This window comes from Cavia porcellus, unplaced genomic scaffold (assembly GCF_034190915.1).
Source record: "Cavia porcellus strain 051 isolate PalLab524CR breed Dunkin Hartley unplaced genomic scaffold, mCavPor4.1 scaffold_11, whole genome shotgun sequence".
Taxonomy (NCBI): domain Eukaryota; kingdom Metazoa; phylum Chordata; class Mammalia; order Rodentia; family Caviidae; genus Cavia; species Cavia porcellus.
The window spans coordinates 46892808-47469523 of NW_026947494.1; the positions used below are offsets into that span (position 1 = coordinate 46892808).

General features: G+C 37.3%; 4 protein-coding genes and 2 long non-coding RNA genes across 29 annotated transcripts in view; 3 read left to right on the top strand and 3 right to left on the bottom strand.

Moving 5' to 3' along the window:
- Positions 1-96645: 96645 nt before the first annotated feature.
- Plk2 (polo like kinase 2) lies at positions 96646-102361 on the bottom strand. Its single transcript, XM_003470240.4, has 13 exons — positions 101958-102361; positions 101282-101389; positions 101033-101149; positions 100713-100842; positions 100399-100486; positions 99885-99980; positions 99581-99779; positions 99339-99486; positions 98949-99046; positions 98384-98513; positions 97910-98150; positions 97568-97808; positions 96646-97438 (listed from the first exon to the last, which is right to left on the bottom strand). Exons 1-13 carry the CDS (start codon positions 102216-102218, stop codon positions 97247-97249), a joined length of 2049 nt encoding a protein of 682 aa, XP_003470288.2. The 5' UTR covers positions 102219-102361; the 3' UTR covers positions 96646-97246.
- A 36884-nt stretch (positions 102362-139245) lies between these two features.
- Gapt (GRB2 binding adaptor protein, transmembrane) lies at positions 139246-145487 on the top strand. Its single transcript, XM_063258203.1, has 2 exons — positions 139246-139310; positions 142001-145487. Exon 2 carries the CDS (start codon positions 142372-142374, stop codon positions 142828-142830), a length of 459 nt encoding a protein of 152 aa, XP_063114273.1. The 5' UTR covers positions 139246-139310; positions 142001-142371; the 3' UTR covers positions 142831-145487.
- Positions 145488-209343: 63856 nt separating this feature from the next.
- Positions 209344-463834, top strand: Rab3c (RAB3C, member RAS oncogene family). Of its 2 annotated transcripts, none has more exons than XM_063258204.1 (5): positions 209344-209666; positions 236867-237094; positions 345815-345933; positions 434484-434608; positions 455908-463834. In XM_063258204.1, the coding sequence occupies exons 1-5, from the start codon at positions 209649-209651 to the stop codon at positions 456093-456095; spliced, it is 678 nt and encodes a 225-aa protein (XP_063114274.1). In that variant the 5' UTR covers positions 209344-209648; the 3' UTR covers positions 456096-463834. The 2 variants fall into 2 exon arrangements, with proteins under 2 accessions (XP_063114274.1, XP_013008359.2); XM_013152905.3 differs by lacking the exon at positions 209344-209666 and adding an exon at positions 210325-210518.
- On the bottom strand, positions 243604-281909 carry LOC134478100 (uncharacterized). The gene is made up of 3 exons (XR_010050493.1): positions 281661-281909; positions 254544-254708; positions 243604-245473 (listed from the first exon to the last, which is right to left on the bottom strand). It is a non-coding gene; the product is annotated as an uncharacterized LOC134478100 (long non-coding RNA).
- Positions 463835-495668: 31834 nt separating the features above from the next.
- LOC134478000 (uncharacterized) lies at positions 495669-506783 on the top strand. Its single transcript, XR_010050338.1, has 3 exons — positions 495669-495826; positions 505804-505914; positions 506478-506783. It is a non-coding gene; the product is annotated as an uncharacterized LOC134478000 (long non-coding RNA).
- A 62144-nt stretch (positions 506784-568927) lies between these two features.
- Pde4d (3',5'-cyclic-AMP phosphodiesterase 4D) overlaps positions 568928-576716 on the bottom strand; it is a 1361839-nt gene continuing 1354050 nt past the window's right edge. For all 23 annotated transcript variants that reach the window (XM_063258692.1, XM_063258681.1, XM_063258684.1 and 20 more), the window contains 4 exons: positions 575657-575811; positions 574774-574896; positions 574139-574321; positions 568928-573696 (listed from right to left, as the gene is read on the bottom strand). In XM_063258692.1, the coding sequence (XP_063114762.1) occupies positions 573283-573696; positions 574139-574321; positions 574774-574896; positions 575657-575811 (875 nt within the window). In that variant the 3' untranslated portion in view covers positions 568928-573282. The remainder of the gene's footprint in view (positions 573697-574138; positions 574322-574773; positions 574897-575656; positions 575812-576716) is intronic.

The following is a 576716-nucleotide window of genomic DNA, read 5'->3' on the forward strand; positions in this document are numbered from 1 at the left end:
AAATAATCTCATAAACATATAAATTTCAATATCCATATTCTCCAAGTTGACATATGAATTTCAAGCAATCGCAATAAAAATTCAAGCAGGACAGTTTAGAACTACTGAAGTTGATTTTAAAGTTACTTCAGATATGCATGAATGTGATTTTTAAAAAAACAGCTAAGTTTTAACTGAGGCTTCCTGTATAGAGGACTTCCAGTGCTTTGGCGAGGAGGGTACCATATAACAGGCTCAGGATGAATTGTGAATTTCCTACTCCCCTGCTGCTGAGCTTCTCTGTGGCTTCAGTTTCCTCATCTAAATGAGCTTTTTATTTGTACCATCCAGAGATACAAGGACCCTAGAATAATGCTTGACTAGTAACAACAATGAAAAGTTACATTTCGTAGGTGTTTCTTATGCATAATGTGTTCTAAGCATTTTGCATGTTTATGTTTTTCTTAGCAATCTTAGGAGTAAATTGAAGAACCAAGAGATTAAGAAATTTTTATTAAATGACATGACTAATAATTGAAGGAGTTGGAATGCACAAAGATTGAGATTTTTATATTACTGTATGCCATATGAAGGAATAACGTAAGGAAAAAAAAACAAGGAAAAGTTGCCTTGCTGAGTTAAATATAGTGTAAGGTAGTAACTTGAAAATAATTTAGCATTGCTACCAAAATTGATATGTATGATAAAATGGAAAATATAATGGAATACTGCTCAAATATAAAGGATAAACTCGAGACTTTTATGGGTAAATAGATGCAACTCAAGATCATACTCAAGTGAAATTAATCAGACTCACCTGTGTAAACACTGTATTGTCTCACTAGTGTAACAAAATGAAAGAGTAAATAAGATCCCAAATCTACAATAGATATTGTAAATTGGGAGAAACTGTTCAAAAGAAAGGACAAACTCCCTGATTGATGTACTTTAAAATTTTGTTGCAGTTTTTCTTCTTTTTTTCTTTCATTTTTTCTATGAATAGAATAGATTTGGGGCTTTTTCTGCAAAAAAGAAAAAAAGGACCAACTATGATGGGGGAGAGGGGAAAGGAAGAGAGGGAAAAGGAAATGCATATATATATATACATATATATACACACACACACACACACACATATACACACACACAAGATAGCTAAGATAGACATACAGCTAGCTTCTCTTAACTCCTTGCAAAGAAAGTTTTGTGCTAATACTGCTTGGACAAGGCATCATTTCTGTAATCTTACACTCTGAACACTACAAAGACATACATACACGTGCATCAACTACTGTAACAGCCTAATTAACCTGTTTTGAACATCCATTATTTCATTGTTGTGTATCTTCTTTTTTTTCTTTAAAATGAAATTAATAACAAAGAAAATCCTCAGCTGTATTCAATGATATGTTATGTTATGTAATTAACATTTAGTAAAGCAAGTTCCTTAAAACAAATGGAAAATTTTGTATTAATTTTATTCATACGCATAATATGTTAATAATTCAAAGCTGAAAGGCAAATAAAATAAACATTTAAGTGTTTTGTGTATTTAGTGAGTTACTTATTTATATTTATCTCATTCTGTAAAATTATACTATAGGAATTAATTATTTTAATGTAAGTAGAGACCCAGATATCTAGGCTAAGGAGGCTGATTTAATTTACTAAGAATATGAAATTACCAAGCCTGTAATTTAGAATGTTCAGTACCCAGTTTAATAAATCAATTTTCTAAGTCTGCCTTACAAAGTACCATAATGTTGTAAACAAAGAAATTTATAGTCACCATGGTATGAAAAGCAGAAGTCCAAGCTTAAAATATTATTACGGCTGCTCTTCCTAAGGCTGTAAGCAATAGATCTCTTTCATATTTTTCTCCTTGATTTGAAGATGGCCATCATCTGTCTCTTTTCATTGTCATCTCTCTCTGAGTATCTCTGGATTCAGATATTCTCTTTTTATAAGGATACCATTCATACTGGATTAAACTAATCCTTATAACTTTATTTAATTTGCTTACCTTTGCAAACACTTCATCTTCAAATTAAGTTATACTATGAGGTATTGAGGGTTAATGTTTCAACGTTATCTTTGTATTAGAGGAGACACAATATAACCAATATAACTCAAAGTTTGCAAATAAACCGAAGCAAAAAAGATCCTTTCAAAAACTTGATGTTTGCCTCCTTAATGTTTTCTAATATGAGTTACTGTCAATTCATCATGTATGTCCAACTTATTTTGATAACTAAGATGCCTTACACTTGACCAAAATTCTTCTAAGAGATTCTTTGCATGAGAACAAATCCTCTCAGTGTGAACAAAATATGATTTTTAGACTTGGACCACTGTTTCTATAGCTGTACAAAATTTAGTGCTTTAAAATCTCCATCCCATGAAACAAGCACCCTAATCAGGTTTAGAACACACTCCTTCATAACAACATGGAAATCACAGTGGGGAAACAGCCACTTTGCATACATGACACAAGGAAACGGGTTAGAGAAACAGATAAGGTATGTGCCAGAAGCAATAGATATATGAAAAGGAGGTGGAGTGTTTGTCCCATATTCTCAAACTAGATAGCATTACAGCCCAAGAGCCAATTTTGCCACACCCCAAGTTAACGCAATGTTCACACCGCTCAATGGATCATCCGGGCCTTGAAGACCCTTTCTGTGCTTGGCATAACAGTTTCCTCTCTCTCACCCACTGTAGGCTCTGGGTCATCACCTTCTTTCCTCAGGCTTTTTCAGTTTTAGCAACTGCTTCCATCGCTATTTCCATCCACAGAAATCGTCCACTTCTCAACCTTTCCACTATGATCGTATCCATCTGTACTACCATTATTTCTTTTGTAGGTTATTTCTTTTATCTTTCTCTGCCTTCACAACAGTTCCAACCACTCTCCTGTTTAAGGTGTTTCAGCGAGCATTTATATAAAAGCTAATGCCCTCACTAGACCTGCACCACCTGGTTCTGCTCTCCCTGCACCTCATCTTCTCCTGCCTCTTGCCTCCCTGTTTAGCTTTTAGCTCCTTGAATGCTTCAAACATTTTCTGGCCTCTTGGTCCTCACGCACTCTATACCTTCTTAAAATTAAGCTTCTGTTCATCCAGCAGGATCCCATTCAATGATGCTGGTTGTGAAAGCAATGGAATACTTCCCCACCACACTGAAAGGGAGGTACAACCCCATATTCTTCCACACTCTCACATTCTTTCACTCTGCCTCTCTCCCAGAAGTCTACAGACCCACACACTTGTCAGCATTATAGCAATAATACCTTACCATAGATAAGGCATGAGAAACTGTGAACCAGTCAGGGTTCAAGTGGAAAAGTGAAGCCATTAAAAGATGTGTATCAAGAGATTTATTGCCAATAATTGGCTCACACAATTCTAGATGCTGGCAAGGGAAGTTGCAAATCTTTTGGGTACGGAGAAGAGGCTGTTATCTCAAGCTCAAACTGAAATAGTAGTCCATGCATTGTGAGCTTTCTTCTAGTCCTGTTTAATTCTGCTCATAATGTCTTTCAAGACACCCTAAACACTTGATGCACTAAGACTATGTAAAATAATCTGTTACTTAAATTGAACTAACTATGAACATAAACTAAAACTGTAAAATACTTTCCCCGCAATACTTAAGTTAGTATTTGAGTAATTGGGGGCTGTATGCTTGATAAATTGGTGTATAACACTGACTGTCACCAACATTATTCCAGGGCTACAGCTCTAAGGTGTCAACCTTATCATTAGTATAGTATTTTTAAAATCACCTACCTGTAACTGCCTGCCTATACTTCGTTCTTTAGATAGTGAGCTTCTTTTGTCCTTTCCATCTTTCAGGACTGCACTTAAATGTCACATCCTACAAAAAGATATCCTTATTACCCTGTCTGAGTTAGTCTCTTCTCAGTGGTACCTGTTTCAGCCTCCTATGCCTTCTTTTTATTGAGCTTGCCACCAAATCACATTTCCTCCATAAGGCCAGCTTTGAACCTAACTATTGAATTTGATTTGGTTCTCATCCAACCCAGTTTGTGACCAGAATTGTGGAAAGAATCTAATCTGTCAACCAAGGTACCACTGACTCTGTTCTATGAATACTGAGACTTTCATTTATACAGCATTGTATACTAAGACTTAATTACCACAGCTGGCACACAGTAGCAGCCCAGTATTCACTCAAGGAGAGAACGGCATCACTGGTTACTATTCTGTGGTTGAGGTACAAAGAGCTGCTGGGAATGTACTTACACAAAACCCATCTACTTCACTCTGAAATCTTTCGCATTCAGAGTCCCAGTTAATCAAAAGTCCTCATTGTGAGGAAGGCAGAAATTCACCATAAACATGTTGGTGGATGGTTTTTACATATTTTTAAAAGAAAAACACTTGAAAGTAGCTGATTCTACCTCACATTTATAATATAGGTCTCTAATAACTTAGATCATGTTTCCATTCACCTACTTCTCTCTGATGCCTGACTAACCTTATTTCTTAATGGTTTGTGGAACATTTGTTGAGATTTCTGACTTGATGTCAAACATTTCCAAGAAGAGTATATAGAAGTCACATACAGGTATGGAAGAGATGGCTCTCCTGGCAGGGCCTACATCAAATCTAAAGTATGAGTTACTTCTGAAAGCTCACCTCTCATCACTGTCTCTACTCAGATCAATTGGAAGCACAAAAGGAGGCTCAAAATTACTCAGATTTAATTCATTCCCTGTGTACCCCCTATTTTTAGTCTTCCTCTGCAAGAGATGTGTACTCTTTGCTTTCCTGTTCTAAGCTAGGGCATAGAGCAGTAATGGCTGCTCATGTCAGTGTACCTCTTCACAAGTTGGACAAAGAATTTAGGATATTCCTCAACCAAGTGTGTATTTGCTTCCTATCTATTTGTTAACAAATATAGGCCTTCTAAGTCAGCAGCTAAAAATATTTCAAGAGCTTTGTGCAACTGATGGTCTTGGCTGACTCCTTCTCACCATGGTAAAGTAAGACAGTAATTATATACCATGACAACATAAGTTTTTATATTGGAAACAGAAAATTTTAGTAAGTGATAAGACTGTTTCTGTTGCAGACATAGCGATGATCCAAGATCAAGGAGTCAACTATAGTTAGGAATGATATATTAGTCTAGGTTATCAGAAACACACCCTTGTGCTATAGTGTGCAAATAAGTTTTCCCCATATCCCTAATTTTTGACAGTCATCCTGCCTTGTCTGTTCTGCTATGAGAAAATAAAATACTAAAATTGATACCTTCACCAAGGTTATCTGGAAAAATCAACTTTAGTTTCTCTGTTTAGGCTTAAACAATGTGAAATTGAAGCATTAATAAGCCCAAATGACTCAACTTACAACTCACAGGATATTATACCTAGCATATGACTTAGATACTTGCTTAAGACAAAACTGGAAAGGAGATTTGAACACAAGGCCTCAAGTCTATAAATAAAACTATTCAATTTGCAACTATTTGTTTTTTTTTCCCCCTCAGGTTTCAAAGGCTCTTTCACTTAAAAAAAAACTCAAATTCTGCCAACAATCATTGTGCTAATCTCCACGTTACTATAGCTTAGTTAGCTCTTAACCATGCCAACCTGCCTTAGTTTTCTGTATATGACATTTTCTTTGTTCCCAAATTAAATCATGAATCCCAAGAGAGATGATAACATATTCTTGTCTCATGTATCTTCACACAGGTATTTTGACCCTACCTGATGAATTTGTAGAAGAGAGAATATATTCAGCAAGACTAGCTTTCTTTTCTTTTTTTTTAAATTTTATTTAAAGAAAGACTAAACAAAACAGAAAATAGAAATAATACATACATTCAGAGAAAAAATAAACAGTAAGAAATCACTAGTTGATGTTTACATATTGTCATTTTACAAATAGTTGTTCGAGATACAAAAATGGAACATGTAAAGTAGGAATTCAACGAGTAACTGTTCAACTGTCCAACAAAACCTTAGTAACATGTTTGTCAATCCTATAAACTTAAACGTACATGCAGTTATCCATATCTTCATTTATGTTGAGATTGAATAAATGCAAGCAGGCTAATATCATTCTGAAGAAAGAATAACACTATTGCTGGGTTTCACATTATGACACTCAACAGGATCAGCACTGGGTATTTGAGTGTCTCTTTTTCTTTAAAGTATCTGTTCAATTCATCATGTGTCATAAGATCAGTTCTCATAAACTGTTTATATATACTACACATGCATGAGTCTTAACATGTATTTCTATCCTTTCTATATTAGAGGGAGAAACAAAACAAAGCAAGGCAAAACAAAACATATTCCTATAAACACATGAAACAAAAACCATTGTACAAAGAGTTCTGCCATGGTTCCTGTGTTGTCTCTTGTTATCTCCAATAGAATTGGCTATATCATCAGACATAGTATGATTGAATATCAGTACATAACAGTACTAATAAAAACACAACTTTGTATATAGCATAGAACTTCAAAAACCAGCAGTTATCAAACCAGAATGTGTATCGGAGAGTCTTGTCATCTTCAGTGTAGTTGCCTATACTCTCAGACTTGATACTATCAATCATATCAGTTTTGAATAAAATCTTCTCTGCCCCATTTCTGTTATGCTCTTTTTTTTGCCATCAGTTGTCTGCTTATCTTCTTCATTCTGTTTTCTGCTCCATTCATTGAGGCTTCTCTGCCACTATTCCTGGAATCCTAGCACTTTTCTCTCCGTCTAGAATGCCCTAGAGTATTCTCTATAGAGTTGGATTGCTGGTTGCAAATTTCCCAAGTTCCTCTTTATTTTGGAAGAATTGTGTTTCTCCATTAATTTCTAGAGTTTATCAGGCTATACCAATCTGGGATGGAGGCTATTTTCTTTCAGGGCTTAGAATATTTCACTCCAGGCTCTTCTTGACTTGGTGGTTTGTGTCAAGAAGACTGTCGTTATTCTTATGGGCCTTTCTCTGTAGGTTATCTGTTTCTTGTCTCTAACAGCTTTTAATATTCTGTTCTTATATTGAATTTCTGAGATCTTCATTATTATATGCCTGGGTGTAGTTCTATTTTGATGGCTGGAGATCTGTATGCCTCATATATCAGAATATTATTTCCTTTTCATATGTTTGGGAAGTTTTCCTTAATTATTTCTGTGAATAACCTTTGTAGTTCCTTTGTTTGTATCCCAGCTTCTTCATTCACATTCTTTATTCTCAAGTTATAGATCCTTTTGTCATCTTCTAGTCTTTGTATTGTTACTGCTTGTTTCCTTGTTATTTTTAAAAAGTTTTCCCTTTCATACTCCCACATTGCAAAATTCTCCTCCAGTTTGGATAATCTATCCTTTGTTTCTTTCAAGCTGATTTGCCATCTTTCCATAGAGTTTTTCATTTCTTGGTGATTTCTTTGAATCTGCTTCATGTATTCTATATTTTTTTATATGCTTCATCAAATTGTTCTCTCTTTTGTTTGAGTTCCTCCCTTCTTCTGTCTGTGTCTCCTTGAGGGGTGCTTAGTATCTCTTTTATTAATTTTCTTATATCTTGCTTTATTTGGCTAAATATTTCACTTTTGAACTCATCTATAAGTTCCTAAATATATCTCTTTATGTCCACTGGCACTGTGTCCGATATTGCATGTTTTCTGTTCTCATTCTCCTTTGTATGTACCTGTCCAGGGTCAATGTTCTCAAGGTTGGGGTCTGGGAACTTTTTGTTGTTGCTTCCTCTTCCCATCTTATTTGCTTTTTCCAGGAGGCCCCATTTTCTTTCTTTGTTGGTTACAATTCATCTGAAGCATGCTGGCTAGATGACCTTTCCCACTGCCATGTACTAGTGTGTTGCAGACAGAGACAGTGTATGCTGGGCCCTCCCCTTTGGATCAGTCAAGCTGCTGTGGCCTGCACTGTATTACTTTGTGTCACCTCCCCTATCAGTCAAAAGTTTGTAGAGTTTTCAATGCATCAACAGCTGGCTCCAAGGGAGGTAGCACGGTAAGGAGGTAGCATCACTGAAGAAAAATAGTCTGTTCTTCTTGGCAACCTCAATAGTGATCATAGTTGCTGGACTCAGCTTTCTTTTCTTTTGAAACATACAACTGCACCGCATTTCCCAACTCCTTTGGTAGGAAAACAAAGGCCAGTGACTGTGCCACTACCCAACTTCCTCCAGTGAAGCCTTTTATGTCTCTTTTCTCAGGACTGGCAAATTTATAGTTAGGAGCGTAGGGGTTGAAAATACTTTGCTGAGAACACTGCCCACTGACCAGCAACATCCTCCTAGGACTATTCTAAAAGCATGATATAAACACTGGTCATGTTTGTGCCATCGCACACCCTTGAGTCTGCTCATTATGGCTGCTCACAGTAAATCTGATGTCTTTAGTCATTCTAGCAGAAAGATTTTGAATTGAGCTTATACGTTCTCTACTTTAAAGGATAATTGTATGATTTATGGCAAGTTGATTAATGTCTCCAACCCTCAACATTTTTGTATGTGAAAAAGGAGATACAATAGAAACTACTTCAATTGGTTTCTTGTGAGAATTAAATAAGTGTTTGCAATCACTTAGAAACTGCGTCTGATATCGAGTATCTACTCTGTGGGAAAAAAATTCAATACCACTCATATACATGCTTAGAATTAATTCTTGACAAACAAAAGCTGTGTTACAAGAGTTCAGAAAAATAGCATTGAAATAATTTCTTTAAATTTTCTAACAACAATTGTGGAAATTCCTTGAAAATGAGTACTATTTTTGGATGGGAATATCAATCAGCAGGTTGTTGACAAGGTAAAACAAATTAAAAAGACTAAAAAAGAATATTTTAAAGCATACTAGTCTAGAAAATTAGAAGCAGAGATGATTCCTTTCTTATTTAAATCAAAGGTACCATACTTTGAGGTCAACTATTCAGTGTTTATGAGTTAGTTTAATTTTCATTGGGCATTCATAATTAAGAGTTTGCCTAATTATTAGTTATAAATATGCAAAGCTGAGATAAACTGGTATTTGCCTGACTTGTACAGTCAGGTTTAGATGAAGCAAAGAAATTGTCATTATATCTACAGTTAGATCCCCATGGTCTTATAAGTTGAAATATACTGAAGAGCCCAAGGTAGTAAGCAATAAGCAAAACTGAATAAAGTAAAATTTAATTGTATACATATCTGAATACTTAATAAGTCCTGCCATCTGATTTTATGCTATTTTCTTAAATTAGAACATTTACTCCTGCTGCAGCTACTGCTAGCCTCACATTCAAAATTTGAACACATTCTTCACTATCATTCCCTATCCATGACAGAACAGGAAAATGAAAATCTACTCATCTGATTTTCAAGACAGTTGGTTTTTTAAAATAAAGGCCAAGAGAGAAGAAATTTTCAGAAATCTAAAATGAAGCAATATGACAAGTAAAATTAAAATTGATTTGAAGCATGCCATCCTGTGTAGCAATTTTGTAACAAGAAGGTCATCTAGCTTTTTTAAATTTTATTTTAAAGAGAGTGAAACATAATAAAACAGAACACAGCAGATCAGAAGAAAACAATGTAAGTAACACAAATTTCAAAACAAGACAACAGGAGATCATCATTGCCTATCAAATTGTCTCTTGTATTCTTCTAAATAGTTTTCTGTATCTCTTCACACACAGTGAATTCATACAAAACAAAGTAGTATTAAACGCATCAGAACAGAATGATGAAGGTATTACAGGCCTTCAAAACCAGACAATAGGGAAATCAACAATGGCTGACATAATGTCTCTTGTTCTCTTCAAAATAGCTGTCATACTGTCATGTATATTGAAATTAAACAATACAAAACAGACTAAAAATCACTTTGAACAAAGAACAATAAATTGCTAGATTTCATAGCATGATGCTACCGAATCATCACTAGGTACCTTGGTGTCTCTTTTTCTTCATAGTAGCTGTTAATTTCATCATGCATTATATAGATTTGATAATGTTTAATTTTAGACAAGAAAAGCTACATAACAATGATTTTTAAAACTAATTTCTGAGTCTATCCCCATGTTTACAAACCAGACAAACTTTTTAAAGAATTTTGAAATCGAATGTACATAGATGTTTAGTGCAACACTTCTTGTAGTAGCAAAGACCAACAAACCACAGCAAAAGTAACTACTCAATGCTCATTGGTAAGGAAATAAAAGGGGAAATTATGCAAACACATATGCACACAAATACCTGCACGCATAATGGGGCAATACTCAGCTGCTGAAAATATGATAAATCCATATTTGATTACTGGGGGGACTGGCAAAGATATTCAGTACTATTAAATTTTTAAATGTTGTAGAGCTTCATGTAGAGTACAATCCCAAACTTGTAAAAACAAACAAAAGTAATAAACTCTCCAAATGTGTGAATAACTGTTTAAAAAATTTGGAGAAAGAAACACAAAACCTTTCACATTGGTTATCTTCAGGCATGAATAAGCAAGGACTGCAAGTGGAGCCTGGTCACATTTTTGTACCTTTCTGCATTATTTGACAAGTACACAGGGAAGAATTATACTTGGAATTTTAAACAATCTATAAGTTTCTTTTTTTTAACGTCTTCAAATAAGGAAGATATTCTTGAAAAGTAGGAGAATGGAGGTTAACCACAAAAATGGGTATTTTTATACTTCTAGGATTTCATAAAATTTTAGTACCAGAACTAGTACTCACTTCCTGGAATCTACAGATGCTATTGCAACTGCTAGTATATCAGAAATAAGCACTTCTTGAAATATTTATCGGAGTAAAAGATTCATTCCTTTCAAAACTAATGTAATACAAAATTTATCACTTTGAATATAAAAGTGGTTTAAACTAAGTTTATTTTAAATAAAAGAATAAATTTCTTCATCACTACTAATTAAAAAACTACAATAGGTTCTATTAACTGGATGTAATGAAGGAAAGCAAAAAGGAAGGATAGAAAGTAAACAAGAAACATGGAGAATGATTAATTAATGATTAATTATCTTGATGGCCATTTCTACCACTCAGAATTGTGGGAGATGTTAAGAAATTAGGGTCAAAGTGAACAAGGAGTAGATGCAGTGACAATAGCCTAAAATTTCAAAGCATCCATAATCTGTAGAATGAAGATGGAGGGTGTAAGAGGATTTGCAGACTTGCTTATTCCTTCCTTCCCCTTCAGAGTACGACGCATTTAATTGAACTGTAGATGTGCAGTGGGCTGCAATTGGGTTGGTCCTACTTCCACCTCCATTACAGATGTGGCTACAGCCCCAGAGGCATTGCGCATATGCAAGAGGTATGCAGTCAGCTGGAGAGGAAAGTTACAACCGTCTATATAAGATCCCAAAGCACCCAGTGAGTTCATGGAATGACTAGGGATTCCTCACTAATGGCTTTTATCTCCTTATTACCCCAAATAGATCAACAGCTACTAGTTGGAACTATGAGCACGCTGATACTCTCTTAGTCCTGAGGTGAGATATAGGACATAAACTGAGTGAGAAAAACAAAAAGTTTCAAATGTGCCAAAAATGGAGAGACCTGGACTGATTCTAGGTATGAATCACAAAGAGGGAGGACAGTTGTCATGACTATTTATAGTCTAAGCAATAGGGCAGAAGGCCAAATATGAGTGTTTTGAGGAATGATCTTAAGAAAGCTAGATATTTAAGAAAGAAACCACTGTGACTGAAGAAACGATGAAGTTGCATTTTAAATTATTTCAAAGAGAAGCATACATTTTAAGAGCATGCCAGGCTAAAGACTGTTCCCTCAAAAGTCAGAGATCAAGAATTTGCACTAACTTTTATATCTTAGTAAATGAGAAAGGGCTACATAAGGAAAATGAGGGTTTGGGGGAGAACAGGCTGGCAAGGAACGATGACCCATGGGATTTTTAGATTTCCTCTCCAAATGTCATCTCTTTGCACACTGAAGGCCAAATACAATCTTTTGTTTTCAAACAATGCTCTATTCTAGAATTACATTGTTCTAAGGGGAAGCCTACCTCCTGGCTGGACCTGATGGTGGCCTAAGTGAACTCAAAAGTCTTCCCTCGAGCCACCTAGAATGAGACTTGGGTCCATCAACTTCACAACAGACAGAACAAGGAAGCTGAGGCCAGCTGTGTGCAAGCCAGCCTGACTGGGAGAAAGGCTGAATTCCAGCTGAGCTGCAGTAAACCTCTAGGACCCTGGCCTCTTCTCTAGGTCACTCCAAAGTGAAGCCTTCTACAAATAGAAGCGGGGAAGACAGCATTTTGACTCATGTGTTTGTTTCATGCTCCCTAATCCGTTATCACTTGTTCATCTTTTACCTGTCCCTTCAGATTTCAGGGGTATTTTTACATACAAAAATATTGTTTCATTTATATAAAATAAAAAACAAATTGAAGTAACCACACATACATCAAATAAATATTTAAAATTGTGAAAAGTAGTAAATAACCATAAATTTTTCAGTATCTTAATAACAAAATTTATCTTTTCAGTCATTTATGTTAAAAAATAAATTTGATTTTAAACTAAAGACGTTATTCTTTTTTGCTTAAAAAATAGACAAAATACTTAAGAAAAATACCAGGTATCAGGTTTGTACCAGTTAGGAAACAACATTTACAATAATCCAGATAGCATAATTTTAAAAACATATGAATTCAATATATAAGAAAATATGTTAAAAACATACATAAAGAACTATGTTCCATACCAAATAGAAATGCACCTTCTAATGAGTATATAGATATAAAACTATTCTGATTTAAAAGTATATTTCATAAAATGTCAGAGCAGTAGGTATTATCTTCCTAATAAAATGTCTAAATAAGATTATTTCTACTCCAAACAATAATGTCAAGATTTCTTAGCAAAAGTGTAGCATACATATGGAGACATTGTCCTATATTTGTTTTCATTTGATTTCCATTAAAACATTTTCTATAAATTATAAGATCTACAGACACAAAAAAGATGAGATCAGCATCTTATGTTTTTAAGAAGGCCCATGAAACTTAATACTTACATATTCCCAATATTTAAACTCTAGAATGTTGCTTACAAGACCCTCCATAATAATGATTATGACATTATTTGAACTACATAATTGTTTCTTCTGAGCTTTCTGAGTAGGCAATGAAGTTCTTTTCTGTTATTACAAAACAATCATGACTTTTGCCATCCATACTGTTCCAGGGTGGGTTACATTTCACAGTAAGAGCATCTACAATGCCATTCAAAATTGTCATGCTAGAGCCCATGCGGAAAGGATGTCCAGTCAGTTTCTTAAACCTGGGTGGTGAAAAAGGACTAAGAGGAAACATTTCCGACTCAAAAGAATCAAAATAAATCACTGTCCAAGAAAAGCTGCAACATGAGGAGAACCCAGCAGTTAGGGATATTATAAGTAGAGTCCAGAATCCTAACAGCCCAATATCTACATTTTCAGTTTGCAAATTCTCAGCATGCAACTCCTTATGTTCACACATGCAGGGGTGCCGAGAAGGGGGAAAGGATTGCCTCAGAGACACAAACAGAAGGTACTCGCGTTGCCCCACCCTGCAGCGCATCATCTGGGCCAAACACCTCTGCCACCACTGTTGCCTCCAGATTTCAGTTCTTTTGTTGTTTATTCTTACAGGCAACAAAATGAAATTGTTTAATTTGTCTATTTAGGAACCCATGCAGGTAAGGATCCAATAAAACTGATCAAATAAAAACAATGACCATACTGTTCTATGGTAATAAGATTATTTCCAAATTCAAATTAGTATGCCATAAACATTCTTCATATTCATCCAAGGCCTAACCTACCTCAGAGGACATGTAGGCAAACTGATATGAAGCAGAATGCAAGGAAGAATTGCAAGCAGGACTCTCACATGTCTGGCTGGATCAGCATCTCCCCTTTATCCTTCTACCATTTCTCAACTGAAGCTCTCGTTAATTTTCTAATTTTGGAATTCTTTTGAACTGATATCCTTTACTTCACAAAATAGAAAGGCAAAGAAAGTTGAAAGCCAACCTTAAAATATTAAATGTGCCAATGTGAAAATATCGTTTTAAAAATCTAAAATATCTAAAACAAAGATCGTTAGTAGTTTTGTCACAATTGGAAGAACACAGAAAGCTCATTTAATTATCTCCCTTTGCGAATATAATTGACACTATGTAAAATCTCATACCTAGCTAAAGCAGATCTCAAGTGAAGACTTAGTTTCCCAGTTTTCAAACTAATGGTCTTTTTGTTCAGTTTTGTAGTATTAGGGAAAGTTATTGAACTATAAGCCTCACATTCCTAAATTGTGAACTGATTTTGATAATATCTAAGTCATGTGACTGCTATGAGGAGTAAATTAATGTATTTCAGGTACAGAGAATAAGTGCTGGCACAATAAGTATTTCATAAACATTAACTATAACTTTGTGTTTCTTTAATTTACTGCTTAAAACAACCTTTTAAGTTAATGTTTTTGAGTGATTAAGTATTGAAAATATAAAATTAGATGGTAGTGAATTTTTTGGATGGAAATCAGAACTTCTTTCTTGTTTCTTTTCTTTCTTTATCCCCCTAAATAATTTTGAAATTATTCATCAATAAAATTTGTAGTGAAGTAGGTAAAATACATAGAAGATGGAATATATTTCTATCTTTTGTCCCAGATGGGCAAAAAGTCCAGAATGTAACAATTACTGCCATTATAATTATTATGACAGAGTGATCAGGAATAAACTGAATTTAGAAATTGAACTGGAGGGAAATATATGCTCATTGTGTATGCGTTACCTCAAATGCCACCTTCCAAGAGGTCTTCTCTAATTCTACCTATCAGATAATGGTTCCCCACTCCAGTTTCCAGTATGATCTTGTTCATACTTCACTTTGGGGACAAATCATATCAATCTTATTCAGTGGACTGTAGACTCCCAGAGAGCAGAATATGAATTATTAATCCTTGTTTCTAGAATATAAAAAATCACACAGCAATTATAGATACTCAGTAAGTATTTGTTAAATCAAATTGGATGAGCTGACTTAGAAGTGAGACTATATGATCCTTTTAAAGTACTATTATGTTTAAGAACATATCAGGGATTCAAAACTGCTAAATTCATGATGCCATGTAAGAATGTTGTTATGTTTTTATATTACAAGTACAAAAAATTGAAGCTCAAAGTTTTTAAGGAGTTTACTCAAATGAAGAAACAATATAAATTCTATCTGCTACCACCTATTGATAAGAGAAAAATAAGAATTTAACAATCAACATCTTACTCAATCCCATAAATACTTTTCTGGTACAGGTTTTAATTTCAAGAATGCATTCTCTTTTGGATAGTCATTTTATAATATGTTAATCTTTACTGTCTTGTATGAAAAATACCAGTAGTCATAAGATTGCTAATTACATCCCACAAGGGGCAATACTGAAAACTCTACCATATAGTTGGAAAAGGTCTTGTAACCAGACGTGATTCTTTGATCTCCTCTCCTTTGTTTGGTTGCCATCTATGACCTGCTCCTTCTCCTGCTATTATACACCTTATGTAGGCTATCACCACGGCACCCATACTGGCAGAACTTGTCTGTGTGTGCTCATGGGATTGGCTTCCAAATACTTCTCTCCTCAGGACTAAAAGATGAGCCAACTCATCCAACTGAAGACTCAACCAGTCCTGAACCAATGTGATGCATTAGACGTGAGACAAGTCTGTTTAATTCCACTGTGACCTTTCAAAGCTATAATTTGGAGAAGCATACTGAGTCTATTAATATGCTGCTTCCTTTGCTTTTTAGAAGCATATTGTTTTTGTTTGTAATTCTATCTTTATTTCAGCCCTTCTGTAACCTCCCCTTGACTATCTTTTGCAAAATCTCCGCAATATCTGACTTATATAGCTTTCTCACACTGAGAACAGTGCCCATTCTACTTATGAGTGTGGGGGAGTTAGTAAAGAAAGCAAATAAATTAACCACATCTTAATAAATAGACAAAAGTGAAACAAAACACAATAAGTGTTTTTAAAATCATTTACTCTCTTAATTCAGTGTTACCAACTAGCATATGACTCTCCCTTTTCTCTCATTTCCATGGTTACCCCTGGAAAAACAAATGAATGTTGAGAAATATTGAAAGATTCAAATAAGTCTTTTAAAACAAAGCCTAAAGTGTTTCCTATTCTCCGTGGAGAATCAGTGTGAAATTTAGATAGGCATGCCAAAAGAGTAATAGAAACCACCCAAGGAGGAATCCAAACAGACAGCCATCAAAGTAACAGAGGAAATATATGGCAGTCAGTATAAACCCCAGCAAACACCACTTTAAACCAAAGGCAGTTTCCAAGTGGACAAATGTGGAACAGTTGCACAAGTATCTGAGCATCCAAACATACTCTGCCAACCCCTCTCTGCAAGGTGTGGCCACACATACAGTGATTATCACTCACAGCAGAAAAGCTATTCCCCTGCCGTCCCCAGTTGTATGTCTTGGTGGATTTATTCATCTCTATTTCCTTGAAGAGACTTTTCCTCATAGAATTCTTGTCACATGCCATGAGCTTTTCGATGCTGGGGGCTTGACAAATTGATTTGCAGCACAATTACTTGGCCTGTTGTTTGACCATTAACAAACCCACTACATTCTTCCCTCTGGATTATCCTTTTGAATCCCAGTAAAATAATGGCTTAACACTAAAAATATTTTTTTAGGAAAAAACATCAAAGATATTTTCCTCTTTTTCACTTTCCTTCATTTTATATACGTATACCATGCCTTGCTTTAATATAAGGAAAGGAAAAAAGCAAGGAAATGGAAAAAGTGGAGAACATCTAAGATATAAGCACACCATTAATCTGGTGGTAGCAATAAAGCAACACCGTGCTAATAAAACTCATCTGCCTTTGGTCATTTTCATCTGTCACAAACTTTTAAAGATAAACTAAGAAGGTTTTCTTCCTGCAAGTTTTAGAGATTTAACATATCAATATTTGCTAAACTCTGAAAGTTTTAATTGTGAAAGGCGGTAGGCAGGTCAGAGGAAGCAAATTTGGGTATGAGATTTGAATTTCCATTTTCTTATCAATTTTTAACAGTCTCACAGGGGAGATTATGCTCATTTCTAAAACTGGAAGTAGGGAAAGCCTTCAATAGATGTAGAGAGGCAATATAATTTATTGCAACACAAACAAGAATCATCTAAAAATGTGTTCAACACAGAACATATTCAGATGTAAAAGGCAACTCTGGTGAGTCCTGAGAAAATGTGTCAGTTGCTTTTCCAACTGAGGACATTTAAGGTCTAAAATTCAGAAAGGGTAATGCACTAGATTGCTTCTACTTTGGATTTGTGTGTGCATACTATTAAGAAATCACTTAACGCTCACAGCTTCATAAACTTAGATTCAGAAGACCTTTATGAACTTCTTTCAACTTGATGCCAAAACTCCACTCTTCCAGGAATCCTAAAGTCCTTGCTGAGTCTGTTTTTGCATTGTCTGCTTCCAATATTTCACTGAAAGCTACATCTTTCTCTAAATCTAGTCCATCTGCAACTAATGGATAACTGATCGATCTTAGTCATTCATTTGATAAATGTACTTAACTTTTATTTCCACTTTTATATACAAAGATAGTATTGCATCCATTTTAACTCTTGCTAGAGAAGTCAATTCTCAACTCCCATGTATGCTAAAGCACAGGATCAAAGATCATACACTTAAGAGAACAGAAATATGAAGAACAAGTGTCTTTGATGTCCCACAACAGCATATGTACACACACATACAGACACACAAACACACATGCTGCCCAGCCTCTGAAATAGCATACTGTCTCAAGAATTCCTTTTCTTGAGAAGGAATAGGGTATTAGAAAGTGGACCTCTCTAGTCTAAGGTGCCTGCCTTTGACATATTCCTGTCTGATGTATTTCAGCTGTTGGTATGCAGAAGCACTCAAATTCCAGGGTGTAGATGTCACAGTGTTGCTTAAAGAGATAATTGATCTTTATATAGGTGACCACTTTTTTGTTGTTGTTAGCATTGAGTTGATGAGTATTAAAACATCCATGTAATACTTGGCGAACATCACAAAGAAACAAGAATTCTATACAGGTACTGGATTGTTTCATGAGACTTATTAAATATAGAAATGTGTGTGTGAGTGGTTGCCCCCTTGTCTTCACTGTCCCAGAACTGTGCTGCCCAGCAAGTGACACCTCCTACTCAATTACAAATAGTTCATAATAGTTCTCCACTATCGACTCTGTTATCATAATTACCAAGACAAGACTGGAGCCAAGCAGCCCAAATGCCATTCTACATTTGTAAATCCCACAGGTAAGGGTGATCCTGCAGAACCCAGCATGAGAGCTTTGAAAACAGGGAGGTAATCCTGATGCAACTCCAAAAACTGATTGTATAGACTAAAGGGTCCTTATGAATGATGAAAACAATACTGATGCAATACGTATGGGTAGGTACACAGCAAAGATCCTGAGCAGATTTATCCAGCTCCTTGATTAATCAGATCACAAATCCTGGTCTTATCTTTCATAATATCCCTGAATATATGAATTGTTACACTTTGCATTTCACGGGCTGCTCATTGTTGCTTATTAACACAGTTTTAAAATGGTTTGGTATTCTTGTAGAGTCAGATATTATGAACCTTTATCATGGCCACATATCCAAAAGCTAAGTATGTACAGTTAACTACTTGAAATTATTCTGACTTCTATAGAGCAGGATAAAAACATCTTAAGCATAGCTAAAAAGTTGTTTTGTTACCTTGTTTACTTTGTTCTATAAAAATTCTTGTCATTTGGGTTTAACTCACTATGCAAAATTAACCAGCCAAGTACATTAATATGTTTTTTGCATTTAATGTCATAGTTTGTCAATATTATATTTTAAAATAAACTGTTCACTACATAATTAATTGAAAAGCACCATGCCAGTTCCTAGAGTTAAATTCAGCTTTGTAGTAACCACATGAATATATGCAAATTTATCTGTTTGTGCATTGTCCATCTACTGGGACATTTGTAATTGTAGTCCACTTGTGATTGAATTTTAATCAGACTTGTCATTCATTAATTGTCATTTAAAACACATTAAAAATTACTATGATCCAGCTGAAAAAGGAAAAGTTACTAAATGCAAAGTACTGCTGTCAGGCAGTGTGAAAACAGGCAATGGAAACCACCAAGCTCTCAAAATAGAGCACAGATTTCTGAAGCTTGGCAAGGTGAATAATGCTTGTGAGGATTATTTCCAGGGGATTTATCAATGCCAGAAGCTCCTGACTGAAGTTAATTAAAGAGAATCTGTTTAATTTCCTAACTTATATATCGATCAAACACCACCAACCAGCCAATGACAAGTTCAGCAACATGTGAAAAGTAAGAATAGGTACAACTGTAACGCATGTGTACTTATATTAAAAGAGAACCAATATCCAGACTATGGATATAAATTATAATAAGTATAAAATCTAAAGAGTATTTTACAATTCAAGCTCTATTTCAAAAGTTCTGAAGGAGGAGATCCAGCTCTTTTGGAACTTGAGGGGCTGAGCAAGCAAGCAACAAGCCCTCCTTCCTGGTAAGGCAGTGGAGCATCGAGTAGTGGGCACGCCAGGGAGAGCAAGTCAGTGTCTCCCGTGAGCCTAAGAGCAAGCCACACGTCCCATTTCCTGCCTCCCCTGCCTCTTACAACTGGATGGCTGTGAGGTCAGCCGCAGTTGATAGCAACTAAGGCACATAAAGCAACTAAATGCTTGTATTGTTGGGTTGATTATGCTGACCTGGGGTCAGCAGTCTGAGCATCTCTTGGGAGGATGACCGCATGCCATATAGCAAATACGGGGGAGTTCCTTCTGTCTTCTCTTTGAAAGCAAATATTGTTTTTCCTGTTTTGCTTTGTTTTGATTATTTGCTTTTCTATATTCAATATTCTGTTTTGATAGGTTTTATAACATTCTGTTTTTGGTTTGATTTGGCTATACTTGGTTGAATGGACAACTACGTGGAGATAACAAGATATACTATGGAACTTATTACTGCTATCCGGTAAACTGCTATGAAGTTCTGTACCAATTTCAATGCACTGTCTCTGTTGGCTTTGTTCGTCTTGATTTGTTGTATTTTACTACCTTCAAAATAAAAAGAAAAGTGCTGGGGAAATGAATAGAATGGAAGGAATATGCCCTCATAATTCTGTAGTAGATGATGTTAGAGAAAATAACAATATAAATCTCACTTTCAGATTGGCATCCAAGATAAATTGATAATTTGTCTTTTAGGGCATGAATGAAAACAAATTTCCTTGACTTCATATTTCATCTTCATACACTCAACTTAGTTGAGCTAACTGAATGTCAGTTGAATTTGGTCAAACTACTTAAGCTCTTAATACTTTTGTGATATCCCCTGGCTTAGTAAGTAAACGTAGCAGAAGAAACGGAGGCATCAGTCTTTGTAGTGTTCTTTAAATTTTAAAATTTATTTTTCCTATTACATATTTGCAGTGTATAATGTTTGCATTCCTTGTGTGGAGCTGGTTTAATTCCTGTCTTTAGCCTCTCTTTTCTCCCATTCCTTCTCCTCTTGATCTGTTTACCATTTGACTAAGATCTATCTCCCTACTTTGTATTATCTATCTTTTACTTTTCTCTTTATTTGTATTTTGAGTTAGCCATATAAAATAAAACATGTAATATTTAAGCTCACATGGCTGGTTTATTTCACTTAGTGTTATGGTCTCCAGGTGCATCCCTACAAATGACTCGCTTATCTTTCTTTATGATAGAGTAGTACTTCACTGTGTGAAAATATCACATTTGATTTATTCATTCATCTGTTGAAGGACATACAGACTTCTTCCAGGATTTAGCTATTATGAATCATACTGTTATAAACATGGATGTGTAGGTTTCACTGTATGGGGCATTTTACATGCTCCATTCCTTTTGGTTCTAACTTTCTTTGACCAAGAAACTAGGATAATTAGCAGGCATGGACTTTGTTTTTCAAATGTATGCCTTTTATGAAGATGGAGTGCAACTCTGTCACATCTCTCCTTTACATTGCATGTCTGAATTACTGCCCCATGTCTCTCAGCTCATTTGGCTGCACAAAGGATGACCTGCAGTTTCAATTTGTATGCAAAAGAGCAAATATGCAATGCATCCAAGTGTCTCTTTCACCTTAGCACTTTTGCAGACAAGAGCTTCCCCATTACATAACAAATTATACATTCATTCTATTCCTATACAACTTGCTAAGCAAATTACAGCACTAACAACATCAAACAAATATCTAATCAATTGATGAAAAATTCTTCACATATACAATCAATGGCTGAAAAATCTTATATAAAAATCTTTCACATCAACATTGCTTTCAAAGAAGAAAAATATAAAACACTTTAGTATTTCTAAGTACTGATTGAACTTGTGATGAATGGAATATATGCTTAGTTGCATGTAATAATAGAATTCAATTTGCTACACAAGGTAGATTGCCATGAATCATTACCCAGATGCTTTCTGTCACAGGGTACAGCCTTCTCCTGCCTAGGTAAGTGGCAGAACAAGAGTGGGCAGCCAATCCTAAAGGTGTTGCTATCCAGATTTGGTCACTCCTTCAGATGACACATATATTACTGAAAATAGGCAGCAACAGAGTCAAATCTGTCCTGTTCTTAACTAATGACACTAAGTAAAAAGCAATGTCAGACCCAAATACTTCTAACAGGTGTTTCCAGAAATGAGGATAAGCCTTCTTCTATTTGGAGGTATTAAAACAAAATACTCCCTTGCAGTAACATCAGCAAGATATTTTGCTGCGTAAAAATATTCATTTCTAAACAGAAACTCTAAACTAAATAGTACAAGCAAAGTACAAAAATTTATCTAGTTTCCCTACAGGAAAGAGAAAAAGAAGATGGAAGCCTTCACATCATTGCCAGACTTCAGTGGATCTTCATAAGATCATCCCAGCATTATGGAATCATTACTCTCAATATAAAATTAAATTTGAAGACTATACTATGCACATCACTGAGGGCCTTCTACTTATTTGCATTTGCCGTTATTTATTTTTATAGAATTTTATTAAAATACTAATAAATATTTTATTAGACTGGTGGTTATTTGTTTTTGTTTTTGTTTTTTGGATTTTTTCTTTTACCACTCCCATCTAGAATAGTGGTGGCAAACCTATTGCATGTGTTTTGGTTTTTTTGCCACTGAGCTAAACCTCTGGCCTTTTTCTTCTTTTGAAATAGTGTTAATATATGTTTTTTTCTAAACTAAAACCTCAGTACTGAAGTTTGGGTGCAGCATTGGCACTCTGTGATACATAAGTGGATTTGGAGCTGCAGTTTGGGCACTCATCTCTAAAAGGTTCACTATCATTCATCTAGAATAATTAAGAGTTCAAAAGGTGGATATGCTACTGCATATTTTAGTCATGCTGATTTTGTCTAACTGAGTAGCTGGTGATCGAAGAAAACAAACTTGTCCACAGCTTCCTTCCCCTCCAAATGAAGCCAGACATATATTCCCTTCCTCAGTCTTAGTGCTTAATCCTTTGGATTGACATCCACTACTTGTCCACATCAGAACATAGCAGAACTGACTAGAAGTGGAAAAGACACAGACAGGCAATGCCACCTTAACAAACCTCAGAACTTGTCCACTCCCTCCTCACCCAGTCCCAGATAGCCCCACCCTCCACATCCACCCCAGCTTGGCATTTTTAATGTCTGTGTGATTTTCCACTCCCTGTGTGACTGATGCAGAGCTATTATGTATCTGCCAATGCCCTCATAGCCTGAAGGGGCTTAAGAATCTAAGCAGGAAGGGGCAACTGAAGGAGACTTCCTTTTCTCCTCTGTGCTTCCAAGTCATTTAATAGAAGAGTAAATGAAAAGAATTAGATGCTCTTAAGGAATTTTATAAACCCAGGATTCTAGTTAGCAGGGTGACTGTAAACATTCCAATCTCTTCTTCCACTCTCAAAAAGTATGCACAATGACAAGGTCTGCACAGTACCTTAAGGAGTTTTTGATTTGAGGGGCTGAGGATATAGCTCCGTGTACAGTACCTGCCTGCTAAGAACAAGGTCTTAAGTTTGATTCCTGGTACTTCCCCCTCCCAAAAAAAGAGAAGATTTCAATTTGAAAAGCACTGACTCTTACAAATTTTCTACACAATGTTTTCTTGCTGCTAAGCATCTGATTATAATGCATAATTTTGATAATAATATCATTTCTATCCAAATCTAAGATTAAAAAAAAAGAAAATGGTTTCATCCTTGCAGAACAGAACAGAACTACAGCCACAAGAAGCAGAATGGACCTTCCTACTGTCTTGTTCATACAGCACCTGAAATCCATGAGTATGTTCCTGCCCATGGTAGCAAAGAGATGAAAAACTAAGATATATGAGTTGTGGCGTCACAGTGTAAAAAAGGTTTTACCCTATATTTCTACTAAATACAAGAACTAAAGTCTATTTTCAAAAAGAAATGAGTAAGACCAGAGAATTAGAATGGCAGAAGAATTCTTCCTTTGAGGGTAGTTATTCCAGATATGCCACATTCCTTTTCTAAAGACTAATGGAAGATACAAGGAATCTTTCCTCTAGACTATATGCTTTCTAAACTACATTCCTTTAGCTATAGATCTTCTATGATAATGGGCTTTGACGTAGAAGGCATAGTGCCACATTCCATATCCTTAGAAAATCTACATTCTATCCAAATAGGAATACACCAATTATAGACATATTTCTTATGGAATCTAAAGTCTTTCTCCTTTGAAGTAAATATTGGCTGCAGTAATTAAATCATGGTTCATAATACAGCATTGCATCTATAACTGCTAGGAGCTCTCTAAAACACTTCTTTGGAAACTTAGATTCACTGGTTACATTCTATGTTTAAAGGTTCATCTGAAATAAAGCTGATCCTGTGGTCAATAATCTTAAACTAGTTGTCATTGTCAATAACAATATAAAATTGCTTTAAGTATACCTTTTAGGCAAACAGGCACCCATTCCTCAAACATTTTAAATAAACTCAGCTTCTTTATTGTAACAAGAACTTTTTTGCACCTGTTTTACTGACATCTTAGGTTGAATAAACTTTTTTACCAAACCTGCACATTATAGAATATTTGGCATTAGCCCTACCTCTATCTTTGAGGTGCCAGGTTGTGCAACCTCTTTTCTCCATCCAATTGTGACTATCAAAAAGGCCTGCGGACATGAACGTGAGGAGTATATATATATAAAGAGAGATGCATAAACACAGAGGATGGAGGAGTATAGACAGAACTGGAGGCAATAGGATTATTACTTAGAGCACTGAGCCAGTAAAGACTGTGACATGAATAATAGTGCTCCAGTGTGGCTGCCAACTAAAGGTCACAGGCTTGAAAGGTAATGAATACAACTGAAAGATATCAGAAGAAAAATCACACAATGCCACCTATTATTTGAACCTTGAAATCTGAGTTTGTCTCAAACCTACCCATTAACCATGGGTATTTTAAAAATATTACATAAAGATATTTCTAAATATTGACAGTCAGGTATCAGGAGAATCTTTGTAAAAGATGAATTAAGTCATATTTATGGATCAGGTATATTCCTTCTTCCAAATCCAATTCATTAAATGATTTTTTTACTTAGTACCTATGGTGCATCATTTCCTTTGAAAACTAGTTGGAATAAACCTATAGCCTCATTTCATTATAATTATATACATTCCTGCTTCAAATATTTTTCCTTAATGGATGCATTAGCATTTTGTGTACTTCTAACTATACTTGGTATCACATCAAAATACTAGTTTTGTGTGAGCAGTGCTTGAGGAGTGATTTATCCTTCTGCCTTCTATTTCAAACAGAGACACTGACTCAGAGAATGAGACACTTGACCTATTTGTGCCCAGAGGAGATCTATAGAAGCTGGGACCTCTGTTAATAGTATAGTCACTGACATTTCCCAGTAAAAGGAGATTTAAATTTCAATAAAACAGTGTCCCAGTGTCATGGCATCTCCTCTTGGGCAAAGCAGTCTTATGGCAGTATTGTTTCAAAATGCACCGTAAGAATCAAAGTCTATGAGAGGCTGTCTGAAATAGATCTTCCTTTTGTCAACTTTCTGTCTCCTTGTTTACTGAAAGATATGGGAAAACTTTTCCGTGCAACAAATATTTATAGTCTATTCTGAGCTAAGCCTTTGAGTGTGACTACGATCTGTAGTGGATGGAAAGTTGAATATGATCTGATATACTGTTTGATATACCTAAAGAAACAAATCATTTGAAGTCATTAAGTAAATGCAGGGTTGGGGGAAACATGAACGAGAACTAGCCAGGCCAGTGATTTGCAGTGAGTGATTTATAGTGGAGAATCTTTAGGCAAGAGAAGTAACACTTTGTGAAGAAATACTTTGCAATTCGTCTCTGCAAATATTACAGTGACAAGCTAGTGATTAGGAATAAAAAGAAGGCTGATATGAAAGGAGGAATGCGAAGGAATAGCTCTGAGAAACTGTAGGCATGTGCAGAGGATGTGGTTTAAAAGGAACCACGAATGATGTTGGAGGGACCTAAGAAGAAATGGTGCTTTATCATCTAGATCAGGGAAGTACTGGACAGTTTTAAGTAAGAATGTGATTAGGACAGATTGGTATTTTTGAGAAGTAACTACATAGCTGGAATGCAAAGTTATTCTAAAGTGATATAACTAGAAATAAGGAGCCCAGGTGGTTGTAGTTGCTAGGTGACTGATGATACAAGTCTATACTGACAAAGCTTACAACAGTAACTGGTACAAAGTAAGTATTATTTGATATAGACTATTACTAACAGTATTAGACTGAAAAATTTGTTGAAAATAGTAGTAGTTTGTTTTTGTTTTTCTTTAATGGATGGAACATATTTTGGTTCTTTGTGACTAGGACAATGGTTTTGAAGAATTTAACATTCTAAGGAATTGACTTACAAGCAAGTAACTTGACAATCTTCCCAATTAACTCCAGCCTCAATGCGCAGATATTTTGGCAACACACTCACTAAGAATGTGGTTTCCTCACAGCAGTGTCAATTATGCAAGAGAGGCTACCTGTTCTTCCATAGGAAACCTACTTCCTCCTTGGTCATTTTGCAACTGCAGCAATGGGGCTGGGAGTTAGGAGCCTTTTTAGCTGCCTTATTTTTCCAAAATGACAACACACTATTCCTCCAATATTCCTCCAACACACTATTCCTCCAAGCAATCTATTAAAATATAGTCACCATAGTTTTGTTCAATTGGATTTAGGTCTACTTAACTCAGTGTCAAGAAAAGATTAGTTTGGCAGCTACAAACAAAATACAAAATACTAAGACATCCAAACCAATTTGATTCCATTGCGTATAATGTGGGCATTATCATTTGCTTTTAAAAATGCACCCAGGAAATGGCCCCTAGATTTATGGAAACAGCCCAGTTCCGCAGAATTATTTCTGCACTAAAAGATCCACAATGTAATTGTTTGCATTAGTGAATATAATTATCTTAGAGCAAATCCAAGGAGGAAAACAACCACTTTTCAGCACTTACAATTCACAATTTCAGGAAAATTAGGCTTTCTATCTAATGGCTCCTTTAAACAGGAAAAACAGAATACAATCTCCCATTACTATCTGCTTTAGCCAGTGAATATTGCAATTAATGCAGTGAGAGGAACACCTTCAAATAATGAGATTTTTGACAACTGCTTTCTTTGGCATCCTATAATGAAAGATGCTGCATATAGATCCCATTTTATGTACTGCACTCCTTTCTCCCATGCAGATATCAACTGCATTGCTTTAAATTGCTTCAACCAGGTTTCCATACTGAACCATGAATTGTGATATCCTTCTAGAGTCCGCTAAGTCTTTAGGGTGTATATGCCTGTGTTTTTATTTTCATTTAGTTTAAAGCAGCATGGTATAGAATCCCTCTGCTGAATATCAGATTTAGATGTGGATATGCATGTGTACGCCCATGCACAAATATATTGTTTGCTCTTAATGATAGATTAGGCACACCCACAGACTATCACAACAAAGACATTTTCTCCAGTTAAAATACCTCCTAGCATTTATATGAGAATATTATTTTTATCCGTGACTCAACCCTCATCCTAAGGGAAAGAACCATAAATTTTCCCTCTAGTTGGGTTCCTCTTCATTCTGTATATCACCTTCTCCTCCACGGCCACTCCTAACAGCTTTATCCTTTACTTTTTCAATGGTTTTTAAGCAGATGTAGTTAATCAGTATCTCTTTTTCTAACATTCTAGAGGATCCCAAAGACCTAACAATCAGTAATATTTACTGAGATCCCATTTATACCCAATACTTCTCAGTAGTTTGAAGAATAATCCTGGTGCTCAAGGTGCTTGCTAACTGGGTAGAGAATTGCAAAATAGTTAATGCTCCTGTGCTTCCTACACTGGGATGTCATTGTGACTGACAGATCTAGTTATTACAGCTTTATCCCCCAAAACAGATAAAATAGGATTTCCTATCTTTTCCCTCTAGTCCCAGTTATGTTAACTTGATTCTTCCACACAGTAGTTTCTCAAATACTGGAAGTTTGCTAATAATATAGGGCAACCTTGCACACTGTTCCTTCCAAAACCATCCATTTCCTTGAGTGCTCTAATTTAACATGTGGTCCTATAGCTATCAGTATATCACTCCCAAATGCTTCTGTCTAGCTCAGAGCTCTCTTGATTACCAGATGTGATTTTGTTTTGTTTTCTTGCTACTGCGGTGCCTCAGGGTCCCTCCAACTCAGCTGCCTTCTCGTCTCCCTCTGCCTCCCATGTCCGCTGTCTTGGTAACACCTTCACTCACCTAATTGCTCATATTCCCTCTGAGCAGAATGATTAAAACAGAAACCCATTAAGGATTTCTAATATTTGAGTGATATACCAAATAAATTGCTTAAGTAAAAATGATATATAATACATCAAATATACCAACAATAGATGAAGAAGTAGAGTAGTGAGGAGGCATTTTTTATGTACAATAGTAAGAGTAAATGGATGAGTGTTTGGACAACAATTTTGGCAATAAACAAAGAAGGGGCAGACAAAAATAACATAAAGAGGCAGTAGAAAATACACATATGGATATAACATGAAAATGAAGGAAACGCAAATCTGATTGACTTAAAAATAGAAGAATCTGGTTTTTAAAATTTTATCATCAATAATTTTAACAACCTTTCTCCTTCTTAGAAACTCATATCCAGCCAGGGACATGGCTCAGTGGCACAGTACCTGGCTGGCAAGCACAAAGTTATGAATTCAATTCCTGGTACAAAGAAAGAAAGAAGAAAGAGAGAAAAGGAGGAAAGAAGCAAGCAAGAAAGAAAGGAGAAAAAAGAATGAAAAAAGAAAAAGAAAGAAAGAAAAGGAGTAAACTCGTATCTACAATCAGCAATTTTAAAATATCCTTCCCATGCTTATTCTTCTGATAACAGAAAAAATAAAAACCAGGAGTGACATTTTTATTCTCATTTTCTGAGATCTACACTAGGCTATTTCCTGCAGTGAGTGACTAGAAATAGACCAAAGTTATATTTGTTTCATTTAGTTTATGAGATATGTATTTCAATGGTATTAGTTTTTCATTTGAAGATACTTTCATGTGAAAACAATTCTCTTGGGTAGAAAATCCTATCATCTATCTGCACAGTACCTTTCATGAGAACTAAATAATTTGTTAGGAACAAATTGCATAGGCTAATTTTAGGCGGAGTAATAATGATTCATAGTAGATTTGCTGTATTTAGTTGAGTTCTCAAAGAACCATACATGAAAACTTAGAACTGGAACACTGTGTAAGCTCTAAACAAGAGAGCGCAGTATGATTTTGAACTAAAATTTTGACAATACAGGTGCTAAATGAATATCTCAATTATTGGTTGATGCTTGCTTGAGATATAGGATTGTCAAGCAAATGAAACAGAACAGAGACAGAATGGCAGATATTTCCCTTCTCTTGGAGGAACTGGAATTCAGATTATTCTAATTTTATTATTGTTATTATTATTGTCTGCATTTCAGACTTTGAAATTTGAAAGTACATTGTAAAATAAAAAGATAGTAACAACAGAGAAATCATAAGAATCAACATTATTGGGCATTCTAGGATACTGTATATTTATACTTTCAATATGGTACAAATTGAAGCAAGTTATTTGGGCAACTATTGTAACTTCAGAACACAGAACTCAACAACTTAATCAATATATTTTTGCGCACACTGTCCTATAAATCCATCACAGGACTAACTGCTGTGTTAAATGTGACATTTGTGTACCAGTACAAATTTTTTTTGTGTGAGTTATGTGATCTGATCTTTACAAAACCTCTTTGAAATAGTTAAAGCGAACATAATTAGACAGTCCCAGTCACAATGAGTACATTAGAGTTCAGACAGCCTTTTGTCTTACCATGACTGAGAGCCAGTAAGCACTAATACAAAGACTTCAAACTAGTTATATTGTGCTTTTTCCCCTAATGAACACACTATGTCTCAAACACATTTAAGATTAACCCTTAAGAACAGAAATCCCTATGTGAGTTTAGTATTCAAGATTGAGACACAAGGAAACAAAAGGAAAACTCAAGGCCAAATATTGTAGGCAATGGCATAATTGTAATGTAGTTATTTGGCTTGAAAGCCTACCTTAATTATCCCACATGATGCTGATCAAATGGAGAGTCATAATCTCAGTTTCTAGCTCACCTTTTTCATATCAGTCATCATGTTCACCCATGTGATATTCTTTCCTGTCAAAGCCTAGAGGAGAAAGAAAGAGGTTGCTAAAGGATTCAGAGAAAGTCACATGACTTATATGTAAAGGTTCAGGAAGTTGATGTCAAGCTGATAGGACATATAACCCTTACTCATTAGGCAAATCATTGATTTTTCTAATGATCTTATTTTAAAGTAATAGATTCCTGCTGCCTTCTTTAGAAAAGGTTGAGCAAATGTATTCAGTTATCTTAAATTTTCAGTCTATAAATAATACATAGTTAATGTGAAATGCAGTCTGCTGTTAGCCTTTACTTCATTGTAAAGATTATCCCTACTGTTTCCTTTAAAAATTGACAGAATCATTACTTTAAGACATGGTATCTTCCCTGACTGTAAAACTCAGTCCTTACAGACCCAGTAGACCCAGTCCATACAGAAAGAGAAAAACAAACAAATAAAAACAAAAAGGCAACCATCAGAACAGAATAAAACAAACCGGACAAATTAAAGTGTGTCGGTTCAACTACATGTTGTAAATCTCACATAGAGATTTAACCAAATTTTAACTTATTTTTTTTCACAAAAAGGTGATCCATGCATTGGTATGGTAGTTCTAAGATTTACAGAGCAGTGGAATGTCAGGAGCTATCTACTCTCGTCCTATTCTATCATCTTCAGAGTGGACCTTCCTGTACGCATTCACAAAACAGCTGCTGTACTCCTACGTATCACATGCACATTCCAGGGAGGGAGAAAGTGGGGGAGGGGGCGCAAAAGGAAAGATGTAGAATCAAACCACTCCTTTTGAAATGCTTAATGACACCTAGAAGATTTCTCTTGATGACAAATTTGTCACAACTATGTAAAATCTCACTTCCACTTAAGAAGAACTTTAGAAAATTTAGTTAGTTTTGGGCATCATGAACATAATTAGAAACTATAATAAGGATAGTGAGAATAAATACAGAACAAGTAAACCTCATTGACTACAACAGATTATATTCACAGAAAATAGGTTTGGGGAATAAAAATCCAAGATACACTATGGAGAAACTACTTGAACTAAAAATATTAGATGTAGATATAGACAATGACATAGAAACATACACAGTGGAATTCCTATTTACCAGTGACAACTTGCAAAAATATAAAAAAAAAAAAACTACGCTGTATCGACAAAATATATTTTTGTGTAATTTTTTTTCACAACTTTATGAGAAAGGATGTGCAATTGTTATTGTAAAAAAGAGAGGAAAAGAAACTGCTCTAAAGGATATAACTGCACGTATATTTAAGTGTGTAAGAAAATCACATTACTAAGCTTTTGTTGGATCATTGAACAGAACTGTTTGCAGTCTCACTGTTTGAATGTCCACTTTGTATGCTTTAATTTTGTAACTTGAACAACTATTTCTAAGATGACAATATGAAATGTACTAACTAGTGATTTCTTACTGGTTTTTTTTTTTTTAATTTTTTATTACTTGTGCCCTTTTACTGTTTTTTTTTCTTAAAATAAAAATTTTTTAAAAACAAAAAATATATTTTATACTTAAAAATAAATCTAACAAATAATATAAAGTCTTATGGAAAATTATGTAGAATTTTATATAAAAATATAAATATGTATGTAAAAAGAGACCTAAGTCATGTTCATAAATATAAAGCCAATAATATTCACATAGTAAATCCAAAATAATTTACAGATTCCATAAGATGTTTTGTAGAGCTATGTTTTATTTCCTACCACAGCTGATCATAAAACTGAATTTTTTGATGTACCTTACTTTACAAAGATTACTAACTTTAATGTAATTGAATCTTACCATTTTGTTCATCTATTGTTGTGACTTCTATTTTGGGTAACAGAGTGACCCGTTGGCTATGAAACAGTTCCAATTACAACTTTTCACTACTTGAACAGCAAAGTTTGAAAAAAAAATCTGCTTGGTATTTGCAATTTTGTTGGATTATCAAGCCGAAAAGCCAACCTGAAAAGACTTGTATGGGCTGAGGGTGAGTCTCGCCTCACATCTCACCATGAACACAGAGTGGGGATGCTTCAATCTAAGCACTGCTCTCATCCAAGCAACATATAGTGCTTATGCTCATGTGGTAAAACAGTCACCATTATGGTTTTCTGTACTATATTTACATAAAATACCATAATCATTGTTCCAAAGAAACTTAGTGATACAACAAGTAAAACTAAGAGAAAAACTGTGAGAACCATGGTGGAATTAATGAAAGACATCATTTTGAAATCTATTTAAATCTTGGAAAAAATGAATTGATAGGTGCAACTTTTGGGCTTCAAAATTAATTATTTGGTTTTCCATTATGTCTCATGAGAAAAATACGCTCAGCTCTCAGACTTTTCAGTGTTTTAACACAAATTTGGAATGAATTAAGTTGACAGCCGAGTTATATCCTTCTCTACACTACAGTCATAGCAATCACGTCTATATCTTTTTTAGAAGGACTTTCTCCTGCCACCTTCCCTGTTTTCTCTTCCCCAGATCTCTCAAGGCACAGCTCTCAACCTTCACTTCTTTTCTCCTCAATGCACCTGTCCTTTCCTTGCTTCCTTAGTCTGAACCACTTGGCTAAACTAGTCTGATCAACCTATATGCATATAGACATCTGTACTGAACTGATAGCTTTGCAGGGTAAATATGGGCTACCGCTTTGCTCCTTCTTGACATGCTTGTATTTTGAGATGAATTTTAATCAGTCTTATTAGGATCACTAACTTCAATGTGTTTTGATTTTTAGAAAAAAAAAGATTAGCAAATGTTATGGCACTTAGAAACTGCCAATAAGTGGTGGTGGTGATGACAGTGGCCTTATTTTCTGATTCTCTTCTTCCTGATTCTTTATTGAGTAATCAATAAAAATTCCTCAGAGAAGTTGAGGTCCTTTGTGTGAAAAATTTGCAAAACTTAGTAAAGTACCAAGTGAACCTAATCACTGGCAAGAAAATCAGCGATCTATTAAGTCAGACTTTAGTGCCCCTCATGACATACTTCATTAAACTCAGGAAGCAGAGAATAGAAGTGCTGATCTAATTCCAGAAAAACTATGATGACAGGAAAGTTAAAATCAAGAACAAAAACAAAAGACGAGATAGAGGGTGCCATGTGCCAGCCCCTGTGAGGAAAAGCAGAACCAGTACCTTCCAGCACGTGGACTGGGAGACGAGAAGACCCAAGATTCCCCTGCCCTGCCCCATATTTTCATTGCTTTGTTCAGTTTGGTTTTATTGTTTTGTCTTGTTTGGTTTTATTATGTCTGATGGCATTGGCAGCTATTTCAAAGATAACAAGATACATTATGGTAGCCACTTTGGATTTACTATTATCTTGCTTTGAAGTCCTTTATTGTTCATTGTTTTGTTTTTATTGATTCTATTCTGTTCTATGTTGTCTGATTTTACTATGTCTAAAGGTATGGGCAGCTATTTTGAAGACAACAAGAGTCATTATTTAACCATTACTGATTTCCTATTATCTTGTTTCAAAGTCCTGTGTAACTTACACTGTTTTGTTTTGATAGGCTTTACTCTATTATTTATTTGATTTTTATTCTCTTTAAAATAAAAATTACAAAAAACCAATGAATACAAGACAAATGCTCAGAGGCTTTCCATGTAAGTCTAGTAAAGTGACTTGAGAAAATCAGAGTAATTTTTACATACCATGATTACCACGGATATAAAAGTGATCACCTAGGCAGCATGTACAGAGGAAAAAAGGAAGAGGTCACAGGATAGAATCTTCAGGACTAATTACATATAAGGATGAGGCCATGATCAGAGACAAGAAGAGAACCAGGAAATAAGGCCACTACCACCGATACCCATAATTTATTGGCAGTTGCTAAATTCCATAACATATGCTAATCTTTTCTTTTTCCAATAATCAAAATAACCCAAAGAAATCTGAAGTATTTTTATCATTTATAAAATACAAACAAATTTAGAAAAAGAAGGTAATTTGCCTACACTTCAAAACTAAGACCAGTCCCACTGGGTTTCTCTGGCAGATTGAAGTATCTGCCCCACTAATTCTTGTCTCTCAGTATGCACAACCATCGTCATGTAACTTGACAGTCTCTTTCGCTGAAAGTAGAGTGTATTTCCATATCCCTTGACTTTGAGTTTGACCATTTGAGTCTTATAGCTACAAAGAATGACAGTAGAAATAATGCAACCTCTGTTCCAAGCCAGAAGCACTCCGTAGTTTTACTTACTTTTGTGTTTTTAGCATCACTCTCAGCCTGCTGCCTCCTCAGCCCAATTCTTAGCATGATTATCACATATCTTGCTGAGTTTTATCTTCAACTTGTTAGGTTTCAGCTTGTTGTGCACTCACCCATCAAACTTAGACTGGATCAACAGATCCTGTGTCAACTCATAAACACATGACTAAATCCAACAGAGATCAATCAGCAGAGCCATTGCAGCTGACATCATGACATGATGAGAAAAAGAAACACTTTATGTTGTATGTACTCTGTAATGGTTTGTGTCTAGGTGGACCCCCAAGCCTAATGCAGTCATAGTGTTGGCTGAATCTAGTGTTTGTGACTGATTCATTATCTAGTGCTGGGATGGGTGGTGTGAGTGCTGCATCCACCCGGGGTAGAGCCAATATACAGTGTAAGGGTGAAAAGAAGATATGGTCTCTGTCTTTTGTCCTGATAGCTCTTGCTGTTTGCAGCAGCCATGAACAGCTACCCATGTGTCATGCCACCCTCCCTTGGAGTCAGTTGAGTATGGACTGAAATCTCCAAAATTGTGAAAAATAAACTTTTTCTTCTTTCATTTTAGGCATCAGGTATTTCATCTCAACAATGAGAAAAGTAACCAAGGCATACTCCCTAAGGAATACATGGTTATTGCATAACATTATTGAAGAAACAGCTAACTAATAACATAGATAAAAGGAAGTAGTATGATTCTAAAATCCTGTGTTCACAGATGTGAGAGATATCAAAGAGTTGAGATTGAAAAAGAAATAGTAGTTTGATAGCTAAAGGCTGCAAGATTAAATAGTTATAAAATGTATGTAATGTTCTCTGCAAATAGGTTTGGAATACAGTGTGATTCCTCAGTCAACCCACACATAAGCAGCAGGCACGGAAGATTCACACAAGAACAGTCAGTGTGGCAGACAAACAGATGTCTCCTGAAAGAACGCTCCATTTAGATACCTGGCAGATGGGAGGCTCTGGCAACAAGTTCAGTAGCATGCATACAGCATGGCTGAGATTTCCAGCTCTCATGCTAGAACACATGGCAGGAAGCTCAAAGGGGAGACAATAATGTAGAAAGCAGGCATGAGGTAACTTGCTGGGCATTAATGCTGATGTCGAGAAAGCTCCATATTCATAACATCAGCTACTTTGGAGAGCAAGGTATAAACATAATCAGGTCACATAGTGCTTAATCTACTATTTTTATTAGATCATCAAATAAGTAGACATACTAATATGATAGTTTTTAATTTACTATATCTTATTTAATCTTTTTAATACAATCTTCAATAATATAACATATTACAAAGACAGATAATTTCCAATTTTATGCTCAGGGAATATGCATGTATTTTACCTTAGCCAAAGGCAATGAAGCAACATTATACATATTAGATAAATAACTGGGGAAAGCAACAGGACACCTGAGTTTGAGTATTGACTGACCACTAATGAACACTGTAAATTTACCTTAATCTCTAGATTTCTGATTTCTCACCTACAAAAGAGCATAACATATTAATCACAGTAGTTACTTACAATCTGGATTAATTATACAAGTCTTTCCACTGTAAAATTAAACAAAAACTTTTAAATACATTGAACTTTTTGAATTAACCAAACTTATTATATTTTACTGGAAGAAAGTAGGAATTCTATAATAGCTAGAATCTTATAATCCTAACAAGACTGAAATATGAACTGTATAACCAAAATCCCCAAAATAACAATATCAAAAGGTAAATTACAATGTTTAAAAATGAAAAAAATTCATTTATATCATTTATATTGGATATAAAGAACTATGAAATCACCTAGCTTCACAATTTGAAGAATGTTGGATTGATACAGGCAGAATGGGGTAATATCAGAGACTAGATCACAAATAATCCTTTCCAAGTGAACAAGGCAACAGTACAGGAAATAAATAAAAGCACCCTGAAAATGGAAACCCAGAAAGAACATTCCAGAAACCTTTATTAGTGTACAAAGACTCACTACCATGGGTTAAGTGCAGGCTGGGTCTCAGAGGCAGACCTTCCAGAAAAAATGACAACAACTTGAGAATGACATGGGTTTTTATGAACCAGCTGTTATGTGGATCACAGAGGTGACAGTAATGTGAAAAGGCACTTTGGGGAACGCAGAAATAATTCATTGGTCTAAAGAACCCAAAAATGACACTGGACTATGGAGAGGCAGAGACCTTTTCCTGAGAGCGTCAGCAAGTGGAAGACATTCAGATAGAACTACGCTGGAGGAAGGGTGAGGTCAGTGCTTCCCTGAGGCAGGATTTCTCTCCAGTGTGACCAGATCACTCTGACCCTGTGTGACCAGTTCACTCTGACCTAGAAGGCGCAATTAATGAATAGAGGCATCCCTGGTATGAGATAGAACGTTTCTCCTCAACCAGAAATCTGCAGCTCCATGAAAAAGATCCAGAAGGGCATAGCCGTACTTTGCATCTGAAGTAGAGATGAGACTAAATTCAAAACCAAAAGACAAACCAGTTTCTTATGTAGTAATTCCAGCAAAGCCAAGAAAAGTCATACAAACAAATTTTGCTTTCCTCAAACTAAACTCAATCTCCATTCTCATCTCCTTCAAAATGTAGTCACTCAAGTCTTGAATTAGTATTGTACATTTTCTCTAATTTTACTCAGAATTCCAAATTAATTTCTTAAAGGAAGCTCTGCATCGAAGCCATAGAAACAATTAAGAAATAAGGGGAGTAATCATAGAGTATTTCGGGGCATTGACCCTGATGAATTCATCCTCATTTAGAATACACTAGAAGGTGAACAAGTGGAGCAGAGATGTTGAGTGTGTTAATTCCTTCACCATACTCAACATACACATTTTATTCTTGGCATTGATAACCTTTTTTGTATCCCTATTTGCTTTCATTGCTGAAGATAATGAAGTGATTTTTGAGTTTGCTTGCAGAATATAGTTTTTTGTCACACCAAAAGTAAATTTCAGTCATGAATCTTGAAATCAGCTTCTAGGGAAACATGATAAATATAATAAAACATAATATATGATTGCCATAAAAATATAAATTTTATTAAGTTTTACACAAATTTGTGAGACATGAAAAATATAGGTTTTTTGGAAATTTCTTCATTATTCTTCATATAACTTACTGGGAATAGATTGATAGTAATTTAACCAACTAGGAGATAGGTTACAAAGAAAGGAAAGCTGGAATGCTGAAGATAGACATGTATTCCTGGAGTAGAAACCCTGCTTCACTCTTGTTCAAACCATATTACAGATTATGAGAAGAAAACTCTGTCTCATGAAAGAAAATGAACTCAGAGATATCAGTATGCCTGCGCTGACACAGTAAGTGCTAATACCAGGATTTGAATCTAAGTCGGATCCCAAATCATAGCATTTAGTATACTTTACTATCTCTTGAATTAGACAATATTGGAACTAAAATTTTAAAATGAATCCAAAACAGACACATAGCATGCCTATTCTGCGCATAATACTTCATGGGACAAAATAACTCAAAAATGTAGAAATGACTACATGAAATGAATGACTAAAGTCTTCAAAACAGGAACCATTTCAGTTGGACCTGCTTTGAGATTTTAGGACTCTTTGAACTATTCTGTTTATGGAAACTGCGTATCTTCAAGCACAGAATCAATGCTTATCTAATTATATCAAGCTGCCAAACCACTCGGGTAATTCTTGTCCCAGATTGAAAGGTGATTTTTGCCAAAATTTTTTAAAGCAACATTCTTGTCTACACTACCCAAATCAACTAAACTATCATAATCATTCTGTGAGCCATTTACAGCTGGACTAATTTTCCTCATAGGACCCCACTTGGCATCATTCATTTCTTACATCCAGTCAGTTACTCACTAAGTTGTACTCCTTTTATTTCTATGTGTATTCCATGTGTACTTACATTTTAACACTCACAATCCTCTCTTGTAGGTTATAGTAAATCTTCCTAATTAGTCTTCCTGTGATTACTCTTGCATTGTTTCCAATTCACTTTCAATATGATAGAAATATAATATTTTTATAAAGAAAAAGCTGATTATGTAATTTTTTATCTTACAGTGTATTATAATCTTTAAGAAAAAAAAGATGTGTTCACTGGGCCCCCTCACTTCAGTTCTTGCATTTTCTCTGGAAAGCCATTCATACACTCTTATAGTTAGATCCCTACCACACATTCCCAAAGCAGATGGCTTCTGTGCTGACAATGACTTTTACACTTGACAATTACATATTTAATAGTGTGTCTTCCTGACCCAACTGTAAGCTCTGAGAAGGCTAGTGTCTCTGTGGTTTTGTTTACTGCTCTCTTTCACTCATTAACACAATGCTTGTTGTTCCACGAATAGTTATTTGACTGTTACAGTAATAGATATGTGTCAACTTGTAGTTGACACAAATCTAATATATCTTATCTAATATTTTCACTGAAATATCAAATGAGTCACTGAGCTCTGTTTTCACAAATAGTAGTGCACATTTATTGCTGGCTATAGAGGTAGATGAAAGTCTATAAATAAACCCCTGCTTAGAGGCATTATGGTAACCATTGTTGATCACCTTGTATTCTGTTTTTACATTATGTACTATGTCCATCCTTTTGATTTGACTGACTCTGTTTTGCTATGTCACATTTGGTTTTATTCACTTCAAAAAAGGTAGTAAGAACTGTGGGAGCAATAAAACCAAAAATGTGTAATTGTCATTGTAAAAAAGAGAGGAAAAGAAAGTGCTCTAAAGGATATAACTGCATGTATATTTAAGCATATAAGATAGATAACCATATTACTGAGTTTTTGTGGGATCATTGAACAGAACTGTTTGCAGTCTCACTGTTTGAATGTCCACTTTATATGCTTTAATTCTGTAACTTGAACAACTATTTCTAAGATGACAATATGTAATCTATTAACTAGTGATTTCCTACTGTTTTTCTTTTGAAATTCTGTATAACTTGTACCCTTTTTCTGTTTTTTTCTTTTTCTCCTTAAATAAAATTTTAAAAAACAAACAAAAATAAATAAACCCCTGCTTAAAGATGTTGAAATCTCAAATAATCTGCTGTTTCATTCAAGTAACTAATGTACTTTTAACAATATCAAGAAAAATCTACCTGTGCTAACATTTAGATTAAAATGAGCTATTTCCAGAGTGTTAAGACTCTGCGTGCTCCAACTTCTGCCAACAATTGGTTATTCCAATAGAACTATCCATTCTGAATTCTGAGAAGCTTTACTTTTGTGTTGAAGCGATGATCATCATTTGGTCTTATAGCAAAGTCCAGAGGTAGGTTCCTTTCACTGTCATTGTGTTCAGTTTAGATTCATGCCAATGATTAATTAATTCAAAGCAACTATTCAGTGAACACACACTCTCACAAATCATAATAATGCCATCCCCCCAAAACCCTAAATTTCACACATCAGTTATATCTCAGAAATAACTCCACGTGATAGGTCCCAGAAAAAAAAAAAAATAGAGCTAGCCAGTGTTGATGCCACAACCTTTGGGCCCAACTCAATCATAACTACCCTGGTTTAGCTATTTATCTCTCACACTTCCCTGGAACAAGTAGCATTTTCCAATTCTGGAGGCTGAGCAGGATTTGTCAGAGAGATAGTGACTAATGACAATTTGTGAGTTAGGATACTACAAAAGGCAGCAACACTTCTTTCCTTGAAAAAGGGAAAAAGGAGTCCACTCTGATCATGGTTCTGGAGCTTCCAGGGGCCTCTTTTACTTGTCTAGCTTTTAAGGGCCAGAAACCAGCTCCTTTCACTGGCTCTCTGGCCAGGTCTTCCGTCTGCAAACTAGCCTTTGTACACTTCCTTTATGAACCTCTTTTTTGTTCACCATGTCACTAGAAGCAAACCAAAAGTAACAGCTGAGCATTTCTCCAATATATGTGAGCCCTTGCTAGGGGTATGGATCAGCAGCACGGCACCTTCATGGAAAGGAAAGCGTTCGATTCATGGTAAAAAAAAAAAAAAAAAAAAAAAAAAAAAATGACAAAACAAAATAAGACAAGGCTTGGATCTCAACGCTTTTAGGAGAAGAAGAAAAATTTTCTCCATACTTAAGGTTTCCCCATGAAACTGTGCTTTTCTAAAATTCTGAGTTATGGATGTAGATCTCAAGAATGCAGATAGAGAGGTTCAATAATCACATATTCTATGAAGATCCTAGCAGGTCAAGTTGTGATTCCTATTCTACCACATGATAGCTATTGAAAAGTTACTAATTGCACCTATAAATAAAACTTGAGTGTCGGCATGTACAAGTTTTAGAATTTTGTGATCAATTAGTTGTTTGAGCAGATATATGACAAGAATGCATAAAAAAGATTATGATTTGGTTTTGTCCCATTTCCCCTTTTTCCCCATCATTATTATCTTGCCACATTATAATATGAGGAGTTACCCATGAATTGCAATAGTCCCTAAAGCAGTCCTTGGAAAGTTCTCTTATAGGCTCTCTTTGCACACACTTAAAGATCCTAGAACCAGTTTCTCTATGTGTTTGAAAGAGAAGATACTCCCCAGCACTGCATGGTTAACTGAGGAGTAGTTCTTGGTAGGGATTTCAGGTAAAGATGAAGAGGTAGAAGAGGAGAGTGACTGGTATGGTTGTAAATTACAGAGAAAACGAGAAAAAATTTGCAGAAAGAAAAAATGTTCTCATCTTCTATTACATATTATGAAATTCAGTTAAATCTATTTTATGAAGCTGAGCACTTCTTGGTTCCTACCCATGTGGTAGAATTTACCTTGTGTCGCCTTGAATGAAAAGTAAGGCAGAACAAGTTGCAGGTAAACTTTTCAATTCTTACTAAATTACCATCCTAAATCCATACTGGGATCAACAGTTTTATTTTCACTGTTGCTTTGCTACTCCCTGCACTCAAATCTTACAGTAAATCTTGAGAAATACAATAATTTGATGTCTGTCTCTATCTCATTACATGATCACTGAAATAGGCAAAACTTGATGTCTACCTTGAAAGCATAGAACATTCCTTCTACCTCCAATTATGACATAAACAACATCACTCTATGGTTACTTTTACAGTAACCTGGCAGTTTTTTCTTTTTTATATACTTGTTCAGTATGGTTCACTAATTCCATTAGACTGCTTTCAAAACTCGTCTGTTAGATGAAGAAACTTTCATAGATTTGGAACAACTGCAGAAGGCACCATGCATTTAAAAGGATCCAACTCTTCAAGCAATGGAGCCAATAAATTTCTTAAAGGTTTTGTGCCACTCTTCACTAAGAGATTCCACAGGGTTCACAAGATCCCTTCCATGAAGTCCTCATTTAAAAAATGATTCATTAAAACATATACCTACTAGAAAATCGTGTCAATTCTAAACTTTCTTTTCACACAGATTAAGAAGATCCTTTGTGTATAAAGGCTGGTTTTGATATCCTAAAGGTCTGACTCCTGTAACGATTACTGGTCATCAATAATGGTGAAATACAGTCCACAAAACCTAGAGAAACATTTCCACTCTTCCAGAAATAATTCATATGAGAAAATCTTTGACAAGTTGTCCCAAATTTTGTGTGATTCTGTTATGTTTTTGTATTTCATCACCCTAGCAAGGACCAGAGTAGACAAACTTGTCTGCCTATTCTGCTGTAAGGACAGTAGCTTAGTCACTGACCCAGACAGACAGACATTTGGGTCGTCGAGGCTTCTAGAAAGACTGTCCTCATAAATCTTTCATATTCATGGAGGAATTACAATTTATTATAATTTTTTTATTATTCCAAAGAAAGAGTAGTGTACAGTATACATTTGCCTGTCTAAATGAAATTTAAACATTTAAAAATCATAAATCTTTGTGAATATGGAATAGATTCTTTCTCTAAAACTCCCTGCATAGTGAGACATACAGACCATAAGCACTGTGAAATGGTTCAGGCATTTTAATAGTCAACTGTCCAGTGAAAAGGACATGTGTGACATGGACATAACATTTATAAATATATAGGTATAGAATTTTTAAAAATATGTTTTGTTACAAAAATTATATCTAACTAAAACCTTACAGGTATTTCTCATTCTCTATACCTTTAATGCCTATACTCTCAATACAAGCCTGTATAGATTTACTTTTACTTGCATTAAAACATTTTTACTTAATACATATTTAAATGTAATATATATTTAAATTTTCTCATTGAGGTGATATAATCCTCACGTGTACTCTTCTGCATTTGATGTTCAACTCCAAAACTGAAGGATGGTAGCATGCACTTCATGTGTGTTATTGATCTAATAATATTTCCAAGGAAACCATTATTTCCAGGGAAGCAGTAGCAATTATTGCCTGACTATGAACATGTGACTACCTGGATTTGTTACAAGAAGGTGCAAATACTGTGCTCTGCCACACTAGGAAATGACACGTTTTCCTCTTCTTTTGTTTAGGTCTCAATTCCTTAAAAAAGATTTTATTTTGCTGATGAAAATAAAGCTTACGTATGATAATTTTGACTGAGAAAAATAAGCTATCTGCCAACAAGAAAAGCCAAAGCCCCACCCAAGTGTAATCATCACTTTGTAGCTTAATGATGCTTTACTGGAAAGATGATTATCTACTTAAGAAAACAGCCTTCTTTAAATGTGAATTCAATATGGTTTCACCCACAGAAGTCAGATCATTTCAGTAGCACAGAATTTAACAGAAATCAGGTAAAGCTATTAAACCAAGGGCTCTATCGAATGCAACGGTTAGTATTTGACCAACAGAAAGACAACAAATGGGTATCTCTAATTTGTCGGCTATAAACCTAGAGAAAAACATCAGTTTACAGTGAAAGAAAACACGCTACAAGACACAGAATCTTGGAGTGTAGCTTTTCAAAGCTATTGGATATAGCAAAGTTTCTAAGACTGTTTCTTTAAAGTAAGGAAGGAGAAACTGGCTAGCATCCCTGTGGATTGACTTTGGCAAGGTTAAGAGACCTAGCTTGTCAGAGAGTTTCATCTGTGCCTGCCTGTGCATGCCATTACTGACTTCGGTGAGGAAACAGACAATGCCCGCTGCAGGGGAAGAATCGGCCCAGGCAGTGTTTCTCTCTTCTTCCTCTATTCCCACTCCCTTTCTTTACTTTCTCTGCTGCATACCATGCACATGAGGCAACAACAACGTGACTCAATCAGCAAGGTGAGAATGGCAGTTGTTGAGTAGAGATATGTCAGGAAAAAAAGTTATGCAATGGTGCTATCTTGGAATGTTGCTATTTCTCTTTCCACTAAAAGGACCGAGAATAAAATACCTTTTACATTCCTAAACAGAGAAGATAACTGTGGCAACAAAGCCCCAAACCCACAAAGAGGACTCTCTGGGGCGAGCAGCAGGTAGAGCCCTATTGTTGCACCTTGCAGCTGTCAGCCAGTCCACTAAGCTCGGTATAGGTATTTGGAACCTATAACTAAATTTCAGAAGCCCGCGCCTTCATTGTTCTGCTGCCCTTCACATACACTTGTTATTTATGGTTATTTAAGACTTTCGAAGCATTAACAGGAGCCTAAAGAAACATGTGGAGCTCCTTTGCCCTCCCCCAGTGATGTGTCCACATACCATGAACCTGTTAGAACTTGTCATATTTTAAATGCTGGATTCTGCTCTGCCATTATCAATGGTGTGATTGTAAATCTATTCTTTTTTTAATGGGATCTGACACCTATAATGTAAAAAGTTTTTAATCATTAGCCCAACTCTATGAGTTCATGACACTTAAATGATATTTAATTGTTCATTTGAAAAGTAAATCATTCCTTCAGTTTCATTACAAGAAGATCCCACCAGAGGAAAATTTACAGAGCTAAGAGGGTAAACCAGAGATTCTATGACTGCTCAAAGGGAATAAGTACCACAGGTAGAAATTGCTACCAGGTAGAAATTTTGTTATTTAGGTCATACATTTGCATCTAACAGATATTATTAGAAGAGACACTGAAGAGAAAGATTTGTGCCTACTGAATGCAGAGTCTGGGTGAATGATTTGGGGATAACAATGCATAATGTTTGTACCACTATTACCCCTGATTGACATGTTTTGAAATTTTTAGGGTTTTTTTTTTCTTTTTCTTTTTCTCCTTGAAATAAAGTGGATTTGCAAAAAATTTAAAATAAAAAGTTAAAATGAAAAAAAATTATTAGAGGCAAAATTCCTTAACATCAAAAAAAAAAAAAAAAAAAGTTTTAGCCAGGCATAGCGGCTCACGCCTGTAATCCCAGGACTCTGGAGGCTGAGGTGAGAGGTTCGTTGCGAGTTTGAGACCAGCCTGGGCTACAAAGTGAGCTCAAGGCCAGCCTGAACTGCATAGCGAGACCCCATCTCAAAAAAGACAAAAAATAAAAATAAAATAAATTAAAAATTAAAAAATTTTTTTTCGGTTTTTTGTTTGTTTTTTAAGGAAAAGTCTTGCTGTGTAGTTCAGTCAGGCCTTGAACTTACTTTGTAAACCATAGTTGGCCTCAAACTCACAGCAATCCTCATGCCTTAGCCTCCTGAATACTAGGATTACAGGCATGTACCACCATGGATAGCTAAAAAATTTAACTGGAAAATCAGATCTGAAAGACAAGTATGACCAACAGAAGTCTTTCTTGGAATGTCTGAAGGTTGGGTTCTGAAAAGCCAGTGTCCCACTAAGTCTTGCTGAAGGATGCAACCCTTCTTTGTCAGAACACTGTGGAAATGCAACTTGCAGTGAAACCTGAATCATTGCAGAAAATATCTTTGTCAAAAGAGATCTAAGAACTCACTCTGATGACCACTGTTGCATATTGTTTTGCCAATCTCATCTTAACTAGAAGATTGGGGAAGAATTTTTTTTTTTTACCATATTTCCTGTTGTTCCTTTGAGTCAGCAAAAATCCTGGAATATCAAGTGTAGTTTACTTTCTCAAACATCATTTTAGGCTTATTACTAATGTAATTACAATAATTACCTTTCATCACAAGTATGTCCTATGTTACACTACGGTAGGAACTTAAAAACTTAAACTAATAGCATTTTAAAGCATTGGAGTCACATTTTAAATGCTTAAGAGATGTCACTATTTAAGAGTACTCCTGAAAACTTTTTACTGAGAAAGAAATGATTCCCTAATTCCCCAACTTTGCCAGTTATATTTTTATACTATGTTCTGTTAAAAAGAATTAGAAATGATTTGAGAAAGGATCTAAGCATTTTGTAGACCTTAGTATGACAACTCTCTCATATATACACTTTCCAACATTGAACTAGAAGGATTTTTTTCAGTTAATAATGCTTATGAAAGGTTTTCTTGGTCCTGCCTTTCTCTCCTTTATGAACAAAATATGTATAGATCACTAACTATAGACTACAGTGTAACTATAGATACTTTTCAAGATTAAAATTAGTCAGTGTGGTATCCACCATAGGCAGGAGAAACTAGAAATTATGCACAGACTGATCAGGCCAGCAACCTCCAAGAAGAGTGGATGAAAGTTTAAATATAACAGACAAATGGTATGATTTTAAGGCTCCAGGGGAATCAAAACCCTCCAGCAGGATTCAAGATTCTCTAGGGGCTGAGACAAAGAATTTGTCTAGGAGGCCTGTATTTTTGTTTGTTTGTTTGTTTGTTTGTTTGTTTTCAAACAAGGGAAGGAGTTAAGAGTAGAAAACATGGAAACCTAGAAGGATTTGGAGAATGGTTCAAGTGCTTCTCCAAGTAACAGACTATGTTAATTTTTTTCAGATTATGTTAATTTAGGAGAATTATCTTCTGTTAATTTTGGAGAACTATCTCTTATTTGAATTTAGAAGAATTATATTATGTTAATTTAAGAGAACTATCTTCTCTCTAGGCTGACCTTCACAGCAGCAGTGAAATGCCTGCCACTGCTGTCTTTATCTAGTTAATTGGGGTGAGAGCCAGGCATCCTCAGCTGTGGCCTTGGCTTGCCCTTTGAGGTGTCATGGTATTACAGGCCATGAGAGGCCTCAGCCGGGCCCAGTGACCCATACAGTTTCATTTACTATTGGTTCGCTGCTCATCTCCAGACAGGGGTCTAGGCCTTGGACAGGTTCACAAGTAAATATACAAAGTCAACTGGTTAATTTAAAATCCTGCTAGGGGTTACTTCTTGGTAGTCCTCATCAATTATGGGTGGAGGTGTGGATGCAAGACTGGGAAATGTGAATGCCAAGGAATAGGAAGGATTTTCAGGGTAAAGAATTAGGTGAAGGATGTAGATACATCTGGATCCAGGACACATGCAAGGCTGAAGCCCATACTTTTTCCATTCCCAAATGAACTACCTCCTTCCTTTTATTGTATTTCCATCAATGAAAGGATGTTCTTCCAAGTACCCAGGGTTACAACCTTTGAGTCATCTTTGAGTCAGAAATGCTTAGCACTTTAGTCCCAGGTGAAGTCTTAAAGGAATCCAGTCCCTGTGCTCCCTATGCTCTGCTGACATGGACATGACTCTCAAGAGAGCCTTCTTTCTGCAAGTTCAAGTTGCAAGCAGCAGATGTGGGCCTAAAATGTAGCCTCTGAAATTCCCACTTGTTTCACATATCTATCTCTTCTTCGCTGTTTGTGTAAAGCCTTTTAGATGTATCATAGTGTCTTGTTACTAGGGGGGAAAACTGTTTATACAGGACACATGGGAAAGAGTCTAAAGTGTGAATTCCCAAAGCTGCCTCCCTCTCTATCAGGGGCCTGTGCCATCACAAATCCAGGTAGATGGAGCCACATCACTCTCTTGCTGCTGCTGCTCCCAATCCCTGCTACCATGCATAATCACAGCTTCGCACCGGCTGCAGTTCCTCAGTGGCACCGTGGGTGTTCTGTAGTTGCCCAGCCCCATGGTAGCTCCTGCATGTTTTAGCTATCCTATCTCTTGCTCACTGTCATAGAGAGTGACACTACATAATGAGAAGTTTCTGCCCTAGTATAAATTACTGGACATTATGGTGGTGGTCTGACATGGCAGAAGGTCAAAGCATAAAGAGCACTTACCCTGAGCACCACTTCCTCCTCCCTCCCCTTCAACCCTGATTACACCCCCCAACCCCCCAAGCCCTACCTGCGAAGAGAATTGCAATCAGTTCCTTGCGCATCATCAGTGAGGGCATATAATCCTCATCCCTCTCTGTATTCAGCAGAGGAAAAAGGCCAGCCTCACAAGTGGTGCGCTCCTCTCAACATCTTCAATAAAGGCCACTTTTTCTTTCCTTTTCCTTCTCTATTGCACTGGAAAACCCTAACACATCATCCCAGGGAATTTGGGAATGTGTGAGTGTTTTGAAGATATATAACTCCATACCCCTTAGTAAACTTCATCTGACCAATGCTAAGAACACTAATTTAACTAAAAGGAATCACAACTACGGGGAAACTGAGCAACTTAGGAAGTTCTCACTGTCCTTTTTCTGAGGCTTGCAGTAACTGTTGTCACCACTCATTTATTGTTTATTAGGCTTGCTGTCCTAGTTAATCACAAACCCTAATCCTTCCCTCCCATTCCTGTAAAATCTGGGCCAGGCCTTAATGCTCCTCTCATGCTTCTACTAAGATTCCCATACAAATATCAATATTTCTGAAATGATGGGAGCCAGTTTTCTTTGACAACAAGGTCAATTCTCAGCATTGTCCAAACGACTAAGCCATTTATCTGCTCTTCCTTAGCAGCATCTCCCCCCGCTTAAGTGAATTATTAAAGTTCACTGTGCTTCTAATAATAGTTGTCAAGTCACAGAGTTCTCATTCCTCCAGTCAGAAGTGTTTTCAGCACAAATCCCTTCACGCTGGGTGTGGATGTGCCAGCTACCTTGGAGCAGAGTGCCTTCTGGGAGAGCAAGCAGGGGCTACAACCTGGCCTGTGATCTTCCCCAACCCTGGGCCTGGAACTGGGGCTGGATCTTCCCAGAAGATTCAGAAATGTGAGACACATTTTGAAATCCACACAAAGATCCTCTTATTTGTTGAGTTCTGTCACTACCCAGTTGGGAACATACTGTAGGTTGCATAAAGTCTTGAGGTAGGCCCATATGGGCCATGCTAGGATACAGTAGGAGTCAGATTAACTCTAGTTACTACAGCTGTTATTACCAAACCCACATGGAAACTGCCTTGAAGAGACTGTCTCAGAGCAAAGTATGAACTATCAAGTGTTCGAAGCTTTCAGTTGATGGAAACATCCTCCCCACACCAAACAGTAGTATATTGTAATCAACCAGTCTCTCATCAATCTGATTTTTATTGCCCATAAACCAGACAGAAACAATTACTATATCAAGTTGTTTTGGTTAAAGCTCTTTTTAAAGAGAAATCTCCTTTCAAAAGAGCATCTGCTCCTTCCAATCTTAATTTGAAAATGTACTTTCTCTGACTCTGTTGCCTCCCAGTTCACAAACTTGGCTCACAGTAGTCCATATAGGTTTAGCTCTTCTGATCTTCCATTCAGTGTAGGAAAGAGTGAGAAACTTTTCACACTAAGAGACACAGGGGGGAAAGTGCTTTCTTTCCCTCTATAAATGCTGCACAATGAAATTCTCAGACATGACATCATCAGTTTCTGGTTTCACAATGGGAAGCACTGCTGGTCAGTAGAGGATGAGGAGATGATGCAAACGGTATCAGAAAAGGCAACTTCCACCTTAGAGATTTTCAAACTCTGGAGAACTGCTACTTTTGTTTCTTTTAAAGTGTCCATTCGAAATACATCCTCCAGGAATTTTGCAATCTTTGCATGGGAACAAAGAGGTCATTAAAATGACAAGGTTTAAGAAAAAGATATTCAAGAGTGATTTAGTTTGTAACATGTGAGTATAATAAAAGTGTACAATATTATATTCTCACACAAGACTTTGCTTTAACTTCAAGGAAATTAAATACTCATCAGATAGATTTAAAGAAATGCCTAATGCCTAGTGCTTATGAACATTTATAGATAAATTGTACCACTTAAAAAGAAATTAAAGAAAAGAGATACAGATATTTGAGTTTCAAAACATGTTTTAAAAAGTCTCATTTAACATATTGCATTCAGAGTCAAGGGTTTTGAGATATCATTAAAGTTAGATGCTAGCAAGGACAGATAAAGCAGATGTCAAGAAGAAGGACTTAGGGTTCATGTCTACTGCTCACAGTATAGATATGCCTTAAGCAAAAATATAGAAAAAATATGCTGCTAATTTGTAAGTTTACTGAAATATAATGAAATATTCCTATCCCTACTCCTGCACGGAATGTATTTGCTTAGTATCTCAAATTCATTCAATGCCCGAGCTGAAAAAAAATGCAATCATAATAAGTCTCAATAGCTTGACTGGGTTTCAAGAAACCTCCGTGACCTAATAAACAAATAAGGTGTGGTGGGAGCCAAAGTGGAAAATCAAGATCCCAGCCACGCCTAACAGCGTGTTCTCTGTAGTGGGACACACTAAACTAATCTCAGCCAAAAGCAGTAAAAACTCCAGGAGACTCAACCCTGACTAAGAAGCACACAAGTGTCTCACCTCCGAGTCAGTGCAAAGGAGAAGCCCTGTTTTTCCTGACCCTAACGTGGGAAGGGTGCCCAGCTCTTTTTCTCTATTTGCATACATGATTCCTTATATATCTGTCATGAATGCGTCCCATTTCAAGCAACAGAAACTCCAAGTAAGCAGAGACTTATGCGGCCAAGAGTTTAATTTCTTACACATTCAGAGCAGCCCAAGGGAGGCCCAGTAGCTTCCACTGTCAGTCAGATACCAAGGCTCCTTCTACCCTTCTGTTCAGTCATTTTAGTGGGTGACTTTTACTCTCTGCTTGTTGCACTGACATTGCAAGATGCAATTGTCCAAGCAGGAAAGGTAAAACTCATGCCAACTGGGTTTGCCACTGGGAAAACCCTCTGCCCCACGCCGAGTGACTTCCATGCATATACTATCAGACAAAATAACACTATATGACTACTCCTTGCTGCTCGGGAAGCCAGTGATGTACTATATTTCTTTTAAACGTCAGCATAATATTTTCCTTTGCTGAAGAACAAGGGGAAAAAAGAGGTATAGCTAATGGGCAAGTAATACTGTCTGCCTCAGCCTGGCATCTCACAGTCAAGCAGTCATTACCAAGCAGACAGCTTAGCTTGGTTTGCTTAGGCCAGCAGCCAGCCTTAAACCCATCTCATCAAATCCTGCCAGCTCCCCTGTGCATGCTGCAGGGTCTAATACGGTTCCCTTTACAACTTCATCACACAGCAACACAACCTCTCCAGCTGTGAACTTGGAAGTGGGAGAGGAAAAGAGTACGAGCAAGACAATGTCTACATCCTCAGTGGAAGACACTGCTGGTTTCCACCCGCTGACCTCTCCCCTTCCCCTCACTAATAGTTTCACACAACCGGTGTGGCAGCAACTCACAAAGTTCCAGGTTAAGGAATCTGCAAACGGCTGTCACAGACCAAATCTGACCTGCTGCTTGTCTTTTTAAATTTTGTTTTGTTTTTTGTTTTGAATATAGATAAGCCCACTCACCTCCCTATTATCTGTGGGCTGCTTTTCTACTCTAATAGTGGTGGCAAACTTAAGTCGCTTGGGCCAGAGTGGGCACACAGAGTATTTCGTCAGTACGTAAGTCAAATATATGAGTTTCTTTTAACTAAAATCTCAATATTCATTTTAATTGCAGTGTTGGCGCTTTGTGATAAGTGGGTTTTCGGTTGCAGTTTGGGCCCTCCATCTCTGAAAGATGGGCAATCGCTGATCTACAGTATCATCACTGTCTGGTAAGTGCAAGAATCCACTTGAATTACAAGTCCTAAAATATTGACTATGTGGCTCTTCACACAAAAAGTTGGCTGGTCACTTCCCTACATGATGTCCCATGACTCCACTCACTCAGTTGTTACATTTGCTTTACATATCTTTTCGTATCTGGAGTTGACTGGGACATCTAAAACTTCACAATAACTGGAATATTTTTGCAGAAGTTTCATTTTTTCTCATAAAAATACAGTCTCACTTTCTCTTCTTATTCCTCCTTTGAATGACCATATAAAAGTCAGAATTGTAGGACCACAGGGAAGAGCAAAAATCTCACAAAGACATTGCACCTGACATTCTTAATCCACCAAATTCATGGAGATAATAACTTGTCTGTGGGCCTCTTGTTTTGTGAGCAACATAAATCTCTATCTGGGTAAGCACCATTTTTAAACTCTCTGTTATTTGTAGTGGAATGTTTCTCTAATGACAGAGCTTAGGTTCAGGAGGTTCTTTCTGATAACTCACATCTAAAACTTCCCAAAAGGCTGAAGCCTAGCACACATTATATTGTACGATTATTTGGAGAGCTGCTTACATTTTCCTTTTTAGCCACAAACTGCATAATATTGTAGAATAAAATACAATATAATATTTTAAGTGCAAAGAACTGTGGATTTTCTTGAACACTCACTCTATCTCTAACCCATATCACTATATAACTTAGAAAATGATGCTTGACTTGTTCAGAAACTTTTTGTGTGTGTGTCTTTTTTGAGACGGGGTCTCACTATGCAGTTCAGGCTGGCCTTGAGCTCACTTTGTAGCCCAGGCTGATCTCAAACTCGAAACAATCCTCCCACCTCAGCCTCCCCAGTGCTGGGATTACAGGAGTGAGCCACATGCCTCGCTCATTGTTCAGAAACTTTCTCATGTCTTAAATGGAAAAACAAAACTCACACCTCAAATGGGTTTTATGGGGGCTGGGGATTTAGCTCGGAGGCTTAAATGCTTCCCTGGTAAACACAAGGTTGAGAGTTCCATTCCCGGTACCAAAAACAAACAAACAAAAACATGCCCGGCATGGTGGCTCACACCTGTAATCCCAGCACTAGAGAGACTGAAGCAGGAGGATTGTTATGAGTTTGATACCAACCTGGGCTACAAAATGAGCTCAAGGCTCGTAAAGCCTTGCATAGAGAGACTCTGCCTCAAAAAAAAAAAAAAAATGGGTTTTATGAGTATTAAGTGAGCTGCACAACACTTGGCTGGAATGGTTTAAATTATTATTACATAATTAATAAATTAGTTTTTCTGGACACAATGGTACACGCCTGTAAATCCTGTGCTTGGGAGGTTGAGGCTGGAGGGTCTCTGTGAGTTCATGGCCAACCTATGCTACATAATGAGTTCAAGGTCAGCCTAAACTAAATAGTGAGACCTTGTCTCAAAAAAATTAACTTTAATTATTTTAGTTATCTCAATTCTGCCATCAATAAGAATAACATTAATTAATAAATTATACATATCCTGGAATAATTTTAAGCAAAGAATTAGAAAAAAATTTTCCATGAAACATTTGGAGAGTTTACCTTTTAAAATTCTACCTCTTCAAATGTACTTATCCAGAAAATCCAATGTGCATCCCTCAGCATAGAGACATGGTATGTTTTTCTCCCCACATTTCTGTTTATTTCTTTAAGCCTCTTCTTATTTCCTTTCAGTTATCTTATTCTTCTATAAATCTAAGCAGCCATATACCCTGAGCATCTATTATGTTAAGTAATTTTTAAAAAGGCAGATAGGTCATTTCTGCTGACCCGGGTCTGCAACCTGATAGCTAAAAATATGAGAACATGGCAGCGTAAGAACCATATGTTTTCGTAATTTCATGATTTAGAGACAGTTCTGAGTGGCAGTAAGCTGCATATATTGTGTATCTCGTGCCATATATGTATAATTCATCAGAGATCTAGACCATCATCTTATAATGTGTAAATATTATAATATTATCATCTTATAATGTGTGAATATTTACTCTGAGATGAAGGAATAAACACTATAAATATAATCAGATCAGTTCATGTCAACTTCGCTATTAAATGATTCAGGCCAAGTAAGACCCCACCCCCACCCAATGAGTTGTTAACTCATTAAACTCTTTTCATTTTTTCAGCTCTTCTGGAACTTGGCAGCATTGAAAAAAAGAGATTAAAGACTTGTACCAGACATTGCAATAGTTATCACCTTCACAGATGACTAAAAGGGCTTTTTCCTCAATGAACTTTTGACCATACAAATTAAGCCAAATGCAGCCCTACAGGTTTTTTGTGTGTGTGAACTATAAAAAGAAATTTAAGCAAGAAGATCTTGAAAGTGCTATTCAATATCCTGCTTCCTAACAACAAATTTCAACTTTGGAAAATCCCAATTCCAACAGCTTGGAAAGAAAGTGCACCTTCTAATCAGTGAATAAATGTGTCAAAGATCCTATTCTTGCAGTTTGAAAGTAATCTAAGTAAGTATTATTTTATTCCCTTTTAATTCCCTTGAAGTTGTGACTCAAGTGAAAGAATAGAGACTCCTGTCCATTCATCTCTTTCTTCTCCATTTTCAAAATCAAACAAGCACAGTTTCAATGCCCAGATAATCTATAAAGAATTATTTTCAACCATTCTTTCTCCCACAATTACCTCAACTTTAAGTTCAGCTGGAAAGTTGTAAAACTAGTCTAAGCTAGAAAGGACATGTAACATGCAAACATCTTTGATGATCACTTAACCCAAATACAGTAGTTAAAAAGCTGTTCTTATTGGTATTAGTTACTAGCAAAGTAAAATAAAGTGTTCCTCCAAGTTCAACTGGAGTGAAAGTCAAAATAACAGTCATTTTGGAAAATTTCTAAGTTTGTATATTGGCCAAAATCTATATATTTAAGTTATTTTGTCTCTAGTAGCCCATTCTATATAAATATTCTCATGCTAGCTTTGTCTCAACATTGAGTTTCTGGCTTTATCTTCTTTGAATCAAAGACAAATTCCCACTTACTCTGATGTGTGTTAGTGGTACTTTTGTACAAATTACAAAATGATGCTGATCCTGAGAGCATGAATCAGAGCAGAATGGAGGGCAGGCTGTCAGTGCTCACTGCCTCCTGAGCCAGGAGCTCCTGTGCAGATCCCACACCCTCCACTCCAGAGAACATGAAGGAGTTGTTAGCAGAAAGATAAAATTTTCTGAAAGTGACAGCTCTACAATTGGGACAACTTTATAGTACTACTTAAAATTAATGTGTCCTCTAAATGTCAGAGTGAGTGACCAGACTCCAGCTCTGCCCCGCATCTCACCTTACCCATCACTGAGATTAAGCCTTCTATGTTGGTCAGACTCCTGTCTTCTCCAGAACCAGCTTTCACCCTTATCTGCCCTAACCTGAGCTCCAGAGAGCTGATCTTTACTAATGGTGATATAGGTCACCTTGTCCTCTAGTTGAGTTTGACCAATAAAAGATAAGAAGGTTGGAGGTAAAGGAGAGAGAGAAATACTGATTCCCAAACTCATACCAACTCCTCACCCCCTCCCCCACATAGCTTCGCCCTGCTTTGCTGGATTCTGGTACTGCACTAGGACTACACACTCTGAATTCTCAGGTGGTCCTACCTCCGAATCTCCAGCTTTTCGCCCTTCTTTGAGATGCAGTAACATTTATTGACATCCCAATAACACCAGGTGCTAAGCATGTTTCAGTGTTACCATTTCCTATGAATTTCACCCTTGTTTTTCCCATAACTCAGCTCCCATTTCAGCTGGAAATTACAATCCGCCAAACTCTCTGAGTGTGCCCCCATCCTTCATTCAACTTCTCCCTATCACAAAAAAATTCCATTCCTTGTATTTCCAGTACTACCGATGTTTACTCTCCTAAATGTCTCCATCTTGATCCAAATGCTTCAACCCTCTTCACACTGCTTGCCAAGTGTCCTAATGATGTCATTGTATTCATACTCAGGCCAGAAAGAATCAGTCCTGTGCACTAACATCAGTCTCTGAGGGTATTATTTCCAGGACTTCCACAAATACCAAAATCAGAGAAGTATTCAAGTTCTATGCTGCATTTGCATATAACTGACACAAATCCTCTGATATATTCTGAATCATCTCAAGATTACTTATAATAGCTAATACAAAGTAAAGGTTAAGGGAACAGTCATTACACATTATTTAGAAAATAATTAACACCAAAGTATAAAGTCCTGTACATACTTAGTACCGGTGTGATGGTTTTTGATATTTTCGGTCTATGATGGTTTGAATGTGTGGGTGTAGAACCTGAGGCACAAACTGATTGTACTATATTTTGTTTCTATCCCTTCTTGCATTTATCTCGCTGAGCAGCCCTCCTGAGCCACTACCGGCTGAGTCTGCTCCTACCGCCTCAGAATCCCTCTACCCCATTTGAGCTCATGGCTAATAAATGTTAGGTGAGGACTGAGTCTGAAGCTATCTTTCTTCCTTCCTCTTACTGATTTGTTGCTCTGTTCCATTATATGGCTCCTGTTACAGTAAATAATTCTATGAAAACACTTGTAAGATTTCATTCTTATTATTTGTTCACTGGCCATTTTCCCCTCTGTCAGCCCGTTAAATATGGAGATTACAAACTACTTCACTATAATCAAAAGCTTACGTTATTAAGCCTTAGAAGGAAAGAGGGAGAGAGAGAGAGAAAGGATGATACACATGGAGGAAGGGATCGTCTTACTCATGTTGTAAAGTACAAATATGCCTTTGTGTGAAGTATGAAGACACTGTAAATTATAAAAAGCATTACCATTTGTCTCAGTGGAGATCCAGGGGTATTTCCTAAATTTGTGTAAAGCTTTTTAAAGTACCTTGACTTGAGGGAAAATAGTTTGCACTGTGAAATTTTAAAAGAAAATTAGCAGGGGGGGGGGGAATAACAATGTTAAAGTCAACAAATTCAGAAACAAAGAAAGGACTATGTCTGTAACTTGGAAACATAAATAAGTAGAACATAATCTAATTAAGAATTAAGATATCTGAATGTAACTTCCGTTTGGCCAATGGTTTTTATTTCTGTTGTATCAAAATGGAGTTCAAAATATATTGTGTGGGTAAGAATATGATAGAGAATCTACTCACTTAAAAAGTCAAATTGGAACTTTAAAAATTTGTATTTTTAAAAAGTCTATTGGATCCATACTTCCTAAATGTCTTTCACAGGTACTAATAGTACAATTGTGACAACTACTAGACAAAGTTCCCGTTCTTGCTATTACAGCATTGCTAGTCCAGTAGAGAAAGAGATTTCAGCCAAATGTGACCTAATATTTGTGTTTGTTACCTAATACATGCCAGTCACTGAGTCACTGTTTTGAGAAATTTTAGAAAAGTGTAGTTCATTTAATCCACTTAGCAAATCTATGAGGGAATTGCTATTTTGCCCCCCCCCCAATTTATTGATTATTTAACTGAGGCAGAGCCGTCAAAGTTTCTCCACATCATGAAGAAAAGGTCAGAACTGAACTCCACACAATCTGGCCCAAGAATGAGTTGTTCAATATCCTGCTATTCTATTACATATAAAGGTAATAATTAGTTGCAAAAACACTCTAAAACTTGGTTTAGTATTCATAAATGGCTTGAAACAATTGTGCAGGATGATTTTACCCTTTTTTTCAGACCTAACGCCAAACTAAAACATACCATAATCACATTTCTGAATTCATCTGTAGCCACTTGGACCAACATTTACAAATTTCCCAATGCGTACTTGACATTGTCCTGAATGGGGAAATCACAGGAGAAAGCCCTCAACTTTAAGGAGGGCTTTGGCAGGAACATAACTGCTACGTGCCAAGATAGCTCTGCTTTTATCTGAGCCTCAAAGGCCCTAACCTTCCGTCAGCTGTTCTGCTACTAAGATCAGGGGTTGAGGGAGGAGACAACTTCAATAACACATAATCAGTTTCATTCCAGCATGTGACCTGCCACGTAGAGAGCAGAAAGGAAAGACACTAAGGTGAAAGATGGTGAGAGGGCCGTGAAGAGCAGCGGACAAAACAGTCTCACAGAACAGCCAGTGCTGCTCAAGAGGGAAGTAAAATCGTTTTCAGATCCTGTCCAAAGATATCCTATCTTATCTTTTTGTTTTTCTAGTAGATTTTGATGCTGTAGTAAGTGCAGATACAACTTCAGTTTTGATGGCTCATTTTTGAGAAAATAGCGAACTACGTTGGAGACACTGTAAACAGTGGCGTGGAGGTTTAATTTTAAATTCATATACACCAGAGGTTGAGTCTCACTCTGTTATTTTTGGTTGTGTAACTGTATAAATTAATTTTCCTTTTTTGAGACTCAGTTTTTACATGTTTTTTTTTTTTTATAGGAGCATGTTTGCTTTTGTTTTTACCCCAAGGATAGAGTTCCAATTAGTTTTTAAGTTTTATTTTTATTAGTACTTGTGTGCCGTATATAAGGATTACATTCATCCTAGGAGTTGGTACATGTACATAACACATCTTAATTCCTTTTATGTTTGCTTTCCCCACTTTCATCTCTTGGAATCTATGTGGGAAAGTATAACTCTAACAATGGCATACAGTTTATAAAATCATAAAAATTTTGTGTCCTAACACTAGTAAAATGCTTTTCATATTTATAGAGTCTTTGAGAATGTGCCCAACTGGATATGTCAAAGATCAAAGTTTTCACAGACCTTTAGTTATGAAACAGACCTTTCTTATTGACAAAAAGAGATTTACTACTTTCATATCATAGCATTTGAAGACTTTACATTTAAACTAGCTTTATATTCCTTTAGGCTTCTTTTTTCCTTTTTATGGCAATTCACTGAGGTCCTAAAATGTGCTTTTAAGCAATTTCTGAAAATCAGTAAAACTCCGTATGTGTTCCTGATGCCTGAAGAAACTTAAGGCTTACCCTTGCTAAAGGAATTAATACCCATATAAATATACATCATTCAACTCCAGAAATTTTTTATTAAATATTCAAGAAAATTCAAAGCATAATAAAAAATTACTGTCTTGAGGCATTTTACTCATTATGGTTATATTGTCAATATGTTTATGGATGTGTTGCCTTTATCAGGATCTTTAGTTGTAGTAGTAGTAGTAGTATGTTCATCCTATACATTAGTCAGCTTTCTATTTTTGAGACAAAATACATAGTGTATTTCACAGTTTAAAGGAGAAAAATTTTGTTTTTAGCTCATGATTTCAAAGGACTCACTCCATGGTGGCTGGCTCCACTGTAGAAAGAGCATGGTAGAGGAAAGCTGCCCAACTCATAGCCCCTAGAGAGAAAGAGAGAACAGGAAGAGAGTGACAGGAGACAAGAAAAACCCTTCCAGATTATATCCCCACTGACCTACGTCCTCCAGCCATACCCCATCTTCTAACAGCATATTCAGTTATGAACTCATCAGCAGCTTAGTTCAATGGAAAGGTTGGCATTTCCAAGATCCAATCACCTTTCAAAAACCCACCTTTGAACATAAACCTTTTGTGGAATATTTTAGAACAAATCTCAGCACTCTATATTCAGCTGTTTTGCAAAGATTTTGCTTTCTTTTGGTTAGGATGTCAGTGGTGGCAACATAGTTTTGGTTTTTTGTTTTGTTTTGGTTTTTCTTTTTGTTGTTGTTGTTATTTGAGACAGGGTCTCAATATGGAGTTCAGGTTGGCCTTGAGCTCACTTTGTAGCCCAGGCTTGTCTTGAACTCTCAAGGGTCTTTCTGCCTCAGCCTCCCAAGTGCTGGGATTACAGGCATGCACAGCGTTTTTTAATATTCAAGCAAAATTATCTGTCTTTGTTGCAATCTAATAAACTTTGTCATATAGTGGCTATCAAAACTTGTGTTTTCTGGCTTCTCATTTCCATGAATGCTTACATTATACACATTCAGTATACATACACACTAAAATAAAATTATTCTTTATCTTATTTCATACTTTAATTAAAAATTATGCCATCATTCAGTCCCTAAAATGAAGACACACTCTTAAGAAATACATCATTGGATAATTTTGTCATTGTTCAAACATCACAGAGTGAATTTACATAAACAATAAGAGCTGAGATGTCACAAGATAAGACTCCTGTCCCACATGCAGACTGTCATTCAACAAAAGGGTACGATGTGGCAAATGATAATATTTTAATTTATAGAAAATTACAAGATGAAAATAAATGTCACAGTGATAACTTGTATAATTCACTTTCACAGCTACAGCACCCCTTAAAATTGATATGTACTATTCTCAACTCAGGAAATATAGCACAGAACAAGAGTAAAGTCTCCACCTTCATGGATCTTAAGTGTTAGTAAGAAGAAAAATGAACTAATAAATTGTTAATAAAAGAACAAAAAAAGTCACAAGCTATAGTGACTACATTAGATAAGTACATTAGAGAGGATGATCATGAAGGTATTCATTGTTTAGAATGATATTAGTCTAGTCTCTTATGTTTAATTTTAGCATATGTAAAGATATGGACTGCTACTTCAAAGAGAATGAGAGACATTATGGCAGCCATTGTTGACTTCCCTAAGGTCAGGTCTTGAAGACATAAAAAGCCTTCATCATCCTGTTCTGATTAGATTAGTACTCTAATGTTCAGTATGTATGCACTGTGTGTGAAGATGGGGACAACTATCTGGAAGAAAACTAGAGAAAATATGATAGACAGTGAAGATCTCCAGTGAACTTGCTTTGAAATCTATGTTTCTTAAAATTGTTTCCTTATGATGTTTGTTCTGTTTAATCTTACCCTCTTTAAAATAAAAAAAGGATAGAAATGATACAGAATTTCAAAAAAGAGTAGGAAATTAACCCTAGTTGATATGTGACATATTGTTTTCTTACAAGATTACAAGATTTAGGTATGAAACAATGATCAAACAATCAAACAATGAAAGTAAAAACTGTTCTTTTTGATTAATTAATAGAGATTAGTACTATACTTATGTATATATATATATATATATATATATATATGGTATATATATATATCTGGTATATATATATCTGGTATATATATATATATCTGGTATATATATATATAATACATATAATATATATATATAATACATATAATATTTTCCTTTCTTCCTTTCCTGCTTTCCCTTATCTGTTATTCATTACTTTTGAGCATTTTCTTTCCCTTTCATTATCACAATATCTATTTTAATAAGTGCCTGCCTTGTAAGCAGGCAGTCATGAGTTCAATCCCCAGTACCAATAAAAAAGGAAAAAGAAAAAAAAAACACAGTATCTATTTTATGTTTTGGATCTTATTATTCTGAGTTTTTTTTACTCTAGTAAGACAATATGATGTTTACAAATGTGAATTTGATTTATTTCGCTTATGAGTATGATCTCAAGTTGCCTCCATTTACGATGAAAGCCTCAAGATTATCTCTCTTTATAGTTGAGTAATATTCCATTGTAAAAACAACAACAAAAAAAAACACATCTTTTTTATCCATTCCGTGGCTGATGGGCACTTGGGTTGTTTCCAAGATTTAGCTATTACAAATTGTGTTGCTATAATCATGTGTGCCCATAGATGACTGTAGCATAATATTTTCAATTTTTCTGGGAAAATACCAGAAGAGAAATTGCTGTATTGAATGGGATTTCCAATCCTAGTCTTTTGAGGAATGTCCATACTGATTTCCACAGTGGTTGTACCAGTCTACACTCCTATCAACAGTGGAGAAGCCTTCCTTTTTCCCAACAGCCCCTCCAACATTTACTATTGGTTGATTTTCTTGGTGGCATCCATTCTTTCTGAAGTGAGATGGAATCTCAGTGTTGCTTTAATTTATATTTCTCAAATGACCAGTGGTGCTGAACATGACTTCATGTATTTATTTGCCATTTTTATTTCTTCATCTGAGAAGTGTATATTCATCTCAAACACTCATCTTTGGATTGTGCCTTTGAATGTGGGGAGGATACTGTTTTTCAAATCTTCATATTTTCTAGATATAAGTCCTTCATCTGCGGGACAGCTGGCTTAAATTCTCTCCCATTCTGTGGGTTTTCTTTTTACGCTGTTGGTGATTTCTTTTGAAGTACAAAAACTTTTTAATAAGAAGAGATCTCAGTTGTTGATTCTTTGAAGTACTTCCCATGCAGTTTTCATTTTATTGCCTTGTTTTATTCCCTTTAAAATGAAAAAAAAATTAAAATAAAATTAGAAACATGCTTGAGTAGTAAGGTCTGTGAGCAACCACTTTCTGGGCCCTCTTGTGTCTGTTAGATAAAACTTCCTTTATCTCAATAAATTCTTTCTACTATTAAAAAAAAGGCAAAAATAAATATGTGCTATGATGGATACATTAATTAGCTTGATTGGGAGAATCATTTCATAATATATATGTATATCAAAACATTACCTTGTACATCTTACCTATGTATAATATTTGTCAACCACATCTCAATTTTAAAAAGAATGGAAGAGTTGGGGAGGAACACCATGTGAAATTATGTCATCAGGAACAGGAGTATGACTTTTGGAAAATACAGCACACAGACTGAACATACAGCCATTTGAGAGCATGTGAGGAAAACTCAATCTTAGCTAATTAATTCTCTTTATCTAAAGCCTTGGAAATTTTCCTGAGATTGTAGCCATTCTTAGTTAAAAATTCTTTCAGACTAGCTCTTTTTCCCTATGAAAAGAAAATCCTGCTCCAAGATGAAGCCAGAGTTAAAAACTCAATTCACTCAGCTGATATTTGTATAATATACACAAGATGCTGAGAATTATAACTTGAGAAATTTTCAATATATTACACAGCTATTCTCTTTAAACACTAATGGTAATTAAATAGATATTTTGCTCTAATATTGTGATCTCATTTTACATTTGTTTAGTAATATATTATGCCAAGCTGACTCCCATCACTTATAGAAAAAAATTTTTTATTAAAAAATTAGGAAAAAGAAGGAGATTAAGATAAAAGAGGACATGACAACATAATAATACAGGTCAGAACAGAACAATTTAAGCAACATAGTGTTTCACCACAAAATAACCCAACATAACAATAGCTACCATAGTGTCTCTTTCCTTGAAATATTTGAGTATAACTTTGTATATTATACCATCAAACACAACATGACAGTGTAAAACCATTTAAGGGAATGAAAGTATTACAGAGCATTTAGAACCACCTAACAGAAAACGAACAATAACTTTCTATAACTTATAGAAAAATTTAAAATTATTTTTTCAAAAGCAAAATCTTTGTTTTATTTTATACAATAAATTTAGACATTATTTCCTAAAATGAAATACTCATTATTTTTTATTTTAAAGAGAATAAAACAAAACAAAACAGATCAAAACAAAACAATGCAAGTAAAACAGTATTTCAAAGTAAGACAACAGGAAATCAACAGTGGCTACCATAATGTCTCTTGTTTTCTTCAAAATTGCTGTCCATACCTTAGTACATATTGAAATCAAACAAGAGAACAAAGACTAAAACCAGTCAAAACAAAGAATAAAAACATTATTGGACTTCAAAACAAGATGATAGAAAATCAGCAATGGCTACCATAATGTCTCATTTTCTTCAAAGTATTACTCATTATTATTATATATCTTAGAAGGAGGTAATTGGAAAGCTCATGGCAAGGTCATGAAAGGGTCACAAAGAAAAAATGGATTTTTTGGTAAAGCACTGACTATTCAATACGGTAGGATATAGGAAGGGTGTGAATGACGACAATTAGCTTTCAGACTAATAGAATTGGTTGGAGAGGAAAGAAGTGTTAACTACTAAAAACAGAATACTAAAAGAATTCTCAGAATTAAGCAAAAAGATCATAAATTCAGTTTTAGGTATGCTGAATTTAATTGAAGCCTTGGAAATAATTTTTCAAGTAGGAAATTAAATACATGGGCATTAAGCTCAAAAAAGAGGTCAGAGTTAGAGAAATCTGCTGGAATTATATGTATATATGTAATAATTACTGCAGGGATGGAGATCAGTCTATCTTGAACAATATCGTAATTTAAAAATGAGCCATGGAAGTCTTACAGAGAAGATAGAGGAGTGGTCACAAAGATAGTTGGAAAAGAAGGACTGAGTTTATGTTTTACAAGTCAAAGAAAAAAATTGTTTTAAACATGAAGTTGTATATTAGCCACTGGGGAACAAGCAAATAAGATATAAAGAATGGACTCTTCTGTGCTAAGTAGAAGTTTTAAATCTTTGCCTTCAGAGACATTTGGTTCTTCTTTATACCTCTTTCCTAAATCTCATAATTATGTGGCAAACTGAGAATATGCTTAACTTCCTGGGATCATCAGCAAGGACTATGTGAGATTGTGTCTTTAAATTCAGAAACATATAGAGCAGTGGTTTTTATTTCACACGAAGAAAGTGGTACTTTTTAACTATGATTTTCCTCTAATAATTTAACAATTAGGTTTAAGTGGTTGCCGTATTTATCATGCTGATTTTTATCTTGAAAATAAAAAGAAAGATGAGCCTAATATTTCTAAAAGTTCTTTATCAACATTAACAAAGACAGAAACAATTTTAATAGTATACTTAGGAAAATAAGAGGATGGGGGAAGACTGAAGAATGGTGGGAAGTAAACATCTGAAGGTTAAATATTCTTTATGTTCTTTTACTTGCTGTGAGATTCAGGGTGACACTGCAGTATTTTAATATATTCCTGGTGCTCAATGCTTATAGAACAATGCTTTTTTTTTTTTTTTTGTCTTTTTTGAGACAGGGTCTCGCTGTGCGCTTCCGGCTGGCCTTGAGCTCACTTTGTAACCCAGGCTGCTCTCGAACTCGCAGTGATCCTCCCACATCAGCCTCCCAAAAGCTGGGATTACAGGCGTGAGCCACCACACCCGGCAGAACAATGCTTTTACATAGTGAAAAAAAAGATGCCAACTCGAATCAGTAAAACCAGAACTTATATTTAAAACTGTAAAAAAATCTACATTTAATCTCCAAATGAGATACTGATTTTTTCCAAGTAAATGAAAAAACGTTGCTGTTTAAGATCATTTTGATATTTTTCTGACTACATATTAAATTCTCTGGGATTCTTTCTTTTCACTTACTACTATACTAATATATGTACTCTGCAGGCCAGAGACAACTTTTCTTCTGCAGTGAGGAAGGAGAGGAAAAGGGAACCTATAGTATCTGGAAAAATGCTCAACACAAGAACAGAGCTACACACTCTACTATAAGCAGCTCGTGTAATACATGTAAGAGGCTGGTAATAGTTTCTGTCATTTTACAAGTATATAAAATGTTACAGATTGTAAGGGAATTCCTCTCCTCCAGAGTGAGCAATGAGTCGATGGTTTTATGCTTCTGAGCCAAAGTACTCACCCCAACTGTGGTATCATTCTGCCCGTACAGAACTCTAATGCAACCTGTAAGAATGTTCCATCCCCTTAAACACAACCTTTACTGAGTCATAGAACTGTGTCTTTACAAAACGTGTCAAAAAAAAAAAAATACAGTGTATTCAGGAGTGAAAAGCAAAAAGGCAGGCCCTTAAAGACATCCTGGTGGGTCCTTACCTGCCTTGTTTACGGCATCTGGAATCATGCCAATCCTGGCTGTTCCTCGAAATCAAAGAGACCATGAAAGGTAGTTTTATTGAGTTGATACAGGACAACAACGCAGCCATGACAGAGCAACTAAAGATACTCCAGTACTGCTTCACGAAATGGGAAGAATGATGTGATATGTGTGTTCAAGTAGAAGGGAGGTACCTGAGTGAGATTCATGGCAATGTATCTTTTATTGTAATTAAATTGTGTAAATTTCAGCATCCACTGTTGTTTTTGTGGTGCCTCATACATCTGGATGAAAAATATAACTTTAGATTATTTTATGAACAAATTACAAAACATTAGATGGAATAAAAACTCATAGGACATCTGAGAGGGATAAAACATTGAAAGGAGGAAGAAGAGGGCATCAAGGAGGAGCAGGGGTACCCAAAACAATCTCATCACTTTCCCTCCACCGAACAGCTGAAGGCAGAGACACTATACTTCTGATGGAATATTCCTTCTACTGGAATATAAGCCACTTAATTCTACTTAATCACCTTTTAATAGTCTCCAAAACAATTTTTCTCCATTTCTAAAACTACACTGTAATCCAGGATATAGATAATAGGAATTCCAAGTTAAGTTGCTTTTGAAAAGACAGGAAGATAGAATGGTTTAGTACACAGTTCATTCATTAACTCAAAAATATTTTGATTTTTCCAAGGTCATGATAAAAAGAAAAAAAAAAGAAGAATACATTCATGACCAGAGAATGTCACTTCTAGCTAGTGTATTTTTCACAATTTCCCAAATAAACTTCAGTAAATAATCACATTCTACCTAGCTAAATTCAACTGGGAATTAACAGCTGTCTCACTGAAAGTTTAATCCACACCAGTTAAATACAAAATTTTGTTTTCAGGAGCAGCTGAAAACTGGACAACTACAGTTCCCAAATGTTTCTTTCTGAACTGCAATACAATGTTCTTTCTTGTACATGAACAGTGTGTTAGTCTGATTCTTCTCTCTGTGACAAAATAGCTGAGAAAAATGACTTCAAAGTAGGAAAGGTGTATCTTGACTCATGGTTTCAGCCTAAGGTCAACTGGTTCCATTATTTATAGACTTGTGGTGAGATGGATCATCATGAAGGAAGAAGCATACAGCAGAGGAGGCTGCTCACCTCATAGCAGACACAGGGCAGAGAGAGAGAGACAGAGACAGAGACAGAGAGACACAGAAAGTCAGAGAGACAGAGAAAGAGAGTTGGGGAGGGACACAGAGAGAGACAGAGTCAGAGATAGATCAGAAAGAGATGGAGGGCGGGAGGTGTCAGGGCTGGCTCAAGGGTATGCCCCCATGACCTCTTCACCTCAACTAGATCTCATTTCCTAAATTTCCATCACCTGACAGTTATGCTGTCAAATTATAAATCCATCAAAGGATTCGTCTGCTGACAAAGTTACAATCCTCATGAACCACTTTCTGAAAACTACTTTTCTGAACACTGAGCACCAAGTCTCCAACCACAAGAGCCCTCAAGGCACCTCCTGGATCTAAACTATAACACATGATTTCTCTAAAACTGTCAAACTGCAACCTCCTTTAGTTTCTCTCTGTCTCTGTCTCTGTCTCTGTCTCTGTGTCTGTCTCTCTCTCTCTCTCTCTCTCTCTCTCTCTCTCTCTCTCTCTCTCTCTCTCTCTCTCTCTCTCTCTCTCTCTCTCTCTCTCTCTCTCTCTCTCTCTCTTCTCTCTCCGTACTAGAAAGCAAAACCAGAACCTTTGTGCTATAGCTTCAGTCTTTATTTTTAGACAAGGTCTTCCTGAGTCACTGTTTCCTGGGCTGCACTCAACCTTGCAATCCTTCTTCGTCAACCTCTTGGAGTGCTGGGATTACAGACACACACCACCAGACCTAGCGTGAAGATTGCACCCTTAAAGCAACTTCAACATTATTTTATGTATGCATGTATTTTTGGTATCAGCAATCACACTCAGGACCTTGAGCTTTATAGGTAGGCACTTGAGCTGCTGAGCTGTATCTCTAACCCTTCAATATTATTTTAAAATGCAGTTTCATCATGTAAATATGTAACCCCAGAGCCAGATATGCGATTTAATGACTTTCTTCAATGATATCAGAAAAATAGCCTTACATTTGTTCTCGTAGTTCATCTAAACTCGGCACTGGTTTTCCTTCATGCAGTTTTGCTGTACATGAAGGAGAAATGGACATGGCAGTGCAGAGTTCTCCTTAAGGCATTACAGGTGCTTGGGGAAAAGGCGCCCTTTTCTTTGTATGGCAGAGTCGAAAGACCATTACCCCCGTGTTGCTGCCATGCTTTGTAAAAATGCCAACATTAGTCTCCAGTATTTCAAACATTCCACATTTTTATTAAAAGTCATTAAATAAGCAGCGCAAATTTTCTTTATTTGAATAACTCTTCTTTCTATTCCTCTCCAAGCTTATGTTTTGCTTCATTGTAGATTCCTATAAATACCAAATAATAAATGACTGAAAAATAAAAGCAAGGTATTTTAGTTCACTCCTTTCTTTAATAAATATATATTGAGACTCTGTTAAAAGCAAAATGCTCCACGACTTGCTTGCAAGACTTGCTCCCGCCACAACTTGCCAAGCCATCTGAGGTCCCACCACTTCGACTCACTGGAGGCGCAGTTACATTGCATTCAGAGTTCAGTGAGCCAGAAGGAGAGCTGATTTGGCAAGGTGCCTATACTGAACTGTGGTGAGTGACAGAAGTGGAGCCATTCCATAAATAGGGGGCTCTGGCAAATGACATTCTAGGACGAGGCAGGACTGGCAAGTACAAGGGGCAGCAGAGATATCAGTCAATTGTTCCCTTCCTGAATGGGATTGGTGGAATGAGCTAGGCCTGGGTCATGTGACCCTGCTGAGACCCAATAGGTTATCTGAGGTCAAGTCCCTATAGTGATGGTGCACACTAACCACACTGGCCCAGTGGGGCCTCAGAGGTTTGGAGAGGAGGCAGTGCAAAGTAATATAGTAGTGCAGGCCACAGCAGCTTGGCTGGTGCTGAGGGGAGGGGACAGCATACGCTGTCCCAGTCTGCAACTCACTAGTGCACTGCAATGTGAAGGGTCATCTAGGCAGCACACTTCAGAAGAACTGTAACCAACAAAGAACAAAACTTGGGCCTCTTGGAAGAAGCAAAAAAAAAAAAAAAAAATGGGAAGAGGAAGCAACAATAAAAAGTCCACAGGTCCCAACCCTGAGAACACTGACCCAGGACAGGTAAATACAAAGGAGAATGAGAACAGCAAACATGCAATATCAGACACTGCGCCAGTGGACATAAAGAGATATATTCAGGACCTCATAGACGAGTTCAAAAGGGAAATACTTAGCCAAATAAAACAAGACATAAGAAGATTAATAAAAGAGATACTAAGCACCCCTGAAGCAGACACAGAGGGAAAAAGGGAGGGACTCAAACACGGGAGAGAACCATTTGGTGAAGAATATAGAAAAAATATATAATACATGAAGCAGATTCAAAGAGATCACCAGGAAATTAAAAACTCTATGGAAAGATGGCAAATCAGCTTGAAAAAAACTAAGGACAGATTATCCAAACTGGAGGAAAATTTTGCAGTGTGGGAGTATGAAAGGGAAAACTTTTAAAAAATAACAAGGAAAAAGCAATAACAATACAAAGGCTAGAAGATGACAAAAGGATATACAACTTGAGAATAAAGAATGTAAATGAAGAAGCTGGGATACAAACAAAGGAGCTACAAAGGTTATTCACAGAAATAATTAAGGAAAACTTCCCAAACATGGGAAAACGAAATGATATTTTAACATATGAGACATACAGAACTCCAGCCACCTACAACTAAACCAGAGCTACACCCAAGCATATAATAATCAAGATCCCAGAAATTCAATATAAGAACAGAATATTAAAAGCTGTTAGAGAGAAGTAACAGGTAACCTACAGAGGAAGGCCCATCAGAATAACAGCAGACTTCTCAAACCATCAAGTCAAGAAGAGCCTGAAATGAAATATTCCCAGCCCTGAAAGAAAATAACCTCCATCCCAGATTGATATATCCTGCTAAACTGTCTCTAGAAATTAATGGAGAAATAAGATGCTTCCAAGACAAAGAGGAACTTGGGAAATTCACAACCACCAATCCAACTCTACAGAGAATACTGCAGGGCATTCTAGAGAGAGAGAGAAAAGTACTAGGATTCCAGGAACAGTGGCAGAGAAGCCTCAATGCATGGAGCAGAAAACAGAATGAAGAAGATAAGCAGACAACTGATGGCAAAAAAAGAACATAACAGAAATGAGGCAGAGAAGATTTTATTCAAAACTGATATGATCAATAGTATCAATGAGTCTGAGAGTATAGGCAACTACACTGAAGATGACAAGACTCTACGATACACATTCTGGCTTGATAACTACACTGAACTGCTGGTTTTTGAAGTTCTATACTATACACTGCTGGTTTTTGAAGGTCTATACTATATACAAAGTTGTGTTTTCATTAATACTGTTATGTACTGACATATTCAATTATACTACATCTGATGATGTAGCCAATTCTATTGGCGATAACAAGAGACAACACAGGAACCATGGTAGAATTCTTTGTACAATGGTCTTACATGTTTATTTCATTTCATGTGTTTATAGGAATATGTTTTGTTTTGCCTTGCTTTATTTTGTTTCTCCCTCTAATACAGAAAGGATAGAAATACATGTTATGACTCATGCATGTGTAGAATCTATAAACAGTTTATGAGAACTGATCTTATGACAAATAATGAAATGAACAGATACTTTGAAGAAAAAGAGACACTCAAATACCCAGTGCTGATCCTGAAGTGTCATAATGTGAAACCCAGCAATAGTATTATTCTTTGTTCAGAGGGATATTAGCCTGCTTGTGTTTATTCAATCTCAACATAATTGAAGTTATGGATAACTGCATGTATGCTTAAGTGTATAGGACTGATAACCATATTTCTAAGTTTTTGTTGGATAGTTGAACAGAACTGGTTACAATATCACTGTTTGAATCCCCACTTTATAAGCTCCACTTTAGTACCTTGAATAACTATTTGTAAGAAGACAATCTGTTATCATCAGCTAGTGATTTCTTTTTTTTTTTAATTTTTTTTTTTTTTACATTTTTTTTCTTTTTTCTTTTTTTTTTTTTTTTTTTGATCAGTACCGGGGATCGAACTCAAGACCGCCTGCTTGCAAGGCAGGTGCTTATGCTGTTGAGCTAAATCTCCAGCCCCCCAACTAGTGATTTCTTACTGTTTATTTTTTTCTTTGAAATTATGTATTATTTCTACTCGTTTTCTGTTATGGTTAGTCTTTCTTTAAATTAAATTAAAAAAAACAAGACACTACAGTACCCAGTGCTGATCACGGAGTGTTTGATGTGAATCCAGCCGTACTACTATTCTTTGTTCAGAATGATTTTAACCTGCTTTCGGTTTTTAATCTAAACATAAATGAAGATATGGATAACTGCATGTATGTTTAAATGTATAGGACTGACAACCATGTTACTAAGTTTTTGTTGGATAGTTGAGCAGAACTGCTTGCAGTCTCATTGTTTGAATTCCCACTTTACAAGTTTCATTTTTGTATCTTGAACAATCATTTGTAAAAGACAATATGTAAACATCAACTAGTGATTTCTGACTTTATTTTTTCTCTGAACGTGTGCATTATTTCTACCTATTTTCTGTTTTGTTTAATCTTTCTTTAAATAAAATTTAAAAAAAAATAAAGCAAAATGCTACCTAAATTCCCAGAACCTCGTGTCCAAGAAGAGAGAGAATTTACATTTACAAATGGCTACAATAGAAAACCGTATGTAAAGAAGGTGTAAAGAAGGTGCAACAGAATTTCAGAGAAGTAGCTATCCTTATGACCAAACTATTCAAACAAGCAAATGTTTCTTGTCTATTGGCAAGTTGGAACATGTTCTGTTCTCCTGTGTCATTACTCTGTATCTGGTAGCTTGGAAAAGTAGAAGATTCTTATCTCTGAATCACTTGCTAGCAAGAATTTAAGTTAATTAATGTCCATAACAGGCAATTGCATTGAATTTGGAGGCAAAATGTGCACAAAGTCATACTGCTGTCCCCTTGACAGCAGCAAGCCAACTGGGTGAGCTACATATAATATAGTTCATGTTTTTAGTGACTTGGTTGACATTTACCTAAAAATTATTTTCATGAAGTAGGGAACAGTGAACTGGAGTCGTCATTTCCTGTGGTCATTTCAACTTCCTGATTCCATAAATGTTAGTGCAAACCACTGAATGAGCTGCAGCCTTCCCTGACCTTTACTTCCTGCTGTCCTTTCAGTAACCTAAACCACATATATATTTTCTCCTACCTGAAATTACTGTAGGTGCAGCTCTAGCTGAATCCATAGTAGTCAGGAGGATGTGCGTATGAGGTGATCAAAAACGGGACTGGCCAGTGAGTGACCTGAGCACAAGTTTATCATTTCACCAATGTTACCATCATCATCGTGGCCAGTATTTACAGGGGGCTTATTGTGCACTAGGTACTCTTTTAATCACATATTAACTTTAATCTTTAAAACCATTAAAGTGGGCTCTTTTATTAAAAAGGGAAGAAAATGAGTGCCAAAAGGTTTTCATTGAAATTGCCAAATCACAGAACTACTAAGTGGTAAAACCTGTGTTCATCATGTTTGCTTAATGAAAGGTATGCATAAAAATAACTGAAGAAATGACAAGATTACTTGACCCAAAAATGTGAGTAATCTTTAATGTTGTAAATAGCTACTTTTGTTAAAAATTACATATTTAAAAAATGATTTGTATGCTTGCTGGAAGTGTAGCAGAACTTCAAGCAAGAAGGGCTTTGCTTGATATAAACTCAGTGTGGGTTAGTAATATAACATGGTCATTGAAAATGATCCCTGGCTGTGTTAATAGAAATCCAGTGCCCAAAATAGGATGCGGTGATGCATGCATGTAATTCTAGCACTCAAGAGGCTGAGGCAGGAGGATGGTCACAAGTTCAAGGCCAACCTCGGCTTCTTAGTGATTCAAGGCCAGTCTAGACTATATAGCAAGATTCTGTCTCAAAAAACAAACTTCAGTGCCAAGACCCCCAGTGACAACAATAGTACTATAATATAGTATACCTTGTGTAGAGTCCAGATAGGGATTTTGCTCACTTATACCAAAAGAGATAGGCAAACTAGAGGACTTCCAGAAAAAAGTGGCTGGAGATTGAAGGGCAAGGATCCAGTGCTTGAAATCCCTTTATGCAACAGAAGGCTGAAAGAACAGGCATATATATCCCAAAGAAGAGTGAACTAGGCCCACACAGTGGCAGGCTACCATTACAACACTTTGTATCACATTTACACTTGATCCTTAGTTACCCCAAGCATTTTTACTAAGGCTTCTCCACAGAGCCATACTTTTCTCACTTGGAAAGCTCTACTTTGAGAAATTCTTCCATGATTCTTATTAGCCCCTTTCCTAAATAAATACAGCATTTATCAATGGCCCATGTAATTGAATCTGATGTTTCTCAAAGATCTATAGCTTCAGCAACTCCAGGAACTTTGCTGCAAATTGAAACTCCTGGGCTCTACTGTTAGACTCATGGAATCTGGGGTAGGGCTCAGGAATTGGTATGGTAGTAAGCAATCAGGTGGTCTGAAGCACGCTAAGGGTCTAGACAAGTTATATACTATTTGGTATAGTGGTTAACCATCCAGTGTCTTGTTCTGAAAATGAATCTTTTCTCTTTCTGACTACTGTTCTGCAATATCTGCATATACCTCAACTGTACACACTCTTGCCTGAGCAACTATGATTACACCATAGCCAACGGGAAGTTAATGTGCCCTCCTCAGCCAATACTTTTAGCCAGCTTCCCTAAGAAAGGCTAGGTCACCGGGCGTGGTAGCTCACACCTATAATCCCAGCACTCTGGAGGCTGAGGTGGGAGGATCATTGAGAGTTCAAGACCAGCCTGGGCTACAAAGTGAGCTCAAGGCCAGCCTGAACTGCATAGTGAGACCCCGTCTCAAAAAAAGACAAAAAAAAAAAAAAAAAAAAAATTAAAAAATAAAAAGAAAGAAAGGCTAGGTCAGAGAGCACTGAACTGTGTGCTTGTGACCTTGTCTGCTCTTCTGCTTTCTAAGAACGGTGGGGCTGAATGGTTCTAGCAGAAATTATGAGTCTTGTTTCCAGGGAAGTGACATATAATTCAAAAGCATTTATTAGGTAGCTATTTCTAAGTGGAAAGATACACTTGAAGAATTTTTAGGGACCTCAAAGTGTACCCATAATTAGTTAAAGAGAAAACTCTTGCTCTTTTTCCTTTCCTTAGTCTGTAAATCACAGTAGTGAGGCAAGTGTTTAGGGACAGGTGATTCTGTTGCATACAATCCCAGGTCTCCTGAAGGACTTTCTAACTTTCATTGGCTAAAGAGGAAGAGACAGCAGTTGTCAATTTCTTGTGCTCTTGAGGATCAACTGAGAATATGTTTAAAAATATGTATATATGTAGGTCTCTGATATGATTTAGCTTGAAATTGTCCCTCAAAAGCTTTTATGCACAAAGTGGGACTTTTTGAATGTGATTTGAACAGGAGCCATGGGTGGAATTATACTTTGAAGGCATTATTGAGAAGTGATGGAAACCTGTTGGGACCTAGTTAAAGGGAACTGGTTATGGCACCGTGACCTCAGATTACATCTGGTCCCTGGTCCCTCCCTCTCTGGCTCTTTCTCTCTCTCTGCTTCCTGACTGCCAGCTGCACACGAACTGACACCTCAGAAACCATGAATCAGAATAAACTTTTTTTTAATTTAAGTTGTGGTTTTCTTGGATATTTGGTCACAGCACAAAACCTGATTAGCAGTCTCCTTATTTTGTAGGACTGGGGGAAAAGCTGGGAAATCTAAAATTTTAGTGAATTCCCAGAGTCACTCTAATATACAGGTGATCTCCAAATGACACTTCCATGAAGTACAAGATAAATGGCCACTGTTCCGTATTAGCACAGCCTGATACCCCATTAAACTTACAGAAATGAGAAGTGAATTGAAGTCCATCTCCTTTGCCAACCAGTCTTCAGAGTTGCCTTAGGGATAACGTGTGCTTTATCTCACAGCACATGGATGGAAATGAATGTAATTCAAAAAGGATAATTCATTTAACAAATCGTATTGCACATGTCATGGATCAAGTACTGTGTCAGACAATAAGGTTACTGTGGGGAAAAGGATCACAGTTATTCTTTCATTTAAGGTCCAAAGGCAAATATCAATTTTGCCAGTATCAAGAAGGTGAGAACCACAAAAGGAGAGCAGCAACTTGCAGAAAGACAACTAACCTAGCAACCATGACTGAGAGGCAAGTTGCAAAAAGAACTAATCAAGGGCAATGATTTATTTACTTAATTGTTTCCAAGTAAGGGTAATTTTGAGGGTGTGATTACAATTACATCGCTCTTGGTTGTTTCATTTGGAAATACAGCTGAACAACGCAAAGCCCACTTCATAAATCAGTTAAATAAAATGTTTTAGGTTTTATAAAACTTGTGGCCACTTAAAATATATATGTGTAGATACATGAATTTGCCTAAAAGTAATTATTTTGCATTAAAAAATGGATAAGGCAACAAAGTTTTCCTTTCTAAGTTTTTATTTTCATATCTGGGCTTTTAAGTATAGTTTTTTTTGTTTTGATTTTGCTTTGTACTTATCAATATTTTCTGAAATTTTCAAATAAATGCAAATTATTTTTGTGATACCAGAAAATATTAGAAACAAAGCTAAAGTAGGTTATACAAAAAAATGAAAAGAGTTTATGTAAGGCAATCTGGGAAAAATATATTCAGCCAGAATGCATCTACTAAATATCCCCCTATGGATATTAACTTCCTAAAACTGTATACAGAATGTCTTATTAATTGTATGATGTTGAACAAATTGCTGTATTTCTATACCTCACTTTTCTTAACTGTAATGTGACTTGATTGTAACCATTTCCTTGTGATAGTCAAATGAAATGATTGTGCATGTTAACTTCTAAAACTCTTACAACAGTATTTGACCCATGAACCATCAGTAAATTTCAGTTATTACCATTGTTATAGTTATTGTCTGGGGAATTAGTGTGTTACCCTATTTGTAAGCCATCACTTCTGAAAGAATATAGTTAGAGATCAGAGGCTCTTTTCTATGATAGCCTATTATACAACAGCTTTACTTGTTGATGAGTCCTGCTTTATGCTGTATCAAAATATGCTTCCTTGGGGTTCCCACCAATGAGCCTCTTTTTTTCCACTACAGCATTATATCACAGACTGCTGCCATGTTTCTTACATACATCTCTTTTGCTTGGTAATTATTTTTCAAACAGTATAACGACAAGTGCAATAATACACTTTTACACTGTATCACATATGTCATTTAAGCTTCTCAACAATAGTGTATAGGAAAATTATCATAACATCATTTTATAGCTCAATAATTCAGGCTTGGAGAAGCTTTAATGTCATGCAGTATCATAGCCAGGAGTTTGGGGTGCTGAGAATTAAACGCAGAAATATAATACTCTACTTGCACAATAAAGGAATCTTCTGTGTTTTCAATAGCATTATTTTATTATTGTAATCTAAGTTGACTATCAGTCAGAATCCTTCCAGGAAAATAAAAATTGTTTTACAAATCCCAAACATGGCGTGGGGGAGTATAATGCAAGGAATTTGGTTACATATGTTATGGAGAAGTTGACAAGATAAACAAAAATGCAGAAGCAATCAAGAGATCAGCAAAAGCAGAGACTCACTACCACTCCTGGGACTCTGAAGTGGAGCCAAGCAGGCTGGGCTGCGTGACTGGAATTGTGAGTTAGAACCTAGCATGGGCTTCCCTCGCCATGGAAATGAGAGCCACGGGGCACGGGGAAGGGAGGCCGGAAATGCTTCTGCTCTTCCGGACTTCCCACTTCTCTGGTCTTCAGCCAGACTCCTGCACTGGCTGAACATGACTGGAAAATATGGTTCCTAATTAAAGGGAAAAGGCAGGGTGTAAATTGGGAACAATTTGGCTTTTGGAGGCACAGTTTCTTCATAACTACATCAACCTTCTAATTCATATCAAACTCATTATCAAGGCAGACCTAGGTCACTTTTCAGTAATGTTTTGATAAACCAGTTCTTTTTGTATTTGTTAATTCAATTTTTAAATGGAAGTAAGGCCTTTACTTTTACTTTACTTTTTAATTTTTTTTTTCTTTTTTTTTTTTTTTTTTTTTTTTTTTATGGTACTAGGCCCTTAGCACTGAGTTACATTTCTAACCCTTTTTTATTGTTTATTTTGGGACAAGTTCTCACTAGTCACTAAATTGCCCAGGATGGACTTGAACTTGTGATCCTTTGGTCACAACTTCCCGTCATGTTGGAATTATGTATGTGTTCTTGTGTACACGCTCTGATGCTTATCTTTTGACTGAGTCACTTTTTAAACATTAAAGTCCTTTCTCATCCTACCTTCCTTTTATAGCCAAGAAATTAACAAATATTATTTATATATCTTTACACAACAAAAAAGTCAATAAACTATTATTTATATGCCTATATATGCCATTAATATATATATATATATTTATGTACCCTTATAAAATCCATTTTTTACCATAAATATCTCCAAATCAACATCACTTTGCCAAATGTCTCAAATGTGGCCAGCACCAGTGCTGCTTCCCAAGAGTGAAAGTGTATCACAAGCTCCCTGTAGGGTAGAAATAAAGGTCTTAACTAATTGTAGTTAAAGTATTTTGCAAATGTTATGAAATGTGTGTCTTTGTGAACATGTTCTGTTATTTCCAAGAAAGGTAACTTTGCCAGTGAAGCTTTATGAATTGTGCAGCAAATCCAAATCTGAATTTAGATAAATTGAATTAATCTGTGTAAAATCCATCCCAGCTCATCCTCCACTGTGCATGATGATGAACATCTCATTTCTTCCAATTTTAAGGCCTGCTTTTTGAAAAATACTTCTGCTCTGCCAATAAATTAATGGGAGATTTGAGTGTGCCTTCAAAAGTTAAACTCCTACTCTGTTTTATAAAAGGAGAGATGGATATTTTAGTCAGCTGGGAACATGAATGAGAGTCCAGTTAAGTTTTAGATCACCAGACAAATACATCGTTGTAGTTTCATCCAGTAGCCAATGACAAGCCATAAAGGCAACTGAGCATTAAGTTTCCAAAAGATGGTCTTACCATTGGTTCTTTGCTCAAAGGAACATTAGGTTGTCTCTGAATAAGATTAGCAATTTTATAGAAATGATTAAAAAATGTTACCATGAGCCTCAAAAATTTAAATCCATAAATGTGCCATGTTTAATAGCTTAAAATGCTCATCTTTTGTAATAATAGCATTGTTTAATAGAAAATGGAAAAATCTTCTACGGTGAACATTGTAATCAATGTATGACAAGTGATAAGAAAATCTGAACAAGATGACTTACATGTAAGAGAGCTATTTTTAGCTGTTAATCCTGAAGATGGTAAATACTCATTTTAGTACAAGATGTACAGTCTGACTCAGCTAATCAAAGTACATTTCATTGTCACTGTTAAAACCACCCACAAAGGAGAGTTTTTCTTTGCTCAAATCATTGTAGCTTCTCAATTCTCTTAAACTTATAAAGCTACCAGTTTACTCTAATAAGACAATCTGCATAGTTTCCTACTGCTTGATATTTAAACACTAAATGTGATTATTTAATTGATACTGAGTTTTAAAATTCAACATTTTAGAAACAATTTAAAATATTGAAACATACTAACTTAGAAATGCTTACTTGTCAACTCAATATAACACATCTGTAATTTAATCAAGTGTGCTACTGTTTTGGAAAACATCTGATTTTTTTCAATGGCATATAAACAACATTTCTTTTCATTTTTATTCATTCTAGTAAATGTTACCTATTATTTAGAAAATGTTATAATTCTTGGTTGTTATTGTTGCAATACATACATTATTCTTCCTTGTTCTCAGGAAATCTCTATATTGTATCAGACTGAATAAAAACATTTGGTTTCATTCCTCTAGAAAACTATACTTTTTAATGTAAACATAAATAATTTTGTATAGCGATTGATTTCCTATCTTAAAAATGCTAAAACCACTATTGTAGCAAAAGTTGGGAAAATTTTAACATATATGGATATTTGATACTATTAAATATTACTCCATGCTTTAAGCTGACCCAAACAAAGAAAAAATGGGCAATAAACAAATGTATTTGTAACATCTTGACTCCATGCTGTTTTGTCTATTCAAAAGAAAGTAAGAAAACTCCTAAAAATTCATTCAACTCAGCATTCACACTGTAATAATGAGCTACTTCTTGTCCACAAGATATTCAATTTCTTGTGGATAGGAGCAAAACTTTCATTAACATATTCATCATTGCACTTTGAAATCACTGTTGACACCCCTTACTCATGAATAAAAGAAAGTTGGTGCAAAGAAATCCTTTGAGACAATTTTTGCAACTCAAGCAAGAGTTTATGTCTTCAGCCAAAACCTTCTACAATCAAGGCACATTTTAGAAACTGAACCAAGTAACTTCAAAGTATCTCTTTGGAAAAAGATGTTAATTTTGAAGGTGTTTTTTTAAAAATTCTTAGTTAATCCTAAGAAAGACATTACATGTACAATTAAGAAGATAAAAATAGCTCTCAGATTTAGGACAATATAAATGTCTAAATTCTCACTCTGACCACATTCACACATTCAATATACATAAAGAAAAAGATTATACTGGTAGTTCCCAGTTAACAAAGTATAAGATAATTTCTTATCTCCTATAACATAAAATAGTTTACTGGCAATAATTAATTTTTGGGATAAAGAAGGTCCTCAATGTTGAACCTACCATACATTGTCATTATTTATAGAGTACCTTGCATTTTACAGCATTTTGATGAGTTTTGCTGTCATTTTTCATTGTATCATTTACAATTTTTTATTTCTCGCATTTGATACATAACAAATATTTACACTATACCAAAATGCTTTTCAGCTCATCACCATGGATGATGCAGTAATGGATGAAAACAGGAACAGTGCAACCAAAACATTTTGTACTATGTGACCATTAAAGGATTAAAAAATAAATGCACAGTTTTATAGTGATGACATAAAGGAATAGATTATGAATAAGTGGTACATATGTTTATTACAAAAAAACTTCAGGCATAGCTCCTGCTTAGATGCAAATTATTTCATTTGGAAAAGTTATCTCTCTGAAGTCTACTTTTTAAAACCCTGAGGATATAAATAATTACTTTCATGTGCATGAAAGCTTGTCAAATAGGTTGCTACTATGTTCATTTGAAATTAGACTATGTTAAGACATATATCCCAAGTGTGAATAGTAAGTGCTTATATCTATTGTATCTTGACTCTATACCAGTCACTAATATGGATTATTGTACCTAATCTTCAGAAAGTTTGTTGTCCTACAACAAGAATTGTATGTCTAATTTTCAGGAAATATGATAAGGGAACAAAGCCAAGGGAACTTCCTAGAATCATGAAATGCATTGTTATATGTGGGACTCTGATTCAGTGGTCTGACCATAGGCCCTGCATTTTACCAGAATTCAGCATGCTGATCACCCAGATTTTCTCTGACCAACAGCCCCGTGGACTCATGATTAGTTCCAGGCAGAAGGAGTACAATGAGTACAATCTGACATCATTGGTTTCATTATAGTCTCAAGAGACAACATAATTTAATATACACGTGACAAAGAACCACTCAGAATGGGAGTGGCTAGGTTTTCCTCCCTTTTAACATACAACACACCGTGTCTTCAGCCACTGAGGGGTTTGGATTATGTGCTCCCACTTTAGCATGGTGAAGGTTTCAGGAAAGGAACAGAACATTGCTTATGACATACCTAGAAGGAATAGCATTGAGTGGATGGACCCTGCAGAAGCCTGAGTAGAGCAATTAGAAGCGCAGAAGGAATGAACGGGCTGTGGCTACATCATCTGAAAAAGACCACATGGGAATGCCAGTCCCCCACAGGCTATAAAAGTGTGGTCCCCCTTAGACTGCAAAAACAAGTGGGAGAAGAGACTTTCACAGGAAGTTGAAAGTTACCCAGTAATAAGTTGGAGGGAGAACCCTCAAAAACCTGTCATAGCTATTCATCTCATTTCATGTTTACCTCCTTACGAGACCAGAGCAACCTAAGAAAACAAATGACATGAAATGAGTTTAGTCCCTGCTATGGTCTGAATGTATCCTCCAAAATGCATATGCTGGAGCTCTGATTCTCAGAGCAACAGTGTGGGAAGGGAGGAGGGTCTTTGGGAGTTAATTCATCAGAGCTTTTCCATTCATTCCCTTATAAAAAGCCTTTGCTTCCTTCTGCTCTTCTGCCACATGACGACACAATGTTCCTCACTCTAAGGGACACGGGACAGAACAGTCAAGGCTCCATCCTGCAAGCAGAGAGCCCCCTACTCCAGGTCACTTAATCTTAGACTACCCAACCTCCAGATCTCTGAAAACTAAATTTCTATTCTTTATAAATTACCTAGTCTGTGGTATTTCATTACAGTTTCACAAATGAAGATGGTCCTTCAACAGTGTTTCTATACTACCTGATAAGTATCTCACTGTGCTTATGATGATTTTAATTTCCAGTTTTTCATCATATGTGGCTTCATTATGCATTACCAGAAGAATATTGTACTTTGATTAGCACAATCTGAGTTTTATCTTTTTAGTACAGCATGTAGTAACTGTGTCTGGTCAAAGATATTCAAAGTCAATGAATAGGGTTAGGAAATAATGTAAAGAAAATACATCAATACTATTGCAGCTAAAAAAGGACTGTAGAGGGACTCTTACCTAAATCTTACCATTTTTAAAAATTTTTTTGTCTTTTTTGAGATGGGGTCTCGCTATGCAGTTCAGGCTGGCCTTGAGCTCACTTTGTAGCCCAGGCTAGTCTCGAACTCACAATGATCCTCCCACCTCAGCCTCCTGAGTGCTGAGATTACAGGCGTGAATCCCCACGCCCAGCTAAATCTTACCATTTTTTAAATGTTTGTGTTTTGCTTTGTGTTTTGCATTGTTTTGTTTCATGCTTCTGACATACTTAGGGACCTATAGACGAGAAACCTATATTGCTTCTTACAGCTTTGACCATTCTCATAAATTCCTAATAAGGAGAAGAAACAATCGGCCTAAATGGAAGAATTTTATGTTTTCAAAGCCAAAACTGTGGCCAGACCACAATGGGATACATTTTATAGAACACTTACAGCATATGTGAGTTCATTTACATGCACACACACACACACACACACACACACACACACACACACACTCACATACAAGGTTTAATGACCTTTGGGAGCACGTGTCCCAGGCAGCTTTTTTATTGTGTGTTGGCAGTGCCCCAGTGGCCTGCTTGTCATGGTAGGATGCTAAAACAAAAGAACCCAAAAAGGAGCCATCTGAGCCAAGGGTTGGAGTCCCCAAAGATGTGGAAATCAGTACCTACTGGTTACCTTAAATATGCACTTCTTGACTAAGTGTCTGCATCGAATGAGTCATGGCCAGTGAAGAGTGGCCTTAAGGAATCAGTGACGAGTGGGTTCCTCAAACACCTAAAGGTACCTTCACATTCTCTCCTGTCGGCCCCTCAGGGAATGTTCTGCTTACTTGCTTTGCTTATAATCCATAGCAATGATGATAGTAACTGTATCTCATTTCAATAGGGCACTTTGCATTTTACAAAAATATTTTGAAGCTGTTATCACATGCGATCCTCATACCAACTATGATACAGAGTTAAAAATGCACTATCTCCGATGAGTAGATATAGGACACAGACTTAGGAAGTATTCGGTCTTGGCCAAAGGGCCCATGAAACTTCTCTAGCCAAAGCCCCATTCAGACCTTTTCTAGCTGTAGCCAAACTTGAGGGGGAAAAAAATTAATAACTATGCTTCTAGCAAAGACTCATCTTTAAGTTTTGCTTATCTTAATGAATTCAGTGGCATCTTGGCCTCTTCAAATAAAATTTGGATGAAGTGAACAAAGAGATGAATTTCATTTACACTTTTTATCTTCAGGTTCTATTTACCACTGACTGCAATGATGTAGATTTTTTTTTCTGTGATGATTAAGGAGTCTTTAAAATGAAAAGAATAATACCACCCACAAGCACTAGAGTGAAGAAACTAATGTTCTGAAGTCTCATGAAAGAAATGTTCTAGAAATAGAAATGTGGTGTTTATATTGCATACATCTGAATTTTTTATTATTTTAACTAAAATTAAGGTTTCACCAAAGATTCCTGCCACACTAAACCAATTACAATTTGTATTATTATTGTTGTTGTTATTTTTTTCCTTTTCTCTTTATGCAGCAATGTAGTAAATGGACTTTGTGATTTTAGAGTCCCCTACTTAATGGCTCACAGTTGAGGACTACAGTTCCCTTATCTTGAACTTTTTGCCCAAGATTTTATTTTTCTTGCTACAGATACAAACACTGTCTATTTTTCTCTTTGCAGATAACACCATGCTCTTTAGACACTGGCTCAGAAAAGAGCATAAGATGATGAAGCAGGCTTTGCTTCAACCTTAAAAATGTCTCTGCATTATATAATCCAGCAATGGCACAGCAACGCTGCTGGACCTGGTGACTGTCGCATCACAGTGACAGTCTTCATTAGTCAGGCTGGCAGGCCTCCCACTCAGGGGACCTCTAGAACATGTAATCCGTCCAGAAAGAGCCTCGCGTACAGCAGCCCGACAGCTGAAGTCCTCCAAATGAACGACTCCTCTCGAACAAGGCAGTTCCTGGGGATAAAACAATTAAGCCACAGAAAAAGCTACAGCTTACGGTTTTTATATGGAATGCTAAGTCCTGAGGAGACATTTTAAAATAAGAAGTATAAACTTTCACATAAGCTAGATTGCCTAAAGCACAGGAACTAACAAAATGTTTTCCATAAAGGAGCTATGAGCTATCAAGTTTGACCTTCAAATGATACAGAAACATTTTTCTCAAGGAACTTGAAATTCACAAGTAAGGATTTTCTTGAATGATGATATGCATTATTGATAATTTTGTAGAAAGTAAACTTTATCTGAAGTAACTTACTGTTTGTTAGTTTTTTAAATATCTTTTTCTTGTTTTCGGGAGGACAATGAATTAATACACTAAAAGTCTTCTAAGAAATAATCAAATTTACTCTATTGTCAACATGCCTCAGTGGTTTTTATGCAAATAAATAAATAAAGCTCATTAATTCCTGAAAGAATTTTGTTAGCTTTGTTAAATATAAGAGTGTTAGCTCAAAATACTCAAAAATTTACATTTTTTCTCATACAACCCATATTTTGGACCCATTAGATTTTTTTTCTGTTGTTTCTTGTTTATTTTACAAAGTGAGAAATATTCCTCCATCAACTTGCCAAGAAAGTGGCTTTCTAATCATATCATACTCACTAAAACAAGCACACAATTTTAGAACAATCTATGAAAAGTTCAAAGCAGTCAGTAGATAGGAACACCATTAAATGTGGAGATCTTCTCCACTTTATTGACTGCAACTGCATCATAAGCATTAGAAACTTTGCCTCCAGACATTTAACGTGTTTCCAAATCAAACTGATATTGTGGCTACAGTGCTAGGCAAATAATACCAATACGTTTAATATTTATTCTGAAAAGCTAGTAGTGATTCACTGAAAAAAGTCACTAAAACACATAGGGAAATTAAGACCTGCGTCTGTAGAACTGGAAATATATTTTTATCAAATCATTTACTTTGTCTATTTTAATGCTTGGTAAATGAGAGTGCAAATTTATCATCTTTATAAAATTTTGGATATTGTGATGTGTCTGATAATGTCTGTAATGTTTAAGTGACAAACTTTTAGTTTTCTAATAAAATAGTTGACAAAACCCAAAGAGTTCTAAAAGCCATCATCTTTTGACTCAATTCTTGGAATATTTAAATACAAATACCAAAATTTTTATGTTAAATTATTATGACTCATAATTTTGTTTTGTTTTTCTTTCCAATAAAATAAAAAGGGAGCTTCAAAACACCACGATACATCATTCATATGCCAGAAATTCTAAAAGAAAAGCCACTTAGGATCTTGGAAGCATGAAGAAAAATTTTAAATTGCTACTTAGTATATTATAGTGTATTGATTCTGTCACTGAAGCAAGTCAGCTATCACTGTACTTATCATATTCTTACTTTCCTTTGTTAGCTAAGTTCATAAAATATGTCGATTCAGTTGCAATTCACTGAAGTGAATGCGATTAACTGAATTGCTGTCATTGGTAAACTGTGTTTTTTCTCACCACATCGCACAGGTGCACCTGATGTCAGGAGTCAGCACTGCCCTGTGCCCTCTCCTACACGTCTTTCCACTGTCACCCACGCAGTCCACACTTGAGCCTCAAGCACTGAGCAACTGAGTCATGAAAACTAAAGCTGAAAAATCACTTAATAGTGTTGAAGTGTATAATCTTACAAAGCCATATTACAAGCTGTCTAAAATCACATGAACCCTGTGGCCTTATGAACCCTGACCCAGAGGAACCAACTGAGTGACAGAGTCAAATGAGGACCATGGAAAAGGCTTGTCCTGCTTAGGGGACAGGAAGCTCCAAGCCCCCACCGATTATCCATATGTAGAAATGCAAATACAATATTACCTGATCATGAAGTTGTTCAAAAGAAGTTAAAATTTTTAAATTTTTTCTGGAAGCTTTCAGTGACTAAGTGATGATAATTATTGGAAAATATTTTTAAAATTTATTTGTAGCATTGTATGACAAACTTAAAATCTATTCAACAACAATTCCCAGTCCTAGCTCTAAAATTTGTCACACTGTCCTTATTGATTTCATTTCCCTTTCATTTCTTCTAGCTTATGACTCATATTATGTTCTCCAAAGCATAATACTAAAATACAGTAATGTATTGGAATCATACTATTTTAGTGATATTCATTTCCAAACACAAATTCCAAGGATAATATTTTGCTAGGATTCTTTACAGTGGCTTTTATATGAAGAAATGTATCTGATTTTTTAAAACTAACATTGGGTATATTAAATATCCATCTTTTCTTGGCAGTTTTAAGTTCAGTTAGAAAAATTTGCTTTGGGCTAGGGATTTAGCTCAGCGGCATAAGCACCTACCTTGCAAGCAGGCAGTCATGAGTTCCATCCCTGGTACTGATAAAAAACAAAAATGCCGGGTGTGGTGGCTCACACCTATAAGCTCAGCACTCACGAGGCTGAGGTGGGAGGATCCTTGGGAGTTTGACACCAACCTAGGCTACAAAGTGAGCTCAAGGCCAGCCTGAACTGCATAGTGAGACCCTCATCTCAAAAAAGACAAAAAAAAAAAAAATTTGCTTTGTTTAAGGAGACTTTAATTTATGGTTCTACTTATACACTTGATTAAATTCCTTTAATCATTTTACATATATTTATATCATATTTGTCTTCTTTTTAAAAATATTGCATTGTAAAAAATATATAAATACTTAAGCATTATTGTAAATTGAATAAGTTAAATTTATAGACAGAAAATTGAAGTTTTCACATATTATAATACTAGATAGGTCGTAATTTTTAAATTAAAAATTCTAAATTAATGTTACTAAAATATCAGTTTTTCATTTGAATTATACTACTAATACATTATTATATATGAAATAATAATTCCTAATTTTAATGTTGGGCCTAATATGGATTCTCCAACAAAAATCATTAATTCCAACCAGGCGCGGTGGATCACGCCTGTAATCCCCGCACTCGGGAGGCGGAGGCATGAGGATTGTTTTGAGTTCGAGACCAGACTAGGCTACAAAGTGAGGTGAAGGCCAGCCTGAACTGCATGGCGAGACCCCCCCTCAAAAAGAAGACCAAAAAAAAAAATCATTAATTCCATGATTTTGAATTGCTGCAATCTGCACAGCATACAGGGTCCTAAGAGTGGGTGAGGGGAGATTAAGAAGAAACAAGACACATCAAAGGAAAGCAAGGACAGGGTGGGATCTGACCTCTCTGATGGAGAGGCAGTGGCAGTGTCCCAACCCCAGCATCTTTATTTATACAAAGTAAAAAAATTTAAAAAAACAAAAAAGGAAAAAGGAAACAGCATGCAGCTGGGTTAAGAGTGCAAGGTAGTGTTTTGCTGAGAACACTGAAAGCCAAAACACAAAGCTAACTGTCATTAACAAGGGAAAACACCAAGGCCTGCCCCTTGTTATGCAACTGAGCTAGATGTCAACTTGTTTCCACAGTCTGCCTCTAGAATTCTGTGTCCTTGGGACTGGCTTTTCTCTAGTCTCAAGGAGTTTGGTGACCTCTGGCTCAGCCACAGATCAACCACTCCCCACACTGTCCTCAGCACTTACATAATTAATATTAAATCTTTGTGAACTTGGAAGGTACTTCATTATAAAGAAATTACTGTGTCATTTAAAAGAAATTTTGTTTGTATCTTTGGCTAAGTGAGAGTTTGTATACAGTAAGTGAGCTGAACCAAATAAGATACATGCTGCAGTACTAAGATATTGAAGGACTATATCAAGCCCTATTAATTATTTGAAATTAGGGATGATCTCATAATTCTTAGAACTATATAGTCAACGCATCTTGGTTTGAGTCCTTACTGGAGTTCTGCTGGAACTGCTCTACATAAGTTCATGAGAATGGATTGCTAAGATTTCAGAAATAATGAACATTTGTTAATATAGCCATTATTAAAAATTAAACTATGTAAATGTATAATTAAATATTTTTAAAGTCAATAACATTCAAAATTCATCAAATTGTTTTACTAGTTTTTATCTTTATTTATTAAAGTTGGGCCTTTTTGAATAATTTCCTGCATAATGGAAATACAGCAGCATGTTTCTGTATATCTTCCCATGTCTGTATTTAGTGACATCACTCCAGCATATTGAAATCAGTTAGGTAAACATATTTACACCATAATTTCATCAAATGCAACAAATCAAAAAACTCTTCACCTCTTGACAAACAGTTGGTTAAGTGTTCAGCAGTACAGCACTCATTTTGACATTATCTTACCTCATCTGCACTCTCTTCCACACTACTTAATCACTTCTTTGGACTTTGGACATGTTTAGCACTTGAAATATTTTAACATCTTTTATGTAGTTCTAAAGTTCTCAAAATTTATATAAACCTGCATTTTCATATTTATTTGTTCAGTAGAATCATGGAAGTACATAATACATTGATATCCTAGTGAAACTCTTTTGGCACATCTGACTCTGAGACCTCAACTTTAAAGTTCATGCTGCTTCTGCCAGTCCCAAAGAAGTGCAAAAGGAAGGTATTGTGCATTTCATTTCATTTCATTTAGATCTGGTGTTCCACTTCTTGCAGTACAAATTTGATAAAAGCTTAACAGGAGAGAATTTGTTCTAATTTGCATAATTGGGCTACAATATCTAATCATTTGGTATTTCACAGCAGAAATAGCTCAGTAACTTTATTATTTTATCTCAACTTAAAGTGAAGCTATTCTGCCTCAATCACTAAAATCAATTTAGTTTTTTATATATAAAGATATTAGAAGGCTTATCCCAGGGGCAAAATCCACATATTCTATTTAATGAAATTCCAAACATTGATGGACCATATTATATTCCAACGCTGCATATAAAAGTTTAAGTTTTTAGTTTGAAATCACAAACAAAATTAAACTGTGGCAATTCAGTCAAGGAAATGCTTTCTATTATAAAAGTTAATAAGGCATAAAGAAATGTTAGGATAAAATATGAATCGCTAGGCTAGTATCTCTTTCAAGTCAAGAAAAAGCAAAGAATCAGCAGAGTTCTGTTTACAGAAAAGTTTATTAGGAAGCTTTTACTGTCTTCTTCATGGAGCTACCTTTAAATGCTAATACTGATCTCCCTGTGTACCTTATGAAAATGTATCTATTCATTTTAGTCACATTTAATTTCATTAAATTAAAGTCGTCATAGGACAACATGGTTGAATAGAGGAGGAGCCTTTTAGAGCTACTCAGAGAAATTCAGCTAAAAAGTTGCTAAGTAGAAGAAAGGGGAGGAACATACATCCTGAAACTAAAATCAATCTAACAGAAGAGACTATTTAATAGATCAAGTAAAATATAGATAAAGGACTTAATAACAACGGGCAGCCACCCCACCTGGCTTCTGGTAGGTCATTGGATCAGGATGACTGCTCACCATACTCGGAATCTTAGAAGAAAAAAAAAAAAGGATATACTAAAATAATGTGCCTAAATCAAGCCACACAGGACAGTCTTGGGATCAAGGTCCCTTGCGGGTCCTGCCTTTCTCCAAACAAAAAATACTACAGACTGGCAGTAAGTTCTGCCAAGATGAACTGCTCCCTCCTTGACAACTGGGCAGTTTTCCTTTTTTTTTGTCTTTTATTTTTTCTTTCTTTTGTTTTTCTTTTCTTTTTCCTTTGCTTTTGTACACCGGAACACTAACTGGAACTGCCAGGAACAACGTAAAGAAAACAGGGAGCTTAGTAAAAGGAACAGCAAGTCACTCCACCACGACCTGTGAGTTTGAGAGATGTAGGGAGTTAACAGCCTTGCACTCAGGACGCTGCAGGCCTGGCTGTCCACATGCTGCTGGTGCAGGAGCAGAAGGACGCCAGGCAGCCTGCTCACTTCCGACCCGAGGAAGTTACAGACTACATCAGAGCAGGTAACTGTGGCATCGGAACTTGTACAGCAAGGAATGGAAAGTTATACCCTGCCTCAGTAGAGGAGTGAGACGTGGGGCTGAGCAGACTTGGACTATACAGCAGGAGCAGACGCAATCACAGCATTTCACCCCACACAATAGCAACAATGTGAGAGGACAGAGACTTGCCAGGGAAAGAGGAACCAAAAGACTGAGGAAGGACCAGGAGAAGCCAAAGCTACGTGGGATTGGGAACAGACCCCTGTCTCTGTCTGAAAACAGCACAGCAACCGGGAAAGAGATTCCCCCAAGAGAGATCAGGTAAGGAGTGGGAGGCCACTAAGGAACGTGTGAACAGTACTGGCTGAGTACTCTGACCCCAGACCCCCACATCTGGAGGCCAGAACCAGTCTCAAATCCAGTACATTCTCTATTGCAGGCTTTCAGGGTTATTCAACAGTAGTTTTGGACTGTTGGTGGAACCAGAGGAATCTTGTTTTTTCATTTTATTTCCTTTCTCCTCCACCCCTTCCCCTCCTCCCCTCCCCCTCCACCCCTCCCCCTCCTCCCCTCCCCCTCCACCCCTCCCCCTTCCCCCTCCCCCTCCTTCTCCCCCCCCTTCTTCTTTTCCCTTGCTGATTTGTGGGTTATTTCCTATTTCCTTTTTTTAACCTATATTTTTGTTCTAATCTACCCACTTTCTTTCCCCCCTCTTCTCAGTTCACCTTCTCTAAACTAAATCATATTTTCACACCAGTGAAGGTCTAATTTTCCTGGTCAGCTTCAATAATCCCTTGCTTTCTCCTTCATTTTTTCTTTTCTACTCTCGTCTCTAGTTTCTCAAAGATTGTGTGATCATCCTTCATCCTCCAGCCTGGCTTCTGCTTTAGTTGTTTGTTTTGTTATTTCTGTTCTATCTATTTTCCTTCTTAAATTTCTCCATCGCCAGGTAAAACCGCTTTACCAAAGGGAAACACTTTTCATACAAACTCTCAATTTAGACTCAAAGATAAATTGAGTCTGTTACATAACTGTATACTTTACTTCTATGATTAAAGGTACAAATTTAATAGTTACCACGTGTATCAGCTTCTAAACTGTGCTTGATCATAATGTCAGTGCTAATTATACTACTTTAGCTAAGATGTCATATCTGTTTCAATCAATCATTCTCACTTCTGTAACAATAATGGGAATTTCTGGGCCAATAACTTGACAATATCTTAGCACCAAAAGACTGGGGACTGAGCCAAACAAATACCAATATCCTATCCTTAATTATTTGGAAAGGTAGGATCTTGGGACAGACACAAACCAAAAACCTCCTATGCATAGACGACACCTTAAAGAACAAACCTGGCCTGCCTTGATACTAGTGATAAACCTACTTATTACAAAAATTTACAAGGATCAGTACAGAAAAAAAATTTTGAAATAGAAAATCATAAAACACAAAAGCAAAATGGACCCTCAGACCTCCAGCCTACCCAGAACAAGTCCAGAAGGTAATGGAATAGAAGAAAATGGCAGACACACACCTGACATTTCTAAAATGATAACAATTGAAGTAAGGAAGCAAATCCATGAGACTATATAGGAAATCAGAGTAGAAATAGTCTTTCACGTAAAAAAAAAAAAAGTCAACATTTATAAAGGAATTGTGCAGCAAATTTAGACTAGAGATAGATTAAAAAATAGATGATGATAAGAAAAGGATGGAAACCATGAATGATCAATATAGGAAAGAAAAAATACATGAAATGGATTCAACAGATAAGCAGGAAATTAAAACTTCCATTGAAAGCTGGCAAAACCACTTGAATAAAACTGAAGACAGGCTTTCAGACCTTGAGGAGAAGAAATTAGTAGACTAAAAGTCAAAGAAAGGGAACCCAGAAAAAAGTAAAAGTAGCTCTTCTGTTTGCAGACAATCTGAACTTCAAACCAAGAATGATCAAAAGTGGTAAAAAAAAGAGTTCTACATACCTGATAGGAGAAAACTTTATGGGGAGGAGATAACAATCATAAATACCTAGATACAAAATATTGGAGCACCCAACTATATAAGACAAGTATTAATAGACATGAAATATCAAATGAGCATTAACAGTATTGTAATGGGGGGCCTTAGGACCCCCACAGTCACAAATACATGGATCAATAGATAAAATGTCAGCGAAGAAATATCAGAAATGTGAACAAGTAGACTTAGTAAAAGTTCACAAAGAGTTATACCCAACCACATCTGAGTACACATTCTTCTCAGCTGCACGTGGAACAATCTTGAAAGTAGACCATATAGTAACCCTTAGAAAGTGCTTAAGTAAAGATAAAAGAATTTAAATTATCCCATGTATATTATCTACCCATAGTGTGATGAAATTAGAAATTCATGTCAAAGTAACCTCAAAAGTCCATAAACACATGGAAGTTAAATAATACCCTAATTAACAGCCAATGGATCACAAATGAAATTAAAGAAATTAAATAGTATCTACAATTTTTTAAAAATGCAGATACAACATACTGGAATCTGTGGGACAAATTGAAAGCAGTCCCAAGAGGAAAATGTATAGCAATGAATTCTCATATCAGGAAAACAAGATGAGCACAAATAAACGTGTTAATGTTATACCGCAAGCTTCTAGGAAAAAAAGAGTAAGTCACACTTGAAGTCCATATATGAGAGGAAATTATAAAAATCAGTGCAGAAATTAATGCAATTGAGGCCAAGAAAATAATACAAAGAATTTATGAATGGAAGAGGTTTTTTTTTTGAAACAATAAATAAAACTGATAAACTGCTAGACAACCTTGTCAAGAAAAGAAAATAAAAGACTCTAATTCATTCAATGAGGAATGAAAAGCATGAAAGCACTGGAGATCCTGTGGAAATTCAGAAGATCATCAATACTTACCTGAACATCTTTACTCATATAGAATGGAAAACACTGAAGAAATGGACAGGTTCTGAGATACATATAAATCACCAACGCTGAGTGAAGAAAATACAAAAATTTTGAATAACTCAATACCAGTCAATAAAATTAAAAATGTAATTAAAAACCTACCAATAAACAAAAACCTAGGTCCTGATGAATTGATCACTGAATTCTACAAGAAATTTAGAGATTTATTACCAATACTCCTCAAACTCTGTAATCAAATTAAAAGGAAGCAATACTTCCTAACTCATTCCTGGAGGCAAGTATTACCCTAATAACAAAACCAGAGAAAGACCCAACTGAAAAGAGAACTACGGCCCATCTCCCTAATGAACATAGATACAAAAATCCTCATTAAGATACTAGCAACAGAATGCAGCAAATCATCAAGAAGAGTATGCACCATGACCAAGTGGGATTCACCCCAGGAATGCAGGAATGATTCAACATATACAAATCAATAAATGTATTGATTTATAAATGTATTCAATAGTGATCTATAAATATATTCAATAAACGTAGACCATATCAAGAGCTCCAAAGACAAAAATCACATGATCATTTACATAGATACAGAAAAACTTTTGATAAAGTTCAACACTCATTCATGGTAAAACTCCTACAGAAAATCAGAATAGATGGTCTTTACCTCAATCTGATAAAAGCCATCAATGACAAACCAACAGCCAACATCAAACTAAATGGACAAAAATGAAAGCTTTCACTCTAAATCAGGAATAATCAAGGATGTGCACTATCACCACTCTTATTCAATATAGTTATGGAAACACTAGCCAGAGCAGTTAGACAGGAGAGAGAAATAAAAGGCGTAACAATAAGGAAGGAATAAGTTAATTATCATTATTTGCAGATGACATGTTACTCTACATAGATGACCCCAAAAACTCAACCAAAAACCCTCTAGATTTAATAACCAAATTCAGTAGCATAGATAGATATAAGGTTAACACTCAAGAATCCATAACATTCTTATACACAAACAGCAACTCACTGAGAAATTAGGGCAAAAAATGCCGTTTACAATAGCATCCAAAAAATGAAATACTTAGGAAGCAATCTAACAAAGGAAGTAAAGGATCTATATATTGAAAATTAAAGTACTTTGAAAAAGGAGATCAAATAGGATATTAGAAAATGGAAAAATATCTCTTGCTCATGGATAGGAAGAATTAACATCATGAAAATGGCTGAACAATACATTCATTGTGGGTAGCTGGTACATGTACATGGCACCCTGTATTACTTTTTATATCTCCTCCCCCTCTCTTCCTCCTTTATCCATCTCTTACTTTTCTTCCCATTTGTCAAAGATCTGTCTCTCTATTTTCTATTGTCTATTATTTTTCCTTTTTTATTTCACTTAATCTGTGGATTCAAGGTCTATCCATTTTCCTACAAATGACTCAATTTTATCCTTATTTGTGTCAGAGTAGTACTTCATTGTATATAAATACCATGTTTTCTTTTTCTAATCATCTTGCTAGATATATAGGATACTTCCACAATTTAACTGCTATGAGTTGTGCTGCTGTAGCTATTCATGCATCACTGTCCTGTCTCTTATTTTTCTTCTTCCAGTCCTCTACTGCCTGCCATATTGCTACCTAGCTAAATAGTATAACTCAGCAATTATGTCACTTTGAGATTTAAGAGGAAAAGAAGACAAAAGGACTACAAAATTAATGGAAGAGAAAAAATCAGAAAGGAAGATGGGCCTTCCATTTGTCAGTTAAAGCTCAAACCCATTTCCTGGCCTCCCCTTCCTTTGTTCTGAAAGATAAGAATGACCTTTGCAACCATATTACTCAAGTTGCTCTTTTATAAATTCCAGATCATTTGGTCAGTAGGAGACTGAGGTCAAAAGGAAGAAAGCATCCGTAACATTCCATCTTTCTTCTTCTGCTTGGTCATCTCAAGCAGTGGCCATAGCTGTCTCACGATTTCAAAAGTCTGTGAGGCAGTAAGTCCCATGCTTCTAGTTTCTACCTGAAGACTACAGTTCGGAACTATAGAAATCCGCAATTTTTTCCAGATGTCAAAAGCCCCTGGGGTAGGGGTGGATTCCCCCTCATACTGTCTTTCCACCTCCTATTTCGCTTCTAAAAGTCTCCTGTCAGCATCATACTAAATTCCTCTCTTTGAAAGTCCTAAAATGATGTTCATGTTGCTGGCTGGACTATGACTGACACAGAAAATAAAAAAGATTAGAAAAAGGGAAAAACAAGAATGAGTCAGTTATATAAGTAACCAGGGTTCTTGCATTACACAGGTGGAAAGTAGCAAAGAAAACAGACTGAGAATGGGTGTAACTATTTAGCACCTATGATGTGCATGTGCTTTATTAGCTGTATTATCTTTTCTTCTGCATCAATGAGGAAACTGATGTTTAGAGATTATGTTTGTATTGGCAATCACATTGTAATCTCATATTTAGGCAGGAATTCAAATTCAGAAATGATTCCAAAGGTTTTCCACTGGAATATGTTCCCTCTCTAGATGACATAGGTTACATTCATAATTATAGGATTCAGGAGAGCAAGATACGAAACTATTAAATATCAAATAACTCAATATTCCAGACTGCCATGATCACACAAAGCTTAGCTGAAGTTGGCTATTATCATGCATTAAAACTAGTTTTTCTTTAGGGTTACCCTTCTAAGATTTATGATGGTTAAAGCAGCAACATTCTTGGGAAATCAAAGGTGTTTACTAAAATTGTGTGTCTTCATTCCCATAATGCTATCTTCGTCCTGGTGGTTCCCAAATCTTGCTCTCTCTTGAAATATAGATACATTTTTTCAAGTGTTTTCTGGAACTGCTGGGTTATCTCTTTTTTTTGTCCTTTTGAGATAGGGTCTCATTACGCAGTTCAGGCTGGCCTTGAGTTCACTTTGTAGCTTAGGCTGGTCTTGAACTCGCAGCGATCCTCCTGCCTCAGCCTCCCTAGTGCTGGGATTACAGGCATGAGCCACCATGCCCAGCATTTATTTTTTTTGTTTGTTTGTTTTTGTTACTGGGGATCGAACTCTCGACCTTGTGTTTACCAGGGAAGCATTTAAGCCACCAAGCTAAATCCCCAGCCCCCATAAAACCCATTTGAGGTGGGAGTTTTGTTTTTCCGTTTAAGACATGAGAAAGTTTCTGAACAATGAGCTAATTCCCCATGGAGTGCCCTTGCTAATCATACTACACATTGCCCTCTTTCTTAGCCTTCACATTCAGGAAGATTCCAAATCCTGTCAACTTTGTAAGCCCTTCCTAAATCTATATTTAATCATTCACTCAGTACTTGATTGCGCCACGCCAAGTCTGGTGCGGGAGCACTAACACAGACCGGATGTGTCAAGGAGATAGTGAGTGAGCTTTCATTAGCCCCCTTTCATTAAGTCTCAGATCTTTTCTCTCCTGAATCACAGTATTACGTTCTTTAATGTTCAGCCCTTTTCTCTCCATCTTTCTCATCTCACTTATGCCTCCAGAATCTGAAATGCCACATCACTTTCCCTATTAAAGTCTTTTACCAGTTTGTTTTTGTCATTATTGTTTGTTTTGGTTTGGTTTGTTGTTTGTTTTTGTCTTTTTGAGACAAGTCCTCACTGTGCAGTTCAGAGTGGCCTTGAGCTCACTTTGCAGCCCAGGCTGGTCTCCAACTCCGAATGGTCCTCTGCCTCAGCCTCAGGAGTGCTGAGATTACTGGCGTGTACCACCACACATGGCTCTTTTAGTAGTTTTGCACAGCATTCAAGATGCATTGTGAGTGCCTTGGGGTGTATATGGGACACATCACTTCTGTCTCTTCCAGTTTTAGATTATTCTCATTACTCCTAACACTCTTCCACATCTCATACTCCTATTTAACCCATACTGATCTTTCACAATCCAATACAAAGAATTTCCTTCTCTCGAATCTGTTCTTAGGCCTCCTTATGCCTAAGGCTCTTTCCTTGTGGTTCCTGTTCTTGGTTCCCACAACACTGAGTGCATACCTTCACCATAATATCACAGTACTTATCAGCCTGAGAGGCAAACACAGTCTTCCCCACTCCACTGTTACTTCCGGGAGCTCACTGTACATCTCCAGCTCTCCAGTGCTAGGCCCTGAACCTGGCATGCAGTCCGTATGCCATCCACATGAGAGTGAATAGGCATGTTCTGAAACCACATCGTAAGACCAGTCTTACACTGTGAAACACAAAAGGAACAAAGAGGTTGGGGCTGGGGATTTAGGTCAGAGACATAAGTACCTGCCTGACAAGTGTGAGGTCGTAAATTCAATCCCTGGTACAAAAAAATATTTCTTTTATGGTTTTTCTGCTTCTTCTCCCCCTCTCCCCCACCCCATACTGGGGATTGAACTCATGACCTTGTGCTTGCTGGGCAGGCACTTATGCTGCTGAGCTAAATCCCCAACCCTGCTTCTTCTTGCAAAATTAGGTTCTACTTTTGCACACTTACTTGTTCAGTTTTGTTCAGCTATTACTATAAGCCATTTACCAAAGGTCAGAGAACTCTGGATGACAGGACTTAATCAAAGGCTTGTGAAATACCTAGGATAAACTCCAAACTTGGCTTTCCCAAACGAAAGACACTAGGTGGAGGGTCTGTTAACAATTTTAGAAGAATGTTAGCATACCATCTCCGCACTATCCGCATACAGGATCACAATGTAAACAAAGCCTTAAACCAAGGTGCTTTTCTTTCCACTGGATAGTACTCTCTTTATCGTGGGATTACAGCTGAACAAAGTAATTATTTGCATTTTGTACAGGTCACTGTAAGTTCAGAATAACAGGATGAGCAGCTTTTCTTACACCTGTCACAGAGAAAATCCTGCTTCAAAAAAATCCCTAGATTTTGCCTCTTGGGTAGTTTTTAATAATTTAAAAGAGAGCACACACATCATGGATTGGTCCACGACACTCCTCAACCACCACACACCAGAAAGACAATAAAATGACTTATTTCCAAAGCACTTCCCACTACTACAATTATGTACTAGTGTTGCCAATGGCATTGGAAGTGTTTAGGCAGGTTAAGCTGAGTAATATATTGAGATGGCATGCATATTATTACACAGTTTTGCCCATATTAAGATAAACTTCCTGTTCCTATTTATAGTAAGTTTACTGGAATACTCTGCTGTCCGGCTCTAAATTAAATGAATTGTGAGAGAATTCTACGAAGAGAAATTGGTTTTGAACTTAGAGTCAAGCCAATAGCTGTAGCAAGAGTGGTTATTTTCATTATACACCTCACACTAGATCCATTCAGGAAAAAAAAAACTGAGTTCCTAAAAGCCACAAATAGAAATACTGAAGATCTGTTTTATGGTTTGTTTCTATACTCAATGTCACATTAACAGTGCCAAGAATCCATAAATAATGTCATGATGCAGCCACGCATTGTACTAAAAACAGGAAGCCAGTGTTTGTGCTTTTCTGTATTCTTTATTGCCAACAATTTAAAATGATGAACATAAAAAAATGAACATTTTGATAATAAATACTGCTTTTTGGGCTGTAATAAATAAAAAGTTTATTAACAAGGAATGCACTTTTCCAGCCACAAGTGTATCCAAAAATAAACAAAAAAAATTATATATATGGCCATAGTTCACAGTTAAGCAGCCAAAAGCTGCACCGATTACAGCCTTTAAACAAGATGGGAGCTTCCTCCCTTTTCCCTCCCCTTCAGGAAGTATATTCACAGTTCCGAGTCCTCTGGCTGAAATGCTCTCAACAGAGAGAAGTTAAGAGTCAATGCACCTTTCTGCAAAATTGTCTGAAAATCTCTTTCACGTCAGGTATCCCGAGGAAAACTACATTCTGCTCACTCGTGGACTGTCCAAAGTGAAGACCTGTACACCTCGGCCCGCTCTGGTTCCACCCGGTCCAGCAGGCCACACAGGAACTGTTTTCGTACCACCAGCTGTCCGTCTTCTTCAACATGCTCTAGCTCACTCCACTGGCTTCCCTGGTGATCTCACAGTGGAAAAGAGGAGTCCCATAGGGTCCATTTGAGAAAATTTTCAGTTACATCTCTGTAAAAGCATGTTCAGGGCATATTCCATTCGATTTTTTAATTCTGATGAACAGCCAGACATCAACAGAGTTGTCAGTCTAAGAGTTGTAGATATCCTATCTTCATTGATGTAAGTGAGAAGGTATTCTTCATTTTGGCTGCAGATGATTATTTTTGTATGATCATGGTAGAAATTCACCTGAAAAAGGAAAAAGAGGTATATTAAAGCTCTCTATGTATTAAAGAATTAGAAAAGTTCAATATTAGACTGGCCTAGTTAAAAATAATTTTTAGGACCTTAACATGCACTTCTGAAGAGTTCACTTACCTGGAAGGTGCCATCATTGAAGAGCATCATTAAGGCCTTATCAGATTTTAGCCACTGGAGGAGGTAGAGCCGGGGTCTTCGAATATCAGTAACACTAGGGAGATCACCACCATCCATGAGGTTCTCCTCCATGTAGTGGGAAAAGTATTTCAGCACCGTCACTTGACTAATGAATTGTTCAGGGGCATCTGTTGCTGGAAATACAGAGCACTGGCCGAGTTCTGCATAATAGTGAACTGTTCTAAAAATCAAAAATGAAGGAGAAAAACAAAAAAAGCAGTGAGCCACTTTTCTCAGTGCAAAGCAGAAAAGTAACAGATTTCATTAACCAGAAACACCTACTTTTTGTCCGGAAGGAGGCTCATGTGTGCACCATTGTTGAAAAGGACTCCAACAGTGTGGTCTGACAGCTGGTACCCAAAGCCATATTTGTTAGAATAATCGACCCATTTGGTGACCCACTGAAATGACGTGCTCAGGTGCTCTTTGGGAATGGAGTCAGCTTCTGGCATATTTTCTAGACATCCTCGAAGGACTCTTGCCACTGTGTCTGCAACACTTCCCATAGTACTATCTTCAAGGCCTACAAAGTCAGAGACAGACATAAGTAATAAAAAAACTTTCACAATTAAATCTTAGCTTTGATAAATGCTAAGCTTCTTTTTACTGATTCTACACACTTAGAATTCTATCATTTTAAAATTCCTCTGCTTTGATATTTCTGTGTTAAATTAAGCTATAACGCAAGTTGATTTTGCTTACTATTTATCAAAATATTACAGTTTTATTATTAAAATACGATTAACAACCACTTACATTCACTGCTACTGCTGCAGCTGCCAAGTGTCCCTCTGACTATCATCCGAATAGCATCACCAATCTGCTGCTTGTTTTCTACTGCAGGCGTTCCAGATCTGGCCACCGTAGTGGGTGGTGGCTGGAGCTCCTTAAAATTAGAGACAAATTATGCAATGAATTTAAATCCCTTTATGACAAAAATTTCAGATTAAGATAAGCTTAGGACAGGTCCAGGGATTTAGCTCAGTGGCACAAGTGCCGCCTAGCAAATGAAAGGTTGTGAGTTCAATCCTCAATACCCCGCCCCCAAAAAAGAAAAAAAAAAAAAAAATAAGATAAGCTTATGGCAACTGCTGGGAAAATTAATCAGAAAGCAATGGACACCAGCCAGTAAAAGATATCAGAACCACCCAATTGCATGCATTGTTAAACTAAAAGACAGTAACTTCCCTTTCAAAGAATTAGAAAGAAAGCTATTTTAGCTAAACATAACATGCTTCTTTGGCATAAATCAAATGTGTTAATTAACACAGATTAGAATGGTGTAAAGTTTTCATATCCATATTATTCTTTTGCAACATACCTCATCTGTTCTATGTTTGCTTGGTTGCTGAGTTATTGAAGTCTTTTTCAAATCATGCCTAAGCTTGTAAATTTCTTCATCTTCTTTAGATACTCTGTCTGTAAATTAAAAAAAATTGTTAATCTATATCTAAACAAGGTAGGAAAAGAGCTAGCCATTTTAACTAGCTTATGAGTATTCAAAGCAAAATCAGCATTTTATCATGGTCATCAACTGCAATTTATGCAGGAAGCACACTTTTAACATTAAGACAAAAGGCTATCCCCTTTGGAGGTGTGGATTTATTACACTATAAATGTCAACAAGCTTATTGTCTATGCTGATGTAAGGCTTTTCAAACTAATTTATCAAATTTAAAAGTAATATTGGAAGAGAAATAGTTGAACTCACTGTGCGTATCAATATATCTTGCTTTGTCTTTCTTGCCACCAAAAAGAGCAGCAGCAGCTTTCTTAAAAAAATTCTTAGCTGGGCTTGATAAATGAAAATCTGGAACGGTGTGACAACAGCTAGAAGAAAGTCTGTCTGGAGTGAATCCCTGTGGAGTATCAAAAAAGGACTTTTTAGTAAACTACCTATTAAACAACTACAATTGATGATACAGTAAATAAGACGTAAAATAATGTACCAACCTGCAAAAAAAAGTCATGTCGAATGATGTCATCCAAACTGGGCCGATCCTCTGGGTTTTTGGACAACATGCTAGCTATTAAATGCTTAGCAGGAGCCAATAATGAAGATGGCATTGTATATCTTGCTTCTCTTATGCACCTGTAAGTTTCTTTCAGATTTGTAGTTTCAAATGGAGGTCTTCCTAGCAGCATTGTATACCTGTGTACAAAGAAACATGCTTTTAGGAATGGTCAAAAAGCATCTCTTTTCTCAATGTTAAAATCTAAACATTTGCTTTTTGATCATTCCAGTGCATTTACTTACATTACACAGCCTAAGGCCCAAATGTCTGATTCACAGCCGTGTCCTTGTTTGTTGAGGACTTCAGGAGATAGATAATTTGGGGTACCACATATTGTTCTGGAAAAACAAAATACCAAGTTCTCATGAGGAACTATTCTGCTGTTTAAACCATGGAAAACAAAGTACTACATTCAATTTCTATTTTTAAATATTTGATTTCTACTACCTGAATAACTGATTTTTGCTATTTTTTTAAATTTACGTGCAACTTGTTCAGCCCACACTGAGATCAGGAGAGACAGCCATTTTTATATATTTCAGAAAAATACATATGACTGCTATGTTTTAAAAAGCAATGTAGAAAACCTAAGATATCTTGGCTAACCCAGGCTGGGTATTCACTAATTATTTGTTTCAATTAATATTGTGGTTTACAGATTTAGTATCAATCAAGCTTCTCTGAAATATTAACTGGAAAACAATAAAGTATATGTGGTTTTCTCAAAACACTAGCAGGATATCTTTCTCCTCTTACCTCCTTCTGTGTTCCAAAGGTTCCAGCCTGGCTGCCAAACCAAAGTCTCCAACTTTTAGTTCCATGGCTTCATTAATAAAAAAGTTTCCTAAGTGATAAACAAAACAAATGTGAATTCTCCTGACAAGGTATTCTAATGAAGACACACATAGCTACTTTGAAGGCAGACAGATGTTCCACGAAAGTGTACCCATTTGAAAGCAAGCCTGTATAAACTAGACCTCAATTAAAAGCACTAGGAAGAAAAAAAGAAATGAGAAAAAGAAAGGACACCTCTCTAACCCACAAATCAGCCTCTGGAGTTAAGGGCTTACCTAATTTGAGATCTCTGTGCAAGATTTCTTGTTCATGAAGGTATTTCAGTCCAGACACAATTTGCCTGAGGTAGTATCGGACTTCTGGCTCTGTCAACACCTTTCTTGCTTTTAATATGTGAGCCATGGACTGGGAAGAATAGAAAAAGAAAAGAATGCATCAAACAAAGTTACCAAAATCCGATTTCCTTTGCAGAATGAGTTATGCAAACTGACACTATGGTATAATTAACTGCTACAGTGAAACTATCAGATAAAATGTAACTTCAATATGTCAGCTTTTGAGAAATAAAAGTACTGAAATAAGCCTGAACACCTACCCTTCTACTGCAGTATTCCAAGAGAATGTAAATGTTTTCTTTGTCCTCGAAGTAGTGGTAAAACTGCACTACGTGTTTATGATGAAGAATTCTGTGAAGCTCTATTTCTTTGTCAATCTGAAAGAAAAAACAAGATAAGGCTTATTAGCCTCCCATCATCTCTGCTTACACATGCAGGAAGACATTTTTCTAACAGGGTAGGGCCATCCCTGCACACAAAGAAATACTTTGCTTCATAGTCATACACACCTTTTCCCTTTGATGAGGTTTTGCTACTCTGCTGTGAGGAATAATTTTTGCAGCGTAGACTTTGTTGTTTGTCAAATCTGTCATTTCATAACACTTTGCAAAACCACCCTGAAAGGAAACAAAGCCGAGATGGAATTGAGCATGGCAGGGGGAAAAAATGGAGGGCCGATGTTTTAAAATAAATAAATAAACAAACGGGGGAAAAACTGGAGAAGAGGAGGTGAACAGGGTTGCAGTCTACTTTGTAAAAGGTCCTTCACAGAGGGAAACTCATTCTTGAACATAGGGAATCCAGTTTTTCCTCTCACTTTACAAAGGAACTGCTTTATGAGGAGGTGGGATGGAAAAAGATGAAAAAAATGACGTCTGAATAGACTTGTCAGGGAAATTCTCTGGGGAGCAGGTGGAGGAGCTAGGTCAGCAGCAAAAACCTCTCTTGAGAGTCACGATGAGTATCTTAGGGCTTCGAGAGGCAAATGGAGCCGGCTGAGGGTGAAAGCCAATCCCCAGCATCTCCAGCGCACAGAAGCCGGAGGAGGGCAGGTGAGGGGCCCCTCGCACCGGGACCGGATGCCCAGAGGCCCAGAGCGGCAGCCGCAGGGCCGGGGGTCACAATGGTTCGGACGCGCCCCGCTGACCTCCCTCCCGCCCGGCCACGGCGCCCGCCGCTCGTCACCTTTCCCAGCACTTTGCCCCGGCAGTAGCGTTTCCCCGTCGTGGGGTCGACGATAATCCTCGAGATCTCGGGTCCGGAGTGCGAGTGGTGGTGATGGTGGTGCGGCGCCGCCGGGGGCACCTGGGCCTGCGGCTGCGGCTCCTCGGGGGGCTGCTGGGGCCGCTTCTTCTTGGAGTCCCCACCGCAACCCTTGCCCAGCGCCTGCTCGCACATCTTGGTGCCTCCGGCCGGTTGGTAAGTGATAGTCCGCAAGAGCTCCATGGTCCCTTCACCACCACAACCCACAGAGAACGCCGGCTGTCACCCGCTGCCACTGCCCAGGCGCGGACGCGTCCCCGCCGCCCCAACCCTCGAGCCCAGCTTCCCGTACAACCCGCCGACTCCCTCGTCCACTTGTGCGAGTGAGACCGCGCGACGAAGCCTTATATATGAGCGGAGGGGGCGGAGACTCGAATCGGGCGCGACGTCACAGGAGACGCCCCGCCCACCAGCCGCCGGAGACCCGAGGCCGGCACACGGCGGGGTTCAGCCTCTCCGGTCCCGCGTCGGTGCGCAGAGTGCGGACGGCAGCTCAGGGACTGCTCCCAGCCACCAGGACGCCGGCAGGGGCAGCCGGCTGTCCGCAGGCCGCCACCGCAGTCTTAGAATGCGCCGAGCTGCGGCGTTGAAAACAGAACCCCGCGGGCCGGGCCCCTCCCCCAGCCCGGCCGCCCGGGCCGCTGGTGTCAGCGCATGTCCCCACCCCCGCACCATCCTCCTGACCGCCCCGCGACCTGACACCTGTGTGCCGGGCGAGCGCGCGCGGTCCATTGCACCGGCACGCGAGGCCGCGCGGGCCGCCGGGAAGGGCTCCGGGCTGCGGACGCGCTCGGGTCCCGACCTTGCTCCTGTGTAACAGGGAACCCGGCGACCCGCCGTAGATGAAAGGTCAGAGGTCAAAGTGCAGAGCATTCAGAGTGCAGCGTCCCTTCAAAACGAGACGACACGTGCTTTCACACGGAGCCCTCCAGGCACCATCGGAGGCCCAGCTGGCTTCTGCCCATCGCCTTCCACTGGCCCTCTGCGGGAGGGAGGTCAGGCCCTACCCTTGCACCAGCCGGCTGGTGCCCTGGGAAGCCTTCATCCTTGGTTTGTTCTAAGATCGGAAAGCAAGGGCTCCATCCCGTGGAATGTCCCCGCGGTGCAGTTAGCAATGTGAGTGGGCAGTAGTCAAGGACATGTGGGCCGCCTTTGACAGTGGTGCTAAAAGTATGGTCAGAGCTAGTGCTAGTTATGATTTTGCAATTGAAGTCATCTATGACTTCTTACGAGTGCGTTATTCGAAATGTGTAGTTCAAATGACTCATTAAGCCACGAAGCTTTCTTGGTGCTGAGAGAGTCAAGGGGTAGGCAAGCCAGCTAAGAGATAGTTTAGCTTCCAATTTCCAGATTTTAATGTTAAAGTTCACTGACCTTGCTTTGATGACAGTAGTGTGAACATGTTCAGTATTTTGAAATAGATAAGTAATCCTACAAGAATTTAAGGGATAAATACTGCTACCATAGGGGAGAGAGGAAAATATTCTAAATTCCGGCCAGAATCTACAAAATAAAATAAGTTTAGAAAAACAAGTATTGATGTGTGTATCTTACAACTATCGGAAATAGATACTCAGGGATACCCAGGGAAATGGATGTCTGTCTGTAATGCCTCAGAGATGGATTAGAATTGGGGTTTAAACACCATCTTTAACTAAAAGGAGAGTGTGAGGAAGGCACATTAAGAGACAACAATCAGGAAATCTACGGAACATACCAGTCAGGTTTGTTATTTCTTCAGCAATATGTTTCTTCTGATTTAGAATTATTCTTTTCTTCCTGTTACAGACGAGACTTTTTTGTTGTCTTTTTGGAATGAGATTTCTTTTAATTGTAAATCTTCCTTTAAAAAGAGTAATGTGTTATTTTTAGAGCTTCTTCTGGGCTTGCTGTTTCTCAAAGAAAGAATAATTCTGATACAGAGGTATATGCAAGGTAGCATAATCTGGTCTTCTTTGGTCATAGTTAAGATGATATTCTTGTCTCCCACATTGTTTCTATTTTACAGATAAGAAAACTGATGTTTAGAGAAGTTAGGTAACTACACTGTATGTATAATTTTAGTAGATCATCCAATTACATTAATTTGAAGCATACAGAAGTCTTTTAATCTAGTCAATAAGATATGATAAATATTGTTGCTACTGGATTCCTCAGAACACAGGTTATTAAACTCCTGGAAGATACTTTGAAAATGGTTTTGTTCTGGCTATCAAGTTTGGATTTGTAAGGTGTCAAGTAATCTAACATTTGCAGGAATTCAGGCTCAAATATTCTAACATGTAGAAAGGTGTCATTGTCATTGCAGAGTACAAAGGGAAAGTCACTTTCCTTTTCGGTGCTTTAAACAGTTCAGGGCAAGTCCAGGCATGATTCTCCTAAGTGACAGTCTACTTCAATCCCAAGATTATCAGAGCTTGAATAAGGGGCGGGGCTGGAGGTAAAAGTGAACAATTACATAATCTCCTTTATTCATAAACCTCGGAATGACCTTTGTTCCCTGCTTTAGGCAGAAGTGTTTACTGTCCTGTACAGGGTTTGTCGATTTGGGAAATGCTACCCTAATTTTCCAGAATTAATTTTAAACTGTGGTAGATATAGATATGTAGATATGACTAAGAACTGTGCAGCATAGAAAAAATTAACTTTTTAATCATTTGTGCTATTGTATATATTGTTAGCAAATGTATTTCAGTGTTTTATAGACTAATAAACATTTCATATGAAATTTAGAACTTTTATCTTCCAAAACATGCAGGCATTTAATGAAATTCTGACACTGTAAATTTTGTGGTGGTTCCTAACTAGGAAGATAGATTTTTTTTTTTTTGGATTGTGGTGCCATCATGTGGACAGAGTCAAAACTGTAGTGTATATAACAAAAAAAAAAAAAAAAAAAAGTACTCTTTTATTGGTCCTAAATCTTTAGTTTACAAAGATTCCTTTGTAGATCTATACATTCAATGCATGTATTAGCCATCTTTGTCACCGTTGAGACACTGTACCCAAGACTCACAATTTAAACGAGGGGAGAAAAAAAAAAGTAATAACTGTGGGAATAATAAAACCCAAAATGTATAATAGTCATTGTACAAAAGAAAGGAAAAGAAAGTGCTCTAAAGAATATAACTACATATATATTTAAGTGTATAAGATAGATAACCATATTACTGAGTTTTGTTGGATCACCGAACAAAACTGTTTGCAGTCTCACTGTTTGAAAGTCCACTTTATATGCTTTAATTTTGTAACTTGAACAACTATTTCTAAGATGACAATATGTAATCTATTAACTAGTGATTTCCTATTGTTTATTTTTTCTGAAATTCTGTATAACTTGTACCCTTTTTGTTTTTTTTTTTCTTTTTCTCCTTAAATAAAAATAAAATGAAATAAAATAAAGGAGGGGAGGTCTTATTTGCCCACAAATGCAGTCCATGTTTGGCTCCAAGGCAGAGACAATATGGTAAGAGGGTGTAGGAGAGCAAAGTTGCTTAGTTTATGGTGGCCAAGAAGAAAAGTGACAGACAGTAACAGACAATGAAGTCACTGTGTGTGTGTTGTGTGTGTATATATGTATGTATATATATATCCCCTATCACACCTCTATGATCCATCCAGATATACCAAGGAGCATGCTTTACTAATCTGCTAGATTTTTTTTTTTTTTTTTTTGTCTTTTTGAGACAGGGTCTCCCTATGCAGCTCCTGCTGGCCTTGAGCTCACTTTGTAGCCCAGGCTAGACATCGAACTCGCAGTGATTCTCCTGCCTCAGCCTCCCAAGTGCTGGGAATACAGGCGTGAGCCACCACGCCTGGTCTGCTAGATCATTTTTAATCTGCCCAGCATTGTGATGTCAACATGTCCAGATTTATGATCATAATGCACCTTGTCAATTTCACACCCAAACACACCTCCCTAAATCATACTTAAATCTTCAAATTCAGCAAATAGTTACAAGAAATACAAAATCTCTTCCATAAGGTCTCAACAGTTCCACTATTTTTCAGAAGCCCAATGTAACCCTCTTCTGGGACTTAAGGCAATCATTGGCCTTGAGCCTCTATAAAAATCAAAAATTAGTTACATAATGCCAAGGCACATGGCACCAGGTAAACATTCACACTCCAAAAGGAAGAAATGGGAGCATAGAGAAGACTTGGACGAAAACCAGTAGGGCAAAAGTTAAATCCTGTAGCTGCCTGTCTGGCATCTGGCGCATAAAGTAAAGTGTCAGTTCCAGAAGTCTTGGACAGCTGTACTATCTGGTTGCAGCTCACCTGGTCTTTCTCTTGGGCTTGTTCTGTTCTTGAACTGAAGGTTTTTCTAACAGACATTCTAGATTCTTGGCATCTCTGACTTCCTGAGGTTTCCCCTGAACCTTCCACTTCCTTTCTTTTATTCTTTTTAAATTCTTTTCACAATTGCCTAAAATTTCTATAACTGTGCTCTGGATAGAGCAGGTCAAGCCATTTCAAAAGTGTTCTATCAAGCACTGTCGGACTGCACAGGGCCACTGCAGACCCCACCACTCTGTGCACCTTGGACTTCATTCAAACAGCTTCACACACTGCTCTCTCAGGGACCCCTGCCTGGCCTCTCAGGCCTTCCTTTAAAATGCTGGGCAGAAGCCTCCTTGAGCCCACAGCTTTTGCATTCTTTAATGGCCTCTGATTCATGGACGGCTGACCATAGCCAATTCCCTAGGAAGCCTTTCTCAAGCACTGTCTTCACAAACGAAAGATAATATTTGCATCCTTGAGCCTTGAGTCTTGCTGATTCTTGAGGTGTCCTCAGGCATCTTTCTTCTTGTCCCTATACAAAATACTTATTTTCTTTTTAATATTGCGTTATCAGCCAACTTTATGCATGGTTCCTTCTTGGGCAAAATTTTAAACTTTAAAATTTTCTGCTGTGTGTTTTGCCTCTGATTCTCACTATAAACCTGGCTAAAGGCAGCCAGCTGTACCCCAGCCACATCCTGAAGGCTGGGCTATCTTGAAATTTCCTCCACCAGATTCATTTTTCTACCACCCATAATTTCAGCCACCTCCAAAGTCTCAGGATATGGGCAAGGAACGTGTAGATAATGTTTCTATCATAGAGCAGATCCATGGCCTATAAGCCACATACCAATGAGTCGTTGTTTATAACTGAAACCTCCTGAGTTTGGCTTCTGCCTTCACTGTCTGTGTTTCTATTAGCATTCTGGTCTTCTCATTTTCCATCAGAATCACCCAGCAGCTCTGCTTACTGCATTCTAAGGCTTCTCTGGCCTGTATCTCCACACTGTTCCAAACTCCTTCAAATCAGCTCCAAAGGCTTGCTAAGCCATATGGCTGGGTGCAGTCACACCACCAACTTCATTTCTCCAGTACTTACTGCTTCTGGTGTTCAGCTATCCCATGTCTGGGTACAGTACACACACTCACAATCTAAAGCAGGAAAGATTGAATTTAGCTCAGTGCTTCAGGAGATTCAGTGCAGGACTGGCCTCCTCCAAGGCAGAAACATTATGGGGGATGGGCACGGCAGGGTGACCAGGGTACAGAGCAGAGCTGCTGACACACCAGGGTTGATGGTCACAATGCAGAGACAGTCAAATACTAGTAGGGTAAAATTTTTTACTAGTGCTAGTGAAAGTTGACTAGGTAATTATAAAATTTGTATGAAGTTATACATTTGGAAAGGTTTGCAGAGTCACTTTAAAGAAGAATTAGAGGGAAAACCTATCTCTACCTGCTATCAGGATTTATAATGAAGCTACAGCAATAAAGAAAATGTGGTCTTTTCCCAGTGATAAACTGGCCAAAGGAATGAAATAGTTTACAAAAGATACACATATAGATAGACTTTTTTTTCCTTGGTTTTTTTGAGACAGAGTCTCACTATGTAGTTCAGGCTGGCCTTGAGCTCACTTTGTAGCCCAGGCTGGTCTCCAACTCACCACGATCTTCCTGCCTCAGCCTCCGGAGTGCTGGGATTACAGGCGTGAGCCATCACACCCAGTTACATATAGAAAGATTCTGATAAATTATAGAAAATCTATGATAAAGTAGTGAGGAAACAAGACACTATTCTCTAAATAGAATTAAAGTTATTTTTCCTTATAAAAAATGGAATCCACACCTCACAACATATTGGTTTATTATAGTTGTCAAAACAAAGTCTCCAAGACTTGATATCCTAATAACAGAAATTGATTTTCTTACAGTTTTAGGCTAATCTGACACCAAGGTGTTCTTAGGTTTGGAATCTCCCGGGACTCCTCTCGTTGGTGTGCAGTGACTGCCTTCTCTGTGGCTCACGTGGTCTTCTCCCTATGCTCACATGCATTTCTGGTGTCCACTTGAGTATTCAAATTTCATCTTACATAGATGGTACATGTAAGATTCCATTTAACTTCATAAACCTTATTTACATGTACCTTAATTACATTTACCCTTAATTACATATTTAAAATCGTTGCCTCCAAAATAGAGTAACATTCTGATGAATTGGGGTTTGGGAATTTTACATAAATTTTAGATACACAATTCAGGCCATAGTACATCTTATATTTTTAAAAAATCTACAAATGGAATAAAGACTTAAATATCAAGTACAAAATTTTAAAGTACTAGTACCAGATATGAGCAATTAACTTCTTGAACATGAGGTGGGGAAAGATATCTTAAAGAACATTTGAAAAGCACTAAATATAACAAAAGATGGATAAATTTGACTGAATTTAAGAACTTTGATTCATCAAAAAATTCATATAAATTGACAAAAGATAATCTATAAGTTAGTGGCCGGTATTTCCAACTATTAAAAGGCTTAATTAAATTTTAGTATATTTCTTTGAATATTTAAGAATTATTAACATTTCTTAGTAATTTTGTTATATTCATGTTCATTAAGTTTGTAATATTCAAAGGGAATCCAACTAAAATGCATGTCAGTATCAATTCAGTCACCTTATAGTGTCAGCTGAGAAATAAATATATTTCTGTAAATAATTTAGAATAATAATAAAGAAATGGTCATGAAACGATAGAAATTATACTTTTAGATTTTTGGTAATGTGAAATAATGTAAATAAATGGTTCTGTATGTAAAAATGGAATCCCTATAAGACTATTAAACACTAAATAGTGATTATGCTAAGTAGACATAGAATTTTGTCTTAAAGATAAAAAAAAGAATTCATAAAACAGCCAGCACCAGACTATAAAGCAATTTAGTGCTCTATAGAGGAGGAATAAAGGAGAAATTTTATAAAGTGTTCATAGAGGCTACATAAAGAATGTATGTTTGACTGATGTGGAAAATCCCTAGTTAAAAGTCCAGTAGAAGTTTTAGATTGCTTAGGATTAAGTGATAGTTTAAGCTGAAATTTGGCTTTACTGTTCATAACAGGTTTTGTTTTTTAAGTAGAAACCTAAGACACATAATGAACTTCAATTAAATTTTATTTTAGCAATGCACATGACCATCAGAGAATTAATCCAAGAATACAAAAAGAACTCAAACAAATTTTAAAAAATGAATAAAATCCAGGAACAAGCATCTAATAAAAGAAGTTCTACTTATAGCCAATAAACATTAATATTCATTAATTCCTTAAAATTAAGAAAATGAAAATCAAAACAATTTAAGATCATTCAACTGGTGAAAATTATGAGGGATAACAATATGATATATTAGAAATATAGATCAACAATTTAATTATACAAATACCCTGTGAGAGTGAATTGTTTACTCTTCTACCGTATAATCCAACCCAAGAAATGCTTGCACAGATGTACCAAGAGCTATCAAAACATACTCATGACTGCTGTTAGTAATATTTTAAAATTTAAATATAATGCAGATGCCCATTGATTGCAGGATGCATAAATAATGATACACATTATAGGATAGGATGTGAAACTCTATGAATGACATATCTATGGATAAATCTTGATAATGCTGGGTTTAGAGGCAAATCAATGATTACTTTCTTTATAAAATTCAAACTGAAATAAAGCTAGCTGTTCAAACACACACATACACACACACACACACACACATATATTTATCTGATTTAAAATTCCGTTTTTAAAATTAAGAAAATGTCAAATGCAAAGTTTAGGGAAGAGAAAAGGTTTTAGTTCTAGTATTGGACTATGGGAACACATGAAACTGACAAACAGAAATTAATAACTTAAATGAGACAAAGCGTATGGTAAGTCTAGTGATGTGTCATTTTAATTCAGACATTAAAATTAAGTGTCATTTGATGAGCACATGACTTGAGGGAAACAACAGAATGGAAAGAACATTTTCCCAGATGAATGCATTGCTGGCAGGTTGTAGTGAGAAATCTGGGCACAGTAAGTATGAGTTGAAATATATATCTTGAGTATCTCAGTCTGCTCCTTTACACTAAATGAAATTTATTCCTCCAGTTTTGGAGGCTGGAAGTCTAAGTTTGAGTTGCTGGCAATTTCTGCGTCTGGTGAGGGTATTCCTGCTAAGTCCTTCCGTGACATGGGGGTCCCAAGTTATTACATTCAACGTTGTGTAAGGGCACCAATCCCTTTCCTGACAGCAGAGCTTTCGTGAATTAATTATTGATCACAAGGCCCCTCCTACCACAATTTCATTGGCTGTCAGGCTGTCATGTGAATTTTGGGGAACGCCAACATTCAAACCATCCCACTGGGCTTCAGTCTGGAAGGTGTAAAAAGGCCAAAATGTATTTTATATTCATCATAATATATTTAACTGATTGGACATTTAACTTTAATAGTTAATTTTAAAAAGAAAACCTTAATATAAAATATTCATTTTAAAATGCAAATTTAAATTTTGAATATATTTTATTTGGGGATATCTGTATTGGGTAAAGCAATAAAACAAGGTGACAAACTCTGACAGTAATATTTAATTCAAGTTTATACAGTTATTAAACTACTTGATGAAAATTTGCCTTAATTTTATTAGTTTTAGCCATCTATGTAACTAGATTATCATCTATCATGCTGTTTATTTTCTATGCAAGGCAAACCAGAACAAGCTTTCTCTTGATTGCCATTAAACTAGCTGCTCTGTTGCCATGTGCTTAGGTCGCCCTCTGCTGGCAGAAATTATAATATCAATCAATGCTACGAAGCTGTTAAAGTTGTTAAAAAATGGATTATTCCTTGTAATTTTACCCATCTTTGGTATTTTTGCTGATGCTGCTTCCACAGAAAAAATACATTCATGCTTTAAATTTATTTTAAAGGATACAATTACTTTAAAAATCATTATATTTAAATTTTATAATTAAAACAAAGTAAGCAAATATAACAAAAGTGCTTCAACTTTTGCGCATTCTCGGAAATTAAAGCATTTTGTAAATATGGAAAACATGTCTTGCCAGCATGTTTTAGAAGATCTTCTTTCCCTATTGGATTCTTGCAATTTGCTCCTTCCTCCATTTCCATACCTCTGAAATTTATCTTCATGTAAAGACATTTCTCGAAAGTCTTTCCTGAAAAATAATAATGGGGGGAAAACTTTTCAGATATACACAGCTCGCTTGAATCTAGATTAGTCAGTGTTAAACAGTCTTCACAATGAAATCTCATTCAACTGGAATTTTATGTATAGATCAACATAAACTTCTGACCCCTTAAAAACATTTGCTTGAAAGTAAAGAACATACTCTTCGGTTATTTCTATTTTTTCCTGTTATTATGTTTTAAATTTTTTTAATGATACATGTTTGTAGTACATAATGATTGCACTCATTGTGAGGAGTTTGTTGATACATGCACATAATTTTCTTAATTACTTTTTATTAAGTTTTTTGGTATATTTTAGGTATACCTAATGATTACATTCATGTTAGGGAATTTGTATCTATACATGATGTGACTTGATTCTTCTTTTTACTTTCCCCTACCGTCCCATTTTAACTGCCTCATCTCCCGTCCTTCTGCCCCTCCAAATCTCATATATATTTATTACAGTTTGTACTATATGGTGATCACAGTCCTCATCGAGACTTGGTATGTCAACACAATGCTTCACACTCTCCCCGCTTCCACTGTCCCCTCCTCTCCCTCCCTCCTTCCATCTTGTTTCCCCTCCTATATGCCAAAGATTTATCTCATTATTTGCTATTGTCTACTTTTTATATTGCCTTTACTTATTCATGGAGGTGCTCAGAGAAACCATACGATAGTTAAGCTTTGTGTCTGATTTACTTTACTTAATATTATGTTCTCAAAGAGCATTCATTTTAGTACAAATAAATCAAGTTTATCCTCTATGAAAGAGTACTCCCTCATTGTGTATAAATATCACATTTTCTTTATTCATTCATCTCTTGATAGACATTTAGGCTGCTTCCAAGATTTATCCATTATGAATTGTGCTACTATAAACGTGGTTATTCTTGTATTACTGTAGATGTTTTTCACTCTTGCAAGAAGATACCTAGAAAGAGAAACCCTACTTTTAGGTTTTTAAGGACTGTCCATACAGATTTCTACAGTGGTTGTAACAATTTACATTCCCATCAACAATGAAGGCAAATTAAATAATAACATAATATGAGAGCCAATTATGTACAGTCCTTTTAACCCTAGAAAAGAAATGCACTATTGTAGTACAAACATCAAGAAAACCCAGGTGTTGAGCCACAGCAAACATGCACTAAATGTGACAGGTCTATCTCCACTAATGGTAGAAAAGAGCTCAACACTTATTTTTATAGAGTCAACAACCTAAAGACCAATAAAAATCTATAATTACAGTAAGTTCCTGACTCACAAACATCCACATTGTAAACTTGCGTAGGTGGAGTTGTGAACTTTGACACCTGTGCTGTGTAAGATTCATTTTGTTGAGTTAGGAATGAGTCTGACTGACAAACATCTTCCCAGAGCATAACTTGTTTGTAACTTGGGGACTTGCAGTGTACTATTCAAGACATGAAAAGACTGGAAATCAAAAATGCAAGAAGAAAAATTTGCAAGCTTCTATGAAAAGACAGAGAAGTGAGGCAAAGGAGTCTACTAAGTAGTAGGGCATGTTTATAGAATTAAGTAAAGATAACAAAAAATGATGAGAAGCAGAATTAAAAAGGGAGAAAAGACATTATATGAAGAATTAAAACGAGAGAAACAATTGTATGGAGAAAAATTAAAATGAAGAGGAAGAAGTTTATGAAGAAAACAGTAAGAAAAAAAGATTAAAACAAAAAGGTCCAGAGGAACCAAAGAAAACAGGACAAAGGAAAATTTCTCAAACTTCAATAAAGTAATAAAGAAGAAAAAGCAAAGAAAAATATGCACACTTGTAAAAAACAGAAAAGAAAGAAAGAAAAAAAAAACAGGAAAAGAAAAAGAAATTTCTCTCTGATTTAAATGCATTGTTTTCATCCAGGATTTATTCTGGGGCAGTGTCCAAGTCAGAATGTGTCCCTGCTCATGCTGGTAGGTAAAGAAAGGCCATCAGCCCTCAGTCTACACTGGACGCAGGCATCAGCACGTTGTAGAGCATCAGTGCCGAGACTTCCACTTTCAAATCCAGAGCAGCTCAGGCTGGGCCTGGCCTCTGGACTTGGCAATGCTGCTGTGTCCTTTAGTTCAGATCTCTCAGGGTTCTCTCTTCCCACTTGCTTACTGACTACCTGTCTCCGTGACCGCCTCTCCCCACTCTGTGGGAACGTTTCACAGGAGACCCTGGGGAGAAGCCAAACAGCTACTCTGGGTCCTGGGTTCAAACAATCAACCATTCCTGGGTTGAGGTCCAACCAAGCATTCTCTACAGGGATGTGGCAGGCGCTTTTACTGTTGCAGAATTCAAGAAATCAGAGAGACAAGTGGAGAAACGGGAGGACTTTATTAGGCGTACACCTGGCTCATTGAGGAGTCTGGTCCAAAATAGCTGAACACTGGACAAAGGCAAAGCTCCAGTTTTTACACATTTACCAAGGGCATTGGTCTTCATGATGGAACCTGTTAGTGGGCAGAAGGACAAAGGCAGTTTGCCAAGCTATGCCGTTTTTGTGTCTTGGTGGCCCTGCTCAGGCATGACAGGATTTCATGGCAACAGGAGGTTATAAAATTTTACTTACAGGAACGAAAGTTACTGCTTTTTTTCTGTATTAGAACAAAGAACAACAACTGAAGCGAGGGGGAAATCTCTTAGGTTGGGGAGACTTCTTTTCCTTTTTAATTCCTGCTCCAGTGCTCCAGTCACTTATTAGCTGTTGCCTATAGAAGGACTCACCGAGTCCTGTACTCTGTGCAGATCACAGAGGCCACCAGGCCAGCCCATTCAGCCTCTGTGTTTCTTCCTGAGGCCTCCGGGGGCATCCAGAATTCACTTTGTCTCTGTAGTTTTATCTCACCCCGCCTATAAGCCACAAGCTACAGAGCAAGTCCACACAGTCTCTTCCCTTCTCCGAAGTGCGTCCTGTTTCTGCAGTTTCCCTGTGCCTTGCAATTTTCCTGTGGGATCCCTGCTGGTTTCCAGGGAACTACTTCTTTCTTTTTGATACTCCAAGTTGTTTTCCAGAGTCTGCTTTCAGAATCCAAGAGGGCAAGCTGTTGGCATTCACTATTCCATCATTTCTTTCTGGTATTCTGTTTTAAATCTACCATTACTTGTTAAATATGATCCAGTCTCTGGATAAGAGATGAAGCCAAACTTTAAGAAACTGTTACTGTTTCTAATTTAAGAGCAAAGAACTGAAACTCAGAAGTGAAATCTCTAACTCAAGGTTACTCAGAAGTGGCCTTATTTCTACTTTAATGCTGCCATTTTTATGAGATCTTGTTTTACAACTTCAAAAACTATATAAAATAAACATTAATTGTGAAAAACTTTCTTTAGCAGTGGCTAAGTAATTTAGCATTTTTCCTTTCTAATCCAGAAATCATTTAGGAAAGAAAATGAATAAATGAACCACAAACTCCACTTTTAGCAAAACTAGAGAGAAAGACCAAAAAAAATATTTTATGGGTTGCCAAAAACAGAGTTCTCTAAAATTTGTATTTAAAAGTTTATTTTTATTTTTTTGTACTGGGAATTGAACTCAGTACCTGTGCCACTGAGCTATATCCCCAGCTCCCTAAAAGTTTATTTTAAATAAACCACATAATAATGCAAACCTAAACCTTAATTTTAGAATATGTAGAAAAACTGAGAAAACATACCAGGACATTTACTTTATAACTAAAGCAGTTGTTCTCAGTCAGGATAAGCCTTCCTCCCCCCACAAAGGGGTGATTTTTTTTTAAAGAAAAAAAAAAAACAGAAAAAGGGTAGAAATAAGACATAATTTCAGAAAAAAAACAGTAAGAAATCACTAGTTGATAAATTATATACTGTCCTCTTAGAAATAGTTGTTCAAGTTACAAAAGTGAAGCGTACAAAGTCGATATTCAAACAGTGAGACTGCAAATAAAAGTTCAACTATCCAACAAAAACTTAATAATATGGTTATCTATCCTGTACACTTAAACATACATGCAGTTATATCCTTTAGAGCACTTTCTTTGCCTCTCTTTTTTACAATAGTAATTACACATTTTGGGTTTCATTACTCCTATATTTCTTATTACTTTTTACATTAGAGGCACAATGTGATATTTATAAATATGATTCTTATTTATTTCACTAAAGAGGATAGTCTCAAGTTGTCTCCATTTGCCTGTGAAGGCCTCAAGATCATCCTACTTTATAGCTGAGTAATATTCCATTGTATACAAATACCACATCTTTTTCATCCACCCTGTGGTTGATGGGCATCTTGGTTGTTTCCAAAATTTAGCTATTACAAATTGTGCTGCTATGAACACAATATATGGGTGCACATATATCATTGTGAAATGACCTTTTCGGTTTTTCTGGGAAAATACCCAGGAGGGAAATAGCTAGGTTGAATGGAACTTCCAGGCCTCGTCTTTTGAGAATTGTCCATACTGATTGTACCAGTCTGCACTCCTACCTACAGTGGAGCAGTCAGTGTTCCTTTTTCCCCACAGCCTCGCCAACATTTGTTATCAATTGATTTTTTTGATGGCAGCAGTTCTTTCCAGAGTGATATGAAATCTCAATGTTGTTTTAATTTGCACTTCTCGAATGACCAGTGGTGGTATTTCTTCATGTATTTATTTGCCATTTGTGTTTCTTTATCTGAGAACTGTATGTTCATCTCAGGTGCCCATTTTTGGAGAGGGTCTTTGAATTTGGGGGTCTTGATGTTTTTCAATTCTTTGTATGCTCTGGATATAAGTCTTTTGTCTGAGTGGTTGCTGGCTAAAATTCTTTTCCATTCTGTGGGTTTTCTTTTCACTCTGTTGGTGACTTCTTTTGAAATGCAGAAACTTTTCAGTAATATGAGATCCCAGTTGTTGATTCTTTGAAGTGTTTCCCATGCATTTTGTATTTTGTTCGTGAATTCTCTGCCTATCTCTATGTCTCCAAGACTTCTACCTACCTTGGCTTCCAGTGAATTCAGTGTTTCTGTTTTAATATTTAGGTCTTTGATCCATTTAGACTTCAGTTTTGTGCATAGTGATAGGCATGGATCTAGTTTCAGTCTTCAGCATGTGGAGAGCCAATTTTTCCAACACCATTTATTAAAGAGGCTATCCTTCTTCCAGGGAATATGTTTAGCCCCTTTGTTAAATATCAGGTGGCTGAATGTCTTTGTAGTTGTGCTTGCATCTTCTAATCTGTTCACTGATCCTCAGGTCTATTTCTTTGGCAGTACCATGATGATTTTATCACTGTGGCTTTGTAATATAGTTTCAAGTCAGAAATTGAGATGCCTCCTGCCTTGGCTTTGTTGCCCAGAATTGCCTTAGATAGTCTAGGTTTCTTCTATTTCCAATTGAATTTTAGGAGTGTTTTCTTTGGATCTGTAAGATATGTTAATGGTATTTTGATTGGGATTGCATTAAATCTGTATAAGAGTTTTGGAAGTATGGCCATTTTCACAGTGTTAGTTCTTCCTAGCCAAGAGCAAGGAATATTCTTTCATTTTCTAATATCCTCTTCAATATCCTTTTTTTAGCATAACACAATTTTCAGCATATAGGTTTTTTTACATTCTTAGATTGATTCCCAAGTGTTTCAATTTTTTAGATTCTATTGTGAAGGGTGATATTTCCATAATTTCTCTCTCGGTGAGTTTTTGTGTACAGGAATGCTATTGATTTTTGAATGTTGACTTTGTATCCAGCTACACTGCTGAATTTATTTATTACTTCTAGTAGTCTTTTAATGGAGTTTTTTAGATCTTCTATATAGTGTATCATGTCATCTGCAAATAGTGATAATTTAACTTCTTCCTTTCCTCTCTTTATTCCTTTTATTTTTCTCTTGTCTGATTGCTGTGGCTAGTGTTTCCAGAACTATATTGAATAGGAGTGGTGATAGTGGACATCCTTGTCTTATTTCTGATTTTAAAGTCAAAGCTTTCAGTTTTTGTCTATTTAGTATAATGTTGGCTGTTGGTTTATCATAGATGGCCTTTATAAGATTGAGGTAGACAGAGCCCCCTTTTCTGTGGAATGACTCAGTCCATCACTCACCACAGGTCAGTGCAGACACCCCATCAACTCAGCTCTCCATTTGGCTCACCGACCCCCCAACTCAATGTAACTGTGCCTCCAGTGAGTCAAAGTGGTGGGACCTCAGACAGCTCAGCAAGTCATGGCAGGACCTTGGCAAGTTGCAGCAGGGCCTTGGATGGTCAGCAAGTCGCCCACTTCGACAAGAACACTGAACCTTTGGCTGTTCCAATAATAGCACTGGGACTGTTATGTTTGATTGGGTCTTCTCATCTTAATTTCTTCTTGGGATGAGAGAATTCATCTCCCTCTGTTTGGGGCTCCCCACTCTGTATTATGTTGAATTCTAAGTTGACTATCTCAGGGAGCCTCTGTAACCAGTTGTTATCCATCTGCCATCTTTGCTCCTCCCAAATAAGTGTTTTTAAAATAGTAAAATGAACAAACTCTTAACTCAGACTACTCATGAAATTTCTTCTTTTTTTTATTTTAAGGAGAATAAAATCAAACCGAATAAAGCCAATCAAAACAAAGCAGTGAAAGTGACACAGGACTTCAGAACAGGATAATAGGAAATTAAACATCACTATCATAATACCTCTTATTGTCTTCAAAATTGCTGCCTATATCAAACATAATAAAACAATAAATCCAAACAAAATATTAAATAAAACAAAACAATAAATGAATTAAAACAAAACAATGAGAACAATATTGGATTTCAAAAATAAGATACAAGAAAATGTCCCATAGTTGCTATATTGCATATTGTTTTGCTCCAAAATAATGCTCAGACTACTGGTTTTAGGCCTGCAAAGTCAATCAAACAATGTAAGAATTAAGCTGTTTTTGTGCCTCAGTCACTGTCAGTTCAGTCTGTGTTCCTCTGAATCAGATGGTTACTTACAGAGGTGGGGAAGCTTGACTGTTGTTGTCTTCCAGCTGGCATACTGGTAGGCTGGCTCTCTGAAGGGTGCTTCCTATTTCTCCTCCTGGCCCACAGTTATCACTGACTCACAGGAAGCACATCTTATTTCTCCTGAAATTTCAATCCTTTTAACACCAGCCAAATAAAACAGAGGCAGAAAGAGAAAAACTGTGCTTCAATAAAACATCCACAAAAGACATTTAAAGAATAACTGAGGAATATTTTATTCTGCTTAAATAAATTTCAGATAAGATGAAACCTTTTCTAAGTAAATATTTATCAATTATGACCTCAGAAAAATCCAACAATCTAAACAGTCCACTTTCTGCAGAACAGATAGAAAAACAGCCACCTAAACAGACCTCAGTTCCAGAAAGTTTCACATGGCAATTTTGTGACATTGTTAGAAGTTAATTCCAGTGTTACTTATGCTGTTCCAGAATATGAATTAAAAGAAACACTTAGAATCATTTCAATGATGAATTCCATATAAGGTTGGTGGAACTTGCAAAAACACTTACAAATACACACACACACACAAAAAAAAAAAAAACCACTGGCAAATATACAAAAATGTATACATTATATTATCAAGCTCACAGGGAGGTGGAAATTTCCAGTTATAGGCAGATTGCAGCCCTTCAGGGGGAGAACCATCTCTCTTGAGATCTGCACCATGTTGGAACTTAGGACCCTGGGAAACGAAGCAAGCAGCTCGCTTCCCTGGTAAGTGGCAGCAGTGTGGCAGACTGTGGCCCTTCCAGGGGGAGAACCACCAGTGTCTCCTGAGATCCATGCCAGCTTGGAACATAGGACTCTGGGAAACCAAGCAAGCAGCTCCCCTCCCTGGTAAGCAGTGGTGGTGTGGCAGACTGTGGCCCTTCCAAGGGGAGAAGCACCAGTGTCTCCTGAGATCCACACCATGTTGGAACTTAGGACTCTGGGAAACCAAGCAAGCAGCTCCCCTCTCTAGTAAGCAGCAGCAATGTGGCAGACTGCAGCCCTTCCAGGGGAGAACCACCAGTGTCTTCTGAGATCCATACTATGTTGGAACTCAGGACGCTGGGAAACCAAGCAACCAGCCTGCCTCCCTGCTAAGCAATAGTGAACCTACTGGTGCACAGTCTAGAATCAAACATCCCACTTCCTCTATCCCCCCCCCCACCCTGTTTCCCCGTTAGCAAATGGGAACCAGAAATCTGAGCATCTCTCAGGAGGTTGACCATACCAAATAAGGGGGATTTCCTTCTACCATCTCTTTGAAGGCAAATATTTTTATTACTGTTTTGCTCTAGTCTGATTAATGGTACTGCTCTATTCATATTGTTTTGATAAGTTCTATAATGTTCTCTATTTCATTTTATTTTGATATACATGATTGAAAGAACAACTATAGTAAAGATAATGAAATAGACACTGCAGCTGCCCTTCCTGGAGGAGGGAGCTGGGCCTACGCCCAGGAACCTGCTCCAGGCTTGCTGACCGCCTACTCTCCACCTGGAGGGCACACCACAGCTGCCTTGCCTGGAGGAGGGAGCTGGGCCTAGCCACGGGAACCTGCTCCAGGCTTGCTGACCGCCTACTCTCTGTCTGGAGGACACACCACAGCTGCCTTGCCTGGAGGAGGGAGCTGGGCCTAGCCACAGGAACCTGCTCCAGGCTTGGCTGCAATCTTCTTTTGGCCTGGAGAGCACCAGCACTATTGCCACCGCCTGGAGGAGGGAGCAGCCCTGCTGAGGAGGTTTGAGGCCTACCTAGGCATAGGGGTGAACTTCTATCAGCCCAGGTAGCTTTGCCATCCAAGGAGGTGGATGGTTACACAACATCCAATCTCTGGGAGAGTATGAGATCCTTGCTGTAGGGGTTGGGGGCCTGCTGGGCTTGGGGCCACACTAGATTGGACTTAACAGGATTTTGGCCTGCCTGGACCACTCCAGGTGGCCTTATTTTGATAAGGGGAGCTTTGTTGCCAGAGGGAGGAGCTGTGCAGCTTGAGGAGGTTTTAGACCTACCTGAGAGGAGCCTGGCAACCTTCTTTTAATCCAGGGGCCTCACTGCCCAAAGAGGAAGCTATGCTACTAGAGGAGTCCCGGGAGCACAGGACATAGGAGACAATTTCCAACACACCCAAGGGCAACATTTGGGACAACACTTGAAACACAGAAATACAGGAAAATGACAAAATGAAAGACCAAAATGCAATCTCAAACCTCCAGCCCATCCCAAGAAAACCTAGGAGCCATGTACATAGAAGAAAATATATGCCATGTGCCTGAAATACCTGAAATAATAGCAACAGAAATAAACAAGCAATTCTGGGAAGCTTTAAAGGAATTCAAACTAGAAATAATTTCCCAGGTAAAAGAAGAAATGATAAAAGAAATGAAGGAGATTCTGAACATATCTAAAGAAGACAGAGTTTAAAAATTGGAGGAGCTAAACAAAAAGATAGAATCCCTAGATGAGCAATATAAGAAACAAAGAGAATACATAAAACAGATGCAAAGAGATACACAGGAAATCAAAAACTCCATTGAAAGTTGTAAAAACCACCTCAATGAAAGTGAAGATAGAATTTCAGACCTTGAAGACAAGATTGCAGCCAGTGAACAGAAAAGGAAAGATCTTTTAAAAATAACAAGGAATCAAGAAATAACAATTCAAAAACTGCAATATGATGCAAAGAAAAATAAAATAAGATTGGTAGGGATAGTGAAAAAGAAGGGGACAAGATAAAGGATGTTAAGAGGATATTTAGAGAAGTAATAGCTGAAAATTTCCCAAGCATGTGATCAGAAACTGATATTAGGATCAGTGAAGCATATAGAACTCCAAATAGCCATAAACAAAATAAAACTACACCCAGACATATAATAATCACCATCCCAGAAATCCAGCAAAAGAATAGAATATTAAAAGCTGTCAGAGAGAAAAGACAGATCACCTATAAAGGAAAACCTATCAGAATCACAGCAGATTTCTAAGAACAGATAATAAAGTCAAGAAGAGCATGGAGTGAGGTATTCCAGATCCTAAAGGAAAATGATTTCCAACCTAAACTGATGTACCCTGAAAAACTGTCCTTCAAAATCGATAGTGAAATAAGATACTTCTGTGACAAAGAATAGCTGAAGAACTTCATGATCACCAAGCCAACCCTGCAAAGAATACTGAAAGACAGTTTAGATGCACTTAGAAAAAAACCACTAAGCAAAGCAGACAATTAAACAAAATGGAAAGATAAAGATTCAAGAGCAGAAAGATAACATGTCAATGATAAACCAACATATAACAGTTATAACCATTAATGTAAATGGTCTCAATGCACCAATTAAAAGAAACAGACTGGCAGAAGGGATCAAGAAACAAAATACAACCATATGCTGTCTACAAGAAACCCATCTAACCCTAAAGGATACTCACAGACTGAAAGTCAAAGGATGGAAAACAATGCTTCATGCAACAGGAACCAAAAAAAAAAGCAGGGGTAGAAATTCTGTTTGCCGACAATGTGAACTTCAAACCAATAATGATCAGAAGAGATAAAGCAGTTCACTACATACTGTTAGGGGAAAACTTCAAGAGGAAGAGATAACTATCTTAAATATATATGCACCAAATTCCAGAGGACCCAGTTATATAAAACAAGTATTAACAGAAATGAAAAACCAAATTAGCAGTAACACAATTCTAACAGGAGATCTTAACACACTATTGACACCAAGGGACAGATCAACCAGACAGAAAATCAGCAAAGAAATAACAGAACTGAATCACACTGGTGAACTAATGGACTTGATAGACATATACATACACAGAGTGTTCCATCCAACAACAGAATACACATTCTTCTCAGCAGTACATGGGTCATTCTCTAAAACAGACCATATATTAACTCATAGAACTTATTTAAATAAATGCAAAAGAGTTGAAATTATCCCTTCCATGTTATTGGACCATAGCACTTTTAAATTAGAAATTAATGATAAAAGATACTGCAAAAATCCCACAAATACATGGAAACTGAATAACACACTCTTGAGTAATCAGTGGGTCACAGAGGAAATTAAAGAAGAAATTAAGCAATACCTACAAGCAAACGAAAACACAAATACAACTTACTGGAATCTATGAGATGCAATGAAAGCTGTCCTCAGAGGAAAATTTATTGCACTGAGTTCCCACATCAGGAAAACAGAACGAATACAAATAAATAGCCTGATGTTACACCTCAATCATCTAGAAAAAGAAGAGCAAATCAAGCCCAAAGCCAAAAGAAGAGAGGAAATTATAAAAGTCAGAGCAGAAATCAATGCAATAGCGACTAAGAAAACAATCCAAAGGATCAATGAAAGAGTCAGTTCTTTGAAAGAATAAATAAAATCGATAAGTCCCTACCCAACCATATTTTAAAAAGGAAAGAAAAAGCTCAAATTCATGCAATAAGGAATGAAAAAGGCTAAATCACTACAAACTCTATAGAAATACCAAAGATCAACACCTATTTCGAAAACTTCTACTCTCAAAGGTTTGATAATACAGAAGAAATAGACAGATTCGGAGAAGCATACAAAGTACCAAAGCTAGATCATGAAGATGTAAAACTGCTGAATAACCCAATTTCTATTAATAAAATTGAAAATGTAATTAAGTCCTTACCTACAAAGAAAAGCCCAGGCCCACACGGATTCACTGCAGAATTCTACAAGAAATACAAAGAAGGCCTAATGCCAACACTCCTCAAACTCTTCAATGAAATTGAAAGGGAAGCAATCCTTCCTAAGTCATTCCTGGAAGCAAATATTACTCTAGTACCAAAACCTGAGAAAGACCTAACTAAAAAAGAGAACTACAGGTCAATCTTCCAAATGAACACAGATGCAAAAATCCTCAATAAGATATTAGCAAATCAGATGCAGCAAATCATCAGGAAGATTATACACCATGACCAAGTGGGGTTCACCCCAGGCAGGCAGGGATGGTTCAACATATGTAAATCAATAAATGTAATCCACCACATTAATAAAGCCAAAAGTAATAATCACATGATCATTTCTACAGATGCAGAAAAAGCTTTTGATAAGGTCCAACATTCATTTATAAGAACTTTACAGAAAATTGGAATAGATAGTATTTACCTCAATATAATAAAGGCCATCTATGACAAACCAACAGCCAGTATCATACTAAATGGCCAAAAATTGAAGGCCTTTACTTTAAAATCAGGCACAAGGCAAGGATGTCCCTTATCACTGCTCCTATTTAATATAGTACTGGAAATACTAACCAGAGCAATTAGACAAGAGAGAGAAATAAAAGAGGTAAAGATAGGAAAAGAAGAAGTTAAATTATCATTATTTGCAGATGACATGATACTGTACATAGAAGACCCCCAAAACTCCACTGAAAGACTTTTATATATAATAACTAAATTCAGCAATGTAGCTGGATACAAAATCAATACTCAAAAATCAATAGCATTTCTACACACTAACAAGAAAATCACAGACAGAGAAATAAGAGAAGCCACACCCTTCACATTAGCAACCAAAAAATGAAAAAATTAGGAATTACTCTCACGAAAGAAGTGAAAGACCTATACAGGGAAAAGTAAGGTACACTGAAAAGAGAAATTGAAGAGGATCTCAGAAAATGGAAAGACATCCCTTGCTCATGGATAGGAAGAATAAATACTGTGAAAATGGCCATTATCTCATAAGTGTTATACATATTCAATGCAATCCCAATAAAAATATCATCAATATACCTGATAGATCTTGAGAAATCACTCCTAAAATTCATCTGGAGTGAGAAGAGACCTAAAATGGCAAAGACAGTTCTAAGCAGCAAAGGCAAGGCAGGAGGCATCACTATCCCTGACTTGAAGTTATACTACAAAGCAACTGTAGTAAAATCAACATGGCACTGGAACCAAAACAGAGATGAAGATCAATGGAATAGATTAGAAGATACAACCACAACTACAAATACACTTATCCACCTTATCTTTGATAAAGGAGTAAAGTAGGTTCACTGGAAGAACAACAGTCTCTTTAATAAATGGTGCTGGAAAAACTGGCTCTCCATATGCTGAAAACTAAAACTAGACCCATGCCTATCACCATGTACTAAATTAAAATCTAAATGGATCAAAGATCTGAATATTAAAACAGAAACACTAAATCTATTGGAAGACAAATTGGGTAGAAACCTTGAAGACATAGGGGTAGGTAGAGAATTCCTGAACAAGAAGTAAACCGCATGGGAAATACTTCCCAGAATCAATAACTGGGATCACGACTTATTAAAATGTTTCTGCACATCAAAAGAAATCTCCAGCAGAATGAAAAGAAAACCCACAAACTGAGAAAAAGTCTTAGTGAACTGTTCCTCAGACAAAGGACTTCTGTCTAAAACATATAAAGAATTTTAAAAAATCAGACCCCCAAAATGCAAAGATCTAATTCAAAAACGGGCATCTGAGATGAATACACACTTCTCAGATGAAGAAATACAAATGGAAAATAAATACATGAAAAAAGTTCATCATCATTACTCATTAGAGAAATGCAAATTAAAACCACATTAAGATTTCATCTCACTCCTCAAAGAATGGCCAAGTTCAAGAAAACTACCAACAACAAATGCTGGGGAGACTGTGCGGGGAAAAGGAACCCTCTTGCACTGTTGGTGGGAGTGTAGACTGGTGCAAACACTGTGGAGGTCAGTCTGGAGATTTCTCAAAAAGCTGGGATTGGAAGTCCCATTTGTTCCAACTATTCCACTTCTAGGCTTATTCCCAGAAGAACTGAAAACATCATACCACAGTGATATTTGTGCACCTATGTTTATAGCAGCACAATTTCTAACTGCCAGATCTTGGAAACAACCCAAGTGTCCATCAACTGAGGAATGGATAAAAAAGTTGTGGTATTTTTATACAATGGAGTACTACTCAGCTACGAAGAAGGATCACATTGAGGTATTTATAAAAAATGGACGCAGCTTGAGACCATACTCATAAGTGAAATAAATTAAACTCACATGTGTAAATACCGAATAGTTTCCCTAGTATAAGAAATGATAATAATACATAAAAGTATATGGTAATCATGATTCCCCGTTATATTGCTTTGAAGCCTTATAATGTTTTCATTCATTAATTGGAATGGTTTTATTCTGGGTTGTTTGATTTTATCGTCTGTGATAGTATGAACAGCTATTTTGAAGAAAATAAGACATGGTAATAGCTAGTTCTGATTTAATATCATCTTGTTTGAAGTCCCATCAAGCTGTTGTTCTTCTGTCTCCATTGGTTTTATCATGTTGTATCTTATTGGATTTTAGTATATGTGATAGTATAAACAAAATGTTTTATAGGCAAAGAAATAATATAGAAACCATTGTTTGTTTTCTTTAGCTGCTTCTAAATACCCTATAATACTTTCATTCTCTTGAATGGTTTCACACTATCTTGGTATGTTTGATGCTGTAGTATATGAAGTTATACTCTAATATTTCAAGAAAAGAGACACTATGGTAACTATGGTAACTACTATTATGTCAGGTTATCTGGTGGTGAAACACTATGTTGCTTAAATTGTTCTGTTCTGACCTGTGTTGTTATGTTGTTATGTCCTCTTTTATCTCAATCTCCCCTTTTTTAAAAAATTATTTTTATTATTTTTTAATTAAGGGAAAAATAAATTAAAAAATAGCAGGATATATTATAGTAACTTTTTTGTTTTCCTATTAAACTGATTTGAACCCCTGTATTGCTTTCACCATCTTGTACTGACTGATTTTACTCTATTCTGTTTTGTTTGATAGTATCAAGTTTGAGGGTATAGGCAACTACTTTGAAGGCAATAAGATTCATTATGATGCCCATTCTGGTCTATTATCTTCTTTGAAGTCCTGTAAGGTCTCCAATGTTTAGGTTTTATTGGTTTTATTCTGTGCTGTTTTGTTCAATTTTATTATACCTGATGATATAGGCAACTCTTTTTAAGATAGCAAGAGGCATAATGGTAACCATTGTTGATCACCTGGTATTCTGTTTTCACATCATGTAGTATGCCCATCCTTTTGTTTTGACTGACTCTGTTTTGTTTTGTCACTTTTGGTTTTATTCTCTTCAAAAAAAGTAATAAGAACTGTGGGAATAATAAAACCCAAAATGTGTAATTGTTATTGTAAAAAAGAAAGGAAAAGAAAGTGCTTTAAAGGGTATAACTGCATGTATATTTAAGTGTGTAAGATAGAAAACCATATTACTAAGTTTTTGTTGGATCATTGAACACAACTGTTTGCAGTCTCACTGTTTGAATGTCCACTTTGTATGCTTTAATTTTGTAACTTGAACAACTATTTCTAAGATGACAATATGTAATCTGTTAACTAGTGATTTCTTACTGTTTATTTTTCGAAATTCTGTATTACTTGTACCCTTTTAGTGTTTTGTTTTGTTTTCTCTTTAAATAATAAAAAAATTTTAAAAAGATAATGAAATATACTGTGATACCTATTACTGTTAAAAAAGATTAAAAAACAATTTCCAGTTAAAGGAGAGAGCTTCCAAAAAGATATTGGTGTTGTAAAGGCAAAAAATGATCTACAGGCTTCTACAGGATTCTGAATTATACACTTAGAGTGATAATTGGATTTATGAGACTAAGTCAGCTCTGTAGGAGAAAAAAATATAAATAACAAGTAACTAATTATATAGAAACATCAAGTCAAACTAAGACATCAAGCCCTGAAGATGTTTCACAGAGTGGTGGGCCACACAGTCAGTTCTAAGTGATCACTTTATAGACATCCAGCATTTATCTGTTCTTCCCTAAAACTGGTCTGCTGCAAGACGCTCGTCTACCAGCACTCCGTCCCAGTTTCTCATTCACAATAATTCTTTCCTCAATTTACAAAGTAAGGCATAGCTTTCATTCATCCATTCTATCCATCCATTCATCACACACCCACCCAATTCATTTCTCTATCCATCTGTCCCTCTATTTGTGTAAGTGCCCATCCATCCATTTGCCTGTCTATCCATCCACCCTCATGCATAGAATTCACCCACATGCATAGAAGTTTACTCAGGTACCTTTCTACCAGATGCAGTATATTCTCCCAACACCCCAAAGCCAAAGGCAAGTTTGAAGTTCAGAGCTTCTCTAAGAAATATTTTAGAGCTTGAACCTTATTTCTTCAAAGTGACAAACTCATGACAATGCTTCCCGACTCATTCCTTTTTTAAAAATTTCCTTTTTACCTTAAGATTTAGAGTTAGAAATAAGATAATTGTCACAGGTATTAATACAGTTGCTTGAATTGTATCGTAGTCATATTTTCTGATTAGTTTGATAATAAATGCTGTATTTCTCCATTAAATTATTGTTTGACACCAGGAATCGAACTCACAATCTCATGCTTGCCAGTCAGTTAAATTACATAGTGGGAATTTTTTCTACACTGAAGGTGGACCTCCATATTCTTTGTAAAAAAAGTCACTTAAAATACACCTGTACTATTCACTATACCAGATACTGTATTCTTTGTAAGCCTTTAAACTTTTTAAAAGCTTTACATGATGATTTAAATGTTTGTGAATAGTACATGTTTTAAAATTATTTTTTCAGGAGGGAGCCAAAACATTTGAATATTGTAACTTAAAGAAAGAACTAGAAAAAGAACAGAAATGATCAGAAACATTGAGAGAATCAGAAGAGGAGACAGAAGATGCTCCTGGAAATAAAGAGCCAAGCATTACAGAGAAGTAAGGGAAAATAATTATTAGCAATCCATGTGCATGCAGCTTTATACTTGGGAGAGAATCCTTAGTCTTTAAATCCTTAAAAAAGGTGATCAGTGATGGTGAGTAAAATAAATTCTATGTAAAATACTATATTACGAGGTCATTGGGGTTAAAGCTACCGCTAATGGAAAGGGCCATGTAAGAGGCCGGACAGTGGAGACCGTTTACAGCACGTGACGGGGCTGGGAGGATTCAGCTTGGCATGAGGAGGACAGTTCTTTTATGAAGCTGACGACATGAGAAGAGTGCAGTGGAAAGCTGACAAGTTTCCAGAGTCTCCTTGTCTGTGCAAAGTAAAAGCAAGCGCTGAGAGCTGCCGTGTGGGTAGAGGAGAGAAGCGGCCACGGGGAAGAGAACGACGAGAAATCCGCAACAGGATTCACACCAGGCCGCTGCCTGGTCTAGCTCTCTTGAGTTAAGTGAAATTTTATCAATATTCTTCCTCTTTTAAGGTTTTTTTTTTAATTCCCTAAAGGATTTAATTTGAAAAGGAATAAAGACATTAAAATGGATCAGAAACACTAAAAGATCAAGGAAGATTCAGCTAGCCAACGTTATCAGTAAGCTCTCTTGAAACTACAATATCAAGACAGCATTATTGCATTTATGTGGAGTAACTCTGTGTTGTTGGTCCAAGGTGACATATAAAGATGTCCCCTTAAAGGCTAGACTCGTGTTTTCAGCCAGTCTGTCCATAGCTGAGTAAAGCAGTTAGCATAATTGGACGCATAACCCTCAGTTAGACTGTGCTGGTCCTGACTATGCTGGCTTGTAATCAGTTGCACAGAAGTCATAGTTAAAACAAAGGCAGTGACTCCTGAGGGCGTGCACAAAAATCATACAGGAGAAAGAAAAGGAATACCTTGCGGAACCTAGATTTTCAGCCAGCAGAGGGCAGCATTTGCTAGGTTTTTTTGGTGTTAGGACGTGTTTCTGAAGCCGAGGGTACTTTTAGTACAGTATTTTTCCCACACTACAGGTTAAAAACTCTGCAGTTGTCAAAGATAAGAAAATCTGGGCATAGATAAAATGATAAGGACAGATTTGAACTAATAATAAAGCACTGCACTGGGGAAAGAGTCCAGTGAGCACTGAACCCAAACATAATCTGCACAGGGGTAATGAGACATTTCAAAGCGAGAATCAGAGAAGAAAGGAGGGTAAACGGTGGAGTAGCAGAGTCAGGAAAATGAAAAAATTACGAAGAGTGACAGGGGGAGTTGGTCTACGTGCAAGTCACCTGGTTTTGTTAGTGGTACATGTTAAAGTTAAGCTCCTACCTCCGGGGAGACCGAGACCTCAGGTGTTGCCTGGCAGCCTTGAGTTTTTCCAGGGAGGCATCTTAAAGGGATTATCCCCTCGTTAGAGTGTGGCTACCACCTGTTAGAAATTATGCTTATTTTTGTTCAAGTCTTTATACATCTCTGTTCATAGCCCATGGGGAGGAGAGATCAGAGGGATCTGAGTTTGGTCAAGGAGGCGGTTTTTGTTTCAGGTTAGGTTATTAGTAGTAGTTTTATTGATAAAAAATTCCATTACCTCCTTCTGTCAATAGGATCACATGGTTGCTTCTTGATGACTTAGGGACAGTAATTCTACTTTGGAACTGCCTTAGGACCTCAGCAGAGTTTGGGAGACAATTGAAGAGCTAGCTCTCTCTGTCTTGAAGGAGCTGTCTCTCTTGCTCTTCACCATTTAGACTACCCTCTCAATCTATAACAGTCACCTTTTTTCTGCTGCCCAGTATCCATTCCCCTTTTGTCTTGTCAAAACACCACACTATCCTTTGGCAGCTCAGCTATTGTTGGGGAGAAGTTTCAGGGTGTGCAGGAAAGCCTTTTCTGACCCAGTTAACCACCATACATGTGTAGCAGCCACATGGCTTGACAGGCCTTGGCTTGACACCTGCCTCCAGCTGATGGTCTCTTCTGGGATCTGTGGTGCTGTGGAAGAGAGAATTGGTCTTGCTATACTGCCAGGTGCAACCATATTGCTCCTTGATTCATAAAAGATCCCTATTTGGAGCTGTCCTACAGAGGAAAGGGGACCAAAAAAAAAGGGAGTCAAGTACCAAAGACAGTTCCCAAACCCCTGAGTCCAATCATGAGCTCTTTATCTAATACTGGTTTGTTATGAAATATTTTATATATTCACAAATATTATTTTACTGAGCACTTATGCACTCACTGAGTGGCTACAGAAATAAAAGACAATGATATAAGTCCCTAGACTCCTTAGGTATGTGGCTTCCTTTGTGGAAGCTCTCTCTGTCCCTTGAAACAAGAGTTTAAATGGAACTTAGGCATATCCAATGAAGCTGCCCTAAAACAGCCCAAAGACACAGTGTAAAAATGCATGTTTAAAAATAAACAGAAGTACAGGATATTGGTCATAGTTCTGGTTACAAGCAATAAATTACATTCAAGGTGATTTTGTATGTGTTTTAAGTCCAAAGAAAACGATCCTTTCCAAATGCTTACCTACCCTTGGCACACCATGATGAGATGTGTGGATCAGCCAAAGCCCCCTTTATGCCACAGATGTATTATTTCTGATCTACCCTAAAAGGCTATCCTTAGACGATAAACGTGACATTATTTCCAACATTGCCCATATTTACAGCAAATGTTACCTATTTTTAGTATGTGGGTCCCAGACTGTGAACTGTATAGGGGATTCTTACTTACGAGCTTTATAATATTACAACTCTGATTCTCACTTTGTATCTCCTCAATTACTTACTGAACTTTTTTACTCTTTGTTAAAACTCAGTCAAGAAGGATCAGATACACAACAATAGAGTACCTGCCTAGCAGACATAAGACTCTAGATTCAATCCACAGCACTGGGGGAAAAAAAAAAACCCAAAAAACATAATTAGATACTCATTCTGCTCCAGTCCATCAAACATACCACCCATCAGGGCTACTGTCTTTAGCTCAACTGAATATTCTACAACAGATAGGAATTCAAGGCTGCAGCTGTCTGCCTTAGTCTTGATTGTTGACTTGACTGGACTAACAGATGTCTGAAGAGGAGATTGGGTTGCCAGAGCATTAACCTTACCGACAGGCTAACTCATCGATGAGTTCATAACTGAGTATTTTATCAGGAGGTGGGCCCTGCTTGGAGGAAGTGGATCATGGGCCCTGGGGAATGTATCTGGCTCTTGGGCTCCTTCTGTCTCCTCTGCTTCCTGGTTGTCACGATGGAGCCACCTTTTTTCACCATGCCCTTCTTCTATGATGTCTCTGCTAGGCAGTCAGCAGACTATGGGCTGAGACTCAGGAAACCAAAAGCTGAAGTAATTCTTTTCTTCCTTAAATTGTGTATAACAGATATTTGGTCACAGTGATAAAAAAAAGAAAGAAAAACTAATACAACATCTTTTGATAAAATAGATTTTAATCTGGGACTTCACCCAGGAATTTGGGTACATACAAGATGGCAGACAGGTTTAAAGCATAGACTCTAAATTCAAGTCTAATGGTCAGAGTTTGGATTCAAGTTCTGACCCAAGCGGTCTGACCTGGAACACGTGATTTGGTCTATTTGTACCATAGTCTTCTCATTTCCAAATGAATGGACACTACTTATCCTTAAGCTTGTTGGAAATTTAAAAAGCCGTATTCAGGGTTCAGGGTTCAGGAAATGTTTGACACACACTCAAGTGCTTAATACATGTGGATTATCCATACTACTTTAGCCTAAAATTCCTGGGGTTTATTTTAGTACTATGCATTCCTCTGATGAACCTTGAGTACTTTTCAGTTATTTAATTTTGCAACATTTTTTCCTTTCAAGTTCCCTTTTCAGGGTGCAGAAAACTCATGTAGCTAAGTGGTTACTCAAGATATTACAGCACAGAGTAGCAAAATATTAGCTGAAAAAAAGCCTCAGTACTAGATATTGACTTTGGGTGTCTCATACACATAAGCAACTTTTTAAAAAGTACTGTTTACCCTCAAAGATTTTGATTTACTTTTTGTGGCCTTTTTCCAAAGTTCTTCAAGAAAGTCTAATGAACAAATGGAGCTTAGAATCACTGGCTTACCAATTAAATTCCATTTTAGAGGCAAAGAATTTGAGGCACTTTGTGACTGAATGACCTGGCCCAGGTGGTTAGTGTCAGAGACTGATATTGAATCCGAGGACAACAAGGAGATAGCCTTATTGTTCTGATATTTTCACAAATAAGTTAAATTAAATCAATTTAAAAAGTACATTATAATGAGAATATGTCTATTAAGAGAGAAAAAAATCCAATATGACTTGTCAAATCCATATCAACACAGCTAACCAGGGACCATGAACCATTTACATCCTATATTAATGTTCACATGTTCTGGGTGAATGTTCACACAAGTGATGTCATTTAATGACTGGGCTGCTAAAGTGCTGTTCCTCACAGTGGAAGAAAAGGAGCTAAGACTCTTGTAAACAGATTCTTGCCTCGCTCATGTGAGTATTTGTTTTGACATTTGTTTTACCCTCTGCTGTTCTTTGGGGGGACAGAGCTCTTCAGAGAGCCACCCCATTGATGCAGAGCGGTCTGAGCAGTCATGGCCCTCTGAGCAGTCATGGCCCTCTGCTTTCCTGAGTTTCGCACTCATAATCAGTATAAAAGCGATGTCCTGCAGGGCCTTAAAGCAAAGGGTGTGTAAGACATAGGGCACAGAGCAGTGCTTTCTTCTGATAGACCAGCCTCCAGGCAGGTTTGAAACAGAATTAGCAGTTGACCGCATTCACAGGAGAAAAAGCCCCGATGGTTTCTGTGAACCCACTTTCCAATCTAGCCTGACCTACCGTGTGCAATTTCAAAATAGGGGCGGCTGTTTTTAAAATGATCATATGCTGTAGTGTGCCTCTCAACATTTACTGAAGAAATCAGCAGAATCAAATAATAACTGATTTGTGATCTGTTAACAATCCTGGTTCATGGTACTCTCTGGAATGAACATAAAAATATGCTGACATTTTCTACAGGCTATCTGATGTGTGAACCTGTGTACACAGAATGAGAGGAGCAGTAACCAGTTACAGGAACACTAGAAGATGCAACATTCAACGTTATTCATAAAGAAGATAGGCTTTTTTGTTTTATTTTTTGTACTCACTGGTTACTCGGTATTTTCAGGGTTCCTTTTTATCTAAAGGAAACAAAGAGGAAAAAATGGGGGAAGAAGAGGGTGTAATTCAACTGAAGTTAAAGCAAGCCTCGTTTCACTTATCTGATCTGCCTAGCAGTTAGGAAAGACTCACGGTGAAGGAAGGAGCCGACAAAAAGGAAGTCTACATTAAACACAAAACCCAGTCTCAAACATCTTCTGAATTTGAGGTTGACCATTTTGTAGTTTGAAGGAACTTCAGAGGTCACGGCATCCAGGGTTATCTTGCAGTGGAGAAAGCAATGTTTTCTTGCCCAACAGTTGTTTCTCATCAGAATTTTGTTTAAGCTGAAATTGTTTTATACCTACATGTTTTTAGGCTGTACATGAGTTTTTGTGACTCCATCTCTTGAGTAAATCAAGGTGTGCCAAGGAGTCTTCACGTCTGTGATCTTAGAGAACAGAAAGGCGCTGCTTTGACAAGACTAATGTATTAAGGCACTTTTTAGAATGTATTAAGAACATTTTTTTTTAACTGAAATCCTTATGAGCTCCAGGCTCAGAAAGCTATGGATAAAATTAGAACTGTAAATAGTTCAAAGTCTGCCTGCAATGTAGTAAAGCACTTCTCCTCTCAGATTAGGTAGACTATCTTGCCAAATAAGTTGATAATTTGAAAAATTAAAAAATCTAATTATCTAATTTTTCATGACTGCTAAAATAATTCTATTTTATTATTCATTTCTAATAAGATGAAATTCCAGGCATGGTGGCATATAGGTGTAATTCCAGTACTCTAGGAAGCTGAGCCAGGCAGACTGAAAGTTCAGCTTGCAGCTCAGTGACTTCCTGTGACCCTGTCTCAAAAATTTTTTAAAAAATTTAAAATTTCAAGGGATGAGGATGTAATTCTATGGAAGTTCCTGGGTCCAATCCCCAATACCATAAAAAATTTACATAAGAGCCACAAATCTTAAACATATAACTTAATGGATTGCTATGTAAAGATATATAATTATCACAAAGATCAAGATACAGAATATATCTAAGCATCCAGGAAGGCTTGAGCATAAAACTTTCAGTGTGTTTACCCTATCTGTTCTGGCCTCTACCATCATACCTCCATTGATCCACTTTACAGGAGTTTGATCTCATAAAAATGGAAGTACATGATTTCTTTTATGTATAGTTTCTTTAATTACACGTCTTGTATTTCATCCATGGTATGCATATTGTTTTTATTTTTATTGTTCTTTTATTGCTGTTTAGTATTCTTTTGTGTGAATTTGTTGCACTTGATTCTTCCTGCTCATGAACATTTGGGCTGTTTCTAGCACTTTAGGACACTGCACGTAATTGAATCTGTTATAAAAGAAGTGATACTCATTTTTGTTGAGCATATACTAGCCACATTTTTATCACCATACACTAAACTAAAGTCAAAATGGATCAAAGATCTAAATGTTAAAATAGAAACACTAAATCTACTGGAAGAAAAGGTAGGTAGAAATCTTGAAGACATAGGAGTAGGCAAAGAGTTCATGAACAAAACACAAACTGCACAGGGAATAAATCAAACAATCAACAACCAAGATCTCTTCTTATTAAAAAGCTTTTGTACTTCAAAAGAAATCACAACAGAGTGAAAAGAAAATCCACAGGATGGGAGAGTATTTTATCCAGGTATACCTCAGACAAAGGACCCTTGTCCAGAACATACAAAGAACTGAAAAATATCAAGCCCCCAAAATTCAAAGACCCAATCCAAAAATGGGCCATCTGAATAAACACACATTTCTCAGATGAAGAAATACAAGTGTCAAATAAATGTATGAAGACATATTTAACATCACTGGTCATTCGAGAAATGCAAATTAAAACAACATTGAGATTTCATTTCATTCCAGAAAGAACGGCTGTGATCAGAAATCAACCCATGACAAGTGTTGGCGGGGCTGTGAGGAAAAAGGAACATTTCTCTACTGCTGGTGGGAGTGTAGACTGGTGCAACCACTGTGGAAGTTCCTCAAAAAACTAGGATTGGAAGTACCATTCAATATAGCTCTTCCCCTTTAGGGTATTTTTCCAGAAAAATTGAAGATATTATGCAACAGTGATATATGTGCACCCCTGTTTATAACAGCACAATTTGTAGCAGCTACATCCTGGAAACAACCAAAATTCCCATTAACCACATGGATAAAAAAGATGTAATATTTTTATACAATAGAGGATTACTCAGCTATAAAAAGCATAATCTTGATGCTTTTGTAGGTAAATGGAGAGAACTGGAGATGATGCTTGTAAATGAAATAAATTCACATTTATAAGTATTGTACTGTCTCCCTAGTATAAAAAAATAAATGGCTGAAAGAGTAATAAGATCCAAATGTACAACAGATATTGTTATAATGAAAGGGAAGGAAAGTGCTCAGAAGCAAAGAACAATTGGGATGGGAAAAGGAGAGAAGGAAGAAGTAGACCATATACCAACATATATGTATGTTGGTAAACATATAAAAAGGTATGTATGTAAATATATATATTCAAGATAGATAACTATACTATCAATCTGTTAGTTCATCAAAAAGTTTATGCTATCATTGTTTGATTATTTTTGTGCCTAGTTCTTGTAATCTGAATAACTACTTCTAAGATAACAATATGCAATATATTAACTAATATTAATTTTCTGCTGTTTTTTGAAATTCCATATCATTTCCATCCTTTTTTTCTGTTTTGCTTTTTGAAATAAAAAGGAAAGCATACATGAAACTTTATTATGATTAGTAAAGTACATTTTATTTGCCAAAGTAAAAGTACAATCTTCCAGGTCACAATCCCAGTGAATCTACCCTTCAAAACAGACTCCACTTTGCAATGATACATGCAGCTGTGAATTTACTGGTAGGTAAATGTTGAGTATAACTCCCCACAATGCACCCACCTTCCAAAAGTCCCAACTCTGAACATGAGACTTTGGGGGGACATTTTAAATCTAAACTATAAAAGTATTTTTAAATAGACTTTTTTCAGATTTTGGCATGAATGCCCTCACTTAAAAATATCTGAGATCCTTTCAACTAAAATCCATCCTCAAAAAATCAGGTGATATGAGTTGCCAGTTGCTACAAGGACTGGCCCTTATGACAACTAAAACAACAATGGTTTTATTTTTATGTTTCTGTTTATGCCATTTCTCTTCATCTTTAGATGCTTGATTTTCTTACTTTATAATTTTCATAACTCCACTCACATAGAAATTTTGGTAATTTAAGGGAGTGACTCATTCAACTAAAGCTCTAGATGGTTTTCAATCCCACAAATCAATCAAAGAATTAAAGAATTTGCCAGCTACTAAATATCAGACTTGTCTCAGATAACATAAAGATTTATGCTGAAATTTAGATTTCCCATAATGCTCTTATCATGGAGCAGTTCCTTACAGAAAATCTAGAGAAATTCCATTAATCTGTTATGTAAGCTCTTACATAACATCTATATACATAAACAGTTGTGTATGCCGGTCATCACTAATGCAACTCAGTTAAATTGTCTTAAAAATCATATTGTTAAGTATTTTTTGCAAAAATTATGTTGCTAGGAACTTACCTAAATAAAATAGTGGCTATTGTCAATTAGTAAGAGAGGAAGCCTCAAATGAGTAAGTTATGCCATCCAAATTCCACTACAGGACATTGCCTTTTAAACTCTTTTCTAACCAAACCATTTAACCAACTCCAGAAGAAAAAGCTAAAGAAAGAAACCTACATATAGTTTTCATCATTGCAAAAGAACTAAAAGGAGAAAATACAAATGTACATTGATAGGTCAAAGATCAGGAAAACATACAATTCAAGAAATAATTCCTATATCATAAAAATAATAATCATACATACCTCTCCTTTAAATATATTTTTCTATAAACTTAAAGATTACTTTGTTACTTAAAAATATCTCTAAGAAATTTCCAGGCAATGTTTCTCCAATTTATTTATCTATTATTATATAATATATTATATTTATCTATTATTTATATAAAAGCTAAAGTCAAAGTTATTAAATTAGTTTTCTTTACATAAAAGCAAAATCTGAGTGGTATTTGATTGTCCTGACTTCTAGAGTTTATCACATAATTTCACACCAATGTTATATTCGTAACACTACATGTAGGCTGCACTCACCCGTGTGTGTGTGTGTGTGTGTGTGTGTGTGTGTGTGTGTGTTATCTATGGGGTGGCTAATATTGTAATTAGATAAACTAATAAGACTAAGGAACACATCCAATTCATAGACTCAGAATTTTGCGTCTTCTTTCACTCTGGGATCTCTGCCTAAAACACTTCTATGTTGATTATCTCTTTTCACTACACAAAGCATGTCCTCGGTCTCGTTTTTCCCGAAGACCCTGAGCTGACTGCCTCTTTTCCTTGCCCTGGCTGTCCCTCTGCCTGTAACTTTGCCTTTCCAAGTCTTACACCTTCGTCTGAAATGACCTTTGGTTACATCAGCCTCTTCTACTAGCCTAGAAGTGCTTCAGGGAGCTTATCAACCACTGCAACCTTGTAGATTAGCACAATGTCAATGCTAAGTGTATCCTGATAATACTATTTTTCTGATGCCAAATTAGTATCTCAATCATTAAATCCTCCTCTTTTAAACTGCCTTATACAATATTAATCCTGCACAGTTCAGTTTCAGTACAATGTAAAATGCATTATTTCCAGTACTTTTCCCAGCTCATCTGTTTAGTTCATCTATAATTTGTCTAAGTCAATATTTCTCAGTTTGGTATTCCAGGAAGCTCTGCGAGATGATGTTAAATAAGGGCTTTAGTAGGAGATATATCATTCAGTTTAGCAGGCAGCAAATATAGGGTTCAGCATACAGGTATTCGGGGCAAACTGCAAGCCACATCGTGAGTGACCGTTTTACCTTGCTCTGTTTCCATTTCCCTGTTAATCAGGACTAATAGTGTTTTGCAGAGAGAGCTGTTGTCATAATTTCTTGAGCATTAAACACAACATTTAGAGTATTTAATAGAATATCTATTAAGTGCTAAGGACATATTACTATTATTCAGCAAACAACAGATTTCTTTTTATTGGGCTATATTTTGATTTATTTCCTATAGGACTGCTGAGAATCTTCTGATGTTCTTTAGTCTCTTTTCCATTTACTTCCAAAGGTAGGAAGATAAAGAACCTTTTAATGTTCTGATATACCTATGAATCTCCAGGTAGCAACATTTCAAGAATTTATTGCTATTTCAAAAATTTTTTGCTACTGCCATAACTCAAAGTAGTGTGCTTTAGAACATACTTTAGGAAACCCACATTTAATACATTTTAAGGAACATTAACATTTTCAGAACCAAAACAAGGACATTGAGTTGGCAAGCATAAATGTAAATTAGAGTAATTGGAGCATAGTATTTGAAATGAGAATTGTTCTATAAATTAGAAACAAATAGATTTTTAAGAACCTCCAAAACCTATTTTGTAGTGTTCTTGAAAATCTCTCTTTAAAAACAAATTGAAGTGCAAATGAGACGACATTCATTAATTCTAAACTGAGGGCTGCAAATATTTCTCAAAAAAGAAGACAATCTTTGATACTATTGTAAAATTATTACTTATTAAAAATGAAGATCCAAATGCCCTTATTTAAAAACTTACACCATTTATCTTAATTTTGATGCATCTGATGAAAACTTTCTATGCAGCCAGGAAACCTTGCAAGTAGAATATTCTGCAAGGAGGAAGATGAAGAGGGAAGTTACTGACCAAAGTGATAAAGAGGAACAAGTTTTAAACCTAAGCTGGTTTGGTGCAAAACCAAAAGAACAAGAGAGAGCTCAGCACACCGATCATGAGGTATGAAAAAACCTTCTTTAAGGTGTTTGGATAGCAAAACATAACAAGCAGCAAGTTCGTCTTAATTCATTAATGGCTGTGTCTTATTGAGCACAGTTTTTAGAAAAATTGTCACAGAGGGAAAATATTTATTTAAGTTGAAATATATATAAATATATAAAAAATATATATTTAAGTTGAAAGCGATGCTTATGCTTTTTTGTGTGTTTGCCTTGCTTGCCAATAGAATAGCAGTAAGTGACTTTAAAAATTCAGTTTGATGAAAACTGTGTTATTTTTTAAGACAAAAGAATAGCTACAGTTACGAGGTGACTAATTAGAAGCGCTTACCAAAATAAAAACAGAACCTTCCAAACGGGCAAAGTGAAACTCATTTACGTGTTAAGGTGTATTTGAAGGGCTTTTACTTAAAATGTGTTTTCCACAGGTCTATGTTTATGTATGACAAGGTTTCCTTACACAATTATTTTGAAGAAGGAGAGAAGATACATTTCCTTTGCTAGAAGAAGTTTGTTTTGCATTTACCTCCCTACACACCTCATAGACAATTTTGATTTTAGAGATGGATTAAAATATCTACTCTGCATAGAACAACATAAGTAGTAAAAATAAATTCTCTTGTTAGAAACTTAAAAGGCAATTTATTTATTACTTTATCTCTAGGTACCTAAGGGGTAATAGTTAGCCATCCCATTGCCTACCCATGATATCTTTCTAAAAACTTATTAATTTCAATCATTATTTTAAATTGTTTCATAAATGTATTTCAAATATTCTGGCAAGAAGTTATGTAAACAAGTAACAATGTACACCACAAAATTGATTGCTTTATACCATAGATTGGTCTGCATGTGTTTCAGAATGGAAGTGGGGTCCTAATGGGTAGAACTTATTTGGGCATTATTCCTTGAATGTAAGCATCATGCTTGGCCTTGTAATAAATCTTACATTATGAGTACATAGTTCTCAATCCCAGTGTGCTCCCCAAAGTCCCAAGAAAGGTGTCTAGACCTAATGTGTCTGTCTCTGTGTTTTTATCAAAAAAGTCTATCTGCATGTAATATTCAGTTTGGTTATCCAAAATGTCAAATTGAAAATCTTAATGTTTAAATAGTCTCACCTTGAATGAATTTATAAATATTCCTGAGTGTAGGTGAGGGCTCATTGAGAGCTGGACACTAGTTTGTGGGATTTCTTTTTTTGTGCTTATAATTGCTAGGATTAAGGTAGATTGCTCCAGTTATTAAATGTATTATTTGATACATTACCTATTATATGGCAAGTGCTTTTGCTGATGATACAAAGATAAATAAAATATGGTTCCCAGTCCACAATAATTTAGAACTAGTCAAGCTATGCAAATACAGTGATGTATATATTTTTTAGCCATTTACATATATCTGTTAAGAATAATAGGGGGAAATTTTTACTTGACTAATGATTTAGTCACTTCTTAGTTGTTAAAGAAGCAAATTACTCACTTCAATTATGTATTTTATCATCTGTAAAATGGTGGTAACAATAGTACCCACTTCATATAAGAGTTATAGAGTTAAATGAGATAATCTAAACACATAAATGTGTTAAATGAGATCATCTAAACACATATATGTGGTTAGAAATTGACTCAAAATAAGCACTTAAATATGATTGACGGTGACATTTTTCAGATGATAATCATCATTCTATAAGCACTAGTAACAATATTAAGAATAACTATTTCTGAGTCTAGGCTGAATATACATAGCAATGATGTTTTTTTGTTAAAATCATGTTAGAATTTAGCCTTTTTGAAAGCTTCATATTTCCTCCTTGACACTTAAAAGCATCAACAGAAAATACCTTAAAATTATCATAAATGAATTTTATTTGCTAGGTTTAAGAAGATTGATGTTTGCAAAGATATTTTGTTTTACTTCAAAGATTTCTTTTCATGTTCTATATATAAATAGTATTCTTTAGAAGATTTATCTTGAATTTTAAACCACCAACATAAGCAATTAGATACTGGATTTTAGAATTATTTTTACTTAACTCTTCATTCAATAAATACTGATTAAATGTTTTTTCTTATGCAAAGTACTATGAAATTCTCTAGGAGTATGAAAAAGGCTGATCTCTGCTCACCATTTAACCAAGTAGAAAGACACACAATTGTTTATCATTTAGGTTAGCATGCTGTAGGAGAAAATGGGCTCATTACTGTGAAATTAGTGAAAAAATGATTAAAGAAAAGAAATACTGCTTGGCAAGTGAGAGGTCATGAGTTCAATTTCCAGTACCAAAAAGAAAAAGAAAAGAAAAAAAAAAAAGGAAAAGACACAATTTGCTCAGTCTGACGAGAGATAAGCATAGCGTCACACATGAGTGATGACAGGTAAGGGAAGGGGTCACACATGTATTCTCTTCTGTCATTCCTCCTTTTGCATCAGCACATTTTCTTTCACCTTCTGAAAATTGTTATTCTTATTGTCAAAAACTATGCTGAAACGTAAGTGATAAAACTACGCAGGCTTGAGTAGCAATAGATTCATCAAATTCTTTTCCTCTCCTTATAATATCTAGGGTTATATTTTACATTAAAAGGCTGCCTTACTAAATTCAGGCATTTATTGTATTGATAGACAAGATAGATTTTTAGGTATGTTATATACTGGATAAGTAATTAATATGTTTTAAATTTATAACAGGTTTCTGGATGGCAGAAGAGTATTCAACCTTCTTTTCCTTGAATTTTCTATTCTGCCGTTATTTTCCACCCATTTCTGCTTCATTTTGTCATTTACTGATTTAAAAAAGGAAGTGGAATGAAATAAAATTCCCGGATATGGTAATTATACAATATTGGTTATAATGTGAACAACATCACCCACCAAGTTATCTCCCAAAGTTACACTAATCTCATTTCTAGTTGTATCAAGACTTTGCAAGATAATATTTTTTTCATATCTCAAGAAATAATGCCTTAAAGAATTTCCAAACTGAGTTCTGAGCAACATTATCTACAAGGAATTACAATCATCTGTACCTGAATTCATTAACAACACCAAACCTCTGCAAAATGTTGACAAGCTATGAATACACTTCAGTGCTCATTTTCCTTCTTATACTCTTGGTGGTATGTGGGATTGGGTGTGTTTGGCACTGGAAACATCGCCCCACACGGTTTATCTCACCAAAGCTTTTTCAAAGGAGGAACAGCAAGAGAAAAGACTATCAGAAAACACCCTGCTTGGGTCCACGCATTATTGGCTTGAAACCTAAAGACTCCGGTGAAACCAAAAACCACAGATCTACTGACAAGGAAAGAAGGATACAAGGCCACTATGAAAATATGACATCATGTCCTTCCAAAGCTAAGGAAGAAAGTGACAAGGAACTATATGAAAATGCTCAGTCATCCCATTTTGAGGAGCACATCTATAACAACGAGACATCCTCTGAGTATTACAACTTTGAGATGCCTGGTACATCCAAAATTCAAGACGAAGATATATACATTCTTCCAGACTTTCCATAACTTTTCAAAATACTGAGTTCTTTGTTGAAGGAGAAATATTTATTGGGAACTTTAAAGTACTGATGTCATCAATGATCAAGATTTTCTGATAAAACTGAGTGTTCTCTCCATCTTTAATCCTTTTCGTGTGTAATACTGTAGGGTAATTTCAGATATCTATCCTGTTTGCCTTGTATTAAATCTGTACTATGTTATATTGATGCTTCCCTCTAAATACTAACTCTTACGTCTCCTTTATTTCTATCTCCACCATCTTTTTCTGGCTCAGGAATTTTGTTAGTCTCTTAGTAAATTTCCTGCCTCTAATTTAAACCCACTTGATCAAAGTGGCTAAAGATGCTGCCAGATTTATCTTTAGAAAGTAATTCCAATGGTCACAGTACTCCTTTTCTGAAAACTTTTGAATATGCTTCTTTAAAAAGACATTATAGCTCATAGTTCTAACCTCCACAATTCATAATTTGTCACAGTTGACTACAATTTACTTTTCTAATGACTTCTGCCACTAATCCCTCTTTCATCAGAATCATCCCCAAATCTGCCAAACCCAGCTCTCCTCCAGAGCTTTGCTTTTCTGTTCTTTTAAGTCTGCCTAAGATCACAATTTTTCCATGAGTGTTCTGAATCATTCCAAATCTACATTTACTCTTCATTTTCTGATATACCATGTTCAACTACTTGGACATTTAAACATGTGGATGTTCACTGTGCATTTTATTACTTAATGTCATATGATAACATTTTAAAGTGCTAGCTAAATAGAAAGGGTCTGCCTCCCACTTGCATTTTTAGCTTCATATCAGGCACCAAATATTTGTCCAATTGGAAAGAATTTATTTGTGCATTTTGCTAGTGTTGAAGAATATCAAATAAGTTCTTTCATTTTTGCATAGAATATTTATTGAGCAATTTTCGGCTACTGGTTGTGCTGTGCACATAGGGGTGGGGAAGAAAGATTGTCGCAAAAGTATAAAAAGAGGTATGAATCTGAACACTAGGTCTAGTAGGAAAGAGAAGACAATAAACAAATAAACATAAGTAAGCAATTTTGTGTTCATTATGAAGCCATCATCTCATCACTAAACCAACCATTTAATGTACTGCTCTGAATTGCCCAGGCTGGAGCTTTATAAACTGCCTTTATCTTTTGCCAAGTGGATTCATATTAGAGAAAGATTGAAAAGCAATAGAAAGCAAGACAGACTTGCTGCTGCTCCTGCTGCTTGTTATCCCTGGCACGTACAACTGAATGTGATCAATTCCAGCAAGCATCGCCAATCCTTTGCAGTTTCTAATTGTTTAGTGCCCCAGAACCAGTCTTACTGTTCTCCACCACCAGTCTGTCAGCACTGTCCCTTAGACCTAGGCCCTCCCCAAGCTGCCAAGGCACTTTTTCCAAGAATCTGATAGCCCCCAACTTTAGGAAGATAACTACTTCCTTGCTGACTATCTTTATGGTACCTCAAGGTTCTCTCTCTCTCTCTCTCTCTCTCTCTCTCTCTCTCTCTCTCTCTCTCTGTCTCTTTTTGTCATTCTGTTTGCATGCATTTAGGTAATTCTTTAAATTCTGTCTATTAAAACCAACTGGTAAAATTTCTCTTTCCCAGATGACCCCTGAATGATAAGGGTATATCAGTAAAAATTTTTGAAAAGAAAAAATGCTTCTATTTTGAGTAATGGAGTGAGGAGGAAAGAGAATTTTAATTTTAATGAAATGGTCATAGTAGGCTTCTCTGAGGACATACTTAAACTGAGACTTAGAATGAAAAGAAGCTAGTCAACATATCTGTGATAAGCAGAGAGGTAGGTATGAGACCAGCATATAATAGAACCTGAGATATGGGAGGATGTGTGGTACTCTGGGAGCTTAAAGAAAGCCATTGTGGCTGGAACTTTCTGAGTGGAGATTAAAGTGACACCTGGTGGATTGGTGAAGGAAGAAACAGTAGCTCACAGAACTTCTCTTAAATCTTGATATGAAGTGTCAAAAGATGAAATTTCAATAAAATTGGTGTGAAAGATTTAACTGGCTTTTATTTGTAACTTATGAACCTGCAGCATCCTGTCTAGAGATTTAGACAAAGGCTCCATGGGCAGAGACAAACAGTCAGTTTATTTAAAGTATCTTGAGCAAGAAAGGGAAGCAGCGTAATACAAAAAAAAAAAAAAGACTATTTCTTCATGTGAGGCTTTTTCAGGTTACCTGTTTGTAAGGATTAAAGCAGGAGGCATTTTCTTATCACATTGGTTAACACTGACCCCTTAGGGGATTTGGCTATCATCTCTCACCTCACTTTTCAGAATGCCAAATGAATAACTTATTTTCTCCTGGGTGACATAAAACTTTGCTTTATGTGACTGCATTTTGGCTAGGTTGACTGGGGCCTTGCACAGGGGATTAGTCAGAATCTATAAATTTTAGTTAACAACAGATAGGATGAGTGTTTTCTCTGTATTTATTCTCTTTGACCAGAAAATATACTAAAACTGTGTAAAAGAAAACATTTTGTTTAGTTTATAACGTTGATTTCCTTCTCCAAATTAATTGTAAGTCCTTTATCACTTGGAAACCTCTCTTTCCTAATCTTCTTCACCGTTCTTGAAGTGGAGGCTGAACAATAAAAGAAACTTGTTTAGCGTTTTCTTTTTATCACATATACATGGCATTCTTTGACTTTCTTTCCTTCAGTTGTTTGTCTCCTCTATGCATACTTTATTAGGACATTTTTCTCATGTTAAAATCCTGAAAGTAAAAATTATTCTGAGATAAAAATGATACAAGATTGTTTATATCTACTGAGGGCAGCAGTTCATTGTTGTGTTGTGTGATTAGTAAAAGCAACCCGGGCGGCACAATTAAAAGAGAAAGGATGATGAGAGTGGGCAAAAGGAGGAAAAAAAATATAAAGAATAGTGTAACTTTGCTATGTTCTCACAGAGAAGTAGGTGTGTTCACAGCCTGTGACTTCTAGCTGGAGTCTGAGTATGAGGCCAGCATCCACCCAAAACGAATACGTAGCTTTTTGACCTTTCTCTCAGAATCACTTGAAAAGCTACTGCAACCTGTCATATACTTCGCTTCCCAATTTGTCTCTATTGTGTTATTTGTCTCTATCGTGAATAGAGCTTTGCTTGTGCCATTGAAAGCTTTGCTTTACAGCTCCTCCATTATTGCTTAGGCCAGTCAGAATGTCAAGAATAACCATGTGCTCTGTCCAATGGAAAGATGAAGATAGTGGCTCCTTGGAAGAGAGATTTTAAAATAATCATAAAGGAAGAGAGATGGTCCCTGAATCCTCATTGTTATAGACCAGATGTTTGTGTCTTCTTGCAATTGTTATATTAAATTCCTACCTCCCAGTTTCATGGTATTTGGGTTTGTATGAAGTGGGTTCCTCGTGGTGGAAGTAGTGCCCTTCTTAGAGGAACAGAGCCCACTCGATGAGGACATGAGTGACTGTCCTCATCCTCTCTGCCACTTTAGTTTTTCTTTAGTTTCTACTCTGGCCTCTTTTTCTTCTGTTAGCCTCGCTTGAAACGTCCTTTTCTCTCATGCAACTCTCAGTGTAGTGGTTCTCCACAATCCTTCCTTGATTCCCAGTTTCTTTTCCTTCAGGTCTTTTCCTAGGTGAACTAGGCATTTATGCACGAGCTCTCCTGTTCCAATGTCTTTTTGAATCAGTTGACTTGACTAGCTCAGCATCTACTGTTTATTTCTGGCGAGTGTCCTTCAGTCAGTTTAAATTCTGCATGAGTTAAACTAGTGATCTGGGCTCAAGGTGCAGGGGGTGTACCCAGAAGTAGAGTTTTAGAAAACTCAGAGATAAAGAGAGGATATCCATTGCATACAGAGTTCAAAATGCCCCAACATTCAAACTATCCGTCTAAAATAATGTGAGATCAGTACATCATGCTCCAAGTAGCTGCATTTTCAACTTCCAGATCTGAGTCAAACCAATAAGATTTGTCCCTGTGATCCCCAGAGCCTGAAACCAGGTCATTTTATATTTGGATAACAGTGTGTCTTGCTGGCTCTTTGCTGCCTTTCAGTAATGAGCTCTGAAACATAACAAGGGGCCCAGGGGCCTGTGGGACAACCATCTTGATGATGTGTTTGATAACTTCAGGTGTATTACTTTACTTTTGTTTATTATTTCTTTTTAAATTTTCTTAGGATATCTGTGTTGTTTTGAGTTTAAAAAAACAATGTTAAAAGAATAAATCATGAAAAAAAAGATCAGACCATTTACTTTAGTATTTAATGATTTTGAGTAAATCTATATTATTTATATCCCTCTGAAGACTGAAAGATATAACTTGAATGAAATATATCTTGATTGAAAAGCACCTTCTAGTAGGTGCCTGTATGGGTAGATGGGAGGCTGCCTAACACCAAAGTCATGAATGTAGCAAGTGGCATTCACAAACACATAGACTAAAGGGATTTTAGTCATGTAACAAATATTTATCAAATGTTTATAATGTATGAGAGCAAACTGGGAACTTAACAGTGGTATAGGATGGTATCAAAGGATTCACAAACTACTAAGAAATTCTGACACTTATAAAAGCTACTAATATGTGCCCTGATGGTGGTAGGATAGTTAAGTGTGTGATGAAATGAAAGTAAAAATCTAGATTTGGAGTTGGAAAGGATTTTTTGTAGAAAGTCACTTAAATTGAAACCAGAAGGACAAGTTGGAGACCAGGGGAAAATGTTTCAAGAGGCCAGCAAGTGAGGTCCCAGGGCTGAAGGTGAGCTCAAGAACCTGAAAGAAGACTAACACTTCTTGAACATAGTACATTAAAGGAAAATGACAAGAAATTGGAAGTACCTCAGAGCAAAGGTCAGAGGATACAGGGCTTGAGTTTTGTACAGTGGTTAAGGAGTTTGGATTTTGTCCTAACAAATATGACACCCATGACGTCAGAATAATCTTAGAGGCAGGAAAGACACTGAATTTTGCCAAAATCATAGGACATTGCAAGTGAAGGATTTAAAAGCTACAATAAAATATAAGAAACAAAGTCGTGATTTTGAGATTATAGGACTTGATTTTAAAATGTGAGTTATGAGATAAACAATACTCTCCAGGATTGAATTAGAAATCAGTAGATTTTAATCTGTCAGACACTATAGTTTTTTATTAGACATTTTCCCAACAGAGACAAGAATTAAGCAAAAGAAACTCAAACAAAAGGAAGCACAGAAGATGGTAAATTGCAAAATGCAATCAAGGCTGATGCAGGTGGGACTGCAGCTATTGACCTATGTTGTTGCCATGGAAACCAAAGCTCTGTGATTGTGGAGTGGTTTTCCTTTTGAAGGACAGATTGGCTTTAGTAGCTGCTTAAGACTGAAAATTACAGGAGTTGGATCATTCATTGCTGCATCTATTTCAAATTCTAGTTAAGTGACAGAAACAATGACTACCTGAGTCTGAGATGAAATTCTAGGAGAGGCTGTTGAAGTCTTAAGATGCAAGGTTAGTGAAGAATAAAGTTGATCTGTGGTCTCAAGACTACTTTCCCAGCTCTGTTCTTTACAGACTGACATATTAATTACGAATGATAGCCTGAATTTAGAAGGAGAAATAGAATTAAATAGGTCTTATCTATAAACACAGATTTTTAAAAATTATATTAGAAGATCTGAGCCTCATTAAACCAATACTAACCTGTGTTTGGCTTTTCTCTTTAGGAGTTTCTGAAAAGATACAGATCACAATAAACAACTAATATTAGAGCACTCCTGAGTACGAAGGACCACAATTAATTTTTATATAAGTGATCTTCCTTTAATCATCAACAACCTGGTTTCATACATACTGTTGTTATCCTCATTTTACAGATGAGATGGTTGAGACTTAGGGAAGTTAATACTTAGCCAAAGATCTTAGATATAAAAAAGAAAGATTATCTGAACCCATTCATCTGGATAGGAATGAACTAGTCAAGATATTTTATTGGTTTGTTATTAGCAGGTGGTATTACTGTCAGATTTAGCATCACAGAGTTTCTTATATAGAAAGTAACTTGGAAATATCCCAGATGGATTTTTTTTCATTTTGGAAATGGGAACAATGAACCTTAGAAAGTTTATGTGGCATCTCTAAGGTTTCACATAGAATTAATGACTCACCAGACCAATATCCAAAGCTCCTAGCTCCTTGATGATTTTTCAAAATATCTTGCTACCTTTTTATTGACTATGAAAATACAGAGTGTTTTTTTGGCTTTTGTTTGTTGTTTGTTTGCTTTTAACTGATGCAAGTCCATTTATTTGAGCTATTTTGCTTTTCTCTGTACCTAGAAATAAAGATGGTTTTTCAACATATTAAGTCAAGGTAGTCCTAAGACAGCAGAGTACAAACATTTCTTAATGCATGTGGCTGGGTCTCAGTAATGAACCCAATCAATCAGGAAGGAGCAGTGTACAGCGTGTCCTCTTTTGGTCATTATTTCTTAAAGCATACTCTTGTCATCTTGTCCCATCTGGCAGAATTTGTCTAGACTATCTATACTTCTAAATCAATTATCTGTTGAGAGAAAAACATATCCAACAGTAGAGGAACATTCCTGGTAAAGGAAAGTGAAAAATAAAAATAAGCCTGTAACAACAGCACTGAATAAGAAGGCCAGAGAGTGAATCTGATGGAAGAACATTAGTGACAAAGCAACGACCTTCTCTGGATGGCATGGAATGGGCTCAGAAGCTTTCTTTGGTCTTTTTGTTCCGAAAAAAGATTCAGGAAAATATGGTGAGGTACTCAGGCAAGGAAAACGTGACATTCCGGTAAAAAATGAAAAACTGAAGAAACAATAGCCAAGTAACAATTACTTTTTGATTGTTTGAACAACTACTTAAAATTTAGAGTAAAAGTCTGAGCATTATAGAAGGGCATGGGAAAGAAAAATTTATGGAAAGCAAGAATGAAGAGATGCAGAAATAAAGAAAGCTTTGTTAAAATCAGGTTAACTCTTTGGGGTAATCAAAAGAGGGAAAATTCTGCCAAAAGTGAAAAACTCAGACTTCTACAAAAGAGTTAGGGACATAGCTGTGAACTGGGCCTTCTAAAAGGCGGTAGCAATCGGCTCTGCAAGCTAAACCAGAGAAAGAGCTGCCTTGCAATGTCTTTTCAGACGTTAGGGCCAAACAATCATGAGACATGTGCGCTCCTTAGTGCTACACTGAGATGTATTTGCCTGTTTCTTCTATTTCTTTTTTTCTTTCTTCTTTTTTTATTTTAGAGTAGAAAGCATTGGCTTGTTTAAGAGAAAGAGCAAATCTCAAATTTCCCTGAAAGATTTATAAAGTGCTACTAAATTCATTGAGAGAAAGAAAGCTTCTGTCTGAGAGGGACAGAAGGGGGCCCCTCTTCTATTTCTAATGGATTATGCACTGATGCAGAAAAGCTAAATGAGTAAAACGTGCTGTTAAATTTACCTTTCACTAAAAGTCATTTATTGTGAAAAAAGGCTACGCAGTCTAAAATGTATTCAAGGAGACATGTTCAAGGAGATAAAGTATTAAGAGAAACCAGAAGAGAAGTTAATTTGGCTCACCTAATAATGATTTTCATTTCCTCTTTTAAATGACTGCAGAACTTAATATATCAATACCACTTTCTGCTGCACATGTTAAAGAAGAAAGGTGTAAGGTTTAATTTAGGATGTATTATCTTGATTGCATTTGTGGAGAAAAATGAAAATTCTAATGAAGATTGATATTTTTAACATGTGGGTTGAGATCTTCTTTTTGACTCCTTCTGAAGCCTAGGATAAATCCTAAGACATAATGAAGTTTTCTTTAGGACTAGTTATCCAAAATAGCTTATACAGCTGTAAATTTCTTTTCTTTATCTCATTAGTAATTCATCCATCTAGGCATCCACCCAAACGCAAGTACTTATGGAAGACCCATTTTCTACTCCACAATGAGATAGGGCCTGAGAGCTCCATAATAAATAAAAACATTCATACAGTCAAGATGAAACCCTAAAATGCCAGATAAATAAATGTATAATTAGAACTTTTATAAATGCTATAAAGAAAATAAATACAGTGGCATGAAAACTTACAAAGAAGAACTTGAATTAGACTCCTCCAAGCACTCAGGATAGGCTAATTAAGCAAGATTACCAATATACTAATTGAATAAGCAGAATTTACCTAGAAAGAAAACAAGAATTAGGGGCTGACTTGCTTAAAAAAAATTGTTACAAAACATCATTATTTGCTTTGGCTTGTTTAAGAGAAAGGGCAAATCTCAAATTTCTCTGAAAGATTTATAAAGTGCTACTAAAAGTGATTTAAAAGGCACTTGGAAACATTAGTTGAGAAAATTTCATAAAGATTATTTTCCTACACAGGTTTAGCATGAGTTTAACTATTTCTAGAAAGTGTAATAGAGAGAAAAAACTAAATGCTGTAGCATTTACCTGTCCTACACCTGAATCACAGCTCTGACGAATATTAACTAAGTGACTGTATGACAGTTATTTACCTTTTCTGAACCAGAAAATCCACAGCTGAGAAGTTCATTAGTGAGAGTTCTGCAAGGCTGCTGTGAAAATTGGATGAGAAAATGTGAAAAGATATCTCAAATACGAGTTATTCAGTAACTGAGATGCATGTAAAAGATTAAGCTCTAGAATTACTTGTGTCCATTGGATTACCTACATGTGATTGTCAGACTTTTCATCGCTATTTCACATTTTATGATTTTGTACTTCAAAAACTTTCTCCTTTTAAATATTTTGCTTAATTTCCCTTACTATGTAGAGCTTCCTTTTGAAATTTTCATCCACCTACAGCTAAAATTCAGAACTTCTGATGATCATGGTGGTATTATTTAAACTTTGAGACTAAAAATGAAAAATTGCCTTCAATGTTTTTATTTTTTATCTCAAAATAACTATCCCTCATATGAACAGTCACTTCAAAGCGAGCTTAGTACAAATTCTCTTCTAAGAACGTCTAAGAGTGTAGGACAATTGTCTGACTCCTTCAGTAACATCTTTATCCCACATGATTGGAACTTGCTTATGGTTCTGTAAGCGTAAACCTGCTGAGTCAACAGAGAAGTTAAGGGAACTTGGCTTGGAAATATATGACATAGGTGGTGTCCTTTTACCAGTTCTTAGGGCCTCACATTCTGACGAAACAAATAAACAAAAAAACAAAAAACAAGATCAAGCTAAACTCCTAGATTTAATGTGTCAAGCAAAACTTATTTGCATATGCCAAAACTGGATTGTTCAGTATTTCTAGGTTTCTGTTAATAAGTCAGCTGAGATGTTGAGTTTGATTCTGTTACGATGGCTAGTTCCCATCATGTGAAAGTTGTTATCCATCATTGGATGAATTCTGATACAAAGAGTTTTAAAAAAAATGGACTTCAGCCTATAGCTCTTCTCAAAAGTCATCAGCTTTTGGTGTAACCTACTCCCTCTTCTTGGTTGCTACATTTGGTGAGCTTCTCTCCTTGCAACAGTCCTGACAATATCAAGGAAACCTCAGGATGGATGGAGGAGAGCATCTGCACTTGGGCATGATATGATGTGTGAGGTGCTCTCTTTCAATTATCAAAATCAGTGATAAACTCTGAGTTTACTTTTGCTCAGGCTGTCAGTAGTGTTTGTGTGTGAACTTGCCTATGGTAGAAGGTCTTGCCTGAGTTTAGCTAATTTAAGGTCCATTTAGCCATTTCTCCCATCTATTACAGCATCTAAAATTCATATTATTATATGGTTTCCCCTGCTGCCAATAGTCTCGAGAATTTCTTTGCTCACATTTATGTATTCTTTATGACACACTCATAAGCCATTATTTACTGCTTCATATTTTCAAGAATTGATATTTCAATTTTATTTGGACAAAAAGCCCCAGATATATCTAAGCTTAATGCTGGGATTCTCAGAATCATTGCTAGATTCCTCAGGAGAACCACATGCAAATTCAAATCATTTGGGGTAAAGAGATGTTATTGAAGGAGTCTGACAATTGTCCTAAACTCTCTGGTCCCTGAATATCCTTTATAATACCTGATTTTCAACACCATGTCTATTAATTGATACAATTTCTATGATCACCATGTATTCAGCTTTGAAATTTCTCACCACAATATTAATGCAAGGATACGTATGTGATAACACCAATCCTGTGGCTGAGTAGGCTACCATCTACTGACCCTACAATAAGTGCTATTCCTAACAGAAGTGCAGATTCATAGCTACATGAGCAAAGATGAGATCTAATTCTGTCAGGGACAATAAATGTGTCTTCAGAAAGAAATTCATGTTGAAGTCAGATTAGGGAAAATTACAAGACTTTATTACGTTGGAAGATCCTAGAAATAGTAGACACAAGATAAATAGGTTTGAATATGACAGGTAATGTGAGCAGGACAATTATAGGGACATATCAAAGTATCGAAAAACTAAAGACCATCATACTAAATTTTGGGTAGCCAGAGGACAGAGGAAGTTTTAATGTTTGGAGAACAATAAAAGTAGGAGAGTAAATTAAAAATGAGGTTGGAAGTTAACAAAATTATAAAATACTTAATATTTTATATGGCATATATGTGGTTATATATAAGCATTTAAAACAAAGGTGATTCAATAAAATAATTTGCTAAAAAAATTATTGGAGAAGTCTAAAACAAAAAAAGGGCAAGTTAAATTTACTTTAATAATCAGTAGCTAAAACAATCGATTCCCTTTTGTATAGCAAAGAGGCTCAGTGAAAATGGAACTGCCTCGTGTACACAGTTAACACCACCCAGGGGTCTCTGCTGGTGGAATAGAGCTGTGTGGGCAGGAAATCAGGAAGCAGCACTCATCAGCAGGCACTGTTGTGTCATTGTTGCGAGAGGCACCAAGAAAGCAGAACCAAGGGCTTCTTACTTCATCCCACCCTGTAATCAAACCAAAAGCCTACAGCAAAAGGGTTTGAGAAATACAGTTTGCAGGTTCCTCTCTCTAGCGGTAGAGAGGAGGATATAGAGAAATGGTTTGGGTGCTGAGAAATAATAGCCAATATCTAGCAACCAGACAGTCTATTTAAGAGTCTCTTGCCTTTCCCCCATCCTTCTTCCTCTCGGATCTCCATCAGCAAAGAATGACATGAAAGACACATAAGTAACTGTCTTCATTTTCATCATTAGCTACCTGTGTAATGTATTTGCTCATGGATGTGGAGAAGAGTTGTAAGTATGTTCTGGAAACAAATCAAAGTTTGAATACATAGGTACAGGTTAAGGAATAAATTTTTCATAAGCAAGAAAGACTAATATTTATTTCTGAAAACAAGTCTATTGTATACCCAATTTCTTCTTTACCAACACAAATTTAAAAATCCTATTCTCTTATTTTGTAAAGTTATGATCTCTTTTTTAATTTTGGCTTCCACTATTACAAATCTAGATAGAAATAAGTTCTATTTCACCAATTCTACAGTCTCTGGTAATGCAATATGACAAAGCTAAGTCTAACAAAGCAGCTATTCATGTTGCTTAACTATATTGTTCATATTTAGAATATAAAGTGTGTCTGTTTCAAAAAAAGATTAAACAGGTAAAATAAAACAAAAATGGCAATGGGAAAACTGAACTGGAGAACAAAAATAGATATACAACCAAAGAAAAAATTTTGGGTTTTCATCAATCTAACTTCTGAAATAGTTCTGCTCTTAATAAATAATTGCATATGTTATTTTAAAAATTAACTTAGGAAAAGAAAAGCTAATGATAAAAATAATTTATGCTTCCACTATTCGATTATTGTTTTCTCATTATAACTTTAATTTTTAAGGGCACAGTACAATTCTATAATACAATGTTATTTAAGGTATATTTTAAATGATAATTGGTGTCCCTATATTAAAAGCCTAAATTGAAGATAACCATGATTTTTTATTTTTATTTTTTATTTAAAGAGAAAGGAACAAAAAAATGGAGAAAAAAGGGTAGAAATAATACAGAATTTCAGAAAAATAAACAGTAAGAAATCACCAGTTGATAAGCTACATATTGTCATCCTAGAAATAGTTGTTCAGGTTACAAAATTAAAGTATTTAAAGTGACATTCAAATAGTGACACTGCCAACAGTTCTGTTCAATGATCCAACAAAATCTTAGTACTATGGTTATCAGTCCTACATACTTGTTTTTTATCTTAAAGAGGGTAAGATTAAACATATCAAAACAGAACAAAACAGTTCAAAAAGAAACAATTTAAAGAAATACAAATTTCAAAGCAAGTCTACTAGAGATCTTCACTGTCTATCTTATTGTCTCTAGTTTTCTTCCAAATAGTTGTCCCCATCTTCACACACATTGAATACATACTGCTTATTATAGAACTAATCAAATCATTACAGGATGATAAAGGCTTTTTAGGTCATCAAGATGGGACATTGGGGAACACATAATGACTACCATAGTGTCTCTCATTCTCTTCATAGTAGCTGTCCTTATCTTTACGTATGCTGAAATTGAATTTAAGAGACTAGACTAATATCACTAAGCAGCAAGTAATAGTATTGCTAGATTTTATATCATAATGCTTCAGAATTAGCATTGAGTTTCTTAGTGTCTCTTCTTCTTCAGAGTATCTGTTCATTACATTTTCCATTATATAATGTTACTGTAAATAGTTTTTAAAAATTCTTCCCATGTGTGAATTTCTACATGTATATCTATCCTCTCTGTATTATAGGGAAAACCAAATCATAACAAGACAGCAAAACAAATTCCTAGAAAAACATGCAATGAAAAAGATACAAAAGACCACAAAGCTAGGTGATCTACCGTAGTTACTATGCTTTCTCTTGTTATTTTCAATAGACTTGTCCATATCATCTTAATACAGTTAAGAATAGTATTACATAGCTATTTTTATAAAAACACAACTTTGAAAACATTGTAGGATTTAAGAGTGGTTAATAATCAAAACCGGTATGGATATCTTTTTACATCTTGTCATCTTCAGAGTAGTTGCCTCTACTTTTAGACTTGATACTATCAAGCATACTAAATTAGAATAAAATCAGCCAAGGAAAAACCATGGTCTAACAAACCAGATTCAAATAAGATCAGTCATAGTAAGACAATGTAAGTAATACAGGGTTTCAGTTTAAGTTAATGGGAAATTAAGGATAGTTACCATGGGATAACCTGCTATTTTTGGGTTAGATGTCTGTGACCTCAAATCTGATATGAGTGGACAGACCGGAACAAAATAAATTCAAACTAAACAGAGCGATAAGACTACTGTGACTTTTAAATCCTGATAGACTATTAACAAGCCCTCTGCCTTCCCTTTTTAGGCTATTTTTCACCTTTCTCCTTCTCAGGATGCTTTGTATGTTTTGGGTCTCACTAGCCCTTTAGTTTGTAGATTAGAGTGCCAGCCTGTTGTCTGAGTGTTGCTGAACCTTTCTACCCCTGAGCTTGATCTTGAGCTGTACTCCTTTACTCACTAAAGTCATAGGGTTTTCCTTCCTTCCAGCTGTGTAGTTCTACACTGCCCAAAAGTGTCATAGCTTTCCAATCTATCTGTGGCTGCTGGATGAGTTGTCCCTATTTCTCTCTGCTTTCCTGTCACATATAGCTTTGCTTTCTCATCTTTGACTTTCAGTTTATTAACCCTCCTTCAGGTTGAGTGTATTTCCCATTCAGAGCATCTCGATGGAACCTGTCTCCTAATCTAACAACCTCTGCCTGTTTTTTTTTTCTTAGTGTATCAAGGTTATGTATGTTAAAGATTATAGCTTACCGTCTCTACCTCATGTCTGCTACTCCACTTTACTGCTATAATTTGTCCACCTTACTCCCTCATTCCACTGTTTTCCCCATTCATTGAGGCCTTTCTGCCACTGTTGCTGGAATCCTGGTATCCCTTCCTCTGTCTCTCTGGAATGTCCTTCAGCACTCTCTGTAGGGTTGGGTTGGTAGCCATGAACTCCCACAGTTCCTCCTTGTCTTGGAAACATCTTATTTCTCCATTAATTTTGAGAGACAGTTTTACTGGGTGTATCAGTCTTGGTTGCAAGTTATTTTCTTACAGGGCTTGGATAATTTCTCCCCAGGCTCTTCTCAATTTGAGAGTTTGTGTTGATAAGTCTGTTGTTATTTTGATAATTTTCCCATTGTAGATAATCTGCTTCTTTTCCCTGGCTGCTTTTAGTATTCTGTTCTTTTGGTGGATTTCTGTAATCTTGATTATTATATGTCTGGGTGTAGATCTGTTTTGGTTGTACGTGGCTGGAGTTCTGTATGCCTCATTTATCTAGATATCATTTCTTTTTCCTATGCTCGGGAAGTTTTCCTTTAATATATCTGTGAATATTCTTTGTAGTTCATTTTTGGTTACTACTGCTTCCTCATTCATGTGCTTTATTCTTAAGTTATGTATCTTTTTGTCATCTTCTAGCCTTCGAATTGATTCTTTCTGGTTCCTTGTTATTTTTAAGAGTCTTTTCTTTCATGATCATATATCATAAATCTCTCTTCAAGTTTCAAAAGGCTAACTTTAGTTTCTGTCAAGGCATTTTGCCAGTTTTCAATGGAGTTTTTAGTTTCTTGATAATCTCTTTGGATCTGTTTCATGTATTCTAGGTTATGTTTAAATTCTTCATCAGAGGTTTCTCTTTCTTTTCTGATTTCCTTTGTTCTTCCATCTGTGTTTTCTTGGGAGGGGCTTATCATTTCTTTAATTAATCTCTTTATATCTTGCTTCACTTGGATCAGAAGTACAGTTTTAAATTTGTCTATGAGGTCATGAAGGTATTTCTTAATTTCTGCTAATGCTGTGTCTAGTATTGGATGGTTACTGTGCTGGTTCTCTTCTGTATTTATTTCTCCTGGGCTTATTTTCCCAGGTTCGGCAGCTGGAGACTTTTTTTATTTCTATCTCTTGTCATGTTTCTGGTTTCTTTCAGACTGGTGTGTCCTGGGGGTCGCTGGCCTTCTCTTTATTTCTTAGGGTCTTTCCAAAGCATGCTGACTGGAGTTTTTGCTGCCCTCCCCAATTTGCTATTATCTGAGGTAGGCAGGGATGAAGGGATGGTGCAGGCTAGCTTCCAGCCTCTGTGCCAGTCAATCCGCAAGTTAGGCTGTACTTGTGGACGTCACAGAGTCACGACAATTTTGTATCTGTTTATTGGGTCCCAACCAGAGGCGTAGCTCAGCCCCAGCAGACCCTGCCAGTTCTCTCTGTGCCACAGGCGGCTGACTGATGTCACTGCGGCACTGGGCTCTGCCCAACTCCAAGATGTCCTCCACCAGTCCTCTCTGTGTCACTGATGCTGCTGTGGCAGCGGGCTCTGCCCATTTCCAAGATGTCCTCCAGCCAGCAACAGCAGCCACAGGACCTAGTCCCTAGTACTCACCAGGACTCAATACAGATCTTTCTCTTGGGTCCACTGCATACTGTGCCACATGTCTTCACTGTGTTCTCGGCATGGCACAGATCAGAAAACTGCGCAGTGTCTGGTTTTAGAGCCCAGGAGCTTCTCGCAGTCTCCTCTGGTGAAGCCAAGTGACTTTGGCTGCTTCTCAGGACCCCAGGTCTCAATTTCCAGCAGTCACCAAGAGCCAATAGAGCTTTTCCCCTTGCATCCACTGCTCAATTCGCCATGTCCTCCTGTTAAGGGTCTGGGATTCACCGACTCCTGTAATCGGCAGCCGTGGTCTCAGCGCAACCTTGGATGTCTGGGAGCGCCTAGTACAGCATGGAATGGGGCTCAGTGAGCACGTCAGGCTTCAGCTCTCCACCCACACTTTTCCTTCCTCTTCCTAGTTTTATTTTTCCCTTTTGGTTAGCACCTTGGTTAATAAGAATTGTTATCCATTCGTCTGGCCCTCTCCATGTTGTCATACTCTAGCATCTAATCTGATTTCTCTGCAGAAACTCTGCATCCTGCCCCCTAGCAAGCCGCCATTTTTTTTCTCTTGGAAAACCATAATTGTATTGATCAGTTTTTTCTTTGTTAGGATAAAATATCCAGTATCCGAAACTTGAAGAAGCGGTACATTTTTGTTCATGGATTCAGAGATTTCAGTCCATGATTACCTGGTAGCAAGATAGAAACATCATGGTAGAAGGAAGTAGGGAAAAAAAGCTGCTCAACTCATGGCCTCAGGGAGGCAAAGTGCAAGGGGAGAGAAAGAGACCACATATAGTCCTCAAGGTCACGCCTCCATGACCTACCTAGACAGCATCTTTCAAGCCAGTCAAATTATTAATCAGCCTATACTGTCATCATGGTGACAGATCTGAATATAAAACAAAGTTCTGACTCTTATGATTATTTTGCAACATTATGAAAGCACCCTCTAAATACTGAATATATGGGAGGTAATTTGCATGGCATTGCATCTTAATAGGTGTATTTCTGGAATATTAAAAAGCTTTTTTATAACCCAAGAATAGTGGTTTAGCCCTGTTCTCTATTTCTTTTTCAAATGCTCTTCCTTGAGTCTGTTTAGACAATACCATCAGTTTCTCCAAAGCCAGTCCTCTATTTCCAGACTAACTCACTCACTTTATAATAATAACAGCGAGCACACAGAAAGAATGATATAAAGAGGCAATTTTATTGTAAAGAATTTTTAAAGTTAGTTGGTTATATATTTGTATGGTTCAAAATTCAAAAGGTAACCAGAAAACATATAGTGAAAAATTTCCATCTATCTCATCCCACACTTACCATTCTGATTTCTTGATAGTAGCCAAAGCAAAGAACTCAGGGAACACAGCCTACAAATTAGTGGTGGATAACATTAGTGGAGGATGAAACTTATTAATTCTTTCTCTTTTAATATAAACACCAAGAGTTTATACCTGACAGGACAAATGCTGCTGTGACCTGTTAAGCACTTTAATGGCTGATGTTATTTCATTTTTTATCTCATGTTGATAATTAAAAGAAGTATTTGGATCACCAACATGGCCCATTGTGATGTGTAAGCATTATTATTTCTTTTCTTTTTTTTTTTTTTTTTTTTTTTTTTTGGTACTGGGGCTCAAACTCACAACTTTGTGCTTGCCAAGAATGTGCTCTATGTAAGCATTATTTCTTTGGGAAACACTGACCAAATTTTTAATACCTGAAGGAGACACCTGGAGAGGAACATTAACAGCAATATGAGCTGAGTTTAGTAGTCCTTTTTAAAACATATGCATTTAATTAATAAAATTTTAAGAAGAGACTTTCACAAGTACTCAAATATAAATGACACAGATATGATTAAATTTTCTTTCATTTTAAAAGTGGAAATGGAAATCTACCATAATTATTTCTTTGAATACTTTGAACAATTTAAAAAGAAAATAGTTGCACACACAGAGAGATTCTGCATATTTATTGTTTTACTAACTGTTAAACTTGTTCTATAACTTCAATATTATAAGTTTAATTCATTTTTTATTATTTTATACTTGATGTGAACATCTTTCCAGTGGTATTGCTATACTAAATTTCACACATAACAACAGGCACTATAACTTCTTAGGGTTTGAGTAATTGTATCAAATGCAAAAGAAAAAAGGAAAAGTATTACATTATCTTAATAGGCAAGGATTTTTTTTTGGAGAAAAAGTCTCACTAGGAGAAGCAAGCCTCAGAATCATATGCTGCCCAGGCTAGGCTCAAACTCATAACATTTCTGCCTCAAGTTCTGCTTTTACAAATATAGGTGCACAACGCCACACCTGACTAGGAAATGTTGCCACTAATAGATGGGAAAAAGAATTTGATTACTTTCCCCAAAGTAAGCTTCTTGTTAGTAGATACAATTTATTTGTTATTTGACTATCTCTTTTTATAGTCCTTACTTTCTGTGAGGATATTATTATCATCATTGTTTTGTCTCCTAGTATCTTCTCACAAACATAGTATGCTTTTCAATACCCAGTATCACACAACTCATTAACTTGTTGCTATGAATCACTGATTTATCTTGTCAGCATTATTAAAAACTGATGCATGCCTTGTTAGAATTTTGATATTTATCAAAGGTGCTACCTTTGGGTTTAACCTCCTAGGAGATTAACTGTATGACTGTAAGTCATAAGCTCTCCTTATTAATAACATTACCTTATTAATTATTTGAGAAAAATTGTGATAATCTTCTTCATCTGGTTTGTTTGTGGACACTGAATATGACTGTTTAAATCTCTTGCTATCTGATTTTTATACTGATTTGTATAAAATCATTTCCCAGTCTTAGTACAGTTTGCTTTTTCCAGAAGTTCTTGGATTTCTCCAATCCTTTCTCTTTATTATTTCTGCTATGCAGAGATAGAAGCATCATCAAGGCTTCTGTTTATGACCAGACATATAGCAGATGTATAAAAATTAAAGAAATTAAATACTTTCACAGATAGTAATACCATTTCTACACTCATTAAAAAATATAAAATTTAACTATGTGCCACATTTACCTTTCTTTTATAGTCCTATCATCTTTTTATAATGCTTATTCAAATTATTCTGTGATGGCATTAGAAACTCATAGAACCTCACATCATGTATTATTCAAGTTAAAACAGCTACAGCTATTGCTATTGTTATTATTAATATCAGTATTATTTAAAGCTCAAATTATCACAATTTGACCAGCTATATCCATTTATGCAGGTTCTTTATCCTTTCAGCATTACTTTGATTTTTAGCAGCAATTGGGCATCTCCTTATATAGTATTTCTCTTCTCTAAAACCGAGAATCCATTATCATCTAATGATACCTCTTTCTGAGAACAGTATTTGACTGGCAAAAATCAATGGTTCGAATCCCACAAGAGTGTTGACAGTAGTGAAAACGTCTATTCTGTATTTCATTTACTTTCATTAGTGAGGCGTATGTATGAAGACCCAAGTGTTTCTTTTAAAGTATGAAATCACTGATTTTTCTAGTATAAACATATGAAGTTTCATCAGTGACTAAGAAGTTACCTTCATCAGGCACAGAAAGGACAGTTTGTTGTTCTCACCATGATAGGTACTTATTGTATGGTTTAGAGCTAAAATGTCCCCCACAGGCTCATGTGCTCAGAAGTAGAGATTTCAGAAAGTCATTGCGTCATGGGGCCACTTTGCACTTCGGTAGCTCAATCCACATGGGTCCGTAGCACAATATATTATGAAGAGGAAGGGCCTGGCCGGAGCCAGTGAGTCGTCAGGAACATGGGTGTGAGGGTCTCTTTCAGGCTCTCGCGCTTCCTCCGCTCTCTTTGTTTCCTGGCTGCCATGGTTGTGTGGCTTCCTCTTCCGGGGCTTTGCACCATGCCAGTTCTGCCTTAGAGTCAATCAATCATGGAAACTATGAGTCAAAATCAACCTCTTCTTTGACATCCATGGTGTCAGTTATTTTGTCCCAGTAAATGGAAAGCTGAATAACATGTTCTAATTCACTGGAGTCTAGGTAATTATTAGAAAAGAAAAATCCTACTCTAATAATATGTACAATATTTTAAACTGTCTCTGTGAAATTATTAAGTCTAACTGTAATTCTGCCAAGCCATTTGATTTTTGAAAATAAGGATTTTATTTACAGAAGGCATTCCTCCAGCATCTTAAGCCTTGCTTCAGGGTTCTGTGGATGTCTTTGGTGCCATCGACCTGGGCCTCAAGCCTTGAAGCACCCTGCATTTGGTTCAAAACTCTGCCTCACTGTCTTGGAATCTTAATTTTTAAACAAGAAACTTTGCATTCTCATTTTATACTGCTGTCTGTGCATTATATGCTAGTGCTGCCCATAAAGTGTGTACTGTCAAGTTACAATTTAAGGTCTTGGTTTCTCTTCCTTTATTCATCCCAAATAAAGGCATGTTATATTAAATTTCAGAGACATATTTTCCTATTTGTGATTCAATTTTGAAATAAAATATCTATTCACAGCCTGAGGAAAGCCAGCCTAGAGTGACTATTCTAAATTTTTGGCTAGTTGAAAATTCCCAAAAGACTTAAAACTACAGAATTCTGTGCTGTTCTGCAGACTAAATCCAAATCTTTCTGGCTAGAACAGAGTTTTAAAAATTTCTAGATCGCCTCCCCACTCCCTGGTTTTTAACTGTGTAGGTACATGGAGCATGATATTCATCAGGATGTTGACCTATGAAGTGAGAGAGGCATATTACTAAGCTAATTCCTGCTAGGTATTCATCTGACAGGGGTCTTGCCTATTTCCAGTCCACCACTAGGTACTCACCAGGAAAACACCAACAGCATTTTTGGTATGGTTTAGATTTGAGCTTTCATGTTACGGTAAGCTAAGACTTCTAGGAAGTACTGGCAGGGTAAGCCTTTTCTAGTTTATTTTTAAAATCACATTCTTTCCATTTGTTTCTCTATTTCCTGTGATAACTAAATGAATGGGATCAAGTCATTATAGTTACTCTCTCTATCCCTTCCTTGAATGTGATCCTAGTTGCAGCTGTTACTTTCTCTTGTTCAGTCTTCTCACTTTTGTGAGAGAAAAATAGTAGACAATAGAGAAGCAGAAACAGAGGTACCTTCATGGTGGGGTGCAGCTCTTGGTGTTCACTGACGTCTGTTCTGCATTCTCACCACACAGGGTGAATATTTCCTCTGGGGCAGATTTTGGGGCCTGAAAGATTTTCAAGAACCTGCACTTTGTGTAGACATTCATGAAAGGACATCTTGCACAAAATAAAACTGAAAAATCAAAATTAGCAAATACTAACAAGACATATGCTACATTTAGTTAGGTATTACTTTTAACAATTACCAAAACATCATTATACCTCGTGATTATATTCCAGAAAAGACACAGCATGGCAGAGAGGCATGGCAAGGGAGACCTTTCCATGGCGTGACAGACAGAAAGAATGGAATGTCAAAGAAGGAGCCCGGAAAGGATATATAACCTTCTGGATCATGAACACAGAGATCTGCCTGTTTCAACCAGGTCCTGTCTCCTCACAGCAACTCAGCTCTAAGTCCCCATTAGCAAATCAGCTTTCAAAAGTTCTACCTATGATCACATGAGGCCTTAGGGGGCATGTAGATACCACCCTACTAATAAGTCATTGAATAAAAAATTAAATGTATATGAAATGTAACAGTTTTAATATGGCTATCATAATATGTGAACAGCATCAAATTGAAGAATGTCAAAATTCCAATAAGTTTATAAGGCATTTCATTAAAATAAACTGGTTCACATTAATAGTTTTTTAAAAAATTTGAAAAACTAAGATTGTAGTTGACTTTGTGTACAGCTACTACAGCCTTGTAAGTTACATTAGTAATTTCAAATATTTTGCCAAAAGAACCCATACAATGCCCTAATATTTAAAAATGTGGTAATGGATCAATAGAGGAAAGAAAGATACAGAGAGAGACTGTAAGTTGTAGTGATAATTCAAATATTTTATCAAAAAACAACCCCATGAAACACCCCAATGTTTAAAAATATGGTAATGGGGAAATAAAAAGATAGATTAATAGATGAAAAAACAAAGCATACAGAGACCACAACAGAGGAAATGAAGGGAAGGAGTAAGAAAGCAAAAATCATGTCAACACCCCTGGACAATTCTGTAGAACTCCGATGTTCTGTGGACTTCAGTTTGTAAAAGTTTATTTCTTCTTATTTTTTAACTTACTTTTATTTATTTTTGCTACTGGGAATTTTTGGTTCAGGATATTTTCACTGAGCTATATTCCTACCTCTTTTAAAGAAATTTTTATTTCAAGGCAGAGTCTTGGTCAGTCACCAAGATGTCCAGGCTGGGCTGGAACCTGGGATGGTCTTGCCTCTGTCTCCCAGGATAACAGACATGATTTTATGATACAGTGGGAAAACCTAAAACTTTGAAGGCAAGCAACAGATCTGGTGGGAATAAATTGAATACACCCATCTGATATAGGGTAGTATCCTGTATATATAATGAAGTCTTAGAATTCAACATTAAAAATTTTCCCATTAAAAATGACAAAATACATGAAGAAATGCTTCAAGAGAAAAGACATGTAGATGATGAAAAAGTATGTAAAAGTTTCTCAACATTATCAGTCAAGAGGGAAATTTAAGTTAAACCAATTATCGCCATATGACTTCTAGATAGTACACAATTAAAAAGATTCCATACCACATGCTGTTAAGACTACAGGGCAACTGAAGCTCTCAGTTGTTTCAAGAATGCAAGATGGGGGCCAGGGATTTAGCTCAGCACTACAAGCACTTGCCTGGCTCGATCATGGGCTTGATCTCCAGTACCACAAAAAAAAAAAAAAAAAAAAAAAGGAAGTGCAGGATGGTACAGCCACTTTTGGAAAGAGTTTGGCAGTACAACTTAAACGTGCATTAGTTAAGGATACAACAGTCTCACTCCCAGGTATTTGTTGAAGATAAATAAAAATCTAAATCCCTACAAAGACATGCATGTGACTATTTGCCACAGCTTTACCTGTAGAAGAGAAGAAAATGGACACAGTCTAAATATCTACTGTATTGGACAACTTTCTATTGTTTTAATAAATTACTTGATTCTGGGTACTTTATAAGGAAAAGAGCTTTTATCAGCCTACAGTTTTAGAAGCTAAAACTTCAAGCTGTGGAAACCCTCTCTGGCCTTTGTTGAGACTTTTCCTGGCTGCATAATAATGTGGCAGTAAAAAACATGTAGCCAAGAACAATTTTCTGGCATGGTCTTTATTTTTTGGTATTATTTTATTTTCTAAGAACCACTGTAACTCACTCTGGGAAACCAGTATTAACCTCATCTGAGGGCAGTGCCCCCCAACATAGCTATATTACACCAGTTTGCACCTCTTTAAGAGCTATCACTTTCTTGAAGAAACTCGCGATTGGGAAGTGGAGGTAAACCTTGATATCCTGAAATCTTGATGGACTCCATTTGCCTACAGCTTGCCCTTACAAACATGAGAATTGAAACAATCTGCACTGTTCCTGTTCCAGAGTACGGGACGGTCACACCTCAACTGAAACCTTCACTGATTACCTGATGATGTGAAAAGATCTGATATTATATGTTCCCCAACTACAATGAGTTGATATCCGCAAACAGGCATAAGAGTGTCTTTATGGTAGGCAGCCAAATGAATGCTCATTGAAGAGAAGATTAAATATGTCCATTTTTAATAAATTTGTGCAAACTATTAAAAAAGAAAAGAAAAGATTCTGCCACCTCCACACTGTGCCACTGTGGACCAAGCTTCCAGCACACAGAATCTTTGCAGGACAATTCTGAGGGCCATTCTGTATAATGTTTTGGGGAAAATTATTTCATAATTAAATTGTGATTAGGGCTCAAGGCCCAGTGTCTTGCTATAGGAGCTAGCTATGATGTGTGGAAACAACTCTGTGTGCCTCCCATCACACCTGAGACCTAAAGGGTCCCCTGAGGCTGTGATGCCTCAGGACAAGACTGCATCCGGCTGAAGACATCCTGGTTTCTTGAGAACTGAGTGGTAGTTTTAAAAAATGTTTCATCTTGGGAAAAGGACAAACTTTTCATTTACCTACCACCTTTCCCCACTCACCACATCAACATAAATATCCTTCTTAGCATGAGACGGCCATCACCCAATAATTCCCCTGGCCATTTTCCTTAATGTAAATGTGATAACAAATACCGAGATTCTGGCTGCTTTGTGGTCTTTTGCTCCCTGTGAACCACTGGCCATCCTAGATCCCTGTTGCATTGCCACTTTTTCTCTTGCTCTTCTTCTTGCATGTGCCGTAATATCTTGTTGGAGATTAGGGTTCACTGCAGGGGTCCCCAATACAAACCACATCCAAATTGTATCATCCACTAAGTGCAGAAAGAATGGAAAAACTATGACCCAGTCATACAATGGAACAATACTCAACAATAAAATGGAACAAACTATTGATTCATCTGACTACACATATAAATTTCAAAAACATAGTGTTAAACATAAAAAAGGAAACTAGACTCTATGCATAACACCCTGGAAAAGGCAGAACTAAGAAAAATAAGTCAGTTGTTCATAGAGCCTAGGATAGGCTTATGGACTGACTGAAAAAGTATTTTTAAAAACTTTTAAAAATAATAAAACTGTTCCATCTCTTCATTTGACAATGGTTTTATAACTATATATATTCATCAAAATTCACTATACTACAAATAAACAAGGATGAAATGTACTAGTTATAAATTATATCTCAGTAAATTTGACCTTGCCCAAATAAAATGACATAAGGAAAAGGGATATGATGGCACATGATGATGCTTACTAAATGTTAATTTTGCTTAAGGATTCTTGCAAATATTCAAATATTATAACCAGTTTAGATTTTTATCAGTCTTCGTTTGATTAGTAAAGCTCAGTAACAGTTCTATTTTGGTCACTTTTTAAAACCAGTTTTCTTCTGCCTTTCTCATTGTCTTCATAGGGTTCCGTTCAAAAGACTGAATCAGAGGTTACAATTTCATTACAAAAATTTTTTTTTATCTTTTTCCTTTTTTTATCGGTACCAGGGATCGAACTCACGACTGCCTGCTTACAAGGCAGGTACTTATGCCACTGAGCTAAATCCCCAGCCCCACAAATTTTATATCAGTAGAAGAAACATGATTTATTTTAGTAGAATCACATCTCAACTTACCTTTGGAAAAAATGGCAAGCTATCGTATCTCTAAATATTTACTTTCTTAAAAATGTTACTGTGTTTTGGGATGCTAGAATCTGTTGGAGGTGTTCTGAGCAAAGAATTGGTCAAGACAAGCATGGTCAGCAAAGTTTTATTAAAGGTAGGAAAAATAACAGACTCTGCAGAGTGAGGTGGGTCAAATAAAAGTAGAAAAAGAAGCACATGTGGGCCACCACGGAAGAGAGAATACAGTGGCAAAAACTCAGTGTGGCCTGGCTTTTCCTAACACCCGCTCCTCAGGCTGACATGAGGTCCTGGCCATCCCATGGAAAACCCGCCTGAGTTCATGCTGGAAGTCCACAGACAGGGCTTCGGGAGCTGTGCTGCACGTGTCCTGGCATTTTGCAGTTAACAGGTCACACATACTTCCCCAGCCAGCTTTCTCACACCCTAATCTCCTGTCTCAAAAGCATATGAACTCAAAAGCAAGTGGAAAAATCAGGGATTCAGAACTCTGAATTTACTACAGAATGCTTATTCCAGAAAAAGAGACTATAGAGACCTATTTTAATGCAACCCATAATTTAGGCTTTTAATGATATTAACTCATTATTTACCATATTGTAGATATGAAATTCACCCTAGCTGATTATGCCTATTTTCTTAAATGTAACTTCATTAGTAGCATTTTCGTAGAGTATTTAGAATCCAACCAACATTCAGTTCTTTTTTATTAGTAGTTTTTATTAAATTATATTAATTTTAAATTTATATAAATTTGTACTGAAATCATATCTTAAAACTCTTGTTTTTAGTTTTAGTCCTATTTACACATAGAAATGATAATGGATGCTGACATATTAGGTGATAAATGGATTTTTATCTCACATCTCAGAATATTTCTTTTTATACTTCAAACAGAGAAATGATAGTACTAAGCCCTCTAAAGGAAGTTTGCTAACAGGACTTTAAAAGTTCCTTACAACATTCAGACTTCTAATTAGCATTTTCTTAGAATGAAATGGTTAAATAATTTGTTAAGTACTCATGTTTTTTGGGTTTTATTGGTATACTCTTAAGAAATGCTTCTGTAATTTCCTTGGTGCATACAGTATTCTTAAAATTATTTTGCATTTCTTTGAAGCTAAATAGTAGCATCTTTCAATTATACCAATTGTTTCTGTTTCCTCGCAAAATCTTTTTTTACCTACATGTACCTGAGGAAGTTTGCAGCCTGCTGAGTACAACCTTTCTTCTCCATGCAAATTCTGTATTTCTTCTGGCTAACTTTAGTCTGATTGTTATGGTTAATACATTATGTCAACTTGAAAAGTTTAGGAAGTTTAACTAAGCAACCCACAGGGTCCTTATTTTGTAAACATCCTCAGCCTGTGCAAGAGGAAGGCATGGAAACGCATGAGTGCTACCCCCACCCAAGGGGCCAGCCTGCTTAGTTATAAGGGAGGGAAAGAGGCTTGCTCTGCTCCCCTCCGCCTCACCATCCCCTTTTTGTTCTGGTGGCTTTGCTGTCTTCTGTTGCCTTCAACTGTTGCCACTGTGCAATGCCATGCTGCCTTGGAGGTAGCTAACTGTGGACTGAAACCTCTATAACTGTGAGTTAGATAAACCTTCCCTTCCTTAATTTTGGGTGTAGGGAATTTTGTCCCAGCAATGAGAGAAAAGTAACCAAGACCCTGATTAACTTTTCTTTTTGCCTACCTATAACGTTGCCTTCATTAACTTCAAAAGTCCCAGAAAGGGTGAAAGTGTTGCTATTTTACAGCCGTATTAAATAGATAGGAAAAAATTATGAAATAAAGCCAAAAATTACCCACTCGGTATTTTTTATCTTCCTCTTTATCAAAGCCTCTCTTCTTCCTACTCACTTTTTGGGGCCTTCTCTCATCCTTTTTCCACCTCTAAATCTTTGGTCAGAATGCCAAGAGATAGTGCCAAGAGAGATAATCAGTGTTTGAGAGGAACTCAAACATCCAACTGTGGAATTAGAACATTGTTGGCACCTTGAGAAGGAGCTACTACAGGAGGAAAGCAGGAGGGGTGGGAACAGGGGAAAGGAGCGTCCATTTCTTCCTCAATTAAAACGTATAGATCAGTTACCACTTAACCAAAGAATTAGGCCAGGCCTTGCAAGAGTCATTGGAGAAGGTGATAGGATCAGCTCTTTAATGAAAATGTGGGCAAAACTTATTTAAATATGAAAGATGAAAGATTAAAATCCACCAGTTAATTCATAGAAGGCTGTTTGTTTGCTTTTGGATTTTTTGTTGTTGTTGTTTTGTTTTTGCTTTTGCTTTTTTGAGACAGGGTTTGAACTCACTATGTAGAGCAGGCTGGCCTCAAACTTGTGAAGATCGTCTTGCCTCAACTTCCCGAGTCCTGGAATTACAGCCATGCACCACCACACCCAGGGAAAGCTTTAAACATCTTTGCAAAAAAATGTAACGTTCTATGTTAGTCTACTGATTTACTCCTTCACTTTCCAAAATAAACTGCAACTCAGTATTTCTACAACCTCCATCACTGGACTTCTCCCTCTTTTGCACTTCAAAATTGCACTAAAAAGTGGATTGTGTATGTTTTGGGTTTTTTTTTTTTTTAAACAGGGTCTTGCTATTTAGTTCAGTCGGGCCTTGAACTCACTATGTAGTCCAGGCTGGCATCGGACACATGGCAAGCTTCCTGCCTCAGCCTCCTGAATGCTGGGATTACAGGTATGCAGATTACCACCATGCAGAGCTGTGTATGTCTTTACTGTCTATAGTAATCATAGTGCTTTTACTAATTTTTTAAATTCTTGACATTCACTAAGATTTCACAAAAACCCCTCTTTTACAATGAAAAAAATAAATTTATTCAGGGCATAAACTGTGAAGTTGACTAGATCTGGCTTTAAATGTTAGCCCTCCTTCTTATTGACTATGTCATTTTAAACCTACTAATTAACCTTGCTAAACCTGTTTCCCCATCTATACAAAGCAGAGTTAGTAATTCCATTTTTCTCAAGATCCTAAATGGTGGTATCAAGTTTTCTACCAACTGCAACACTATTTCAAATCACTAGAAACATCTCAGAAATCAACCTACAATCCTTGATTATGCAGGACAAAATATTGTTAGTGATAAAATATGTTCTGGATTCTGAATATATTTTTTTAAATCTCTATACATGCTTTCATTTTGTAGTGCAAGTTTACTGAGAGCAAGTAGCATCTCTGTGTGGTGTGGCAAGTACCTCATCACATCTAAATCACAAGACTCGTCTTTCTTACTTACACATTAACAATTCTGGAAGCCAAGGTAGCAAGCTGCAAAGATAGGGGGTGAGAGACATGAGGCTGGGAGTTTGGAATCAGAAGGGAGTTAAACAATAATGGCTATTTTATTATTTTAATTATAGCAGAAAATTGATGCTTATATGAAATTCATTACACTACATTTGCTTCTATTATTTATTTCCATTGTATATACACACACATGTACTCTGCGTGTGTGTGCAACAGTAATGGAAAAGGGACTGCATATATGTCAAAAAAAGCAGAGGGGAATAGGAAAAAATGGGGTGATCTTTTAATGAATAATTAATCTGTCTTTTTACTCTGATTGTACAATTATCACAACATACATGCAACTGATGCTATAGACCTTACTGTTTCATCTTGTGTATATTTGTTAAGAAATTGTTTTTGATCTCTTATCAGGATATATATATTCCTGATAGTCATTTTCCTCATTTAAATTCTGCATTAGCTAAGAAATTCAGAGAAATAAGGCAAATGGACAGTGGTTCATACGGTAGTAGAGCCATCAGCCCTTTGTTAGATCACATCTTGCATTGTTTATGATTGTATCTGGAGATGCTTCTGCTCACCTCTTAAAGAGACCTGAAGTATGAAGATTTTCTTTAACACCATGATTGTGGTTTTTGAAGAGTGCTTAAAATTCCAAAAAGTATTCCTGTCACTAGTACTCATTTTCAAATAATTGATTATTTTGATATTTGTTCACCTTTAAGGTGATCTCTGATATTCAGTAGCCATGGTTAAAAACTGAGAAGTATTGTTCACAAATATTTCCCATATTTTTCACATAGATTACTTGCTGTCTTCTCCTGTGACATCGCCTTGACTTTCTCCGTTAGCCTCACTGATAATTTCTCACATAGGGAAATATTCTTGTGAACTCTTACAGCACTCTGTTGATACTTCTCTTGGGACATTATTCCAAGGCTTGTTTTGTGCATATTTGGGTCAACTGAGAAGTTTCTAAAGAGTGAGAGTCAAATATAAGCCAACTACTTATCATCACTGTGCCTGACACAGAATACAGAAAGTATAAATACTTTCCTGGTATAAAAAAAGTTTAATTTCTGGCTATTTTTCTTTCAGATTGCTTGCTGTGTTTTTAAAATTATAATTATTAGCACATATTGATTGCACAAATCACAGTACTGAGTTACATTTTGACATTGCCATACGTGCATATAATATACTTTGATTACATCAACCCTCCCTCGCTTACCTCTTCCCCCCTCTTTAAATACCATTCTGTCTCACTTTCCTGCCCTCTAGATTCCACAAATGAGTGAAAACATACAGTGCCTGTCTTTCTGAGACTGCCAGATTTATTTAATATGATCATCTGCAGAATAGAAGAAAATCTTTGCCAATTCTTCTTCTTAGAGGATTCACATCTTCAATACACAAAGAACTAAAAAATCTTAGCACCATGAGAACAATTCAGTCAATAAAAGAAAAAAGGAGCTGAACAAACACTCCTCAAAAAAGTACAAATGTACAATAATTATTTGAAAAACTGCTCAGTATTTTTAGCCATCAAAGAAAGGCAAATCAAGTCGACGTGGAGATTCTATCTCGCTGCAGTCAGAATGCCCATTTTTTTTTATTTTAAAGAGGGAAAAAACAAATGCAAGAAAAACAAGAAACAAAAGAGACAAATAGGCAACAATAACAAAAAGAATGGCTGTTATTTAATAAAGATAACAAATGGTGACAAGGTTGCTCAGGAAAGGAGCACTTACGTACTGCTGATTGGAAAGTAAATTAGTGCAGCCACTATGGAAAATGGTATGGAATTGCCTCAAAAACCTAAACACAGAAGCCCCATATGATCTAGCTGTGCCACTTCTGAGTATATACTAAAAAAACTCAAGTCAGAATATTATAGAGGGACCTGTATGCTCATATTTATTGCAACATGATTTACAGTAGTTACAGGAATTAACTTAGATGCTCATCAATAGATGAACAAATTGTTTATACACACAAAGACCTACACCCATGATTTCTATCTCCTCCCACATTAGGTATATTTCACATCAATTAGATACATTAAATAGATGACGTTAGCCCTCTCTCTATTCCATTGTTTGTAAGGAGTATCTCTTAACATTCTTAAATTTTCTATCACTGTCGTTACTTTCACCTCAGGCTACCTATGAGGACACAAAACATTTGCATCCATTATGAAATCATGATGTTCCATGTGGGCTCAACTCAGGCAGTCATGGTTGACTGCTCCTGTGTGCAAAGAAAATCGGTCCCTTCTCCCAGATGTTCACGGGCAACCCTCCCTGCACCAGCAGCTGGGCCGTGCTATGCAGTGCAGCCACAGATCATGCCCTAACCCCTGGTATTACCTCTCCTTTCCCACTTGAACTTCACTTTTCAACTTTTACATTCTATTTTGTAAAATATTCAGTCACCTAAATTTTGCACGTAGGGTGAATACTAATATAAAATATTTATATTTACCAATGTATTAGTCACTGCAAAAAATTAGTTGTGATTTCACTTCTTTTCTTTTCTACAGCTTTTTGTTTTTCTGAAATTGCCATTTTTCATTTTTATTTTTGACCTTTCTCGCTGTTGTCCTTATTTGAAACCTCCAGCACTTGCTTCAAGCTAGACTAATTGATCCTGGAACCTGCTGCCTACAAGAGTTTTTCTAATTGTTTTCTTGGCTTGAAGCCACCATTTCCTGGGTCTCTCTCTCTCTCTTTTTTATTTTTTTAATTTATTGTCTGGTTATGGAGGTTGGAAAGGAACTTCAAATAACTCCTGATGAGAGAAGACAAATTTTTCCTTTCCTATACATCTAAACTGTCACCTTTTTGTCTTCAAATTTCACTGATAACTTTATTGGGAACAAAATTTCAGCTAGAACACCTCTCCACAGTTCCGCTTTCCCCTAGCTCCAGGACCTTTATGTCTATTCTCAGTCAAAAAAAAAAAAAAGCTCGCTCTTTCTGTTCTGCCTGCCTGGTCTGATCACATTTCAAATACCAATAGAAACTGCAGTGCATTCTTTTTCTCATGCTACTCTAAATGGTACGTCTAGGTATTCTTCAAAATAAAAAATCTTGGCTTGACAGCATTTTGTGAATTCTCCCTATGAAATGTGTCTTACTTCAGCTTGAGAATTCTTAAAATTTATTCCACTTAACTCCCTTTTCTCTGCTCTTTCTTCTTAAATTTACTCCAAATCAGTTATTAGCTTGCTTCACTGCAACACTTACCTCTTCTTTCATATTTTTACCCTTTGGTGTTAGCAGAATAAATTCTGGAACAATTGATGAATGTAAAGTTCACCTCCCACTGACCTGTATGACCTATTAGAGTTTCGTGATCCTTCTTCCTTATGTCTCCTTAGCTACAGAATGGAGAATAGTGGTGTTTACTCCTAAGGCTGATCTGAGAATTGTTAAAACATGTATCACAGTGCTTGTCATGGAGTCAGCACAAAATAAGTGATACCTATTATTACTAGAATAGTAAAACATGGCAATTAAACTTATGATTTCTAAGCTAGAGTAAGTTTTAAGCTCGAGTAAGTTTTACTCCTTAGCTATGTGACTTTGAGGAAATTGCTCCATCTTTCTGTATTTCAGTTGCAAAAAGAACACGTTATCTACATGATAAGCTTATTGTGTCAAAGTGCTTGGTAGAGTTTCTTGCTGTTTGATAATTTTAAATTATTTGCACTTTAAAACCTAATAATGGCTTTTTTTTACTTTTCCCAACATGTTTATTTTGTAAGAACTCCTTTACGTTCTCTCACAGTTCTTTTTATGTTGTATAACATCCTTTTATATAATATGCTGCTCATATTTTGTGGGCACAATATTGTCTCTCTCTCTCTCTCTCTTTTGCTTTTGTTTGTTTGAGAGAGCCTCACTTTGTAGTTTATGCTGGTCCTGCATTCACTATGTAGTCTAGGCTGGCCTTAAATTTACAACAATCCTCCTGCCTCAGCCTTCCAAGCGCTGGGATTACAGGCATGCACCATCATGTCCAGCTGGTACAATATTTTTCTCACGTTTCTCTAAAGATACTGTTTATACTTTCTTTCAAGGATGTATTTAATTTCTTTCAGATTATTCTTTACTGTCTACTTTTGCTTTCATTTAGAAGTCTGCTCTAAAAGACCAGGTAAGGTCTGATTGGCCATTGTTTCATTTCTGAACAAGATCATAAAAAGCTAGCTTAAGGTTCTGTGTCCCCTATTACTTTAGGGGGAGTAGGTACTAGCTTGTCCCTAATTCCACGATGCAGTGGACTTTGCTTTGATATGACAATATTCACACTGACTGTCCTAGGTTTGCCAGAATGTCTGTAGTTAGTTTCTTAAAAAAAGAACTTCACACAGCTTCCTTCCATGTACCTCTATAGTCACCATCACCTTTATCTTCCTCCCTTCCACCCTTCTCAAAATTTTTCTTCAATTAACAGTGTCTTTCTCATTGTGCTGTGTGGGTGAACCCATTTGTGTGTGCACACACATGTGTGTGTTCCTTAATTGTTTCAGTGGAGGCTTGGGAGGAGGAGAAAGAAATAAGTCCAGACATCCAGTGTATCATTTTATTAAGCACTGTTGATGTTTTAAAGGGTGCTTTGGTTTTTATCAGTCTTATTTTGGTACACTTTGGTTTTAATTGGTCCCATTTCATTTTGGGGTAAAAAGTATGACAGATAAAGAGAAATAGTTTAGTGTAAAAGCATTTGTCCTGGGTTTCTGGATCTCAAACAGTAGAGTGGCCCTTCCTGCCTCTTAATAGCTAATAGTTCACACCTTCAGTGTGTCTGGAAGTTGTTTCTTGTGAACTTCAGCCTTTTTGCAGCCCCTTGTAATTATTATGGAATCCACAAGAAGATATAATTCTGAAGATATTGATAATATGTACAAATCTATTGATAGCTAAATTTTTTTCTAACCCTTCCCCAAAACCATCTCTAGTTCGTTACCTGGGAGAACAGGCTAGATAGCAAGGCATAGAAGTGCCATCGTTTATGACCTGGAGCACAGCTAGCTCTAAGAAACTTGCCTCTTCTAATTGGAAAAACATTTGCAGGACATTACTTGTGTGAGGTGTAGGAGATAAAGTGCAGAATAGGATATGCACAGTTCCTTTCATTATAGAGCTTCATTCTATAGGATTCCTGTGTGGTTCACAGAGCTCCTGTCCACCGTTCTGCCTTCAGCATTTCTCTGCAGAAGGTATTTTCATTTGCACTTTCTATCTTAAAGCAAAGAGGTGCCAGTAAGGATCAAGCAGGAGAAAGCTTCAGTGCATTTCAATGCTCACACCGAAGGCTACAGGTACTGGTAGTCTCACTCTGCTCTTCGGGTTCTCAAAATGGACAATTACTGAAAAATAAGCAATTAAACTAAATGTTTTCAAAGTATTCTTTTCTTCTTACCACCTATTATTATCTTATGGTGCGAACTATGGGGAAGGAAAACCCAATTTTCTGGAATAATGTATTCTTACTATCTTACTTATTTTTATCTGGAAACTTCCTGTGATACTAATTTAATAATGTGTGCAAATAAAGTCAGGAAAAACCAATGGTCCTGTCTCATTACAATAAATTCTGCTCACATTTTAGTCACTCCAAACTTGCCTAACTGTCACAAAAACAAGAGAAACTCAGAATTGCTTCATTTTAAATTCTGGGCACAAAACTCCTCAGATGACAAAGCAGTTGTTCCTTTATTTCCTAATAAGGCTGGCAGCAGCCACTAGAGGCCGTCTGAGTCCAGAACTCCGGCATGGATGTGGAATGCTAAGCAATTCTTGGCAGCAGCCAGACATGTGGGTGATTGATTATCCTGAAAGCACATATTTGCCAGTCAGGTCCAAAACTGGCATATTAAACAACTGCAATCTGTCACACATTCTACATAGACTTCTTTTCTGTAGGGTACTGTCCAAAGCTAACAATAATTTCTAGGTTCATTTGTTCACATTCTGTTCTTTTACAGAATATTTGAAAAAATATTCTTCTGCTTCAGAACAAATTCTCCATGTTTCTTGTCTCTTGTGAGGGAGATCATGCGGTGGCAAAGACAACTATGCATTCCAAGTGCTGGTGGTAATAATTGCTATTCAGCAAACGGTTAGCAAAAGATACTTCACTCTATCCCATGAATAGGAATGCGGAGCCTTCAATCCACTGAGGGGGAAGGCTCAGGTCACACCTCAACAGTCTGTCTTGCCAATGCTGGGGTACTGAGAAATCTACTTGTAGAATAGTAGAGGATACAACTGAAGGATCTCTTAATCTTCACACAGGACTCAGTAGCAGGAAGAAACAGTATTGTAAAGGCTGAATCATTCCAATGTTGAGAGGCAAACAAACTGATGAACTTCTAAATGTGATTTATGGACCAGAGGAGCACTTTGAACTCAGATCTTCCAGGTTAGCACTAAAAGGAGTTAAAGACCTCCCTATCGTCTCCTGCCTCTACGCTGAGTATCTGTAGTGACAACTTGTAGTAAAATTCAGCTCATTTCCAGAATAGCTCACACCAACCAGATCTCTCACTTGGAAGTCAACTCATTTTTAAACCTATTTTCATTATGATACTAGATTATCCTCCTTACAACAGCATTATCACATCACTCCTGAACCCCAAATACTTTGATGCCTCTCAGTTATCATTTGCCTAAGTTCAGCATTGCTTATCATCATATTCTAAGGTTCTTAATTGTTATCTCCCCCAAATAAAACTTTCCTAGTCCATTTTGACTTCTTTTATCTTTTCCATCAAAAGCTCAGTTTTGCTGATGTGGTTCACGAATTTGAAATTTTCTAGCATATTTCTAGTCAGTTATAGAAGTTTACTGTTAACAGGGTCTCTGAGTTTCTTTGGGAGTGGAAGTAAATCTAATCCCCGAGAGGACATTTCTGGAATTTGAGTGGTTACAGGCTTCACCTTCTTCTCTCTTGAGGCTCTGAGAGTCCCAGAGCACCACAAATACCCTTGAGACTTAGGCTGCTGGCCTTGGTTAAGGTTATTTGTCCCTTGCGAGGCACTCTAGTGCTCTGAGGCATTTCACCATGTCATATTACAGTAGAACTAGGGGAAAATGGCATGACATGTCATTTTAATGTGGAGAAATGTCCTAAAAAGTTATACAAGTGTAATTATTTTAAGAAAGGAGAGCAAGATTAGATAACTGGTTCTTTTCCATTAGTTAGGGATATTGGTTCTATGATTAAATATATTGTTTATGTTGTTTTGGATTTGACCCTTTGAGAGAATAATATATTCAGAAATCTGTAAGAGAAGGTTTTTGGATTTTTTTCATCAATTTATTCTAGCTCACGACAAGACACAAAACATAAATATTCTGATCTTAATTAAATGACCTTTATATTTCATCCTACAGAATTATTTTTAAAGCATCTGGTTCAGCTTTTTCAAACCTTTTATGGTGATTTCAAGTTCAAAGGAAGCAGTTGTTTCTAGAATTTTTGACCTTGACTTGTGTAGAATTGAGACAGCTTTTCAAATCTTAAAGAAATTGTCTTATGTATTAAATCTGTTGAACTACTCTCTGTAACAGTGTTTGCACTTTGATTGAATAGGCCACTGACTACTTGCTTTATAAGAACATTGCTTTATTTTTATTCCAGAAGTCAAGATCATAATAAGCTATTCTTTACCACATACAGACATGATGATTTTAATTGGTGATAGTAATTTGTTTCTCTTGTATGTGCTCCAATGCTGTACAACAGACTGTCTCTGCAAAGACACTGAGGACAAAATTTCTAATGATTAATCTTGGCTCCTGTGTTTTGTTTTTGCTTTTGCTATTGTTTTTAAGACAAGGTCTGACCATGTAGTTTAAGGTGTCCTTGAATTCACTATGTAGCCCAGGTTGACCTCGAACTCATGGTGATCCTCCTATGTCAGCTTCCCTCGAGGAGGGATTGCATGTGTGTGACACTATCCCTGGCTTGGCTCCTGTTTTTGTGACGTGGTAGTTGCTGTTGCTGGTAAACTAAGTAAAGGACAAGAGAAAGAAACCTTTACTTTTGCAGATTTAACATATATAGAGGTAAGTTGCAAGAGTTGTGCACATCTACACATACGATGTACAATCTAAAACATATAGCATTTGCCAGAATGCAGGGCTACCATTTAGTAGAATGACACAGACTTGAAGCATTTGACACACAATCTGAAAAGTTCTCATTACTAAAACTGAGATTCCCTTATACGTCATAAAGAATCCTGGGGCCAGGGATTTAGCTCAGCACCATAAGTGTCTGCCTGGCCACCGCAAGGTCATGTGTTTGATCCCCAGAACCAATAATAATAATAATAATAATAATAATAATTCTGAAATGGGTAAATACTTCATGTGAAAATTTTGCTTTTACTTACATGAGTGATTTACTTAAACTGTGTTGTTTTTCATAAAAGTCATGGTATTAGTCCATCATCAGTTGCTGTAACAAAATACCTAAAGTTAGATTTTTTTATAGAGAAAAGGAGTTTATTTAGTTTACAACTTGAAGAATGAAAAGTGAGGGCCCTCATGACCATCTCAGCATGAAGGGATGGCATCATGTTGTTGGAAATATATTCAAGAGGGAGAGATCACATTGTGACACAAGACATCACACCAATTCAGGCCAGAATTTCTCTGTACAAAATCCCATTCTCATATAAATTCACAGGGCCTGCATTAATCCCCTCCAAGATGATGTCCCCTTGATCTAATGACCTTCAGCTGGGCCTCACTTCTATAGAAGTTGTGTCATATAAATTTTACTAAAATATTGTATATATTTTTTAAAACTCACCTGGAGAACATTAAAATAAACAAATGAAACAAATACCCCATGCGTAACCGCAGAGGATGAGGTTTGATTACTCCCATGTGGGAGGCACAGGCATCTGTGAGACAAGCTTTTGTAGATGAGTCTGATTTGCCTTCACAGTTACTAACCTATGACCTTTTTCCTCAAAAACTCTCCTGTACACTGACACTGTACTGAAGCCCAGAACTAGTTTCCATCTGCCTACTGCTCTGGTCCAAGTCCTCAGTTCGGTCCCCATTAGACCATTAGCAGTAGTTCTAACAGCAATTACCACAAATAGGGGAAGTTCCACTTGAACAGTAGTGAGCATTTACTATTGATTTTGATGCCGAGGAAATACTTCAAACCTTAAAAATTGATGCACAGCATAACATTTATAAGTGAAATCAGCATCTGGGTTGGGTCCACAATTTGTAAAATGTGTGTTTACTGAAATGTGTGAAAAATTTCTCAGTTAAAGGTTTTTACTTAGAAAGTAAAATTCAAGCATCAAGACTTCATTTCTTTAGGACAAAGAAATGGATACTAATAAAATGCAAATATCAGTAAGAGCAAGCTATGACATTGTCTTTTCTTTTTGCCAGTTAGATCATTAATTGAAAAGATTTGATGGGGGTGGGAGAGAGATTTGAGAACAGAGAACATTTTCAAGAGCTCTCAGAATGAGGAGAAGCCCACGGAAGGAAAAGAGTGAGAATGCTGAACACCAAGTCTTCCTACTTGATCATTTTTCTGTAAAGGTTCTGCTTTACCTTGTGTGTGTTGTGCAAGTGTGTGTATACACAGGTATGAGTATGATATCCTTATAAAATCTGTGGAAAAGAGTGGGAGAAGATACCATTTACCATTATAACTTCTAAGATTAGATAGTTCTGATTTAAATAAAAATAGTTCATTACTTCAAAATTATAAAAATGAATAATAAGAGGAAACTTGCTCAAATATTAAAAACCACTATGAAGTTACAAAATCTAATGTATCATTGAATTTACACAAGTATACACAAGGAAAATAAAGGAGTGAGACAAAGTTAATAAACAGCTCCAAATACAGTGCACACATATATGTATATACTACACTATTTAATTGCAGAAAAGCATAGCATATAATTATAACGCCTTTAGAATAATATGGAAGTATTTTTATTGACATAAGAAATTAAGGTGTGAAGCTTTTGTTTTGCACATAGATAGACATATAGATGATTCTGTAAAAATTTAGTGAAGAAAAGCAATTATCTTTAGGCAGTAGTACTTTAGATATTTATTATTTTTTCCTTTTATTTATTAGAATTTTAAAATCTAAGGTGCATTTACAACTTTTATAAAAAAGTTTTATTCTAAAAGCATAAGACTGGAAAGTTTTCTATATCAGAATCCTATAATGCAGTGATAATTTATTCTGATACAATTTTATAATTATTGCAGGATTATAAAAAATAGAAACTCAAGGAATATAGATACACATCTGATTAAAAAATGAATGCTTAAATCTCAAGAGTGCTGAATAAATACATAAATAAATACTAATTTTTAGAATGCTATGAATAAAGTAATTATCATCTAGTAGAATGCCCAGTAGGTGAAACTTACAAAGCATTTGTTAAGGGAAGGGAACCAGTGACTGGGTTGGAAGAACTTATTTTATCAATATCTCTGTCTCAAAGAGACCAGAATAAATTTTTGCCTACAGTGTTTTCTATCTTTGACCAGGAGCAACTAGCAAAGATTGAAGATGTGCACAGAATATTGAAAAATGTGCACAGGAGTGACGTGAACTGCCAGCCCTCAGGAGGACTAAGACAGCACTATTTTCCAGCAAGCCTGTGCTTCTATTGCTAAGAGAACTACGTGAATCAGATAAATGCCAAACTCGTAATTCATCCACACACAGCTTTTACACTAGTGAGGTCAATTTAATTATCTCAGAGTGGGAACAATGGGAGGAGTGCCTGCGGATATATTGGGCAGCTTTCCCCTGGAAAATGAGGCGATGCAATACAAAAACACCCCACAACTACCTAGAAGTGACCACATGGCTTCTGGCTGAATTTAGCATCTAGTTTCTGTCTCCAACTCAAAGCTACATTCCTGAGACTATGAAATCAGTCTCCTCCTACAGCAAGACCAAGCTTTTAGTGAAGTTTAATGTATACCACAACTTTTTGCAAATTAAAAGCCCTCATATATCCGAAAAGTCCCAAAATAACAGCTAACATGTAAGAATCTACAATATGTCGATTATCATTTTAAGCCTTTTATAATTCTGAAGTTGCTTATAATTCAAGACCATAGTTACTATTACCATATCTACTCCACACATAAGGAAACACAAGCACAGAGAAATGAGATAACTTGATCAAGATCACACAGCTGTAGACCCAGCATACTAACAGTGAAACCCTTGTCTTTTAACCTGTATGCTGAGTTTTAAAGGGAGAAGAAAAAGCTTGCTACTATTTACCAGGCTACAGCCCCAAAGCAGAGTCAGATAAGCATCCTCATATCTGATCAAATGCAATACTACGTACCCCTTAAGATGCAGATGGAAATGAGCAGAAAGTGGATAGGAGAAAGAGTTGAAGAAGAATAAAGAGAAAACCCAAGGATTGAATCATTAAAAGCAGGGGCCATAATGTAGAAGCAAACAGCAGTGAGTTCATACTATGGAATACTGCTCAGTAAGAAAAATCCAATTATCATTCTGACATTGAAACATGAATGAAATCTCAAATGATAGAAGTCAGGCACAAAAAGCTACCATCTATGTAACTTAATTTATATGACAGCAAACCTTAGGAGAAGAAAACACTGGTTGCCAGGGTTTGAGTTGGGAATGAGAGTAACTATGAAGGGGGGTATTGAGGAAGCTGAAGGATGTGAATGTATCTGTAAAGACTCTCAGAAGTGCATACAAAGGGAAATTTTACAATATCTAAATTACACATTGATTTTTAAAAACTATAAGACCTGCAACACATAGATCAACTTCAGAAATACTGTTCTATTCATTTGCCACTCAGTAACCACTTAGCTGAGATTCAGCATTCTTTCTCTGAATGCAGTCTTGTCGGTGATGTTCAGTGCAATAAAGGTATTTTTGTTTTGATTTTAGGTCAGTTGGAAATTAGGAGCTTGAAAAGTACTTCTAGGTTAAGAGATATCAAAGTATGTGATGATAAATATTGGATTATAAACCATTTGTCTCAGTCACCTTCTTGTTGTTGGAATAGAATACCCAACACCCACAATTTAAAGACAGAGAGGTTTATTTCAGTTCATGGTTTTCAGGTGTCTTTGGCTGAACCAAGGCAGAATCTGGAAGGCAGAGTGGCATGGAGAGGGAAAATGTGCTCAGCTCACATCAGCCACGAAGCAGAGAGTGACCTGTCTAAAACAGCAAGTCAACTATGAACTCACCAGTGGAAAAGTTCGTCCTTACAGCAAAACTCAACCCACAAGTGCATATTTAGTGACAGAGTTAAGCGTCATCATTTGGAAAAAAATCACAGTGTTATTGCTACCACTATTACAATTGATCCAGCAAAAATTATCACTGAATTAAATCTGATTGATGAATGATGAAAATCAAGATATGCCTACATATTCAGAAAAAGTATGTTACAAAGAGGGGAGAGTATATACAGAGTAAAAACTTTAGCCAGTAATCATAATTAACATCAGCAATACTGAGACAAATTGATTTTGCGTGCCCCCTGATATGATGTTGTGATTACTTACCTACCAGTCCTGAAAAAAATGCACAAAACAAATCTAATTCTGAAGAAATCTCAGACAAAACAAAATTGAATGACATTTTTATTTTATAAAATAACTAGCTTGACTGTTTCAAGAATGTCAAGTTCAAGAAAGTTAATGAAAATCTGATCCATGGAACTGACAGTGCTATGACAGCTAAATAAAATGTGTGATCTTTGTGATTTATTTAAGAATAGGAAAAAAGAATAATAAAGGATGTTATTAGGACAATTTGTGAATTTTGAATATGTCCTGTAAATTCAGTTATATGCTAAATTCCTTAGTTTTGATACATGCATTCTTGTTACATAAGACAATTTCTTTACACTCAAATAATTGAGAAAATAACTGTAAATACATACATACACACATACACAGACGGAAAAGGCAAATAGGAAAGTATTAGCAATTAGTGAATCGAGATAAATAGTAGACAAAATTTTTTGTTAATGAAATTTTTTGTACTAGTAAAATACTATCAATTAAGAATATATTTCCTCTGTCTTGGCTAAGGCAGTACAATAGGTTGTCAGGAGATCCCCAGAGATGGCTTGTGAGAGATGAGGTTTACAAAATTTTACTAATAGGCACCACAGGGAAGGATAGAGCTAACTGTGACTTGCCAGCAAGGGAGGCTTCACAGAGACGTGAGAGGGTCCACCAGAAGCCCTCAGATGTGCAAAACAAAATTCCACAAATGATATGTACTCAAAAGAGCATTTCTCAGCAAAATCCCTAAGGGATGTGTACAGCAGCACCACTGAACGAGTTCTCAAAGTGTGCATACTTAATAACAGCACCTCTTAGGAGCTCCAGTGGTGATGGTGTGGACAAGTATTTATCAGAAAGCAGTTGGAGTGTTCAGTGGTGTCTGGCTGGACTACAGCGCCCCACAGTGTCTTGTTCTGCATCCAGCTATTGCAGACAGTGTATTTTGTAAATTAAACTAGATAATGGACATCATTAGCATTTTTTTTTTTTTGTCTTTTTCGTTTTTATTGGAACCGGGGATCGAACTCACGACTGCCTGCTTTCAAGGCAGGCACTTATGCTGCTGAGCTAAACCCCCAACCCCTTGACCAACATTCAAGTTAGCAAGGAAATGCTAACTTAGTATATGGCCAGGCAGGTGAGTTCTTCCACAGATAATAATTGGTTTCATAGTTTGCTCTTACCCTCAGGTTAATATTTGCCTGGGCATTCCATTTCCTGTCTACTTAGTGTCTCCTTGGCTTAGCAGGAGTCTTGGAAATGCCAAAGGAATGTTTCAGAGACATGGTGCTAAATGCTCTAATTTTTCTCAAGGACCAAAAATCCCTACTAAATCAGGATTCAGGGAAGTTAAGTAATTTACCTAACATCACAAAATGGGTACACGGATAGAAACAGATTTCCAGTTCTGGGTATTCTGTCTACAAAGATCGGACCCTTTCTCCTGAATTGTGTGGCCCCCACACCATTTTTCCAGTAGACTGTCTGCCTCAAATTTCATTATCAGGGCATATACAGAAAAAAATACAGTAGATAGTTCACAAAACAGTTCTAATGAAAGCAGTTTGGCTGACACTGCAGAAATGCACATAAACAATGAGATGTTAGAAGCAAGGTGATAACTGAATTCACCTTCTGAGTTACAATCAGGAAGTAGCATCAGAGCATTCCTCTGCAAGAGGACTATTTCATTTGATCAGGTTTGAGAAAACCAGTTTTTATTTACTTGTTCGTATACCTGGATGTCACAGGAGAAACTACTTGGTCAAGAAACTACTTGGTCAACAAAACATTTCAAGAGTCAAAAGTAGAATTAAATAACAGCTGGCATTTATGGAGTACATAGAATAAGACAGATATTTTCTAAGCATGTTCTCATATAGATGCACTGGATCATCACATAAAGTGGGTAGTACTATTGTTCTCCCCATTTTCTTGATGGAAAAACCAAGGCAGCAAAGATTAATTTGTATCTAGAAAGAACAAGTTTTGTTTTAGGTTTATATACTAGCGTGCTTTACAACCTCCCAGAAAATAAAAGTGACTCTAAAAATAAATGATTCTAAAACAATATCTGAAACAATATCTGAAAAATGTATCTCCAGGGTTATGGGTGAATTTATTACCCAGTAACACTTTTGTCTGCCCTAAACATAGGATGGTATATCCTTTGAGAATTCATTTTAAAAGTGTTCTCTGTCAGTGAAGTGGGAAAAAGAATGAATAAGTGAGGAAAATAATGATATCTTAATTTGTTTTCATTTTCTACTTTGACAAAATAGAGCAGATACCTGATCGTTACTCTTCATTACTCTTGGGGTTTTTTTGTTTGTTTGTTTGTTTGTCTTTTTTGAAACAAGATCTCCCTATGCCTCTCTGGCTGGCCTTGAGCTCACTTTGTAGCCCAGTCTGGTCTTGAACTTGCAACAATCCTCCTGCCTCAGCCTCCTAAGTCCTGGGATTACAGGCATGTGCCACCACGCCTGGCTCATTACTCTTGGAGAATGAATGGAGACTGCTGATCAAGATTGCAGATCACATTGGATGAATTTTGAAATATGTGGTTCTATGAATTTGCAGGGTTTTTTTCCTAACATTTGAACACACAACAAATTGAGGTACAACTTACAGTGATTTGATGGTGAGTAATGATTTATTGGCAGATATTTTATTTGTACTGATAAATAAAATAATGGCATTTCTTGCAACTGATGGTATTCAGAATTGATGAAGATAGCAACCTTCTTTTTCCTTTCCATTCATCATAATCAAAGTTATGTTATGTTAGAAACCATTTTTATTCTAGCTGATTTTTGATGGCCATTACTTTATATCCACAGTATAGTAATAATGTAATGGGGCTACTGAACATGGATTACTCTTTAGATAATTGTTTTCATTGTTAGCTAAGAAGTTCATTATGTTGAAATCGTGATTGTCAGTTGATGAGTCTTTGAAGTGATTAGACCATGAGGGTCCTTACCTCATCAGTGGGTTAGTCCATTGATGAGATCATAACTGGTAGCATTATTGGGAAGTAGTGAAAGGAGGAGGGGCCTAGCTGATGGGTGTGCATGATGGGGGTGTGAACTTGGGGATCACATTTGATTCCTGGCCCCTTTTTCTCACTGGGTCTTCTCTTTTCTCTTTACTTCTGGATGCCATTAGACCAATAGCTTTCATCTGCAAAGAAGTCTTCTCACTACAGGCTTCAGTAATGGAGCTAGCTATATCAGTTGGTGGTTACTAGAGAAACAGATTTAATGAAAGTTAATACAAATGTACAAGGATTTACAAGATCGGCTTACAGTGGACACTCACAGAGTCACATGCTGAAAAGTGCAAAAGGGCTGCCTGCACACTAGAGAGCTTAAGGATCTAGTAGAAGGCCTGGAGCTCAGTGGTGTCCTGGTCAAGTCCGTATCAGGAGGCTGAAGGGTCTGTGTTGGAGGTTGAAGAGTCCACACTTGAAGCCAAGAGAAGACTGGTGAAGGTGAAGACTGGAGCCCCTTAAAGAAGCAGAAGCGACCCTTCTTCTCTGTTTCCTTCTGTTTCCTTTTTATTCCATTCAGGGAACAAGTTTATGGGTGGTGGCCACTCATACTCAGTAAAGCCCTTCAACCTCACCCTGGTGTTTGCTGATCCAATTTATTTGGGCAAATCTTACTCAAACTGACACAATCAGTTAACTCATATATATGCTAACCATGTACTTAAATCTCTGTAACAACACACCAACATAAATCTTTCCTCATTTAAGTTGGTTTTTTGAGATATTTGGTCTCAGTGATGAAAGATGACTAACACAATGACAGAGTAAGAAAGATGATATACACATTACTCCCTAATTTTTAATTATACAGCACAATTCTGTATTGCATTGATATTGTAGAAAAATCTTTACCCCCAAATTTGTATTTTCATTTCTCTTAAGGCACTTGCTAAAAGTACAAGATCAATTAAAAGTATTTATAAATACAATAGAAAATGCTGTAAATCTAACATTAAAAATTCCTACTCAGTTAATTTAGTCCTTTTCAAGAATTTGAGTATTTATTGTGTATCTACAGTCTGATAGGGCAAATAGCAGCAGCATATAGTCAGACTTCAAGAAGCTCAGTCCGTTTTATTCAATGACCTGAATTAATTCTCTGAAGAAATCTGAACAATCATAGATGACAGAGCATGTGATTTTTTCTTTCAAATGTACCTCTCTCTGAAGTCCCCAATTTTTATAAATGAAAAATATAAATAATATAATACTGACTTAATAGTATACTCCAGGGGCTGTGGAATTAGCTCAGCAGAGTAAATGCCTGCCTGGCAAGCACAAGGTCATGAGTTTGATCTCCAGTACAAAACAAAACAAAAATATACTCTAGATATGACCTTAAAAAACAAAATAATTCATGAATCCATCAATTTACAAGATATTTACATATATAATGCCTCCCTAGTGGTAGGTATCAAGATATGATGCTGGTTTCACCCCTGTGGTTAGCCTACAGCTCCTTAGCTATTCAAATACATCAATATATGTGCTGTGCTCTGGTTATTTTGCTGATGTGATTAAAATTCATAACCTTTTAACTTTAAGTAGGAGAGGTGGGCCTGTTTAACCCTTAAAAAGCCCAAAAAGCAAAACTGCAATTTCCTTGAGGGGAAAATTCTTTCAGACTGCAATTCAGCTCAGGCCCAAGATTCCCAACCTATAGTTCCTAATGGCCAGCCCTGCAGATTACAGAATTGCTTAGCCAGCCCCACTATCACATAGGCCAATTCTATACAGTAAATGTTTTAAGATATATCCTCTACTGATGCTATTACTCTGGTGGCTACCTGATTGACTGATGATGATGAGAAGGAAATACACAGGGTAGATGTAGGCCCTGTCTGTCCCAATTATGTTGTAGAGTTGAGCTGTTTTGGGATTAGGGCATAATTTTGTGATGCTAAAAGTACAGAGAATATGTTGCGGAGATACTTAATTAGACTAATGGGTATACATAAGGAGAATTTCTTAAAGGCTATAAAGTTTAATTGGTGAGTAAAAATCAAGGACAAATTTTAAAAAGTCAAATGTATATGTGTGTGTGTGTGTGGCCAGAAGGACAGCAATAAGGTGATCGAAGCAGAAAATCTATCCTGTGGAAGAGGGAGCATGAAGCAATGGAAAACTGAAAGACAATCTGTATCTGTGAAGCACAGCACATCTTGATGGTGAGAGAATAAGACCATGGGGATAAGCAGAAAATACACTATGATGACTATGAGCCATGTTCAGTTGCTGGGCATGGAGAAGCCATTGAATTGTTTAAAGAATAGAGAAAATTTGATCAATTTTGTATTTCAAAAAGATCATTCTCGACTTAAGATAGACAATAGATCGGGAAATAATAAAAGTTGGCAAGAAATAAAACCAATGAGTGATAATGGTGACCTATTTTGGGAGAAAATAGTAGAAATGGGGAGGATTCAACTGAGGGTGAATTTAGATAGTTGAGTGACCAATACTTGAGTGATTTAACTTCCGGGAGAACATGGCAGACAGATAACAGCAGCTGTGGAGGCTCTCAGAGGTAGCCAGCTTAGATTCCAGGAATGGTGCAGTGTGGGGAGTCCTAAGCAGAGGGAGATATACCCTACTGACGCAGGAATGAACTAAGCTGAGCAAAACCAATTAGAAATGCAATCCTGGTGCTATGACTGGAACAGCCAAAGTTTCAGTGCTGAAGCTGGAACCCACGCCTCTAGAAACCACGGCTTGAATTTCCTGGTGCTGCTGCTGCATCTGAATTGGCACAGCAGGGATAGAGATGTGAAAACTCTGAGAGCAGGAATCAGCCAACGGAGTGGAAAGCAGAGCTGTCAGGGTGCCCTGTATCGACCTGAAGTGAGTGAGAGGAACAGGGACCCTTCCATAGATTAGGAGACTCCAACAGAGGACATTCTGGGAATGGGCAGACTAGCCGGAACAGGACACTGCAGTGACTTCAGTTACATATTCTTCTCTCAAGTGGGATTGGTGGGGAGTGCTTGACCTGGGTGAAGCTGCAGACTAACACCCAGTAGGCTAGCCCAAGCCAGGTCCCTGAACCTGGCCATGCACCCTAATACAGTGAAGCCTTCAGCAGGTTGACTGACCTGGAGAGGCAGGCCCCGCATAGGCTGCCCAGATCTGTGTCTCCCTAGTTCACTGCAGTGGGTGGGAACAGCTATCTGACAAAGAAAGAAACTGGGCCTCCTATATACACTTGTATGGAAGGAACAAAAAGTATGGGAAGAGGGAGCAACAAGAAAGGGTCCTCAATCCCCAATCCTGAGAACACTGATCCAGGAAAGGTAAATGCAAAGGAGAATGAGGACAGAAAACATGCAATATAAGGCATGGCACCAATAGACATAAAGCAATATATTCAGGACCTCATAGACAAGTTCAAAAGTGAAGTATTTAACCAAGTAAAACAAGATATAAGTACAATAGTTAAAGAAATGCTGAGCACCTGCCAAGAAAAAACAGATGGTGGAATGGAAGAACAAAAAAAAGGGGGAGAATTGTTTGATGGAGAAAATAGAGAAAATGTAGAATACATGAAGCAGGTTCAAAGAGATTACCAGGAAACTAAAAACTCTTTTGAAAGCTGGCATAACAGCTTGAAAGAAATAAAGATAGATTATGACAACTGGAGGACAGATTTGTAATGTGGGAGCATGAAATGAAAAACTTCTTAAAAATAACACGGAAACAAGCAGTAACAATACAAAGGCTAGAAATTGATAAGACGATCTATAACTTAAGAATTAAGAATGTAAAGAAAGAAGCAGGGATACAAACAAATGAACTTCAAAGGCTATTCACGGAAATAATCAAGGAGAAGTTCCCTAATATGGGAAAAGGTAAAGATACTCAGATCTATGAGGCATACAGGACCCCAGCCACCTACAACCCAAACAGGCACATAATAATCAAAATTCCAGAAATCCAATATAAGAACAGAATATCAAAAGCTGTCAGAGCAAGAAACAGATCACTTACAAGGGAACACTCATCAGAATTACAGCAGACTTCTTGGCACAAACCATCAAATCACGAACAGTGTGGGGCGAAATAATTCAAGCTTTAAAAGACAATAACCTCCAGACAAGATTGATATATCCTGCAGAACTGTCCCTAGAAATTAATGGAGAAACAAGGTGCTTCCAGGATAAAGAGGAACTAGGGGAATTTGCAACCACCAGCTCAATTCTACAGAGAATACTGCAAGACATTCTAAAAGAGAAAAATACCAAGATTCCAGAAACAGTGGCAGAGTGGCCACAATGAATGGAGCAGAAAGCGAAATGAAGAAGACAAACTGACAACTAATGACAGAAAAAGAGCTCAACAGAAATGAGGCAGAGAAGGTTGGATGGTATGAACAGCTATTTTGGAGAAAACAAGACATCATAATAGCTAGTGCTGATTTAATATCATCTTGTTTTGAAGTCCCATCAAGCTTTTGTTCTTCTGTCTCCATCGGTCTTAACATGTTGTATCTTATTGGATTTTATTATATGTAATAATATAAACAAAAACTTTTAGAGACAAGGAGATAATACAGAAACCATTGTTCATTTTCTGTTAGTTGGTTCTAAATACCCTGCAATACTGTCATTCTCTTGAATGGTTTTACATTGTCTTGATATGTTTGATGCTACAGTATATGAAGTTATACTCAAAGATTTCAAGGAAAGAGACACTGTAGTAACTACTTTTATGTCGAGATATCTTGTGGTGAAACACTATTTTGCTTAAATGGTTATGTTCTGACTTGTGCTGTTTTGTTGTTATGTCCTCTTTTATCTCATCTCCTTTTTCTATTATTTATTTTTTTTATTTTTATTTTTTAATTAAGAGAAAAAAATAAATTAAAAATAGCAGGATATATCATAATAACCCATTCTGATTTCCTATTAACTTGATTTGAAACTCTGTATTGCTCTCACCATCTTGTTTTGACTGATTTTACTCTATTCTGCTTTGCTTGATAGTACCAAGTTTGAGAGTATAGGCAACAACTGTGAAAAGTATAAGATTCACTATGATGACCATTCTGGTTTGACTGTTATCTTCTTTTGAAGTCCTTTAATGTCTCCAATGTTTTGGCTTTATTGGTTTTGTTTTTTACTGTTTTGTTCAATTTTATTATAACTGATGATGTAGGCAACTCTTTTTAAGATAAAAAGAGGCATTATGGTAACCATTGTTGATCACCTGGTACTGTTTTTACATTATGTATTATGTCCATCCTTTTGATTTGACTGACTCTGTTCTATTATGTCACATTTGGTTTTATTCTCTTAAAAAAAAGTAATAAGAACTGTGGGAGTAATAAAACCCAAAAAGTGTAATTGTCATTGTAAAAAAGAGAGGAAAAGAAAGTGCTCTAAAGGATATAATTGCATGTATATTTAAGCATATAAGATAGATAAACATATTACTGAGTTTTTGTTGGATCATTGAACAGAACTGTTTGCAGTCTCACTGTTTGAATACCCACTTTATATGCCTTAATTTTGTAACTTGAACAACTATTTCTAAGATGACAATATATAATCTATTAACTAGTGATTTCCTACTGTTTTTTTTTGAAATTCTGTATAACTTGGTAGTACCCTTTTTATGTTTTTTTTTCTTTTTCTCCTTAAATAAAATTTAAAAACATACTTGAGCAATTTGACTTGAAGAAAGACAAACATTGAAAATTTAATGATGAGACAAGGTTTCTGTTCCAAAAATGTAGATCAGTGATGAGGTCATTTACCAAGCTGATTCATCTCTGAGAAGGAGCCAGTGTGGAGTAGGAGATCTTTGGATCTCCTTTTAATGTATGGCACACAGGTGGAGCTATCTCATAGCTAGTTGGCTATGACAGTCTAAAAGAGAAGACAACTTCAAATATGGGTGTAGATGACATTATTATATCAATAGAAATTGCGTTATGAGTGGGGATGACATTGCTGATGGAGGCAGTAGATGAAGGGCAAGGAAGAGACTAGGATATAATCCAAGAAATCCTAACCCACCCATCTCGGGGAAAGAGGAAAAGCACTCAAAGTAACAGATACTAGTTTTTAAATCAGATTAAAAGTGTAGCTGATAAAAGTCTTACAGAGGATTGTCTCCACATTCAAGTGTGGATGTCAAATTCAGTTCAAAGTCAAAGATCTCTAATAATTTGAATAGTTGTAGAAATGCTCTTTTCCTATAATAATGTAACCTGATAGCATGTGCTGTATAGGTTTAAAAAATCTTTACACATATGATTCTATTCATTAAATCCTAAAAAATAAAGGAAACAGACTTGAGTGGTAACTATTAGCATAATGTTTATGCTACAGACAAGAGCAATAAAGAGTAGAAAAGTTCATTCCTTACTTGGCCTCATTCCAGAGCCTCTGACCAACAATACCACTAGTATAGTTCATTGAACCTGCAGGCAAAAAGAGCCCCTCATTTGCAGAGCAGTTTTGTTTTGGACAGAAAATGTCAACAGTTGAGGGGCTAAGAAACATTTCCTACTCTGAGAATGGAATAGTTGAGTTTGCATTCAGGGCATTTGATACTATGGTATCATCTTCCAACACTGCTGATAGATAGTAAATAGCTACTCAATTAATGCTTGTGGTCTGTGACTTAATGATAATTTAGTTTCTTTATATGAGTTTGTCTGAACATAAAAGAAGACTTTGACTATCCACAGCAAGTAACACAATCTTTCTTGAATCATATTAACTTTGTTTGGCCAGGATGTATACAGTCCCTTGTAAAAATAAATAAATGAATAAATAAATATTAATCCCAGTGATTATTATTCTGCCTTGGTTGCAGAATGTTCTTGTGAATTATAATTATAACATAAGGATATAATATTAGTTTTCAAGTTACTCAATTTTGTCACCAGGTTTCTAAACATTTAGAAAGAACTAGTGAAAGATGGCACTGTAGTTCAGAAGTTAATGCGATGATACTTATATATTCTTGAAGTGTGTGATATGTAGATTTGTGACACATGACAGGAAGGATACACCTCTGAAGCTGTCATTAGCCACCCTCTATCACAGAAGTGCACAATATTATTAACAACCCTGTGTCTTTTGCTAAAAGTTTATCTTGAGAACCAGTTACCTAATCAATATGGTGTGATTTATAAATGGCAAATTTCCCCATGATAAGAGAGTATTCTTATTATTTAATTGACAGCAATCAGGGCTCTATTTCAGTTAGGCAGGGTCATTCTGCCACAAGCTGTAGCACCTAGCTAAAATATTCTTCCTGAAAAATGTTTTTTTTAAATCCAGTTGAACTAAATGAATGTAGAAACATCCAAGTTCAGGGAAAAAACAATACATAGAACTAGAACGGTATGTAGAAGGTTGATGTTGCTACGGGGAGCACTTCAGGGTGCTGTTGAATACTTGTGGGTTACATGAGTGACTTCCTTCAAGATGGGCCATTTATTTGCCCAGAATTCTAACTGCCCAGTTCCTGTAGCAATGCAAGCGCTGGAGTGATGACCCAGGATATCATGACATGGTTATTATGACCCACATAAATGATTGCTTCTTTTGTAAACCTGGGTTCCAATTTTGGGTCTATCATTTGTCTGATACTGTTACCCTAGGTAGTTCACTTTATCTTTGGTTTTGCTTTTTATCTATAAAATGGGAATGATAATAATAATGCTTATATCATGGTTACTATAAAGATATAAGCAACAATTATTTTATTATTAACTTTACTTTTCCTTCTCAAGCTTTTAGAAGCTTAAAATTATTTGAATGAATTGTTACAAAATTATTAAAGGGAAAACATTTTTATTTGGACATAAAAATAGAATGTAGAAAAGCAACATATGTTTGTTGCATAAGACTATGAGTCTAATGAATCTCAGAAATTAACAAATAGGCAAAGCTTCCTTTAAAATTTTTACTTTATGTTATGTTTCTATTTTCATTACCTTGCATTGATCATTTTTTTAAATTTAACTTAGGTGGCAGATGTTAGGATTGATATTTTGGGGCAGGAAAATTATAACATTTGATTTGTTAATATTCATCTAGTTAGGACAATTGACAACTTTCAAGCTAACTCATGAATAATTTTTTTTAAAAATTCAGAAACTGAGGAATACTGAAGTTATAAAACAAAATACCAAATCTACCACTTTAATGTCACATAGAATGGTAAAAGAAACTAAAAAATACTGATATGTGGATCATTTCTCTTTATAAAAAGATGTAGTAGATTAAAAACTAGTGATCAATTTAACACCAGCTGAATTAAATCAACATGGTGCTGGGAGTAAATGGCCCACCTGAGGAAAGTTTTAAGCATAAAAAGGAGACCTAGTGAGAAAGGGTGTGGTATTGTGGGTTTTCCTCTATTATAGTTTGGAGCTGTTGGTTCTTTTGGAGGAGCTCGTCATGACTAGCTTCCCTGGTATAAACTCGGTCATTATCATTGGAGGAGCTCCAGACTTTGTTGCTGAGAGTATCTGTGGTTCACTGGTGGGGAGCTCTGGTCCCTACATTGAGTGTTGCTTCCTGGCTCCAGAGCGGAAGATGTGTGCTGTTTAATCTCCAGGAGAAGCTTGTCATGCTGGCTTCCTGATACGTACTCAGCTGTTCTCGTGGTTGGAGGACCTCGGGAACTCACTGTGGCTAAGGATGGCTGTGATATTTTTCAGTGGAATCCTGGTCCTGATTTTGAGCATTGCTTCTTGGCTCTACTGCAGAACACTGGCCCTACTTGCACAGATCCATCCCCTACTGGCATAAAGTTTCTAGCTTCCACTGCTGACCTTTGGGCCTTCCCAGCACAGATCTGTAAAACAGACTTGCATGACTATTGTCGTAGGCTTTGCCTCCAGTTGGACTTGTGAGGGGCACTGTCATGGGATCTAGGTCTTCAGCTGGACTCATAAAGGACAGTGTTATGGGATCCAGGCCCTCCACTGGATCTTCTAGGTTTTTAGAGTCATGGACAGATTTCCTATACTTTCTTGTATTTAACTCTGGGTGACCATCATTATATATTATTATAATATTATAAATTCTGTGTCCTGTATGTAATTGTTCTTATTGCAACCACTCACTACAATAAAGGTCAAGAAGACTTGACAGAATGTGGCATGGTGAATGAGCCTGTGACTCTAGAGTCAATCTAACCTAGATTTGAGCATTTAGATCTTTGCTTACAAAAAAAGAGCTTCTTAAACTCCCTCTCCTGCAACTGATTTAGTCATCCTCAAACAAAGATCATCAAAATACCTACCTCATAGATTTTATGTGAGGAGAAAATGATATAATTGCAAATAGAACAAGCTTAGTGATAGAGTCTGCCTGCCTGAAGCTTAGCTATCTCTACCAAGACATTCACCCAACTTGGTATCAGGCCCAGAGAAGCAACTTTCTCTCTTAAGAGTAACTTCTTTGTCTGCTTTCTTTGTCTCTCTAACACACCAAAATCTTATCACTTAGCTTAGTTAATTATCTCAAAAATCACACTATTAATTGTATTGCTAGACTCTTACCCTAAAAGATTGACTTAAACTTTGTCTGACTATTGCCTAAGACTCATAGGAATGAGACACTAAATAAACTAATAAACTGAGCCTCAGTCATCCACAAGAATATAAAATGTAAGGTCACAGGGAATAAAATTTTTTTTGTGAACCTTTATTCCCAATGTTTCAAATGATTTGAGCTACCTGAATTATAATTGTGTTATGGATTTCAAGGCAATGGAAAAGATCAGTAGTTATTGCTGCCTTAGCTTTGATGGTAGCCTGGACAATATTTCCAGCATTGTATATTCTGGCCACATCACATCCTGAAGAAGAAAATCAATTCCACGAAGTCTTGTGTAATTTTTCATCTTTGTTCTACTACATACCAATCCCTTTTTCTACAGATAGAAACAAGGAGCTCAATAAGGAAATAATGGAGTGTGGTAAACCAAAATTCAATTCACTTTGGTTCAATTCAAATAGCTCTAAAGTCTTTGGGTCTAAATGCTGTGCTCCAACCCTGTACCTCCTCTTGAGGGATGAGAGCAATCCTCTCCAAATAGCTTCTGAGAGTAAAGAAAAAGAAACCAACAACCACAACAACACTTCTATAAATCCATTTAAAGGGAAAACTCCCTACTTTAACATTTTTATAGTCAGTTTTATCACAAGGCAAAAAGGGTGACTTTGCAAAAACCAATTTTGTGGTATACTAAAAGCAACATAAATTGACAGTCTAAGACCCTTCAGCCATGAAGGGCTGTTATTCACGGGGTGAGTGCTTCCCTACTAAAATGTAATGATCCATTAGTCAAAAGATAAAAAAGCAAGATCTGAAATTATATTTGTATAACACTAACATGCCCTCAACTAAAGTTTATAAGGATAGGACAGGGTGTAATGGGAACTGATTATTATTTTTCATTTCCCATAGAAGAGGATTACCTTGCCCTGTGTCACACAGATTTTTTTTTTTTTAATTTTGCATTGAAAATCTCAAACCCAAAGAATCTGTAGGCCTGGGTAAACCAAGATGGCTGGTTATTTTATTTCCTCGGCCAAGTTACTCTTACTTCTATCTAAAGTATTTCCTTTAAAAAATACTTTTCACTGCTATTATGTTTGCTTTGACTTCCTGTGGGAAAAACTCAAGTCACTCTAGCCATTTCCCTTCCTGACACTAAGATCCCTAGGGACTATGCCATTTATATCCTTTAGTCTTCATTCCTCTATCAAAGCTCATTTTGACACATCCATTTCTGACTAGACTTCCTAAGTCTTTGGAGATCACCCTTAATCTTCTACCTCCCAAGCTCCCTAATCCTTTAGTATGTGTGCCATGCATGTATGCGCTTCATTATATTTGATTTCCACTATTTTATATCTTCTCATGATTCATCAATTGACCAATATTTGATTAGCACCCTCTGTGAGCTAAGCACTCTTATAAGTATTGGTTAAAAAGTAGTGGACAAGTCAGACATGACTCCTGTTTATGGACAGGGTCCTTTAGGAAGAAGAAAACCCCTACTACTGATCTTGTTGAAGCACATAGACACCTTTTACTTAAAACAAGATTATAAACATGTAAAGATACAGATTGCATCATATATTTCAGTTGTATTTTCTACAATGTAAAGGCAATTGTAGTATATATTACGGCAACTAAAAAGTATTTGTTAACTTCATTAATTAAAACATATGATAGAACTTTTCACATTAAGAAACAATAAGCAAAGCAAATAAGATAAAGATGGTATATAGGGCTTACTGAAGGATCCATTTAAAATACAACCATATAAATATGCATCCTCACTGTGTATTGTGGACATGAAATGTATGTGAAAGTTAAGTGGGAAGAATAAAGTTGGAATTTTGGGAAACATTCTTTATGGTAAAAATATACATGTTTTTCTACCTAATTCAAGGTAGTTAACAGGAGTATCTGAGTTTGCACTGCTTTTTACCTCTTTAACTTACAAAAATCATTACTTGTTTTGAATTTCAATTTGCTCATGTTTCAAAGAGGGAATATGCTAGTATCTTCCTGTCTGCCCTGCTCCCTTTTTTTGGTACTGGGGATCAAACTCACAACCTCATGCTTGCCAGGCAGGCACTCATGCCACTGAGTTCAATCTGCAGCTAGTCTGCCTCCTTCTGTACCCTATTCCTCACGGCTCTACCTTTGGAAGCTGAGCTCCTGGCCTGCATTAATGGCCCCACAGGCTGCGAATTCCGGTAGGGAACAAGCAGGAGAGAGAGGGTGTGAATTTGATTCTTCCAGCTAGAATTCTCATTGCTTCCTGGCTGCTTCTAATCCCAGGGCACTATACTCTCCCTCTGTTGGTTCCCACTAGCACTGCTTGAGAGTCTGTAAATAGCTCCTTAGTTAAATTTTCTAGAAATTATCCAATTTAGCCATGCTGTGTTTTTCTGTCAATACAATCATTTTACATTTTGCTCTTGTGCACATTAAACTATGTGAACTTTTTAACAATATCCTTATTATAAAGTATATCAGTAAATGCAGCTTTTTCACTGTCTTTCTCCTTTATACTGGCTTACTAATTAAGACATGGTACTAATTTATGTTTTTATAGTATCTGAACTTAATGTGATTTTTAATAGGTTAATAATTTACTACTCAAAGAAGCCTTTATTATTATAAACAAAACTATTACTTACATAAAATTAAGAAAATATATGTTCCAAAAGGGCATGGGATATATAGAAAAGTGTTTCAAGTACAATTGTTTCAGCTAGAGCTGAATGTGTACTTTATGATTTGCTCTTCCTCCTCTCTGGAACACATATATACTCAGACTTAATGGAACAGATAGAAGCTATGACATGTCAGACTTATTTGATACAAATGACACATTTATGGGCAAAATATGTTTTGTTTGGGAAGTGACACAATATATTTCTAGCTCAAAGTTCTTACAAAGTATGTGACAGGAAGACTGAAAATTCAGGGCAACAGATGAGCTACCGAGGGGTGACGAGTCTCCCTTTCTGTATGCTGAACATGGAGGACATAAGATAGTCGCTCTTTGCTGGAGGGGTAACTGCACCTGTGCATTTATCTGTTCTGGAGTCTTTACCTTCTTCATATACTTAACACACTTAAGAGCCAGAAGTAATCAGCTATTGGGGGCAAAATGGAGAAAGTTTCCTGAATGTGTTTGCAAGTAAAGACATAGACCCATGTAAATAATTAAACAAGATTTCTCAAAGAGAAATCAGCAGAGTTATTGTAAAGGAAAACTAAAGCAGAGCCCTAAGAGGTTGGTAGTATATCATTCCAACTTTGAATCTGAGTTACATTGTGACATTTTCTGGCAAATAAATGATGATATGCCAGTTTCGAATCTAGACCTAAAGAGGCTTGTAAGTTTCTGCTTCTTCTTTTGGAACCCTACAAAGCTAGAAGAATACAAACCTAAAATAGTCTGGTGGAATATCACAAACACATGACTTTGCTGCTGTCACCTGTGGTGGACAGCCAGACAACAATATGTAGCAGAGTGTTTTATTGCCTTAAAGTTGACTCCAAATGCATATATGTGTGACCCCAGTCAGGACTGAAAGAGCTATTTAGTAAAATCCACTTCCAACTGCCAATCATTGAGTCAAAAATTAAAGTTTTGAGTTTGTTTGTTGCTCAGTAAAGCTGACTGACACACTATGTGTATATGGCCATAAGACTGATCAGGATCTCCATGGCTTAGTTTGGGATGAGGAGAATGGAGTTACCTGCTTGCAAATATATCCTGGTGACCTGGAAAAGAGCAGCATCAGGAAGCATAAAAGATGAGTGAGATGCCGAGTCCACTGTTTTCTATCCAGCCTATATTCCAACATTCTGCTGAAACCCAAGGTGGAAGAAGGAAAATCTTCCTCTCCTTGTTTTTGCCAAAACAGTTGATAATGGAATGCATGGTCTTCAGAGTATTTGAAGACATAGGTTAAATTTAACTCTAAATAGAATAACGATAAAACTTTGATTATGAAGTTTAATTCATATGGAAATGTTTTAAATAATAAAGTTTAAAATATTTTCCTGTTCTTTATTTGTTTTTTTTTAAATTTAAGTAGAAAAAGGAAAAAAACAGAAAGAGGGCACAAGTGATACAAAATTTAAAAAATAAACAGTAAGAAATCACTAGTTAATAGATTACATATTCTCATCTTAGAAATAGTTGTTAAAGTTACAAAATTGAAGCATATAAAGTGGACCTTCAAACAGTGAAAGTGCAAACAGTTTTGTTCAATGATCCAAAAGACACTCAGTAATATGGTTATCTATCTTATACACTTAAACATATATGCAGTTATATCCTTTAGAGCACTTTCTTTTTTTTGTAGAATGACAATTATACATTTTGGGTTTTATTACCCCCACAGTTCTTATTACTTTTTTTGAAGAGAGTAAAACCAAATGCGACATATCAGAACAGAGTCAGTCAAATCAAAAGGATGGACATAATAGATAATGTAAAAACAAAATATAAGGTGATCAACAATGGTTACCATACTGCCTCTTGCTATTTTAAGAAGAATTGGCAGTTACAATAAAATTGAACTAAACAGTAAAGAATAAAACCAAAGCACTGGAGACATTACAGGATTTTAAAAGAAAATAATAGTCAAACGGAATGGGTGTCATAATGATTCTTATTGTCTTCACAGTTATACCTATACTTTCAAACTTGGTACTATCAAGCAAAGCAGAATAGAGGAAAAATCAGTCAAAACAAGATGGTGAGAGCAATACAGGATTTCAAATCAAGTTAATAGGAAATCAAAGTAGGTTACTATAATGTATCCTGCCATTTTTTATTTATTTTCCCTTAATTAAAAAATAAAAAGAAAAAAGTAAATAATTTAAAAAAAGGATATTGAGATAAAAAAGGGCATAACAACAGAACAGCGCAGGTCAAAACATAACAATTTAAGCAAAATAGTGTTTCACCACAAGATATCCTGACATAAAAATAGTTACGATAATGTCTCTTTCCTTGAAATCTTTGAGTATAACTTCTTATACTGTAGTACCAAACATATCAAGACACTATAAAACCATTCAAGAGAATGACATTATTACAGGGTATTTAGAACCAATTAACAGAAAATGACCAATGATTTCCATATAAACTCCTTGTCTATAAGTGTTTTTGTTTATATTATCATATATAATAAAATCCAATAAGATACAACCTTTTAAGACCAATGGAGACAGAAAAATACATGTTTGATGGGACTTCTAAACAAGATGATACTAAATCAGCACTAGCTATTATGATTTCTTGTTTTCTCCAAAATAGCTGTTCCTACCTTCTGATCTTCTCTGTCTCATTTCTGTTGAGCTCTTTTTCTGTCATTAGTTGTCAGTTTGTCTTCTTCATTTCGTTTTCTGCTTCATTCACTGTGGCCTCTCTGCCACCATTTCTGGAATCTTGGTATTTTCCTTTTTTAGACTATCCTGCAGTATTCTCTGTAGAGTTGAATTAGTGGTTGCAAATTCCCCTAGTTCCTCTTTATCCTGGAAGCACCTTGTTTTTCCATCAATTTATAGGGACAGTTGTGCAGGACATATCAATCTTGGCTGGAGGTTATTATCTTTCAAAGCTTTAATTATTTCCCCCCATGCTCTATCACGATTTGATGGTTTACGCCGAGAAGTCTGCTGTAATTATGATGGGTGTTCCCTTGTAAGTGGTCTGTTTCTTGTCTCTGACAGCTTTTAATATTCTGTTCTTATATTGGATTTCTGGAACTTTGATTATTATATGCCTGGGTGTAGTTCTGTTTGGGTTGTAGGTGGCTGGAGTCCTGTATGCCTCATATATCTGAGTATCTTTACCATTTGCTAAATTAGGGAAATTCTCTTGGATTATTTCTGTGAATAGTTTTTGTAGTCCATTTGTTTGTGTTCCCACTTCTTCTCTTATGTTCTTAATTCTTGAGTTATAGATCTCTTATCATCTTCTAGTTTTTGTATTGCTGCTGTTTTTTTTTGTTATTTTTAAGAAGTTTTTCATTTCATGCTCCCATATTACAAATCTGCCCTCCAGTTCAGATAATCTGTCCTTAGTTTCTTTCAAGCTGTTATGCCAGTTTTCGATAGAGTTTTTAGTTTCCTGGTAATCTCTTTGAACCTATTTTACATATTCTATGTTTTCTCTATCTTTTCCATCAAACAATTCTCCCCTTTTTTTTCTGTTCTTCCATTCCATCATCTGTTTTTTCTTGGGTGGTGCTTAGCATTTCTCTAACTATTCTGCTTATGTCTTGTTTCAGGTCATTAATAACTTCATTCCTGAACTCGTCTATGAGGCTCTGGAGATAGCGCTTTATGTCTATTGGTGCCGTGTCTGCTATTGCATGTTTTTCAGGATTGGGGGACGAGGACCCTTTCTTGTTGCTCCCTCTTCCCATATTCTTTGTTCCTTATATTTAAGCGTTTATAGGAGGCCCAGATTCCTTCCCTGTCAGCCACAGTCTGTTTGAATTATGCCAGCTAGGTGTTCCTGTCCACTGCAATGCACCAGGGAGACACAGACCTAGGCAGTCTATGCCGGGCCCACCCCTCCAGGTCAACCTATCGAAGGCTTCACTGCCAGGGTGCACTTCCAGGTGCTGGGACCTGAGTTGGGCTAGCCTATTGGGTCTCAGCTAGTGGCATCTAGCAGGCCAGGCACTCCCCACCAATCCTGCTTGAGAGGAGATATGTGACTGAAGTCACTGCAGCATCTCATTCCAGGAAGTCTGCCTGGTCCAAGTATGTCCTCCGCTGAAGCCTCCTTCTCTATGGAAGGATCCTGATTCGCTCACTGGTGGCAGGTTGATGCAGGGCACCCCACCAGTCCTGCTCCCAACTCCATTCAACACTTCCCACTCTCAGAGCCTTCGTGCCTCTCTTCCCGCTGTGCCGACCAGGACACAACAGCGGCTGCAGGTGATTCAAATCACAGTTTGCAGTAGCGTGGGGTCCAGCTTCCATGCTGAGACCTTATCTGTTCCTGCTGTATCACCAGAATTGTGTTTCCAGTTGGTTTCTCTTAATTTAGTTTGTTCTTGGGTCGGCAAAGAATATCCCGCCTTACCTAGGACTTCTTGCCCAGCCCCATTCCTGGATTTCAAGTGTGGTTTTTCAGAGAGCCTCCAAGGCTGCTGCTATCTATCCGCCATTTTCTTCCGGCCACCCTGTTCTTTATTTGAAGGAGATAGTATATTTCAATTCTCCTCATACCCTCCTTCTAACTCAGTAAAAGAGATATAACTATCAGGTCACATAACTTTCTGGAGGAGCTTTTTGATTTATGATGTAGTATGTGTTAATTTCATAATATTTGAGCAAAAAATATGGTTAAATTAGGGGAAAGTAAATAAGTGTTCAAGTCCAAAATAGTTAATTGTTTAAATATTATATTTTTAGAGAAAATCCTGGACTTAAATCACATGAATTATATGTTAATTCTGGCTCTTGTTACTAATTAGTATGATGTTAAGTGAGTTATAGTTTACTTGTCTGTTGGCCTTCCTTTCTTCAGCCACAAACTAAGAAAGAACTAGATGATCTTTAAATTCCTTTGAAAGGCTCCTATTCTGTTTCTCCTATTCTGTATTTACAATGAAACGACCTTCTTAAATCTCTTAAATTATTTCTCCTTCCCACATCCCTGAACTGATCACACTCTCCCATGAATCTTTAAAAAAGTTCTCAGTGAGGAGAGTGGGCAGGTAGTTAACCAAACAATTCATCACCAATGTCTTATATAGTTACCACTTACGGCGTTTATATGTTTGATTTTCTGGAGTAGTTTGAAATCCTCCTGGAGATACAGATTCTCTTTTAAGACTGACTAAATTGTAACAAGTAAATCTAAAAAAATATTTTAATGAACATTGCTGACCCCATCAAAAACAGATTATATTAATACATTACAGTATACTTTCAGAATACTTACCGTTTTCCCCAGTATTTGTAGTGGTGTCAGAGGTCCTGTGGAGCTTTAGACAGATCACTGCACTTTTCAAGGATCTAATTTCTTATCCCTAAAATGAAAGGATTTTGCTACACTATCTCTAAGATACTATCTTAGTATGCTGTCTGGTCTTTTAAAAATTCTATGGAAATTCAAAACATGGATGCTTATTAAGACTTTCATTCCTTTTTTTTTTTTTTTTTTTTTTTCTTTTTTGGCTCTGAGCCTAGTGTAGACTGTGCTCAGGCAACTCCAGGCAGCCACACTGCTGAAAGCCGCAGGTAACCCTTGCAGTTCCTCTGTACCCCTACTGGCTGCACCTGCATGCTTCCCCTTCTCTTTGCTCAGCTCTGCTCTGCTGCCTGTTTTCTGGGTTCTGCTGTCTCGGGCCGCTCTCTGTCCTCAACACTAGTTTGTCAGTTGACACTTTAACCAGCTCAAAAGCCTGTTGGAAGTCTTACCGTCTTACTTTCACAGAGTTAAGTCTGAATTTAATTATAAAAGTGTTACTGCAAATTATAATCGTGTTATAAGAGCAATGATTTTTTAAAAAGATAATAATTACCCATTGGTTTTTCAATGTTTGAAAAACAAGTAGGGTACGTAATTCATACCCAAGGGTGCCAGTCTGAATCCTACAGCTGAATAAATACTTTGTATAAAATACGGGACATAATCTTTAGAATTTTTCTTCTTTTTCATGATAGGACTTCTTATCCTACAACTATCTTTTAGGTGCTGGAAATACAATATATATACTTTACCAAATGATGATTTGATATGAAGCACCTTAATAATATTTCTAGTGATCAAACAAATCAATAATTATCTAAAAATGTTGGCAAGTTTCTAGTTTAAAAGAATAAGTTAAAAAAATTACCTTGGAATTTTATGGTGGTGCTATAACTGTATCCTCATTCCAAAACAAAGTCAACAAGTAAAAAAACACAGAAAAGTTCTATCAAAGAAATGACAAAATATATTATTTTTAAGCAATATTATCTTTTCTAAGAAAAAATATGGTAGAGTTCAGGCTTTGGGATCAGATTAATGCTAAGCTTTAAGTCCTGGTTCAACATCTTACTAGTCGATATTCTTTAGGTGAAATACTTAGCTCTTCTTTACCTATTATTTTTCTTCTTTATAAAAATAAAGTTAATAATTTTACTATGCTTCATTACTGAGGATGAAATGCAATAATATAAATATAGTGCATATCATAGTATCAGTGCTAAAAAGAGGAACTATCATTAACAATCATATTTGTTAGACAGAAAATATTATTTTCTTTACATTCACTTGGAGTACCTTCATTTAATTTTTATGAAGCACCATGCTGATATTGATTACTAATAATGTTGAAAACCTCATGTGTAGGAATGAGTTAAAATATATTTTCCTTTTAATTTTAAAACAATCAATACTGCCATTGGGAATATTTAATTTCTTCTTAAGGGAACCTGAAGAAATCAATATCATTTCTTGGATGCTGCATAAAGTTGAAATTACAGCCAACCTCAATATGGTGAGTCAGACCAAGGCAATAAGGATCAGGCCAGAAGAATTTCCCACTTCATTGGAGATAGTCCCCAGAAATGTGTAAGATTAGATACACTGCCATCTTCTGGAATGTGGATTTGGAAAAGGATTGCATGAGGAAGACAGTCAGTCCCCAGGGGTTGTCCTTAATCTTTATACCACCTCAGTGATTTTTTCAGCATGAATCCTAGTAGAGAGATAATGATGATGGTAGAATAAAATGTCTTTGGGTTTTTATGCTATTTTTGAGACAGGATCTGGCCTTGAAGTTACTGTGTAGCTTACACTAGCCTTGAACTTGCAATCCTCCTGCCTCAGTCTCCTCAGTACTGAGTGTATAGAAATGTGCTATGATATCCAGTTTATTGTTATTTTTGACATCAAAAAAAATCATTGTTATTAATATTTAACTTTCCTTGTTTCTGGCTATTTTATCCAATGAAGCTGATTTACTCATGGACTTATAAGAACAAAATAAATAATAGACAAACTGGTATACATAAACAACAGTGTAAAACTAGTAACTATTAAATAAACACAGGGTAGCAAAAAAAAAATTCCAAGTCATGATGTGGGTAGTACAAAAAAAACTATGCAAACAGCAATTTCGAAGTTTTCATGCCAGTTATCCCTCGAGAGTCTGTGGCAGGTAACCCACCTTGGTTGGGGTTTAGCAGCTTTGGGCCTGCTCTACATTCTAACATGCAAGGTGTTCATTTCACATATTCTGGGATAGTCACTGTTTTGCACTTTCTCTTCTATAAAGTACATTCTGCCTTTTAGCATCTTAACATTCACTCCTAACCCCAGACTCAAGTGTAAGTGGAGAAGGCTCCCCTCTTCCCATTTCCTTGGCAAAAGCCATAATGCTCTAACTTCTGGGTAATCACTTGATTTTAAGACTTCTATTGTTTTTAAATTATGAAGATCCCAGTCAGGCATAGCACCTTAAACCTGTAATCCCAGAATTTGGGAGGCTGAAGTAGGAGGATCACTGAGAGTTCTAGGCCAGCCTGAACTACATAGAAAGACCCTGTCTCAAAAACAGAAACAAAGATCCCTGGAAACAGGTACATTTTTAACTTAGAAATGCAGATTTTAATACAACTGTGCAGGGGAGGAAGTGGCAGACTTTATCTTATAGTCACTTGATGTTCTGTGACAGACTACCCACTGCTTCTAATGCCTTTCAGTCCATTCTTTTCTTCTTTCTTTGTATCAGCATTCCTATCTTTTATTCAGAGGTGTGTTCCCTGAAAGAAGCCATTTCCTATCCTCCTTTAGAACATATAAGACTGAACGGTAGATGTCAGAACTTAAGAGCAGTGATGTCAGTTATAAAGGGATGAGGTACTGCCATCTGATCTTTTCTTCCTTTATGCTGACTGGGCTGTGGCTGTGAGAGCTGGAGCTCCAGAAGACTTGGGTACTTTTGGGAGGGCAATTCCTAGATGATGATCTGATGTGAAACGTAGTCAAAGTGCTCAGTTGTTGCTCTGCGTTAGGGAGATTGTCAGCTTCACTTCACTTTTGTTCAGTAGATTTCTGGATATAGTTTATTTTCCTTTTTCTACCTACCTCCTACTCAGTTAAAGCATTGTGGTGGATGGATTACTGGTGATCAACTTCTAGTATCAGGTTAACTAAATCAGCATGGCGCTAAATGTGGATGCCCTACCTGAGGATTGTTGTCAAGATAAAAAGGAGAACTGGAGAGGAAGAATAGTGTTGTTGGTTCTCCTGTTGCCATTGGCTCTCCTGGAAGAGCTTGTGGATCTTCTTTCCTGATATGAGCTTGTCAGTTCTAATTGTCAGAGAAACCTGAGACCTTCCTGTTGCTGAGAAGACCATGGTTCACTTTGGGGGAGCCCTTGTGCATACTTTGAGCACCATTTTCTGGCTCCAGAGGGGAAGATAGTGTGTTATTCAGTCTCCTGGAGAAGCTTATCATGCTGGCTTCCTGATATGAACTCAGCTGTTCAGATCATTGGAGGAGCTCGGGTCCTTGCTGTCACTGAGGATGGTGGTAATACTTTTTGAGGGAGTTCTGATTTTTACTTTGAGCATTGCGTCTTGACTCCACTGCAGAATCCTCAACCTACTGGCACAGATCCTTCACCCTGGTGATACAGACTTTCTAGCTTCCACCTCTCACCTTTGGGCTTCCCAGCACAGTTCCATCAAACAGACTTGCATGAGACATTGTTGTGGACTACAGGTCTCTAGTTGGACTCATGAGGGGCACTGTTATGGTCTCTATCTAGGTCTTCAGCTGTACTCATGCAGGACATTGCCATGTGATCCAGGTCCAGGTCTTCAACTTGATTCCTTGGGTCTTATTGTGTGTAAAGATTTCCTGCACTTCTTGTATTTAACTTTTTGGGTGACTATTATAAAATAATTCTGTCGATTATGTGTCTTGTATGGAAATGGTTTCCTTGCCAACCCTGACTACAGCAAATACTATGACTAGGATAGAAATAAGTTTTCAAAAACCTTTTACAAATGTACAATTTTAAACTCAATTTCCATGGATCTTTTCACAAATAGGACATACTTCAAACCAAGGATGTATATTATTTTAGTAAAAGACTGACAAGAGATATATTTCTCAAAGAAAATAGGTAAATTGAACATGCTTAGTATTTAAATATGTCTATATTGCACTCTGAATTTTAAGAATTTTAATAATTTCCAAAATTACATTGAGAAAGCCAATTCTAAATAACTGTGAAATATTAATGACAATTCTACATGTAACTATAGTATTTCACTGATATTTGTCTTGAAAAATTAATAACTTATAAAAAGATATAACATTAGATATATCTTAATTTAAGAACTGCAGAACTCTTGTAGGAAGCTGCTATTATGAAACACATTGATATGGGATTCCATTTTATCTTTTAATTTTATTAGATATTTTAAATTAAAGTTCTCCAATATCACATAACCCTCAACTCTGAGGTGAACACTTTAAAATGTACTTTCTGAGAAGTTATAAAACTTATTTACCTGGATGAATTACAATACATTCTTTCAAACTGTATGATTAGAAGACAGCGCTTAGATTTCTACAAAACAAAACAAAACCAAGGCTCAAATGAACTGGATAATTAGAATAGATGAGTTAAAATACATGATTGATGCATTGTTGAATCTCTATGAGGAATTTCAAGGTTTTCATCTTTGAAAAAATTTCACATAAAAATTCTTCTAAGGCAATGTTTCTCAAATTATTTCAAAGAACTGCTTGTATCAGAATTGCTGAAGTGCTTTTTTTTCAAAGGCTAATACCCAGACTTCTCATTAGATCTAGTAAATCGGAATCTCTACACCTGGCTTGAGAATATTAATGTTAGCCCTCTCTCCCAAGAGACAGTCAGGCACATTTAAATTCCAGAACCTCCATTCTACTGGTTTGTCCAATGCAGTGAAGTTTAAAGCTGATTCAGGTCATTCCTTCTTTGCTTTCCTGCAAACAGACTTCCATTCTCTTTTGTACTCTGCCTCCCAATAATAAATTTACCTCGTGCCAAGGCAGAGATCATTGTTGGACAATCAACGTTCATTCTTAGGCGGAGAGGGCTGCGTGTAGACAGGTGCACAGGATAGAAAGAGTCATACATATCAATCAACCCACAGGAAACGGCAAGCGTAACAAAAGTACAGCTCGGAGATTTCAAAACCGTGTTATGAACTAGTCTAGAAGTGTGATTGTGTAAGAAATGGCTCTATGTTAAAGAAAGGACAGGATAACTTAATAGAGGTCTCCCGTCTCATTTCCTGGCTGTGCTTCTGGGCTTTGGTGATGAATGTGTTCATTTTATGTGACTCGCTCTGGGTAAATAACCCAGCGCCCTGTGAGCGCCCCCGCCCCCGCCCGGGCCGGCAGGGACGGCGAGGCGCGCTCCGAGGCGGCTGCGGGAAGGTGCGGGGAGGGGCAGCCGGCGCGGTCTGCCCGGCGCTTCCTCGGAGACTCGCAGCCCTGTCTCTGCAGCTGCCACTTGCAGAGTCCGCACTTCCCTCCCCAGGAAAGGAGCCGGCCCTCCAGTTCAGGGGTCCTTCCACCACCCGCCTTTCTCTCTCCGCCCGCCGCCGCCGCCACCCCGTCTTCCATTGTGCTGTGTCTTTGCGCTTTAGCTCTGCTTCCCGCCTTAGCCCTTACCCTCGTCGGGAGCAAGATTAACTTGAGAATTTGTGAACCTCGAGTTGCAATGGAGCTGTACGGCAAGGTAAGCAGCCGCGAGCTTCTCAGCGTGTCCAGCGAAAAACCTCGCTTTCGCGGACTTCGGGCCGAGTGTGCCTGTCTGTGCCTGTGTGTGTATGTGCGTGTGTCCCTGTGTGTGTGCGTGTGCCCCTGTATGTGTGGACGCGCGCATCTTTTCGGTGCAGTATGTAGATAAACTTTTCTTCCACGCGAGCTCCTCAGCGTCCTTTTCTCCCTTGTTTGTTGAATAAGATTGAAAATTACCCCATTCAGCCTATGAAAATGTGTAAACTTTCCGGAATCCGGGTGGAGAGGGGTGAAAGGGGAGAGTCTCAGAACGCTTCGCGTGTATTGGAAATAAGCACGAAGTATTATTGCCTTTCCTATCCAGGGAAGCACGGTCTGGCTCCCGAAGGGACAATTAACTAAGAAAAGTCTCCAGCTGGGACAAATCGGGGTCACTTTCGCCGGTGCCTGGCGAGGAAACCGATACGCGAGGCTGAGAGCAGTAATAATAGCTAGGAGCGATTCGAAAGGCAGCGGAGGGAGGCTCCGCGGCCCGCTGCCCGTGCGGGAGAGAGCTGTTCTGGGCGTTCTTGCTGGGAGATGTAGTTCTCTGTGTTCCCGTGTTTATGGAAGCCCTGCAAAAATGGACTACGACTCCCAGGAGCGCAGGGGGCTGCCGGCTAATACGCGTGCGCAGTGCCAGGAGGGGACAGCTCCGGTGCTGATGTTGGAGCCGGTTAGAGAAACCCAAGAGTGCAGTGTGGACCCAGCAACGCGCCGGCTGCACGCTTGACAAGGAGCGCGGGCCAGCGCTGTCCTAGCCAGAGAGAAAGAACATTTGCCTACAATGAGACACGAAGCGCCCATGCAGGTGGGTCAGTACAGAAAGAGTAACCTCGGGAGGAATTCAGAGAGATGCTTTTCTCCTAGATCCGGAGCACAAACTGCCCTACCTAAGGGGAGGTCTATGCAGCCACTCTTGGAGAGGTGGCTGTGTTCTTCTGGGGTCAGAGTTGGGTCCTCCACATTCCCTGGGGTTGTGATTGGGGAGGTCTGAATAAGGGGTAGGGCTGTTCGGGTATGAGAGTGTCTACCTAAAACGAAAACCGGAGCAAACAAAAGTCAAGGCAGCGTGCAACCTCCTGGTGGCATTGCTCGTCCCTCTTTGCTTCCCAGGTTTGCGACTTAAATTCTCAGGGATTTAAGGCAGATCAGTGAGGTTCGGAGTTGAGAAATCTTCATCAGCATCTAGGTAAGAGGGAATTCTGCTTGATGGACACATTAAGAAAAGGGAAGCCAATGTAGTAGTCCCCAAAGTCCTCTTTTTTTCTAGTGTCCCAGTATCAGCAGAAAATAGAAATCACAGTAAGACTCGGTTGACCCGAGCCATGGCAGCCCTTTATCAATGCCCACATAGCTGGTTCACTCATCCCTGAGACTCTGACCCCAGCTTTCCTATGTGAGGTGCTTGCTTATTTATTGTATTTATTTGGATTCCCCATTTAAGCAACACTGTGGGATTTGCTTCCTCGAGGAATACAAAAGACTCTGGTACAAAGGTGCCTGTACTTAAGCGTCTGGTTTAAGTTTGTTTTCAAGTAAAAATGAGTACAGTTCTCTTTTCTATATGTGGACAGTTAACGCTAAACAGCGTTAACTGCGTTCTTTAACCAAGCAAAGTGCTCCCATTGCGTAACAGAAAGGCATTTTATGAATGGGTTGAGTGAATAGAACACAGCATTTTCGATATGTCAGTTCTTAACCCACCTCTGCTTATAAACCCAGCAACGTAAATATTTGACATTAATCCAGGTTTTAAGTTTTCCATGGATCCTTCATAAATCAGGAACTTCAAACATCTGCTTTGATTTACTTTTAATTTATTTTATGGGTTATGTATATTAAAGTACCAGGAATGGATTGTGAGATGAAACATCTATAGAATGTAATTGTTTGTTGAGGGATTATGTAATACAAACCCTCAAATTACCGTAAGAGTTATTGAAAATTTGATTTATTCCAGGGAACAGTGGCCCTATTGTGTGTCTTCTAATACCTCTGTTTGAGACTTAGCTTTTCATTACAGACCTGACATGAAAACATCTGGACAGATAATAAAGGTGCAAGCTGTTCCACTTAAGACATGTGGGTTAATGATAATTTCCCATTACTGGAGGTATTGCCAAGATCCAACTGACTAAATTAATCATATTTGATTATAAGTAAACATTGACAGGCTATTTAAAAGTGGGTTGTTATACTTCATTACATATATGTGTACCAGAATATCATGTTGTACATCCTGAATTTACATAGCAAGAAGAGTCCTAGAATTAAAAAGAAAAACAAAACAAAAAGAATAAAGTAGATTGTTAGTATTTAAACCTGATGCAAAAAATGTTCTAGCTGATCTCTGTGAAAATAAATTATTAGGCAATTAAATACATTGTATATTGATCTTATTTTCTTATAAATGTTGCTGTTCAGAAGGGTCATTGGATGTTACAGAACTTTATGAAGTTAACAGTTTAGGAAATAAATATTTCAAATTGTCTCCCTTGTCTACAACTAGATAATAGACACTATACTGGTCTATTTTTATCAGAAGTTTTAACAAATTAATATAAAAATTAGATAAAATGAAATTAATTTGCTTGTGAATATTTTACTTACAGTGAACTTTATTCATTGGAATTGATTTTCGACATTTAAAAATCTAAGCTCTCAAATGCTATCATGCAGGACACCTATGTTATAAAAATTCAAAGATTTTTAAAGTATAGTTAATTGAACAACACATTTGGTTCATTTTAACTAACAAATGCTATTATGTTAACTGCTTTCCATTACTATCAGATTGTTAAAATATTTAATAATTGGAATAATAAAAACTACAAGCATGATTTAAATTTATTTAAATCAGAATTAATGTATCAGCACTCATATTCTTCTAAATGTAGGCATATTTTAAGTGACTTTGAAGGGTAAAATTACAACAAGAAAAATACTTAAAATTCTTTTTTTTTTAATTTAAAAAATGAACAATATTGTCAATTGGAAAACAAATATGTTTACTTAGGCTTTAAAAGTCACAAGCAAAATCTAATTTTCTTTTCCTTAGAAATTCTTTTCTCCCTTTGAAAAAAATCAGTTCATTTTTTCGTGGGAAATAAAATGGAGTTCTTAGTTTATTGGATACTTTTCCAATTTAAAATTGTTTTCTTAGAGAAATACTTCAAAATAATTTTATATATATATATATCCTTTAAAAAGTATCTGATGTACCTGTATTAATAGTTTGGTGTTATAGTCAAAGTATTTGTTTTTGATAGGTGCATATTGTCTGAAAAATATTTTTCTCTAAATTGGCAGATGTGAGGGGTGATTTATAGTGACTACTGAAATAATATATAACAATCGTCTATGTTTACTTCATAACTAATAATCAGCAACAGCATTTCATAAGAATTCAAGTGATGAGTTTAGAATCAGTGCAGGAGATGGTCATTTGTGTCTTCTCATTTAGTCTATACAAAGTCTGAGGGCCAAATGACGTAGGGAATAGCAATGCCCATGATTTGAAGGGAAGATTTTGGTAAGCAAATTGTCATTTGATTCAAGAGGCTGATTGAATAAATTCATTTATATTGTCTGTGCCAAGCACTGAGCTTTGCATTTAGGTGTGTGTGTGTGTGTGTGTGTGTGTGTGTGTGTGTGTGTGTATTGTTTGTATAACACAATTATATATATATGATTATACAGTATGTATATGGATAAAAATATTTATAGATATTTTAAAAATCTCACAAATACTGCCTAATTATAAACAAGATAACTAGACCTTATTAGGATTAAATAACTTTTTCAATACAGAAGAATCAACATTCTGCCAGATTTCTCTGTCTAAAAGCTCATATTTTTTCCTCCACTATTTTGGGTTCCCAATAAGAAATAAATGGGAGGTATAAACAATGAGACCACTATTGATAAATGTGATTCACTTACTTGATTCACAAGAAAGAAAGATATATCAATCTTGTCTTCTCTTTATAAAAGAAGCATGTATAAGCTAAACTAAACATTTTGAGAAGGACTAACATGTAATGATGTTTGCTACTTTGCACAGTGGTGCATGCCTATAATCTCAGCACAAAGGGAGACTGAGGAATGACTACTGAAAATTTGAGTTGAGCCTGAGCAATTTAGCACTTGGGCAACATCTTGTCTCCATATGTAAATAAAAAATAAGTAGACAGATAGATAGATAATTTTTCTCTCTCCTGGACTTGTAATTTCTTATACTTCATTTACTGTCTTATATGACCCAAGGAGAATCCATTGTTCCTGTCTAAAATGCTTACTCTTCAATTTTGTTATCACAAGCTTTCTAGATCATCTCACAAATATGGAGTTTAGGAAATTTCCAACAAAAACTATTTACCCAAAGCAAGTAGAAAAGTTCCAAAGAAAGACTGGTTAAATTAAGGAGGATTTAGGAAAGAATATAATGCAGAGTGATGATGAACTTGAAAACTGTTAGTGAGATATTATGTGTAGCCATGCTGTACACAAAACCAAACCAAATTGCAATTAATTAACATCTAAGCACCACTGTTTCTTTGGCTTTGGAAAGTATATGGCACTATTCCACTTCACTGTTGTTGAGTTTTTGACATTATACATCCTCCACAACCATCCCTCTATCTTTTTGTTAAATAGACATTTAGTCTTCACTCTTTGCAGAAATGGTTGGCACTGGAGAAATGAGAAATTTTCTCTACTCCGTTGGTATCCACCTCATTTCTATGAAGTAAAGTAAAGGTTATCAAGGGGGAATTAATCTATAGGACAAATTAATTTTGTGCTATAAGAATAGGTTTCCATTTCCACTCCTTTCAGTCCATGAAGTAGTGGATTTATCACGATTTTCTACCGTCAGAGTAAGCTTGTATTTGGACAAGAAATTCCTCTCTTGCCATACCAATAAATAAATAAAGATGAAAGCAAGAATTGTGCGCACTCTAGAAAGTTTCATAAAGCTAATTAATATATCTGTCATCTTACCAATTTGTCATGTTTTGTGGTGAAAATATTAAAGCCTATTTTAGCAAATTTTGCATTGCATTAGTACATTATTAACTATAGAATTGTACAGTGCAATAAATCACTGAAACTCACTCTCTCTAACTAAGCTTTATACTCTTGATCAGTATTTTTCTTTTTTCTACTTTTCTCTGCACTAGACTCTGGTAATTACTTTACTACTCTTGGTTTCTATGAGTTTGACTTTTTAGATTTTTCACCTGAGTGAGATCACACAGTATTTGTCTTTCTGTGCATGGCTTATTTCACTTGGACTGAAATCTTCCAGTTCCATTCAGGCTGTTACAAATGATAGAATTTTTTTTTTCTATGTTAAGGCTGTATGGTATTTTGTTGTACATATATTGCACATTTTCTTTTTTAGTCCATCAGTTTATGGACACTTAAATTGCTCCTGTATCTTAACTAGTATGAATAATGCTGAAGTGAACATAGGAGTATCTTGGTGACATTCCAGTTTTAATTGATTTGGATATATACCTAAGCTATAGTTTTGACCTGGGCTGTGCTCTAAAGCACTTTCTTTTCCTCTCTTTTGTACAATGACAATTACACATTTTGGGTTTTGTTGCTCCCACAGTTCTTATTACTTTTTTGGAAGGAGTAGAACCAAATGTGACATAACAGAACAGAGTCAGTCAAATCAAAAGGGTGGACATAATAGATAATGTAAAAGCATAATACAAGGTGATCAACAATGGTTACCATAATGCCTCCCGCTATCTCTAATAGAATTGCCTACATCATCAGTCATAATAAAATTGAACAAAACAGTAAAGAACAAAACCAACAAAACCAAAACATTGGAGACATTATAGGTCTTCAAAAGCAGATAATAGTCAACCAGAATGGGCGTCATAGTGAATCCCACTATCTTCACAGCTGTTGCCTAAACTTTCGAACCTGGTGCTATCAAGCAAAACAGAATAGAGGGACATCAGTCAAAACAAGATGGTGAGAGCAATACAGGGCTTTAAATCAAGATAATGGAAAGTCAAAGTGGGTTACTATAATAAGTCCTGCTATTTTAAAATTTATTTTTCCCTTAATTAAAAGGCTAAAAATAAAAAAGTAAATAATAAAATGGAGATTGAGATAAAAGAGGGCATAACAGCAAAACAGCGCAGATCAAAACATAACCATTTAAGCAAAATAGTATTTCACCACAAGATAATCCCGACATAAAAGTAGTTACCATATTGTCTCTTTCCTTGAAATCTTTGAGTATAACTTCGTATACTGTAGCATCAAATATATCAAAACAATGTAAACCCATTTAAGAGAATGACAGTATTACAGGGTATTTAGAATCAACTAACAGAAAATGAACAATGGTTTCTGTATAATCTCCTTGTCTATAAAAGTTTTTGCTTATACTATCATACATAATAAAATCCAATAAGATACAACCTGTTTAGACAAATGGAGACAGAAGAACAAAAGCTTGATGAGACTTCAAAACAAGATGATACTAAATCAGTATTACCAATTAAGATGTCATTTTCTCCAAAATAGCTGTTCCTATTATCCAATCTTCTCTGCCTCATTTCTGTTGAGCTCTTTTTCTGTCATTAGTTGTCAGTTTGTCTTCTTTATTTTGTTTTCTGCTCCATTCATTGTGGCCTCTCTGCCACTATTTCTGGATTCTTTGTATTTTTCTTTTTTAGAATATCCTGCAGTATTCTCTGTAGAGTTGAATTGGTGGTTCCATATTCCCCTAATTCCTCTTTATCCTGGAAGCACCTTGTTTTTCCATCAATTTCCAGGGATAGTTGTGCAGGATATATCAATCTTGGCTGGAGATTATTATCTTTCAAAGCTTGAATTATTTCCCCCCACGCTCTTCATGATTTGATGGTTTGTGCAGAGAAATCTGCTGTAATTCTGATGGGTGTTCCCTTGTAAGTGGTCTGTTTTTTGTCTCTGACAGCTTTTAATATTCTGTTCTTGTATTGAATTTCTGGAATTTTTATTATTATATGCCTGGGTGTTGCTCTGTTTGGGTTGTAGGTGGCTGGGGTCCTGTATGCTTCATACAACTAAGTATCTTTACCTTTTGCTAAATTAGGAAAATTATCCTGGATTATTTCTGTGAGTAGCTTTTGTAGTTCATTTGTGTCCCTACTTCTTCTCTTATGTTCTTAATTCTTAAGTTATGGATCCTCTTATCATCTTCTAGTCTTTGTATTATTGCTGTTTGTTTCTTTGTTACTTTTAAGAAGTTTTTCATTTCATTCTCCCATATTACAAATCTGCCCTCCAGTTCAGATAGTCTGTCCTTAGTTTCTTTCAAGCTGTTATGCCAGTTTTTGATAGAGTTTTTAGTTTCCTGGTAGTCTCTTTGAACCTGCTTCACGTATTCTATGCTTTTTCTATTTTCTCTATCAAACAATTCTCCCCTCTTTTTCTGTTCTTCCATCCCACCATGTGTTTTTTCTTGGGTGGTGCTTAGCATTTCTCTAACTATTCTGCTTATGTCTAGCGTCAGGTCATTAATAACTTCATTCCTGAACTTGTCTATGAGGCTCTGGAGATAGCACTTTATATTTATTGGTGCTGTGTCTGCTATTGCCTCTTTCTCAGGATTGGGGGCCGAGGAGCCTTTCTTGTTGCTGCCTCTTCCCATACTCTTTGTTCCTTATATATGCAAGCATATATAGGATGCCCAGCTTCCTTCCCTGTAGGCCACAGTCTGATTGAATTGTGCCAGCTAGGTGTTCCCACCCACTGCAGCACACCAGGAAGTTGCAGACCAGGCAGCCTATGTGGGGCCCGCCCCTCCAGGTCAATCTACCTTCCGGCACTGGGACCTGGGTTGTGCTAGCCTACTGGGTCTCAGCCAGCAGCATCACGCAGGCTAGGCACTGCTCACCAATCCTGCTTGAGGGGGGGATATGTGACTGAAGTCACTGCAGCGCCGTGTTCCCGCAAGTCTGCCCGGTCCCAGAATGTCCTCTGTTGGAGTCTCCTAGACCGTGGAAGAGTCCCAGTTTCTCTCACTCACCGCAGGTCAATGCACAGCTCCCCGCCCGTCCTGCTTTCAACTCCGTTCACTGATTCCCACTATCAGAGCTTTCACTCGTCTCTCTCCCTGCTGAGCGGATGGAGACGCAACAGCGGTGGCGGGAAACCCAAATTGCAGCTTCCAATGGCGCGGGCTCCAGTTTTCACACTGAGGCTTTTTTGTTCCTGTTATAGCAGCAGGATTGCATTCCCAGTAGGTTTCTCTCAGCCCAGTTCGTTCTTGGGTCAGCAGGGCATATTTCCACTTGCTTATGATTCCTTACTCTGCACCATTCCTGAGTTCTAAGCTGGGTCCACCTTGTTCTCCCAGAAGCTGCTTTCCAGCTTTTTGTCCATTGTAGGTGAGGGGCTTGTATGTCTTTTTACTGTTAAATATATTTAATCATCTAATTGCTCCTAATATATGTGTATAAATTTCTTCCTGTTTTGTGACTTGTATGTTCATATTTTACAGTGTCTTTTGATGAAATTTTTAAATAAAATCCAAATTATTTATAGGTTGGGTCTATATCTGGATTCTGTGCTTTTTTTGTGTTTGTCTTGCCTTTTGTTCTGAGACTTTACTACATTTATGTATTTTCTAGTACTTTTAAAAAGAATTTTTAGAAATTTCTGCATTAACAATTATATTGTATGCAAATTGACATAGTTAATTATTTCTTTCCAATGATGCCTTTTTTCCCCATACTTTATTTCACAGGTTAGAACACCTGGTACAATGTTTTGTTTCCAGTCTTAGTAGGGAAAGCTTTATCTCCTACCATTAAGTGTGAAGTTGGCTCTATAGGATTATTATACTGTTTTGGTACTGATATCTTCTATGAAATGAAAAAAAATTCTTTTCATTAATGATTTTCTAAAAGTATTTGATTTTAACATAAATGGTTATTGAATTTGTTGAATGTTTGTCCTGAGTCTAATATGATTCTGTGATTTATCAACTTTATCCTATTGAATTACATTGATTTATTTAATCTTAGATTCCTTAGATAACTTCTTCTTGGTCATTATGTATTATTATCTGTTCTTTGTATTTCTGAAGTACTATTATATTTTATTAAAATTTTTGCATTTAAATTTATGATGGATATTGAACTTTTAATGCTTTTAGGAATTTTTAATGGGCACTATAATCTTATAAAATAGGATAAGAATTATTTTTTGAAAATTTTTATTATATTGATGCATTTTATTTATAAAAGTATGTAATAGAGTTTATTAATGAAGCTAATGGACTCTGGAATTTTCTTTTTGGGATTTTTTTTGAGAAATTCATGTTGTTTGACACACTTAACATCTATCTATCTATCTGTCTATCTATCTATCTATCTATCTATCTATCTATCTATTTATCAGTCTATCTAATCTTTCTATTCCCTTTTTGTTGTAGTCAGAGTTTACAGGAGAATAGATTTCATACAAGATGTAATTTTTAGAATAATTAGAATAATTATTTTATAGGATTAATAATTTATAGGATTATTTTATAACATCAACCAATGAGTCAAATGCAGAAAAGTGCCAGAAATCTGTCCACAAACTAGAGACTGAAATAATACAGCTGAGGGCCTGAATCCCAAGGCGATATCATGCATGAGTCCAGCTGAAGACCTAAGCCCATGGCAATGTCCTGCATGAGTCCAGCTGGAGGCCTAGAACCCATGACAATGTGTCGTGCGAGTCTGTATCAAGGATTTGCACTGGGAAGGCCCAAAGGTCAGCAGAGGAAGCTAGAAAGTCTGTGCCAGCAGGCTGAGGAATCTGTATAGGAACCAGGAAGCAACACTCAAGGGAAGGACCACAGCTACCCCAAAGAGAACCATAGCCATCTTCAGCATCAGTGAGGACCTGAGCTCCTTCGATGATGAGAGCATCTGAATTCATATCAAGAAAACTGGCATGACAGTCTTCTCCAGGAGACCCAACAGCACACCATCTTCCCCTCTAGTTCTCTTTTTATGTTGTTAATAACAATCTCAGGTGGGCCTTCCCAGCCCAGCACTATGCTGATTCAATGCAGCTGAGGGTTAGAAATTGACCATTAGTTAATTCACCACACTTTTGTATATAGCAGTAAGCAGGATGTTCCCACAGAGACTTTCAAGGTTTAACCCTGGAACAGTGAATAAATTTTGTTATATAACAAAAGGAAATTGGCAGATGTAATATATATTATGGAATTTAAAATGAGATAAACCTAGATTATCAAAATGGTCCAGTTCAATCACATGATCTCATAAAAGCAGATTATTTCCTTTGGGTGGATTCAGCCACATAGCAGAAAATATCAGTTTCAAGACTTGAGAAGGATGCTTGACTTGGAGATGATAATGCTCTAAGAAACAGTCTTGCAGCCATAAGTAATTAAATTATGCCAACAACCTCAACTGAGGCTCCAGACAAGAACAATTTAGGCCAGCCAACACATCACTTGTGGACTAGTAAAGAACCTAGCTACATTCCACTATGTCCAGACTTCTGATTCAACAAATAATAAACAAACATTATGACAACCATAGAAAAATAAATATGCACTTCTGAAATTTTCTTGTATTGTGAGTTTGCTTAGGTAGGTTGTTCTTTTTACTTACATTTTAAATTGATTAATATAAAATTGTACAAAATACGTTCATTATCCTCTTAATTCCTCTAAGATCTGTAACTAATCTCCTATTTTGTTCTTTTTACTGATAATTTAAGTTTTATTTCTCAGTTTGCCATCTTGTTAGATTCTTTTCAATATTATTAACCTTTTTACATAACAGACTTTTGCTTTTATATTGTTTATTATATATTTTATGGCTTTGCTTTTTATATTTAGAATTTTATCTAGGTTTCTAAGAGAAATTTAGATTGCTGCTTTAAATATTTCTTTTTATCTAATAGTATAAACACTTAAAATGATAAATCACCCTACTGCATTAGCTGGCTCATAAATTTCTTAATATAGTTTTTAGTTATATATCACTTCAAAGCATTTTCTCATTTCCTTGAAATATTTGTATTTAATCTATGGATTTCCAAGTATATTTAATTTCCAAATACTTGAGTACTTTCTAGTATTGCACTTTATTGATATTGATGTTTAATTAAATTTTATTGCTCCAAAGAACATGTTTTTTCTTCAGATTTCTTAGCCTTGTTTTTAAGTCAGGATGTGGTCAAATGTTATGAGCATTCATGTGTATTAATGTGGGTTACCATTGTGAGGTATACCAATGGCCAATAAATATCCAATAGGTCCTGATATTGTGTAGTATTGCTAAAATATTCTGTGTCTTTATTAATTTTTTTGCCTAACCATTACTGAGATACAGAATTTCAAATCTCTGTTATTATCAATTTTAGTTTAGTCAATCAGTTACTGAGAAAGAAGTTTTCAAATCTCCTACTATAATTCCAACTTTTCTGTTTTTACTTTTGATTCTTTGGATTTTTCCTTCATGTATTTTTGAGGCTCTCTTAGTAGTTACACACATACATGTGTTACTTTCTTTTTTATCTTATAGAAGAATTTTCCTTTTTATCATTGTGAAATGTCTTTCTTAATTCCAGGTTATATTTTTTGTCTTAAAAATTTGTTTAGACTGATATTAATATGCACACCTCTTGATCTCTTAACAGTATTTTCATGGAACAGTATACATGTATTTTCATATTTTTACATATATCTTTTATGTATCTTAATATTTTAAATATGAGTAAAAATACCCCAGGCCAATGTACAGTTGGGTTTGGATCTTTATCTAGTGTGGAAGATCTTTGTCTTTTAATTGGAATTATAGTCTATTTTCATTTGTTACAATAACTGATGTGGTTAGATTTAAATCTATCATTCTACTATTTGTTTCATAATTATCTTACTTTTGTCTTCCTTTTTTTGTGCTTTTCTCCTCTCTTCACTTTGCTTAAATACTTTTAAGTGTTTTATTCCTCTGTTCACTTTTTTGAATCAACATTTACCTTTTAGTGTTTATGCAAAGGAATACAATAATAATTACTGACTTATGTAGTCTAGACAGTGTATTATTTCATATAAAATATATTGACTTTGCTATAATATAATTTCATGTAGCTCATCCTTTGTGTAGTTGTCATATATATTACATATCATTCATTATGTTCTATGATCTTAGCTTTAAACAATAATAGTCAACATTATGCATATATCACATATATATATGTATATATTACATATGTGTATAATAAACATAAAGAAAAATATAAAAATAAACCGAGCCTCAGTAACTTGTGAAACAATATCAGAACTAATACACATGATTTGACATCTCAAAGAAAAGAAAGGCACAATAGAATGGAAAACATATGTATATGTGTTTGCCTACTTTCTGTTTGTCATTTCTGATGCTCATACTGTTAGTCTGCATTACTAATTAGTATAATTTTTCATCTTGAACTACTTTCTTTAACTTTTCCTGTAGTATATTATCTTCTGGCAGCACATTTTCAATTTTTATTTATCTGATAATGTTTTTTGCTTTGCCTTCAGTTTGAATTGAGAGGATTACTGCATGTAGATCTTTTTTAAATGTTTTCTTCCAGTACTTTAAATACACCTTTTCATTGTTTGCTGATCTCAATTATGATGAAGTTATCAGCTCTTCATATTCTGAACATTTTAAAAATTTATTGTAATAATATTGTAATTTTTATAATTTATTTTTCCTCTGTTTTCAGGATTTTCTATCTAAACATTGAACAGTTTGTCCATAATGAGCCTAGATGTGGTTTTATATATATTTAATAAGTTGGAGGGTTGAACTAGTATCTCAGACATGCAAATTTATGTTGTATACCAACTTTGAAAAATACTTAGTCACTGTATTTAAATGTATTCTTCTATCCCATTATTCTTCTCTTTTTCCTACTGAGATGTCAATTACATATTTACTAGTTCTGTTATTGTTCCGTGAGTTACTGAGATCTGTTCATTTTTTAAATTTTTCTTTATGTTTGTCTAATTGTTTGATTTCTGTTGATTTATCTTCAAGCTAGTAAATCTTTCTTCTGCTACCTGAAGTCCTTTGTTAAGTATATCAAAGGGCTGTTCATTTCAGTTATTGTGCTTTTTCTTTTAGGCTATTCATTGGCTCCTTTTACACTAGAAACACACTTTATTTTTGTAATTTGTTAAAATAAAACATTTTTAAATAATTACTTTCTTTTGCCAACTTATGTATTCCTAATAGTTTCAGTTCTATGAAAATGAAATGCCTTACCCAAGACCAGAATTTTTGAATTGGTTGAAAGTATCATGTCAGTTTTATTGAGGTCATAAATATTATTCTATCCACTCAATAACAAAAGCATTGGGTAACTGTCCTAGGCATTTTAGTGCCAACATTTTATTAAATGTGGAAAACTGAAAGCTTTCCCTCTTAAATGAGATTAAGATAAGGATGTCCACTATCACCATTGATGTTCAACATAGTACTGAAGACATTAGCAAGAGGAATTAGACAAGAAAAAGAAATCAAAGGGGTGTGTATGGGAAAGGAAGAAGTCAAATTATTATTTGCAGGTATTGTGATCCTATACATAGATGATCCAAAACCATTCACCAAACAATCCTCCTAGAATTAATAGACAAATTCGGCAATATAGCAGAATAAAATATCAACACACAGGAGTGTTCCTATATGCCAATAATGAACCCACTGAGAAAGAAAGTAGGAAAAAAATACTGTTCACAATAGCACCAAGAAAACCTAAATACTTAGGAATTGACCAAAGGAAGTGAAAGACTTGCACAATGAGAACTACAGTACTATGAAAACAGGAAATAAAAGAAAACATCAAAAAATGAAAAGATATTCCCTGCTTCTGGGTAAGCAAAACCAACATAGTCAAAATGGCCATACTGCCAAAATTGATATACAGATTTAATGTAATCTCAGTGAAAATACCAGCAACATTCATCAGATAACTGGAGAAAACCTTAAAATTCATATGGAACCTGAAGAGACTCAGAATTGCCAAAACAGTTCTTGGTATCAGAGCAAAGTGAAAGATATCACAATCCCAGATTTGAAGTTATATTACAAAGCTACAGTGATTAAAAACAGCATGGTACTGGCAAATAAACACAGTTATGAGGATCAATAGAACAAAACAGGATGCAGAAATAATTACAAGCACACTCAACTATTTGATCTTTGACAAAGGGGTTAAAAGCATATGCTGGAGGAATGATTGCCTCTTTAATATGTGGTGGTGTGAAAACTGGGTGTCCACATGTAGAAGATTGAATCTAGACCTGTATGTCTCACCATGTACTAAACTAAAATCATAATGTATCAAAAAGAAACTGTTAGAACAGAAACAATCTGCTGGAAGATAAAATAAGTAAAATGCTTGAAACTAAAGGTATAAGAATGGACTTTTGAACAGAATCTTGGTTACACAGAAAATAGTATTAAGAATCAACACAGGGATTGTATAAAATTAAAAAGCTTCTGCACAAGAAAATAAAAACCAACAGGGTTGAAAGACAACCTACAGAGTGGGAAAAAATTATTATTGTTTGGATGGAGAACCAACATCTAGAATATAAAAAAGCCCTCAAAAATTAGATCTTCCAAAATATAAAAGTGAACTGAATATACACTTCACAAAAGAAAAAGGACAAATGTCCAATGAACACATTGAAAAATGTTCAGCATTGCTGGCCACTAGAGAAAATGCAAATTAAAGTAACACTGAGATCCATCACACTCTAAAGAATTATTTGATATCACCAAGATATCAAACAATAACAAATGCAGGCAAGGCTCTGGTGAAGAAAACCTTCTAAGTAGTTGGTGGAAATGTAAACTAATACAACTGCTATGGAAATCAGTACGGAGAGTCCTCAAAAACAAATGTCACAAGTTCCATTCAACCCAATTATTCACCTTCTAGGTATCTTCCCAAAAGACTTAAAGACATCATACTATAGTGATACATGTATAATCATGTTTGCAGCAGCACAGTTCATAATAGCTAAATCTCAGAGAAGCAGTTTGTATGTCTATCAACAAATCAATTGATAAACAAAATGTGATACTTAAACCAATGGAGCACTGCTTTGCCATAAAAAGGATAAACTTGAGTCATTTGTAGGAAAGTAAATGTACCTTGAGATTGTAATATTGAGTGAAACAAATCAGAAACACAAGCTTATGTATTGCAAGATTTCTTTTTTATGAGAAAACCAAAATATAAATGAGAAGCAAAATAAAAGATGGATAATAATAAGTAGGGAGGTCTTTCTCAAACAGGAAAGAGATCAGCAGACGGAAGGAGGAGGGAGGGCAGAAGAAGGAAATGAATAAAAGTAACGTGTTACGTGCGCGGACCAACTCCTCACAAGGAATATAAATATTACGTAGTACAAACATGTATTAGTTTTCTTTATTTAATGATGAAAAGGAAAAAATAAAGAATAGTAAAATACGAGGTCAGTAGTTCCATGATGCATCTGATTGGATTGAGTATAATTCAGGGACTTTTTAAAAAGTCACTTTTTTTTTTGTACTGGGGATCGAACTCACGACCTTGCACTTGCCAGGCAGGCTCTTGTGCTGCTGAGCTAAACCCCTGGCAAAAGGTCACATTTTGTGTCTGCTGTACAGACCCTACATGGGGAAAGTCTAATACCATATCCATTTAGTTCCCATATGCTCAGCTTTTTTATCCCTTGGAAACCAAATCATAATTACACCTTAAAATTCCCTACACTACTTATTATTTTTGTGCTTCTCCTAGTTTAACTCCAGCCTCTTAATGGTTCATTTTTTAACTTCCTCACCCCCATCCCCCACCAGTAGCCCTGATTCATGCCTGGTTTTATCAACTAGAGAAACCTGCAAGCCAACACTGATGAATAGCTTATTTTCAAGTGCCGTAGCCTAAGGAGCCTTAATGAACTGGAGGAATGGATGTGTTAACTGTCAGCTGACAAATCATGACTCTTATGTGGCACTCCTCTGGTGTTGGAAATAAAAGAAGGCTTTCTTTTGAGTGGTTGATTTCTTGAACACCTGTCTGAATAGCAAGTCTGATGAAAAGGAATAGCACAAACAGTACACCTGTGGATGTGAATATTCTTTTATAAGTGTGCGTGGGCAGACTTGTTCTTTGTAGTAAATAGTAGTAGCAATGGCTTTTGAATGAAAAATAGGAATGGTTATAACTAGAAAATTATCTCTGTAAGTTATCCTAATTGAAAGGAATTGTAAAATCTGCAAATGTAAATACATAAACTACAAAGATACCAAGTTCTTCACAAGGGGTCTGGATAACTTTGTGTCTTAAATACATAGACAGTTAGGTCCTGCCCTACAGAATGCACTATATGTGTCCTTCCCTGATGAATGGAGAGAGCTCAAGATCCAAGAGAAATATTTATAAGAAAATTCTAAAGCTATTTTTCTAGGATTCACATGTTAAAATGTTTTAAATATAAAATATTTGTAATGTTTAAAGATAAAGTTTATTGGGAAAAATATTTCATTACTGAAATCAATGCTATTTTTCCCTTGCAGGAAACTTTACATTATTTTACTAGGTATTTTTAATATAGGTCTTCCTTATACCACATAGTTTTTGGTATGTCTATTGTGTTTCCTTATTCTTTTCCTCTCAGGAGGGGATATTCTTTCAAAAAAATAGTCATTATTTTGGGTTCACAATTTGATTGCTGGCCACTTTTTGCTATTGTTACTTTCTAATGGAGTGAAGGGAAGTAAATTACCTTTGTGGTCTTTAAAGTAAAAACTCCCACTGAAAAGTCAAGGTTACCTTCAGCAGAGTTAAGCAGAGCAGAGCTGCATATGGTCTGACAACATGATTACTGCTTCTTCCTGGGTCGTGTCTCCTCTTAGTCTGATAGAGTGCTGACAGTGAGTTCTGGCACCCATTCTCAGAACATTCTGGGTCTTATAGAGCAGAGGTCATTGATGAAACATATTTCTCAGAATCAGCTTGTTTAGACAAGCCAAGAGTTGTAGGGCATAGAGCCATCTCTGAAAAGTCAACATGATGGTAAGATCTGCTGTCATTCTGTCACTGGGAGGGACATCTCATGGACAGCAGTGAGTAGAGAACTTTGGGATCACATTTCCATGACCTTGTAGATCTTAGCCTAAATGTCAAATACTCAGTCTCCTCCCGTATAGAGTTTGAGATTAACAATCCTTACACATCCTCTGACCCTATGTGGAGGTTTATTAATCTAATGAATACCCAACCTGATTGGTCAAAAGAACTACAATATATGAGGAGCTTTAAAAATGACTGGGTTCTGGTCCCAACATGGAAATTACAATTTTGGAGAATTTAGGAGGAATTTTCCATGTCTGGGAATCTTGGATCTAGTGTTTTAAATTAGGGGGAAAATGTAAATTGTTAATATCAAAATTATGAAAGTCTACAGAGGAGAAGTACCCCATAAAGATTTAGTTTGTATTTATCTATTTCTAAAAAAGTAGGTATTTGAGAATATAATATCTATTATTTCTTGCTTCCAAAAAATCAGCAAGCTTATATGCATTTTTTTCTGTATCCAGAAGAAAAATATGGACTGGCTCTTTCCTTTTTGTTGCTAAGGAAAGAGGCCCTTTCAATTGTTATTAATTGATAACCACAAATATCAGGAATGTATGATGATTTTTAAAATTTTAAACTTCTTTTGTCTTACCAAAATTTCATATGAAGAAGATGGTGCTTGGCTGTTGAGAGAGATGTGGGGCTTGGACTTTTGAATAATCCCCTTTTGCCTACTCCACCTAAGGTGACCAACCATCCATTCAGCTTGTTGGTTTTAGCACCAAAAGTCCTCTTGGATCCAGGAAACCAAGGAGTTGATTGTCCTAGACACATTCCACCATCAAGACAGTTGTGACCTCTAACTGTAAAGCAATCTATGGTCCTGCAGAGTAAAGGTATTTTCCAAGAAAAGTATTTTCCAAGAAAGAGACTTAAGATTCCACTTTCTTTCATCTATTGACTTCCAGCTCCCAAACTTTTATTGATCTCTCTTTTTTACTGTTGTCTTCTGCCAATTCTTTGTTCAGAGGAATTTCTGCTTTTGTGAATAGCATTATTTTTGAGAGGCTTGAGAAAAGGATGAAGACAACCACTATGTATACAACATAGAGATATAAATTATTGCTCACCTCAAAACAATGATATTGTGGATTTCAGTGATTTGTTCAATTCAGTATTCGAGGTTAGGTTAAACTTCACCCAATACCATTTGCAGGGCTGTAAGACAGGACAGCTTTTCCCACACTACCATGAGCTCCTTTGACTACTTTTCTCATCTTTTATCTATATTTTACTTGAGTGCTACCCCTTATTTCTGCAGATATGAAACTCATGTCTTTCTCAATTTCTACAATATTCTTTTTACACTTGGATTTTCTGAGTTTAAGAGTTTTTTTGGAAGTTACTCAGTGGCAGATAGTGTTATAGACCAGGAGAGATCACAGGGTTTATGACCTTTCATGTTCTGCTTCCCACAGACCCCGTGGGTCACAGGTCATCTCCTGTGCAAGCTGCCCTTCAGTGTCTCAACTTTTACACTGAGGACTACATCACTGAATGTTCTGGACTGTCTGTTATGATATTTTAAATTAGGGAGAAAATATAAATTGTTAATATCAAAATTATGAAAGTCTACAGAGGAGAAATGTTGAATGTTGAACCTTCTTGCCCTCTGAGTTGAGGAAATGAGAAACATTCTACAAAACTGACAATATCCATCACAGGTACAAATTGGAAAGAAAATGAATGTTGTGTGTATCATTTAAATGCAATAAGAGGAATATCAAAGATGATGATAAAAGATTTAATCAAGCATTTAACACATACGAACAATTTCCCTTTGATTATCTCACTCTTCCTATTACATTGATGATGCCTTCTACTACTGAGTTACATTCCCAGCCCCAACTAAGATTTTTGACTTCATGTTGATGCAGAAGTCATACATATTCAGCAGCGGGAAACTACAACTCCAATTTAACTATCTACTCATGAGGACAAACAACTGATACTCTATGATATATTGTGTTGCTAACTTCAAAAGATTGGTAGCTGAGGTAGATGAAATGCATTTTCAATTTATGATGTTTTCAAATGACAATGGCTTTATCAATTTATCAGCTATAACTCCATTATAAGTTATGGAGCATCACACAGATACACACACACACACACACACACACACATATATGATAAACATATATAAAATGAAGCTTTGGTTGTATCTGTCTTCAACAAAGAAATGAATTCTGACTGTTAATATTTCTTTTCTGGCTGTATTACTCACTTTTCTGTTGCTGGGATAAAATACATAATATATACAACTTAAGGGGATAAAAAGTTTACTTTGGCTCATGCTTTAAGAGGTTTAAGTCCATTGTCAGCCGGCTGCAAGGCAGAAACGTCATGAGAGGAAAGGGCTGCATACATCATGGTGGCCCGGCAGCATTTTAAGGAAGTGCCATAGAGCAAGGGGCCAGACCCTAAGGTCATGGACACATACAGAAATAAGAATTTCCTGGGCATCTTTCTAGCTACTTGAATTGACAAGATTAAAGATCATACTGACTTTAAAATTTTAGCCTTTACTTTGAAGGTCTCGCGAGTAATATTTTTCCCCCAATGAAAAATGATTAAGATTTGAAACTATTGTGTTTATAAACTTCTACTTGATATGTCTGATCCTTTCTTTTGAGCTTTTAATTTCCAAGAAAAATTGCATTTTTTTTAGTAATTTACCCGCGTTTGCCTTCCTACTGACCCTCAGGTTATTATCTCGTATTGTAGTAGTTGAACATAATAATTTTAAAATGAGTTCTTTTAACTTTTCCCATTAGATCTGTAAAGTGTTGTTCATGTCTTTAAGTGCCTTATGCGAATCCCTGAAAGTAATTTGTTTTTAAATCTTAGTATGGTTTAAATCTTTAAGTGCCTTATGCAAATCCATCAAAGTAATTTGTTTTGCACATTAGTTTGAAAAACAAATATAAAAGCTTTTGAAGGAGGTTGTGGTTGGATATGTTAGAGATAATCTGCCCCTGGTCAGTAGGACTTTAAGGAAATATAATTGAGATTTAAGATATCACTTCAGGTAAGTCCATGATCTGTTCACCTACTGTTAAACCGCATGCTATCCAAGGCATCCATTCTCAAAGGTTAAGGATTTGCTTTAAACACTTTGAATTCCGTAATGACGTATCGGGCTGATCTTATCCATAGATTTGTATATTCAACAGGTTAAAAGTTAATTGTTATTTGTCTACAAACTGATTACTATTCGGATCAGAGTCTTAGATGAATATGTAAAGTATATACTGATAAAATTTAGGAATGACACATCTGAAGAGGATAACTAATATTTTTGATGAAATGACAAAATTTTCAGGTTAGAATTAACTGAAATTAAAACACAAAAATGAAATAGAACATGGTATATGTAAAGGTCAATGCTTCCATTAAAATGTAATTTAATAAGTAAAGGATAAGGTAACAGGAGACATGTTAATATTTCATATTAACAACATGAGAAAAGTGCTGTGCATTTTAGGAAACTTCATTGTTAAGTCAAATGTGATGGGATGTAATAGTGTGATTGTACTATGCACTGACCATGTAAATATCTAGTATATTGTGACCAATTGTGGAAGCCACACATAGGAATTTGACAATCTGGAGGGATGTCAGTTTTTATACAGCAGCAGGTATGGAATTTTTAGTCTAAAACTTTTGAGATCATCCAAGCAAGAGGAACGAGCTAATGAAGCCATGAATTATTCCTGCAGATACCTGAAATTCTTTCAGATGGGAGAAAAATCAACCGTATGTTCATTCAGAAGGCAGGATCTGGAATGTGGGCACAGGCTGTGGGGAGGTATATTTTAACTTAATGTAAGAAAGAACTTTCCAACAACTGGAACTTTTCAGCAGTGAAACAGGGTGCTTCATGGCATAATGAAGCATTTGGCCCTCTGTGTAAAGGGTTAGGCTAGGACATGAACCCAAGACCCTAAAATGCCATGAAAGGAACTCAGAATGGATAGGACATCGTCCTTCCCTGATTCATGTTTTTGAAATGCAAGATTAATGATATTCGAGGAGTTCCTTTCATTTATCCTTTGCAAAATCCTACTTGTTTTCTGGGAAATAACTTCATATTAATTTCATGTGTCTAGATTTCAGTTGTATTTTTCCATAGAAATTCTGAGAATGGTTGCAAGATTTCCTATTTAGAGATGTCACTAGATTTGCATATTGACTGTAAGCCCTTTTGATATTCATATTCTGTCAAATTGATTCATTTCTATTCTCAGTAAGATTAGGGCTGTCTTCTGAACCAGGATTTATTTCATTCTTATGAAGTCTTACAAAATGTACATGCATTCCCAATGCACATTTTTGGCTCCTGTGTAAATATTAAGGATGTAAATCAGGAAGTGGTGAAAAACTAACAAAAAAATACTATCCTCAAGAATAACTGAGTTAGTAAATTCTTCTAATTAAACCTTCTGAGATGCTGCCCTGAGAAGAATTCCTCTGGATCCGTGTATCCGCCAGCTTCCTCCTCTTACACTTCCTCTTGTTCTCCTATCGTGTTCTTTGCTGCCGAGACAGAAAACTGTATTTGCCCTTCAGCTGCAGGTTTTGTGGCCTGAGTATAGTTATCTCTATCTGTATCCCCACAAATACATTCACAATTATGTCCACTGATGGAGTATATATTACTTCTGTTCTGGAAACTAATTTCAACATAAGATCTAGTTTAATAGCTGTAGCCTTTATCATGTTTTCTTTAAAGGAAACTTAGAGATACACAGGACTCTGCTGGAATACCACCTCAGCACTATGGGGTGCACCATATAGGAGTGGCCTAGTAGGTAACAAATGAGCAGTCATAGGAGATTTAAACTCATTTCTGACTGTGGTGTGGTTGCACATTCTTGATACAGAATCTATAATTTAGGCTGGTTCATATGAAAAACATATGCCAAGGGGGCCTTCTTAATGAAGGAATGGCAATGTCAAACAAAAATAATTATTCAACTTAAGGGCTTTTTAGTCATCAGAGTAAAACTACTTTTCAAATTGGTAATCAAAAATTGTAACCCCACTCATCCTTGACTGCTTCTGTTGGGGAACATTTACCTTAGTGTGTGCTCTGTTCTGCTAGGAAGGACTCATCACTGACTCTTCCTGAAGTGACCACTTCCCGTGTAGTCTTCTGAGAGCACATGGGCTTATTTCCCTAGATGTCACTGGGACACAGAGAGGTCAGATGCTTGTCTATGTTAAAAGCATAGTTTTTTTATTTAAAGAAAAACAAAAAAGAAAAAGCGTAGAAATAATACATAATTTCAAAAAAATCAACAGTAAGAAATCACTAGTTGATAATTACATAGTGTCCTCTTAGAAATAGTTGTTCAAGTTACAAAATTAAACCATACAAAGTGGACAGTCAAACAGCAAGACTACAAACAGTTCTGTTCAACTATCCAACAAAAACCTAGTAATATGGTTATCAATTCTACACACTTAAACATACATGCAGTTATGTCGTTTAGAGCACTTTTTTCCTCTCTTTTTTACAATAGCAATTACACATTTTTGGGCGTTATTACTCCTACATTTCTTATTACTTTTTACATTAGATACACAATGATATTTATAAATATGATTCTTATTCATTTCATTAATGAGGATAGTTTCCAGTTGTCTCCATTTGCCAATGAAGACCTCAAGATCATCCTTTTTATAGATGAGTAATATTCCATTGTATACAAATACCACATCTTTTTCATCCACTCTGCAGTTGATGGACATCTTGGTTGTTTCCAAGATTTAGCTATTACAAATTGTGCTGCTATGAACATGGGTGCACATATATCACTGTGATATGAGTTTTCAGTTTTTCTGGGAAAATACCAAGGAGGGGAATAGCTGGGTTGAATGGAACTTCAGTCCTAGTCTTCTAAGAATTCTCCATACTGATTTGCATAGTAGTTGCACCAGTCTAGACTCCCACCTACAGTGAAGCAGTGTTCCTTTTCCCCACATTTGTTATCAGTTGATTTCTTGATGGCAGCCATTCTTTCCACAGTGAGATGAAATCTCAATGCTGTTTTAATTTGCATTTCTCTTTATGTATTTATTTGCCATCTGTATATCATCATCTGAGAACTGTGTGTTCATCTCAGATACCCATTTTTGGAGAGGGTCTTTGAATTTGAGGGGCTTGATGTTTTTTAATTCTTTATATGTTCTTGATATAAGCCCTTTGTTTGAGGGGTTGCTGGCTAAAATTCTTTCCCATTATGTGGGTTTTCTTTTCACTCTGTTGGTGATTTCTTTAGAAGTATAGAAACATTTCAATCATATGAGATCCCAGTTGTTGATTCTTTGAAGTGTTTCCCATGTAGTTTGTGTTTTGTTCATGAATTCTCTGCCTACCCTTGTCTCCAAACCTTCTACCTACCTTGTTTTCCAGTGTATTCAATGTTTCTGTTTTAATATTTAGATCTTTGATCCATTTAGACTTTGGTTTTGTGCATGGTGATAGGCATGGATCTAGTTTCAGTCTTCAGCATGTGGAGAGCCAATTTTTCCAATGCCATTTATTAAAGAGGCTATCCTTCTTCCAGTGAGCATGTTTAGCCCCTTTGTGAAATATCAGGTGGCTTAATGTCTTTGTAGTTGTGTTTGCATCTTCTAATCTGTTCCATTAATCCTCAGGTCCATTTCTTTGCCAGTACCATGCTGATTTTTTCACTGTGGTTTTGTAGTATAGTTTCAAGTCAGGAATTGAGATGTCTCCTGCCTTGCCTTTGTTGCCCAGAATTGCCTTTGTTATTCCAGGTTTCTTCTGTTTCCAAATGAATTTTAGGAGTGTTTTCTCTAGATCTGTGAAGTATGTTAATGGTATTTTGATTGAGATTGCATTAAATCTATATGAGTTTTGGGAGTACGGCCATTTTCACAATGTTGGTTCTTCCTAGCCAAGAACAAAGAATATCCTTCCATTTTCTGATATCCTCTTCAATCTCCTTTTTTAGTATAATTTTCAGCATGTAGGTTTTTTACATTCTTAGGTTGATTCCTAAGTATTTCATTTTTTTAGATGCTATTGTGAAGGGCAATATTCCATAATTTCTCTCTCGGTGAGTTTTTTGTTTATGTACAAGAATGCTATTGATTTTTGAATGTTGACTTTGTATCCAGCTACAGTGATGAATTTGTTTATTACTTCAAGTAGTCTTTTAATGGAGTTTTTTGGGCCTTCTATATAGAGTATCATGTCATCTGCAAATAGTGATAATTTAACTTCTTCCTTTCCTCTCTTTATTACTTTTATTTCTCCCTCTTGTCTGATTGCCCTGGCTAGTGTTTCCAGAACTATGTTAATAGGAGTGATGATAGTGGACATCCTTGTCTAATTCCTGATTTTAAAGTGAAAGCTTTCAGTTTTTGTCCATTTAGTATAATGTTGGCTGTTGGTTTGTCATAGATTTTATGGGCTTGAGATAGACACCGTGTATTCCAAGTTTCTGAAGGGTTTTTTTTTTAAATCATGAATATGTGTTGGACTTTATTGAAACCTTTTCCTGCATCTATTGAGATGTCTATTTGGTTTTTGTTTTTGGCTCTGTTGATGTGGTATATTATAAAAGCATAATTTATACAGCCGCAAACATTCCTTACAAATTCTTATAATTTCTAAATATGTTCATGTGACTAAATAGACTGATAAAAGAAAAGCTTAAGTTTACATTTAATAAGAAAATGTGAGGTTCAATCAGAAGCTTTGTTGCCCTTAACTTTCATGATATATGCAGATACTCATTTTGTCATTGTTATATGCCTAAGTGCATTCTCTTGCTGGCAGTGAGTATGTGTAGAAGGGGAAGATGTTGCCTCTTTTTTCTCTTCTCACTTAAAATATTCTCTCTCTCTCTCTCTCTCTCTCTCTCTCTCTCTCTCTCACACACACACACACACACACACACACACACATCCCTTACACACAGAGACTCTTGACTTTCTAACTTCAGGCAAGCAATTTTGTCTCAGATGAGCTACTGTATACTGTTTCTAGTCTTTTACCATCGTAGAGGCTTCTTTTTTCCCCCTCTTACCTTGATTAGTCCAGTTTTTGTTGCTATACAAAGTACCTGATGCTAGATATTCTAAAATAAAAGATATTCATCTATCCCACAGTTCTGGAGTTCTAAGAGCATGGTATTAGTGACTGCTCAGGTCTGGAGGGACTTTTGACCATGTCACAACATAGTGAATGGCATCATGGTGGGAGTATGTGTGTGAATGAGACATCAGATGGCGAGACAGAAAGCCAGAGAGATTTAAAGGCCAGGTTCATACTTTCTGTAACAACAACTATTGTGTTAACTAACCAGGATTCCTTGAGAACAACATTAATCCCCTCTAAAGGTTGTACCCAGACATAATGACTATCCGTCAGGCCTCACCTCTTGAAGTTTCTGCTTCCTCTAAACTGTCACACTGGGAAAGAGGCTTTGTATCACATGAAACTGTATCCTACCCATAGCATACCTAAGAGTAAGGATGTAATCATTAATCAGCTTTTATTGGAATAAAAAATAGACTATGTAGTCTAGAATTGTTCAAGAGAAATTTCTGTAATTACACCAATGTTTCATATTTAAACCATCAAATAGAGTAGCCACTAGCTGCTTATGACTTTTGCATATATGAAATGTGGCTAGTGTGATTGAAAAACTAAGTTTTTATATTTTATTTAACTTTAATATAATCTAAATAGCCACATGTAGCTAGTGGCTACTATATTGGATAGCACAATGATTGCCAAAAAATATACACCACCTGAAAATGTACAGAGTAGATACACTAATTACTCAGTGGGAGTCACTATTTTAAATACCTGTTTTCTGTATTGATTCAGGTGGAACTTAGAATTAATAAAACATCATTCTTGATGTATGTTAAAATTATATTTCAAAGATGAGAAAAATATCGTCTACCTAAAGTGTTTAAATTAATATAAAACCATTTTATATTCTATGATGATTTATAGACCTGCTTTGCAGATATTTTATTGATTAATTTCATAAGAATTCCAAGTTAGTTTTCATTTTTTTTTCCACTCCATGCAAGGGAAGGTACTGTGATATATCAATTTAAAATAAAGCCTAGGTCCCACAGCCAGTGAGTAGTGGGGTCATTATTTGAACCCAGGCAGGGCTCATCATTGATTCTCCCACAGTGATCACTTTCCACTTGGACTTCTTAGAGCTCTTGTACTTACTTCCCTAGATATCATTGGGAGCAGGGATCAAGAACACGAACTCTTGTACCAATTTCCTGGTTTGATTCCTACCTCTCTTGCCTAAAGAAGTTACTAAATATCTCTGAGCCTCAATTTTTTCATAAATATTGAAACAATAAAGATACCTAGCTCACTGGTTATTATGCTAAGTTAGTTAAGTTGGCACATTGAATGAAATAGTATGAACCACTGATTGAGCCATCATCATTTTTAATTTGAGAGAGACTACATTTTTGGTAGGATGTCAATCCCACAGGATGTTAATAGATGAAACAGAGAAATGCTTTGTGTCTATTCCCACAGGAAGTAAGACAGACTCTAACAATTCAGATAATTTAAGAAAAAACACCCTGCTGTTCAGTCACTTTGGTGTCTCCATCGCTGAGATTACAAAGTTTCCGAGCCCGCATGGCCTAGCCAATGCCTCATATCTTTGCTTTTCATGTTACCCTTAGAGATACCTCCTTTGGTGTCTTTGATTGGTTCTGAATGCTGAGCTGAGACAAGTACCAACACAGCTGGACAGAGCTGTAAGATTTGCTGTTCTGTCTTCCAGCAGGGAATTATTGCCATGGATACTGGTATCAGAGGAAGACTGGGGAACACTCTCCACTTGCCTCCTGACTCTCTGATATGTTTCTAGCAAAGTCAATAATGAATGTGCTGCTAGCTTCATATTGAGTAAGAGACTTATCATGTTTGCTTTTTTTTTTTTTAATTTTTCACAGATGGCCTCTTCCCAAGATTCAAGGTATGGCCAGAAAGACTCCTCTGATCAGAACTTTGACTACATGTTCAAATTGCTGATCATCGGCAATAGCAGTGTGGGGAAAACATCTTTTCTGTTCCGTTATGCAGATGACTCCTTTACATCTGCATTCGTCAGCACAGTTGGGATTGATTTCAAAGTAAAAACTGTATTCAAAAATGAAAAGAGAATCAAGCTTCAGATTTGGGTAAGTGACTTTGAAGTGATGCTGTTCTTCAGTCTGAGGTATTGAACATGTAAGTGTGGAAGGGAGAAACTTTCCACCTTATTCTGTCCCCATGAGTTCTAAGAGTTTTGATTTCCAGCTTTTGTTGCTGCAGACAGTCTGTTTCAAAGACTGTTGGGTGATGCTGTTTGAAGACAAGGAGACTGAGTTATGCTGTGTTATAAAGTGATTTTCCTCAACAGTCTTCCAAAGAAATAAGTAAACCAAACTTTCACTGTGTTGGTGACTGGAGAAACAATAAGTCTGGTTTTCCCTTTTATGATCTGTGTGACCTTGAGAAAGTCTATGAATTTTGGATTTTGGAATTTGTAATCTATAAAACAGACAATATAGATCTTGCCCTTTAGGCCACAGGAAGCCTCCTGTCGGCATTTTAAAAGAGAAAGTACATAAGCAAATACAGGGAAAGCTGGGGTTGGTTTCTTAATAAAGCCCCAGATTTAACTTTGAGCTTGTCTACACTTTACAAACTTTTCAACAGTAAAGCCCATGTTTACACATGAAAACAAAACAAAATATTTATTTGAAACAGGTTCTTCTAAAGTAGTTCTCCTGCAAGTTTTGAGACCATTTGACAGCCGTCTATCTCTCCTCACTGCCTGACAAAGATTAGAAATTTCCTGATCAATTTTTTAGGATAAATTGAAGAGACTGGCAAGCAAGAAACTGAAGAAAAATGTGAGGTGGGGTCAACAAATATGAGGAATGTTTACATTTTAAAAAATTCATTACAGTAAAAGACACATTGCTATTAAACCACCTCAAAACACTGCCCCCCCTCGCCACTTCAAACACATTTATCTCATCACTCTTGCCATCTTTCAAAGCAATTCTGGGTGCCCTCTTTTGTGAGCATCTTTAGGTGTGTTGTGGTGGCTGCCTTACTGTTCTGCATGAATTAAAGTTTTAGCCTTCATGGTCATTTTGACTTGGGAGGAAGCCAGACGTTGTACGGTGTTTGATCTAGTGACAAGGGTGGATGAGGACACACCATGTTTTACAAGCTTTTCTTTCCTCTGAGTGGCACTCACTTCACCACAGTAGCACTCACTGTATTTTTGGTGACAACTTGGAAAGACATCCAGACTTCCAGAACATCCAGATACAAGCTGTAACAGGTACATTAGACGTTCTTAATCCATATTCACCCAGATTCTAGGGCAGTAAAAATTAGTTTTACAGTACTGTAGATTATCTGGTCTATTAGATTGTGAAATATTCAAAAGAAGCATGTGAAGATTTTGTGCTTATTGGATTTGAAGTATAGTTGGAGAGAGAAATTAATGTGCTTGGATATGATATTCTTCTACAAACAAATACGAGATTGTTTATAGCTAATAGTTGCTGAATAAGCATTGTCTATGCACTGTCTTGATTCTTACAACTCAATTTTATTTTTGTAATTTTTTTTTTTTTTTTTTGGTACCAGGGATTGAACTCACGACCTTGTGCTTACCAGGCAAGTGCTTGAGCGACTGAGTTAACTCCCCAGGCTTCAATTTTATTTTTATCATAATTCCTATTTGAAGGTGAATACGTTAATGTATTTAGGGTCATACATGGTGAATGGCTGGGAAAATTCCAGGCTAGAGCTCTCAGATTCTAATGTGTGGCTTATTCCCTTTAATTTTACTGCTGTGATTAAGAAAACATCTTGAAAATTTCAGTGTTTGTTAAGATGGCAGTTTGGAACAGTGCATCTTGGGATACTGAAAGTGTTTCGAAACAGTTTGACCATCTCTATGAACTGTGATATGCAATATAGGTGTTCCCGTGATTCAAGGGATCTTTGCTTTATGCTACCAATGCACTAAAAATGTGTACCTGCATGTAGTTATTATTACTTAAAAACATGGCCAAATCATTTATTTGGTAATACATTTAACACTGATGGTTTGTCATCTTTTGATGTTTTAATAACCAATTAACTTTTCTTCCTTAGATGTGTATATTTTCAGGGTCTAGATTGGGCATGTCAGTGTGATTCTCTTGAATAAATGATTTCCTTGGCTTAAAAAAAGGGACAGAATTTCTTGTTTCATTGGGTGTGTATGTTAAAGCCTAAAACTGAGGACTAAATAATGGAATGCTTATCCTAAAAACTGCACAGCTCAACTGGAGAATACAAGGAGAAGAGGATTAGTAGAAATTGGTAGAAGGAATTACTATTTACTTAAAAATTAGGACAAGGTTTTATAATTTTACTTTCTCTTTTCTTGTCTTTTGTTTTCTACCATCCTTCTTTTCTTTTTCTTTCCCATTTTTGTACTCTAGCCTGGCTTAGTGATTGAGACACTTATCCTCGAGGGGTTCAGAGGCTAGAGGTGCCACAGAGATGTTCAGGTTGTGTGCTAGACAAGGATGCCACCTAAAGGGTTAAGTGGAACTGCTCTCTTTTAGAGCTCCACTGAGCCTTATGGTCAGAACCATGCCCATCTATAGGAAGGAGGGGCCTTTTCCTTATCACAAAGATGCAGTTTACTCTTTAATTAGGAGGCCACTCAAACTGAAGGGGATTCTAATTTAGATAGGAACTATATATGCAGGTAGTAGCTGCACCAGAGTCTAAGGAAGGAAGTGATACAAACCCACTGAGAGAAACAAATTCTACTTCCATGGTAGAAGCCTAGGAGAAGAAAATACTTTAAAATATGCTGTATTATTATTTAATTATGGCAAACTTAACATCAGGAGAAAACTACCACTGGAAAGACAGTTTTACTGACGTGTTGGAAGATAAGAGGATGTAGTTATGGCAGAACAGTGGGGAACCAGAATTGCTAAAATGGTCAGGAGAAGGAGGGAGGACTGAGAGGAAGAGGGTCATTCTGTGATTTCTGCAGGAAAAGGTAAGCAGGTAAGCAGGTAAGCAGCTGAGGACTGGCTAGTTTGGATAACTCCAGCAGGCTCTGAGGCATGGGGATTGTCCTGATTGTTGGGTACCTTACCCTGTTGTGATAGAATATATAGATAGTGACTCCTAGTATGAGACCTTGTGAGGGGATGGGTGGAGAGTGAGGTCTGGATTTCCTGGTTTGCCTCTGAAAACCACTCTCCAACAAGTAGCACTGTGCTTAGGAATTGATTAACCAGAGAGGAACAATCTCTTTAGGATCAGCGAGGCCTTAAATGTCAAAGCATCTGAACAAAAAGTAATAAATGAAAGACACAGTTAATGCACAGGAGATGTTCTCAAAATTCTAGGGGCAGCCTCTCTCATTGATCCCATTCTGAAATATGCTGTAATTTCAAGCTCATCAAAGGCTCCATGTGTTTCTGGGTCCCAGTGTTTGGGTATGTAGAACGCTGGATCAGGAAAAGTTATTACAAATATTCTAGTTCAATACCCTTACTGATACTCAGTAGTACTAATATACCATTGTAATAGCACAGTTTATAAAGCCTAGTGCTAGTTAATAATGTAAGCACTTTATAAATGCATTTTAAATTTTATTTTTTTGCCATGACCCAAAAAGAGAAGGTGGTATTATGGCCCTATTTTATAAATGAGAAAAAGGAAAATTGGAAAGACAATGGGATTTGTCCAAGGTCACATCAAAAACATGTCAGCTGTAAGATTCCAACCCAGGCACTATATCCAAGGCTCATCTACTTGACCACACCACAAAAATGAGGTCCAGGAAGGTCAAGAGTTCTCTAACCTGTCAGAGGATTTTGCATACCTTAAACCCAAGTTACCACCTTTTTTAAATAAGATATAATTGATCATTGTCTTCCAGAAATTCCTACAGGTTCTAAGAAATTATTTATAGTTACCAAAAAAAAGTCAGCGTTAAATTTACTATCTGCCAGCAGGATCACATTGTGCATTATACATTTTGTGTTTAAAACACATAGATATGCACAGTTGGACTGACTGGAACACATGCAATTGACTTTTCCTGCACACATTTGCTGAGGAATTTGCCTTCAACTAAGAATGTGTAGAAGGAAGAGTTTGAGTAACATGGAATCTATCTTGGGAAAATATTCCTGCCTGTAATGTTCGCACTTTGTGCTCATCCAACCTAGTCACCCTGCCCTTGATTTCAGGATGGTGTTCAAACCCTGTAGTCTGTTTATAAGGAACACTCTGCCTAGGTAAGCTTCTTATGCGAACCACTGGAGCCAGTGACAGCTGCCAAGGCCATTCTTGTTGCTGTCATCCGCATATTCTTTTCCCCATGACATTTCTTCTGACTTAGCATCTGCTTTTCCTGAGGGATGAGAAAGGCAAGTTTTTGTTACTCTCCTGAGAGGAGGCTGATACTGTGTGTGAGATGTCAAGATGCATGAAACCATTCGTTCTTGTAGGCACCTGAAGGCAGCAGCCGCTGCATCCCACTGTGGTTCAACCCTCTTCCCAGCAGCGATGGCATACAGAGGATAATAAAGACTTTGTTCTGGCCTAATAGAATTTACCAGCTATGTGGGAAGACAGAAAAACAAACATGTGGGAAGGATCACCCAGGGGATCAGGGAGTGTATTCTGCCAAGGAGCAGAGTGACTCGGGTTCTGCAGGGATTTTTGAGCCCAGTGATACAGGGTCCAATTGCTACCCCTGATTCACAGTACTTGGGTGGCTTTAAACCCCATCTCCTCTATTCCTTCACGTGCACATGGGTGAAATAGGTGAAAATGATACCTACATCCTAGCAGCCAAGAATTTGCTATTATAAATATTTAGCTTTTACAATTTGCTATTCTTTTAAAGGAAAGAGGTAGAAAAGTAAAAAGTGACGAAAAACAGAGGACCATATAAACATGTTGCTGGGACACACTTGGAAAGAACCTGAAGCCTAATCAGCTTCCTGGTGATTCATCTTTGCTTTTGTGGAAACTTAGCTTGTCTGTCTATGGGGACTGAAGGGCGTGTGGAAGATGAGAAGCAGTTGCAATGACTGAAAAAGAGGAGTTGTTTAGTGGGAGTATGCAGGCAAAGGGGTCAAAATGTGGGGCAAAGAAGGTGTATTGGAGTAGACAGTTGGACTCAGGGATTCTGAGAGACCTTGAAATAAATTATTTTACCTTTCTAAACATCAGCTAGCTGATCTATAAAATGAAGGACTGGAGTCCATAAAAAAACGAAAACAAAAACGAGCATTCAGTGATCTCCTGTGTGCCAGATAGAGCAGTATGTGCTCTGTGGGCAGTGGATAATGTCATTCTCACAAAAATCTTCTGAGACAGATGCTACTCTCACCTTCACCTTACCAATGAGTAAACTGAGACACAGAGTAATTACCTTGCCCTTGCTCATACAGCAGTCCTGAGCCTGAGCCCCTAGCATTGGAGCTTTTTCCCCTCTCATGTGCTGCCACATCCTTTTTCTGTAGCCGCTAGTTTTGCATAAATGCTCTGGGCCAGACTCTGTTGATTTTATCTTTAATGTTTACAACAACTTTGAAACCTTGGTATTAAATCACGTTTGTGAAAGATAGGAAACTAAGACTCAGAGCTATTCAGTGATTTCTTCCAGCCACATAATTCTTTCTATTGATTTAAAGTAAAATTAAACTATAATTCTGTTTAAAATTAAAAATCAGGAAGTCCCACAATCAATGGAGAATTTTTTTTCAGAAATGCACATGGAAAAAATGAACAAATAATGGTATCATGTTTCATGCATAATGATTACATGCATATTAGCTTAGCTTGTACAAGACTTCCATCCCAAGATTTTTGTCCCAAGTGGCTTTCAGACCTTCGTAGCTGGAATACCATCCAGAAACCATCTTTGGTAGAAGACAATGGCATTTCTGCCTAACAGAAGTTCTAGATAATTAAATTGCAAAAACTTTAAACGAATTAAATTTTAGAATGAAATTCCTGCCACCAGTAAGTGTTTTGCACTTACTTCCTATAAGAAAATTTTTTAAAAAAGAAGGAGAAAAGAAAAAGAAAATCACAAAAGATACACCCGCTGGGCACAGTGGTGCATGCCTGTCACCCCAAAACTCTTGGAGGCTGAGGTGTGAGGCTTATAAGTTTGAGCCGAGCCTGGACAACTTAGTGATTTAGCAAGACTCGTCTCAAAATAAAAGATAAAAAGGCCTGGGGACGTAGCTCAATGCAAAGGGCCTTGCACTTAATCCCCAGTAAGGTGAAGAAGAAGAAAAAGAGGAAAGAAGGAAGAAAGAGAAGGAGGAAGAAGAGGAGGAGGAGGAGGAGGAAAAGAAGGACAAGGAGAAAGAGAAGAAGGAGAAGGAGGAGGAGAAAGAGGAGTCGAAGGAGGGAAAGGAGGAGGAGCAGGAGGAGAAAGAAGAAGAAGAAGAAGAAAAAGAAGAAGAAGAAGAAGAAGAAGGAGGAGGAGGAGGAGGAGAGGGGGAGGAGGAGGAGGAGGAGAAGGAGGAGGAGAAGAAAAAGAAGAAGAAGAAGAAGAAAAAGAAGAAGAAGAAGAAGAAGAAGAAGAAGAAGAAGAAGAAGAAGAAGAAACAACAATAAGCCAAGAGAATTATTAGTATGAATAAATGCTTTGGGCTGACTACTCAGTAGTTGCACAGTAATTTTTTTGTGTTATTTCTAAATCTACTTATATTTTTTGTACTTACATTTTTTGTTCATTTATCAGTGTCCACCTGTCTCTTTTCATGTCTTTGCTGCATTTTTCTTCTGTTATAAATATTTTTATTACATATATTATATTTTTTCTTATAAACAAAGTTTGTTGTCATCGTTAGTCAAGTTGAAAGGGAAAGTGGCTCAGTATGCAAGTAAGAGAATCTTTTTTATTAATTATGTGAGTTTTGCTCTAGGGATACTGAGAAGTGTAATTTGACTTGTGGAAGCCTCTGTTTGCTATTTTATTATAATCTCCATGTATTTACAAACCCAAATGCTTTACCTGGGTGAATACATTGAGGTTAGTTCTACATCATGCCTCAGTTTTTCTATCTGTAAACTGGAGGAATAATAATACTTTGTCTACAATTTTATAAAGATTAAATAAAATGATATAAAATTCTCAGCACGATGCCTAACACATAAGGGCTTAATAAAAATGTCATTATTATGACTCCTATACTTAACAGTATGAACTTCAGCTATCTAATTCCATGCTTTCTGAAACTGCAAATGGAGCCAATTTTGCAATTTTGGAGCCAAAATTTCCATTTCTAATGCATGTAGACATTTACATGAAGAATTTGCATTTTAAGGTTCTGACCTGACCAAATGCACGCGCATTTTAATAAGGTACAGCATCTTCTGGACACCTGTGTTTCTCTCGCCAGCCACTGGTAAATTCTAATATGCCCAAGTGCAGTCAGCTGTGTTGTTAAGCTGTTTCCTGGTCTTTAGATCCATCTGCACATTTAAATTGAGTCATCAACTTCACAGGAAAGGCAAACCATACATCTTGTTTATTTAATGCTCATAAAAAGTGTCCTACTCTAGAGCAAAACAATTAAGAATCATTAGATCCATAGACAGCTATTTTTAAAATATTGGGATATAATTTCTTCAGCCTACAGCCTAATGATATTGGCCTGCTCTGATGAATATGTGAGCTGAGCTATCCCTCTGCACCAAATCACCAGTTCTTATTTTTTCACTGATTTTTTTAAAAAGTTATACTCAACAAACCACTTGTTCTAGCGTCATACAAACACCCTTAAATTTTGGTGCAAATTACTACATAATTTTCCAAACAATTTTTAAGGGAGAAGTATAGCACTATGGCAGCTCAACCAGGAGGCCCAAAGAGATAACAGACATGAGTGTCAATTGATATGAATCACTTTCCTCAAGCTGCTGGTGGGTATGAAGTCATAGAGAGAAGGTCTTCACCTTCAAAGAGTTTCCCATGGAGCAACTGAGTCAGTCTTAGACCACTTGTAAGACATATGCAAAAAATACCATGTAAATTAAACAGGAGTTATAAAATTAAAAAGAACTAATGTGGAAAAAGTATCAGAAAAGGCTTTGCAGAGAGACAGAGGGTAATTTTAGAGAATTTAGAGAGTTTACAAAGGTGCATGTAGGGTTCAGGAACATGATCAAAGATAATACAGACCCCAGAGCTAGCATCAAAGAGTTATTGCCATACCCTTGAGAATATGGATGTTCCTAGGGCCAGGAGAGAACTGTAGTTGTCACAGAAGCAGAGATCATTAGGTGGGAGTCTTGGCCTTTGAGAGCACAGGCAGTGCCAATCAGCAACGAATCAGGGAGTGGCCTTGGACAGAAAGGCCCTCACCTCTCATTCTCCTGCCCTCTGGCTCTCTAATCCTTCACTTGTGATCCTGTTTGCTGAACCCTCCTCTTGGATCTGCTGTATCTTTTCACAAGTCAGCCTTCTGGAGCACACAGTAGGACTGGTTTTGATGCAGAGTGAATCACTGAAGGCAAAGAAACATATTCAACACAATGAAGAAAGTAGTTTTTGATTAAATTTATATATTTTAAAATTCAGTTACTAAGTAAGAAGGTATATAGCCCAAATACCCATGTTAGGGAAACAATAGATATTATATGGCATTTTCTCCTCATAATGATATCACTGATAATTTGAATAATATAATGCATTTTACAACTTTTATTTTTCATTGGCTGTCTATATGGCCTTGCCTAATTTCCAGTGGGCAGTCATTGGAAATTCCATTGACATCTCAAGATGTAGTAGCTTGATTGCATATATGGTCATTAATGTGTATTTTGTAACAATATAAATTAATTTTTACTCAAAACCATGTGTGTCTGTATGGAAGCCAAAAACAAAAACAATAACAACAACAAAAAAAAACCAAAACAAAACATTGGCTTCAAGTCCTTTCCCTCTTTCTAAGATACTCCAGTATCTTATGAGAATGGAAGACAAGTGGCCTGAGAACTTCAGAAACAAAAGGCATGATGGTTTTGTTTTGTCACAGCACCAGGAAACCCTGTGTGGCACAAATCCGAGCAGCCACTGCTCTGCCAGGCAGAGCACATTCACTGCTGCAAGAGCAGTGTCCCCAAACGCAGTCGCTACCCTACAATGGCCTTGCACAAAGATGTCTCTATAGGAAGAGCAGGGCAATGCTTTCTTTTATAACTGCACTTATTCCATTTCTCAGAAACGTAAAGTAAAATAATACTATTATTATTAATTCTTTCCCCTTCTTTTGGTAATCTGATAGACAGTAGATCTCTTTTTAAAACCTTTCTCAGACAATAAATGGCAATCTTTTGTCAATTACCCATTTGTGTTTGTTCATTATTAATATTATTTTGATCTTGGAAGCCCAAATATCTGGAACCAGTGCCATGGAATGGAGATCTTTTTTTTTTTTTATTTAAGAGGAAAAAGAGAAAAACACAAAACAAACCAAAGCGGCGTAAGGGTACACGCAATACAGAACTACAAAACAAAACAAAACAAAACAAAACAAAACAAAAAACCATAACAGTAAGAAATTACCTGCTAGTAGATTACACACTATTTTCTTGAAAATAGTTCCTCAAATCACAGTATCAAAGAACACAAGGTGGACATTCAAACAGGGAGACTGCAAACAGCTGTGTTCAATGTTCCAAAAACATTGATAAAGTCAGCTATTTAACACCCCCAAACACACTTGCTGTTATATCCGTTAGAGCTCTTTTTCTTTTTTTTTTCCCCTCTCTTTTTTCAACAAAATTTACACATCTTGGATTTTATTACTCCTTAGTGCTTATTACTTTCTTTGGGGGGGGGGAGAATACAGTCAAATATGGCAAAACAAAGCTGTCAGTCAATACCAAGGATAGACATAGCACATGGTGTAGAACAGAGTACAAGTTTATCAACAATGGTTATCAACGTTGTCCCTTGTTTCCTTAAAAAGAATTGTCTATCTTATTAGATATTATAAAGTTGGACAAAACAGTAGAGAACAAGACCAATAAAACTTAGGCATTGTAAACATTACAGGACTTCCAAAGAAGACAATAGTCAAACCAGAATGGGTATCTTAGTGAATCTTATTGTCTTCAAAGTAGTTGCCTATGTCTTCAAACTTGATACTATCATATAGAATGGAACAGAGTCTAATCAGTCAAAACAAGATCGTGGGAGTACTACAGGACTTCAAAACAAGTTAATAGGAAATCGAAAAGAGTTACTATTTATATATCCTAATTTTTTTTGAATTTTTTCTTTAATTAAGACAAACATAAGAAATGACTAAATAATTTTTTTTGAAACAATAAGGGGGAGATTGAGATAAAACAGGACATGACAATATAACAATAGAGGTCACAGCATGACTGTTTCAATAACCTAGTACTTCACCACCTCATAACCTGACTTAATAGTAGTTACCATAGTGTCTTTTTCCTTGAAATATTTGGGTAAAACTTCATATACTCTAGCTTCAAATATTTTCATATCAAGAAGCCCAGAATAAAGCCTTTCTAATTAATGAGTGAAAACTTTATAAGGCTTCAAGGCCACCTAATGGGGAATCATGATTACCACATATTTTTATATATTTGAATCATTACTTACATTAGGGAAACTATTTGGTATTCACACATGCGAGATTGATTTATTTCACTTATAAAATCGGGTACAAGACAAGGATATCCTTTATCACCACTCCTATTTAATATAGTACTGGAAGTACTAGCCAGAGCAATTAGGCAAGAAAGAGAAATAAAAGGGGTAAAGATAGGAAAAGAAGAAGTTAAATTATCATTGTTTGCAGATGACATGATACTCTACATAGAAGACCCCCTAAACTCCATTGAAATACTCTTAGATACAATAAATAAATTCAGTAATGTGGCTGGATACAAAATCAATACTCAGAAATCAATAGCATTCCTATACACGAACAACAAAATTACAGAGAGGGAAATAAGAGAAACTGGACTATTCACATTAGCAAGCAAAAAAATGAAATATTTAGGAATTACTCTTACGAAAGAAGTGAAAGACTTATACAGTGAAAATTATAATACACTGAAAAAGGAAATTGAAGATGATCTCAGAAAATGGAAAGACATCCCTTGCTCATGGATAGGAAGAACAAACATTGTGAAAATGGCCATTCTCCCAAAACTGTTATACAGATTCAATGCAATCCCAATAGAAATACCATCAACATACCTTATAGATCTAGAGAAATCACTCCTAAATTTCATCTGGAACCAGAAGAGACCTAGAATCGCAAAGGCAATTCTAAGCAGCAAAGACAAAGCAGGAGGCATCACAATACCTGACTTGAAGTTATACTACAAAGCAACAGTAGTAAAATCAACATGGTATTGGAATCAAAACAGAGCTGAAGATCAGTGGAATAGATTAGAAGATACAACCACAACTACGAACACACTCAACCACCTTATTTTTGATAAAGGAGCCAAGCAGGTTCACTGGAAGAACGACAGTCTCTTTAATAAATGGTGCTGGAAAAACTGGCTCTCCATTTGCCGAAAACTAAAGCTAGACCCATGTCTATCACCATGTACTAAATTAAAATCTAAATGGGTCAAAGATCTGAATATTAAAACAGAAACACTAAATCTATTGGAAGACAAAATAGGTAGAAACCTTGGAGACATAGGAGTAGGTAAAGAATTCATGAACAGGACTCAAACCGCACGGGAAATACTTCCCAGAATCAATAACTGGGACCACTTCTTATTAAAAAGTTTCTGCATGTCAAAAGAAATCTCCAGCATAGTGAAAAGAAAACCCACAAACTGGGAAAAGATTTTAGTGAACTCTCTCTCAGACAAGGGCCTCTTGTCTAAAACATACAAAGAATTAAAGAAACTCAGACCTCCGAAATTCAAAGATCCAATCCAAAAATGGGCATCTGAGATGAATATGCAATTCTCAGATGAAGAAATGCAAATGGCAAATAAATACATGAAAAAATGCTCATCATCATTGGTCATTAGAGAAATGCAAATTAAAACCACACTGAGATACCATCTCACTCCTGAAAGAATGGCCAGGATCAAGAAAACCGACAACAAATGCTGGAGAGGCTGTGGGGAAAAAGGAACTCTCCTGCACTGCTGGTGGGAGTGTAGACTGGTACAGCCTTTGTGGAGATCTGTCTGGAGATTTCTCAAAAAGTTGGGACTGGAAATCCCATTTATTCCAGCTATTCCACTTCTAGGCATATTCCCAGAAGAACTGAAAGCATCATACCACAATGATATATGTGCACCTATGTTTATAGCAGCACAATTTGTAATCGCCAGATCTTGGAAACAACCCAAGTGCCCATCAACTGAGGAATGGATAAAAAAGTTGTGGTATTTCTATACAATGGAGTATTATTCAGCTATAAAGAAGGATCACATTGAGATATTTATCAATAAATGGGAGCAGCTTGAGACCATACTCATAAGTGGAATGGAGATCTTGAAATAGCCAGACAGCCTTGCAGTGGCTGTGTTTTAATCAAACAACTGCCAGCATAATTTTCATAAAGCACCAGGTATTTGGGAGTGAGTTCTATGTGCTTTGCAGAGTACTGGACTCTGGTGTTACCTTCCAGTGACTTAAAGGATAATGGCCAAGAAATAAGTAGAAATAAACAAAGACCAATCCGGTGAGAATACTCTTAGAGGTAGCAAAGCACTCAGACACTTTCATTTGCATTCTGGGAGAAAGTTAAAGGCAGCCAGGGGAGCAGGCAGTTGGGTAGAAGATGCCTCAGGTGTGCCCCATTGGAGCCCGTTGGCATGGAGACACTGTAGCAGGGCTAACCACAGAAGCAGGCTTTATATATTTGGGTGGGGTGTATACTTGACATTCTTTTATTGGCCCTGAATTAGCACCAGGGACAGGTGCTTTTCATTAATCAAGATCTGGTCCATTTGGGATGATTGTTGCAGAAGTTTCTGTTCAGTTTTTTAGATCATTACTTGGAAAGAGCAGCCTGGCTTCCTGGAAGTATGATTTATTCCTTGCAGTCTGGCTTATTGTAGATAAAGACAGTTTATTTTAGATAAAGACAGTGGTTTCCTGGGAACATTGCCGCAGGCTGTAGGTCAAAGTTCTATTTTTATGTTTGGTATGGCCATTGTCTATTTATATATTCAGGCTTTCACACACTAGCCAAATACAAGGGCACCTTAAGAGCAAACAGAATGGCACAGGAAAAAGGCAAAGTGTTGGGTTTTAATGTCTGATAGTTTAAGTTTGGGCAAATGACCTTAACCATATAATGTTTCAATTTTCCTTTTCTATCTTTTGCCTTGTAGGGTCGTTTCGAGATAATACATGTGCAGTGCACCTCTCTTAGTGTTCTCATACTTTTGGACCCATTCATACTCATAAAAATTATGGTGGACATTGACAACTTTGTGTGTACATGGAGTAACTGTATTAAATACCTTTGATATTATAGTAAAAATTAAAACTAAAAGTATTAAATGTCTACTAGTTCATTTAAAATAGTAGTTACCTGCTGAATGTTAACAAAATAACATACTTAATGGAAAAAACTATTTTGAAAGTCAATTCGTAAGAATAGGTTAATTAATTAACTTACTTCGTGTATATGTATAGTGGTGGAGATTGAATGCAGAGTCTTTGCACCGAGCTATATTCCCAACCTTTTAAAATTTTTTACTTGAGACAGGCTCTTGCTAAATTGTTAAGTTTCCAAGACTGAACTTGAACTTGTGATCCTACTACTTTATCCTCCCCAAGTGCTTGGATTTCAGGAATATGCCACCGTTTTGCACATATCTGTAATATGTGCCTCAGCCCCAGTGTTCTTAATGAGGGTTCCTGAATTTTTACACTTGCTTCCCTAGTCAGTCTGCTACTGTGTCATGTAATCCCTGGAACTCTCTAGTGTATGCTCATACACAAATAAAAATGAAAAAGGCAAATAATAACTTCATATTATTAGAAAGCAGTTTTAAACTTGGAGAACTCGGAAAGGGTTTAGTGCCGCACAGAGCCCATTTGGAGCACTGTGATGTGGATCATAGCCTGTACACAAATACATTAATGCTTTTAGCTGGGAACTTCAGAGGTGTCTGCTATGTTGTAGGAGGTCTTCTTCTTAGACAGAGTCCATCTTTGTAGAGATGTGTCTCTGATTAGAAAACTCCTATCACTGGCAGGTAAATCCTTTTAGAAGGTCTGCAAGTTTAGAATTATTACTGTTGCTATGTAGCTCCCTGGAGTGACTGTCTTATCAATTCTCAGAGGAGGGGCAAGTGATGAGTATGATAGGTCCAGTTTGCCTCAGCCCCAGTGTGCTTACAGTATGGACATCTGAGTGGAGATGCCATTGAGTTTATTGGCAAGTTTCTGAGAGAACAGCGTAGTAGCTGAAAGAGGATTCTTGGATTTGGAAATCCTAGTCTCTCAAAGTCTATCAGAAGCTAAATGTTAATTTATATGAAGTTCAGCACAACTGGTAAACTTGTGTCAAATACACTGATGACAGTCAGATTTTAAAACAATGAGCCAAAGGAGATTTCAATAGTAAGTGTAATGGTGAGGTCACTCTCCCTGTACTCATCACATTAGACCACCTGTGTGATGGGCGGACCCAGATTTCTAAGGCATAAGTGGTTTTTTTTTGTTTGTTTGTTTGAGATCAGGTCTTGCTATGGAGTTTAGGCTGGCCTTGAACTCATGGTGTAGTCCAGGCTGGCTTCAAAATTATGATAATCCTCCTGCCTCAGCCTCCAGAGTGCTGGGATTATAGGCATGTGCCACTGTGCTCTCAGGCATATTATTGACACTTTGTTACATATGACAGGGAGAAACAGGCCCATATAAATCATTTCATCTAAACTAAGAAAACAGATCTGCCCTTGTCTTTTTGCTTGTTGTGTGTTGGAGGGCTGGTGCTGGACATGGAACCAGGGCCTTCTGTATACTAGGCAAGTACTCTACTATTAGGCTACATCCTTAGCATTTGTCATATCCTTTTAAGAAGAAAAAAGTACTGAAGATCTCCCCCCACCATTCAGATTTTCAAAGCATCAAGCCTCCAAGGCAAGACAAACTCAAAAATCTCTATTTTTTTTTTAAAGGAATTTCGACACACAGGGAGGCAAAAATGTGCTGCTCCCACGCTGGTGCCTCTAAGCAGTAGTGCCATACATTTATCCTAGAGTTGTGCAGCCCTGAGGAAGGGCTCAGAATCCGTGGGCCAACTGAAAGTAACCCCTCCAGGATGCAATGGAGGGTGCAGAGCGAATTGGGGCTCTGCACCCTCCATTGCATCCTGGAGGGGTTACCGGCTGGAAGACAGTGACTGTGTGCTCTTTGCGCCTCCACTGCCTCCCTGATGGCCGGCTGGCTGGACAGTGAGTTTGCTCGCTGCATCCCTCCATCACATCCTAGAGTGGAGGGAAACAGGAAGACAGTGAGTTCACACTCTGGGCTTCCCCATGACCTCCTTAGATGGCAGGCCAACTGGAAGGGTGTAAGACTGACGGGAACCCCAAGATCCAGGACAGCTGCCTGGTGCACAGATGCACACACACCTTTAGAAGGTGAAGTAATCAGCAAGGCCAGTGATGTGGAAATGTCTGAAGCAGCAGGGAGGAGACAGCAGTTGGACTATGGAGAACTCCACTGACAGAACACCAGTCCCAGCACCTACATTCAGAGGCTGAGATGGGCTCCATTCCCAACACGTGTCTGGAATGTAACATGGACAGTATCACAGAACTGTAAACACCAGAAGAAGGTCGGTTCTTGGGATAACCAGAAAGAACCAGCTACATCTGGAGGACATCTCTGAAGAAAGAACATCTCCTTTCCTCCTTGAGACAGGCCTTAGTTCTAAGGGTAAAGCTATATATCATGGGAAGTTGATGAACATCAACATAGAAGACAAAATAAAAGAAAGAAGAGAGGGTAGAGAATGGCAAGATGCAGAAATGGGGTGCGACCCCAAACCCTCAGTCCACTCAAGGCAGGCCTGGAACTCAAAGAAATGGATGAAGTTGGAAGTCAAACACTGAAACTTTCTGAAATGATAACAGAAGTAAAAAAATAAGTAGAAAAGGGCTATAGAGAAAATAATCTCTCTGGTACAAAAATAAATGATGCTAAAAATGAAAGATATTAGAGAAATATGTTTCTCTAAATAAAAGAATAGATGAGATTAGAAAAAGATAGAAACAAAAATGTGCAACATAGGAGAGAAATGAAATACATGAAACAGATCCAAAAAGATCCAGATTAAAACCTCCATGGACAGTGTATGCAACAGATTGAATGAAAGAAAGGATAGCATTTCAGATCTTGAAAGAATTGTAAGTAGTGATCATGAAAAGTAAGATAACTCTTAAATAGCAAGAGACCATCAATCTATGAAAAATCAATCTAATGCCTATAAGATGAGGCAAGGATGAATTACATGGAATTGATTGGGGTCAATGAAAAAGCTAGAGACAGCACAAATGTCTTAACAATCATAAATAGGTAAACGCTTAATACAGTAGCACCAAGCTATATTAGACAGTTATTGGTAAATTTGGAAAATCAAATGAGCAATAACACAATTGTAACAAGAGACCTTAATATCCCATGGTCACAGAGAAACAGATCAGTTATACAGAAAATCAGCAAAGAAATATCAGAGTTAAACTAAATCTATGAACAAATGGAGTTAAGAAGAGGCCATGCCCTGAGGCTATGCAATAGTGGCCCATAGATCTGGCAAGCTCTAGGGCTGGCCCAGAGGAGCTGGGACCTGAGGCCACACCATCATCAGCAGAGCATTTGTGAACAGTTTTCCCATGCTTCTCCACCAATGTAGGTACCCTGGATTGGAAGAACCTAGTTGCCTGGTCCAATCCATTACACCAAAGGACTGGCAGCCAATGCAGGAAGCACTTAGGATGCAACAATGGGTCAGTTCCAAGGGAAACAGCAAAGTGTTGAGACAAAGATGCAAAATACAATCTCAGACCTTCAGCCTACAAGAGAACAAGTTCGAGAGACACAGACATGGTAGAAATTCAAGATCACACATCTGCAGTTTCTGAAAAGATAACAACTGAAGTAAAGAAGCAACTTAGTTCTTATATTGTTTGGTTAATCTTACATGCCTATGTCTCATGGTCTGGACAGCTGTTTTAAAGATAACAAGAGGTATTATGGTAGCCATCATTGATTTCCTAGAATCAGGTTTTGAAGAAAGACTTTCATTGTTTTGATTGGCTTATCTTGTTTTATTTTGTTTGATTTTATTCTCTTTAAAAATAAACATTAAATAAAAAAGGAATTTCAATTTTTATTACAATTTTTACCTATATTGAGTATTTAAATTAACCAGCTTGGGGCCAGGGATTTAGCTCAGTGAAGCAAGCACCTGCATTGCATGTTCAAGGTCATGAGTTTGATCCCCGGTACCAAAAACAATTAATTAACCATACTTTCTATGATATTTCCATACATTCATTGATCATGAAGTGATTTTGTCCACCCAGGCTTCACCTACTCACTTCGTTTCTCCTCTTTCCTGTTCTCAGGGTTCTTGCGAGTCCCTTATCGTTCCTTTCCTGATTTCATGTAATCTTTCGTGAATTTTCACGAGAGAAAGCATATGATACATTTCTTTCTGTGTCTTATTTTGCTTAACATGGTGTCTGTTGGTTTCATCTATTTTTCTGGAAAAGAAAAAAAAGACTTTATCTCTACCACTTAAATTGTCACAAGATTATAATCAATTGGAAACAAGATGGTGCAAATTGAAAGCATTTTTCTCACTTTGCTCTTTGGCAAGCTTCTGTGAAAGCTCTGATGAGGTCTCTGGCTGTGGTTTTGAGAGTTAAATTCTAAACTGAGCTTTGTAATGACATAACTACAAAAGACTACAAGATTAAGGCAGAAAAGCTTATCTAGGACTGATGGAAATCAAGACCTTCTGAGACATTGTAGCATGACCTTACTTATGACACATGACTCAGCAGCATGAATGTTTCTATGTCTGGGTAGCATTCAAGGTTATAAATCTCAGAATATGAGGAAGATTTATATGTGAAAGCAGCCATGAAAGGCTATAGAAAGCAGGGATCTGGTTGAGCAGGGTGTTGTTTTATGGGTTTATCAACACCATCATTTTCCAGAGAAGTATCAGGGCAATAGGGACACATCCTAGGTGGACCCATGTACCTCCTGTCGTATTGTGCCTACCTCACTGTATTAACATCAAAAATCAATTTGAGAAGGGGAAGACTAGGTACTCTTTGAAGATCTCCCCCTAATTTCTGAAGGCAGAGAACAACCTTAGATTGTCCAAAATGTGGCTGCTTGCTGCAGGATATTTTGGGAATAGTTGAGGAAAAAGGGTATGTATTCCTGGAACAATAGCATCAAAGCTTCAGGACTTTCAGCATGCTTTGTCTGACCAAGTGTCAAGTTGGTCCTCATCCCTCTGTATTACTCACTTTCCCATTGCTGGAACAAAATAGCCAACACTTGCGACTCAAAGAATGAGAGGTTTAGTTTGGCTCATGGTTTTCAGCAGATTTAGTCTGTGGTTGCTTGGATCCAAGGCAGAAGCAGCATAGTGGAAAGGCATGGTGGTGGAAAGCTGCTCAACTTTCAGAATCCAAGAAGAAGAACAAGAGAGGAAAAGCATGGGACAAGAATACTCTTTTCCACCTCATTCCCCATTGACTCACCTCCAATCAGGTCCCACCTTCAAATAGTGCAGTCAGCCTCTGAACTCATCAAAGAGTGAGTCCACTGATGAGTTTCCCCCTATCATTCTATCACACTCCAAACACATGAGACTTTGGGGAACATTTGAGATCTAAATTATGATTTTCATCCCTGGCCCCACAAGGCTTTTATTTATCTCATTATGAAAAATACGTTTAGTCAACTCTATGAGTTACCAAAGTCTTCACACTTCCTGCTTGGTTGAAAAGTCCAAGCTAACATCTGTGAGACTCAAGGCAACTTCTTACCTGTGATTCACTGTAAAAATCAAAACAGAAAGTTAAGTACTTCCAATCTGTTATGGCACAAGGAAAATTCCCATCCAAAAAGGAAGAATAATAGAATAGAAAGGAATCAGACCAAAAGCCAGCATGAAAAACATTAAATCCTGTAGCTTTGTGTCCAGGACCTGGGGTGGATTGTGGTGTGATGTGAGTTCCAAAGGACTTGAGCAGCTCTGTTCCTATGGCATTGATAGTTACAGCTCATGTGGTCTTTTTCTTGAGGTGATGCTGTTCACTGCCAGTGGCTTTCCTTAGCAAGTTCCACATTCCCATGTCTCTAACTTTCTAGGGTTATCACTGAACATTTGGCTTTACTCTCACATGTTCATGCCTGGCCTTCCAGACCTTCCATTACAATCTGATGAAAGTCCCTGACACCAAAAATCTTGATTTTGCATGCCTGAAAAACTACCACCACTTGAATGACACCAAAGTCTACCACCTCCTCAAGCAGTAGGCAGGGCCCCTTGGATAATGGCTCCAGTGACCTCTGAGTGACTGAATGACTAAATTTGGGGAAACATTTCCCTTTAGGCCCTATATAAGCAGGGTAATTTGGAGCTTTCTTCTCAAAGCACATTGAAAGTGTTTGCTCTTTTTTATGCCCTTGAACCTGTGAAGGGTATAGTCTGGCCAGTTACTGAGATGTTCACACCATCTTTCCAAGCCAAGTACTTGGCTTCTTTTTAATGGTAATCATTTTGAGCATCCCCAATTTCTTTGCTATACATTTATAGGCACATTCTTTGTCCTCAGTTTCAGCTCTCTCACTGTCTTCTCTTTCTCTTCTCTTCTCCTCTCTTCTCCTCTCTTCTCTTCTCTTCTCTTCTCTTCTCGTCTCGTCTCGTCTCTCTTCTCTCTTCTCTTCTCTCTTCTCTTCTCTTCTCTTCTCTTCTCTTCTCTTCTCTTCTCTCCTCTCCTCTCCTCTCCTCTCCTCTCCTCTCCTCTCCTCCCCTCTCTTGTTCTCCTCTCTTCTGTTTTCCTGTCCTTCCCTTCCCTCTCTCCCCTCCTTCCTCCTCCTCTCTTCTCCTCCTCCTCCCTCTTTTCTCTCTCTCTTTCGGTGTGTGTGTGTCTCTCTGTGTCTCTGTCTCTGTCTCTCTCTCTTCCCTAGTTATTACTGTAAATCTGACCAGAAGTAGCCAGCAGTACAAATGCCACATCCTGCATAGTGGGCTGCCTTTTCTTTTTAAAGATTATTTAGTTCACCATCTTTAAATTCAAACTTACACCAGGTCTTAGGATGTGAGCAAAATGTAGACAGGACATGGTCTCTAGTCTGATTGCCAATGAAGTCATACTTCTCACTTCAAACCTTCTATCTCTGATGTTTGTTGACTGCATTCCATCAGAATTCTGGTGTTCTGAAGTCTGATCAGAATCACCCATAAAGCTCTATACATAATATTGTAGGGTTTCTCTAGCCTGTGTTTGCAACGCTTTCCAAACTTTCCCTATAAACTATTTCTAAAAGCTTCATGTGTATAGTCAAGTATATGGTCACATACATGGTCAGGTACAGTCATAAGAAAAATTCTATTTCTCATTCTGTATTAGCTACTTTCCAGCCACTGGGACATAATACCAAACACCTGAAATTTATAGGTAGAGATAGGTTTATTTTTGTTTTATAGTTTTTTAAAAGATTCAATCCATGGTTTGTTGGTTACAAGAAGGTTATGGCATGGCATACATGCATGGTAGAGGAAAACTGCTCAACCCATGGAAACCAGATAGCAAAGTGAGAAAAGATAAGCCAGGAGCAAGAATGCAGTCTTCCACATTATGGTCCCCTTCCAGGAAGATTGTACCTCCTAACAGCATATTAAGCTACTGAGGTCATCCATGGATGAATCCACTGATAACTATAACACCTCCATGACCCAATCACTTGATACTTTTGGGGGACATTTTAGATCTAAACTGTAGCAAACTCTTTTTTTTCCCTACCATCCTTCTATTTTCCTCTTTCTTCAAGATCAAATATATTTCCACTTTCCACTGCTTGCTCACTTTACTCTTGATTTCTCTTTTCCTCTCCTATTAACTACTTGTTAGATCTTGAAGTCTGGAAGCATTTTTTCTCTATTCCTTGTCAGCTTAGTTTTCTATTCTTTGCCTCTGAACATGCTATAATTCAAAATGGAGATATGCCAGTGCTATTTCCACCTTAAGCAAAGAAAAGTTTGTTTCTCTCAGTTCTGGCATTTGCCACAGTGATTCTCAAATTTTCTGTAACTTATGAAGTTGTCTTAAAATTCCTAATGACTAAAGGAAACTGATTTCTATATGGAGAGGAGTATAGGGAGCCCAGGCTGTCAATCCTTCATCTTCCCAAACACTTCCTAGACAAAGACAGGAGGAGTTATCCTAGCAAATCATTTCTGTTTAAGAACTGGCAGGGTCGACCACATAGGGACACTTCTCTCTTTTTCTACTACTTATGGAAACTGCATAAAGTATCTTAAGACTAGATGATAGGGAAAAAGTAAAGGGGGAGATACAGGTTTAAGTTAGCGCACGTCATCCATAGTAGAATCTGCCATGACTGTAAAATATAATTTGTATGTTTGTGTACTAGTGTGACAAAAACTTAATATGAACATTATTTGAAGACAGTAAAGAGGAGCACATTAAAATGAGAGTAACAATTACAACTTGACAAATCTATAAAAATAATCTTGCCATTCTGAATAAAATTCCTTGTATTAATCCCAATCCATGAACAAATTATCATTTGGATTCTTGCTTTTTTATGTGTTTTTTTTTTCACTAGGTTATAAGCTACTATAGGTCATGATTTGTACGTTGTTTAGCTCACGAGCCCTAGCACCTGTCCTTATTGGTTATGATTGGCCCATAGTAGATATTTGTGCATGCTGGATCCTTGATTATGCATAATTATATCTAACAGAGTTAGACTTGTGCATATATATTTTATAAAGACTTAGTTTAGAAATCATTTTTAGTTGTATTACTAAATTTTATTAATTTATTTTCAGTTCTCATATTCATCTCATTCATCCTTCCCATTAATTTGATTGTTCAGGTTGAGGAATATTGAGTCATATCTTCTTTGAAAAGTTGAAAGGAAAGAAGATTACCTGGAAGAACTCTACCTTCCATGAGCCAATGCAACATTCTGGTTAAGACCATAGGCTCTGATGCCAACCTGCCTGGGTGAAAATCTGAATCAGCTCTATTCTAGAGTCTTCCTACCTCCCTTCCACTTCAATTTCTTCACCTCCAAATGGACACAGTTAGAATATTTACCTCATAATATAGCTATGAAAAATAAAATTCGTACTTAACACTGTACTTTATAGATAGAAAGGCGAGTGAAACATAATTTTAAAAAAAATTTGTGAATTACACCAAGTAAAAGCACATCATAGTTCTCATTGTGAATTGTTCTCACATTAATACCAGATTACTAAATTAAATTACTCTACCATCAGTAACTAGGAACATACCTCTCTGATTTCCTACCTGTGGAAAACTGGAAGTTGTGCGAGATGCTGGATGTGCTCCTGTTGTATAAACTTCATACTCAACAAGATACCAGATCCACCTCTCTTCCAAAGCAGCAGAAAAGAGCAGATGCAGTATACTAACCAGATATTAAAGGTTGCCAATTCCCAATGCAGAAAATAAAACAGTCATTTGTGATAAAGATTTCTAGTTGGAATAAAGGAACTGTTGTAGAGATAGTGAAGAAGCACAGACTGTCAGATAATTTGTGCAAAACAAAAACTTTTTGTGATAAAAGTTCACTGTTGATGTCAATTCAATTTGAGTGCCTCAGTAAGGTGAATGTTTGATGTAGGACAGTCTGAGAAGTGACAAAGAAGTTTACTGTCCTCGTGTCTAGTATAAATTGAAGAATTAGATGTCTTGTCCATCTGTCTTTGAGACATAGCACCAGAATACAGTCAGCCAGGTTCTGCATCCTCAGGTTCAACTAACCATAGTCAAAATTATTTGGAAAAAAATACATCTATTCTAAAATATATATAGGCTATTTCCTAAATAGTACAGTAGAATAATATTTACATAACCTTTGCATTATGTTAGATATTATAAGTATTCTAGAGATGATCTAAAGTATACTGGAGGATGTGACTAAATTCAGTGTTAATATATATTATTAGAAGACCCTAGCATCCGTAGGGTCCTGGCCCCAATCCTCCTTGCATACCTAGGAATGACTGCGCCTTTCTGAATGTAAAGGTAAGCACTGCTTTTCTGTTTTTCTGTAGAACAAAGTAGGAAAGGATGTATTAAAGTAGTGGAATGAAAAGCTTATAGAGAAACTCATAAGGAAGACTATCTCTTGTAAAACAAGGGTCATAATAGAGGAAGGTTGCGATCCATCCTGATGGAAGTTTTTGAAATGAATGCATCTTAATTTGGGTATAGTGATTTAAAGGGAGCAGAGCAGTGAATTGATTCAGACAGTCTCCTGCCTCCAATTAAAAATTTCCTTTAGTTATGTCATCTGGCAAGTGGCATAGATTCCTAAATTTACCGGAATGATTTCTAGAGCATTGGATATTTTTTTAAAGCCAGGCAGACAATTGTCATTTTGAGGATCAAATTCAGACTAATTGTGTCTAGCCCTAGAAACCTCCTGGGACTTGGCGAGTATTAAGCCCGTCACGACTAGGGTTCTGATTCTTCCTAGCTTCCTCTTCTGCCCCCGAGGCTATAGAACATTTGTCTCCAGAATAGTTGTCCCTGAGCTTTTACTTCCTTTTCTGATATATAAATGAAAATAAATGACCCCTTTGTTACAGTATGAGATGGCATTTCATGCTCAAAACGTAGTCAGTAGGGTATTCACGAAGAAAGCATTCACTACTTTGTAGAAAATGCGTGGAATTGCTAATGGAATAACAGGAAGTGACAAGTGTAACATTTATATTGATTTATATTATATCATGTTACATTTATGTTTATATAATGCAATTTAATTCTGGTTTTCTAATTTATAATTGTATTTGGAAATTATATTAAAGAAGACATGGAAAGTTTCTGAGTAACAATTAAGAATTAAATGTCATCAGATTAGGAAAATCTGAGAAAGGATTGAAGTGAACATAACATTATATTGACTGTCTGACTCTTTATTCCCAAGCCTGTAAATTTGGGGCTCTGAATCCACTTCAACTTGTGTAGCAGTCTTTCTTGGATGAAAGGTTATACAAAAGTCAAACATACCGTTTACCTGCTCGGCTTCAAGTAGATCTCCCTCGCGTTTCACTTGCCTAGACACTGCATTCCTTTAATTTTCCCTCTAGTTTCCCAGTGGAGGAGCTCCTGCCACCTCTGCTTTCCCTGTGTCTCAATCCTTTTGGAAACTGCACTCCTGACCTACTTGTTCATGTCTGTGTACAGCATATGTTCTGTTCAGGTCTGTCATGCCTTGAACTTTGAATCGTACCTTTTGGCTCATGTCTTCACATTTTCACGGCTTTATTAACCACCACATTGCTGTGCACTCTTGTCCCTTTATTTACTTGTACTTTATTGATTATGTTCTTGAAATTTCTGATCTGAATCCATGTTCCAGTGCACTGTACAGACTCTGCATTCACTGAAAGTGCCTTCTCTAATCTGTTTTCAACTATGCTAAATCATTTTCAACCTTCTCTGTAGTGAGGAAAGATTTTAAAAATGTGGCAAATCAAAATGAAGTGAGTCACACACAAAGCAGTGAATCCCAGTCCTTGCTGCCGTCTCCCTTCAGTCCACAAGGAGCACTGCTGCCCCAAGCAAGCACTGGCAGACCAAGGCGGAGAGGAGGCGTGGAGAGGTCCAACCTTCCTGGTTTTGGCTATGGCAAATCCTTCTATGTATTCTTCTTAAATTCATATCTTTGTGTAATCTGTATATATTCTCTACATCACCCTAAATGTTGAAAAATGATTTAGGGCATATGGAAACCAGAAGTCTGATTAGGAAAGGGCTTTTTATTAATATACCACATTATTGTTCTTTATTTTTCTTGTTAAATATATAATTAGTGAGCAGTAGCTATGGAAAGAATCATGGCATGTAGAAAAAGTGTTATCCAGTATTTTTAGTCAAGTAACAATTTTTCCATTTTTACTTCCCAGTTCAAATGGATTTTAATACTTCTTTTCAAATTACTCACCTCAGGCTTTTTCTTTTACATGAAAGTATGCTATTTGGAAAAACTAAAAGGCTTACTGATATTGTAGCATCATTTCTGGTTTGTTTGGGGTTTTTGCAGAGCGGGGGAGAGTTTTTTTTTTTTTTTTTTTTTTTTTGCAGTACTATCAAATTCAGGTCTTCACTCTGGCTACAAACTCAGGTTACATGAACAGTCTTAACACTGAGTGACATCCCTCCCAACTTATCTGATTTTTAGCACTCCAGAAGGAAATCAAGACAAAACACGTGTGGAACATTCAAGCACTACTCTATAATTCAGGCTCTATTCTTCTTTTTCTTCATTTATATATTGCTCTTTCTCTGCCTCTTTCTTTTTGCTTCCCTGCTATTACTGCCTTTAAATGACCATATATTCATTATCTCTGGGTATTCTGGTGCTAGAACTATACAACATCTGAAATTTCCATCCATGATACTTTTAAGTCATTTCTGGAATTTTCGCACAAAAAGATTTGACTGAAAAAGAATAGGTAGCATTTAGAGTAATTCATTAAATTTTGGACATACTATACACTTCAAAGTTAATATATTTCTTTAGTAAACAAATATTCCTAAAACAAAAAGACAGGAAGAGTGAAAAGTAGTTGGAGATACAAATTAATAGTTTGACATATAACATTCTAATTTTTTCCTACATGTATGTTCCACATTTTAGAGAGAAAATTCATGCTATATAAGCAACTGTGTATTTGCTTATATGTTATAAATCATTTCTAAAATATTTAAGCATACTTTGGAACCCTGGTTGTAAGCAGTAACATAGTAATAATTTATTTTACCAATCTCTTGTATCTGGCTTTTCTATTTTCTGATTATTTTTGTTGTTATAAATAACGAAAATTTCCAACGGTATAAATACTTCATTGAATTAAATTCCAGATAATAAAAACTAAGATTCTTACAGTTATGCTGCCAAGTTGACATACTGAATATTATTATTTTATACTCCCATCAAAGGATTATGTGATGCCCATTCCAGTAAGTTCTGCCATATTTGTCATGATTATTCTTTTGATTATCAATTTTAAATTCAATTTAGTTTTTCTTTCATTCTTTCAAGTGTATTTTTCAAATGTTTATTTTCTATTTCCATTTTTCTCACACAAGTTACTTTTTCTGTTGATGTGTGACATTTTTTTTTCCTGAAAGTAAATTTTCATGTTTGCTTTTAATTTTGTTTCTAGAATGCTTGTGGCCCACTTTTAAATAAAATTTTATCAAGTTACAGCTTTTAATTATTTCCCTAAAAAATAAGTGATTTCAAAGACAAGCTATCCTAATAAAAAAAGTCATCATGTAATAATAAATCCTTGTTCTTTTGAAATAATAACCTACTTTACAGTGCACACAAATATATGAGGTGTAAACATAATGGAAACAGCAGTCAAGACCAAAACTCTGCAAAAAAAAAAGCCAAAGTTAGAACACTAGAGCCACTAAGTCCAGAATAGAAAATAGCGGGTAACTGATATTATTTGTCACTTTGGGCATCATTTTGTTACAAGCTTTTAAAAAGAAGAATATGGAAAACTATTAGATATTCATAAACCAGTGGGCATTATCACCTGAAAATACTCTCTCTCTACAGTAGATTATGTAAGCAGGTATCTTTGAGGTCTTTGAGGCCTTTTCTGATGTTTAGCCTTAGCTGAGGTGGGCAGATCTGTGCTCCTCAAGCACACCACACAAACCTGTCTGCCCTTTACCAGGGCTTTCTCTGAGAGCTCAGCTGTGAAGGTCTATGCTGGCAAATGTGGCCTGGAGGTGAAATAGTGTGAATCCCCTCTGCCAGCTGAAGAGGTAATAGAGGACTGAAGTCATTGGATATATCCTGCACCCTTCCATTTTACAGGTGAACAATCCCAAAAAATCTGCATGCTTTTAAGAAAGTATCACAGAACTGAGACATTCTTGATCACCAAAGAGAATGAGAAATCAAAGAGGGAAAAAATAACATAAGGATGTGGTTTTTACAGACTTCATAATATATCTTTATGGGAAAATAAAGCTTTCACTATACAAATTGTGGGGTACACATTCAAAGAGAGTCCCTTTACTTCTCTTGTGTTCTGTCATGTCACCTGCCAGATAAAATAAGTTCTGCTTTTTAGGCTCTGTTTGTAAAGGCAAATAATGTTTTAGAAAGTGTATATGTTAATGGCACTTGGAAGATATAAAATCATATTTACTATTATATCTTAAATCCTAACGCCTCATGTGCCTCATTGGTGGGGGGGTTTGGAGATGACTGAATTGGGGATGTGTGACATTGGATCATCTGTGTGTGATGCTGGATTAGTCCACTGCTGGCTTTCTAGCTGCCCTGCGTGCTCCTTGACTCCCATGGCCATGCCATGGGCAAGTCCCTTTTACCTGCTGCCCTGTGCTGGTACCAGCTGACTATGGACTTCTATACATACTCTGATAGCAAAATAAACTTTTCTCTCTTTAATTTGTGAGTGTTGGGTATTTTGTCCCAGCAACAAGAAAGTAACTAAGACATTTGCTCAGAGATCTATTTTATAATTGTAACAGTGCTTACTTTTGTTTCACTAGTGTTTCATTGGCAGAGATTGCTAGAATTTTCAATCTTTGTGTCCCAAGGCTTTGTCAAAAGATAATTATTTTTAAATGTACCAGAGAACTCATTATATGAGAGTCTACTGTATACATAGATGTATGCAGATGCTCACTTAGGCTGTGTATGCTTTTTGCAGATACCTTCCATTCATGGTACCTTTAGACAGTGCACTCAATTTTTTCCTCATCCTTTTCCCAGTCCATCATGAGTAAAAAATGGGGGAGAGGGGGTCCTGAGTCCATCTTGAAGTCAAGCTCATTCCTGTATCTTAGAAAGAATGTCCCTCCAGCTTCTGACAGTAAACTTGTCTGCCTGTCATGGAGCTGTTTTGCACTCACCTATATCTCGGCCAGGAAGATAAACACCAGGAGTCCTGTGTATATACAAGAACTTTTAAAGTAGGATAGCCATTACCACTCTCTTTCCCCCAAGCCTTAAAAATAATCTTGAGTGGAGAGAAGATTTAGGCCATGAAATCATTTCATATTTTATTATTCCTGCTTGGGTAAACATTTATCCCACAAATGCCAGGAAGGGTGGCAGTCACCATTGCAGAGTGCTCCATTAAAATTTATGAGTCAACATACCGTGAGGAAGTAATTATAAATAATAATTACTTCCATGATGCTCAATGCTGCTTTTATTTGAGGCTGCCTTGCTTCAGGTGGTATACAAGATGCAGCTGAAATATCTGACTCTAAAAGTACTTTCATAATCATGGCAAAAGGATGCTGAAATGAAAGAAGAAAATAAAAGATATCTTTCAGAGACAGTGTTGTCAGAGAAAGTAGTTTCTCCTGCAGGATGCTATACACACTTTAAATATTAGAATAAAGACAGCAATCCTCTTGACATACACTGGGACTTGGGTGCAATAGTATAATTATATTAACTTTCCAATTACGTGATTAGGGAAACTTCCAAAAGTAATTTTAATTGATAGTATTTTACAATCTCGTTTTATGATTTTCATCAGAGCTTTCCTTAGCTTTTGATTTTCTCATTAAACCAAGCATCTTGGAATCATGTTAGTGAATAAACCCTTTCACTACCTGGAAGTCTGACTGCCATAAATGGCAATCAGCTTTATGTAGTAGCTTGTGGTATTATTTGATAAATTTATCAGAGCAAGAGATAGATTAGATAGATAGATAGATAGATAGATAGATGCAGAGATAGATACAGAGATAGCAGAGATAGATAGATGGATAATTTAACAGACCAATGGACAGAGAGATAGAAAAAATGAGTTTTGTCCTTAAAGAATGGAAGATGGGATAGTTCTGGGTCAGGCTACCTCCAGTGGTCAATAATATAGAATAGGAGGGCCACTGGAACATCTTCCTGTCCCTCAGAATCCTCTCACCTAAATCATCCCTGCCAATTTCCATGCAAACAAGCCCAATGAGAGATATCATTAAGATAAACAAAAACTCATCTAGGATAACAGGAGAAAAGGTTATGGGATTGTGCCCTAATTATTGTTCATATCAAACATGGCATATGTTGTTCTCAGCACTTCAGAAAAAAAATACCAATATCTTTATCATAAAATATACCATAATTTTCAGAACAAATCTCATACATTTCCTTTTGTGCAATCTGTCTTGAAAATGTGCACAACCTTCCAGATGTTAATTTTTATAATACCGTTTCAAATTTAGCATACATTTCCCTATTTTAAAATGTTACAAAGAATGATTGCTTTCCTTGTATAGCTACAAAGCTTATATAATTCATATATGTATATATATATACATACACACATACACCTGCACTTACCCTAAAAAACCTTTCTGGCTGGTGTGATGAGAGAGGGTTACTGTGTAAGACAACTTTCACTATCACTAACAGAATCACTGCTATTGGTTCAATGGAATCTTTTCCTTTTTGTGCAGCTTGTAGAAGGACCCTATTTAGTGACACTTGTTCTTGCCTTCTTTGGAGGATCTCATGGAAATGTGACATTGCATTGCTGTTAGATTCATTGCTTGCATGGCTACAGCCTTATTTGGGTGGTGCTTTTCAACAAAAGCTTGCAGTTTCCCACATTTTACACATCTCTCTAATCTCATTTGAAGTGAAGGATTCCTCTGCTATTTTTTCCCTCCTCCTCTGCAGATGAGATCTCTATAACTTCTTGCTTTTGGGGAATTATCACTCATAATCTGGCACAGAGAAAGAGAGAAAGAGTGAGAGAGGCAGACAAACAGGGACAGAGAGAGAGACTACTAGCTCATTTGTAATCAGGTGACATTCTGCATTATGTACCACTCATTATTTCAAGATGTCACTCATTATCAAATTAAAATTTGTTAGAAATATTTGCTTGTTTTGTGTAATTTTTTTAGAAACCAGAGCGCTCTCCTCTTGGGGGAAAAAAAGCAAAACAACACTTGATCCTAACAAAGAGTGGGTAGCAAATGCTATGCATTTCCCAAGGGGAGCACATTCTCAACATCAGCGTCAGATACAGCATGGAACTTGGAGGACAGAGAATATGCCAGCGGTGGAATCAGGGCCTGCGATAAGTGGTGCAGGAAAACCTTCTTTTGGGAGGGTTGCAAAGGTATAGCTGCTTTGCATACATGTGGCCCAAAGTCAGTACACATTTTGAACTTACATTCTTTTGACAAGAATTAGTCAAATGGCCATACCTGACTATAAAGACTGCGGAGTGGTGTTTCTTTAGACACTCTGAGGCAAAAAGCAAGTTTTTGGTAAATGCCCATAGACTATCTCCTTTTCCCTCCAGCCAATCTGCTGTGGTTTCTCTCTTCCCTTTCCTGCCAGGCTGCTTTCTACTTTCAAGTAGCTACTTTCAAGTAGCCATCTCCTTTTGCTGTGTGTGCACTTGCTCTTCATTTTTACTCAACTTGGCCAGGGAAATTGTTCACGCTAAGGCTGGAAATGATATTCTAATTATCACTATACGGACCTTCTCAGGTCTCATCTACTCTCAGCCAGCTTGATCTTGAGTCTATTTGTGTTATATGGATTAAGTTTTCCTGATGGTGACAGTTCTCTCTGCCCATTCCTGTTAGTTCATTTTTATTAATATTAATAGTTTTTTTGGTCCCACTAATATTAGGACTTCCTCTTTTTTTTTCCCTGTGATCTTGTGTGTTCAACCTTTATGTGCTTTTCCTCAGTGATTTATTTGAGCTTTTTGTATCTCCAGAATCATAATCCCTGATTCTGCTTTCTGAACCATCTATGAGACCCATTGGACAGTGTCATTAAGTTTCCATAAAAACCTGGACTTTTTCTCCCTGGCTCTGAAGTCCTGAAATGTTATGATTATTTATGGTTTTTTCATTACCAAGCACTAGATTAGCATTTTATGTGCATTCTGTCCTTCAATCCACATAGCACTTGTACAGGTCAAAACCTAATGTTCCCATGAAAGCTAACTGAAACTCAAAGAAGTTTCAATTACCCTGTAATGGCCCACTCTGTCAGTGACTGAGGCATCACTTGAATCCCAGTCATGGCACTCAGACTCTTTACCTTAGGCTGCTGTCACACTCAATTTCTCATAAAATGATTAAATCGTTTGTTGTTCTGTTACTTTACATGTGTGATTTTAGAAGGCCAGCAATTTGTGGAAAACAAAACAGTATCTCTTTAGTAATTTTTAACACACTGTGATAGAGATGGAAATTAATGGTAATTTTCTTAATTAATTTTGTAATTTGTATTCAGTTTTGTTCTGTGACTTGATAATGCTATGTCCTGGTTGACTTGGCTCTCAAATTCTATAAATTAAGTAGAAGAGCAATTCCTGAATGCTGTATATGTAGCAAGAAACAAATCATACTTTATTTGGTGTTCTAAAAATAACTACAAGTGTTACCAGAAGCAGAATAGCTGAGCATACATTAACAAAACAAAACAAAAAACAAAGAAAACTGGCCAACTTGATTCTGGTGTCAGAATCAAGCACTTAGAGCACTTAAAATGTTCATTCCATACTGAAACAATATTAGGTATTTTAAAAAGACAATGCTCTTTTAGCTATTATTAGGTGTCTTATTTTATCTGTAATAGTATTCAACTATGTGCTCCATTCTGGAGAAATCAAAGGATACATCTTGATAGTTATCAGATTTTTTATGATGTATAATTGGTAATTAGTTGCAGACTATTGGCAAGTGTACTATATTTTCCTTTTGGAAATTTAGGCAAACTGTATTTAGTTGAAAATATACATTAAAGTGTCAGTTTGGTTTCCAGGTTGAAGCATGATTGACAGTAATGGTTTTCTACCTTTCAAGCTATTACATGTAACCTTCTAAATTCCTTGTTATAAATTGCCTGTTTCTGAAATCATGCCTTTGTGTGGCCACATCCAATTAATTACTGTGCCATTTCTGCAAAGGCTTCCTGCCTCACTTTCCATAAAATAGTTCATTAGCTTTGCAGGGATTTTACTTCAACACTATATTTAGATTGCCCTCCCTGGGATATTGTAAACAGAGAAGTGAGGTCCTTGGGAGGAAACAGTAGGACTAGAAGAATAATGATAAATAAATACCTGACTAAAATGGCTCTGGGTTGTAAGAAACAAAGCATGATGATGCTATTAAGTCAACAGTTCTGCTTTTCTAGCAGAACTTTTTCTTCACATGATTATTTTAGGCACGTAATGCTTCAGTTTCTTCAACCAGAAGTTTTATTGTGCCTCTCGGGATGCAATATCTGTTGTTCTTGTTATTATGGTCAAAATGTATTAAAGCTGGATATTAAATCCTAGTAGATATATTGTGGTTGGGAGCTGGACTTACTAACTGCATGTAAGGAGCAAGTAAAGTGACTATGAGAAAAGCAGTTGACTGAGATCACAGTTATGGTGTATGAAGCAAGGGCAGAGAAAAAAGCATTGGAGTCTGGTGGAGTAGAATGAACGGTGTGCGTCCTGAATGAACTACTTCAGTTCTTTGGGCCTTAGTTTCACTTTCCAGATAATTAAAATATAAAGCTATGATTTCTAAAGTCCCTGTGGTTCTAGCTTTCTATGTTTCAGTAGTGGGTCAAGCTAAACCATTCACCATGTTTAGAATCGCCATTAGTTCACAGCCAAATCATCCCATCATGCAAATAGTGTGACTTCATATTAACAGAGATTACTGTTGAAAAGGAGCATCAGACTAGGTCAGGTGCAGCGTGCTCAACCTAACCCTATGATCAGGCATTACTGTTACTAATCCCCACCGAGACCTGGAAGTTAGGATATGTGCTCAGGAACATACAGCTGGTAAATAGAAAGCCAGGATATAGAACTAGGTATCCAGTGCTCTTAATGGTGACACATCTCACAAGGCAACATTGATATAACTATATTCCAGAAATTTTACAGTGTAAATAACAGAAAAAAACCTCTCTTCCATGTCTGAGTTTTGAAAAAAAAAAAAAAAGGGAAAAACTAATTAAATAGATGGAGCTTTAAGAATCACTAATTGGAAGGCTTTATTAATTGGAGGTGGTGTGAGTACCCCAAGAGTCAGGTAGATTTCTCCCCCAGTGACAGAAAGCGCTGGACCTCCTTGGCTGCCCTGAAGCAGCAAGTCCTCCTGAAACCCTCAGTTCAGAGAAACAGAGCGCACATCAACTCCTGCAGGATGGATTTTGTTTGCTTGTTTTTGCTTTCTCTGTTCTCTCCTAATTAGATTGAGCCTCTCTGAATGGGGATGAGTGAGGAGGAGAGAGATGCTAGGAGCCTTGCACTTACTGATGGTCTTACGTGGAGAGGAAAACCAGGACTTGAGAAGAAGTGTTTCCAGCCAATTTCTCTGGTTGTTAATTTATAATTTATTTTCTCATTTCATGCTGCTTCTGGTGTTAAAATTGTTCAGACTGTTTTGACCAATTTAAAAGAAACTGTTACAACCAAAGCTAGTGGAGTCATTCATGCTATGCCTTCTGTCCCTTTCACACCGGTAAGCAGCTCCAGCAGGAGGATTAGACCAGCTCAAAGGGGCACAGAGTGTGGAAACACTGTCCCCTAACTCATCCAAGAGCAGAAGTGCTGATTTTGCTATGTGTTGGTAGTAACCCAAAAATGAGTTGATAAGGCAAGTACTATTCATGAGACAGTGATTTATGATCAAAAGCAGCTGTCATTTGAGGAGCTCAGTTTCCAAGAGTGTCCAAGGCAGTGGGGACATTGGGAAAGGGAAGGGAAATGGTGGAGAGGAAGCCTCTTGCATGACTCCAAGACAGGCAATAGACATATGAGGCTCAAGTGAGACTGAACAGATCTTCCCCTTCAAAGTGCATAAGGCTGCAGAATGTCAGCAAATCCCGAGGACTGATGGTTACCACCACAGCATATAAATTGAGAGATCACTGCACTCAAGTTTTCTCTTGTAGTTTTCCTAAATGAATTGGAAAAGCATATATTTCCATACCAATCATATGTCTCACTCCTAATAGAAAAAATACATTTTAGATTTATACAGATGCATGAAATACAACTATCTGGAAGTACAGGGAAAAATGCAGCACCAATTATTTTTTAAATAGAAGAATTTTGGGGGAGTCCTAGGGGTCTGTTTAAAAGCAACAGAAAAGTAAGAATAAAAGTATAATATTAATCCACCTGTCTATCCACCAGTGCTTCCATCATGTATCTAGCCTACAGATTTGCATTGTGAGCACCTGCTATGCCACACATTGTGTTCAAAGAAGAAGAATATACAGCTCTGCCTTCTCAGGAGTGAAACCGTGAGACAAGATCATTGTTTGCAGTTTGGATAACTAGATAGTATATGTCGTGGAGCACTTCTGTGAGAACGGTGCAGTGATGCTTTCTGGAAAAACTGAATTCTCTGAGCCTTCAAGTCAAGCAAGATTAATTGATTAGTGGGATGAAGGCAGGGCATTCCAGGCAGAAGGAAGAGAATGAAGTCAAGGTGAGCATGAGGCTTCATGTAGCACACAGCTCAGATGTGACTCGTCAGGGTAGGATAGAACGTGAGTGACTATGATTAGTCACTGCACTCTAGGAAAGGAGAAAGTGATCCTAGAAACACTTTCATTCACCTTTCTTTTATTCCTGCTGTGCGTTGGGCAGCACAATACCTAGTTTCTGAAGCCTCAGTAGTATTTCAATGAAATTAATCATTTTCTAATTACTGAGACACAATACTTGTCCGCCACAATTTAAAGGAGAAGATGTTTCTTTGGGCTCATGTTTCAGTCCATAGTGGGACAGCTCTGACGGAGAGTAGCAGGGCACAGGGACCTACAGAGGAAAAGCTGCTCATGTCATGGCAGCCAGGAAGAAAAGGAAGAAAAGAGGGGAATCTAGAAGGGTGATATGAGCTCCTAAATTACATCCCCAGTGAACCATCTCTCCCAATCGTATGTCGCCTGCTAACGGATGTCACCTATGTCAACCCTGTGATTCAGTCACCATCCAAAAGCCACACCCATGAGTGCATCATGCCACTGAAAGATATTATTCCAGATCTAAAGCATAATTTAGATTTGCTATTTTAAAAATCCATCGGATTAGGCACTTAACCAATTCAAAGAGAAGCTAGCTTTCAAGATGATAAAAGCCCTTAGATACCAGCTTTTTAGATAGTAAGATACTTAGACTATTTTCTGCAAAGAAAATAGTTTTGGGTGAGTAATGTACTCACCCAAAACTTTGACTTATGTACTTTGGTTGACAATTTCTGCCTTCAGGCACTCATACAATGATGTTTGAGAGCAGATGGTATTGTGCTGAGTCCAGGATAAGTAAATACCATAGGAATTTTTTAATGACGCAGTGAATTTAAAGATAATCCTAGCCCTAAGATTTAATGCTACACAGAGCCTCTCATGTACCTGAGTCAACTGCATAGAAACTAAAGATCACAGTATTTCTTTAACACTGATTGTAATACAGCACTTTTGACATTATTTCACACTTTATAGCAACTGTTTGAGGTTAAATGAATGTTGTTTTCCATAATTTATAGATTTAAAAACCTGACAGTCAAAAATAATAAGTAACAGTATAGGAAAAATGATACCACTCTCATATGATGAAAACTGGACTTTAAATGTTACAAAATAATTGCATGTGTTTGAGTTGATTGCTTCTCTGGATCACAACTGTACTTCCACTGGGAAGTATAAACTCTAACAAAAAATTGGCAAAGCCTTTCTAAGAAATAAGATTCGGTAGTTATGGAGAATTCTATGTCATGGATCCCAGGTTGACCCCTGAAATTACCTTTTACTTTAGTTTTCCTCAATGTACTGTGAATACAAAGATGAACAAGACTCTTTCCTTGGTTTCTCCCCTTACCCAGACTGCAATTATATGTGATTGTGTGGGTTTGGGATTTGTGACATGAACTTTTGATATGAACTGAAGCCTCTTGCGGTTCTCTGTAATGTTTTCGTCATGTTCTAAAGTGTAAGAAAGCAGAAAATGAAACCAAATAAAACTCAGTCCCACTTTTTGAAAAGAGTAGGCCACAAGATCCAAAGATTATTTGTTTAGATCATTACCTTAAAGTCTTTGTAGAATGTTTGGCAGCCTCACAGGAAGACAAGCGAATCTGGAATCTCCTCACATTCACCGCTGTGAAATGTATGCACTAAATGCTGAAATATTCTTATGGCTAGAGTCCCAAACTAAGGTAGTTTAATTCAATAATTTTCTTAGGCATGCCAAGTGCAATTTTCAGTATCTTGGGGGGAATTTTCCTAAGCAGCTCTCCTTAAAACAATGTAACCTCCACCTACGTCCTCTTCAACCTGTAGCTTCAGGTTTTCCCTATCAGGGGGTGAACATAATCTTACACCTGGTACTTAATCACTTAGACTGTGCACAAAACATTTCTTTCCTTCAGTTATTTGACCAGGACTAGTCACATGGTCCCACCTAGCTCAAAAGGAAGTTCAGAAACATTTGGCAAGGCAGCCGCTTCCTAGCACACATCTTAGTCATTCAGCTATAATGCTACAGTAAATAGTTGCTGTCTCAAGTTCTTGAAGTGCATTTCCACCAGCAGGTCCCCGGGAAGGCCTGACCTTCCCTCTGTGCACCACAGTCTAGAAGTTAATCACCCAAGATACTATTTCAGAGCTCTGGCATCTTTTCTGATTGGCTGGTGTCCATTTGGTACTGTTTGTTAAATATTTTGCATATCACTTCCTTACCCAAATGAGTTTGCAAGTTCTGTTTTTCCAGACTTATGCTTGTACAGTCATTGTCCCCTTATTTCAGATCTTACTCTCCCTGACACAGAACCTTTGGACTTAATATTTGGAACACACTTGAAATCCTCCATCTTCTCTTTCCAGGTTACAGACCTATTCTCTAACTTGCTTACTTAAAAACTATGATTCTTCTCCTTATTTTCTGCCCATTTCCCTCCTAAGTCTACTAACCACCAAACACGGGGATCCCATATTCCTCTAAGGCACTCAGAATCTACATAACCTCACTTAGATCCCTCCCTGTCATGCTTCACCACACCAGACACAGACTCCTGGCGTCTCCTCCCTTGCAATCTCCCTGTCAGTTTTCTAACAGCAAAGGGATATTTCCATCCCCACCTCATCAAAATCTGTCTGGCCAATGTTAAATTTCCTGGGAACTCTGAACTCTATTAGCTAAAGTAATGAACATGTCTCTGCTAATATTTTAATGGGCTGCCCATCCATATTTGCCAGACAACTGGAGACAGCTGAAGATAAAGCCTCTGCAGCTCTATAGCAGTGCCAAACTACGCTGTTCTCCCCTGCCTATGACAGACTCTGATGATTTATTCTTTCTTTTCTGCATTTCTGACTTCCTGCTTTTCTGTTTATAATTTACAATTTATATGCAAAGAATTTTCAACATCTGATCATTACAAACTGAAAAACTGCATAATGTTGCCCTTGCAACCCTAATTACATGGATTTAATATCTCAACTGACACAGCCAGGGACACTTTAAATGAACAAACATTAAATACTGGCTCTGCATCCAATTACGTTTTCTTAAAAATGCAATAGCCATTGCTAATCCAGGTGTCCATTAAAATTTAAGGTAAGATGTATCTTGTGCTGGGAATTTAGTGGAGTCTAACAAAGAGAGAAAATGAGGGAAATAAATTGAGAGAACAGGAGAGGGGGATGGTAATATGGGCTGTATAGCTAGAGAACAGAGTGGCAGCCAGGAAAGATAGAAAGAATGAAATGTAAAATGTTAGTTTTTTGAATGAAGAATGAAGAATAATGAAGGATGTATTTAGCTAATAATCTGGTATCTTGAGTAAGAAAAAATCTCGAGAGCTTGTGATACATTTGATAATTGACATGTGTATTATACATCAACTTAATATAATCAAGTCTTTCACACTTCATTCAGCAGCTTTTATAATTATAGTTATAAATGATAACTAGGGTAGCTACTTCTTGAAATACAAGTATGGTCATATTTCCTACATGTCTATTTATAATTATTTATGAGTCTCTTATAGCTGTATTTCTGCAGATGGTTGAGGATAGATATTAATATCCATGATTCCCCTATGACTTGTTGAGAATTATCTAGGAAAATTCTGAGAATCACATGGAAAATAACTTTCATAATATTTTTCTACATTCCACAGGAGCTAGTAATGTCTTTGCTGTATAGCTTGCACTAACATTTAGGCCTATAATATGGCACTGCCCTGAGAATATTAAACTTGAACAAATCAAATTTTATTTAAAATCAGATTATTTCTATTTACCACGGAACCTGCAGGATCAGCAATAGTAAAAACAACCTCAGAGCTATGTCAAGTTGCAGAGTGGTGGATGGAAACATTGATCTTCTCTAGCTGTGACCACAGAACTATTTACTTAATCATAAATGACACTGTGTCTATGTGTGAAGCTGTTAGTAATTCTTTAGATCAGCTGAGTGACAGCAATAACAGAGGTGATAGAAAAGGTAAAGGTGATGTTGACTTAAGCATTCATTTAGGGGCTGGGGATTTAGCTCAGCGGCATAAGCACCTGCCTTGCAAGCAGGCGGTCGTGAGTTCGATCCCTGGTACCGATAAAAAAGTTAAAAAAAAAAAAAAAAAAAAAAACAAAAGCATTCATTTAGTCCACACTTTTAACACCTTTTTGTGCCGTGCATTGTGCTAGACTCTGAGACTGAAGTAGTGAACAGAGCTGGCATGAGCCTTACAACCAAAGCTCACAAAGACGTGGCGCAGTAATTCTGAAGGAGATGAATGCTGTGTAAGCTTGAATTAAGAAACATGGCCCAGTCTTGGGGGAGAGCTGTGAAGGAAGTCTTGTGACTTATTATTAATTTTTTCAGTTTTCCCTTAAAATTGGAATATATTTTATAGTATTCTCTAATGAATGTGTCCTGTAAAGTAAAACTTCACAGTTTGTGTTCTCCAAGGGAAAGAAAGGGTTCATTTTCTTGTAAAACTTAATGAGTTAGATGTGCTCTTTTCTCCATTGTCTACAGTAGAGATGAAATCATTGTTAAATGAACTGTATAGTAGACGTATTTTTCTAGCCCAGGTTAGAACATAGCTCGAGGTTGCCTTATTCCCCTGGGAAATAAGAGGACAGATGCTGTTAATTATGTAACACAACACTGAATTCCCAACCTCTGGGATCGGGACATACACATCTGTATAAGGTTTTTCCCCTTTGATTAAAAAAAAGGAAAAGATAAAGACAGAAAATGTGAGATAAATGTGTGATGGCGGCTTATAGATTTTTGTATATGAAGCATGTAAATAAGATAAAAAATTTAAATAAATTCTAGAAAACTATGTGTCCAACAAATTAGGTGTCTTTTTAGTTTAAAATTACTTCAATAAAAATGTTGTTAATCATTATACTATGCTTAAAATATATTTGTTTATATTTCATTATGTCAATTTCATAAACATAGATTGCGTTTTAAATATTTGCCTAGCAAGCCAGACAAAAAGCTAACAAAGTAATATAATAAAGAATATACAAAGTTTTTCTAAACACTGGTCCAAAAATTCTCCCTTTATATTCAAATTAATTGTGAGCTGTAAAAAATATATGAAACAGCTGATTTTTCCTTATTCTTATTTTAGAATGCTCTGTTGGTTGTTTCCTGAGTTTATTGTCTCCCTATAAGTTTTATTTATCTTTAAACAGCCAATCTATTGTTATAATTATTATAGATATTCTTATAGAAAAAAACAATGCAAGTATACTTAAGGAAGTAAATAAAACTGGTCAATGATTTTACCCCGTGCTCATGAATATGTAATTATTATTTAGTAATGTATCTTTGTGTGTGTACTCAAACTTACAGAACGAACCACACCATTTTATACAAATGACATGCTGTACAGTATTCTTTGGTTGTCATTTTACTCAACAATATTTTATCTTTTTAAAGCACGCTTTATATATATAAAGGATTTTAATTCTTTGATATGTGAATTGCAGATATTTTTCTAGTATTTCCTTTATAAATCAGTTTTCAATAAAAAGCTATAAATGTTTAGAAACTAATATAAGAATGTAAGATGTTAAATATATTCACCTATATTGTCATCTTCCTTTTGTTTTTACTTTTTAAATCTTTAAATTTTTGTTTCTTATAGAAAGTATTCTGAGAAAGGAAATATCAATTCAGGTTTATGTTTACCAAGTTATTAGGTTATTGTCCAGTTCTATTGATTGAACAATTGTTTTTCTTCTTTGTTTTGGCATGTCATCTTTGTTTTTCCATTATATGTTTGGCTAAATTTCTGCATACTGCTTTCATTGATCTCTCTAATGTTATGCTGGAACCTGGCTTTAATTACTCCAGTTTTGTAATATGCTTCAATATCTGGAAGAGTGCTTTCTTTCTCAATATAGTTTATTGTTAGACTTTTCTTTAATTCTTCTGGATTAACCACAGAAATTTTATCTTGGCTTACAAAATTAAAAATCTATGGGGTTTTATTTTTATTGCATTGAATTATGAAGCAATTTAGGAAAAACTGATGGTTGTATAATTATGTAAAGAACAGTTAGTGAAACATTCAGCTCTTAGTGAGCACTGAAGCATGCAGGGCAGACAGGAGTTATTTGCAAACATTCAGAAACAATTGTCTTAGGTTGGTACGTAAAGCTGTGGAAAGATTTTATACTATTTGAAAGAGAACTTACTGTAGAGTTTTGTGCATACTAAGCCTCATGATCTTCTACTACATGTCAGCTACTTAAAGTTCCTGTTATTCATAACTGCAGCCTGAAGATAGAAAGCATTTTAGATGAAATAGTGTCAGAAATGAAACAACACTATAAAAATTCATATTTTGTGACTAATTTAATGTTTTCTGCATTTGCTTATTCTTCACCATGATCTTTCTGGCCTGATCTCTTTAGACTGCTCTTTTAGTTATATGAGCTCATGTGGTATTTACCTTTGATTTTAAAGTTTAGCACAATTTAAGTTTATTAAGCATTCGTAGATCTACTACTGAACTACAGTGTGTCATGCAGGAAATGAGTTATTGCTTGGAGACCATACTTTACCCAAAGGAAGTTATTTTTAAAGGCAGATAACGAAAATGCTTTTCATGGTCAAAGATTGATGGTTTGTTTCTGGAATGCTCAGCAAGTTGAAATATATTTTCAGTTGGAATATAGTTTAAACTGAGGAATAAAAAAATCCACAACAATGGAAGATTTAAACCTAACTTTTCAACTAAATTATTTGACAAATTATTTATCCAGCTGTGGCATTAACACTTAAACATTTTAAGTCATATGAATAAGTTCTAAATTAGAGAAAATATGTACATAATTACTTATAAAGTAAATTTTCAAAATTTTGAGTGACACTGTCAAATTTACATGAGAAGCTTTTGCTGAAAACATATTAAACATATTAAAACATGAAAATATATTAAAAAACAGACTGTAAATCAAGCAGCAGTGAAGTTTATTCATATCATTCTTTCCTTTCTCTTTTATCCCAGCTTGTTTTGAAAATCTTTGAATACATAATTGTCTTCAGAAGAATGCTTTAACAGAAGCATTAGGTGGGAATTTAGCTCAGTGCTAAAGCACGAGGTCATGAGTTTGATCCCTGGTACCAAAATAACAGTAAGAATAATAATGATGACAAAATGGTCCAGAAGCATCAGTGCATTATTCTTTCATTCTCTACTATTGAGTGACCATTGTGTCCTAGGCACACTCTCACTTGATAAGGGATATGTCATAAAAATTCCTCAGAGAAATAATTTTTATGAGGAAGATACAAAACTAAGTAAAGGAAAATCTACACATAATTTTAAGTGTTTAACACACATAGAGTTTCAGTGATTAAGAATCTTATACACACACAGAATCTATCTTTCACTATAAACAGTTTTATTCATACCAGAATAAAAGAGACAGAGAAAAAATTACTGGATCAATTCTGTGTCTAAAATTTTCCTCTCATGCTTTCAAATTATGTACATTAATGAGAACAAATAAAACCATCTCTACCACCCAAATGTGCATCACAATTAAGGTACAGCGATACAGACCTTTGGGAACATTGTAGTTAAATGTCCGTCCTTGTGCAACTACAGATAAGCCTCATCCAGAGAAAAGGAGTAAAGTCTTTAGCGGAGGGATTTACATGATCATTGCAATAACTTGAAAACACAAATAGGTTAGGGGGCCAAATTGTACTTAAAATACATGTTTTGACAGAGTACAAATCACAAACTTAAGAAATGAAGAAAGATACAGATATATAAAACTAAAATGAGCTGCTGCATCGGTATATGTTTAGAGGCAAAATTACAGTTCATGGATGACAACCCAAATAGAAGAACGTTAGGACAAAGGAGAACCAAAGTCATTAGCAAAGATAAAGAATCCAATTATTGACTGGAACAAAAACGAGAAGCCTCCTAATTAATGACATTTATTTTTTCTAAAAGAACAAAGAAATTATTGAGAATGAAACAGTAAGCAAAATGTTACAGTGACAATATTATGACAGATTTGAGACCAAGCATATCCATCACACTGATACTATAGTCATATATTCTATTTAAAAATAGTTTCAGAATGGCTGACAAATTAAAACCTAATTCTTGTACCATCGGAGTCTCATCTTCTGTTCATGCCACACCGAGGGATTTAGCAATGTTAAAATAAGGGAACCACAAAGATAAGTGAGGCAGAGACAAAAGAAAAATAAAGGTTTTGGGCTAGTTCCCTGCAAAACCCAAAATTCAGACCCAAATGAAAAGAATGAGTGAAAGAAAACACTTTATGAGCTAAAAACCTTTGTCATACTGTGTGACTGTGGTTAATAATATAGTATTGTATATTTGAAAATTGATAATAGAGATTTAAATCTTCTCACCATAAAATGATTATTATGTGACATGGTAATGTGTTCATTAATGCATTGAAATATCACTTTCTGCATCATAAATATATACCATTTTATCAATTAAAAATAAAAAATACAACTTAAAAGTAAAAATACAATGCTAATACCATAATTAACAATAAAGTTGTAATAGTTTTTAGTATTTTTTAATATTTCTGCCTTAACACAACTTCCTTTACAAAGAAAAAGGGCACAGAAACACACTAGTAAATACTTGGGGTCAAAGAAGGGTTAAGAGGAAAAAAGTGAAACACACACACATGATCAAAGGAAGCAGTGACCCCCAAAGTGGGGCGGGGAGACTGAGAGCCGCTAGGGAGTCAGTGGAGGAGGAGTGGTCTGGGGGGGGGTGACAGCTAAGGGAGGTGTCAATGCAGAGACGTGCAGTGTGAGTGGATCCAGAGCGGAGCATGCAGAATTAGCGATCAGCCCCAGGTGGGAAAAAGCATGGAGTTCTCCCCGACCCGCAGGTGACTGGAGGTCAGCGAAGGCCAGAAGGGAGAGAAGTACGATGGGGAAGTGGCAGAGGCAGGCAGAGGCAAGGCCACATGGGGTTTAGGTATGCGCTATGGTGAGGAGTTCAGTTTAGTCTGTGTGACAAGAGAAACTTCTGGAGGAGGATGCCACAGTTTCACTTAGAGAATGCACTGCTACACAAAAGAACTTTTAATCGTGTGTGTGTGTGTGTGTGTGTGTGTGTGTGTGTGTGTGCGCGCGCGCGCGCACGCGCTCCAAAAAATAAATGACTGGTGCTTTAAACTGTGCTTCTCTAGTGGCTGCTTCTACTCTTAACATAAATTATGGCAGTTATTTAATGTAGCAAACTTTGTTTTGAAAACATTCACACAAAAGATTTTTAAATGCAAGAAGAAATAGTACAAAAAGATCAGCTCTTTATACCAGAATAATGCCTTCAGAAATAATTTGTAACAGAGAAATATCAGCTATCATTTTGCACTTCAAAGTAGAGGAAAGAAAAGGAAATTTTAGACAGAATAAAAAACTTTTATATTCCTATTGCATTGCAACTATGGCATTGGACATACACTTAACACACTTCTGTGAGATACCATGACTCCTGTTTTATAGGAGGACAAACTAAAACCTAGCGAGCCAAGAAACTGTCCCAATTTCCACCTGGTTAATAAGTAAGACATTTTAAATTTAAATTCAAGAAGGTTTCTGTTTTCACTAAAGTCAGTGTTGGAGAAAAGGAAGATGATAGTTTAGGAATGAGAAAAGATATTCATAAGTAGGATATTATTTGGCAGCCTACTAAAGATTATGCCAGTGTTAATGCCAAGATGAAGATGTTTTTGCAACTTGTCTCTTATTGTTTACATTAATGATTCATTGCTGTCTTAACGCCATGCTAAAGCTTAGCAACTTAAAAGGTCAGCAGTTTAGTTAGCCTGGTATTCTGTGTGTTAGCATTTTGGAATGGGCTCACCTGGATGGTTCTTCTGCTATGGAATAGATTTTCTGATTATGATGGTTCTGTGGTAAACAGCATGTGGTTTTACTTGTGATGGCTGATGGGCTGTTGGCTGGCAGTGGGGCAGTGAGGCTGCTGAACCATGTACATCTTGGGACCAGCATCTTGGAACCTGGGTGTGCCTACATGGCATCTTTCCCACATTTCCAGAGAGAGGAAGAGAGAGAAGGAGACAGAGGGAAAGGAGAGAGAGAGAGAGAGAAAGGGAAGGAAGGGAAGGGAAGGGAAGCAAAGGGAAGGGGAGGGGAGGGGAGGGGAGGGGAAGAGAGGAAAGAGAAAAGAGAAGAGAGAAAGCATGTAAGCCTTTTTAAAACCTCGACTCAGAGCTGGCACATCACATTTCAGTCATCTCAAATGGCCAAGTCAAATCTCAGGTCTAGGTCACATTCAAAGGAGTAGGGAAGTAGCTGTCACCTCTTGATGAAAAAAGCTGCAGAGTCATGTCATAAAACAAGCATGACAAGAGGTCTCCTTAGGGTGTCATAGTTATTTTTGCAGTTTATCATGTAGGTAAGTTTTTTCTATTTATATAGTGAGTTAATCACAAAGGAAAGTATTTCTGAACATATATGCACATGCACAAATACATATATGTGTGTGTTTATGCATAATAATGTGTATATTGTGTAAATTCTCCATATAATGTATTTCATATGAATAAATATACTGAAATTATGTCTCCTATGTTGGAAGAGATAATGACTTCATTGTGCATATTTTCTTTAGGCCTTTTTCAGAATTTGTGCCCGTCACACAGTACACTGTTAACAAACAGTGGCAACTAATTTTGTAGGCTTTATTTTCTTTGTTTAGCTCCAGAGAGAAAAAGGGAATCTTTTATTTATTTATTTATTTGTTTATTTATTTGGTACCGGGGATCGAACTCATGACTTTGTGTTTGCCAAGCAGGAACTTAAGCTGCTGAGCTAAACACCCAGTCGCTTTTATTCTTATAGTATCCATTTTTGCCAGTAAAGGGAATAACCAAGATTTTTGAAAGCTAGTAGGTAGTGTACCCCTGCACAGTCTACAATAGGCAGAAATATTTATTACATACTCAGAGTTCATACCAAGAGAATTATTTGTTTTACATATTCTGGCAGATATAAGTTTCATTTTCCTAAATGGCATTCTTTTAAGAAAAAAATCTAATGAACATAGATGCAAAAGTCCTCAATAAAATATTAGCATACAGACTGCAGCAAATCATCAAGATTATGCACCTTGACCAAGTGAAATTCATCCCAGGGATGCAGGCATAGTTCAACATATACAAATCAGCAAGTGTAATATGCCATATCAGTAGAGCCAAAGACAAAAATCACATGATCATCTCAATAGAGCAGAAAATGCGTTTGATGAAGTCCAACACTCATTCATGATAAAATTGGAATTAGTTTCTGCTTCAATCTGATAAAAGCCATCTATGACAAACCAACATCATACTAAATAGACATAAACTGAAACTTTCACCTTAAAATAAGGAACCAGACAGGGATGTCTGTTACCACCACTCCTATTCAATATAGATTTCAAAGTGTGAGCCAGAGCAATTAGACAAAAGAGAGGAATAAAAGGAATAGTGATAGGAAAGGAAGAAATTAAATTATTATTACTCACAGGTAACATGATACTCTACACAGAAGACCCCAAAAAATCCACCAAAGGACTACTAGAGTTAATATGGAAATTCAATAGTGTAACTGTATACAAAGTCAACACTCAAAAATCAATAGCATTCCTGTACACAAACAATAGACTCACTGAGAGAGAAATTAGGAAAACTACACCTTTCACAATGGCATCCAAAGAAGTGAAATACTTGGGAATCAATCTAACAAAGGATGTAAGGCTACATGTTGAGAATTACAGTACTCTGAAAAGGGAGATTGCAGTGGATATCAGAAAATAGAAAGACATCACTTATTTATGGATAGGAAGAACCAACATTGTGAAAATGGCTATACTCCCAAAACTGTTATACAGATTGAATGCAATCTCAATCAAAATACCATTAGCATACCTCACAGATCTAAATAAAATATTCCTACAATTCATCTGGACCCAGAAAAGACCTGGAATAGCAAAGACAATCCTGGGCAACAAAGGCAAGGTAGGAGGCATCACAATCCTGGATTTGAAATCATACTAACAAGCTACTATGATAAAATCAGCATGGTGATGGCAAAACAAAACAAAACAGACCAATGGCACAGGGGGATCAATGGAACAGATTAGAAGATGCAGACACATCTACAAAGACACTTGACCTCCTTATCTTTGACAAAGGGGCCAAAACATGTTCAATGGAAGAAAAATAGTCTCTTTAATAAATAGAGGGCCAGGGATATAACACAGCACCAGCCTGGAGATCATGAGTTCAATTCCTGATACCAAAGCTAAATAAATGGTGCTGGAAAAATTGGCTTTCCACATGCCAAAGACTAAAATTAGACACATGTCTATCACCATGCACTCAACTAAAGTCAAAATAGATCAAAGATATAAATATTAAAACAGAAACACTTAAGCTACTGGAAGGAAAGGAGGTAGAAATCTTGAAGATATAGAGGCAGGCAGACAGTTTATTAACAAACCCAAAGGGTACAACAAATACATCAAAGAATCAACAACTGGGACCTCCTCTTACAAAGTTTTTGTACAACAAAAGAAATCACCAACAGAGTAAAAAGACAACCTACAGAGTGGGAAAATATTTTAGCTAACTATGCCTCAGGTGAAGGACTTTCTATGTAGAGCATATAATGAATTGCAAAGTATCAGGCCCCCTAAATTGAAAGAATCCAAAAATAGGCATTGGGGATGAACACACACTTCTCAGATGAAGAAGTACAAATAGCAAATAAATATATGAAAAAATGTTCAACATCACTGGTCATTTGAGAAATGCAAATTAAAACACTGAGATTCTGTTGCACTACAAAAAGAATGGCTGTCATCAAGAAATCAATAATAAATACTAGCAGGGCTGTGGGGAAAGAGGAATATTTCTCCATTGTTGGTGGGGGTGCATATTGGTACAATCGCTGTGGAAATCAGCATGGAGAGTCATCAGAAAACTAGGATTGGAGGCTCATTCAATCCACCTATTCTCTTCTGGGTATTTTACCACAAGAATTGAAAATATTGTACCACAGTAATATATGTGCACCCAGCAGCACAATTTGTAATATCTAAATTGGGAAACAACCCAAATGCCCATCGACATTGGAATGGATAAAAGAAGAAATGGTATTTTTATACAATGGAGTACTACTCAGCTATAAAGAAGGATAACTCAAGGCTTTTATAGGTAAATTGATATAACTTGAGACCATACTCATAAGTGAAATAAATCAGAATCACATGTGTAAACATCATATCTCTAGTATAAAAACTGAAAGAGTAAATGTCTAAAATGTACAATAGCTATTGTGAAAATGAAAGGGAAAGAAACTGCTCAAAAGGAAAGAACAAGGGGGATGGGGGTGTGGAGAAAAGAAAGCAGGGATAAGACACACACACACACACACACACACACACACACACAACCATTATACTACTCATCTGTTAGTTCATCAAAAAGAATGATTCGTGTCTCATTGCTTGATCATTTTTTCATATCTATATCTTGTAATATGAGCGATTCCTACTTTGAAGATAACAATATACATTAACCATTGTTAATCTCCTGTAATCTGTTTGAAATTTTGTATCATAGTTTTCAATTTTTTGTTTTTAAAAAGTCTTAAAATTCATCAGTAATAACCTTTCAAAGAAATAATAAAATCCAATTTATTCAAGCAGCTAAAAATTGCTTTAAATCGTTGGCCATTTATTGTATCACCTTTGTGGCTACTTTGATATGCAGAAAAAGGCCAAAAATGTAACATGCCAGCCTTATCTATGCAAGGCAGAAAGATGTGACATATTAGAAGTTGAGTTAAACTAATGATGTTGGTATTCAATTATGGAAATCTTATTCTTGTGCCTTGACTTATATTTGAAAAGATATGAAATAGTCCCCGAGACTGTTACTCAGGGGCATGGATTTAGCTCATAGAAGTGAAATTTACACATAACTCTTACTTTCCACTCCCACTGTGCAACATGAAGACATAACAATGGGAAAAGGATAAAAGGATTCACACACACAAAAAAATCACCCATTTCCTGGATTTTGAGTAGAATATTGTATCTTATATATTCCCTGTACTCCATTATAGTTTTTCAGGGACAAGAAGTTGACAAGTAGTACTTAGAACATTAGCACCAATTCCATTCTACCACATAACCAGATGTGAGAAGCAGCCATGTTAGTAAGTGTAATTAACACTAACAAAATAGACCAACCCTAATCGGCAATTTAGTAAAATGTGCAATTGGTTATTCCTTCCTCTGGAAAACTGGGAAACCCTTCTATGGGGTCCTTACTGAAGCTCGAGGCCTCAGGTTGCTTCTGTTTTAGAAGTGGATCATCTGAGATTCCTTGATTGTTAACCACAAGAAAAAGGGAGAACACAGAAGGCACACACATTCTTCTCTGCCATGGAGTGGATAGGAACCTTTGCTTCCCTGGCATTGCTTAGGGAAGATGAGTCACGCCCACTCAGAATGCATTCATGTGATTAGGAGAGTGTGGGAACATGCGGACTTAGGTGAGCTCTGAAAACCTAAGATGCAGAGGAGTATGCAGAGAAACTTTATTAACACAGACGCCCTCAAAATTAAACATGATAAAATGCATCGCCTCCTAATTCATGTCTCATTTTAAGCTCACATTTCATTTCTCTAATGAAAGAGTATTTATTAGCATGTGAAAAAATAGAAACTAAGTATACATTGAAGTACAACTGTATTTTAGTTTGTTAGAAATTTGTAACCTACAGCAAGTTTAATTATGTTCACTGAAATAAGCTGGTTCAATAATTATAAATTAATGGATTAAAATATCATTAGAATCATGTGTCCACCTACATTTTACCTCTTTCCTCATCATGTTATTTCTAATATATATGTTCATATTAATAACTTGTCATCCATAGCAGAACAGTTGAGATCAACCCCGAGGAACTGTTAATTTGCTGGGACCAAATACTGTTTAAAAATATTCTTTGTACACATTTTTCTTATTTCCCATGGCATGCCTGACCAAGCCACTCCATTAATGTAAGCATTAAAGATCCATCTGAGCAAATGGAGGGGCAGCCCAGTGATTGGACAAGCCATAGGTGAGACAATCAAAGCTGCATTTTGGCTGGTGATGTGCCTGCGCCCAGTATGTTGGCAGAGCATGAACAGGCAGGGTCAGCGGGAAAGACGTCATTTAGAAGGTTAAAATGACACAAGTTTACTGAGTTTTCAACCTTGTCATGGCAACTGTCAGCAGCCCTGTCAGACCTCTCCTCACCCGCGCTTTCTCCAAATGGATGCTCACATTTTAATGTCATAATGCATAAGAAAAAGAGACAACCAGAAGCTCAGGGACCACATGGGCAGCGATGAATAGAAATCATTTTTTAGTGTGGACATAAAATGCATGTGGCAGAAGTGAACAATGAGGGAAGAAAATATTTAACCCTTCATGCTGCTTTTGCTGTCTCACAACCTCATCTCTCATTTGGTGGACTTAGGTTTACGTTGTAAACCTTGTATGGAGACCGTGAGGCCACTGGTCCTGCTCTCTCACTCTTTTTTTTTTCCCCTGGGGGAGCGGAAAAGGACATTATTAGCTTTTTTGGGAAATTATTAGGGATTATTAATTTCTTGGAAATTATTTTCTTTTGAAAGAGACAAAATGGCAACTAGGGCAGAGGAAGCAGAACTGAGGGCCCCAAATTTGCTTGAGCCCAAAGGAGACAGAGAGCAAGGAAGTAGGTATGCAAAGGAGTTTCTCAGTTCAGTACTTAGCAGTTAGGATTGTGGAGTTTTCTCTGTGCTAATTCCTGTCACAGAGGGCATTATTTTTCAGTGATGTTGGAAGCACCTTCAGAATTCTCTTTCACAGGAGAAAAAGGAGAAGGAAAACTTCAGAGTAGTGTAAATTATGTGATTTGTAGCCATCCTGATGTAATTGTTGAGCACTATGCCAGCACCTTGCTATAATTCTCACCGCACCCCTATGGGAAGGTATTAATAAGACCATTTCTCAGCTGAGGAAACAGAAGTGGAATAATTGGTTCAAATGTTACATGGCTCATAAAGAAGAGTTGAGATTCAAGTTCAAACACCCAATGACTTTCAAAAGTATTATGCAGAAAAACCAAGCCAGACACAGAATAGAATGTACTGTATGGTTTTATTGTATAAAAATTCTAGAACTCAAAAATCTAAGCTATAGTTATAGAAGTTGGACCAGTGGTTGACTGAGCAAATGGAAAAAAGGACTGACTTCTAAGGGACATGCCAGCACTCTTGGGATGAGGGGTATGCTGGATTTTGTAATTGTGGTGGTAAACAAATATGTGTTAGTCAAAATCTGTTAAGCTGTATGTACAATGGATACATTTTACTCTGTGTTAATTTTAACTAAAGTTTTATTTTAAATTAATGATCCTATCAATATGGCACTCTTTCTTCAAGGAGATCTGTCACCAAATGAGTTACTATGTAAGGGAAAACTACTTGCTATTGAAAAAAGAACCATTAGATTCCTTTTGTCTGTATCATCCAAGTTAGCACCTTATTTTCTACTTAACCACTGAATTTTTTTACTGCATTTAATGGGGATATTCACTAAATTTATGCCTAAATATACAGAATATTGAAAAATCAAGAATCCAAATATGTTTTGCTTATTTTTTTACAACTAGAAAGAAAGCATATGTTAGAGAATTGGGACACTTAGATAATTACTTTAATTTTGACTTATATCCTAGAGCAATTTATATAAAAGATAACACATTGTTGGCTACTGCAATGCTGACCTGCTCTGTGGGTTATAATATTAATATCAATTCTGATCAAAGGGATAGAATTAATGGAGCCCTCTTTGACACAGTCATTGTGTCCTATAAACACATTACACAAAACATTTGGGTAAATTTTCCTTCCTTATTTGTTAAAAACTTAATTTTCAATAGTAAGTTATCTTACTGGTACAGTTCCAAATTTAACATATTAAAAATGTAAGTATATTCATTCAGATGAACTAAAAAGGAAAAGAATTATGCAGATATAACCATTAGCTAAAAGTGAGTGCTGCTAGGGTAAAAGATCTAAGAAGATACTTCACCAAAGTTGATATTCAGGTAACCAATAGAATATGAAAAGATATTTCTCATTACTCATTCTGGAAATTCAAATTAAAATTGCAATCATGTATTACCACACATCTTTTAGAATGTTAATATAGAAACACAAAGCTAGAAATGTCTATTACTAGTCAGACTGTAGAGCACCTGAAACTTAAAATGTGGTAACAACAATGTGAAAGTTACAGCCATTCTGGGAAAAAGTTTGGCAGTTTGCTATAAAACTAAGTTGTGTGTGATTTATATCTTTATGTAACAACATGATACCTTGGATATTACAGGCTTTCCAGAAATACACAGTGGTATCTGAGTTCATGAACTGATTCTGGAAAAGATGTCCACATTTGTGTTCATGTGAGGAAGATGGCCATGGTCATGTTGGTCACCCAATGCAAAGTTTGTGAACAAAAACAAAATTTTGTCAAATGCTTCTGTTTATGAACCAAACTGCTTGCAAGCAAAAGTGTTCATGAACTGAGGCACCACTGTACTTTAGAATAAGGGATGAATAAACAAAGGATATTTAAACTTTGGGGGGGGTAGTACTGGGAATTAAAGCCAGGGCTATCTACATGGTAGGCAAGTGCTCTATCAACTACATCCTAATCCTGTTTAATTCTACTGCACATATTTAAGAGCAGGGACCTTTGATAAAATTATTCTGTGAAAACTGATGAAATCATAAGATACCACCTTTTTAGAAATTCACTATCGTCTGGCCATTGAATTACTTAACATATATCCTAGAGCAATGAAAAATTATGTTCATATAAAAAGGAAAATGCTCATAGCAATCTTATGCTTAGCTTCAACTGGAAACAACCTAGCTTTCCTTCCATACCATGGAATACAGCTAAGTAACAAAAAGAAATATACTCTTGATACATTTAACAACTTGGGAGGATACTCAGAAAAATATGCAGAGTGAAAAGCCAATCTCCAAAGCTCATACACTATGTGATTCTTCAATTAATCCACTATTCTTAAAATGAAAAAGTTACAAAACTGCAGAATCTCTTCAGAATTGTGGTTGCTAGGAGTTAGGGACTGAAGAGAGGATTGGGAGTAGATGCGGGTGTACTGCAGAACAGGCTGTAGTTATTCTCTAATTTTTGACTCTGTGAATGTTAGTATCCAAATTGTGATAGTGCACTAACATTTTGTAAGATGTTACCATTGAAGGTCACTAGGTAAAGGATAAACAGAATTTCTGTAATATTTCTTAAAACTGCATATGAATCTACAATTATTTCAAAATGAAAATTTCTTTTTTAAAAATGAAATTAAATCATATTCTTCTCCTCTGCCAAGCTATCAATAGCTTCTCTTTATACTTACAATTCTAAACCCCTCACCATTGCCTAATATAACTCATGGGATCTGCCATCTAACAGCTTTCTCCAATTCATTTCTGCCCTTTTATCCCTTTAGTTAATCAAAACTGACTTATTTCTACTTCTCAAGAACTCCCAGGCCATTCCCAGCTCAGGACCCTTCCATTTAATGTCATCAGCCTCTGGCATACTCCTGACCCAGATCTTGCCATAGTTTGCTCTTCCCGTTTACAGTTGCTTAGATGTTCCTTCCTTGTTCCCATGTGTTTGCTTGATGTCATTGCTAGTTGGAGAAGTATGGAAAATTATTGTGTACAAAGTTGGCAGCAATTCCTTCATACTGCAAAAAATAAAAATAAATCCAGTCTTTTTAAAAGCTGTCCTTTTGAGAAATGAAGTACAGTGGGCCTGTCCTTGCCAGAATACACTGAGGCTTGGGTCCTACAAAAAAACAGAATGCTATTTATTATTTCCAGAAGTAGTACCAGTGATTTCAAATCGAAGCAGTATAATAACTGGTCTATTAAATGCTCTTGAATCTATGTGCTTTCGTTTCTTTATTGTTATTTGATTACCTGGTAAACTTGCATTTTGGAAAAGTCATTTTCTCAATGCATGTTCTGGGACTGCTTTTCGCTGCAGTTGTTAAAGCGGTCTTACTTATTTTATACATCTAGTGTATCATTATAGTATCTTGCATATTATAAGCTTTCTATTAATGTATTTTAGAATGCAGGAATGAATAAACAAAATATATTTAATTCCATTTCATATATTTAGCAATTGGGATCTTTGTAAGTTTATTTTTTCTGAAACTTTATGATGCTGTGGAATATTAGGAACTTTTAATGAAGCACTGGATGGGAAATGCAGTGCCTACTAGGGATCATGAACAGCAGAATCTTCCCCTGAACTCTTGGACATAGAGAATCTTTTCTTTCCTTTATACTGCAAACTCCTCTGTCCTTGCTACAATAGATTTTTATGGATAGACAATTAGCCATTCAATGTTTGAATTCAGAGTTTCTGGCAAATGCTAGTGTAGGGTTGAGAGGGTGAAACAGTAATAGGCAGCTATGGTTATTGGGTCAATCATTTTATAGGGTGACACTCATTGTCCCTCAGGAAATTGGCACAGCCTAATATAATTGACTTCATTTTATTATGTTTGCAATGTTTGTGTTTCCGTAAGTCAGCTAGGCTTTTCCAATTGCAATTAAACCAAAAATACTTAGGGCATTTTCTGCTATTAAATAGCTGTTATTAGGACAAACAAGATACAAATGAAGGGGTAACACAAAGTGCAAGCATCTCTACTCTTGTTGAGTGTTCAGGTTACAGATGTGCTAAAAAATGTTACAGGAACAAGACAGTCTTTCTCAAACTTAAGTATAGATGAAACTCACAGGCATGTTATAAAAATACAAGATGCTTAAGCCCTACTTCCATGGATTTTGATTCCAAAATGATCCAGATAGGCCCAAGAAACTGCATTTCTAACAAGCTGCCTGGTGGTGTTTGATTCATGCACCGCAGTCTTGGTAGCATGCACTAGACCAACCAGTAAGCCATCCACCCACGATCAGAGGTGGACTGCTGCTAAGATACCTGGTTAGAGCAGGAAGAAACTACCTGCAGGCGTGAGCTAAGCTAGCAGCAGGAAAGCCTGCCTCTTCCTCAGGAGGGAACTGTGCCTTCTTGGAAGACAGAGGATGACTGTAATGCTAATTATATGTGAGATGACTCAGAGGATAATGGAGATGATTCATGGAAAATAGTGCTTCAAACTTAAGCAGAGACAGGAAAATAACAGTGAAGTGGTGACGTGCATTATACGTCAGATCAGAGTCATAAATCTCTTTTATTACATCTGAGCCTTTGAGCATTTTGTCCCAAAGAGACATCTAATTGCTATTAATGTTAGAAAACAAAATCATCTGATGCCTTTAGATAGACTAAGTGATGTGTAAATGCTTATAATAACCTGGCAGACCTACTTGTTTTCCTACTAGCCTTCCTTCCCCTCACCAAAATTGCCACAATGTAATATTAATTAGGAACGACAACAAAAAAGAATTAGTTCCATACATCAATGGAAACAAGGGCAGATTTAACAAATATTGCTGAGTGCCTGATTTTTCCAGCCTCCTTTATAGTTATATGGATCTATGTGATCAAGCTCTAGCAAGTTGGAATGAACCAGGGATCGTCTATCTAGGCTTCTGGAATTCCTACAGTTTCCTTGATTTAAGAAAATGAAGAGCAGAGTTAGCTGCTTTGCACTTGGGTCATTTTTTCTTCCTTCTTGTCTGGATATGACTATGATGTTTGGATGTGTAGGCGCCATTTTTGAGAGCATTAGAATAAAACCTAGATGGAAAACAGGAGGGAGCTCAGGTAACACAGAGCTTCTTTAGCAGCCTTGGGTTGCCTTCCCCAAATTTCTGTTGCCTGATAAAAATATCCACTTGATTAAGTAGGTGCTTTTATGTGTTATGTGGAGCCAAACAAAATTCCTAACAGGTGAAAGGGTGCCTTTACTTACTATATGCCATAATTTACTATGTGCCAGGCTCTTTTTCAAGACTTTTATATGTATGTTATTTTTCAACTCTGAAAACAGACCCACATTATACATTGTTCCATTTTTATCTAAAGCTTCTGAAGAGATTTAATAGCATTTACAGGTACATCTTTAATTATATTAGGGTAAATTGATTAGGATAAATTTCAGTTTTATTTATTTTAACTTCTAATTTTAGTGCCATTATTCTATGCATTATATGTTGACTTGTAATTATCAGTCTTCACCTCCTATTAGGATAAAAGAAGTTAAGTTTCTTATAACAAAAAATAAAATATGGATTATAGGAAAATGAGACATAGGTCCTAAGGGAAGGGGGAAAAGAGGGTAAAGAAGTAAAAAGGGATACAAAAAGAACTAAAAGTTGTCATGTGAATGCACCAGCTCCTCACAAAGAATGTAATTGCTGTCTACTGCAAGACACGCACTAATAAAAAAATAAAAATTGAAAAACAAAAGGAAACAGTTTTGTTTCTTTAACATGGACATAGACTATGGAGAGAGACTGGCTAGAGCAGAAATGGCCCCAGTGTAAGTGTTACTGTCTGTATATACCATAGCTAATTCACACAGACCTGGATGTAATATACTCTAAAGTGCAGTTTCATTAATTTAATTTTATTTTTTGTAGTTGCATATCTTAAAAGTCTGTCAGTGCTAAGTCATATTTCTTCCTTGCCTCTTTAAAAAAAAAAGAGAGAGATTAGAACATTAAGTAGAACAAATTGACCTGAACCTTTGGGATAAATAAAGAGAGAAATCAGCTTGCAAAGTAATGGCTCACATTGTCTAGAATTTATTACCAGCTTGGCTATGGGGGTGGAAGGTTAGGATCCTGAGAGGGAAACTGAGAATCTTCTTTCAAATTAGATTTTAATATTAGTCTGAAATTCTAGTTAATTTTCTTCAAGATTTCTTTGGCACTGAGTGTTCCACAAAGTCATTATTAAACTCAAAGAATAGTTTAATAAATTTCACAGCCAAGTCTCCTGTTGGAAGAGGATCACATAAGTTTACAAAATCATATTTTCTGAGTCTACATTAGATGTGTAGTTTGGAGAGGAAAGCAGGGTCTTATAGACCCTTATAGAGGAAAGCAGACCATGGAAGGATGAACTTTCAAAGACCTCAGTGTACCTAGTCTGGCATACTGGTCTATAAATGAAAACAACATAGCTGAGAGGTGCTAGTATTTAAATCAGGACCAAAATTAGAATCTCCCAGTTATCAGTTTAGGACTCTTTCTAGTCTCACATGATCTCCTACAAAAGATTCCTATATCAGTCTGCTTCCGGTTACTGTAGCAAAATGTCACAGACATGTGGTTTAAGCAAGAGATACCTGTTATACTTTTGGAGACTTGGAAATCCAGGATCAAGGTATCAGCTCATTAATTTCCTGGAGTCTGGCTCTCTTAGTTACTTGCAGATGATATTTTTCTTGCTCTGCTCTTATGTATCAGTACATAGCCAAGAGGATTTCATTTCTACTTTTTTTATAAGAGCATAATTCCATTATTAGGGCTTTATCCCTTTGCCTAATTAGCTCCTAAAGGCCCCATCTCCAAATACTATTATCTCAGGGGCCAGGGATTTAACATATGAATTTTGGGAGGGGACAAAATTCAGTTCAGTCATTTCTCTAATATTTTTCCATATGAATCAGTCAATTTGTATAGTGTTGTAACTGTAGGCTGAAGTACATGCTGACCTTCAATTATGTCCTTGGGTATTGTCGAAATCAAATCTCCATGCCAAATGTGGTCACATATGTTATCATTTCCCCCAGACAAAAAAACAGAAATACTTCTGTTGAGCTGCAACCCCATGTTGGAAGAGCCTAGTGCCCAGCCACACCAACCCAGCCACACCAATTCACCCTGAGACTACTATAACACAGAGAGTCAGCACTGAGTAGGCTCAACTCACATCCAACCCACTTCCCAACAATCCTTCATCACTCAGGTCCACAATCCAACTGACTGTTGGGGTATTGATCCCAGAGATAGGTCAATCTGTGCCTCCCCAGAAAAAGTAAACTCAAGAGATTGAGTACTGGCTCGGGGAGCAAGTGTAGTGGGACCTCGTGCCAGTGCTGTGTGTAACTAGACATTTTTAACTCTCCTTAAGCTAGCAGTTTTTACATTTACCTTAGCAAGTAGCTTCTCCTGTCTGTACTTTATTATTTTGTTTATCTGCAAAATGGATTTTCAGCATTAGTGCTATGCAGTTAAAAATGCTGAAATGAATGGTTCATGTAAATGTGATCTGGGCTTTGTCCTGATACTAGAGTCTACAGTGATCTGAGATCATCATTCAGTGCTTATCAAAGATGAGCTCTTCAGCCATGAGTTTATTTGAAGACTTCTCAAGAGTTTACTCTTTATTTTCCCTCGTCCTATATTGTCTGAAGACTTGAATAACAGGCAACTCCATCCATTTACACTTATCTGCATCAGTATCCCCCTAAGAATGGTCACATCCACAAGTTATCTTTACACCTCTCTCCTGTATTTTCAGAACTGTCTTTATTTTGGGAAAACTGGCAATCAGTTAACTTTCTAAAATTGGATAGCAGCTTTTCTCATTCCTCCTATTCATGACCCTTTAGGAAGGTTGGTAGTAGGAAATCCCTCTATTCTAATCCTGTTTATACTTATTAAAATAGCTTTTGTTTATATTTTTATAACAAATACTGGCTTGGCTGTGGTGAAATAGAAGCCCTCTTACATTGTTGGTGAGAATATAAACTAGTCAACCACTATGGAAATCAGTATGGAGATTTCTTAAAGAACTAAAATTAGAAATTCCATATGAGCCAACTATCTTCCTTCTTGGTATCTTCCCCAAACAGATTAAGACATCATTCTACAGCAATAAATTAACACCAAAGTTTATAGCAGCCCAATTCATAACACCTAAATCCTGGAAGCAGCCTGTATACCCATCAACAGATGAGTATATTAAGAAATTATGGTATTTATATATAATGGGATGCTACTTGGCTATAAGAATGACAAGCATGAGATATTAGTAGGAAAATGGTTGCACCAGTAAAAATATGTTGGGCGAAATTAATCAGACATACAATCTTGAATACCACATGATATCTCTCATCTGAGTAATGCAAAGTACATAATAAGAGAAACCTAAATAAAGGATAGAACGGATAGGATGAGACAAAGGATAGATCTCTTGCAGATGGGAAGGGGTCCAGGGGACCGAGGACAATGGGTGAGGGAAGGAGGTCGGGGAGAGGCAGAGTGAAGATGTGCCGGGTACAGAATCCTAATAATCTGAATGAACGTGGACATTGTATGCTATAAACATGAACCAAGATTTAACAATTAAAACAAGAATGAAAAGGGGAAGTGAACTAGAAAAGGAGGAAGGGAAAAAGAAAGAAGGAAATTAAAGAAAACGGGCTATAAACTATGTACAGGTACCATTCCCAAGATGATTATAAAATGCATGTACTGCAAACATGTACTAATAAAATAAAAAAATTTCTTAAAAGATAAGCATTTTTTTCTAAAGGATGGATGTAAAACATTTTTATACGTCAGCTCAGCTATAATTAAAGAAAGAATGTGTTAACGTAAGTGATTTGTGCTCAACATCTAAGGAAAAGACATTTCTCCTCAACTATCTTTCCCTTTTTGGTGACTTAGGACTTCCTGAGCTATACTGAATGTGTTAATATTCTAAGTGAGCCAAATTTCTTTTAAAGATTTGCCAGATTTTAAACAGACTTATATAATTATGTATTTCCAACATAAGAAAAAGTTAAGTGTGAAAATGTGCCTTAAAAATGTGGATGTGTTATTGAAGCCAAATCATGTTATTTGTCACTTCAAATTTTAGATAATACAAAACTAGTTCTTATTTGTTTAAATTATCTACCTGAGGTGTGACTGGGAACGCAAGGGAAACAGAGGCCTCACTCCTGCCTTCAATGACTCAATGTAGAACTCTATCGAGTTCAAGGTCAAGGTCAGAACCCACGTCTGACTCTGCTAGTGACTTAGTCTGCCCCTGCCATGACACTGAGCAGTGTCTGCACTATCTATGCAGTCCAACTCCTGCAAAGCCCTGGTGATGCCAGTGGGCAGTTGGAGCACAATAGAACTGAATTCTTGTTTTGGTTTGAGCAAATTACGACCTCTCTGGGCTCTGTTTTTCTTTATCACAAAGCCAGTTGACTCACTTGCCTCTGAGGTTTTCTTCAGCTCTTTCCGTGCTCCCTCAGAGTCATCATTGGCACCTGCTTATTGTTGTGTGTTGTGTTTTTCTCCTGAATAATAATGAATGCCAAAATCCTGAGATTTATTGATAACAGACACTGTTCTAATTGCTTTGTCATTTAAAAAAAATTCACAATAACCACATATCCCTTTCTATCCCCCTTTGAAAAATGAAACTGCAGACAAGGACCCCTGAGTACCTCATTCAAGGTTACATTCTGACATGTGACAGAGTGCAGCTTCAAAATGGCGGCTCTCAGGTCCAGAGCCAGCATGAAGAGTGACTACCATTTCTAGTTACTATTCCTACAGCAAGTTGCTCACTTTTCAATGTATTCTCCTAGATTTGAGACATTTAACTAATATTTATATAATTTGGAATTCAAATTATTAAAACTCCCCAAAACACACTTGTCCAATTTATTTTTTCTCAACCATATTTGCCTTTAAATTCTCATTTCTCTGAATCAGGCCCTGCCTACCAGTATATAGATCATCAACTATATAAGGATTTAAAGTGTGATATAACTTAAAGAGAAAATATAATCAGTGTCACCCAAATTTAATTCAAATTGTTCTTTATGTCTACTTTCAGGCATGCTGATATCAAAATACCAAATCTTTGTGAGTTTATTTTCATAAGCTGGTAGTGAGATATTATTCTGAAGTACTGAAAATTACTGCTAGTGGGAGAAAGAAATAAAATACATTGGCAAAAAGAAGATTATGTGCATAACAATATTCCAGAAATAATTCTAATGATAACTAAGAATTATGTACACACTCACCAGACTCTCTCCACACATTTTTCCAGCTTGTATATTATAAACTAGCTGCCATCATGTCCAATTTTATGATAAAAATATTTTAATGTGTCTTATAGATCACTAAAGATGGCTTACTATTTAAAACAAAATCAATTAAAAGTAAAAGGTTCCAGGATATTCCAACATTACCAAATCAAAATAGCATTTGGCTGAGGAGTCCACAGTCTTGTGGTTTCAACCCGCACTATTAACTTGCCAAATGATGCATCGAGTCTCAGTTTCCTCACTTTTGAATGAGGATATTAAGCAGGATGATTCTCTGAAGTGTTGATACTCAGCACTCCATCTGGAGACTGAAAATGTGTCACAATCAAACTTTGGAAAATGTGACCCTAGTGGGTGCTATTCTTATTCTTGCCTCTGCTTAGTGAATCAGTATTATCTTGTGGGGTTTTTTGAGCTTCATTAAGATAAAATTAGCAAATAAGATTGTCAAACTGCATATACTTAAGGTTACAACATGATGATTCAATATAAATATACATTGTGAAGTGATACTTGTTTCAACCATAAAAATAAGACTATCCTACCATCTGTGCCAGGAAGAACATCTGTTTTGACCAGTAGGTCTCTTTTAAATCAGCAAATGCTGAGAAACAAAATCATGTAGCTTTTGGTAACACCCTGTGGAAATTCTCTCCTTCAGCAGTCACGTTTATATTCAAGGAAAAGATTACACTCTGTTTAAATGTTTTTGTTGTTATCTACCCTTAGCCAGTTTTTCTAAGAGTTTATATTCTAAGAATACATGTTAAAATTAATTTTAGTAGACATACAAAGTTGAAGTTGGATTATTTTGGAGAAAAGATGGAATATATGTGTGGGGGATCCCTCAATTAACATGGCATGTATTTAGGAGAGTTTATTTCATTCCAAGCATTAGTCAAGGTTCTGTACATGAAGAAACTTATTTAACCTGGTAAAATCAGCAACCTTGAATGCATATCCTGTTAAAAGACCTCTCCCTGTCTTTATGTTTTATTTTTGGCAGGTCTCATAAAGTATTACTAGTTTTATGTAACAGATCTAAAACATTTCAACACAGACCGAAATCAAAGTTCCTTCCTACATGGAGCCTGACCCGGGTTGTGGTGGGAAGGTAGGGGTGGCTCTTTTTTTCTACGTGTCATTTCACATCCTCATGGCAAGGCCTTATGTTAGGCCTGACTTTTCCCATTTTATAGACACTAAAACACAAAAGAACATACTTTCATAGGAGCTGACCCAGAGATGTTTGATTTTAAAGCAGATTCTTTTCATTGTCCTACCTTGCCTCTTAAAATGTCAGTTACCCTTGTGGTTGGGGTATGGGTGGCAGAGGGCAACGGCGGATTTAGTTCTATTAAATTATGTTTCTAAACTAAAATAGATAAAATTTCACTTCTACTCAGATGCTTTCTGTTTCAGATGTTACATTTGTTTGGTGGGGCAGAAGGACATTATACCCTGAGTGTTTCTCTAACAATGCAGAAGTATTAAAGTTAATGCAGTGGTGGATGGGCTATGACTTCTGCTGTGAAATATAGATATGTCTTGCTAAGATTGGCAAACATTCAGGAAACACAATATCACAGAAGTAAATGTATATAGAAATAATTTTATACATGATGAAAATATTTCACTTAATGTGCATTTAGGCAGTTAATGTGCATCTAGGTCAGTAATAATATTGGCAAATTATAGGATAGATAATAGAATATTCAGTTTTGGAAAATGTCAAGTGTCTTTTTAGGACAAAATCTTAACAGATATGAGGAAATCTCATACATGTAGATATATTGAAATCAAAATCGAATGAGTCATATGTATGTTTAATGAGACTAAGGTGTATTACTTTCAAGGTTTTATGCAAATGATATTTAAGTAATACACAAAGATTTATACTTTAAGGCATAATTCATCTCATCCTCAAGAAAAAACCTTAGAGCATGAGTTGTTTCATTGTCTTTTTAAAATACATAAATATAGTTTTCAGTAAATCCAGTCATTCTTAAGTATTTAATTGAAAGCTAGGTAATGTGGTTTCATGTAAACAAATCAATGTCTAATGGATGCTACTTACTTTTCTCTTTTTCCTACGCAAGAAAAATCTGTGGGGAACGGCACATATGCTGTTTCTCTGTCCAGTCCATGAAAGAAATATATGATTAACAGTAATACACACTTGTCCAACTGCAGATAGTACAGGAGCCTACATGGTCAGTATAAGCAAGTCTTCAGATGAAATACAAACATAAAACAGCTTTTTACAAACCTCAATCTAATTTAGTCCTGTGGCATTTGATAAACAAAGTAACACAGCTAGGTACCTGCATTATTTCCTCGGGCTCAGAGGACCCCTCTGAGTGAACTTTTCGGGCTGGATAGTGAATTCAACATCTTTAGGACGAGTTGGAGGGTTTCATGTTGAGCCTAACATTCTATCATCACAGCCTGGGTAGGTGGCTTTCTATGATTTCCTTCAAACAAAATCTGTCACAGGTTCAGTATCTACCTTTCTATAAGACTTCTCTATGAAGCTGCCCTGTGTCTATCCTGTATCTCATGTAGTTAGATTTTTTGCAACTAAATTTCAGATGGCATTAAGTATATCTCTTAAAAACCAAAACATTTAGTTTTCACGAAATGGGTCTTCAGCTCTATTCTTCTTTCCTTGGCTGTGTCTTACTCTCGTCTCTGCGACTAACACTTTTCAATTAGACATTTCTAAGATACACTTGTACAAACATACTTAGAACTTTCTGTATATTGTAATTCAAGATTTCCATTTCTTTCTCCATCTGCTATTCAAATTTTCTTCTCGACAGAAAACCTCACTGTTGTGTAGCATTTCCACACATGGCAGTCATTCAAGCTTAGCAAATGGGAGTCACAGTTACGTTGCACAGAGAAAGAAATATGCTGCCCAAAAAGCCATCAACATCTTCCATTGAAAGCCATTTGTCTTTACTTTCTTTGTTATTCTTTTTTTTTTTTTTTTTTTTTTTTTGGCGAATCCCTTCAGCCATTATTGCACAGATCACTGGATTTGATCATTTAAGACTGAGAATTTTCATTAAAAACATGCCTATCCATGAATCGCCAATAGTATAAGTTCTATGCCCCCCAGGATTCTTATCCAGAATCTCCATCTGGCCAAGGAAATTCCTTGTGCACCCTCACCCTGAGGCATGGGTGCAAGGATAAGCTTTTCCTGATAATGCCATAGCTTCTTTTTACCACCCTTTTGTTTTTAGGGTCATTTCAATGAAAATAGTCTTGGGTTTCCCCAAGTTCCAGGGTACATAGGTTGGTTGCTGTCTCTGAGTTGTTCTCTGATACCTCCTTCATTCAGACTGTGTCAACGAAAAATGCCTCAGCACTCAGGCAGTCTTCTCTCCAAACTTTAAAGAACCCGTGGCCACCTTGAATTGTCACCCCTTGCTTGTCAGGATAGGCAGGGGTTGAGAATTCACACTGCAGGTGGAGATGGGCTAGTCTTAACAAAATCTGGTTTTGATCTCCCCCTTTGTAAGTCTTGTATAGATAAGGAAGCAACTTGGTTAGCTTGGAAGGATTCTTGTTATCAAAGTTTCTCACTTTGTAGGCTTCTGCTAAAATTCCATAAGTTTTGTTTCCCTTTGTAACACAGAATTTTTGTAAAAAAAAAAAAATTGAGAGCAGATTATTAACGTATATTAAGGCATCTAGATTTTATGATTGCTTAGGATGGCCTCTCTCATTCCTTGTTAGTTTATTGGAGCTGCTGCAACAAAGTACAGTTGGGTGGCATAAACAACAAATATAATGGAGGCCATAACTTTGAAACTGTGGTGTCCTCAGGGGTTGGGTACCTCTGAGTTCTCAAAGGAAGGACCACTCCCATCCTTTCTCCTCGCAGCATTTAGTTCCTTAGCTTATGGTATATTTTTCCATCTTCAGATAGTGCTGCCCCTGTGATCTTTCTGACACTGGTAGTTTGACCAATACTGTTATGAGTAGGGACTCTTGAGTTTGATGAGTGGGGTTCATATTTTGGCACCACTACTTACTAGCTATATAACTTTGGGCAACTCAATACTTTTTCTGCACTTAGGTTCCTCAACTGTAAAATGACATTTTTAAAAGTCTTAAGATTATTATGTCAAACATGTTAGCACAAGTAACTTGCACTGAGACATGCCAATTGCTGTAATTCTCAGTTACCCTTTCATTTTTTTGTTTCTTTTTTAGTTTCAAGATTTTATACATCAAAATATTTCATGTTTATGCCTTGCGTATTGAGGTCTTGATAGAATTATGAAAATATTATTGGTGTGAAATCTAGTGTTTAAATTATTTTAAGGATGTGATTACACACCACTATTATTGTTTGAATAAGTTGCTATATTGTACAACAATATCATCTTCTTGGTTATGAGGTTATGACTGTTGTTTTCCAATTTACTTTAAATTGCTTTAGTTGACAGGCCAAAACACCTATTAGCTTTAACATTTCTTTGTGCCAGAGGATCCATTTCAGTACAAAATGCCCCAAGGCAGTTCATCTACAGACAGAGACAAGCAAATAAAATTTCCGGATTGCCATGGGGGACAGCAGACAAATAATGAATGAAGTGGAGCCTGAGCCTCACTTTTGCTGTTTTATAAAGTGATGAAAACCTTTGTTTTGACAGTGAAAATGATTGGAAAGTATTGAGTTTGATTCCAAATCAAGAAATGTATAACAAATAAGTTACTCATGAATCAATAAGTACATCATTACTAGAGATAATCTGCATATGAGCAAAGGCAAATATATTTAGAATAAATTTTTGCATTCTGTAAAGTGTTTGACTATCAATCATATAATTCCAAGAGGCAAGTTGTAGGTGATTTGCAAAAATCAAATGGCTTTCATAAAAACAGTCATATTTCCAAAACCATAGAACGTAAATGTGGTAACTAAAAATAAGTAAAGAAATTATTAAATATCTATGGAGATAGGTCAAATGAAACAAACAGTACATAAAAAAGACAGATGCTCATTATTTACAAATCCATTTCATTTTTCAATGACTTTTATTATTGATTTTCTGCTTTTCCAATGTTATAAGATAGTATAGGAAATAAAAGTAGATTAGTCATTTATTTTTAAATAAGGTGTAAGTTTGGAATGGATAAGCAAAGCGATAGTTGAAAAATATGCTTATCCAGAAAGGCATTAAGGAGGTGGAAAGAAGATGGCAGATAGATAACAGCAGCTACAGATGCTCTCTGAGATAGCCAGCTTAGATTCTAGGAATGTTGCAGTGTGGGGAGTCCTGAGGAGAGAGAGATATATCCTGCCGACCCAGGAATGAACTAAGTGAGAGAAAACAATCGGAAATGCAATCCTAGTGCTACAATTAGAACAGCTAAAATCTCAGTGCCACTGCTGGAACTCATGGCTTGAATACCCTGCTGCTGCTGCATCTGAATGGGCACAGGGATAGATATGTGAATGCTCTGAGAGCAGGAATCAGCAAACCAAATTGAGAGCAGAGCTGGCGGGGAATCTTGCATCAACCTGCAGTGAGTGAGAGGAGCAGGGACCCTTCCATAGATAAGGAGGCTCCAACAGAGGACATTCTGGGACCGGGCAGACTGGCCAGAACAGGGTACTACAGTGACTTCAGTCACATATGCCCCTCTCAAGCGGGATTGGTGAGGAGCGCTTGACCTGGGTGACGCCATGGACTGAGGCACAATAGGCTAGCCCAAACCAGGTCCCTGCACCTAGCGGTGCACCCTAGCAGTGAAGCCTTCAGTAGGTTGACCTGGAGGGACGGACCCATCATAGGCTGCCCCAGTCTGTACCTCCTAGTACACTGCAGTGGGCGGGAACACCTAGTCAGCACACTTCAGACAAACTGAAACCGATAAAGGAAGAAACTGGGTCTCCCATATACGCCTATATGGAATGAACAAAAAATATAAGAAGAGGAGGCAACAAGAAAGGGTCCTTGGTCCCCAATCCTGAGAACACTGATCCAGGAAAAGTAAATGCAAAGGAGAATGAGGACAGAAAATATGCATGGCACCACAGACATAAAGCATTGCCTTTGGGACCTCATAGACGAGTACAAAAGTGAAGCATTTAATCAAGTAAAGCAAGATATAAGTAGAATACTTAAAGAAATGTTAAGCACCTCCCAAGAAAAAACAGATGGTAGAATGGAAGAACAAAAAAAGGGGGGGGGGATTGTTTGATAGAGAAAACACAGAATACATGAAATAGGTCAAGGAATTACCAAGAAACTAAAAACTGTATTGAAAGCTGGCATAACAGCTTGAAAGAAACTAAAGATAGATTATCTGAACTAGGGGTCAGATTTGTAATGTGGGAGCATGAAAGGAAAATCCTCTTTAAAATAAGAAGGAAACAAGCAGTAACAATATAAAGGCTAGAAGATGACAAGAGTATCTATAACTTAGGAATAAAGAATGTGAGAGAAGAAGCAAGGGTACAAACACAGGAACTGCAAAGGCTATTCTCAGAAATAATAAACGAAAACTTCCCAAACATAGGAAAAGGGAAAGATGCTCAGATGTATGAGGCATACAGAACTCCAGCCACCTATCATCAAAACAGAGCTATACCCAGGCATATAATAATCAAGATTCCAGAAATCTAATATAAGAACAGAAGATTAAAAGCTGTCAGAGACAAAAAACAGATCACTTACAAGGGAACACCCATCAGAATTGCAGCAGACTTCTCAGCACAAACCATCAAATTTCGAAGAGTGTGGGGCAAAATAATCCAGCCAAGATTGATATATCCTGCACAATTGACCGTAGAAATTAATAGAGAAACAAGGTACTTCTAAGATACAGAGGAACTGGGGGAATTTGCAACCACCAATCCAACTCTACAGAGAATACTGTAGGACATTCTAAAGAGAGAGAAAAGTACCAGGATTTCAGAAACAGTCGCAGAGAGGCCACAATGAATGGAGCAGAAAGCGAAATGAAAAAGACAAACAGACAACTAATGACATAAAAAGGGCACAACAGAAATGAGGCAAAGAAGGTTGGATATAATTTCTAATATAGATGGCCTAAATCCACTAACTTAAGGGAAAAAAGAGAGACTCGCAGGCAGAGTGAATCAAAAGCTAAGGTCCACCGAGAGACTCTTTATAGGAAATATAAATAGCCTGAAGAAGGTTATATGGACCAAAATAAAATATGAGAAAATGGAACTCAATGTGATAGGGAACCAAAGAGTAATAGAGGTAACTGGGCCAGTATTTATGGATAGGTTGAACAGACAGGCTTTAATAAATGAAGAAATGTAACTAGAAATCCAGGCCAGAAGTGAGAAAGTTCAGAAATACTTAGATAAATAGCAGGTTTCTCCAATATAAAACCATGAGTGATGGGGAAACCCAAAATTACACAGTTCATTCTGAGGGAGTAAAGGGGAGGAATAGTCTTTAAAAAAAAACCTCAGAAGATATAGCTAATAGTGTATCAGGAATTAAAACCCTTATTACTTGCAACTTGCACCACTCTGCTTGGTTGGAACTTGTTCCATCCTAGTTTGTATACAAGCACTGGATCTGAGAGCACAGACAGCTGTCCCAAAGATATCAGGACATAGCACAGTGGTCATCTTTAATTTCCTATTAACTCAATCTGGATCTCTGTATGACTTACACTGTTATATCATGACTGATCTTAGTTAAATCTGACTTGTTTGAATACTGCTTATTATTGACAGATTTTATTCAAAACTGTTAGGTTGCTGGTATCAAGTTGAGGAGTATAGACAACTATACTGAAAATGATAATGATTCACCATAATAGCCATTCTGATTTGATTACTACCTGTTTTTGTAGCTCTACACTATCTTCAAAGTTGCATCTCTGTTAATTCTGTTATGTACTGATATATTCAATTATACTTTATCTGAGGATATAACAAATTTGGTTGATGATAACAAGAAACAGTACAGTAACCATGGTAGAACTCCTTATACAGCAGTTTTATATGTCTTTTTAGTGTTATGTGTCTATAGGAATATGTTTAGTTCTCTCCTGCTTTGTTCTGTTTCTCCCTCTAATATAGAAAGGATAGAAATACATGTTAAGTCTCATGCTTGCATAAAACCTATAAAAGTTTATGAGAACTCATCTTATGACACATGATGAAATGAACAAATACTTTGAAGGAAAGAAAGGGGCACTGCAGTATCCAGTACTGATTCTGGAGTGTTATGATGTGAAATACAGCAATATTATTAATCTTTGTTCAGAAGGATTTTAATCTAATAAGTTTTGTTAGGTCTCAACATAAATGAAAATATAGATAAATGCGTACATCAAATTGTATAGGATTGATATTCATATTACTTAGTTTTTGTTGGATAGTGAACAGAATGGTTTGTAGTCTCCCTGGTTAACCTCCCAACTATATGTTCCACTTTTGTATCTTGAACAATTATTTGTGGAAGGACAATATGTATACATCAACTAGTGATTTATTACTGTTTATTTCTTTTCTTTGAAAGTATATACTATTTCTACCCATTTTCTATTCTGTTTTATCTTTCTTTAAAAAAAAAAGAAAAGCATTAAGAACCTCAGAATTCCAAGGCTATTATCTCACAATGTGCAACTGGAAATTACTGATCTCCCTTCTCAATCATGTAGTGGGAAATTCAAAAATGCAAAATTTTTTTCTAAATGTACTTATGATACCATACTTACCAGGATGGGCACTATGAGCTAAATACAAAAGGCTTCCATATTTAATATTGTCTTTAGAAACTAAATCACGAAGGATTAAAATGGAATTTGCTGCAATGAAACAGTGGCTTGAATTAGGAAGTCCAGCAGATAAAATAAAAGCTTTTCCAGTGTACAAGAGGACAGAAAGCTTTGGTTTTGGAGTCAAGACTTTGTTTCCAGGTAAGAGGCTTGATTATTCCTCCAGCTCAGTGACATGGGACCAGGTGGGGGCACTTCATCTTATCTGTTTCCTTGTTTGTACAAAGACATGATGGAGGATGTGCAGAGGAGGGGCTGGGCGGATCTGGGGCAACTGCATTGGCCTCCCCTTGTGTCTGGAGACTGTGGATATCTCAGCAAGCAGGGAGGGATCACAGGTTCCTGAGGCATCGCGGCCTGTGGTGAGTGCTCAGCACACTCTGCCCAAATCTCAGACTGTTCCAGGCCCTCCAGGCTTCCGGGTGCAGTGAAGTGGAGAAGTGGGTTTGAGGCCTCTACATCCGCCTCCCCATCCCGCTGCACTTGGAGAACTGCTGAGCTTCCGATGGGTGGGCGGGACCACACTATCCCTGGAGCCCAGCCTGTTTCGGACTGCTGTGCCTAGCCATTAGTATGCAGAGGAGGGGCTGGGCGGATCTGGGGCACCTGCATCAGCCTCCCTGTGTGTCTGGAGGACTGTGGATGTCTCGGCGGGTGGTGGAGCATCGCGGGTTCCAGAGGCCCTGCAGCCTGTGGTGAGTGCTCAGCACACTCTGCCCAGAGCCCAGACTGTTTGGGTCCCTCCAGGCTTCCAGGTGCATTGAAGTGAAGAGGTGGGTTTGAGGTGTCTACATCTGCCTCCACATCCCGGCTGCGATTGGAGAGCTGTGGAGCTTCCAAGGGGCAGGTGGGTGCACAGTGTCCCTGAGGCCCAGCTTGTCTGGAACTGCAGAGTTCTGAGCAGGCAGAGGAGGGCCATTGGTTCTGCAGGCCCAGTGGCTTGGGATAGTGTGGTGCCAGAGTCTCAGTAGCTGCAAACATAGAAGGGGATTTTCAACAGATCCTGAGGAAGCTTTCAAATAACACTTGAAACACAGAAATACAGGAAAATGACAAAACGAAAGACCAAATTACAACCTCAAACCTCCAGCCCATCTCAAGAAACCCTAGGAGCAATGTATATAGAAGAAAATATATGCCATTCACCTCAAATATCAGACACAATAGCTACTGAAATTGACAAGCAACTCCAGGAAGCTTTAAAGAAATTCAAACTCGAAATAATCTCCCAGATAAAAAAAGAAATGATAAAAGAAATGAAAGAGATTCTGAATATATCTAAAGAAAACACAGATAAAAAATTGGAGGAACTAAACAAAAAGATAGAATCCCTAGATGAGCAATATAAGAAACAAACAGAATACATAATGCAGATGCACAGAGATATACAGGAAATAAAAAACTCCACTGAAAGTTGTAAAAACTGCCTTAATGAAAGTGAAGATAGAATTTCAGACCTTGAAGACAGGATTGCAGCTAGTGAACAGGAAAGGAAAGATCTTTTAAAAATAACAAGGAATCAGGAAACAACAACTCAACAACTGCAAGACGATGCAAAGAAGAATAACATAAGAATGATAGGGATTAATGAAAAAGAAGGAGACAACATAAAGGATGTCAAGAGGATATTTAGAGAAGTAATAGCTGAAAATTTCCCAAGCATGAGATCAGAAACCGACATCAGGATCAGTGAAGCATATAGAACTCCAAATAGTCATAACCAAAATAAAACTACACCCAGACATATAATAATCACCATCCCAGAAATCCAACACAAGAATAGATTATTAAAAGCTGTCAGAGAGAAAAGACAGATCACTTATAAAGGAAAACCTATCAGAATCACAGCAGACTTCTCAGCACAAACAATAAAGTCAAGAAGAGCATGGAGTGAAGTATTCCAGATCCTAAAGCAAAATGATTTCCAACCTAGACTGATATATCCTGCAAAACTATCATTCAAAATTGACGGTGAAATACGATACTTCCATGACAAAGAACAGCTGAAGAACTTCATGAACACCAAACCAACCCTGCAAAAAATATTGAAAGACAGTTTAGATACACAAAGGAAAAAGCCACTAAGCAAAGCAAGTAATTAAACAGAACAGAAAGATAAAGATGCAACAGCAGAGAGATAACATTCCAACAATAAGCCAGCATTTAACAGTAATAACCATTAATGTAAATGGTCTCAATGCACCAATCAAAAGAAACAGACTAGCAGAATGTATCAAGAAACAAAATCCAACCATATGCTGTTTACAGGAAACCCATCTAACCCACAAGGATACTCACAGACTGAAAGTCAAAGGATGGAAAACAATACTTCATGCAGCAGGAATCCAAAAAAAGGCAGGAGTAGCCATTCTGTTTGCAGACAACGTGAACTTTAAAACAACAAAGACCATAAAAGACAAAGAAGGTCACTACATACTCGTAAGGGGAAAACTCCAAGAGGAAGAGATAACTATCTTAAATATATACGCACCAAACTCCAGAGCACCCAGTTATATAAAACAACTTTTAAAGAAATGAAAAGTCAATTTATCAGTAACACAATTGTAACAGGAGACCTTAATACACCATTGACACCAAGGGACAGATCAACCAGACAGAAAATGAGCAAAGAAATAACAGAACTGAATCACACCTGTGAACAAATGGGTTTGATAGACATATATAGAATGTTCCACCCAACAACATCAGAATACACATTCTTCTCAGCAGTGCATGGATCATTCTCTAAAATAGACCATATATTAACTCACAGAACATATTTAAAAAATGCAAAAGAGTTGAAATCATCCCTTGCATGTTATCGGATCATAGCGCTCTGAAATTAGAAATTAATGATACAAGATACTGCAAAAATCCTGCAAACACACGGAAACTGAATAACACACTCTTGAGTAATCAGTGGGTCACAGAAGAAATTAAAGAAGAAATTAAACAATACCTAAAAGAAAATGAAAATGCAGATACAACTTACCAGAATCTGTGGGATGCAATGAAAGCCGTTCTCAGAGGAAAATTTATTGCACTGAGTTCCCACATCAGGAAAACAGAACGAATACAAATAACCTGATGCTACACCTCAAACAGCTAGAAAAAGAAGAGCAAGTCAAGCCCAAAGCCAAAAGAAGAGAGGAAATTATAAAAATCAGAGCAGAAATCAATGCAATAGAGATTAAGAAAACAATCCAAAGAATCAACGAATCAAAGAGTTGGTTCTTTGAAAGAATAAATAAAAGCCAACCTTGTTTTAAAAAGGGAAGAAAAAGCTCAAATTCATGCAATAAGAAATGAAAAAGGTGAAATCACTACAGACCCAACAGAAATACAGAAGATCATCAACACCTATTTCGAAAACCTCTACTCTCAAAAGTTTGATAACACAGAAGAAATAGACAGATTCTTAGAAACATATGAAGTACCACCGCTACATCAAGAGCATGTAAAACTGTTGAATAACCCAATCTCTGTTAATGAAATTGAAAATGTAATTAAGTCCTTACCCACCAAGAAGAGCCCAGGCCCAGATGGATTCACTGCAGAATTCTACAAGAAATACAAAGAGGACCTAATGCCGACACTCCTCAAACTATTCAATGAAATTGAAAAGGAAGCAATCCTTCCTAAGTCATTCCTGGAAGCAAATATTACTCTAGTACCAACACCTGAGAAAGACCCAACTAAAAAAGAGAACTATAGACCGATCTCCCTAATGAACACAGATGCAAAAATCCTCAATAAAATATTGGCAAATAGGATGCAGTAAATCGTCAAGAAGATTATACACCATGACCAAGTGGGATTCATCCCAGGAATGCAAGGATGGTTCAACATACGCAAATCAATAAATGTAATCCACCATATCAATAAAGCCAAAAATAAGAATCACATGATCATTTCTATAGATGCAGAAAAAGCCTTCGATAAGGTCCAACATTTATTTATTCATGATAAGAACTTTACAGAAAATTGGAATAGATGGTCTTTACCTCAATATAATAAAGGCCATTTATGACAAACCAACAGCCAGCATCATACTAAATGGCCAAAAATTGAAAGCCTTTACTTTAAAATCAGGCACAAGACAAGGATGTCCTTTATCACCACTCCTATTTAATATAGTACTGGAAGTACTAGCCAGAGCAATTAGGCAAGAAAGAGAAATAAAAGGGGTAAAGATAGGAAAAGAAGAAGTTAAATTATCACTGTTTGCAGATGACATGATACTCTACATAGAAGACCCCCTAAACTCCATTGAAAGACTCTTCGATACAATAAATAAATTCAGTAATGTGGCTGGATACAAAATCAATACTCAGAAATCAATAGCATTCCTATACATGAACAACAAAATCACAGAGAGGGAAATAAGAGAACCTGCACTCTTCACATTAGCAAGCAAAAAAATGAAATATTTAGGAATTACTCTTACGAAAGAAGTGAAAGACTTATACAGTGAAAATTATAATACACTGAAAAAGGAAATTGAGGATGATCTCAGAAAATGGAAAGACATCCCTTGCTCATGGATAGGAAGAACAAACATTGTGAAGATGGCCATTCTCCCAAAACTGCTGTACAGATTCAATGCAATCCCAATAGAAATACAGTCAACATACCTTAAAGATCTAGAGAAATCACTCCTAAATTTCATCTGGAACCAGAAGAGACCTAGAATAGCAAAGGCAATTCTAAGCAGCAAAGACAAAGCAGGAGGCATCACAATACCTGACTTGAAGTTATACTACAAAGCAACAGTAGTAAAATCAACATGGTATTGGAATCAAAACAGAGCCGAAGATCAATGGAATAGATTAGAAGATACAACCACAACTGCAAACACACTCAACCACCTTATCTTTGATAAAGGAGCCAAGCAGGTTCACTGGAAGAACAACAGTCTCTTTAATAAATGGTGCTGGAAAAACTGGCTCTCCGTTTGACGAAAACTAAAGCTAGATCCATGTCTATCACCATGTACTAAATTAAAATCTAAATGGGTCAAAGATCTGAATATTAAAACAGAAACACTAAATCTATTGGAAGATGAATTGGGTAGAAACCTTCAAGACACAGGAGTAGGTAGAGAATTCATGAACAGGACTCAAACCGCACAGGAAATACTTCCCAGAATCAATAACTGGGACCACTTCTTATTAAAAAGTTTCTGCATGTCAAAAGAAATCTCCAGCATAGTGAAAAGAAAACCCACAAACTGGGAAAAGATTTTAGTGAACTCTCTCTCAGACAAGGGACTCTTGTCTAAAACATGTAAAGAATTAAAAAAACTCAGACCCCCAAAATTCAAAGATCCAATCCAAAAATGGGCATCTGAGATGAATACGCACTTCTCAGATGAAGAAATGCAAATGGCAAATAAATACATGAAAAAATGTTCATCCTCATTGGTCATTAGAGAAATGCAAATTAAAACCACACTGAGATACCATCTCACTCCTGAAAGAATGGCCAGGATCAAGAAAACCAACAACAACAAATGCTGGAGAGGCTGTGGGGAAAAAGGAACTCTCCTGCACTGTTGGTGGGAGTGTAGACTGGTACAGCCTTTGTGGAGGTCTGTCTGGAGGTTTCTCAAAATGTTGGGATTGGAATTCCCCTTTGTTCCAGCTATTCCACTTCTAGGCATATTCCCAGAAGAACTGAAAGCATCATACCACAGTGATATATGTGCACCTATGTTTATAGCAGCACAATTTGTAATCGCCAGATCTTGGAAACAACCCAAGTGTCATCAACTGAGGAATGGATAAAAAAGTTGTGGTATTTCTATACAATGGAGTATTATTCAGCTATAAAGAAGGATCACATTGAGATATTTATCAATAAATGGGCACAGCTTGAGACCATACTCATAAGTGAAATAAATCAATCTCGCATGTGTGAATACCAAATAGTTTCCATAATGTAAGTAATGATTCAAAGATATAAAAATATGTGTAATCATGATTCCCCATTATGTGGCCTTGAAGCCTTATAAAGTTTTCACTTATTAATTGGAAAGGCTTTATTCTGGGCTTCTTGATATGGAAATATTTGAAGCTATAGTATATGAAGTTTTATTCAAATATTTCAAGGAAAAAGACAGACACTATGGTAACTACTATTAAGTCAGTTTATTTGGTGGTGAAGCACTAGGTTGCTGAAACAGTTATGCTTTGACCTGTATTGTTATATTGTTATGTCCTGTTTTATCTCAATCTCTCCCTTATTCTTTAAAAAAATTATTTAGTTATTTCTTATGTTTGTTTTAATTAAGGGGAAAAATTTTAAAAATTAGCAGGATGTATAATAGTAACTTTTTTTGATTTCCTATTAACTTGTTTTGAAGTCCTGTAATACTCCCACGATCTTGTTTTGACTGATTAGACTCTGTTCCATTCTGTATGATAGTATCAAGTTTGAAGGTATAGGCAACTACTTTGAAGGCAATAAGATTCACTAAGATGCCCATTCTGGTTTGACTGTTGTCTCCTTTGGAAGTCCTGTAATGTTTACAATGCCTAAGTTTTATTGGTCTTGTTCTCTACTGTTTTGTTCAACTTTATAATATCTAATGAGATAGACAATCCTTTTTAAGGAAACAAGAGACATTGTTGATAACCATTGTCGATAACCTTGTACTCTGTTTTACATCATGTGCTATGTCTATCCTTGGTTTTGACTGACAGCTTTGTTTTGCCATATTTGACTTTATTCTCTCCCCCCCAAAAAAGTAATAAGAACTAAGGAGTAATAAAACCCAAAATGTGTAAATTTTGTTATAAAAAAGAGAGGGAAAAAAAGAGCTCTAAAGGATACAACAGCAAGTGTTTTTAGGGGTGTTAAATAGCTGACCATATTAATGTTTTTGGTTGGATCATTGAACAAAACTGTTTGCAGTCTCACTGTTTGAATGTCCACTTTGTATTCTTTGATACTGTGATTTGAGCAACTATTTCTAAGATGATAATATGTAATCTATTAACTGGTGATTTCTTACTGTTTTTTTTTTTTTTTTGTAGTTCTGTATTACGTGTACCCTTACACCGCTTTGTTTTGTTTTGTGTTTTTCTCTTTTTTCCTTTTAAATAAAATTTTTAAAAAAAGACATGATGGAATTGTAAATTTAAAATTGCTTTCATTCAGAAGACTCCTTCAGGTTAAGCTTTCTTAAAAGAATATATTTCTAGGGGATATTTATACTAATACTGTAGGGTCCCTAAACAACTATTCAACACATTGATTTTTAAGGGTTTTACAAGTTCCAATGCAGTGATCCTCAAACTTTGTTAAGAATCAAAACTTGTTAGAAGCAGAAATTCCCATAGTCAACCATAAAAACTGTTTCCCGGGGAGTAGTGGCTATGGGTATCTGCATTTTTTATTTGCCTTCCAGGAAATCTAAAGTGGATGCTCTGAGGACCTCACTATGAGATTGAATCAAAGACATGGAAGAAATAAGCAATTTTTCTAAGTCCCGGTTTAATCTCTGGGAAATTGCCTCAAGAGTATATTAAGTCACAACAATTCTAAATAAAAACTTTATTTACCCTCAAAAATATGATTAGGGAAGAATAATGTAATATTACTCATCAGGAGAGATCAAACTTGAATGCCACATACAATTCCTTTATTAAAAGTGCTCTACCTTCCTCCTCATGACGAGTCACCTTTAGTTACTATATCTAAAATATTCATTAAATCAGCATGCAGGTTGTCCTGGATTTTTCTGTTAATAATTTCTGCTTATAACTCTTACTTACTATTTAGGTCAGTGTTATAAAGTTTTATATTAAGAATTTGTTTTTGTCAAAGAAACTTTGTAGAGCTGGATATTAAAAAAAAGTGAAAATACATAAATATTAGTAAATATCTCTAGGGAGAGTACTCAGAAGTAGATTTAATTTTTTTATTCTTGTATAGTTTTAAATTTTCCTACAAAGGCTATTTCATCTATTATAATATTTCTTTCAGAAAGAAGAGAGAAGGGGGGAAAGAAAAAGGGGAAAGAAGAACGAAAAATAGGAGGAAGAAGAGAAGGATATGGCATTTCTCTTCTCTGGTTAGAGAGAGAATAGACCGAAGTGTAAAAAGGGAATAAAGAAGCGAGAGGAAGAAAGGAAGGAGAAAGAGAGACAAGACAAAGGGTGGACAAACAAAAGGAGGAAAGAGAGATGGGGTGGAGAAGAGAAGAGAAAAAGAGAGGGAGAAAGGAGAGATCAAGAGGAAAAAGAACCTAGCAAGCGCCACCACAAACATCACTGGAAGCCTGGGAGGCAGGTACCTAGGTGTGGTCTCTTCACTGCCTGGGGACAGTCCAGGAAATCTTCCTAAGGAGGCAGTACCTAAAACAGAGTCCATCAGCGAGGGTATGGGAGCTGTGCCTGACCATGGGTAGCCTAGGGGGCACAAGACATGGCGAGGATGGCCTCTTTGGGATCTGCGTTGGGATCTGCACACAATTCTAGTGTCAGATAGCTTTTGACTTTGACATGTGGCCCATCGGAAGCCTAGGGAAAGTGAAGCAGACTCGGGAGGGCATTTAAAAACCTGTTATGTAGCACAGAAAATATGAGAGTGCATATATACAGCAAGTATCATTTCATGAAGATTTTTTGTATGACTTTTTATGTAAACTGGTTCACGAAGAAAACATGGTTTATTGTGGTTTGAGATCAAACAAGTTTTGAAGCTGTTGCTGAGGCTGGGGAAGCCATGAATGCCCGATACAGAGCAACCACGGGACTAGATTTCCATCTTAGAAAAATGTTCCCTCTAGTTCTATGACAGGAAGAACTCTGGCTCCACATGTGTCCATGTTCGATGCCCCGAATTGGTGACTGTGTCATCTATACAAAAGGACTTCACAGTTGTGACTGAATTTATGATCTCATGACAGGGAAGGCATTCTGGATTTTATAGGTGGGCATTTGTCATAATTAAAGTCCTTATAAGATGAGAAAGGGAAGAGTCAGAGAAGATGTGATAATGAAAGCTAAAGTGAGCGTGCTAGAGATTTGAACTTGCTCTGCTGCCAGCTTTGAAGGAGGACAAAGGGGACCATGAGCCCAGGTATGCAGATGCAGAGAGAAGGCAAGAAGTGGGTTCACCCTGAGAGCAGCCATAGAGAACTCGGTCGTGTAGTCCCATTTGGACTTCTGACCTCCTGAACTATAAGATAATAAAATTTTATGATTTTAATCCATTAAATTTGTGAATAATTTATTATAGCAGAGGGAAACAAGTACATCTTTCATAAGAATGCAGTTGTTGAGGGAGAACCTAGAAGTTAGAAAATCATTTTTTTATTAAAAAAAAGATGTAATACCAATATCCAAATTAGTGAACAAAAGTGTAGTGGGGATGGAAGCTCACCTTTAGAATGGAAGAAATTCTGAAGATATTTCAGAGTCAGTAAGTAAGACTTGAAGACCTGAATTGGAAATGTGATAGGAAAAAAAAATAAGACTTTTACAAAAGCTATCCCCTTTCAACAGTTTGATTATCTATACAGGAGGGATGAATATGTACATTCTGACATTTCTTCTTGCCAGGTTCACCAAACTAAGTCCCCTCAACTTGTCCCTGGAAGCACAGTTGTGAAATGTTTCACTCTAGCAAGCTGCTTTTCTAGTGGAATCCATCTTCTAAACATATATTATATATGATATATAGATACATGCATAAACTAGCCAGCTAAAATTTTAACAAGACAATGATGATGTCGTACAAAGTGTCAGGCACTTTTTTGAAATTTTTATATGAGTCTTTATTTACAATTTGTTTAACAACTGTGCTCTTTTTTCAGCCTTGAAAACATGTTTTGTACTTGAATGTGAAAATACAGTTTAACCAAATCTTAACTTTATCCTTCAATATACATATATATGCATACATATAAACACATACATATAGTAATTGACAATCATCAAATTAAAATGAAAAAGTGATGCCAAAAGTAAACCCAATATTTTAAAAAAAACACTAAAAAAAATTCATCTTTTGGTGATTTCTTAGACTTTATGTATCTGTGGTTTTAGTTATAATTTATTTGCTGACGTTCTCTAACAAGTCATTCACCTAAGGAAAATGATTGAGAAATATAACAATTCAGTACACACATAGCAAGTGTTTGGTGAACAGATGAAGTAATGCCTGGGTACTGTTATGAACAATGTTGCTAGATCAATATTGTGTTTGCCTTTGTAAAATAAGGAATTAAGACTCCTAAGTGGACATCACTTTTTATTATAATAATAAATTTGTAGAATTATAAAATCAATAGTCAAGCATTTTTTCATCATAAAGTATAGTTACCTGAATCAGCTCATTTGATCTTAGACTGTAAGAGGATAAACATGAATATCATGCCTGTTTTGCAAATAAGCAAGTTATGGTTAGGAGATAATGAGGCATTCTTATGGTAGCTCATTACACCTTCAAATTAATTGTCTGTTTCCAAAGTACACAGAATAGGTTACATTCCATTCACAGAATTAATCTCTCTCTCTGTCTCCCCTACACATGCAATGTGTTGCTTGCTTCTATCTTTTACCTCATAGAATGTCAATGTCTAGAGAATTCAAATGATTTGGATTTTAATATTACAAAAGTTTCCAAAACTAAGTTACATACAATACCTGCTATGACATTACTTTTTTCTTCCAAAGCCTTATTACTTTTTAAAATATATTCACAAGACACTTCCTGAACACTTACCAAAAAGTCATGCAATATTCTGACTCTAGGAATGAAAAGGCAAAAAAGTTCAGCCCATCTTTTAAGGAGTGCAGATTGGGGTGGCAAGAGGGCAGATTGGGATGTTGAGCTCATTCAGGGAAGTCTGCGACTCTGTCTTCTCATCAGAAGCCATATTTTGAGCCCTTTTTAGAAGTGGCATGCCAGCAGGCAAACAGCCATTGAGTCCTCCAGATCTGCTCATTGGGTTGGCCACTGGAGTTCATGAGAAGAATCTGTCTCCAAGAGATCAGTCTCTAGAGCAGCAGTGCCTGGGCACTTGATCCTGGTCCATTCAGGGAAACTTTTGCTAAGTAGAAGTAATTACAAGGACTCATCTCTCAATTTCTTAGCCCTGTTGCTTAGTTGAATGAGTACTTATTTTAAAGCACAATTGACACAAAATAGTATATTTTGATAGATTTTAGGTAAAAAGAAGGGAATCTTTATGCTTTGTATTATGGCCTTTCTTTCAGTTTCAAACTAAAAATATTTATCCCTCGTTATATTATAATTTAAATTCCTAGGCCAAGCAGATGGCATGATTGTCAAATTTCAGATATTTTAAGGAATTAAAACCATTGTCAAACTACTCACTTTTGGCCAAAGCAGGTGAAAGAATTGAAATGGAAAAGCAATGCCAGAGAAGTTGGTGTAAGGAGAACTCATGCACCGCACATGACAACAAGGGTACTGTCTATGGGATTTTGTTTATAGTCACTTACTTATTTACTGTCTTAGTTGCTGTTTTCTCATTGCTGAGACAAAATACCTGATGCCCAAAATTAGGGAAGGAAAGGTTTATTTATCTTACAGTTTTTGGAGGTCTCAGTCCATACTCAGCTGAAGGTAAAGTGGTGTGGCTGAAGTGCGATTGTTCATGGGAGCTGCAAACAGCAACAGTGAACAGGGCAAAAGAGGGAGGAAAGCACACCTCCTTACTTCCCTTGTACTGTATGCTGTCTCTGCCCCTGGGCGGGTGCAGCACTCACACCACTTATCCCAGCTCTAGACAATGAAGCAATCATAAACGCTAGATTCAGCCACCTCCCTGACTGCATGAGGCTTGGGAGCTACCTAGACACAAACCGACCCTAAGGCTGCCCCTCAGCACTGTATTCTACTCAGCCCATTTGCCAGTTTCTCTTGCTCACATCCCTTCCTTACACTTGTCAACCAAACAGCAAGAGTTAGATGCAACATTTCACCTAAAGCCAAGATCACACCAAGCAGGCTCCTCCCATGAGTCCATTTTTACTTGCTCTTGGACTTCATAAAACAAAGGTTTCTACCAGAATACGTCACATTTTTTTTTCTTTTTTTTTTTTTTGTAGTTTTTTTTTAAATTTTATTTAAGGAGAAAAAAGAAAAAAAAAACAGAAAAAGGGTACAAGTTATACAGAATTTCAGAAAAAATAAACAATAGGAAATCACTAGTTAATTACATATTGTCATCTTAGAAATAGTTGTTGAAGTTACAAAATTAAAGCTTATAGAGGAGACTTTCAAACAGTGAGACTGCAAACAGTTTTGTTCAATGATCCAACAAAACTCAGTAATATGGTTATCTATCTTACACACTTAAATATATATGCAGTTATATCTTTTAGAGAACTTTCTTTTCTTTTCTTTTGTACAATGACAATTACACATTTTGGGTTTTATTACTCCCACAGTTCTTATTACTTTTTTTTTTTTTGAAGAAAGTAAAACCAAATGTGACATACCAGGACAGAGTCAGTCAAATCTAAAGGATGGACATAATACATAATGTAAAAACAAAATACAAGGTGATCAACAATGGTTACCACAATGCCTTTTGTTATCTTAAAAAGAATTGCCTATATCATCAGTTATAATAAAATTGAACAAAACAGTACAGAATGAGACCAATAAAACCAAAACATTGGAGACATTAGAGGACTTCAAAAGAAGATAATAGTCAACCAGAATGGGCGTCACAATGAATCTTATTGTCTTCATAGTTGTTGCCTAGACTTTCAAACTTGGTACTATCAGGCATAACAGAATAGAGGGAAATCAGTCAAAACAAGATGATGAGAGCAATACAGAGTTTCAAATCAAGTTAATAGGAAATCAAAGTAGTTTACTATAATATATCCTGCTATTTTTTGTTTATTTTCCCTTAATTAAAAGGATAAAAATGAAAAAGTAGATAATAAAAAGGAGATTGAGATTTAAAAAAGGGGGGGCATAACAACAAAACAGCACAGGTCAAAACATAGCCATTTAAGCAAAATAGTGTTTCACCACAAGATAATCTCGACATAATAGTAGTTACCATAATGTCTCTTCCCTTAAAATCTTTGGGTATAACTTCGTATACTGTAGTATCACATATTTTTGTTGCTGTCATCGATCCTTCACAGGAAGTGGCAGATGAAGTTCATGTGACTTCTTCAGAGAGGTCCTACTTCACCGTGTGGAAGCGTCCATCCAAAATCCACAAGATGATGTCACACTGTACAGAGCCATTGTGTATATTTCTGTTTCCGTCACCATTGTAGACCACAAAATTCTAAGTGTTCACTACTTTATCTCTTTTAAGCCACTATAAAATGGATCGATCCTATGCAAGTCTGATGACCTATGATCCCAGTTTCAATAGAGATCAGTAAAGAATCAAAAGAAATTTAGGAAGGGCTGGAGATTTAGCTCAGTGGCACAAATGCCTGCCTTGCAAGGGTGTGGTCATCAGTTTGATGCCTGGTACAAAAACAAACCAAACAAACAAAAATTTAGCACCATGAAAGAAAAGACATATTTCAACTCATCTGTATTCAACTTCAGTGCCATATTCATACTCTTAAAGTTCCCCCGTAGAAAAGATATATGAAATTAGATGCTAAAGAATGGCCATTTATTGAAAGATTTATGAATCAAAAATATGCCAAACCTATTATAGAAAGCTGAAAAAAATAATTTTATTTATAAATACATGACTTCCATTTATCAAGAGAGTCCATTTATACTTAGGTTTATATCAAGTACCCTACTGTGCATTGTGTAGTCCAAGGACTGGGACTTTGCAATCTAAAAATCCAACTTCTTAGCACATACAGATTTTCAATAAATGTTTACGTTGTACAGAACAAGTTAATTGACTTCAGCAGGAAATAATTACTAGATATATGTATCTGAAGAGTTATGGAATTTTTAATCTTTTTAAAAAATTGAATGTCCATATGTCTCAGTTCTGCTTTAGATGCCTGGACTGTTTTTCTGCCTAATGCCCAGGGATATAACAAAGATGATTTCCCAAGGGTAGGATCAGCTCTTCTGTGGTCGCCTCCCATCAGGCCCCTCAGTTGGTAACTCCATTAATGGGCATCAAAGTGGTGAGAAGGGAACATCATGGATGTGAGATTAAGCTTTTCAAGTTCTTCCTATTTCTAGGTGTGGATGGCTAGAGGCTTTTTGGAGTGTGTGTGTAGCGGGGACAAAGGACATAGCAGATTAGTAAATTGAGAGTTCTGATATCCTGTACCTTTCAAGTCAGTGACAGCATTTGGTAGCATCCTATTATCTATGCTCCAAAGCAGTGTCAGTGTTGGTATTTGACGGAGTTTTTTCCAATGTTATCTTTACTAATCCGGTTATGTGAAATTCATCATTCTTTTCTCTGTAGCAGTTTTTTTCACCTTATTGAGGAAGTGAGCCATGTATGTTTATCACTAACCAGTGTGTAGGTTTCTAATATCTCTAGAAATGTTTCCCAAATTGCTCCTAAAAATGACAAAATGAATGATCATTTACAAGAGGATGGGATTTGGATACTTTTAGGAAGCAGGTTATGCTCACACAATCTAGAACTATTATCAAGTATGGGGAAAATGCAAATAAAGACACTTTCTCTTCAGTGATCCCTCTGATTTTATTCCATTTCTCATATTGCTAAATATTTTTTCCAGCTGTACAATAAATTTGATTTTCCAAGTTGATACTTCTACGGCACATGAAAAGTTTTTCATTAGGTTTATGACTACTCCATACATTGTTAGTTCTCCCTTTCCTCTAATATTTGTTGTGATGACACTAATAATGACAGTAATCGTTATTATCTGCTTGATTGATTATGAGTCTTAATTTGAATCTCCCAAGCCATGAAGATAGCTTTATAACCAGTGATCCTGATTTTAAATCCCCATACAAAAATGACATGCAGCAAACTTATCACAGAAATTAAACATATCCCAGCACAAGGCATCTTTTTTTTTTTTACTCCCCAGCTGGTTTACTTTTATGAAAGACTATTCAGGCAGCTTTTTAAAAGTTTTTAGGATAAACCATTTTAAGATGGAATGGTATAAGCCATTTTAATCTGTGGATTCTTTGTGACTTACGCTCAATCATAATTAATGAGATAGATACAAAAAATGACTGAAAAGCAACTTGTTTAACATGGAAATCTTTTTGTAAATTATCACCAATATTGGTTTTAGATTTAAAGTGTGCTCTTCCAAGTCTCATGTGTTTGGAGGGTAAGTGGATCATGAGGGTGCTTTCAGTTGACTCACTCACTGATGAGTTCAGCAACTGCGAGTCCTAGTAGGAGTTGGGGCCTGGTTGGAAGGGTGTCACTGGAAGTGTGACCTGGGAAGTGTATTCTCTCCCGGGCCCCTTCCTCACTTACCGTTCAGCTGTCTTCCACCCTGCCATCTCTGCCTTGGTTTCAGCTACCATGGGCTGAAACTAGCACTAAAATAAACCTCTTTTCCTTTGAGTTGTGAGCACAAGGTGTTTGTCCCAGCAACAGGAAAGTAACTAAGACAACAGGACTCTTACCTTATGATTAATTGTTACACTTTTGCGATGTGACAGCTGTGTTTATTAGTTGTTGTAAATCTTATTGGTTATATCATCATATTACAACCTGGTGAAATTGGGAGTAGCTGGTTCTTTCGTTGGTTTCCATCAAACTATAATTCCTGGCATTCAGGTTCTTTATAGTTCACTAACCAGGGCTGGGCCAGTGACTTGCGTTGAGTACAAACGTAGCAAAGTAACAGTGTGCTACTTCTCAGCCTTAGTATTAAGCTGCTGGGCAGCTCCAGGGTTTATGTTTTGGGGACACCTAAGCTACAATTTGAGAAGCTGAGTGGCCTCTTGCAGGGATAATGTGGAAAGATCAGAGACAGGAGAAAAGACTCAGAGTCTGCATGGAATAACATTAAACACAGTGTGACAGAAAAATCTGCAGCCCCAAACCTATGACCCAAGTTGAGTCACTGCAGCAACCACCACTGTCCCAGCCATCCTGGCTGGAGTGTCAGATGTGTACAAAAGGCCTTATGAGGATGTTCTGGTTCAGCAGACATCCTGTGCAGATAAGGGATATGTCATCAGGGGCCCCTGTCAAACTTTCTGATCTCATGAGAAATAGTAATGTGTTTTAAGGTACTTCATATTTTTTGCACTATAATAGGTAACCATAATAAGACTATTTTGTTACTATTGTTTCATTTTATAAAAAAATAATTATTTCAATTTTTAAAATTTTAGACCCTCTCAAATTCAAAATTACTTAATTAGAAGTACTTATTATAGTTTTCTCTTTGCTTCACAACAAATATTTCTGCATTTTCTAGGAAAAAGGTGTAAGTTGATAAAAGTCATTCTAGTAGGAGGAGACAGGTGGGATGGATGCACATGTATCATCTTGTTAGTAGGTATAATCAGGAATGGAGTGTAAAGCATGTTATAAGAATGGTCACAACATGCAAACCTCAGAATATCCTCCCTGTACAGTTTTAAACACTGGGCTTTTGATAAATGGTGGGTGACAGAGATAAGAATCTGATCTGGAGGAAATGATCTATGATGGAACTTAAACACTAAATGACATATTTTAAATAGTCACATAAAAAGTTCTCATCATCTTATGAAAGATCAATAAGTGAGTAAGAGTAACAATCAGATCAGAAGCCATTTCCATCCCCTGAAATGTGCAGAGGGAACATGAGGAAGCAAGACCACAATTGTCCTCAAGAAATACTTTTTGTACCTGTTCATCACATAGATGGCTGGTTAATCAAGACTATGTGGCATGGCTACTCTGATTTTAACTACCCTCACTCAAATCTTAGAATGGTCATGAACACAAACTCACTTGAGCCATGTGTGTGTGTGTGTGTGTGTGTGTGTGTGTATTTCTTGGGGGGTGGGTGCTGGTCCTGGGGATCAAACTCATGACCTTGCACTTGCCAGGCAAGTGCTTATGCTGCCGAGCTAGATCCCCGGCCCCTGGCCGTATTTTTAAAAAAAAAAAAAAAACACCTATTTAAAAAATTATCTTAGCAATATTTCATGAAGTGCTGTTGGGGACTCTTCCACAGCACAAATTATCAGGGACCCTTGGGTGAGTCCCTGATCTCCTGCAAGGTGTTATGGTGCACTGTGGGAAGACAGACCTAGAGACAGAATAGGGGTGCAGTGAGGATCTGGGATGACTAGATGTTCACAGGGGGCAAAAGGCGATGAGGCTCCCAGAAACTTGGTATCTATTGGTTACATCTGATTCAAGGATAATGAGTGAAGGTTAGTGGAATAATCATGTTAACTGTGGTGGGCTAGTAAGAAAAGCAAAGCATTGTTGCAAGGACAAGGAGGCAATAGGAGACAATGAGGAACCTGTGATTTCCCAGGTGCCTTATCATCCTTAGCAGGTCTTATCTTGTCCTGGGAGGGGCTCAGCAGTCACTAGCCCTACGGCTTCCAGCTGTGACCAGAAAAGAGCAGTTTCCTCATTCTAATCTGATCCAAAGGGCAAAACAAGGACAAGCTTTAGCTGTCTCCTAGACTCAATTTATAATCTGTGGTCCTCAACAAAGCGCTGTCTAAATTAACTGGTTACTAAATGGACATGTCTGATGTAGATATTCATGAAATTAGGTTACCAGTATTCTAAATGCTAAGTTTCTATTAATTGAAAAAGGCGAAATAATACCATATGTCTATAAAGGAGACCAGTGCACGCAAATTCATAGCCATACCCTTTCTTAGTATATTCTGAGTACATCTTGTATATAAATGCAACCACAGTAACATTTGGATTAAACTCATTACAGTAAATATAGTTTACACTGTGTAGCTAGAATAGGTCTCCTTTTCCCCTATTTTTCAATTTATGGACCACAATTTATTAGATGAGATTTAGTAACATTCATCTACTAAATATCTCCTAAACATATCCCCTAAGAAGTACCCCCAAAACACATAATTTCTGAAATTAGTGGATCTTATTTACTTATAATCATTTTTATTGTTGTTTTTAGATCATAATTAACTATTCTTAGCACTAATCTAGTTAATTCATATCTGAAAAGAAATGAGAAGAAAGTAATCAACTTACATGAAGCTACAATCCAATTGTCTAATTATGCAAAAGAAATAAAAATTAGAATTTGCTTTAAAATGATTTCTGGAATGGTTCCCTCTCCTTTAAAACTTGGCATAAAATATGATCTGAAGAGTTAATGCATATTTTGTACAGATAGCAGACTATTTTGACATCTAGTGGGTGGACAGAATGAACCACAATCATTTCTACAAAGGCTGCAACTTATGAAGGCAGAGATAATGATCATTTTCCTAATTACTCACTAAAACTAAGAAAGGTGATTATATTGTCATTTTTATTCTCTGAAGAGCTGGGCTTGTTGGAGTTGTCAGCATTGGAAGAAGTCCTTGAGGCCCTGTCTTAGTTACTTTTTACTCATCGATGAGACAAAATAGCTGAAGCCCAAGTTGGGAAAGGAAAGGTTTATTTCTTACAGTTTTTGGAGGTTTCAGTCCACACTCAGTTGGCTCCAAGGCAGGCGGGCGTGGCTGGGCTGCCTTTCATGGCGGCTGCAAACAGCAAACAAGAACTAGCAAAGAGCAAGACAAACCTTTTTCTTGCCATTGCATCACATCCTGGCTCCACCCCTATGTAGGTGGAGCACTGACACCATTAATCTAAGCACTAGACAATGAACCAATCACAAATACACAATGCAAACTCATGAGGCCTGGGGGGCCCAGACATAAACCAAGACAGGCCCAGATCACTGAGCTAAAAATCATTTTGAGATTTAAAACTGATGTTTTCAAGCCTATTTTATGTGTTCTGGACTAGCATCATCACTGGTAGTATCTTTATGTAGATCTTGTTAATTAGATTAAGACTTCTAATTTGTCTTATTGACTGTATTACTGGTCACTGGAGTGGAGAATTAGATAGACCAAGGGGTAACTCTGCTATTTATAAATTTATTTTATACTCAAAGATGTAGATAAAGGAGTGTTTCTTTTCTTTTACCCCTATTTAATTAGAAAACCAAGCCCTCTGAATTCTGTGTGTGTGTGTATGTGTGTGTGAGAGAGAGAGAGACAGAGACAGAGACAGAGACACAGAAAGATGGAGACACAGAGAGAATGGTAGTCAGAACCAGAGCAAATAGAGACCCAGATATCAACAGGATTCACAGATCAAAATAAGAGTAGTTGCTAATATTTTTGTTAATTACATCTAAAATGAGAGCATTTAGAAGCAATTGTGTTTGGATGTTTGTCTTTGTAATTTTGTACACCATTGGTTATATAGGTAAATTGAATAACATAACTAATTTTCCACAGATAATTGGCTTAGTTTTCCATATGATCTTAATCATTATGTAAAACCCTGTTATAAATTATTAGGTTTAATTCTAAGTTTCTTAAGATTCAGTTTTAAGGTGGGAAAAATTGGGAAGAAGAAATATAATATTTAATTCTGCTCAGTTTAATCAATACTTATCAATAAGTAACACTTTGCTAAGCAGCATACTGGGTAAAGTGGAAAGAGAGATACATAAAACACATCCCCCCACCCGTTAAGAAGTTCATAGATTTGGAAATTGAGAGATGAGAACCCATCCTCCACATGAGTCACAAACGCCATCATTTGGAAGGAAACTGGTAGATTATGATTCCATTTTCCTTCCCATCCTTGACTTTATGATATTGTTCTGTTGTGTGTGTTTTGTTTTTAATTGATTTAAAAGCAAGGCCAGTCACTTTGTTCATAGTCTTTCATTTTAGTAACCAGGAGCTCCCCTCTCACCCAGTTACCTGCAGAGGATCTAATTTCACTATCAAAAGTGAATTCATCCCTTGTATAAAAGCAAATCTGCATTAGCGTCTTTTCATTTTTATAATGAAATTTTATTGATTATGACAATAAAAATGAGCAAACATGCTAACCAAAGTATTTCTCACTTCCTTCTGTTTTCTGCCCCCGGCCTTCATTCTCTATTACTTATTTAATTTTCAGGTCTCTTCGTTTCTTCTTACACTTATTTCCACAGCTTTTCAACTCCCAACCACTTCCCTACCTTCCCCTTATCATGAGATTATCTGTCTCCCTTTTAAAAAGAAAATTTTTGTTAGTACATGTTTGTGGTACATAGTTATTGCATTCATCATGGGGGATGGACACACGTCTATAATACATCTTAATCCTTTTTACTTCCTCTTCCCATTCCTTCCCCCTCCCCATCTCTAGATCCCTTTCCCATCAGTAAAAGATCTATCACCATGATTTTTATTATATACCCTTTATTTTGCTCTTTAAATTATTTAGATTTTGGTTTCTCATATAAGAGAAACCATGTGATATTTAAGCTTGTATGTCTGTTTTATTTCATTAACATTATTATTTTCAGCTGCATCCACTTTCTTGTCACTGACTCTAATTCATGTGTTTTGATAGTAGGCTAATACTCATTGTGTATAAATACTACATTTTCTTTATCTAATCATCTCTTGATTGACATATAAGCCTCTTCCAAGACTTACCTATCATGAATTGTGCTGCTATAAACATGGACATGCATTTGTCATTGTAATATGATGTCTCTAACACTTTTGGGAAGACACCTAGAAGGGAGATTGCTCAGTCATACGGAATTTTTAGTGTTTTGAGGAATCTCCAATACTTTCCGTAGTACTTATACTAGTTTATATTGTCACATTTTAGTGGGGATTTAGTAAGTAGAGGAGAAAAATATCTAATTCATGTTTCAGTTTAACTAGAAGTCTTATGAACTTCTGCTTAATCAATTATTTTGTATCCTCAACTTGTGCTTCTTATAATAATGTCAGTGTCCCTAGAGAAGCTTCATCTAACTTGTTAACCACTGATTTCCTTGACCACTGTATCACCACCAACATGTGTATATTTTTCATATTCCTGTGATAATTTTCACAAGAGATCTCAGCCCCTCTTAGAGTAGAAAAGTTAGTGAATCAATTTACAGTAGTATCCCCATGTCTGAATACCTAGAAAAATATCTGTGCCATAGTGATCACTCAATAAAAGCCTGATAACCATACTAACTAATGTGTGAATGGTTAATTATTGTAGCAGATGCCACATTAACCCAGAGAAAAAGGTCTTGTCTGTGGTACGCAAAACATATCTAAAGGATGCCTTTAAATTATCCTTACCTTAGGGGATATTATCCTTTGAATCCCATGAATATGTTGCTTTATTTTCAAGAAGGAAATTTTCATGTATAATTAAGAAAAGATCATCTTGGATTTTCTGGGTTGGCTCTATAAGAGGGAGTCAGAATTTCAAGAAAAGGAAAAGATGCTATGCTTCTGGCTTTGAAGTTGGGAAACAGGCCATGAACCAAAGGATATAAAGAGATTCTTCTCAGAGCCTCCAGGACAAATGCAACCCCACAGACTCACTTTAGACATCTGACCTCCAGAACCGAATATAATACACTGCTGTCTTTTGTTAAGTCATTGAGTTTGTGATTGTGTTACTGCAGCAATAGGAAAAGTGATCATGTGTCGGGCTATTTGCAGATATAACCAAAATGCAAGCGTGTTTAATTGGTTCCAAAAATAATTCTGATTTGCTCACAAAAAAGCATAAATAAAGATAATTTTTTTTACAAAGTGGTAACAAAAATGCAGACCAGAAAGAAAAGAACAGGCCAAGAATTTAAGATGAAACCCCAAACTGAAAGGTATTACTCAAATTTTAAGAATTTGCCAAAGTAGACAGAAATTTTTTCACTCTACTTTTTGGCAGTGAATGTAAAAGATAAATATGATGCAAAGAGAAACAAGATTCAGTGTCTCAATTATAAAATAATAAATCATGCTCAAGAGAACCACATATATTCTTATTCTGATATTCAAGTGAAATTTAACCAGCGAGTCTTCTTAGACAAGACACTGTGCACACTATGAATGCCAAAGGCTGTTTCATATAATTTTTTTTAACGTAGACTGAAGGTATTTGTATAATCATAAAGATAATTCAGTAAGAGCAAAAAACTGTCTATTTTAGTTAAGGAAGGAAGAATTTGTACAAGAATGCCATAAGAATAGGGAATTATAGGTTGACAATGTAGTTTTTGTGTTATAACTATGTAAAGCTGTAAATCATCAGGAATATGTTCAGTGAATCTTCGTGTTTTGAGATACAATATGGACCCAGGATCAAGTAATCCTGAAATGATCTCAAATAATCCTACTCACTTAAGTCCCACCACCCCTTACACTTGCTTCATAAGAGCGATGTGTCATACAGTAAGAAGCTGATTACTAAACAATCAAACTTCATCAGTATAGTGGAAGTCAACAACTTTAAACTTGATTAGTGTTTCTGAGTTTTAAAAACCATTTAAATGGTAATGTCTCAGGCATTTTTTTTCATTCTATTTTTATCATAGAACAGCAGTGCCGACTGATGTAAGTTCAAAAGGGCTACCTAATTATAAAATAAATATCAAAGTCTGTCTTTAGCTACTCTCACCTTAGGTCACTTACATGGAAAACCTCTAAATTGTTGGCTCATTTTTCTTTCTGATCCTGATTTCACTGCCTGAATTTTGTATTGTCCAGCTCAATTGTCACCACCATTGACATTCTGCAGACCAGAGCTCCACATCCCCCAAATTAAACCTCCCCTGCCCCCCATACACACACACACACACACACACATACACATTTGTCTTCACAATATCTCACTTACTGTTAATGCTGTAAATCCAAACCTTGGCAACTTTGTTCTTTTTAAATCACACTCTTCCCCTGTGCCCACAACTGATAAGCTGCTAAATCATGAGGATGCATCTTCTGTACAGTTTCAGATGTGTTTCTTCCTCTCTTCCAGTAATACCTCATCTACAGTTTGCTCAGCTCCTACTTCACCTCTTGCCCTAATCATATCAAGGTGCACCTAAAACAGATCAATCACCTGAAAAAGATCCCAGGGTCATGTAAAATCCCAATCTCCTTCATTTCCTATTGAATGAAGTATCAGTTTACAATGTGGTATTTAGTGATCCAGTGCTGTGGCTTCAAAAGTTTCAGCTATAAAGTTTTTATCATGTGTCCATAACCCCAACCACGATCCCCAAATATATAAACTAAATATTTGTTCTAGCAGTCATACCACATTCTTGCTGGAAATGAAACAAGTACAAATTATTTCTTTACTCAGGAGTCCTAAGATACTTCAGCCTAATTTACTCAGAGACTGCATAATAGTAGCTATTTAAATGTAAAATCCTCACTTGGAAAATTAACAGTAGCTCATCACAATACAAATGTTTCTACAGACCAATTACATATTAAATTTTCTAAAATGATATTCTAGTTGCAGTTTCATTTCCTTTATTTTAAGATAAAGTAGATCTTCATCTTGGCAAGATCCCAGTATTCGTGTTGTAATACTTGTGAATGTTTTTAATTCATCACTTCGAATATATACTTTTTTTTCTTTTTGAGTTACATATATTTAAAAATAATTAAATATAATAATCATGGAAAACAGTGCTACACTACTTTCTTCTGTGCTCTTCTCTTTTCCCCTATTTTATGGATTGTAACCAAGCAAGTCTTGTAAATAATGTTACATAAATTTCTTATAAATATACCCACTTCTCTGTTGATAAATCTATGAATAATAAAAAAAAATAGCTTTTATCTCCTTAAGATTCACAAAGTTGCTTTGTAAGCAAGGGATGTGGAAGCATGAAAAATGGCCCCAATGATTTCAACATCCAAATCCCTTGAACCTGTTGAATATGTTAATTTACAGTGAAAGAGGGGCTCAAAAGACACAATGACATTAAGGACTTTGATATGAAGAGATTATTCTGGACTATTGGAGTGAGTCCAGTGTAATCACAAGAATCCTCCTAAGTAGGATACAGGAAGGTCGGAGGAGAAGGAAATGGGAAGATGGAGGCGAGAAGGGATCCCAAGCCCAGGGATGCAGAAGTGCCTCCAAAATGGAGAAGCTGGAGAACTAATTTTCTCCGGAAGCCCCTAGAAGGGCTGCAGCCTTGCCCTGAATCTGACCTTGGTCTAATGAGGCTAATAGTGGACTTCTGATTGTGCGAATTATAAGGTAATACATGTGTGTTACATTGTAAGTCATATGGTTGTGATAATTTGTTACAGTAATAGACAACTAAAACAAAGGTAACACTGATTTTTTTTCTAAACATCTGTTCGGCAGTTCTTTTGGTTTGCTTGTTTGTTTCATTTTCTTTTCATAATTTAATTCAATAATCATACATTCAAAAAAGTTTTTTGTGGTATCAGTGATTAAATTTGAGGCCTTTGTCTTGAGATATATTTCCTTCCCACTTTTTGTTTTTAATTTTTAAAGAGAGTCTTGGTAAGTCACAAAGTGACCAAAGGACCCAAACTGGTAATCCTTCCATCTCAGTCCTCCTACCGTGTGGAATCTGAATCATTCTTGATCTGGTTCTAGGCATTGTTAAGTGTTTTCCTTCAGCCAAAATACCTGCAAAACTGATTCCTCTTTTCATGCTCTAGGACCTCAAAACAAAACACAGTAGTATTTAACAAGTAGCTTATTGCTATTGCTTCTGGGATGTCCCATTTCCTATGTCTCTTTACATGGGAAACTTCTGAACCCTCACTCAAAAATTAAATAACTCCTTCCCTTTCTTTCATTCCTTTATTTTATACCAATTAGTACTACATTTTCCTTTATACTAATGTCCTAACATTTGTAAATAAGACAAATTTCCCTGGCTGGCTCTCTGCCCTTTAAAATATTCAGATGGAGGGATTTTGTATTCCCAAAGAAACCAGCACAAATTGGAATCTGCTGACAAACTGCACATCTAAAAGAATGAGCTCAGCACCATTTCTGGACTGAAACATCAAATAGCCACATCTTAAAGGATAGAGTTACTCTTCACTGACTTTGAGGAAAATACTGCCTCTGCTAATTCATCATGAAAAGAAAAGACCATATAAATTTGCTGACTAATTCATATTTGGATTCTCTGTTTTTACCTTTTAAACCAAGTAGCAGAATTATACTTTTATTCAGTTAAAAATAAATTTCTTAAGCTGAGTTAGGGGAAAAATGCTAGTAATAAAAAGAGCTAATTTTTAACAGCTAACATACTAATATTTTCCTCTGAGACATAGTGTTTTAAAAAGAATATGTAGCTTTTCTGGGAGATGACAACCTTTTGATATATATTTTTTCGTAATCACTTTCATGAAATTAGTGACTTATCACTTGGTTACCTAAAGCATCTTTACTTACAGAACCTAATCACTGGTCTGGCTAACCCCATACTCCTTTAAAAATTAGGCAGCTTTGAACAAGAATATGTTATACTGCAAGAATTTCTCTATTTGTAGGCTTCTATTCTAAATTCATAATTACTTGCTTTCAGATATCAAACATGATTTATGTTTCACCTGTATCCATTGAAACTTAGTTTTTAGTATCTTCTGTTAAGTCTTCTGTAAAAATGCTTACTAAATTATCACCACAAAATAAAATTATTCTCTAAGATTTATGATTCAAGAGATCTAAAACAATGATTTATTATCACTGCTTTAAAATGCTGACTTATAAATATGTTCATGAGCTTCTAGGTCTGTTTCTGCTTCCTCTGCACGCACACGCACACACACACACACACACACACACACACACACACACACACACGCTCAATGTAGCTACTACCTCCCAGTCAAAGTCAAGGTCTATTTTAAAAATTAGCCTTCAATTCTAAGTCATTACCCTATCCTCTAGGGTAGTAAAGAAGATTTATCACAGGAACTGTGTTTATTTGCTTTGTAAACAGGAAATGTCATATTTCTGAACCAATATCCTTTGGGTCACTGCAACTGTGGGCTTTATGACCTCTCTAGAATTTCTTCACAATGTGAAATCAAATTTCTAGATAGCCCCTTATCAGTTCAACTAAGTAAGCTATCATTTAGTTATGAAGTTAAGAATTTGGTTATCTGGTAGGTTATCTGTTTGGATTTTAAATACATTTTTAATACTTCATTCTGTTTTGAGCATTTTGCTAGTTATTAAGGAAAATAACATAATGGATAAGACAGTAAATCAGTGTTGTTCTTCTATAAAATGTTGGGGTATACCATCTCTTAGTTCTTACACTAAAAGTCATTTTAATTGAACCACAGATGAGGAAAAACTACCCAGCTAGCTAGCTATATGAAAGTCCTATGAGAAAGTTGAAGCTTAGAGAAAGTAAGGATTCCCAGACTCCGCTGCCAGATATATTAAGGAAGAACTTGTGGGTGTGCAGCATTATGTAAAAGACCAAAGGTGATCCAGGCACGGTGGTGCACTGTTATAATCCTAGGACTCTGGGAAGCAGAGGAAGGAGGCTTGCGAGTTTAAACACAGCCTGAGCAACTTAACCAACTGATGACCTGTCTCAAAACACAGATTTAAAAATGGCTGGATATGTAGCTCAGTATAACAGTGTTGGGTTTAATCCCTGTATAAAAAAATCCCCACAGGTAATTCATAAATAAACAAATTACAAAGAATAGATCTCCTGAAACTTCCCGAAGGACAGAGAGGCAAGGGCACTCCCCTCTCTTTTCCTCCAGGCCGTTTCTGAGTTTCATCAGAATTCACTGCTTGGTTCCAAAAAGAAATAAACCCTACCCTGTATTGTGCAGCAGTTAGCAACAGTCTTCAGTGAGGTACCAAGAATCATCCCTTTACGTTTCTATGAAGATGATGGATTTGAGCAAATCTAGACTTACACCCTTGCCCATCTGCCTGCCTCTCACGTTGTGAAATAACCCAGCAGGTTGAGCATGTAGTATGTGGCTTGGAGCAGAGGGAGGAACACAAAAAGATCAGACCTTGACCTTATTAGCACAGTATGATCATCAGACCTAGCATAATCCAGCCAGAGTGCTCCCCAGCTGGAGAAAGTTCTGTCTTGTAGAAGCAGAATCAGCGGATGCCACTCTCTCTGCTCTCTGACTGTTATCAAGGTATTCAGGCAGCAGGGTCTGTTTATATGATAAGAAAAATACATTGGCTGGCACACAAGCTTTAGAACATTTTGCACTGAAGATGAGAATTTGAGTTATAGTCAGAATACTAACTCCCTGTCAGGCTTCATATGCCAGCAGCCATATCTACAGTAAAATTTTAATGTGGGAAAAATGCTTTTATGGACTGCCAGATTGTTTGGCAAACGATTTCAGTCTATTTGGCCTGTTTGTAATGCAGTGATTTTTGTAATCTTTTACTGTGAAAATAGGGGACTAAATTTTGCTTTATCCTTGGGTTTTATTTCACTGTCAATAATAATTTTCTAAATTTCACTTAGCCCTTCTTAAATTTAAAATGGTAATATATAGCTGTTTTATATGCTGCACAGCATATTTATCTGCCTCATTTCTCTTTTCATATAGATTAATACAGGTTCTTCATTATTTGCAATTTTTTTTTACTATTTTCTCTTGATTTAGAGATAAGGAGGTTGGTTGGTTTACCTGTAGTGACTCCTGAAAATTTACTTTTTCAACCTTAGTAAAAAATTTAAACCCAAAATGGAATACAGATTGAGTAAATGTGTATGTTATTGTGCATGTAGCCTGTCAAGTTTTAATGCACGTGGCCTCCATTGTAAGTATTGTTTTCTTTTGGCTTCATGGTTAGGTTTTATCCCTTCCAGAAAAAAAGGGTGGGGGGGGCGCGGGCTGTGGGCTGGGGATTTAGCTGAGCAGCCTGCCTGGCAAGTGTGAGGTTGTGAGTTTGATCCCCAGTACCAAAAATAAATAAATAAATAAATAAATAAATAAAATAAATTTGAAAAAAAGAAAAACCCACACATGGTAACTGTGTGTGAAAGGGGCCCTGAAAGCAGTGAGTACCCAATCCCCTCCACACCCTGGCCCTACACAACTCATAGTCCAGTCCCTGAACCAGGACATCTGCCTTGGTAGCTTCTCCGGTCCCTGTGGTTACTGATCAGTCTCCATTTCCCACAAAAATCTGGTTCTGTGGCGCATGAACATCTACTCTACCAGAAATACTTTTAGATTCCCCAAAGGTCTCAGAAAGTTCCTCTTCAGATTTCTGAGGCTTACTGAAAACTCCTCAAATTGTTTCGCAGAACACTTCCATCTGTCAACCTTTCTTTGATTGTTTTTGTAGCTGGCTCTGACCCCATCTCTGATTGCAGTTTCTCCAATTATGGAATCAAGCACCAGTCCTTAGCTCTACGTTGGGGTCTGATCAGAACCGAACAGGGAAGAATAAATTGCTTAAATATCAGTTGAAACTCTCTTTAGGTGGTTTTGACATAACCAAAAAATGGAGGCAAAAGGACAGGGTTTGTCATCTAATAAGCTATGTGACCTTGAGGTCTCATTTGCAATTACCATTGATCTTAGGAGGCCAGGGGTAACTTTGTGCCTTGTAAAGTGTAACATCAATTATCTCATATGGAAATGTGAGGTCACAAAAGTCTTATGTGAAAGTGCTCCCATGCTATCTGAGACCTCAATGTGAGTGTCATGGCTTCTGAAGTGCCAGGCAAATGGGCTTAACATTTTCTCCATCTTAACTCATGAGATGCTAGTGAGCAACTTAAAATTGTTTTTGAGGCATAGATTTTCCACTGGGATGTAATATACTCATAGTACATTTTTTAGAATTATTTAGGAAAAAGGTTACTTTTTAAAAAGTCATGTTGGGCCTAATTTTAAGACAAATGTGTATTACATTAATAGTAGCAGTCTTTTGAGTCAAGACAAGAATCTTTTCCGAAGTGGACACCCTTTCCCTGGTAGCAGCCCTGCCTTGTTTCCCAAATCACAGTTTATTCCCTCCTTACTCACATCTGCTCGCCAGCACTTGCCAGCCACATGCTTGTTCTCTCTGTAGACCAAGCATGTGATGAGATGCTGCACTCACTTCTATTTCTCTGGCACTGGATTTTTTACCATTTCATTTCTCATTGTCTCACTCTCTGTTTTACAGAGCTCATCCATCAAACATAATGCTCATTTTTAAATGATTCTTACCCAGCAAAGTGGTTTGAGTTGTGGGATCACTGCTTTAATCTTGAAACATCCATGTAATTCATTAGGACTTTTGTTTCACTGAAGGTCAAAACAATCATAAAATAAGAATGGAGGAAACTTTAAAGAAATTAGTAAAGCATAACCAAGTGACAGTCATAATAAAAATTCAATTGTGTATGTTATCTTTGGATTCTTCTTTTCTATGAAAAGGGAAATGGGGAGAGAAAATGAGGAATTGTGGATACTGGCTGATTCTGACGAACAAATATCTTTTATTTGCTTTTTTCCTAAAGATAAGCAAGCAATAATAACCCGGTAAAGAGTTCACTTTGTCCTAATATACTTTCTACTGGGATCGGCATGCTAGCTTGCATTCTTTAGTCTTGTTAACACAATCAATAATAATGACACTATCTATGGCTTATCATTTACAGAGAGTTTCTCTCATCTGTGGTCAAATCAGAATTAGATACTGATTCATTTTGGAAATCAGAAAACTTATGTTCAGAGGAGTTCTGTAGCATCTCTGGAACTCAACACATGCATTTTAGAACTGGTGTAAGACCAAAAGCATTCTAAATTGAAAGCCTTTCTGCTGCTGAAGCGGGAGTAGGGCAGTGGGGCGGGGGGTGTCTCGTTGTTGAACACCTGTTATGCAGGACAACTCTATATGTGCTATTTAATTTTCACAACCGCCTTATAAAGGTGGATGATGTTAGCACTATTTTAGCTAGAAAGTGAAAACTCAGAGGAATTTAATTACTTGCCGAGGGTCATGTAGCTGGTAGCAGGTCATAGATTACCTTTTATCTCTTCCATTCCAGATTATGAATCCTGCTCTAGAATAAATAATATTTGTCCCCAGTAACCCCCACCCCAACCAACACCACAATGGTGTTGTGATTATGTTGCCCAGTTTCAGTACCTGGTGAATTTTCATTTGACAAATAAAATTTCTATAATACTTCAATATTATTTTGTTCCTTGTAAAGGGAAAATGATAGGAAAATGCTCAAGGGTTTTTTTACTTCCTGAGCAATATCTGCTCTTTCCTGTCATCCTAATCACAGTTCGGATTGCTCACTCCCTCTTTTCAGCCTACTGTCCTCTCCCCATCACTGGGAACCTTCTTTTTCCTGGAGCTTGATTCCAGGTTACATCAGTTTGTTCCTTTTGGTTTTTTCTTGCCATAAGCAAAGCTATGAAAATACAGTATGTATAGGAAGATAGCAATATAAGGAGGACAAGAGGAGATGAATATTGAAAGCCTATGTGGCATTTTTCTACGAGGAAGGAGAACTAATTGAAGAAAATCTAAAGGTTTTTAAAAAATCAAGGGAGGCAGGCCCCAGAAAAACATATTCCAAGAAATGAGGTAATACCACATTCCAAAGGTGGTGACTAGGATGAATAGTAAACATTAAATAACAGTTTAGCCCACATAGATGCTATTGATTAATTGAGCATGAACAATTCCTATTGTAGGAGAACTAGGACTAAACACAAGAATTAGTTGAAGAAGAATAGAATTTGAAAAAAGAAAAAAAAACACATAAATTTAAAGCGTATATATGGAAGAACTGTTAAAGAACCAAATTCAGAGCCAGGCTAAAAGAAAATGTCAGCTAAAATCTTTCAATACTCAGTTTATTCAGAGGAAGATGAGACTTTGAGCGGGTGAAATCTAAGTTATAGTAAAAGCTATGTCACTTTCCAGTGCTGTGACACAGGTATATAACCTCTTGTTTGATCTTTTAAAAAAGTCTTATATTTCAAAATAGTTATGTGATGTTTTGCATGTTAATGTGAAAAATTCTGTGGTGTTGCACACACGTTTAATCCTAACTAGCACTCTAGGAAACTGAGACAGAGGAACTCAAATTTAAGCCCAGCCTGAGCACTATAGTGACTTAGTAAGGTCCAGTGTCAAAACAATAAAAAAAAAATTTAACAAAGGGCTTAGCTTAATGTGAAGGCCTGGGTTCTGTCCCCAGCACTATGCACACACACGTGTGTAAAGCCCTGCTTACTATATATTCTTGATTTTGTGACATTTCATTGGAGGATAGCTCAGTAAAAAGTATAAACCCATTGTTATTAAATATACTTTGACATTACTTTTATTTAGACTCTGTTATCAGTCATGCTCACTCTACTGTACAACCCCAGACCATGAACTGAATAGCTTCCATAGGTTTCCAGTCACTCTTCTTTTATTTAAAAGAATCTCTGGAGGAGCACAGAGGATATGTAGGGCTGTGAAACTCTATATGATAAAATAATGGTGGACATGTGTATTAGAGATGTGTCCAATCTTGTTGGATGTACAATACCAAGAGTGTCTCTGATGTAAACCATAGGCTTTGAGCAATAAGATGCTTCAGTGCAGGTTCATCACTGGTAACAAATGCACTGCTCTGGCAGGGGACTCTTTTAGTAAGAGAAGCCGTATGTGCATGGAAGCAGAGAGCTATTTGGAACATCCTATACTTTCTGTTCGATTATGCTGTAAGCCTAAAATTTATGTAAAAATAAAATCCATTATTTAAAAAGAAAAGAAAAGCCAAGACTGTTAAATGAATCCAAAATGCCCTTGTCATATTCAATTTACCACTCACAGTCTTCCCTACCGTAAACCTGGCTGCATTCCCAGAGAATGCTAGTGCAATAAGAAGAGGGATTTGATCCACCCATTTATCCTTTCTGGTCCTTGTTTTCTTAGCTCATCCTCCATCAATAAGAAGGATGGAAAGAGTGTTAGGAGTAGAAGAGAAAGCAGATGTCTACTTAGCTGCACATGCAATTGCAATTCTCTCTTGGCTTCTACTGCTGCCCACAGCCTCTGTGTGACAAGCATCTGGTGCTCCTTCCCATGAGTAAAGTCTTCAGGGAGCCCTGCAGGGCTCTCCAAATACACAGTGCCCTGGCATGGGTGACTGTAATGTTCATTTAGCTCATTTAGCTCCCTCTTGTCTCTATCTTCCAACTTCCCATGCCTTATCCAGGAGCCAGACCTCTCAGAGTTGGGCTAATTGCAAAATGTCTTCAGGGCAGCTACCTACTATGGTGTTTATTGATCCATGGGAAACTCAGATAACTTTGTCATAGAGCTAACCTCTGGGAGTTCAGGCCTCCGGATTACCTCCTCTCCTCAATCCTGCACTCTCTTTGGGTTTGGGTAGATGTACCCTTATAGAAATGCAGATAAACAGTCCCATTTCTGAAGCAGATGCTATCCAACCAGCCCCCTGGCTTCTGCATTGTGAGAGTGAAATATTCTACCCCTTTTTAAGGAGGCTGGTTTGAGTCTTAGTTGGCAATTTTAGGGCAACAGTCAAAGTCCCACTCAAAGGTCTGCTATCCTTTAAAACACATTTCATTTTATCTGATGCAAACATTTTGTATTCTGTGAGGAAAAACAACCACCAATCTTGGCTAAAACCTCTAAGTTACCTACATTTAAGTTTTATATCCCAGGTTTTAAAACAGTTAATGTAATCAAAATTTCACTGGGCAGAAGTATGTCAAAAAGATTAATTAGAAATAAAACTCATAGTATCCCTTGCCTTAATGTTAAACCTTCTTAGAAAACAAGCTCTCAAATAAAATGTATGTGGTTTGGATGGTAAATTTTATTAAGGTCATGAAGTGAATTCATCTGGGCGTTTAAATAGTGTTTACTGAAAAGTGTCTCCAACTTTCATGAGCACAAACATGCAATTGGTAGGTGTGTCAGAGTATTACTGACAATAGAGTCAAAGGCCTCCTATAACAGAGCTATGTATCCCTGCTCCTCTTTGCCAGGAAAGATGAATTGCCATGGTAACACTGCCATGAAATAATAGGTCAAGTTTTATCCGACTGCCTCAGGCTGATTTTATTAGGTTTTACTTAGAAGTGGATGCCATTGTAAAACGGAGGTTTTGGTGTTTCAAAGCTAAACGTCATGACAAGAAAAATCTGATCAACAAGATCTGCTGTGGTGAAAAGGATGGACAAAGAACAATAGACAGGGAGAACATTTAAATGGATCAAAGAACTATTTAGAGGACAGTTTATTAGTGTTCTCTTCTAAAACATGGGCTTGCTTTATGGCTGCTTGTAAAGAAAAGTGTGTGTCAGTGAATTCACATTGATGGTACAAGATCAGTAGGGAAACATGGTTTATAAATTTTATTTTAATGGAGGATTAACTGCTCTGAAGAAAAAAATATGTGACAAAAAACATAAAATATTTAAGATTCCTGTTTTTCTTGCTATTTTTATAAGACTGCAATTGATTCTGTTTTATTCCTGTTTGTGGGAATGAGAAAATAAACAACTGTGTGGAAAATAACACCGTATAAAACAAGCGACATGTAATTAATCAGCAGGTTGCCATTCCTAGTGTTTGAGGATGCTGTGATACAGCATGTATATTGTGATTTTAAATGTTTTTGAAATCATATCTCAATCATTTGGGAATGAAATTTCAACACAAAGAAATGTATAATTTTTGTCACATCAAGCAACATTTTTTTGTCTAATAGGATATGCCTTTGAGCAGATATAGAGAGGTCATCTAGTGTTTAAGATTTATCAAACTACATTCCTAAACTGAATTTTACCTCAGTGGAATATAGTAGTGTGTTTTAGCATTACATCTTTCCTGATTTCACAATGAAATAATCTTACACTACTGCACAAGACTACCTTCAATTTTCTTCTCTTTCTGTAATGTACTAAGGGTGGTGTGAGCAACTGTGGAATTTATATTGTTGCTTCCCTGACCCTGAAGGCTGCAAACTGGGGTCAGTGACTGTATTACTTTCTTGTGGCTGCTGTAACAAAGAACCACAAACTGGGTGACTTAAAAACAACAGAAATTTATTATCTTACAGCTCTGGAGGCAGGAAGTCTTAAATTAAGGTGTCAGCTGGGCCACACTCTAAGAGAGCTCAGGGTAAGAGGTGCTCCCTGCCTCTCTGCAGCTTCTGGTGGTTGCTTAGTCCTGGATGTTCCTCACTTGTGGGTGCATTACTCTAATGCCTGCCTCTACCTTTACTCGGCCTTCTCTGTGTGTTGTGTGCCTGTGCTTTCTCCTGCATAAGACACTAGATAAATGACTAGGGCATCTCCACCTGATGTGATCTCACTTTAACATGACCGCAACTCCAGAGACCCTTTTTCCAAATAAGTTCACAGGTTTTGAGATGAGAACATCATTATATCTCTTTGGGGGCTGGGGATTTACCTCAGTGGTGTAAGCACCTGCCTGGCAAGCTCAAGGTTGTGAGTTCAATCCCTGGTATTTAAAAAAAAAAGGTATTCTAACTAATAAAATTCTTGAAGAATAGGCTTTTAGAATACACAAAATATACGGGCTGGGGATTTAGCTCAGCGGCATAAGCGCTTGCCTTGCAAGCAGGCAGTTGAAAGTTCGATCCCTGGTACTGATAAAAGACAAAAAAAAAAAAAAAAAAAAAAAAGAATACACAAAATATGCTTGGATACATAAAATAAATTTGTTATGTGCCATGGTCTCTGTTTACCAGAGGTTTGTTGAATTATTTCATGACAGTTAATGTTAAACCATTTGACTTAACCATAACTTAATATTTTGGTGTTTCTAAACAATTCCTTTAAGGTGAGCACCAGCAATGTACCATGGTATATAATAGTTATTGCTTATATGAATGATATTCCACTTACCATGTTTGTGTCCTTTTGGAAATTCACCTATAAAAGTATTTTGTCGTGGATCACAGCATTTCTGGCCCCTGCCACTTTTCCTCTTTGGGTTATTATGCACTATTTCCTTTAGCTTAATTAAATTACTTTTGTTGATCAGTTAACACCAATGTGTCTTTTATTTGACTTTCCCAACTATAAAATTACCTACTTTATCATATACCAGGCTTTTTGCCTTTCAACCTATTATTCTCTGTGTAGACAGTCAATAAATGTATTTTGATGTAGTGCTATTATTTTTCTTTACAAATGATTCATTAAATTTTCCCTTTAATTCAATATAGAAAGAATTAACCATCCAAAAGAAGCAAATTACAATACAATGCATACCTTTTTACAAATGAAAGCCATCCCATCAATCTTAAAAATCTAATTTTACATAATTAGAGAATGCTGCACATACAGTTAAAATGTTTCATTAGGGAAAAATTTTAAAAGCAAAAACAAATACAGAAGTGCCAAAATTCTAACTAAAAAGTTCTTAGCTACTGTTTGTCAAGCTTGTAATGTTTCTCATTTTACAATTCTTTTCCTGACAGATATTCAAGGATTTGCTAGTCAAACCTACCACTAAAACAAAACAAAAAAAAAAAAAAAGGTTTTTTTTTCTGGAAACATCAGTGGGATATCAAAATATTTAAACTAAAGTGATTTTCTGGACAAAAAAGAAAGGGCAAAAAAGGACAAAAAGGACAAAAAAGAAAGCTATTGCTCAGAGGATAAAATTTCTATCTTCTACTTGCTTTTCTATCCTACATTTTCCCTGTAAGAGATTTCAAGTTGTGTTTTTCAATCACAAGAAATCTACATTTATTGAAAATCAGCAGGTATTTTCTGTGATTGGAGCCAGCTAAAGAGCAGAACAACACCAAGCCAGCTTTTGGGACCAGCTTTCTACACGTGGTGCAAAGAGGCACCAATTTAATCAGTTATCTTCTGAGACCGTTCACATTTAATTATGTTAGTGGCACTTGACATTATGAAATGTTCTTTTCTTTCAAACATAACCTGCTATGATTAGTAAATGTCAGATGTAATGAAGTGTTTTTCTGACTTATTTTCTTCCAGATATTATGGAAGAAGATGCTAATGAGTTTGCAATTCAGAAATTGTTTTCAGTTTTCAACATGGTATCTACCTATTAAATGATTTTTATTCTTTACATTTTCTTTCCGTCTAAGAGGTATTTTCTTCTTTGTATTCCTCATGGCACTTTGACTTGGTGCAATTTCTTATTCTCCCTGAGAGATTTCAGGTGATGAACAATTCTAATTAGATTCTGGGTTCAAATCAGAATGATGTTGAAGATCTGACCCCTTGCTGTGACCTAAGTACTAAGTACTATTTGAAAGCTTTTCTTTCAAAAGCTATTTCTCTCTCTCTCTCCCTTTCTCTGTTGCTCTCTCTTGTTATATAGTTGCTATCCAGTTCTGTAGTTTCTAGCAGCTTCTTGTAACATTTCAACCACAATATAAAGGACCTTTGATTTCTGCTGTCTCAAAGATTAAATACACCCACAATGTGAAATTGATGCATTTTATAATACTGAAACTAGTTTCTGCACTGTCACAATAAAATTAACATCTAATGAAAAGGGACACCATCAGTGGAAAGGGTCAAGAAGAAAGATAAAGCCACTGTTTCCCACAAAACACTTACAATGTCTGCGTGGAACAATGTGCTTGACAGGGAGAGTCTGGGTTACCATGTCGCGGGGTCTGCAGTGTTTTTTTCCCTCTTCTCCTCTAACTTAGAAATTAGAGGAAAGCTGTGCACAGGAAAGCAGCAGGCATGGAGTCCCCCAGCCTGTACAAATCCACTCAGTCAGTGCCAGGAAGATATTTTGGCATGAAAAAAGATATTTAAATTTTCTTTGTAATAGTCATACACACGCAATGTAATTTATATTTACAGATAATATGTTCTAGAAAATATAAAGCGAAACCCAATATGAAAAAATTCCTACTCATTAAGTGTTCTGCTAGCCAAAGAGCAAATATATAGTATTACAAAATTTGATTACATTTTGCTTTTTTAAAACATAGCCTTCTAATGCTCTTTGTTGTGGTGATGGTGTTGGTGGTGCTCAGAATCTAATCTAGGGCCTTTTGCCTGCTACACCACTGAGCTACAAGCCACCCAAAACAGTCTTTGGGCATTTGATTCTGCATTTTGATCTCTCGATAGATAGATAGATAGATAGATAGATAGATAGATAGATAGATATTCATTTCAGTGACTCTCTACAAATATCAGATAAATTCAATATTGCCTGCTTCATGCCTAATGAATTTGTGAATTTGTCCCAATTATACACAGTTTATGATATCCCTAAGCATCCACATTTTCATTTTTTAATATTTGTAAAATATTAACCATATTACAATAAAATGTTCAAATAACACCTGGCACTAAATATTATATTGTAATCAGGACCTTTTGTATTTGTGTTATTATTGTCGTGATTCAATTCGTTTTACTAATTAGCCTTTCATGTACCAGTTTCTAAATAATTTTTACCCTTAGAACATTTAACATTTTACGAATGATTTCTAATACCATTATATGTGTTAAAGGTATTGATATTTGTTTTCTGTAGTCCAGTGTAAACATGTTTCCGAGTTTGTCACTTGGTTTCCTATCATTTCAGCTTTACCTATACACTTCTTCCATATTTAAGATATTGTCAAATTTTCATAGACTAAAATCTATATCTTGTTTTTTGTTTTCTTCTTTTGGAAGTATGTTTTGAAACATCATTCCCTACTGGTTTTGTCTTATTTTCTGATCATTTCAGGACTATAATGTGTGTTCATCTTTTCTTTTAAACCTTGTTTTCCCCTCATTGGCTTTATAAAAAGTCACATCCTTGGCTAATTTCATTTTATATTCTCCCAGAATCATTCACTGATCCCCAACCATCTTTGGTGATATCTCTCTAAACGGAAGGTGTGAAGAGAAATGTGACACACAAAGTAGGAGGTAGTTTTAAACAGTTTCCACTGTGCTGTGTAAGCATCCAAGCAGAATGAGGACCCTCAATCCTGCCCCAGTAGTGGCTCCCTGCATGACTGATTTCATTTGTTAGTGTAAATGGAGCTCTTCAGTGTCGTCCAATACATTAGCTGTCCCTTCGAGGCCAGTGAATCTTAGCGGGAGCTGGTATGCACTCTGCGTTCAGAGCAAGCATCTCAGGAGTAATGAGATAAAGGGGACCTAGACTGAAGTCAGAGAAAAGATAATATTTTGTCCAAAATACTAAGCACCTACAGAGTTCTAGGAAAGACAATTTGGACCCCATCCTCCAGGGAAAAGTAGCAGAGGAGGACAACTGAGAAGCTTTTGGGTAATAAATGATACTACAGATAGAGAATGGGGTGAGAGTTGGTTGAATTAGGAAACAATTTTTTAGCTCCAATACATGTTCCATCTACAAGGGCCATTTAGGTAGTCATATCTGTCTCTGATTCCCAGGTTTAACCATTACACACTATCTACAGAGACATGAAATCCATGTGTTTGTAAGCTGCTGTCTCCCATTATGGGTTAGCCAGGCTCCCCAGGTGATAGGAGCAGTAGTCTGTACTTGTCATTTATAGAGTACTCTTTGCTTGCTGCACTGTATGTGAAGCATTGCACATGAGTTATTTCCTACAGGAGGAATATTAAAGTTCAGAGAGGTTTGGCAACTGGTTCACATTCCCCCAGCAAAGGAAAGGGCAGGAATTTAAACTCAGACCCAGTCATCTGATTGAGACATCAACACAAGCAGGTGTTCTTATTCTCATGTTATGGTTGAATAAGCTGAGATTGAACTGGAAGCTCTTTAAAAGTACAGATATTTTCATAAAATTTCTTTTTCTCCCAGTAGTTTATAATAGCTGACAGACCACAAATGCATAATGATGGAGCTAATACAGTTTTCTTTCATATATTCATATATATATGAATATGATAGACAGGCAGATACTCTTCCCTTTCATTTTCATAATTAGATGCTGATTAATGGAACTGAGATTTGAAAAGGCTACTTTGAGCTGCATGTGTGTCAAGAGAACACCAATTTTTCAGAATATTTTAAAGCTGTCATATAAAAATTGTTAGGAATAACGACATGAAAAGATAGGTATACATTGCACATGCATTTTAGAATTTGTGTTGTGACTGTTTTGTGTATTACTAATCACCTCAAAAACTGTATTGCCTTATTTCTGAGAGATTATCATCACTCTTTTTTAGGACACAGCAGGCCAGGAAAGATACAGAACTATCACCACAGCCTATTATCGTGGCGCTATGGGCTTCATTTTAATGTATGATATCACAAATGAAGAATCCTTCAATGCTGTACAAGACTGGTAAGTTGGAGCTAATACATCACTAATGATAGCTTTGTATTTCACTTTTTCTTCCCAAAGCAGTCACCAAACTACAGCATCACATATGTGTTTGTTATAGGGTCCAACCCTATAACATAGATACTTCATAAGCCAAATAAATGGTGATTCTGCTGCAAATCTTTTGTAAGAGATTGATAGGAAGTTGTTTTGGCAAATTGTCTTCATTTTCTTGGTTTCAGTGGTTTTCATCCTGTGGAGACAAGTACATTGCTGTTAATTTAAAAAGGAACAAATAATAATGTGAAAATTTGGTGATCTAAAATAAGCATCTAAAAATGAAGGCCCATGGGCCAAATCTGACCCACCATTTGTTCTGTAAATAAAGTTTTATTGGCACATAGCCAGGTTTATTTGTTTATTGTCTGTGATGCTTTCACACCACTATAACCAAATTGAGGAGCTGCAACAGAAACCAGAAGGCCTGTGAAGCCTAAAATCTTCTATCTGGCCATTTACAAAAGAAGTTGGTTGATTCCATGTCTAAAAGATTTGTTAAGTAAGTTATTCAACTGAAAATCTTAAGAGATTGGGGTGAATGGCAAAAATAAATCTAAACCCTTTCTGACTCACAGCTATATCAAACCATCTGAAAAGGCCTCTGCTGTGAGTATGATTTGCATTGAGCTGGGGGGAGCTTATTGCTGCAGCTGGGGCTTCCTTCATCCTGTCCCACTGACACCTTCGGAGGAGACAGAGGAGCCAGGAAGAAATCATGAAGTCCAGCAGCAGGGCTCTGAAGCACAGCTTTTCTATGGAAACAGCCAGAATCTTGTCTCAGGCTTTGTGTGACATTAGGGGGAAAACAGCCATCAGGACTGATGGCACATTTTTGTCTCTAAATAGTCACAACCCATCTTACATAAGCAAGCATTGGACTGGCAATATCAGGCAAAGCAAACAGCATTCTTGTTTTGTTTTGTTTTCTACAACAGTATTATCCGAAACAATTTTTTTTTTACATGCATAACATCAGCTCTATGAAGGTCAAATGTATTTAACTGTTTCCTTTAAATGCTAATTACTCATCTGTGAAGACATAATATATGAAATAATACCATTGACAATAGTAACTTAAAAAGGAGGAGATAAAGATTATAACTGAAAAGGATAGGTTCAAAACTTACAAGAAAAATAATTACCTTTCACAGAGAGAGATAGAAGAAAGTTTAAGTAACCTTACTTGTGGTAAGCTGAATATGATATTGTAAAAAATGCCAGTTCTTTTTAAATTAATTTATAAATTTAAGGCAATCCTAATTAAATGCCACCAGATTTGCTACAAAACCAAATGAAATAGAAGATCCAGAGATATCGAGATTTAGTTGATGATAAAATTAGCATTCAAATTAGAACTCAAAATGACTATTGGGGTCATGGTGTTGTTACAGCTAGTTAACTGCCCCATGCGGCTGTGGCACCTATATTTTCATGCAAAATTACTAGAGCACATAGGCAGGAAATGTTCATGAATTAGGTTTCAGATTCCAGGTTCCAAACCGATAGTTCTCCTTGCCCTGTTGTTTCAGTGAAAGTTATTTGACCACTGGGAGTAGAAAGGAGGCTATCTTGAGCTCATTAAAGCCAAATGGCAGTAATCCCAGGAGTCATGCCCACCAGTACCCCTGGTTCTCACACCAAACATGACTTGGAAACATGCAGCGTCTTCACGCTCCTCATACCTTTCCTCTGAAATGTCAGTTGATCTGGCTTCAACTCATCAACGCTTGGACCTCTGCACGTATCAGCGGATCCAAGCGGCTTTTCTCCACCTCAAATTCTCTAACTCTATTTTACTCTCTTTCCTTTTGAAACTCTGATTTTTATTTTGAAAGGTGCATTTTTCTAGATAATTATTCTCTCTGTGTGACCTCTCCTCTTCCTCTTCCTCTCCTAGCTGAGGGCAAGTAAGCCCCCAGTGACATCTTGTGACTGTGTTTTGTGTCTCTGGCTGTCTATCCTCTTCCCCAACTTTCTAACTTTTACCAGGTGGCTCCCAAATGTCTGTAAACTATTGTGCTGCATTTCCAGGTGCCTAAAATATTTCTCCACCTGGTTACCCTGCTGGTTCCTCAAAATCAGTTTTATTTTTATTACCTGAAACTGCTTATTTTCCTGGCATTGTTATTTCAGTTTTTTGCAATGAAATCCTCCGCTGCTCAGCACACAGTGTCAGTCCAGATCTCTCAGCCAGCCCAGTATGGAGCAACTCATGAATACTAATTTTATTCTGAGTATCCTTTGAATCTACTCTTGCCTTTTCATTTCTCTTTGAGCATCTTTGTTTAATTTCTCCCAATTACCTGTTGCTTCTACCTTTACTGGATCCCTCTAAATGATCTTCACTTAAAATTGCTTTCTATACCGATCCATCTTATCCCATTGCTGTTTAAAGGTTCTTCAAAAAGAACCCAGTGAAGATCATGGATGATCACTGCCTGAAACTCACTCATTACTTTACATTTCACCCTGAATTAATTAAAATTTTCTTAGCTCCAACATTCAGAAACTCTCCATTATGGTGACGCTACATCTTCACAGCTTCGTTTCTCACTGCTCTAGAGGCAAACTGAAACATTTGTTGTTTCTGGAACCCAGAACAAATTTTACAAATTTTGTGATTTTTTTTCTTTAATGCCACCCTCAGCTTTGCATATATTATTCTACAATCTCCTACTCCACTTATTCCCAGACATCTAAATTTGTTGCAAACCAACAAAACTCATACTATTAATCAATATATAATCACTTATTGTTTTCACTCACAATTGTATGATAATTGCTTGATAGTTTTTTTTTAACGTTATTCAGCAAGAATCTGTTGAGCACCTACTCTTCGATAAGTTTCCAGACGTTGTGCTCAGTGCTTTGGCCACCATTTACTGTCTTGGGGGTTACATCATCATCCAGTTTTCTGAACAAATTTGATTTCTTCTTTTCACTCATCACATCTCATTATTCATCAGATCCAGTCATTTTGACTTTCTGAATACCTCTCAGATCCGTTCCTCTTCTTTACTCTTATTGTTACTGACTTCTGAGTACCATTTTGAAACTTTGTATCTTTCTTTCCTTTCTTTTTAAAACAATTGTAGCTTGATACTCAATTACTCTGAAATGTTGAATTTGTTACTCAGTGCATTTTGATATGAAGACTTTGTCCTGATATTCATCATTAATGGTGCTGGTCACTCAAGCTAGAACTTGCCAGTGTCAGTTGCCTCTTGACCTATTATCCTTTCTAGCCAGAATAATTTATTTGGTAATCATATTTTTGGCACTCATTGCATCTCACAGAAACAAACACCAGTATTGAGGTACCACTGTAAAATTTCTAGTGTTGTCTCATAACCTATGATAGCAATTCAGGAAGTAAATGTGAATCACCTGTGGAGGTTCAGCTACATATGTAAGCCCAGGCTTCAAACTGGACCTACTAAACCACATCTCCTGTGAGATTATAGGCAAATGTATTTTTCCAAAACTCCACAAGTAGCTCTGAAAACCACTTTTTTTTTTCTCAGACCATTGCTTTAGAAAGAAATCCCAGATTTATCATAGTGGATAGGGTACCTCAACACACCTACCTCATGGGTATCATCTACCGTCTTCTTCATTGGCTCTGTATTCCAACCAGACAGAACTTTCCTCAAGAGAAACAAGCAGAGACACCTGGAGAAAAGCACAGTACATTCTTTAAGTTATTAGTCTCTAACCAAAGTCTTATCTTTCTACTACATCTGTTCTCCTACCTAGAATCCTCAGTTACCATTCCAAGTGTTTACTCACCTTCTAGGCACAGCTCAGTTGTCAAACTCTTCCATAAAGCTATAAAATACACCTCTACTCCTTCCCAGATCATATTTCTGTTCCACAGGAAACAGTGCTTGATCACACCCTCAGCTGTATCCCAGGGCTACCATAGTGCTTTCTACAGGCCATATAAAGAATCTAGCACATGCTGTTGTTATTTGATTACATTTTATCTTATTAGATTGTGCATCCATCAATCATTTTTTGCAGTACCAAATACAGTTATAACCTACTTTTTTCCTAATTTTTATTGTGGTAAAATACATACAAAATTTACCAATGGTACTGTTTTCCAGTATATAGTTCAGTGGTACTGTTTTAGCATTGTTCCCTGGAAACAGGAAGAGGAGGCTTATGTGTTGATACTTTATGGGAAAAGAGAACAGCTGGGGAAGCAAGAGATGCTGTTCAATCAGTTTGGAAGCTGCAGGGAAGCTTTCAGTGCTCTTTCAGATTTGGCTGAAATTGTGTAAAATGTGTATAATTATGGTCATTAAGCTCCTTTCATAGATCTCCACTTGTTTTTACCTTGAGTTTGTTTACCAGAAAATTGCATGGAGTTGCAGAGGAAAGAACAGCCAGCTAGTGGCCCTATGGTCACAGGGAGACAGAGGCTACCCCTCTTTTGAAAGCAGAGTATTCTGTGCTTTGACTTTTCCAATGAGATTTTATTTAGGAAGTAAATTAATGAGTGATTTATTAAAGGATATGAAATCACCAGTAAAATTCCCCCTCCTTTGAAGTGTTTGCAGGTGATTGTGGCCAGAGTTTACTGAGTCTTGGAATCAGACATCAAGTATTTGGAACTGGGTTCAGTGGTCTGAGTTCCTTTTGAAAGTCTAGTTCGCAGAGGCAGAAAGTCTACCGTTCGTATCTGACTCAGAATCTCTCCCACCCATGACTTCTGGGTCTGTTCTGAAAGCACATGATCCCACCTGTTTATTTCCTGTTAGAGATTGTCACTGGCTTGTTCCCCACATCTTATTTATTTACTTTCTGCCTTTATGACACAATGAAGAACTATAAATATAACAGTTCTTTTTAAGTAGGCAATCTGGTGAACAGATTGACTTTTTGTTTTAAATCATCAGACTGAGTATAAAAGTCTAACACCATCTTCCCACCAGTTTTAAATAATTCATTCTGGTGATATTCCAGGCACTACTGCAGATGTGCGGAAACTAGAATGAAATTTCCCCCTCAAATATTCTCCTCTGCAGTTTTTTCTTTCTCTTTCCCCTCTAAAACATATAGAACAGCCTTAAGATCAATCTGTTTCATGCCTCTCTCCTAGCTAGTGGTAGCTTTTGACATTCCTTGGCTTGTGTATGACATTTCTTCCATTGTCTCCACATCTGTCTCTTACTCTCTCTGCTGTCTCTGTCAGTCTTTGTCCATGTCTGTCTGTCTGTCTGTCTCTCCCTCTGTGTGTGTCTGCCTGTGTGTGTGTATATCTATCTATCTATCTATCTATGTATCTATCTAACTAATCTTTGTCTTCCCAATTGTTGTCTTCGTGTCAGGAAACAGTCATATTAGATTGGATCCCAAAAAAGACCTTCTTTCCAAAAAGGTAATACAGTCATATTCATATGCAAGGTATTAAAGCTTCATCATCTTGGGAGGGACAGGTCAGCACAAAACACACTACTGCCACCTGTTATACCATCATCTCCTGTCAGAATTCTTAGAATATTCTAGTAGATTTCCTGCTTCCAGTACTGCCCTAGTCTTCAGAAACTTCTCAGGACAGCAACTCAAATGACTTTTTCAAATCTTCGATCATATTGTTTCACCTCTCTGATCCAAAACTCCACAGCATCTCATGTGTCTTCAATTAAAGCCAAAGCTCTTCTAATAGCCTACAATTTACCCCGGGCTTCTCCAACCACTGCTTGTGCCACTCTTGTCCTCTGCATTCTGGTCTAGCCACTCAAACATCTTTGCAGCTCCTAGAATAAGTAAGGCATGACACTGTCTCAGAGCATTTGTATCTGCTATGCCATTGATAAAAGTGTCTACCACCACCAGCCTTATGGTCCCCCTGCCCTCCACCACATCTTCAACACCTGTCCCTTATCAGGAAAGCCTTCCTTTCTTCCCCACCTGATTTTATGTTGCAGCTCTCTGCACCCCTCCCTGTCACTTTGCTCTAGTTTGGGCTTTTTCCATAGCCCTGGTTACTCTCTGACATATTTATGATTTATTTCTTTATCTTATTGGCTATCTTCTGAATAACAGCATAAGCTTCATGGGAACATACACTTCATGCTTTTATGCATCTAGAATGGTTCCTGGCACAGACATAATTGCCTAATATATGAGTGTATGAAAGACAGAAATAAAAATACAAAATAGTTTGTATTAGTTATTTTGAGTTTCCTCTAGTTATTTTGAGTTAGCTGGTATCCAGACACATAGCAATTAAATGTTTCAACCAAAAATTGATGGGTGATGGCTAAAATAGTTTTAGACTATTATGAAGAAATCAGCTCAGTGTCCTCAATTCATCTCAGAAGGTTCTAACTATTGTACCAAAACTTTGCTTATTCTTTATAGTGATTTCTTCCCCTCCCAGTAAGTGAGAGAATATATGAGAGTAAGACTCATCCAGATAAACCAAAATTTTTCATATATTAGGCAATGTGGCTTCAAATTATCTAGTTTCTTACTATGGTACATTCCATCTCTAAAACAATTTTTATTTGGTTCATGGTGTGAGGTGGTATATGTGTGGCATCTAAAAAGAGCCAGAAATGTCATCAACTGTCTTGGTTACTTTTCTTTCATTGCTGAGACAAAATACCTGACACCCAAATGAAGAAGAGGAAGGTTTATTTAGTTCACAGCTTTCTGTCACTAATCAGCTAGCTCCAAGGCAGAATGGTACATAGCAGAGGGCAACAGTTCATGGTGGTGGAAGACAGCAAAAGCAACAAAAGCAAAAGGGGAAGAGCACAGAGAGAAGATTATTTTTCTGTCTCTAATAGCGTATGTAGGCCACACCCATGGGTGTAGCACTCACACCCATAATCCCCAGCATTGGCCATGAATCAATCACAAATTCTAGAAGCCTGCCCCCATGACTGCATGGGGCTCTGGTGGGTCACCCAGACAACCATAACACCAACCCAATGGGAAGTATCTGATCAAGCCTCATGGCCTTAGCTCATAGTTTCTCTTATTGCTCCTGTTCAGTCTGCCACATATTTGCCATTGAGTTCTTGTTTTGTTGTTGGTGTTATTATTCCATTTACTATATTTGGTTGTAGCTTCTTCCTGTCTATTCTGTACTCTGGACTCTGAAGAATGTAGCTACGTTAAAAAAATAAAATGTTTAAATTACAGATATCTTTACTAAGCATTTCACTTACCTACTATCAACCCAGAATGGACAAACAAACCTGGTATTATGTTCTGGGCACAGAGAACTGTGTGTGTGTGTGTGTGTGTGTGTGTGTGTGTGTGTGTGAGAGAGAGAGAGAGAGAGAGAGAGAGTGCGTGTGTGTGTTTACTTCAAAAAATAATAAATGGCTTGAAAAATAATAAATGGATGATGGATGTGTGCAGGAAGAGTAGGACAATGAACAGTGTCACTCATCCAGTATGGTTTTGTATTTTGGTATCTAACTATCTCAGTTTATTTTGAAAATGTAAACTAATTTTGTGCCTTTATCAAACTTGTTTAGACTATTCCGAGTCTTTTCTATTTCTACAGAAATGTAATAATCAGAATGTTAATCTTTATGGAAAATGATGTTGGCATTTTGATAAGGGATTATGTTTTCTGATCTTTATTATTTTCTTCTGTTCTTTTGGTTTTATTTTGTTTTTTATTTTTAATTTCTTAAGGAAAGATAAGATATTTCATAGCTTCTTTCTTTTCTAATAAATGTACTTGGTGTTTAAAAAAAATTTTAAAAAGAAAATGTTAATATTCTGTAAGTACTGACTAATGTCAGTGAAGTGAAGATAGTAGCTAAATTCTAGTAGACACAGCTTCACCTCAGTTGGGAGATTTAAAAATTACATAAAAGACCTCTGTTCTTTACTAAAAGGTCTTATGTAACTAGGACTGCTGTTTTTCCTGCTTCACTTACACTCTGAAAGATACTTTCTGGCAGGTCCTTATGCAATTCTGTAGCAGAATATTCATTTCAAACATCAGTACTCTCGAACAGAATTTTCTTGGTCTTCATTGTAAGAAACTCTTTTCTTTTGAAATTACTGTGTTTAAGGTATAGATTTTTCTTTAAGTACAGTAACTATACTTGTCACATAGCCTATCAGGGAAAGAGTTGTGATAAAAGTTTATTTTTCAGTTATAGATACTCAATTTTTTGAATGATAATGATTATTTAAAAGCAAATCTGTGGGATTGTTGGTGATCCTCTTTGGAAGAAAGAATTTTAGAATTTAAAAATAAGTCATTACATTTATCAGTATTCAAGGGTGATTTAAAAATATGGTGAATCAAATTTATTACACTAAAACACACATAGCTGTAATACACTTCAAAATGTTCCCCTTTACTTTGAACACATTTAATTCTTCGTTGTTCTTGACATTTTCTGAAGCAGTTCCAGGAGTCCTCTTCTGTGGGAGTCTTTAGGTCTCCTGCTGTGGCTACTTCTATGTCAGTGATGATGAACATTTTAGAGCTTTCAGTGATACAAATACCCCATTGTGGCACACAGGCCACCACTGCTCTAGGTTCTTAATCAAGTCAAAATGTTTACCATTATGGTCACTGTGACTTTTCAGAAGCCTGGGAAGTTACATGGTGCCAGATCCAGTGACTACTGTTGCTAAAGACATAATATAGTGTTTTTATTTGACAAGCGTTGCCATAAGCATTTAATTAACAGGTGAAAAACTATGATGAATGTTTAAATGTTAAAAATTTATCGCAGTGAAAGATTCCTCTGAATCGCCCTCAGAATGATCAAAATGTTCTCCCTTGTTTCAAACGTACTTATCCCATTGTCCTTGGTAATATGTCTTTTACTGCAGTTAAGATTCTTTTTTTAACTTAAATATTCATAATATCTTTAAATCACTCTTTATATTTGGGTCCACTGGGAACGTGCCTTCTATTCCAGTGTGCTTCCTAACTTCAGTGAATATGCTTAGCACTTCCTGATATATACTGTACTCTTGGCCCTTGTTTCCTATTTTTCCCAATCACCAAATAAATATGCACTCAGTCACGCATTGTAGAATGATTACAAAGATCATATCTTCCACAATCCCTGTCAACCTCTACCTATTTCCAAATCTGTGACACTGATTGTCAGGCTCTTTATCTGAAATGCTCTGGAACCCCATTTGTTCTTGGAGGAGGTTTGGTTGCTATTTTTGCAGTTTAATGAATTATTATTCTATTATGGATTATAAACCAACACCCCAACACAGTCTTCAAAGAAAATTATTCAAGATAGAAAATTAATACAGTAGTACCACATAATTATGAGAGGATTACATTTCATCACCAGAGAATATTGGTTGTAGTATAAGAGGCCTGTTACCATTAATTTTAGATCGAGTCCATGTTAGCATTCTTGTATGTTTTCTCTTTTCCACATCATCAATTTTCAAAGCAAGAGTGAGAATCTGAGTGTATGCATGAGACCTTGCAGGGAACCCACCACATGCTTCAGTTTCCATGACCCCTATCTCATGTTCTGTGTTCACAGAATAACATTGATAACAGTGTTTGTGTAAAGTCTGTCATATCCTATAACCTAACTCTATTTACAGATATCAAATGAGTCTTTAAAATAACTTTTCCCTCTCATATCATAATAAAGGCAACCATGAGAGGAAGGCAGGAGAAAGAAGAGATCTCATGAGTCCTGAATTGTATTTTAGGTCGTTTCCAAACATTTTGAAACCACACAATATTAGCAATTAAAATGTTTTTGAATGATCATGCCATACATGTCTACTCAGAGCTCACCAAATTCAAGGCTAAGGGATAATTCTCCATGAGACTGGCCTGATTTTGGGTACTAGATACAAATTTTGGGTCCCCAAGGCCACCCTCACCTCTGACCCACAACCTGGGGTTTCTGTTGACTATTCTCAGGTTTAGTAACTGACAAAATGATACACAGGATCAACAAGTGCTACATTTAGGGTCACATTTTGTGTGTAGCAAACAAGCAATAAATAGCACCAGCCAAAAAGAGCAAAGCATAGAGTAAGATCAGCAAGGGTTCCAGCAGTAAAATTTTGAGGTCCTCAGGGACAAGTTATCCTCCTGGCACACTGATATGTGACAATGTGTGGACTGCTGACACCCAAGGAAGATCACTCAAATGCTTATGTCCAGAGATTTTAGTTTAGGTTTCACTACATATAAATAATTGGTTAAATCATTGCCAAAATGGTTGAATTCAATATCTAACTACTTTCCATCCTTTGAGATTACCAAATACCACATAACTCAAAGTTTAACCATTTAATCTCAGTTTTGTTTATTCTATCCTGATATACTTCATTGGCATAAACTATGAGTTTTTCTTCAAAGAGCCCACCAATGAAAAGTAGAGGCAGTCTAGTTGCTTGGAATTTACCAAGGGCTTGGAGGTTACCTCCCAGGAACAGAGCAAAAAGGCCAAATTATGATAGTATGTATATTTATTTCTTCATAAATAATACTCACCATGCAAATTATAAAACACCTAAAAATAGATCTTCAAAGAGACAAGTTAAACATAAATAAGATTTATTTGGGAATAAATAAAACTAGAAAATATTACTTTCTAGCATCCTTGTTAAAGGCCTTGTTGTAGACACTACACTAAATAATCCCACCAAGGAGGCCAGTGAGGCTGAAAAAGCACTGTAAATCAGCTGCACTGACCTGAGCCTGTCTCGCAGGCCCTCTTGAGACTTATTTGCATCTCACTTTCAGCTAGTTTCCCTTACTCTTGTGTCTCTTTTCCTACTCTTGCCTTGTTGGTACTTAGATTTTTAGTATTCAAGTCAGTGGCTTCATTGCCACCGAAGTGAACACAAAAACAATAAGGCCAGTACGACAGGGTCATTTTAATATAGCTCTTATCAAAATGCCCACGTCAAAATGATTCTCTGATTAACAGTAATAGAACAGCTAATATTTGACCTGTAACTTGTCCATACCCCCATCTCTGATCAGACTCCTCCTCTCTAGATCCCACAAGACTTATGTCTAAACAGAACACTTTTAATAGATTTGTTCCTGGCATTCAAGGAGATAAATAAAATAAATACTAGCTATGCCTCCTGCCCCAAATCCAACCCTTCCTAACTGTGTGTCAAATATTTAAGCAACTTGGAAACACAGAGACTTTGGTATATTGAAAATTATTTCCTTATCATTCTATTTTTGATCAACTGTGAATTTTAAATGTGTGCATTAATATGGTAATTTATGTAAATCTTTGCTTTAGTATTTTATATTCAGGAGATGAGTTGTTTCTAAATTGATAGAGCACATTTTATATTCCATGACCATAAAATATATATTAAAAAGTACTAGATATGACTTAATTAATGCAGCTAGATAAAGCAGTTTATCTCATGAAAAATCTCTTTAAGCCAGGAGAAATTGTTCTTTTCTGTCTCATCCTCCCTTTCTCTCTGCCTCCCTTCCTCCCTCTGTCTATGTCTCCTTTCTTCCTTTCCTTCCTTCCTCTTCCTGAATTTAAAACCAACAGAAATAGAGATCTGAGAAGGGGATGAGGAGAGCAGAGAGAAGGCAGTCTTGTGAGGGCAAGGTTATAGTGAAAGCTCTATTTTGAGCAGGGACAGAAGCAAGCAGCAAACAGGCTGGGGATTCTGGAGTGTGTGAGGAGAGCTGCAAAGACACGGCAAGCCTCTAACTCAAGATTCTTCCCCCCAAGTTTCAGAAAGCTAATGGGCCCACGCACTATGTAACCTTGGGAAGTTGACGGCCCTCAGCCTTCCCAGCCTCACTTGGCTGAATTAAAAGTGAGGTAAAAATTCCTGACTTACAAATTGGCAGTGAGGAACAGAAAAATCTAATGTAGCACTAAAGAGATTTTCTCCTTAGATTTATATCACACAGTAGTTCTCAATCTAGATGCACAACAGAATCCCCTGGAGATGTTTTGAAGGCATATTTATCCTCTGTCAATTCAGTCATAATCTTTGCCATTGCAGTCCAGGATTGGGGTATTTAAAAAATCTTCCAAGTAAATGTAATATGAGATCACATTGAAAAACGTGAGCTTCACTCAAGGCAATATTTTTGGTCATGTATTATTGGAATTGGACTCTCATGTATATTAATAACATTCTGGGAAAACACATAGTTTCTTACATAGTCTGTTAGCCTTTTGTATAGCCAGATTTTGCAGAATTATTTATCTGCCTTCTTCTGTAACTAATACATTAAAATTTAGACTGAAATTTAATACTGATTGCCAGTATTCTTCAGATATTCTATGATTTGATAGGCATATAACAGAGTTTGGGTATTCAAACCAAAGTCCGAAGTGTTTGGAGAAGCAGGAGTCAGATACAAGCCCTATTCATCAGCAGTCAGAGGATTAGCAGTAGAGCCAGCATGTTTCTGAGACAAGGGATCCTCCTAGACTGTCTTCCAACATGGGAAAGAAAGGCTTGAACCCAGGGGCTCAGTCTAATTTCTCCTTGGATGGGCTAAGGGACTCAATAATTGTTTCCATCAAAGATTTGTCATCAGTGCTACTTCTATAAAGGTTACCAGGCCCCATAGACTGTCTTAATAATGGAATAACAGTAGACAAAGGAGGATTAATATAGAAAAAGCTTCAGCAGGCATGGGATCAGTCTCCTCAAACATGCAGGAGTCACATGGTTTACCAGCAGTTTGTGGTGTCTCTAGCTAATTCAGCCTCAGGCACGATTCTCACAAGCATCAATACACCTGGCAGTTCATTTAAAAAGCAGACACAGGTGCATGTTGTACTTCTTTGTGCTTTCATTTTTGTCTCTGATGAGATAATTATATAAAAAAGACATAAGGCTAGTTTCAGAACTTTGGAGCATGGGGGGATGGTTACAATTGTGGCTGTCTAAATTATGTCTTTTTAAAAACTTAAATATAAAGCCTAGAGTATGTTGAGTCTACAATACAGGATTCCCCTCATCCCAGGAGGGTTTTGTTTTATTTGGTGGAGAAGTTTTTGCAACATAGTCAGTATGAAGCATACCAAAATTAACCACATCTGAGCTCATGGGATTTAGAACATTTCAGGGGAAATAAGGCTGCAGTCTCCCTGTCACCAGGCCAGGACTTCAGAATGAGTGCCTTTCCAACTCATCTCTCAACCCTGTCTTCACTTTCTCCCTTCCTTGTTGCCAATGCTTTCATGTGGCACTGTGATTTTCAAAGCCCCCATCCTTCCAGGCATACAGGTCAGGAAGTACCTGGTGTGTGTATAATGGCCCCGCAACCTTTTCTTCCCTGTGACCACACCAGACCAAAAGTGTCCCTGTGTGCTTCTTGCCGTCTCTGTTGCTCCATCAGGACCAGGAGCTCCTTTCCTTCCTCCTGTCCTCTGAAGCCCTCTCCATTCTCTGCAGCTCACCTCAACATCTTTCTCCCTGAGAAGCACGGGACACACTCCCTGCTGAGGTCACCATGAGCCAGGTGTTCCTCCAGCCCCTTCCCTTCTGATCCTGTGCCAGGACTGATGGCTTCTTTGGCTCAACACTGTTCCTCATACATCTCTCAAGAACGTACTTCATTCTGCTTTATATAATTGTTGTTTCTTTTTTCTGTTTTTTCTATTATGCTATAGTATCTTGATGGTTTAAAATGAGTTAGGTTTATTCCAATATCACTCAGGGGTCTCTTAGAGAATCACACTTAGCAGGCACTAATCAATAATCAGTTGATAAATGAATGAGTGAGTAAATGAGAAAATCAGTGTTCATGTCCATCCTAACTGTATAGAATCTCTCTTCTCCAGGGCTTTCTCCTTAGCTAAAGGAATATTTTTTGGTGATTGCTTTGATGCTTGCCACGGAATAATCAATTAAAGCAACTCACAGGCTATATAAGGTAACAATTGATTTGATAACTAGATGGGAGTATTTGCACTTTAAAATGAAAGTTTTATATTCCTAAATTAATCTCCAATTTCTGAAGGATTTACAATGAATATAAACAGTACAGACTTTTTTTCTTCCCTGGGGTTAGGCAAAAAAAGAATGCAAAGCCATATACCTGTTTTAGGCCAGTTCCCATTGTTTCCTGGATCTAGTCTGTCATACAGCAAGCACAAGGAGTTATCTTGTGACATTCATGGGTAACCCATCCCTTGTCACCACCTTCCCAAATCTCTGCAATATGTGGGACATAAAGGAAACAAAGATATCGTTTTTAGAGAGGATGGACTCTGCTAAATATTTTAACTGGGAATCAGGAAGTAGCTTATGAAGAGGTTTGCTGTACATGTATGCACATGCACGTAACCACTCTTAAGATATTTCAAGAGAACTATACGTGGTAGGTTGAGCTGAACATTATAAGGATTTTGATTTATGACTCCTCATTAACAGCCACTGCACATGGACATGATTCAATGCCATCCTGCATAATAATTAACTCATCCATATAGTACATGTTTGACAGCCAGAATGGAAAGCAATACTTGCTGCATTCGACCTCCGCAGCTCAGGGAGAATTCATATGATTTTTCTGAATCTTTTGTGATTCTTGCCGAACTAGGAGAGTATTCTAGCTACAAATCAAATGGTTCTGAAAAGATTTCACACCTGCAATCCTCTTGGAGATGTCTAGCTATGTATTAACTGCTGTTCCTATTAATTGCTGTTGATGTTTATCTCAGTGACTATTTATAGACCAGAAAGCTTTTTAGCTGGTTCCTTGTGCTTTTAACATCTAAGATGTCTTTTAGAAGACTCAGACCAGAAGCTGGAAGACAGTGGAAAAGAAGCATGAAGCCGTGACTTTTAACATTCTTAATACTTCTGGCAGAAACTTCAAGTCTTTGATTTCTTCCCAAGAATTAAAAACACTGAGTAAGCGCGGCATGGTACCGCATGCCTTTAATCCTAGCACTTGGGAGTTTAAGGCAGGAGGATTGCCAGGAGTTCTTAGGCCAATCTGGGCTACATAGTGAGTTCCAGGCCAGCCTTGAATTTGTACTACACAGCAAAACCCTGTCTCTAAATAAATAATAAAGAAATAAAAAAAAATAATAGCACACTGAGTAGATACAACCACCATCAATCCTATAGTGATGACAAAACCATCGATGTTATTTTTATCATTGTTTCTGGTTAAATTGCAATTTATAGACAATAATAAGCACAGGTTATGGTAATATATGATGATTCTTTGATAGGACTTTTACTGATGGTGCCAGCTACAGCAAATGAGCACATAAACCATCTAGTTAAATGTGGATTTCATACAAATATTAACTGTTTTAGTATACATATTTCTGTGATATATTTGGAGAATACTTGTAGAAGAAATAATTGTTCATCTGAAGTCCAAACTAGGCATTCTACATTTTACCTGGTAATCCTAATTTTTAGATACTATAGACAACCTGAGTATAGCAGAAAAAATGTAAAAGCACTCACATTCTAAGGTTTTCTATTAAACTTCGCTTCTCCTTCTTGCTGTCTGCCTTCAGTTTTCTGGAGGTCACAGCTGGTAACCAAAAATGTGCTGTTAGTTAGTCAAAATATTTAGTATTTCTTGCAAATGCATATGAGCTCTAGAGACTGCAGTGGGAAAATGTCAGAAAAAAGATGTCAGAAAAAAATGACATGCTATGAATTCTCTGTTTCTCTGTCTCTGTCTCTGTCTGTCTGTTTCTCTCTCTCTCTCTCTCTCTCTCTCTCTCTCTCTCTCTCTCTCTGGATCCCACCCCTCCCTCTCTCCCCAGTCTCTCTCCGTCTCTCATCCTCTCTCTCTTGTCTCCTCTCCTCTTCCCTCTTCTCTTGCTCCCTGCCTCTCCTCTCTTCCTTCTCAAAATGCACACACATACTTCTTATCATCTTTTTTCAAGTATCTTTTTAATTAATTATACAATTTTTAAATTTTCTATGTTGGGTTACAAAGTAAAATTCTAACAATACTCAGCACTAAGTCATTTATTTAGTATTTATTTTCAATGATAGCAAGTATTACAATGAAACTTTTAACAGTCTCTTAGTCTCATTACTGTACATGAGATTGGACATTATCTATGACCAATTCACTTCTATATGTAATAAGCCCTTTGAATCTTCCACTCACGTAAGTAGTAGACTTAGAGTCATCTTTGTTGGGGTACACTTCTCCTACACGTGGCCATAACGAATTATAGAATGTAACAACAAAAACAAAACATGTGCGAGAGAGTCAAAGAACATTACTGTTCTCTTTCCTACCACAGCCTGTTGCTACTGTAGTGGAGATGAGGGGATTCTTTGAAAGCAACATGAGTTACTCCACATTGACCAGAAGGAATTTCCGGGGAAAATGACCTGTCAATCTAAAAAGAATTCTAGGATACATTATGATCAAGAAAGATAATCAGTCTTTTGGAGAGTTAAAATCTGCATATTCTGTTACAGTCTCTATCCTCCATATTATAATTACCTGCTTTTGTGTTCTTTTCTCCACTGGGCTGAGCATCCTCAAGAACTCATAAGAATCCCACCTCATGTTTTTGTGTTACCTTTGTCTAGCATAATATCTTTCATAATATATGCAATAATTATTCCAAAACGTCTAAAAAACATTGCGGTGAAGTAGAATGTAATTAAATTTAGATACAAGCAAAATTTAAAGAAAAATATTACCTTTAAATTTTGTTCACTTGCTTGTAACCCGAATCTTAGATTTCTCTAAGACCATAAATTCTGAGTATATGTATATCTATCTTCAGAATTTAGGTGTAGACATGAGACAATAGGCCCTATTTAACCATTTGGGAATCACAGAAGGTGTAGGAAGTCATTGTGGAGTCGGATATCTAACTCTCCATCAAACTGATGCTCCCGCTTCTGGAACATAGTTATTGGGATCTTACCAGTTGCAGCATAAACTCCATTTCCAGTATCTCCTGCACCTTGGGGGACCATGTGGTTCCTTCTCAGAGAGAGAGAGAGAGAGAGAGAGAGAGAGAGAGAGAGAGAGAGAGAGAGAGAGACAGAGACAGAGACAGAGAGACAGAGAGAGAGAGAGAGAGAATTGATAGATCATGGTGGCTAACAAGTAAATTCTCTTCTTCTGTCACTGTTTTCCATTTTTAATGAGCTTAGAAAAAAATCCTGTGTTAAGGGAAATTTGGCAAAGATGGTACAGGCAGAAAATAGAAGGAGCCTAGATTTCTTGGTCCACCCTAGAAAGAGAGCTCCTTCCCCCTATCAATCAAATACTTTAATTTGGGACATTAGGTACACAAAGGTTAAACTTTCATCATGTCTGAGCCATTGGCTTGTTTGCTCCAGAAAATAACCTCTGGCCAATAGGCTTATAAGGTGAGTCTTTTACAAGGTGAGTTTTGCATTGCACCTGCTCTTCTCCTGTAATGTCCTGCTAGATGCAGTTCAGATTATGTGTTTTATAATTTGTCTGTCCTTTCCTATCTTTCTTTCCCACTATTGAGAAAGTGCTCTACTTGAGGAATCATGATTCTTAAAGAATTTGCAAATTCTTGGTTCTAAATGAGTTTTCTCTTGATTTAATGAATATTTATTTAGCACCCATTCTGTGAAGCACAAATCCTGCTAGGCCTTGGGAATACACAATGACTCTTGATGAGTTTTCAACAGAAAGAGGCAGATAAAGAATAAATGACAAAGAAATGCAGTAAGAAATGCTACAACAATAGGAATAAATCTGTCTTTACTTGAAGCAGAAATAAAAAAGGCTTCAAAGGGAAGGTGACATTGAGTTAGATGTTACAGGCTGAATAAGAGCTTTGTCAAAAGATATGAATCACCTTTTGCAACTTTTAACCATTTGTCCATGGCAACAGGATATTGATTTTTTTCTTTCATTCTTTTTTCTCACTGTGGGAATTGAACCACAGATTTTGTGAGCAGTAAGCAAGCATTCTACCACTGAGTTCCTTGCACCAGACTAGATACTACTTCGATGCTATTGTATCGGGTTCTCATAGGAAAGCTTGTCATGCTCATTAGGAGTAGTTTTCCTTTGTTGTGTTTTAGGAGAGTTTGAAAAATATTTTAAAATATTTTATTTTCTTAAACTATGTGTGCAATACATAGTAATTACACTCCTTGTGGGGAGTTGGTACATGCACACAACACATCTTGGTTCTTTTTTTTTTTACCCCCTTCCCCTCACCATCCACCCCACCCTCCTCCCATCTCTTGGTCCTCTTCCCTTTTGCAAAAGTTCTATCAGTGTTTTACTGCACGAAGTTTTTCAGTTTTTAACTTCGTCACTAGTAATTTATTCTCATTCCAATAACTAGGTTTTCATTCGTAACTTTTTTAATGTGAAGGTTTTTTAATAAATTATTTCATTTTTCTGGAACTCATGATTACATCTAAAAAAATATTTCCTTGATTATGAATCTATGTATCTTGGTCATTAGTTACTTGTCCATTGTTATATTTCTAATTATATTATGATTTATTAAATTTATAAGTTTAATTGCATTCCAAAAATCTCTGTGTTGCTCCATCATTCCTGTCATCTATTTTTAACATATATCACACAATTTTGACAACTGGCTCTTTATAATCTGTTTTATAGATGACAGGGAAAGCTCATCAGTATTAGTCTTCTTTCCCATTCTTTTCAAATTCACAGTGTTCTTTCTGGCAAGGTAAAAATTCCCAAAAGAAGTTTAGATATTGATCAAGTGATGAGAAGCAATTGAAAGGTTTGGGAAAAAAGAAGTGAATAAGATCTATAGTTAGTGCTTCTTCTTGCTATTGTAAGTGCTTCAAGGACAGAAATCTTATTATTTTTGTAACTCCATGTAAGACTTTGGAAAAATGGATGGATGAGATATGTATAGAACTGAACTATTGCTGGCATTGACTCATTTCTTTGTATACTAGTAACTCTATTTAAGAAAGAATTAGGAAAGAGTTGCATTTTGCAGCTCCTGGTAATAGTTATAGAAATGCTGATAAATATTTATTAGAAAACATTGTAACTCTTAGGTTAAAAAGGTTTTGGAAAATAGGAAAAGAAATTAGGTCTCTGACTCTCCTGGAAATGATTGAGTATAAGGATGCTTTTAATATATATGGAAATTATTCCCAGTAAACAGTCTTTTTAATCAGATTATAAATCTTTCACTGTTTAACCTGTGCAGCTTATTATAAAATCATGTCTTCATTTTCAAAGAAATTTTTAAATTAGGTTAGATGTGGAAAGGATGGTGTATTTAAAAATGAAAAAAGAACACCATGAATAGAATTTAGTGATCACTGTGTTTGTGGGTTTGCTACCAAAATCATTCATGACAAAAAAGAAAAGATAAAATGAGGTAAGAACACGGTTGACACAGGAATCCAGGGTAGAACAGGAATGTCTGTGGTGTTCACTGCCACATGTCCCATGCCAGAACAAGACATGCAGACAGATTCAGTAAACATTTGTCCAGTGGTTGAAGTGTCCAGCCGAGTCACAGCTAGCAAAGAAGCTCTTGTAAAGATAATGATGGTTCAGTTCAGGAAGACTCAGAGGAAGTCAGAAAGTGGAACATAAGATAGATTAAGGCGAGAGACTTGGACAGAAACCAGGAGTGTTGGTATGTGAGGGAAAAGGAGGCTGACTTTCTGGCTCTGAGAAGTTTGACAGTATAGCACCTGCTTTTGAAGTACAAAGAATATTTGAGGTTTCATCATTCCTTCTGTTGTCCTATAGTCTAAGTACATTTTTGAAAGCACACAGAAGTCATAATATAACTGCTTATTTTATTTTAGAAGTAATGAGCTTTAGTCATGTTAATTATATGGTAATCTGGGAATGAAGAGTTTATTTTTCTGACTTGACCTAGTATTTGGTAATGTAAAGTATTTACCATTTGTCAGAATTAAAGCTTTTTGGATTTTTTAGAGTTGTGGATTAATGATATAAATGTAGGTCAAAGAAGTAATTGTTGATTTTCCTTAATTTGAAGCCTGCCGAAAAGCAATTGTTTTTAACCATGCATCAAAACAAAGAGCTAAGAGCATTAAAGTGTGAAAAGTGGACACAGAATTCAATTTCAGACTCAGTCTGATTTTTCTGGACTCAGGAAATTGCTAAATATATTTGAAATTGTAGACTTTTAAACTGGTAATAAAATTATTGCAGGGATACAATTATTTAAATTCAATCTATGGCACATAAAAGCTAAATTTCAGATAATTACATACTGAAATCACTTCATAAACCTACTTAGTAACTTTAAATTTCCTGAGCTCTGTAAATAGTTGGCAATAAATCCATCAACTAAACAATCAATATCCCTCTTAAAAATAGTATCAACCACAATTTTCAGAACTTAAAAATAAAATTGAAATTCAGTCCTTGGAAAAGACCAAAATATCAGCTTCTAGTAGTACATAAGGGATTTAGGAACTCAGCCAGTCAAGAAAGCTCCCAACAGGAGTGTATCTCAAAGGAGTAGGCTGGCTTTGAACTCACTATGGGTCCCAACCTGGCCTCAAACTCGCTATGATCCTCCTGCCTCAGCTTCCCAAGTGCTGGGATTACAGATGTGCACCACCATACCAAGCTAGGAATATTCTTAAAAATCAGTTCTGGGATGACATTGGGCAGAACAGATAGAGAACCACAGGGCAGGAAAACCCATTGAAAAAACTAGAAATTTGCAATGAAAAAGGCATATTCTGTTTTGAACACTTGTATATGTTTATCTTAAACTCTTACCTTTAAGGTCTTATGATTTGTTACTAATGATCCCACTGACTGGCAATTCTCAGTAATTGCCATTGTGCTTGAGTCCAAACAGTGATGTGATTGCAGATGGACTGTCTTTAGCTATGACGCAAAATGCCAAAGTGAAAGACCTATTACAGCTCTGGGGGAACTCATAGGCCTCTGACATGCCTGTAGTCTATTTTGCTCTATTTTATTACTTTTCATCTACCAAGTAAAATGCAGATTTATTCATCAGTTTGAAATATAGTAAGCTATTTGAATAATGTAATCATGTACTAGCTTGCCAAAAGATTAAATTATGGAAATTCACTTCCAATCTGAAAATAGTTATTAATACTAGTAAAAACTTTGACAAAATGCTTTGACAGCTGAAAGGAGAGCCACCATTTCAAGCTGTCCATCAGGCAGGGTCAGTTTTAACAAAAAAACTTTAAAGAATTATGATAACTAAAACAATGGTAGCAACCACAACCACCATCACCATCACAACAAAAAGAAAAACTAGCCTACATTGCTATTGTAAAAGTAGTTAACAGGCGGTTTTGAGCCTGTTTAAAGCCTTCTCCAAGGTTAATAAATATTCATTGAATCAGTTGGGTATTTGAAGCTTATTGTCTCGCTGCTGAACGAAAACAATTTCTCTGCCCAAGTGGGAGTCTGAGCTGCAGGGTGCAAGTATATTGAAGTGTGTGAAGGAGACTGGTGGGGATCCCTAGTTTAATTGTTCTCTATGCAGAGGCACCTTTTAGCTGAACTATGGAGCTAACTTTCTGTGATCCACAAAAGCAAGAATTAAAAAGAGAGAGTGTGTATGTTCTCAAAGGGGCACGTGCTGTTTTCTGACTTCCTAAATTATAGATTTTAACAAGCCAACATTAGTTTTGAGAAATGCTTACTAAAGTCCCACCAATTTATACAGTAAACTCTGAGCTATCCAGAATCTATTTCTTCAGTATATCCAGCTTCTTCAGATTGTGTAGACCCAGAAGAAATATTGTATCATTCTAGTTATCGTTCAAGACAATGAGAAACTCCTGAGCATCTGCAGGAGAGCTGAGGTCACCTGGAAGAGGGCGCCTATGATGAGGAAGACAGGTGAAGAAAGCTCTCACTGGCTAGCCCTTGTCCAAAAAAAGGCACAGAGGCAAGGTGTACTGAAGCAAAAGGGACAAGAACCGAACAAAGAGAGTGGAATGACAGAAAAGCATTGTGCTATAGGTTGATTATATTCAGAATGCGTGAGAAGACACAGGACAGAACAGCTCAGCTCCAGAACAGGGCCTGGGCCTTCCCATATCCAAACTGTAGGCCTTTAAATACTTCAACCTTAAAAGGATGGAAGGGAAAGAATGATTGCTTGCCAACCATAGTGAGCCAGGATTTTCCCCTCCCCTTGTGAGGGGCTGGAGAGTGGGGATGGGATAGGAGGGATGGACAGTCCTTCAGTTTGAGAGAAGGATGGGAATGAGACATGTCAGGAAGCCTCCCATCACAAAAAGTGTAAATTCTAGTATTTAAAGATTTACCTGTCATCATCATGTTATGCAAAGTAAACTATGCAGGAAAATCTCTTCTCCCTAGTTGAGATTTGCAATGCAGAACCCAATTATTATTGACAAAGATTTATACAAATTGCCCCCAAATAATTAATGTAACCTAAACTATGTACTTGTGGTCATCTAGATGCTGTCACAGGGCAAGCTCCTTATGGTATACTGAATCTTATTTTTATTTCTAGTTTAGCTTTTCTTAATGTAAGTAGCATATACATCTAAGGTGCTAGATAAATTCTTGCCAACATGAAAAGAGGTTATGGTCAGTATGATACTCATGACAACCCAGGGCAAAATCTACAAAGAAGACTCTGTGCTGAAGTGGATTTTGCCTTTAGAAGGCAACCTCTACTTTCCACTGAAAGTAGTAATTACTCTAGACCAAGTATAGGCAGGAAAAAATTTTTACAACTGCACTAGATACAAAGAGCCACAGCAACAAAGGAACCAGAAATAAATGTTCCTATCATGTCTAATCTGTTAACACTCTGTCATTCCTTTTTGAAATATAGTGAGCACAGCTACAAAAAAGGGAGTAAGTTGCACAAATGTTATCCTATCAAGTATTTATTAAGAGAAGCACCTTTTTACGATCACGTGACGCCATCCTGGGTCACTCAGCATCATCCGTCAAGGAGTATGCTAAGTTCTTTGTTTTTCTTTCTTGGATTTTTCTGTCCTTATTTTTCACAAATCAATAAAGTCTTTTCTTTCAGTCTAAGCTAAATTCCATGAACATGGGCAAGGAAACCAAAAGAAGAGACAAAAAACTCAGATTGGCTTTCAGATGCTGAATTTAAGACATACAATTGGAGCTGACAGCTGACACATTATCAACTGGAAATCACTCTCTGATCACTTCCACAACAATCCCAGAAGAATAGCAGCCATACCAGGCTTGTGACAAAAGAGGTGTATTCCTGAGTAGGAAGCACACAGGCACATAATTTTCAGAAGGAACTGAATGACAGTGTTCGCTTCTGATTTCTCATTCCAGGGTAATGCCTTTTGATGTCCTGTCTTAATGCAGTTGCAAACCTGAACTAATCTAACATAATAAATGCTTAATTGGAAAATTGCAATTAACATTTCCCTTTAATCTGGAAATTTGTTTTTATCTGACATAGATTTCTATTCCTTAAGGCAGGATATACTTGTGTGTATTATGTATTGTGAAATGATGTTCCTGTTGGGGTACAATTATATACAGTAAGTCACACCTAATAATTGCATATCTGAATATGGAACTAAGTCTCTAACTACTTGGGCTATTGTCAAGAGTCTCATAGTCGGCACCAAATTCATATCAAGATGATAGGCCAGCAGGACCAGGCAGGACTGACCGAGGGCATCCTGTAGCTTGTGCTGCTGAAAGAAGCCAGTCGCTTCTGGTGATGGTGTTGTCTAGGAAGGGCAGCTGGGAGTCTCTCCATTCTAAAAGTTCCCACTGGGCAGAGTTTTGGAAGCCAAAAATGCTGTGTGTGGAGGACTCTGAGTTCTATGCCATGGTTTACAAAGTTTCATGTCACTGACTTAATTTTACTAACTTTGAATTAAAACTAATTTTTAGGTTACATGATTAGGCAGTCTTGCAATGTGTAATACAAAGGAAGTTATTCAGAATCTTATGACATAAGTGTTTTTAACAAAATAATCCCATGACTATTGATACACCTGACCTATTTCCCTTTTTTAGTTTTTATTTTGAATTAATTTTGATATGAATAAGTTGAACATGCAAAAATATGTCTTTTGTCTTTTCCACTGAATCACTTAACTGTTAGCATTTCATATAATCACCTTGGAGATTCATTTCTCCCCCACCCCATGCTTTCTCTCCAGAGATATTAGATTTAGATATGTATTATTGTATAGGTATTTTGGGGGCACAGTGAGAACATCACATACAGCATACCCCTTACCCCAAACTTTAGTGAGTGTTTCCTACAAATGTGATATTCCAGCACAGTTAGCGACCTTAATATATTTAACATTGAAAGGTACATTTATCTAATCTATCTTTACATTTTAATATTGAGCCACTGACCTCTTTTGTATCATTCTACCCTTTGCTGCAGAATCCAGTCTGTGTCAGATATTGCATGTAATTGCCATGTCTTTTTAGCTTCTTTCAATACAGATATCCCATAGCCTTTCTTTGACTTTTCTCATGTTGACATTTTAGAAGTACAGGGTACCAACACCCTTCCATTTGGTGGGTGGCAGTAATGGAGCTTGAACTCAGGAACTTTGCTTATAGCTACATTCCTAGCACCTTATTTATTGATTATGTGACAGAGTCTGCAGAGTCACTAAATTGCCCAGATGGGGCTCAAACTTGCAATCCCCCTACCTCAGCCTTCCAGAGTGTAAGGATTACAGGAATATGGTACCCAGGCCCAGCACCTCTAACTTATTTATAATAGAACATTCATTGCTTGGTGTTTCGCTGATAGCCCCTCATGACTGCTTTCAGGTTATGCATTCTCTGTGGGAATGTTTCAGAATTGGGACTTTGTTTTGTGTGTCACATCCCAAGAACAGACACATATTATTTAGATATTTATGTATGGAGAATTGAAAGCTGCTATCTTTTTTAAAATGTGCATTGGACTTTTGGTCCTCGTCCATGATTCTACTCCATTTAGTTTCAGCTGCCTCTTGCCTAGGACGAGAGAACACCAGAGCTATTACTGCTTTCATGGATCCAGCTTTGAACCCTGCTAGGGCATGAACTACATGTTACCTTTACAACAAGATACAAAAGATAAATAGCCAGATGAAAGGACTTTATATTAAACCCCATTTCCCTTATTTAATAATAATAACAATATACACCATATGCCAGAATATGGCAAGCAACAATGGATAGGAGATACAGTACCTCTTCTCTTTGGAATGTATATGTTCATAAAAGGTGCAAAAATTAGGCAAAAACAGTGCTGTGTATCACCACAGTGGTTAGTGCAAGGTTCTAAGAGAGATTATACAAAGGAATTCAGACTCATACATAGTGGCTATTCTGCAGGCTATTCTGTACATTTTGGTGCAGCATGTATAAATTTTCAAAGAAAGTAGGCACATATACCCAGATTTTCTAACTCACCACTCTATTCCCAGTGTCTAGTGCATAGTTGACAATAAGTATCTTAGCAAAGAATAAATTGGTACATGCCCAAGAGACATTTTGTCCTCAGGGGAAAAAAGATAACTTTTATAAAATTCTTTATAAAATTTAGTGTATAAGGTAGACTTTTTGTGCTATTAACCTTATCTATATACTGTAGTTTTAGCTGCATGTTCCAGAGAAGGATAGAGTATCTTAGGAGCTGCTAGTGTTAACATATTTTTGTTAATGCATTAAAATAGATGAATTAAGAAGCACATTATTTATACTTAGAACTGCCTTCTCTCACCCATTGAAGTCTTTCCAATTAACTGAAAGCCAGGTTGACTTGGCTTTGGTTCACTCTTACGGCCAAAATTTAATATCATGGATATTGATTAATTAGTGATGAGTCATTTAGCTTATAAGAACATAAACTACATGATGGCAAATTTAGAGGATGAAAATTAGGTCACAAGGTATCAAAGCATTCAAGGACTGTTCTTAAAAAATGTCACTGCCAGCCTGGAACTAATAGAAGCAGCAGGAAAAAGTGAAAGATAGTGTTTTTTTCCTTTCTCGTCCCTCCTTTAACTAACTAGAGAAGAAACCTTATCCAATCCTACCTTCTGGCTCCCTTCACCTTTATGTGGTACTCTTTGGCTTGGGGATCATTGCCCTTCACTAGATTGCCCCAGGAAATGGCAATTTAACTAGCAGAATGAATGTGAGTTAGATTTTTATTTCAGCAGGGTTAAGGTATTAGTATGGCTTAGATTTAGAATGAATCCATCAGATTCTCCTTGGCTCAGAGGCAGGCTTCTGGAAAGTGACTGGGGCACTGCGGCATTGTTCTCACTCAGGGATTAATCCACAGACAGGTTCAGAGCTAAATGTGTTGTCAGCTGGTGGGGCCTGGTTAGAGGTGGGTTAGTGGGGCTTGGCCTGGAAGGGTCTATTTTCCTCCTCAGTTTCTCCCTTTGTTCTCTGCTTTCTGGCCCCCATGAAGGAAGAATCTTTCCTCTGTCAAACACTTTGACCATGTTATTCCTGCCTTAGAGCCAACAGACTATGAAACAAAAACATGATCCAAAATAAACTTTTCCTTTAACTTGTTGGTGTTAGGTATAGAACAGTGACTATGGCAGGTATCTATTTGCATGAGAAATTTAACCTGATACTTCTTGTCTGCCATGACCGTATGGAAATTTATGAATGTTTTGGAATATAAGCTCCCCAGGGTAACATGAGTGTATGAGTTTTGAAATCAGATGCCCATGCTTAGTTCCTAGTCCTGCTGCTTTGCGCTCTAAGTGTATGTGATTCTTCTATGATAAAATGAGGGATTTAAAAGTGCCTACTCCACAAGATCATTGTGATGATTAAATGAGATCATCTATGTAAAGCACTTAGCATGATAACTGAATGACTTTCTAAACCTCTCTGAAGCATTATAATTCTCAAATTTGGAATTGCCAGGGGCTCAGACTTGACTAAATATTATCCCTGACAGGACGAACCATCTCAGTGAGCTTTTTTTATTAACCAAGAAATTAATTTTATTAACCAAGAAGACTGCACTCCCTTCTCATGCAGTGTTCAGGATCCAGACATTCTGTTAACACACTTTGGACCATTTTGGACATTCAGTTAATATACACTGATTAAAAAATAAGAAATACAGATTTCTGAGAAGGTGTTTTTGAGAGATCACTATGGTCAAATATTTGTACTGAATTCTGTGATGCACTTTAGTAATATTCAACTTCTGCCTTCAAACAATTTAAGTCTGGCCTATGGAAACATGTGTAGCAACATCAGCAGAGCAAGTCAAATAATGATCTTCAGACAGAAGAGAGGCAGTCAGACTCCCAGTTAGATAGATGTGTTACTTAAACATTTTAATTTTCCAAAGGAAGAAAGGAGTCATTTTATTACGGTGGTTGTGAGACAGCAAGTGTTTTGCTTCTCAAAGTTGTGTCTGACCAAGGAACTAGATAGAGGGAGGATACTCGGCACCACTACTTGACTGTTTCATTCCTTAGAACATTTACTGGTTGAGTTTGTTTTTACATTAGGCATTTCATATTCTTTAATCAGAAAAACTGATGAAATAGTTTATTTCAGAAAATGTTTTGAAGATAATTTCCTGAAAAAACAATTTTTCTCATATTGATGACTTTTTAAACTGATAGTTTTATAACTTATGTCATTGAAATTATTAAATTAATTAAGCATTTGCAATATCATCAGTACACTTTTTACTTAATTTTCAGGTAATAAATACCTTAAATGTGTAAGTTACTTGCTCTGAAAAACATGGGTCAATTTCCAGGATCTTGTTTGATGTTGTTTCCAAGGTAACCAATCACATCTCTAGAAAGCTTAGCTAAGCTTGTGACTCTTTCTTGTTTTTGAATTCTCACCTATTTCCATTTCCTTGTGGAAACCTTGAACTTTCACATGCGTGCATCTACACACACACACACACACACACACACACACACACACACATATTCTCCCCCTCCCATAATTCTTTGCTTTCAATCAAGGATAAACGATACAACAAAACTAAATACATGTCTACTGTTCTTTATACTGTTTAATACAGCTATTTCATTATCTTTTCTGTCTTTATGTCCAATATTGATGATAGCCTAATGCCATGTTATTATTTATACAAGGAAGTATATTAATTTTATATGAATTGCCAGAAAACTGATTTTCAATTTACAACCTTTATTCTTGTTCATTTTGTTTTTCTCCAGAATAGATGCTGAAACTCAAGAAACATTAATAATGTTTAGTAAATTAATATTAACACGTTTGCCTAATTTCCTAGAGCATCCCCATTCAACAGCAATATAACATATGTAGTATTTGATTTCTTTATTGCTACCTATAAAAAAAAGAAATAGGTAAAAATGTTTTTCATTTAACTCATACATCTAAAATATTGCAATGTGTAATTAATATAAAAATTAATTGGATGATTTATATCGCTTTTGGACTGCATGTTGAAAAGCTTGTGTGCACTTCATCTGCACAGCTGTCAGCTGGACCAGCCACAGATCACATTACCAAGAGCCCATCTAACTGCTGGTAGCCATGTTGAAAAATGAAGATACAGAAAATGGTTCTCACCACTTTAAAACTGTTAATATTTTATTAGTGGGATGTTTTAAATATAAGATATAATTTTGCAAGAATTTCTTTCCTTCCTGAAATTTAGTTTATCAACAGCTTGTTAAGTTGATTTCCTTAGTAGAATTATTTTTCACATTTCATAGGAATTTATTCATCCCTTAGCTGAATTGTTCCTGCCAATAACCAGCTATCCAAGGAAACTGTTAATTTAAATGCTTACTTATAATAGTAAAATATAATCTTCATGAAGACATAAAATGAATGTATAGTAAAAATTATTTGTGGAAAATTGTGACTTTCATATAGCTATAAAGTGAATATGGTAAAAAATGGATTTATATAATATGAGAGAACCAGGAAGCATTGACTATAACAAAAATCAAAAGAATATAATTTATATGGAGTAAGAGCAATAGAGAGATGAATTATATATGATGACAAAATTGCTTTTTCTTCCTCAGTATTCAATAAAATTTTAAGATAAGATAGAACTTACATATCAATTACTTGTTTCTGATTCAAAGTGTCACAAATTAGCTCAAAAACATTAAGTCGTGCTAGAATTCCTTAACCTAAGATTACTATAAGTGGTGCATGAATTTCCATTAAAACACAAAGTTTTTGTACATGGTCTGATAATCAATTTACAGCCATCTCAGCATCAGGTCCTAGCTTTGTCTTGAAATTATAATCTTGGGTAAATCAGAAAGTTTATGCTTCATTGATAAACCAAGGTATGAGATTTTGTATTCTCCAAGCCTTTTTCCAATAATATGACCCTTTAAAGGAATATCTCCAAAAGAACATTTTCATTTAACCACTCTCCCCTAGGTACAAAACGAAAACGAAATTTTTAAAAAAAACAGGAAGCAAAGCAGTCTCCTCCAGAAATCAGACTCCTATCACTAGACGAATAAATCCAGCTCTTTCCAAGTCATCTCTCTCCATCCTCTGGTGATGCCTTGAAACACATATCATAGGAGTTTACAGATTGTCATAAAAGAACAGGATGACCATCCTCTTCATACCTTCTAGTGCTTATGCTTTGTGTCTATTCCCAATAAAGAGGTCACACCTTCTTGGCTTACAAAACAGGAATGCAATAATAAAATTTTCCAAACTTAGAAAAGAAGTGCATATGATTTAGAATGAGAAGCCATTTGTGCCAAGCATGGTGGTACATGCCTGTAATCCCACCACTTGGAAGGCTGAGGTAATAGGATCATTGCAAGTTTGAGACCAGCCTAGACTACAAAGTGACCTCGAGATCAGCCTGAACTGCTTAACAAGACCCTGTCTCAAAAAGACAAAAAAAAAAAAAAATTGTTCTCATTGTAGCAAGCAGAAAAAGTAATAATAGAGCTATGGATATCCTAATCAGCAATGACTGGTAGCATCCTGCAAGAGTGTGCTGAGAAATTCCTTTTAGGATGGGCTGCTACAGGGAAAGGACCATGGGCTGCAAGTCAGGAGCCTCCAGATATGCACCCAGCTCTGCTGTTAATTCTTTCTTGGGAAACCTCTTAGCTTGCTCTAAATAAAGTCATGTCTTGTGATTAGAGAAGTTATATTTGTATTTCCTGTAAAGTAAGAAGAAAACTATTCAGGCATCAGTGAGCCTGTTTTTTTGGCATCCGTCAAGTTTTGGAATATCTTTATAAACCACAACTCAGATCAGTGCTGAAACAATGCAGAAATACAGCGTCAAATTTCAGTAAAAGGGCTAGTTTCTTCCAGTTGTTCCTTCAGGTGAAGATTAGGAGACTCACCTTCCTATCTACAGACAGGAATACAAAGATCTACAAAGGACTGCCTCTGAGGATGTTGCTGAATCTAACCTCCATCTCCTGTGCCCATGGCCACAGCCTTTAGAGTCTAACACATGCACTGTGCTCAGATGGGACGTGACATTTGGAGAGTAGCTCGTCTGTAAACCTCCCAGCTGCGGTGTAGCAGATGACTCTACTGGAAGCCCTGGAAGACGTGATTTCTTCAGAGTCAATGAGACACAATGAGATGCAATGAGACACATCACTGTAAGCTCTTGAGCCATTTCTATTAAACAAACCATTAAAATGGTATTCAGAAAGCCCGTTGGCAGTTAGTGTTAAAGATTCACTGGAACTAGGAAGATCTCCAGAGTGAACAGGTCATAATTTATAGGCTTCACATGAATGTACAATTTATTTTGTCAGTCTCAGTAGTAATCACTCTTTTCTCTTAGCCTGTTGTTATGGCTTCTAAAATAATCTGCTCAGAATGCCTTGGCTCATTGTTGCTGCTTTTTTCCTATACCTTAGGAAAGAAGCTTATATTGGATTATCAATGTGGAGCCTTCAAACTGCATTGTCTATTAACTTATTTTTGTCTTTCTCCTAACAGATGAAAACATTGAGAATAGTGGTCATTAGATTTCCTTTTTGGCCACACATACCATAGCTGATATTTTCAAGTACTTACTTTCAAATGAAAGAGGACACTTCTTACAAAAATGTGAAATAATCATCTGACCGAACACTGAGAGTCATGCACTGTTTGAGAAAAGTAACGTTAGGCCCAAATGACTGGTGCATCTTAAGAGCTGTAAACTAATCAGATTAAGCTATGATTACCCAAAGATTCTCCATTTCTTCCCCTTTCAGCTTACATTTTTCTTCTACTTGCTTAATACATGAGGAAAAAATCCCCATGTAGGGGTCCTTACTGTAATGCTTTTTCTTTCCTCTTTTTAATTTTGTAGCCTAGTCCAAAAAATAAATTACTTTCCTATTTTATAAAATATAGCGAATGCATCATGAAGAAAGTGCAATTACACTGAATCTTACCACCACTGATATTTGTTGAACAGTGTTCCATGCTGCTTTGTTCATGTAGACATGTATTTGATATGAATGGAAGCACATTAAGTATATTGCTTTAAACGTATTGTTACACATAATATATCATAGAGATATTTCCATGTCAGTACAATCATGCATCATCTCTTAATGGCCATATAAAGTTCCATGTGTGGACACATCATTTATCATTTATCTAATCATGTGCTTAAATATGAGATGAAGAGATAACACTGTAATAAAGTCCGGAAATTAGACTGCAAGTCACAGGAAAAGTCCAGAGATATAGAAAGATGCCTTGTAGTAGTAGGTGAACATTTGAGAAGCAATGTTAAGTTCCTTGAGTTCAGAAAATGGCCAAGCGAGGAGGTGAAGTGCTCAAAAGTGCTGGAGAAGAAGGAAGATATTGCCAAGTCTGACAATGAAGTTTGGGTGTGATCTAGAGGTCCCTGTTTGGGTTCAGAGTTGAACAGTCAAGAACTCAGCTGAAGTGAAAGCCTTCAAACTAGCTAAAGGTGTGGTGCAGGGGAAAAAAATGACTTGTTGGTTCAGGTAGAGGTTAATACGGGCAAGGATAGTCAGTCTGGTGTGTGAAGGCCACAGCAGCCAGAAGACATTAGACAATAGTTGACTCTAAAAGTCCAGGGGAGGAGCCACTTCCAGTCAACTACCATGGGACTGACACAGCAAATGGGAAGTAGACTGAGAGAGTCAGGATAACATCTTTGTGTAAAGCACAAATTTTGGCCCACATGTCCGTAGAGCCAGGAAAGGGACCGGAGGCAAAGGCTCTTAGAAATTATCTGCTTCGTGCATTGAAAATCATCACCTCTGCCATGCAAATCATCACCTTGTGAACAGACAAGTGCCAGTTCCTGTACCCTGAGCCTGTCTTAAGATAAATTCTGCTGGTGTGGCTAATCTAAGTGAAAACCGAGTTACCTGTTGAGTCTTTGCAGTTCTAAACAGGCCAACACTTTGTAAGAAGGACAGGTAGTGTTTTTAATGAGATAAATGATGCTGGCAGTCAGGTTTCAGAAGTAGGCCAATAATTCACTTGAGAATTCTTACCTTTGAAATGTGGGATAGGACAGTGCCTAGTACTATAGTTTTATTCCATTATATTTCTGGCAGGCAACCAGCACCTGCATCCTTAACTTTATTCTAAACACTCATTTCATTCATTCATCTTCCAATAAATATTCTTTGAATATCTGCTATGTGTCAGATACTCAGTTGTATGCTGCAAAGGAAAAAAAGCAGTCCTTGTTTATTCCAAACAAGAAAATAACTGTCATTTAGCCATAATAGCCATAGAAAATGATTATAGAGACATTTAGGTTAGAATTAAACATTTTCCTTTTCATTTTTGTAAATAAATATTAGTATTTTACAAACAACCAAGAGACCTTGGGGTTAGAGGAGATAAACATTCTGCTATTATTTCAACTGGTACTTTTTACATATAATATTCTGTGGGTTCAAAACTCTAAACTAGAAAAATGTGATATTATTACCCATCCAGTAGGTATTAATGACTTATTGAAGTATTGTAGATAACAAGAGTCACTGAAATGTATAGTAATAGTATAGTAATAGAAACATTGACTCAAAAGAGACAGACAATATAGTGATAATGTGATTAAGTAACTAGGAGGCTACTGTAGCTTAGGTGATCATGGGTGACATCTGTGAGAGACTGACATTTAAACTGAACTGTCAATGACACCAAAGGACCACCTTCAGGGACAGAGCGTCTTAACTCTCAGTTTGTGCAAAAGCCTCACGGCCAGACCACATGCAGTGAACCTGTAGCACAAGAAGCAGGGCCAGGAGGAGGTTAAGGAGACAGAGTGGGAGGCAACGACCCGCCTCGAGTGTGCTGACTTTGAAACAGGTGTGCAGCGTAAGGAGCCACTTCCAATCAACTAGATGCTCAAAGCAAAAGGAGAAGTGACTTGATCTCAGTGCCAGTCTCCCCATAATTATTACAATACCACTAGCTAGGAACAATTTAAATTATACTTTGTCCAAGTTTAACTCATAAATTGGTTTGCTAAAATTCTATACTATATGGTTAGGTAAACATGTTACCTGTTTAACAAGTTTCCAAGTACCCACTGTCCACCAAGCACAAAAATGCCTGGTTAAAGAAATGGAGGACAGGTAAAGATATAAATAAAAAAATAAGTAAATAATAAAGTGTCAGGTGTTGCTATGCTAGAAAGAAATGGAGGCTGAGCAAAGGATATGGTCCAGGAAACTTATAGAGCAGATGCTTGGAGGAGTGACACTGAGGCAGAGGTGACAATGAGAAGTTGTTGATCATGTGGAGACTATGAGTGATAGGAGGAGCACCCTATGGCGAGGGGAGAGGCATGTAAGAACTGGAGGAGCTTGCTGATCCCAAGGAACTGCAAGCATACCAGAGTCCCTGCATAGAGAGCAAGGGCTAGAGTGTCTGAGGAGCACAGGCTGGATCACTGGGTGTGGCGAGGAGACCTTTGGTCATGATATTGTGTGTGATGGGAAGCTAATATTTTAGTTTGTTTTCTGTTGCTATAACTGAATACTCAAGACTGAATAGTTTGTTATTTTTAAAACAATTTAAATTTTATTTTATAGAGGATAAAACAAAATAAAGCCAATCAAAACAAACTAGTGCAAGACATGCAGGACTCCAAAACATCACAAAATCAACGATAGTTCCATAATGCCCCTTGATGTCTTTAAAACAGATGCAGACAACTTTGGACACAGTAAAAATCAAACTGGACAGAATAGACTAGAAACAATAAAACAAAACAATGAATGCAATGAAGGATTTTAAAACAAGTCAATAACAAATCCAAAACTGCCACCACAATATACCTTCCTATCTTTGAAATAGCTGCTCCTGCCATTGGATGAAACACAATCAAACAAAACAAAAGGGAATAAAACCCAAACCAACAAAACAGTGGAATCTTCAAAACAAGGACTACAGGGATTCAACAATGACCACAGCCCTCAGAAGGAGATCTCCCCTAGATGACACATTGAGTACTTCTACCCTCTGAACCCATATTCAGACCACTGGCCCTAGGCCTGCTGTGCTAGTACAACACCAAAGCACTATAGACATCCAACCACACCTCACCTCAATAGCTACCATTATAGCCTGTGCTTCACCAGTCGCTTACATGGTGGTGTGGGGGAAATGATTAGTATTTCTTATTTGCCAGCACATGGGCCAACAGGGTCTGGCTGTTCTCAGTCTTATGGGGGTCCATGCATGGCACTGGTTCCCAGACTGGGCTAACTTGCTGGTATGGCCTTGTTCCCTTTCCCCCTAGTCTGCAAATGGTGATGACTCATGGGGGAGGCTTTGGTCTGGCTGTTCCCAATATGGCCCCAGCCCGCACATGGTCCTGGTTCCCAGACTCAAATAATTTATTATTAAATTTGTTCAATTTTTGAATAAAAATTTATTGGCTTACAGTTTTAGAGGCTGAGAAGTTGAAGATCAAAGAACCAGCATCTGTGGAGGGGCTTCTTAGTGAACTATCATATGATGAAAGATAGAAAGCCAGAGAGGAACCCACCCTGTAAGCCCTTCTAATAGTAGGCTGGTGTGTTCATTAACACGGAGCCACCCATTAATCTCTAACCCAACACTGTCATATTGGGCATTAATTTTCCAACACATGAATTCTGGAGGAAACGTTCAAACCATTGTATCCCCGGACTGTCGTAACACTTGCACTTTGATAAGATCACTCCCACTCCTGTGTGGAGGTCATACCAAGGGAATTCAAGAAAGGAAAGCAGGGCCTTTAACACTGCTTGGGCAAGATGTGATGATAAGTGGGTCAAGGCAGCAGCATCAGAGAAGAGTTTGTGGTCAGATGCAGGGTACATGTGGAAAGTAAATCCACAGGGCCTGATGTGACAGGACACAGGATGGCTCTGAGTTCCTGGGGAGATAATGGCAGCAGTAGTGGGTGGGAAAGACTAGGAGAGAAGCACCCTGAATTGGCAATGGGAGTCAGGGATACTGTAGAAGTCAGCAGTACACGGTGTCTACCTTGGACAGTTCACATTTGCAATTTTAATTGAGTGTTCAGCAGAGAAGCTGAGCTGGTAGTTAAATATTTGTGTGTGTAACTTAGAGGAGAAGTCATTATGGAGGAATAAATCTAGAGAACTTGGCATGAAAGTGTGAGTAAACTGGTGTTTCCCATTTAGCATAGACAGGTTAAGCATGTGCCCATCTTCCATCATGATCATTTCTCCTGAGAAGTGTGCATGATATTAGAAAAACTACAGCTGCATGAAGAAAACAACATCCAGTCCTGACAACTATATATTTAACAGAAAAATTAAAAGTACCATTGTCAGAATTTGATTTGATTTGAGGAAGCTTCTGAAATTCTGACTTAAACTCCTATCAGTACGTTATTTATTTCTGCTTTTATGAACTTGCTATTCAATTGCATCCTCATATACAATGTCCACTAGGAAGTAAAGTAATATATGTATGTTCCTGTAAGAGAAATTTAATCACCTGCAAGATTCTTCAAGATATGAATTTACATTTAATATTTTCCATCAGGGAATACTAGTAAGTATAAGATGTTTTGATTATTTCTAGTAAAATATGAATGTTCAAAGAGTTTTAATGAAAAATTGCACCTAAGTTACATGTAAAAAATGTGCCTGTGCTTTAAAATCACATTCCATGACAAGCTAGACACATCTAGTTTAGGAAATTATTGTATATAATGATGTTGCAATGCATTGCATTGTGATAATTGTAATTATCTTTACTGGGTTCTTCTATGTAATTTAATTATTCACTTCAACACAGAATAATGTTATTAAAAAATGAGGATTATAATTATTAATATGTTCTACCCTAGGGTGAGACTCAGATGTTTAATTAATGAACCAACCTCTCTCCTGTTTTAGGGGTTACTCAGTGGTATGATGGGTGTAATATAGCAAGGCTGTTAGGTTTTCTGTCTTGCAAATGCATTATCCATTTTTTTCAACTAGAGTGAAAAAAAACAGTTACGGTCTTTAATCCAGGAATGATATTGGCAAAGAAACTGAATGATCATAGAACAGCTTGAAATCTTGTTCATTCTGGACAGCTGACAAAATGCAGAGGAAAAATATGGCTCTTCAGAGATTGAGCTAGGCTGAATCCAGCTCAGATTTTCCTCGAAATGGCCCATTTCTTGCCTTTGGTGTCTCTTGTTTTTGAGCATATTTTAAAGTTTTCTGAAACTGTTATAAGAGAATATCCTTAATAAGTGACATTTAATTATAGTTGTTTAAAGACGTTGGGACTTTCTCAATTCTTTAAAAGGAAGGAGTGAAATTTGAAGCTATCACAAATTTTACAGCATTCTACAGTCCAGCCCAAATATGCACCATAATAAATGTTAACGCCCAAAGTTAATTATAACAGTTCTTTCTACTCCAAATGAATCATTTTATAACTTTTGATGATTCATATGAAATTCATGGAAGCAGTTAAAGCAAAACTCAATAGTTTAGGAATGTACTGGAATGCAAAGCACAAACATATACACTCACATACATAGAAACAAACTTCACAGGATAATTAATAAATCCACACTTTTGAATTAAGGAACAGCTGAAAATTATTTAAAGAGTATTTTGAGACAAAACTCTTAAAACATTTTTTATTTTAAAGAGATTAAAAACAAAACAATAAAAACAAAATAAAAAATAGGGTTTAAAAACAAGATGATAGGAAATTAACAGTGGTCACTATATTGTATATTTTATCTTCAAAATTAATATTTTTTGTTTGATTGTTTTTTGAGAGTGTCTCATAAGATTCATGTTGACCTTGATCTCATTGTGTAGCGTAGGCTGACTTCAAACTCATATTGATCCTCCTGCCTTAGCCTTCTGAGTGCTGAGATTACAGGCTGATACTACCACACGCTTTTAAATGTTTTAAAACTCTTCGTTTAAAGAATTAATCCATCAGAGTCCTTGGCTCATTTTACCTTCAAGTGTGAAAGAAAGAGTAGAAAGTTAAGAAAAATTTCCTATTTTGTGTAGTTTAAAATTTTTAAGTACTTATATTCTTAAATATTAACTAGCAATGAAGTAATTTTCAAAGAAAGTAAACATTCAAAGTTTCAGAAGTTAAAGTTGAAATTTTCAAGACATAACAGTAATTTCTGGAGTGTTGATGTTATCAACATTTTTGTAAATAACACTTTTCCAAAGACAGATCTTAAAAGGAATGGAACGTAGAAAAAAAATTATAGTTGCACAAGACACCATGTGGGATAGTAGATTGGGAGTGGTATATTTTGAATGTATAAAGTTCAAAATTCTTCTCTATGAAATAAATTAGTTTTAAATATCTGTGTTTTCAGGAAAGATAAGGTAAAGTCAACCTCATAAGGCTGAGCAGTGTAACTCTTTTGTTAGCACCAAGAGAAAGCAGAAGGCTTGGAAAACTCAAACCCTTAATACAGCAATAGAGAAAAGCAGTAATGAAACCCTGTTAGATCGAGCAGGGGAGGTGTGATGGGTGGATGGATTGGTAACTCCAATAAGTAGTGCCTCCTGGTATTCACTGTGGTTCTCCATACTGGCTCTGGGATTGGTGATACGGCTAATAATGTGACTTTAGCTAATGAAGCATAAGCTAGCAGGATGCAAGCAGAGCCTGATAAGGACAACCTTGAATGGCAAGATCAGGAGAAGTGGCTCTGTGGATCTATGGCTTCTACATCGACAGATTCAACCAATCTGATTTGGGAAATGTGTTGCTGCTGATGTGTGCTAGATAGGCCTACTGTGATTGCTTCTGTACTATGTAGACTTCTTTCTCTTACTCACACTTCCTAGATAATACAGTATAACAACCATCCATGTTGCATTTACATTATATTATGTATTAGAAGTAATCTAGAGATGGTTTGTATACATAAGTTGATTAATCTTGATCCAAAAATCCACCTAAAGAGATTATCCCAAGCGAGCAGTGTACTCATATTATACCACTTGAAGAAGAGAGTTCAGAGTACTCAGAGGGCTGAGCCAGCAGTGGGTAAGCTAACTTGGCACAGTTTACTGACATTTTGTAAACCAGTCACTTGAAGAAGTTGAGATAGGTGAGTCTAAGACCAGAAGACTAATCAACTACAGATATGGTTTAAAGTGAAGTATATATGAGTCCTAATTAGTATCCAAAATTACTGTGTTTACTATTGTGAGAATGTTACCTCCGTTAATAGAAGCATGACCTTGAGAATTCACTAAGGGGCTGTAAATGATTAGGGTTATACGTGAGTCATCGTCTTTCAAAACATAACCACTAACTACAGAAACAAAACAGTACAGATCCATCACAAAACTGGCCAGAACGTCTATTGGATAATGAAGGATCACCTTTTAACAAGTAATTGGGTAGAAATTAGGTAGGTTCCTTTTGCATAACTCATGGGAAGCAAGGAGAGAGGAACCCAAAACCTATACATCAACATTTCTGATGTTCAGAGTTTGTGAGGTGATTAACACTGAGTTAACTGAGACCAGTAATGACTCAAGAGCTCTGGGGGAAGGAGGGACAGCTGTCAATCAGTGACTACCTCCCCCGCCCCCATCAAATGAGCCAAATCAAGGAAGAGATGCAATGGACCTTTAAGTTTAGGGGCCAGTCAGTTGATCCCCTGCTCCCTGCTCTTCTAAAACATTTTCCCCTAGCATCTGCAGGACCAATTTATTCCAACCATCTGCTTGCCTGTTTTCTGCTCCCAGGCTGCAAATGCTGCTGGGAAAAATCAGACACCTGTGCCAAATGGCAGCACAACAATCTCAGCTGGGCCTGCGATACTGCTCAGCAGTCTTTTCACGTGTCCTAACTACCTTTCATTGGAGAAGTATCCAGAGCAGCTGTTCCAAATCCCTTCCACTCTCCTGATGCTTTCTGTAGCTCCTTTCTCCCCTCATTCCCAGCTACTGACCTTGCTGGCACTTTAGAGAAAAAGATAAAGACATCACTTTTAAGCCATTGGGAGGATTGTAATCAGTCAATCAATTCACTAACCAGTCTTTTACTGAGTTATAATTACTAAGTGACAGTACTAGGATCTATCCTTGCTTCCATCACACCTACCAAGCATGAGAATTTTCTTACTGCTTGGAAAAGGCCATCTCCTTTGCACAAACTCTCCATTTGATCTGCTTTCTTCTCTGCCAGATCAAGCTCTACTCTTAATGAACTCAATCTTCTGTATCTCTTTTTCCATCTTCTATACTTTAATCCACATATGGACTCATGTCACCAGGAAGCCAGCTCCTAATGAAGCAAGAAGCCAGCCTCTCACTTCCTTGGTCCCTGTGGTTTGTATTTCTTGATGAACAAATTCTGTCAAGTCCCTTAGGTGGAATTTATTGTAAAGTAGATGTGAGAGAATTATGCCTTCTTGTGAGGAGGCAGACAGTGCCATAAAGGCATCTGCACCAAGGGAGATTTGGATATATTTATGTGCACCCAAGAGTTACTCTTGGGGTGGAAGGACTGGGATAATTATGATGCTTATCAGCATTTTATTTAGAAGTTTCTTTAGAATAACAAAATGTTCTCCTGTCCATTTTAAATGGTGTTTCTCAAGGCTTTAGTCATGAAGAAACTTATGAAAGATAAATTCTTCATTTAAGCCAGGTCCCATCTGTAGGCGTGGCAGCCAGGAATGCTGTGTGGCTGGTTTGGGATTAGACAGCAGGATATCAAGGACTATGCACAACGTGGAACATTAAAATGTCATTGTTCTCCTTGGGGTCACCTTAGGTCTGAGACCTAACAAATGGTTATGTATATGTTATACATTGATCTGTTATGTTTTTTTCCCAACTGGCAACATAAGCCATTTGTCCCTCTGGCCTGCTAATATCCCGCTGCCTACAGAGCCTCTCTGCCTCATCCACCCAGTAGATACTAAACACTACACTCATCACTACTGGGTAAACTACATAAAACTTCTGCCCTTCAGTGGAGGAGAGGAAGCAAGTCTAAAATGGGTGTGTACACATGCCTTAGGAGAAAAATAAACAAGCATTTTTGGGAGAGAGCAGAGTATTCTAAGGAGTGGGATTGCTGCTTCTGTAGAACAACCAAGGATAGGTGACATTTAATTCAAGATTTGAAGGAAGTAAAGGAGTAAGCCAGATGGAAAAACTGGTCAGAGCAAAGCGACAGCCAGTGTGAAGGTCCTTTGGCAGTGCAGAGAGGCATTAGTATCAATTAAAGAGCAATGAGGAACCCACTTAAGACTGGAGCTGAGTGAGGAATAGGGCTGCAGTGGGATTATGAGGCCAGAGGACAAGGGCAAGAACTTCGCTTTTGACCTGGGAAACTGGGATGCTCACGGGAAGGTTTTCTGTAGAGGTATGACCTGATCTGGCCTGTTTAAGAGCACCCCTCTGGCTGCTGCTCTGTGAAGCAGAGGCAAAGGAAGAAGAGAAAGCCTGTGCAGGAGGAGACTGCAGTCGTCCAGAAGGAGATGCACTGTTGTGTCCCTGTTTACTAGCACGTCTGTGGGAGGAGAGCGTCCACTCACTACTGCCCTGCTCTCCACACTCATTTAGTCCCATTTGGTTTATTTCATATCTGTTCTTCCAAAAATGCCCCTGGCTGAGGTCACAGATAACTAAAGCACCAAATGTCATACAAAAGTGCTTCTGTTAAGTGTCTGGGGCTCCTGCCTGACTCCTCTGGACTGCATTGAGCCCAACTGTGTCCTGACCTCTTCGCAGTCACACTGCTTGGAAAGACCCTACCTGGCAGGAGCCATGAAGCCATGGCAGCTATGGCTGATTTCCTGTGAGTATTGTTTGAAAACTCAAATCCAAAAAGGCTGGTGGCCATAGGAGTAAGCAAAAGCAGGTGGCAACAGCGTTCTGTGAGGTGCAGACCCTTTTCATGTCCACATGATGAGTGTCAAAAGATGGGTCAGAGCAGCCAGGTCTTCTCATTATTTGAGAGAACTCTGAATCTGGTGAAGGGTCTCCATCTTAAAATGGTGAAAACTAGCTTATTCTTAAAACTACCTATGAGCCAGACAAAACACACCTGTGAGACCTTCATAAGTAGCAAGTCACCAGTTTGCAAGTCTTAAGAGAAACTGCTAAAGATTGCAATGCAGATCTTAGGTTTTGACCTGATCCTGGCTGAGCAGCTGTAAGGGCTGAGTAAATGCTGATGAAGCCAAGCTCCTTATTTCCCCTCTCTCCACTCAAATTCCTGAACGCAGTGCCACTGGAGGTATTCTTTTTCTTTTTTGCTACTGGTTTTGCCATTTGCCTACTCAAATCATGTTTTGTCTTTGGGATTTTGACATCCCTTTGTCTGCTCAGCAATTTGGCATATTGAGGCTCATACTGACTTTTCTGCCTGCTGTTCACCAGCTGTGACTCTGCTCCACCTTCCACCTCCTCCTGACCAGCTCCCTCTCCCAATAGATAGATCCTTTCCTGGCTCTGGCTGCAGTGCCTCACTCCCAAGGCCACAAGTTAGGTCATTTCCAATATTCTGGAGCAGACAGATCTAGACCCAAATCAGTATGCTCTGGTTCATGTGATATTTAAGCTTAAGGATGTTGTAAACCTCTCTGTGCCTCCCTAATTTTTATCTTGGGAAGTTTCTACTGTATTGAATTTTTAAAGACTGTGTCTTATAAGTTTATACAAAAAAACCCTACTATATTAGCTATATGACAAAATGTAACTAACCTAAATTTAAAAAACCTTTTTTTCTCTTTTCTCCTCTATCACACTCCATCACTCTTCCCCAACCTCTTTTCGTGATTTTTTTTTATCTTCCTCCTACACCTTCAACACTGTTGCTGCCACAGAGCTCTGCCTTTGTGTTTTCATCTCAGGTCATATGCATCTGGGTTGGATCCTTTTGCTTTAACTTCAAAGAATATCTGTATTCCAGATTTCTAGGTAAAACAAGACTTACGTTTTATACTCTAAATTCATTTTTGTATTGATCTTCTGAGTACTTGGGTACTTCTGCACTTTCCTCAAATTCAACATTGGCAAAACTAAACCCATTATTTTTCAAAATTTTCTGTTATTCACACTACTCCCCTTGGTTCCCTTCGATATTGCTCACAGTAGTAATATTCACTGCTGAAACAGAAAGACGACATTTTTTTTTTACACAGAGTCTCGACATACAGTTCAAGCAGGCCTCGGGCTCACTCTGTAGACCAGGCTGATCTCAAATTTAACAACAATCCACCTGCCTCAGCCTCCTAAGTGCTGGGATTATGGGAGTGAACCAGCACACCCAGCTTTTTTTTTTTTTTTTTTTTTTTTGTACTGAGGATCAAACTCATAACCTCACATTTGCCAGGCAGGCGCTTATGCCACTGAGCTAAATCCCTGGCCCTGGCTTCTAAGACCAGAAAATCTTAACAGTGTACCACAGTAGAACCTGGTGGCTTGCTTCCACCTGTCAGCTTCACCATCCATGTCGGTCCCATGAAGACATTGTGGTAGGGGAATTCTACTCCAAGCACATTCTAGAGCGAAACTCCTCCTGTGCTGTGATGCTGCCATCTTTTTTTTTTTTTCTTTTGTTTCAGGATTTTTAAATTTTAATTTTAAAGGGAATAAAACAGCAATAAAACTAATTGGGACAATGATAAAGAAATCTACAATAGTTACTATATTGCATATTGTTGTCCTCTAAATAGTTGCTTGGCTTTAGGTTCACAAAGTCAATTAAATAAATACAGTTTCTCCAAACCAGTTGGTTGCTCCTGGGGCAGTGTAGGAGGAGGAGAGTTGGGGGTTCTCCTCTCCTGAGCCTGGGGGCTTAGCTTCCTTCCTTGTTCTCCCCAATCTGTGTTCTGGCTGGCTCGATGCTGCCAATCTCTAACATCTTATGTGGATGAGTTTTGCAGATGGAGAACAGAGAGAATCCATAGGCTAAGAGGTGGTATGTGGTTACCACCATTCTGTCCACATTCTTTTGAGCAAAACTCAAATACCAGGACCCCAAATAACTGCAAAAGTTGGGGAAATGAAACTGAGCTTGATTTTTAGGGGGAAAAAAAAGAAGAAATAGAAATAATGGCCACTTCAAGGGTTTTCTACCTTGTTTTTCAGTCATCCAAGACAGACCCTGAAAATCTATCTCTGCGTTACAATCTGCCATTCTTCACTAGCTTCCTCCTGCCTGGTCCAGCGTAAAGGCTAGCTCAGACCTTTCTAGTTCTCTCAATTCCTCCTGCAGCTCACTTGATGCTATGTGCTAATCTTCCTTCTTCCTCCAAACAAGTAGCTGCCAAGCTCTGAGTGTGTGCCAGGAAGTGTTCCTTTATCTAGAGTGCTCAGTGCTCAGCTGCCTCAATCGCCTCAAAAATATCCTTAAGGCATCAAGAATCATCTTGAACATCACTTTTTAGAAGACTGCCAAAATCCCTGAGTCAAAATTACTGTCTGTATATTCAAAGCATACATAAATGATAGCATTTTGGCACATTTAATTACAGCTAATTTATATGTCTATCTCACATAAGACTAGGAACTTCTTGAGGGGAAGGATTGTGCCTTATGTATAATTCCAGTGACCAGATATAGTATTTCTAAATCTTGTTTAAAGCTTCTACATTCCAGGTATTCAACTGATGATTGATGGATAAAGAAATCAAATAAATGAATGCAAATTAAAATTCTGTTCCTGGTCTTAGGAAAAACCTTAGTCCATCATTTTTTCTGCATTTCAGATTTTTATTATTTATGCTGTAGAAGCTATTATCTCTAAATCTCCAAGAGATTATCAGGAGGGATGATTAAAAGCTACATTTTTCATTAGTTAAATTAGCAGATTTTTCTCTGAAGATTGTATAGAATCTTGCACTAAGTCTTGAAATATACCTCAACAAGAAGGGTGGAGGTGTCTAGGGTTTTAATCTTCTTGGTCTAATCAGTTGTACAAATTGTCACTCTTAGAATCACAAAAGATCTAGTAAAGGAGAATAGTAATTCACAGGCCCTGCAGGAGCTACCTGCTTCCACCACTTCCTCTTACTTAGAGCTCAGTGGAAAAGAGGAGCAAAGGCTGGACAGAACCTTGGCTCTCAGTTAATATGGCTTTTCTGAGTTCAAAGCCTGGACAAAGGCTGGAACAGACTCTGGCCCTACCTCCTAATTTAATGCTACCTGGCTTTTCCAATCCTACTTATCATAAACAGTTAGGAATGAGCCTCATCATTAAATGAGTTATGCCAGGAACATTATCTTGTTTTGCCAGCTTCTCTACCTTTCATATCCAAATAGAGTGTCAAGATAGTGAGTCAAAACTATTTATACCCACGGGCTCATCGATCATGTCTATGTAAGTGACTCTCAAATATGCCTTACTGTTGAGATTTCTCTTTCATTTTCCTTATGTTGGACTGACTTGGCATTTCTACGCAGATGACCCACAAGAATTTCTAATTCAGCATGTCAAAAACTGAATTAATCACTCCCATTCCCAAGCCAATTGCAACTTGTCTCCTCTTCTACTCAGTTAATACCATCGTTCTCCCAGTCAGGCTTGGTGAAAACACAAGATCGTCTTTGACAGCTCATACATCCCATCAGTGATCACTTATGAAGCTACATTCTTCCTCTCCCTGTTGAACCAGCTGTGCTAAACCCTCAATGCTTCTTTCTGGAGAAAACTCTTCAAACACAGGCAGCTTAGGGCTATACAATTATAATGTCATTCTCAGAAAAGAATGTCCAATTCAGTGCTGTCAAAACAGTCACAAAGACACACTGACTTCCTCCTGTTCTCGCTCTGGCTCTTGACACATGTGGTACTGGCTATTGTGACCACCAGGTCCAAGTCCAGATAACCATGCCTAGAAAGCACTGAAAGGATTTTGTGGAATCAACAACAATGATAAAGAATGAACTTTTGGACTTGTCAAGAGTGAAACCATATAGTTAGTTAGAAAGATAGATATCTAAGATTTAGAGGAGCCAGAACTGAATCATTAGTAGATTGTGTGTACCAGGCCATCCAGCTTCCTAAGTATTACAATGTGTCTGAGAAAAGTGAAGCATTATGAAATGCCTAGCCACATTTCTGAAGGTACATAATCAAATAAGCAATGTGGACAATAATTTGAATGTAGTAAAAATTAGGATCCAATATCTAGAATGATCCATATTTGAATGGAGAAAAGGAGGTGCAATAGAAAAAAGGAAAACACTGTGACATTCAGGGGTCAACTTCTCTGAGTTAGGAACCTCCTCTGAAGGATTGGGCTATGAACACCGAAAAGTATTTGCTGATGGCCTGAGGCAAACAGCTTTGAGAAGTAGCGGGACACAGGCGGTCAGTAGCATCACTGGCCTGCAGTTGGTAGCAGATTACAGTGGTCAAAAAGCAAAAAGATGATAGGGGCTATAGATTCCAACAAGTTGAGACTGTTCACGGAGAAACACAGAGGAGCTCTCTCCTGGAAGGAAAGTGAGTTTCTACAATGAATGATAAATAGGATTGATTAAAATCATTGCATACATATTTCTTTCTCTGCTGTTAATTTCTTTCTTCTGCCTAGAGTTGTAGGTTTCCTGATTTGGTTTTTGTATCTTCAATTCCTCTCTCCCTCTCCTCCTTTATTCCTCCCTTCCTTCTTTCTCTTTTCCTCTGACAACCCAGCTCAGATTCTTGTGCATGCTAGGCAAGAGCTCTATCATAGAGCTATACACATAGCCCCAATCAATTCTATTCTTAATTAGGGTTATTTTATCTGTATATGATATAAGTAACTATTTTCTTAATTCTAACAAGCGTGATTCTTAACTAATGCCATTCTAGATGCCTGGAAAACAAGTTAATTTGCTGCAAAAAATATATACTTTTGGCAGACATGTAGCTCAGTGGTAGAGTAGCTTCTTAGTATGTATGAGGCTGTAGAGTCAATCCCCAGCACTAAGAAGAGAGAGAGAGATAGAGAGAGAGAGAGAGAGAGAGAGAGAGAGAGAGAAAGAGAGAGAGAGAGAAACAGAAATAGGGAGAGGAAGAGAGGGAAAAGGAGGGAAGGAATATATGTATTGTGTGTGTGTGGTTATGTGTAGCTAAGTGGTACATATTAATGGCTTAATTCTTAGTTGGAAAGGGGAGAAGAATGGAAATTCCCTGCGTTAACCTTCTTAAATTATTAACTTTGTTCATGTTATGATTCTGATCAAAATCTATCACTGGTTCCCTAGTACCTTACATTTAATCCCTTTACCATGTGGGGCTCCTGTAGCCTCAGTTTACATTACAGCTCTCTTCTCTGCTAGCCTGGCCACTGGGCCTCTCTCCAGTTCTCTAGCTCACGCTGAGCAGAAGTCTAAGGCTTTCTTCCAGCCCTCTCTTTCCATCACCCCGTCCCTGACTTCCATGTCTGTATGTTTCCTATTCACTCAGGTCTCAAGGCCATGCCCAGATACCACTTTCTACATGGAATCTCTTCTGGACTTTCCCCAGATATTATTCTTTTAAATGTTATGGCATTTTTCACTGTTTAACTTTTATTGAATGCTGACCGCATCAACTCTTCTGGACTGAAATCTTCCTGGGAGAGAAATTGTCATAAATATGTTTTGCATTCATTCACCACTTGTCCCAGCGATGAAAAATTGTCATTTCAAAACAGATTTTGAGAGACAATGAATAGAAAGCACAATCCCTTGCCCATTGCATCCTGCTGCATTACAGGGTCAGATTTCAGCGATTAAAAAGGTCAGGCTTGGAAGAAAAGAGCATCCTTGGAATAGGTGAGCCTCTTCTCTCCTCATGCCTGCATGTCATGTGAGTGCCTTAGACCCACCAAAAACCCTTGTGTCTCCTTACTTCCTCTCGTAGCACAAACCTAATCCTTCTAGCATAGACTGTGCCCAGAATTCCCCAGTGCCTGCTACAATACTTTCTGCATAGTATTTAACTACCCACTGCAAATGTGAATACTCATTATGCTCACTGTTATTATATTTGTAATTGCTAGTCTTTAGAAGTGACTGTGAAATATTTATTCCTGTACCTAAACATTATAGATTCCCTTTTACTGACTGTTACAAGTTCCTTTTTCTGAAATCCACCCAAACATGGGAGCTAAGCTTTTCATTTTCCTGTGGAGAAATCATTTGAATAATAATAACATTTTTAAACTTTGTATTTCTAAAGTATGTTATATTTGAGAATTCTAAAGTATTCTTGGAGTTTAAGTCATGCAAAGGTATGAATCAGTCAGCATTTTGCTAGGAATAACAGCTTTTTACCCAGAAAGCATTCATAGTCTTCAGTTCCTGAACAAAAGATAGAAGGATATGAATTATTTCTCGAGACAGGTTCTACATTGGCCATGCAAATTTTAAAAATGTGAAGCTTTCTTTTCCTTGTAACAGCCCTTGATTGTATTATGCCCATAATGTTACTCACTTCAGTTGCATCTGTGGTTTCCTGATGGGCAAATACCACAGGATCCCTTTTGATTTCCAGGGCACTTGGAATGTGCCTCTGTAACACTGCCCATGCTTAACTTTCCTCTTTTGCTTCAGACTTATTTTTTTGCATCATTGTAATATTGGGTGATGTGTGGTCCTGACCTTATTCCATACCGTCTTTATTAGAAATTAAATTTACTAAGACTTCAACACATATACATTCCCATACACTTAGAAAGCACAGATACTCCTGAACCCTACTGAAACCGAGATGGATTTTGAAAGAAAATTTTCCATGAGATACTCATCAACGGAACTTTTTAAAAGTCAAAAATATCTTTACCTCAAGCTTAGTAGACCAAAACATATATTATCCTATTTTTTATTGTGAGAAAATTTAATTTGGCATTTCAGTTATTCAGAATCAATATGTGAAGCACAGTATGTGAATTTTTAAAACAAAAAGACTCCCTGTAACCAGTAGTCTCTGTCTTCTTCCAAATGATCATAAACTGTTGATTCCGAAGTATTTTGATTCTTTTCAAGACATGGTCTCACTATACAGTGCAGGATGACCTTGAATTCACTCATGTAGCCAACACTGGCCTTAAACTCATGGGGATCCTCCTACCTCAGCCTCCCCAGTAATGGGATTATGTGTGCTACCACGCCTGGTTATTCAGATATATGCCAAATAAGTAATTTGTATTTCTGTGTTAATTTTATTTTAAATAGTTCTCAAAGTACCAAGGGAGTAAAAGCAACATGCTTTCTATACAGGGCTTGCTTCTGTCAAGTACTTCTAGAGTAAACCTATCTATAAGCACACTGTGATCCCATGAAAAGTCTCCCTCTATAGGAATGTTTGGACCAGGCATAGCCTGACAGTGCATTGGGGAATTATTCAAACATCAAAATATTCTCTGTTCTTCTCTCCTTCCCATTTACTTCTAATGCCAATTCCCTTTAGATTTCCTAAGCAAACCACGAGCTTTGACAGATTATTGTGTTTGATTTAACTCAATTCAAACAGATACTTTTCATACGACCTTAAGCAAAATAAAACCTGTTGAGAGATCAAAAAGTAAAAATGGGGACTATATTCAATTGTAATATAAACTGGAGTCTGTGGGTGGGCATGTTAGAAATTTTTAGCCGGAGAAATGGTGCTTGGTTCTTATCTGGAGACAAGGTATGACTATTAAACTGGGTTGTCAACTTGATCAGCTTGGGAGCTGTCACAGCTTTGGTGAACCAAACCTGAATGTCTGAGGGGTCATGGAGATGTGACCCGAGTACTCAATCTGGTCCCTGGACCTCAGCTCTGTTCTCTTTCTCTACTTCCTGGCCACCATGAACTAAGTATCTTTGCTCCATCTGTCTTTCTGCCATGACATTTCTTTTTGGCAGCCCGTTGATGCTCTACCAAACCCTCTGCAACAGTGAGCCAAAAGTAAGCTTCTCTTTCTTTAAATTGTGAGCATCAAAGAATAGTCCATCAGCAGGAAAGCTGGTATTTTCTAAAAGAAATATGCCTAGCCATCCTTGACTGAATGAAAATCCATCTGCCTCCAACTTATTTTAAAAAATATTCTCAAAATAAATGACTTACCCATGTTAAATATGATGAGTGCAAGATATACTTCACATTTATACTTTGGATACCCTAAATTTATGTATATGGCTGCTTTTCCCCTTCAAAAACTGTGTAGTGGTGCATATTTGTACTCCGAGCTTCCATGGAGGCTGAGGCAGGGAGGTTGCAAGTTGCAGTTCAGCTTGGGCAAGTTAATGAGACATTGTCTCAAAAAAATTAAAATAAGAAAAAGGGTTGGGAATATAGCTTAGTGCAGAAGCATTTGCCTAGCATATGTATGCAGGGTCATGGGTGCCACAAAATTAAGAAAAAATTTGATGTTACCTGTTAATATAGCCTAATAATAATAATAGTAACTAATAAGCTGACATTCTCATAATCTTATATATCCCTTAAGTTGAGAATATTGGGTGACAAGGAGAAGTCAGAAAGACTAAAGGTTGAGTGTAAGAATTAAAAAGCTCATATGCCTCTTTCTTCCCATTGCCTCATCACTATGCTTGAAAAGAGCCAGTGAGCTTTTAAGGATCAGGAGCCTCCTTTCCTGTGCTCTGTGAGGTAAGGTGGACACCTCCAGGAGTGGCCTTCAGTGATAAAAGAAAGCATGGGAGTGTCTTCCCCACTCACACTGTTACATCCAGTGGAAAAGGTAAGAGTGAAAAGCTAGACTCAAATCTGCAGCATCTTGCAGTAGCCTGGGTTTTGCAACTGAAAACAACACCCATAATTGCTGTTGCTCAAGGGAATTCCCAGGACACAAAATGTTGGTTTTTAAAAATATGAATAAGTCTTGGGCCAACTGACCATTGGTCATCCTGAAGACCCAGAATCTAGACTCTCTTCACCATTGAAGTTGTGTAAGTACCAGATGTTCAAAGGTGGCTGCATGTTGGAGACATGTGGAGAATTTTTAAGCAAGTGATGCTGGTTTCCAGCCAGTAGAGAATGATGGCATTAGTCTGAGGTGTATTGGCATTCCTGAAAGCTGTCAGTATCCTGAGATTATGCTAATGTGCAAGACAGTTTTGCACCCTCTTCACCAATTTCTCCAAGCTGTTTAACCCCTCTGAGCCTCAGTTTTTCATTTTAGATTTTATTGTATATTCTTTTGTAAAATATTCAAGTGTCCACAGTTTTAAATGTTCTAATTAGTGCAGAGGAATCAGTCACCTGAGGACCTCGTTAAGTGAAGGTTCTGGTTCACTGCCTTTAGAGGGGGCTTAAGAATTTGCCTTTCTGCAAGCTCTCAGCTGACAGTGAGACTTCTGGTCCCTGGAGCACACATTCAGTACTGAGAGAAAACACTGAAGAATGGAAAAGATTGCTCAATATAACTTCCTCTTTCCTTTAGAGATCAGTGAACACATTAAACTTTCCTTAAGGGAAACAAGAAGGGAGGTAGGTGGAGACACAAGAAGTATAAACCTTAGCCCTTCCTGAGAATTTGAACCCAAGGTCAAGATTGAGTGCAGTTCTGGAATCTATAGAGTTTACAGGTACATTGGGAGGGTCTCAATGGACTGTCATCCCTTTCTCCAGTGGCCCATTCATAGATGGGGTAGGTAACCCCCTGGCTGAGAGAAGGGGAGCACAGCCCCATTCTTTCCCTTCCTTCCCCGCTCAGGAAAATCTCATTTGTTCATTTCTTCTCTGCCTCTGGGTCTTCAAAGCTTTCTGTGTACATCTCTACGAATTCTCAAACTCTTCCAAAGGTTTAGGCTTTTTAAACAAAACTCAGACAAATATGTAAATTGTTTTTATTGTCTTCTGGACCACATGGCTCCCCTGAGGCTCTGAGCTCAGCTGGCACAGCAACAGAGGGGAAGAGGGGAAGGCAGGAAAAGAGAACAGGCCAGTCTCAGAACAAAAGACCATGAGTCTATGTGTCAAAATACTAACCCTCTACTTGTATGAGAAGTGAGCACAATTAGGTTTATTTTATGTCCCCTCCCTCAAACACCCAAGATGCTACTGCTGCATATAAGTGTGCTACGTGTGCCTAGGATAAATCTAGAAAAGTATCTGGCTTTCGAAGGATATTGGTTGTAGGCTGAAAGGAAATGAAACAACTGAGAGGCCGGAGGTCAGCTTGCAGATAAAGACTGCAAAAACCAGAAGTTCAGTGCATCATTTCCAGAAATTAAACTTTGTCTAGGGTCTTAAGCATGAAGCCGATGACCATTATTTCCCACCTTATCACAACAAATATGGGCCAATAGAGCTGAGCTCTCCGGCCTGTGGGTACCCTGCCTGCACCACCAGGAATCCCTGGGGGCTTAGAGTTAAAAACAGTCCATGGGCTGTTGCAAGGCAGATTCTGACTTCTCTGAGCCTTATAACCAGGTTCTTTACAATTCCTGCAGTGGACACATGCTCTCCATGTAAACTATAAACATTTTTCTATGAATTTCAGTTATAGTGACTTTGCATATTAACTCTCTAGTAGATTATAATACAATCCAGTTTTATTAGAAGCAGAGTAAGGCACAAAAATACTGCATATAAAATCTTTTGAGAAGAAATATACAGAATAATGTTAGAAGTGATCAACTGGGGAGTAGAAGCGTGGGTAATTTGGTTGTTTTCATAAGTTCACCTATATTTTTCTAATTTTCTAAGCAAATATGTTTTGCTTTATAATTTTTAAAGCACAATTTTAATTCTTTAAAAATTGTGGAGAATTCAAACTCTTGGGCTTAGATTCAAAGAGGTGAGAGTTGGGATTATGCCATGGATAAAAAGACCCCAGAGAAAATATGCATGTTACTTCCACTGAACTGAAAGAGAATCAGCATTAGATACTGTTAAAGTTTGGATCTTAAATGCTCCTCAAGGCCATTTGCTAAGGGTTGGCTGCCAGCCTGGCATACTGTGGTAAAGCCCAGCAATCTTTAGGAGAGGGGGCCTCATAGAAGAAGTGAGGTCACTGGGGAGTGCCTTGAGGAGATGATTGACCTCTCCCGTGTATTTTTTTCCTCCCATGTATTTTGTCACAGCACTGGAAATCTGACAGACATACATGCCATGAATAAAGCTTGCAGTAATAGTCCAGGCACGTTTTGTGTTCATTCATGTGTGTGACCATATTTGCATTTAAAGATTGTGGAAGGTTTGTTTTCTTTTGTCTCATTTTGTTTTGAGGTACTAAAGATAAAACTCAGAGCTTTCACACTGAGTGGTAGACCAGCTCTCTCCTCCCTCTTTCTGTTTCTCTTGCTTTCTTTCCTATTTCCTTCCTTCTTTCTTTTTTCTCTTTCTCCCTTTCTTACTTTTTTCTTTCTTTTTTTGTTATTTTGAGATAGGATCTCAGTTGCTAAGTTACCCAGACTAGGCTCAAATTTGTGATCCTCCTGCCTCAGCCTCTCAAAATGCTGGGATTACAAACCAGGGTTATCACACCCAGTTCCTTCCTCCTTTTTTTGATGTTAGTGCAATTAAATTCTCAACTGTCCTGATCTTTTTTCCCAGGCACTGAACACCCTCCTCCATTATTTTTGATCATACTGCAGGCCAAACAGGGATTAAAGCCTTTTCCTTGTTGTGTAAGAATAGGTGCTATCAGGAAATCCCCAAATAAACAGGAAACTGCAAGAGAAATAAAGGTTGGTGGAGAGAGAGCCAGAGGGCAAGAGCAGCTCTCATCTGGCTTCTGCCAGCTCCATGTCATCAGGTCACTAATTATTTCTTCACCAAACCAGCTATTAGCAGTAGGCCAGAAAGCTTTGAACTTAACTGATGTACATAAAGCAAGCTGTTCATTTAATCTGCACATTTAATTCAGCTCGCTCTGCATGCTGCTCCAGCCTGGCTTCTTTCCATATAAGGAGTCCCGGTATCTTTCTGTGGCACCCTTTGCCTCTGTCTTGAAAACCCGCCAAGGATGGCTTTGTTTAATGCATGTGCTGGAGGCTGCAAACCCCAGCAGCACAGACCCTATCCTGCCTTCCATCCCAGCCAGGTAAGTCCAGTGCCTGCTACGGCTCTCCCCCCTCAGATAGGAACTGCTGAATTCAGTAATTTTGAGTTTATTTTAACATGAATGAGTGAAAAGCAAATCAGTTTTAATTTTACTTGTCTGTCAGATTGTATTAGGGACAAATGTATCCACGTGTGTATGATTTTATGTTTGTGAAAGCATGGCTGGTCTCTGCTTTTGTGCACTGTAAGTCGGATTTGGTGGAAGCTTTAGGCATGCTTTTCAGCGGAACATGCATTTTGAATGCATTAATAAGGTGCATAGTTTTGAGTGATAGGTGGTGGGGAAGGAACAGTGTTTTTTTTTTTTTTTCACGTGTATAATGCTGTCTCTTAAATAAGTACTGTCAAATTCTGTGGATAATCAGTTTTATTGAAAGATGCTACAAGGTTAAATAGATGGTTGCATTTTAGTATTCTCACAAATAAGAACCGCTTGCTGTGGAAATCTCACATTTTGGATAATGGTATGTAAATGTATCACAGTCCCTTTTCCCTAAGCGCTTTCTATGGTTTAATGCCTGTCAAGGTTTTGTGAAATATCTTCAAAACCAGATGATGCCACTGGAGTGAAAGGAAGTTAAGAGATTAAGAAACAGAGGCAGCTCAGGGCTCTGGGCTAAGACACATAGGCACCGCGTGGTGGGGGAGGGGGTGGGAGAGCACGCAGCCTAAGGAGAAGCAGCAGCCATCAAGGCGTGTGACAGAAGGAAGTGTACTATAAATACGAAACTCAGAAAATGAAATTTAAATGCTAAGCCAGGCCTTGATGGGAAAAGGCGGGGGACTGCTGTCCTGTTTGTATGCCTTATCACTAGCTTGGCCATAGACACCAGCTGCCTCCTTTAGGGTCCATTCTTCTCACAATATTAACCAAGGTGAAAATATGATAAAACCCTGACAGAGGGTAACAAGCTTGAGATATGGTGTAAAATCCCCTTGGTTGCCTGTAAAGCCCAAGCCTGAGATGCCTAACACTATTATCTGCAGAATAACAGAAATGTACTCATGTCATGGTGTGTGTACGTGAATGTGCACTGGTTTTTCAACAGTTAATATCAATATATTAACCAGCCTTATGTTAGGTGTTTTATTTGAATTATTCATTGCCCATGGTCTTCAGAAAGCTAGCACTATTCCTATTCTTACAAATAAGAAAAACTAAGATTCAGGGAAATTCAGTGCCTCCACAAAGCCATAGTTAAGTAATGGAGGAGGCAAGATTTGAACTCAGACGTGCCTGAGAAAGTCCATGTTCTTTCTACATTTATGCAGCCCCTTCATTTAATTTGAAATTTTTATTTGCCAGTAAGATAAGAGTAATTGGAGAAAGGTATACACAAGTAGTTTCTTGGGAAATTGGAACCACAGTGCCTGAATTTTTCAGTAGTTGAAATATTACCAGAGATACTGTGCATTGTTTCTGTGTTGGTTCTGTATTGTAGCAGCCTAAGTAACTTTTAAACACAGAGATGTCTGGTTTCCACTCTTAGAGTTGAATTCAAGTATGGCCTGGACATCACAGGTTTTTAAAGCTATCCAGGTGACCCTACTGTGTAGACAAATAGGTATTTTTCCTTACAACCTATCCTAAAGTCTAGGCTTATTAATTCAACTAATTCCTAGCTATCTCTGCCTTAGTATCTTTCAGGTATCTCAAACTCAACATGTCTAAAACAGAAGTTTCTGTCATTTCACTTACACTGGAGCTTCCTCTCCCTAGAGGTCTTTTTTCAAAAACAGTATGTTTGTGATACATAATTATTACATTACTTTTGTGTGTGTATACATATATATAATGTTTTTAATGTAAAAAATTAGCTGTGGTATTTATTAAATAAGTTCCTTATTCTAAGTTGCTCATTTTTTAACTCAGTCCTGAAAAAAAAAGGCATGCCTAATCACTGAATAATTACTTTACAAATTCATAGCTCTGCTATGGAATTTCCAAAGCCTAGCACATTCAAGCACCTATTGGTATTATGCATATTGTGATAGCTTTCTTCTGAATGCCCAAGAAAGAAAGTGTTCAAATTAAATTTGGTATCTCAAGAAGTTAATTGAAATGAACATGTGGGTCTTAATTTCCACACAAGTGAGTTGACCTATTAAATTTCAAATAAGTATCAGTGGATTTTTTTTTTTTTTTTTTTTTTTTTACTTCTTCAGGGAAGGCATTTATGAAGTTTTAAATGCTCAGGGAATGTCAGGTTCTGTTCCATGAGGAAACAGAGATCAGTGCAGCAATCGCTGTGTCTTCAAACAACTCCTACTGAATCAAAGGGATCATAATTATTTCACAGGTGAAAACAACACATTCATTGAGTGGTGCATGATATGTAAGAAGCACAAATGAATGTCTCTATGGTGGCTAGGTCTATTTCTACCATGATCACTTAGTGGAAAACCTGACTCAGTTTTCCTAAAGAGAAAAATTTTAAAAGGCATTGGGATCAAATAATTGAAGAGTCCAAAGGTTGTCTATCATGGGCCATAAGTAAATTCAGAAGTTCAACTATGACAACAAGGTCTCTGTCCCCTTGGCTTTGTTTCTTGCTCTCCCTTGCCATGATCTGCTCTACTCAAAGCTAACTTTATTATCAGTCAGATCTTTCTGCATGGCAGCTCTGACACATCTGGATTGCAGTCCCTCAGATCCCAGTCCACAGGTCATTTCTTATCTTACAGCAGCTTTAGAAAAGCTTTGTGTTGAAAGCTCACTGAATCTTGCCCTGTCACTGTGCCCCAGGGGACCAGACTGACCAGGCTTTTATTGCAAGGTTACCCTGGACTCAAGGGCAAGCTGGCTGCTCACACATGACCTGGGATTCCTAACAAGAGAAGGATGGAGTCACTGAAAGCATGGGCAAAAAGCTCCATGGTGGGCTGAACAAAGACAGAAATTGCCCATCAATCTCTGCAGATGCAGATAGAAAGATATCTTATTCATCTGGGGGGCTTAAGAGTACTTTCAAAAAGGTACAATTTCAGATGCATCTTGGAGAGTGGTGGACAGGGTAGGAATAGATATGAATTTTGAAAACTTAATTTCAAATGATAATAATTTCCTCAAAGCATAATTCATAATCACCTCTACCTTCTTCACTATGTGACTCTAAGGTGTTACTTAATCTTCTGATACATAAATAACAATATTCGGATTTCTTAAGCAAAGGTCTGATTTATAATGAAACATGCCATAATTTCACTTACTCAGACAATAAGATTTCTACCATCAGATCGTATCTTTTAAGGTAAAAAATCTCCCTGATATGAACGTCTTTGTTTTTTCCCATAAATGTTTTCAAGAAACTGTAAAAAGTGAAAGTTTATTTACGGTGTTTAAATCTAGTCTTTCATGGGTCTTTCTTCCAAATTATAAACTACTCCAGTACAAAGACCACTGTGACCTGCATGGAAATTACGGGGTGGGTGGTTCTGAGAGGGGGTGATGGGAGAGTAAAAAGAAACTATAGATGCATTCTAAAAGGAAAGCTGGGACCAGGTGGATCCTGACTCGAAAGCAGTGATAACTCAGCAAAATCTACCTCTTTAGTTACACGCTTTAAAAGTGGGGGAAGCATCAGACAGGACTGAAAGATCAAGGTCTCAGTATTTTGCTGAGAACACTGAAAGCAAAACATGCTCAGAGCTACTGTGCTGTAGTTAACGGGAAGGACACCAAGGCCAGTCACCTGTCTGACTGGCCTTGCTCTAGTCCTAACAACTTGTTTGGATGGCTTGCCTCTGGCTGAGCGTTAGCTCTGCTACTGTCCACCAAAGACCATCTGTTTTGTGTGACTTTGTTGTATCTTACCCCAACTACAAAATCCGAATGGAAATGAATATTTTCTAAATTTTTCTTATGAGTGAGTCAGAGTGTTGTTGCTATAATGTAATGAAAAGAAGGTTAATAATGACACAGAGGAGCAGTTTGAAGCTGGGAAAAATTTTCTTTCTGCCACTAGCCTTCCCTGTAATTTCAGGCAAGTCGTTTAAAGGGTTTAGTCCTTTCTAAAATGGAGATAATATTGGCTACTAATAACAATGTTTGATAATAAGAATGTTATAAATAGAAGGAATTACATAAATGGAATAGCTTTGTAAATAGCAACGGCTATACAAATAAGGGTTAGATAGTGTTATTGTACACTTTTCGAAATAATGTATGAGGAAATTAAATGATAATGTGAGTTCTTTTTTTCATTATTGTGAGCTACCTCCATTTGATGCTCATTAAATTTTCCAGTAGAGCTTACTATAATAATTTAGCACTACTGGGAAAGTAACCGTTTACTTTGGAAATATATACAAGGAGGGCGACTTCTCCATCTGGAATGGTGCCAGGAATTAAAAACAGGGTGGGAAGGAATAATTCCTAAGCAGCTATCGGCAACAGCCTTGGGGCTATCAGGAGAAAAGCTCTTTATCACAGGGCCCTGCAGTGAAGAAGGTTCTTTGGCTAGCAGTAGTGTCAAAATCAAACATCTGGTGAAACCAAGTAACTAGATAGGGATAGGAAAGGAAAGGAGTGATAATCAAGATAAGACATGCATGAAATGTTAAGAGTGGAGTAGAGATTAGACCCAGAGGCAGCAGCTGTGGCCCACGGAAACACTGATTTCCATGGACAGGAGCAGCATTGGTCCTGATGCATTTGATCCCACCCCAGCTCACAAGAGCAGACTGTTCCCTAACAAGCCTTCCTACCTACCATGGAGACATTCTCACTAATTAGGATGTGCATAAATAATTGTAACCCGAAATAAACACAGTTTAATTTTCTCACACTAAATTTTATGTGTGCGTAATCATGCCAGTACAGATAAAAACAAAGGGAGTATCTTAACTGAAACAATTTTGGTAACTGCTCATTTGTACACTAACTTTATTTTCTTGATTTATTATTAAACAAATTATCTGAAAAATAATTTCAGTTCTACAGATATTTTCAAATGTCACAAATGTGTGAACTAAAATTTTAACTTACCAGACAACAATATTATACCCTGGAGTCCATGTTCTGTTTCACTGTTTCTAAATTAAAGCATACATTAAAAACTCCAAGACAATATTTCAAATTAAAGTACACCTTTAAAACTCTATGTAGGAGGTCAAATGGAAGGCTTTCTAATTCTCTGGAAACACTGCAATGTTAGATAAACATACATATTTATATGTGTGTGTGTCTGCATGTACATAGGTGCCATTAAATCTCAACAGTTGTTAAAAAATAGACTAATAGATCTTTGAGAGGAAGAATATTTTATTGTTGGTATTGTTTTATGTTTGTTGGCACATGGCAATAATAAAAATCATTTAGAAAGTTTGTTTTTAAAATGACTGTGTAAAATGCACCCTTTTATCTACTGTTTGCACCTGAAAGTCCCCTCCCATCAGTAGAAGATGGTCAATGCTTCAAACAGAAAAAGTTTTGCATCACTGTGTAGAGAAGCAATACATACACACCTCAGATTCCTTGATGGTGGATACAGGCTTTGCTAAACTTTAGGACCAGACTAAAATGAGCTGTCAGGTTTCCCAACACTTGATCTTTCAGAATCATATATGCACAATACCGAAAGAGAGGTTTATTTCTGAATTCACTCATAGGGAATATTTTCTTTTGTGTTTCCCAATATTAGCATTATGGACTTCATTTTTGTTATGTGTTATGTGTGTGGTGTTTTGCTTTGTTTTACATTGGTAGAGTTCACAATAAATAAATTTACACACGTATACACATACATGCACATACAGCTATAGACATAGACCTAGAGACCATACGGTCTGTGAGAACTAATGCCAAAAGTGAGGAATTTTTGCAGGTAGTATATCACTAACTAAGTCAATGCCACAAGTAATTATAAAAACTGAAATTAAATGCCTTATGGTTTACATGGTATTTAGTAGTCAATACAGTACATACAGTATTCTTACAAAGATATTTAATCTGACTGTAGACACAAGAAAACAAATACAAATTTGAGAACATTGTACGATGAGCCATAGTGGCTTAGAATATTAAAAATGCAGTGTCACTGTTGCAGAAAACCCAGTACCAGACTGAAAGGAAGACACCTTTCACCAAGGAGTTGGAAGGCAAATTATTTATTTCACCAGCAGGCTGGTGAAAAATCTAGTTCTAAAGTCACCAGCCCCAGTCAGCTTTGAGTTTAGCTTATATAGAATTTGCAAGCAGGAAATACATAAGCTGATAGCAAGTTATTATATAATTTATTATATGAATCAAGACATATATTGTCAGGCAGATTTGTTTTATGCAGGTTTACTTAAAAGAAAATGTTTATCATAAGGCAGGAAAATTTTGGCAAAGAAGGCAGAGTTAAATATGTCCTTGACTGAGCTAGTCTGTCTGTCTTAGTTACTTTTTTCTTATAGCTGGACAGAAATACCTGACACCCAAAATGAAGGAAGCAAAGGTTTATTTAGCTTACAGTTTGTGGAGGTTTCAGTGCATACTCAGCTGGCTCCAAGGCAGGGTGGCATGGCAGAGGGTCTACTGTCCAGTGGCTGTTGCAGATACCAAAAGTGACAAGAGCAAAAGGGCAAAAAAGTGGGAGCACATGCCTCTTTTCCTCTCTTATACTGTAAGCAAGCTATGCCCCTTGGGTTGGTGTAGCACTTACACTATCTCTGTGTCCTCCTCTTGCACAGATTGAGGATGTTTACAGAGTAGGGGTTGTGGCCCCCTGCGGAATCACTTAGTTTAACTTTTGACTTTCTCAAATTGACACAATGGACAATATTCTAGAGAGATAATGGCATGTCCTTTACACCCCAGGATGGAGAGCTGCTGAATTACTTAGTTAAACTTCTAGGCTTCTCAAGTTGACACAATGTGTTAACACTGTCCTAGGTAGAAAGTCCTTGAAATGTGTTGGAAAAATAGGATATATTTTTAGGTTGTGAAACACAGGACATTGCTGCTGGATATAGGTCAGGTTGACCTAGCATCTGTGAAAAGCAGCTGGACACAGACAGTCAAAGCTGCCTGAGCTTAGCAGTCTAACGATCTGACACACAGGATGAGCATATCCTGTATCAATGTGGCAACAGCTACTAATTAAGTTTTAAATTTCTGCTTATTTTCTATTACATTGAAATTTCTGTTACATTCTTGCATTTTTTTATTGGGAGGATTCTTGCTCAGTTTCCTCAGTGCTAAGGAGCCAGTAAGGGGAGGTAACTCTTAAAAGGAGTTGGCAGTGTATGGCCTCAAAGTGTTCAGTCAAAATGTGAGTTGGAATGCGGATCACACAAGGGCCTAAAAGGAGGACTGTCAAGAGGTCCATTCGAGGTCTGAGCAGAGCTTTCATCCATGAGCAGAGAAAGTCCAGAGATTTCCCATCAGAAAGAGCGTCCCATGGTATTTTGAACCTTTTCTTTGAGACACACAGTTGACATGAATTTTCTCTTATTATGCCTTACTTGTTGGCATAGTAGCAGTAGTCTTCTTCCAGAATAATCTAAGTGCCTCCATGCTGGGCTGCCAGAAGATCTAAAGCTCTGCAATTTTGGAGGATGATTGCAGCCAAACAATCTATTTGGTCTTGCAGCATGTCTATTGAGGTTTGTATGATGGTCTCCTGCTAACTGGGCTCTTAACTGTTGGCCTATACCCATGGCTGTGGCACTGAATGTTAAACTTCCTCTTATTGCTATTCCAGCTAGAAGAGACAGGATTATGTGGTCATGCTTTTGATGTGACTTATGGGCATGTGCAGGACCTCACTGACCTGAGTAAATGGAGAGGTTGCATTCCAGAAAAGCAGGTGTGCTAAAACTCATTGTGGTGCTATTAAACATTTGGTGAATGCTGTCAAAACAAGCAAAGGAAGTTCCTTGGGGAGCCACTATGGCTCCCCAAGTCAGTCAAAAAGTCTGTACAGTCATCAGATTCATTCTGGCCGTTAGAGGAGCCCAGGAAGCAAGAGGAGTTTCCCCACCCTATCGTGGGACAAGACTAAACAATTGGGGTACTGGTAGAAGTGAGTTTAGAATAATTCTGAATTAGACCTAAGGCTTGATGGGAAAGGGGAACACAGAGCCAACCATCATTACCCAACTCCAGATTTACAGCTTAGAGAATCTGATGGTTGCTGTTGACCAGGCAACAGGATGTTTGCAATTTGCAACAGGCGCAGGGGACAGAGTGAACAGTGTTGGTTTGGGAGAAAGGATTTTGATGCAGGATGGAGTTGATGGTGGTATCCAGATCTTTATAACATTTATAACAAGTCATGTGTTTTCTTCCCACCATCCACCTAGATGTTATTCTGGCAACCTAATGCCCCAGTCTTGATGGGAAGGATCTAGAATAGTGTACTGCAAGTGACCCATAGACAGATTGGACTAGAAGGATCTGAGTTAGAAGCCTGTTTTTAGATCCATCCATCTGTGACACAGTCCCATCTCAGATAGAACAGAGACAAGAAAGGGGGTTTATAGAACTTTTGGGTTTGTTGTCATTCTGGAGAGATATATTTATTATTAGAGAAATATTCTCATTCCCAACTTAATCCTCCACATCTTGAGGAGTAGTGACAGTTTTCTCAATTTGGAGTGTTAGTCTGAATTTGGCATGCATTAAAATAAAGGCATTTTTAAGCTGAGAGGGGTCCCGTTTTGTCTGATTAAATTATGACAGGGCTTAAAACTATAAATTTGAATTTGGAATTCCTAATGTACTGAATTTGCCATATGCTCCTAGGATGTTTAGGCATATATCCATAAGACAGTCATTTTAGTATTGGTTTAGGCAGCTAAAAGTAAGTAACACAAAGATTTTACTTATATACGTGAGAAATAAGGCAGCTTTTTGATGAGGTTCCCAATTTGTCAGAGTGATGATCTGGAGAGTGAAGGCGAACACTGAAACCAAGAGGAGATAAGGAACTAGGAACCAGAGAGAGTAACAATACACTGAAGTTAAAACTTAGCAAAAACAGATCAAGATACCCAGGCTAGTGGTTACACCAATATAAGAGAGTGAAGGCAAGTTTAGGAGGGATTTTTCACCCTCCCGGGGACATAGCCCAGAGTCCTGTGGCAAGAACCAAGATAAGCAAGAGAAGGGAAACTAATATCCAAACTGGGTAACAAAATATCAGCTAATTTAGGCAGGTGCACAATGTCCATTCAGTCTTTAGCCGTGCATTGACTCCCCAGCTCCCAGAGTGGTGAGAGCAAAGCGTTGAGAGTTGTCTTTTTAACGTGGTCTTTAGGGGGCTTTATTCATCAGGATGAGCCTGTTTGACCCTGTAGTGATGAATCCAGGACTGAATCTCTGCCACTTTTACTGCAGTGGGAGTAGTCAAAATAATTACATAGGGGCCTCTCCAAACGGGATAGCAGACTCTTTTTCTAATCTTTCTAATCTTTAAAACAGACCACATGACCTGGACTGTGTGTGTGCACAGGTATATTTGTATCTATGGGTGAACTTTCTCTCTACTTTTATGTATCTGAGAAAAAGATTTCACTAACTGAAGAAATTGTTCCTGTAAAGCAGCATTTCCTAATTGACATAGATCTCCATGGAAACCTTTTTTACAGTTGGGAGTTTTCCAAATAAGACTTTGAAGAGAATGTACACAGTGGGTCCCAGTGATGTTCTAACTTAGAGATGGGCAACAAATCTATCCATAGTGCCTGAGGGTTTTGATAATATTTAGTCAATATTGAGCTTAGGGTTCTATTCATCCATTCAACTTTGCCAGAACTCTGGGCCTACAGGCAGAGTGGAGATTCCATTTGATTTTCAGTTCTTTTCTAGTTGCTGAGTCATTTCTGATACAAATGATGGTCTGTTGTCACTGCCTATGGTCAGGGTGGTTCATATCTACGAATTACTTCTCTGAATAACACCCTGCATATTACAGAGGCCTTAAAAGTCTTAGTGGGGAATGCCTTTAGCCATCCAGAATAAGTATAAACAAGGGCCAATAATTATTTGTAGCCCCAGCACAGATTAATTTCAGTAAAATCTAGGTGTAGATCCTCAAAAAAAGAGTCCCATGTGTTGGATTCTTGGTAATGGATGTGGGCCTATTGAAGTCTCATTCCTTGCACAAATTTGATATCTTTGGCTAATGGCTACACAAATTGATGTCAATTTTGGGATATAATAATAGCATCCACAAACTGGGCCATTGCAGTCTTTCCTCCATGTTTGATGTCATGGTAATGTTTTACCCAGCTGTAGGCTGGGTAATTCCTTTGGAATGATCATTTGATTGTGTGTTAGGGCCCGGACACCATTGGTTTTACATTTGCCTCTTCCTGCCCATTTGACTTCTTCAGTACAATGGAGGGGGCCTCAGTGCAAACTGAGGACAGTCTTTGGAGCTATTTCATATGGGGCTTCTAAATTCTGGACCAGGTCATTGTCTCCCCGGTAGAGCCTTCAGCAGCCATCCTAACAGCTTTGTCCATCTTTTGGTTTCCAAGGGTAATGATGTCTTTTTCTTTTACATGTCCCTTGCAATGTATGACTGTCACCTTTTTGGGCTTCTATATAGCAACCAAAAGCTGTTTGAATTCATCCTTGTTTTCAATTTGTTTTCCTTCTGCTGTCCAATGGCCATGTTCTTGTACAGCATTCCATGGACATGAACCATAGCAAAGGCATCCTGGGAGTCTGTATAGATATTTAATTTTTTGCCCTTGGCCCAGTTGAGGACCTGGATGAATGACCAGATCCCAGCTTATTGAGCTGATCAGTTTTGGGAAGTGGCCCTGCTAAGAGCACTTCTTCAGTGGGACAGCAGCATAGCCTGCCCTATGTTGTCCATTTTTAACATAGCTACTTCCATCTGTGAACAAGCTATACTCAGCATCTGTTAAAGGCTCCATTTTGAGGTCATGCCAGCTAGCAGAGTCCATTAGTCAAATTAAGGCAGCTCTGGTCTGTTTATCCAAGCTCTGAGGGCAGGTAAGTAGCTGGGTTTAGAACTAAGTGACTGGAAAGTAAGGTGGGGATTCCTGACATCATGAAATACCAAAATTAGAAAGAGGGTTAAAAAAACACACAATTAAATAGATAACAGCTAAATGTAGTATTTGAGCCTTACATGGATCATTTACCAAAAGAAAAAAAAAATCAGATGTAAAGATGTTGGGAGCTGTTGAAGCTGAATATATATGCAGGGCTGTGGCAAGGCTGGAGCATGGCTGAACTGAGAACAAGGAGTTGCCTTGGGAGCAAGGTAGGTTACAACTGAGGACACCTGGCTCCAACCCCAATTAATAGGATGCAGATTGTGCCTGCAGGCATTTCATTCCTATAGCACCTCCAGGATTCACCTGGAGACTTTCTCCTAGGATCATTCTCTTTAATTAGCATCATCTGTTGCTTGGAGGGGTCCTTGAACCCCTCCCAAGGTCCTGCTTAGGTTTCCTGCATTTTCCACTCTAACCCTTTCCTTGTTTGAATACTAAATAAATACGGGCTGTCCAGAGACATTCCCTGTCTTAGCCCACAGAGTCTCGAACTCTGCAGAGGCTTTTGATCCTCCTGGAGCCCTAAAAATCATACCATTTGTCTAATTTATTTAAGTCTTCACTGTACACTCATTTGGGAGATTGGGGATCTTGGCCAGGTCCCCAGTAACAAGACCTTTCTAGAATAATTGGGAAAACTTGAATACAGACTGCATATTAATATTTCAGGTTTGGGATCAGATTTCTTGGTTGATTTAATGGAACTGTAGTTATGGAAAAAGAGTGTCCTCTTCCAAAATACTTGCAAAGTATTTAAATGTCATCAAATCTACACTCTGCTTTCCAATAGCTCAATCACCACCACAAAGTGTTACATGAAGACGGAGAGAGCAAATGAGGCAAGCTGTCAACAGTTGTGAATTTAAGTGAAACCTAGATGTGTGGGAACTACTTGTCTACATGCTTGAACTTGTTTTTAAAAATAAATGGTTGTGGGGAAAGCTAGTAGTATTAATTCCACTTTTTCCAATATGAAAATTGAACTTGAAGTCACCCAGCTAGTACATATTAGAGTAATATTCACATCCAGATCTCTCTGACTTGACTAACCAAAATTAATATATTTTGTTCAGTAAATATATTTTGTTCCTAAAATAGTTTCTTTGAACACAATCGGTGTGAAACAATCTTTTAAAAGAATGTCATTTATTTTTCTGACTTCTTGATGATTGGACTAGAAAAGGACTCTTCACTAAGAGAGGACTGGGTTTTGTTTTCAAGGTGTTCTGCCCTCTTACCCACTACTCATCCCCGAGGTGATTTCTTCTTCTACGAATACAGAAAATATTTTGAATTCATTCAATAATGTCAGTTAATAGTGCCCCATATAAACTCTTGAGATATACTGAGATCTAAATTAATCTTGAACTTCATCATGGCAGGCAGCAGAAGAAACTTTGAAGACAGCTTTGACAGCAGGCAGCATCATTCACGGTTACTGTGGACTGATTTACACTCCTGAGGTAACTCCTGAATGCAAAAGAATGAGAAAAAGGGCATTTCTTCAAACCATGCTGTCCCCTCTTTTCAAAGAGATCAGCTATGTATTTATGAAAATTAATGTATTTTACCTGGTTCCTATGAGTCCACAAATCATATAATAATGTACTCAATTGAATTGTAAAGAATCTATTTCAGGTAATACCCACATCATGTCCCTGAATTTAAATAAAACTGCCTAGACTCCTGAGTGAATGGTGTTTGGAGGTTTAAATTTCCTATTATAGCTCATGTTACTGCAAAATGACATACTCTTATGGCACTTGAGTAAGATTCTCATTTAAATGTCTTCAATTGGTATAACCAAGCACAAAGGGAAAACATTCTCTGTAGTTATGGGTAACAGCCCTATTTCTCCATGTATGAGTATCCTCTGTTCATACCCTACATTTAGTCTTTGGATTCTGTGAATTGCTGACAAGAGCCCGAGCTTTTTTTGGAAAGTGTTTTTTGCAGAAAGAGGGAAAAGCTCACATTCAGCTAGTGGTGTCATTAGCAATTTTCTTCTTTGTAGAGCAGGAAAATATAATCAGGGTTTTTAAGCTATTAATTCTATAGGCTAGTACTTCCCTCCCACTAGGAAACATTTATTTCCTCCATCCCTGAAGATGGGTGTTTTTGAATGTTTAGGCAAATCCCTGCAGTGTCTTTGTCTGCATCAGTATAATGAAAAAGCTGTGCTTGGTGTATCCTGTGGTGAGCGTGTGAAGGCCCACCTCGCTGCCTCTCAGCTTTGCCACACGAAGGGCAAAGCATAGAGAAAATCATATTGTATAAGGGACCTTCTGCATTTTTTTCTAAAGGAAAATCTTTAGCAAAGTTGGAGACAAGAGGAAAAATAAAGAGAACATGAAAGACTGGACAGAGTGAGCATCCTAGGTACTAAGCTTAGCTCTGAATGACCTTGAAGGAGTTTCCCTATCTCTTCATGGAACGAAAGTCCACTCTATGGTTTTTCAGGCTTTGTCAGTCATTCTTAGTGGAAATACAGGATTACTACATCAATTTGGAGTCACTTTCTTCTGGATGCAACAATTGTCATTTTTGTCATAGTGGGCATATCTAGCAGATATATGCTCACTTGCATGCAGTTGGGTATGTTTCCAAGGATCAGCATAGAGAGCACACCATCAAAGCAGCTGTAGAAGCCCTTGAGGGAGTCTTGGGAATATAGTGTACTTTGAGGAATGTGGCCTGTATGTCTATCTCCCTTTCCTAGAGCATCCAGTTTTCTGGACCTGGTACTTTGTGTCTCTTAGATTCTAGAGCATTTCTAGCAAAAATAGTTCCAACCTCTTACTTGAAATAAGCAGCAAGGCTAGTAACAATGGTCTCAGCTGGAGTCCCAAGGATAACATCTCAGCCCTGAGCAAGTCCAAATTTGCATGAAATGATGTGATGGACTGAGGAATTAGAACACCATGCGGTAATCCTCCATGTCTTAATCCGTAAAGCTGGTGACACAAGGCAGGGGGGATGTAGGAGGCAGAAGGTAGTGTGATGCACATATATAATGAAAATGAGTGGGAAACAGAGTGTGGCAGCATCTCAGTACCTATGGAGATAAGGTTCAAAGGAAAACCTAGCCAATCACTATAGATGAGATTGCTGGGAGGATCTGGAAATTCTACAATCCTGATATCCTTTCTCAGTGGTATGGTGGTATCATGTCACTATAAGTGTGGATAATTACAAAAATGAGATTTAAAATTAATATCTTAATCCCAAACAGAGAATCTTCTATTTTTCTGACTAGATATCATCCTTCTAGAAATATAAAATGGAACCACTGCAGGTCATGGGACCACTGTTGCTTAGCCCAAAGCTGAGCTCTTCAAATGGGTCCAATGCAACAATCTGTGCTACCAAAGCAGCTTTGGCAGGGATTGGCAAAGACTGGCTGGGGATATGGTGAATTCACTCCACAAGTACATTGTGAAAAGTGCAATGGCCTCCATGCTTTCAACATTCAAACTATCACCACCTTAGTGACTGTTACTGACATTGTATTAGAGCAAAGAAAATGTAGAACTGAATTTTTTTCTATGTTAAGCCAGCATCCTATCTGCACTAATACAGAATGTGCAAAAATTTACTGCTGACTTACATTGTTCCTTTTGACAAAATACTTTTCCTGTGAATCATAATAATATTACTAAGATAATATAAATTTAGAAATCATTTTTTAATCCATAAAGTATGGAAAATTACTGTGTTTCAAAGTTTAAAATACTATTTAGTTATACTAAATCAGTCTTTTACCCACACCTGGCAACCCCTCCACCCTCAATTCTATGAATTAGCTTTTTCTTATTTATGGCGGCACTATATTTTTTACTATTAGGCCAGCACACATTGGTTCTAAGGAACGACCAAGAAGCCCTTTTCCAGGTTCCTTTATTGTTATTTCTTATTAGAAAATACATTTGGAGGTCAGTGATTGCATGCATACTCCCACAGGACTAAAAATTGATGCAGAAACCTCATGTGTGGAATTTGCAGGAAGAAATGCCAGCTCATGTCTAATGATCACAGGGATGATCAGGCCAAGACTAGTGCATTTTGGAAATTGCAAGCTGGTCTTAAAATTAAGTAATTAATTCCTTGATTCTATCTGCTTCTGGAAACTAGGCTCTAGAAAGTGCTTTGTAATCTGTGGTGGCTAAGATTCTGCACAAAGGGGTTTGTCTCAGAGAAAAATACAGCTGTGGGTGGGTACACATAACGGTCTGTACTGAATCCACAAAGGCTTGGAGAAGAATTTTGCATTAAGTATTATGAAGCCTGAGCTACTGTAACAGCAGAAACCTAAAGGTGTATGTCTAAATAAAATAAGACACTCTTCTCTGTCTCATTTAGTAGCATGACTGGACTGAGCCAGGAGACCTTCTGCAAAGGAAACCAGGGACACAAGTGATTCAAACTTGGCACCCCAGTAGTCAGCACGGTGCTGACTATATCTGCATGGTGGAAGCTGGGCCTTAGCAATACCCTGTAAAATGGGGGAAATAAAGAGGTTTAGCTCTTACCTTTTAGGCGATCAAGATGAAAGTTATATGTTCATTTTACACAACTGCATTGATCAGAAAGGAGTCACAGCCATATCCAGCTGTGAGGAGACTGGCACTTCCTGTCTGTAGCTTGGAGCCATGTCTCAGGAACACGAAAACTGATTTAGAAGAGAGAAACAGCAGCCTACAGTCTGACTTGCAATTCTCCTGATCAAGTCATTATTATTTTGACCTGGGCTTCTGATACCAATGCTTCGAGCAGGAATGGGAAAACTTATTAATGATGTAAATACCAGTCAAGTGCATTAGACTAAGCCCTTTGCTTTTGAGTTTTCTTTGATGAAACTGTAAATACCTTCTAATTTTTATTTCAGAGACTGTCAAATTAGAAGGTGGCTTTTAGTATCCTAAGGTCAGTTGGACATCTACTGAGGTGATAAACCTATGTTATTCATGGTCAGAAATAAATCAATTATCATATAAAACCACTTCTGTAACTGTAAAAAAATTAAACGAATTCTAATTGTCTATGTCAGTTCATTTTCCCATGGCTAGCCTATAGGTACAAATGATTCAGGACTTTGCTAGTCGCATATCCACTGCACAGTCTTAGGTGAGTTGGTTAATTGTGCAGTTATGTTGAAAAGCACAGGTCCCTCTGTGGAAGAGAGATACAAGCTCAGGAAGAAAAATATACAAAGAAAAATGAGCATTTAAACAATTCAGCCTCTTCTCCAGGCTACTTAAAAATATTAAATTATTATAGACTTTCAGAGTTCTTAGCTAATTGTTCTTTTCTAAATCTGGTTATCTGCTAGAGATTCCTTCAGGCAAAATTTTTGGTAATATGTCTTAATACAGTCAACTTTTTCTCCTCTCATTTTAAGGATGGCTGGCAAAAAGCAATGACCAGGCATTTTTCTTGTCTTTCTTGGGCACTGAAGTGCCAGGAACCCCGTGGGTTTTAATCAGCTTTTAAAATCGGAATTTTCCTCTCCTGTGTGCTTTGCATTCCTACTGTCTGCCCCAGGCCTCTAATTTTGCAAAGGTCCTAGGAATCGCTGTTTTATTTGGATTTCTTCCTCCACAGGCAGACTCCCAACCAGGGAAGGGGTATGAGCCAGCTTCAGAGGGCTGCAATCAAATCACATGAGTTACAGTTGCTTTTTTACACTCAAAGAGGTTTTTGTCTTCTTTAGCACCATTGCTATCATATCTTTAGCACATTATTTGCAATGTTGGCAAGTTGAGTGAAGAACATTCAGTGAGATTTGGCCTGATTACCACAGAGAAAAAAAATCACTGTGCATAGTATGTGTGCCTTTGTGTATGTGTGCACATTTTTGCACATAAGAATAAATGCCAGCATCCTTTCCTCTAGAAAGGTTCGTACACAAGTGCTCAAACTAGAATCTTCTATTGATGAAGGTACTAGTAAAAACATGTGTAAAACAAAAGATATGAGTCTGCTACCAAAGAATGAATAAAAAATACGATTTTCTACTTTTCAGTGGCAATATAAAGACAATATTTTGGTTTGGTCATTACTCAATTTTTTTTTTTGTTTCTTATTGCAATAAACACTGATCTACACTGAAAATTCTATATTGTGCATATATACTAAAGATTGTCATAATAAAATAATCAAAATTAGGGAAATGTAAATGTATATTTTTCAGCAAACAAATCATATTTTTATTATTAGTGTATATTTATAATACATAAGAGATACATCCATGTTGGGAAGGAGTTTTTATTTGGATTTAGTTTATCCAGTTATCTAAATTCAGTTTCATAACTAGACGTGTCCATTTTTACCAAACTGTACTTATTCTCGCAGTCATTTACTAACCATTTAAAACTGGAGAATTACTACATCATTGGGAGAATATAAAGAAGTTTAAGACACTCCTGCTATTTTCAAAAATTCAACCCCATCACTCAAAAACAAATGAATACTCATATGTAATGTTCTCATAGCAATAAGAAATTAATATTTTTTAGAATTAGAAACATTATGGATAGCAGGCACTATAAGAACAAAGAAGATGGGAAATATCATTTGCACAAGGTGGAACTTGAGCTGGGAGTTGAGAGTTGGACAGAGACTCAGTATTGGAAAAGATAAGGATGCTATTTGGAGGAGAGAAGATAGAAACCTGCAGTAGCTGGCGAGCAGGGCTTGTCTAACAAGCAAGCAAGGGTAACTTGGAGAAAAGAGGAGTAACAAGAAATCATCTTAGGAAAGTACTATGAGCAGTCAGCCTAAAGAGTCAAAGATGAGGAAGAAACGTGTGACCCAGAGCCAAGCCCACCACCTAAGAACCTGTTCCACAGCTGCTATCATAACACACAGAAGTGAGGGGACCCGGGTGGGGGTGGGGATGTACACAAATTCATGCATGACCAGGGAGCAAATAGTTTATATTTAATTTCATAATATAAACACTTAAATTTCTAATAAAAGGATTATCTAGTCACTTATTTTTCTCTGTCCTTTTAAAAATCATGATTGTAAATATGTTCTTTGTACTCAACAGAAGTTTCATAAGAGAAGGAGTGAAAAATGGAATATCTAATCTTCTGGCCTTAACATTCATACAGAAGTGAAGGATCCCAACCCTGGCATTAACTCCCTAGAACTGTTTCCATCTATTACCTGTATCACTCTGGGCAAGATGCTTCCACTCCCTGTACCTCATTTTACTTAACAGGGAAAGGAAGGAAACATTAATTCCATATGATGTGGGTTATTTTGAGTATTAAATGAGAGCAAATATATAAAATTCTTAGAAAACCTTCCAGCACTTATTAGTACCCTATAAATACTGCTTATTCTAAGAAGAAAGAAGAAGACAACAAACTGGTTTTAGGCTACAAAGAAGGACAATTGTGTGAAATCTGACTATCTTGGATTTATTTACTGACAAAATGCTATTTGAAACGTTGGAAAATTACAGAAAGGGAATTAGAAAGTTTAAACATATTCCACTTAGATTCCCACTCCTGTGAACCCAGGATATAGGGACTGGTATGTTGTTGCTATTTTTAATTTGAAAAATACCAGCCGCTCCAAAAAATCATCTTCCTTCCGAAAAAAAGCTTATTTAAGAAAAGAAATTCAAGCCAAGCATGGTAATAGTGCTGCTGAGTAGCTGAGGCAGGAGGATCATTTGAGCCTAAGATTTTTGAGGTCAACCTGGACTACATAATGAGACTCCAAACAAAGGGAAGGAGGGGGAAAAGGAGGATAAAGGGAAATAGGGAATAAAGGAAGGAGAGAAAAAATGGGAAGGAAGAAAAGAGGGAATGAAAAAAGGGGGAAAAGGAAGAAGGAAGAAAGGAAGAAATCCCTCAGTTCTCTAGAATGCTGTTGATATTTTAGGTCATATAATTTTTGTTGGGGAGTAGGGGCAGATATCCTGTGAATTGAAAGATATTTAGCAGCAGTTTTGGTCTCTGTCCAGTGCATCTCAGTAGCACTTCCTTCCTCCCAGTCATGTTAAACAAAGATCTTTCCAGATGAGGTCATATTCAGCTGGAGGACAAAATCATACCTGCTGAAGAAGCACTGTGTTACAATCACTGGATTCCACTGCTCTTGTTTTTCAAACAGAGGATAATATAAAAGTTGGTACTGGTACCTTTAGGCCACACCCACTTAAAAATAAGCCAAAGCTTCTGTCTCAGTGGACTCAGTAGTCAGTCACAATGTAGCCACCTCATGGGCTGGCACCAGTGGCACGCAGGTAATGGAGCCCAGACACACAAACGGAACAGGTGAGTTGAAAATGCACTGATGACCTAGCAAGATTTGAATTGACGTGGCCTACTAGTACTGTCATAATCTCATTTCTTCTGCAGCATGGGAAAATAAGTGGAATAAAGGTTTGACTTGCTAGGGTAGCCATTTTTCATTTAGAAAAATGACTTTGGTTTTTATATCACATTTACACAGATAATAGGCATGTGATTCTATTAGATATTTGTGTCTCCTCACTTTTTCTAGTATGATATCCTTTTTCAAAAAATATTGTTTTAATTTTGATTAATATATATTCATTGTACACATTAATGTGACTCTGTGTAATAGTGCAGTACGTGCACATAGCATGCACTGATCAAATGGCAATATGCCTCTTAAGGCAGCAGTAGCAGGGCATGTGGCCTGCATTGGAAGCAGGCCCTTTCTGACTGATGGTGATGTCTTTACCTGGAGAGTTCTCTTATGATTTATTAACTCCAGAAAGGTCAAAATTAGCTAAATGGATGTATGACATAAGCTGTGAGAACACTGCATGAAGACTCCATACTACATTGTGACTCCTCTACAGTGCTTTAGGGAGCTCAAGTTGCTAAAGCAAAATACCATCGTCTGAGTTACTTATACAACAAGAGTTTATTTCTCTGTTTGTTACCTGGGAAATTCATAATCAAGGTAATTGCAGACTCAGTCCTGGTTCACAGAGGGATACTTTTGGGCTATAATAGGCACATGGTGGACAGAGCATGAGACAAGATCTCTCTGTGTTTCTTCTTATTAGGTCACCAAGCCCATGATGTGGGACACATTATCCAGTCCACCGCATGGTGGGTACCCACCAGTAGAGTAAATAAAAAGAGAGAGAAAAAAATATAAGTATCTATAAGAAGAAATAAATAGTAGTAAATATAAAAAATACAGACTCTGTTAAGCAAAATTAATTTACTCATAGTTCCAAAACTCTAGAGTTTAAGTAAATGTTTGACATTACTTTTTCTGGCTTGAAGCAAAACAAATAAATTGTGAAATGCTAAAACATGATATAGCATTTCTTGATAATTTGACTTAAAGTACGTAGAAAAGCCATAGAAAGAAAAATATTCTTATCTCACTCCCAAGGAGAAAATCAAGGATTCAAAGCAAATTTAAGACAAGAAAATTAGATATTTTCTCAGGAATTAAAAACTAACATTTTCAATGAAATTATTGAAGTATTCTCCCACCTCATCATTTTAGGTGGCTTAGCGAGTAAACCAATAGGGTGTATTTTATGTTGAAAGGTAGCTAGATCAAGTGGTCCACGAGTTCTTTTCAGTTTCCAATTTGTTTGACTTGTAAAACAATTAAGTGATTTACAATGAGATGAATAATAGAATTACTTGAAGGGATACTACTTACATAGAATTTCCATTTGATTCAGAGTTAAACTAACATTTTTAAAAAGGCTTTTATTCACTGAATTATTTTCTGCTACATCGAGGATACTCTTTCTTATATATTTGCTGTGGCAAGATTTTATTTGGACAATTATGATACTCAAAAGCAATCTTCCCCTAGCAATAGCAAATAATTATCTCTCCTGCTACCTTGATTTAGTATTTCAACAAGGATATTTATAATAATGTCATCTACAGAGCACAATCTGACCAAAGCTGATTCCATGTGCAAGCTTAGGGGACATGGCTTTCTTTTCTTTTCTCTAGGCACTTGCATTGATAGGAAAATATGATATCAGGCCTTCTTATGCACCCAAACACATCTGATGTAAGTAAAAGCAGGCAAAAGCCCAGCCTAGTCCACGCATGTGACACTCCTGGGTAATGCTGATGCTCATTGTAGCTAGAACACTGTATGAATGAAAGAGAGTATTACATTTTGTGAGCCAAAATCACCTATTATGAGTCTTCAGGAAAAATTATTTTCTCTTTCATAACAAAAGATGCCCTTAGAGGCAGAACTTCAACGAAAGAAAAAGGGTTTTCTAGTTGTGGAAGCTCGTTTTCTCAGGAATAAGCCTACTAGAAACACAACTTAAATATGAGAACTATGAGGCTTTGAATCTTAGCATTTTGTAGAGTTAATAGTAGGTAGGAAAAAGTGTAAGAATTTCAGTGTCTACTAGAAACTCCCTAAATTTATATTTATCTCCACTTGATTTTGAGACTTGGAAATGCATTCAACTTTGTGTCCCCCCATATGTTGAAGCTCTAATCCTAAGTGTGATGCTATGTAAGTGTGAGGCCTTTGAAAGATGATTAGATTTAGATGTACTGTGGGTGACCACCCTGAACCATTGTGGGGTTGGTACCCTAAAAAAGACAAAGAGAGACCTCATCTGCTATATTTAGCATATAAAAAGTTTGGAAGTTTTCCCCTCTCCACAGTGGAAAAGGAGCCCTCACCAGGTGCTGAATTTGCAGGCGTTTTGATCACACATTTCCCAGGCTTCAGAAATGAATGTTGTTTAAGTCATGCAGTCTCTGATACTCTATTCAAGCAACCTGAACTGCCTATGACACTGCTGTAGCTACATTACTATTTAGATACAGTTGATCTTTCTGGATCCTCTAATTTAATCAACTTTACTACTTTCATCCTTTCATTTTAGATACCCTGTGGCAAATGGACCTGATGAAGTGTCCATCATAGCTGGAGAAGTAAAGCACCTGGTTTTTTGATGTCCCTAGAACCCACAAGGTGGGACAGCTGCCTAGCAAACACTGTAATATCAGAGTGCTTGCCCCTTCTGGAGAGGCACTGGAGCTGGGCCCAGGGAGAAACGCACAGCCTTTCCCCTCCTCCCCTCTCTGGCCTCCCACAAGTGTAAACCACCAGACACAAGCTGAGCAGGCAGCCTGGGGAAACACAGATTGCAGGACCAGCATAGGAAGGGCAAGAAAACAATTCAAGAGCAAATGGACAGATGAGCACAGCACCAACAAAATACTGGGCAGGAAACGGAAGTGTTCCTAATGCTAGAAAAGTATGCTTTTTGTGTGTGTTTTCATAGAAATCACTTTGTGTTTATTTTGTTTTAATTTGAGATATGATTATTAACTCACTGATATGATCCACAGAGGAAGCAGAAGGGTATTGGGCAGTTTTATCTGAAGCAATCATAAAGGGGCACAGGTACATTTCAGGAGATGAAGTTAATGTGTGCGAGGGAGGTTTCTCATTTCATTGATGGACATATTGCATTCACATATCATTTAGTTGATCAATTGCTTTTGCAATTGGAAACTAACTTATTTTAATGGTGAACTTCTGGAATACCCTCAATAATATGGTGTGACCAAGATCTTGTGTGTCTCTAAGGAACACAGAGGGATCTTGCTTGTTCTGCTCCATCAGAAGCACAGTGAGACTAGGACTGGATCTGACTATCTGAACTGAGCCAGGGACTCAGTGAGCCCCTTCCCCACACTTTGTAATACACAGTGTTAGCAAGGTGCTGTGGTTTGTATGCACAGCTTGTGCTGGGCCCATTATGCGGTGGATTATTTGATATGAGATCTGAAGGACTGAATAGCAATTACTGTTTGCAGTCAAGGGCAAATGGCAACTGTCAGGCTTGGCCTTTTCATATTTTCTGTTTTCCGAAGGCTAGAGTTCTCTACAATGACACGATTTCTTTGCTCTGGTTCATTTGAAAATCATTGTCATTTTAAAGGTTAGATGGTGTGTGTGTGTGTGTATGTGTGTGTGAGGGAGAGAAAGAGACATAGAGAGAAATTATTACCCAATAATTTTTATAGTAGTTCATAGCAAAGCTTCAGAAACATTGCACGGAAGGACAAAGGTAAATATTTTGCTGAAAGAGAGCAAGTAGTTTTAGCTCTATCAGTCCGTTTTACCAGAATTCACTTCCTAGGAAAGGAACCACATCCCCCATTTAAGTCCATTTTACGATCTTGAGTTTAATCTTTCCTTGTGCCCTGCTCACCATTTTCCTGTCCTTTTAGCATTCCTCCCCTTTCTTCAAGACACAGAGCTAACTGGATGCCCTTGTACCTACCTCCCACCCTTTTCTCTCCTGTCTCCTCGGGGCAGTCTGCCAAACTCACAGAAGTGATGGCAGTGCCATGCAAAGCCCCAGACTCAACCTCTGTCCACTGGCACAAGGCTTCTACCTCCATTGCTAAGCACAGGGCTGCCTTAACTCCTTACCACCCTGAGAGCTTCCCACACCTGTTCAGCCCCATTTGAGCACCCATAATCCCTTGGGCCCTTAGAACAATCACTACAAATTTCTCAATCAAAGGACCCCATTGTGACAGCTTCATCATTACCTTTCCAAGCCGGACTATGTCTCCAGGGAACATAACAACCTGGAGATAAGGAGTGTGCCCCACTTAATTCCATCTCCTATTACAGTGCCCCTCAAAGTGGTCTGACAACCAGCAGCATCACAGATCCTGTGTGCTTGTTAGACAAGCAGATGATCCAGCCCACCTGAATCAAAATGTCTTGGTGTAGCATATAAAATCGGTTTCAGAAAACCTCCTAGAGGTTGCCTGATAAAGTTTGAAAAGCATCACCACATACTAGAGAGAAGAGTGTCCTGTGCACAATATTTATTTCGCAAGCACTTGCTGATTTGGGTATATTTCCATGATCACAGTGTGGAGCCAGACTGCAGGCTCCCCGAAAGCAAGACCGTATCTTTCTTCATTTCTGCTGCATCCTAACCTTCTCGCCTCATGTTGGACAATGTGTTTGTTGAGATGAAATACATTCATAGTGTTTTACTTTTGCTTTTTTCTACATCCCTCCACTTTTCTAAGTAGAGGTTACAAAATAGCAAGAAAGTGAGAATTAAGATCGTTTATAAAGAATCATTTGCAATACAGTGTCACTGTCACATAGATAATTGATGCTATCACTTTACCAGTAATATTAATAACTTCCTTTTATATAAGACTAGTTTTAAAGGTCTTGAAAATCTTGCAGGAAGATGAGCAGACTTTGTTCTTCTCATAGAACAAAATGCAGAGACTTAGAAAATTTCAAAGAATACTCTTGGTTCTCTTAGGCACACACACACACACACACACACACACACACACACAAATTAAAACCCAGGATTTAGAGCTGTTACTCCAGTAGGGAAGTTTGTTTTCCAATTCTGCTATAGTTTGTCTAAGTGTTTTTGATAATTTATCCTAAAACATTTTCATTTCACATTTTCTTCATCTGCAAAATGGGGAAAACAATAGTATCTATCTATAGGGTTATTATAAAAATCAAAATAATAATACATGAAGCACTGAATATATTGTCTTGCACAAAGCATTTAATAAAAGAAGCTACTATTGTGTTGATATTTATTATTCTGTGTTTGTATTTACATTTTACTGTTATGTCTGTAATTATTATATATTTATGGTTATTGTACTACACAGACACCCAAAAGAGGGACCAGTCCTCCATATGTGAATTGGCAAGGACCAGGGTCTTCCAAATCCCAGAAAAAAAGTCTTGCTCACTCAAGGGAACAGTAAGGCGTGCAGTGTCACGTTCCTGACTGGAGTGCTCCTCCTTGCGCCTCCCACGGTCTTCGTCCAGGCGAAGGGTGAAAAATCTGTGATCACAATGCTTAGCATCCTTCTCAGGTCCAGGATGTCTTGTCATTCTACACACATGCCTTCCTTTCACCACGTTATTGCTATAGGGCTAATGAAAAATACTCAAAAGGTAAAATCACAACTTTCATCTACCTTTATACTGAGCATCAAAGATGTTTAAATAATGACATAAAGATGGAGCCACTAAGATGTTGCTAGGCTCCAGGTGTATTTAATGAGTAAAGGAGAGATCATGAGTGCAGAAACACATTTACCAAATGTTGAAAGACATGTTAATTTTTGTGGGGCAGTGACCAACTACATTTCATCAGACACAATTCATTAGCACTACTTTCTTGCTATCAGTGAGATTCTGATTTTCCATCATCTATAAAATCATCAAATAGTTCCAAGATGTTGACAAGTAGAGATAATTTGAAAGGTATATTGCACAAATCCTTGGTCATCTTTTTTTTTTTTTTTTTGAAAGTAGTAAAATACAACAGAATAAGACAGAATAAAGCCAACTGAAACTGTGTAGTGAAATTGGTACAGAACTTCACAGGGGGTTACCGGGATAACAGTCATAGGTATCACAGTATATTTCATTATCTTTACAATAGTTGTTCTTTCAATCACATATATCAAAATAAAATGAAAAACAGAACATTATAGAATTTATCAAAACAGAATATTGAATAGAGTAGTACCATTAATCAGAATAAAGCAAAACAGTAAAAAAAATTTGCCTTCAAAGGGATGCTAGAAGGAAATCCCCCTTATTTGCTGTGGTCAACCTCCCAAGAGATGCTCAGATTTCTGGTTCCCATTTGCCAACAGGGGGACAGGGGAAGAGGGGTGGGGAAGTGGGATGTTTGACTCTAGGCCGTGCACCAGTAGGTTCACTATTGCTTAGCAGGGAGGCAGGCTGGTTGCTTGGTTTCCCAGGGTCCTAAGTTCCAACATGGCGGGGATCTCAGGAGACACTGGTGGTTCTCCCCCTGAAAGGGCCGCAATCTGTCACACTGCAGCCACTTACCAGGGAGGCAAGCTGCTTCCAGGTCATCTTTTTTGACCATTTCAAAGTTCTTTACAATTTTTCCTGAAAAAAAAGTCTCAAAAGCATAGTCTACTGTTTAGGAGGACTAGAGGATATTGCCTTATCTATTACATTAACACTCATATAATATGCTTCCTGTCTGGAAATGAGACTCACAGTTTCATTTCAAAAGGCCTGAATGACATTTCTTCTGTCTTTCTCTTTACCTCCCTGTTATTGTTTCTGTCTAGAGTGTCCTGCAAAGGCAAACATGCTAAAGGCTTGGTTTCTAGTTTAGGTCCTACTAGGAAGCTTAGGTCACTTAGGAGGTGGAGCCTTATAAAAAGAATTAGGTCACTTCGGGGAATACCCTTGAAGGTGACATTGGGACCTCAGTGCTTTCCTGTCTCTCTTTGTTTCCTGGCTGCCATGAGGGCAGCTTCCTCCAGCACATACTCCCGCCATGGTGCCCTGCCTTGCCATAGGCCTGAAGTGACAGAGCCAGGTGACCAAGGACTGAAACCAAGTAAACCTTTCCTGTTTTTAAATGTATTATCTTAAGTATTTTGTCACAGCGATAGAAAACTGACTAACCCATCATTTAATATCCTTTTCTCCTTTTCCTGCAGATCCCATTTCAAAGTTCTACAAACTGGTCACTCTACTTCTCCCTCCTTAAAATTTCCACTTTCCTCACAGGTAGAGGAATTCCCTCTTCTGTATCCTATCTTAATATCTTTCAGACCTCAGGGTTCAGGCATTGCCAGGATGTGTGTGGAGCATCTCCTCTGTTTAACCATTAGGGTCATAAAGAGGCAGGAGAGGATTCTGGTAGCTGAGTGAAGGCAGAGCCAATGCTAGATCCTAAATTCCACCTCCCCTGCAGGAAGCCGTATGGTTAGCCTGAAAAGCAAGCATATCTTACCAAATCCCTCTAAGGACAACAAGAGCTTGTCAAATTTGAGCAAATTTATTTCTATTAGTGAAAGAGTTATTCAGACATTCCTGAGCTGAAGCACATTCACTTAATGCTACTTTCTTAAGTCAGATTTCCTTCCTCTGCTTGTTGTCCAGAAAACTGACCCTTGCTTCACTACTTCTGTTTCATTTTCATTTTCTGCATAAATGGAAAGGACATCCAATTGTTCCTGCCTACACTGTTGAAAAAATAAAATTTGACATCCTATGTAATCAAAATTCATTCAGAAATTTTAAGAGAGGTATGATGGAGATAAGCTGTAAGTTGTGTTTAGACTAACAATGTGGAATCAGATGTGCGCTGGGCAATCAGGACCCACATGGAAATAGGAAACTGCTTTTTGGGTTCTTGAAATAAATCCCCAGCTGTGCCTCTAGACACAGGCCAATTGTACAGCGGCAAGACAAACAGACCCTCGGCACTTCCAAGTCTGTTCAGTCCCACATGTAGCCAAAGGACACCCCTGGGTGTATATTTAAATACTTTCGCTTTCCTCTGGAGATATTTTTATTTTGAAGTGATAATCAAGTATAGCATTCAGCATATGAGTTTATTACCACCTCCCACAACTAATAAAGTGTGGACACGTTCCTTCCCCGTGGTTACCTGGCAACTTGCGTTCATCGTCTCAGGGAAGTCACTTCACATCTGGACTCTCAGCCTAATTATCCACAAAATGAGGAAGTTGAATTTGAGTCTCCACAAAGCAACTTTCCTTCCATGCGAATGTGCTAAGTTAAGTGGTTCTCCGATATCATTGTGACTATCATTGTGAGATGGGTCAGAAAGGAAAACATGTTGCCTCCAGATTGGAATGAATAACTGGTCTCACAGATGTCCTTTGCAGGCTGTGGAGGGGCCATCACATGCCTTTTCTTCCCATGAACACTGCCAAAATCTAAAAGACTCTAGGAGCTGTGCCAGCAACACATCCGGGAGGGAGTGCACAGGGGCATATGAGATGGGGATTCTCTTCCTGTGCTCTTTATTTTAGACTTATATTCTGAATTAACTAATTAAGCATTTTTTGCCATTCAGTCTGTCATTTAATGATTCATTCAATCAGGAGTTCAAGCTTACTGTTTGAGTACCTACTAAGTGCTGGACGCTTTGCTGAATGATGGAGATATGATAATGGAGAAACAGTTGAGGTCCTTGCTCTCGAGGAGCCATAGTGCAGAGGAGATATGGACAAGTGAGACAGTTATAGAAGTGACCCACAGGTACCGAGTCCAGTGAACACATGGTGAGACTCGTCCCAAAAGGATGCAAGAGCCTGACAGTGAGTTTTAGACAGATGGCATGTGACAGTTGTGAGGGATTCTTTACAAAGTTATTAAAGGTTAAGCTCAGTAAGCTGGATCTTTTGAAAAAGGGAAAAAGTGTTTTCAAGCCAGCACTAACATCTCTAAGTCACTGCTGAGTTTTAGACTCCTCACCCCTGGAAACCTTCCTCAAGTGTCTTAGTAGGGTTCCCCAGGAAGCAAGCTGTAAGATAGAAATTTGAATTAAAGTAGCAATTTGGAAAGTGCAAGAAACCCATTGGGCGAAAGGAAATGAGTTGTGAAAGGGAAGACAGCCAGTCAAATGTGTGTTTTCATGCCAGCCACTGTAAGGAGTACTAGAAGAATTCCATTTGGAAACTCTGGGAATCAGTATGATAGTACCCTAAGGAGAGAGCGCGAGCAGGGCTATTTTCACCCCAGCCTGTCAGTCTCTGACTGAGGTCTGTGCCTGAGTGTGTTACTTCCTTGTTCCTGCTGGCCTTCCCTGATGGACACAGTGCCTTCCCATTGCTTTGGAGAAAGCTGTAAAGCAAAGATGTGCAGATACTGGCATTTGGAAGTCAGCCAGCAAGCACAGAAGCTGTAAGGCCTGTGGGAGAGACACAGAGCACCAACATCTGTCACAAAATTTCCTGTACCTAACTCTGTATTTGTAATTCACATTTTTTTCTTAAATGGGCTATCAAATTTTCATTAATTTGGGCCTCACAAAGTTAGAACCACTCACAGTGAATGAAAGCCCTTGTTCCATGGAAATGCAACCTTTATAGGAAATTCATAAACTTATGACAGAGTGAGATGGAGGGAGAACAACAAGAGATAAAGCTAAAGTGGCAAGTCAAGCCCTCAGGAAGGGCGCTGGGATAAGCTGGGCTTTGGTTTGTTGACCTCTATAGAACTCAGCTGGGCTCCTGCTGGCTTCCCATTTCTGGGACAGATTGACAGACCAAACTTTCTAGGATGGGCTTTTCTTATGATACAGAGCAAGAACACACTGAGAGATACTACCACGACTCTGATGCCTACTTCTCATGGTGGCACATGTCATTTCTTCTTATCATGCATTGGCCAAAGTAATTTACTTACTCAAGCTCAAAGTTAGCTGGACATGGAACTATAGTTCACCCATAGTATATAATGACTGTACATCATACAGTCTACCACTAAATCTTCACCAGGATGTTAATAATGAAGATAGTGAGATCTTCTATTTTTATCCAACACAAAGTCTTGCTATGTAGTTCAAGCTGACCTTGAACTGATTATGGAGTCCAGGCTGGCCTCAAACTCACATTGATCCTCCTGCTTCAGCCTCTTATGTGCAGGGATTACAGACATGCATTACCACTCCCAGCAGTGAGATGTTTCAAAAATATAATTTTTTCCTTTAGTTTTTTTTCTACTTTCACAATTTTTCATGATAATATAGCAATTTTAATCAAAAATATAAACCTATTCCTTTAAATAATAGTTATACCAAATATTAGAGAATAGTTACTTGAAGTTATTTTTAAATATTTTTCTTTTTAAATCTGTTTATTAAATGAGTTAATGTACAAATAAAAAGCCTAGTTCTCAAGTTCCTAAAATTAACTATTGGTGTTTGTGAGTGATGTAAATCATTGCATTTTATTGTGTTCTTTTTCTTTCTTACTGTTACTCTTATTTTAAAATTTATTTAATTTGCATGTATTCTTGTAAACCACCTGCTTTGTAAAACACCATACTTTGTAGTGTTAGATGGGAAACAAAGAAATAGATTACTGAAACACTGTAAAAGGAAAGTGCTAGTGAAGGGATCATCCCAGTGATGCTCATCCCAGGGATGCTGAGTGTGCAAGTCACCTGGAGCGAGATGTTTTTTAATCCTTGCAATGAAGTTCTTGGGGCTGTTTAATTCTTCTAAATTGGAATAACATTCAAAAGTTTTCCAAAGATTGAGAAAAACTGAAAAAGTAAATGATTAAACCAATTTAAAAAAAAAAAAAACAAGGTCTAGTGCTATCTATACAACAAGTCATAGCAGGTAGGGATGTTTTCAAGGGACACTGAACAGCTTGCTAAAGACACTCAGGGCAACAGCCACACTGGTGAACTGTTAGCTTCCAGAATTAAGATGGGACTGCTTTTAAGCTCTGACTGAACTTCACTGGGGAAAGGAAGCAAGTCATATTCTCTCTCATTTCTCCTGTTTACAGCCCAAATCAGACTATAGAAGACAATTGCTTTTGGAGGGGGGTCACTGGGGTACATTTTGTGGACTGCTTTTCAGGGATTTGTGACTAACAAGAGCCCATCATTCTACAGAAGTTGTTGCCATAGAAATTATTTACATAAGTAGGAGAGAAGGAATGGAGATACTGTAGGAATTTGGTTGGTTTGCTTACATCTCTCTGGATTTAAATAATTTTAGTTCACACAGAGTTCAGTTATGTATGTGTGAAATGTCAAACCCTTTTTATCTCCCTGTACTCTGTCTTATGGCTTCTGCAACTTCACTCTCAGATTTGATAAAGCTGAAATTAGGATAATTATGTTTTCCTCCTTTCTCCCTCTCTTTCCTCCCCCCTCTCAATTACATATATAAAAATTGACAGGCCCGGGATATTTTTGTTTGTTTGTTTTTGTCTCAGTTTAGTGGAAATTAAATAATGAGTATTTTGGTGGCTATCGTCTGGTACTGGTAAGGTCTGAGTTAACGGCAATTTGCAGAGTAACCATGGTAACTTGCATATGGGCAGATTCTATTAATCTTGTTGAGATTAAGAGTAAATCCCCAAGGACCTTTTGCAGTGAGTCAGAAATAAATCATCTCTTCACATATATATTATTTGGTGACAGCCACTCTAAGTGTGTGTCTCTCCCCAACAAAGAAATCATACAGTCCTTCTAATGGAAAACTCATTTCCCAAATAAGAGAATTTATAAAGTAAAGAAAATGGCTAAAATGAATAAATACACATAAATACTACATGGAAGAAAGATTTATTCAACAAACATGCCATAGTCATAACAGACATACAGAGAAAGACTATTCCCAGTTAAAAATGTACATAAGCAGGTACAGGTCTGCCTCAGTGGTGACCATGTTCTTAGTGTGCATAAAGCTATCCTCAGCACCTCAAAATTTACTTCTGTGGAACTGAAACCCAAAGCTACAAACCAAAAACAAAATTTGAGGCTCTTTAATGAAAAAAACTCCAAACATTTGTAGCATTTAGATAATAGGAATGAGAAACGTAAGTTGAGCTGGACTTGGTAAGAACATCTGGCAGCTCGAGGAGAGACTACGAATGTATTCTATTTATACAGAGATGTCTACAAGTAAGGAAGTATGGTGTGGGCCTACCTAAAATCATATTTGTCCTTCAGTAGTCCCAGAGTAAGCAAAATATGCTGGCCCCATGTCACAGGAAAGAATACTGACATTCAGTGTTACTGCCTGCCGTGTTGGAAGAGAGGAATTTGCTTCTCTCATGCTTTCTCCTGACCTAAATTCACAGTACGATGTAGATAAAATGTGCATAACTCTGAGTTTTTCTCAACTCTTGAGGTTTATACTTCTTCATTTCCAGGTTTTTCTGGAATAATCTAAGCTCCTATTTTAATGTAGATTTTCATAAGGGAAATACAAAACATTACAACATCTCACGAAATCGAAGATGCAAAGTTTGCCTTTTATAGGATTTCCTGGCCCTGGGATATGTCTTATAAATGACTCATTCTGATTACTATGCAGCAGTACCAAACTTGGATGCCATTCCCTGTGTATTCACTAATCTGGTCATAGGTATTTATATTGTTGTCACCTTGATTGAATTATGCAGTTGTTGGTGAGACAAAAGCTACTTTATAGGTAGACATGTATATAAATTTGATGTTAGTGATAAGAATGCTGATATCAATACTCATTTTAGAGTAATAACTATAACTTCATAGTTTCTTGCAAAACAACAGTCTAGTGCTCTGTATTGAAGATACCCACAAGTAGATAAAATATGATAGCATTTATTACTGATATAGGCATGGCATGATTATATATCATTCAGTGGGCAAAGCAACTAAAGAAAAAATATGTTAAATTCCTCGTAATACATGAAAGAAACTTTAAAGCAACAAGAATCAAAACTAACTAACAAATACATTGAGCAGAAGTATTGTTACAATGTGACAGTTTCATTATTTACATCTTTATTCCTGATTGCTGTGAAATCATTTTTACTTTATAATTTATGGCATCTTAGGTTATATTGTTCTGATCCTGTCTTGCTGTGTCTAAAACTATTTTTCCTAATCAACTGATGGAAAACATCAGTAAGTCCACAGTAGTCAAAATCAAAACCAAATGATAAGCCTTCATAACCCAATTTCAGCTGTAAAATCAGGTCAAGCCTGATTTTGTCCACCTCAACACAAATATCCGAGACCACAGTTTTGATTTTATTGAAAAGAAAGCCAATCTCCATTGGCTCTCTAAGCTATTCTTTATAATTCCGTGGAAATTATAGAAATTCTTTTTTTGGTGATTAGCAATTTAGAACATACAAGGATACTATTCTAAAATATTTATACTTAAGGAACAGAAAAACTTGGATATGCATACATAAATAGATAATCTGTGTAGCAGCCTAAAGGCTCATAGATTATGTTTTGAGCAAAACCATATTTAGTCATGTTTAAGGGTGGAAGTGAGCATGCTGTTAACTTGGTTAAAGGACAAAGACTAGTTTGGTGAGTGGTGAGCTGTACCCCTTTCTGGCCTTGGTGGTGTTCTGGCACTCCGTGTAGAAGGATGGCTCCACCCAGGTCAGAGGAAACTCAAGAATCCAGGAATCCATGTCATTTTCACCTTGGCCCAAACTTCTTCTCGAACATCTGTGACAGTCTCTTGTGAAACCTGTGTGACTAGTTCCCTCCTGATTATCAGATTTCCGGCTGTGCTACCAACATTAGACTTCCTTTAGAGGGGCTGGGGATTTAGCTCAGTAGCCTAAGCGCCTGCCTGGCAAGTGCAAGGCTGTGAGTTCAATCCCCGGTACCAAAAAAAGAAAAGAAGAAGAAAAAGAAAAAAGAACTTTCTTCAGTGCAACAAGGATACAAGGCCTTTCTAAGCATTGGCTGGCTTTCAGTTTATAAGACCTGCCAGAGGAGAAGGATCATGTACTTTTAATTATAGAAGGAAATCCAATCAATTTCAGATCCTCCAAAAGAAACAGGATTTTCTCTGTAAAACTATATTATCACCTGAGGATTATAGTTTTTCTGCGTGTTTGGTAAGTTTTATACCTTAATGTGCTTTGAACTGATCATTTTTCAAGTGCTCCATGTATAAGATGTAATAAAAATCAGAGTTTAAAATTTCTGTCCTTCTTTCTCCAGTCCATGGAGACTGCCACACCTCACTGTTCCTAAAAGAATATGGTATTCTGAAGTATCAGAACTATCATATGGCCCAGATTTTTCTAATGAAACATGGTATGCCTCTGTCTTGTCCAGGTGAAATCAAGATTACATTAGTGTCATTTGGAAACTTATGTTCGATTGAAGGGAACTCTGAATAAGAACTTAGCTATTGCTTTCTTCTCAAGAGGGAGAAACAGTGTCCACAGCTCACTGAAAACGCTCCAGCTGCAGTTTAAAACACTTCGCTTTTTTACTCTCCCTTTAAGTAGAGAACAACTTGTCTCCATTTTCTACTTAATAGTCCTAAAGAATTTGACAGTTGTTAGGAAGATCATTCCCGGGTTTCTCTTTTTGACACTTACAAATCTATTCCTTCAAACTTTAACCATTTGTTTAGCTTTTCAAAATTCTAGTATGTCTCTCATGACTGTGCAGTCAGCAATGTCTCTCCCACATACCTAAGACTATTGTCCTCAAATAATAGAAAGTGAAAATTTAAAAACCTGACTTCCTTTCTGGGTAGCAATGAAAGCATTAGCACTTAAATCTGGAAACTTGTGCAGAGTACTATGGAAACACATTCAAAATCACAGACTTGAGGACCATGTTACCTGGAGATGAGTCCCAGGTCTGCCACTTAACTAGCTGTGTGATCTTGAGCAAAGTATTTAAACCCCATTACCCATTTTCCTCAACTGTGAAATGTTATTACAGTCTCTTCCTTGTGTTATTCTGAAGACTGAATTAACATGGCATATGTAAAATAATACTTGCACGTGATAACTTTAATTATTAAGTTTTGAAATCAAAAGCTGTTTGTCAGGATTCATGCTGGAGGCCAGTTCTGGGTTCCAAATGTCTGTTTGTAGTGACTTAAAATGCCAGTATTTTTATATTGATATTAATTAACATGCATTTTTCATTAAAAATGTAAAGCCTGAATATATTAGTTCAGTTTCTTTTTACAGATTATTATTACCCTTCAATTTCATGAGCCCCTTTTAACCTCCTTAAATTGTTGTGACTAGAAAAAAGGAGTTTTTGTGTGGGGGGCTGTAAATAGAGGACCAAAGTTTTCCTGAAAGAGTTTTCTAGAGACATGAGACTTTTTACTGTTATTTCAGGGAACATCTTCTACAAAATGGTGGTTAGTTTACTGTAGCACCTAAGACAGGAGTAGAATAGGGAAAGGAAGAAGTGGGTAGTACTCTTCTTATCAAGTAATTCTTGGCACAGCACCACTGTTGACTTGGTTATTTTTATCAGTGCTTGGGGATTAAACATCTAGCTTTGCACATGCTAAGCACGTGCTCTGCCAGTGAACAACACTCGCAGCCTGTTGCTTTGATTTCTGACTCTTGGAATCCCTGGTGAGAATCTAAAGGGTGGCGTTGTGTTGAACTAATTAATTTTAAATGTCAGGCATTTGGACTTCATTTTTTGGTATCGTCATCTGTGGGCTGTATTCCTCCTCGTTCGTTTTACGCTGTTCTGCCCTGCTCTGATCATTTTATGCTTATTATTTTTTTTCTTTTAGGTCAACACAAATCAAAACATACTCTTGGGATAATGCCCAGGTTATCCTGGTTGGAAACAAATGTGACATGGAAGATGAGCGGGTCATTTCAACCGAGAGAGGCCAACGTTTAGGAGAACAGCTTGGTAAGAAATAAGTTAACAAAAGAATTTGGTAATTATTTGAAATACCAACAGGATCACAGCTCACTATTGGGATGGAGTTAATGGAACTTTGTCAACAGACTATGAAAAGTGACTCATCCTCTATAAGCAGTCAGTGGGTTTCTTCCTACTTACTTGGCATTGGTTTAATTCAAACACAATTACAGGAGCAAAAATGATTCCCACAATGTTGCAGTTAGCACAAAATATTCAAATTATTATTTCATGAGAAATACAGCTTATGCTATTACTTTAGTTTTTTTTTCTTCATGCACATCATTTTGCATTGAGTATTTTGTTTTATTGTGTAATCATTTTTGCTTTTAAGTTTCTGTTAGAGGACAATAATGGCACTGAACAGATGACATCCTTGATTTTAATTCTAGGGACATCATTGGTAAACCATGTTACTGTCATGAACCTTTTAAAGACTCAGTTTTCTCGTCTCTCAAGAATTATTACTTCCCCCAGCACTTTGGGAAGGATTCTAAGTTTGAGCCAAGTCTAAGTGAATTAGAAGCTTAGCATCCTTCTCAATGCACATGCACACACGCACACGCATGCACACACACACACACACATACACACGCTAAAAGCTGAGAATGTACGTTAGTGTATGTACGCCCTGGGTTCAATCCCCCTTACCAAAAAAGAAAAATAATCATTACCTTAATCTATACCTACCTTACCAAGCCCTTAGAGATAACATCAAATGACATAATATGTGAGAGCTTTAGAAATAGCAAGGTTGTTTCAAACACAGATATTGTATCTAATGAGCAAAATGCTAAAGCAAGTAAGGTAGGGTTCAGTATAAAAGACGAATTGATGGCTGATTGAGACGTTTTTACTGAACATCTATGTACCCTCCATTGTGTCAGATGTAATCAGTGAACCAAAAAATGATGATCCACAGCTATTGGGTTCAAGTTGCTGTCAGTCAAGTAGCGAGACTAGAGATACACACAAGAAAACAGAAATAACATGACAACAAGGGCAGATGAATGAGGATTTCATGAGCCAGAAAGCAGATACCAAGAGGAAAGCAGCAGGAGGAGGGAGGCAGACCAGTGGAGAGAAAGACTCTCAGTGGGGGAGTCTTGGAGGAGACAAGGGTGGACTTGGGCAGGTCAGGTAATGCAGAGGAGATGCCTACAGAGACACTGGGAAGGAACCAGCAGTAGCCTTAGGAACAGGTGGTTGAGAAGAGATAGTAACTATGTGAGTTAAATGCAAGCTATGGCTCAAAGGTCCCTCAAGAAGATCCAGCTTTGAAAACGACTAAGAGAGGAAGCATTGTGAACAAAGAATACAGAGGAACAGACATTGAGAAGAGCAAAATCGAAAGTATGTAAAACTGTTAGGACCTAACATGGTGTTGTGTAGGTGAGTTGTACATTTCAAGAACAATTCCAGTTCTAATGGTTAGAGCTAGAGTTCTTTGTTTATGTGTCTGGTCAATCTTTTCTCCAGCACAAAAGAATGTTGAAGGACTTTTAGCCAAGAAAAGCCCTAAGGTAAACATATATTCAACTTAGCAACCCAGTGCATTTGTAGAGGATGAAAGCAAGTTTCACAAAACAGATTTTTACTTTTCCTAAATGAGATTCACTCCACATGCTTAGTTTTCATCTTTTCAAAATAATGGTGTCAGCCACTTAGGGGGGTCCAAGGGAGATTTTCTCAGGTAAGGTCCTAGGTTAAATTTATCATCCAGATATCAGCAACAATAACAGGCAGCATGGATTAGAGCAGAGCACAAGAATGTAAGTGCTCAAGAGAGCCAGAGCCAGCACCAGAGCTGCCTGTCTTTATTGTATCATTCCTACACAGGTTGTTATCTCATATTTACATTCTTACCTAGTGCCATAACCTCCACATGTGTGTTTACCTACGCTAAGTCGTGGTTACCTAACTGTATCTCACTGTGTGCCAGCACTACCTGAGGAGGTGACACCCCTGAGATATGAAGTAGTCTGAGTGGTTCCCCACAGATGGATTCAACTCTTAAGTGGGTCCTAGTAATAAATCACAAACCTGCAGTTTGAAAACACTGCTGTGAAAGGGATGATCTGGGCTCAGGTTGCTGCAGTTGTATCGTGGGTAGTGAAGCAGAGTCCTCTCAGTGGGTCATCCTGTCTCACGGTGATTTCAGATATCAACCATGCAGTTTACTCTAAGAATCTTATCATCTCATGAGATCAAAAACGAGCTCATTGCAGTAAAAACTGTCACTAGATGAAGAAAATGTCACACAACTCATGTCTGTTCCCACAGTAGTGTCCCTTCCCATTCTGCCAACTTAACAATATTTTAGGAAAATCTGAAAAATTTGGCAACCTTTTTGAGTATTCTCAGGAAAATAGGAGACTAGTAGGTCTCCAAGGACAGAGAGAAATGGAATGCATAAGAGCCTTGGAAGGTGGCTTCCTGAGACCATCTCTCCCTGTATTTTCTTGACTAGTCAAACATATTCCCCATGGGAGAAGAAACTCCCACACAGATACAGGCTGTCTCTGTAAATAAACCTTAAACCTGTCTTGTCCAAAAAAAAGTGGATTAGAACCAAGATCTGTTCAATGTCATTAGTACAAAAGATCCAGGTAATGGGCTCCATTTTTACCACTCTAGTAAGCTGCTTTGGTATTGAAAAGATCAGGTTATGGAAGGGATGTGACAAGGACATAAACACAGGAATACAATGACTTTCCTTAGAACTCCACTGACTGCTGACTGGCACTCACAAAATCCTCTCCATTCATTGTGCTGATGTGAGAAAGTTCCTGAAATTGTGAGACAGAAAGGTTTTATGTTCCTGTGCAAGTTCTTCCCCTGGTCTCTAACTGAATTTTTCTCTCTATTCTATAAAATTTAGAAGTTGTCATGACAACTGACACATGGATGTTCTTGGAGAGCCATTACCTCTTTCAGTGTGGTTTGTTCACCTTATGGTTACACGTGTCTATAAATGATCAAGACAGATAATTTGGGGGAAGAGCACTCTCAGAGTCTCAATTTAATGCTTTTAAAGGCCTTTACTTAATTTTTTAAAAAATTTACTGGCAAAATTTTAGAATATTGTCATACACCAAGATTAGAGGTGATTACCATATCTTTGAAAATCACTGAAAATAACTGCCTTATTGATTTGGTTATGATTAAATCTCCATTATGGATGGCTATATCCATACAATACTTGACCTGTCCTAATTTCCCAAGTTGTAGCTGAGCTCTAAAATTCCTCAGTGACACATATCCTTGTCAACAGAATATAATTCACCAGACATTGTTTACAGTATGACAGGTGCCTGGAATGTAATTTGACAAATAACCCTGTTTTCCAGGAACCATGATAGTATCTCCCACAGACAATACATATAAAGAAAATTTTTTGGCTTGACTACCTGGTCATTTTGTTTCATTTGGTCCTGCTGAGCACTGCTTCCTTGTTATTGCTACAATCTTGGTTCTGTGGCCGTGATGCTCTCCAGTCTTTGCCTTCTCTGGCCATCTGTTTTCTCCTTAGTAGATTTCTCCCCTTCCTTTGCTCCTTCCGTTTTGGCTTTCACCCCAGCCCATCACCCTTGCTTCTCTGCACTCTCTCCTGGATATTCCTGCCTACGCCAAGGTTTTCGCTCTGTCTACAGATTGATGACTCCAAATCCGGTCCCAGCAGGGACCTTACCTTCACCTTCAGATTTCCATATCCAACCGCCAGCTGTGTATATTGAGAACCTCTGATTTAGAAGGGTCAGTTGGCTATTCACCTGCAGCGGATTGTGCTGGGGTTTCAAATGCACGCTCGTCAACCCACCTCAGACCTGCTGCAGCAGTTTCTGAGGCAAAGCCTAGGATTCTACATCTGTAACAAATACTCGTGTGACTTTCATAAATACTAAGTTTCTAGAACTCTGACTTTAATGACTAGGAGTCCTATAGCTGATATTATTTTTCCTTTGCATGCTTTTAACAGTTTTTAGACATGTACCTGTAATAATTCATAAGAAAATTTTGTTTTAAAACTTACATAAAATTTAAAATATGGCAATTATACTTGGTCTGGTAACACATGCCTATAATACCAGAGAGACCCTCTCACAAAATTTTAAAGAAGCAGAGTGTGGTAGTACACACCTGTAATCACAGCACTTGGAAGTTGGGGAAAGAGGATTTCTATAAATCTGAGGCCAGCCAGAGCTCCCTTGTGAGTTGAGGCCAGCTTGGACTATGTAATTACATGGCTGAGGAAACAATGCAGTGATAGGACATTTGCCTAGCATTCTCTAAGCTCTGGGTTCAATCTCTAACACTGGGAAAAAAATATATGTATGACAATTACAAATGTATACAATCTTAAAATTTGTTTTATATGTAAAATTGAAAATTACAGTGATTGAAAAATACAGTGAATTTTTAAATTTTTAGAAATTCATTACTGTAAGAGACACATTGCCATTGCATATTTTTTTCTTGCTTTAACACACTTACCATATCATTCTTGCCATTTTCTGAAGCAATTCTAGAAATTCAGTTTTATGTCCTTAGGTGCATTGTCATAACTTCCTGCACGTCTTCAATCAATTTAAAATTTTTACTTTTCTTGTTCATTTTGACTTTGGAGAAGGGATAGAAGTCACATGGTGCTGGATCCAGTGAATGAGAGCACAGTGTATGTTTTCTTGTTTGTTTTTGTACCAGGGATCAAACTCACGACCTTGTGCTTGCCTGGCAGGTGCTTATGTTGCGGAGCTAAACTCCCAGCCCCACATTATTTGTTTTTATGAGCCTGCCTTTCTGCTGGGTGTCACTTGGCGTCATTTGGTTGCAGCATTCACCATATTTTTCATCACACCTCCTTAAAACACTCACAAAAGAAGGCTCCCAGAACTATTTCAGTAAGTGACAAAAACACTGAGATATGTGTATTCAAAGGAAATGGATATATTTGGGAGGAAGATTAATGGGTTTGTGTATGTCACAATTTTAATTTAAATAATCACCATATGTTTTGAAAACACTTATTAAATATTAAATTAAAAATTTAGGAGAAATAAGTAAGGATATGTTTTATTAAACATAAAAGTAGTTTACTTGGGGAAAAGAAAGAAATTTATGGTGAGTAAAGTAGTTGTATACCTTGAAATTGAGAGGGAAAAAATAATTGAACCCTATTAATAAACTCTCAAAGGCCAGAAAGTTCTAAGTTTCCCAAAATTGCAGCCAGAGAAACAAAGACTGTAGATAAATTATAGTTGCTTTTGGAGACAAGTAATTTTTATGAATAATTAGTAAGGAGTCAGTTTTTATGAGTTTTAATTTGCATTAATATTCTTGCTAAAGTAAATAATAGATACTATTTTTAGTTACTCTCTACTCATACAATTATCATGATATCATGTAGCATATTTTTAAATTTTAGACTCATGCCTTTGTCCTTGTTGGTCTAGTACAGAGCCCATGAGAACTTTTTCTCACTTATTTCAATTTTTATTTTAAAGAGAATAAAACCAAGCAAAATAAAAGCAAATAAAACCTATCAAAACAAAACAGTGCAAATGATGAATGACTTCAAAACAAGATAATAGGAAATCAACAATGGTTACATAATGCCTCTTGTCTTGAAATTAGCTGCCCATATTTTCAAACATATTAAAAATCAAACAGAGCAGAATAGAACCAATGAAAAAGCACAATAAAAGAATTCAAACAAGATAATAGTGAATCCAACATGGCTACCATAATATATTTTGTTAATTCTGAAATAGCTGCCCATGCCATCAGATATAGTAAAATCCAACAAGACAAATAAAATAAAATCCAACCCAGCAAAACAATGAAGATGATACAGGACTTGAAAACAAGATAATAGGAAATTAACAATGATCTCTTTCAGAAGGAGACCCCCCCCATAGATGCTACATTGTGTATTGTTATCCTCAGAATAGATGATCAGGCTACCAGCTTTAGACCTGCAAAGTCAGTGAAACACTAAACACTACAAGCATTAAGTTGTATTTTACCTCAACAGCTATCATCGCAGCCAGTGCGGGAGGGGAGAGTAGTGCCTTAGCTCTTGTTTCCCAGTCCGCATGCTGGAAGGGGCTGGCATTTGGTTCCCCTTCAGCAGCCTGCACGTGGCACCAGCTTGCAGGGAGGGCTTGCTTCTTGTTGACTTCTTGTTCTCCCTCCACCCTGAGAACTCTGACCCTCTAGTCCTCCCTGGCCTTCTGCTCTGTGGCTGATGGGAACAACACTTTTCAAGGAAGCTTTTGGGTATCAGAAAAAGAATTTAAGGTTGTATAATAAGGCATACTTAATACTTCCAATGAGAATCTAGAAAAGCCCACTTGGAATTGCACAAAAATTCATCACACTAAAATAAACAAACCAAAGGCTCTCTTCCCAAACTCCAGTTTATTTCTTTTATTGAAAACAGAATTTATTTTTATTTTTTTGAAAATAAATGCTTCGGGGCTGGGGATTTAGCTCAGCGGCCTAAGTACCTGCCTTGCAAGCAGGCGGTCGTGAGTTCGATCCTCGGTACCGATAAAAAGGAAAAAGACAAAAAAAAATAATAATAATAATAAAAAGAAAATAAATGCTTCAAAACAGAATTCTGGACTACTTTACAGTTCTTTTTTTATTTGCTCATTTATTAATTCACCATTCATCCTTGCCTTCAGTATGAGTGAGCACCAACTATTGGCCAGGCACTGGGAGGAAGGGTACAGTTAGACAAAATTCCTGCCCTACCAGAAGATTCTGGTAAGTCATGGGCTCCAAAATAATCACTGCTAAAGTCTGTATGTAGTGCTATGATAGACATGCGGACTCAGAGTTAGAGTAACTTGTGAAATTAAGAGCATCCATTTGCCTGTTTGAAGTCTGAGGAAGCTCAGACTGAAGAGATGCTGTTGAGCTGGATCTTGAGGACTAAAAAGGATTTGGATGGATAGAAAACAGGTGATGGTTCCTCTATACAGAAGAAGCAGCATTCTGGAGATATCTAACCCCACAAAAGCTATTACTCGTAGCAAATGTATTTGCAGGGCTGAAGAGCTTGGGCTGTGCTCTACACAAGCTGGGAAACCAGTGTTGGATAGAAAACAGTGGAGGAACAAGATTGAACTTCATTTTAGACCAGTTACTTTAGCACTGTACTCAGAATTAAAGTATCTAACATTAAACAGGGCACAAAAAGAAAAACATTAACACATATTTACCAATATCTCAACTTAATTTTTTTAGTCATTAAGTGTGTTTTATATTAGTCTAATAGCACATTATTTAACTTATAAAATACATAGTCACATATTTTAGCAGTGCTATTTTTAGCTGTAAGAATTATAGGATCAAAAATCTTTGGAAATCATGTTAGAGAATATCTTAGTGGTGAATGACTGAAAGCTCAGGGCCCAACAGGAGGTGAGAAACAGTGAGAGCTCAAAACAGGGATTCTCAGTCCTGGGTGTGCGTTAGAACCATAGGGGGGCATTTTAAAACTCATGTCCAGGTATCAGAAATATCTCTAAAACTGGGGTACAAACTGTGAGTAGTTATAATTACTCATGTATATCTAATGTTGGGTGTTGAAAAATCAGCACTGAGAATCCCTAATTTAGGATCACACCATGTCTCAGCCTGCGTCTGTGTGTGTGTGTGTGTGTGTGTGTGTGTGTGTGTGTGTGTGTACCGATGTGTGCATGAAAGTGGAGGACCACAGGCCTAAACTAAAAAGTGGCTTTGCAATAAAAGTGGGAAGGGAGATTTTCTTATGCTATTTAGGCTGCAGAACTAATACCACTTGAATAATATCTAGATACTGGAGTCTTCATGGATAGTGGCATAATACACGACCCTAGACATCTGACTTGGGTAAGTAATTGAGATCCCCTGGGAGAGTATGTGAAAGCAAAACCAGCATGCTGTGTAGAAAGGAAGTCACTCTGAAGAGGCAGAGGGTGGGGAGGCAGGAGGCTGGAAATATATATTGGACGGCTACAAGAGTGAATGTGACAAAATCTAGGAAACTAGTGACAGAATTAGCCTTAAACCTAGGCCCTCAAATCCTGGAATCCGTACAGCACTCACTGTGTAGCCCCAGGTTGTCCTCCAACTCATGATGATCCTCCTGACTCAGCCTCCTGAGGGCTGGGATTACCAGTTTGGGCACCACCACGCATGGCTTCTTGAGAGCATTTCTTCCTCATTGCCTTACAGGGAAATTTCCTGTTTCCCTTTATCATCGTGCCATAAAGGAAGGTCTACAAATCTGAGTGGAAATTCTCTATAATTATGCATTTATTTATTTCATGTGATTAATCTATCAAAAAATCATAGAATAAATCACATTGTGATTTTAATAACCTGCTCCTGTAAATTTTCAAATATCGTTCCAAAAAGTATCTTTCTGTTACTGTGTGTATTGGATTGCTATTACTAAACTATTTATCTCTGCGTAGTACTTCTTTTTTGACTTTGTTAGTATCTGTCTCGCAGATATTAAACCAAGTTTATGGAAGATATGATTTCTTACTCTGCCATGGATGCAGGGATGTTAATTGTGTGAAAAATCATGTCAGTCAACAAACTGTCCTCTTGTTCCACCCTTTAATCTTGGAAAACAAAAACTTACAAGGTGGAAATATCTGTGTTAAATAATTGATGTGAAGATTTTTTTTTTTTTTGTCTTTTTCATTTTTACCGGTACTGGGGATCGAACTCACAACTGCCTGCTTGCAAGGCAGGTGTTTATGCAGCTGAGCTAAATCCCCAAGATGTTACAAAAATTTATAAATCTCTAAGGAGAGGTGATAAAAAAGTGTTTATTTTTTTCCTCCTGAATGCTTACATCTTAACAAGTGACCAGCATGGTGGTTTAAAAACCTAGTTGTTGTTGGGGTTGGGGATTTAGCTCAGCGGCATAAGCACCTGCCTTGCAAGCCTGTGGTCATGAATTCAATCCCTGGTACAGGTAAAAATACAAAAAATTAAAAAAAAAAAAAACACTCTCCAAAAACCTAGTTGTTGAGCCTAAGGATTTAGCTCAGTGGCATAAGCACCTGCCTGGCAAGCAATAGGTCGTGAGTTAGATCCCTGGTACAAAAAAAAAAAAAAAAAAAAACCCTAATTGTTGGTAAATGATTACAGCACAGAGTAAAAATAGTAATAGGCACTGTTTACTACCATTTTACATACAAGCAACCATTGTACTACCTTGCTTAAAGAAGTCTGACAAAAAAGCAGTATCTGTTATATGTAAATTTTGTTTTAAAGAAAGCAGTTATGTTCCAGTATGTAATAAGTTATACCAAAAAAAGACTACAAGAAAGCATTGTTTAAATGCTTTACTAAATTTCAATCCATAAAGTATAGGGAAGTGGTGGTGAACCAATGACACATGCCACAGTGGGCTGTTCCTTATCATTAAAAGCTCTAAAAGGTTCGCCATCACTGGTATGGCAGTTAGGAGGAATTTTAGCAAGAAGAGTACTTTGCATGTTACATAATGAAGTGGCCACATTTTCTATAAGATTCAGTTATGTTTATAAAAGCTGTCTTCATTGAATTCATTTTTGCATGACACAAAAGTAAAGTTTGCAAAAAAATGAAAGAAAAAAAGAAAGAAACAAACTAAAAACTTGCAGTCAAGGCTATGTCTTTATTGTTAAACTTCCCGTCCTTTATCAGTTTGGTGGTGAATGCCTTTTTATAGCTATTTTCATTTCATAGGCTTCAGTCTGTCATTAGAGTGTGAGTTAAGTTGCCAAGGGCCATTTGGTTAACAGCAGCACCAAAGCCAGAGCAGCGGGAACAGCTCTCCTGGTAGACCCACTCCCTCCTTGGCAATATTCAAGCTTTCCTCTTGAGCTCAGACCCACAGCATTGCGTACAGCCACATCAATTTAATGAAGGATGATTTTCTTTCCCTTTTTTTATGGTTATTTTCGCCTCACCCCAGCAAAAACAATCCTATAAGAAAGCCAGGTAGAGGAGTCAGCAACTCTAATGAGACTAGCATTGCCCTGAAGCCTGTTTTTAAAACTCAAACCACCTGCTCCAAATTTGTGCTGACTGTTCTTCAGCAGCTTCTGAACATTTATTTAAATCTTAATTGTAGTATTTATGGAAGAATGAGGATTGCCAACTTCTGGATTCAGCAGGGAGTCCCAGCAAAGTTATTCAAATGTTCTAAGTACCAGGCTGCATACAGCGGGCTGTGGCAAAGCAGAACTACCCTATCATTATTTCCCCTGGCTCGTATTCATTTTGCCTAAGTATTCCCAGGAGGTATAAAATAAATCAGGAGTGCCTTTGAGTGTGTTTGGTTTGTTTAGGTGTGACTACCCACATAGCTTCAGCAGAAACGAGACTCTCACTTCTTCCTGGCACTCGGATCACTTGTGCTCCCCAAGTCCTATTAACTCTTGATCTGAGTTTCATGACTTATAGATCTCTAATCTCTTTACTGGAAGTTGAAATTGATTGCTCAGAATGTGTGTGCTCCCTTGAAATACGGTAGTCGTGTCCCGCAGATTCTCAGAATGGTCCCACTTGATACCCATTTCCCAGTGTAAACATTCATAGAACTCCTCTTCATCTCAAAAGTGACTCAGTTTGGATGACAAATGTTTTGACCCAGCCCAAGACACCTCAGTCATGCAGTACCATCGGCCGGTACAGCATGTTCCCTTTCTTCTAAATCTCTACTCAACTTCTGCTCAGCAGAGATCATCAAGAAAACCCCTGATTTGCTCGTGGCTTTCTCTAGTCAGCTTTACTCATCTATGTGTTCTCTGATGTGCTACTTCTCACCAATCAAGATCTCTGCCAGTATTTGACTCCCGGGCTACCCCATTCCCATGAGTCCAGCTTCTGTAAAGGCCACCCACATGTCAAATCTGTTGCTAAGCTTCCACACTCCCATTACCCTCCTGTCATTTGTGTTTCAAGCTTATCCTGTAAACCACCTCACACTTATTTGTCTTCTGGCCTATCTCACAAAATCGGTCATTCTTCATTTTTCTTGAATTTGGCTCAGAATACCACCACTGCTTCTTGTTTTAGGATGATCTTCCAAATTCTGCCCTCTTTTCATACATACAAACTTACATTTTGTGACACGTTAAAAATTAATCCAGTTCTCGTGAGTTCGATCCCCGGTACCGATAAAAAGGAAAAAGACAAAAAAAAAAAAAAATTAATCCAGTTCTGTATAACAAAGATATACATAAACTGCTGGCTTCATTTTTTTTTATTTAGTTCTTAAAAACACAAAAGGACTAATACCAATCTTAATGACATACTTCGATCTGAAACACTGCAAAAATTCTAGATAGAACTTAATTTGTTGAGTGTTAGGGATTGTAAGAGCTGAATTTGAGGGCTGTTTGTTTATACCACATCATGAAATACACACTTAGTAAAAGCAGTTGGCAAAGGTCCAGACCTGTTCTTCAGTTTTGCACAGTTATTTTCTTCTCTTATGGTAAATTTGAGAAGACTAGGAACAGTTAAAAACAAAACATACTGACCCAAATTTCCAAGTAACTGATTTCCAATTTAAAATACCTTTTAGTATTTGCTCTGATGATTTAAAATGCAAAGAGTTGGTAATAGGTGTTCCTTGATTTACCATGACATTATGCCCCAGTAAATTTATCCTAAGTTGAAAATATTGTTAAATTAGAGATGCAGTTACCATACCCAACCTACCAAACATCATAGATTAGCTTATCGTACCTTAAATATATCTGTACACATTAACCTACATCTAGTCATCTAACACAAACGCTATCTTATAATAGTGTTGTGTGTCTCATTTAATTTATTAAGTACTGTATTCAAAGTGAAAAATAGCACTATCTGTAAAATTATGAACTTGTAAGTCAAATAATTGTAGTTCCAGGTTTGAGGAAGTGTTTCATTCTTCCTAGAAAGTGATTTATTGATCTTATCTTGGTGCAGGTTACTTCTGCAGGTACCTGCTCACATCCCATTTTGTGGCACTTGCTTAGTAACTTTATTCTCAGCAGATGACTTCCCAAATTCCACGTCACATGATACGTCATCCATGAAAGCCATCAGAGTTTCCCACTAAATCTGGATACTATGCCCTAATCTATTTCTCTTTTGTCTTTGATTTTAGTTAACTGGCATTCACCTGGATTGACTTTATTTCACCAAAAGGTGGTCATAGAAAGAAAGAGCTTTAAACGCTAAGATTCATCATCTTGTTCTCAGCTATGAGTGTTCAGTGAACAAATCAGCTGCTTTTAGAAAGGTAGTTCCTTTTCTAGATACCCTTATCAGAGAAGAGGTGACTTTATTATAGCTTTCAGAACTTATCCCTTATGAAAAAATCATTCAGGTAAAACTTTATATAGATTTCTGTGTCTCCTCTACAACAAGGAGATAGGCAGTGTGGGGAGTTTTCAACATTGCTCCCCATACTGCTGACATAGAAAAGGCATTTCAGACATTCCCATGGCTCTATGTCTTTCCTCCTGGCTGCTCAAATAAATGTCTGCTGAACCTTCCCGACCTTGACCAGTGGCAGAACTGTGTGCTTAGCAAGTCTGAGTTATACTTAAGATTGCCCATCCTTGGACATTACATTGAAATACCATTACCTTGAGCTCTGCCACTTAACAATGTATTACATATTCTATTTCATATGCAACACTTCATAACAAAAATAACCTGCTAAATGATAATGCATTTAAATGCCAGTGTCCATGAACAATCTTGTACAAATAAAATGAAATCTTGTACAAATAAAATGATTGATGCTTTTGTTGATAATTCATAAATAGGCTGAGCTGGAAATTGATTGCTTTACCATTGAAAACCTATTGAAATATCCGAAGTTACAAAGGGAAGGTTTAAGGAATTTAAAAGTACAAGCTATTTAAGAAACATTTAGCATACATTTGCATTTAAATAGCCACTCTGGCATTCATAAATGATCCTTATCTCTTTATTAAAATCAATCTGACAGAAGTTGACTTTTCAACACTTGAAGAATGTTTCAAGTATTAAAGTGTAACAATCTGAACTCCAGATTTTTCAGAAATGTGATTTTCCTCATGAGTGAATAGAGCTAGTTTAATTTGTTTTATATCATAAAGTACCCACAGGCAAAACCAAAATAGTATTATATGGAATTCCATGCTTAATAAATTCCATCCGGAAATAATGTAGCTGACAAAATTGCTCACAGGTTTAGTAAGTTTATAAGTATGAACAAAGGAAAAAAGTGATTCTCTTTCATTTCTTCATATACACATACACCTACTGTGTTCTCCCTACCAAGAGCAATCAGTCTTTTAATTAGACAACATCTACTGGACACCTTGTTGTTCAGGAAACTGTGTTAAATATTCCAAAGGATATGGAGAACACCATATAAGATGTGCAATCTACCTGCAGAGCAAAATGTATTTCATATGGAGGATGGGCAGGAAATGGGTGTGATTGCTTAATGATTTAGAATTTATTGGGAGAATGATGAAGTTCTGAAGTTATAGTAATGGTGACATTATGAATAGATTTTAAAACACTGAACTACACACTTTTAAAATGGCAAAAAGATTGAATTTAATGTTATGTAAGATGTATACCTAACACAAAATAGAAACCAAATTCTAAATTTAGGATTAAAAAAAAAAAAGAATTGAAAGGGAGCAGATAATTCCCAGTGTGATCTAGAATCGTCAGGCAAGAGTTTATATCCAGAGAGGAACTCGGATAAATCTGAAAGTTCTCAAATTCAGATATCTACAGGAGACAGGCAGGTATTAGAAACAGTTAACTGGGTAAGGTATAAGATTCAAACACAATATGCTTGCAGATTAAATAGATAGAAAAGACATTTTCAAAAAAGTAATAGGATGCTTTCTTTCTCTTGAAAGGAGAAGCCCTTCTCTATGTAGCTTTCATTTCCCCCATCAATAAAAACATGGATGCTAAGAAGCACACACTCAGAGTAGAACAACCAACACAGAAATATGTGTGTTTTATAATGTTATGGTTTATATCTAGTTCACCCCAAAGCCTCATGCACTCATATGTGGTGCTTTCTACAGTGACTGGAACTTGGGTGTATGACATTGACTCAGTCTACTGATTGGCTTGGTATGGCCCTAGGTGGATTTACTGAAGAGCAAAGGAGAAAGAAGTCTCATTGCTTCCTGACTACAATGCCATGAGCCAGTTTTCCTCTGCCATGTCCCTCTGTCATGCTGCCCTGCCTTGGAACCAACTGATTATGGACCGAAACCTCCATAAACAGTGAACTAAAGGAAACTTTTCTTCTTTTATCTTTGAGAATTTGGTACTGTGATTAGCTGAAGAGCGATTACTGTCTGAAGTATGCTGACTACAGAGCATGTGCTCATAGGCTTAGCATATTGAAGATTCCTAGGCTTAAAGATATGCCAAAAACTAAATATGTATGGAGGGAAATTCCTGAAGTCTTTTGAAAGGTTAGCCTGAGATTAAATTTTCAGCACGGCCTGCTGTCACACACGGCAAACTGTCTTGAGAGTTAAATTGGAATGGGGAGAGGATTGCTTCAGAGTAAGATTCCTGTGGGCAGAGATGCAGTGAGAATTGGGCTGAGGTCACCACCAGATGAGGAGAGGACACACTTGGCTGATATGGAGGGTGTAGGTCTTGGTTTCCATGAATGAAAAGTGCCATGAAGGTGAGAAGTGAATGTTAGGCTATGAAACTTGAATTTTATTAAGCCAAGAAAGATGATCCACAACGCACAGGCCTGACAACAGCAACCTCAGACAGCTCTTTCCTCCTGAGTGCTTTTCCCAGATAGGAAGGGAATCTGCCTTGTGTCTGGAAGAGGAAAAGCAGGAAGGAAATCTTCTCTACATGAGGCAGGAACTATCAGAGCCATTGAATGATCTCTGAATAATTTTAGAATCCTACCATCTGGTCGTGCCTTGTTCAAGACAAAATTTAGTGTCAGAAATGGTGATTTTTTTTTTTTCAATACCAACCTTTCACTCAGCTCCTGTTCTTACTTCTCACTGGCCTTGGTCTGCTTTCGTTGGCCTTTATTCAGGAAAATGGGTCAAAATTCTTACCCACTCCATCTACTAAAGTGTGCGTCTAGGCCAGGGCCCAGTAGGGGTAACCTACTCTAACAGCTTGTCCTGCTGCTCAGCAAGCCTTACTTCTGGCCAACTGTCACCCACTTGGTAGCAGAATAACCTTTTCTCACGGCTCTGGCTTATCCCATGGCACAGGAAAAGGAATTCATGGCCTTTGAAATAGAAGATCATGTTTGGAAATTTGAGAATAGAAACTGAAGAATATAGATTTTTAACAATTAGTGATGAAAATGATTTATTGCACTATGATATTAGTAACTATGATCCAGAAAAAAATATCAATTGTGGTTTTTCTTTCAAAGTGAAGCTTTAAAGATTATAGAGCCCCATCTGGTGTTCAGGAGTTTCCTAGGATGAAAAAAGAGCAACAATTTGCAGAATATCTTATGAAAACAAATGGCTTTTCACAATATGGTATAGTTATTGACATGTGGGAATGCAGTAAGTATTACCTATGAGATTGCTTTAATTAATGCGTGGAACAAGGGATGCTTATATGATGAATGTAATTATTAATGTTAACACAGTGCAATCAGAAGTAAAAGGGAGTCTCTGTGAGGTGCTGTGTCACGTTAGTAGGATTGGAGCCTGCCACCTCAGTGAGTAGCCTGCTCTTGTCCTGGTAGCCCAATTATTGCCCCTGGCATCAGTGTGAGTAAGTATCAGATTTTTATGACGGTTTCTACTCAAAGAGCAAAGTAAAGCACAATGAATGCTACCGAGTCAGACCTGTGCTGTGGGATTCATGCTCCTCACTTTCAACAGCAAATTCTCAAAATGCCCTCCAGCATAAAGCAGCTTCTCTTTCATCTGCAATGAGGCTAGAGAAAAAGAGTTGACAGTAAGCATCTCTAGGAAAGGTTTGTGTCAGAGTGGGAGCTGTTTCTAATGCAGTACTCTACCAGTGGCTGGAGTGGTTTCCCCAAGAGGGCACTGGGTTTTCCTTCTGAAGAGATGTCTAAAGACATCTCATTTATATAGGACAGTGACTGTTTTTCAAAATATATAAAATCCTAATTGGGACATAATTCACATACTACACAGGTATCCCATATAAAGTATAATTCAATTACTTTAGTATGGTCACAGAACTATGAACTTGCATCACAATCAATTATGAAAGATTTTTATCACCCCAGAAAAGAAGTGCATTAGCATTTACTTCCTTTTCCCCACTTTCTCTAACTTCCCCCTAAGTAAACCACTAGCCCATTTCTTATCTTCATAGATTTACCTATTCTAAACATTTCATCTAAAATAAATCATATAATGTATGTTCCTTATGACTGGCTTCTCTTACTTAGCATATTCTCTTTAATGTTCATCCATGTTGCAGAAAGTATCAGTACTTCGTTCATTTTTATGGGTGAATAATATCCCACCATATGGATATGCCACATTTTATTTCTCCGTTCATCAGATGATGAACATTTGGGCTGTTTTAACATTTTGTCTATTATAAATAATGCTGTTATAAACATTTGTATACACTGTCTTAAGTAAACTTAGGTGCTCATTTGTCTTAGGAGTGTATCTGGGAGAGGAAATGGTGTGTCAATTTGAGGAACTGCCAGACTGTTTCCCAAGAAGGTTTCACATTTAATTTTTTCCAGGAGTGTATGAAGATAATGAATACTTTCAATTATATTTAAATATACATAGTGTAAAAGTCTCCTTCTTATTCTTTTTTAGGTAAATAGTTCAGTAGTGCCAAGTACACTCATATTTTTGTGTAGCCAATCTACTGAACTCTTTTCACTTGTGAAACCGAAACTGCACCTATGAATTCCCCATTTCCTCCTCCCCTAACCTGTGGCAACCTCCATTCTACTTTCTGCCTCTGTGAATTGAACTACTCTAGGTACTTCCTATATGGAAAACAATACAGTATTCTTCTTTTGGATATTAGTTTATTTCACTTAGTTTTGTATCCTGAAATGTTTTCCATAGAGTAACATGAATCAAAATTTCCTCTTATTTTTAGTTAAAAAACTGCTACTGCATATGTGTATCACATTTTGTTTGTCCATTCATGGTTTTATGGTCATCTATTTCATTTTTGTCTATTTTCAGTTTTGCTGCTATGGTACAAGTGCACCAAAGAGAGTGAATCTTACCCTTTCATGTCCTAAGAAACCTCACCAGCCTGTTAAGATGTGTGTTTTGAGGAACTATTATCCCACCACTGGTTCCAGTTCACAATATCTTGGCTGGAGTTTAGAAAGTTTCAAGCATTTTTGATCCTATGTGAGCGGGGCACCAGTCCTATGAAATTACCATACAGGAGAATTCCTCTTGGTCCCTCCAGTGAAATCTGGTTTGCACCCTCTCTCTGCTGAAGCTTTGATCTGCACATCAAGGAAAGGGTATATGGTTAGCTTTTGGTTCTCCCTTTCTTTCTTTGCACAATGTTCTAAAAATGTTTCCAAGACTCTAATTCATGGCATCAAGAGAACCCAAAGCAAGAAGTCATATATAGAGCAATGTCTTGCTGTGCCTGGAATGACTTTTAGAAAGGGAAGGGTTATCCTTTCAGATCCATGCATGAGGAAGCCTAAAATAGAGATGTGCTAGACCACAGCACAATGCTCATTCAACTCAGGAGCAATGCTGCCTCCACCAGACAGAAATCAAAAATGCTACAGCGAGGAAACGAGAACATGGTCAGAGCTTCTAGGGCTTATATTCACTGATTGGTTATTGAAAATGTGTGCCAAAAGTATTAATAGCAGATGATATGTAGGGGACAGATGTCCAAAACTGGAAGCTAAATCAGCAACCTACTTATCAGCAGATCTTTGTCCAATTTGACAGTCGGCTTGCTGCGTGACCTTGGGCTACTTATTTGATCTTGCTGAACCACACTTTCCTACACAGTAAATTGGAAGCAGTCTTTATAAGAAAGACTGTTTCTAAAGCAGCATTGGCTGGTTTGCTGTCTTCCCACTGATATTAATGTGTGTTGATGGCAGCTAAGGTTTTCTGAGAGCAAGATTATCTTGCTGTGGTTGAGGTTAATACACTGAGATATTAGGAGACAGAAGCCACAAAGTTTCATGAGTTAGTAGATGAATAAAGGTGATAGTGGTTGCATCTGTGGTTATGATATTCAAATACCCTTGGCATTTTTAAGTGTGAATCAAACAGGCAAGTTTGAAGACATTGATTCACCTGGATAGAGTTGTATATTGCACAGTAAACTTCCATTTTTCCTGAATCTAAACAACTAAATGATAAAATACAAGTGATTGTAATTTTGCTCTTGAATGAGATACATTTTAAGCAAACTCAGGCTAGTGTCAGTGATGATCAGTGGAACATTTAGAGCCTTTTATGTCTATAAATCTGTAATTCCCTATAGAAATACAGTTGTCATAATAGCCATGTTGACTTAAGCAGCCCAAAATCTCAGAAAAATCTTTGGAATCGTCAAAATACAGTTTCACTCGATTTACTGACAGTGTTAAATCTTAGTAATCATTTTTCCAATTAGTCAAGCTGGTAGAAGCTTATGGTATATACTGTGATTACCAGGAATATAGAACTTTTAAGTTATCTACAACAAAATAGTAGCTGTCTTCCTCAGGGAAACTGGAGGAGCAGAAGAGTCTACAGGTTAGTCACTCACATTCTGGCTCTGCCACTTACCAGCCCCGCTAGGAATGGTCGTGCAAATGACTCAGCTGTTTGTGCTTTCATTTTATTATGGGTAAATTGGAGAAAATAATAGCACCTACTCATGGGTATAATGAGTTAAAAAGCTCAGAGTGCTTTAAATGGCACCAATAACAAGCTTTCAATAAAGGATAGTTTGTTACTACTATAGCACTTGCCAATTTGCTTGGTGCTTTTACCCACATTTTCTTATTTGAACTTCATCATAATCTTGTAAGATAAGAAGGCAAATGTCATAGATAAGAAAAGTAGATTAGAAATCTGACTCACTCATGATTTAGCTAGTAAATCGATATATTTGGTTGATAATCTGTCCTTACTATATTAGGGTCTCCTGCTTGGCCCAGCTGGGAAAATGGAGCTATTATGATAGTCTTTTCCTAGAACACCATCTTATGAGTATTTGAGTTTTAGATTAATGTACAGAAACAGAGGATATTCTAGGCTATCAAGGGTCATTTTTTAAAATTCAAGTTGTATGCCAATATCAGATGATGAATTAATCCCCAGATTAAAGGAGTCACATTTGACAAATCTTCTGTAATCTGTAAATTTACCTTTCAACAATGGCTAAATCTTTTCTAATAACTTTCAAGTTTTGTGCCTTCCCAAAAATGCTGAGGTTAGGAAAAGAGATGAGAAAAATAAACCTGTAAATACCTTGGTACCAAATTCTGGAGTTATTTTTCTCCAGTTTCATCTAGGGTTTTTGTCTTCTTCAGTGGGTTCTTAATGTCTTGTGACATGAAACATTCTCCCATTAGTACAAAGAAAATCTCCAGAAATATGCAAATATAGTACTTTTGATATTTAAGCAATAATTTCACTATTTAGATCATATTGCCCTCTTCCTAACCTGGATCCAATTGTTGAAAGGTGAGGACTCTAACCCTATAAACAGTAAAGTCAGAGCTCTGTTGATGTTAGATAGCCTTGTCTGTAGATAAAGAAATGCGGGTTGTAATCATTGTCCAGAGATACAAAGGAGAAATGTTCACCAAAGACCATTCAAAATATCCACATCTATTTTATAAAGTACGGCCCTAATAATGTTTTCCTCAGTGAAATCTGGTAATTATTCCCTTTGATTTTAACAACAGAATACTTAGCAAAATTCTAAATTACTCATCTGATCAAATAATGTAATCATTAAAAATTTTGACTCATGAGATCTGACTTTTGCTTTCTAACCTTTGATACTATTTAAGAAAATACTATAACTATTTCTAGGTTATGTGAGAGATTATGACATGGAAGCAAAGTATTAGTCTAGTCTTGTTCCTTTAGCCCCAAAAGTTGAGATGAAATCGTCTGATTTAATAATTTTTAGCCCATCTGTCTCCTCTGAGATAGGGCCAGATGTAATCAGACAGATTTATAGGGTGTAAAATTCAGAATGAATTAGAAAAGCCTTTCTGGGTGCAACCCAACACATCTTAAATCAACATCCCCTGAATGGACTAGAGCAATCTCTGGCTGGCCTGGTGGGGAAGTTGTCATGGCAACTGATGGCAAGCTCTGCCAGTGGAATGTGAAAGCAAACAATAGCGTGATGAGGTTGTGTGTACAGCAGCAGACTAAGGTTGCTTCTATGCAGGTACATTGTACACAACAGGAAACTTGTGAGATCGTCCCTTGCAATTTTGGCTGTTCATTTGAAATATAGCAAGTTATCAGTTTAAAATCAGTGCGGCTGGTAGATAACAGAAGCTGTGGAAAAATCATTACCCAGTAGATAGTCTCAACAGTATACAAAAGCCCAGAGGACTATTAGACTAATAGTATTCACAAATATGCTAAAGGAGGCTGAATCAGGCTTAAAGTAACACCTTTGATTCTTTAATGCCACCTTGTGTCCTAAAGATACTAAAATTTTACCCGAAGCCACCTTGAGAACCATCACTGGGCAGCTAGCTTCATACAGAAAATGTTGGAGCTGGATTATATTACAACATGACCGTCTTGTTTTCAGAAAACATATACATAATGTCTTCTAAGCCTCAAGATGACGAAAAATGAAAGTAACTTTGACAGAGTGGGAAAATGGGAAAAGAAATAGTGCAAGTTTTAGAAGTAGTTGCACGTGGTTACAAGACAGGTCTGGTATGGGAGGAAGCAACGGTAAAGATAGGATCAGAGTTAAAAAGTTTTGATGTCATTGCTACATTTTGCAGAGGAATAGTATCTTAAAATATGTTCGGCTATGTTGATAGCATGAATGAGTCAGATAAAAAACAAATGTGTATCACTGATTCCACTTTCACAGCTATTTTGTTCATGGTCAGTGGGCGGCAAGATTAAAGGTAGCATTTGCTCAAATGGTGCCTCAAACTCGCTTGTGATCTCTTAACCAAACCAAGCCCACCACTCATGACTGAACCATCGCCTGCTTGTTGCCATTCACACCATAATCAATTTCCAATTAACTTCAGAAATGTAAAATGATCAAACTGTGTTTCTGTGTGTTTCCTCCAGGGTTTGAGTTTTTCGAAACAAGTGCCAAGGATAATATTAATGTCAAGCAAACATTTGAGCGCCTTGTGGATATCATCTGTGACAAAATGTCAGAGAGTTTGGAGACCGACCCAGCCATCGCTGCCGCAAAGCAGAGCACGAGACTCAAAGAAACCCCTCCTCCACCACAGCCCAACTGTGGCTGTTAATGTCTACACACACACATGTACACACATATGCACACATGTGCACAGACACACGCGCGCGCACACACACACACACACACATACACACACACACACACACACACGGGCAGCTCCAGGAGTCTCTGGTTGCCAAGAAACAGCATTTATAAATGGTCTATTAGCCTTCACTTATACTGCCTACTCATTATTTGAAGGAAGTCTTTGATGTCAATGGCCCATACATGCATTCAATTTTGGAAGATTTACTCTATTAATATGTGACAAATATGTGATCTTAAATATGTAAGGACTATCCACCTATAAACATCTAGTACTTGCATGTGACTTGTTTTTTATTTGTCTAAAGGCTCTTGTTTTTCAAATTTTTTCTCAGTTATGCCATTGCTGAGATCTCAGCCAATAATATGATAATTGATTTGTGTGCCAGAGATTCAAAATATGTTATTTATTTGTAGGGGTGATGACTAAGGAATTGCTGGTGTGTGTGTGTGTTTGTGTGTGTGTGTGTGTGTGTGTGTGTGTGTGTGTGTGTATGTGTGCAGATTGGGGGGTTGCAGGAGACTTGCTTTCCTCTTCACTGAAAATCAAATATAGTGTTTTCTCTTGGTTAGGGACATTGTTGTAGCTCACTATTAGAAAATGTATCATTTTCCACTCCTATTGGCAACCAAGGAAACCACTGACTTTAAAGAAACTGAAATATTGTTTTTAAGGCCCTTACCAGTTTTCTTAAGTCATTAACATTGACCTGCCTAGAACTAGATGTAAACAATAATTTTAATTTATATGTTAAATAAGCAAATATCCTACCCAGGTCTGCACTTTCCAATGAGTCTAATTAAATTTCTGAGTATCTTAGAGCACTGAACACATAGATATATAATGAATGAAAGCCAATTATGCTGGCTGTAGAATTCCAAGGCCTGAGTACCCCAATTTCCTTAATGATTCCCCCTACCCCCATAACACACACACACTGCCACCATCACTGCTGCTGCCACCACCATCACTGTCTGAAAATGTCATCAACTCTGGAAATAGGCTTTAGGCTGAAACTTACTGGGGCTCCTTTTCCTGTAGGATGTTGATTTGCTGCCCAAAACATTGCCCTCTGCTGGAACTTCAGCTGTGTTCTTTTACCTAGTTAGAAGCTACTGAGTAATATTTCCAATTTGAAGATGATTTTCGTTTAAAATGTTTTCATCAGAGGCATATCTCCTCTGCAAGTCTCTAAATATTTTACATTAGACAGACACAGCTTTAGAGCTGAGAGTGACAGAAGCACTTCTGAATCATACCAGTTTGAGAGAGCAAGGGAAATATTTGAGCCACCCAGATTTTTATCCCAGATTTCCTGAAGACCATGTATAAATAGCAAGCAAACAACAATGTCCATGACCTTTGTAGAGCACTGGTGGGGAATTCAGCATCTATGTCAATGACTAGCATTCTTTACAGCTAGAATTTTAGGAAGGCAGCAGGCAATGTTTGGCAAATTTGTGAGGACAATTCCATTAAGTGGACTTTCTTTATTTCCATTGTATTAGATGTTTCCTTTTCTTTTAAAAAATAGAGATGCTTTTCATAAAGTATATAGATTTCAAGGTTATTAAGCAGAGATTTTGATAGAAAAACATGCATATATCTAAATATATCTCTGGAGAAATAATGCCCGCAAGTCAGGGAAATAGCCCCCACACACTATTAGTAACATAAAAAATGAAAATTCTGGTAAAAAGCATTTGGGGTGTTTTAAGCATCTTCATGTTATTTCTCATCTTCTTACTTTCAGATTCACTAATTGGCAGTACATTTATACTTTGGCTTCCTGCAAGGCAAGCTTAACTTATAACAACAAGAAAAATGTATGTTTTATTAGATTTTAATAGGGCAACCACATTCACAACCACAGGTATTAAAACAAAGGAAAAATAAACAAGAGTCATGAAGAACAGACTGATCTGCTATACTAGTAGTCTTAGCATGACTTTAACTTAAGTCAGAATGTGGCCATATTAAATGATGTAGCTCTTATGTTTAACTTTTACCATCTACTGTGAAATAGTAAGAACAAGAAACTCTTCTCATTCTCCCTCATAGCCCCTGTTCCACACATACATGATTCACATGAAGACTTCATAGGATACTTCAGATGGCCTTCATGTGTGTGCTGTTTTAATGTGGAAAACACAATGACAAAGGATGAAAAAGGGAAAGAGCCAAGTTTTGCTAACCTGAAAACTCCTTCCCCAAAGAACTGATTGCTGTTAGAATTAATTGACCCTTCGACCAGGAGACCAAACCCAAGTGCCCACTTGCAAGTATCAGATGTCCTAAAGTTGGACCTCTCTCTGTGTCCCGGTCAGAAAGAGTGATGCAGTAGTGGCCCGGCCATCACTACCAAGGAACACTCAACGCTTTGTCCTTTTCAAACCCCATGGGAGTAGAGCCTTCCTAATTAATTCTCAGTTCTGAAGCTCCCACTCTGCTGTGAATTTCATTCCAAATAATTCAGTGAAAAGTTTCCAGAGACAGTTATTGGGGAATTCAAAAGAAAGCACCTGTGTTCTTGATATAAAGCATATGAGAGAACATTTTTCATTCCTAATTGCATCAAGATATCTTATCTTCAAAATAAAAATATGGAAAATAGAGAAACCAGCCCAGGGTTCATTATGTGAGCTTCTATTGCACTGAGTTGAATTATTTACAAATCGTAGCACTTTAGCCCCAACGTTTTCCAGCCTTTTGGGCACTAGACATATATACACACATACTCACACACTGTACTCCACCTACCAACAACCTAAATGTCTACAGGTCATTTGTTTTTAACCAATAACCTAATTAAGTTTGAAATGTGACATGTTTAAAAAGTATGTGTTAGTTTGTAAATCCTGGACATCAGCTCTTGTTGTCTTTGATGTAATTGGACTAGAAATTCAAGTATGGTTTTATTCATCCTATGGCCACACCCCACTTCTCAAAATAGGTTTGTGAATAAACCTTCAGGGAGATGCTCCCAAGAACTTTGGTTTGCTTCCCTTTCCTATAGCACCTGAGAAATTGGATTGAAAATTGTTTTATCTAAATAGCTGTCTACGGAGTGAATCAGCATTTCAGGCTTTGGGAATGAGTGGATATACAAGATGCTGTGAAGTGCTGTTAAGCTCTAGGACAGTATTTTAACCACTGGCCTCACATCTACAGGCTCAGAAGAATTACTTCAAAACAATAATCAATTCCCTGTTGTTACCCCCACTGAACAGCTTCTACTGCCATCATGAACTTCTAATAACTATGAAGCAAGAGGTTCACATAGTTCCCGTTTGGGTCACTTTACATTCAATATCCCTTTGCTACCTGGTTAAAAAAAAAAGTGCCAAGATTTTTATTTGGAAAAGGGGTATGGTGATGCCTTCATTTGTGGAAAGCTGAAGCATTGTGATGATAAGTGTGAAATATAAATTCAACAAAACCACAACTCAAATTACATATAGAGATATCACTACACTCAATAAGCAAATGTGTATTTCCCTTAATTCTTTTGCAATTAATAATAGATCTTTTGTTTATTTAGCACATTCGTTATTTTTATGAGCCAATTTAAACTTCCAATTTTAACAGCTTTGCTGATAGACTTTCAGGTATAGGATGGTCTTCTTTTGAAAAAGCAAAATGCATTCTATTATTAACTGAATTTCCATTAAGCAACATTAATTTTGGAATGTCATAATTCATAATCAGTGGTTCATTGTGATGTGTTTTATCCAACATGTATCTTAGTGCATGGATGAAGTTTTCCTACAGTCTTTTAGTTAACTGTGTAGTATTTGTGGAACTGTATTAAAAATGTGTTCAAATTCTACCAAGCTGAAGTAGCAGCTGCATGTTAAAAACTATGACATCAATCGTAAAGTCATGGCTGAAACTCTTTTAGACCAACAAGTTAGTCTGTTGATAATCTTCACAGCACTGTCAGAATGCTCAGTCAGACGTTTTTGGTGCAGCATACGTGGGAGCTAGCCTATCTGGCTAATGAACCCTTTCTCTCCAAATAGCAGCTCGTATAAGGGTCCCCGAAACTCCATTCCTGGGTATATAATTGAGCAGCTAGGCCCATGTGGCCTTGCTAACCAGTCTCTGATAAATGCAGCCTCTCTAACTCCACTCTCCTCTGCCTATTTGTAAACACTACCTGTGCTTCAGCAGTTTGCCAGTAAAATGATGACATCTTGCTGATCTATTAAACCTTTCAATACTAGGGCCAATTTTGGGGCTTGCTTCATATTTTACATGATTTTTTGACCAAACTAATTTGCAGACATAAAGCTATGACATGCCCTGAATTCACTGGAATAAATTGGATAAAAATCATGTTAATGACCAAATCACCCCCACAAAAAAATGTCTTTACCCCTTAAAGGCCAAAGGTTCTAGAAATACAGTATCCCTTAAAGAGACACAAGCAGTTTGATGAGACTTTTTGAAATGTAAAATGTATCTATTGCTATTGGCACTTCATAAATAAATGTATTTTTAAAATCTGCCTACATATGCTCAACACTCTGGTCAAATCATTCTTCCCTTTGGTACATGAAAATAATTCACTTTTGGGCCACACAGTCCTGAAACTCCCAACACACACCACTTTCAACCAATGATACCTTTCTTAGTAAGGGGAAAATCCCATCTATGGTGCTTTCTCAGTGCTAAGAAAAAAGGAGCGTTTGCTATGTGCCAACTGGAACTCACATCTTGTTTTTAAAGGCCCATGAAATAGATTCATCACACTGATTTGATTAATCTGGGTTTCTGCATGTAATGAATTTAATGTATTAAACAGAGAGGGTAGAGAAAAAACACATTCTAGACAGCAGAAATAAATAATTTCAAACCCTCACACAGAGGTTGAGTGTTAAGATCAGATCATCTAGTGAGTGGACAAACTGAACTTTCTTTTTGTGTGTTTTTTTCCTACTTCATGATTTTTTTTAAACCATTTCATTTTTTAAAAAACTATCCTTGTGGAATGACAAGACCAAGAATGGGAAATGAGACTCAAGTGTCACCATTTATCTCCTTTCAGCTACTATTGTTGGAGTTGGGAGTTACCAATGTATTTCACTTATCTGTGTTCATATTTCCCTTCATTGTGGACAACTGAGAGTTGGCTGTGGCTCTGTCACTTAATATAATATGTCCATGTCATGTTGTTTGGAGCTATGGATTGCTTAGTTTCATGAATACTGTTATTATAGATGCGGGTGGTATATGAGACATACAGACAACTGGCCTTTCAGGGAGGTGAGCATGACCTATATCTGGCTGTTGGTTCCATAGTCTTTGTCAAAGTGAAGTCTGGGGATGTCTGCTGTGTCACTATGATGACTTACCACACATAATCTCATCATCCGTAGGAGGTGTGCTGAATGAAAACTGTCCTGTAATTCCTGTTAATATATTAATGTCAGATGTGACGTGATACAGTTGGACTGTCCAAATGTACAACTATTTAATGGTGTTTGTAGAACTGAAATGTCTTAAATGTTGCATGAAATATGTTCTAAAAATAGATTTTTTTTCTATTTTTCAAAACCTCAGAATTGAGGGTTCATGGGCCAATAAGTGCAATATTTAATGACTTACTCAGTGTATATAAACTAGTGTGAAAGAGTGAATTATAATGAATGTGTGAGATACTTTGATGGCTGTGTGCTTATTCAAATGAATTCTTGTAGCCGTATTTGTCTAGTGGTACAATTTATACAGTAAATATCTTATTGGTGTCATGTGAATCTCCTCTGTGCCTAATTTAAAGTAATTTTTTCTTAGAAGACCAAATGTTTAGTATCTGCAAATGTGTGTCAGTTTTACCTATTGAAATTGTGTTTTATTTTCCAGAAGAATGACTGTGAGCTTACTTTATAAGAGCCTTCCTTTCTATAATTCATAATTCTCCTTAAGCTTCTTGTGAGTGTAATGAGCACCTAATTTATATACCTAAGAAAAATATGCATATAAAGAAGTCACTTCTTTTCTTCTCAGAAACATTAATCACATGTCCTATCTACTAGGAATTTCCATTCTTGTATTTGTATGTATGTTTTATTGTTACTCAACCTTGTACTTTGTTTGCATTAGCTGATGTTATATTCACTTTTGATTCTCAGTTGTCCACATTGGTGACAATAGAAGAAAATTCAGTGTCCTTAATTCATTTTGTCACATTATCATAACATTGTATATATGAAGGTTAATGTAGGTCAACAATGTAAACTCTTATTTGCCATTTCAACTTTTAGGGGAAAGTGTCATTTGAGCATTTTATTCTGTAGTTGGATTTTTTTCCTTTAGTTAACAGGGTAAGCAATGATACAATAGGAAGAAAAACAAGTAAAAACTTATTCACTAATAATGATGAAGCTGATTCTAGATGGCCGTGGATGTCTGTACATGTTACACTGCCATCAGTTCTCTCTATGGCACTTGACTGGAAACTGACATGTATGGACACACCAATCCTAGGAAATGGCTCTGGACGATGTGGCCAGTGTGTGACCCACATTTAACTGTGACTGAAAGTTGTACTCAGCTCTCTAAACCTACTGAAGAGGTCAAGGGAAGATGGGTAAGATGAAGATTAGTGATAACTTTGTGCCAAATTTTTTAAAAAAGAAAAATGTAAGCAGGTAGCCAACACTAGAATGATTATTTAAACATGTGGTAAAATGTTTTGTTTGTTGTCACATAATTATTGAATGCTGTGTACTCGTTACTGTGGGAATCAAATGTGGAAGAGGCATAGCTCCTGTCCCTAAGGAGAATGAGGGGAAGAAATGCAAGATATAATTTAAGGACGAGGTTATGTCAGCGTCTAGGAGCACAGAGCTTGGGGACCTGTAAGAACTGGGAGAGTGGAGGGCAGCTCCACCAATGAGATCGCATATAACTCCAGAAAGAATTAGAGAGTGAGAAGATTGTGCCAGGCAGATAAATGGGAGAGACCACAGTACATTCCCTGTGAATGGAAGGGGATTGGCCGCTATAGATCATTGTTTTTCTCAAAACAACCAGAGTGACCTTCTGAAAACCCTCCAATTACCCCAGCGTAGCTCCCTGCATTTTGCTCTTCATTTGGAAGACAAGCTGCTATTTCCTCATGCTCCTCTATGCTGAACAGCCTCCCAGGGAACCCCAAAGCCCAATTGCTTTCCAGCCACATTAGAGCAGTTAATGTAGACATTTGCCAATGTACCAAACCTTGAGACATTATTTAATCTAATGTCATCCATGCAGATATGCACCCAGACAGTTTTCTGAAGCTCCATGTTTCCTAAGAAGGGATAGGAAATACACTGATAAAGACCTTCCTTTGTAACTGGGCACTTTGGGCTCCTTCTCAGTGACTGCACTGTGGATCTCTTCTTGAGAAAATATTGACAACAGCTTAATGCTTTCATATAGTGACTGTGATGTTTAGTTGAAACTACTGCTGCATAGCAAATATTGTGACTCTTAATGTGTCCACGGGAGCTCTTGTCTGGGTTTAAAGCTATAAAGTGTATTCACATTGTGAAATTTTATCTTTATTGAAATTAATTGTGTAAAAATGGTATGTGCTCTATTAGATATTAAGTTTGTATGTGAATTCTGTATGGAAAGTGGTTTTTGTTCTTTGAGTTTATCTTGTATTATTTTTTGGAGATTACAATAAATATCTAAGAGACTATATTCCTGAATTTCTTAGACTGGCGAAATGATTTTTAAATCTCCTTTTCACTGTATGTTCACTTTTGGTTTTCAAATGACTATTTTCACTTCTTGTAATCTTCCCTCTTACCTCCAGGTGCAACACTGATCTTGAATTGGAGATAGGAAGTGAATACATTTTTTTAGGGCTATAAGTACCCATCATACGAATTTATACTTAAGTGCAGGAGTAACTTACAATACTTGTAACATTTTAGGGAAGGAACATTTTAACTGACCAAACAGTGTTTTAGAACTACAAAGGCCTTGGGTATAGGTCAAAATATGCTCAGGTTTTAAAAAATCATCTCTGCTACCTGAAGAACATCTGTTCTGCTGTCAGAAGCCTACTGTTGGTGCTCATTTTAACAACTCACTGGAAAAGAGCAGTCAACAGGAACAGCACATGAGAGTGATATGCAAGTGCGGTGGACATCATTTAATGCATGGTGCTTGGTGCAGGGATGGTTGGGGTGCTCTGCAGGCTCTCCTTGACCAATCTCTCAAGAGGTGATGAGGTATCCAACTAGCAATCTAGTCACATCACAGCAAATTCATTAGTAATTCTGAGATTCCTTAGGTTCTGATTTGTGTCAACATCTCTAATTCCATAGTTTCTCCCAAAGATACCTCCCAAACCATTTCCAGAAGTCTGCACTGAGAATAAGTGAAATGGTCCCAGGACGATGCATATGAGTCAAATCAGCATCCTGCAACTAAACTCAGTGATAGAACGGTCACTTAACAATATGGACAAAGCATGGAAGAAACAAAAAAAATAAGGACAATATATAATAAAGGAAACAATATATAATAAAGGACAACAATAATAAAGGAAATTTTGGTTATAGTCTCAACAAATGTTTATTAGGATGACTCCTATGTTTTCAGTTTCTTAATACACATGAAACACACACAGTAAGTTCCTGACATTTAATGAATTGTGATGGAGGATGACATGTAAGTTATTACTTCACCACAGTTTACAAATTTACTCCCCAATAATAATAAGTATTTGAAATAAATATCCAAAATTTATTTCAAGAGCTCACAAAAAGATCTTTGAAATGTTATAAAGTATATATTTTTAGACTGTCACCCCTACATTCAGATACATGAATAAAAACTGATAAAGGTCTAGTCAATGACAAAACCCAAGAAAGACTATGTCTATTTCCTGGTCATTCTGAAGTTCCTATGGCTAAACCACATCCAGCAAATTTTAGCAGCAATGCAGAGTGACAGTCTACTGTCACTCTGGTAATATCCCCCTGGTTGTGAATTAATTTTTAAAAATAAAACTACCACTTAATGACTTTTTATCACAGCATTAAGACTAACTAACACACCCATCACCCTTAGAAGATGCCAACACATTCTCTTCTTGGTTTCCCACTGGTTTTGAAAATGATCCCTTTAATATAAACTCAGCTTCTGGTCTCTAAAAAACTTCTCAGAGACACTCCTTTATTTCCATCATTTCTCCACTGATTTCCCATCTGCTACACACATGCTCCAAAAAAGTCTTTTGTGGAAGTAGGTTCATCATTGTTTCTTCCTAATCTACTATAAATCTATTGAATCCTTCTGGCCTAGAGTTTGCTATCAATTCTAAACCATAAGAAATTTCAGCTAAAATTCATATTATCAATTCCAATGCATTTCATTTCTAATGCAAACCTGCTCACTACATGAAAGAAAAGCAGAATGTATAAAAACCATGTGACAGGGCATGTTTTGGAGGAAAATTGTAATTAATATTCCAAAACAACATTCTGCCAAAGAGACAAGTACAATATGGTTTGATTATGTCAGTGTAAATGCTAAACACAAGCTACTATGTTTATGATGATAACCAAAATTGTGGGAGTGGCATGCAGGAGAGTGTTTCCAGTGAGAGAGGAGTACCCTAGGAACCAGTATTCACTCCATTCATAGATAACTGAGGAAGGCAAGCTCACAAAGGAGACTTACAAAGGGAGTGGGGCTGTAGTAGGAATAGAGTTTGCTCCCTGTGAAACTCATGTTGTAGTTGAATCCTCACTGTGTTGTAGTAAAAGAACAGAAATTCAAACCAACTATGGTACTTTGAGGTGGGACATTTCAGGAGCAGTTAGTAAATTCAACAATGTGTTGCCCCTATGATTGAATGTGAGTAGATTTATGAAAACAAAACCCAGAGATATGTATACATGGCCCGCCTCTTCCATGTGAGGCTCTGCACCACCATAGAACTCTCAGCAGAGAGACCATTGCCAAATGCAGCCTGTTGATCTTGGGCAAAGTAAACCTTTTTTCTTTATAACTTTCCCAATCTGTGGTATTGTGTTATTAGGACCAGAAAATAGACTATGTCAAATGGTCAAAGAGATGGACAGAAAATTAAAAGACAGTAGGATGGCAAAAGAGGTGTAAATTTTGAGAAAGGATCTACATTTTAACATAACAGAGGGCTCTCAAAACTTCCAATAAGTTTTGAGGAGAAGTTTTAGAATGGGGCGAAGAAGTAAATAGGAATGACAAAGACAATGCTATGTTCCCCCCAAATCTCCGTGTGCTGCAGTCTTGGTCCCCAGACAATGGCACTATTGGAAGGAAAGCAATGGAAGCTTAGGAGGTAGAGGCTAGTGGAAAGAAGCGAGGTCACTGGGGGCCACGCCCTTGAAGGGGATACTGGGACGCTGGCCACTTTTCTGACTTTGCTTCCCAACCACCAAGACGTCAACAGCTTTGCCACTATAGGCTGAAAGCAAGTAGGCAAGAAACCGTGTTCTGCAACTCTGGAAAGCATGAGGTAGAACAAATATTTCCTCTTGTTATTTGATTAGCTCGGGTATTTTATCAGAGCCACAGAAAGATGACTGTCACTTTTTTTTAGGTGCTTCAGAAGAAAGGTTATTGAATGTGAATAACTTAAAGACTCTTATTTCCATGTACATCATTATATGTGAAGAAAAAGCCAGTAAAAGTAGAGTTTAGAGATACAAGCAAAAATCCAAATGTAATTCTCATATTTCTGCTCCTGTTCCTGTCTCCTCTTCCTCCCTATGTTACCTGCCAATAACTTCTATGCAGTCATTTCTACCTCACTGATTTTGTTCTCTCCAAATATTTTTACTGATATGTTGGACACTAGGTATCCAACAACTACTAGCGACAAAACCAACATCTATTCTTTATGAGGTTTATACTATAACAGAATTTGAAATATTTATGCTTTCCTTTATTTACAAACTAAGCAAGGAAAGTGCTGTCTCAGTTACTTTTTCATTGCTGAGACAAAATACCTGACACCCACAAGTTAAAGGAGGAAAGGTTTATTGCAACTCACAATTTGCACAAATTTTAGTACAGTCAGTTGGCCCCTGCAGGGTTGCAGAGGGGCACTGCAGAGGAGAGGCCATTCATGGCAGAGCAAGGAGGTTGCAATAACGTTGATCCTCCCATTCCCTTTATGTTTCATCCAGGCTACAAACATTAATTTGTGCCTCCCACATTCATGGCAGAGCTTCCTGTGATCCACACTCAGAACCATACTAAATCAGTCAGTGGACTAATTTAATTATCACACACTCTTAATCCATATTCACACACTCTATATGCAGCCACCTCCAGCCACCTCCACTATGAGCACGTAAGTCTTCTGGGAGTATCTAGATGTAAGCCATGCAAGGGTTACCTTATCTCAACAGTGATGGATACATAGCTGATGCAATAACAACCAGAAAGCAAACAGTCAGTTAAGTGGGTAACAAGCCCACTGGAGCAAAGGTTATAAATTGCTCACCAAATCACAAAGGTATTTACAGGAGGAAGAAAGGTGATCTTATCTTTTTGAAAAGTTAGCAGCTACTCAATTATACTTTTTGCCACTGGGTTATAATATGTCTGAGGTTGTGACTGAGTTCACTTCAGAGCAAATATGAATTAACATATCCTTCAGTGTCTTTTTGCCCTTGCCTCTAGTCATAGAATAGGAAAGTCAAAAGACTGGGAACGTGTAAGACTACTCGAGTAAATCAATATTTAAAAATATCTTGAGAAGAACTTTGGAAAAAATGATATTTATGATGTAAATTTTGATGTAACCAAACATCACAAGAAAAAATGACATTCATAAAATACCATCTGTTGACCCTTGAACTGGAGAATTCATGTTCTGTAGTAGGAAGTAGGAGAAGGGAGAGGATAGGTGACACTGATTTAAATTAAGAGTATAAGCAAGAAGTCAAAAACAGGTTTAAAACAAATTTGGAGTTGTCTTTTACATTACATTAAATTTTCTGATGGTTTGAATTCCAATCTTAGAGCACCACATAGAGTTTTGATAATAAATACTCTCAAGATTTCTTTCTATATGGGAACTGAAGAAGCCCTTCAAAACACCCCTCCTCATTTGCTGATTTACGATACAACTACTTGTAAGGCATAGTTACATATTTCCTATGCAACATTCCTTAACAGCCTCCTAAAATTGCTATAACTCTCAGTTAAAAGACATTTCCAAACTTCTCTTGCATAGCTGTCTGCCTTTAAATAGTAATTTCTAGAAGATTTTTCTTGTATTGTTGATAGAGAAGACAAGAGACTCTTCCAAGGGTAATGTGATATTAGAAAGTATAATGACAGTTATTGGGATTTACTAGTCATAATTTCCATTTAAGTTCCAGATCAATCTCATGAATAAAATGATGGTAGATTGAAGGAACTTACCTTCAGATTTAAAATACTAATTGCTTGATATTAAGAACATCCTAAAACTGCTCTATCCATGATCAGATCATTGAAACTAAACATGTATTTTTATGGCATCTCCAGTATTTTCTCCCAGACTCAGCGTGCATTATTGCATTCGTCTATTCATTCAATGAGGAGAAAAATTTGAAAGCCAACGTGTCCCAGGAGCATCAGTTCAGTATTTCATCATTCTGAGGCTCTCTCTATGGGAAAGATAGGTTGACCAGTAGTCAGCTTAATGCTCCTAATTCCTATCTGGCTGTCATCCAGCCTTTGCACCTAGAGCTTGTCTATGCACCTTCTTATGGTTTTGGTGAAATCTAGCAGCCTTTCTTCAGTTACTGAACATGGGCCTTACATCTCAGAACCTGCAGCAGCACACTGACTACCTTTTACCCTTGGAATCTCTGACTTACCCTTCAAACATATCCCTTCTGCTTTCCTCTTCTAACTTCCTTTTCTGCTTTTAAGGTTTTATATGATTGCATTGAATTTGCCTCAATAATCCAGAATATTCCTGAGAGTTTGAAGCCCATAATCTTTATTGCATCTGAAAAGTCCCATCTGCCATGCAATGTAGCATAGCCACAGGTTCCAGGATTATGGCTTGAAATTTTAAGTACCAGTATTATTCCTACCATTCACCTTTATATAATTCCCTCCTATTACCTGTGGAATAGATTTAGCAAATATAATGCACAGAGGGCACGCGATATCACTTGTGGAATTAAGTTACACAAAGACCAGCTTCCATCTTGGGCACTCTCTCTTACTCTTTCTTGATCATTTATTCTTCAGAAGTCAATTGCTAGGTGCTGAGGCAGACATGTAGAGAAGTCTGGAGTTTTCAGGTTGTGAGTGGATCTTGTGGGCCTTGTAACAGGCAAATGATGTAAATCTACCCTGACTCAAGCCTTTAAGTGCCTGCAAGTCCAGCTAAAAACTTTATGACAGCCTTAGAGAAACCCTAGATACGATATGCCCAGGGAAGTTACTCCTGGATTCCTAACCTGTAAAAACAATGAAATGAAGTATAATGTTTTAAACTGCTGAATTCTGGGATAATCTTCAACCAGAATTTCCTAAGATCTGTTATTTTAATCTGTTATTGTAAACAATATTTTAAAATCTGTCAACAATATAGAAACTACATAGATAAAGAATAAGAAGTATCACTATTTCTATCACTGTGTAACAGTCCTTGTCGTCTGCTTAGGCTGTTACATTAATAAGAATTTGGGACACATACACCCTCAATTCCAAGAAACTTGTTTACATATATCAGGGGAGAGTAAAGCTGAAGATGCAACATGGCTGAGCACAATGAGAAAAAATGTGTCCCTCTCTTACCCTGGTAATTTCAGTAATACATGTGGAGCAGGAGTCTCAGTGTGATCTGATTTATTTTAGAACCACCTATGCTGGCTGGTTACATTGAAGATTATTGTGTCTTCTGGGTTGAGATCCCCAGGGGCTCATTCAATGCACCTTGCATAGTCTCCTCGGGGGGATATGTATTCCTACAAAAGACTGAGAACCACAGACACTACAGTGGTCAGGAGCTGAACAAGCTGTGTTTTAGTCTCCTCTCTCTTATGTAACTCTGAAAGTAGGAACTTTAGGGATTTTTTTTCCCTGCATCTACAACTATGCCTGAAACATTGATGCTCTATAAAATATATTCGTACAGTGAACCAAAAGCCAGGGAACGTTTTTTTTTTTTTATTTCACCAAGTTTCTTAGCAGAAAAAATATAAAAATACAAATCATCATCCCTCCGAAGGCGAGGTACCAACCAAGTGAGTGGATGGGTACAGCCACAGTGCAGGGCTAAAGCCCAAGAAGCGTACAACCCACAGCAGGGTGTGAGCATTGATACTGCTCTTGACACCAGCAATGTGGAGAAAACGCCTTGCTTTCTGGGAAACTCAGGAGCTGGGAAATGTACTCTCAATAGGCTTGCTAGAGAGATGTTGGGCACACATGCTCGGATTGGGATACATTTTCAGTATTTGTAAGTAAAACATCTTTCTTTATAAAGCCCGAGTTTTCAAGTGAGGCAGTGAGATAGCCAAAATCCTGACATAAAGAAACAGAATTTAGATACATTTTATTTTTCCTCTGCTATATTCTTTTACTTCTTCCCCAAAATAAGGCATTTCTATGTCACTGGCTAGAAATTTCTTAGTATTGGCTGATTTCAGACAAAAATATGCTCTCACATCTTTAATGACATATATCACTGAAAACACATCAATATAAGTTTTTTAATTATTCAAGGTGAAAGTAATTTATTTCAAAATAATTCAGGCTGAAAGTTCTATATAAATGCAAGGTAACAGTGGTATTTGGAAAAATGCTTTGTATGATTCAATGATTCCTCCAGAATTAAAATATTAGAGACAGTAATATTTGATTTGGTTTAGAACGTAATATAAAATACATTTACATTTATTATCATGCTTAAATTGCTGATCTCATGTGAGAAATGATTTTTAAATATATTCTTAAAAATTGCCAGTTACCTACTTGCCTCCCATCAGAGGGATGATCTTTTCATGACACAAAAGAATCTAGACTGCTTCCAAACTATGAGAGAAACTTGCATTCCACCAGTGAAGATAAGCCAATTCACCTCTCCCATGAGGCAGCTGTGGCCATGTGGGGCAGGAAAGAGAAACAAGAAGCCAATTTGAAGCAGCTGGCTTGTGAGCTGGGAGACAAGAAGAGACCCACCCTTCCACCATCCCCAAGCAACCAGCTGATGTGGAGGATCACAGCCTGAGTTGATAGCAACTAAGGTACAAAAACAACTTAATTCTTGTATTGCTTGATTGACTTTGCTGACCTTAAGCTGGTAATTTGAGCATCTATTTAGAGAATGCTATATAGCAACTGTGGAGATTTCCTTCTGTCTTGTTTTTGAAATCCAATACTGTTTCCACTGTTTTGTTCTATTTTATTGTTTTGTTTTCTTCATTGTTCTGTTTTGATTGGTTTTATTCTAGTCTGTTTTGTTTGATTTTATTATAGCTGATGGTATTGGCAGCAATTTTGCAGCTAACAAGAGGCTTTATGGTAACCATTGTGGATTTCCTATTATCCTGTTTTGAAATTCTGTATCATTTTCACTGCTTCACTTTGATTGGCTTTATTGTTTTATTTTGTTTGGTTTCATTCTCTTTAAAATAAATTTTTTTTTAAAAATTTAATGTTCTTCCTTTTAAGAAGTAAAGAGGAATTCTACTTTCCTTCACTGAAGTCTACACATGCTGAGTTGCTCCTAACAAATAGAATGAAGAGAAAGCCAGTGATAGTCCTTGAAGGTGAAGCCATAAAAGGTGCTTCAGTTTTCTCTGATTTATTTTTTCCTGGATCATGCTCTCTGGGGAAGGTTAGCTACTATTTAAGTGAGGTCACCTAAACAACCGAAGGAATCCTGTCAACAGCATGCAGAAACCAGAATCCTAGGAACATTTATAGGTTCACCATCTTGGAAATGGATTCCTCATCCTCATTCAAGTCTTTCAATTTCTGCAGCCCCTCTGACATCCTAGCTGTAGACACATGGGAGACCCTAAGCCTAAGCAACACAGTCAAACCACTCCCAAACTCCGGTCCATAGGAAATGTGAAATAACAAAAACTTGTTGTTTAAAGCATTTTTTGGCATAATTTGTTATATAGCAAAATATGTTATGAGTATAAATATATAAAAATTATCAAACTGTACACTTCAAAAATGCACATTTTATTTACTGGTTGCAATTCAAAGCTGAAAAGGCAAAAACTACACAATACAATTAAAATATAGGTTGAGCATCTATAATCTGAAAATATAAGATGCTCCAACATCTGAAGCTATTGAAGTATCAACATGTTCCACAAGTGGAAAATTCCAAACCTGATCTCACACAGTTGCTATTGTGGCTGCTTGGTTTAGTCACTGATATATCTGTTCCGGATACGCTACTGCGTTGCTAAACACACTTTTTGTCCTGTGCTAATGGTATGATTTAAAAACATCTAAAACACTTCTGGCCTCAAAAATATTTAACTTGTACTTAGATTTATTATTGAAGAATATTGGGCTCTTTCTAATACGACAGTGTACACGTTAAAGCCATGTGTAAGAACTTGGTTTTTGGTAGCGCAAGTGAAAAAATTCAAGAAAGAGTGAAGTTACTGTATTAACTATACATTAAAAATACATACACAGCTACAATTGTTGGATTCCTATTCCTGCTCTTTGGTAAGATATTTTCTTTAATCAGCTCAAAATTCTATTTAAAAAAACTAAAAAGAATGTTGAATGCTGCTCTCAAATAATAGTAGAGAGCTTTTTAAATTAAGTATAATCCATTACTGTTTTTCTAACTAAAGGAGGCAAGAAATAGCTTTAGAATGATACAAAAAAAACTGTTAGATTTTAAAGAATAAAAAGAGTATCTAGAGGAAATGTTGTATTTACAACCCTATGGATATGTATGTAATGTGAATAAACACACACACACATCCACAGAGAGAGAGAGAGAAAGAGAGACAGAGACACACAGAGAGACAGAGACACAGAGAGAAATAGTGTACATGACACACTTAGAGGATCGAGAAATGTAGTTTATAGTACAGTTTTGTATTTTAGTTTTCTTTTTCACCTGTCCCTATGTTGTATCTTCTCAATTTATCTTTAATGCTTTTTGTTTGCTTGTTTCTTTTTTCCTTCTGTGCTAGGAATTGAAACTGAGACCTAACACATGTGCTTCACATGATTTACCACTGAGTTACACTTGCAGCCTGCAATATTTCTAATGGCTCTATCACAGTCCATTTTAGTACAGATACTATAATTTATGCTCCATTCATACTTTGGTTGCTTTTAAACTTTTTACTCATTAGCATTTTACTACTGTGATGTCCTTTACTAAAGCTCCAAGGTCTCTTTCTTTAGGTCTGATTTCAGAGAAAGTTCAACTTGTATGAACACTTCTTAAGCTCTTATTATTAGCAAATTGCTTTCCAAAAACACAAAATGACTTTACAGATTCATTGAGGTATATAAAGATTCCTGTCTTGCTACATTCTTGCCTACACTGCAGAATTTTTAAAATTGTGTCATTAATTTTTTATGAGTTTCTGAAGCATTTGAAAGAAACTTCACCATCCCCAATGTGATACCCAACGACATGTTGTTTTCTTCATTAAAAACATTACCAGCGATGGTAACTCTTTCCAATCATGGCAAGATCCTAAAGTCAGCAACATTAATGTTAAATTCTTGTCTTTTTTCATCAAATAGGATTTAGTGACTAATGTCAAACGCCTGAAGGAATACATTTTGCTTTTTAAGAGATAAATGTCAAAAGTTGCTTTGAATAGAATAAAATACATACACACAAAATGAAGGTGGAGGACTGGATTCTCATTCTAATCTAAGTTTAATGAGATCAAATGCAACTCATAAAGTAGATCCACTGAGTGGAAAAATTTCAGTATGAGCTCAAGGAGATGCCAGAAGGCATAAGCCCCTTTCTACTGGAAAAATGCATTTAAAATTTACGAGAAGTTACATAAAAGAAAAGTACCAAAAGAGGGCATGCCCAACAAACTTAAGCTTGGATAATACACAATGTTTTTAACCACTTTCTAGTCATCTCTAACTTACATTATGGTTTACATGAATTACTAAGTTTCATCACATTCCTGGAATATGTCCATTACTCTCTTTATATATAGTAGAGGATGAAGCAACTGAGATTTAGAAATAGCAAATAATTTCCCCAAGAGAAAGAAACAGTGAGTGGCAAGGGTAGACTGCAACTTCTCGGCTTGCACATACATAGCTTATCAGAGAGTTAATGCATAGTTCCCTTAGGTGAAGATATTATAGTGGAGCAGCGTGCCATCCTAAATTGAGTGTATGCTTTGAATTTAGACAACTTTGGATTTGAATCTTGCCTCCATAGGTTGAATTCAGCTTCAATGACCTTTAATTTCCTTTAACTGAATTTGTTCCTTATAACTGAATTATTGTGAGAATTAAATAATATAGGACCCAGCACTGTTCTCCACGTGATGTTCAATATATATTAAGTCATTAGTTATAATATATTTACATTATCAATATTAAATGGTCTTATTAATATAACTGGCATGTATCTTTATAAAGACCTGGAGGAAACACTTGTAATCAGCTGCCACCAGCAGAGGGCAGAGTGAGAACGACGGTGATTTAGACTGCTGTGAGAACAGCACTGAAATGCCAGTTATTAATGCTTACGTCTTGAGAAGGGGCCAAATAGACTTACAAAGAGAAAAAAAGTATGTATAAAAGAAATGCATGAAAAATACCTAAATATTATCACTAGATACATTCAACGTATATGCCTGATGTATTTCCATTACATTAATATGAATCAGAAAAGCTTGGTAGTGAGAAAATATAAAGTATTTATAATGATTTTTAAAGCTGGAAAGTTAATAAGCAACACACATCATTTTTCTAGAATAAGATACAGGGATAAATAAATGAGGAAATGGAAAAAAAAACTATACCACGAATACAGCTCTGTATGTTAAGCAGCACACTGGACAAATTCTTTGCCTGAAACAAAGTGTCAAAGCTCAAGAAATCACACAAGTAAGAGCACACAGAAGGGACAGAGGCAGGAAAAACATCTGAAATTGAAATATTTCCCTAAATATAGTGATACTTGAGTTACCAAAGACAGTCCAGGGAATGTGCTTGCCGAAGAGACCAAAATCAACCATTTCCAACTTCTTGTCAGCCACTTGCCATTAATGCCTACGTTTCTTCCAGAAAGGCAGCATGTACTGTGAGTCTATATGTCAGGCAAAAGCTTGGTACTGTAGATCTCAGCTCCTTCATTAGTCTAGAGGAACTAATGACCAGTCTTTTCTTTGCTTTGTGTGATATGTGAATCGATCTTCCACAAAGTATAATTTTCTCCCTTAATTACTTGCTTTTTCAAACAAAAATCACATCCTGGGAAATTTTGCTACCTTGTTAGAAAATAATAGCTTCCTTAGTTGATACAATAGACAAACCCTTTCTCCCATTAAAATCAGGACAAGATAGAAGGTCATAGACTGATGGATAAACTACCATGGAGCAGGGGTTTCTTGAGGTGATTTGTCCTCCTCCCTCTCCATTTTACAGACATAAGACTCACCTGCCCATCAAAAGGTAGGGTATGTGTATCTCTGCTATGATCTTAGCAGACTTCTTACTATTCTGATCAATAGAATGTTTTTGCAGAAGTGATGCTACATGACTTCTGAGGTTGGGTGACAAAGACAGACTACAGCTTCTGTCTGGTTCTGTCATTTAGGAATATTTGGTATGGATACAGTGAGAAAGGGCAAGTTGGCCCAAGGAATGGATGTCCCATGCCAACAGGCAGCAGTGGCCCTAGAAGTAGCCAGGTCTTCATGCAATTCCAACCTTTGAGGTTTCCAGCAAGCTTTCCAGGTGAACCCAAGACAATTTGAAGCAAATATGTGTTGTCCAAATTCCTGTCTATGGAATCTGTGACTGTAACAAACTGTCATGACATAATTTTTGGTGTAATTTGTTACACAGTCATGGTATGTAGAACTTTGATCATCGTGAGCTCCATATCCAGAGCTTAGGCTCTGGTCAGTCAGTGAGCACTCTAGAGGAATAACTTACGCAAAGAGACAAACTGCCTTGTCAGTGAGTATCAATTTTTCCACCCAAATAACTCCAAGCAGAATTAAATGAACAGAGGCAATAGGAAATTGATTTGCAATCACTCATTTCATCTTTAAAATCTATACAACTTTCCATTTTCTCTTGCATCTTTCTCTCTTTTTCATTCTCAGTTTAGGTTTATTCTCCAGGAAAGGGTACCTTATTTTCTTGGAGGCTGCAGAGGTGAAGATCACCTCAGCTCAAGCGTCAGGACTTTGAGTACTACTGCCTGGAGATGTTTGCTTTTTAATGTCGGACTGAAACTCAGTACAGCAAAACCCAACAATAACACTTGTAAAACATATTTTTTTTTGCTTGCTAAGATAGAAACTTTCTTGATATTGTTTTTGCATACAGGACATGTGGATACTGTATATAGGGAGTATATATTTGAATTTGAATAATTCAAATTATAATATAATTTGAACAGTGACACGATGGCATGGAATCCACTGTACTGGGTCTCTCAATTTTCTGTACCCAGCAGAATTACCTCAAAAATGTCAAGATTGAGTCTCCCTCCAAATATATTCTAGTGGAATCTGGGAGGATGAAGGCAGGTAGCCCTGGCTTGTCAGGGAGGTATGTAACCAAATCCCTACTCATGTTTTAATGTGCCTTGAATTTATTACCTTCTACTGTTTTACCTCATGCAATTCTATGTGTATAAAAGTGATCTGATCAATTATCCTAACATTTTAACATCTTCTTTTCTATCAGAACAGCAACCAAGGATGGGGTTTTACATCAATATAGTCCTACCTCCAACTCTTCCCTTTAGATTTCTTCAGAAGTAGCTGTCAGAAAATATTGCTACCCAATCTTGGGTGGCACTGAATAATCTCCAAATGTAGTTTGGTAGTAAATGCATTGTGTGCATCATGTGTTTGTTTGTTTGTTTGTGTGTGTGTGTGTGTGTGTGTGTGTGTGCATGTCACTATAGACCTCTGAACTGAGTTACCTCCACAGTTGTTTTTTTTTTAACAAATTTGTATTTTGACACTGGTCTCCTTAAGTCACTAAATGGTCCAGGCTGAACTTGAACTGATTCAACTGCCACAGCCTCTGAGTGTGCTGGGATTATAGGAATGTGCTATGATGCTGAGCAATCAATGACTCTTTAACAACATACTTTACTAGAAAATTCATATTGTATCATAGCCTGTTATGACATGAACAGATACACAACTTTGCTGTCAAGTATTATTAAATTTTAAAATATGGTTTCCCCTTGGCATGCTTCAAAATGGACCTCAGCGACAGTCAAATTTAAACTCCTCTAGGATAAAGAAAAAAACCACACAGTCTCTCCATTGGTGTTCTTACTGAAGTATAATAAGAAAGCATTTTAAACTTTAATCCCATTCCAATAGCAGTTTCAAAAGTCCAAAGTCAACAGCATTCTGCCTACAGCATCCTATGCTTTTAACTTGATTATTTCAACTCCCATTTATCTCCTCACCTCAAAATAGGTAAAGTTTGCATAAAGTAACAGTGTCAGAAAACAATGGGACATAATTCTCTTTAAATTACTAAGTACTAACCAAATTAGGAAGACGAGTATAATAATATGGAAACAAAGTGAGGCAAAGAGGCCCCCTTTCCTCCATCTGAGAATAAAGGAAGGCAAGAACCCTTTTGTGAGCGGATGAAATTATAAACGGGAAAGACAAACTATCTCTTGTCTGGCCCCATGTAAACCAAGGAAGGAGGATGTAGCATACTTACGTAAAAAGCCTACTAAATATTTAATCCCAAGTTTACAAACTCATTTCTATCTTTACATCTTTTATTGCTTCCTGCGCTTCCTTTTCTCCCTTTCCTCCATAAAGATATGTATTCACTGTGCACACAGCTTTAACCTCACCCTCAAAGCAATGGCTTTGCTTGACCTTTCTCCAGTCCCTCTAATGTATCATTTTTGTCAGCCACCTGCTCTATCCAGCTCTTCCTCTTTGATTTTTAACAATTCTTGTGTGTGGTACCAGTATCCTCAGGTCACCCAAGCCTGATGTACTTATCTCCTGAGGGCTACTGCTCCTTCTTACCTGGTGTCCATGTCATAATTTGTATTTGCACATGTTGGCTATTTATAATGTTTATATCCCTGTGTGGAGTTGTTACATGTACATGATACATCTTAATTCCTTTATTCAGCACTTTCCATCTCATCCTTCTCTCCTCCCTTTATTTCTTGATCTCTTTCTCACTTGAGAAAGATCTATCTCTCTGCTTCCTATGATCTGTCATTTTGCTCTGTATTAATATTTTGGGTCACTCATATAACAGACACCATGCAATATTTAAGCCTATGTGTCTACATTGTTTCATTTAACAATCTCAAAGTGCATCCATTTGCCTACAAATGACTAAGCAGATCTTTCTTTATGGCAAAGTAGTACTCCTTTATGTGTACATACCACTTTTTCTTTATTCATTCAACTATTGCTGGGCATACAGGCTGCTTCCAAGATTTACCTATTATGAACTGTATAGACCTATCACTGTAACATGATGTCTTCAACTCTCCCTTTTCTCTTGCTTCTTCTTTTCCACCTTGATTTGACACTGGACCTTTTCAAACAAACCCCACAGAGAATCATATCACAAACATACTCAGTGCTCTCAGTTTGCCACACATGCTTTAGAAGTCTTTGAAGAGAGGAGACATTTCCAGTGTCTGCACTGGGATCTCCTCTGGGATCCAATTCCTCTCCTAATGTCCCTAGAGCTAGCCACTCTCTTAAACATGGTATTCGTGACTTACAGTATTATTATCCATCAAAAACAAGAGAAGCCTAAGAAACTGTCACACCAAAAAGGAGACATGAAAATTAAGTGTGAGTTATATGTGATATCTCAGATAGATTCAGGCACAGAAGAAAAATAATATGAGAAATCCAAGGGAATCTCAATAAAGTATGAACTTCAGTTAGTCAAAATGTATCAATCTAGGTGACAAACATACCATGCCAAAGTAAGACATTAATAATAAGATGTGTGATACAATATGTTAATAATATGTATGGGGTATATGGAAACTATTTGTAATATTTGCAATTTTTGTTATTCATAATGTTATTTTAAAAATAATATTGCATATCTGTAATAATTGATAATATACAGTATTATTATAAGCATTTGATATTCTTCCAATTTATGTAAATGCTATCACATGGTCCACTGTCTTATACAGCTTTCTAGTCACTGCTGAGTCTCCAATGGCAGGCCAGCTCCATTCTCCATGCTGACTTCCATGGTCTATATTTTCAGGGTTCTTTTTTGGACCAGACTTGTTCACCAAGAAGTGACACCAGGAGATTGAGGTCTGGTAGAGAAAAAGTAGGCCCTTTCTTCAAAGATGTCAACACCCCAGCCCCTAAAACCTGAGAATGTGCCACCTTACCTTGCAAAAGGGACTTCACAGGTGTGATTAGTGAAGGCTTTACAGATGAGGAGATTTAATTTGACTTATCTGGGTGGGCCAAAGATAAACAGAAGGATCTTAATAAAAAGAAGGCCAGAGTTAAAGAGATTAGAAAATGTTATTCTGCTCACTCTGCAGATAGATGAGACCGTGAATCAAGAAGCACAGATGGTATAAGCAAAAACTTTTATAGACAAGGAGATTATACAGAAACCATTGTTCATTTTCTTTTACTTGATTCTAAATACCCTATAATGTTGTCGTTCTCTTAAATGGTTTTACATTGTTTTGATATATTTGATGCTACAGTATACGAAGTTATACTCAAAGATTTCAAGGAAAGAGACAATTTGGTAACTACTTTTATGTCGGGATTATCTTGTGGTGAAACACTATTTTGCTTAAATGGTTATGTTTTGATCTGCACTGTTTTGCTGTTATGCCCTCTTTTATCTCAATCTCCACTTTATTATTTACTTTTTAATTTTTATCCTTTTAATTAAGGGAAAAATAAAAAAATAGCAGGATATATTATAGTAACCCACTTTGACTTTCCATTATCTTGATTTAAAGCCCTGTATTACTCTCACCATCTTGTTTTGACTGATGTCCCTCTATTCTGTTTTGCTTGATAGTACCAGGTTTGAAAGTTTAGGCAACAGCTGTGAAGATAGTGGGATTCATTATGACGCCCATTCTGGTTGACTATTATCTACTTTTGAAGACCTATAATATCTCCAATGTTTTGGATTTGTCGGTTTTGTTCTTTACTGTTTTGTTCAATTTTATTATAACTGATGATATAGGCAATTCTATTAGAGATAGCGGGAGGCATTATGGTAACCATTGTTGATCACCTTGTATTATACTTTTACATTATCTATTATGCCCACCCTTTTGATTTGACTGACTCTGTTCTGTTATGTCACATTTGGTTCTATTCTCTTCCAAAAAAGTAATAAGAACTCTGGGAGCAACAAAACCCAAAATGTGTAATTGTCATTGTACAAAAGAGAGGAAAAGAAAGTGCTCTAAATGGTATAACTGCATGTATATTTAAATGTATAAGATAGATAATGATATCACTGAGTTTTGTTGGATTATTGAACAGAACTATTTGCAGTCTCACTGTTGGAATGTCCACTTTATAAGCTTTAATTTTGTAACCTGAACAACTATTTCTAAGATGACAATATGTAATCCATTAAAAAAAAAAAAAGAAGCACAGATGGCTTTTAAAAGGGGAAATTCTTCTCTAGAGCTTCCTGAAGAAGCAGATTGGTGGACACCTAGATGTTAGCCCAGTGAAATCTGGCTTTCAGAACTAAACCATTACAAACTTTAAATTTTAAACCACTGAGTTCCTAGTAATTTGTTATAGTACAGAAAACTTATGCATATATTTATTCCCCTTGCTCGCTCCCTGTCTGCCTGTATTTCTAGCCATGGCTTCATCTTTTGGCAAGAGCTGCCTTCTAGTAGGTTGTCTCGTGGCTTCAGCTTTCACTGGGTTAATCCCACCGTTTATCATTTTGGTAAAGATTGATAAAGATTTCCCTGTGTTCCCAAGTGGTTTACTAACCCTCTGGTTCCATTCCCCCATGAAAACTGCAGAAATAATTTTATCTTTGAGTATTTTCAGATAAGCTGCACAAGTATGCCATGTTTTCTGATGAGACCCTGGTGTCTGTGCTCTCTTTCTCGCCATTATGTTTTTATGGTATCCATGCTCTGGCTCATTCCATCTAATCTCACTCTCTCACACATGACAATACATTTGTCCATTCTCCTCTAGAGGGACTTTTAGGCAACATTTCAGTTTTGTTCATTAACTTTTATTGTATATACATCTTTTTATGTAGAAATCATATTTTTTTCTAAAGCGTACAATGCCAGTGTATCCTTTTCCAAGCTAGTTTCTCATGTTGGCGTCTCTTTCTATTAAAGATGACAAAATTCTTCTAGCTACTAAATTCTTGGGTCTCAAGCTTTATTAATTTTTTTTTCAGTCTTCCCCTGCTAAGTCACATTTGCTAAGGACTTTGAGCACTTAAGCCTGATGGCTATAAATCCATAGCGATGAAACACAGTCCCTTGTTCCATTCCTATGATTGTTCCCTTGGTCTAGGCCAGTTTACCTGCCCTTTGCACTTCTGGAAAGGCTTTGCACCTTGACTCCACCTCTGCATCATTCCTTGATAATGTCCTTTTCATTGTGTGATGAAAAGCTTGAGGTCACATCCCTTTCTAGTTCACATGCCTGCAGGGCTCAGGACTGACTCCAGAGCTGTCAGTGGGCATTCAAGGCCACCCAGAGCCTGTGTCCGCTTATTCTTCTTCCTTTCTGCCCTGTGCTCTATAATCAAATACTTCTGCTACCTTCACATGTGTTTCATCTTTTTTCTGTACTTGTACCTTTGCTCAGACTCTGTGTTTTATCTAAAAGACTCTCCTTTTTACCCATTGAAATTTTCCTTCCCATTAAAATCTCACCAAAGGTTGCTTGTTTCAGAGATGAGGCGGTCCTTCCGACCTTCACAACCACCCCTGGAACCACCACCATCATATTTGGGGGTCTTGTCTACTCTCCTTAGAATCTTACAGATTTGACAGCTTATTTCCCTTTGAGTCCCCTAAGGCTCTTAGCTTATTATTCCCAGAATATGCCTTTTGTCGAGTTCTATAAATCCTTGTTAACTTACAGAAGACAGACTTTTAATTTTCTTTCATTTTCCTGTGGCCCCTACTTACCATGGGGTTGCACATATAACAAGTATTCAATTAATATAAATATATAAATAATCAAAAACAGGAATAAAAGGAATCTGTTGTGGAGAAAGAAATCATAAATTTGGACAAAACCTTAGGTAGTATCCAATCTAACTCAGACACTGTTCTGTTTTTCCACTTACATAAATAATTCAACGTCTTCTTATTGTTTCAGAATACTGTAAAGCAAAAGCTTTCAGTGTGGCTTGAGATCTCCAAAAGCAGGCTTCTGCCTCCCCTGAGCTACACTACAGGAGTGATTTCAGGTGTGGTCCTTTTTTCCCTCAGCCTTATCATGCTGTTTGTCTACTCCATACAGCTCTTTCCCTACCTGCTTCATAAAAGTAGCACAAGCTTACTTCTCTGGCCAGAAACTCTCCTAGGTCCTGGGGACAGAGTAGGGAATGAAGCACACTGAGTTTTCTGCCCTCACTGGCTTCACAAGCTTTCTTCTTGAAAGCTGTCTTGCTTCCAGCCCCAATCTGTTCACACAGGACTATTTCTTCCATGCCATCACAGCCCCTGGACACCACCTCTCTAGTAGCATCACTATGACAAGTGCTTGCTCATTCGATTAATTCATTAGGGATCACCTTCCCTGCACAATTAAAGATTCTTAGAGTCAACTCATTGTATCCTCTCTTCTGTATCAGCAATCTCAAACACAGTGGGAGGCACACAGTAGGCCCTCAGAGAGTGAGATGACCAAATGAAGGAATGAATTAAGTCCCTCTCTATTCAGATAAGGAAACAGTGATTTCAAGGATTAGCGAGGGCATTGGTCACTAGCCCTTGCCTGTAACGTAATAAACACAGGACCAGGACTAGAACCTGGGCCACATAATTCTCATTTAGCACATGTTTCTGTTTAACAAAATGGAAATGGAAAAGACAAGGAGAAGGCTGCAAGGAAAAGATAAAAGGGCTACACACTATCAGAAGAAAAGGAAAAATAATTTAAGGTGGTTTTTTTGTTTATTTTGTTTTAGTAGTGGTGGTATTTTTTGTTTTCTGTTTATTTATTTGTTTGTTTTTCCCTAAATCAAATTTAAGAGACAAACAAAAAAAAGGGAAGCTGGATTAGATGAGGGGCCAGGGGTGCAGAGACCTCCCCACGGAGACAGGCAACAGTGAGGCCATCCTTCAGCTGGCGCTTTCCTCATGCCTCTGGGTGAGCCTTTGTCCTGAGAGGAAGGCAGGAAGCACCCAGCACCTTGAGGACATCACTCACCCTCCACAGTCAGGCTGCTGTGCCTTAGCTCCCTGGCTCTGCCTGCATGCTGGGTTCAGCCAGTGAGGGGCAGCGCTGGGAGCCTGAAAGCCAGGAAAGGAGGGGCCAGAGTGTTTGTCTGCCTGCTCCCCACAGCCAAGCCACAAGTTGGAAGTGACTCCCTTGTTCTGCTTGAGGCCCCCGGGCTCCCGGACCTACAGCTGTCAGCACAGCTCACTCATCCTTCCCATCCTTTCAGATCTGGGAGTGCTAATGGCCTCCCACATGGCCCACCCTGGACAGTCTCCTCTTCCTTGTGGGCTTCTCCATTTTCTTAGCACCTTTATAATTACAGTAGTTTTTCATTAAACTCTTCTGAATCATTGCAGTTGAAGGTACCATCCATTTCCTGCCAAGAATTTAACTAAATACATTAGCATCCGAGAATTTCCCACCTGGGGAATTTCCCAAAGCTCAGTCTCACAGCAGTCCCTACAACAGGGCCCTGCCAATGGGACACATCTGCAGTGGCAGGATTAGCTTCCTGGGACCCAGCTGCTGTGTGGGCCCTATATCTGGTTTTACAGCTTTTTCAAAGGATTCGGGGAAAAATATCCACCTCTGCTTAAGCAAGATAGAATTGGATTGCACCACTGGCAGCTGAGAGCAAGGACAGAGCACACTCTTGATGGCACCCCTGGATTCCTCAAGACTAGCTGCTTCTCCTAAATTATTCCTTCATTTTAGATTTCTGATTTGAAAGAAGCAGATCACCTGGACATTAGGAAACTAGAATTGCTTACAATGTGGTCTGCAGGAGGCTGCAACCCAAATGTTCTGCCTTTCTCCCATTAACCCTGGTCTGTACCTGCTCCTTAGCGGTTTTAGGAAAAACACCATTCCTGACCTGTGGCCCTCAAGGCCTATGAAGTTTAACCAGAGTTATCCAGACCAGACTATTTCTGACCCTGAACTTTGCTGCTTTTCTGATTAGGATGGGTATGACTCAAATTAACACAAAGGAGGAACTTTCTCAGGTAATGTGTCAGCTATGTTATTACTTACATTTTGTGGGCATCCACTGCACACAAACAAGAGGAGTGTGTACACAGCTGTACACACTGTGGCACTTTAGTGCAAGGCACCAAATGGCACTTCCAGTGTCTTCTTGTCGTGCTTAGAGTCTGGACAAGGGTCTGGGTTCATTTTTACTGAGAGAGTCCTTATTGTAGATTCCAGGCCAATTGGCTCACTTCACATAGAAGCTAGGTAATAAGAAGCTTAATTTATTTCCATCTAGAAAATAGATTATGATGCATAATTGCATGGGTCAAATTATTAACACCTGCTAATCATTACTGCATTTTCACACACTTGTTCTCGCAACCCACCTAAATGTAAAATCCCAGCTAGTAGCAGACTTAAAATCCTCTGGTTAAATAACTCCACTTATAGATTAGGAAACTGAAGTCCAGCAATGTGAAATGCCTGCCTAGGTCATACAGGCGTAGAAGGCACCAGATGCCAAGCCTGATTCTGTTTTGGCTCCCAACCCAGTATATGTTCAAATCTCAGGAATCTAAGTCTCCAGGAATCTTCCCTCCCTTAGGGAAGGTGATCCCTAATGAATTAATCGAATGAGCAAGCACTTGTCTCTCCAAATAAGAGAGAGGAAGATAGCTCAAATATTTAGATTTAGAAACTTTTAAAAACCTAAATAACTATATGGGTGTGACGCCTGGGAAGCTGAAGCTCAAAGACTGCTGCAAGTTCAAGACTAGATTACACAGTGCATTCAAGGCCAGCTATTCCAGTAAGACCTGGTGTCATGGTTTGTGTTTAAATGCTCCCCCACCAAAGCCTCAGGTGGTTGTGGGTGGGGCTTTTTCAGAGGTGGCTGGATCAAGAGTATGCAATTCTAGAATTGATTCATGGTACAATGCTAAGATCAAAAGCCCTAGGATTAAGAGCATGAGTGCTGGGGCTGGGGATTTAGCTCAGCGGCATAAGCACCTACCTTGCAAGCAGGCAGTCGTGAGTTCGATCCCCAGTACTGATAAAAACAAAAAAGACAAAAAAAAAAAAAAAAAAAAAAAAAAAAAGAGCATGAGTGCTACCCCATCCTAAGTAGTCTGGGTAAAATATAAGAGGTGGAAAGAGCTGTGGTCATCCTTTGTTGCTCTACTGCCTTCTGCCCACCAGAAATTATTTCTCCTCTGCACTACCTGTCTGTTTGCCACCTTGCCTAGGAGCCAGTGATTAAGCCTCCACAAACTGTGAGCTACATAAGCTTTTTCTCCTTTAACTTTAGGTGTCAAATATTTTGTCTCAGCAACAAGAAAAATAACTAAGACATACTGTGTCCAACAAACAAAACCCCATGAAGCACTATTGAATTTGTTTACCTAACTTATCTGTGGCAGGAGGAAAAATGTTATGAATTGTTATTCAAAATTTTATGTAAGAAAAATTAGTTTACATAGCAAAATCAAGCAAAAACCTGTTCAGAAAGTTTGCCTCATGAAGGAAGCACCTTCTGACAGTAAGCGTGGCAATTATTTGGTCTAAAATGGTAAGTTACAAAGAAATCTAATTGTTCACTGCAGAACTGGTGAAGTGTCCTGTGTCTAAGGTGAGTGGTTAGTGCAGATAGTGGCAGATTTGGGCACCAACCACAGCAGAGGGAGGGAGCAGAAGTTGTTTTGGGACATAAGCACAGAGCTACATTGTCAGACCTTCACCACAATTCACCATCTGGTTCATGTTGGCCTAATAGGAAACTTCAGGTACACTCACCTCATGCAACTATTGTGAGAATTAACATATTTAGAATCTGGCTTGCAATAAGAGTTTAATAGCTTTAGTATTTATTACTAATGAAAGAATCCAAGCAGAGGCTTAAGACCTCATTCAGGTAGTCTTCTTTTTTTTTCCTTTTTATTTTACTAGTATATGTGTGTGGTACATAGTATTTACCCTCCTTGCACAGAGTTGGCACATGTACACAACACATCCCAGTTCAATTTTTCAGCCCTGATCCCTTCCCTGCCTCTCCCTTCTCTCCATCTCTTGATTCCTTTCCCCACTGGGATCATAGGAAACAGGCATTCTCAGGCTCTCTTTAGAATTATCCACTTTGGATAATTCTGGATAATTCATCTTCGATGAACTGCAAATAAAAAGAACTTGCTCTAAAGAGCCACAAGAGGGAGGACTTGGTCAGACTGCAGCTGGAGGTGAGTTGCCCGGGCAGCCCCAGAGCAGCATTCTCACTGAGCACCAGCAATACCCTGTGTCAGGGAGCAACCATGCTCTACAGGTGGGGCCCTAGATTCCTAGGTCAGCCCTCTTCCTGGAGGAGACCTTGTTGTGAGCAGAGATTAGAGTTTGTCTCTGAATTGTCTCTCCCAGTGGCCTGAAGCTGCATTTCTTCACAGTGGCCAGGACTTGGTCAGGGAGTTACTGATAACACCTAGAGCTACACTAGAGCTACCTAGAGCTGCTCTGTGTGTCCATTCTCATAGATGATGACCAGGGTTGAGAGAAGGATTCACCGTTCTCACTTTACAGCATCAAAACAACTGTGCATTTCTGGGTGGAAAAGGAAAGACATTTAGCAGTGGGACTGTAGAAACCCCTGGGAACTCCCAATGGGTGCTTCAGAAGACAAATCTGAAATCATAAGGCCTAGTGAGAGTACCTTCCATCAATCGACCCAGCATGTGAAAAATGCCCAGTCCACTGCCTGCTCAGGTTCTTGTTAGGTAAATGTGTGTTCTGTCAAAAGTGAAGAGAGAGAGGTCACTCCAGCCCAGCCACACTGTCCACAGTCCTGCCACTCCATGGTCTTTCTAAGGCCAAGCCTCAGGCTGCTGTATCCAGCACAGTTATTAAAATTCCTGAGGTAGGAGGACAGTGGAGGAGGAAGAAATGAAGACAAGAGTTAAAATGCAGAAAGCTGAGGTCAGGTGGACCCCTCGCTCCTGATAGGAGAAAGGAACTGCCCAATGACTGCAGCGCGTTTATTAATGCAATCAGCAAGAGGTTGCTAATAGGTGAATCTCCTCTTCTGATAGGAGGAAAGACCCTCCTGATGACTGGTTTGTCTGTTTACCTCATACTGTGTGTTCTCAGGCTGGCCTTGCTTTAGTCCCACATGCATGATCCATGTCCAGCTCAGCCACTCCCCACATCTGGCTTCATAATCCCTCTCCTCTCCTTACCAAACCCAGTGTTAGGAAAGAATTTGATTTTGTTGTTTTCTCCTCAGTTTGATTTTTAGGAATCATCAGCTCTTGGAGTTGCATTGATGTTTTAAAACTCGCCTGTAATTTCATTTCCAGGCTTTCTTTTCCCTGCTGTCTACCTCTGACTTTCTCCTCCTAGCGACTTCCAAGCCCAGGTCAGTCTTCATCCTTTGTCTGAGACTATGCTTCTCTGGATGTCTAAGTGCAAATACATAGAGAGTTTCTCCTCAGTACCATCACGCTGACTTCCTATCCTCCACAATCCTGTTTTGAAACTGCTGTCCTTAGCTGGTTTAATCATAGTTATAAAGCAAATGGTAGAGGCTTAGAAACATCATAACTGATTTTCAAGTCAGAGCTCAGAGAAATATTCAGCCTCCAGAAGAGGCTGGCTATGGTCATTTCTCTCTGTGAGGATCCAGGTCTTACCGTAATGGCCAATGTTCACCACTGTGGTTTAGATCTAGAATGTCCCACCAAAGCCTTATGCTTTGGCAGGGCTTGTGGAGGATAGATTATGGGGGGCTGCCACCAAATTGCTGTTAGGAAGTGGGCCCTGGCTAGAGCTATGTTTTTGGGCCATGGCCCAGAAGGGTTTATCTCACTCCACACATTTCCCTTCACTCTCTGCTTCTTGGCTGCCATGACATGAGCGGCTTTCCTCTGTAGGAGGTCCTTCTCCCATGCTGTTTCTGCCTTAGGGCCAGCTAGACTTTGGACTAAAACTACAAAACTTTGACTCCAAATATACTTCTATAAGTTGTGGATGTCAGGTATTGAATCTCAGTGATAAGAAAGTGACTAAGACAGTCAATTCCCAGGTCAATGGTGGTTTTCCATCCTCTACACAGACCTGACATTTGATTCTGGTCCCTTTGTCTCTGAAGAGGACTTGTTACTTCTCTCCTGGACTCATCCAAGCTCTCTGGCTTCTGGACACCTTGTTCTGACCCACTTTGCTTGCACTGTGCCCTTCATATTAGCTTTCCATCTCCTCTCCCCTGGTTTTCTTCTGGGCTCTGACACTGGGTGGCCCCTAGTCCTCCCTGTACCCACAGACTAATTAGTTCAGCTTCTCTTTGCCTCAGAAAACTGAGGATTTTAAAAGCCCATTGGTGACCTGGGAAGAATTCCTCCTAAGTCATTAGTTTTTGTGTTAGGGTGACCACCCCATAGGTCTTAATAGCCCCTCCCCACATCCTTCTATGAAGTTTGAAGTGTGTGAACATTTGTGTAGTGACATACATGTAGGTGGCAACAGGCCTTCCCCCAGGAAGTCTTAGAGCCTGTAGTTGCTTGTTGGAGTGAGTGAACTGTTAGCTGTTACTTATTTTCCAACCACAAGCCCCTTTTCCCTCCTTCAAAAACCATACTAGAGGAAAAAATTACCAATTCAGCCATAGTGTCATGGACATGCCTCCCGGGGACTAGTGACATGTTGAATTTTATATGTCTGCAAAACTTCTCCTTCTCCCCCTGCATCCTGACCTCATTCCTCTTCTATATTCACATGGTAACTAGGAGACCACAGGGCTGAGATGGGGGGAAAGTGTATATTTATCTAGCCCTAAATAAAAAGAAAAGCACATACATAGGGCAAAGAGGGCTTTATTCTTTTTGACTCTTATCTCAAGTAATAGTTTGTTGTCACTGATTTCAGAGCACCCAGAATATAGAATTTCATCAGTTCTTTAACCATGGTTTTAGTAAGTAAAAGAGTAATTCTATGATAGATCTCTCCTAGGCACCCCCAAAATCCAGCATTCTTTCTCAGTCTCAGAACTATAAGGGTGCACCTCTGACCTCAGATGCCACCTTCTAGCCACCAGCGCAGATGGGCCACAGCTGAGGAACTAGGGAGCCGTGGAGAGTCTGTATTTCCCACTCCCACATTCAGTGGAGCAGCACAGTCTGTACACGTGAATGCAGGGCAAGCCCTTCTGGTGGGCGTTACCCCCAAAACATACACTGTACGGGGGCCCCAGCAAACCTGAGATGGAACCCACTTCTGTGTAGGTGGTCAAATGTCTCGATTTCCAGACAGAAATGAAAGTTCTCATATCTGCATCCCAGCAGTGGTGAGAGGTTGGACTCTGGCACCAAACTGCCTGGGTTCAAATTCAGCCTCTCCTGTGTCTCCTTGGCTATTGTGTGACCGTGGGTGTGACAACCAACACTTCTGTGTTCAGCTTCTCTGTGTGCACTAGCCTCACTGGGCTGTCCAGAAGAGTTGTGCTGCTCCCAAGCGTGAGTCTGCTGCTCAGTAGATATGATGGAAGAACAGTTACATGAGAACTGGCACATAACAGACGAGGAAATGCATTTGGAAAAGTGATGGGACCCCCAACCCAACCCCATTGCAAACCTTATGAGAGGTAACATGCACTCCCAGACTCAGACCCTGGCTCCCTTCCTCCCACAGCAAGGCTTCCCATTGCCACACCCATAAAACTCAGCAAGTGGAACCATGAAGTCACCTCAGTCCTGACCTGCTTGCCACCCACACTTGGCAGAGCCAGTGACCTACTGTCACATGACAAAGAGGAGGCTGTGCACAATGCCCTGACTTTAACCTGGCCCCTAGCCTCTCCCATCTGGTGACTTGCTGTCACCTATGCCATCTGGGTAGGAGCCCTGGACCTCTGGCCTCTGCGCCTGTCAGCTCCTCCTCTCTCAGCTCCAGTTTCTAGCACAGATGTCCCTGCCGTCCTGCAGACTCACTGCAGTGTTACCAGAGCCTGATGACCCTGAGACCCTTGCTCCTTTTCTTCCGAAGGTGACTCTCTCTGCAGAACCCTCCTTCCAGCCCTTTCTGGTGCCACCCAACTGCTGAGATTCCTAAGTGAAGGAGAGCCAGGAATTCCGCGGGGTGCCCTCCACCTCTGCTGCCCTCTCCCCCGCCCTCCTTCGGTGGCACTATTCCTCTCTCCCTGGCTCTTTTCCCTGCCTGTTGCTCTTATTTTATCCCCTTTGTGTTGTAAAGGAGAAGGGGGAGATCTCTGGTGATAAACCCTCAGCTCCCAGACGCATCCTAATCAAAGTGGAGGATCCAGACGGATGTCTCATTCTAGGAGAACTAAAATATTCGCTTTGGTGTTTCACTCACAGCGGGCAGATTAAGGACACTGACATCTGTTGGGAAACATAATTGTCACTGTTCAGTTCCATGATCCCAAAGAGCTGCCTTCTCTGACGTTACAGAGAGTGACCTTGAGCTGCCCAAGAAAAATGCTGTGTCTTTTCTAATGTTCTTGGCGACCAGAATTCCCCTGGGTGCCACTGCGTCAAGGATGAATAAGATCAAAAGCAGCGAAAATCATATCTTTCAGTGTGGAGAGGGAGGGTGTGGGGCTGTATTTTATGTGGTTCGGGAGCCAGTCTGTTTTTTGAAGATGCTTTCTTTCTGAGGAGGAGAAGTTAGGTTTAAAGAATCACTGTCCTGTACTAACAACACCCCAGCCCAGAACAAAGGGAAGCAGGCGAGAACTGCACTGGGACTGCCCTCCACCCTGGCCCTTTGTTATGTTTGTGGTAAATGTGAGTCGGTGGCACCCAGTAGGCACAATGGTCCCCTCTACAATGTGTCCTTGTACCTTTAGGACGGATCACTACTGCCCTCTTCCTGGCACCCAGTAGGCACAATGGTCCCCTTTACAATGTGTCCTTGTACCTTTAGGACGGATCACTACTGCCCTCTTCCTGTCCCCGGTCCCTCCCTCTTCACTCAGGTGCCCGCTTGAGCCTCTGTCTTCCTCCGCCACTCTCTGTCCCCCTTGGATTAGTGGGCTTTTACTGAGTCTTTCAACCATCACCACTCGCTGCACAATGACCTCACCTTTCCTCCCTGGGGGGCCCAAGGGGAGACTTTCCAAACTGTGGCCCAAGAACAGCAGGACCAACACTGCAGGTGGGAGGAATCACCACAAGATGGCATGCTGCAGAGTTTACTCAGATACTGGCTTTGATGAAAATTTTCTCTTTTTAAATCACTGAAAAGCACTATGAGAAGTGATGTACTCTGGACCTCTAGAGATTCTATATTTCTTATTCATATCAATAAAAATTTTTGATCTCTCATTCCCATTTACTTATTTGTAAGTGTATAGTTACTACTATTGCTTTGTTCCAAATATTGAAAAATGTATAAACATATGTCTAGATAGTTTGTATTTCCATTCCCATAAACTTTCTAATATTTCTTTACAATATAAGGGAGGACCTATAATAGAGCTCAGTGGGACAGTACCTACCTGAAAACCACAAGGTCATGAGTTTGATTCCTGGTAACAAAACAGAGAAACAAACAAAAAACCCATTTACAATATAAGGGATCATTTTATGTACTTCCCAAGGAGATCACTGGTCTAGCTCATATTTTCCCTTCCCCAGAAGGACCTTTTTGTGCTCAATAAAAAAAAAAAAAAAAATTCGAGTACCTATTGTATACCTAGCATTGTGATAGGGGCAATAAATGATTTGAAAGGGAACAAAACATGGCCTCAATCTACAATTTTCTTATACTAAAGCTGTAAAGGCAGAGATAACAGTAGAAATGAAAGAATATACAACAGTAGGCAACATCAGCCAAGACACTTAGTTGCAAACAATATAATCTACTCTTCCTATTTCAAGCAAGAAAAAAAAAAAAAGAAAAAGAAATTAGATGTCTTACAGATTCTTTCGCAGGACCAGTAAATCAGAGCTGGCTAGTGTGCAGCAGCCAGGGGGACTATCAATCGCTTAAGGTCTGTTGGGGTGGGGGTGGGGGTGTCCCTAGTGCAGTTGTCCGCTGTGCTCCACAGATAACATCAGGACCATGGATTGTAACCCATTCTAGAAATACCAGGGAATGCAGGCCTCAGCTGCCTTGCTGCTGAGCAGCAGAGACAGCTCAGCTCCTTGCAGACTGTGGCTTACTAGCCTGGCTCACTTCCTCTATCTCAGTAGCAGGTAGCTGCATCCAGAATTGGGAAACAGCTTCCCTCCGACTCTCCTGTGTCTGTCCTGGGAAAAGGAACAGCAGAGTGGAGTCTGAGGAACTCAGTGCATAAGATTTGCCACAGCGTGGCAGTGTCCATGGAGAAGGGAGGTGGAGTGAATATCCACGTGGGCTGCTCCAGGAGGCCAGGTCAGGACCTGCCAGTTGCCAACCTGAACCCTAGGTGGATCTCTGCACCAGGCAGCAGTGGGTTTCTACTACAAAAGGCAAGCTGTGAGGCGCCTTCTACGGAGGCAGTTTCCCCTTAGTCCAAAGTTTCTCCTGAGTCTGTTCTCCCACTCTCAACTGCACACGTTACTTTCATTCCCTCCTGCATTTTAATTCCAGATTTTCCTTTGTCTCTGTTTTTAGATTCCTGCCTGGCTTTTGAGTCCAGTTCTGTATGGGCCTCCATTTCTTCCTGTTCCCCAGCTCCTCTTTGCAAACAAATACTTGATTCATGAGTTCATCTGACATTTGGCTCTTAGCCTATCCCCTGGCTTGCTCCTAGGCTCCCTAGACCATGCCTGAGTCTCAGCTTAGACCTCATTTCCTTACTCTGCAGACTCAGCCTCAGCCACGCACTGAAAGGAGTGGAGTCCAGAGACCTGAACTGTACGGAGAGCTGGAAGAAGGCATTTTCAGCGGGGATGACTGAGGGTGAACAAAAAAGAAATAAACAGCTACAACTAATAGCAGGAACATGAAAGAGCCACTGCAAGCAGGAAAACAAAAGATTTTTTTTTATTGAAGTTAGCATTATGATTTACCAAAAGCTCAGTAACCCTTGATGTTGTGCTTATACTCACATGTCATTACACAAAATACCAAAAAATTGGTTTACACATCTAAACATTTATTTCATTCCTGTGAAATTCAAGCTGATATTGTAGCTCTGGTCCTCAAAGTTGTCAAGAGTCTAAGCTTCCTAGTGCACCCTTCCCATCTCACAACCTTCACCAGACATTGCACACTTTACTCCTTATAACCAATTGGTCAGAGAGTAGTTGCCTGGCCCCACCTACCTGTAAGAGGAGCTGCAAGGTACCAGGCTAGACCCCTGTCATTATAAAGAAAGGATGAATACCGGAAGACAACCGACATTCTTCCACATATGTGGGGCATTATTTCAAATCTGCAGGAGCAGGACTTGGTGAAAAATGGGCTAATGTATCTCAGAATGACATTGATCAAAGCAGTCCTTTCTGGTGACAATTGCCCTGAGGTCATTGTAACTAATGACTTTCTAGCTGACACCACAGTTGATGTCATATATGGATTCCTCATATGGGACCCAATGAAGTAGACGACAGAAAGCAAAATTGATGTGTATCACCCCACTCAGCCGTTGATGACAGCTAGTAAAGCCCCACAGCACTTCCAATATCACTAGACTGGGTTCAAGTCCCAGCTCTCCCATTAACCGCCTGCATGCCCCTGACAAACTCATCCCCCCACCATTCTTCCACTTCCTCATTTGTAAACAAGGCAGTACTTGCCTAAAAGAATGATCTAAGGATTAAATTAATTTACATGCCTGTTAGAAATAACATGCCTCATCAATAAACACTATTTATGACACCATTAACAAGGAAGTTATTTAAAACTATCCAAGAAAAGCTTCTGATTTAGGTGATAACAATATTTAGACCAAAAAAAAAACAGTGAGTGATATAAAATGTATGTAATTTAGGAAGAGGTACAAAAGGTCTCATCCAGAAAGTTCAGAGAAGTCAGAGGAAAGCTGTCAGACATTTGAGGACATAGAAAATACCCACTCCCCCCGGGAAGAGACAGGTAGAGTACGTGCATAGTAGAAAGGATAAGAGCTACGGATAGGCATGGGTCAAGACCCAGTACACACACAGTTTCTGCATCCGTCTGCAAAGACCCTTCCTGCCAATCCACCCTGCAGCTCTGTATGAGCTCCACCTGAAGACAAATGCAGGCTAGCAGTAGCCCTATTTCTGACATTCAGAGATTTAGAAAATGGGTAGCTATTGAAGTATTTTAAAAAGGAGAGTGGCATTGTTTGATTTAGGTGGTTGGAGGATAATTATGGCTATAGACTGCTACAGAGCATGCTACCTCTGACCACAAGAGTAGTAAACTGGACTCTACACTGAGGTCACTACTGAGGTCCTTCCTATTCTGTGAGACTCCAGATTCCTTCCCACCTACAGGGACTCTGAATTTCTTCTCATTTACTCCCACAAGGTTACATCCCATTCCAGTCTTGTTTGCATGCTAAGCCCTGTACCAGAATCACAGCACTGCCCTTCATTCTTACAGCTACACATAAATTAGAAACTGAGAACCAGAGAGAGGTTAAGAAACACACTCAAAGCTACACAGCTACAGAAGTAGAATTTGAGAAAAAAGTATGTTTTGTTTGTCTCCAAAGCTCTTGCTTTAACCACTGTATTAGTTGTTTACAAGTCGATGTAAACAGCGAAGAATCAAACTCTCTTAGCATCCCTATATAATAAAGCCATGTAGGAGCTTCAAAGTTCTCAATTTTCTCCTTAACCTTCCTGACCAAAAAGCTATGGATGAATCAAGGCTTCTTGTTCCAGACAGTAGTCAGCTCACAGTGATGCAAATGTAATTTAGAATGGCTCAAGCGGGAAACTCAAATGGCCCTTGGAACTTTCAACTCTGCTTTTGATCCCAGCGGGTCGTAAGGTCTTAGTCACTTGCTCCTCTCTGCTTCTCTCTAGTGACTTCATATGCAGTTAACTTCTCTCCCAGTGCCTGCAGGGGAAGCTAACACCACCTCCAGTTTACATCTCACCTGCTCAGCCACCCCCGCGGGAAGAGCATGTCTCATCCTGGATTCACACACAGCAAGTGGCTGCAGAGGGGGAAATGAGCAGCACCCAGGTATGTGGTCTGAGAATGGAAGAACAACATCCACTGAAGGAAAAAGGGACACTGTGAAGAAATGGATGGTAAGCTGTGGAAATGTGTTTCTAGAAACCCATAGAGTTTTCTATGTCTGCTACTTAGACCCAACAAGAGTACATTGGCTTTGCTTTTCTGATAATTTCTGGCCCTCTCCAATGAAAATGAGTGATAGGCCTGTTTTTCAGGACTGAGATTGAACTCAGGTCCCTGGCATGCCAGGCAAGCACTCTGCTACAGAGCTACATCTCCAGCTCTGCTAGCATATTGGTTTATTTTTGAGACAGGATGGAATTTGCCCAGGGGCTTGAATTTGAGCCCCTCCTGTCTCAGCCTCCCAAGTGGTGAGAAATACACGTGTGCACCATTGCACCCATTTAATTTGAGGCTTTTCTTGGTGTGAGTTGTCAGCAAAAATAATCTGAATTTCTTTTTTCAGTTTCATGGGTTTCAACATAAGAAAGTAGTTGAAGAGAGCCAGAAGAAAGTGCAATCACGGATTTTGTGAGAAATTTTAAATAATACAATTAAATAGTTGGAAATTTAGTCAGAAGACAGTAATGAATGTGAAAGATGAGGTTATTTAGTTCACCAAAGATCTGAAGACAAAATATGAGTTGAGTCAGAGGTCAGAAAGGGAAGGGAAATTGTTTAAATCTGAAAGGTCAAAGACAAAAGTCCTAGTCAATGATGGTTGATTCAATAAAGTGGAAATCCATCAGTTTCATCAAGAACTTTATGTTATAAATGCTAGGATAGTAGGTTTGTTGCTTTCCCCACCATGACAGGTGACAGGAAATGCTAAACAATAAAGAAAAGGAGTGTACTGTAGTAACTGGCTCCTCCATCACCATGACAACGTCACAAGTGGAAAGTAGGTAGTTGATAACATTACAATCTAATTATCTTGCTCCTACATACTCATCATTTTTTCAGTCTTCAGAACAATGACAATAAACTTTTAAAATTTATTTCATTTTATACAGATTTGTCTTTAAAGTTGCTGGAAACTGTAGGTGCTATTTCATTTAGTATTTAATTCAGAGATAATAAACTATTCAGAGAACTTTTTAGATGATGTGAGAGAAAAATAAGAAAATGACTGCTTTTCCATATTTGGGTTAACAGTGCTGTATGGGGTTGGAATGATTCTGCTTTTTCTATGGTTTGAACAATTATTCCCAAGATTTGGTTCTCTGCCATGGTGGGAGGTGGTGGAATCTTTAAGAGGTGTGGCCTGTGGGGAGATCTGGAGGTCCCTGGAGGTGTCATTTGAAGGTCTTTTCTCTCTTTCTCTCATTTTGCTCTCCATCCAGGAGATGAGCTGTTTTTCTCTGCCACACTTACCCCGTCATGATGTGTGGCCATGCCACGAGCCCTAAAGCAACACGAACTGGGGCCTCTAAAGCTGTGGACCAAGACAAACCCTTTCGCTTCATGAGTTAGATATCCAGGCATTTGCTATACTGACAGATGGCTGACTAATGCAATTCTCCAACTGTATGTAGAAGTAGCTCAAAGGGAATCATTTCTGCCCACTACTGCCTAGCGTAGAAGATGAGCATTAAACATTGCATGTTCAGATACTATCTCAGGACCTGGTAGTTCAAATGATTTTATAATAATAATAAATACACAGTCCCATTCATTCCATCATAATTGCCACCATTATCAATATCATCAAAATATTTTGTTTGCTAAATGTTTTCTATGTCCTGTTATATTACATACAAATCCAAAGATTAGAAGCCTTACACTACTTGTTGAAATTGGGGAACTCAAGGAGTAGCAGAATTGAGACTGGTGTGGTTTTCCTGGTCAGCACCCCATATCAAAAATAAACAAACAAACAACAGATTAACTGCTTACTGAGTCTAATACTGTTATGGTATTCTAAAGCCAAATAGTTTACTCTTGTCTTTGGTCACTGAAGCACTAATTCAAAAAGGTAACTGAATAATATCATGTTCTTCAGCTATTAAAAGTACAGCTCACAATATATACAGTTGAGAATCAACATTATCTTTCTTAAATGTGGAGCCAAATCTATGACTATTTTCATGAAGTTACAGTGCCTGAGAATTTAATTATTGGTTTCACATTATGTGCAAGATACTGAACTACTAGTTCGGGAGAAGAATTATGGTTAAATATAGCCATTGTTTCAAAAAGCTCACAATATAGAGCAGGGGGAGTGGGAGCTCAGAGAAGCACTCTATGAATAAAGCAAGCCATGATTAAAACAATACCATAAAAGAGCTATAAAATGTTACAAGTGTTCCAAGAGAGTGAATACTTCTTCCATTTGTGGAAAAGCTTCACACGGGCTATACCACTGACATGGCCCTGGTAGGTTTGGCAGGATATCAGCATGCACAGGGGCAAAGAAAAGAGCTTTCTGGAGAATAAGAAAAGCCGAATGATGTGAGAGCTTACAGCACTTATACAAATGTGATGAATGAGATGTCCCAGTTGGAGTGGAGAGAGCGAATGCGCATGGGTTGTCATGTATGACTAGAAACAGGTTTGAGAGATTTTGCAGAATCTTGATGGCCAAGATAAATGTGGGTCTGGTTTTCTAGACAAACAATAGAGCAGGCAGTAATTGCATTGGACCAAAAGAACAATTCAGTTAGAAAGGAGATGATCGATAATGAAGATGACAACTAACAAAGTAGTTAAGCCAGTGCTTCTCAAACTTTAATATGCCAATTGTGCATCTTGTTAAAAGGCAATTTCTGCTCAAGAGAACTTCTGTCTCAGGTTGGTGTTGCTGGTCCATGGACCACACCTGCTAGGAAAAATGGTAGTTGAGATGGATCAGCTCAGTGGTACAAAACACTTAAAACACCAATTCTGTAAAGTTCTTTTGGAAATCAATTTGTTCTAAGACTTCCTTATTTTTAAACCAGAATTCAAAATCATGTCTATATACAATGATTAATAAGACAACCTTGGCCATTTTGCCATCATTTGTTATTCCCAGGGAGTTCTTTGCCCAGATGCTTTTTTATTCTTTTGCATTTTCAACTAGAAATGAAATTTCCACCTTCATTTCCTCCTGTCTCCCCATTTTAACTCTTTAAATGCAATCTTAAAGAACAGGAAGAAGCAGAGGACTAAATGAGGTCATTTAAGCAATTTGTGGATTCAGCAGCAGATTTTGTTATCTTAAAGGAAGCAGCAAACATGTGGGTGTATAAATAGAGGTGTGGAACACAAGTTCACAGAAATGTATTCTCTCGCTGTATACAGAGGAGCTCACATTTGGAATGCAGGGCTCAAACCTGGTTGCCTCAGTGAGAAGTGGGCTACTGGTTACACTCAGGACAACTTGAACAACTTAGGCCTTTCTGTCACCCGCTGGGGACCAGATGCTGAGATTTCAGCCTCTAGACCAAATTCAACTGAAGGCATTTAATAGCAACTGAAGTCTTACAGACTGAGGCAGGAAATACGGCTGAGAACTGCAAACTGGGTCAAGCAGGGGACTAGTAAACCTCCTGAAATAACGGATTTTTTCAAATGTGTGTAAACTTCAGATTAGTCATTTTCAAAAGGAAAGCAAGTATTCTCAAATGGTAAGTTTGCTGACTCTAAAGCAGGACATATAAAAAATAATGTAAGGAGAACTATAGGATCAAATTTAAGCCAGTGATACACACCTCACCTCCATAACACCTAACCTTCCATTCCTCACCCTTTGGGGATATGTTTGCTGTCTTCTGCCCACATGGAATGATGAAGGCAGAAGCAAACTGACCCACTCGCAAAGAAATAGATTGATTTACCACTTTTACAGTTTTATAGATTGTCTATGGTTTTCTGATGTGATGGACTGAACAGATACAGCAATGTTCATTCATAAGTCTTGGTCAGTCTCCTGTTCAGTGTTCACTTACACAACAAATCAGAGACAATCTAGAGCAAGTTTAGAATGGTTACACCTACACTTTCAAATTCCCCATTAAACCTTCTCTTTCTTATAATGGTGTTTTGTTATGTTATGTTTGTTTGTTTGTTTGGTACCAGGGATCAAATTCAGGACCTTGTACTTGCCATGCAGGTGCTGTACCACTGAGCCATTTGTCTGTCCCATAATGGTGTTCTTTTGTGAAGAAAGAAATAAAATCTTTCTTATTTCACCTGAATGTTTACTTTAAGGAAACTTAAAGGATCAGAAAAAGAAAATATGATAAAGTGAATAAGAATCATTCTTATGTCAGATTAAAATGTATGAGGCAATACATTCATTGATAGAGCATGAACATTTTTATTAAAGACTGCGTTTATGGCAGGTAGTTGCTCGTGAGACCTTCAGCCTTTGAAAGGAAGTTTACTACTGAAGAAAATAATACCAGAAGGATTGGAAGCCTTTGCCCTATGGAATCTTTCCCAGTACAAATACTGTACAACCAATCCTTCTTCAACCCTGGACTCCAGAAGCAGCCTTCTACAAAAAGATCTGTAAAAAGAGAGACCACTGGACAGGGAGAACCCAGAAAAAATAGAGACTGAGTTTTCGCTACTTGATGCTTAGACTTCTGGGGGTTCTCAAGACCCATCCAGACTCTATCTTGGCTTCGTGAGCCCCAGATTCACCATCCTCCCTACCCTCTTGCTGGTGCCTGATGATGCAACTCTGCAGGAGATTTCATGACACACAGCTAGAGACTAAAATTCCCATCACCAGCCCTTGAATATCTAGTCTTCTGTGTATATTACTGAAAGTGACTAGCTACTTAACTAAAATATGAAAAGAAAGGAAGGAAACTGAGGGGAAGGAGAAGAGAAAGCAAGAGGGACACAGGCCCTGAAAAAAAAATCTTTAGAGGCTCAAGAATTTATTCGTGAATAGATGTTTACCAACATGCGTGTCAAGCAAAACCCCTGACTGATCAAGAATAAAGATAAAGAATAAAAGTAAGCATAAATTATCATTTTTAAAAATTTTATCCCAAAATAGCAGCTATATTTTTAGTATATTTCCTCATTAATTTTCAGATATGCAAAGTTCTTCTTTGACCTTCAATTTCCTGAACTCACAGCTCAGTTTTATTCTATTTTCCTGTGTCTTTTCATTAAGAGAAAATGAGTCTTTCAGGTAAAGGACATTGTTTTTTAAATAATTTGGTAAATATTTAGAAAAGCACAAAAAGAATCATTCATTTGCTTCTTATCTCAACCCCCTTTCCTTCTCAGTCTAACCCCAAATCGGGAACACTAGATGAATTTTTTTCAGTACTTGAGACATAGGAATGCAATAGAGATATAACATTCTCTCATATCCCAGCGGCATTGCTGGGATAAAGAAAACAATTGCTTTAAGCATATATATTGCTTTTTTTTGTTGGCCATTCCCCTGCTACTCAAAATCTTTGATATCATAATTTAGAATTCAGTTTGCATCACTGGTGAGCACTGTCATTTGAAATCGATCTTGTGAGTAGTCACAGGGAGAAGACGCTCAGTGTGTCTCAGCACAGTGGTTCTCAGCTAAAATGCACGTAGAAGTCACCATGGTAACACAGGCAGGGTTATTAATGGCATTACTGTTTCCTTATAAAGTGATGCTACAGAAAGGCCTGGAGTTTTCAATCTCATCTTCTTCTACATCTATTAGACTCCTTGCACATCTTGATATTAGAAGCTACATTCTTCCTCCTAATATCTGGACAGCATTGAGCACACTGGGAGATGTTATATGTATGACATATATCAGTGAGTCACTAGCTGATCATGAGACCCATCCTGAAACACTATACATGACTAAAATGGAGTCTCAGGATAGAAGAGGAATCCAATACTGGAAATTAGTTTTCCAAATTACAATCTTCTAATCACTGAAACAAATTACTCAAAAGTAGAAAGACCTTAGATTATGTGTGGCATAACATCATGCTCCTAATATGCCTTGATATTTTTCTTTGCATCAGTGTCAAAATTCTAAAGGCTACAAAAGTTTCTTGTTACCAGTAAAGAATGAATTGTGACTCAGGAGAAGGGAACTGTGCATTTGAAAACTGACATGGTTTGCTTTCATCATGAGCTATAATCTCCCTTATGCCTCAGTGGAAGAAAAAAATACCTAAATCATAGCCTCTAAGATGGTTCCCAGTGATTCTCACATCTTGGCGTTCATGCCATTCCATAATCCTCTCCCTTTACTTGTGAGCTGGACATCACGACTCTCTTGTATAATCAGAATACAGCCAAAGTGATGGGAAATCACTTTTGAGAAAAACTGCAAAAGGCTGGGTCTTGCTTGCTCTCTCTTGGTTGCCATACTCATGCCGAGGAAGCCACCTGCCATGTTGCTAGTTGCCCTGAACTGAGTAGGGCCACCAGGCAGAAAGAAGCAAAAAAAGGAGGCTCGTGTAGTCCAGCAGAAGCTGAACCCTGCCAGCAAGCGTGATTGTGAGCTTGGAAATGAATTCCCTACCTCCCCTAATCCAGCCTGCGGGTGGGACCACAGCTCTGTCTGATTCTGTCTAGAGCCTTGACTGCAGCACAGTGGCAGATCTTGAAGCAGATGCACTCAGCTGTGTGATGTCAGGAGTGCTGACCCGCAGAAACTGTGAGGCTGTAAATAGGCTTTCTTCTTCTTTTTTTTTTTTTTAAGTCTATGGAGTCCACTAATAACATGAATGCCAGAAACACTACTCTTTAGTATTCATTTTGAAGTTGCATTTTTTCAAATGTTTGTGTCTTGATCCACTTTAATGGTTATTAATTAAATAGACATGCACTGAGCCACGATCAGAATTTTTCAATGGAGTGGAATGGAATGGAATTATCAGAACTCATAAATGCTATTGAGTATTACAAACTTTTATTTCAAATGTATATTTCACATACTTTAAGAATGTATGATATAAAATATATTTACTAGGAGTTGGCCAAAAATGTTTTAAAAACATAATCCTTAATAGAAATTATACAAAATAAGAAAATCAGTTGAACTCCTTTCTCCTTCTCTTGCCAAACTGAACCAAACTTTAAGATCTGGCTCAAGGCTTTACCTTTTTTTTTTTTTTTTTTTTTTGTCTTACTCTTTTTTAAGAAAAAAAAATGTCCCTTCACTACTACAGCTCCTCTAAGAATAAAAGGCCTACAAGGGCCCAGGGAAATAGTGCACTACCTTGCAATAAATCACATATATTAAGCTGAATTGTCATTTATGATTGAGCAGGGGCAAGTGTTTCTCCTGAAAGAACTGGAAAAGAATTGAGGTGAGGAGAGATTAGGGTGGGGGCTGAGAGCTCCCCATTCTGTGTCCCCCATAGGATGCACGGTGGCAGGCCACACCAGGCAGAGAGGCACGGGGTCACTTTGGTGACAGAGGTTTGTTGTGAGAGGAGCACAACAATGCTAAGTAGCACTGTAACTGAGTCTACAGCAGGCTGAGAAATGACCCCAAAAGACATTCTTGTCCTAACTCCTGGGACCTGGAATGTTACTTTATATACAAACAAGATTTTTGCATATAAATTTAAGAGTTTTGAGATTGGAAGGTTTTCCTGGATTATCAAAGTGGGTCCTACATTCAATTATATTCTCTGGCTAGAAGGAGGCCAAGGGAGGTGTGAGATGCACAGAAGAGGAGGCAATGTGGCCGTGAGCTAGAGATTGGATGATGTCAGAAACCAAGAAGTACTAGAAGCCACCAGAACCTAGGCAAGGATTCTCTCGGAGAGACTAGAGTAGGGCCACCTTGCTGACACCCTATCTTTGGTCCAGTGATACTGAATTTGACCATCTGTACTCTAAAACTGGGAGATAACAAAGTCTTACTATTTGCACAACTAAATTTATGTGATTCTTAACAGTAGTCATAAGAAATTAATACATACCATTTTTACCTTTGACTTCTAGAATATTCAACATTATATAATATACTGTATGCCTCTTTTATATTACGTTTTTTTTTAACATCTTTTAGGAAAACAGCCTAACATACAGTGGGCAACTTTCTTCTCTGGGATTAGGTGGGGTTGGCTTCTTTCATATGGCCATGCTTAGAGGGCAGCCTTCTTAACAATACTCTTGATCTTTCATATACTCTTAGCAATACTCTGACCTTTCATATCTGTGCAACTTGAGATATTCTTGGCATGCCAGTCTGAATCAGGTTCCCTAGGAATAATAGTTTGAGACAGGGACTCTTGCTCGATAACTGAGTGGGGATTTCTTCTTACTCAGGGGAAATCTAAGCCAGATAAGATCTTATGCCAAAAACTAGCATTGGTCTATTTCTGTGTATAGATTTTGTATCACAAAGTCAATTCCACTTTGAAGCAAAAAGTCCAGGCTTTTCATACACAGTCTATAATTCAGAGTCTGGGAGGCAAGGGTGGGTGTGGGAATGGAGGGTTCGGGGTGGGCAGGGGATTAGAGCCTCCCAGTAACTGGTTCCATAGGCTTCCTATAAATATAATTAAAGAAAACCACATATGACAAGCATTTTATGAACAATTAACCATTAATAGTTTTTTGTATGAATAATCAATTTATAACAATTAACCATTAGAATATATTGTCAGGACAAATTTAGGTTAATTGTAATGGATTCGCCAAATTACAGTGAGCAAGGATTGTTTACCAGCTCTGAATGTGATTTCTGGGTTCCCTTAGCCTGTGGCACAGCTTGGCATCTTGGAAAATCTCAGTTATTTTGCGAAAACAAACGTGACTCAGTAGACCAACAGTACAATTTTATTCTAGAAGAGAATGCTTTCAAGAAGTCATTACATAAGGATAGAAGGGACTATGTCCTGTTAGGCCCTTGGAGTGACCTTTCCATACAGAGAAAATCTACAAACCTTGCAGGAGATTTCTGGGAAATTAAAACTTGAGTCAAGCATGAAGGCATGATCCAAATGTAACTTACAAGAAAATGAGGCTGATTTCTTTGTTCTTTAAATAAGGAAGGTGAACCAGCAGTGCATCCAGAGAAGTGTGACTTTCAGCCTTGGGGGGGGAGGTCATGACCTTTAAAAACTAGATTTTGATCATACTTCTGAGAAACACCTTGAATACAATACTTCTGAGAAACACCTTGAATCTCAGAAAATTCCTGGTGAGTTTTCCCAGTATTTCCAAATCATGAGAGACTATTGCTGCATTTGCTGAAGTCAGCTGGGAACAGCAGCCCCGACAGTGAAGAATGAAAACCATATGGTCATGGAATGGCTGACCACACCTGCCCAAGGTCCAGAGACCCCAGTCTTGAATTCCTTTGCTTCATAAAAGAGAAGTGAACTAGGTTTGCTGGTATATACATGAAACCCAGCTACTCTAGAGGCAGAGGGGAGCCTTGAAAATTTGGAGAGACTGCCTCAAACTAAAGGGAGGGCCAGGTTGGGGATATAGCCCAGAGGTAGAGCACACCAAGCTCAATCTCTAGTACACAGGTAAATAAAAGAGCAAGAGACAGAGATGGACAAGGAGTGAAAGAGGGTCAGATAATGGCTGGAATAGCATTGCAGGCTCATTTAAAAACAACAAAGTATCAAAATATCATTCAATATTACCATTATTTCCTAAATAAAAGGTATTTGAATACCAAAAAGAAAGAAGCATCTAATGCAAGAAAAGAAGTCTTTTAAGTTCAATGGATTTATTTATGGCAAAAATTCATTACAGAATGCTTATTTTTTTATTTTGCCTTAATTCAATACTCAAAGAGTACTGATAGCCACTCTGTAAGATCATTTGTGCTCTGTCTTTGTACCCTTCTTATACAATTTGAAAGGAATTGGGGTCCTTCCTAGTCAGTTTAAATAAAAAACAAGCTAAACACCTGTCCCAGGTACAGTCATGAAAACTTTTAAATCAATCATTCCCAATTCCAGTTTTTTGGATACCCTCAGGAATTTCTAATAAAACTTAATAAAAGCTAATTAAAGTTTAGCTTTTGTTGTAAAAATTGTGTCTGTTTCATTTCACACTTTTAGAAATAAAGATGAATGCCAAGTTTGTTCAACATTTATTGAGAACCTGACTCCATGTCTGCTGCTATGCTGAAATATGAGGATACATGTGTGTGTTTCTTCTAGTTTTTCAAGGTAAGGTATTATTCACATATCATACAACATAGCACTTTTCACAACACAATTCTAGAACTTATTTATTTATTAAGGAAGTGGTTTATAAATAAATCGACTTTTTGAGACAACGTCTCGCTATGTAGTTCTGGCTGGCCTTCAGCTCACTATGTAGCCCAAGTTGGCCTTGAACTCAAGACAGTCTCTTGCTTCAGCCTCCCAAGTGCTGAGATTGCAGGCATGCACCACTATGATATCCTAGAAGTCTTGGTAACACAAACTGTGTAATCATCACCATAATTCTACTGCCTCAGAATTTCTTGTCCTTGCAACTGATCCATTATGTACCTCAAGCTACTGCAAACTGCTGTTCTGTTTTCTGACTCGGAAATGCTTTGTCTTTTTGTAAATACAACTTCATAATTATGATGGTATTTATAATATCTTACATAGTAATCTAATTTTTCGTATTAGTGGAATTATATGAGCTCGGCTTCTTTTGCCCAGCATTCTTCTATTGCGTGAATCAGTAGACCCTGTCGTCCTTACACTGAGTCCCCTATGGTTTGCCTTTCCATTCACAGGCTGAGGCACACTGAGGGAGTAAAGAGATCATAAATGAAGCTCTCACCAGCATTTGCATTCAGGTTATTGTGTAAATGCCGAGTTTTCATTCCTCTTGGGTGGATGTGTAGGAGTGACGTATCTGAGTCTCAGGATCATTTATGTTTAACTTTGTAAGAAACTTACCAGCTGCTTTCTGAAGTGATTGTCATTGTTCATTCTTAACAGCAGTGTTGGGAAATAATAGTTGCTCCGCATCTCTGTCACTACTTGGTAATGTTGACAACTAGTTTTTGAAATGTATGTAAGCCTGTTTCTGTGTGTGTGTGTGTGTGTGTGTGTGTGTGTGTGTGTGTGTGTGTGTGTGTGTAAGAGAGAGAGGGGAGGGGAGGGCAGGAGAGGAGAGGAGAGGAGAGGAGAAGAGAGGATGGACAGGAAGGAAGGTAAGGGGAAAGGAGAGGAAGGGAGGGGAGAGGTGAGAAAGGGAATGAAGGGAAGGGAAAGAAAAGGAAGGGAAAGGAAGGGAAGGGAAGGGAAGGGAAGGGAAGGGAAGGGAAGGGAAGGGAAGGGAGGGGAGGGGAGGGGAGGGGAGGGGAAGGGAAGGGAAAGGGAAGGGAAGGGAAGGGAAGGGAAGGGAAGGGAAGGGAGGGGAGGGGAGGGGAAGGGAAGGGAAGGGAAGGGAAGGGAAGGGAAGGGAAGGGAAGGGAAGGGAAGGGAAGGGAAGGGAAGGGAAGGGAAGGGAAGGGAAGGGAAGGGGAACTTAAACACTTTCTCATAGCTGGGATATAATAGCCCATAATGACAACTTAAAGGAGGAGTGTTTGTGTTTTGGTTTACAGTTGCAGAAGGGCTTAGTGGAAGAAAGCTGTTCATTCCACGACAGCCAAGAAGCAGAAAAAGATGGGAGAAGCCATGGCAGAAGATGCATCCCCAGTGACCTACTTCTTCCTACCCTCCCTTCTACTGCACACACAGCCACACTCACAGTGAGTGAATCTGAGAATGTGCACGGTACGGCAGATTCATCACACAATATGTAATCTCTGTGCCTATTTTTTTAAACTTAGCATAATGCTTTGGAGGTTCAGATGTGTTACAACATACAGTAGTACCTCATTTCTTTGTACCGCAGAATACTACCCTACTGTGAGGGTGTACCACATTTTGTTTATCCATTTTTTTGTTGGTGGATATTTGGTGGATTCCCATCTTTTGGTTATTGTGAATAATGTTGCAATAAAATCTTTCTGTACAAGTTTTTGTTTGAATATGTGTTTTCAATTATTCTGATTATAATGAATTGCTGAATCCTATGATAATTGTTTAATATTTGTGTGTGATATTAGGGATCTAATCCAGAGCTTCATAATGACCTATATATCCACAGTGTATTTTATATTTTTTTTAAAAAATATTGAGACTGGATCTCACTAAATTGCAAGTTGCCCAGGCTAGTCGGAAATTTATATTCCTCCAGTCTCAGTCTCCCAGAGATGACAAGTGTGAGCCACCACGCTGAGTTTTCGCCTAAATCCTTGAGGTACTGCCAAGCTGTTTTCCAAAACATGTAAACCATTTCATATTCCCGTCAGCAATATATGAGACTTACAATTTTCACACATTTTCAACAATTATTATTTTATATTTTTTAATTAAATGTAATTATTATGGCCACCCCAGTGGGTGTTTTTTATTTTCTTAATGACTGATAAAATATATTTTCATGTGCTTGCTGGTCATTAATGCTTTTTAATTGGAGATTTTAGATCCTTTGCCTAGAAACAATGTAAGGGTCCCTGAAAGCACAAATATAAAATCCCTGGTAAGAGAATTTCTTTAAAATTTGAAAAACTTTACTCATTGGAAATGGACACCATTGAGAGAGAAGGAATAATTTGATGAATTATAATTATAATTTCCAATCACTGAATCACTGCCCATATACTCAAAGGTATATGACCAAGAAGTTTGAAGAGTTAAGATTCTAAAAGGAATTGTTGAAAGGAAGGAAGGAGAGGTATGAAGGACAAGTGCAGGCTGGTCTGAGCTATACTCAGTCCAATGGGAGCGTATCTCTCTGTGGGGGTCACCCAATTCAAGATGGAAAAGTGGGCAAGGTATGTTCAATTGCAAAACAGAGATAATATGGCTCAGAATTTATTAATTTGATAGGTTTTCATTTTAGAGCATCCAATACACAAAATCAGGTCATATGATTGAAATTAAATGTATGCATCAGAATGTAAAATCAAAATAGCATGGACCAATTCCCTGTAATAAATGTGATCAATATGCACTGAATAAAATTTTTTAAAATTAAAACAAAGATTCTTCAGATACAACATGTATGAGAAGGAGGCACATTTTCAGACCTAAGCAATTTTATAGCAAGAGGCCTTGGAAAAAAGATATTTAGCAAAGAACAGAAGATACTGAGTAAGTAAGTAATGAGCCAGATTTCCATTTTTCCTCAGCACGGAGTAGAGATAGACAGAGATGCTGGGCTCACACAGGAAATGGAAACAAAGAGATTTTTTTATTATGCTTGACAAGAAAGAAGAGAAATTCAAATAAGAAGTAGTGGCTAAGGCTGTTGTTGAACAGTCCTGAAATCTCAAGAAAGCAGCAATGCCTTAAAAGAGAGAAAAAGCTACAGAGTTGGATTTTCTCTCTAACGCCAGGCAATGCATGAGACTTGTTTTTTCTCCTGTGGATTTGAGATTATAAATGATAGACTTCAGGCAACTGTCACTGACTGATCAGCATCCTAATGAGACTGGAAGAAAAATGGCTTTTAGTCTTCACCACATCACTCAGAAATCACTAGGATTCTGACTAACACTGAGCAAAATGAAGAATTCATTAGGATGATTTTGGACTTAAGAAATTTGAGTTTGGGGCTTCTAACTCATAAAAAGGACAGTCGAATTTGAGCTTTAATGCCTTCTTGAGTCAGATATTAAAAAAATAAGTTTTGGATTTGAACTTCCTCTCTAGAATTTGATAATCTGATGAGATTTATTCTCAAAATAAAGGTATGTATGTCTTCAGGGTTAGCCCTTTGGGTTAGAGCCATCTCATTCATTTTTTATCAATATTTCCACTTACCATCTGGGTCGTTGCTCTGAAGCTATAATGGACAAATCAACCAGGCATGACAGATTAGGACACAGGAGAGTAGGTGAATTCCGTTGTTGTAGAGTATGAATTTAATTAATGTACTCACCAATCTTAGATCTTAATGTACCCTGGACTTAATTAATGTACTCACCAATCTTAGATCTTTCTGAGGCAAACTCTGTACTGCCCATGAGTGACTTCAGAAAAACTCAAGTTCTCAGTTTTGTAGTGAAGACCAATCCTGAAAAAGTAGGAGCAGAATTTCCTTATAACATTTTTGAGTACCTTCCTGGAGAAAAAGCCCCACCTCTGGTTGGTTATATAGTTCAGTCCAACTAAGAAAATGGGAAACAGAGACTAATTATGGCATAGGAAGCAGGAAAACTTCTTTTACATCCTAAATAGTTCCTTTCAAGCAGAAGAAAAATCATTAGCATTATCATTTTCATACTTGGTCTCTCCAACCATTTACTCCTTCCTCTTTCCTAAAAACATGAAGTAACTTACTTAAATGGCAAATATGGGGGGAAATACCAGGGCTCACTTCTGCCCCATGAGGTTCTTTACCCTGTAGTTTGTTAGCAGAGATTGAGCCCAGGGTCTTTGCCCAGAGGCTAAGTCTCCATACATACATAAATACATCTCTGTGTTTGTGTGTGTGTGTGCGTGTGTGTGTGTGTGTGTGTGTGTGTGTGTGCTCGAGATAAGCTCTTACTAAATCACTAAAATATCCAAGTTGGGCTTAAATTTGCCACCCTCTTGTCCCAACCTTCCAGAGCTTGGTGAGGCAGGAGCCTCAGCATGGGCTAGACAACTGGATGTGATCTGTCAGTTGCAGACACTTGTAACCCCAGGAGCAGAGCAGCAGCACCTGATACCAACCCGAGACTGTTGTCTCCAGTTCTTTGGGCACCTGAACTTCAGGAGAACAAGCAGAGCTCTGCATCTGATACCAATTTCTAACATGAGCTCGAGCCAGTTTTTGATAGGATGGTTTAGAGCTAATGAGAGAAAGAAGATGCAAGAGACACTGCTCAGCTCGCTGCTCCTTTTCCTACCCTGGTCCATGTGCACTCTGCAGAGCACTTTTTCACAGTATCTCCTTCTCCTTTTCCTTCTCCTTCTCCTTCTCGTTCTCCTTCTCCTTCTCCTTCTCCTTCTCCTTCTCCTTCTCCTTCTTCTTCTTCTTCAATACTTCTTTTGTGCTTTTCTTTTTCTTTTGCCCTAAAATGTAAATCTTCCACATTCGGCCACTCTTTCATCGAACTCTTCTGAATGGGACAGTCTAGAAAGGCCTGACTGGTCACAATGATATCCAGTGACGGGATTACAGGTATGTGCCACCTCGCCCCACTTGCAGGGCTTCCTTTTGCAAGTGAGCTGGGCAGAGCTTCTCTCCAGTCCTCCAAATTGTTCATTTTATATATATTTATGTAGTTGTAATTTGTGTAGTTGCGGATTTGATATATGTGGTTGTAATTTGTTCATAATCTAAGAGATGCCACAGAGACCCCCAACAGAATGAGAAAGGAGATACTGAGTCTCATTTTGATAAGGTTTTTGGAGGAACAGACATAGGTCCTTGAAGCCTAAAGTGTGCAAATAATAAAATATATTCATTTATAACCTGATGGGCAAAGTGCCTTCTGCTGACTGCAGTCTCTGAACTTTTCCATAGATATTCTCTATGTGTGTCTCTCAATCTGGAAATCACTGTTGTTCTCCTGAAGGGTAAGGTATTGTGATAGCTTGGACCCTGGAATAAAACCCAAGGAAGCAAGAAATTAAAATTTGGGGAGCAAAGGCTTTATTTCCAGGCCTGGTGGATCAGGATCAGGCCTTCAGGATCCACCCAAAGACTGCACCCTGCAGAGACTGAAGAAAAGGATTTTAAAAGCAGGAGAGGGAGAAAAACAAAACAAAACAAAACAAAAAACCCCCACAGAGCTGTTAAGCTGTTGACTCAAGTTTGGAAACTGTAAAGCTGTCCACTTAGTTCTGATAACATCGGGAGCCTTTGGTGCCTTTCAAGTTACTCCCATTCTGCAGATAAGCATTATCTCGGAATAGCACATCTGCAATAACATTCGGAGAAGAAAATAGAAAGTTAATTATTTTGGGACATCTTGTTAGCAATAACATGTGGAACAGGGGGAGGGCAGTTAATTATCTCAGGACAGCTTGTTAGCACTAACATGTGAGAAGGGGTCGAAAGTTACAAGAAGCTGAAACCTAAGTTTTTACAAGGATTTGAAACTTAACCCTTTCGGCACATACAGAACAAGAGGAGGCGCATTGGTTAGGGTTAAGCCATAACATTCTTCCTGTAATTTCTTTGAAGTTAAGCATTTCTTAAGAACAGCGCAATGAGCACATTTTATAATAGACACATTTTATGACAGACCACCATCGGGTAGGGAAGGGGGTTACCAGAAACTGAAACCTAAGGCTTTTATGGCCTTTCAGGAAATTGAAACTTGACCTAGAGAGATAGGAAGAGGGAAGGGGGAGGCAGTGCGGTGCATTACAGAACAAAAATATGGCGAGATTACATTTTTTGTGGGGTAAGAGCAAGATCAGGTAAGGGTTGTGCTAACAAGCAAGTTTCCCTGCAAACAAGCAAGTTTAGATTGGGCAAATATCTTTTTTTTTTTTTTTCTCAGCAGAAAATAGGGAAGTCTAACAGTAATTAACAACCTTTTGTTACCTTATTTTAGCACCACATCTGTTATTTGTAGAGGGCAATAATGGTTAACATATCAATTAGGTAAGATTTTACAATTCTTTACAGAGAGAGCATTGATTAACATATATTAAGTCACCCAGAGGGAGAAGGAAAACATATATACAGTATGGCCATGTTACAAGTAATTTGCTATAATACAAATATAACGAAGCTATTTTTCTTAGAGTACAACAGGTATCATTGCTGCTTTGCTCCTCTTAGAATAGAAAGAGAATCCAATTATACAAGGTCATCCAGGTGCTGTAATCTGAATTCCTCTTAATAAGGTATGAAACCTAAACATTTGACATTCTGCCAAGCCAACATTAATTGTAAGTCACAATAACAGATTTTAATGTTTGAGCTTTTGAGTGAAGAAAAACATCATAAGGTAATATAACCATCTCCTTGTTTTATTTATCAACAGTTGGGGGAACAGGAACAGCTTCAGCTTGTTTCATTCAGTTCTATTGGTTGCTTTGGATCTTTTGAAACAAGGTCTCACTATATAGTCCAGGCTGGCTTTGACCTTACAGTGACTCTCCTGCCTCAGACTCATGAGTGCTGGGATTACAGGTATGTGCCACCATGCCCAGCCTATATGTCATTTTGATTCAGCAGGTGCATCTGCTGATGGCCATAGCTAAAGGAGACTCTTTGGGAGAATTTTCTGTTCCTTTTATCTAAAGTTGTCTTTCCTTCTCTTCTGCTAAATTCATCTTTCTTCATGAGAACTTTGCTGCCCATCTTCTGGTAGTAGTGACAGTATTATGGGTTGTCAAACTGAGATTTTGGCTATGCAAGAGGAAATGAGTGTGAACTTACTAGATAAACATAATCACCATATTTATGACATTTTTTTCAATGACCTTGCTGCCTTCATGCCTTATTCCATGAACATCATTCATTGTTAATTATCCTTTAACTATAAGTGCTCAGTCAAATCCTTCTGGTTAAAAATAACTAAGCTGGGGGGCTGGGGATTTAGCTCAGTGGCATAAGCGCCTGCCTTGCAAGCAGGCAGTCGTGAGTTCAATCCCCGGTACCGATAAAAAGGAAAAAGACCAAAAAAACCAAAACAAAACAAAAAACTAAGCCATTTAAACTTAAGAAAACAAAACATAAAGAGGTCATTATGGAACCAGGGACTGGGAAAACCTTAGAACCAAAGATATATACTACTCTGTGGTCTGTATATTCTCTGGTCCTCTGCTTGAATCTTTTCTTTCTTTCTGGCTGCAAATAATGGAATTCATGAAAATCTCGTGAGCTCCTAATAAGGCTTCCTTAGGCCATGTCTCAGTGCACTGGCCATGTGGGGTTTTCTCATAGTCACTGTGTAAGATGTCTGTGCTTTTATTATTCACTGACTTCTTTTTCACAGTATATGGTTAACAGCATTGCTCCTTTCCAGGAGCAATGAGAGGGGAGAGGTGGACGGACAGGGAAGCACAGGGCCCATCATTCCTTACTGCGAGGAGGACAAACACACACTGAATACACCCCTCCCCCACCCTTCCCGCTTCCCGGCAGATGCTGAGATCCACAGTGCTGCCTGCAGAGCCTAGATGGCCAAATGTGAAATGCTTAGGTCCTTGGGCTGAGAAAGGCCTAGGGCGTGCTGCGGTCAGACTCTGTCAGCAGAGGGTGATGTCAGATGAGGACCTTCAGATGTTCTGGACAGGAAAATGAAAAACTCTATCGGAAAAACAATTTCTGTTGTTGCATTCTTCTATCCACTAGCTAAGCCATATGTCTTTAAGAAACATTTGTGGTTCTGGCCACATTGAATGCGAGCTAATATTTTTTAAAACCCTGAAATAATAATGCTATAATGGACGTCACTTTTGTATCCTCAGGACACACTGTCCTCCTTCAGAAAGTAAATGTTAAAATTCCCCAGACTAAGGTGAGTGTACTATGCAAGCTGACAGGGCACTGGGTTTAAAAATAGCCTATTTTGATCCCTGGGTGTTTCGGCCAATCTCATCAAAGCATTTTTCAAATGCTAGACCTTCCTGTCACCTGATTTTCATTGGCTTTCTCATCTGTTTCTCACACTAATTTTTAAGGGATATTTGATCTAGATTTTGGAAGTTCTTGGGTTTCACAGATCAACTTCTGCAATTTCTTCCAAGATGGGACTGTTTTGCCTTTTCCTGGCCTAGATTCTTGACCACAGGCACTGCTGAGGTGGCCCCTAAAGGGAAGAGTGAAGCCCAGCTGCTGTTTGCCCTCCCACCTCCAGGCCCACTGTGGCCTTTATCTCTTCTGAGCTGTGACCCAGCTATGTCGATGAGGGGAGATGAGTGGACATTGGGCTCCTCACCCTAAGCTGATGCCTTAGTGATACTACTATCTAGTATCAGGAGATGTTGTAGAGGGAGGTTTACACTGGTTTCTTTCAGTGTTATCTAATAGCTTTCCTGAATGATGAACAAGAAATTCTGAATTGCAAAAATTAAATAAAACTCATCAGCATAATTGAACTTCATAGCAGAATAGATTTTTTTCTCTCTCCATTATTAATGATGCCAAAAAAAGAAAAATTTGGAGTTTCAACTCAGAAAGCCCCAAGGATAGCTGTCATAAAACACCTTTGCCTCTTGGACGAATTATTTCCACCTTCCACAGGCAGCAGCTAATGAGTGTGAAGGATATGGTTGAGATGTAGGCTTGCCATAGTTGAAGGCAGGAGCCCAAGGTACCAACCAGGCATGGAAGGGTGGTAGGTCATGACCCATTTTCTTAGGCAAAATTCAGGGTAATAAGAATCACAAACAGATCTGCATGGTCATAGGACTTTCTGGAATGTAATTTTCAGTGTCTTTCTGTTCCCAAACAGATGAGCATTTCTATTTTCCTGAAACACTGAAATAAACTCGGAATAGCACATCTGCAATAACATTCGGAGAAGAAAATAGAAAGTTAATTATTTTGGGACATCTTGTTAGCAATAACATGTGGAACAGGGGGAGGGCAGTTAATTATCTCAGGACAGCTTGTTAGCACTAACATGTGAGAAGGGGTCGAAAGTTACAAGAAGCTGAAACCTAAGTTTTTACAAGGATTTGAAACTTAACCCTTTCGGCACATACAGAACAAGAGGAGGCGCATTGGTTAGGGTTAAGCCATAACATTCTTCCTGTAATTTCTTTGAAGTTAAGCATTTCTTAAGAACAGCGCAATGAGCACATTTTATAATAGACACATTTTATGACAGACCACCATCGGGTAGGGAAGGGGGTTACCAGAAACTGAAACCTAAGGCTTTTATGGCCTTTCAGGAAATTGAAACTTGACCTAGAGAGATAGGAAGAGGGAAGGGGGAGGCAGTGCGGTGCATTACAGAACAAAAATATGGCGAGATTACATTTTTTGTGGGGTAAGAGCAAGATCAGGTAAGGGTTGTGCTAACAAGCAAGTTTCCCTGCAAACAAGCAAGTTTAGATTGGGCAAATATCTTTTTTTTTTTTTTTCTCAGCAGAAAATAGGGAAGTCTAACAGTAATTAACAACCTTTTGTTACCTTATTTTAGCACCACATCTGTTATTTGTAGAGGGCAATAATGGTTAACATATCAATTAGGTAAGATTTTACAATTCTTTACAGAGAGAGCATTGATTAACATATATTAAGTCACCCAGAGGGAGAAGGAAAACATATATACAGTATGGCCATGTTACAAGTAATTTGCTATAATACAAATATAACGAAGCTATTTTTCTTAGAGTACAACAGGTATCATTGCTGCTTTGCTCCTCTTAGAATAGAAAGAGAATCCAATTATACAAGGTCATCCAGGTGCTGTAATCTGAATTCCTCTTAATAAGGTATGAAACCTAAACATTTGACATTCTGCCAAGCCAACATTAATTGTAAGTCACAATAACAGATTTTAATGTTTGAGCTTTTGAGTGAAGAAAAACATCATAAGGTAATATAACCATCTCCTTGTTTTATTTATCAACAGTTGGGGGAACAGGAACAGCTTCAGCTTGTTTCATTCAGTTCTATTGGTTGCTTTGGATCTTTTGAAACAAGGTCTCACTATATAGTCCAGGCTGGCTTTGACCTTACAGTGACTCTCCTGCCTCAGACTCATGAGTGCTGGGATTACAGGTATGTGCCACCATGCCCAGCCTATATGTCATTTTGATTCAGCAGGTGCATCTGCTGATGGCCATAGCTAAAGGAGACTCTTTGGGAGAATTTTCTGTTCCTTTTATCTAAAGTTGTCTTTCCTTCTCTTCTGCTAAATTCATCTTTCTTCATGAGAACTTTGCTGCCCATCTTCTGGTAGTAGTGACAGTATTATGGGTTGTCAAACTGAGATTTTGGCTATGCAAGAGGAAATGAGTGTGAACTTACTAGATAAACATAATCACCATATTTATGACATTTTTTTCAATGACCTTGCTGCCTTCATGCCTTATTCCATGAACATCATTCATTGTTAATTATCCTTTAACTATAAGTGCTCAGTCAAATCCTTCTGGTTAAAAATAACTAAGCTGGGGGGCTGGGGATTTAGCTCAGTGGCATAAGCGCCTGCCTTGCAAGCAGGCAGTCGTGAGTTCAATCCCCGGTACCGATAAAAAGGAAAAAGACCAAAAAAACCAAAACAAAACAAAAAACTAAGCCATTTAAACTTAAGAAAACAAAACATAAAGAGGTCATTATGGAACCAGGGACTGGGAAAACCTTAGAACCAAAGATATATACTACTCTGTGGTCTGTATATTCTCTGGTCCTCTGCTTGAATCTTTTCTTTCTTTCTGGCTGCAAATAATGGAATTCATGAAAATCTCGTGAGCTCCTAATAAGGCTTCCTTAGGCCATGTCTCAGTGCACTGGCCATGTGGGGTTTTCTCATAGTCACTGTGTAAGATGTCTGTGCTTTTATTATTCACTGACTTCTTTTTCACAGTATATGGTTAACAGCATTGCTCCTTTCCAGGAGCAATGAGAGGGGAGAGGTGGACGGACAGGGAAGCACAGGGCCCATCATTCCTTACTGCGAGGAGGACAAACACACACTGAATACACCCCTCCCCCACCCTTCCCGCTTCCCGGCAGATGCTGAGATCCACAGTGCTGCCTGCAGAGCCTAGATGGCCAAATGTGAAATGCTTAGGTCCTTGGGCTGAGAAAGGCCTAGGGCGTGCTGCGGTCAGACTCTGTCAGCAGAGGGTGATGTCAGATGAGGACCTTCAGATGTTCTGGACAGGAAAATGAAAAACTCTATCGGAAAAACAATTTCTGTTGTTGCATTCTTCTATCCACTAGCTAAGCCATATGTCTTTAAGAAACATTTGTGGTTCTGGCCACATTGAATGCGAGCTAATATTTTTTAAAACCCTGAAATAATAATGCTATAATGGACGTCACTTTTGTATCCTCAGGACACACTGTCCTCCTTCAGAAAGTAAATGTTAAAATTCCCCAGACTAAGGTGAGTGTACTATGCAAGCTGACAGGGCACTGGGTTTAAAAATAGCCTATTTTGATCCCTGGGTGTTTCGGCCAATCTCATCAAAGCATTTTTCAAATGCTAGACCTTCCTGTCACCTGATTTTCATTGGCTTTCTCATCTGTTTCTCACACTAATTTTTAAGGGATATTTGATCTAGATTTTGGAAGTTCTTGGGTTTCACAGATCAACTTCTGCAATTTCTTCCAAGATGGGACTGTTTTGCCTTTTCCTGGCCTAGATTCTTGACCACAGGCACTGCTGAGGTGGCCCCTAAAGGGAAGAGTGAAGCCCAGCTGCTGTTTGCCCTCCCACCTCCAGGCCCACTGTGGCCTTTATCTCTTCTGAGCTGTGACCCAGCTATGTCGATGAGGGGAGATGAGTGGACATTGGGCTCCTCACCCTAAGCTGATGCCTTAGTGATACTACTATCTAGTATCAGGAGATGTTGTAGAGGGAGGTTTACACTGGTTTCTTTCAGTGTTATCTAATAGCTTTCCTGAATGATGAACAAGAAATTCTGAATTGCAAAAATTAAATAAAACTCATCAGCATAATTGAACTTCATAGCAGAATAGATTTTTTTCTCTCTCCATTATTAATGATGCCAAAAAAAGAAAAATTTGGAGTTTCAACTCAGAAAGCCCCAAGGATAGCTGTCATAAAACACCTTTGCCTCTTGGACGAATTATTTCCACCTTCCACAGGCAGCAGCTAATGAGTGTGAAGGATATGGTTGAGATGTAGGCTTGCCATAGTTGAAGGCAGGAGCCCAAGGTACCAACCAGGCATGGAAGGGTGGTAGGTCATGACCCATTTTCTTAGGCAAAATTCAGGGTAATAAGAATCACAAACAGATCTGCATGGTCATAGGACTTTCTGGAATGTAATTTTCAGTGTCTTTCTGTTCCCAAACAGATGAGCATTTCTATTTTCCTGAAACACTGAAATAAACTATTTTTATCTTTATCTTCTGAATTCGTGTCCTATGAACCCCAGCTTCAGTCATTGGTTTTATTCAGCTCATTGAAGAGCTAGTCTTTTAGTCTCTTCAATGAGCTGAATAATCTAACGTAGACACAGGTGTAAATTGCTACTTATCAAAATGTCTCTCCCTTATTTTCAGAGTTGACCTTGGGAAGACCATATTTTAGTTTCTCTTTTTTGAAAGTAAAATTGGCCAGATTATTTTGAGCCAGGATAGTAATATAGAAATTATAGAAATTAAAATCTAAATGATGTTGTCTGTAGTCTCATAAATCTTTAAAAATGGTATTTTATATGTTTTAAAGGGCACCATTTGGGTAGTTTTGTGTGTTTTAAAATGTAGTACAGAAAAAATGCATTTGGAACAATGGTTTTATTTTCAATCTGTCTTTGGCATTACTGAGTTTCTCACTGAGGGGCCTATGATAGTTTATCCAGATGTTTAGCTCTTTTTAAGGGGTGGTATCCAGACATATACTCCAAGTAGAATTCTAGTATTGGTGGACATTTCTTGTCCACCTAAAAGCCTGAAGTTGAATAGGAGTAGTTTGGCTGTGTCTGGAGGAGTACAAGGATGTCTCTGCTATGGACCCAAGAATGTGTGATGGTAGCTGCTTCTCCACTCAAGCAACCACTCATTCAGCTTGTCTAGCTCCTTTTCACATGAAAGTCTTTCCAGCCTGTCACTAGCTAGCTCACTTCAATGTCACCATTTTCTAGTAAAGTTTTCTCAGACAATAGAAGGCATGAAGGGCATAGATGACAGTACAATCACCGGTTCTGGTTTAAATTGTCCTTGGAAATCATGTCATTAAGATAAGAATCATGAACTTCACTAACTACAATGAAACAGGATGAAAAGAAATTTGCATAAAATAAAAATAACTAATACAAATAGAAAAACCAGCACCCAAACCACATTTTTAACCTACATACTCTTACCAGAGGGCCAAGGCACTGACCTTGCTAATTAAGGGTAAGAAACAGGGTGATGCTTTTTTCTCTGTATCAAAAGGGGCCATAGTCAAATCCTTTGTACAAGAGTGTCAACAAGAGAAAAACATGAAAAATTCATAAATGTGCATATGTACAAGAGAGACATACAAAATACTTAGCTCAAAGAAAGGACTAGATGATTGAAACTTAAATACCCTCATTGGGTGAAGGGAAATGGAGAGGACTTAAGTCAATTTTTGAGTGATAATAAATTAATTTTTAGAGTGAATGAATGAGCCTGGAGAATATTCATTGCCTGAAACAAAGTTCCTCTGGGATCTAAGTGTGGTGTTTGGTTTTGAGTCTCTTTTGTGATATAAATTTTAATCTTTTCCAGTTAGTAAAACTTAGCAAGATTTAAAAGTGGTTGTACTCCTCCATGGTGGATTCAGTTCCAGTCCATGGGTAAATAAGAGAACTTCAGAGAAGCCTCCTCTTGTATTGCTGTAGGTAATAGGGTCCCTCTCAGACAGGTTCCTAGGTTCTTGTGTATACCAAAAGAATTGGACACAGCACATAATGGTAAGCAAAAAGTAGCAAAGTTTTAATCAGATGACTCTGCTCAGAATGCATAGGCTCATTGCAGCAGAAATGGAAATGGCGCGCTCATTAAATGCATTGGGTCTAAGAATTTAAAATGTTGTGCTGGGTCTAGGGCTTGTCCCATTGTGTCTTCCAAAGGATTATTGACAACATGATTGACAGGATGCTGAGTTATGTCAGCTGTATCTATTGCACATGTCCCTCACCATTATTCTCTGTTAAAATTGCATTGAGATGCAGTCCATATGCATGAATATTTAATAAACTCTGAGTGGAGAAAGGTTATTGTAGGTCATGCTGGCAAGTCTGGTATGCATGTGTCCTGGCTTGGGTTTTCAGAATCTTCTAGAGGTGTTTTTTTGTTGTTGTTTTTGTCTTTGTCTCTGGGTAATAGATCTTAGGAAAATGTCTGGGGGTTGGCCCTGAAACATTGCCCAAGTTTAGGGGCATAGCCCCAAAGTCCCAACTCTACTGCCTATATTACTTGTACTTGAGAAAAGAAGATCAAAACAGATGGAAAGATGGGGGCACAAGGGGAAGGTCAGATAGATCTGGGATCTGAGATGACTTCTGTTTACTGTCAAAGCACCACTTTCGGAGAAAGATTTCTGATTGCCACTCATGTATGAGATCATCAGAGTGTTGCAAGAAAGTCTGTTTCTTGGGTATGAGTTCATTTGGCTTTGTGAGGAGCTTTCCAAATGTCACAGTAAGATATGGGTTTGGGACACCACATCTATAGCTGCAATGTTTTCTTTTATCAACCCCTCCCCATCTCCTTCACTGCTCTGCTGTATCAAAACAGTAGTTCAGAACCACACATTTTGAGCTGAACCTTTTAGTTTGAGGAGTTTGTGGCGGGATATGTAGGACTGGAATGACCTTGAACTCTGAGGTAAATTTGGCTTCCGAGCATGGCAGAACAAATTCACTTGAGAGACTTACCTCCTCAGGGCTTTAACAAGGTGCTAAGAGCATGACTATTCAGCGATTCATTTCTATTGTCTACAGGTAAAATTAAATACAACTAAAATAGAATATTTCTAAAACATAATTATTTACAGTTTATCCTGGTAGCTTCATGTTTCCAGCTACAGCTAGCATCAATATAGATCTCTAGAGACATAAAAACCACTTTAATTCTAGGCTCTTTGAGTGAGACTCTTTGAGTGTCCAGAAAGGCATAGAGTTAGGGCCCTCAACCTCCAGCAGTGCAATTGTCAGACTCATTATTCGGTGCAGTAGCTGCCCCAGGGAAATGGTGGGCAATCTTGTCTCTACCAAATTCTTTTCTTGTTCTTCCTCATTCTCCCAGACTTGACCCTCACCACTGCCTCCTTCCATGTGGTCTGCTGTGGAACTTTTTAGTGTCTTGTGTAATAAAAGATTATATCAGTTTTCTTTAGGAATGAACAGGAGCCCAGGTCACTATCAGTTAAGTGGTTATTTCTCCCACCACCTTTCTGCAGGGAGAACTTTCATTTTTGCCTTTCTTCTGCCTTTCTTCTGAGAATAAAAAAAATTAAAGGGTCCAGAGCAAGGATCCTGAAAGGGGGTGTTGAGAAAATCACTTTTGGTATGAAAGAATAAATCTAATAAACACAGGATTAATAAGCCAGGAGAAGGGAGAGGAGAAAAAGCCTTAGGATTCGGTGTTACAGTAAAATCTTTTCCGCCACTCATTTTACCACCTTAAAATTTGGGGAAAGATCCTGTGCAAGGCTTTGCTTGGATTTTCATTTCTGTGGCGATGACTTCTAAGGATTATTAAATTTACAGAAGGCCATGGTTTTGCTTTATCCTTCTGCATTCGGCCTCAGCCGACCAACCAAATTAGAATGGAGCTACTCATGCTGAGTGCCAGGTTATCAAACTGAACACTGAAATGAGATAGCTTTCTGGAAATATAGGAGATTCACTGCAACCAATTCAGAGGCCCAATTTATAGGAGGTCCCTCGTTTTACCACTAAGCAAAGTAACCTTGAAAGAAGCAATCTGTGTGCTTATTTCTGCCTTCTAGCTCTAAAGCTAACCTTTTCTGCTCAGCTTACCAAAACATTCTTTCTCAGAGAAGGAGATAATGGCCCAGTTCATGAATCACAATTAAAAGCCAATTGGATCTACAACTGCATTTGTTGTAATTTTGTCTTTTGACAGGAGGGAGTAAAAAGGCTCTGTCCACATCTTGGCAAGCAAAATTAGCTGAGAAATGGGCAGAGGATTCTAGAAGGGAATAAAGGGCGAGGTACCTCTGACACATTTTGCCTCTGCTTGGTTCTCCCCTGGGCTGCCCCTCCAATCTCCTTGTTTTTGGCCATTAGAGTGCCCTTGCTGCGTCAGAGGAGTACCCAGGCAGCAGCCAAGAGGAAGTGGGGCAGTGACAACTGGGTCCTGGGCGGAGGTCCAGCTGCTCTCATGCCAACACTGTGGCTCTACCGACCCTGCCAGCCTACTAGGAAAAAGACCCTCCTTTCCCTTCCCATTTCCCCCAGTGGTGTCCTAGGAATGACCCTGTGTGAGTGCCCAGCAGAAGTACTGCCAGCTTCTCTCCTGCAGCCAATGGTGACATTACTGCTCTGTGCCGTTCACCCTGCTTTGCAGGCACAGACAGGAAATATTTGGGGAGAGCAAGCTGGCACTTCATTGCCCATTTGATTCTCTCCCAAAAAGGTTTGTAACTAGGTGGTTCACTGTTTCTGTGGTGCTTTTAGAAAACAGGTTCTTGTTTGACAGAGGAAAAGAAATTTTTGTGGAAAACGCTTGTCATTTGTCTTCCTGGAACACTTACAAGTATTTTTACAGCACAAATGTAGCTCTGACCGCTCACCACTCACTACAAATGCAGACAGTCCTTGGGAGGACACTGCCTGCAATGTGTGCCAACTGGCAGGCAAATGTAACGGGGCCCAGATAGAGCAAAGGGCAATTCTTCTTTCTGAGAAGTGGAGAGGTGAGGAGACAGACTGACAGTCCTGATCCCACTCCATGAATATACCCCCACCTTCAGCAGCAAATACTTCCCTTCAGGACCTAGGAGGAACTGGGAGACACTAAGTTAATTTCAAATATTATAAAGTAAGTCTCCTTCTCACCCCAAAAATGTTGAAGCTCTAACCCCTAATATCTCAGAATGTGACTTTGTTTGGAAATAGGTTTTCTTTCTTTTTTTTTTTTTCTAAGATGTAACTAAGATGAGACTGTACTGGAATAGGGTGGGCTACTGCTTTAACATTACTGATGTCCTTAAAGAGAAAAGAATTCCGTGGGAGGAGGCAGAGACACAGAGGGAAGAGGAGACCATGAATCAGGAGAAACCAGAGATAAGCATGATGCTTTTCTGAACTAGGCAATGCTGCTACTGCCAGAACCACCAGGAGCTAGAAAGGGGCAAGGAAGTACTTCCTCTAGATCCTCAGAGACAGCACACCTTGATTTCACAGTGTAGAGTGAGGTTTAAAGTACCTCTTTCTTTTACTTTGTTCCTTTACCTTGTACTTCGTTATAGCAGTTCTAGAAAATTATTGCACAAGAAAATAACCTATGAGAGCAAAAGCCCAACAATCTCTATTTTGTTTTAAGAAGAGAAGGTATATCATTCCAGAAGGAAAATCCTGGTAAGAGCGAGGGGAACTGGTTGTATCAACCTTTGGCTTGATTCACCCAGTTATGATTGTTGTTTGGTGTTGAACAGACATAATCTTAGCTTTTAGTGGCAGCAGTAAGGTACCCAAGAGACTCGGAGCTGTCCATGAAGAAGGTCAACTTGGCATCACTTTGGAGATTAAATGCAAAGGAAGGCTGGAGAAAGTGATGGGGGGAAACTGTAATCTAGGAATGGGAACTTACTACTCAGCCAATATAGGGTTGCAAAGATTAAGAGAACAGAATAGTTTACAGAGAAACAATTCAAAGAAAAGGAGAAAAAGAAGGCTTTAATGTTTATGGCAAAATTTGGGATTTGTAAAGGGCCAGTGTAAGGTCATGTGCCTTACTTCATCCAGGGAAGGGAAGACTTTGATTGAGTTAATAGCATATAGGTATGCAGAAACATTCCAGGTATTTCATAAAATTAAACAGAACATAAAGAAGGACAATAAAAAGCTAAAAGACAGTTCCGGTAAAGATGGCAGGTAGATAACAGCAGAATACAAAGGCTCCCTGAGATAGTCAACTTAGACTCCAAAAATAATACAGCATGGGGAGTCCTGAACAGAGGGAGATGGATCCAGCTGACCCAGGAACAAACTAAGCTGAGAGAAACCAATTAAACATACAGTCCCAGTGCTACTATTGGAACAGCTAAAGGCTCAGTGCTCCTGCTGAAGCACTTGAACTCGCAAAGCTGAGACTTACCAAGCTACTGAAAGCCTGCTGCTTCAACTCACTGGAGAGGCACTCACACTGAGGTCAGGGGTCGGTGCGCTGAACAGAGAGAGAGCTGAGCTGGCAGGGAACCTGCATCAACTTGTAGTGAGTGACGGGAATAAAACTAATCCACAGAAAAAAGGGCTCCAACAGATGGCATTCTGGGGCCGGGTAGACTGATGAGAACAAGGAGAAGCAGTGACTTCAGTCAGCTGCTCCCTTTTCAAGCAGGATTGGTGGCGTGTGCTTGGCCTGGATCATGCCCCAGGCTGAGACCCAATAGGTTAGCCCAAACCAAGACCCTATGCCTGGTAGTGCACCATATTGCAGAGAAGCCCTCAGCAGGTTGACTGACCCAGAGGGGAGGGCCCAGCACAGGCTTCCCCAGTCTGTATCTCAATAGTACACTGCAGTGGGCTGGAGCACCTAGCCAGCACACTTCAGATGAACTGCAACCAACAAAGAAAGAAACAGGGCCCTCCTATATACACCTATATGGAATGAACAAAAAATATGAGAAGAGGAAGCAACAAGAAAGGGTCCTAACCCTGAGAACATTGATCCAGGAAAGCTAAATGCAAGGGAGATTGAGTACAGCAAACATGCAATATCAGACACAGCTCCAGTGGACATACAGTGATATCTTCGGGACCTCATAGATGAGTTCCAAAGTGAAATATTTAACCAAGTAAAGTAAGATATAAATAGAATAATAAAAGAAATGCTAAGCACCTCTCGAGAAGACACAGATGGAAGAATGGAGGAACAAAAAAAAGGGGGGGGGGAGAACTGTTTGATGGAGAATATAAAGAAAACATAGAATACATGAAGCAGGTTCAAAGAGATTACCAGGAAATTTAAAAACTCCATTGAAAGCTGGCAAAACTGCTTAAAAGAAACTAAGGATAGATTATCCAAACTGGAGGACAGGTTTGCAGTGTGGGATCATGAAAGGAAAAATTTCATAAAAAGAACAAGCAAACAAGCAGTAATAATACAAAAGCTAGAAGATTACAAGAGGATCTATAACTTAAGAAAGAATGTGAATGAAGAAGCAGGGGTACAAACAAAGAGACTACAAAGGCTATTCACAGAAATAATTAAGGAAAGCTTCCCAAACATAGGAAAAGGAAATGATATTCAGAGGTATGAGGCTATCAGAACTCCAGCCACCTACAACCAAAACAGAACTACACCCAGGCATATAATAATCAAGATACCAGAAATCCAATATAAGAACAGAATATTAAAAGCTGTCCGAGACAAGAAACAGATTACTTACAAGGGAAAGCCCATCAGAATCACGGCAGACTTCTCAGCACAAATCATCAAATGGAGAAGAGTGTGGAGTGAAGTATTCCAAGCCCTGAAAGAAAATAACCTCCAGCCCAGATTGATGTATCCTGAAAAATTATCTCTAGAAATTAATGGAGAAACAAGATGCTTCCAAGATAAAGAAGAACTGGGGGAAATCAAACCACTAATTCAACTCTATAGAGAATACTGCAAGACATTCTAAAGAGAGAGAAAAGTACCAGGATTTCAGGAACAGTGATAGAGAGACCTCAATGAATGGAGCAGAAAACAAACAAACAAAAAAAAAAAAAGACAGACAATTAATGATGGGAAAAGAGCACAACAGAAATGAGGCAGAGAAAGTTGGATATAATTTCTAATATAGATGGCCTAGATACACTAAATTTAGGGGAAAAAAGAGAGAATCACAGGTAGAGTGGATCAAGAGGTGGGGTCCACCAAGATGCTCTTTATAGGAAATATAATTAACCTGAAGAAGGGCATATGGACCGAAAATCAAATATGAAAAAATAGTACTCTATGTGACAGAGAACCAGAGACTAATAGGGGCAACTGGATCAGTATTTATGGATAGGTTGGAAAGACAGACTTTAATAGATAAAGAAATACAACTGGAGATCAAATCCAGGAGTGAGAAGGTTCAGAACCACTTAGGTAAATAGCAGGTTGCCCCCCCCCCCAATATAAAACCGAGGGTGTTGGGGAGTCCCAAAAATGCACAGTACACCCTGGAGAGTGAAAGTGGAGCAATAGTCTTTAAAAAGACAGCAGAAGATATTGCTAATAGTGTATCAGGAATTAAAATCCATATTACTCACACCACTCTGCTTAGATAGAACTTATTCTGTCCCAGTTTGCATACAAGCACTAGATTTGAGGGCACAGACAGCTATCCCAAAAATATCAGAATACAGCACAGAAATCATCTTTAATTTTTTATTAACTTAATTTGGATCCCTGTATAACTTATACTGATATATCATGACTGATCTTAGTTAAACCTGATTTGTTTCATTGCTGTTTGTTATTGACAGATTTTATTCAAAATTATTAAGGTTGATAATATCAGGTCTGAGAGTATAGACAACTATACTGAAAATGACAATGATTCACTACAATACCCATTCTGGTTTGATTACTACCTGTTTTTCTAGTTCTACACTATCTACAAAGTTGTTATTTCTATTAATACTGTTATGTACTGATGTATTCAATAATACTATATCTGATGATATAGCCAATTCTATTGATAACAAGAGACAACATAGTAACCATGGTAGGACTCCTTGTACAGCAGTCTTATATGTCTTTTTAGTTTTATGTGTCTATAGGAATGTTTTGTTCTGTCCTGCTTTGTTCTGTTTTTTCCTCTAATATAGAAAGGATAGAAATACATGTTAAGACTCATGCTTGCGTAAAACCTATAAACAGTTTACGAGAACTGATCTTATGACACATGATTAAATGAACAAATACTTTGAAGGAAAAAAAGGGGCACTGCAGTACCCAGTACTGATTCCGCAGTGTCATGATGTGAAATCCAGCAATACTATTTTTCTTTGTTCAGAGTTATTTTAGTCTGCTTTAGTTTGTTTAATCTCAACATAAATGAAGATATGGATAAATGAGAGTACTTTTAAGAGTATAGGATTGATAACCATATTGCTAAGTTTTTATTTGATAGTTGAACAGAACTATTTGCAGTCTCAATGTTTGAATTCCCACTTTATATGTTCCACTTTTGTATCTTGAACAACTTTTTGTAAGAGGACAATACGTAAACATCAACAAGTTATTTATTACTGTTTTTTTTATTTGAAAGTATGTACTATTTCTACCTGTTTTCTGTTTTGTTTTGTCTTTCTTTAAATAAATTTTAAAATAAAATAAAACAAAAGCTAAAGGACAACAAAGAGATCATGCAAGAGACAAAATGAGAGATGATCCCAAGCTCCAGCATAAAAGGAAATGTGAAAAGTAGAAGTGAAAGCCAAAAAGGGAATTAATCTCTTAGCTTTCACCATATAAAATACAATCTTATACAAAAACAAAGTTTTTCCTGGGAGTGAGTCAGAGAAAGTTTTTATCCCATTTTATCCTGTTAATCTATGAGGATTCTTCTTATGAGGAAATGACTTCACACTCACATACATGTTTGTGATATGTATCTTTCTGTAGATATGTATATATGTGCATGTATATGTATATTTATGTATCTGTGTACACATACGTATATATCAAGAGCAATTTTTTCAAAACTTCCTGGGTTGAAATAAGGCCCAAAGTTTGAGTGAATTATTTCTAACTGTTATCCTATTTTTAAGAAATAAAGTGTATGTGATTAGAAGCCAGATAAAGCATATGCACAATTTTACAAGCAATATATTCTCCCTTACCCACAACCAGTTCTGAGCCAGAGAAGTAGCTATGGGTGGTAACTGAAGACAATCATTTCCTTGGTCTTACACAGCAAGAAACCTAGATGATACCTTTAATCCTCCAGGGGTGTAATTATCCAGTGGAAATCCTAGCTAGTAGAGAAGTCTACTTGTTATTATTAGCTTTCTTTCAGCTTAGGATATAAGTATATACCGAAAGTCATTCACTGAAAATTACTGGTTTCTCTATCAGTGTGTTTGAAATCTGAGCTCCATGGTGATTAATTTGGCCCTTGAAGTAGGTGAGGCTTCTGCTCACCCTTAGTTCAAAGCTTGGTGTTAGATAGGCTGGAATGTGGCCCCTTTTTGTACTTTGTGTGTGTGTATTCCCAGAAAACAACAGAACTACCGAGATTCTTTCAGTTCAAGACATTGTCTCACTAACAGTTTTTCCATTAAGAGATTCAAAGGTTCTTGGTGGCATTTCTTTTTTAATGTCATAATCATTGGTGTGAATGGTGTCCAATTATCTGGGCAAAAGAAATCCCTCTCATTATCACTTGATTTCTTGTGCTTGCCTTCTGATTCTCTGTGGAATGTGTTATCATGTTTTCCAAGATCAACTATGTTTGAAAAATGGGCAAAATGACTCATACAACCAAATGACAGTAAAATAATAAAATTAAAGATGAGAATGTTATGTGTAAATGAAATATGTTCAGTATGAATTCCCTTTTGTTTTTCTCACTAAATGTGCACATATATACACACTAATAGATGAGAAATATAACACTTTCTAACTGACAAGTAATAGACTTAAAAATGATATGGGAAAAAAATCTATGCTAATATTCAGTGAATGGTGTTTATTTTTGTTGAACACTTCTGCAAGCCAAGTAATGCAGACAGTATATTGCTATTATGCATCAAGTCTCAAGTATATCTGCAGAACAACTACTGTTAGGTTCATTTACCAATCAGGAAAGGAAAACTTTACAAGGTTAACTGACTTATCCAAATCTGTGCACCTATAGTAGTGAAGCCAGAATATAGACTTGCATCTATATTATTTCTTTGTAAGTTATTCTCTTATTCTACTGTACTATCATGGATACTGATGACAGCTGGCTAAATACAAAATAACTTCTATAGTATCCATGTCTTACGCAGTAGATTAATGATAGTTACTTCAGTCATTTCATAATTAACTACACTGTCATCATTTAGACCTTCATTTTTCTTTGAACAAGTCAAATGACCCTTTCTATACTCTTTGCAGCAGACTTGACTACTGAAAAATGCTTGTTTTTCTTAAACAGAGCCTGGCAACTTCAGATCCTGCTCCACTGCCCATGTATATATTTATAATGGCATTTATAAATGAGGATGTGGACAGCTTGCCAACCACAAAATGTTCAGTCTTGAAAATTCTCCTCTTGAGCTTTCCTGTAAGTGTCTCTCTGTCAACTTGAGACACACGTCAGAGGATAAATCAGTTTCTTCTTGGTGGTTTTAGGAGACTATTGACACCATCGTGAAAGTTGCTTGAAAGTCCTGGAAGATCTAGACACTTACCTATTTGTAATAATTACTGCCCACTACCCCATAATGCTGGCCGGAGAATTCCTGTGTAACCATGCCATGGTTTCTGCTTCGTCCTTCTCTTTCACTTTTCCCCTGCCTTCTCTTGCCTACCTGACTTCCTTCCCGTTTCCCTTCCCTCCCTTTCTCCCTTTTCCCTCTTTCCTCCTTCCCTCCATCCTCCTTCCTTCTTTGTCATTCCTTGCCCTTTCTTCACTTCTTTTTCTTTCTTCTCTTCAGTGAACCTCGTGTAGAGAAGACTGTCTTACCATAAATCTCAGTTTATCATACAGTGTGATATATTGCCATCAGGAACTCATACTGTGTAAATGTAATTCTCCTTTCACCTTGCATTGATGGTTTCCAATTTCCCACCACCACAAACCTGATGATATCCTTAGAGATGTCTCTCATGAGCCTTTAAAAAATTTTTTCTTAGCCATATATATTCAAGAGAACATTTGCTTCTCAGAGTATTTTCATGTTTAATTCCATTACGTTCTGCTAAATCAATTTCCAGAGTGGTTGTACCAGACTGAGCCATCATTGAAAATACCCAACGACTCCCATTTTTCAACACCTTTGTGAGTGTTTTTCATTATGTATTTCTTAAATTTTGCCAATCTCGGGTGATTCACTTTCATATGGTACTCTGTGATTATTAGTATTGGCATAAATATTCATATACTTGTTAGCCATTTGGATTTGTGAATTGTTTCATCCTACCTTTTTCCCATTTCCTGATTGACTCAATATATCAATTCATGTTGGTTTTATTCATATCCATGAACTTTCCAATCTTTTACCTCTTACTCATTGATATTTTTATGGGCATTTGACATTAGTTCCTGGATTGCCCACAACTCATATCCAAATCCATAATACAATTCCCATAAAAGTGTACCATTCCACCCCAAGCCCAGTCATATTTCTGATGTTCCCAATGTCATTGAGCTTCTTAGGATTCATAGCTTAAAACATTTCCACTGATGGCCAATATTCCACTCTTCCCATTTTCTTCTTATTTTAATCCTCAGATCTGAATGTAGCCATATGTTCTTTTCCTCCTTTGCTGCCTCTAACATTGAAAAGCATAAAAAAAACCAAGACATATTTGGGTTAGGCATCCAACATTTGAAAATGAAAACATCTATGAAGATTTAAATGAGTAACTTTGAAGGTCTACTGATTCTAAATAGCCCAACTCTTCAGTTCACATGTGAATATTTGCAGTTTTGTTTCTGTTTTGTGTGTGTGTGTGTGTGTGTGTGTGTGTGTGTGTGTGTTTCTTTTTTTTTTATCGGTACCGGGGATCGAACTCACGACTGTCTGCTTGCAAGGCAGGCCCTTATGCCGCTGAGCTAAATCCCCAGCCCCTGTTTCTGTTTTTAATCAACAGATGTCCACTGATATACCTCTTATTTTAAACACGTTTTCTGACAGAGTCCTAGAAGAGTGTCTACCCATAAAAGTGTCTACTCAATGAAAAAAAAATACTAATGTAACTAAATAGAGGAAAAATATTAAAACCTCCACTGACTAATTGGGCAGGTAGGGAATATAGATAGTTTGAGTCTTGGAATAGAAAGAAGAAAGATGTACCACTGCTGGGGCCTCTGGGATTCACCAAGACTACAAAGGGAATGGCCCTTTATGATGGGACAGTCTCTTAGCTATTATTCCCTTCCCTAATCACACAGTTCACTGCATAACCCATTCTTCATCTGGTAATCAATGCTCTTAATGTATTTCTACTTTTCTGCCATCCTTAGAAAAACTCTAAACTTGATTGACCCCTCCGCCCTCCTCTCTGCTGCCATGCAGAGCCGCGGTCTTCCCATGGTCTGCACACCATGTCCAGACACCAGAGTAGCTCTTCCTGGCTTCCTTTCTCCTACTTAAATTAGGTAATTCAAGGTTATATCTTCTTCCACCTTAAACACATTTTAATTTTCTATTTGCAAACGATGGAAATCAAGTTCTTGTCCCCCTTCCTTCAATGTGTGTAATCTCACCCCCTCTTACCACCTTCTGTATAGTATAGTCTCCTGTCTTTCTGCTTCTACCTTTGCTGTTGATGGTCTCCTGGATCACACTCGGTGGCCTCATGTAAAAACCTTTTGTCATCCTTTATACCTTTGCTAGAGAAATGAATAAAACCTATAGCAATAGTTTGAATGTATCCCCCAAAGCTTGTGTGAAAAACTTAATACTTGACTCAACAGTGTTGAGAGGAGGGATCTTAAAGAGATGATTTTTGGAGGTTCCTGAGGCACCGCGGCCTGTGGTGAGTGCTCAGCACACTCTGCCCAAATCCCAGACTGTTCCAGACCCTTCAGGCTTCCAGGTGCAGTGAAGTGGAGAAGTGGGTTTGAGGCCTCTACATCTGCCTCCCCATCCCAGCTGCACTTGGAGAACTGCTGAGCTTCCAACAGGTGGGCGGGCCCACACTATCCCTGGAGCCCAGCCTGTTTGGGCCTCCCGCACCTTACCATCGGTGTGCAGAGGAGGGGCTGGGCGGATCTGGGGCGCCTGCATCGGCCTCCCTGTGTGTCTCGAGGATTGTGGATGTCTCAGCGGGAGGTGGAGCATCACGGTTCCGTAGGCCCTGCAACCTGTGGTGAGTGCTCAGCTCACTCTGCCCAGAGCCCAGACTGTTTGGGTTCCTCCAGGCTTCCAGGTGCAGTGAAGTGGAGAGGTGGGTTTGAGGCGTCTACATCTGCCTCCACATCCCGGGTGCAATTGGAGAGCTGTGGAGCTTCCAAGGGGCAGGTGGGCGCACAGTGTCCCTGAGCCCCAGCTTGTCTGGAACTGAGGAGTTCTGAGCAGGCAGAGGAGGGCCATTGGTTTTGCAGGCCCAGTGGCTTGGGGTAGCGTGATGCCAGAGTCTCAGTAGCTGCAAACATAGAAGGGGATTTCCAACAGATCCTGAGGAAGCTTTCAAATAACACTTGAAACACAGAAATATAGGAAAATGACAAAACGAAAGACCAAATTACAACCTCAAACCTCCAGCCCATCTCAAGAAACCCTAGGAGCAATGTATATAGAAGAAAATATATGCCATTCACCTCAAATATTGGACACAATAGCTACTGAAATTGACAAGCAACTCCAGGAAGCTTTAAAGAAATTCAAACTCGAAATAAACTCCCAGATAAAAGAAGAAATGATAAAAGAAATGAAAGAGATTCTGAATATATCTAAAGAAAACACAGATAAAGAATTGGAGGAACTAAACAAAAAGATAGAATCCCTAGACGAGCAATATAAGAAACAAACAGAATACATAATGCAGATGCACAGAGATATACAGGAAACAAAAAACTCCACTGAAAGTTGTAAAAACCGCCTTAATGAAAGTGAAGATAGAATTTCAGACCTTGAAGACAGGATTGCAGCTAGTGAACAGGAAAGGAAAGATCTTTTAAAAATAACAAGGAATCAGGAAACAACAATTCAACAACTGCAAGACGATGCAAAGAAAAATAACATAAGAATGATAGGGATTAATGAAAAAGAAGGAGGCAACATAAAGGATGTCAAGAGGATATTTAGAGAAGTAATAGTGAAAATTTCCCAAGCATGAGATCAGAAATCCACATCAGGATCAGTGAAGCATATAGAATTCCAAATAGTCATAACCAAAATAAAACTACACCCAGACATATAATAATCACCATCCCAGAAATCCAACACAAGAATAGATTATTAAAAGCTGTCAGAGAGAAAAGACAGATCACTTATAAAGGAAAACCTATCAGAATCACAGCAGACTTCTCAGCACAAACAATAAAGTCAAGAAGAGCATGGAGTGAAGTATTCCAGATCCTAAAGCAAAATGATTTCCAACCTAGACTGATATATCCTGCAAAACTATCATTCAAAATAGATGGTGAAATACGATACTTCCATGACAAAGAACAGCTGAAGAACTTCATGATCACCAAGCCAACCCTGCAAAAAATATTGAAAGACAGTATAGATACACAAAGGAAAAAACCACTAAGCAAAGCAGATAATTAAACAGAACAGAAAGATAAAGATGCAACAGCAGAGAGATAACATGCCAAAATAAACCAGCATTTAACAGTAATAACCATTAATGTAAATGGTCTCAATGCACCAATCAAAAGAAACAGACTAGCAAAATGGATCAAGAAACAAAATCCAAACATATGCTGTTTACAGGAAACCCATCTAACCCAGAAGGATACTCACAGACTGAAAGTCAAAGGATGGAAAACAATACTTCATGCAGCAGGAATCCAAAAAAAGGCAGGAGTAGCCATTCTGTTTGCAGACAACGTGAACTTTAAACCAACAATGACCATAAAGGACAAAGAAGGTCACTACATACTCGTAAGGGGAAAACTCCAGGAGGAAGAGATAACTTTCTTAAACATATATACACCAAACTCCAGAGCACCCAGTTATATAAAACAACTATTAACAGAAATGAAAACTCAAATTATCAGTAACACAATTGTAACAGGAGACCTTAATACACCATTGACACCAAGGGACAGATCAACCAGACAGAAAATGAGCAAAGAAATAACAGAACTGAATCACACCTGTGAACAAATGGGTTTGATAGACATATACAGAATGTTCCACCCAACAACATCAGAATACACATTCTTCTCAGCAGTCCATGGATCATTCTCTAAAATAGACCATATATTAGCTCACAGAACATATTTAAACAAATGCAAAAGAGTTGAAATCATCCCTTGCATGTTATCGGATCATAGCGCTCTGAAATTAGAAATTAATGATAAAAGATACTGCAAAAATCCCGCAAACACATGGAAACTGAATAACACACTCTTGAGTAATCAGTGGGTCACAGAAGAAATTAAAGAAGAAATTAAACAATACCTAAAAGAAAATGAAAATGCAGATACAACTTACCGGAATTTGTGGGATGCAATGAAAGCCGTCCTGAGAGGAAAATTTATTGCACTGAGTTCCCACATCAGGAAAACAGAACGAATACAAATAAATAATTTGATGCTACACCTCAAACAGCTAGAAAAAGAAGAGCAAGTCAAGCCCAAAGCCAAAAGAAGAGAGAAAATTATAAAAATCAGAGCAGAAATCAATGCAATAGAGACTAAGAAAACAATCCAAAGAATCAACGAATCAAAGAGTTGGTTCTTTGAAAGAATAAATAAAATCGATAAGCCCTTAGCCAACCTTATTTTAAAAAGGGAAGAAAAAGCTCAAATTCATGCAATAAGAAATGAAAAAGGTGAAATCGCTACAGACCCAATAGAAATACAGAAGATCATCAACACCTATTTCAAAAACCTCTACTCTCAAAAGTTTGATAACACAGAAGAAATAGACAGATTCTTAGAAACATATGAAGTGCCAAAGCTAGATCAAGAGGATGTAAAACTGTTGAATAACCCAATCTCTGTTAATGAAATTGAAAATGTAATTAAGTCCTTACCCACCAAGAAGAGCCCAGGCCCAGATGGATTCACTGCAGAATTCTACAAGAAATACAAAGAAGACCTAATGCCGACACTCCTCAAACTATTCAATGAAATTGAAAGGGAAACAATCCTTCCTAAGTCATTCCTGGAAGCAAATATTACTCTAGTACCAAAACCTGAGAAAGACCCAACTAAAAAAGAGAAATATAGACCAATCTCCCTAATGAACGCAGATGCAAAAATCCTCAATAAAATAATGGCAAATAGGATGCAGCAAATCATCAAGAAGATTATACACCATGACCAAGTGGGATTCATCCCAGGAATGCAAGGATGGTTCAACATACGTAAATCAATAAATGTAGTCCACCATATCAATAAAGCCAAAAATAAGAATCACATGATCATTTCTATAGATGCAGAAAAAGCCTTCAATAATGTCCAACATTTATTCATGATAAGAACTTGACAGAAAATTGGAATAGATTGTCTTTACCTCAATATAATAAAGGCCATTTATGACAAACCAACAGCCAGCATCATACTAAATGGCCAAAAATTGAAAGCCTTTACTTTAAAATCAGGCACAAGACAAGGATGTCCTTTATCACCACTCCTATTTAATATAGTACTGGAAGTACTAGCCAGAGCAATTAGGCAAGAGAGAGAAATAAAAGGGGTAAAGATAGGGAAAGAAGAAGTTAAATTATCATTGTTTGCAGATGACATGATACTCTACATACAAGACCCCCTAAATTCCATTGAAAGACTCTTAGATACAATAAATAAATTCAGTAACGTGGCTGGATACAAAATCAATACTCAGAAATCAATAGCATTCCTATACATGAACAACAAAATCACAGAAAGGGAAATAAGAGAAACTGCACTCTTCACATTAGCAAGCAAAAAAATGAAATATTTAGGAATTACTCTTATGAAAGAAGTGAAAGACTTATACAGTGAAAATTATAATACACTGAAAAAAGAAATTGAAGATGATCTCAGAAAATGGAAAGACATCCTTTACTCATGGATAAGAAGAACAAACTTTGTGAAAATGGCCATTTTCCCAAAACTGTTATACAGATTCAATGCAATCCCAATAAAAATACCGTCAACATACCTTATAGATCTAGAGAAATCACTCCTAAATTTCATCTGGAACCAGAAGAGACCTAGAATAGCAAAGGCAATTCTAAGCAGCAAAGACAAAGCAGGAGGCATCACAATCCCTGACTTGAAGTTATACTACAAAGCAACAGTAGTAAAATCAACATGGTATTGGAATCAAAACAGAGCCGAAGATCAATGGAATAGATTAGAAGATACAACCACAACTACAAACACACTCAACCACCTTATCTTTGATAAAGGAGCCAAGCAGGTTCACTGGAAGAACAACAGTCTCTTTAATAAATGGTGCTGGAAAAACTGGCTCTCCATTTGCTGAAAACTAAAGCTAGACCCATGCCTATCACCATGTACTAAATTAAAATCTAAATGGGTCAAAGATCTGAATATTAAAACAGAAACACTAAATCTATTGGAAGACAAATTGGGTAGAAACCTTCAAGACATAGGAGTAGGTAGAGAATTCATGAACAGGACTCAAACCGCACAGGAAATACTTCCCAGAATCAATAACTGGGACCATTTCTTATTAAAAACTTTCTGCATGTCAAAAGAAATCTCCAGCATAGTGAAAAGAAAACCCACAAACTGGGAAAAGATTTTAGTGAACTCTCTCTCAGACAAGGGACTCTTGTCTAAAACATATAAAGAATTTTAAAAAAACTCAGACCTCCAAAATTCAAAGATCCAATCCAAAAATGGGCATCTGAGATGAATACACACTTCTCGGATGAAGAAATGCAAATGGCAAATAAATACATGAAAAAATGTTCATCATCATTAGTCATTAGAGAAATGCAAATTAAAACCACAGTGAGATTCCATCTCACTCCTGAAAGAATGGCTAGGATCAAGAAAACCAAGAACAACAAATGCTTGAGAGGCTGTGGGGAAAAAGGAACTCTCCTGCACTGTTGGTGGGAGTGTAGACTGGTGTAGCCTTTGTGAAGGTATGTCTGGAGATTTCTCAAAAAGCTGGGATTGGAAGTCACATTTATTCCAGCTATTCTACTTCTAGGCATATTCCCAGAAGAACTGAAAGCATCATACCACAGTGATATATGTGCACCTATGTTTATAGCAGCACAATTTGTAATCGCCAGATCTTGGAAACAACCCAAGTGTCCATCAACTGAGGAATGGATAAAAAAGTTGTGGTATTTCTATACAACGGAGTATTATTCAGCTATAAAGAAGGATCACATTGAGATATTTATCAATAAATGGGCGCAGCTTGAGACCATACTCATAAGTGAAATAAATCAATCTCACATGTGTGAATACCGAATAGTTTCCCTAATGTAAATAATGATTCAAATATATAAAAATATGTGGTAATCATGATTCCCCATTATGTGGCCTTGAAGCCTTATAAAGTTTTCACTTATTAATTGGAAAGTCTTTATTCTGGGCTTTTTGATATGGAAATATTTGACGCTATAGTATATGAAGTTTTATTCAAATATTTCAAGGAAAAAGACAGACACTATGGTAACTACTATTAAGTTGGGTTATTTCGTGGTGAAGCACTAGGTTGCTGAAACAGTCATGCTTTGACCTGTATTGTTATATTGTTATGTCCTGTTTTATCTCAATCTCTCCCTTATTCTTTAAAAAAATTATTTAGTTATTTCTTATGTTTGTTTTAATTAAGGGGAAAAATTTAAAAAATTAGCAGGATATATAATAGTAACTTTTTTTGATTTCCTATTAACTTGTTTTGAAGTCCTGTAATACTCCCACGATCTTGTTTTGATTGATTAGACTCTGTTCCATTCTGTATGATAGTATCAAGTTTGAGGATATAGGCAACTACTTTGAAGGCAATAAGATTCACTAAGATGCCCATTCTGGTTTGACTACTGTCTCCTTTGGAAGTCCTGTAATGTTTACAATGCTTAAGTTTTATTGGTCTTGTTCTCTACTGTTTTGTTCAACTTTATAATATCCAACGAGATAGACAATTCTTTTTAAGGAAACAAGAGACATCGTTGATAACCATTGTTGGTAACCTTGTACTCTGTTTTACATCATGTGCTATGTCTATCCTTGGTTTTGACTGACAGCTTTGTTTTGCCATATTTGACTTTATTCTCTCCCCCCCCCCCCAAAAGTAATAAGAACTAAGGAGTAATAAAACCCAAAATGTGTAAATTTTGTTGTAAAAAAGAGAGGGGGAAAAAAAGAGCTCTAAAGGATACAACAGCAAATGTGTTTAGGGGTGTTAAATAGCTGACCATATTAATGTTTTTGGTTGGATCATTGAACAGAACTGTTTGCAGTCTCACTGTTTGAATGTCCACTTTGTATTCTTTGATACTGTGATTTGAGCAACTATTTCTAAGATGATAATATGTAATCTATTAACTGGTGATTTCTTACTGTTTTTTTTTTTTTTTTTTTTTGTAGTTCTGTATTACTTGTACCCTTAAACCGCTTTGTTTTGTTTTGTGTTTTTCTCTTTTTCCTTTTAAATAAAATTTTAAAAAAAAGAGGTGATTTTTGATCTCACTGTCATGGAATGGGTCAGTTACTGTGGGAGTGGGTTTATGATAAAGTATAAAGTCAGTCACCTCATTCTTCTTTCCCTCTCCCTCCTCTCTCTAGATGTTAAAGTCCCTCTTCAGATGTTTGTTCCTCCACACTGGACTTTTTGGTCCTTTTATGAAATTTTTTATCTTTCTTTTTCTGCAGTATTTAGTTACAACATCACAAAATAAACTAAGCAAGGCCCCAAGCACATAATTACCTCTTACTTAATTTAATGCTGTAATTATAAAATAAAGTAAAAAATCATTATGTATTTCAGTATATAAATGTTTAGGCACTAATTGCTATATTAAAATACATAATTAGGTAAACTAATGTTTTCTTCTAACGTAGACTCACTATGAGATAGTTATAAATATGGAGACTGGTACAAGTGATCAGCACTGGAACTCAAACGTTAGAAGCAAAAATGCCATCTCAAAATGCTATGACTGACTTCCGGTGTCATGGCTGCCCTGACCACAACGTAGTGCTGAGAATTTCTGTCCCGGCTAGACTGCTTACTGAGACTTCTACGGCCTACAGGCCTCATGGAAGGACTCTTGCAGACCGGAAAGACACACAGTGATCTTTTAATATATTATGGAGGATGTCAAAGATGTAAGATCTAGCCAATTGCTCAGTACACACAATTAAGTTGCCATTTGACTCTTCCGGGAGAACATGGCGGACAGATAACAGCAACTACCGGCAGCTCTCTGAAAGACTCGGCTCAGAAGCCAGAAATGGTGCGGACTAAGGAGACATAAGCAGGTGGAGATATGCTCTGCTGACTCAGGAACAAACTGGGCTGAGAGAAGCCAACTTGGAATGCAGTCCTGGTGCTAAAACAGGAACAGAAAAGACTCGGTGTGGAGGCTGGAACCGCGCCATTGTAAGCCGCGATTTGGGTTTCCCGCCGCGCAGCGGCTGGCTGCCTCTACAGCGGCTCGGCAAGGGGAGAGACGTGCAGAAGCTCTGAGAACGGCAATCTGCGAACGGCAGGGAGGCGTGCACTGACTTATGGTGAGGTGAGTGAGAGAAACTGACACTCTACCACAGTTTGACTCCAGCAGAGGACTTTCTGGGCCCGAGCAGTCCTGCGGGAGCAGGGCGCGGTGGCGACTCCAGCCACACATCCCCCTCTCGGGCGGGATTGGTGAAAAGTGCCTGGCCTGCGTGACACTGCCGGCGGACCTGGTAGACTGTCCCAACCCAGATCCCAGAGCCTGACGGTGGCCGGGAGGGGAGACGCGTAGGCTGCCTGGTCCGTAACTCCCTGGTGCGCAGCGGTGAGCGGGAACACCTAACTGGCGCAATTCGATCAGGCTGTGGCTGACTGGGAGAGAAGCTGGGCCTCTTATATAAGCTTGCATATATAAGGAACAGAGAAGAAGAGGCAGCATGGGAAGAGGCAGCAACAAGAAAGGCTCCTCGGCCCCCAATTCTGAGAAACAGGCAATAGCAGACACCGCACCAATACACATAAGGCACCATATAGAGAGCCTCATAGACCAATTCAGGAATGAAGTTATCAACGACCGGAAGCTAGAAGTATGCAGAATAGTTAGAGAAATGCTAAGCACCACCCAAGAAAAAACAGGTGGTGGAATGGAAGAACAGAAAAAAAGGGGAGAATTGTTTGATGGAGAAAACAGAGAAAGCATAGAATACGTGAAGCAGGTTCAAAGGGACTACCAAGATACTAAGAAGTCTATCGAAGACTGGCATAACAGCTTGAAAGAAACTAAGGACAGACTATCTGAACTGGAGGGCAGACTTGTAATATGGGAGAATGAAATGAAAAACTTCTTAAAAATAACAAAGAAACAAACAGCAATAATACAAAGACAAGAAGATGATAAGAGGATCCATAACTTAAGGATTAAGAACATAAAAGAAGAAGTAGGGATGCAAACAAGTGAACTACAAAAGCTACTCAAAGAAATAATCCAGGAGAATTTTCCTAATTTAGCAAAAGGTAAAGATACTCAGATGTATGAGGCATACAGGACCCCAGCTACCTACAACCCAAACAGAGCAACACCCAGGCATATAATAATAAAAATTCCAGAAATTCAATACAAGAACAGAATATTAAAAGCTGTTAGAGACAAGAAACAGACCACTTACAAGAGAACACCCATCAGAATTACAGCAGATTTCTCTGCACAAACCATCAAATCACGAAGAGCGTGGGGGGAAATAATTCAAGCATTGAAAGATAATAATCTCCAGCCAAGATTGAGATATCCTGCACAACTGTCCCTGGAAATTGATGGAAAAACAAGGTGCTTCCAGGATAAAGAGGAACTGGGGGAATTTGCAACCACCAATTCAACTCTACAGAAAGTATTGCAGGATATTCTAAAAAAAGAAAAATACAAAGAACCCAGAAATAGAGGCGGGGAGGCCACAACAAATGGAGCAGAGAACAAAATGAAGAAGACAAACTGACAGCTACTGACAGAAAAAGAGCTTAACAGAAATGAGGCAGAGAAGATTGGATGATAGGAACAGCTATTTTGGAGAAAATGACATCTTAATAGGTAATACTGATTTAGTATCATCTTGTTTTGAAGTCTCATCTAGCTTTTGTCCTTCTGTCTCCAATGGTCTAAATAGGCTGTATCTTATTGGATTTTATTATGTACGATAGTATAAGCAAAAACCTTTTAAAGACAAGGAGATTATACAGAAACCATTGTTCATTTTCTGTTAGTCGATTCTAAATACTCTGTAATGCTGTCATTCTCTTGAATGGTTTTACATTGTTTTGATATACTTAATGCTACAGTATACGAAGTTGTACTCAAGGATTTCAAAGAAAGAAACAATATGGTAACTACTTTTAGGTTAGGATTATCTGGTGGTGAAACACTATTCTGCTTAAATGGTTATGTTTTGATCTGCGCTGTTTCGTTGTTATGCCCTCTTTTATCTCAATCTCCACTCCATTATTTACTTTTTTATCTTTATCCTTTTAATTAAAGGAAAAAAATAGCAGGATATATTATAGTAACCCATTTTGACTTTTCATTATCTTGATTTAAAGCCCTGTATTACTCTCACCGTCTGGTTTTTAACTGATGTTCCCCTATTCTGTTTTGCTGGATAGTATCAGGTTCGAAAGTTTAGGCATCAGCTGTGAAGATAATGAGATTCATTATGACGCCCATTCTTGTTGACTTTTAGCTACTTTTGAAGACCTACAATGTCTCCAATGTTTTGGTTTTGTCAGTTTTATTCTTTACTGTTTTGTTCAATTGTATTATAACTAATGATATAGGCAATTCTATTAGAGATAGCGGGAGACATTATGGTAACCATTGTTGATCACCTGTATTATGTTTTTACATTATCTATTATGTCCACCCTTTTGACTTGACCGATTCTGTTCTGTTATGTCACATTTGGTTTTACTCTCTTCCAAAAAAGTAATAAGAACCGTGGGAGCAATGAAACCCAAAATGTGTAATAGTCATGGTACAAAAGAGAGGAAAAGAAAGTGCTCTAAACTATATAACTGCATGTATATTTAAGTGTATAAGATAGAAAATGATATCACAGAGTTTTATTGGATCAATGAACAGAACTGTTTGCAGTATCATTGATGGAATGTCCACTTTACAAGCTTTAATTTTGTGACTTGAACAATTATTTCTAAGATGACAATATGTAATCCATTAACTGGTGATTTCCTACTGTTCATTTTTTTTCTGTAAATCTGTATAACTTGTACCCTTTCCCTGCTTTTTTTTTTCTTTTCTCCTTAAATAAAATTTAAAAAAAATGCTATGACTTCCTGAATCCATGAAAATTATGCAGTCTTCACTTGACTTCCTTAGTGACTGCTTCCTTGGAAAATGTAGCCTACAGTAAAGCTGTATGAAAAAACTGTTTTTGATTTACATAGAAAACATTGTTAAGTAATAAATTCTCATCATACTAAATGAGTTCTCACCTTCCTGACTACTGGGTGGGTCATTTGGAAGTTGTCTGGGATGTAGAACGCTTCTTCATCTAGCAGCACGCTGCAAGACAGAACATCTCCCTGTACTCGGTCCACTCAGACCTAAACATCGCAAACTACTGTGACAATCCAGACTATCTCACATATTTCCAAAGTGTCTCCTGGGAAAGCCATTCTCGCACAGTGAACACACTCATGCACAGCTCTGGAATCTATTCAGTAACCTTCTTTTCTCAATTATCCCTTTGTTTCAACTTTCAACCTTTGTTTTCTCTGCTTATGATTTGTTCCCAATTGTGTCATACAGTCAATTCAAAATATGCCTGCCATCCCTGTGCCACTATGTCCTCCTCTGGCTACTCTACTGTCTTCCCGTCTCCCCTTCACGGCTAAGCCACCATCAATCCACCCTTGTATCTTCTTCCCACTCCCATTCAGTCTAACTCTATTTTTCTTTGGCCTTCACCATGCTAAAGAAATGGTTTTTCATTAAATTCCATAGGACTTTTCAGTTCTTAGTTTCCTTCTTTCTGGATGACTATTTCTGGTTTTGTGTTTTGTGGTTCATGTTCCTCCACATCCCTTCTGTGAACACTCCCCTCAGTATCTCTTTTGTCAGTGGATACCATCACCATCTACTCAGTGGCCCACTCAGCAACCAGGGAAGCATCCTGACCAGGTGCACAGCCAGCCGTGAACTACTATTGCCTCCTCTTACTTAACATCTTAACACCTGAAGTATCTTTTCTCTTGCTTTGGTGGGCCTGTATCTCTAACCTGCATAACTATAAAACTACTTCTTCCTTCTTTATACTAGGCATTAATCTTTGCCCTGAATTTTCAAACCAAAGTTTTGAAGAGCCATTGAAAATTTCAAGGTAAAACTTAAACTTTAAAAGACAGGAAAAAAAAAAAAACCTTTCCAAGCCTGGCATCAATCTTACTTGTCCAGTTTTACTGCACACTGTTTATTCCCCTGCAAGTTTACCCAGACATAATTAATTACTGGTTACACCACGCTTGCATATGCTGTTTTCTTCTTCTTGGATTGCTACACCACATTTCTTCTGCTTTTTTGAAGTGTTAAGATGTAGCTTCAATAAACACCCTTTCCTCCAGAAAGACTTCTTTGGGCTACCTGTCCCAGGCCACGTGACCGTCCCTTACTTCCCCTACCTGTTCTGCATCATGGTGTTCAGCATCATGGTTGATACTGCTTATCTGACATTTCCCCTCTGCTTGAGGAGTTTCTCAGCTGTATCTTATGGCAGCAGTTCTTGTTTCTAGCACAGTACTTACTATTTACTAAGGTATGTAATATAAATTAATAAAGGAGTAAATAGGTTAAAAGTACAACTGGTATCATCAGGACACGGCCAAAGGTGTTTGTGGTCAGCTCAGGACTAAAGTAATTTACTCCCTTGAAAGTAAAACAATCAGAAAACAAAAATTCAAAATCCCTTTGTTGGTCATAGACTCTGCTGTAAATCCTCATCAGCCCCAGAAAAATGTCATGGTTGGTCAAATATTCAGCAGGATAAGTGTTCATACTAGGTGCATGTGTAGACCTTTTCAACTTAAAACCAAAATGTCTATCTCATTGCATAGCAATGCAAAAGAGTCAGCTCACCCAGGCTGGTGGACACATACTTCAACAGACAGTGTTGGGAAGCATCTCAGATAGGGCTTCCATTAGCACATCATTACAGCCAAGGTCTACAAAATATAGAGAGGAAGACGTCAGACTAGACAGAAAAGAGAGATACTTAGAAAAGAGGATATGTTTTCTTGTGTCAAAGCTTTATCTTACCTCTATATTTGTAATAATTAAAAGAATAGTATATCATAAGCACTCAGTAAATATTAATTATTAATCAGTGTTAATTATTAACACTTCAGTGATAATACAGTGAGAGTTTTACAATGGTTGGCTCTAAGTGGTAGTCTAACTTTTTTGTTTTTAAATGCATTTTGGTAATATATAAACATTTAACAGTTTATATTCCTTGTACAAACAAAAGTATTTCACCAGAATAAAAGGGATTGTATTATATGGGCATAAGGCACATAGGGGGTGGGGAGTAATACTGGTATGGAATAAAATGTCTAAACCCCCCTATCTTTGTGCCTGCTTCCCAGGAGAGAGTGTACCTTATACAGAATACCTTATACTCTGGCAATATTTAACAATATTTAATAACAAAAGGTCGTTGTGGAATGCGAAGTGCAACCTCCTGTGTGTCTCTCCTCTCTACTCTTTCCTTTCTGTGTCTCTTTTACATAGAGCAAAGAAATGTGTGGGCTGCCAGAGAAAATGATGTAGAGACAGAAAAATATGAGTTTTTCATCCATACACAATTCTGTGTGAGAATCAGTCCTTTTTTTTAACTCAAATGATAAACAACTTAAAGCCAAGCCGTATTGTGAGAGGTGCAGTGGGGGAGATCTCTTAGGAGGTTCCCAGGATATATAAAAGAAATAGTCACACAAGTCCTTTCATGGACCGAGAATCCCCAAGTGCACGGGTACTAAACTAGATTTAAAAACCACTGAGTTCTGGTAATAACACTGCTTGTTTGCTCCTCCAACCTCTGCCAAACAATATCACCAAACACTTCACACACTTGCTGGTGAGCAAGCAATCATCAACGATAACTAGTACTAAGCAAAAGCAAATGGAGTGGCAAATTAGCTGTGGGTACAGGAGGAAAATAAATGCTTTCCTCCCATATTTGAGAGGAACTAGATTTGATGGATAAATGAGTTAATGGACAGAGATTCCAGGGGAAAATGTGAGGTAAGTAAGTCTATTGCAAATGAACTGTCCGCCAAATCCATTCTAACTCTATGATCCTTTTGGTTTTCTTATTTAAGAAGCCATTAATGACCACACCATTTTCCAAATTGAAGTCTCTTAGGAGGTAGAAATGACAATCCCACCATTCGTAGGTACCAGATGCTTTTCTCAAATGAAACTCACTTGCCCACCTGTTTAAGAAATCCAGATAACTTGTGACTTCTAGGTCTCCATTCAGCTATTAGCCTTCTAGAACACTTATCATAAAAATGTGAACATTTCTAACAGCCAGATTTTGGAGGCAGCTGATTGCATTCTACAGTTACTGAATTTACCACATTTTGGCCCATAATCAAATCCAAATCCCATTTCTTTACTGATTTGTTGTCATTGCTGTTGCTTGTTTCTACCCAGATTGTCATATAAAACACTCTCATTATCCAACTGATATGAAAATCCAGAAAATCATTTCCTCCTTGGTCTTTCCCTCTAGCTAGTTTCCCCTTCTTCTTGCCTCCCTGGCTATTGCTTCAGGGATGATTATGCGAAAGAACTCTTTTGCTGACTATTTTTCCCTGCCTTTTTAATATCTCTCCTTGGATTTCTTTTTCTCGGTGGAGAAAGTCCTAAATATTACAGAACTCATAGTTTAGATTATCCAGCTCTATATGCAATGGCAAATGACTTGGTTAGCCATAGATTTTGACCCTGATCTAGTTCCTCCAAACTCCAGTGGTACATTTTCTGAGTGTCCCCTGTAGAAGATAAGCTCATATGCACTTTGTACACTTTTATTAGGTCCATTTATCTTTGTCCCAGAAACAACAAAAATGGTCATCAGAATGTATATAGCTAAATCTTGACAATTGTGTTCTACAGTAGGCAGTTGCTGATCTCTCTGCTTGACCAGAGCAGTAGAATTTTCACCCTCCTTTAAACACCCAGCTTCCTTTAAACAGCCTAAAACTTTACTATCCAAATCCTTATACAAGAACTTTGCCTAACATAATGGCACATGAAAGGGGTAAAACACTGGACTATTAGGATATAGTCACTGTTTTAAAATGAAGGAATAACATTTTAAAGGAGGCAGTTAGAGGAGCAATGAGATATTTTCTTTTAGCCTTTGTCTAAAGCCAAACTCTTTCTTCTCAGCTCATTGGAATATTCATTCTACTTTATAAAGTGTTGCCCATTCTAGAGTTGATGATAAAGCCAATTAAGATCCCTAACTATTTTAATTTTGTCTGTTGGCAATAAAAATATAGACATGAATCTTAAAAATAGCTAGGAAAATAACCAAAGCATGTAGATTACATCTTGACAGTATGTGGTTCAGATCTTATGTGAGTCTTGGGTAGAAGCTGCCCATGAAACCATCATTCACTGTGTTTCATCTTGATCAGAAACGAATCTATTCATGGTACCTTCAAAGGTTTTATTGTGCTGATTTTTATTTGCCATTTTATAACTGATATAAATCTTTCATAATTTTGTAAGTGATCCGAAGCAGATTGTTCTATAAAGATGCTATTTTGATGAGATCCACTGACCTCATTCATTCTTTTAACCAGTTCAATAATAGTCACATCTTTTGCCTGTCTTCCTTCTTGAGAATTTCCTCTTATACACTCAGAACAAATAGGAATAAAGACAGAGACACAAAAAATATTACTCATAAAAAACATTTCTACCAAGGGTGAACATTTCCAAATATGATCAGTTAATCAAAGAATTCCTTGAAAAAGTTTGTTTCTGGGATATAAGATAAACAACTATACATAAAGGAAGCTTGAATGCAAGTCCAATGCAAGACTTACCTCAATATCGTGGTAGGTGAGGCTTCCAATGGCTAACCCAATGAACTGCAAGGAACACCCTCTTTTAGAATTAAGTTTCTTAAATTACAGGAATGGGAGTTCTTGAATGATTCGCAGCAGGGTCTCCAGAGCTGTTGGTTACTGACTTTTCATAAAGGCTATCAACCCCACCACTGACCATACTCTTTGGATGGATGTTGCAAGGTCTAGTATAGCATGAACTAAGATTAAAGATAAATGCCACCATAATATAATAAACTTAGTGGAAGTCACGAACAAATCTAAAATTTTATTTTAAAAAAGTTATGACTGACTATACAACAACCTACCTGTATAATCTCAAAAGAATAAAAGGCTGGAGATGATCACTATGACAAGAGTCATGGACTGGGCAGTGGAACAGCTAGGTGGGTCTGAGGTGCCTGCATCCACCTCCCCATTCCAGCTGAGCTTGGAGAACCTGTGGAGTTCTAAGCAAGCAGGTGGGTGCCCACTTTCCCCAGAGCCCAGCTTGTTTGGGAATGTGGAGTTCTACACAAGCAGGCAAGTGCCATGGGTTCCAGAGGCCTGGCGGCCTGGGGGAACTGGGTGCCAGAGTCCCAGGAGCTGTGGGCATAGAAGTGGATTTCCAACAGACCCTGAGGAAGCTTTCAAATAACACTTAAAACACAGAAATATAGGAAAACAGCAAAACGAAAGACCAAATCACAACCTCAAACCTCCAGCCCATCTCAAGAAACCCTAGGAGTGATGTATATAGAAGAAAATATATGCCATACTATCGGACATAACAGCAACTGAAATAAATAAGCAACTCCAGGAAGCTTTAAAGGAATTCAAATGAGAAACAATCTTCCATGTAAAAGAAGAAATGATAAAAAAATTTAAAGAGATGCTGAACATATCTAAAGAAAACACAGTTAAAAAATTGGAGAAACTAAACAAAGAGATAGAATCCCTAGATGAGCAATATAAGAAACAAACAGAATACATAAAGTAGATGCACAGAGATATACAGGAAATAAAAAATTTCACTGAAAGCTGTAAAAGCCGCCTCAATGAAAGTGAAGATAGAATTTCAGACCTTGAAGACAGGATTGCAGCTAATGAACAGGAAAGGAAAGATCTTTTAAAAATAGCAAAGAATCAGGAAATAAAAATACAACAACTGCAAGATGATGCAAAGAAAAACAACATAAGATTGATAGGGATTAAAGAAAAAGAAGGGGATGACATAAAGGATGCCAAGAGGATATTTAGAGAAGTAATAGCTGAAAATTTCCCAAGCATGACATCAGAAACCGACATCAAGTTCAGTGAAGCATATAGAACTCCAAATAGTCATAACCAAAATAAAACTACACCCAGACATATAATAATCACCATCCCAGAAATCCAATACAAGAATAGACTATTAAAAGCTGTCAGAGAAAAAGGACAGATCACTTAAAAAGGAAAACCTATCAGAATCACAGCAGACTTCTCAGCACAAACAATAAAGTCAAGAAGAGCATGGAGTGAAGTATTCCAGATCCTAAAACAAAATGATTTCCAACCTAGACTGATGTATCCTGCAAACCTATCATTCAAAACTGATGGTGAAATACGATACTTCCATGACAAAGAACAGCTGAAGAACTTCATGAACACCAAACCAACCCTGCAAAAAATATTGAAAGACAGTTTAGATACACAAAGGAAAAAACCACTAAGCAAAGCAGATAATTAAACAGAACAAAAAGATAAAGATGCAACAGCAGAGAGATAACATGTCAACAAAAAACCAGCATTTAACAGTAATAACCATTAATGTAAATGGTCTCAATGCACCAATCAAAAGAAACAGACTAGCAGAATGGATCAAGAAATAAAATCCAAGCATATGCTGTTTACAGGAAACCCATCTAACCCAGAAAGATACTCACAGAATGAAAGTCAAAGGATGGAAAACAATACTTCACTCAACAGGAATCCAAGAAAACCAGGAGTAGCCATTCTGTTTGAAGACAATGTGAATTTTAAGCCAGTAATGATCAGAAGAGACAAAGAAGGTCACTACATACTTGTTAGGGGAAAACTCCAAGAGGAAGAGATAACTATCTTAAATATATATGCACCAAATTCCAGAGCAGCCAGTTATATAAAACAAGTATTAACAGAAATGAAAAATTATCTGTAACACAATTGTAACAGGAGTCCTTAACACACCATTGACACCAAGAGACAGATCAACCAGACAGAAAATCAGCAAAGAAATAGCAGAACTGAATCACTCCTGTGAAAAAATGGACTTGATAGACATATACACAGTGTTCCAACAACATCAGAATGCACATTCTTCTCAGCAGTACATGGGTCATTCTCTAAAATAGACCATATATTAGCTCACACAACATATTTAGGTAAATGCAAAAGAGTTGAAATTATCCCTTGCATGTTATCAGATCATAGCGCTTTGAAATTAGAAATTTATGATAAAAGATACTGCAAAAATCCCACAAACACATGGAAACTGAATAACACACTCTTGAGTAATCAGTGGGTCACAGGGGAAATTAAAGAAGAAATTAAACAATATCTAAAAGAAAATGAAAATGCAGATACAACTTACCGGAATCTGTGGTATACAATGCAAACCGTCCTCAGAGGAAAATTTATTGCACTGAGTTCCCACATCAGGAAAACAAAACGAATACAAATAAATAACCTGATGGCATACCTAAAACAGCTAGAAAAAGAAGAGCAAATCAAACCCAAAGCAAAAGAAGAGAGGAAATTATAAAAATCAAAGCAAAAATTAATGCAATAGAGACTAAAAAAACAATCCAACGAATCAATGAATCAAAGAGTTGGTTCTTTGAAAGAATAAATAAAATTAATAAGCCCCTAGCCAACATTATTTTAAAAAGGGAAGAAAAAGCTCAAATTCATGCAATAAGAAATGAAAAAGATGAAATCACTACAGACTCAATAGAAATACAGAAGGTCATCAATACCTATTTCGAAAACCTCTACTCTCAAAGGTTTGATAACACAGAAGAAATAGACAGATTCCTAGAAACATATGAAGTACCAAAGGTAGGTCAAGAGGATGTAGAACTGCTGAATAACTCAATATCTATTAATGAAATTTGGGGGCTGGGGATTTAGCTCAGCGGCATAAGTGCCTGCCTTGCAAGCAGGCAGTCGTGAGTTCGATCCCTGGTACTGATTAAAAAAAAAAAATGAAATTGAAAATGTAATTAAGTCCTTACCTACAAAGAAGAGCCCAGGCCCAGATGGATTCACTGCAGAATTCTACAAGAAATACAAAGAAGACCTAATGCCGACACTCTTCAAACTCTTCAATGAAATTGAAAGGGAAGCAATCCTTCCTAAGTCATTCCTGGAAGCAAATGTTACTCTAGTACCCAAACCTGAAAAAGACCCAACTGAAAAAGAGAACTTCAGACCAATCTCCCTAATGAACACAGATGCAAAACTTCTCAATAAAATATTGGCAAATAGGATGCAGCAAATCATCAAGAAGATTATACACCATGACCAAATGGGATTGATCCCAGGCATGCAGGGACAGTTCAATATACGTAAATCAATAAATGTAATCCAACATATCAATAAAGCCAAAAGTAAGAATGCAGAAAAAGCTTTTGATAAGGTCCAACATTCATTAATGATAAAAAAACTTTACAGAAAATGGAATAGATGGTCTTTACCTCAATATAATAAAGGCCATCTATGACAAACCAACAGCCAGTATCATACTAAATGGCCAAAATTGAAATCCTTTACTTTAAAATCAGGCATAAGACAAGGATGTGCTTTATCACCACTCCTATTTAATATAGTACTGGAAATACTAGCCAGTGCAATTAGACAGAGAAATTAAAGGGGTAAAGATAGGAAAAGAAGAAGTTAAATTATCATTATTTGCAGATGACATGATACTCTACCTAGAAGACCTCCTAAATTCCATTGAAAGACTCTTAGATATAATAAATAAATTCAGTAATTTAGCTGGATACAAAATCAGTACTCAAAAATCAATCATTTGTATACACTAACAACAAAATCACAGAGAGAGAAATAAGCGAAGCTACACCCTTCACACTAACAACCAAAAAATGAAATATTTAGGAATTACTCTTTTGAAAGAAGTGAAAGACCTATATAGGGAAAATTTTATAATACAATGAAAAAATAAATTGAAGATGATCTCAGAAAATGGAAAGACATCCCTTGCTCATGGATAGGAAGAATAAATATTGTGAAAATGGCTATTCTTCCAAAACTCTTGCATAGATTCAATGCAATCCCAATAAAAATACCATCAACATACCTCATAGATCTAAAGAAATCACTCCTAAAATTCATCTGGAGCGAGAAAAGACCTAGAATAGCAAAGACAGTTCTAAGCAACAAAGGCAAGTCAGGAGGCATTACAACCCCTGACTGAAGTTATACTACAAAGCAACTGTAGTAAAATCAACATGGTACTGGAATCAAAACAGAGCTGAAGATCAATGGAATAGATTAGAAGATACAACAACAACTACAAACACACTCAACCACCTTATCTTTGACAAAGGAGCCAAACAGGTTCACTGGAAGAATGATAGTCTCTTTAATAAATGGTGTTGGAAAAACCGGCTCTCCATATGCCAAAAACCAAAACTAGACCCATGTCTATCACCATGTACTAAATTAAAATCTAAATGGATTAAAGGGGGCTGGGGATTTAGCTCAGTGGCATAAGCACCTGCCTTGCAAGTGTGCGGTCGTGAGTTCAATGCCTGGTACCGATAAAAATGAAAAAGACAAAAAATAAAAATAAAAAAATAAATGGATCAAAGATCTGAATATTAAAACAGAAACACTAAATATATTGGAAGACAAATTGAGTAGAAACCTTGAAGACATAAGGGTAGGTAGAGAATTCATGAATAGGATTCAAACCGTACGGGAAATACTTTCCAGAATCAGTAACTGGGACCACCTCTTATTAAAAAGTTTCTGCATGTCAAAAGAAATCTTCAGCATAGTGAAAAGAAAACCCACAAACTGGGAAAAAATCTTAGTGAACTGTCCCTCAGACAAAAGACTTCTATCTAAAACATATAAAGAATTTAAAAAATCAGACCCCTAAAATTCAAAGATCCAATCCAAAAATGAGCATCTGAGATGAATACACAGTGCTCAGATGAAGAAATACAAATGGCAAATAAATACATGAAAAAATGTTCAACATCATTACTCATTAGAGAAATGCAAATTAAAACCACACTGAGATTCCATCTCACTCCTGAAAGAATGGCCAGGATCAAGAAAACCATCAACAGCAAATGCTGGAGAGGCTATGGGGAAAAAGTAACTCTCCTGCACTGTTGGTGGGAGTGTAGACTGGTGCACACATTGTGGAGGTCAATCTGGAGATTTCTCAAAAAGCTGGGATTGGAAGTCCCATTTGTTCCAGCTATCCCACTTCTAGGCATTTTCCCAGAAGAAATGAAAGCATCATACCACAGTGATGTACCCATGTTTACAGCAGCACAATTTGTAATTGCCAGATCTTAGAAACAACCTAAGTGTCCATCAACTGAGGAATAGATATAAAGTTGTGGTATTTTTATACAATGGAGTACTACTCAGCTATAAAGAAGGATCACATTGAGATATTTATAAATAAATGGGCGCAGCTTGAGACCATACTCATAAGTGAAATAAATCAAACTCACATGTATGAATACTGAATAGTTTCCCTATTGTAATAAATGATTCAAATATATAAAAGTATGTGGTAATCATGATTCCCCATTATGTGGCTTTGAAGCCTTACAAAGTTTTCACTCATTAATTGGAATGGCTTTATTCTGGGCTGTTTGATATTATTGCCTGTGATGATATGAACAGCTATTTTGAAGAAAACAAGACATCATAATAGCTAGTGCTGATTTAATATCATCTTGTTTTGAAGTCCCACCAAACTGTTCTTCTGTCTCCATTGGTTTTATCGTGTTTATCTTACTGGATTTTATTATATGTGATAGTATAAGCAAAAATTTTTATAGGCAAAGAGATAATATAGAAACCATTGTTCATTTTCCATTAGCTGGTTCTAAATACCCTGTAATACTTTCATCCTCTTGAATGTTTTCACACTGCTTTGATATGTTTGAAGCCATAGTATACAAAGTTATACTCAAATATTTCAAGGATAGAGACACTATGGTAACTACTATTAAGTCGGGTTATCTTGTGGTGAAGCAGTATGTTGCTGAAATTGTCATGCTTTGACCTGTATTGTTATGTTGTTATGTCCTCTTTTATCTCAATCTCCCCCTTCTTTTACAAAAAAAATTATTTTTTATTATTAATTATTTAATTAAGGGAAAAATTAGCAGGATATATTATAGTAACTTTTTTGATTTTCTATTAACTTGATTTGAAGCCCTGTATTTCTCCCCTGTTTTGACTGATTTTACTCTGTTCTGTTCTGTTTGATAGTATCAAGTTTGAGGGTATAGAAAACTAATTTGAAGGCAGTAAGATTCATTATGACGCCCATTCTGGTTTGACTATTACCTTCTTTTGAAGTCCTGTAATGTCTCCAATGTTTAGGTTTTATTGGTCTTGTTCTGTACTGTTTTACTATACCTAATGATGTAGGCAGTTCTTTTTAAGGTAGCAAGAGGCATTATAGTACCCATTGTTGATTACCTTGTATTCTGTTTTTACATCATGTACTATGTCCATCCTTTGTTTTGACTGACTGATTTGTTTTGTCATATTTGGTTTTATTCTCTTCCAAAAAAAGTAATAATAACAATGGGAGTAATAAAACCCAAAATGTGTAAATGTTGTTGTAAAAAAAGAGAGGAAAAAAATAGTGCTCTAAAGGATACAATTGCAAGTGTGTTTAGGTGTGTTAACATATTACTAAGTTTTTGTTGGATCACTCAATACAACTGTTTGCAGTCTCACTGTTTGAATGTCCACTTTGTATGCTTTAATCCTGTAACTTGAACAACTATTTCTAAGATGACAATATGTAATCTATTAACTAGTGATTTCTTACTGTTTTTTTTTGAAATTCTGTATTACTTGTACCCTTATACTGTTTTGTTTCTTTTCTCCTTTAAATAAAATTTAAAAACCTGATAACCTACTTTTTAATTCATTCTTGTATAATTTAAACAGTAAAACATAACTTAATGAATTAAATACTTAAAAATCACAGTGCCAATCTTTATTTTGTAAAGCATACCCTATCAATTCTATAAAAATTAGAACTATGCTATAATTTAATCTTATTAAATTTACATAGACTTTTATTGACTCAACATATTACATTATTTGTTCTATGTTAGTTATCTATCTAATCCTTCTTTAATATTTCTACTGCCTGGGCCACGAATTTAGCTCAGTGGCATAAGCACCTGCCTTGCAAGTGCGCGATCACTAGTTCGATCCATGTTACCAAAAACAAAACAAAACAACAACAACAAAAAAGAATAGAAGCCTTTGATGGTCCATAACATTCAAATATTTCTACTGTCAGTGTCTGTCCCAGAGCTAATTATTTGAATATTTCACTAATCATTTCCTTACATAAATTAACAACTTTCACAAACATTGAAACATTTTAGTTTTTGTAGTGATGTATTTATATGTATTCACAAGCTGGATGCTATAATACCAATATATAAAGCACATAGAAAGAGTTTCACTCCAAGTTATAGTTAGGAAGTTACATACATTTTGAAAGACAATACAGGGTTACTTATAACATCTTTAATGTCACGCCTCATTTATGTATTTGATGTTACTCTGATTTGTTATGTAATCATGTGACACAGATGTTAGAAATAATGTTCCAGGGGCTTTCTGAAGGTTGAAGCACAGAATAGAAGACTGAGCCAAAAATAAAGTCCTTCGAGACTTTATTTTTGGCCAAAGACTGAGCCAAAAATAAAGTCCTTCGAGACTTTCCTAGTAACGATGTAAGTGCAAATGAATGTTACATAGCTTGAGTAAAATATGTTCTCAAACGCTCCTATGCTCAGAAGTGGGGTATTTGGAAGCGATTAGATCATGGATGTTAATCAGTGAATCTGTCAAAAAGCTGATTGCTGAGTGTGCTGTCAGGAGACAGGGCCGGCTAGAGGAAGAGGTCAGTCCGAGCACACCCAGAAGGGTACCGGGCTCTTCTGCTCGCCCCCTTTCCTTTCTCTGCTGCTTGAATTCCACAAGCTGAGCAGCTGTCCCTTGCCACGCTCTTCTGCTGCAATGTTCTGTTTAGAGCTGGCCTACCACGGCTGAGGTATCTGAAACTGTTAATTTGGTTTTCTTCTTTTTCTTTAAATTGTGCATTTCAAGAATTTGTCCCAGTGATAAAAGGCTAACACACTACGAATGTAGACAAAACCATTTAGCAACAAGAGATAGATATTGTATTCAAAAGATGGAATAGGGAGGAGGGGAGGAAAAGGGGATGAAAAAAGGAATTAAGACATATAATGTACATGTACCAGCTCCCCACAAGGGAGTAAGCATTCTGTGCTACAAACACACACTAAGGAAATGACCTGAAAATCACAGTACTTCAGTGGCTCTGACTTAATAACAATCACTACAGTATGGCTGCTTCCATCTTTTTTTAAAAATGGTTTTCAGTCCTCACTCAATGATTTAAAGGTGACCCTTAAGACAGTCACAAATCCCTGTCAGTATGCTACACATATAGCCACAAACAAGTTAATTTTGAGTACCTGCTATATATAGCAGGCACTATGTATCCTAAGTACATTTTACAGGAATTATATATGTGTGTATGTGTGTATATAGATATATATTTTATATTTCTCCACAAAAAATAAACATGAAGGATTTTTACAGACACAAATCTACAAGAGAGAAGGGTACAAGAAAGGAGATGGCATAATGACATTTTAGAAGACAGAAGCAGACAGATAATAGGGACTAACTTGTGAGCGGAATTAGCAGAAACGTGACATACTCTAATTTGCTTTACAGGACCTCACTCAGAAACCAGAAAATCCGAGGACTTGTTGAAATAGTGGCAGCAGCTGACTGTAGAAGTAGAAGGATCAGTTGAAAATCTACATAGGAAGCCACTAAAATCTCCTCATTTCCTTCATGTAGTGGGTGATTAACTTTACTCCTGCTGGCTTTAAAGGCAGCTCTTTGAAAGGTTGATGGAGAGGGATTCTGGAGTCACAGGTGGCGATCGTTGCTGGGAAAATGGTTCAATATTAAATGAAGGAAGGTGTATGAGAGTATATTACCCTGAAGTGAACTTAGAGCGCCAGCTCTTTTCCAAGTGATTCTCAGATGATAGAAATGCAGGAAAAGAATTGGAAAGATGAGAATGTGAAATACCCACAATCTCAAAGAGAAACACTGAAAAGTATCTGCTGGCTTTAGATGCACCCCTGTAAAGTGGCTAAGCAAGAATGCCTTTGTGAAGCTCTCCATTCTGTAAGCCTTGTGTACACAGCTGGCTTCCTAATGTCTAACTCCTCAAAATGCACTGAGCACCAAGAAGCGTAGACAACATAGGAAGACCTCTAACAAAAGACAGACCAGCTGAGCATGGTGGTTGATACCAGTAATCTCAGCATTTGGGAGACTGAGGCAGAAGGATTAACATGACTTTGGGGCCAGCCTGGACTATATAGCAAGTTCAAGGCCAGTCTAAACTCTACATATTAAATTCCTATCTCCAAAAAGCAAAAACAAAGCACCCATCAATCAGGGAAGGAAAAAGAAAAAAGAAAGAAAGAAAGAACGTATTCAGTGAGCAAAAATCTAAAAAACAAACTATAATAATTATCAGATGTTAAATTCACAAAATGTATACTAGTGAGCTATGTAAGAATTTCAATTTTCACACCTTGAATCTGTATGACTTTCTATAACATTTTTAAAAAATCAAACAGCCATATGAAAGTAGAACTAACAAAGAAAATTGAAATGCAGATTAATTGCAAAATTTGTCTGGGGTGACACACCTGAAGCCGAGAGCATTTCACTGCAGGCCCAGAGATTTCTGGGTTTCTCCTACAGCCCAAAGGGCACCATAATCCTAATAGTGGACCCTGGATGCTAAGAACAGTATCTTGGGGAAAAAGCTCTCTGAACTCTTCTCCGGTAGGTTTTTGCCACCCTTTATCCACTACTGTTCATCCTTAACAACTGTTTGAGACCGGAGTTGTACAATAAAGAACTTCAGCTATTTTTCTAAGTGAGAAACCAATCCTGCCATTTTGTTTTTTGAGTGCCGCTGCCCCTTTGAATGGGAGACTGCAATGATTCTGATGGAAATACCTGGCCTTTATCCCATGAGACCTGAACCTAGAAGTTCTCTCCGGGGTCTACTCAGATGGAAGAAATGCTTTAATTTCTCAGAATAAAGAAAAGAAATTCCTACGGGTGATGTGCTTTAGCAAAATAAGAGATAGGAGAGGGATTACAAAATGCTGGCAGGAACCTTTGCTCTCTCCTTCATGCTGAGTAGGCTGAAAGCTATCTAGGGGAACAGAGGCGGTGAGTTTCATTGGAAAGGCAAGTCTGTGTTTTGAAGCTAGCTGTGTGTCAGCACATGTGTAAATTTTAGAAAAATGGAAAGTTTCACAGATATCAAAATTTGTCCTCTTTCTCTTATAAAATCTAGGCGTATCAAACACTGATAAATTCTAATAAGCCACATTTCCATTGATGGTTAAAAAAACCCCTGACTACCATGAGAAGTGGTGCAGGAGTGCTGAACACATCTGATCATTGTCTTTGAGAAAAGGGCTGAACCTGGCTGCTGTAGAAAGCATTCAAGAATAGCTGAGAGCACAAAAAATGAACTGAGAGGATTGTCTGTGTTCAGTCTTAATCAATGGCTTCAAACATGGGGATTAAATGTTTTATATGCACACATATATTTTTGTGACTATGTTAGAAATTTAGTCAAAAGTCAGCCAGCCAACATTGTTTGGAATCCCCGCTCTGTACTCACTGAGACCGCAGATGAGTTTGTTTTCAACTTCTCTGTACTTGTATATCTAATTCGTTAAATAAGGGGACTTGCCAAATAAGCTCGTAGTGAAATCTGATAATAATGCATGGAAAAGTATTTTGTCCAAGATACTAGGTACTCAAATGGTAGTTCATTAAAAGAAAATTTACTAAATAGTGCCTTTGATGCTGAGAAATGACATAAAATAAAGAACTGAAGTAACAATAAACTCAAGCATTCTTATCTACAAGGGAGTTGGGGTCCATTAGAGACAAATGGGCTCATATAGAAACATCAGATCTGCCATTTTTCATAGCTGACCTTATCGCTGGCAGTTTAGTTGGCTTTCCCGGAAATCCTGGGCTGACACAAAATTGTAAGTGGAAGCAGAAGTTGAGACACAGCCCCACGACTCACTATATTCCTCTCTGATTCCTGATTCTTATTTCTTTTGCAGCCAAATTGAAAGCTCCTGAAAAGAATCAAGTCTTAGTCTGCTGGGCGCCTGGTGTAGTGCTCAGCTGAACAGGCAGTTATGGTTCCACTGATTTTGAATTTGTCATTCTCTGTGCATGCTTAAAGTTCCTTTTCTTTCCACCTCCACCAAAATAGGCGTGAGTTATCTGGGCTCTAAGTGGTTTCTAGCTTTCTCACCTTGCCTATTAGAACAAAACGCTCCCCAGCAGAACTTGCAGGTCTAGTCCATCCTCTTTCCTTTTTTACTGTAATGGTGTAACATTTTGAGGAGGGAACAAAATTTAATACAATAAAATAGCTTGGAATGGGCTCTTACAAGAAAGACAATTGGAGCCTTGGAGAATACGCCCAGGGTGACACATCGGAAAAGAGAAGGAAGAGGTAACTTTGAAAGCAAGTGCTTTGCGGTAATGACTTCCAGGCACAGAGTCATTCTCGCTTTCAAAGGTGATGGTGATTCATCCCTGCTCCTGCTACATTATCTTCTTCAGTGTGTCTCCAGGCAATGAGTGGAATTGAAAAATTCATTCTCCCTTTCTTTTTTCCTTGTCCTTCTAGGATGTAGGTTGGCAGTAAAGAAATTTGAAAATAAGGCTCCTGTTCACAAACGGGAGCGAGCTACTTGTCCTCCAAAGCAGCCAAATTTCCCCGGGTGAGGAGTAGCTGGGAATAACTCTTTCATCTCCTAGGAGTTGGGGTATATGCTAGTCTCTCTTTGTTTCTCTTGAGGGCTTCATCATCACTACAATTCACCTGAGAACTATTGAACTATTCTAATGACCCAGCGGAGGACTGACAAGGGAAAGGAAATACATATTCCTCTGAAATTTTTGCACAGCTTTTGGATGATGATCACACAGAAATGAACAGCTAACAAATTTCAGCCCTAGATTAGACACAATTAGAGTCATGGACATGTCTAAAGTATGTACCTACCCCTCAAAGAGTTTACAGTCCAGCTGTTAATTTTCAGCCAAACTTTCCAAGTGGTAGTCTCAGGTCATGGTATCACCTTTGTCTGGTCTAATTACAGAGCAAGGTTGTAGAAACAACAGGTTCTCAAAGGCCCAGAGATCACTTTATTGTCTGTTTTTTCTTCTGCCGGCAATCTAAGTTCAGAGTTGCGTGATTTTATTAAATGCTGCTTATGAAACACCCTAAAACAGGAAGAGTGCCCTCATTCTGGTCTTCATTAGGCCACCCCTTTAATGCCAACTAATGGGCTACAAGCTATAGATTGGAAAATTTTGTCTAAAAGTTTTCAGTAAAATTAAACCTTATTCATTTGCTCTTCTAGTATTATAATTGCTATATTTAAAATGACAGTAGAATTCAAAGACACATTAACATGCATGATGTCACCCAGCTAATTTGGAGACAGAGCCCACGCTTTTCATTTTGCTACCTCCATATCAGCTAACTCACTGGCACTTTGGTGCCAGATCCCAGAAATATTAAGACCCACTCAGGGGAAAGTAGCAGAAGGTTCCACTAAAATGACTTAAATAATAGAAAGTTGTCTTAGATTATGAGTTGAGAGGTAAATCCAGATTATTCACTTTCACAGGTCAAACATGTTTTCAAAGACTAGGGTTCTTTCTGATAGTTTCAGCGTGTTGTCTGTTTTTAAGTAGTTCTTTTCATGGGTCCAACAGCCACACCCTTAGGATTTCCTGTGGCCGGAAGAGACTACTATATGTGTTTTCCTCTCCCACCTCAAAGAGTGAGTGATAATTTCCTAGAAGTTGCTTGTATTAGGTGGAAGCACCATGTGCCTGCCCAGACTTAACCATAGGCATGAGTAGAAGGCTTAACATATACACAAGGCTCAGTATCAAAACTGCGTATCTCAGAAATGCTTGATCTCACAAGGCTGGACAAAAGTCTGAATGACTGAGTAGGCATCAAAAATTTCTTTTATAGTAGGTGATTTAAACTTCCTACAAGGTGGGTAGTTTTTCTGTATTACTCTTCCTATACCCCTTGTTTCAAGTTAGAAGGCTTGATTGCTTCAACTTCTACTGCTTTTCCTGTTCCCTTCCAGCTACCTTTGGTCTTTTTACCATCTCAGCTCCTGCCTATCAATTTTTAAACCATTCTTTAAACCATTGTTATTTTCTCCCACCCATTCTGCACCATCAATGTCATTTACTCATTAATTCAGTCAATTACTCACTTGTGGTATAATGAAAACTCCTGATTAATGAATACCCACTATAGGACAGGTACTGAACTGAGCTCTAGGGAACAAAGAGGGCTCAAACCCTAGCTGTATAACCCAGAGCCCAGTTTTAAATAGTGCAAACACGCATACGGACATTTAGCATTTGTCATTCAGCATTTGCAGGATCTGTACAGGTCTCCAAAAAACAGGCTGAGGAAGAGCTCAAAGGTTAAGAGTTAATTTTGGAGATGCATGTCTTTAACCAGAGGGGGTAAGAGAAAAATACTGATGCAAACTGAAGCAAGTGAAATAAAGATAAGTGAAGGAAAGAAAGATGTGAATTAAAGTGTTTCCACTGTGGCCATCATTTCTCTATGAACAGCCAAGAGACACTGCCTGTCATCAGCAGACGCTTTTGCAGGCACAAAATGTTGGTATTTGTCTCAGTGGAGTAGAGGGAGCAAGTATTGTCTGCCTGTCTCCTTCCAATCTCTAGATGCTGAGCAGTCAGGTAACCTCATCAGAAGTGTGCCTTCGAACTTCTAATGTCTGATGTGAGCCTTTGACTGCCCTTTATGACACCAGATCCTAAGCTTTGTGTTCTGTGACTTCACCCAGTACAGAAGCAGCAGGTCGCTGGCTGTGTGGTTGAGTGGAAGGAAGAGCCCAGTGGTGGTAACAGATACCTGAGATGTTCAGTTTTTGTCCATTGCATTTCTGGTTTTTCAGAGAGAATGTGGATGTAATTTCCTTTTAGTCTTCTTTATAATATTTTAATCTTCATAGCCTTTAGGCTACACCAGTTTGTGATGCCAATCACTTTCCGAGGGAAACTGCCAATCCTGGGGTGCCGCTCTTACTGAAGGGAGACAATGGCTTCACCATTTCTTCCTTGACTGGTGAAAATTAACCAAACAGGTGACTATAGTGTTCTTCCGGGTAACCTTGGTCAGGTCATCTATTGTGATACATGTAGTAATATGTCCTTTTGATTAAATACAATGTATTAAAAGGAAATGCTATTGGCATCATTACTTACACTTCATTATTCAAAGCTAAAGAGGAAAACTCCATGAGGTGTCACATAATAATCACTTGGAGCACTTGTTAAGAACTAGACTGTAGAGGCTGGGCATTTAGCTCAGTGGCATAAGCACCTGCTTTGTAAGTGTGCAGTTGTGAGTTCAATCCCTGGTACTGATAAAAACAAAAAAGACCAAAAACAAAACAAAACAAAACAACAACAAAAAAAAACACCCTAGACTTTAAGATGCATCTGCAGATTCTCATTTTGGAAATCTGGGTTGAGGTTTGATGTGCCTTTCTTCCTTTTTTATTTTTTTGGTACCAGGAACTGAACCCAGGATCTTGCACTTGGCAGGCACTGTGCTGCTGAGCTGACCCCTTGATGTGTTTGTCTGATGTGATCCTAGTGTTGCTGTTGCTGTCACCATGAAAAGCGCTCATGGTTGGTGGGGAGAGGGTCAAATAATGTCTTGAATTAATTCCTTATTTGCCAGATTAAAAAAAAGAACACAAAAATTTCTTCTTCTTTTTTTTTTTTTTTTTTTTTGTCTTTTTCCTTTTTATCGGTACCAGGAATCGAACTCACGACTGTCTGCTTGCAAGGCAGGTGTTTATGCCGCTGAGCTAAATCCCCAGCCCCCAAAATTTCTTTCAAATACCCAATAATATAGTAGATGAGACAGAAAGTTAAAAGAATTATAACATATTATGGGCTAGATCTTATGTATCTTATATGTGTTGACAATTTGGGACCCAGGTGATAGCACTTAACTGATGAAAACACATCTGTCACGCATGCTCTAGAAAGGTGTGTTGGGACCCTGTCCCTTTCCTCTCTCACTTCTCTTCCAGGCCACTGGAACAGCTTCCCTCCAGCACACGCTCCTGCCCCATGGCTTGCTTTGCAATGGGCATGTGACCAGGGACTGAAACTATGAGCCACAGTAAGACTTCTCTACTTAAGTTCAGTTCTCTCAGACAATTTGGCGCCGTGAGAAAAGCATAGAGATGTACAGAATACTAATGGGAAACCTTGTGCCTGTGCAGAGGCATAAAACTATTTTCTAAGCAGAGATGGTTACATTCATATTGTAAAAGGACTGCGTAGCTGAGAGCAAGATTATCTACTCAGGGTTAAAGGAGAAGTTGAGGGTGATACAGTTACAGCCTTTAGGGCCCAGTGTACTATGTTAAGGACCATGAACTTGACCCTGTGGGGAACAGGAAGTATCTTTACTGTTCTTAGGTGCTCTGGCAGCAGGCAGCCAAGCTTTTGTTTTTGTTTTGTCAGTATGTGTTTTGTAATATATGAAGTTTACATTCATCCAGATAAGTGTACTTACGTTATCTTGATTCTTTTTGTTCCCTGCCTGCTCTCCACCTACCTCCGACCATCTCTAGATGCCCATCTGCCTGTCCTTCTTTTCTTCTTTCTTTCTCTCCTTCTCTTTTTCTTTTTTTCTTTTCTTTTTCTTCCTCTTTTTCTCTTCTTTATTTCCTTCTTTCTTTCTATTTCTTTGCAGTTCATGTTTGTGACCTATAATGATTATTTGCTGAGAGTATTTGGTCCATGTGCGTGGTGTGTCTAATCCACTCCTCCTTGGTCTCAAACCCTTTCTCATTTGTAAAAGATCTCCACAATTTCTCTTAACAATCTTTTATTTTACTATTTTTTATACTTTGCATATTCAACTGAGAGAAACTATACAATACTTAAGCTTGTGCATCTGATTTATTTTACTTAATATATTTTAAGGTATTTCTATTTCCCTGCAAATGTCTCAAGTTTATCCTTCTTTATAGCCAATTAGTATTCCATTATCTATATATACCACAGTTTCTTTATCCATTCATTTGATAATGGACATACAGGCCCCTTTCTAAGGTTTAGCTATTAAGAATAATGGGTATGTATATATTGCTGTAATATTATTTTCTTAGCTATTAATGGAAGATACCCAGAAGGTAGAATAGAAATGGATTTTCTATTTTTAGTTTAATAAGTCTCCTTACTGATTTCTGTAATGGTTGTGCTAATTTATATCCCCATCAACAATGTAGAAGTGTTCTGTTTTCACTGAAGCCTTGCTAGCACTTGATTTCTTGATGATGGCCATTCTATCTGTGTAAGATAAAATCTTGGTGTTTCAACTTGCATTTTTCTAATGACCACAGATTTCATATGCTTATTGGTCACTTGTACTTCTGAGAAGTATCTGTTCACTTCATTTGTGCCTCCACCTTCCTCCTTCCTATACTTGCTTCCATTTCTCCTTAGTTTTACCCTTGTTTTTCAACTTTCCTAGTGTAGCCCCTAGATATTTGTCACCAATCCCTGCAACTGTTTCACAAATATAAGTTTTCAAAGATATTCTTTGACTGTGAGAGAATTCCATAGGATTCCCAATAGTGGCTTGCTTCTGAGCAGTCTTCTGTGGTGGACAAACAGTCTGGATTGCACAAGTATTCTTGGGTTCCTTCCTCATCCTTGACCTTGACTTCTGCTGGGTTGGAGAGGGGTATTATGCCTATTAATCTGACGCACTGCAGCAGAGGTAAAGCAGACTGGATGTTTGTCTCTCTCTCTTCCTAGACGCTGTAAAAGGACTGTGAGAAACAGAAACTGGTGCTAGGGAGAAAATGAGCGAACTGTTGAGAATCCCAAGGTGAGAGACTGGTTCTCCAATTAACTCAGCTTGATGATGAAAGCGCTTCCTTCCATGCACTAGGACGTGGTGGGTGTGTGCCACTGTATCCTTCAGCTGGCTTGTTGGCTCAAAACAAGAATAGAAAAAGCTACTCTAAGATAATAGAGTTTTTAGAATACAAGTTTATAAATTCAGATTCTGAAGCCATTTCTGATTTTTAAGTATGTAGCAAATGCCCTGCTACATGCCCTGCAGAGGTAACAGGCACTCCATCCGTGCTGGCCTTGTTTCGTCCCCTTCGTCATCAGTCTGCAGTGCAAGGAGTCTCATGAAACCTGCCCTGCTGCATCTCCTGAGCTTCCCGCCGGGCGGAGGCACATACCATCTCACCTCTTTACTTTCTTGTTGATTCTTATCTTTGTACTTTGATGGCAAGTCTTCTCACTGTGGAGAATTCTGATAACACAGCAAGGCTATGCAGGGCCTGGGTGGACAAGTTAAGTGGATGTGGGAATGTCATCTATTCTGTCATCCATCTTTAAATCATAAAATCATATCATTGGTAATGAACAGTCAAAGGCAATATTTCCACAGTTTTATTCTTTGTTAGTGGCACAACACAAATAGGTTGTAGAGAGGGTGATTTGAGTTCTGCAGTTGGTAAATGATTGGTCTAGGAATTCAGCCAGTGAATGCCTCAGCCAGACAACTGATCTTCCTAGACCTACTATTTGTTCACTGCAAAATGGAGTCAATCATGACACCAGATATTGGGATAGGGATACACAGGGGAATGTCATATGGGGTCAAATGTTTCACTTTATAAGATTTTCAAGCACTGTATATTGGAATTGAAATGAGTGAAAGCTAAGGATCAGGGAGAGAAGTGGAGCAGAGAGACCAGTAGGGAATGGCTCCATCCTCATACTGAAGTCAACAAAAGGGCCTGATAGCTTCCACCTGAAGGCAATTTTTTCAATTTATTTTAAAGTTATGAGTGGACACTTGGAGCTGAAAGTTGCACAACAGATGTGTAAGGTTAACAGACTGAACTATTCTTGTATCTTTGTTTTTCGTATTTCAAGTAAGAACAGAATTTTGCAGAATGAAGATGAGAGATAGACAGAAGTCATAACTAGTCATTTTTTAAAAGCCTAATGTTGAACAGCAAGGAGTAAATGAGGGGCTGGAGAGGGAATGAGAACAAATGAATGAGAGAATATAGCAGGGAAAAAGAAGATTACTAGAAACCAGGGCCTCCTTGCATACTAGGCTGCCAGGCAAGTGGTCTATCACTTAGCAAAAATCTCTAAACCCTTAATTTAGGTAGGTGTGTCTTTTTCCACCCAGCGTGCTATAATACCATAAACTGGGTAATTTATGAATAACAAATTTCTCACAGATCTGGAGGCTAAGCTACTGTCAAGGTTTGGCAAATTTGGCATCTGGTGAGGGCTCATTTTGTGATTAATAAATGACACTTTGTACCTATGCCATCCAATGTTGCAACAAAAATAAGTTCTCCTGATCCTCTTCAAGGGTACTAATGTTGTTCGTGAGGATTTTGCCTTTACACCCTGAGCATCTTCCAAAAGCCTCTGTCTCCTGAGAGCTGGAGTTCAAATTTCAACATAGAAAGTTTGAGGGGCAGCGTAAATACACCAACCATCTCGAGATAGTAAGAAGATACTAGAAGAATGGGTTCTTTTCCTGGAGAGTCTGATGGGCCTACGGAAATAAGACTTCCAAGCAGAATCAGTATTTGTCTGTGATAAACCACATACCTGACAAATAAATGAAGAGCCAGGGATTGCAGGGATTCACTGCAGCTAAAACAATGCAGCCTGCAGTTGGGTGCTCATCTGAACGGAATGGTTACACTGCAGACAGGGGACTGCCCAAAACAACAGATGGGAATTCCCAAGAGATGGGAGGGGACAGAGTCCAAATAAATTGATTGTGAGGAAATAAAGCAGTATTTTCTGTACACCCAAATTCACACTCAGGTTTATACTCACTGCACTGAGTTTGACGGTAAATCATAGTGTTAGTAGATATGAAAAGAGCTGCAGGGCAAATGGTGCTGGGATCAGACAGCAGAAAAAGCACAGGGACAATTTCGCTGAAACAACGTAATGGGGTTGGTGCTCTCTGGCCTCAGGGAAGATGATTCTTTGTGTAGAGTGTTTTGATGTGTGTTGGAGGAAAAGTTTAGGTTATAAATCTAAACTTGGATAAGCTGAGCACACTCAGTTTAGTCTAAATTAACATGTGATAGATGTAAGGGAAAAAAAGGTGGCATTTCCTTGTCTCATCATTTCACTTGGGGTCATGATCCTTAGGGAAGGAGACTGTGTGTAGGGCAACAATTTCCTTCCAGGCACAAACTGGACATTTTTCCTGGAGTGTTTGTTCTTTACTTGGACAGAAGCAGATAATGAAGAGACTAAGTTGATCATTCTATTGAATTACTCTTATTCTGGGGGTTATGATCAGAATGTTATCTGGGGATTAAATTTATGAATTTTTTTACTTTCATTTAACATGAAAAATGGATTGTTATTCATACAAAAATTCATGAATAGGAAATCTTTTGGTTAAGCAATAAGGTAGAAAACTCTTAAATTCTATTTACTCAGCTCAAAAACAAAACCTAGAATATTTCTAATGGTATCAAGTTAAAAAGTACTCCAAGACCCCAAAGTATCTGGAATATCAGACTAAATTATAGTCAGTCTTTGTATCAGTGAGTACGTCTGTGGATCCAACCAACCATGGCTAGGAAACAGGGAAAGAAACTATACTGACCAGGTACAGACCTTGTTATTCTCTAAACAATACAGTACAAAAACTATTTGCATAACATTTACATTGTACCAAGCCAATTACTGGAGGATGTACAGAAGTTATATGCAAATAAAGCACCGTGTTAAAAAGGGACTTGAGTATCCTTTGGCTTTTGTCATCAGTGAGGCATCCTAAATCAAATCATCTATTGATACTGCAGGATGACTGTATAACCATTACCAATTTGGTAGCTATACTGAAAGCACATTAAGTAGTCACTGTGTCCCAGGTATAGTTTTAAGTGCTATAAACACAGCTGCATGCTAAGACCTTGCTCTTATGGAGCTGTGTTCTGATGGGAGAGATAACCAGTTGTTCCTTTCCATTTGTGGTGCTATAAAGAGAGTACGTGGGTTATGGAGACAGTCACAGCGCAGGGTGCTGTTTCACATATGATGATTACAAATAGCCCCACATTTCCCTCTGCCCTGCTGACTCTCCCTGTTGCTGTCCGCCAATTTCTCTAGAAGTTTCAAGATCATTTGGGATTAGGGATTTCACAGTGTTTCCTGTCTAGGCGCCTTTCTTCTGCCTTTCAACTCTTCCCCTGATGGCTCCTTACTGTCCTTCAGATCTCTGGCCCAAAGCACTTTCCTCCGGAAAAAGCTTGTCTGGCCTGGACAAGTCGTGTTCAGGTTCCTTCCTGGTCTCAGCACTGAGTTTCTTTATTGTACTGAGCACAGTAGTAACGACACATGCAATGGATAGTTTAATGCATCTTCTCCTCTAGACTATAAACTCCCTTAGAGCAGACTGTTCTGTGTAGCTTGTATTTTGCAGAGTAGGTACCTGGGAAATGACTGTAGAATGTATGGATGGTAACTGAATATTCTGGTGTGGCACAGTTAAGCACGCGAGGGTCCCGTGCATCTGTTTAGAAAACACTGCTTTATCTTATAGGCCATATATATTACTCTGGGAAATGTTTCATGTAGCAAGGTCAGGTAACATAAATTGGCTTCATTTGGTTACAAACCTGAACAAAGACTTATGATGTTACCTCATTTCAACAATTTTCATTACTTACGGAAAAGTGTGTAGACTACAATTTAATACTAAGAATTTTTTTATTATTTGTAAAAGACCAGGTCATAAATAGGCAGAATCAACCCATGCTTTTATTTTCATTGCATATAAAAATTTCATATGAAGGTATTGATTGATGTACAGTACTATCCCCATGGGCTGTAAGAGAGGCTAAGAAACCACTAAAAGAAACATTTGTAATGCTCACACACAATTTACTGCTCTGAAACATATCCAAAGAAAATTTAAAAACAACTAAAATCAGTAAGGATGTATTTTGTAGTTATAGTGTCCCCTTTGTACTATTTAAAACAAAAGTAATCAAATACCTTTGGGCCAGGGCTGCTAAAATCTACAGTTTGTGTCAAAAAATAAAACAAAATAAAGGAGGTTCATTTTTCCTAGAAAAACAATCTCCTTTCACCGGTAAGTCACATGTTCAAAGGGCTGGGCAGCCAGCAGCAACAGATTTCCATACTGTCCACCAGGAATTATAACTTCCAGGAGCCACTGTGCAAAGTTAAAAATTCTAAATAGATACAAACTTTGCACAAACTGGAGAGTAATGAATCCTTTATGCTCTGTGAAATGGCATCCTACACAACATGGTATTTAAAAGAAATTTGATTTCAGTCCAAATTCTAGGGTTCAAATAACGACCTTTTCTACAGTATATTACCTAACCTAACAGGATGACTAATCAAGATGTGACCTATAGGCACCAATTTCAAAACAAGTTTTTCACCTACAAGTTCATTTTCCTATAAAAGAGAAAAAAAAAAAAAAAAAAAAAGACTTTCTATACTCACTGGACAAGAATATATTTCCCCAGTAATATCTGAAAGTAGAAACAATCTAAGGTTGCCGGAAGTGGCTCCTGACCCACAGCTGGCTAATAAATCCTCACACATCCTGTGCTGCTCAGTGGCAAGGAGTACGTTATGAGTTTGTATCTCAGAAGGGCTAGAGAATCTCGCAGAGATTGTCTGTGGTTTTGTCAAATCCAACTATTGCCAGAAATTTAATTGAGAGCTTGGATATATACTGCCCAGCCCTAGCTCTATCTTTATTTTGAAATGCAGCAAAAAAGAAAATATTGGTTTAAGTTAAGGCACAGCCCTGGGACCAAAGACCTGCAGCTATGTTATTTAAATTTATATATCTTTATGTATTTTATAGTTTTCTCGACTCTTTTCATAAACAAGCTCTAAGGTGACGAGACTATATTACAGGAGAAAAGAAAAATGTACAAGGAGTATGTATACACACCATTCATTCTCTCACCAAGAGTTTCCAAATATGTCAACACCATCCCATCATGAGACGATGTTTTAATAAGAACTGATAATTTACAATTAACATTACAGTATGTACATTGCAATAAATACATGGTTGTAAACAGACAAACAAGACTGTTATTACAGGTAAGGTCATTTGGTGAGAAAAAATGCATGGCACAAAAAATAAATAATGCATTCAAAAATTATAAAGCTTTCTGTAAAATCCATTTCATTCAAGTTTTTTTCTTTGCTTGTTGCAATTTGTTCTATCTACATTATCTTCTTGTGAATTTTAACTGATGCAAAAGAAAACTAAAACAGCATTATTGTGTTCAGTAACTTGCAAGCTGAAATGTACTAGTATTATACAAACTTAAACATTTCTTCCCCATGCAGTACTCAATATTGCATTTTCTTATGGCATTTTAGGAAATGCAAAGCCACTTGTGTAAGGATAATCTTTTTAAAGCAGTGTGCATTTCTGAAGCACATTTTGGTGAGAGAACGTGGGGGAGGGAGAAAGGGGGGCAAGAGAGAAGGGAGAGGGTAAAGAGATTGCCAAGTGCATCAGTCCCTAATTCTTGGATATTATGTCTTTTCTGCAATTTGATTGTCCATCGGCAAGTATCTTTACAACCTGGTACCATTAAAAACCAACAAATTGGAAAGTCTCTTTTAGTGCAGTTACAAACCCTTTCATATCAAGATCTGTTTATGACATATTGCTGCTGATGAGAGTTCCAGGCACTCTGTGGGGGAAATACCATGTGTAGGCATGGGAAGGAATGAGAATAATTTGGAAAGAGAAACCCTCAACCCTTTGTTTTTTTTTCTTCTAGACTTCCCTCAGGAACAGATACAATTAAAACAAATTCCCAAATGTTCTCGGGAAATCATTTGGTCAAACACAGGTTTCTACTTTACCCTTTTGGGTTTCTACAGGGGAAAAAGGGGGCAGCAATCCAACTCAGTAATTGGCTAATTCCCATTCTGCTCTATGTAAAAGAAAAAAATCAGAATTTTTCTATCAAAGATGCTAAGCATCAGCTGGATCTTAAAATAGAATTATGTTCAGCTTCAGTCATTTCCTTGACTGATGACTTAGTTATCTGGCCCCAAAATGCTCTTGAGAAATTCAAATTACAAATTTCTTCAGGGTTGCAATTTTTCTTAAATGTTTTATTTACCTTCAACATAGGTGGATATCCCTTCTGTCCTAACTCACTTATTAGCTATTAATGCAAAAAAGGATTATGTAGGTTCCAAATTATTCACACAGGAGGTAAACTCTTTATTTCCACGTCAGTTATTAATAAAGTCCACGTTAAACAGCCCATGGTATCAACTGCCAACAGCAGATAGACACTGGTAACTTATCTCTAAAACTGCAATACAGTTTTTAATGCTAAAACCGATGGGGAGTTTTTACTGATTGCTAATTTTTTATTTAGGCAGAGTACTTTTACTAATCCAGTATTGTAGACGTTACCAACCAACTGATGCTGGTGGGCACATCAACTGCTCCACCCTGTGCGCTAGAAGAAATAGTTCCCTCCTCCAACACATGCTGCGGGTCAGTCAGTGAGAAAGCAGTTCCTACAAGCTGCACGTCTCTCTGCTAAGAAAGAGTAGCTGCTAACTTAAAAGTTTGTGTTGGGGATATTCTCCATACAGCCTCCCATCCATGGTGAAATAATAGAAGGAAATCATACTGGTGTTTGATATTCTTAAACGTTACCTGGTTAGCTGTTAACTTTTGTTAACGTTTGTTTGTAACCCCACAGTAAACCCCAGTGATGATGGTCAACCTCGGGTAGAAACAAATCCTGCCCCTAATTTTATTACCACTCCTTTTCATCAATTAGAATGGCAGAGATAGATGTATCTGGTAAGACCTTGTCTAGCAAACATGAACAGAGATTCAAGCACACATTAAAGTAGCACAAGAGAAAAACATTTTTCATATTCTGACTGTAAAAAACAAAAATGAACATGAAATGTGTGTGTTACTACAAGGACATGCACTTGTGAAATGCAATAGACAGTAAAAAGTCATCAGAAGACACTAAGTAGGAAAATATCTAAAAAAGACTGACTGTTTTAACTACAGGGTATTTATATAATCTTCCATTTGCTTCGGGTAACACCCACTGATATTTCTGTGAGGCTTAAGACACTGGACATAACGCACATTAAGGTATTACAGAACAAATATTCACTTTGCACACCATGAAGAAAAATGTCGGTGGAGAGCAATTCTGCTTATTGGAAAAGGGTGAAATAAAAAAGCAAAGTAAATAAAGACTTATAAAAAGGCTTTCCAGCAACATAAAGTTGTTATTCTGTTTTAAAATATGGAAGTTATTGGTATATAAAACAATGAACCACTACAAATCAGTTAATTGCTATGAACTATAAGGTGCAAGTAAAATTCGTAAATTAGATTTATCCAGTGTAGCACAGATTTGTACTGAAAACTTGCAAGTTATTTCTTAGAAAAAAATAACCAGTGGCAGATGAAATTCTGAACATAGTTTTTTTTAAATATAATACCTCAATACATTTAATAAAAGTAAGCTCTACAAAAAATCTTGTACATATCATACAAAATGTAGAGGTGAGTGCAGCTCACTGAACTACACTATTCAGTCATGTATCAGGAAGACTGGAAATTAGAAAATTATGCAATTTCTGTGGCTCCTGTCTCTTCTGGGAACAGATTCATGCTGCATTCCGTTCCTGACATGTTTGCTGCTTTATCCACTAAGTTCACGTCTTCCATGTAACGCCGTCTTTCTCCAGAAAATATTGCAAGCAAGTAACTCTGAATCCAAAACACTTTTGGGCTGCCTGATGAGCCACGCTCCCTTGGAAATATTTTGGAGTGGATTTTATCTGCTTTGTCAGCTTGACCAAGCTGAAATAATGTTAAAATGCTGTTCATGAAGATGTCCCTCTTACTCTGATGACATGGAGGTGAAGAAACTGGAGACGGTATTCCTGAGCGCCAGACTGAGTAGTCAAGGTCAGTTTTGTTCAACAAACGTCCTGGCAGATGATAGTGAGGTGTGACCATGGTTGTGGCATGTGACATGCACTTTGGAAACAATTTTTCTACTTTAAAAAAAAAAGTGAGTCTGCAATGTTACGTGTCAGGAGAACAGTCGTCTATGACACAAACTTCAGGCTGACTTTCCTCTTCCCCCACTGCCTCCTCTTCCACTTGTTCATCAAGCGGAATTTCAGTGGACTCGGAGTCTTGAGTACACAGAGTTTTAGAGTCACTGCAGCTTGTGTCTTCCTCCACCTGACTCCCACTGTCCTTTTCGGTATCTGACTCACCATCTTCCTCTAAAGTTAGTTCAAACTGGAATTTCTCAGTCTGGCCCTGCTGGCCCTCCTCTTGCTCATCAGGTGCAGGAGAGGGGCTCTGAGGGATTGTGCTCTGGTACCATTCACGATTGTCCTCCAAAGTGTCCAAAATGTCTTGGGCGTCAGGATGTACAAGGTCTGCCCATGTCTCCCAGAGAGGATGAACAATATAGTCTATGAAGCCCACCTAGGTTAAAAAAAAAATCAGTCTGAATAGTCCAACAGCACCAGCACAATGGGAAAGGGTAACTAGGTCCTAGTCCACATATAAATTACTAAACAGAACTACTAACCTTAGTTGGGCAAAATAATCACTACTCCAGGCAACAGATCACATTCACGTGTTGTTACCCACTGGGGAAAGTTAGCTTCTGGAACTGATTTCAAGAGTATATTTACATGGTACACGGTAGGGTATTTACAGCCTGGACCATATTTTAGAAGAGTTGATGAATGTAGTATGACAGAGATGAAAATTTTTGGATTCTAAACACTAAGGTAAAAGTGGCCTTATTAAAATGAAGTAATTTTGCTAATGAAACACTGTCAGATGTGAGTACTGTATAAATAAATGCTACAGCTGTAGCTCTGATCTCTTCCAAAGCTGTATGGACTCAGTCATGCGTTACCTGTGATTTTTCCACGGATGCATTGTGCTTGTCACACATGGGACTTATCTCCATGCCACGCTCCCTCTCCCGGTCACCCTGGCGGAAGAACTCCTCCATGATCCGGTCTGTCCACTGGCGGTACAGCTGGAGAGGCTTTGTTGGGTTGCTCAGATCTGCACAATGCACCATATTCTGCAGGACCTAAAATAGATAGAGGCATTCTCTATTCAGCACCTGCTCTTTTTTTTAAGCTAGAAATTCACATTGGATGACTGTGATACTTAAAAATACATGTAGTGTAAGATTTATTCCAAGTAGCTCAACCATGATGTGTCTCTGTGTGGTTCACACTTGTATTAATAGTTCCAAATTATGCCACTTCTACTGCATCTAAGTATCATAAGAGAAACTGTGCATGTACATGGTAGATTACATTCAGAGCTACTTTAAATGGCTGGTTTTCTTTCCTGGGGTATTTTTTAAAAATGTGTATGCAAATGAAAAGACCAACAACGTTTTAACTTGTTAATTTATAGCAATAAGAACGTGGGTAAAAATCTTGCTTACAGTTACTAAAAGTGTAACATGGGAGAAAGAAAATACCTTATTAAAGTTGAACACACACACAGGACAAGAATACAATAAGGATTTACCTGGATCCTATCAGAATAGTTATCAAGAAGGAGAACCCCAGAACTTGTCACTTTCTTGGTTTCGACCATAGTTTTCAAATCAGCTAGTAGATTCATGTGTTTCGACATATCTGTTGCAAGTACCTTAAAAGGCAAAGAATATTTTATTAAATAAAGCCCAGAGGAAAAAAGTCAGAATTGCACATGGTAATTAAGGACTGGAAGAAACTACTATGACACCCAATGACAGATGGAAATTAATCCTCCTCAGGCAGTCTTTTCCCACCAAGTTTTCTGGAAGCTCAGAAAAGCTTCTGGAAGCTCAAATTCCAGGAGCATAAGGCATTGACCACCACTTTCACCGTGAGAAAAGGGCTGAGATCTGTGTGGCTAGGTTGAGGTTTACTTCACTCTTTGAAAAGTGGCTGTTGGACTCTAATGAACTGACTCACGGATGTTCACAAATCACTTCAACCATGTTTGGTTGCCTGTATTATGTACAGGCAACCATGTTTGGCTGCCTGTATTATGTACAAAGCTTAAGGGAATTTTTGAATAACCAGGGGTTTGTCTTAAAGTCACTGTGAAGTCATGAACTGGTGGAAAAACTCATCTGAACTGCAGCTCATGTCCTGTGCTCTCTGCTTATTCATCTTTCTCTACCTCCCGCCTGTCAAAAGGAGCTTGAAGTAAAACTTCAATCATGGTACTTCAATCCAAACTGCTGAAGTAGAAAACTAATTCGGGAACACTAGTGCAGGGGCAGCTTCTAGAACTGAAAGGGCAATAATAGGTTTGAAAACGTACTTCCTTTTATTTGAGATTCATCTCATTTTTATATTTTCTTGAAGCAACTTACACCATGGTAACTTTTTCCCCTTTGTCTTGCATTATAGTTACTTACAATGTCAATGACCATTTTCCTTAAAGACTGTCTTTGCTTTTTGGTCAAATTCTGGAAAATATCACAGTTTTCTTCCTGAAGCAATTTAAAGCCCACAGCCAAGTGATGGTTCTCTAAGACAGAGGAGTCATTGTACATCAAGGCAAGTTCAGAGTCTGAAAGAAAATGACAGGAGATCACTAAACCACTCAATCAGAAGTACATTTTGTTCTTTAACGTGTATGATACTTTTGGTTTGGGACCAACTTACCTTAACCTTCTCTAACATCTTTACCATTATACAACAATATCTGAGAAACAATGTATTGGGTAATGTAAGAGCAGAAAGAGCATTGGAATCTTGGGAGCACTAGAATTCACTCCTGACATGCAGCAGGTCATGTTACCCTGTGGGCCTCCACTGCTTTTGAGGTGAAAGACAAACCACATGGGTTTTACACTCTTAAGATCTGCTATTAATTCAGTAGACTATGGCATTGTTCCTAACATCTGCAGAAGGTAAGGCTTCTGTCCTGATAACTCTAGATTACCTACTCTGCAATTTATGTAACACAAGGATCACAGGATGCAGAATTTCTAAGCTTTATTCATTTTCTTCCATTTCCTCACCTAAGTATCCTGGCAGTTCATCACACACAAGCAAATTTCACTTTCTACCTGTTTGCTCATGAATTTGCATAGAGATGCTGTACCAGCTGTTACACCCGCAGGTGGAGCCTGCACCATTCTCTCATACTGCCCTGGACCTACATGTCGGGCAGAAAGCGATCTTGCCTTATCGCTAGTCCTATCATTAGCAGATCCAGATTTAGAAAGTAGTCATTAAAAACGAAACTTTCATGCTTTACTGTTTCCACATGTCACTGGAAAGGCTAAAAGCACACACGCTTGGTCCTCTGACTAACTCACAAACATAGACTTGGAGAAGTGCCCAACGTCACTCACTTCTTTGAAGGAGCTCAGGAGTGGCTCAGGACCCGTATCTACTGAGAAAGCCTATGATTTTATTAGAACTATACCAATAAAAATTGGTACATCTAAATTTTGGCTCCTATCCTTT

What these genes read in the sequence shown, in the direction of transcription:
- Gapt (XM_063258203.1), top strand. Translation starts at nt 142,372, where the DNA reads ATGTTGACAAGCTATGAATACACTTCAGTGCTCATTTTCCTTCTTATA.
- Plk2 (XM_003470240.4), bottom strand. Translation starts at nt 102,218, where the DNA reads ATGGAGCTCTTGCGGACTATCACTTACCAACCGGCCGGAGGCACCAAG. An exon ending in GACATGACTTTTTTTTGCAG is followed by an intron (nt 99,487 to 99,580) that starts GTTGGTACATTA and finishes GATACTCCACAG; the next exon opens with GGATTCACTCCAGACAGACT. An exon ending in TCAATGATGGCACCTTCCAG is followed by an intron (nt 97,439 to 97,567) that starts GTAAGTGAACTC and finishes TTCCTTTTTCAG; the next exon opens with GTGAATTTCTACCATGATCA.
- Rab3c (XM_013152905.3), top strand. Translation starts at nt 210,495, where the DNA reads ATGAGACACGAAGCGCCCATGCAG. An exon ending in GACACGAAGCGCCCATGCAG is followed by an intron (nt 210,519 to 236,866) that starts GTGGGTCAGTAC and finishes AATTTTTCACAG; the next exon opens with ATGGCCTCTTCCCAAGATTC. An exon ending in TTCAATGCTGTACAAGACTG is followed by an intron (nt 345,934 to 434,483) that starts GTAAGTTGGAGC and finishes TTTTTCTTTTAG; the next exon opens with GTCAACACAAATCAAAACAT.